We start from the raw sequence: 559,251 nt of genomic DNA on the forward strand, positions 1-559,251 counted from the left end.
AGTTGGTAGTCTTTTGATGGTATCTTCTATTACCTCAATTGATATTGGTCTGTTTAGGATGTCAATATCCTCCTGACTCAATCTGGGCAAATCATATGACTTAAGAAATTTATCGATGCCTTCACTATCTTCTATTTTATTGGAGTATAAGGATTCAAAATAATTTCTGATAATCTTCTGTATTTCTGAAGTGTCTGTTGTGATATTGCCTTTTTCATCCCGTATGCTGGTAATTTGAGTTCTCTCTCTTCTTCTCTTCGTTAGTGTGGCTAAGGGTCTGTTGATTTTATTTATTTCTTCAAAGAACCAACTTTTAGTTTTGTCAATTTTTTCAATTGTTTCTTTCGTTTCGATTTCATTAATTTCAGCTCTGATTTTAATTATTTCTTGTCTTCTACTTCTTTTGCTGTTGTTTTGCTCTTCTTTTTCTAGGATTTTGAGTTGAAGTATTAGATCATTTATTTGTTGGTTTTTTTCTTTTTTTAAGGAATGAACTCCAAGCAATAAATTTTCCTCTTAGAACTGCTTTCAATGTGTCCCATAGATTCCGATATGTTGTGTCTGTGTTTTCATTTATCTCTAAGAATTTTTTAATTTCCTCCTTGATGTCTTCTATAACCCATTGATCATTCAGTAACCTATTGTTCATTCTCCAAGTGATGCATGATTTTTCCTTACTTCTTTTCTCATTAATTTTCAATTTCATTCCATTATGATCAGATAAGATGCATGGGCCCTGTGACATAATATATGATCTATTTTTGAGAAGGATCCATGTGCTGCTGAGAAAAAAGTGTAACTGCTTGATGTTGGGTGGTATATTCTATATATGTCAATTAAGTCTAGGTTATTAATTGTGTTATTGAGCTCTATAGTTTCCTTATTCAACTTTTGTTTGGAAGATCTGTCCAGTGGTGAGAGAGGTGTGTTGAAGTCTCCCATGATTATTGTATGGTGGTCTATTAGACTCTTGAACTTGAGAAGAGTTTGCTTGATGAATATAGCTGCACCATTGTTTGGGGCATATATATTTATGATTGTTATGTCTTGTTGGTGTATGGTTCCCTTGAGAAGTATGTAGTGTCCCTCTTCATCCCTTTTGATTAACTTTGGCTTGAAATCTATTTTATTTGATATGAGTATGGACACTCCTGCTTGTTTCCGAAGTCCATATGAGTGATATGATATTTCCCAACCTTTCACCTTCAGTCTATGTATGTCTTTTCCTATCAAATGTGTCTCCTGAAGGCAGCATATTGTTGGGTCTTGTTTTGTGATCCATTCTACTAGCCTGTGTCTCTTAATTGGTGAGTTTAAGCCATTAACATTTAGGGTTATTATTGAGATATGGGTTGTTCTTCCAGCCATATTTGTTTATTTATGTTACTAAACATGGTTTGTTTTCCTCTTTGATTATTCCCCCCCACCTTTACTGTACTACCTCCCGCTGTTGGTTTTCATTGATATTTTCCATTTCCTCTTCCTGTAATATTTTGCTGAGGATGTTTTGAAGAGATGGTTTTCTAGCTGCAAATTCTTTTAACTTTTGTTTATCGTGGAAGGTTTTAATTTCATCTTCCATCCTAAAGCTTAATTTCGCGGGATACACAATTCTTGGTTGGAACCCATTTTCTTTCAGTGTTTGAAATATGTTATTCCAGGATCTTCTAGCTTTCAGAGTCTGTGTTGAAAGATCAGCTGTTATCCTGATTGGTTTACCCCTAAATGTAATCTGCTTCCTTTCTCTTGTAGCTTTTAAAATTCTCTCCTTATTCTGTATGTTGGGCATCTTCATTATAATGTGTCTAGGTGTGAATCTCTTATGATTTTGCACATTCGGCATCCTGTAGGCTTCTAGGATTTGGGATTCTGTCTCATTCTTCAAGTCTGGGAAGTTTTCTCGTATTATTTCGTTGAATAGATTGCTTATTCCTTTGGTTTGGACCTCAATACCTTCCTGTATCCCAATGACTCTTAAGTTTGGTCTCTTTATGTTATCCCATATTTCTTGAATGTTCTGCTCATGGTTTCTTAACAGCTTTGCTGAGCTGTCTATGTTCTTCTCCAGTTGAAATACTTTGTCTTCATTGTCTGATGTTCTATCTTCTAAGTGTTCTACTCTGCTGGTAGTATTCTCAATTGAGTTTTTAAGTTGGTTTATTGTTTCCTGCATTTCCAGGATTTCTGTTTGTTTGTTTTTTATAACCTCTATCTCCCTGTATAATTGATCTTTTGCTTCTTGGATTTGTTTATGTAATTCATTGTCGAAGTGGTCGAAGTAGTCTTTCATTGTCTGATTTTGCTGTCTAATGTCTTCCTTGAGACTCCAGATCATCTGAAGCATGTATATCCTGAATTCTTTATCTGACATTCCATCTGCTGCAGCTATTACCTCTTCTAAAGTTGAGTTGACCTGCATTGCTTGTGGTCCTTTCTTTCCTTGTCTTTTCATACTGATCGCGTTTCTTTCTGCTTGGTGAAACTGTTGTGTTATTGATTTTCCCCCTATATATTTATATTGCTCTTGTATTGCTGCAAAGTCTCCCTCGCAGGCTTTGGCGGTGGTTCTGCCCCTCCTCCAATTGAGGCAATGTGCCTACCATGCCGGAAGGCCGCTGTGCCTGTACTTTCGATGGGCCTGTTCTTTCGGTGGTCACAGGTCCGCCTACCTTGCAGGTGTGAGCAGCGGCTTTGCCCCTCCGCTGGCCGCTAGGCCTGTTCTATCTGTCGGTTGCAGGTCGGTCTACCTAAAAGGCGCTGGTGGCGGCTCTGCCCCTCCCCCAACCGGGGCAATGTATCTGGCTGGCCACTGGGCCTGTTTTGTTGGTGGTCACGGTTCCGCCTACCTTGCACGCGCGTGGAGCAGCTGTGTCCCTCCGAGAGTTGCTGGGCCTGACCTGTCGGTGGGTGGCAAGTGCACCTACCTTGCAGACCCAGGGGTGGCTCTGCCGCTCCACGGGTTGCTGGGCCTGATATGCTGGTGAGACGTAGGTCTGCCTACCTTGCAGGCGCCCAGCGGCTCTGCCCCTCCCCCAACCGGGGCGGGGTGATGTGTCTGGCCGGCCTCTGAGCCTCTTCTGTTGGTGGTCAGGGTTCTGCCTACCTAGCAGGCTCGTGGGGCAGCTGTGCCCCTCTGCAGTTTGTTGGGCCTTACCTGCCGGTGGGTGGCAAGTGCGCCTACCTTGCAGCCCCGGGGGTGGCTCTGCCGCTCCGCGGTTGCTGGGCCTGATCTGCTGGTGAGTCGCAGGTCTGCCTAACTTGCAGGCGCCCGGCGGCTCTGCCCCTCCCCCAACCGGGGCGGGGCGATGTGTCTGGCCAGCCGCTGGGCCTGTTCTGTCAGTGGTCAGGGTTCTGCCTACCTAGCAGGCTCGTGGGGCAGCTGTGCCCCTCCGCAGTTTGTTGGGCCTGACCTGCCGGTGGGTGGCAAGTGCACCTACCTTGCAGGCCCGTGGGTGGCTCTGCCGCTCTGCGGTTGCTGGGCCTGATCTGCTGGTGAGTCGCAGGTCTGCCTAACTTGCAGGCACCCGGCGGCTCTGCCCCTCCCCCAACCGGGACAGGGCGATGTGTCTGGCCGGCCGCTGGGCCTGTTCTGTTGGTGGTCACGGTTCAGCCTACCTAGCAGGCACGTGGGGCAGCTGTGCCCCTCAGGAGGTTTTTGGGCCTGACCTGCCGGTGGGTCGCAGGTCTGCCTACCTTGTAGGCTCGGGGGGTGGCTCTGCCGCTCTGTGGATTGCTGTGCCTGTTCTGCTGGTGGGTAGTGGGTCCGCCTACCTTGCAGGCACCCGGCGGCTCTGCCCCTCCCCCAACCGGGACAGGGCGATGTGTCTGGCCGGCCGCTGGGCCTGTTCTGTTGGTGGTCACGGTTCAGCCTACCTAGCAGGCACGTGGGGCAGCTGTGCCCCTCAGGAGGTTTTTGGGCCTGACCTGCCGGTGGGTCGCAGGTCTGCCTACCTTGTAGGCTCGGGGGGTGGCTCTGCCGCTCTGTGGATTGCTGTGCCTGTTCTGCTGGTGGGTAGTGGGTCCGCCTACCTTGCAGGCGCCCAGCGGCTCTGCCCCTCCCCCAACCGGAGCGATGTGTCTGGTGGTCCACTGGGCCTGTTTTGTCAGTGGTCACAGTTCTGCTTACCTTGCACACGCGTGGAGCAGCTGTTTCATTAGTGCCTGGGCACACTCTCCTTGTTTGCCTCCCTCAGGCCCTAAGTTTGTAGAGCTTGGGGCTGAGAACCCCCAGCAAATTTGCTTACCTTCTGGTAGCCACGCCCCTGCATCCGGTGCAAGAGACCTCAGTTGTCAGCACTGGTGGGAGCGGTAGCCGTGAGTCCCACGCCGAGGCGAGTTGGTGCAAGAGACCTCAGTTGTCAGCACTGGTGGGAGCGGTAGCTGGGAGTCCCACGCCGCACGGCTCTGGTTGGCTCCCGTGCCGCCGCCGAGGCTGCCGCCGGCTCCCGCGCAGCCGCGGCTCCCGCCGGCTCCCCCGCCGCCCTTGGTCTGGCTATTGCGCTCACAGGAGAGCTGGGAGGGGCCCTTAAGTTTTCCCCGCTGATCTATAGCTGAAAGAGCTGTGATCAGTCAAAAAACAGAGATGATGACGTCAGCTCTCCAAGATGGTGGCCGCTGGCTTCCTCTGTGGTCTGACCGATGTGGAGAACCGAATTGGATGGCTTCCTTTCCCATCTCAAGCCCAGAATTCAGCTCTGAGTACAGTATTTGCACAGCTGGCGGGAGCCTGCAGAATCCTTAGCACTGTATCTTTGCGTTGTTATCTCATCGTCGCTTCCCAGCGAGCGCCGCAGACTCTGGCCGCGGGGCGATTTGCTGCCTACGCAGCGTGACCCTCCGTGCGGACAAATCTCTCGCATTTGAGCTCCAGTAGCTGGTCCTTATGTGATGGAAATCCTTCCTCTAGGTTTCGGAGCACCCCAATTTTGCTGGAAATTCCTAACAAGCTAGCTTTTAGCCATTCTACCTTGTCTTTTTCCTGCTCAGTGACGCAGTACACGGGGGTGCTGCACTCCCTTCGCAGCCATCTTGAAGCTCCAGTATGTTGATTTTAAATCCTTTGAGTATAAACCAAGGAGTGGGAGAGCTGGGTCAAATAATGGTTCTATTCCCAATTATCCAAGGAATCTTCATACTGCTTTCCATAGTGATTGCACCAATTTGCCATCCTTCCAGGAATGTATGAATGTATCTTTCCCCCCACATTCTCACCAATATTTATTGTTGCCTGTATTTTTGATGATTGCCATTCTGACATGAGTAAGATGAAACCTTAGAGTAGTTTTGATTTGCATTTCTCTAATTGCTAGAGATGTTGAATACGTTTTTATGTATTTGTTGATCAATTATATTTCTTCTGTGAAGTGTCTGTTCAGCTCCTTAGCCCATTTATTTATTGGGTTATTTTTTTTTTTGGTGGTAAGTTTTTTGAGTTCTTTTATATCCTAGAGGTTAAAGATTTATTGGAAGTGCATTTGGTAAAGATTTTCTCCTAATCTGTAGGCTCTCTCGTTACATTATTGTTTCTTTGCTGAGAAGAAGTTTTTAATTTGAATTCATCCCATTTATTGATTCTTGATTTTACTTCTTGTACATAAGAGTCTTATTAAGGAAGTCAGATCCTAGGCTGACATGGTGAAGATTTGGGTCTATTTTTTCTTGTATTAGGTACAGGATCTCTGCACTAGTGCCTAAGTCTTTGATCCACTTTGAGTTGATTTTGTACAGGGTGAGAGACAGAGGTTTAATTTCATTTTGCTACATATGAATTTCCTAGGGCAGGGCTAGAGGGAGAAGTCACTTGGGAGGACTTGTGAAGGAGATGTGGAAGGCCAGTGTGGTCAGTGACATGGGCCGGATAGGATGCCTGTGGAGTTAAGAATTTAGGGGGGCCACAGAGTAGGGTAATAAAAGTTGAAAAGGGACATGTGGGTGGACAGTGTGGTGGAGTGAGGTTTCACTTGGGTGTACTGGACTAACTGTCCAGTCCATGGAGGGAGAGTGTGTGGACGGTGCTAGCTGGGGTGGGAGGGAGTGAGGGAGGAGGTGGGTAGAAAAGTGGAGCCAGGGAAGAGCTATTCCATGGCTTCACTTCTTAGCCTGTGCACAGCATCCTAGTGGCTGTACCTGCTGGGGCCCTCCTGCTCTCCCTCATCCTGTAGTTGTTCATCAAGACAGTGGACATGGGCGCCGCCAGGTGAACCTACGAAGACCAGGTGAGTGGTCTGAGTGCGTGTGTCCTTGACTGTGTGGAGGCATCTTACACCTCTGCAATTAGGCACTTTGTGTGCTTTCTCCACTGCCCTTGGTCCTGATGTTGTTTCATGAGTCCTTCCTGACCCACCTCTGAAGATGCAATTCAGATATCTCTATATCCTGGAGCTTGGTGGCCATTCTCCCTCCTGGGTGCATTGCATTGAAAGCCTACTGTGTGCTAGGTGGCAGTTATTTGAGGGATGGGTGTAGAGATGAGTAAGTATATCATGCACTTGTGTTGATCAGCAACCTGCAATCAGAATAACACCGGAAGACACCCAGGAACACTGTGAGAAGAGGGGTCAGTCCTGAGTGGTGTAACAGACTGGAAAAGACTGGAAGTTTGCTGAAGCCCATGTTGTAGAGAAGAATATGCCACTCTCTGTGTCCTGTGTGCTTTTGGAGAGGAGACAGGAGGGCATTGACTGTGAGAGGTACAATTTGCAGAAAGGTCCAGAAACCTGAAAGTAGGATGTTAACAGAATGATGAAGAAATGGGTCTAGTTCAAGCACAAGGTGGCATGACATTGACCCCAAGGGGGTCAAGATTACAAAGATCCAGAACGTCAAGTGTGGAATGTAGTTTTTCAAGTAGTGGAAACCTGGGAGTCATGGTAAAATTTTTGTAAAAATGTGATTTATTGAGGGTTATTACAAACAGTAAAATTCACCCTTTTTAGTCTATAGTTAACATCATGTACTCTCCACCAAGATCAAAGTTAACCAGTTTCATTACCCCAGAAAATCCTTTCATCTCTTGTTGACAAGTTCTCTCCCTGAGTCCTTGTGGTGTTTCTCTATCCAGAATCATGCATAAATGGTGTTGTGGGCTTTCTAGTCTGGCTTCATTCACTGAGCACAACACATTTGAGATTCATCTATGTAGTTGCTCATATCAATAGTTTATTGTCTTTTGTTTCTGTGTAGTATTGTACTTCCCTACAGATTATTTATACATTCACCAATTGAAGGATTTTTACTTTGCATCTAGTTTTTGTTGGTCTATTTTGTTTTGGTTTTGTAACAATGATTGAACCCAGATATGCTTAACCACTGAGCAACATTCCTAGATCCCCTCAGCCCTGCACCCCCCGCACCCTTATGTTTTCTTTTTGAAAAATTTTTAAAATTTTGAGAAAGGGTCTTACTAAGTTGCTTAAGACCTTGTTAAGTTACTAAGTTACTAAGTTTCTGAGGCTTTGAGCTTGCCACCCTCTTGCCTTTGCCTCCCAAGCCACTGAGAGTACAGGCACGGGCCCCTGTGCCCAGCCAGTTTGGGGCAGTTACAAATAAAACTGCTACAATAACCATTGGTGCACAGACATGCGGACATAAGTTTTCATTTCTGTTGAATAAATTGTTAAGGGTGGCATTGCTAAGTCTTAAGGTAAGCATATGTGGGACTTTTAAGGAAACAACTGCACCATTTCTACTTTCTACCAGCAGTGAATGAGAATTCCAGTTGCTCCACAACCTCACTAGCTTTTGACACTGTCATTTGTTACTATTCTTTGTTTTCAAATTGTAGCCTAATAAATAAGTAATGGTACCTCACTAGGGCTCCAGTCTGTATTTTCCTAATAACTAATGATGTTCAGCATATTTTCATGTCTTCTTAGCCATGGGTATATTGCTGGTGAACTCTTTGCTCCAATCTTTTGCCCATTTAAAAACAAAGTGTTGTTTTCTTATTGGGTTTCAGGAGTTCTGTATACTGGATTCAGATCTACATTTTGCAAATCTTTTCTTGCAATTCATGCCTTATATTTTCATTTTCTTCATAGCATCTTCCAAAGAGCAGGATTCCTTAGTGTGGCTGTTTTTCCAGCACTGGGGATTGAGACAGGGTGCTGAACCACTGTGCTTCTTCCCCAGCATTCATTGTTGTTCACTCTTAATGGAACCTCATGTCCTATGTGAGGAACAGTTTCATTGCTTTCTTCCCCATCTGTGTGTCTTTATTGCTTTTTCTTTGAGCTTTGACTAGGAATGATAGGAGTGGGCCATGGGATTCCTTTAGTATGGCAATCACTTGACTAAAGGCTCTTTCAGGACAACTAGTGGACAGCATCAGTGCGGGAGGGGAAGCTGCGGACTCCATGACAGCTCAACAGAGGAGCCTGTCTTCTCATCACCTCCCATCCTGTTAGTCAGCACCTCACCACTGCCATATGTGGTTTCCTCCCACCTGTGACTCCTGTGCTTGGCCCTTATTCCTCAGACCTGTGGTCTTCCTGTCTTCTCCTCTCTCCAGCTTCAGTCCATCATTGAGTTTGCCTGGCAGCATTTTCCCTTCCCCCATCCTGTGGTTTCTTCCTGCCCCAGGTCAGGCCATAGGCCATTGCCCTTCCTCCTCTGCTCAGAGTGAGGCCCTCTAAGACCAGGATCCCATGTCTTAAGGGACCTAAGTGTGGTCTGCACTCTGGGATTCACAAGTCAGGCCTCCTTTCTACTTTTGGCAGCACCCATTTCAGGCACTGATCCCATGCTACAACTTTCATTGCCACCATACTCCATGCCCTGACTGCAACTTCTACCACTGAGCTACATCCCCAGACCCTTCTATTTTTTATTGTGAAACAGTGACTCACTAAGTTGCTGAGGCTGGTTTCAAACCTGCCTCCGTGTTCCGAGTCACTGGGATTACAGGTGTACATCACCATGCACAGATTGACAGAAGCATTTTTGATGCCCTGAAATTTATGACGGGGGGTGCATCTCAGTGGTAAATTGTATGCTTAGCATGTGCAAGGCCCTGAATTCTTCAATCAGCAGCACACAAAAAGACATCTGAATAAATGAGTGAACCTACAAACAAAAGAATCAACATTTGGGGATAGAAGGAAAGAGAGAAGGGGACAGAGAAAATTCTGATGTCCTGATAAGGGGAAGAAAGAGAGGAAACATGAAGTTGGACAGATGATGGGGCAAGAAGATGATGCCTCTGGATTTTGGTCCTGTGCCGTGTGAGGGTGTTTGAGACACAGAATTGGAGCAGGAGCCCCAGGAGTGGAGCCAGTGAGAGAAGCTGGTCTGGGTGCATCAGAAGTGTTGGATTCTATTTGTGTCTAATAGGGTTCCATGTGGGGAGAGAGAAGTATTCAAATTTACTGCTCAATTCTTAAAAATTTAATAATTATCATTCTTTTCAGCATTGCCTCTACATTACATACAATCAATATTTTCTAGATATATATATATAGAGAGAGAATTAAAAATTCTTTAAGTTTGAAAATTCTGTAATTTTTTAATACTCTGCCATTAATTGATTTATTTCTTCTGGTACTAGGGATTGAACCCAGGGATGCTTTACCACTGAAACTGCATCCCCAACCTTGCTATATTTTGTTTTGAGATAGGGTGTCACTAAGTTGTTGAGGGCTTGCTAAGTTGTTGAGGCTGGCCTTGAACTTGTGATCCTCCAGCCTTAGCCTCCCAAGTCCCTGGGATTCTGTGTGCACCAGTGCACCTGTCAGCATAATAATTTCTTAAGTGCTGCGAACACCTTAAAGGAGGCAGAATCTCATAGAAGACTATGATTCATGTTGCTTTTTGGACATATTCCAGAGCTGTTCTAATGTGGAAATTTGTCTTTCCTTCTAGTGGAGAAGAGTGTTGAAGAACAAAGCCTTCATGTGTGGGAGAGTTGGGGGTGGATAGAGGTGCTGCTGGGACACTTGCCATTATAACAGTGTTTGCTATTTAAGCTCATGAAGTTGGGGTGAAACTCAACCTGGTCTAGAAGGAGGAGGGAGCGAGGCTGATGGATAAACTCAGGGGAAAGAGAAAGTAGAATAAGGGAGAGAGGAGAAGATAGTCAGTGTCCAGGGAAGAACTTGATCTTTGAGCTTGACCTTTACTGCTTTGTGTACTTAAGGCCTTCAGCCCAGATTTCCTGGAAAATCTAATTTTTGACTAGGAATATATGTTTTTGCAAGCCCCACTGCCACTGATCTCCCAGATGGTGAAATTCAATGAAGGTAGATTTTTAGAAAAAATCGAGAGGTAAGAGAGTGAAGTGGGAGCATGGTGGTAACACCATCTTTGGATCAGTTGAGCAGAGCAGCACTAGAAAGATCTTAAAAGGTATCTGGAAGAACATGGTGGGAAGACAGGTGTGGTCAGTTGAGATAGAGCAATGATCCTGCATAGGGAAACATAAGCTGATGAGGAGCCCTGAGAAGGCAGGAAAGGTGGGTGCTGGGTCTGCACTGTCTGGGGATAGCTGCTCACAAGTGGGTCGAGGGAGGTCACTCTTCCTTGGAGCCTGGGAAGGCAGGAGGCCCTGGGTTATTTTGGGGCTCCCCTGTCCTTGGAGCCTTGACACAAGCCCAGGTTGAGCCCTGGCTTAACTGACCAACTTAGGGAGGATCACTGGGAGAGGGCCTTGTCCAGTCCTGCTGATTCTAAGCTCCTCTTCCCTTCCTCATCTCCCTCCAGCATAATAACCCATTCGATGAGGGCTGCACAAGAAATTGTTATGTCACATCATGTGCACCCTTGGGACCCAAGTGAATTGGTGGGGTGAAGTGAAGCTGGGTCTATTTCCCTGGTCCCTGTCCCCAGCTCCCAGGCCTTAACACTTTCTATTCCTTTCCTTTGGGGTTTTCTCCAGGGCACTCTGGGAGTTTCTGGGAATTTCACTCTTCCTTGGTATTGTAGGTTCTTGCCCCAAGAAATGTGCTAGAGGGGAATGGCAGCCTGGATAAGGCTCCTGGATGAGAGCCCTGGGCTCTGTGCTTTCCCAGCTGAGGGCTGAGAGTGGTCAGAGAGACCAGGCCAAGGTGGGTAGTGACTCCTTGCATTTGGCCTGTTGCTTCCCAGGTACATGTCAGAGGTTGTATGCCTTCAGGTGGAGCAGGGCACCACCTGGGGGCTAACACAACATCTTAAAGACCTCCTCTGGCCCAGATCTGCAACTCAGGCACCCGCCCCCCCCCCATGGAGAGGCAAGTCTGCACCTTTACAGGAGGTGAGGAGTATTGGGTGTGCTTTGAAACATGGGGGTCTGTGGGTTGCACAAGTGTTGGGGGAAGCTCCTCAGATTGGGATGGTCCTGAAGCTGAGTCGCGTGGAGCCTAAGGAGTGGGATTATGGACTTAGAGTTTGGAAGGTCCAGGTCACAGGGCTTCAGAGCACACCAAGGTGTCCCTGGATAGACAAAGACAAAAGACTATCAATAACTTTCTCATTGTCCTTGGGCCAGTCCCTCACCTTTTTGGGCCCCAGTTTCCTTCATTATTAATGAGGACTGAGACTAATCTTGTACTTTATGATTTTAATGAAAATTCTGTTATATATATTTTTTACTGGACATAATATCTTTATATTATATGTTTATTTTATGTGGTGTCAGGGATCAAACCCAGAGCCTACTGCATGCTAGGCAAGCACTCTACCCATGTGCCACCACCCCAGCCCAGATTCTTTTTTAAATGGAAATTTTAATTTGATGTACCATGTGAAATATTTGGAGTGGAGCATTAGGAGTGCAGTGGGGTGAGTCACCCATGGTGCCCCCATGAGCCCTTGCAGTGAGTGTAGTGCCTGCCCTCTTTTTTGTCCTGCCTTGGGACTTCACTGTGAGCTATGGGATGGAGGGTAGGGAGATCCCCCATGTACTGACTCTGTGTTTAGCTTCCCATCAGCCCAGTGGTGTATTGGGAGGCTTCCAGAGGAGGCTTGGCCTTCCATTCACCCTTCACACACAGCAATGCAAGGACATGCACCAGAAGTTCATCTCCTGAGCTCCATGTGGGGTTCTCTTGTGCCTGAGGCCTCACTCACTCTCCTGTTGAGAGTGCCAAGATCCCCACATCTATTATATATTCATATTTTTTGGTTTTTCCTATGCCTGCTGTGCCTGTCTGTTCTAGGTTCAGAGAAGCTGTTCCCTTGGGGTGGGTACAGGCTCTGAGGGGCTGGAACAAATCCCTCCTGGAAGGTAAGATCCTTGCTCTCTGGAGACCCAAGCTCGGGAACCAACACTGCCTGACTCTTTGACCTTGGGCAAGACATTTAGCATTTCTCTCACCCTTAAAATGTGGCAACAGTAATAATCACAATGACTGACCTGGCTGGCCTCCTGGCAAACACTGGAGATGGGAGAACACCCACCAGCCTGGATAATACCAAATGTACCTGAAACGATTACATTAAAATAGAAAGCAAACTTATTTATTTTTAGTTCTAATTGGCTACTATATTAGTCAGAAATTACAAAGTTTTAGTTCAACATGTTTAAGTTTCAGAGGTATAAAGGTCCATATGGTAGCTGCGGTTAATTTACTGCATATTTGAAAACTGAATATAGTGTTGGGTGCAGGGTGCACATCTACAACCCTAGCTACTCAGGAGGCTGAGGCAGGAGAATCATAAGTTGAGGATCTATAACTGAAAGAGAATTGTTTTGTCTTAAAATAAAAAACAATAATGACATCAAAAGTCCTGGGGATATAGGCCAATGGTAATGCACCCCTTGATTCAATCTAAAGAGGTGGAAAAGCAAAGGAAAATTGACCATCAGTTTTGTGGGTTTTCTTTTTGTTGGAGATGGAGTCCCACTATGTTGGCCAGGCCAGTCTTGAACTCCTATTTCAATATCCTGAGTGCTGGAGGGCAGGTGTTCACCACTGGACTGGCTAGAAAGTAGATTGTAAACTGAGTTTGGTGGCACATGACTAATTCCAGCAACTGAGGAAACTAAGGCAACGGATCAGAAGTTTTAGGCCAGCCTCAGCAATTTAGCAAGACTCTATCTCAGAATAAAAAGGGCCGAGGATCAAGCTCAGTGGTAGGATGTGCTTGGGTTCAGCCCCCCAGAGGACTTGGACATTTTATATATTTATATTCCACTATATAGAAGGAATTGGATATTATATTTCATATTTCTACTTTGGGGCTAATATGAATAAGCATGGAAAATCTCTCCTTGAGCATGCTACGCAAGAACTCCAACATTGAGCCACACCACAAACCTTGCATTTAAATTCGGGTTATTTTCTCACTGTTATTGGAGTGCCCACTTTTATCTTTTTTTCCCATTTTCTTTGGGGATGTGATAGGGTTTCCTGTGATGCTCAAACTGGTCTTAAATTTGTGGGCTCAAGTGATTTTCCTGCTGATGCTTTCTGAGAAGGTGGGACTATAGGTACATGCCATCACACTTGGCTGTATAATCTCATATTGAAAAACCTTTTACATGTGATAAGAAACCCAGAAAATAAAAAAAAAACCAGCAATTTAAGATGACTGGACATAGTGACATATTCCTATCATCCCAGTAGCTTAGGAGGCTGAGGCAGAAGAATCATAAGTTTGAGACCAGCCTGGGCAGTTTAGAAAGACCCTATCTCAAAGTAAAGAGGGCTGGGAATATAGCTCAATGGTACAATTTTCTTGGCTTCAATACCCAGTACTGCCAAAACCAAATAAATGAATAAAAACATTTGGGCTGGGGTTGTGGCTCAGGGGTAGAGTGCTTGCCTAGCACACATGAAGCCCTGGGTTTGATCCTCAGCACCACATAAAAATAAATAAAATAAAGGTATTGTGTCCATCTACAACTAAAAAAGTCTTTTAAAAAAAAAGAATAAACATTAAAGCTGGGCTTGGTGGCACATGCCTGTAGTTCCAGCTACTCTGCAGAATGATACACAAGGATCACTTGAGTCCATGAGTTAGAGATAAGCCCGGGGAAAATGGTGAGACCTTATATCTCAAAAAGAAAACCAAACTAAATATCAATAATAATAATAATAATTTGTGAAGCCAAGCACAAACCTCCAGTGTCACCAAAGGAGAGAAAAGGAGAATCCTCAAGCTCTGCCAGGTGTCTTAAAGTTCTGTGACTCCAACACAGTGAAGCAGAAAAATCTAAGGTTTACTCCTCCTGGTAAGACATAAGACAGTGGTAAAACACTGAATCATAAGGAAAGTTGTGAAGTACTCATAGATAAAAAGATTATTTCTAGAAAAATACAAGGCTAAACTATATCATTTCTACTTTCTCCTACATCACTGCTGCTTTTTGTCAACTGTTCAGATGGCTCTTGAGCGTAACTTGGAGTCTGAGGATTACATTGATCTCATAGTTTTGTTAGAAATGGAATGGGATGTTTTACATTTTTTCCATATTTTTTATACATTATAATTAAACATGAGAGTGGGATTGACCCTTGTTTCATATTGTTACATTTACTTGGGGTTTTTGCTCCTCACTGCTTTAAATGATTTTAAGTTTAGAAAGAAAAAGTGTGGATTTATAGACATGTTTATGCTAGAAATATGTTTATTGTCAGTGGTATAAAAGGAATATTTGCTATATAAATGTCCAGACCTTGAAGTAAAAACAGTTTTTTCCTCAAAAATTGCAAGCAAATTACATAAAAATAAACATTATAACAAAAGGATTTATATCTCCGAATTAGAATATCAGCGGGTAAGAATAGGAATATACTGAATTTTTAAAAATAGTTTGTTTAAAGAAGCATCAGAATGAAGTCCAGGTGTTGCAGTTGGTTGAGCGATCCCTTTGAGATTTAGACTCCTTTTCCCCACGCTGGTTCTCCTGCTTTCTCTTCCTTGTATTGTACTTTAAAAGATGCAGGATCATTTCTCCTGTTAGATTTTTAGATTTTTGTCCTTAGTGTAGATTTTTCCAATTATACCCCCCAGGATATCATTTTTATTTAATGTTTATCTGTCTCTAAAGTCTCATATCTGTTTTTTTAAAATAATGTTAATTATGCAAAAATCATATGTGGTTTGAATTAATTGTATTTAGTATGTTTACATCATCACAGAGATAAAGGCTATGTTCAAAAAAGAAATAGAGGGGCTGAGGATGTGGCTCAAGCAGTAGCGCGCTCGTCTGGCATGTGTGCGGCCCGGGTTCGATCCTCAGCATCACATACAAACAAAGATGTTGTGTCTGCCAAAAAATAAAAAAATAAATATTAAAATTGTAAAAAAAAAATAGACTTCTTTTCAAGTAATACTGATCTTGACCTTTTTTACTTTAATCTGGTATCCTTAGGAAAAGGTCAGACTTTTACCTAGAACTTTTGTGTCAACTAGTAAGTTTCATATAAAAAAGAAACAAAACATGTCAAAAATAATTCTTTTCCCAGTTGCCATGGTAGGTGGCTTTTATCTCCTTTTTCCTTAGTAGGCAATTCTGTGGAGAAAATATCTTAAACAAGGAATGTTTTATTTTAATACAGTTTGATGGGTATAGTTTCCATTAGACTTTGTGCGGGGGGCAGGTACCAGGGATTGAACTCAGGGTTACTCAACCACTGAACCACATCCCCAGCCCTATTTTATATTTTATTTAGAGGCAGGGTCTTACTGAGTTCCTTAGCATCTAGCTAAATTGCTGAGGCTGGCTTTGAACTAAAGATCCTCCTGTCTCTGCCTCTTGAACCCCTTGGACTATAAGCATATAATTACCAGACCAGGACTCCCTTACATTTTAATAATTTTATTGAAGTAAATTATATATCATTTTAATGATCAATCAAAGGGGTCAGAACCATTTTAATAATTAATTCAGGTTTCTTTAAAATGTATTTTTAAGGTTTCATTAAGATTATAGAGTTAATAGCTGAGCCTTATAGGAATTATTGTTTTTATATTACTACTACTGTCATTTTACTTAAAATGAAATCAGTTTTAAGACATTTCACTTGCTCCTCTTTTATATTATTTTTCTTTTTACCATATAAAAGTTTTCTTTGATGAATTGTTAACATTCCTTTCTCTTTCATTTTCAGAGAAGGATTGCTTCCCTTCTGGAACACCAGCAGTAAGTTGATGATTTATTTCTTATAGTTCTTGTTCTAATTAAGGTTACCAAAAACAAATCTGTTTTTATTTTGCCTTCTAATATAAGACCTAAAGAACTATTTCATATGTTTCTAAATAGTACTCAAGAATATTTATCATATACATTTATTTTATATATTTACTTTCTCATATTTTATAAAATCATCTTTACTTTTTATTTGATTATATTGGAAGCAGTGAGGTTTAATCATTTAAAAATTAGCTATTGAAAAAATAACTTCTTAAAGTTTGTTTAAAAAAAAGAGACATGGTCACATATTAACCTTTGAATTTTCCTGGCTTGTCTTCCTTTGCTCCTGTGATGAATGCAGCTGAACACCAAGGGGTCAGAACCATCAGCAGTAGTAACAGAGGAAGATGATGGTGATGATGGAGAGGTGCGGCCTGTCATCACCCCATGACCAGATCATACAAAACCAGTAAGTGACTAATGACCTGGTGTGCACATCTGTGCATGTGTGTTTCTAAAGACAGCTGTTTGTGTTTGACTTTCAGTGATAATTTCAAAAACACTTCAAGTTTAAATTTTTTACTATGAAAAAATTAATTTAAGATTAAATTTTTTACGGAAATGACACTCAACAAAAACTACTTTTTTGCAAAATAAAAATCCATGGCTTCTTTAAAAGTTATAATACTTAACTCATTCAGTTTTTTCTTTCCATGTGTTACCCCACTTTTCCAGAGGTCATCTATTTCTCTGTTGTTTTCTCTGTTTCATAATGTGGGTAACTCTTCTATCTAAAACTCAGATTTTCCTCTTCCCCAGATTATGTACCTTATTTCTCATTTTGACATTTCTCTCAAAGCCTTGATGGCATTCTAAAGACAGTTGAGAGTGAAATTCCTCCCCAGCTGAGGAGAATTTCAACAGTAATGAGCTCAGAGGGAGCCAGGGAGAGAACTACTAAGGGGGCTGGACTGTGATGTGGTGGCTTGGAGGACTGTCATTGGATTCCCATCTCATGACAGATGGCTGTGTTTTCTATATTCCTTACAACTGGCTCTTTGAAGTGAAAGGGAGGGTAGGCATTATATTTGTGTAAATTGTTTTTTGGAAATTAGTCATTTCAACATTAAGATTTCTAGTCTTTTGCATTTTATCTTTTTTTTATGAAAAACATTAGTTTTAAAGTGTGCTGCTTTTTTACTATGTTGTTTTACTATTTTTTTAACTTTAAAAAATATTTTTAGTTGTAGATGAACACAATACCTTTATTTTTTTTTATTTTTTTCTGTGGTGCTGAGGCTGAAGCCCAGTACCTCACACATGCTAAGTAAGCATTCTACCACTGAGCTACACCCCCAGCCCTTGTTATACTATTTTACATCTGGGCACACATAAATTTTATTCATAGACCTGCTATTTTACTTGGTATATTTTTTTGGGGGGGCATTGTGGATTGAACCCAGGGACACTTTTTATTTTTTATATTAGACAGGGTCTCACTAAATTGCTTAGAGCCTCACTAAGTTGCTGAGGCTGGCTTTCAACTTGGAATCCTCCTGCCTCAGTTTCTCAAGTCACTGGGATTACAGGCATGCACCGCTGCATCCAGCTGCTGGTTACATTTTTAAATACATTCATGCTATGGCAAAGAAAAATGTTTCACATTTTTTCATATATGCTTTTTTATAAGTCTGCAAGTATGACATTCTTTAGAACAACAAGAGAAATAACTTAGTTTTGATTAAAATATTAAGGAACTCTGAAAAGTGTACCAGTAAAAATATCTGAAAATATTTTTTTCAAATCTCAGGCATGAACTATCTCTCTGCAGATTTCCACCCAGTCTATAACTGACGCTGTTCCTGCTCCTCTTGGTGACAGGATTGTTGACAGTGGTGCCAAGTCTTCAGACAAACAGAAAAAGAATACAAATTTGACTGATGAGGAGATTATGGTGAAATTAAGTATGTTATGTACTATGTACATTTCATATTATTCATGAATTAACATTTCTTAAAACATTTGATCCAATTCTGGGGATAGAGCTCAGTAGCAGAGCACTTGCCTGGTGTGTGCAAGGCCCTGGGTCCTTCACCAGCACTGCACAAAAGACCCAATTGAATTGAAATCTATACATTTCATTTTAGCTTAAGGCAGAAAGAATAACTGTTTCTCATAGGAGAATTGATTCAATTCAAATGTAGTGAGCAGGGCATAGTGACACATGGCTATAATCCCAGTAATTTAGGAGATATAGGCAGAAGATTTCAAGTTCAAGGTCAGTCTGGGTAACTTAGTGAGATTCTGTCTCAAAATGAAATATAAAGGACCAGGGATATAGCTCAGGAGTAAAGTGTCTCTGGATTCAACCCCCAGTACCACCCAAAAAAGTGAAGGCAAAATATTATTCATTTTGTTTGTTATTGAATTTGAAATATATTATGCATTGATAGTGAAGTCAGTCCCTTTGGGAGCAATACTTATTTCCTGTGAGCCAATGTAAAGGGTTTGAACATGGACATAGTTGGAAACATTAACAAAGGAGGTTTGTATATATTTGCCCAGCCCTATAGCTTTTCAAAATAGAAACATTTAGTCATAAAATATATTCTAAGGAAAAACACATTGTCCCTGTCTCTTGAATCATTTAATATCAATGGCCTGAATCAAGCATTATAAATAATGTAAAAAGTTCCAGGAAGGGGGTAACAGTAATGTCTGATTACAAGCCTCCAGTAACTATAGTTATAAAGAACAATGTGATGTAGAAGGCTCAAGGAAAAATATTTTATAGATGGGTTGTTATAAGCATTTACATACTCAACATTCATTTGTTCTTGATTCCTCAGTATTTTTCAATATAAAGCTGCTTGAAATGTGATATCCTATAGATATTTGTATATAATAATCCTTATATTAGGAGGACTGCTGCTTTTAAAAATAAATTAAAAAGTTTAATGTGACTATTTATTTGTGACCTTTAGTTATGACACCCCCTGTCTTTATGCTCGTAGCTTCTTCTTTTTTTTTTTAAATCAAAATAGAAGTTATTTATTTTTCTCAGTTGGGCACATTGGCACATGCTTGTAATCACAGGGCCTCAGGAGGCTGAGGCAGGAGGATCTCCAGTTGGAGGCCAGCGCCCGTAGCTTCTTGGCTTGAACCTTAGTAGCTAACTTGAGATTGAGTACCTACATAAGATTATTTATATGAGTTTCCTTGACATGGCCCCGTCTTCTTTTATCTTGAGTAAGTGAAATTTTAATGTGATTTTCTTATATTTTGACTTACTGGTCATAAGAATTCACACTAGGATTTCATATCCAATCTCCTAATTTTACCATTTCTTGGTCATTACTTTGAACAATTCTAAAATAGATAAATTGATTATTCCATAGTAGAGTAATATCTGCAATAGTAGGTGGTTTCCTAAATATATTGAAAGAAGATATCCTGAAATAGTCTGAAAAGCCAGTTAGGATTATTCATTTGGCTGTCATTTATTTATTATTACTGATAGCTGTTTCATAATTTATCATTAGTGTATAATACATGCAGTGGAGAAGAAAAGTAGAGTGAGGAATTTCCCATGAATTGCCAAGTTTTTGTTTGTTTTTGGTCCTAGGGATTGAACCCAGGGGTGCTTTACCACTGAACTATACTCCAATCCTTTTCTTTTCTTTTTTTTTTTTTTTTTTTTTGTTGTTGTTTTGAGGCAGAGTCTCACTGAGTTTCCAAGACTGGTCTCCAGCTTGTGATTCTTTTGCCTCAGCTCCTGGATATTTGGGATTACAAGCATGTGCCCCTATACACTACTGGAATTGCCATTTGGAAAGCTGTACATCCTGAGAATCCACTTAATTCTCAGGCAGACTAGAACAATCGATTGTTCTGAAATAGCAGTGTTACTTAGAATAGCAAAAAGTGGAAACAACCCAATTACCTGTCACCTGATAAACAGTGGAATATTATTTGGCCATAAAAGGGAAGGAAGTTCTGATACATGTACAACATTGACCCTTGAATGTGTTCTACTAAGGAAAATAGGTCATACAGCAGAGGGAATTGGATTTGCATAATCTTTCCTTAATGCTTTTTGCCCCATTGCCTAAGATTCCAGTTCAAGTAAGTAGTTAAGTAGTTTTGACAGGAGATTTATTTAGAACACTTTCCAGAGCCATTTTCAAAACCCTTTTGTTTCATGTATTCATTTAGCCAATATTGAATTTAGTCCCTGCCTTGTGCTAGGCACTGTTCAACTTGCTGCCTAGAGAACCCACAAAAATTTCTGCCCTTATAGAACCTACATTCTAGTGGAAGGAGAGACACAAGAAGGGAAATAAGAATGCTACATTAAGTAATGGACTCTTTAGGTAATGGACTGGCAGGAGAGAGAGAGGGGATTGTTTTCAAAAGGGCCCTTATAGAGGGCTTCACTGAGGTGACATTTGGACACAGGATGTGAGAGTGGTGCTTATTTACCTAGGGAAGAACATGACAAGCCAAAGAAACAACAAGCCCAAAAGCCCTGAGGCAGGAATGTTCCTATTGCAGTGAAGGATCTTGAAGGGCTTTAGCAGAGTCACAGTGCACTGAGCAAGCAGTAGGCGGTGAGGGTCAGTGAGTGAGGCCCTGTGTAGTGCTTTGTGGGGATTCTGGCTTCCACTCTAAGATGGAGAAACCCAAGTTTTGAGCAGAGGCATGGTCTTACTTAAATATATAGAGGCTCACTCTGGCCAATTTGTTCAGAAGAGATTCTTAAGGAAGGCCAAGGCAGAAAGACCAATTAGGAAGCCGTTGCTATAATTCAGGCGAGAAATGACAGTAATGTAGACAAGTATGGTATCAGTGGAGGTGATAAAAAACATAGATTCTGGATTTATTTTGAAAGGAGCGTCTATGTAAAGAAGAGCTGAGTAGAGTTCCAAGAGTTGTGGCCTAATAATTGGAATGATGAACTTGAAGTGTCCCTTAGTTGAGATGGGAAGGTCTGCAAGAAGGGTAGAGAGATTGGGGTGGTAATTTGGTGGTAATTTGTAGACATGGCCTTACTTTGCATCTACAAATCACACTGCTTCTGAATTACAGAGCTGAAAGTGTTAGCTAAAAAGTGTAGGTGTTTATTAGTCAGCTGTAGCTGTTTATTAATGAACAACATTTTAACTTGTTTTAGCCATGTTAAAGTTAAGACACCTAGTAAGATGTTCAAGTGGATATGTTGGTGAGGCTGTTGGGTAATGCAAGTCTGGGATCCAGGTTAGAGAGATAAAATTGAGGCTCCATAGCTACAGATGTTTCCTAAGCTACAAGACAAGATGAGGTCACAGAGTCAAGTCAGAATAGATGGACAAAAATATACACACCAAATCAAACCATGATACACTGGATAGAGGATTATAGGCTGGTGGGGTTTTCCTTTCAACCATTCAAAATTTCACTGTAATCTCTTTCTAGCATATTTTAGAAGTCCACTAAATTGATATTTTTGCTCCTCTATGAGTTCGCTTATCCATTTCTTTAAGCACATCTCTTTGCCTTTGATTTTCAGCAATTTGAAAAATGCTAGGCTTTGATTTGAGGTATTTACCTTGTTTGATGTTCCCCGAACTCCCTGTATCTACTACTCCAGTTGCACACATGTTTATCTTTTGCAATTGCCCCATCATTCTTAAATTTTCTTTTCTGTTTTGTTTAAATTTTTCTTTTCTCTTTGCAATTTTGCCTGAGAGGTTTCTTCTAACCTATCTGCAAGTCCACTAATATTCTCTTCAGTCACATCTAGGGTACTGATGAGCCCATCAAAGGCATTAATCATTTATCTTAGTGTTTGTTATTCCTAGTCTTTCCTATTGTTTCTCATTTACAGTTTCCATCTCAGCTGACATTATCTTTTCTTTAATATTCTTTTTCAGCTGTAACCTTGAGCATCTCAATCATAGTTGTTTCAAGTTCCTTTCTGATAATTCCAACATCTAAATCATCTGTGGGTCTCATTCTAATGCTTGCTTTATGCCTTAGACTTTGTTTCTTCTTGCCATTTAGTCTGCCTTATAATTTCTTTGTTGTTGAATGTCAGACACAGTGCATTGAATAATAGGAACTGGGATAAATACGCCATTTATTTGGTGAGATTTTCTGCTAATCTGACTAGAAGTTCGGTGTTTTCTGTAGCCAAAGGGGCCAGAAACTTCTGATTCCTATAATGCCTTTATGTTCATTTCTTGCCCAGAAGGAATTTGAGTCTTCAACTCTTTCAGCTGTAATTCTCTATAGTTGTGCTGGGGGCTTTTTGGTATAGTGGCACAGTAGAGAGGAAAGAAGGATTCTGTGGTCTATAATTAAATCATAGTGTTGAGTGAGCCTGCATTTCTGGGGTGTGACTTTCACTGCTGTTTCTTACTTTTCCACCACCACTAGCACCTTGCATGAGACAAGAGCCTGGAATAGGAGAAATGCCTTCCCCCTCATGGGACAAAGCTCTGGTGAAGTCCTTTTCCTTGGAGAGTCGGTTTCTGTTCTGGAGAATGGTTGCTCTTTTCACAATGGTTACCTTTCTCCAACCTTTGCCTGAGCCTTGAGGGTATCTTCACTGGCTCTTCAGCAAGGGAAGCTAGCAAGGTTCCTGGAGGATGCCTGAGGGGCGGGGGCTCTCTAAGGTTGTGTCCCAGGAGTTTCTCACTCTCACACTACTGTACCAACAATTTATCAGAATTACCATTAGGTGTTCCTACCAGTTGATGGCTCCCATGCCTTCTACTTCAGGGGAACAGAGCTGACCCATGAACTGGATTCAGCCGTTTATCCAGGTTTCATGGTAGCAGTGTGCCCTGGTACCTCTGTTCTCTGGTGGGGATGTAAAAGTTGCTGATTTTCCATTTGTATATTTTCTTTGTATATGGGCTGTGTTGGAGGGGTCTCTGTACTTCTTAAATGTGTAAATTTATTTATTTTGCCAAATTTTGAAGAATACTCATCAATGTTCCATCAAATGTTTCCCTCCTGTGCCATTACGTCTTCAGAGGTTATGATTCCATGTATCTTGGGCTTTTTGGATATCATCCTGCAGCTCACTAAGGCTCTGTTCCTTTTAATCAAAATTTTTTTCTCTGTTATGTTCATATCTGATGGTGTCTATTCTTGTTTTTCAACTTCACAGACCCCTTTTCTCCTTCTCATTATTTTGAAACACCTCTAATTTTGTGTGTTTATTTTAATATTCAATCTTGTGTCATGTCTGTGAGATTAATATGGAAGGTAAGCGGAATCTTTGATACAATCATCTGTGATTCCTGAGAGGGAAACAAATATATGCCTGACTCTTTAAAGAGGCTGGGGAGACAGAGGCTGGAAAGTATGCGCTGGTTGAAGAGCCAGGAGAGTCTCCCTCTGGGCTGGCAAGATGGGCCCAGTTTAATCAAAGAACATCTTCAAGCCAAGGAGGATAATGCAAATGGGCATCTGTGAACCAGCTTTCCCTTCCTTCTGGGTGGACAGGCAATGGAAATACTGACTGTGCCTAGTGCAAGACAGGAAGGTGAGTCTCAAGGAACCTGGAGCTTACTCTAGTAACTTGGCTTCTCCTTCAAAGAACCTTCTAAACTCCCCCCACTCCTTTCCTCCCACTCGGTAAAGAACAGAAGAGTTCAAATTCTGCACAGACATTCTTGCTGTATTAAAAACAAACAAAAGAATAACTGGTCTCTCTTTTTCTTAAACAATCCAAGAGAAGGATGATGCATTTGCATCAGTTGGTTGGGTTTGGTATCAGGTCTCTGAGCCAGGACAAATGTTGTTAGTAAAATCACACATTTAAATTTGTTTGTATAGGCCAGTTCCATCTGGAAAACTCAGTACTGCTACACAAGAATATTTTTTTGTCAACTCCAAAGGAGTGAAGTATTTGGAGCTCAGTACCCAGGGATGTGAGTTGTGCCCTCAATTTCATCATTTTATTATTTCATTTGAGCTTCTTTGTTACAATGTAAATATATGTATCTATTTTGACAAAGAAAATAATCCATCCAACATTCCATCCCAGACAACAGCAAAATTGTAACATTTTACTCTTGACAACATCTCTATGGCACCAACTAGAAAGGTTTTATGTTTACCCAGGGAAGAATATTAAAAGTAAAAAGTTCTCAAAAACTTATATACTTTTGTTGAAGCCAAATAGCACAAGGGCTACCGGAATCCTTCCTGCTGCCAAAATCATAGTTTTGTTTTAAGACCAGGCAGAGTATCTAGAAATAAACCTTAATACCCTGCTTAATGTTTTTCTGTAGCAAGGCTTAGTGGCATAAGACATAAGTGGCAGGAAGACAGCCAAAGGCAGGTCCTTCTCTAACAACACTGCCTGCATTCTAGCTATGGGGCTGCCCTGAGCAGCAGAGTGATAGAAGGGGCATCTTGTCACTGCACAAACCTATTCCCATGCCAGTCTCCTACAAGCAGGACCCTGAGGCAGCATATGTGGCCTGGATGTATCAAAGGCCTTTTAATGCCCTGGTGCCCACATTGCTCCTCCCCCTGCCCACCCAGGACCTTCCACTGTCCCTGTTGTAACATCTGTGTAACTTCTCCTCCCTGTCTACTCACCAACTCATATACAGGTTCCTGGTCAGGACTAGGAACCTCACAGCATAAGTGGGCCAGAGGTGGGTATGAGACCATCCTCCCAGATGGTTGAATGTGGTTCCCAGCCACTCTTGGTCACTTATATCAAGGTGTGTCTGAGAAGCTGGCCTTGCTTGCACAGGTGCTGCTGACATGCAAAGGGCATCCCATCTGTGCTGAGCCTGGTGGAGTCAGGGAGGGTAAAGGCAGTGACCATCCCATCCCCTGGCTTGCTGGTACAAGATACCTGATCTGCAGGCCGGCTGCTCCCATCTTCTGCTCCCGTCTTCTGGAGGTCTTTGCCTGTTGTCTTGTTCTAGGTGTCCAAGTTGGAGGGTTTCCTGGGTTCTGGGTGCTCTCTCATGTGCACACCCTGCACGGTTCTTGCCTGGCTGGGCAAGGGTGTTCTTTACATCCTTAACCAATATCTGAGTAAATAGAGGCCCAGAGTTATTGTATATCCTGCTCCAGGTGACACCAGGCAGGTCTAGTCTCTAAAGACCTCACTCATAACCAATGACCTGATGAGCCATGGAGTCCTAACCATGCTCTAACAATGGAAATGCCAGTTCTCCCTGAGATGGGAGCCTGTGTATAGGGCCAAGAGAAGGAGGCTTTGTGGGAGGCCTTATTATTTGGGGATGATGGAGGCCAGGCTAGATAGAACCTAGAGCCCTGCCTCCTCTCCCCATAGGAGTCTGAGCACCACTGTAGGTGGGTGAACAACTGCGTGGGGCAGGGTAACATCAGGTAGATCCCTCTGCTGCTTGGGCCCCTTTGCCTGTACCTGGGTGTCCTCCTGGTGACATGTGTCAACTTCCTTTTGCGTACCAGAGAGATGCCATTCTCCTTGGACAAGGCCATGCATGTCCATGCAGTCCCCAGGGCCCACATGGAAACAGCAGTGTTGTGTGGACATAGGGGTGGAGAGCCAAGAGGTGGAGTAATGCAGGGCAGGTCTAGGGGCAAAGCCCCTTGGGAGAACCTGTCAAAGACATGTTCAAGATTAGTGGGGTCAGGGAGCTAGGAGGGTAGGCTTCACTGTGGAGCTGAGACACTTGCTGGGCCAGAGAGAGGGGTAATGAAGGTAAAACAGGGAGAGATAGGAGGACAGCACAGCGCGGTGGAGGGAAGTTTCCGTTGGGTGTACTGGACTAACTGTCCAGTGCAGGGAGGAAGAGTAGGTGGGCGGGGCCATATGGGGGAGGGGTCAGGGAGGGTGCGTTGAGAGGCGGGGCCGGTGAGCAACTGTCCCCAAGGTTGGCTTCTTAGCACGCGCACAGCTTCCTAGTGGCTATACCTGCCACAGCCGCCTTACTGCCATTCATCTTGGGGCTGTTGATCCAGGCTCTAGAGGTGAGCACTGCCAGGCGCCCCAGAGGGATAGGTAAGTGGGACTTGGGGCCTGTGTCAGGATACCTGGCTCTGCAGAATCAACTTGTACCTCTGCCACCCGCCACTCTTTGTGCGTTCTCCACTTCCCTTGGCCCTGATGGTGCCTCATTAGTCCTTCCACACCCACCTCTTCATATGCAGCTCGGATATCTCCTTCTCCTGGAGCTCGCTGGTCCTGCTCCCTCTTGGGTGCATTGCTTCCGGAGCCTACTGTGCCCCTTGGTGTGCTACGCTGTGGGTTATTTGAGGCATGGGTACAGAGATGAGTAAGTACATCGTGCACTTGTGTTGATGAGCAACCTGCAATCACAATAACACAGGAGACACCCAGGAACACTGTGAGCAGGATTGGTCCTGAGTGGTGCAGCCAAGTGAAAGGAGCTGAGAGTGTGGTGAGTCCGCATTCCCTGTCTTAGGTGTGATTGTGGAGAGGACAGGAGGGCATGGCCTGGAACGACACACCAGTGCAAAAATGCACAGAATCCCAAAAGTAGGATGTTAAGGGAATGATGAGGATATGGCTCTAATTGAAGCCCAAGGTGGCATGGGCAGTGAAGTTGACCCCCTGGGGGTCAGGATTAAAAAGGTCCAGAAAGTCAAGAGTGGAATTCAGTTTAGATGCAGTAAAAAGCTGGGAGCCACAGTAGAATTTTTTTAAAAAGTTGTTTCTTGAGGAATAATTTACACACAGTAAAATTCACCCTTTTAATCTACCATTAAGGATGTTGACAAGTGGATACTGTCCTGCTCTCTCCATCATGATCAAGGTTAGACCAGAAAATCATTTCATCATCTTCTGTTATCAGCTTCACTCCCTACATCCTTCTGGTTTTTCTTTTTCAAGAATCATGTATAAATGGAGTCTTTGCCTTTTAAGTCTGGCTTCACTCGTTTAGTACAATGCATTTGAGATTCATCCATGTGTTGCTCCTATCAGTATTTTATTTCTTTTTATTGTTGTTTCATATAGTATGGTATCCTGCACATTATTTATACATTCACCCATTGAAGGATTGTTCATTTATCTACTTTTTAAGTGTTTTTGTTTTGTATTATTTTGTTTCATTTTGTTTGTACCAGGGATTGAACCCAGGGGTGCTTAACCACTGAGCTATATCCCTAGCTTCTCTTTCCATTTATTTTTTTCTTTATTTTTTTTTCTTTTTGATCAGCATTTCACTAAGTTGCTTAGGACCTAGCTAAGTTGCTGAGGCTGGCTTTAAAGTTGCAACTCTCTATCCTAGGCCTCTCAAGCTGCTAGTATTCATGCAAGGGCTATTGTGCCCAACTACTTTTTTACAGTTATAAATAAAGCTTCCACACACATTGGTATGCAGGCACATGGACATAAGTTTTTATTTCTGTTGGGTAAATTGTGAGGGGTGGCATTGCTGAGTCATAAGATGATCATGTGTGGAACTTTATAGGAAATTGCCAAATTTGTCTTTCAAAACCACTGTATCCTTCTTAATTTCTATCACTAACATATGAGAATTCCAATTGCTCCATATCTTAAACAACTTTTGTCATTGTCATTTGTTATTTTGTTTTGTCTTTTCCTTGGAGCCTGTTTAACAAATGAGTAGTGGTATCTCCTTAAGGATCCAGGTTGTGTTTTCCTAATGAGTAATGATGCTGTGCATAGTTTCACATCTTCCTGTCCATTGGCATGTCATTGGTAATGTGTTTCTTCTGATCTTTTGCCCATTAAAAAAAAATGGGTTGTTTCCTTACTGAGTTTTAAGAATTCTCTCTACTAGATTCAAATCTATGTTTTGCAAATATTTTCTTGCAATCTATGGCTTATACCTTTCTTTTCTTTGTAGCATCTTCCAACAAAGCAGAATTTTTTTAGTGCTGTTGTTTTTCCAGTTCTGGGCAATGAAGCAGAGTTGCTCCTCCACTGAGTGTTGTTGTTCATTCTACTTGAAAAAACCATATCCTCTGTGAAGAAGAGTTTCATGACTTTCCAACCTGTGTGTCTGATTTTCTTTCTCTTTTTAGTGTTGGATAGGAATGATAGGAGTGGGCATGTTTGCCATGGATTCTTTTACTATGACAATCACTTGACTAAAGGCTCCTTCAGGATGACTGGTGGGCAGCATCAATAGAGGAGGGGGAAGCTACAGACCCAAGACAGCTCACTAGACAGAGGAGCCTGTCTGCTCATCACCTCCCATCCTTTTAGTCACCAGCCTACCACTGCCATATCTGGTCCCCCTCCCACCTGTGACTCCTGTGCTTGGCCCTTATTCCTCAGCCCTGTGGTCTTCCTGTCTTCTCTTCTCTCCAGCTTCTAATATATCATTGAGTTTGCCTGGAAGCCTTTTCCTTTCCTCCATCCTGTGGTTCTTCCAACCCCAGATCAGGCCATAGGCCATTGCCCTTCCTCCTCTGCTCAGAATGAGGCCCTCCAAGTCCAGGATCCCATATCTCAAGGGACCTAAATGTGGTCTGCACTCTGGCGTTCACCAGACAGGGCTCCTTTCTAGTACTTGAAGCACCCATTTCACACTCCAACTTTCATTCCCTCCTTACTCCATTCCCTGACTGCAACTCCTCCTGGAGTCACTTGCTTGGTGTTTGGTGGAAAGATCTCTGGAGCCAGATCACGTGAGTTCAAAGCACAGCTCTGCAACATACTAGCACCTGGTCACTCAGTTTCCCTATCTGTAAAAGAGGAAAGCATGGTTGAATTCACAAAAGACATGTAGAACTGTGGCCGGTACAAGAAAGTGCCCTAGGTGCTGCTGTTACTCTTACTACCATTCCTTCTCGTGGTCATCTACACATGGTTGCTCCTCATCTTAAAAGCCAAGAAAGTGCCACTGTCAACATGCTAGGCCTCCACTCTGCCTGTTGTACTCTCTGTGCCTTATTCCCTGAAAGAGTTGACAATGCACACTAACTCCACCTTTTATTCCCTGGCCCCCATATCCCAACCCCAGCCCTTGGTGTCTTGATGATGCTCTCAACAATGGCCAAGGCCAGGAGACATTCTTTAGACTACTCTTTCTGGACTGGATACAGCTTCTGAAAACACAAGTGGCTGAAAGAGCTCTCTTGTTGGGTGGGCTTGGGTGCCTATGCATTTCCCATGACACCCTCTCTCTGTTCTACCCTGACCACTCTTGCATTACTTTTGGCCCCAGCACCCTGAAAGTAGGCTGGCCATGCTCTGTGCAGTGTGCTTTCAACCCCATGCTCTGTGCAGTGTGCAGTGACCAGACTTTATTTTTTTGCTATGGGGAAGTGAATCCAGGGGCACTTTAGAACTGAGCTACATTTCCAGTCCCTTATATTTTTTGCTTTCAAACAGCGTCTCACTAAGTTGCTAAGAATGGTCTTGAACTTGCCTTCCTCCTGCCTCAAACTCCCAAGTTCCTTGGTTCTCAGGTGTGTACCAACATGAGCAGCTTGACTAAAGCATTTTTGATGCCATGAAATATTTCTGGCTGGGGGAATATCTGAGTGGTATAGTGTGTTCTTAGCATGAACAAGGCCCTGGGTTCTTCAATCCCCAGCACCCAAGGGAAAGAAATCTGAGTAAATGAGTGCACCAAGAAACAAAAGAATCAACATTTGGGGTTAGAAGAAAATAGAGAAAGGAACAGAGAGAAGCCCGATTTCCTTATCCCCTGGAATCAGGGGAAGAAGGAGAGGCAGCAGGAAGTTGGACTGATGATAGGACAAGAATAAGATGTCACTAGATTTTGGATTATGGAGTAGGAGGGCATTTGAGAATCAGAATTAGAGCAGGAGCCCCAGGAGTGGAGCCAGTGAGGGAAGCTGCACTTGGGACCTCAGAGCTCTTGGATTTTATTCATGTCTGATACAGTTCCATATGCGGAGAGGAAGGTATTCAAATTTACTGCTCAGTTCTTAAAACATTATTATCATTCTTTAAGAACTTTTCTAAACCTTATGCACAATCAACATTTTCTATAATTTATAAATACCTAATCAAATCTTTCTCCAAATTTAAAAATTCTGCAATGCTTTTTAATGCTGTGCTGTTAATTAATTTTGTGTGTGTGTGTGTGTGTGTGTGTGTGTGTGTGTGTGTGTTGCTGGGGATTGAACCCAGGCCTTGTGTATGCAATGTGTATCCAATGAACTATATCCCCAGCCCTAATTAATATTTTTTCTGGTAGTACCCATAGGGTACTTAGCCACTGAAGCTGCATCCCTACTCCTTGTTACATTTTGTTTTGAAATAGAATCTTCGTACATTGATGAAGGCCTCGCTCAGTTGCTGAGGCTGGCCTTGAACTTGCAATCCTAGTCTCAGCCTCCTCAGTCACTAGTATTAGAGGCATGTGCACTGCAACTGGCGGGATACTAGTTTCTTAAGCACTGTGAGCACATTAAAGAAGGCAGAACCTTATAGAGCACAATGGTAGAGGTTGCTTTTTGGACCTGGAGGGATTATTCCAGAGCTATGCTGATGTGGAATGCTAGTTCCTTCTAGTGAAGAATAGTGCTGAAGAATAGTGTCTTCATGTGTGGGCCATGGGATGTTAGACCAGGATGCAAAGAAAAGACCACTGATTCCAATTAAATTCAAATTAAAGCAAGCTTATTATTTCGACTGGCCGGGCTGCCTCTCCTAACAAAAACCGCGGGAACAGCCCAGCTTTATAGCCCAGAAAGTTACACAAATAGGGGGTTACAGACACCAAAACTCTGAGGAGCATAACATAAAGGCTAGTTTATATTTTTGCTGGCCCCGACATCAGAATTTATGAAGGTCATTAGAGCCTCAGAGAGGGTCATTATCTGGCCAGGGAAGGCCAAGATTTATGAGGTGTCACTAAAGTTTCAGAGATGGCTGCTGTCTGGTCAGAGAGCCAGGCATGGGTAGGCATTCCAAGCAAGTTCAGAATTTGCAGTAATTTATAGAAAAGCCGAAATTAGCTTTTCATGTCTTTGTGGTGAGATGGCTCCCGATTTTAAGAGGGAATCAGGCAGGGTCTATCAGGGAGAGTTGGGTATAGACACAGGTGCTGCTGGGCCACTTCTCATTGTGACAAAATATTGAGGTGGGTGAGACGAAACCTGGTCTCAGGGGAAGTGGGGGTGAGGTGGATGGATGAAGTTGAGGGGAGGAGAAAGTGAAAGAAGGGAGAGGAGAAGCCAGTCAGTGTCCAAGGGAGGACCTGATCTTTAAGCTTAACCTTTACTGCTTTGTTCACTTTATCCCAGATTTTCCTGGGCCATGTTTTGTTGTTGTTTGTTGTATATTTTTGACTAGGAAAATAATATCAGGGAATTCATGCTGCCCCTTCTCTCCCAGATAGTGAAATTCAATGAAAACACATGTTTAGGAACAAATGAGAGGTGGGAAAGTGAGGTAGGAGGAGGGTGGTGACACCGTCTTGGAGCAGTTGTGCTGCCTAATGAAGAGCTGATAATGTACCTGGAAGGAGGATGGGTGTGGCCAATGGAGACAGAGCAAGGACACTGCACAGGGAGGCACAAAGGGATTAGGAGCCCTGAGAAGGCAGGAGGGGTGGGTGCGGTGTCAGCATTGTCTGGGGAGAGCTACCCACAAGCAGGTCAGGGAGGTCACTCTTCTAGGAGCTCGGGAAGGCAGGATGCCCTGTGTCACTCTTGGGCTTGCCTGGCCTTAGAGTCTTGCTCCAGGCCTAGATTGAGTCCAGGGCTTAGCTGGCCCACTTAGGGATGGTCACTGGAAGATGGCTTTGCCCAGTGCTATTGTTCCTGAGCCCCTCTTCTCTTCCCCATCTCCTTCCAGGGCCAATTTCTTCAGGGAGACAACCTCTTTGACTAGGGCTTTTTTAGGAACTGCTATATCATGCTCTGTGCCCCACTGGAACCCAAGTGAGTTGGTAAACCAGATGCTTAAGTGGTGGACCCTGGGGCTGGTGGGGTGGGATGAAGCTGAGTCTTTTTCCCTGGTCCCTTGCCCCAGCCCCCAAGACCTGCATTCATGATGTCTGCTGTCAACATCTAGGAAGGCCACATCCAAGGGCAGAGTAAGAGAAGGAGACACACAAAGGGTGTTTCCATGGAACATTTTATCCCCAACAGGGCAAAGGGTTAACATCACAAAGAAATAGGTGAGGGTAGTTTGACCCATGGGGCTGCAGGAAGGCACGCCTACACAGGAAGACACATTTGGCTGCATTTTTACTACTCTTAAGGTTGGGACTACCATCTACAGCCACTAAGTGGCCAGATCACTGGAAATAACAAACAGTGCCTCAAACTGGTCACACAACGTGGCAGCCTCCCATACCTGACCCTCACTGTTCCTTTCCTTTAGGGTTTTCTCCAGGGCCTTCCAGGACTCTCTGGAAACTTACTCTTGCCTTTCTCTGTTTTTTCTCCAAGAAATAAGTTAGAGGGGAACTGCATTCTGCATGAGGCTCCTGGCTGGGAGCCCTGGGCTCTGTGCTTTTCAAGCTGAGGGGTGAGGGCGGTCAGGAAGTCCAGGCCAGGGTGGGTAGTGACCTCTTGTAATTGTCACTCCTCAGGTCCTTGTCAGAAGCTGTGTGGCTCCAGAGTGAGGAGGGGACTTAATGAGAGCCAATGGAGGCCCTCAGTCACCCACATACTCCCTAGCACACCATCCCACAGACCTCGCTGGGCCCAACTTTCACAGAATGGATTTTGACTCATTTGGGCAGGGCTCCCCAGGGAGTGGCAAGACTGCACCTGACTAGGAAGTGAGGAGTGGCAGGTGTACATTGGGCGAGGGGTGTCTACGGGTTACACAGGTGGCATGATGGAGGTCCCCTGGGGCTGAGGCCACAACTGTACTGAGGTATTGTTGTCCCTCAGGATCCATGGGGGATTGGTTCTAGTATTCCCAAGGATAACCAAATCTGTAGCTACCCAAGACCTTTAGATAAAATGGTGAAATGTTTGGATATCATCCACATAAAACCTCCTGTACAGTTTCAATAAACTCTTGGTGATTCGTAATTCCTAATACTATGTAAATGTGTTATAAATAGTTGTTGTACCATGTTGGCTGGAAATAAAATTAGGAAAAAATGTCTACATATGTGCAGTACACACAATTTTTTTTCTCAAAGTATGTGATTCATAATTGGTTGCAACTATGGATGCAGAACCTGCAGATATGGACATAGAAGTCTACTTCAATACTTCAACAACAGCCTGGACATCCCAGAGCATCCTGACTGAGAATGAGAATTTGGGGGAAATAAAAGTCTATCTCTTGTCCCAGGGAGCTTGTGGCCCAGGGAAGGAGACAGGTTGAGGGTTACATTGAAAAGGAATCAGTGCTTGGTCTTCATGGGTCAGTCCATTCGTTCATCTGGCCACACATGTGTACCAAAGGCCAGCTGCCTGTCAGGCTCTGGAAGATTGGTTCAGGTGTCTGTACCCTAAGCAACCCAGCCATAGCTCAACCTCAACCTTGAGATGCTAGGTTTGAGATCACTTTAGGGCACTTTTTTGGCAAGAACTATCTTAAAAAATCATGTTTTCAAATTTTTCATCTTTCCATGTTTCAGATGAGGAGACCAAGGTTCACACAAAGGGAAGGGCACACTCCAGGGAGGAAACATATTTTGGATGGTCTTCAGTAGCCTCCATAGTCCTCCATGAAACCCCTATCTCCTGACAGGATATGATAAGGGTTTTTCAGGACCTTTGCAGGGCTCTTCTTACTTAAGAAGTAACATAAGAAACAATGTGGCCTGTTCTATTCTAAAGATCCAGTTAAATGGCTGCTACGTCATGGATTTACCTACCCAAGTTGAAGTGATCTTCTTCCGTTAACACAACCAAGCCATTGAAGGAAAAATGACATTTTACATGTCTCTGTGGTTGTTCTGTGCTTCTGGGGACATAAGACCCTAAGCCTTCTTAAAAGGAGAGGATCAGGAATTTATCAGGTTCTCTGAGCAGCTGTGGGTTCTTCCCACCCTGAGAGGCACTCCACTCTCCAAGTGGTCCTGGGGCACTGACACACCCCTACCCTGGCCTTTTCTGCCACATTTGTGTCTACAGGGAAACTCCAGGCTTCTCTGGAGACCATTTTAACTGCTTGGAGTCCTGCCCTTTGACCTGTCTGGGCTGGCTGCTTCCTGGGAGGAAAGTAAAGTAAGTAAATCTAAATCTGTTTTATCAGAGGCAGAACATTTATCTTTCAACAGGAAGCTTGTGAGGAAGAACAGCAAAGGGGTTTGGAGTGAGAGTGTGGGTAAGCATTGGTCTGGCCCACCAGATGCAAGATGCTGCCTGGCTGTGAGTGGCAGTGTGGTCATGCTTGGCCAGGCCTCTGCTAAGCCTCAGCACTACATGGGCACCCTGGGGCTATGCCCTTCTACCCCAGCATCTCCAATGCTCTATTTCCCTCTGGACCAGCAAGGACAACTGATGGCCTTGACCAGCCTCTCTGGGGCTTGCTAAGTAGAGGAGGAAATTGTCTTCACCATTGAGGCCAGCAAGCTGGCCAGCCTCCAGGGTGTTCTGGTCTTCCTCATGGCTGCAAGGTGGTGTGGGGGTGGCAGTGTTGGGGTCACCAAACTCAGGTGTTCCTTATGGTATGTCACCTTACCTTTCAGAGTCCTGAAAGAGAAAGAATCTGGGCCTTGAACATCCCCTTTCTGGGTCATTAGCTGCACCCTATTTTGTCCTTGTCCTCCTTTGATCTCTGGTTTCTGAAGAGCAGTGAGGTCCCAGGAATCCTTTACTAATGCTCAGAGAAACCAGGGCATTGGGCAACAGCCCACATGCTCATCCACTGCTAAAAAAGCATGGGTTTCTCTCTTCAGTTCCACATAGGATGTCCACCCCGGCAGGCCCAAGGACCTCTGAAGCTCTCCCAGAAACTTAGTGCAAATACCCCCTTTCCTCCTCCTGCTTTACCCTCTTTCTCTGCTGGCTGCCTGAGCACTCTGAGTCATTCCACATCTCACCTATCTTAGTGTGCTCAGTTGTGTGGAAAAGGCCTAGACCAAATTGCCAATAGGCTCCTGTCTGGTGAGTCCACCCTCTGCTTTATAAGTGGCACCTTACAGTGATATCTTCATGTGCTGATAGGGTGACCACTCTCCCTTGGGCCTCTTTTACATTGGCACAATTCTGGCATTGTGGCCAAATTGCCTTCCAAGGACCCCGCTTGTTTGTATCACAAAAATGGGAATTAGATTTCCACAAATTTTAAAGCAACTCAAATATTCAAACCATGGCATCGTCTTGATATTTTAAATCAGAATCTAGGTGTATTTGTCAGCTTTCTGTCCCTGTAGTATAATTACAGGAGCAATTAACCTATAAAGAGAACATAGTCATCAGCTCATGGTTTGGGAAGTTCTAGTCCATGGTCAAGTGGCCCCATTGTTTTGCACCTCCAGTGACGGGACTGAATGGCAATGACAGGCTGCACAAAATCTCATGAGCCCAGAAGCAAAGAATAAGACTGGAAGAGGCAAAGATTGGGGTCCTAATGTCCCCTTCTTGGGCACATCCCCCAAAGACCTAACACCTCCCACTAGGCCCTACGTCCTCTAGTTTTCATCACCTCCCAATGTGCCAAACTGGGGACTATTCTTTACCATACGGGCATTTGGGGGACACTCATTCAATTACAACACCAGACACTAATCTGATGTCCCACAGAAGACTCTCTTTGGGACCAACCTATTTTACTTGATTTACTTACACTGATTTCTCTTCATTCATTTCAGTTACTTTGGAAGTGCCGGACTCTGTGTGTAAGCTAGGTCACAGAGGGAGGGAGGACTCAGGTTGTGGCTCTAGGCTCAGTTTCTGTGTGACTGGCACTCCTGCCAGTGGGAGGAGGGGGGCTGGAGGCAGCTGTCACTAGGCGCTATCTGAATGTCAGGCCCACACCTTGCCTCATGGGTCAAAATGTGGACAGTTGCAACAGGAAACATGGGGCACAAAATGATGGTCTGTAGAAACAGCATGAAGCTGAGATGTGGGAAAATAGGATACAATGAGCCTCTGTGGGCACCAGATGGATTTTAGAAAATGGAGTTCATTCAGGAAGCTTGAAGGGTAAATTGAATTAGGTCAACTAGGGGGAAATAAAACAGCAGCAGCCCTGTGGCCAGATCCTATGCGGAATGCACCACATCCATCACATGTATTTCCCAGAAACCCAATTTGCAGATGAGGAAAGAGCATCTCAGGCTTTATGTGTCTTGCCCACATCACAGAGCTCAAGCCAGGATTGCAACTCATGTGCATCTGGGTTCATCTACATCATGTGTTTCTGCAAATCATGGCATGGGAAGGGGTTCTTGTTTCTGCCAGTTTCCTTTCAATCAAGGAAGATCAGGCCTTGAATCTAGCCTTCAAACACAGTGATGTTTATTTAGCACTTACCAGGTGAGATAAGCCATTACATGTTTGTGGTATTCTGGAAACTATTGGCTATTCCTAGCCAGTCTTCCCTGGTATTGAAATCTCAGTCATCTCTTGTTGAAATCTCAGCCCATATTTGCCTTGCTCATGTAATGGTTCTGGAATTGGAGGGAACTGGAAGTCACACGATTGATGTTGCCATTCTGATCTTATAGAGGATTAGCAGCATGTCCTTGGAAAAGTCATTTTTCTTGACCTAGAAGGAAAGTACCCAGGCATCAATAAGCATGCCCAAGGATGCTCACAGAAACTCTGAATGAGAGCAGGAACAACTGAAGACCACCCAGAATAACAGCAATGAACCATGGTGACCTGTGTGGTAGCCAGCATCCAAGTTGGTGCCCAGCCACCCCCACCTCTGGTATTGCCCCAGGTGGTAAACCAGGGCCAATCTACATAATCAATAGCACATGGCAAAAGAAATGGCAGGTCACATTGTCAAGAAAATGGCTTCCATCTTGGGATTTTTTTTTCTCCTCCTTTCTCTCTAATCACTTGCTCTGGGGAAGCTGCCTTGTCCTGAGCAGTCCTGGAGAGAGCCATTGTGGACAGAGCAGAGTCCACCGGCCACCAACTATGGGAGGGAGCCACACCAGGAGCCAAGTTCTACACAAGCCTCTCAGTGACTGGAGCCTCTTAAGACAACTCCAGCCTCAGCCCACAGCTCAGCTGCAATCTCACCCAAGGTCCTGATCTAGAACCACAGGGAAAAGCTGCTCCAGGATGATGGACTCAGAAATTGTGTGAGGTAATACATTTTTGTTTTCAGCTACTAACTTTTGAGGGGAAATTTGTTACACAGTAATAGATCACGATTACACCTCATGCTATAGAGCATTATGTAAAAGTGAAAACAGTGGGGTAGGTCAGGTGTGCTGATAGGAACAGATTTCTAAGATGTTTTGTTAAGAGAAAGTAATAATTGCAGAAAAGCACATATAGCCATCTCTCTTATGCCAAATACCATCACCATTGACTATGTCTTGTATTATTAATACATGCATGTATTCATCTTATTATTAACTCATTATGATACACTATTAATATTAGGTTATCTCAGTAAGGAATTTGGAGGAGGAAAATGCAAAAGGGGATTTTCATTTTTTATTCAATATATATTGAACTAGGCTTATATGTCATAATGCAGAGAAGTCTTTTAAGATTTTAAAGGGAAAACTGCACTGCAGACAGAATGTTAAATATGGCATGATTCCAACAACATCTCATTTCCTAATGCTTCTTTGAAAACTCAGAGCAAAGAGATTCACCCACACCAGCCTCTATGGGGCCTAGGCACACAGAGGGCCAGGTCCACCCCTTTCCCTGCAGGGCAGACTAGCCTCTGGTGCACTGCTGTCCCCTATTTCCAGCAGAAGATCATGGGAGCCAAGATCCAGTCCTGACCACCCACATCAGCCCATGCCGGATCCAGGATCTCATTAGGCAAGGTTGATCCCTCCCCCAATGGAGCAGTCTCTGGCAGAGCCTAGCTTTTGGCAGGACTGCCCCTTGCTACCAGCCCACTACCATGGGAGGTCAAGCCCCATGGCCCAGATCCACCATATTGGCCTCTGCTCGGCCCAGGTGCATAGCATGCCTTATCCAGGCCTTTCCTGGCAGGGCAGACACTTGCCAGACCCTAGCCTCTGGTGCAGGACTGCCCCTTCTAACCAGCAGACTATTATGGGAAGGTCAACCCCAGTGGCCCAGATATACCCACTCCAACTTATGCAGATCCAAGATCAGGATGCAGTAGCATCCATTGAGGGACACCATCAGGGTCTGGAAGCCCAACATCAAGGTGAGATACAGACAATCTGTATGGGTACTACGAGAATGTAGGGAAGAAACTGTAATATCTCAGATCCACACTGTAAGAAAGGAAGACACATAGACAACATGAAAAAACAAGAGAGGAAAATGCCCCCAAACAAACCAGGACACTATCATAACAGAACCTATGGACAGCGAAGTTGATGAAATGTCAGAGAAGGAGTTCAGAAAGTTCATAATTAAAATGATCTGTGAATTAAAAAATGACCTAAACGAGCAAATACAAGCAAAAATTGATCACTCCAACAATGAGATAAGAGAGCAAATGCAGGTAGCAAAAGATTACTTCGAGAGAGATAAAGGCCCTGAAAAAAAAGTCAGAAATCCTTGAAATGAAGGATACAATAAATCAAATAAAAAACTCAATAAAAAGCATAACCAACAGACTAGATAACTTGGAAGAAAGAACATCAGATAATGAAGACAAAGTATACAATCTGGAAAATAAAGTTTACTACACAGTGAAGAAAGTTAGAAACCATGAACAGAACATCCAAGAATTATGGGACAGCATCAAAAGATCAAATCTAAGAGTTACTGGGATAGAGGAAGGCACAGAGTTTCATACCAAAGGAATGCACAATCTCTTCTAAGAGATAATATCAGAAAATTTCCCAAGCATTAAAAATGAATTGGAAAACCAAATACAAGAGGCTTACAGGACACCAAATATATAAAATTACAACAGATCTATACCAAGACACATTATAATGAAAACACCTAGCATACAGAATAAGGACAGAATCTTAAAAGCCACAAGAGATCAGATCACATATAAGGGGAGACCAATTAGTATCTCAGCAGATTTTTCAACCCAGACCCTCAAAGCCAGGAGATCATGGAATAACATATACCAAGCTCTGAAAGAAAATAGATGCCAACCAGGAATCTCATATTCAACAAAACTAAGTTTTAGATTTGATGATGAAATAAAAGCTTTCCATGATAAAAGAATTTACAACTAGAAAGCCTGCACTACAGAACATCCTCAGCAAAATATTCCAAGAAGAGAAAATGAAAAACAATGATGAAAATCAGCAGAGGGAGGGATTACACTAAAGGAAAATCTAACCAGAAAAGAAACCAAGTCACGTTAAATACCAAAAGTAAACAAAAATGGCTGGGAATACAAATCATGTCTCAATAATAACCCTGAATGTTAATGACCCAAACTCACCAATCAAAAGACATAGACTAGCAGATTGGATTAAAAAAAAAAAAGATCCAACAATACACTGCCTCCAAGAGACTCATCAGACTAAAGGTGAAGGGTTGGGACAAATCATACCACTCACATGGTCTGCAGAAGGAAGCAGGGGTTTCTGTATGCAGTAGACTTAAAACTAAAGTCAATCAAAATGGATAAAGAAGGATACTACATACTGCACAAGGGAACTATAACCAACAAGACTTAACAATTATAAATATACATGCCTCAAACAATGGAGCAGCTTTGTTCATCAAACAAACCCTTCTCAAGTTCAAGAGTCAAATAGACCACAACACAATAATTTTGGGTGACTTTGATTTATCTCTTTCATCACTATATAGATGTTCCAAACAAAAGCTTAACAAACTATAGAACTCAACAACACAATAATTTAGACTTAACTGACATATATAGAATATTCCAACCTTCAACGAGAGAATATACTTTCTTCTCAGCAGCACATGGATCTTTCTCTAAAATAGACCATATATTATGTCACAAAGCAACTCTTAACAAATATAAAAAAGTATAGAGATACTACCCTGCATTCTATCAGACCCTAATGGATTGAAATTAGAAATCAATGATGAAAGAAGAAATAAAATCCACTTCAATACCTGGAGACTAAATAATATGTTACTAAATGAACAGTGCATTACCGAAGACATCAAGGAGGAGATTAAAAAGGTATTAGAGGTGAATGAGAACACAGATACAACATACCAAAATCTCTGGGACACTATGAAAGCAGTTCTAAGAGGAAAGTTCATTGCATGAAGTTCAATCCTTAAAAGAAGAAAAAGCCAACAAATAAATGACTTAACACTACATCTCAAAGTCCTAGAAAAAAGAACAAGTCAACACCCAAAGCAGCAAAAGACAGGAAAGAATTAAAACCAGAGCTGAAATCAATGAAATTGAAACAAAAGAAATAATTTAAAAAATTGACAGAACAAAAAGTTGGTTCATTGAAAAAAACGAATACAATTGACAGATCCTTGGCCATGCTAATGACGAGAAGGAGAGAGAAAATTCAAATCACTAACATACGTGATGAAAAAGGAAATATCACAACAGACACTACAGAAATACAGAAGATAATTAGAAATTATTTTGAAAACCTGTACTCCAATAAAATAGAAAATATTGAAGGCATCGGCAAATTTCTAGAGTCATATAATTTTCCCAAATTGAATCAGGATGATATACACAATTTAAACAGATCAATTTCGAGTGAAAAAACAGCAGATGCCATCAAAAGTCTACCAACCAAGAAAGCCCAGGATCGCATGGATACAAAGCCAAGTTCTACAAGACCTTTACTCTCCAATTTATTTCAGGAAATAGAAAAAGAGATAGCACTCTAAAACTCATTCTATGAGGCCAATATCACTCTGATTCCAAAACCAGGCAAAGACCCATCAAAAAAAGAAAACTTCAGAACAGTATCTCTAATGAACATAGATGCAAAAATTTTCAATAAATTCTGGCAAATCGAATACAAAAACATATCAAAAAGATTGTGCACCACAATCAACTGGGATTCATTCTAGGGATGCAAGGTTGGTTCAACATATGGAAATCAATAAATGTAATTCATCACATCAATAGACTTACAGATAAGAATCATATGATCATCTCAATAGATGCAGAAAAAAGTATTTGGCAAAATACAGCACCACTTTATGTTCAAAACACTAGAAAAACTAGGGATAACAGGAACACATCTCAACATCATAAAGGCTATCTATGCTAAGGTCCAGGCCAATATTATTCTAAAAAGACAAAAATTGAAGGCATTCCCTCTAAAAACATAGTTCTTGAAACACTGGCCAGAGCAATTAGACAGACAAAAGAAATTAAAGGGATACAGATAGGGAAAAAAGATCTCAAATTAGCACTATTTGCTGACAATATGATTCTATCTCTAAAAGACCCTAAAAAATTCCACTAGAAAACTTCTAGAACTAGTAAACGAATTCAGCATAGTAGCAAGATACAAAATCAGCAAGAAAGTGTTGATGAGTATGTGGAGGAAAAGGTGCACTTATACACTGCTGGTGGGACTGCAAATTGGTGCAGCCAATATGGAAACCAGTATGGAGATTTACTGGAAAATTGGGAATGGAAACACCATTTGACCCAGCTATCCCTCTCCTTGGTTTATATCCAAAGGACTTAAAAACAACATGCTCCAGGGACACAGCCACATCAATGTTCATAGCAGCACAACTCACAATAGCTAAACTGTGGAACCAACCTTTAATAGATGAATGCATAAAAAAATGTGGCATATATACACAATGGAATATTATTCAGCAATGAAAGAGAATAAAATCTTGGTGTTTGCAGGTAAATGGATGGAGCTAGAGAAGATAATGCTAAGTGAAGTTAGCCAATTCCAAAAAACCAAATGCCAAATGTTTTCTTTTTTTTTTTCAAAGAGAGAGTAAGAGAGGAGAGAGAGAGAGAGAGAGAGAGAGAGAGAGAGAATTTTTTAATATTTATTTTTTAGTTATCGGCGGACACAACATCTTTGTTTGTACGTGGTGCTGAGAATCCAACCCGGGCCTCACGCATGCCAGGCGAGCGCACTACCACTTGAGCCACATCCCCAGCCCAAATGTTTTCTTTGATATAAGGAGGCTGGTTCATAGTGGGGTAGGGAGCAGAAGCATGGGAGAAATAGACAAACTCTGGATAGAACAGAGTCGGGTGGGAGGGGAAAGGAGGGGGCATGAGGTAATTAATGATGATTGAATGTGATGATCATTATTATCCAAAGATGTGAACATACTATGTATACAATCAGAGATATGAAAAATTGTGCTGTATGTAATAAGAATTATAATTCTCTCCACTATTATATATAAATAAAAAACAAAACAAAAAATTAGAGCAAAAAGGCTGTAAGAGTATAGGCCAAAGACAGAAAGGTGAGTTCCTCCAGAGAAGAGGAGAGAATATAATTGAGGATTAATTAAAAGGGAATCAGCTTTGAGCTGTAATGTTCTAATTTGATTAAATAGAGGTAAAGCACTAGTGAGTACTGTAGGAGGAATGTATTGAAGATTCATGTGTCATTAAAAGTTAATTTAGAAATAGCCACTTGTCCACATCAAGAGCTTGGCAGGATGGACACCTGCTGGCATTCTGAGGGCAGCATTGCTCAATACTAAATGGTTGTGCACCAGAATTTCCAGAGTTTAGGGGGGGGAATGGTGCTAGTCCTGCCTCCAAAAGGAACTCTGATGTGACTGGTGTTGTGTCCCTGAACTTGGTGCCTTTCTAAGACTTCCAAGGTGATTCCAGCAAACAGCTGGGGCTGAGACCCATGCTGGGGCTGAGAAAAACAGTTGTGATGGTCAAAATGAAAGTGGCAGAAGGTTGTGGTAGCCTGGGCTGGACGCTGGAACAGAATGAGTGGCTAACAGCCCATCCCTGCAGCAGCCTCTTGGTTTGAGAAGTTGTGGTCAGGAAAGATGTGGCAAGGTTGTGGCAGCCAGTGAACAACCCACAGACCTCTGACCTTTTGGTACAACTTTGTTGTAGATCTAAAGTTATTTCCAGATGAGATGTTACAGAGCTCTACCCAGTTGGGGTAATTTTCCAGGTTGTATCTGAATTATTTTGAAACAGACTTTAGAAAGAAATTGCCAAATTTTGTATTTTAAAATGTTGGGGTTGGAAGCTGTTCCTTACTGGGCAATGTCCTGGGCCAGCAGGAGCTGGCTCAGCTGGGGGCAGGGGTACTAGGTGGAGATGGACACTCTTCAGGGTCACAGGCAGGGGATAAGGTATAATGAGTGAAGCTCAGATTCTAAGGAAAGAATTCCCTTCAGGTTCAGGGGTGAGAACTGGCTGAAAAGCTTGCTGTTTGTACTGAACCAGAGAACAGGAGAGAAGGGCCTGCCCCTGGGGAAAAGTCACGGGACCTTGGAGCTGGGGAAATCAGTGCTCATAGGTCTGGTGCCCTTATTGCACAGACTGGAGGAAAGGAGGTCAGGGATATGGAGAGGCCAGGTTGGCCTTAACACCCAGCTCTCTTGATCCCCAAATGTAGGACCCTTGCTGCTATTTTGCTTTATCCCTGTACTCACCAAACTGATGTCTGTATTGGGGGAACTTGCCCCTCTGGGCTTCAGAGAGACCAGAACTGGAATCATGGCTTCTTGGATCTCCCTTTGGTTTTGCTGGGGAAAATTTCTCATTTTCCATTAGTTAAAATCTCTGTGAGAGGGCTTGCTCCACTTTGCCAGCTGCTCACACTTCCCAAAGCAAAGGCATTCTGTTGAATGTATGGCTTCTACCCGTGAGGGCTGGTGCCCAGCCCTGCCTCACTCATTGGATGTTTGTGGCCATCTACTGCTTCTTGGGAAGGGAAGGTGGGGCCCACTCTCACCTGACTGGGGTGTCCAGGTGAAATGAATGGGCTGTATTGCCATGAAACTTACCTGGAGTTGGTGTCACACCCCCATTCTGATGACCCTGCCGGGGCCTTAGGATCAGCCTGTCCAACCCTATTCATCTGATCATCTTGGGTTGTTCTTGGAAACAATGGCGTGCAGCAAAATGATCATGTATAAAATTATTCATGATAAAATGCTCTGAGTCATCTTGCTTGGGGAGAGAAATAAATGCTGCTGGTCTAAGGCTCTGAGCAGGAGTGACAGGGGCAGTTTGGATAAGTGAAATCACCTGTGCTCTCTGCATCTGATTGCATTGACTTGGGGCTCAGGCATGGGTGATTTTTGAAATTGCCTCCTATGATGTTATTAAATAGTCCAGCTGAGTATCTAGGGATTGGGGAAGGGGAGAGGTTGAGAATGTTGTGTTCAGTGGATGGAATTAATTATGTTTGCTCAGTTAAGAAAGTCTCTAGAGCTGGCCAGTTAAATTCAAGTTTCAGTTTAATGAATTCCCATGGACCACATGCCCTGTGCTGAGTATGAAAGGAAACTGTGATGCTGGGACTGTCTCTGTAATCATTCACTAGGGCTAACTCCAATCAAAAGCCAAAGAGAGAAGCAAAAGTCCCTCTTACAGCTCCTGTGAGAAAAGTCAGGGGAGACTACCTAGCTCCCACCAAGGCCTCCTCCCCTTGCTTCTCCTGCACAGGGCTACAGACCTGAAGTTTTGGGTGACTGCCTCCTTTGGCCATCCTCTCCTCTAAGAAGCAGGAGAATATGAGAGCAGATTGCATGGGCTCTGGAAGCAGATTGCCTAGGTTTGTTCCAGTGCTTCTTGCTGTGTAACCTGGGCATATTACATAAGCTCTCTGTGCTTCAGCTTCCTCATTTATAAAATGGGGCTAAATGTAGATCACAGGGTTATGAGACTAAGCAAGCATGCAGTGTATGCAAGAGGTGCTTAATGCAGAGTTTGGCACATAATATGCATCAGTGAGATTTCAGCTATTATCCTTGGGCTTGCATGCCTTCAGGTTAAAAAGAAGGGATGTTTCTCTGCAAACACTCTCTGTCCTAGACTAAGTTAAGTAAATTCTGTTATTTGGCATGAACAGTCTGTCAGACCAGTGGGGCACACACTGCCTCTACTCTTGTCCTTGCAGCCACCTGCTCTCAATGCATCTGGGCCCAGTTCTGCATCTGCAATTATCTATACTCGGCTCTCACCTACACCCAGATTCTATCTGTGGCCTTTTGTCTGCTTGAGCCCACAGACTTGGCTGTCACCACCTTGAGTTTGTGTTCCACAGGCATCTTTTTTTTTAAAATTTGTTCTAATCAGAGAGAAGCACCCTAATCAAGGGATAGGCCTGTATAGGGTGAACTGGCTTCAACAGGAAGGAGCTGGAGGTATGATCAGTTCCTTGTGCCTGAGGCAAGAAGGACATTGATGAGCAGGGACAGTGAGGGGTGGAGGCACCCTCTGAACAGCACCAAGGAAAACCACCTCAGAAGGATGCCTGTTCTGGGAGGTCAGAAACCACAGTGAGCCAGAGGAAGAGAGGAGAAGGAGCAGTAACCAGGAGAAAAGGACAAACTCCCCTTCCTGTTATGGGATGGAATGTGTGTTCCTCAAATTCACATGTTGAAGCCCTGACCCCCAGATCCTCAGAGTGTGGCTATACTTGGAGATGGGCCTCTAAAGAGGTTAAAAGAGGCAGATAGGATGGGCCCTAATCTAATGTGATGGGCACTGGTAAGAAGAGGAAACATGGACACATGGGCCTGTGTCCCCACAACCTATGGAGAAGGGAGCCCATCTGAAGCTGAGGAGAGGCCTCAGGTCCCTTGACCTCAGACTTCCACCCTTCAGAACTGTGAGAAAAGAAATCCCCCTCATTTGTTTAACCCTGTCTGTCTGATTATCTGTTACGCTTCTGTGGTTTAATAAACCCCGCTGGTGGCTTTTGTTACGGAAATTGGAGCTGGGACACTTCCCCAGCTAGATGCTTTCTAGGGTCCTGTTACTTGATATCCTGCAATTTCTTTTATGTCCTCTCAGTTAATTATTGAAAATAGTTTCTGGAACTTAGGGAACTCTGAAAGGGTTGGCTGGTGCTGGAGTTGGGAGTCCACCTCCCCGAGGCTCAGGGCCTGGGGAGAATGGGGAAGTAGCTGCTTTTCCAGAAGTGATGTTGGGTTCACCCTTTCATCTTAGAGCTGCCCTGTTCAGCTGACTCTCCAAGCTAAAAAGAAATGCTCCACAGAAAACAGCGGGCAGAGAGGGGATGCTGCCAGGTCACCCAGGCAGGACCTGCTTCCCATCCATGGATAAAGGGTCAGACCAGCCTCTGAGATTCTATATTACCAACCAGCTTCACCGTGTAGGTGGTTCTTTAAGCCCACTTAACAGCACACCGGGGACATGCTGGGCCCTATGCTGGGCATGTGTTGGCCATGAGCTTGTACAGAGGCTAGTCCCAACATCCTTCCCCACACCCCTACCAAGTGCACTTGGTATCAGAACCCTAGCAATTGCAAGTCATAGAAAATCAAAGTAGTGTGACCAATGAGGAAGGGGTGTATCAATTCACATAAGTAATGAGTTGATAACTAGCTGATTCCTATAATTAGAAAGTCTGGAAGGACGCGACTGGTTGAAGACTTGATTGGATTCAAGGGTCCAAAGGACACGATAAACACCACATTTATGTATCTTCATCTCCTCCTCACCTGCTTTCCCCTTCTGTGATTTTATCCTCCAGTAGACTTTCCCCATCTTATGGCAAAGGGGCTATCAGGAGCTCTAGGCTGATATCTGAATAAACTCAATGAGATGATTTGGTGAAAACAGTTTGGCTCTGCTTGGATCATGTGCCAACTTATGAACATTAGCAATATTTGTAATATTTAGAAATAATTGTACTATTATTAAAATGGCAGGAAGGGTATATACTGGCTGGGCCAGAGTCCAGAGTTGCCATGTGCCTTATAGGAGGAAGGAAGAAGCTAAATGTATAGCATGGACTCCCACTTTCAAAGAAGGATTTCTGTTGCAGAAGGACAAAATAAATTAATAAATAAATAAAAAGTGTGGTGATAGGAAGCATTTGGTCCAATGAATCCTCAGGCTGTTTGTTTGTTTGTTTGCTTTTTGGTGTTAAGTTTTTTGAGTTCTTTATATATCCTGGAGATTAGTGCTCTATCTGACATGTGTGTGGCAAATATTGGCTCCCAAGTTGTAGGTTCCCTCTTCACCTCATTAATTGTTTCTTTTGCTGAGAAGAAGCTTTTTAGTCTGAGACCATCCCATTTATTGATTCTTGAATTTATTTCTTGCACTTTAGGACTCTTGTTAAGGAAGTTAAGTCCTAATCACATGATGGAGATTTGGGCCAAGTTTTTTCTCTATTAGGTGCAGGGTCTCTGGTCTAATTCCTAGGTCTTTGATCCACTTTGAATTGAGTACTGTGCAGAGAGGGGGTGTTTATTTTCATTTTGTTGCATATGGATATCCAGTTCTCCCAGCACCATTTGTTGAATAGGCAATCTTTTCTCCAAAGTATGTTTTTGGCACCTTTGTCTACTATGAGATTACTGTATTTATGCAGGTTTGTCTCTATGTCTTCTATTCTGTACCATTGGTCTACCTGTCTATTTTGGTGCCAATAAATGCCATTTTTGTTCCTGTAGCTTTGTAGTATAGTTGAAGGTCTGCTATTGTGATGCCTCCTGCTTCATTCTTGTTGCTAAGGATTTCTTTTGCTATTCTAGGTCTGTTATTTATCCAAATGAATTTCATGATTACTTTTTCTATTACTAAAAGAAATGATGATGGGATTTTAACTGGAATCACTTTGAATCTCTATAGCAATTTGGGTAGTATTGCCATTTTGACATTATTAATTTTGCCTATCCAAGAGCATGGGAGATCTGTCCATCTTCTAAAATCTTAATCAATCCCTTTCTTTAGTGTTACACAGTTTTTATTTTAGAGGTCTTTCATCTCTTTTGTAAAGAGATGAAATATTTTATTTTATTTGAGGCTATTGTGAATGTGGGGTAGTTTTCCTAATTTTTTTTCAGAGGATTCATCACTGAGAAGTAGAAATGCATTTGATTTAGATACATTCAAGCAACAAATACACGAAAAATGTTCAACATCTCTATGATTTAGAGAAATTCAAATCAAACATATTCTAAGATTTCATCACATGCCAGTCAGAATGGCAGTTATCAAGAATACAGACAATGTTGGTGAGGATGTAAGGGGAAAGGCACATTCATTCATTGCTGGTGGGATTACAAATTGGTGCAACCAATCTGAAATGCAGTATGGAGATTTTTTTAGAAAACTTGGAATGGAACTACCGTTTGACCCTGCTATCCCACTGCTTGGTCTATACCCAAAAGACTTAAAAGTAGTATATTACAGGGACACAGCCACACCAATGTTTATGGCAGCTCAATTCACAATAGCTAAACTGTGGAATCAAACTAGATGCCCTTCAGTAAACGATGGTTTTAAAAAGTGGTATATATACACAATGCAATAAAAGAGAATACAATCATGGCATTTGCAGATTAATGAGTGGAGTTGAAGAAGGTAATGCTAAGTGAAGTGAGCCAATCCCCAAAAAACAAATGCTGAATATTTTCTCTGATATAAGGTGACTGACTCATAGTGGGGTAGGGAGGGGGAGCATGGGAGGAAGAGACAATGGGACAGGAAGGGAGGGGGGGCATAGGGTTAGCAATGATGGTGGAATGCGATGGACATCATTATCTAATGTACATGTATGAAGACAAGAATTGGTATGAACATACTATGTATAGAACCAGAGGTATGAAAAATTGTGTTCTAGATGTATAACACGAAGTGTACTGCATTGTGCTGTCATTTATTTCAAAAACATAAAAAAAGAAATAGATAGCGAATAGTCTCTGCCAGGCATCCAGGGGTGGCTTGGCTGTGGTCTGGAGAGATGCTGGTCACAGGAGACCAAATTACACTTAGATGGGAGGGATGAGTTTAAAGGATTTACTGTGCAAAATAATAGCAACATACAACATACAACAGAATGACTATAGTTGATAATGTTTTATACACTTGAAAATGACTGAGACAGTAGATTTTAAGGGTTCTCACCACAAATAAGTATATGAAAGTAATGTATATGTTCAATAGTTTGACTCAGCCATTCTTCAGTGTATACATGGTTCAAAATATGTTGTATGCTATAAACATGTACAAGTTATCATCATCATCATCATCAGGGATTGAACCCAGGGTTGCTTAACCATTGAGTCACATCCCCAACACATTTTATTTTTTATTTTGAGACAGAATTGTGTCATAAAACCCACCCTGGAAATGAGGGAAACTGGGAAGTTATTTAGTTGTATAAATCAATACCTCCTTCCCCAAATTGGAACTCTGTTAAAAGAAAAATAAAGAAAGAAAGATAGGATGAGCAATGAGCACTGTCTACTTCAATTAGCACTGGGCCTGAAAGGGGGATAACTATCACCAAACTTCTCCCCATGCCATCTCCCCAGGAACCATATTACATGGTCTCTGTATTAGCCTGCATTCTCTGAATCTAACAAAATACCCAAGAATGGGTAATTTATAAAGAGATGAGTTTTATTTAGCTCAGAGTCCAACAACTGGCAGCCACTATGACTGACCTTTGGTGAGAGTGATCACAACATGGTGAATGGCATCATGGTAGGAGGACATGCAACTGGTAGAGACTGCAGGGCCAGAAACTGGGGAGGAATGAGTCTTATTCTTTTTATAGCAACCCCCTCTCACAGGAACTAAAGGAGGCCCATGAGAAGTCCATTAGTCCCTTCTAACGGCTTCATCCCCAGTCGCCAAATTACCTCCTACTAGGCCCCATCTCTTGCAGGTGCTGCCACACCAAGGATCAAGCCTCAAGCCCATGAACCTTTGGGGGACAAACCACATCCCATCCTCACAAGCTCCAACAAAGTCACCATTGTAAGAGCAGGATGTCCCAGTCTACAAATGTGTATGTGAGGATGGGGGAGGGTTAAAGCAGCCAGAGCCCCTATTCCAGAACTTCTCTGATGTCACACTTGTAGTCATGGTACTCTGGGTGCCAAGCCAGGAGAAGGAGCGGTTGGCTCTCATTTGTTTGAGAGCAGGCATCTAAGCGTGACTTCTTCAAATGGTTTTTCGTCCCCACCCCCACCCCCAGCCAGATCCTGGCTTTTCTCGAGCCTTTGGGCTTGTTTCACTGTGGCAGCCCTGGTCTCTCTAAGCCTAGTGTTCTTCACGTTTCCGTGAGTCTCCATGCCAGCTGTCGGGTTTCTCACCAAGAGACAGATGGGAAATAGACAGTGAGAGTGCAGAGGCAGGGAAGTGGAGGGAGGTCAGGAGGGGAACGAGAATATTTAGTTAAAACACAGAGATGTGGAGAGCCTGAGGCTTTTAGGGAACTATGGGAGGCTGGTAATGCTGGTGACATTTGGTAGAGGGAATGGGGTCTGTCTCTAGCTGGGATATTCAGATCTCTCCTTAAGGTGTGTGAGTCTGACCTCATGGGGGCTCTGGGACTGGAACTGACTCTGATCCTGGTTTCAGATGCTGAGCACTGGCCTAAAATGGAGAGTGGGCCTTTCCAGTGGCCTCAGGCCTTCTCTGCCTCCTTACTTTGTACAGCCTCATTTCCATGAATATATTGGACCCAGGCATCTTATACAGAGGTAAGGCCTCAGACCCATGGGAGAGGGAGGTGGCACCCCAAGGACTAGTGCCTACAGCGTCATTTCTAAAGGGCCTGAGGATCCCTTCTTACCCTGTCATCATTACTTGGGCCCTGGCACTTCATTTCCCAAGCCACTGAATTTTTAAAAAACAGAATCTTGGAGGTTTTTCAGCTACTTTAGAAGGAAGGATGGGGTAGGCTGGCATGAGAGGCCAACAGGCTCTTCCAAACCACAGTTCACTCCTCCTCCTTCCCATTTCACACACGACTCCAAGCACTGATCACTATTCCAAAGGGGGGAGCTCCATATAGAGCTCTTGAGGCTGGACAGCCCTTCTCTTTGATTGTCACCCATCTGAGTGATCAGCTTGCTCAACAGGGACCAGGATTCCCCTGCCCACCTCCTCTCCACCTTCTTGTTGCCCAGTGATGCTATGGGGCTGCCACAAGCAGCAGAGTGATACAAGGGCCTCCTCCACTGCCCAAAACTCTTCCCCTACCAGGTGCCTTCGAGCAGGACCCTGAGGCTCCCTTCATGACATGAGTGAATGGCAGGTTATACCAAATGCCATGGTGTCCCACCTGTTATTTTCACTGCCTGCCCCGAACCTTCCGCTGCAAAAGCTGTGACATCTGTGTGGAGGTGAGTGCTCGTCCTCCCTGTCCACCCACCAACTGTCCCTGGGCACCTGGCTAGGACCAGGAACCTCATGTCATGAGTGGGCCAGTGGTGGGTATGAGACCATCTTCCTGAACTGCTTAAAGTGGCTCTCAGCCACTGTTGGTCACTTATATATGTCATCACCTCTGTGTTTCCAATTGTCCAGGGAGGCTGGCCTTACTTGCACAGGTGCTGATATGCAAAGGGCATCCCCTCTGTGCTGAGCCTGGTGGAGTCAGGGGGAGGAAAAGCAGTGACTGTCCCCTCCCCTTGGCTTGCTGATACTAGATCCCCAGCCCTTTAAGCTGACTGCTGCCATGTCTTGGGGATCTTTGCTGGTCTTGGTCTGGGTGCCCCAGTTAGAGGGTTTCCTGGGTTCTGAGTGCATTTCTCTGATGTGCACACCCTGCTCGGGTTCACAAGTGCCGACAGCTGGTTGGGCAAGGGTGTTTTTTTACATCCTCATCCAGTATCTGAGAAAACGGAGAATTGTATTATCCTGCTCCAAGTGACAACAGGTAGGTCTTATCTCTAAAGACCTTTCAGGACAGGTGACCTAATGAGACATGGAGTCCTAACTGTGCTCTAACCATGGAAATTCCAGGTTCTCCCTGAGATGAGAACCCATGTGTAGGGCAAGAGCAGGCGGCCTAGAGGGCTGAATTGGTGGAGGCCTCAAGATTAGGAGGTGATGGAGGCCAGTCCTGAGGGACCCTCAGTCCTCATTCCTCTCCCCTAGGAGTTCGACCACCATTGCAGGTGGGTGAATAACTGTGTGGGGCACCAAACATCCAGCTCTACCTGCTACTCCTCCTGTCCCTGTGCCTCTACCTGGGTGCTATGCTGGCCACCTGCATGCTTTTTATCATAGGCAGGAGGCACATGGCTTTCCTGAACTATACCAAGACGTATCCACACAGTACCAAGGGCCCACACTGGGAAGAGCTGGTGTGGTGGGGAGGGAGGGACAAACAGCTAAGGGGAGGGGCAAGGGTGACCAATGGCAGGGCTAGAGGGAGAAGTCACTTGGGGAGGACCTATGAAGGACATGTGGAAGGCCAGTGGGGTCAGGGAGATGGGTGGGGTAGGATGATCTGTGGAGTTCAGAATCTAGGGGCGGCCACAGAGTAGGGTAATAAAAGTTGAAAAGGGACAGGTGGGAGGACGGTGTGGTGGAGTGAGGTTTCACTTGGCTGTACTGGACAGTCCAGGGAGGGAGAGCGGGTGGGCGGTGCTAGCTGGGGTGGGACCAGGGAGGAAGTATTCCATGGCTTCACTTCTTAGCCCATGCCCAGGATCCTGGTGGCTGTACCTGCTGGGGCCCTCCTGCTCCCGCTCATCCTGCAGTTGCTCATCAAGGCAGTGGCCGTGGGCGCAGCCAGGAAACCCTAGGAGGACCAGGTATGCAGGCTGAGTGTGCATGCCCTGGGTTGTAAGGATGCATCTTGCTCCTCTGTAATTAGGAAATGCCCTTTGCCCTGATGGTACCTCCTGAGTCCTTCCAGACCCACATCTGAAGATGCAGCTCAGATATCTCTGTATTTGGTGGCCATTCTCCCTTCTGGGTGCATTGCTTTGAAAGCCTACTGTGTGCTGGGTATGCTAGGTGACGGTTATTTGAGGGATGGGTGAAGTGGTGAGTACACCATGCACATGTGTTAAATAGCAACCTGCAATCAGAATAACACTGGCAGACACCCAGAAACACTCTGAGCGAGGGGTCAGTCCTGAGTGGAGTAGCAGACTGGAAGAAACTGGGAGTTTGACAAGGCCCACGCTGTAGAGTAGAATATGCCACTCTTTGTGTCCTAGGTGTGATTTTGGAGAGGCAGACAGGAGGGGATTGACTGTAAGAGGTCCATCTTTGCAGAAAGGAGAAACCAAAAAGTTCTGTAGGGTGTTAACAGAATTATAAAGAAAGGGATCAAATTCAAGCACAAGATGGCATGAGGTTGACCCCGAGGGGGTCAAGATTAGAAAGGCCCAGAACGTCAAGTGTGGAAACCTAGGAGCCATGGTAAAATTTTTGTAAAAGTGTCATTTATTGAGGAATAATTACAGACAATAAAATTTACCCTTTTTAGTCTATAGTGAGGGATTTTGACAAATGGATACCATCGAGTACAAGATCAATGTTAGATAAGTTTCATTATCACCGAAAATTCTTTCATTTCTTGTCAATTTCTCTCCTTAAGTCCTTGTGGTTTTTATCTTTCTATAATCATATATAAATGGCATTGTGGGCTTTTTAGTCTGGCTTCATTCATTGAGCACAATGCATTTGAGATTTATCTATGTTGTTGCTCACATCAGTAGGTTATTGCCTCTTATTTCTGTGTAGTATTGTAGGGATGCCCTACAGATTATTTACATATTCCCCAATTGAAGGATTTTTATTTTGTATCTAGTTTTTGGCAGTATTCTTATTTGTTTTGTTTTTGTACCAGGGATTGACAAGAGGTGCTTAACCACTAAGCATAATTCCCAGCCTCCCCCCTAACCTCAGCACCCTTGTTTTTTCTTTTTGAACACTTTTTAAAATTTTGAATCAGAACTTCAGTAATTTGCTAATGCTGGTATCAAACCTACATCAGTATCCCGAGTCACTGGGATTACAGGTGTGCGCCTCCATGCCTAGTTTGACAGAAGCATTTTTGATGCCCTGAAATATTTCTGGCTGGGGGTGCATCTCAGTGGTAGATTGTGTGCTTAGCATGTACAAGGCCCTGAATTCTTCAATTCCCAGCACACACAGAAAAGAAATCTGAATAAATGAGTGAACCAACAAACAGAAGAATCAACATTTGGGGATAGAAAGAAAGAGAGAAAGGAACAGAGAGAAGCCTGGTGCCCTGATATCCCCCAGGATAAGGGGAAGAAGGAGAGGCAGCACGAAGTTGGGCAGAAGATGGGGCAAGAAGAAGATGCTGCTGGATTTTGGTCCTGTGGAGTGTGAGGGTGTTTGAGACACACAATTGGAGCAGGAGCCCCAGTAGTGGAGCCAGTGAGAGAGGCTGGTCTGGGTGCCTCAGAGCTGTTGGACTCTATTTGTATGTGATAGGGTTCCATGTGGTGAGAGAAAGGTATTCAAATTTACTGCTCAGATCTTAAAACTTCAGTAATTATCATTCCTTGAAGTCTTTTCTATACCTTATTCACAATCAATGTTTTCTAGACTTGATATATATCTAATCAAAAATTCTTTCTGTAAGTTTAAACATTCTTTAATTTTTTTAATACTCTGCCATTAATTTATTTATTTCTTCTGGAACTAGGAATTTAATCCAAGGGTGCTTTACCACTGAAGCTCCATCCCCAATCCTTGCTATGTTTTGTTTTGAGATAGGGTGTCACTAAGTTGTTGAGGGCCTTGCTAAGTTGTTGAGGCTGGCCTTGAACTTGTGATCCTCCAGCCTCCGCCTCCCAAGTTTCTGGGATTACAGGTGTGCGCCACTGCACCTGGTGGTATACTCATTTCTTAAGTGCTGTGAACACCTTAAAGGAGGCAGAACCTCATAGAGCATAATGATTCGTGTTGCTTTTTGGACATATTCCAGTGCTGTTCTGATTTGGAATCATCTTTCCTTCTAATGGAGAATAGTGTTGAAGATCAAAGCCTTCATGTGTGGGAGAGTTGGGGGTGGATAGAGGTGCTGCTGAGTCACTTGCCATTATAACAGTATTTGCTATCTAAAGCTCATGAAGTTCCGGTGAAACTCAATCTTGTCTGGAAGGAGGGGGTGTCGAGGCTGACGGATGAACTCAGGGGAAGGAGAATGTGGAATAAGGGAGAGGAGAAGCCAGTCAGTGTCCAGAGAAGGAAATGAACTTTGAGCTTGACCTTTCCTACTTTGTGTACTGAAGGTCTTTAGCTCAGATTTTTCTGGAAAATCTGATTTTTGACTAGGGAAATATGTCTGGGCATCCCCTGCTGCCACTAATCTCCCAGATAGTTAAATTCAATGAAGGTAGATTTTTAGGAAAAATCAAGAGGTGAGAGAGTAAAGTGGGAGCAGGGTGGTGACACCATCTTTGGATCAGTTGAGCAGAACAGCACTAGAAAGATCTTAAAAGGTACCTGGAAGGATGAGGTGAGAGGACAGGTGTGGCCAATGGAGACAGAGCAAGGATCCTGCAAATGGAAGCACAAGGGGATGAGGAGCCCTGAGAAGGCAAGAGAAGTGGGTGCTGGGTCAGCACTATCTAGAGAGAGCTGCTCACAAGTGGGTCAAGGGAGGTCACTCTTCCTAGGAGCCTGGGAAGGCAGGAGGCCCTGGGTCACTCTTGGGCACCCCTGTACCTAGAGCCTGGCCACAGGCCCAGGTTGAGCCCTGGCTTAACTGACCAACTTAGAGTCACTGGGAGATGGCCTTGCCCAGTCCTGCTGATTCTGAGCTTCTCTTCCCTTCCCCATCTCCCTCCAGCATGATAACCCATTCGATGAGGGCTGCACAAGAAACTGTTACCTCACATTATGCGCACGCTTGGGACCCAAGTGAGTTGGTAAACCAAGGGCTCAAGCGGTGGACCCTGGGGCTGGTGGGGTGGGGTGAAGCTGGGTCTATTTCCCTGGTACATGTCCCCAGCTCACAGGCCTTAACACTTCCTGTTCCTTTCCTTTGGGGTTTTCTCCAGGGCACTCTGGAAGTTTCTGGGAATTTCACTCTTCCTTGGTGTTGTAGGTTCTTGCCCCAAGAAATGTGGTAGAGGTGAATGGCAGCCTGGATAAGGCTCCTGGATGAGAGCCCTGGGCTCTGTGCTTTCCCAGCTGAGGGCTGAGAGTGGTCAGAGAGACCAGGCCAAGGTGGGCAGTGACTCCTTGCATTTGGCCTGTTGCTTCCCAGGTACATGTCCGAGGCCCTCTGCCTTCAGGTGGAGCAGGGGACCGACTGGGGGCCAACCCAACATCTAAAGACCTCCTTTGGGCCAGATCCGCAACTCAGGCCCTCCCAAGGTGGGGCAAGTCTGCACCCTTACAGAAGGTAAGGAGTATTGGTTGAGCTTTGAAACATGGGAGTCTGTGGTTGCACATGTGTTGGGGGAAGCCCCCAATGTTGGGCTGTCCCTGAAGCTGAAGCCCTTGGAGCCTAAGGAGTGGGATTATGGACCTGGAGGGTACAGGGTTCAGGTCACATGGCTTCAGAGCACACTAAGGTGTCCCTGGATAGAGAAAGAGAAAAGACTGAAACACTAACTTTCTGATTAGCTTTGGGCCAGTCCTTACTTTTTTGGTCCCCAGTTTCCTCAGCTATTAATGAGGACTGAGACTAGTCTACTAGGTTTTGTTTTAAAGAAAATTCTGTTTCTTTTATATATATATATATATATATATATATATATATAAAGATCAGTTGTAGATGAACCCCAGTTTGTGAGCTATTAATGAGGACTGAGACTATTGCACTAGTTTGTTTTAGAGAAAATTCTGGTTTTTATATGTATATATGTGTTGTAGATATATCTTTATTTTATTTGTTCATTTTTATGTGGTGCTGGCTATGAAACCCAGTACCTGATGCATGCTAAAACCCAGTACCTGATGCATGGCTCAGTCTACCCCTGAGCCACCACTCCAGCCCAGATTCAATTGAATGGAAATTTTTATTTGGCATTCCATGTTAAACATTTGGAGTGGAGCATTAGGAGTGCAGAGGGGTGGGTCACCCACAGTGGCTCCCATGGGCCCTTGCAGTGATTTGGTGCCGGTCCTCTCCTTTGTCCTACCTCTACGCACCCTGGGATTGACTGTGAGCTGTAGGGTGCAGGTTAGGGAGAGCCCCCATGTAGTGACTATGTGTTTATCTTCCCATCAGCCCAGTGGTGTATTGGGAGGCTTCCAGGAGAGGCTTAGCCTCCCATTCACCCTTCACACCCAGCAATGCCAGTACACGCACCAGAAGTTCATCTCCTGAGCCCATTTGGGGGTCTCTTGTGCCTGAGCCTTCACTCATCCCCTTGTTGACAGTGCCAAGACCCCCATGCCTGTTATATACTCATATTTTTTGCTGCTTCCTATGGCTGCTGTGCCTGTCTGTCCTAGGTTCAGAGAAGTGTGTTTCTTGGGGTGGGTGGAGGCTCTGAGGGGCTGGAACAAATCCCTCCTGGAAGGGAAGATCCTTGCTCTCTGGAGACCCAAGCTCGGGAACCAACACTGCCTGACTTTTTGACCTTGGGCAAGACATTTAGCATTTCTCTCACCCTTAAAATGTGGCAACAGTAATAATTACAATGACTGACCTGGCTGGCCTCCTGGCAAGCAAGCACTGGAGATGGGAGAATACCTACCAGCCTGGATAATTCCAAGTGTGCCTAAAACATTCCATAAAATAGAAAGTGAACTTATTTATTATTAGTTATAATAGGCTAGTGTATTAGTCAGAGATTACAATGTTTCAGTTAAACATGTGTAAGTTTGGGGACTATAATGGTCAGTATGGTAGCTGTAGTTGATTTATTGCATGCTTTAAAACTGTATTATAATAGAGTTGGGTGAAGAGGTGCCTATCTTCAGCCCTAGCTACTTAGGAGGTGCCTATCTTCAGCCCTAGCTACTCAGGAGGCTGAGGCAGGAGGATCACAAGTCAAAGATATGTAACTGAAAGAGACTTGTTTTTGTCTCAAAATTAAAAAAAAACAATAATAACATCAGAGTCCTGGGAATGTAGGCCAATGGTAATGTACCCCTCGATTCAATTGTTAATGGTGTAAAAGGAAAGAAAACTTGACCATCAGTTTTGAGTTTTCTTTTTATTTGAAATGGAGTTCCACTATGTTGGCCAGGCCAGTCTTGAACTCCTGAGCTCAAGCAATTCTCCTATTTTAATGTCCTGAGCTCTGGAAGGCAGGTGTGTACCATTGAACTGGATTGAAAAGAGATTGTAAACCGGGTTTGGTGGCACATGACTAATTTCAGTAACTGAGGAAAGTGAGGCAACAGGATCAGAAGTTTAAGGCCGGCCTCTGCAATTTGGCAAGACTCTATCTCAGAATAAAAAGGGCTGAGGATCAAGCTCAGTGGTATGATGTGCTTGGATTCAACCCCCAGGGCTGGAAATATATATATATATATATATATATATATATATATATATATATATATATATATATATTCCATCATATAGAAGGACTTGGACATTTTAGATTTCTGCTTTGGGGCTAATATGAATAAGCATGGAAACTCCTGTCCTTGAGAATGCTAGGCAAGAGCTCCAGCAATGAGCCACACCACAAACCTTGCATTTAAATTTGGGTTATTTTCTCACTGTTTAGTTATTGGAGAAACCCACTTTTATCTTTTATTCCATTTTCTTTGGACGTGTGGTGGAGCTTCCTGTAATGCTCAGACTGGTCCCAAATTTGTGGGCTCAAGTGATCCTTACGCTCCTGCTTTCTGAGCAGGTGGGACTACAGGTTACAGGTACTTGTCACCACACTTGGCTGTATAATCTCATATTGATAAAACTTTTTACATGTGATAAGAAACCCAGAATAAAAAACAGCAATTTAAAATGACTGAGCATAGTGATATATGCCTATCATCCCAGTAGCTCAGGAGGCTGAGGCACAAGGATCATAAGTTTGAGACCAGCCTGGGCAGTTTAGCAAGTCCCTATTTCAAAAGGCAAAGGACTGGGAATGTAGCTCAGTGGTACAATGTTCCTAGCTTCAATACCCAGTACTGCCAAAAACAAAACATTAAAGAATAAAAACATTAGGGCTGGAGTTGTGGCTCAGTAGTAGAGCATTTGCTTAGCATGCATGAAGCCCTGAGTTCGATCCTCAGTACCACATTAAAAATAAATAAAGGTATTGTGTCCAACTACAAATAAATAAATGTTTTTTAAAAAGAATAAAAGCATGAAATCTGGGCTTGGTGGCACATGCCTGTATTTCCAACTATTCTGCAGACTGATACACAAGGATCACAGAGTCCATGAGTTTGAGATAAGCCTGGGTAAAATGGTGATACTTTGTCTCCAAAAAACAAAACCAAATAATAATAATAATAATAATAATAATAATGATTTGTGAAGCCAAGCACTGTGGCTCACCCTTGTGATCCCAGAGTCTCCAGAGATTGAGGTAGGAGATTCACAGGTTTGATGAAAGTGTTGGGATTTTAACAAGACTCTTGTCTCCAAATTTGCAAAAGGGTGGGTGGACTGGGAATGAAGCTCAGTGGCAAAGGATCCCTAGATTCAATCCCCAGTATAGGAGATGGGGGAGAAAACAAACCAATTTAAGTTCATAACATTAAAACCTTGGGACTGGAAGTATAACTGTGTTAGTGTTTAGCATGTATTTAGCATGCTTGAGGCCCTGGGTTTAATACCAAAGACTTAAAAAAAATAAAAACAACCAAAAATTTTTTTTTAGAAAACACAAATCATAAATGAAAATTAGTTTAGCATGTATAATTTTTGACCCAGAAATGTAACTTTAAGCATGTGTGTCCTAGGGAAACAATAAAATAGCATAGATTAAGGGTTTTGTCCCTTTATTTAGATATCAAAATGTAGTAAAAAAAAATCAGTTTAAATATCATTAGTGGTAAATTGGTTAAAATATAGCATAACCATTTAATGTACTACTAGATCATTTTGAATGGATTAGGGGGGAAAACTGTACTGTATTGCTGGGCTCAGTGGAGCATGAGTGTGATCCCAGCAGCTTAGGAGGCTGACATTGGAGGATCGAAAGTTCAAAGCCAGACTCAGCAACTAAGTGAGGCCCTAAGCAATTTAGTGAGACCCTGTCTTAAAAAATAAAAGGGGCTTGGGTTGTGGCTCAGTGGCTGAGTGCTCCTGAGTTCAATCCCTGGTAGCTCTCTCGCCTCAAACAAGACATGAAACAGTAAACACTGTATGAGGTGGGTTCTTGGTTTCAAAACCCTAAATTTGCATTTCCTGAAGTGGGAATGGGCCTGCTGCCCTGTGTTCTCTATTTGCCTCATGCCTAGACCAGAACCAGACATAAGCAATCATCCTTCTTCCTGTTTGCTGTCCCTTGTCTTTTGCTCTTGGCTTAAGCCTTTTAAATTAGGGAGCTACTTTGCTGGCTGATTAACAGGAGGAAATACAGGTTTTATACTTCTGTCCCTCTCCCCAAACAAACCCAGCACTCCATTCCAGTAGTACTCTGTTTTGATCTTTCCTGTTCGTTTGCAAAATAGTTACGGAAAAGTAGAAATTTAGAAAACTAGATTTAGTCAAATTTAAAATTGTATGTATAGTTTGTTCTATGTATTTTGAAATTTATCTCTGAAAATTGATTGAATTAGAGCAATTCAAACTACAACTCATTTCTGAATTTCTCTTTGTTAGGGCATGCCAGAGCACCCGGCTCCACTGGCACAAACCTCATTGGCACAGTGTCCCCAAAGGAAAGCAAAAGGAGAATCCTCAAGCTGTGCCGGGTGTCTTAAAGTTCTATGACTTCAACACAGTGAAGCAGAAAAATCTCTGTTTTACTCCTCCTGGTAAGACATCAGACAGTGGTAAAACACTGAATCACATGGAAAGTTGTGAAGCACTGATAGATAAAAAGGTTATTTCTTGAAAAATAAAAGGCTAAGCTATATCGTTCCTACTTTCTCCTACATAGATGCTGCTTTTTGTAAACCGGATGGCTCTTAAGTCTCACCTGGAATCTGAGGATTACATTGATCTCATGGTTTTGTTAGAAATGCAATTGGATGTTTTACATTTTCTTCCTTATTTTTATACTTTATAATTAAACATGATAGTGGGATTGACACTTGCTCCATATTGTTACATTTAGTTGGGGTTTTTTTGCTCCTCAATGCTTTAAATGATTTTCAGTTTAGAAGAAAGAAGTGTGGATTTATAGATATGTTTATACTAGAAATTTATTTATTGTCAGTGGCATAAAAGGATGTTTTGCTATATAAATGCATAGACCTTAAAGTCAAAAAATGATTTTTTACTCAAAAATTATATATAAATACATAAAAATAAACATTATAACCAAAAGGATTCATATCTCAGAATTAGAATATCAGTGGGTAAGAACTAGTATATACTGGATTTTTAAAAATAGTTTATGTGGCTGAGATTGTGGCTCAGTGATGGAACGCTCACTTAGCATGTGTGAGGTTCGATCCTCGGCACCACATAAAAATAAAATAAAGATATTTTGTCCAATTACAAATAAATTTTTTTTAAAAAGTTTAATTTAATTTAATAAATAAAAATAGTTTGTGTAAAGCAGCATCAGAATGAAGTCCTCGTGGTGCAGTTGGTTGAGCAATCCCTGGAATGTCTTTGGAGATTTAGACTCCCCTTCCCCACGCTGGTTCTCCTGCTTTATCTTCCTTGCACTGTACTTTAAAATATACAGGATCATTTGTCCTGTTTCCCTCAGTGTAGATTTTACCAATCACTTTATCTTATTATTTTACAATTCTTAATATATACCTTTATACTAGAATTTATTATATCTCTGTATATAAGATATGTTGACACCAAATTCACATCGTCATACATGTATTTTGTATAATGATGAGGGTCTCCTTTCACCATCCATGCTATTCCCCTTCTCCCTCCCTTTCCCTCCCACCCCTCTTCCCTATCTAGAGGTAATCTTCCTCCCATGCTCTTCCTCCCTATCCCATTTTGAGTTTAAAAAAAGAGACATGGTCACATATTAACCTTTGAATTTTACTAGCTTTTCTTCTTTTGCTCCTGTGATAAATGCAGCTGAAAATCAAGGGGTCAGAATCATTAGCAGTAGTAATAGAGGACAGATGGCTATGTTTTCTATATTCCTTACAACTGGCTCTTTAAAGTGAAAGAGAGGGTAGGCATTATATTTGTGTATATATTTGTGTATATCCCAGCTATAATTCCAGCAATTCAGGAGATTGGGGCAGAAGATTTCAATAATAATATAATATTATTATTACTTAATAAATAAGTAATAGTTATTTCAACATCAAAATTTCTAGTCTTTTGTATTTTATTTTTTTAATTAAAAACATTACTTTTAAAGCGTGCTGCTCTTCTACTAAGTTGTTTTTACTATTTTATTTTTTTAATTTTAAAAAGTATTTTTAAATATTTTAATTGTAGATGGACACAGTACCTTTATTTTATGTATTTATTTTTTCTGTGGTGCTGAGGCTGAAACCCAGTACCTTACGCACGTGCTAAGCAAGCACTCTACCACTGAGCTACACCCCAGCCCCTGTTATACTATTTTAGATCTGGCACACATAAATTTTATTCATAGACCTGCTATTTTACTAGATATACTTTTTTGGGAGGGGCAGGCACTGTGGATTGAACCCAGGGATACTTAACAACTGAGCCACATTCCCAGCCCTCTTTTTTATTTTTTATTTTGAGACAGAATCTCTCTAAGTTGCTTAGGGCCTTACTAAGTTGCTGAGGCTGGCTTTGAACTTGGAATTCTCCTGCCTCAATCTATCAAGTCACTGGGATTCCAGGCATACACCACTACACCTGGCTGCTAGTTACATTTTTAAATACATTCATGCTATGGCAAAGAGAAATGTTTCACATTTTTTTCAATTCAAGTCTGAAAGTATTGTATTCTTTAGAACAATAAGAGAAGTAACTTAGTTTTGGTAAAAAAAAAAATTAAGGAACTGAATAATGTGCCAGTAAGAATGTCTGAAAATATTTTTTTTTTCAAATCTCAGTCATGAACTATATCTCTGCAGATTTCCACCCAGTCTATAACTGACGCTGTTCCTGCACCTCTTGGTGACGACTGTTGACAGTGGTGCCAAGTCTTCAGACAAACAGAAAAAGAACACAAATTTGACCGATGAGGAGATTATGGTGAAATTAAGTATGTTATCTACATTTCATATTATTCATGATTTAACATTTTTTAAAACAGTTGACCCAAGTCTGGGGATAGAGCTCAGTAGCAGAGTACTTGTCTGGTGTGTGCAAGGCCCTGGGTCCTTCCCCAGCACTGCACACACACACACACACACACACACACACACACACACGCATGCACAGTTGAATTGAAATATATACCCCTTTTATTTTAGCTTAAGGCAGAAAGAATAACTTTTCCTATAGGCGTTAAATACTTCAATTCAAATGTAGTGAGCTGGGCATGGTGGCACATAGCTATAATCCCAGCAATTCAGGAGATTGAGGCAGAGGATTTCAAGTTCAAGGTCAGTCTGGGTAATTTAGTGAGACTCTGTATCAAAATAAATATATAAAAAGGGCTGGGTTTATAAGTCAGGGCTCTAGTGCCCCTGGATTGAACCCCCAGTACCACCCAAAAAAGCGGAGGCAAAATAATATTCATTTTGAATGTTACTGCTTTTCAAATATATTATGTATTGATAGTGAAGTCAGTCCCTTTGGTAGCAACACTTATTTCCTATGAGCCAAATCTAAAGGATATGAACAGGGACATAGTTGGAAATCTTAGCAAAGCAGGTTTGTATATATTTGTCCAAACCTATAGCTTTTCAAAATAGAAACATGTAATCATAAAATATATTCCAATGAAAAACACGTTTTCCTTGTCCCTTTTAAATTATTTACTCTCATTGGCCTGAATCAAGCATTATAGAAAATGTAAACAGTACCAGAAAGGGGATAACAAAATAATGTCTGATTACAAGGCTCCAGTATCTATAGTTACAAAAAACAATCTGACCTAGAAGGCTCAAGGAAAAATAGAGATGGGTTGTTATAATCACATGTTCAACATTTATTTGTTCTTGATTCCTCAGTATTTTCCAATAGAAAACTATGTTGACTGTCCTATAGATATTTATATATAATAATCCTTATCTTAGGAGAGCTGCTGCTTTAAAAAATAAACTAACATTGTTAGTTGTGACTCTTCATTTGTGACCCTTAGTTATCACATCTCCCCTATCTTTATATACCCTTAGCTTCTTGGCTTGAACCTTAGTAGCTAACTTGAGATCGAATACCTACATAAGATTATTTATGTGAGTTTCCTTGACATGGCCTCGTCTACTTTTATCTTGAGTAAGTGAAATTTTAATGTGATTTTCTTACATTTTAACTTAGTGTTCATAAGAATTTACACTAGGATTTTATATCCAACCTTCTAATTTTACATTTCTTTGAAATTTCTAAAATAGTTCTATGATTAGTTTATATTAATCTCTATTGTAGTAGGTGGTTTGCTAAATATATTTTAAGAAGATATACTGGAATACTCAGAAAAATCAGGATTATTCATTTAGCTATCATTATTTTATTATTAACTGATAGTTGTTTCATAATTTGTCATAAGTGTATATATAGTACATGCAGTGGAGAAGAAAAGTACAGTGAGGAATTTCTCATGAACTGCCAAATTTTTGTTTTTGGTATTGGGGATTGAACCCAGGGGTGCTTTACCACTGAGCTGCACCCCAATCCTTTTTATTTTTTTGTTTTGAGACAGGGTCTCACTGAGTTTCCAAGACTGGTCTCCAGCTTGTGATTCTTTTGCCTCAGCTCCTGGATATTTGGGATTACAAGCATGTGCCACCATACCCTGATGGAATTGCCATTTGGAAAGCTGTACATCCTGAGAATCCCCTTACTTCTCAGGCAGACAAGAACAATTGGTTGTTCTAAAATGTCATGAAATTTGAGAAAGTGATTAGTTAAGAGTCCCAAGCTTATGGAGAATATGTGTCTTCTTGTTTGGGACAACTTTTTGCTTCTATTAAATTTCTTCAGTGTTTTTTTTTTTTTTTTGAACCAATTATTATTGAAACTTGATGTGTTTGAAAAACCACTGTTTTAAAATCAGTAGAGTTTATTAAAAGGAATGATGATACTAATATTAATTTTGTGTTTAAAATGTGTTTAAAAATATTATTAATTATTTTAGGGTCTTAGGGTCACCTATGCTCACAATAGTTCCTATTTTAAACAAAAACAACATTGAAAATTCAGTCAAGCATTTTAAACACAAATTAAGGGGACGACTGGGGAGTTTGCTCAGTGGTAAGGTACCACTGGGTTCAATCCTCAGTACTAAACAAATACATAAAATATTTTTGAATCATATTATTATTAATCTTTGAGTCAGCCACTCTGATTTTGCTCAGTTATTTTTTTAAACTATACGAAGCTCTTTCCTCTATTGCTTGAGAGCAAATAAACACCTTGAATTTTTATTGTTACTAATCTCTAGAAATGTTCTGTGAATTTATAAAGAATAAGTGGGATTTAGAATGAGAACTTTTGGAAACATCCTTATGGTAATTTCTTTTTTAAGAACTAAACTCAGTTCAGCACTGATTTTAATAATAATAGAAAATTGATAATCACCTTAATATTTTGAACATGATAATAGATGTAATATGTTGAATAATTAATAATGAATGAAAAAGAATCATACCTATGTATATGGATAGGTATCAGAAATCCAGGTGAATTGTTTATTAGTTTGTTTGTGGTCCTGGGGATTGAACCCAGAGGCGCTTCACCACTGAGCTAGTTCCCCAGCCCCTTTACACAGGCCTGTGCCACCATGTGCCAGGTTTCTGTTCTCGTGACTAAAAGGCTCAGGGGTTACTCCAGGAAAACTGAGATGACTGGGCTGCGCAAAATAACCACAGAAGAGACACAAATACCTTTTTCTTTGGGGTCACTGTGACTGCTCCTCTGACCTTAAGGAAGAGAAAGGTCTTCCACAGGAAGAGAAAGAGGGAGAGCATGTGCTGACCCCTTTTATTGAGGAGAAGCTATTCAAATGAGGCAAGGGGTCAGGTTTCAGGGGGCTGAGTCTACCTTCATGATGTCCACTGTCAGCAGGTTGACTGACATCTGGGTAGGCCATACCCAAAGGCACAGTAAGAGAAGGGGATACACACACAAGGCACTTCCATGGAAGATTCTATCCTAAACAGGGCAAGGGGTTATATTACAAAAGAACAGGTGAGCGTAGCAAGACACACCCATGCACGAGACACCAACTCTTGAACCCAAGAAGGGTGGAGAAAGCTCTGCCACATTTCTGTGACTGAGCGCCTCAGCATCCAGCCAGGGAGTGTGAATCAGTTACATGCAAGGTTGGTCTCCCACAACCACGCCCAGTTAGATGAATTTTAAAAGCAAATTGAAGAGAAATACATAAACAGGAACTTCGTAGTTAAAAGTATAGAAAAGCACTTGGAAACTCACACATCAAAGACAGGATGAACACCCAGTGCAGGTCCCCTTGGGTGGAGGGAGAACGCTGCAGGCAAGGGTATACCAGAAACTTCCAGTTGCAGTTGTTTATTCCTTAAGCAGGGAGCTGTCTACAAGAGTGTCTGTTATTCATTCTTTTCTTTATCTTTTTCCCTATATTTTTGTAGGTCTAAAATATTTCAAATCAAAATTTTGGCTACAAGGATTGCATCCTCTTTTTCCTTTCCTTTTTCTATTTTTAAAATGCTAAATCTAAAAATTAACAGTGAGAAGGGTAAAGCCTATTACAAATGGCAGAGATTTAGAAATCTGAATTCTGATTGTGTCTTGTTTCCCCTAGGTTTCTGGTCCAGTTTTTACTGCTATTGATATAACTCTGGGACAAAAGGTAGTAACTTTTCCATACTTCTAGATGTTATATTAGATTTTTGTTTAGGAGAAAAACTAGATAATGCTAAGCATCATCAATAAGAATATTTTTAATTGGATATGTTGTAAGAATTAATCTCTATAATTTTATAGCCATTCTCACATGAGGGGGAACAAAGAAGGAATTATGTCATCAATAAGCAAATATTTAAAAAATGTTTTCCCAGATTGGAGTGAAAAGAGGGTTAATTCTTGGCACTGGACTGGTCTTAGGTTGGTTAATCAACTCCAAGATAAATCTGAATATATTTGGGGTCCAGGTAGTATAAAACACTGTGCATAGTCAGTGTGCAAGTAAATATACCATTTGTCAGTTATAATCTCACTATGTAATATCATGTGTTACTATAAATTAGTGACTGGTTGGTGTTTGTTACATTCTAAGAGAATTAAGAACACCATTTTATTTCCATTGTAGGTTGCAATTAAACACATTTATATACAGAAATATCCATGGAAGGACCTGATCCCCAATGAGCTTTTGGTGATGAAAGAATTAAAGATTCCCAACATAATTTACTTCCTGGACAGGTAAATATGTTTGAGGTTGTTTTAAAGATTGAGATAAAGACATGGAAATTTATATAGGCTTGTGTTTCAAAGGAGGGTTAGGGTTAGCCACTTTGAAGTATCAATAGAGAGAAGTAAACTTAAAAGAGAAAGAGGAGAGGTGAAAATAACTTACTCCAAGTTAGAAGGTTCTTTTGCTTACAAGGATATTACTTGAAAAGTGAGAGAAGTCAGCTAAATGAGGACATTGCTGATGGTATGTATATTCATGCAAATGATCAGAAGCAGAAATATTAAGGAATGGTCAACTGGGATTCATGTCTTACCCCACAGAGTTGACTTAGCAGACAATTCTTAAACATTTAGATCAGTTTTTATTTCAATTCCTATTCTTTGTGGGCAAATTGTATAAGTTTATATAAAGCTTATGTTTATATAAAGCTCATAGGCCAGATGTGGTGGTGCACTCCTATACTCCCACTGACTGGAGACGCTGAGGCAGGAGGATCATGAGTTCCAAGCCAGCGTCCACAATTTAGGAAGGGCCTAATGAGTTGGCTCAGTGGTTGAGTACTTCTGAGTTCAATACCTGGTACCCCCCACCAAACAATAAAAAACTCATATAGATTAGAAATTGATTGAAAAGAAAAAAAGGACAGAATAGAAAATTATGTATTTTATTCAATTTTTTTAAAAGTTATCAAATACATGAATGAAAGACAACTAGTAAAAAAATGATACTAGTGGTTGTATTAGAGAGTTACAGGTGATTTTCTTCCATATATAAATTGTTTAGGATGGGTAAATGATAATATATTTTGAGACTTTAGCCTAATCATGGGGTCTGGGTGTCTGAATTCATAGAAATAAATTTTCAGGTATATTTCTCTCTTTTGAAAGTAATATTTCAAGTCAGCTTGGTTTGTTGGTTAAAATAAGCCATAGGCTTTGGAATCATTACAACTTGACTTCAGATGCCGATTCTGTCACTTACTATGTGATCTTAGATGAGTTACTTCACCTCTCCAAGCCTCTGTCTCTGTATCTGCAAAACAAGACCAAAGTTTGCTTTCTTTGGGATAAAGCAGGGTATGATGTGTGGTCAGCAAGAGATGAATTAAAGGAAAGTTTTTCTGCACAGGGAATTTTGATTGTACACATTCTCTGCAATGTGTACTGTTTCATCTCTGATGAGAGTTTCAGACCTTCATGTGTAGGATACCTTGAGAATGGGATTTAGGTCCTTTTTTGTATGTGTATGTGTTATTGGGGATTGAATCCAGGGGTGCTCCATCACTGAGCTACATCTCCAGTTCTTCTTTTTTTTAAAAAAAAAATTGATATTTATTTTTTTAGTTTTCAGTGGACACAACATCTTTGTTTGTATGTGGTGCTGAGGAATAAAAATGAAAAAGGCTGGGGATATAGTTGAGCACCTCTGGGTTCAATCCCCAGTAGCGGTCGGGGTTGGACAGCTAAAATAAATATAAATAAAATAAATAAAATCAGTATATCCTGTTTGTTGCTACACTCTTAAGAACCAGCATAGTGGCTGGTACATAGGACCTTCTTATATATTAAATAAAATAGGAACATTCTAATACAAAAACAGACACAGAAAAACCATGCACAAATAAAAATATGTTCAACACATAAAAAGATGTCCAAACTTTAAAATGACAAATTAAAACTCTCATATAGTCTATAATACTGGTAAAACTTCTTGGAATGTAATTTAACAATTCTCTTAAAAATTTAAGTGTGAATATTCTTTTCTCAGCAATTCTAATACCAGGAATTTAACTTACAGAAAGAAATGTGTAAGTACCAAGAATTTCATTTATAGAAAAAACATTTATAGAAAGAACAATTATAAATAAATGTTAAATGTCCATAAAGCAATCAAAATTGGTAAAATAATTTGTGGAGCTCTACATAATATAGCAATATAAAACGTCTTAAGAAAATATCCAAGTGGTTGAAGGGAAAGCCACATATGCGAGGGGAAAAGAGAACTCTTATAAGAAAACCTAATGGACAGCTAGTGAGGTCAGAGGTTGGGGGAGAATAAAGGAAGAGTGCTTACCAAAAGGTGGAGTGAAAGCTGTTCAAGTCCACTGGAGATGCTTTTGGATTGTTCTTCCCACCTCCTTGATTTTCTAGTTTATGTTCACTGAACACAAGGGGAGCTTCCAGTGGACTTTTATAGTCCAGCAACTTAGAACTAAGAGTGTTCTGCTTGAAAGATCTATCCTCCATCTGGTAGGAGTTCTCATTGTGAACATTCTCTTCAGACACAGGCCCATCTACACTACTCACAGATTTTTCTGCTCCAGTCACTGATGGCTTTACTCTGTCATCACTGACAGTGCTCATCCAATTTTCCTTGATTCAGAGTCATAATTTCTTTTTTAGTTTCTGAAGTGAATGTTTTACTAGAATGATGTTCTGACAAGGGCATGTCATGAATCAGCTCTGTACACTCCCACTTAGGAGGGAAACCAGGTGATTCCCCTCTTATGAATGCATAAGTGTTGGTCAAAGTAGAACTTCTTAAAGCCTCCAAACCCAGTATTCCATTTCTCAGAAAAATCTAAGCGGGTTCCTTTCCTCCATAGAATTTTCCTCTGTTTTTTTTTTTCATTTTTCTGATGCATAATGAGATCTGGATATAGCTACAAAGAAGGAAATGTAAAGAAATATTATATATCAATCTCAAAATAAGGTCATGATGGCATTCACTGAAATTAAGGCAAAAAAAATTGAAAAAAGAGCATACATACTTCAATTTAAGACAACTGAATATTGAAATCCTACCCAAGCAAGCTTTTAATTACAATGAAAATTGGAGAAGAGAGAAGACATGAGCACTCAATATTAAGATCCCATTTGTCATTCATCTGCCTTTGGTAGAAATAAGTTTCAAAAATAATTTCTCAGGATGGAGTCATTTTCTGAAAGAGTGCACAGGGTAGGGAGTCAGAAGAGAATTTCTAAGTGTCAGCTCTGCTTCTCATTAACTAAGTGACATTAAGAAAGTCATTCAAATTTGTGTTCTCATTTATAAAATGAAGAACAGAAAAGGGAAAGTGAACCAAATACCACTTAAGACCAATTCCATATACTTTTTAATTTGTTTTTCTGACATATCAGGGATTGAACCCAGGGTCTCACATAGGCCAGGTAAGTGATCCATCACTGAGCTACATCCTCAGCCCCCATATCAATTTATTTATAACTTGCCCATAGCAAAACAACTTGTTTCATACAGCAAAATTTTAAAAGGGCAGTACCTTTGCTCTGTAGAGTCATCCACAGGTAGATACTCCATCAATACATAATATCAGGATCTCAAGAGAGAGACCAGGCTCCTCCTTCTTAGTCAGTCCAAGACTCTCTGAGTGGACTCATGCAGGAAAATGATTCCATCAGGTGCTCTCACACTTATTCTGGCTCTCAAATGAATATAGAGAACAAGAACCATTATAAGCATACACAAATGAACTTCAGAAACACAATGATAAGAGATGGGAGATGGGAATGAATGGCAATTAAAAGCAAACATGATTTAACCTCAATTTAGTAAGCTCTAATATTACTGAAGGTTTTAGGCATCAGCCACTACAGGTGGAGTGAAAGAAATACTAGACTAATAGAAATCAATATTCTAATTTTATCTTGCTAACAACTTACTAAAACTTTTCCCAGCCTGGGGCCAGGGGAGGATATTTCCTTACTCTATCAGTTTTCTATAAGAACAAAACTAGAAAGATGAACATATGTACCTCAGTTTGTTTTCAAAATCCCACTGAGATGACAATTTTTTCTTTTCCCCCAGAGCTCAGGATCAAACCCAGAGCCTTATCTAGGACCTCATGCATGCTAGGCAAGAGAAACAGAGCTACAGCCCTAGCATGGAAACTGTATCCAAAGCATGCAGGCTCAAATGTGAATTTACCATAACCATAAGCTCAAAAATATAGAAAAAAACAAAGAAAACAGGAGTCCCCCAAAACATGACATGGCTGTAATTACTCTAGTAAAGGAGCATTTTGAGTAGCCATACTGGATTTGGTCTTGGCCATTATGAGTCAGCATCCTCATATCAAAGAAAACATCTTTATAAGATTAGGGTAGACTTTTTGGCTCAGATTCTTTAGATATCTAAAGAATATGAGAGTGCCTTGGAGAGACAGAGATTTGGCAGAAGCTAAGAATTAAGGGAAACTAAGAGCTGTGGGGCACAATCCCTGATTGATGGAAATCTACGGGCTAGACTACCACCCCAGCATGACTGGAAGGCAAGGTCTCCTTCGTTGTGGGCTGGGCCTGAATGCAGAGCATCTAGCCAAAGAGGACTATACTTGAGGCTTAAGATCTCATCTCATGAAGTTTGCCCTTAATTTTGGATGTACTTGAGATCTGTTACCCCTTTCCCTTTGAAGAATGGAAATGACCATCCTATGCTTGTCCTACCATTGTACTTTGGAAGCACAGAACTTGTTTAGTTTCTGAGGTTCATGACTGGAAAGCCATTTTCCTCGGGATGAGTTGCATCTTGATTCTCACCCATACTGAATTTAGATACTCAGATGAGACTTTTTAAGAAGTGATGTTAGAGTGATTAAAGATTTGGGGGACTATTAGAATGCAATGAATGTACTTTTTTATCCTTTTAATTATTTTTTATTAAATTATTATTCTAATTTATTATATACAATGGCAAAATGCAATTCATTTCATAATACACATATAGAGCACAACTTTTCAAGTCACTGATTATACACAATGTATTTTCACACCATTCATGTCTTCATACGTGTACTTAGGGTAATGATGTCTAACTCATTCCACCATCATTCCTACCCCCTTGCTCCCTCCCTTCCCCTCCCTCCCCTTTGCACTATCTAAAGTTCCTCCATTCCTCCCATGCTCCCCCCTTCCCCCCATTGCCATTATGAGTCAGCAACCTCATATCAAAGAAAACATTTGGCCTTTGGTTTTTTGAGATTGGCTTGCTTCACTTAGCATTATATTCTTCAACTCCATCCATTTACCTGCAAATGCAGGTTTTATTCTCTTTTAATACTGAGTAATGTTCCATTATGTATATATACCAAAGTTTCCCTAGTCCATTCATCTACTGAAGGGCATCTAGGTTGGTTCCACAATTTAGCTATTGTGAATTGTGCTGCTATAAACATTGATATGGCTGTGTCCCTATAGTATGCTTTTTTTAAGTCCTTTGGGTATAAACCAAAGAGTGGGATAGCTGGGTCCAATGTTGGTTCTATTCCAAGTTTTCCAAGGAATTTTTATACTGCCTTCCAAATTGGCTGCGCCAATTTGCAGTCCCACCAGCAATGTATGAGTGTGCCTTTTTCCCCACATCCTCGCCAACACTATTGTTGTTTGTATTCTTGATAGCTGCCAGTCATGGGTAAAATGATACAAGTTAGATATTATGTCACTCTAAATTTGAAAACCTAACCTTCCATGTCAGGTTTTAAGAGATGGGATCTTTGGTAGCTGAACTAAGTTATGAGGGTTTCACAATTATTAGTGGGACTAGTGTCCCAATAAGAGCGACCATGGAAAGCTCCCTTGTTCTTTATCCACGATGTAAGAACATAGCAGGAAAAGGGCTATCTATGAATCAAGAAGTGGGCCCTCACTAGATACCAAATCTGCCAGTCCTTTGATCTTGGATTTCCTAGCCTTCAGAACTGTGATAAATAAGTTTGGGCTCTTTATAAGCCACCCAGTATATATTTTTCTGTTATAGAAGGCAAAATAGGCTAAAACACAGGGCCATTAAGGCCATCTAGCAAATTCTGTAATACAACATATTTAAAATTTATAAGATGTTCTTTGTCCTGTCTGTATGTATTTATCTCCACCAGCATTCCACCTCTGTAGGGAGTGGACATCAGGGGAGATGTCACCCCCTTTGTTTTATTTATTAGGATCTCTTTTGTATCTTGACTTACTGAAGATGGTAATGGCTTTTAAATAATATTTTACTTCCAAGGATTCTAGCATCTGTCTTTTCATAACAATAGTTCCATGATGAAGAAACGTAAATGTCAACACCAAGAAAGGACAGGGGGTTGCTCTCATCATAAATTCATAAACATATCATTTTCTAGGTGATACTGATGGAAACAACTGTTAGAAATTCACTCATATCAGAGCAGTTATTTTGATAAATTTTAAACTCTTTACTATCAAGAGACAGGTTGATAAGTAATTGTGAGTAGGAAAATATAAGGATCATAGAACACTGACAATAATAAATGCTGGAGAAAATGTGGAGTGGTAGGAATTCTCGTGTGATGTTAGTGGGGAATGCAAAATGGTACAGCTACTTTGGAAGACAGTTTGGTAGTTTCTTAAAATACCAAGCATACTCTTTCCATATGATTCAACAATCACTTACTTTCCTTATTACGTACGTACCCAAAGATATTGAAAACCTATATCTAGATAAGCATCTGTACATGTTTATTCATGATTGCCAACCCTTGAAAGCAACCAAAATGTTCTTCAGTAGGTGAATGGATAACCCTGAAAAATCCAGACAATGAAATATTATTTAGTATAAAAAAGAAGTTAGCTATCAGATCATGAAAAGACATCAAAGAAGTTTAAATGCATATTGCTATGTTTCAATGAATATGCTAAGCTTAGCATATTGGAAGTTTAAATGCATATTGCTATGTTTCAATGAATATGCGAAGCTTAGCATATTGCTAAGATAATATATAGTATATGAAAAGACTACATACCATATATTTCCAACTATATAACAATGAAGATAATAAAAGTTCAGAGGCTGCCAGGGACTTAGGGAAACGAGAAGTATGAATAGAGTAAGAGAATTTTTAAGGCAGTGAAAATATTCTGCATGATACCATAATGGAAGATAAATGTCATTATAAATTTATCTAAAGCCCCAGGGTTTCAACATCAAGAATGTTCCCTAATATGAACAATGAGTTTAGGTGATAATGACGTGTCAATGTAGATTCACTGACTGCAACAAATATACCACTCTGGTGCAAGGAAATTGTGAGGGCTGCAATGCATGTGTGAGAACAGGGAGCATCACAACACAAGACTAAATCAGTCAGGGTCACTCCAGGAGAACGGGGCTGGTACAAAATAATGACACACAGACAGAGAAAATACCTTTCTCTTTGGGTTCTGTTATGCCACTCTGACCCAGCTCCCACAAAGGAGGCAAGGCAAGCAAGAAAGAGAAGGGAGCACACCTTGAACCCGGGTTTTATCGGGGGAGGCTGTTCAAAAAAACATTCTATTCATATAAGGCAGAGGGGTAAGGTTACAAGGGCCAGCCTACCCACACTGGGTAACGCCCACTCCCAAAACGGGATTCCTCTGCTAAGCAGAAATGGGGATCCACCTGCTTCCCAATCAGGGAAGCCAGTCTCCACATTTCCATTATTTAAAGGTAGGGGGCGCTCAGCTCCTATGTGGCAGCTCCCAACAAGGGAGTTTAGGGGAAATCTTTGTACCTTCTGCTCAATCTTTTTCTAAGCCTAAAATATTCCAAATATAGTGTATTAAAATTTTTAAAAATCACATTCAATGCCACTGTTTCTGTTATAGGACAACTATAGTACTCCATGTTTTGTTATGGAAAAATAACTTCAACTGATTAACACAGAAAACCTTGCTGTTAGTAGCTACCTTCCATGTACAAGAAATGTTGCTAACAAGATGAGGAAGAAATATATATTTAAATGCTTCCTTTTTCTTTTAAGAAAGAGATAACGATTGGCAGATGCTTATGAACACCTGCACTTATCAGTCTCTATGCTACTGCCAGGCAGCAGGTAACTTAAAACTATTGAACCTTTTAATGAAATGTCCCATCAGTATGAAACTTTGTAACTGGAATAAAATATTTACTATGGAACTCTGTTTCATCTTCATTTGAAAATATGGAGTTATGGGAAAAAGTATAATTCTTTCAGGAATGAGAAAATATATTTTATGTAATTTACTGAATGTTTAACATATAGTATGACAATTTTTCTGGGATTTAAATAGAGTTACTATGATTGTTGCTGGAACATAACAAAAGGCTTTTAGTTCACACTTAATACTTGCTTTTCTACATTAAAGACAAACTACCTTACAAAATAAATTCAATTTTTTTTCCTTAAAAATCATTTTAAAGTTTGTTCTACTCAGCCTAATGACTAACACAGTAAAGGCAAACAAACACACTAGTATTACATAATTGGCTGATTTTACACAGCACATATCTTTTATACTGTAAGTGTATTACTAAGTAATAGAAAACATCCAATAAAACCAAAATTAGTAAATACATTTCTAAGCAAGATTTTTACAGACTCCATTTTTGGATTTTTGTTTTGTTTTGTTTTGTTTTGTTTTGTTGGTGCCAGGAATCAAATCCAGAGACTCATGTGTGCTACGGAAGTGCTCTACCACTGAGCTACCTGCTAAGGCAGACCTCAACTTTTATACCCAACCATGATAGTCTTAATAAATGATAAAACCAGTGAATTTCCTCACATGAAATCATAGTAACAGTTGCTTTGGTATCAAAATCTCTATTTCTGATTCACTATCAGCATTAAAACAAAATTCAAATATTCCCAAAGAAAGAAATACAACTCATGTTGTGATCAACTATTTAGCGACAATGAGCATTTAATTTAAAACTATCTCATCCCCAAAATGAAATAAGATCAGCTATGGTTATTGGCATTTCCTACACTATAATATTGTAGAAAACCTCAATGTCACAAAGAATCCTCTTGTCTTTAATTTTATGGTTACAGCTTTCTTCTCAAATTGATTCCCACTGCCAAATCTGAACAAAAGAAACTATTAATCAGAATTTTATCAAGTACTACATGAACTACAGAACAATATGAGCTACTTGTTAACCATCAATGGCTGCTGATTCGCCAAAATTGTATAAGGAGTAATTTTAATTGGAGCACCAGACACTGATAAAAAATATCTAGAGAAGTCTGGTGCAGTGAGTGGTGCACGCCTTTAATCCCAGTGGCTCAGGAGGCTGAAACAGGAGGATTAAGAGTTCAAAGCCAGTCTTAGCAATTTAGCAAGGCCCTAAACAACTCAGTGAGACCCTATCTCTAAATAAAATACAAATTAGGGCTGGGGATGTGGCTCAGTGGTCAAGTGCCCCCTGAGTTCAAACCCTGGTGCTACAACACCCCCCCCTAAAAAAAAAAACTAGAGAATTTAAGAAAAGATTTTTGTAGTTAGTATGAAAGCATTCAAGACTCATTTGGCTGAAAAATGAGATTTTTATCAAGTATCTTGAGCATTACTATTTTTAAGGCAGATAACAGTATTGGGTTTGCAGTTGTAAAATTAAAGCCCATACTAAAATCAAGTGTGGATGTCACCCTGGGACAGATGTCAAGGTCAAGGACAAAACAAAAGGAACAGTTATATAATCCATTTGGACATACTTTTGCAAGTATGTCCAAGTATTTTGCAAGTATAAACTCTGGAATGTTAATTATTGTTTAGGACTATGTTGTCTAATACATAAGTCAATAACCACTTATGGAGATTCAAATTTAAATTAATTAAAATTAAATAAAATAGAAAATTCTGTTCCTCCATTGCATTATCCACATTTCAATATCCACATGTAATCTGTCACTACTGTATTGGATAGTGCAGATAGAGATCATTCCATCATCATAGAACATTCTGTGGATAGCTTTGGTACAGGACTTGAAACTTTTTCCAGTAAGGAAAACTCTAAAGATATATTAGTCTGACCCATATTTATGACTGCTCTCTGCTCAGATCACCACATACACTGTAACATAAATGATTGAAATATGTTTGCCACCACAGCTCTCTATCAAAACAGCACAATGATTGAAAAATGTCCTTGTTGGAGCAAGTTAAAATATAAAATACCCAAATCAAGAGAAAAACAAATCAAACATTGACCATTCTTTATTCAAACAGCATTCTGTTTCACATGTGAATCTAAATCAGGACAATGACATTGTCTGACTACCACCTTGTCACTTACTATTATCAACTGTATTTTTTTAAAAGTCATTTTTACATTAGTAGCAAGGTACAATTTAATTTATTTGGTGATAAAGCCACTAGAACTAAGACAAAGCTAAGAGAACTGCTATCAGAAAATGCTAAGAAAGATCCAAATATATAGGAATTGTCAAGAAAACACAAAATAGGAGCAATATAACTTAAAAACAAAATAAAAGACATATATAAGCTAAAGACAATCAGATTAACAGCATCTTTAATTTTTTTACCTCTCCAAATCAACACTATAAAGTCCAAAATCTGAGCTACATTTCACATTTGCTTTCCCACTATGTGCTCACCAACCAGAATCCTGCCAAGTATAATTTAAATAAATCTTATCCTGTTATAAGGTGATAAGATTATTTTCCTGATTTATTTGCTTGATTTTCAAGGTTATCTGGCTGACAAAAATCACCTTGAAAACCAAAATGTGAATTTACTTCATCAGAATAAGAGCAAGGAATTCAAAGCAGATGACAGATTTTCAACTGAGAATATAATTTTCACAAGTAGTGATCACAGTTTATAACCATAGATTGAATTTGTACATAAAAATAAAAAACCTGCCATATGACAGTATGTATTCAAAAAGCAACTACTGCATGCTCTTGTATGGCATAAAATAGTACTGAATTACATGAAATGGTACAGTTTAGTTTAATTTAGTTTAGTTTTGTTTTTTGGTACTGGGATTTAACCTAGAGGCAATTGACCACTGAGCTACATCCCCTTTTAACTTTTTGAGACAGGTCCTCGTTAAGTTCCTTAGGGCCTCTCTAAGTTGCTGAGGCCAGTCTTGAACTTGGGATCTTCCAGTTTCAGCCTCCCAGGGGGCTAGGATTACAGGCATGTGCCACTCCAGCCAGTGGTGTATGATCTTTACTCCTCCACAGCTTCAAATGACAGGGTTACTATAAATCTTCCTCTCAAACAAACCTTTGATAGATAAATCATGTAATTAAATAAGAAATTAAAATACTTACCAGCAAGTCAGGAGCAATCAAAATAGTTTTTCCCTTATTTGAATTGTCTCCTGATAGCATCTTTTTCCTTCTGTTACCACCTACAAAATATTAACAAGCCCTGATTCTTCAGAGTCACTTGCCAAGTCAGTGTTCATATTGGTAGGCATGTATGAGACCAAGCATCCCTGCTGCTAGGGCACCAAGGCAGGCAGGGCCTGGAAGGTAACAGTTTTATTTTGAGCAGGGGAAAACACAATGCAGCACTTCATGGCTACATTGTAACTAGATCCTGCTTCAGTTTTCTATGGAAATAACAAGATATCAACAACATCTTAATTAGTAATAATACTAGGGAAGAACAGCTCTTATCAGATCAAAAACTGAAATCCCCAACATGCATTTTCTAGAAGCTAGTATACCCTTTGCCTGTGTTCTACGAAGAATGGTCTGATTGTTAGGCTCTCATTTGTCACAAAGTGAATATAATTACCTTTCTTGTGTTTTTTCAGAGAGGACAAGTTAATTTCTATCATAGTGGGAATGAAGGGCTATCTACCCCTACCCCTGGAAGAGACCACTCATTCTATTAATCATGCCTAAGTATAGATATTATTCTACCAACTCTTAGAAGGTGGGAATTTGGGTCTTAGAAGAGGTCTATTTCAGTTTTTCTTCTGTTACAGCTGCTCAGCTATTTTTTGATTCTTGTGCTTACTCTGCTAGCTTTATTTCAAATACCAAGACATAATACTAGTTTCTGAAATTTTAGTACAGACCTTGGAGAAGGTACATTTATGTGTACGAATGACAAAAATATTACCCTATTCCAAAATTTCTGTAAAACACTGACATGTCTAAGGGTTGCCTCTTCGTTTTTCTTCAGAATTTGAAACTGGCTTTCTCGTGAACTTCTTGATAACTTCCAACATATTGATTAGCATGGCAGCAGAAAGCAACACAACCTTATAAAAGAGATAAGCATTAATTATACTGACAAATCAATTAAGCAAATAAATCAGTTTTCTTAAAATTACTACAGAAAGCATGTTTGAGACCAAGCGTCCCTGTCTTACTACAGAATTGAGCAAGACAGAGATTGTGGGAAGCAATTGCTCTCAGCAGGAGGAAAGGACAATATAGCACTTTGCAGCTATAGTGCCACATACCCAACCTGCCAGCCAGAGAAAAATCTCATGTACACCTGAATACTTGTACATAATTTGTAGTAAATCTCCTGAATTTGATCCTTAATCTCAGCCCAATATTTTAATCTACTTCATTCAAAATAAATTACTTGATCCATTTTGGATAGTTCAAAATTTTTTTTAGTTAAGTGGGAGCTGTGCATAGTGACTTCCTTCCAAATAGTACAGTATGGAGGGAGGGAAGGAGGAGGGTAACTTTCCATTGGAGAAAGATGACAAATACTACCTCAGCCAAGTAACTGACATCAATATCAATACTTATGATTCATGATATAGAATGACAAGAATGACAGTTTATACCTGTGGTCTTCTTTCCTAAAACCCCAAATCCTGTGTAATTCTCTTTTAAAAAATCAGACAAATTCTAATAGAGGGGCATTCTATTTAAATAATTGACCATACTCTCATAACTGTCAAGGTCACCAAAAACAAGGGAAATATTAAGAAACTTTCACAGCCAAGAGGAGTCTAAGGAGACAAGCCAACTAAATGTAATGTGGTATCTTGGATGGCATTTGGAACAGGAAAAGTACATTAGGAAAAAACTAAGGAACTCTGAATAAATTTTGGACTATAGTTCATAACAATGTATGAGTATGGGTTCATTAACTGTACCATAGTAACCACCCTACAATTGTACCATAAAATTACCATAAGAGGGAAACTGGGTATGAGGTATATATGAACACTCTATACTATCTTCTCTGTTAACTGTTAGAACAGTTAACCTAAAACTGTTCTAAAAAAAATAAAATCTATTATAAAGTCTCTGTATCAAAGTGTATAGCAACTGGCTTTATTAGTTTAATTATATTCCCCAAATAAATATGGAACCTAAATATCATTGGTTTAAAAAAAAACACTATAGGAAAACTACAGCAATACTTACAAAGATGTCTTCTATTTAACACATTGAAATTCTCCTATATGCCAAGAGTACTATGTACTGCCTCATCCTGCATTTTTGTAATTCATTTAGAACACCAATTTCATAATGCAGATATAAGTCGCTCCCATATCATCTTCAAGTGCCAGAATTAGCTTTTGGGTCTAAAAGAGAATATTCTAAATTATTATGTTATAGAAATACAGACTCCAACAACTGACTTCAAAGCCCATGGATAAATATTGAACCTGTTATATTTGGTTTGATATATGTATATACTACGAATATATGTGTATGATATATAATATGTACCATGTATATATTAATATAGGTGTAACAATAGTGTATTATTTATATTTATTATGTATTGATATATTACTGTGTGTAATATAATATTATGTTATGTATATAATACATATTATGTATTATATATTTGTGTGTGTGTGTGTGATATATATATATGCGCATACACAGTATAAAAAAGGAATTGAAGCTCTTTGGAGAAATGGCTACTTCGGTGGACAGGAGGAGAAAGAAAAAATTGAGCTTGGAACACCTTATGCCAGAAAATAGGGAATGAAGGGGATATGTGAAAAAAGTTAAAGGAACCAGCTTGAAGAGACTCCATTGGCCAGAAACTGGGCTAGTTGAGCCACAAATAAATATTGACGGATTATAATCCATGGAATATTAATTAACCTATGAGTTCACAGATAACAAATAAATAATGGATGAATTAACGGGGGGGGGGGGATTCCTCTTGCAGTATAAATATAGGAAACAGAAAAGCATTCTGTAGCTCCTGTTATGTGGAGAGGAGAAGACGGGGCTGGGTGTGGTCCCTCCTGGCAGTGGAGCTAAAAACGGACTCTCTGAGAAGCAGATTCTGTCCTCTTGTCCTTCCCCTCTTAAAGCCCGGGTCCCTCGGCATCTGTCACCGCTCCGCCGTGCTCGCGCTCTGATCCACTTCCCCTCCACCTATTCTTACCCATGCAGCGGCAGCAGGCTCGGGAGACTCCGTCACCGGTTCCTCTCCGTTGCCACCTGCAACTGCGACACAGTGAGGCCGCCGCCATGCCGCCGGAGGCCGGACGCTTACAGATGCGAAGCTGCGCCTCCGAAGTTGCCCACTGCATCGCTTCGTTCGCTGATGCTGAACGGGAGCTTCTTGTTCTCCTCTGGCCACCGTCCAGGTCCGAAAAACAGACCAATCCCAGCGAGGCATTCGGAAGGGGGCGTCACCGCTAAAGCCCGGGCGAAGGTAGATCCTCTGGCGCAGGCGGGGAGAGGTCCCTGCTTCTGAGTCTCCTGAAGGCCTGTGCCTTCTCTGCGGGGCGTCTGCCCAGGATCAGGGCCTTCGTTCTTTATAGCACTTGAGGCAAAGAAGCGGGACGGGCTATCGTTGGATAAAGGGCGGGGAGTGAGAACCATAGGAGATGGTAAAGCATTTTCAAATTGTAAAAAACGTGCAATGAAAAAAAATCATCCTCTTAACTGCCTCAAAATCGAAATTACTGAATATTTTAAAAATGAAGAAAAGATAAAATGCTGTATAATAATATCTGTGGAATGTACTTAAGGTAGTGCTCAAAAAGAAAATGCAAAATAGAAGTAAATTAAATGTCCAATTCAAAAATTGAGAAGAAATTATCATAGAAAGCAGAAGGAAAGAATTTGTAAGGATAAACGAAGAAATTAATAAATTAGAAAATAGAAACAGGACACTACTAAGTAAAATATTTTGGGGGAGAAAATAGGCTACAGTAGGATGATTGGTTGACCTAACAAAGAGAAGTGAGTACAATTAAAATGCAAAACAATGGGAAGGTGGAGGGGGATAACCAAAGACAAAGAAAAAGTTAAAAGATTTTATGAGAGATTTGACTCAACTCTGTGTAATAATTTGAAAATCTAAGTGAAATAGATAAAATGTCAAGAAAATACAATTTTCCAAAATATTCCAGAGGTAGAAATTCTAAGTAGACCAATAATCATAGAAGAAATTGATATGTAAGAGAAATGTCTTTTCCCACACCTAAATCCACAAAGGTACCTGTACCAAATTATTTCACAGGAGAAGTTAACTATGCAACTTTTAGAAACAGATAAAGTCTGTTGTTATTAGGGTTAGGGTTAGGGTTAGGGTTAGGGTTAGGGTTAGGGTTAGGGTTTTTCTGTGTCTTGGGCACAGAAAAAGAAGAAAACTTTCCAAATTTTATTTATGAAGTGAAAATAACACTAATATCAAAATCTCACTAAACATATGCATCAAGCACATATATATTGACCATTGAAATTTTTATTCATGAATATCAGTATTAAGTAAAACAAAAATTATTATAACATGAAAAGAATAACATGTCATTTTCAGAAATGAAAGGATATAATTAGTTTAAAAAGAAAAATCTGTCATCTTCATAAATGCTATAAAGGCATTTGATAAAGTTCAACATATTTTTTATTAAATCAATAAAAATTAAGCAAATATTGTTGGCACAACTGGATAGCCATCTGAAAAAAGTAAAGTTGGATCACAATTAACAATTCATACTTTGCATCAAAATAAATTCCAGAGAGGTTAAAGAGTAAATGGGGAAAAAATAAAGCTTTAGGCTTTTAAAGTAATCCTGATAACATTCCATAGCAATACCCAGAAGCCATAAAAGAAAATTGATGGCTCAAGTACATAAAAAATTTAAAAGTGGCAAAAGTATCTCAAGTAAAAATAAAAATAAAGAGCAATCTGGGTGAAAAATTGCAATTCATACCACAGACAATGAATTGATTTTTTTTTTAAAGAGAGAGAGATGTAGAGAGAATTTTAATATTTATTTTTTAGTTATCGGCAGGCACAATATCTTTGTTTGTATGTGGTGCTGAGGATCGGACCCGGGCTGCATGCATTCCAGGCGAGCACGCTACCGCTTCAGCCATATCCCTAGCCCCAAATTGATTTCTTTAATACATAAAAAGTACCTGTAAACTAATGAGGACATCAGCAACCATTAGCAAAATGGACAAAGAGTACCAATGGTTCACAAAAAGGAGAAACAAATACATAATAAAAGTGCTCATTCAAAATAATAAAATTACAATGAAACTATAATAGAATATAATTTTCACCTATCATATTAGAAAATACCACAAGTCATAAAATATACTCTAATTGGTGAGGTAGCAGGAAAATGGGCATTATCATACTTTACTGATGGAAGTTCAAATTGACAATAGCCCATGAAGAACAATCACAATATCTATTAAAATTGCAAATAAACATTTTTTTGCCCAGAAACTCTAATTTTAGGAGTGTATCTTACAGGTACATGTTGAAATGACTGATGTTTAAAGAGTTCATTGCAATATTCTAATAGCAAAGATAATAAAGATTGAAGCCCATTAGTGCAGAACATACAGTGGATTACTATGCAGCTATTAAAAATAATAAAATTCTAGAGTTTCTGCTCTATATGTACTAATGTGGAGTTATATCTAAAATATACTGAAGAATGAAAAACCAATGCAGAAATGCATATACATGTGTTGTTTAATGACAGAGACACTTTCTGAGAAACACATTAGGTGACTTCATCATTGTGCAAATGTCATAGAACATATTTACACAAACCTAGATGGTAGGTAGCCAAACCACCTTTGTTTACACAAAACATGATTATTCAAACATAACATGATTGTGTGTATAGAGAATCCTAAGTAATAACAAAATCCCTAATATGTGATTATAGCAAAGTTGCAGGATTTAAGGTTAATATTAAGAAGTCAGAATTTTTCTGTATACCAGCAATGAATAATTAAGATTTGAAATTTAAAAATACAACACCTTTTACATAAAATACTTAGTATGACTTAGTTTATTCCTGTTTTCTCCAGAGAAATAGGAGAAACATACACACAAACACATGTCTGGCACATGTGATTTATAAAGGTTGGCAAGTCTAAAATTTGCAGAACTGATGTTCCAGTTTCAGTTTGAGTTTGAATGCCAGCAGGCTGCTGTAGAATCAAGAATTGTAAATGTCTTATTTTGAAGGTCATAAGGCAGTAGAGCCAGTCTTTTCTGATATTCTGACCTTCAATGGACTGGATAGTTTTACATTATGTAGGACAATATGCTTTATTCCATCTACCAATTTAAATCTCTCCCTCACTCCCTCTCTCTTTTTCCTTCTTTTGCATGCATGGTACTGGGGGTCAGACCCAGGGCCTCACACATACTAGGCAAGCACTCAATCTTCAAGCTATATTCTCAGCCTGTTAAATCTAAATTTCATCCAAAATACCATTACAGAAACACCCAAAATAATATTTGACTAAATAACTAGACATCCTGTGGCCCAGTTAAATTGACACACAAAATTAACCATCATAACCACCCTTGTCAACCTGGTACCCATAGACAACTCTTTAAACTATATTTAACCTCCAAGTAATTACAGTTACAAGATCATAATTCCAATAAAACACACTATGTCATTTGACATGACACAACTATCCTTTGTATAATTGAAAACACAATAACCTTTCCTAGGAAGATGTAAAGTCCCTAAGTGATGTTTACTTTTCTCCTTAATATCCCATGACTTAAATACTGTGGTGTAAAGATGACAATACTTAAGGGTTGGGATTGTGGCTCAGCGGTAGAGCGGTGGCCTAGCATGTGTGAGGGCCCCGGGTTTGATCCTCAGCACCACATAAAAATAAATAAATAAAATAAAGACATTGTGACCAACTACAACTAAAAAATAAATATTTTTTTAAAAGATGACAATACTTAAATACTATGATACATAGGCAGCATATGTTAATACATGAGAAGGGGATATGAAAAGGAAGAAAACCAAGATATTTGTTACATGCTCACACAAATAGGAGGAAATACATAAGACAGTACTCATTTTTGTAATTGGACACATGATTGTAACTAATCTTTATAACTTCGCTTTTTCTACTGCCCATTGCTTATTCTTTTCGCCTTTAGCAAGCACTTTGGCTGGTCACAGTTTTTTTTTTTTTTTTTAGATAGACAAGTATCATTTTTTTAAAAAACTTTTGATATGATCTATAGAAATTCATTTATTGATGTGGAGGATTATTTTTTTTTTTGAGAGAGAGAGAGAGAGAGAATTTTTTAATGTTTATTTTTTAGTTTTCGACAGATACAACATCTTTGTTTGTATGTGGTGCTGAGGATCGAACCCGGGCCGCATGCACGCCAGGCGAGCGCGCTACCGCTTGAGCCACATCCCCAGCCCAAGTATCATTTTTTGTAGTTGTAATTGGACAGAATGCATTTGTTTATTTTTATTTGGTGCTGAGGATCAAACCCTGTGCCTCGCACATGCCAGGCAAGTGCTCTGCCACTGAGCTACAGCCCCAACCCTGGTCACAATTCTTTACCTGATGAAGTTAACCAAATAGTTTCTGAGTAGCCTTGACTATATTGGGTTGTTGTAGTTTTCTATTTAGCTTAATCTCAGAATATGGCAATACTAAGAGACACACTGTAAGAGATCTCTGGCTTATCTCTATTATGAAGTAATAGTTCAATTTCCCCTTAATAGTCAAGTTCAATCTCTCCAGTTAGCACTAAAATTCTCTTATTTTCCTGTTGTTTCAGAGGCATGTGGAGCTTCAAGTGACAGATGGCAATCTTAAATCTACTGGTAGAAACATTCCTTTTTTTTTTTTTTTTTTTTTTTGAACTCCTAAGCCAGCAGAGTATGCAGTCACAGGTACAGGAAGCAAAAATGTTGCTGATGGGTCACTAAGGACAATACTAATGAGTGCCACTTCTATTTCTATCCCTTGAGTCCTGGACCCATGGATCCTGGCTATGAGAAAAGTAGCACTATATATTGGATGCTGATTCAGAATATATACAACCTCCTAGGGCACCTTGCCCCAACCTTGCAAGATATTACCACCTAGCTGGTGCTATAGCTGAGTTTTCAAATGGCCATTCAACCATTTATGAAGCCAGTTACTTCAGGATGTTGGGGAACATTATAAGACCAGTAGATCCCATGATTATTGGCTATGAAGTAAATTCCTTCATCAGAAGCAATGCTGTGTGGAATACCTTTACAGAGGATAAAACTTTCTTTAAGTTGATGGATAGTATTTTGGCAGAAGCATTGTGTGCAGGGAAGGCAAATCTATGCTGAGAGTGTCTATTCCAATAAAACACACTATGGAAGCAGTATGGTGCAATCAGTCTACCACTGGGTAGCTGGCTAATTGCTCCAGGGAATGGTGGCATATCAATGTTGGTCTCTGATGTTGGCAAATTGGGCACTTTGCCAATTGCAAATTGGGTAAACAGTAATCCATGTTGCTGAGCCCAGGCATAATCCCATCCTTTATACCATGACTACTTTGCTCATGAAGCAATGGGTGATGACAGGGGTGACTAAGAAAAGAGACTGACTGCTATCCACAAAATAAGTTTTCTTATTTACTTGGTTATTAATATATTCCTCTGCTGAGGTCATCCTTTGGTGAGCATCCATGGCAGACACAATATTTTCACATTTCTTGCCCATTTACAAAGATCGATCCATAGACCTTTTCCCCAAATTTCCTTGACATTAAATTTTTAATTATGTATATTCCAAATCCCTGACCATTCAGTTAAACCACTGACCACAGCTCATAGATTGGTATGCAGTCTCACATCAGGCCAGTTCTCCATCCAAAGTCAACAACCAAGTGTACTGCTTAAAGTTCCACCCTTGAAGAGGATGTCCCCTCACCACTGAGTGCATCCTGCAAGCTTCTTGTGCTGAAATTTTATCCCTATTTTGAGGTATTAAGAGGATGGAAATTTAATCTGACAATGGTGTTTAAAAGTGGGACTTTAGCGAGGTGATTAGGATTAGATAAGGTCATCAAGGGTGGAGGTCCTATGATTGAATACTTGTGAATTTAAGAGCGGGGGGGGGGGGGGGCGGGGGGGGGGAGAGAGAGAGAGAGAGAGAGAGAGAGAGAGAGAGAGAGAGACCAGCCAGAGGAGATACACATATATATGCACATTGCTTTTTTTGTCATGTGATATCCTGAACCATCTTGAGACTCTGCCAGCAAAGAAGGTCATAATCACTAGAATATTCTCTTGACCATTGGCCTCCATAACCATGTGCCAACATAAACCTCTTTTGTTTAAGTAGTTTGCCTCAGCTATTTCATTATAGTAATGCAAAACAGACTAAATTGATTGTCCTTTGAGAATGTTGCAGTAGGGGCTGTGGCGTTGCAGCTATCCACTTTTGAGTCATGCCTGCATATAGTACTTTATCTATAAATCAGGCCTGAGTTTGCTCTTCCTGTCAACTGGTTGTTGGCCTCCACAAGGTCATAGGTTTAGGCTGGCAGAGAGAAGGGAGTGTAGCAGGAATTGGTACAATGAGTGTTTGAGACCCTTCTTTATATATCTAACTTATATCTTCAGAGCTCAGGGCTGATCACATATATATCACTCCCATTTGATGATGTGAAAAATGATGTGAAAGCTGTAGAGCTTTCTCCTGGTATAGGCCCCCCTCAGAACTATCAGTTTTTCAAGGCACTTGGTAAATGGCCTGGAGTAACATACCCAAATGAGGAATATTCTGCCACTCAGATCCAAAGAAGCCCTCTAGGTCTTGGACCTTGTTTTTGGTTATAAGCCCTCCTGGTGCAACAGTTTATCCTTTACCTTAGAAGGGATACCTTGTTGTGCTCTATACTAAGCGACTCCTAGAATTTCACTAATGCACTAATGTGGAAGGTCCCTGAATTTTTGTCACATTTATTTCACGCACTCTGACATGTAAATTTCTTATCAATAAGTCTAGGATAATTGCTCTATTTCTTGTTCACTAATGACATAATGTCATTAATGTAATGTAGGATATCCTGTGGAAGAGAAAGGTCTTCAAGGTCCTTGTGAACTAAATTATGACATAGGGCTGTATATTTAATGTACCACTAAGGTAGGAGAGTGAAGGTATATTGCTGGCCTTGCTGAGTGAAAGAAAACTGCTTTGGTAGTCTTTTTTCTCTTAAGTGTGAAGATAAAAAGCACTTAACAGTTCAATAGCTACATACCAGCTACCAGAGGCTGTGTTAATTTTCTCAAGCAACAAAACTAATCTGGCACAGCAGCTACAATTGGAATTGCTACTTGATTAAGGTTATGATAATCCACAGTCATTCTCTGAGATCTATTATCTTCTTCGTGGGCCACATAGGTGAGCTGAATGAGGATGTAGTGGAAATCACCACTCTTGCACTTGTTGAGTCCTTAATGGTGGCACTAATCAATGCTATCCTTCTAGGAATTGCTTTTGGTTTACTATTTTCATAGGAAGAGGCAGTTCAAATGACTTCCACTTAGGGGCTGGGGTTGAGTCTCAGAATTAGAGTGCTCACCTAGCATGTGTAAGGCACTGGGTTCAATTCTCAGCACCACATAAAGTAAAAAGTAAAGACATAGTGTCCACCTATAACTAAAAAATAGGTATTTTTTTAAAAATGGCTTCCACTTAATCTTTCCCACTTTAGTATTCTTCACTCCACAGATCAGGCAACAACATGGAGATTTTGCCAACCAATGAGTTTATCTATTCTGATTGTGTATTCTAGAGTTGGGAAAATAACCATAGGGGTGGTGGGGAGCCACTGTGCCCACTCTAAGATAGACTAGGACTATAATGCTATCTTTGGGCTGATTTTAACTCATTTTAGCCAATATCTCTTACACTGGGTCATTTATAATAAACAGAAATTTATTTGGCTCACAATTTAGAGGATGGGAAGACCAAACTTGAGGGACTACATCTGGTGAGGGCCTTCTTGCTGTGTCGTAACGTAAGAGAAGTTGTCACATGGGTGAAAGGGAGAAAGTAAGGGTACTGAACTTGTGCTTAATGAAGATAGCCCTCATGATCTAATAACTTCTTAAAAATTCCATCTTTCAACACTGTTTCATTGGGGATTAAATTTCCAATACATGAATGTTGGAGTACACATACAAAGTATCTTAGATTGAATAGCTTATAAACAACAGAAAATTATTTTTCACAGTCCTGGAGACTGGGAAGACAGAAATCAGGGTGCCAGCATGGTCAGGTCTGATGAGGACCTGCTTTCCTTATTACAGACTGCTGACTTCTCTCTCTTCTCACATGGCAGAAGGGTCAATTGAGTTCTTTTACAAGGGCACTAATCCCATTAATGAGGATTCTGCCATTATAACCCAATTTCCTCCCCAGAGTTCCATTTCTTACTACTATCTCTTTATGGCTTAGAATTTCAACATATGAAGTTTTAAGAGACACAGACATTCAGTCCATAGCAAACTCCATTGGTCACCTGACCTTCATTAGCTCCTTTCCTGCCTGGTGGACCACAGTGACATTTTGGGTCTCCTGGAATTAGTTTCAGTTCAGAGCCCATGTCCAGTGGTGCCCCAAAGGTCTCTATTTTTTCCCCCTAATGTATAACACTCAGTAGAAAAAGCTCATACCATTCTTTGGGGAAGGCTAAAGAAAAGTTAACACTATAAATTGTTGGCAGTTTATTGGGATCTTAACTAAAAGGGATCCAGCCTTCCTGAGTGCTGAGTCTATAAACTGGCTCAAGTATGGGAATTGATTAAGGATTTTCAGTTTTTATGATTGGAGTTGACTTTTGTCCATGTGACCTGGAATCTTTTGCTGACACAAATCAGTAAGAATCTAGTTGGTCTCTATTATATCACTTTTACTACTCTATATATTTCAACACCATGGTCGACCAGCCATTGCCATATGTCTGTCTGCAAGAGTCAAACTATTCTAATTATTGTTTCAAACTTTCTGTTTATTATGGTAGCCATGTTCACCATGCCTTTGTCAGTTGAGTGCTGCTATTTGGTCCTTGCCCCTCTGAGATCTAATTGCTCCCATTGTCCTTGTAATTTGAAGGGTGTATAAGTCTTATGGGATTGAACCTTTAACCTGTGGGATATATATTAACTCCAGATAGTTCATGTCAGAATTTCCCAATTTGGTGACTGTTGTTCCCACTATAAAGTCTGGCATACAGAAAGGAATAATCAGAGTTATTAAGGATGTCAGGGCTCTCCTCACAAATTCATTTCTTATAGTTATGGTGAAAGGTGTGTCCTTTAGATCATTCGGAGTGGGTGAGTAGGTATTACATGACAAATTTGCTCTAATATTCTGATCTCCTCAAGCCTTTGAAACCCCTTGTCTACATTAAATGGACACAGATATGGCTTTTCTAACTCACCCATTATGGGCAAACTTTTGATCCATGCTTCAGCTAACCAGCCAGTAGAGCTCTTTGTACCTCTGTCAGCTGCAACATTAAATGTAACTTCTCTACTTTGTGGGCCTATATCAATAAATTCAGCCTAATCCAATGTTCCTTCCATCATCATAATCATCATCAACATCATCATCATCATCCATGTCCATTTCCACACAGATTCCCCCAGATGTTTTATCTGTATAAGTTAGAAAACTCAAATAATTTTTTTGCAGCATCCCTCCTCAAGGGCCATACTTTGTAAGTCATGTTTAAGACCTGCTGGGACCCAAACCTGATTGTAGGTCTAAAAGGGAAGGTCAGGGTGAGTTCTGGAGGAGAATAAACACTGTTTTTCGAATAACTAATCATGGGAGGCCATCATAGTTTCTTCAGCCAATGCAGGGCTAATTCTCTCAGGTGGGGGTGGAGAAACCACTTTTACTGGCAAAGGAGAGGCATCAGAAGTTAGGGGCTCATTGTCCCCAGAACTCCAACAGAGTCTTCAGATATATTTCCATTTCAACTTTCAGGATCCTATTCTTCTCAACCAATGTGATGATTTTAAAAGTAGACATCCTATGTATTTGGAAATTATTCTGTTTTAATTCAGTCACTTGCAAGATGAAATTAAATCAAGAAAGGAACTATGTGGGGAGGATAGTGATATTTCAGAGGTAGAGGCAGACAGAATATGTGTACACATACACATATACTGCTCAGGGTGACAAGCTGATTTCAGGAAAGGGAAAGGATGACTTAGGATGGTGTGAGCACAGGTGACCTTTCACTTTTTGGGTTTGTCTATCTAATCAGCTGCAGAGTAGGTTGTATCTTTGCTAATATCATTTTTCTAACTCTCTGACAACAATTGAGTGTTCATCAATTCAATTCAATTCTGACCTGGAGTTAACATATATTCCACAGGTTAAAGGTTCAATCCCATAAGACTTCCTCATCCTTCAAATTATAATTGCCAGTCCTCAGCCTCCATACTTGTGGCCAGCTGTATACTGGGATTCCTACAAAGACATCATTAGCTTCAGTAATATGATAGAGTGACTCACAGAACCCAGTAAAAAGTGTTTTATTTATGGTTGTTGGTTTAGCTTAAAGGATACAACTCAGGAACAGTTACATGGAAGAGAACCTAGGACAAGATATGGGGAGGTAGTGATACAGACAGCTCCATACTCTCTCCAAGTGCACCACCTCCCAGAATCTTGAAGATCCCTGAACTGTGTAATTTAGGAATTTCTATACACGTTTCATTACATAGCCATTCTTGATTAAATCATTGGTTTTTGGTCATTAATTCAATCTCCATCCCCTTTCCCCTCCCTGAATGTTGGTGGGTGATGCTCAAAGTGCCAAGTTTCTAACCAAGGTTTGGTCTTTCTGATGATTAGTCCCTATGCCGAAGCTGTCTCCAGGTCCACCAAGAGTCTTCTCACAAGAAAAAAAAGGGCACTCCTAACACCCTATTGAAGCAAAGCAGGGAGGGCCCTGATTTCCCTATCAGTGTTTCCTGCCTAATGCAAGCTTTTTAAAAATATATATATTTCCACCAATGACCAGCTTCAGCAACTGCTGACTTCACTCCCCGCCACCCCCGCAAGCTTTCCTGTAACATCTGTGTGTTCAATACATTTGAACTTGATCAAATGTAGTCTTCCTGAGGAGGTGGCAGTGATAACCTCCACCATATTTTACCAGCAGAGCACAGAGGAACCCAATGTACTTATGAAGATCCAGCATCAAGTGCAAACCTCATGGCTAGGAGCAAAGAACTGACAAGACATGTGCAGAAGTCCTAAGATCATGTGCAGCTTCTGACTGTGTGCCTGCACTAGCCCACCCTTTTTGTCTACATAAACTTTGCTCTTTGCATTCTCAGAAGGCTGATCCAGGAACTCTACCCTGTACACTGTCAACCTTGTGCTTGAACACAACACCCAACAAAGCTTTATTTGGATGATACTGCTTGCCATTTTGTGATTTCTATCTCAAACTAAGCAAAACAACCTTTGGATGAAGTAACACCAAAATGAGCTAGTAACATCAGAAAGACCTATATTTCACCTTTCTATGAGCAGAGCAGTCACTTGTTATTTGGTGTTGGAAGTTGTACCTGACACTGCTTATCACAAGCATAATAGATGTTAATAGATGCAACTGATTGTAACTGATTCACTGGAGAGGGAAGCAGACCATTCTAGCTTATTCTTTGATTTTCCCAGTCATGTATACAGGAAAGAGATCATAATTAGAAAGCAGAAAAAGAAGCAATGAAAGAGAGAGGGTGAGGAGGAATGTTGTACTCACAAAAGTAATGGAAAAAATGATTTTCTCGGAAGAATAAGGTGGAATAGGCTATCATACTACATGGTCATTTCTTCTTAGAGAATTTCAGAGCTTTCTGGAAAAGAAACTTGGAGATCATAGACTCACTTCCTCATCAACCAGGTAAAACAGTCCAAACCCTGAACAGCAAGTGTTAAGAAATGGGAGTAGAATTAGTTTCTGAGGATAGGCACTGCCTGCTGCATCTTACTATAAATTGAGCCAATTTATCTCCATGGAAACCTTTGAAGATTGTGAAAGTACAGAAGGAGAGCAGCACTCTAAGTGTAATTTATTTCCTTTCAATCTGTTTCTTTTTTTTCTTGTTCCTATTCACAAGCTTCTCCCCTCTCCTTTTTCTTTTCCAATCTTTCCCTCCCATCTTTACAAGATTCTCATGCATGAAGACCTGGCCTAATCCAGAAAGCTGAGGTCACCAGACCGAACTTCAAAGTGGCTTTCAACCTTCCCAGCCTAGCATGCACCCACCTTACCTGTCTTCTTGGCAGTGCACTGATTTCGTATTCCAAAACTCACAACTGGCTTTGGCTAGGCATATGGTACAATATTATCAACAGGAAACACCTCATTTGGTTATTTGAAAATACTTGTGACCCTTGAGTATCCAGGAACCACAATGGACACATTCCAAAGCAGTCTCACTTCCTTTGGTTCTTTAACCCTTTTCTGAAACTCATGCAAGAAGTTGTTGTGAAAATAGTTGTTCTGCTTGTGTGGGCACAGTACAAAATACCCAAACTTCTGGGGAAGCAGGAACCTCTCTTCATGTCTCAGGTGAACTAACATTATCTCTTAATCATAGATCACAAGTGTTACAGAAAGCAATTTGAAATGTCCTCATTCCACTAATTTGAGTGACTGCTCCTCCAAATTGAACCTAGGGTGTTTGGGACTTGGCTTTTTACATGTGGAAGAAAAAACAGCTGAGATTCCCAGCATTGGCTCAGAACACGTGGGAGGGTCCTCCATTGTAGAATGGATTGGGAGAAATCCTGACCAGATTAGCCTTTGCTTAGACTTTTCCTGGAGTTCTGCTGAACCAAGTTAGTCTTGCTGCCTATCATATAGTACTGATCCTTGGAAGAAAATAGGCATTGCATCTACTGAAGATGCTTCTGGGGCAGATGCAAAGAAGGGCCAGCATGGAGGCTGACCCAGAGCCTTTTCAGAAAGGAGCACTGGCTCAGATATCTGACAGCTGACAATACAAGGGAGCAGTTGAACAAAGGAAAAGGCCCACATGGCGAGTACTTGAGTGCACACATGAGTGCCCAGCCTTGTCCAGGTGGTAAGGAACCGAAAGATCTGAGCAGTGGAAACATGAGGTTAAGGGAATAATTCCACATACTGGGTCCACTGTGCTGACCTCCATATACTTTCTTTTTAAAAAAGCAATGTACCTGGGGACTGGGGTTGTGGCTCAGCGGTAAGCGCTCACCTAGCACGTGTGGGGCACTAAGTTCGATCCTCAGCACCATATAAGAATAAAATAAAGGTATTGTGTCCAACTACAAGTGAAACAAAATTTTTTTTAAAGCAATTTACCTGCAGCCCTGCCTGCCTTAAGTTGATAGGCTACGTTACATGTTACATTCCTGTTATCTGCATGAGAAATGCAGGACCAAAATGCTGTTAAAAAAGAACACAAGTTACCTCAAAAGGGGAGACTTTTGTGACTCACACACATACCAGATCCCAGAACTTAGGAAGATAAGGATAATTCCCCCTAACCATAAAATATGTAAGAACAGCTTCCAATTGAAACAGTTCTCGTGGGCCAAAGCCACCTTGAGATGTCATGCACAATTGGGACTTGAAAGGCTCATAACATCCTGCTATCAGTCAAAAGTCAAGAGGTTGACCTGATTGTGACTTTCTAGAAACCTCCAAATAAAATTGGAGGGCAGGAGAGGCCTGCCTTCCTTCTCTTTGGAGAAGACACACTCTCCATTCAGAGTGTTCCCTTTCTCTACCTTTCTAATAAACTCATGCCTGTTATTCTGAGCAACGTGTCTCAAGTCTTTGTGGCATGATTTCAAGAATGGGGTGAAGGAGAACCCCCTTGCTGCCTCAGTTTCATGGTAGGCCTCTGCCCTGTAACATGGGCACAGCCCGCCTGCTGGGCTCCAGTGCAGATGTGCCCAGAGGAGGATGACAACGGTGTGAAGACAACCATTGAACAGAAAACACACTGCACCGTCCCACCCTTCCCTAAGGGCCACAGACTGGAGTAAGGACGTGAGAGCAGGCAGAAGGGCCTCTCAGCTTTCCCCATCCCGTCCTGGCGGGAGAACTGCACCTCTACTAATTGGCCCCTTTCTCTCCTGCACTTCTTCACAGATTCTGGGCGGGGATGAAGGAGGGGCCAAGACCAGGAAGAAGCGCATCCGGCAACCTGAACCCCTGCTTAGGCGGGAGAGCCTCAGTCACTAGATCCAGTGTTCAACGGTTCCTGGGGCTGGAGCGCTAGCTCCCGCCTGGTAGAGGAAGGGGCGCAGCGATCTTGAAAACAGGCATAGCAGGGGCGCGTGCGCGCTTCCCGGAGTGCCAGGCGCCGCCCGCGGGCAGGGAGAGGTGGGCGCCTAGGCGGACGGCGCCGGGCTGGAGTCTGGGCGTGGGGAGGGCGGGGCGGAGAAACTGGGGCCCGCCAGCCACCTCCGTTCCGCAGCCCTGCGAGCACGGAGGCTCCGCGCCATCCCTTGGCGCTAGCCGTGCATCTTCATCCCGATCCTCTGTGGAGGGGTCAGAGTCTCCACCGTCCTGGATCACAAAGCCTTTCTCCTTCTTGGTCAGAGAAGCCCGCGGGGCGCCCTGGGCGACTTGCTTCCTTCACCTCCTGAACGGCCCCTTCCTGCACTATAAATGCCAGCCGTTACGTTGGGAAAGCCGCCAGACTTCATCCCTAAAATCAGTCCCTGCAGGGCGTGGCTGGAGTGCTGTAGCGGAGAGGCCCTTAAGAGTTGGCCTTGGCTGCGAGTGACTCCCGTTTTGTGCCTGAAGACAGCAAGGAAGAAGGGAGGGTAGAACATCCTCGCGAGGATGCCTTTAAAAACTCATCCACGGCAGCGGTAGAAACAGTTTTGTTTGGCTTTTTTTTTTTTTTTTTTTTTTTTTTTTTTTTAATATTGAGTAGTTTTGTTTTGTTTTCAGTGAAATGCTATTTTTGTTAAAAGAAGAAATGGCCCTCCAGGAGCTCACCCGGCGACTGGCCACAGTGATCACTCATGTCGGTAAATGGAGCTATTTTACCTTGCGTTTTACTAATGGAGGGTGGGGGCACACTCTCTGGGCTGTCTGGCCTTGCGCTTACCCGCAGCCCAGCGGCAGCGCCCTCCCTGGGCTGGTGCTGGTGCGTACCTGCATCTGGGCTTCAGGCCCCGGGATCTGGTGGGACGGCCAGTGATAGGCAGCCTGGGAGCGCGTCGCTGGCAGCTCTGGGGCCCTCACATCTGGCAGGGAGGCGGAGGCTGCGAGGCAGGTGGTTGCCAAGTCTGTTGAGCCCTAAACCGAGAGCTACTGGACTATTGCGATCGGTTACCCACATTTGATCCGGCAGGGTCAGGGTTGGGGAGTGGTTGGGTGGTTTATTTGTATCTAAAAAGGGGAGATTATTGGGGTGGGGGGATACACGAAGAACGTGTGCTGGTGCGTTCCAGACGAATATATGCCAAGTCACTGAAGGCTTGTTCATAAATAAGAGCAGGGGGTTGCCGGTTAATCGCAGCCTGCATCAGCTTGTTACTGCACCCTGCTTGTTACTGTACCCTCCTTGTTATTGTACTGTCCAGAGATGTAAGCACCCTGCCAGTGAACCCCGTAAGAAACCTCTTCAAGCCAAAGGAGATCAAGCAAGTCTGATCTCCTTCTATGAGCTAAAATGGGAAGCAAAACACTCATTCCTTGTCCCCGAAATACAGGTTGTGCTGAAAGGACAGGCCCTATGTTGTAATCGAAAGAAGACATTGTGACAGTTGTCAGTTAATTCTTTCTCAGCATTTTCTTCCTTCGTCACTGCCCTGAGCCTCCCCCAATAAAGACACATATACAGGTTCAGAACTTTTGGATGTGGGTAACTTCAATTATCTGGGTAATGTTCTCTGTTGCTGACTGCTTTCACACTCGTTTGTGAATGCAAGTCAGTTTTTATTGATAAAGCTAGAAAGGGTTTGCCTCAACCTTCTATACATTTGTTAAAATGCTTCTTTGGTTCCAGTATGTTAAATATTTCTTCTATTAGTGAGCCATTCTTATTCTTTGATAACCTAGTCCAATGCAATAATGATGCATATCTCAAATGATAGAATTGTGGAGATGTACTTTGTAGATATGTTTTATACTGAAAGGCTTAATTTTAAGAATTGAGCTTTAAAAAATATTTCTGGTGCCAAATGTGACCACTGAATTTTTTTTTTTTTTTAGTACTGGGAATTGAACCCAGGGGCACTTTAATACTGAGCCACATCCCCAGCCCTTATTTTGTATTTTATCTAGAGAGAGGATCTTGCTGAGTTGCTGAAGCTGGCTTTGAACTTGAGATCCTCTTGCCTCAGCCTCCCCCCGCAGCTGGGATTACAGTGTGTGCCACTGTGCATGGCTGACCAATGAATTCTTAAGATAGAAGTTTAGAATAATTCTCCCAGGGACCACTGAATGTGAAATATTGCTGAAAGCAGGATGAAAGAAGAAAAAAATCTAATAAAATAGAATTTGGTATTTCAAATATGCTGTAAAATATATTGAATGCTCTATTAAACACAGTTACCTGTCACATAATGATGGGAATATGTTCTGAGAAATGTTAGGTAATTTTGTTTTTGTGGGAACCATGTAGCATATATGTACAAACACAAAGATGGCAATGAGGTCACTAGGCCATATAATTTTATGGGACAAATGGAGTGTACAGTCTGTTGGTGACCAAAATTTATGTGTTACATGACTATATTGGTAAATGTTTGAGGTTGTGGTATAGGGAAATGGCAGTGTCCTGGGCAGATCTTAGGCCTCTCTCTAAGTGAAATCTGAAGTTAAATGCAGAGAATGATCTGGATGATTACTAAATCTTATTAAGACTGCCCCCATTTCTCCAGATGTAGGATATTCTTGAAGATCTGGTAGGCAGTATTCCTTGACTAACACCAGGTTGTGTGTGGTGTTCAGGCTATGGTATTCTTGCCCTTTTTGCTGCCTCCTTTCTTCCCTAGCCAGCTCAATGCCAGATATAGATACGAATTTGCTGTAGTTTCTGCTCCCAAAGAACTCCCAATGGCCCCTGGCAAATGTGTGCTTTGCAACATTCTGTCTTCTCATGTATAATCCCATAAACCTGTGAAATGGGTGGTATATACATTTTTATCACCATCTTAGAAATGAAAGAATTGCAACTCAGAGGGTGCTATGATTTGAATGTCCCCCCCCCAAAAAAAAAGCAGGTGCAACAGAGTTGGGAGTTGAGGTCTAATGGGAGGAATTTAGATCATGACCTTCACCCTCATGAAGGGATTAATACTGATTACAAAAGTACTTGGGACTGTGGGTTTGATTTTTGCCATTCAGCCTTGGGATGATGGAACACGAAAGTCCTCACCAGATGGGGCCTCTCAACCTTGGACTTAAACCTCTAGAATGCTAAGAAATAAACTTCTTTTCTTTATAAATGTCCCAGTCTGTGGTATTCTGTTATAGCAGCAGAAAATGGACTGAGTTACTGACACAAAAAGAAAAAAATCTGAATAGACCTATAACAAGTAAAGATACTGAATTAGTAATTTTAAAAAAACCCTTCCCACAATGAAAGATCAGAACCAGATGTCTTTGTTAGTGAATTTTATCATATACTTAAAGAAGAATTAATGGCAGTTCTTTGACAACTCCTTCATGAAGAGGTTGGAATTAGGTACCAACTCATTTTATGTATTACCCTAATACCAAACCCAGACAAAGACACACAAGAAAACTGCAGATCAGTATCTCTTAGAAATATAAACACAAGGCCAGGTGCAGTGGTGCACACCTATAATCCCAGTGGCTCAGGAGGCTGAGGCAGGAGGATCACAAGTTCAAACCAGCCTCACAACTCAGTGAGGCCCCAAGCAACTCAGTGAGACCCTGTTTCTAAATAAAAATACAGAAATGGGCTGGGGATGTGGCTCAGTAGTAAATCACCCCTGGGTTCAATCCCTGGTACAAAACACACACACACACACACACACACACACACACACACACACACAAGCCTCAGCATAATGCTATCACCAAGCAACATATAAAATGATTATGTACCATGATCAAGTGGGGCTTACCCTAGGAATGCAAGGTTGATTTAACATCTCAAAATCAAAGGATGTATATCAATAGAATGAAGGATAAAACCCACATAATCCTCTCAGTAGAGGCAGAAAAAGCATTTGACAAAATCCACCAACTTTTTAAATTAAAAGCAACAACAACAAAAGCAAAATTGCTCAACAAACTAGAAATAGAGGGGAGTTTCCACAACCTGATGAACAATTTTTATGAAACGTCCATAGTTAATGTTAATGCATTGACAGGGTTGCAGGCCAATCCTGGCACAAATGTGGTAGCTCTTTGGAGAAGTGTTTGAATTCTCACCACTGGAGCCACACCTCTTCTTTGTCCACTACAGTGATGAAGACAGACATTTGAGAACTGGAACCCAGCTGCTGAGCATGGCCGACTGTGATGTGGCTTTCCCATTGTTGGTGACAGCTTACAAAACATGGAGGAGGGGAGTGTTTGGGGCTAACCATGGTGTTTACTCTCCTGTTCTCCTGGAGGACCTCCCACTGAAGGTTTCACATTTCAGGGATGTCTTCAGGTTGTGAAGGAGCCCTTTAGCCCAGGCTTTGATTTTTTTGCTTTTAACTAAACATTCCTAAAGGTCCAGTGTAGCACGCTGGCTTACACAAACCAGAATTCCACTTACTGTCTGCCTTTAGGAAAGCCTATGGGGTTAACAGCTTGTCTAAGGGGACAGATTCCAAGCAAGAAGCTAGACACTCCTAGTAGGAGCTTAAATATTTAAATTTTAGCCATTTAAAAATACCAATGAGAACAATCCCTGATCACTTGCTCCTTTGGTTCTAGAATAGTCTTTTCTGGGATGACAGATATACATATGACCTAATACGCCGGCAAGTGCTTAGATGTAAACTACAACCAGACATAAGAGGGAGGGAGATGCAACGAAACCAGCTTCTCTGTTCTGTGTTGGTTTTCTACTGAAAGGTTTTTGGGGAGATGAAAGTCTATTTAAAAAAGAAAATGAACATTGATTGAGCATCAGGCCCTTTCACATGTGCCTTTTTATCTTTTTTACTTCAGAGAGTAGGTACTATTACTCGTATATTGATAGATGACAAAACTAAGAATAAAAAAAACCAAGTTAAGGAACTTGCTTAAAGCCACAGTGCTTCCAACAGGGGGAGTTAGGATTTGAACTCAAGTCTTGTTTCACAGTTGATGTGTTCTCCATTGTATCAAAATGAATAATTTTAATTACCTGTCAATAATTAATTTTTACAGAGTATTTATGTTAATTCGGTATTGAGGAAAGATTTCTACTTTCCCACACAATTGTCTCCTCCCTAAGGACAGGGACACAAACTCATATTTAGTCTCTAGATCTAGCTCATACTGGCTCTATAACTGAAAAAGCTCTTTTTCTGTTTGATTTGAAATGGGTTGGAGAGGGCCCCTTTGGAATCTACCCAATCTACTTACTAGCCTCTCTGGGTTTCAATTCCATTTGTGATTCTTCTCACTAGCAGTACTCCATTTGCCTGCTTTCTGAACCTCTAGGGTGTATCCCAAGCTCCCCCCTCACCACTCCTCCCCACCACCACCACCGACACCAGGAACCCTTAGTAGAATGGCCCTTTGCCACCCCCACGCCAGTTTTCCCTCCTTTTCTGAGTAGCTGCAATAGTTGATGTCTATCTCATGTGTGTTTTTCAGTGTTTGATTACAGTCTGGCTTCAAATATTTCTGTGTTCCAAATATTGAAACCTGTTTGGTTCTTGACTGAACTCATACTACAGTCTTTTCTTACAACATGACAATGTCTTACTTAAGTGTCACAACTAATATTGCTTTGTGACCTTGTAGGTTAAATCAGCTATATAAAAGTTAAAGATCAGGAATCAGGTGTTTAACTGAATGCAAAGGAAGTCTCAGAACGTCTCCTGAATTTCCTCGTCTGTAAAGCAGGGTGGTGATTAAGCCAGTCCCTTTGTTTATTTCTCAAGTTGGAATTATGCTATGTAGTTACAAGTGGTTCAGAATAAACTTTGAGACTGTTGCAAAAAGAATTTGGGAATCTGGAATGGCTTCAGTTGTTTGCTTTGTGGACTAGCAGGGGAAGCGTGAAAGGAGTGTTGTATTATTCTGCCAATCTGGTTAAGAGGCCTACTCTCTCTGGTTCCCCCTGGTTCTTACTAAAAATTGCTATCTGAACAGATGTGCTTGTCTTTGCAGGAACACAAATTGGAACAGAATGGCTTGACTGCCTGTAGGAAGATTGAGCAGGGTCAATGTGGGTAGAGTAAGTGAGGTAAGGCTGGTAGAGTATATGAAAAGACCCCAGGTCCCTGGCCTTGATTGACCCTGGCTGCAGCAGTAATTGTGAGAAGCTGCCTAGAGTGAGTGTGGAATAATCTGTCCTGGAAATTCTTACCATTCTCCCTGCTTCTTCCTTTAGAAACTGGGACTGTCCAGGGGCAGTGCAGAGAGGGTAGTTCAAGGCCTTTAAGAACATACCTCTTGGAGCTGGGGTTGTGGCTTAATGGTAGAGTGCTTGCCTAGCATGTGTGAGGCACTGGGTTTGATTCTTAACACCACATATAAATAAATAAAGATCCATCAACAACTAGTAAAATATTTTAAAAAATACATACCTCTTGTTTTCATGGATGTAGTAAAGCCATCGTGGGAGAGGGCTGCTGTCCTATATTTTATTGTTACTGTATAGATAGCTTGAGTCATACGAAGCTCTGGATCTGGACTGTGTGTGCAACTGCTTTAAAGTAATTCGAATCAGAAACTTTGGCAGATTTTCTTGGGAGAGTCTTCCACACCTCCGCCAGAAATAGGATTTGTCCATTTTGTTTTGTTTTACTCTTTCTTCTACCTGTTGTGGGTCTTTTCCTGTGTCCTCTGATTCTCTCTCTTCCCCAGAAACAAAGGATCTGTGGGGGTTGGCAAGGAGGCCTGTGAACTATCAGATAGGAGGAGAGTTTGAGACTCAATCTATGCTATTAAGGGACAGACCCAAAAGTTAAGTTGATCCCCTGTCAATCACCAATACAGGCAATTCCGTTAGAGTTTGGATGCAGAAGCTGTGAGCTTCTGTGGCTAAAGAAAACTCTTTTCGAGTTGTGTGACTTAAGCTGGATCTTAAAGGAAGGTGAGAGTTCAGGCAGGTGGAGCCGGGAGGCTCTCTAATAAAGGAAGGGAGGGGAACAGCCACTTTGGTAATTTGCATTGGTCTTCCTGTACTGGTTGTCCTGGTTGGTTTATTCTCTGCTCAGGCCTCCAAGGTCAATGACCCTTTCCTGCACAACTGAGAAACCCTGAGCTTTATCTTAACAGAAGGAAAGTGAGAAGGAAAGAAGAAAGAAAAGTGAGAGAACAGAGATCTGCCTTCTAGCCAGATCATTTTCTGGAGTAAAGAGGAAGGAGAGGCTGGAGGGACATGAAAAAATACATTTAAAATGATGTGATAGCTATTGTTCATTTCCTGCCTGTTCAGTATCACATATTATGATTTATATACATTTTTTACTTAATTAAACTTAATTAGAAGTGCAGCCCATGTTTATGGAGGAGGAATTGGAAGCTTAAACAGGTTAGGAAATTCTCCCAATGTAATGCAGTGTGGAGGGGGAAAAATTGAAGGAGGTCTGGCTGGCTTTCAGGCCTGTACATCATCACATTTGGCTTAATTTCCCATTACAGAACCACATATGAACCAGTAAATGGAAGAAGTGTTAGTAGTGAATTTAAAAGTGTTTTTTTTTTTTCCTTCAAAAGCCTAACGGAGCTGACAGCACGTTAGTCCTTTAGTGTATTTTATAAGCCACTTGAAATGTTGATTTATTAATGGTTACTTTCTTCCAACAAAATACTATCAGTTAAACTAAAGAGTTTGTTTTGTAGCCTTTAAACATGCAGAGGTAATAAATATGAATGCTCAGGTAGAAGAAAGTCTTTATTAAGGAAGAAATTTTTAGGAGTGTTACTTACTTTCATTTTCTAGACTAAGTACCAGAGTTTAAAAAAAAAAAAAAAGTCATAAGGTTGTAACCTCTTGTTACAGTGGCAAGGTGACAGCTCTATGATGCACTTTTATTTAGTGAAGAAGACTCTGTATTTAAAGGACTTTTACTGTGAGGGAGATTCAAGTGCAAGGCATATACATGTGGACAACTACAGGTCCCAATATCTGAACACGTGGGTTAGAGAATCTAGTTAATTGTGGATTTCTTTGTTCAGTTATCTGATCCCAGACCCTTTTCCAGCCCAAGTTTGGGTTTGAGTGTCTGTTTTTTTTCACCTCCTATCAGATCAATTTAAATTCATTTTAGGCTTTGTTTTCTGTTCCCCAGGAAACTATAATTAATTCACTGAGTGAAAAGAGATACTTGTGCATGTTTTATCTTATTTAACCCCTAATTTATGACTAACCCCATTCATAAGGGCCTCTGGGAGCTTGGCTCTGGCAAGTGTTGTGGATAGGGCATGAAGGAGTGGGCATGACCCCTGCCTGTGGCCACAGTCCTCCATGAAGTTTAGGGCCAGGCCTCTGCCTTCACTGCTGCAACCCCAGTGCCCTGCATGGCTCCTCAGATGTGCTGCAGGCTTGGAGAAACGAATGAATGAATGTCCTTCTGGAGCCTGCAATCTAATGGGGGAGACAAGCATCCAGCAAACATAAGTTAGACCAAGTCAGCCACCATTCATTCCCCAGTTCCTCATCCCAAGCCTGCACCAGGCTCACCCCCAGCATTGGACTTATCTTCTGTGCTCCGCTGGCCTCTCTGCTTCTGGGCTTTCACAGCTGCTGTCTTTCTTTGGCACCTGATTGATTTAGTAGCAAAACCCAACTCTTCTTCAGTAACTCAAAAACCTAAACCCAGAAGATAGGAAGATGCAGGGGAATTTTCTAAAGATGGAAGAGGAAATCTTATGATCTAGCAGCACAGACACTTTGAAATGCAACTGGAGGGATTCCTGTCCTAAAAGTGTCCTCTGGCTACCTTAGCTGCTGAGGGTTTCAAGGATCTGACCTCCCCTTTTCTGTGACTTCCTTCTCCTATCTCATTTTCCTCTTTTTCCTTCTCCACTGGTGAAGAAGGGTTGGTTGTTACTGGAAAGATGGGCCTCAGGAGCTTTTGCATTTTCAGGCTTCTGCTTTTTATTCAGTTTTATATCCAATGTGTTATTTATCCCTCTCGCAAGCAAAAGAAACTTTGCTTGAAAGGGAGAGAAAAGCCCAGAGGCTATGAAATGGAGTTTTAGACCTTGACATATGGTGCAGAAGTAAGAAGGAAAATTCCATTACACCCTGATTTGCCCTTCACGTACAGGGCAAGCATTTTCTCCTTCAGTGTCTTGAGACAACTAACCCAGATTTTAAAGAGAAAGATCATGTTTCCTGGTTATTTTCTGAGGATTTTTGTATAATCTTAGAGAAGCAGAAGAAATAGGGAGGGGAATGAACATTATGTGGTATTTCATAAGGGCTTTAAAAACTGTGTTCACAAAATTAATACATAGTCTGTGTTTGTAAGAGTCAATATAAATATGTTAATTCTTCCTAAATTGATCTATAAAGTAAATACAATTCTTATCAAAAAGTCTATTAAACATTTTTGTAGAAACATGGAACCAGCTAAAAGCTACTATAATAGGCAAAAGGAATTATAATTGCCAAAGGTTTTTTTTTTTTTTAAATACTAATTTAGAGGACTTATACCATCTAATTTCAAGACTTACTATAAGGCAGAGAGTAATCAAGACAGTATGGTTTTGGTAAAAAGATGAACATACATGTCAATGGAACAAGGGAGAGAATCCAGAAATAATACCACACAGATGTGACTTATTGATTCTTGACTAAGGCACAAAAGTAATTCACTAGGGAAGGGTATAAAGCCATTTTCAACAAATGGTGCTGGAACAACTTGATGTCTATGTGCAAGAAAAAAAAAATGAGCCTCATTCTATGTATGCCTCACTTCATATACAGAAATTAACTCAAAGTGATTATGGATCTAAATGTAAAACCTAGTTTATAGTCAGGAAGAAGACATAAAAGAAAATCTTTGTGATCTTGGTTGGACAAAGATTTCTTAGGACAACACTGAAAGTATAGTACCTCAAAGAAAAATTTGATGGATTATTCTTCATCAGAATTTATTTTTCTGATACAAGATCTGTTAGGAGAATGAAAAGACAATGTATCAACTGGAATAACTACTTGTGAATCATCTGTCTAACAAAAGGACTTCCATCCAGAATATTTAAAGAACTCTCAAACTTAACAATAACTGTGCCAAATAACCAAACATTAAAAAAAAAAAAGGGCAAAAAAATTGAGAAGATGTTTTACTAAAGAAGATACACAGATGGCAAATAAATATACAAGGATATGCTCAATATCAGTAGGCATCAGGGAAATTGCATACCTAGTAGAGTGGCTAAAAGTGATAATACCAAGCCATGACAAGGGTAAGGAGGGACTGGATGTCTGACACACTGTTGGTGGGAATGTCAGATGGTACTATCACTCTGGAAAACAGTCAGCAGTTTCTAACAAAGTTAAACATATGCTAGGTGAAATTTCATTTTTTTCATGAACTTTAAAAAAAATTCTTAACTGAAAATCTTTTAAAATTCTTTTAAACAAACTTTATAATCATTTTTTAAATTCCCTTTATCTCTACAAACAGATTAATGACAAACTTCAGTTATAATTTAAAATAAAGGAAAAAAGAAACAAAAATCCAAACTAATGACCAGGCCCCAAAGAGAAAAGGTCCCATTCACGGACTTCCACTGCAAAGCAGAGAGACTTAACACAAAGGCTGTGGATACAACACCTACAAGGGGTCTCAAGCTAGATCGCTCTAAGACACTTTGGCAAGTGAATACTGTGCCCTAAAAAGGCCCACACATTAGAGTGGAAGAGCAATCCCTCCAACACCTGCATAAAACCCAACACAGGAATAAAAGTAATATGAAAAAAACAAGGTAACATGACACCTCCAAAAGTTCATAATTCACCAGCAAATGACCCCAAAGATACTGAAGTGGATGAAATGCCAGATAAAAAATTCAAAAGAATGTAATTTTAAATAGAATTTTATTGATTTTAACTTAATTTGGGAAGAGTTGATATTTTAAGATTAATTTTGTTGGATGAAATATTCTATTGATGTCTGTTAAGTCCATAATTTTCAAATTCAAGAGTTTTTTTTCTGAGTTTATGTCTGGATGACTTATCTAATGGTAAGAGTGGTGTGTTGAAATCACCCAGTATTATTCTGCTGGGGTCTATCTGAGGCTTCAATTTGAGCAGTGTCTCTTTTATGAAATTAGTTGCACCCATGTTTGGGGCATAAATAATTTTTTATTGTTATAATCTTCTTCTTGGATTGCTTCCTTTAGCAGTGTAAAGTGACCTTTTTGTCTCTTCTGATTAATTTTAATTTGATGTCAACTTTGTCAGATATGGGAGTAGCTACTCCTGCTTGTTTTTCAAGGTATATCAATTTCCATCCTTTCACTTTCAGCCAGTGACTGTCTTTGCTTGTAGGGTGCATCTCTTGCAAACAACATATAATTGGGTCTTGGTGTTTAATTCATTCCATGAGCCTGTGTCTTTAAATTTGAAATTTGAGACCATTTACATTCAATGTTATTGTAGAGAGTTGTTTATTAATTTTTGCCATTTTGACTTATTTATAATATCTAATTTGGTCCTGTTTCTCATTTGCTTAGCTTCTCTTCCAATGAGATTTGTTTGTGAGCCCTGGGGTTTATTTTTATTTCTTCTGTGTGGAATATTTCTTTAAGTAATTTCTATAATGCCAGTTTAGAAGTCATGAGTTCTTTCAGTTTCTGCTTATCTAGGAAGGTTTTTATTTCTTCTTTGATTTTTGAAGGATGTCTTTGCTGGATGTAGCAATCTTGTTTGATAGTTCTTTGTTTTTTTATCCAGAACTTGGAACACATCATTCCAACCCCTCCTGGCTTTTAGAGATTGTGCTGAGAAATCCAAAGTGATTCTGATTGGCTTGCCTCAAAATGTGTTCTGACGTTTTTCTCTTGAGGCTTTAAAAATTCTATCCTTGTTCTGCATGTTAGATATTTTAATTATAATGTGTCATGGAGAAGTTCTTTTTTTAAAAATCTTCTTTAATGCTCTAAATGCATCCTATATGTATGTATGTCTATCTCATTCTCAAGGTTTGGAAATTTTTCTATTAATATTTCCTTGAAGAGGTTGTCCATTTCATTAACCTGCATCTCTCAACCCTCCTCAATTTCAAAGATTCTTAAATTTGGTTTCTTAATGTTGTCCTTCTATATTCTGATCATGGTTATTTCTTTTATTTTCTTTAATATTGTCTGAATGTTCAAGGCTTGCCAATTTATCTTCGAGCTCTGAGATTCTGTCTTCAGCATGGTTTGCTCTACTAGAGACTTTAACTGAATATTATCTCAATCTCCTTATTGAATTTCTCATTCATATCCCATACTGACTTCCTTAATTCATTCAGTTGTTTTTCTGTGGTCTTTTGGAAATCATTGATCATTCTTTTGAATTTTTTGTCAGACATTTCATCCACTTCAATATATTTGGGGTCAGTTGCTGGTGAATTATGAACTTTTGGAGGTGTCATGTTACCTTGTTTTTTTCATATTACTTTTATTCCTGTGTTGGGTTTTATGCAGGTGTTGGAGGGATTTCTCTTCCACTCTAATGTGTGGGCCTTTTTAGGGCACAGTCTTTACTTGCCAAAGTGTCCTAGAGTGATCTAGCTTGAGACCCCTTGTAGGTGTTGTATCCATAGCCTTTGTATTAACTCTCTGTTTTTGCAGTGGATGTCTGTGAGTGGGACCTTTTCTCTTTGGGGCCTGGTCATTAGTTTGGATTTTTGTTTCTTTTTTACTTTGTTTTAAAGTATAACTGAAGTTTGTCATTAATTGGTGTGTGGAGCAAGTTATGCTTTTTTTGGCTGAGTTTAGTTCAGTGGCAGAGTCTCTACTCTGAACTTGCAGTGTCCCTGTAGGTTTCCAGAGGGAAACAAATAATAGTAACAACCAATGTGAACAATATACATCATTAAAATAAATACCTAGTTCTACTATGATATCTACAATATTAATTGTCACAAAAACAGAAATGGTGGGGTCAGCAATTGCCAACAGCAAAAGCAATAACTAACCATAAACTAGATCTGGCATTAAAGTAAGCAACAGGTGCCAACTTGTCATCCAGAGCAGTAATAATTGCAACAGCATGAATAGTGGGGGCAGGAGTTACAGGAGCCAATTAGTTCTAAAACATGGTAAAAATACAATAAATTAAGAGAAAAGAAGATGTGCTAGGAAGGTAGAAGAAAGTTTAAATTTTCAAAAAATGAATAGAGGAAAATGTAGAAGAAATGTAGCAGGTGATGATTGTAAGGAAGGAGAAGAATAAAATAGGAGAAAAATAAAGGGAGAAAGAGAGAACAAAATAATTTTGTCTGTTAACAGGAGAAGAAAAGAAAGAGAAAAAAGAAACAAATGAAAACAAAGCAAAACAAATCTCAAATATATAAATCCAAAGACGTAACCCTCAAAAGACTAGGCAAGAAAAAATAACTACATTTCAAAAATGCTAAAAATGAGGGGATGTGTGTGTGTGTGTGTGTGTGTGTGTGTGTGTGTCTAGTTTTTTGGGGGAAAGAGAGCAGATAGTCCTTTCTCATGGCCATTACTATTGAATAATCAACTCTTTCCTTAGCAATTACTTAGTTCCCCATTTGTTTCAGAATCCACTGTTAAACATAAAGAAAATTTAGTCTTTTAATGGCTACTTTATCTGGGTCAAATAATAAAGGTCAATCCATGGAATATAGGATTTATAATTTATTTATTCATATAATAGATTCAAGTATAATCAAACAGGGAAAGTTTCCAAAATTTTATAGTCTATTTCTCCCTGCTGGTCTGTTAGCTGACCTTGTGTGGTCATTGCTGAGTATGTGCAGTTACATGGACACTACCATTGTTAGCTTACACAGTTGGTAAAGCTAGCTCTTATGTTCAGGAGTGCTATGATACCACCAAGCTTTCCAGAATATTCATATCTGCATGTAAGGGTGTTATGGTTTAGATATGAGGAGTCCCCCAAAAGCTCATGCATGAGACAATGCAAGAAAATTTAGAGGTGAAATTATTGGGTAATGAGAGTTTTTACCTAGTCAGTGCATTAATCTCCTGATAGGAATTAGCTGGGTAATAACAGTAGGCAGGTTTAGTGTGGCTGGAGGAGGTGTGTTTCTGGGGACATGCCTTCGGGGTCTGTATTTCATCTTCATCTGCAGAGTCTCTTTCTGCTTCAGGACGTGGTATCCTGAGCTGTTTTCTTCCACTACACTCTTTTACCATGATGTTCTGCTTCACCTCAGTCCTAGAGCAATGGAGCTGGCTCTCTGGATAGAAACCTCCAAAACTATGTACGCCAAATAAGTTTTTCTTGCTTTAAAATTGTTCTTATCAGGTATTTTGGTTACAGCAGTTAAAAAGCTGACTAAAACAAAGGGTAAAGAAGTTAACATATATTAAGAAAGAAAGACTTTCTTAGTTCATTTTCAGCTGCTATAACAATACCTAAGACAGGGTAATTTATAAAGGAAAGAGGTTGATGATTCTGGGAAGTCCAAGAACATGGCAATAAAATCTATTTGACTTCTGATGAGGACCGCAAGCTGCTTTAACTCATGATGAGAAGTGGAAGAACACACAGACATGTGTGAAAGAGGATTGGGATAAAGGGGGCCAGATGCTTTTTAATAACCCACTGTCATGAAAACTAATCTACTGTAGTGGGAATTAATTAATCCTTTCAGGGATGGAGCCCCCATGAATCTCAAATACCTCCTGAAGTCCCCTCCACAGGTCAATACTGGTACATTGACAATTAAGTTTCAACATGAGTTTTGGTGGGAACAAACCACAAAATCACCTGGCTGTGTGAAATCAAGTACTTTTATATATTACTGCTGCAAATGTAAATGGGTATAACTGGAAAATTGGCCACATCTGACAAGCTGCAGTTTGAAAACTGATTTATTTACCCCTCAATAATAGAATACTTTCAGACTTTGCATTTTGCCTAAGTCAACATATTCATAATACCTAATAGTAAAGAAAAGGAGCTTTTCTAAATCTTAAAGTCTCAAGTTATATTGAATTTATTCCTCTTAATTTTTATTATTTTCTTGAAGTACTTATGTTCAGTTAACACCAACCAAGAACAGGCTTTGAGGATTACAAAAAAGAGGATGGAGTTGGAGAATATAATGCTAAGTGAAGCAAGCCAATCCCAAAAAACCAAAGGCCAATTTTTTTCTTTGATATGAGGATGCTGACTCATAATAGCAATGTGGGGGAGCATGGGAGGAATGTAGGAACTTTAGATATGGCAAAGGGGAGGGAGGAGAAGGGAGGGGGCAAGGGGGTAGGAATGATGGTGGAATGAGTTAGACATCATTACCCTAGGTACATGTGTGAAGACACAAATGGTGTGAAAATACTTTGTGTACAATCAGTGACTTGAAAAATCGTGCTCTATTTGTGTAATATGAAACGAATTGCATTCTGCCATCATGTATTTTTTAAAAAAGTCTTTCTGGCACAACCACTTTGGGAAAAGATTTGGCAGTTTCTTATAAGTTGGTTATATACTTACCATCTGACTCAGGAGTACCACTTCTAGGTATTTATCCAAGAGATATGAAACCATGTATTCACATAAATCAGATTCATACCACAAGATAGCGTGTTCATTACATAATGTTCATAGTAACTTGTTCATACTCTAAATTGGAAAAACACCCTAATGTCCATCAGCAGGAGAAGGAACAAACTGTAGCTGTACATACAATAGCTACAATTCAGCCATAAAAATAAAGGAATTACAGATGTACTTCATCCATGTTGTCATGGATAAAGCTCAAAAGCATTATCTGGAGAGAAAGGAGCCCTGGGTTCAGTCCCAAAAGCTACAAAGCAAACAGTCAAACAAATCACAAAGTGGTTGCTTAGGGATTAGGAACCAGGGTTGTCTGGGAGGACATGATACTTCTGGGGCGATGGAAATGGTCTATGTCTTGAACAGGAAATGGACTACATGGGTATGTCCTTTTGTCAGAACTGTCTGAAATGTATACTTTAGGTATAAACATTTCAATATGTGTCTTTTTTAACCCCCTCAGTAAAAATAAAAGGAATAGCATTTTTTTTTTAAACCCCAATCTTCCAGTATCTCTTTGGCCACTTGCAAACTTTACTGTAAAATTTTAGCTTGATTGATACCAATAAAAACTAGACTATCAAAATAAAATAATTTTGCTTCAAAGGAAATAATAGTTTATTCTGAGCCAAATGTGAGTGATCAAAGCTGGGGAACATGAATTCAGGTTACTCCAAATTACATGCTCCATGGAAAAGTTGCATGAACTTTCAGTCACTGAACAAAAGAAAGTCCTGAATCTATTTACCAAACACATTGGTGGGGTCATAAGATAGGTGGGCTGTAGCAGAGCAGGGACATCTTTTCTGTAGGATTCTGATATCATCTCACTTGTAGTTTAGGGTTGATGGAGGGTATGTCAAATTTAGTCTTAGCTAGTAGTCACCAGGATGTTAGGGCAGATACAGAGGTTGATGGTAAGTGGCTATTAAAGGGACTAAATATAGTGCTAGGTAACTTTGACTCTTATTCTGCAGCATGCCATCTCTTCACAATCATGGTGTCCTGCTGAGCCACCATCAGACATTCTGCAGGCTCTTCAGTATAGATGAGGCTTCTTTAGAGAACTTTAGTTCACAAGGCAATTGTATACAAAAGTTATTACTTGCTTAATGGCTATTTCACATTGTGCTCCTTTAAAAAAAAATCTTGGAGCACAATAATAATCACATGAAGAACCTACATAAAATGAATTAAGAAAAAGCAGCCTGTCTCTGAGTACACACCATCTGCTTTGCACAGTACAGTTGTAAAAGGTGAACTCACTTTTCCTCATATGATATCAGGTGAAATGTTGGTCACATCATGGGAGGCAAAGAACATTTGTCATGATACTTAGGAGTAGTGTGAGAGATACTCTAAATCCCATTTCAGAATTTGAACCTTATTTTCTGTGCCAACATAGTTTCCTACTGAGATGGTAAACTCTGTTGCCTGGATTTCTTTTCTTAGCATCATGGAGAGGTAGAAAGGAAATAAGAACAAAATTGTGACCTAGAAAAATTACATATATGTTTATATTTTAAGAGCATCCTTTAAGGGGGACACTGGTGGTACACACCTGTGATCCCAGATACTTGGGAGGCTGAAGTAGGAGGATCACAAGTTTAAGGCCAGTCTCCACAACTTAGCAAGACATGTCTCAAAATTAATTAATTTAAAAAGGATCATGGATGTAGTTCAGTGGGAGAGTGCTTGCCTAGCATGTATAAGCCCCTGGGTTCAATGCCCAGCATTGCAAATGAATGACTAAACAGCAACCTTTAAAAAATTTATTCCTATTATTGTATTTCAAATATCTTAATGTGTTATGCTGTGGAAAAAATAGAAAAATAAAAAACTATGGTCAGCAGCTCTAGCATGTTACTTTCCAACCCAATATCCTTATCCTCTAACTTCCTTTTTTGTCTCCATATGAGGAAGTCCGGTAATCTGTTGAGACTGTAATCCTGTGAACACTCACCAATCTAAAGGATCAGCTTTCAGCAATGAAATGACCTTGAGGGAATTTCAGAGAGATTAGCCAGGAGAGAGGATTAAACACACTATGTGAAAGCAGTGCCTGGAGCAGAATGGAGAGTGAGCAAGGGGGCATTGATTCCTGGCATCCCATGGCTGCCCGGTGCTCAAGATGTGACAAGCCAGACCCCATATGCTTACCTTACACCTTGGTGCGGATAACGGAGGCAGAGATGAGAGCGTATCACTGTCTTCTAGGAAGCTGCGTCAAGCTAGAATGTAGGGCACAAGAAGGTACCTGGAGGGTGGGGAGGCATTTGTTTTATGTATGTTTTTTCATTTATCCTCATCTTAGCAGATGAATGCTTGAGCTAAGAAATTTTATATTGAAAATTATTAACTTTGTAATTTTCTTGCTGAGTCTAAAAATGATTTTTAAAAAGGTTATCAATCAGCTTTTACAATATTTATTGAGATAGAGTCATAGTAAAAAAAGATGATCAAATATTCTGAAAAAAAAGTCAGGCTGTAATGTAGAGTGTATAGGCATGAGCTTATTTTAAAAGCATAGATATATGTGTACATAGAGGTGTACATATTGGATATTACATACAATAACTGATTTGTTTTGAGTGAAACAATGGTGTCTTCTTATTTTTGCTCAGTTGTATTTTGTATTTTAAAAAGGAACTAACATATAGCGCTTTTATAAAACGAAAATAAGAATCCAGGTTATGGAATTCGTGTTCCTTAAAAAAAAATCATTAAGTCTAGAAGGCTTCATGATAGATTCATGAGTTGGTAACAGATTTGGTCTGAGTAGGAATATTTCCATGCATTTACAAGTCAGTAAGACAGTGCTCTAAGAGCTGAAGCTGCTTCTTTTGTGAATGGACTTATTGCTATACTCCCAGGTTTCTTTCTCTCTCTCTTTTTTTCTTTTTCTTTTGCCTTGAAAATATTTTAATATACTTATTCCCTGGGAATATAGGGTAGAAGAGGTATTAAAGCAAATGTTTCTGTCTCTTCCATTATTTTTTTTGAATCTTTTTATAATTTTTATTGGTGCATTTTAATTATATATAATAGTAGGATTCATTGTTTCTCTCATTATTCTTTATTTACATGTGAAACCTGGGTTCCTAAATGGAGAAGTGTGCTTTTAAAATAAATTCATTGCAGTATACTTTCTGATTGACATATGATTCATGCTCATACTGTATTCATATACGTGTATAATATATAATATAAATACTATATTTCCAAGAACAAGCGATACTTTATATTTGCTACTTATGAAAGGAAAATTATAAATCAGATTTTCTATTCCATACTTAAAACATGTGTTCAACTGTACACACAAATATCTTTACAGGGCTTGAATTTAGGTAAAAGTTATTCCTCAAATTTTACTAAAGTTAAATCATAATAATACATCTCTAGTTTTTTTAATAGTGACGAAAAGATGTAATTTGAAAGAATAAAAGAATTTCTGAATCCTAAGCTTGCAACATTACAGACACCACTGTCACTTTCTCCCCCCACCCCCCATTGAAGAAGGCTGTGAAATGTTCATGTATTTGCTTTGGTTCTGAACTATTAATTAATTAATTAATTAATTAATTTGATACCAAGGATTGAACCCAGGAGTGCTCAACCACTGAGCCACATCCCCAACCCTTTTTTATTTTTTGAGTCAGGCCCTCACTAAGTTACTCAGAGTCTCCCTAAGTCACTGAGCTTGCCCTTGAACTTGTGATACTCCTGCTTTAGTCTTCTGAGCCACTGGAATTGCAGGCATGTGCCACCACACCTGGCTCAACTATTTTATTTTATCTGTGAATTAAAACAGCAGTGAATGAACCAATGTATGCTTTGTGGATATCTAAATGGCCTTTCTGATACTCCTTTCATCTTAAATTAATGGGATGCTGTCAGTAGACTTTTTGAAATAATACTAATTCCTCTTTAGGAGAATGAAACTCAGGAAATGATCCACTGATTTATGTGTTTAATAAGACCCATATGTCATTGTTGGAGGTCAGGGAGAGTCAGTAGTTAAAGGTTTGCTTTTCCATTAACTATTCTCTTTTTAGAGGAAAAAAAAATGTTTGTAAAACATAAAATGAATGCATACCTATAGTAGGGATAAAGACCTGGATTTCAGTGGATTAGTATATACTCATACACTGTTCTTGGTCAGAAGACTGTTTTCCCTCAGATTGTTTTGGAGATCCTGGCTACTTCTACTATGAGAGACCCTGGCTGCTCATACTGTATTCGTATAGGTGTAAATTATATAATATAAATACTATATTGTGGTCTGCCATCTCACCTCAGAGTTGATACCTTGTAGCTTAGAAGAGGGAAAAGAAAGCGAAGACACACCTATTTCTTTAACACTCTGACTCAGGAGCAATGCTCAACCTATTGGCATTCACTGGCCACATGACCATGACTGGCAATGGGTGGGAGATTGAGTCCTTGACTGGGCAGACACCTACAGTGATAATGCTACTGTGTGGAAGAGGAGCTAAGACCTTCTGGTGGGCAGCTAGCTATCTCTGCTTCAATTACTCAATGTAAAACTATTCAACTAAGAAGTTATTTCATATAAACATATGAATTAACACAAACGATAATGTTCTATTTTGTATCTAAAATTGAAAAAAAATTAATGTAGTTTGAACTTCCTTTCTTTAGTGCATTCAGGTAGGTCTGATTTCATTTAATGTCTCCACAATGTTCTATTTTATGGCTGTATCATTATATATTTAACCATCACCTATTAATGGACATTTGTTACAGAAAAACAAATTAGTAAATATCTTAGTACATACTAATTTTTGCTCTGTTGTTGATATTATCTTGGATTAAATTCATGAACATGGAATTTCCTAGGTAGAAGACTGCATATTTAATATTATCCCCAAAAGAATCAACAGATTTTTACCAATTTTGCTTTTACCCATAGAGAACCTGCCCACCCTCTTGCCAACCCTATATGTTATTAATCTTTAAAATAATAACAAATCCATTAGGCAGAAATGTCTCATTTTATTAAATTTCAAAAAGTGAAATGTCTCATTTTGTTTTGATCCTTTGGTTTGAACATATGTTCAAATTTCATAAGTCAAAATCTAAGCCCCAGCAGGCGGAGCCTCTAGGAGGTGTTAATCATTTGAAGGCTCCACCCTTGTGAGGTAGGATTACTGCCCATCTAAAAGAAGCCTCATCTTTCTGTCCCTGCTGCCACATAAGGATATAGGGTTTATCCCTTTGCTCTTCCATCACATGAGGCAAGAAGGTACCATCATGGAATCAGAGACCAAGTTCTTACCAGACATCAAATATGCTGGTGCTTTCATTGTGAACTTCTCAGCCTTTAGAACCGTGAGGAAATTTCTATTATTTATTTATTTATATTTTGGGGTACTGGGAATTGAATTCAGAGGCACCCAACCACTGAGCCACATCCTCAGCCCTATTTTGTATTTCATTTAGAGACAGGGTCTCACTGAGTTGCTTAGCACCTCACCATTGCTAAGGCTGGCTTTGAACTTGTGATCCTCCTGCCTCAGCCTCCTAAGCTCCTGGGATGTACCACAGTGTTTGGCTCTATTCATTATAAATTACCCAATCTAACGTATTTTGTTTAGCAGCAGAAATGATGGAGACATGAAGCTAAACGTGCTTTAGATATATATTCATTGGTTGTGTTTCTTCTGTGAATTGTTTTGAATTTGTTGTTATTGTATTAATGACTGTTGTAACAAATGACCACCAACTTGATGGTTTATTTTCTCAGAATCCCAGAGGTCAGAAGTCTAAAATCAGACTATTGGCCAGTCTGCTTCCTAGAGGCTCCAGGGTAGATTCAGTTTCTCATCTCTGGTGGCTCTAGGTGCACCATTGCAGTATCTCCGTCTTTACCTGGTTGCCTCTATATTTCTGTTCCCCTGTTTCTTGGTTCAGTCTCCCTACTCTTCTCACCATTTTGTTACTTGGCCCTTGGCACTGTTTCCAGACAAGGGACTTGATGGAATACAGGGCTGGACGTGGGCGGAGGATGGAGGGCATAGACTGTAAGGGGGCCCATGATAAGCAGTGGAAAGGGCTTGAGGTGTTCTGGAAGGAGAGGTAAGCAGAGTCTCAATCCAGGGTTGCCTTATTGCCTTCAATCAGCAGAGAAGAAAATGTTAAGCCAAAAGTTCACAACTTGTAGTCCTTTGTTTCAAGAACAAAGGATTATTTTGTTTGGGCAGTAAGAGAAGCAGACTAGTGGACAACCCAACAACAGTTTTCCCTGTGAGCTCCATTTTCATAAGCAATAAGTAAGGATCAAAAAGAACAGGCTTGGCATCACACCATTTTACATGAGACCCTTGAGCATCTGCAGATGTTGGTATCTGTGGGGGTCTTGGAGCCAATCCTGCAAGGATGCTGGATTGGATTTAAAACAGTTGAAGTGTTGAGAAAGATATTACTTAGGTTTTAACTTTTCTTTGTTAGATACAAACAATGTTTGAAAGATTCAAGTAAATGAAATTTGTAAATTAATGGCTTTGGCAGATAATGCTGATTATTCATGACTTGTTAAACTTACAAACTAATTGAACATAAATTTTTAAAAAATAGTCTAGGGAGTTGGTATCCAGTGGATATTTGCTTCCAGGTTCTCACAGCAGCATTAGGAGAGCTTATAACAAATGCAGAATCTCTGGCCCCCCTTAAGGTCCACTGAAGCAATCTGCATTTTAAAGATCAGAATGATTTCTGAAGCTCTTGCTTTGGGGGAGTATAAAATACAGATGGAGCACTTGGAAATCTAGTGATAAAACAGAAAATCTTTCTGAAGGAACTAGGCATTTTGACAATCTCTTCCAGGGCCTTGATTGCTTCTTATTACCTAGACAGTGGGACTTGTTTGCCAATTCTGGAATTATAGGGTTGCTATCAAAGTGGCCAGAATGCTACTTCCAGTTATTGCTGCTAAAGGGCCTCTTTGCATAGGGTGTTAGTCAGCTTTACGTTACCATAAGAAAATACCCGATAATCAGCTTATAAGTAGGAAAGGTTTATTTACCCTAACAGTTTAAGAGGTTTCAGTCTGTGATTGATTAGCCTTGCTGCTTTGGGCCTGCTTTGGAGGGGAGCATGTGGTAGCACACAAAAATGTGGAAACAGAGTTCTCCTCTGTTTGACACTGTTTGGCACTGGGACTTGAGGTACCACTATTCCCTTTGAGTGTAAACCCCTAGTGGCTATAAGGCCTTCTACTAGGCCCCACCTCTGAAAGTTCCCACATCTCCCTATAGCGCCAAGCTGGGAACTTAGCTTGTAGCACACAGACCACTGGAGGGTATAGACACTGTAGCACATGGAAACTCCAGCCTCAGCCTCAGCCTCAGGGAAATATTACCTCAGGTCTCATATAAGGTTACAATGTAAAATACCAGCAGAAACTAAGAAGCTCTAAAAAAAATACCAAATTTGACTTTAGTGAGCAAAAAGGAGAAAAGAGATGTGGATACATATTTAAAAACCAGACCTGCATATGCCTAATAATGTACCCATTCTGAAAGCACTATTTTAAATAGACTCCTTGCCAAGATTTGGAAACCCTGGGGCAAGAGTACAAATGAAAAGCCACATACCACTCTCACTGTTAAATGGAATATATTTTTAGTATTTTTTTTATTTCATATAGCTATATATCTTATTTATATAGCTTAATATACTTTATTTTCCTCTCTTGACAAAAATACTACCAGAGCGATACAATGTACATGTGTGTGTGTGTGTGTGTGTGTGTGTGTGTGTGTATATATTTATATGACTGAAAATCAGAAAATATCAAAGATGACTGAACTGAATTATTGCCTGTGAGTGTTGTTGATGGATCAGTGGTCCTTGAATAAATAATGTATATTTACCCATAAGGTTAGCAGTTACTCCCTAAAATATATTGTCTCTTGCTTTCATGTCAGCAAAATTGCTATGCTGTTATAATTTGAGATTTTCACATGATTTAAACTCTGTTGAGAACAGTGATCTAAAATAGCTGTAATCTAAGTAAAAGACAATTGTATTTGATGAGTTCAAAATTTGTGTTTATTTGCATCATGAATTAGAAGAAAAAGAAAAGTGAGAAAGTTGATGCTTGGTAATACTGGACATGATACTTTATTGTACAAGAATCTACAGCATTCATGTCACATGAGAGGAAGTGTTTCACAAGTTGATTACTTTGTCTTTTCTCTTACCTAAGCACTTCCGGTGCTCAGATCCTCCCTGTCCTCTGAAGCAGTGTGTGTCCATGATGTCAGCGGTGGCACAGCCCACAGACCTTCATAGCATTTGGATGCAGTCATCTTTTCTTTTGAGGAGATAGACCAAGAGATGTGGAGTTCCTCCTTGGGCCTGAGCGGTATAAGAGGGTGGATATGCAGGACTACTGTGTCCCCTGCCAGCACTGAGCTCTGGATCATGACAGAAGCACCTGTGTGGTCTTCCATACAAATGTTTACGGAGGGAGATTGTGCTGTGTGGAGCCCTCCATAGGGCAGGGCCTGGGGCAGGGAACATGAGGAAACTTTGTGGGAGGATGAAAATTTTCTGTATCATGATTTGCAATAAGGTTACATCAGTGTATATATTTGTCAAAATTCATCAAGCTGTATACCTAAGATTTGTGCATTTTACTGCATGTAGATTATTCTTCAATAAATATACTAGTGCAAAAAATATAGGTTATCAGAGCACATTTTTTTCTGCTTGTAAACTAAAGAGGAGTAACCACATGTGGTTCCAACACTTGGACACACTGTGTCATATACCTGGGCACACGTGTACAAACATAACACATACTTTTTTTCTTCAACTTGGCTTCAATGATTTTAGTGTTCTTGGCATTGTATCTTAAATAATTTTCTGTAGATGTGGACTTCATAACTGTATAAACAATTGCTTTCATTTTTCACTATTAAAAATAATATTACAAGTCTACATTGTTACATAGAATGTTTTTATTTTATTATGTTCTTATAATACATTTTTAAGATACAGAATGAATGGATAAAAGATGACGAAGGTTTAAATGACTATATACTGAAGAGGTGTATGCAGTGGTTAAAATGTTGGGCTTTGGTGTTCAAAACAAGCTGTGTTCAAGTTTGGGCTCTGCTTGCCTTTGGACAAACCCCTTCAGAACTAGTTCATTATCACCCTTAGAGATGTTCTGAGGGTGAAGGGAGAAATATATATGAAGTGTTTTATATGGAATCTACCATATAAGTGTTCAATAATCACAGGGTAAAATATTATAAAACTATTTTCTGAAAGGACACTATCGGCCTCATTTTTTGAGTTATACAGAAGTACTAGTTTTCCAACATAAATCCAGCAATATATGTTAGAATCTCAACTATTTTATGGATGAAATAAGATACAAAGGGGCTGGGATTGTAGCTCAATGGTAGAGTGCTTGCCTGGTATGTGTAAGGCTTTGGGTTCAATCTCCCAGTACTAAAAATAGAAAAAGAAAAAGGAAACAAAGAAATGAGATGAAGGTTGAGTATCCCTTATCTAAAATTCTTAGAACTAGAAAGTAAATCAGATTTTATATTTTAGAAGATTTGCATACACATAATGAGATGTCTTAGGGATGGGACCCAAGTTGAAACATGAAATTTATTTATTTTCATATACACCTTATACATGTAGCCTGAAGTTAATTTCATACAATTTTTAAAAATTTCATGCACAAGACATGAAACAAAGTTTCATGGTGTGGGTCTTTTCACTTGTGGTGTCATGTCAGTGCTTAAAATGTTTTGGATTTTGTATTTTCAGATTAGGGATGTTCAACCTGTATTCAATTGCTTTTTAAAATTCCATTAATCGACTGCTAGGGAGTTGGATATTGTTTTAGTGTTCTTGATTCTTAAAAACTTTAAAGTTCCTCCAAAAATTCTTCTGTCTACTTTTCAAATGTCTTTTATTCATTCTTAATTAGTGGACAAGACTGTGACACTGAAGTTGTTGGTCTGGGTCAGGTTTAGCATCACTGTAGCACAGGACAAAGTCCGGAAAGGGAATGTATTTCTCCATCAGTAAGATGGAAAAGTGAGAGGCAGTGTGCCCTCAAGTGGCTTTGCACCAGCCCAACAGCTGGTTTCTCTTAGCCTCTTGTCCCCAGATGTTTCCTGGGCAGTCAGGTGTGATGTAGTGGGCGTGGGAGGGCAGGGCTGGTGGGAGAGGCTCACTTGAGTGCTAGGTTTATCCCCTTTCTGCCATTATTTAAGTAAGTAAACCAATTAATCTGTAAAGTGTGTTGTTAGTGCCTGGCTCACAGCTGGTGCTGTATTGGTGTTACAAACAGAGGACTGTGAGTGACACAATACCTAGAAATGGAGATCCTGGTCCACCGTTGATTAGCAGTTGCTACAGATGCAGGTGTTGAGGCCTAAGTGACAGACCCTTCTGTTGCGTCTGTCCATCTGATTCTCTGGGCAAAGCACTGGATGTCACTGGATCTGCCACATCTGGGGCTACTTTTCTTCTCTGGTCCAGATTGTTCTTTTTTTAAGTTAAAAAAAGTTAATCCCCAACACACACCACCACCACCATACTTGTGTCTTTTAGAACACAATGAGACAAGAATTTGAGAACATGAAGAGTGGGAGGCTCAGGGTCTCACTGTCCTTTGTTCCTTACCAGTCACAGCACTCAGCACCTAGATAGTCTCAGCCCAGTTTCTTGCCCTCTGCTGTGAGCAGTGTGGCTTCGTCATTAGTAAATAAAGGTCCTGCTCAGAATTCATATTTCCATCTCAGATGGAGAAGTGAGTGACCCAGGGCTGCTACTCGCTGCCTACATCTGGATTCCCATGGAACATGCTGGACTCTTATTGTCATCTAGGAGGCCAGAGGCTGTGCAGGGCCTTTCACACTTTCTGTACTTCTCAAATCTTAGGTAGGGTAAAAGACAGTCATGCTTCTATACACTTACTGGAGATAGAAAAAGGCATTTTTTTTTCTAGTATATTTGTAACTTTGCCCAGGATAGAAATTGGGTTGAATCTGAGTTAATGCTTCCCTTTTGTCTCCTGTGGCTTATAAAGAGACAGGTTTCTCCCCTAATCCATGTCCATCAAAAGTATCAAAAAACAAGCAAGAAGCCTGCATGCTGGACAGAAGGCCAGGGTAGATGTGAAGCAGGTACCCAACCCTGGAGGATAATCTTTCATTATGTTCAGCTCTTCCTGAGAGAAGGAAATTCATTCCCAGGAGAGGACAACGAGACTCAGAGCGTTCTTGGCTTGGTTGCCCTGCTAGAAGGTGACAGAGAGGGTCTTTGTATTCGGGGCTGTCTGTATCTGAAGCCAGGACTTTTCCACTGCAGCTGGAGGAGTTCTTTTAGGACCAAGGAACTTGGGTACTTCTCCTGACTCCACCTATATGGGAGGGTAAGTCCTGCCAACAGCAGGGCTGGCCTTGTGTCTGTTGGTACAGAGCATCAACAGGCCTTGCTTAAAAGGCCAGTACTGAGCATGCTTCTATTCCAGCAGGCCCACAAATCTCAGGCATCACTAAATTCGAGTGTATTGGCAGTCCTCACCTCTGAGTCAGATGCCAAGTCTAAGAAAGCTCCTGATCTATTGCAGGTGGCCAACTTGGGTCACATGGCTTCTGTATTAGGAAGACTTCAAGAGTAAATAACATCACTGTCAGACTGGGGGCCAGGCATGATCAGCAAAATCTGGGCCAGAGAAGCACCAGCTCATTTCTATTCTTAGAAAGAGAAATCATAATTTTTAATCTTGTAAATTAGATAGCCACATGAGGCTGTTGAGAAGATCTGTGCAAACCTCAGATTCCCAGGCTAAGGGCTACTAGTCAGCCTCTCAGGGGTGGGGAGGAGAGGGGCCTCTGCACCTGAAGGCCAAGGGTCAAGGCACTTCATTATATATGGTCAATTTGGGTCACCCATGACTGACCCAGGCTCTATGCTTCATTTGCTGTGTTACCACAGGCAAGTTGAGAATCTCTTTAGGTCTCCACTTCTTCATTTAGAAAATGAAATGGGGCAAGGGCATGATTTGTTTCCCTCATTTCTGTGATCTTTTCAGATTTTATATCTTTAAGATGCTTAATTTAATAGAAATCTCAAATAAGAGGTATAAGAATAATAAGTTGCACTTTATGATTTTTTTGCTTTCCTCTGGGTTTATCATCTCTTAAATATGCTCCTTCAGGTATGAAAAAAATGACAACCAAGCTCTATTTTTGAGTACATCACTTTCCTAGGACCCTGGAAAATTACATTTGAAGCAACTCTTCAGTCATATAACTTCTGTTTCTGCTGAAATTATGATACTGTCCATTAGTATTTTACATTTTATGATGGAAAATTTGAAACATATGCAAAAGAATTGTATAACGAGCCCCCATGGACTCAACCAGCCTCAATAAATATGTAATCTTTGTCAATCTTGTTTTTTTTTTTTTTTTGCCTTCCCCCACCCCAGGAACACTTTTGGCAGAGGGGAATACTGGAGTATTTAAAGCAAATCTCAGACATCATTTCATTTGTGTTTCTAACAGAGGAAGTCCCCCTTTTTGTAAAATGTAGCTATAATAGCTAGATCTACCCAAATTAACAGTGATATCATTGTTACTACACCCACCCAAATTAATAATGATGCAGAAGTTCTTTGAATTTTGGCATATTGAGGAAGGAATGGGGATTGGGATGAAGGAGCTCTGGTTTGGATTTACTCCTTTCTTCCAAAAAAAAAAAAAAAAGGAATTCACTCATTGAGGAGGATCCTGGGGTTTTAGCTAGTAGTGGGCCTACCCCTACACAATTCTGAAAGAAATGTGGGAAAGACCTGTCTGTTCAGAGTAACAGATGTAATTAGCAATTACTGAGTACCTACTGTGTACATCTCCTCAAAAATCAACTCTTTTAACCTTCACACCAAAGCTGAGAATAGGAACCAAGATACCAGAAGGAGCTTCTCAAATATCACCTTCTGATTGGTTAATATCATAATGCTTCCAAAACTCCCTCCTGGATCAGTAGGAAATCTTTCCAAATAGAATCAGCACACAAGGCTGTGTGGTTTGTACCTTAATCTACCCAGATGTTTAACTGCTACAGAAACATTAACTAGTTCATTCTTCAGGAGTCCATGGAAAGCCAGATGTGGTGGTATATATGTGCCTATAATCCCAGTGGCTCAGGAGGCTGAGGCAGGAGGACTGCAAGTTGGAGGCCAGCCCCAGCAACTTACAGAGGCCCTAAGCAACTTAGGGAGACCCTGTCTCAAAATTTAAAAATAAATAAAAAGGGCTGGGGATGTGGCTCAGTGGTTAAGTGCCACTGGGTTCAATTCCCAGTACAGTAAATAAATAAATAGATAAATAAATAAATAAAGCCAGAGTCCCTGGAAAATATGTAACTCAGGATAATAGAGTTCTCTTTCTAGAGAACATGAAAATGCCTTCCTCTCCCCAGCCCAGGCTAAGGGATTCAGCTTACTTCTTCTCCTTCTCCCTAATTCCCTTTTCCCAAAAGGATATACAGATTGTTCCTGACTTAGAATAGTTTGGTTTAGTATTTTTCAACTTTACAATGATGGTAAAATGATACTCATTCAGTATTTTGAAATTTTTTTTGTATGGCAAAGTCTTTACTTTTAAATGATTATCAGTACTCCAAATGATAACATGTAACAAGTCCTTGAATCCTCTTATCTAGTAATTTTGATTAAAATAAACTAACAGTAGCCCTAACAAGTATGTTAGTATTTGTTGTTCAAATCCTTAGTCAGAATGGATGAATTTAAGGCTGCTGATGCTTCAGATAAATTACAAATAACTATTTACTGCTTGTTCATAGATAAAGCCCCTGACCTTCAAGAAGGTATAAGTGGAAAATATTTAATCCTTTTCTTTCTGTAAAGAATTGTTTTTTTCCCTACTAAATCTAAGAAAGAAAAGCTCAACATCGATACATCCGTTGCTTGAGCTGAAGGCATAGGAAAACAGACAACACATACTTATTAATATTTCTAAGAAGGATGAAGTAAAAAGATAACACCTTTGGATAAGGACTAAGGCTATACAAAGAAGCTAGATTTGCTATTCTCCAAAAGGGACCTTTTATCTCACAGAGAAATAATTTCATGCCTTTTGTAAGAATAGAACTCAAGTTCTGCTGAAGCTTCATATTCTGCAAGGCACTTCATGTTCTGAAGTGCCAATCTAGGAAACGGGCTTTTTTCCCCTCCTATCCATTTAAATGGTAGTTTTCATGGATTTCGGTCGCATGTTGCAGACAAGACCAAGAGATTATTCAAGACTGAATTCCCCTGTTCTTCTGGAAGCAGGTCTGTGGGGTAGTCATTTTTTCCTGGGTGTCATTCTCACTTCAGAGCTGCCACCAGATCTCAGTGCTAGAACTGAGAACTTGGCATTGAACTCTTTCTTCCTCTGCAGGTGATACTGTTCAATTTCAGCCTGAGAGGCTGCTTTGGCCTGCTTCAGCTTCTGGATCTTTCACTTGTGGGCTTTCGACATCTTCTCTGCAGCCTACTTTTTGCTGGATCCTCTGTGACTGACTGGTCATGGCTGTGCAACTCAGAGGCCCAGCCAAGTGGCCTAACTCTATGCGATGCCCCACAGTATTTTGAATGTCCATTTTTTGCTAAGCTAATGATATTGGGTTGTAACAATCTCTTATGATGCTGGGCAGGGGCAGCTACCTGCAGCTCCCCAGTCGGCCACATGAGGAAAGTGAACAAGCCATACTCCATAGGATTCAGTGCTAAGATGATATGAGAGGCAGGTATCATTTACCATATTTTTTATTTAGGCTATTTTGGCTGACTCTCCGCAGTAGGTCTGGGAGCCTCTGTACATGCCAATTATAGACTTAAAAGTCACTTGTTCGGGTTAGAGGATAGGTGTATTCTTGAACTTTGAATTTTTGCAATGGAAACCTGTATACTTTTATTTAGTAAGGAGAGTATTTAAATAGCAACTTGAAGAGTGCCTCCTTTGCCCTGTTTGGCAGTGGGAAGAGGCTCCTTACTCTGGGAAGGGGGAAAAAGAAATGGAGGCAAAGAGAAAGAGAAAAAGGGAGGGAAATAAAAATCAATGAATTCCAGATTGATTTCATGACCCATCTTGAGAGGAGCTCTGGTAATTGATTTTGGTTTTAAAATGTCCTTCCATGAACCCAAAGGAATAGGCAATTGGCTGCCTGGGTAATGAGTCCATCCAGCAGGGTTACTGTGATGTTGTGGGAGCCTTAATTTCAGGGCCCTTTCCTACACTTCCCTCTCCTTGGGAGGAGCTCCAGGCATGTGTCCCATGCCTGTGTGTATAAGCTTCCCACCACACAAAACCCGGATACAGCCCTGTTCTCCTGCAGATCAAGAGAATAATGTGCCCATAGCCATATCTTGATAAGTCTCAGGTTTCCCCAGTCATGAAACCTTCCTGTGTGTGTGTGTGTGTGTGTGTGTGTGTTTTAATTCCTCTTTGTAATATGCAAGGGTTTAACCTGATTTGTGTTTCATTTGTACAGATGAAATTATGCAGCAGGAAGTCAGGCCTTTGGTGGCAGTGGACATAATAGAACAGCTTCACCGGCAATTTGCCATTCTTTCAGGTAAGGGGCAAATTCGTTTGCACGTTTTGTTGGGATTCCTATGGGAAGAGCCCAGTCTCTGGAACCTTGGTGAATGTTAGGCTCGTGTCTCACTCACCCTTAAATCCTCAGCCAGGACTGGAATGGAGTGAGGATATCCTGCTGGCCATAGCCAGGAGCTCGTGGAGGTGGTTGCCTTTACTGTTGGGGACAATCTTGATCTTTCCCAAGGGAGTTTATGCCTTGAGGTTGTAAAGAACAGAGTTGGAAAGATCTTGAAGAAGAACAAAGAAATAACTGCTGGAATCAGCTACCAGGATGAATTCTCCCATTGTCCTATTGATGTTTTCCCAGGAGTCAACCTGGAGAGTCTTGCTGAAAGGACTCATGAGCACTGTTGAGGTTATTTGTTCTCTGAGACATTTGTCTTTTATTCTCAGCTCTTCTAAGGAGATTTCCATCCAGCGTTAGATTGGGATTAAAGAGGATATGGTACTAGTAAGAGACTAGAAATTTCCTGAGCTCATCCACAACCCTAGGAAAGTTGTTATCACTTGAGAACATTCTTTTCCATTCATTTAGCTGAGGTTGACATCACTTCAATTCCTGAAACTAGGGGTAACACCAAATTATTATAAATAAAATTATAGTAAAACCAAACTCGAAAGCCTACAATAGTGAGATGAGGCCCTTGACTCACACACAGGGGAATAGGGTGGCCAGTCACTCTTGAGCTTTTACACCTGTTCTGGAAAAAACAAAAAATAAACCTAAAACCATTTTAGTTACATCATGGAGAGAATGTGCAGTCGGTATCAATCTTACTCTATGACTGGGAATATGAGGAAGTCACATTATTTTCCCTTTCTCAAATCATATTTAATCTGCTTCAAAGTCCTCAGCTCACTGATATGAAGGAAATGTAATTTCACTTATTGGGATACTTCTTCCCATTCCAGCATTACATCCTGGGTGGGAACATTTTATACAATCCCAAACATTTCCTGATCTTTCCTCAAGTGAAAAATTCATTAATGCAGGGTCTTCATTTTTCTTGTTTCTGTATTGCCAGACTTTAGAACAGAGAATGAAACATAAAAGGTGCTCAGTACAAAATTATCTAAGTCCTCTGGTTTACCCTGGGAAGTCAGTGGACTCACTGCTCATCAATGCCTGCTTAGGACCTAGCAATGGCCCTGGGAAGCACCTAACCAGCCCCCTGGAGGTGCTATCTCTCAGCTTCCTGTGGCAAGTCCAGGCTGTGCAAGACAAAAGGCAAGATGGAGACTGTCTTCTGGGTTCCTAGAAACTGGAGCTGTGACCCTGCAACATAGAAGGCCCCAGGGCCCACCTGCATCAGGGTCTGCAGGGATGGTGGGGAGCAGCTGGGGTGGATTCCTATAGCCTTGGAACGAAACTCTGTTGGCACAATATATGATTCTAACATTTATCATTACACCATGGCTCATCGCAGACAGGAGTCCAGTGACTGGTTAATTTATAATTTTTTTTTAGAGAGAGAGAGAGAATTTTTTTAATATTTATTTTTCAGTTTTTGGTGGACACAACATCTTTATTTTATTTTTATGTGGTGCATGAGGATCTAACCCAGCGCCCCACGCATGCCAGGTAAGCATGTTACTGCTTGAGCCACATCCCCAGCCCCATCAATTTATAATTTAATGGTTCATTTTTATCCCTTTTGAATATTATTGAAGCATTTTTAAAAATTCTTCTTTTTTGTTTTTATTTTCTTTTAGTTGTAGAGAGACACAGTAACCTTTATTTTAATCATTTATTTTTATGTGTTGCTGAGGATCAAACCCAGTGCCTCACACATGAGAAGCAAGTGCTCTCCCTCTGAGCTACAGCCCCAGGCCTTCATTCTTATTTCTTAGAGGCAGTGTGAGAAAAACAGACACCATATAGCTCTATATAAGGATTTGGATTCTACTGCTAACTATCAGTGTCACTTTACTTTTTAAAGTTTCAGTTCCTCATTTATACAGTGGGGTCATCATAAATTTTAAGATTAAATGACACAATGCATGACAAATACATAGTGCTGTAACTGCCAGATAAATGTTCATCTTTTTCTCCACTTATTTTATTTGTTCTTTTTAGTTATACATGACAATGAAATGTATTTTGACATATCATTTATATATGGAGTATAAAGTCCCGTTCTTGTGGTTGTACATGATGTGGAGTTACATAGGTCATGTATTCATATATGAACATAGGAAAGTTATGTCCGATTCATGCTACTATCTTTGCTATTCCTTCCCCCGCTTCCCTTCATTCCCCTTTGTCTAATCCAATGAACTTCTCTTCTCCCCTGTCCCTTGTTGTGTGTTAGCATCCACATATCAGAGAGAATATTTGGCCTGTGGTTCTTTGGCTTATTACACTTTGCACGATAGTCTCCAGTTCCATCTGTTTACCAGCAAGTGCCATAATTTCATTTTTCTTTATAGCTGAGTAATATTCCATGGTGATATATGTCACATTTTCTTTATCCATTCATCTGTTGAAGGGCACCTAAGTTGGTTCCATGACTTAGCTATTATGAATTGAGCTGTTATAAACATTGCTGTGGCTGCATCTAGACACGTTTTAAATTCCCATATAATATTTAAATTCCCATAAAATATTTATTGTGGCCAGATGGTTTCACCATCCAGAGGCTCCTTCCTTTCCTTCACCATGGTTTCTTCTAAGGTCAGAACCACCAGGTTGTGTTACCAAAGCTAGTTTTCAGTGTGATAGAGTTTTTACAAGGAATCAAAATCATGGTCACAGTGAATATGTGTAGAATGCCACTGTTAAGTCAGGAATAAAGATAATTGTCACTCCTGAATGTGGAAACAGAACTATGAAAACACACTGGACCAAGAGCCACTTTTCCTTTAGGAAAGGCACTTGACCATGGCAAAGATAACCCTTCATTTCTGAGTCTCTTTTGTCCATCAAGTTTGCCCCTCTGGTGAGAGAGAAGCGTGGATTTGTTGTGAAAGCACTTGCAAGATGGCAGATCCTCAGACTACCAGCCCTGAGTTAGCTCTTCAGAATCAGAGGCCACCTCTTCAGTCTACCCATCCCTCTCGCTCTGGCATCGACAGCAAATGTCAGTAAGGAGGACGCTGTGGGCAGGAAGCAGAGATCTCTGTGATTAGGTCTTTTCCATGGCTGTGGCAGCCCTAAGGCTGCAGCCTCTGCTCAGGCACAGAAGTTTCCTTTTCCTGGTTCAGGTAAGCAGAGTGAATATTTTCCAGCTGCAGAATTTTCCAGGTTTCACGGAGCTCTGGAAAGAGCCAGAGGTCCCATCAACCAGGAAGGCTGTGGAGTGAGGATGTAGCCTTTTTCTCCATGAGACTCCAGTCAGCTCTTGTTTTGGCTGGTAGGGGAGCAGAGACTCACTGCCAGAAGCCTGACTTGTGGCCAGACTTGTGGCCAGATGGTTTCACCATCCAGAGGCTCCTTCCTTTCTTTCACCATGGTTTCTTCTAAGGTCAGAACCACCAGGGACCCCAGCCCCCCGGGCACCATCCAGTTCATGCATGGCAGACACCCTTCCTGTTCACAGGGAACTTGGGATATATCTAAATTTGGGGCTTTACTAGGAAACATAAGCAGGTTAGTATAGGACAAACATTCTAGACTTTGGATTGAGACTGTTCTGGATTCACATTCAACTAGTAGGTTATCATTTGTAAAATGGGTTATATTAAAGGAGAGTGCCCAGCATGATATCTGGCTATGAAAGACCTTAGCCCACAGGACTTTAAACTGCATAATATGATATCTGAAGGTACAAATTCCTGGTGTTGGATCATGGTTTAATGATATTAAGGCCATTATCTTTGTAATTCTCTTAATGTTTCCTTGTTTGTTAAATTTTAATCACAAATGGCTGTTGCTGCTTCAGACATCAATGCTGTGTCCAAAAGAGGAAGAATGAAAAGGAACAATGTTTGCTTTCTTTGTTCCTTTTGTCAAGATAGTAGGAACTCTTCCAGAAGCTTTTGACTAACTTTATGTTATATAGCCATTCCTAGCTGCAAGTGAATCTGAGAAGGCAAAAACTTGGTCTTCTAATTGCCATAATGGCTTGGGAAAGGGGGGCTGTGAAAAATTAGCCATTTATCAGTGTCTGCCATAATGCCTTTCTTTTAATTATGAGGAATTATTCTTTAATATTTCTTTTAATGGCTATTTCTCCCTTAGAATCATTGTACCTGAACCCTTCCTTCATAGTTGTTTCTGTTTTTGTTTTTTTTTGTGGGGGCGGGGGGTACTGGGGACTAAATCTAGCTATGCTTTACCGCTGAGCCATATCCTCAGCCCCTTACCAGCGACCAGCACTGACGAGATGAACTGGGTTTAAAAGAGCTAGCTGCAACATTAAACTAAGAAAACGGCCAAGAAATCATACAACACAGAGAAATAAGTTTTACAGATAGAGGGTGGGACTGCTCTGTGACCTCAAGAGTCCTCTTCCATGCTGGAAGGCAAGAGAGTGGGTGCACCCAGAGTCCCTTTATTTATAGGGAAAAGACAACAAAGGATTTTCTATAGAATATTCTACATCAAATAAGGCAGGGATAAGGTTTCAAGGGGGTTGCCCAATCCCATTGGGTAATGCTCAAGTCCAGAGTTGAAGCAAACTTCTTTACTGAGCAAAGTGAAGCAGGTGAAGGCCACTTGCTTGGCACAGCACATGGTGTGTGATGCCAGACCAACACCCCCTTACTCAAGGCTGAGAGGGGATGTTAAGCTCATGGATAGGCAGCTCCCACATCAGCCCTTTTTATTTTTTTTTTTTTAATTTTGAGGCAGTATCTTGCTAAGTTGCTGAGGGCCTCACCAAGTTGCTGAGGCTGACCTTGAATTGTGAACCTCCTGCTTCAGACTTCCATGTTGCTGGCATTACAGGTGTACCTGGCTTTATAGTAGCTTTAATTCTTTGAAAATAATGAATAATCAAAGCATAAAGCATTCTTAGGCTTGTGGAATCCCCACTGCCATGTAAAGAGGAAATAAAGGAAAGTAATTATAGCAAATTAGCATGTATTTCAACAATATGTATTTCAAAAGAAGTAATGAGGAAATAGTACTCCTGTACTTGGGTAACCAAAAAGATGTGACTGCTACAAATTCTGGTTGTAGAGTGGGTGATCAGACCATGTAGACATGCAGAGTGGTGTGACTCTAGCAGTTTTCTGAAAGATAAACATATGTCAAATTTAAATTCTGAACAAATGCTATCTTCCTTTAATTTATAGGGTAATTGCATCCCTGGAAAAGTCAGTATTAAAACCATTTTAGAATTCTTTATGATTATATGTAAAACAGAGTCTATATTCAGAGCATTATAAGTGGAGTCTTCACTTCCATTAAGTCTCTATCTAGTAAGACATTTAGGAATCAAAAAGTATGTGGACAATTCTTTGGGTTTTCTTTTGGGTACCAGGGATTGAACTCAGGGGTACTCAACCACTGAGCCACATCCCTAGCCCTATTTTGTATTTTATTTAGAGACAGGAGTTACTCACTGAGTTGCTTAGCACTTTGCCATTGCTGAGGCTGGCCTTGAACTCAAGATTTTCCTGTCTCAGCCTCCAGAGCCACTGGGATTACAGGCATGAGCCACTGTGCCAGGCTCAGTTCTTTGTTTTTTAATGGGCCATTTAGTATCCCAGGCTCTGGGATTTCCAAAGTGCACCCACCCCAAGAAGCCAGGTATGGACACTCCAGTAATCCCAGTGACTCAGGAGGCTGAATCAGGAGGATCACAAGCTCAAGGCCAGCCTGGGGAACTTAGCAAGACCCTGTCTCATAAAAAATTAAACAAGAACAACAACAATAAAAAGAGTTGGAGATGTAGCTTGGTGGTAGAGCTCTTCCCTAGCACATTCCAGGCCCTGGGTTCAATCCCCAGTACTGCTAAATAAATAAATAAGTAAATGAAACAAACTACCTCCCTGGGAATGGTTCTGTCATTTTTCCCAGCTGAAACCTGTTCCTTGGGGGAAGAGAAAGGGAAAATAAGTACTGGGGAGGCCAATAACAGTAGCTGCCAAACTCTGTCCTGGTATTTGGTCTTCACCACCCTCCTATAGAATGTCCCAGCATTCCTGACTCTCCACTCAGGCCCTCTCAGGAACCACTAGTGCCCCTAGCACTTACAAGTGTTTGCTGCAGTCAAGCTAGTTTTATTTCATTTAATGAACAGTTAAAAATCATACTAGAAAGCATGACATTTACTTTATTTAGGTTACCATTTTTACCAAAGAATTTGGGGTTCATTGCCTTCCTTGAATGGAACTTTGGAATAATCATTTTCTCCTTTCTTCCTTTCTTCTTTCCTTCCTCCCTCCTTCCCTTCCTTCCTTCCTTTTTTTCTCCTCCTCTTCCTACCCCTTTCACTCCTCTCCTCCCTCTCCTCCTCTTCTTCTAAATGGATTCAGTAATCGATCCTGGGGTATTATCATACAAATGCAGGTGTTAGATATCATTAAGGATAAATTAATCTTGGACTGGGGACATAGCACAGTGGTAGAGCACTTGCCTAGGATGCACAAGGCCGGGTTCAATCCTCAGCACTTCAAAAATAAGACAAAACAACCCTAAGAAAACTTTAAGAAGATAGTATTGATGTAGTTACACATAGAGATCCCAGATATGTGTGTACAAGTGAGAAATAAGAAGTCCTTCCTAGGACTGTGTAGTATTTACTCAGTTCTTACATAATATACATTTCACCTTAATAAAAATTAAGAAGAAATGCTTTAGAAATTTTATCAAAAAGTAACCCTGATACATTTACACAAAGACTGGTACAGGATTGTTCAAAACAGCATTATTTAAAAAAATTAGTTGTAAATGAACATTATTATTATTTTTTTATGGACATTTTATTTTTATTCATTTTTATGAGGAGCTGATGATGGAACCCAGCATCTCACATGTGCTAGGCAAGTGCTTTACCACTGAGTTACAACCCCAGCCCCAAACAGTATTATTCATTAATGCCCCAAAGTGAACGCAGCCCAAATGTCCACAGACTGATGAATGGCTAGAGAGTATGCTATGTCCTTAAGCAGGATATTATCCAGACAGGGGAATGAAGTATTGATATATCCTACAACCCAAATGAGTCTCAAAAATGTCACAAAAGCCAGATTATAGGAAGCCAAGTATCATGACTCCATTTGAATGAAATAGCCAGCAATGGTGAATCCGAAACAATGTTAAATTCAGGGGAATTGGGGTAGCATGACTGCAAATAGTCACCGAGGATCTTTTAGAGTAAGATGGAAATGTTCTAAATTGGATTATGGTCATGGTCGAACAACTCTGTAAATTTATTAAAACACATTGAGTTAATGTACTTAAAGCATCTGAATTTTATAAAGTAAGTCATTTAAAAAAGAAATGGCCTCTAGTAATGCTAGAGACATTGATGTCAAAGATGCACAGAGTTTGAAAAACATTATTTTAGGAAAGATGAGAATGAATAAAAACAACATTCTAGTTAATATGCATTTTAATTAGTATTGGATACATTTAAATTAATAAAATAAGCATTAACTTATAAATTAATTAAAAATAAGTCTTTTGATATTTTAGCTATTTTCAAAATAGATTTAAAATTGTAGGCTTTTAAAAAATATGTAAGCTTTTAATGGGAATCTCTTTATTCAGCAGTATACCCAAAAATTAAAATGAACATCCCTCCGTCAACATTTTCATAGTCTAAAAAATCAGAACTCTAAATTAAAATTTATGTTTTAAATATTATTATTTAAATATTCCAAAGCCCATCCACATCAATTCTGGAATTTTAATCTCGTCTGATCCTATGGTATTTCTCTTAAGGGTGAATTCTGATCTGCAACCAGATCTGAAGTTCCTGTCATTGGATAGGATGTTCTGTGGTAGTTCAGAGTCTATGGTGTGATATATTCATCTTTCTTCTCCTCTCAAAGGTCTCAAAAGGCTTATGGAAGGCTGAACACGATGACTGGTCTTATTTTTTTGCTGTCCAACCATTTCTTTGATCTTGCTCCATATATTCCAGACTGTCCAATGGATTTATAGTAAACTTCCAAGATGAAGGGAAATTTCTTGCTCATTATTAGCCTGAAATCCTGACTTTTTTTCATCTTAATAAACAAAAAACATGCTCCAAAATTGCCCATAAAATTCCTTCCTTTTTTAATTTTATTTTTTGTTTTTTCTCTTTTTTATTGTTTTTTAAAAATAAATTACAGCGGAATGCATTACAATTTTTATTTCACTTATACAGCACAATTTTTCTTATCTCTGGTTGTATATAAAGTATGTTGACACCAATTTGTGTCTTCATACGTGTATTTTGGGTAATAATGTCTATCACATTCCACCATCTTTTCTAATCCCCTGTTCTATCCCTTTCCCTCCCACCCCTCTGCCCTATCTAGACTTCATCTATTCCTCCCATGCTCCCCCTCCATACCCCACTATGAATCAGCCTCCTTATATCAGAGAAAACATTCAGCATTTGTTTTTTGGGGATTGGCTAACTTCACTTAGCATTATCTTCTCCAGTACCATCCATTTATCTGCAAATGCCATGATTTTATTCTCTTTTATTGCTGAGTAAAATTCCATCGTGTATATGTGCCACATTTTTTTTTTTTTTATCCATAAAATTCTTTCCTTTAGAGATCTTCTTTTCCAGTGGTACCCTAATGCCATCCATCCCCAGGCATGTGCTGAAGTCTTTTTCTCCCCTTGCATTACCAGGTTTTCTCGCAAGGTGGCACTAAATGCCTTGTTTGGTGGTCAGGGCTTCTGTGTAGGCTCGATTTTGTTTCCTGAGTGCTGGAGCCTCTTCAAATGAGTGTTCAATAGCAAGTAGTGTTCACAATTAATCAGGGGCTTCTCTGGTGTTCAGAAGAAGAAAACTCCACCTACCTTTCACTATTTAGGTGGAAAAAGCTTTATTTCAGCCAACTATAAAAGATTTAGAAACTATGAAAGAGCTAGGAATGCAGCTCTGTAGACTTGCCTGGTATTTGTGAGGCCCTGGGTTCTACCCCAGCACCTAAAAAAAAAAAAAAAAAAAAAAAAAGAAAGAAAGAAAAATTAAATAGCACAATTGAATCATATCCTAATGAATATTTTAGTTTGTTTGGTTTAGTGCAGTATTAAAGTGCATCTACGTTTAGCCATAGTAGAGATACAAATGCTCTTAAACTCTTATGCCTTTGAAACTTCCTTAGTTGTGAAACTGCCAATAGGAAGAATAGTTAAGTAAAAGCTGATGACATCCTATTCTGTCAGTGTAGTGAGGTAGTTCAGTGTCTTTGTGAAGCCTCTACAAACATGTAATCCCAGGCTTTGCTTTGGGAGGTTTAAATAAACATATGGGAATAATGAAGAGGTACCTCCTGGAAAAGGATGCCAGACAAATCTCACACGATGTCAAGGTGCTTTCCTTGGATGACAAGGATGTCAAAGTGACCTCCATCCCTAGTGACTGGTTTCTGAGAGCCACATCCATAACATCTACAAGAGACTCAGGGAGAAAAATCACACTGCTGACTTCTGCTTTGCCAGGCAGCACACTCCTCTTCACACACATTTACCTGAGAAGTCAGATTATAAGTAGAAGGTGCTGAGCAGGTGAGAGAGACTGCAGGAGAGTGAGCTGGATGATAGTACCTGGGTGTCATCAATGAGGTTGGCCATGTGGCTTGGATCCTCATGGTGGGGTCTCCACCCTGCTCTCCTTAGAATTGTATTGGCAGTACATGGTCTCTGCTTCTCTGACTTTCCCTCTTCTGTAGTCATGGTGTTCCTGTGAGTTCATTATGGTTTCCGAGGAACCTGCCACACAGTTTGGGAACTATGAGACTAGAACCTGGTCATGTGGCCACATGTAGCTGCAAGGAGATCAGGAATACAATCTATTTAGTTTAACCTGGTATTGTCTGCACGTCTGAATTAGATGTCAATTTCTATAATTTTGTTCTCATAGGAATGTCTTATATCCTTATTTATAAGTTCTTCAAGCACGGATGCTTATTGCCTCCTTATAATAATAAGGATGATGATAATAAGAGTTCCAACAAGTCACCATTCATTGAGCACTAATGTGTAATAAGCACTCTACTAAGGCACTTTTCATTTGTGTTTACACTTATATTACTTGGACCTGTATCAAAAGCTTCCTAAACACATATAATAGGAACAATATATTTGGGATGTATATAGGAAGTATACATGGAACAAGTATCCATAGAGAGCAACGTATGTATGTGTCTTGTTCAAAATCATATAGTAATTAAGTGGCAAAGTAGGATTTGAGATAGGCTGTCCGATTTTAGAGTTCTGTTAACCACAAGCAATATTACCTTTGATATTTACTGGCTATAAAAATGAAGAGCAATGTGATGTGTTCATGTTGGCATTATTCCCTGTTCTACATCATCAATATTACCTTTTCTACATATAGTATCTTCAAAGGATTCAAAGTTGAATTTTTATGGTGCTGCTGAGCAAGCACGAAGGGGAAGAGAGACCTACTTGAAATAGTTCAGTGTTGCCAGGCCTGATGGTGCACACCTATAATCCCAGCAGCTTGAGAGGCTGAGGCAAGAGGATTGCAAGTTCAAAGCCAGCCTCAGCAACTTATCGAGGCCCTAAGCAACTCAGCAAGACTCTGTCTCAAAATAAAATACAAAAAAAGGCTGGGGATGTGGCTCAGTGGCTAAGTAACCCTGGGTTCAATTCCTGAACCACCCCCCAAAAAATAGTTCAGTGTTAATTTCTTCCAAATTCCAGTCTGAGATAACATAGGTAGAAAGGTGGAGGCCAACATTATCTCTCCTGATTTGATATGATGTCTCTGATTTGCAGAGGAGTGACATGAACACTTTTTGCTAATGTCTTGACCACTCATTTTTGTTTCAGGAGGCCGAGGGAAGGATGGTGCCCCCATCATCACTTTTCCAGAGTTTGTGGGGTTTAAACACATCCCAGAGGAAGACTTCTTGAATGTCATGACCTACCTGACTAGTATCCCCAGGTGAGCTGAACATGGTGTTCTGCTACTTTCTCAGTCATGGGCCTTGCTCCACATTTGCCATGTGGCAGTCCTGGATTGAGGTGGAGCCTTCCAACAGCACAGTTTGCATTGGCATGTAACTAGGCCAATATCTCTGTTGTTCTTAGGAACAACAGATGTGGAAAGAAATTAGAAAATATTGGCAAGTGGGGCACAGTGGTACATGTGTGTAATCCCAGTGGCTTGGGAGGCTGATGCAGGAGGATCACAGTTCAAAGCCAGCCTCAGCAATTTAGCAAGGCCCTAAGCACCTTAGAAAGACCCTATATCTAAATTAAATTATAAAAAGGGCTGGGGATGTGGATCAGAGGTTAAGTGCTCCTGGGTTCAATCCCTGGCACAAAAAAAGAAAAAGAAAAAAAGAGAAACAGAAAAGAAAAGAAATAAAGAAAAAGAAAGATGAACAGGTATTAGTGTTGACTGTGCTGCCTGTGGGCAGTCCTTAAAAACCACTGTTGAATGAATGAAAAACTGATGAATCTGCCCATGCTCCCTGGGTGGATTCAGGCCCTCTGCTCCAGCCGAGGGTTATTCTAGCTTTCTGGATCACATTGCTGGGACACATGACCATTGCTGAAGGAGCACAAACCATGTCAAGGAGCTATTTAATTTTTCTTTCCTAAATAAGAACATTAGGGCAAAATTGATCACTGTCATTGTCTGATGATGAAACTAAGTCATAAAGCAAGGAAACAAAAAAGACAGTGATAAAAACTGTTCTCAGTTCATGACAGAAATGTTTTCTGGCATCTGCTACTTCTGCCTCCTCCTGCCCGGGTCTCACATTTGGGCCTCCCATGTACCCAAGTCTTTAAGGGAGAGGGTTGGGAGGGAGCTCATATTGATCGCTGCATTTCACAGAGGCGCAGCTGGGAATGAGGTCTAAGACCTGATTCTAGACAACGTTGGGTGCCCTGTCCTGCATGGCCGGCCTGGCCAGGAAAGGCCCTGCCCTCCTGGGATTTATTGCTGTGACATCATCCTTTACTTAATGAGGGTTGTTAAGAATTTACACAACAGACATGTATGTGCTCTTGCGCTGGCTTCCCATCTGCCTTATATGATTTAGGGGTAAACACCAGCTTTGTGACTGGAGGGCCATCTGGAGTCTGATCCCACCATGGAGAGTACAATGTTGATTGATTTAATGAAACCCACTCTCAAAGGGCTTTTTCTTTGTTCTCTTTTATCCATCTTTCTTCTTCAGAGGTGGTGATGGATTTATTTTTAATATACTTCTTCAAAGTTCAATACTTAAATTGCACTTCACCATTTCATCCTTCACCCTGAATTAATGCAGACATAAGAGTGTTTGAGGACATCCTTTATTGCTTGGAGAGAAGGTGTCACATAGCCTCTGGGCTTCACTCACCTTGGTTCACAGTGAGGAACCCCCTCCCTCTCCCTCTCCCTCCCCCAACAGCCTGATTCCTCCACATTCATGGCCCTCAGCTCTGACCTCATCTCTTCAGAACATGTCTCTTCTGATTCATTTCTGCTCTCATAGAACTCTTTTATCTTTATTTCCACAGAATCTGAGCTTCTGCCTGTAGAACACCGTAGTCAGTGGAAATTATTTCTACATCTCCCATGAGACTGTAAACTTTTCAAGAGTGGGATCAGTGCCTTTTTTGCTTTGTTTTCATGTTTGATCTTCAGCCCTCGAACAGTGTCTGACACATGATAGCTTCTGGAGTAGTGTTGGTGGGATTTCCAGCTTTGACAATGACTCATTCCAAACAGAAGGCGTTGGATGTTTCATAGCAGCTCAATTCACAATAGCTAAACTGTGAAAGTAACCTAGAAGCCCTTCAACCTTCAACTGATGAATGGATAAAGCTATATATATATATATATATCACAGCTATATATATATCAGCTTTAAAAGAGAATAAAATTATGGCATTTGCATATCATGCTAAGCAAAGTAAGCCAGTTCTAAAAAACCAAAGGCCAAATGTTCTCCCTTATAAGTGGATGCTGATCCATAATGGGTGTGTGTGAGGGGGAGAATGGAGGAACTTAGATTGGGCAAAGAGGATTGGAGCAGGAAAGATGGTAGAATGAGATATATACCCTAGGTACGTATATGTCTGTACATATGGTGCAACTCCACATCGTGTACAAACAGAGAAATAAAAAATTGCACTCCATTTGTATAATGAATCAAAATACATTTTGCTGTCATGTATAACTAATTAGAACAAATTTTTAAAAGGAGAGGAAAAAAAAGAAGGTGTTGGCTGTATGGTCAAAGGGGCACCCTGACTCCTCACTCCTGCCTTCACCTCCCAGGGATTTAGGGAATTAAACTTGGACTTCCTCTTGGACCCAGTTACATTTCAGGACAATGACTCATCCTTTTAGCAACTTCTCCTATGATGTGAGCAGTAAGAATGAGGGTGGCCAGCGATGTGGGCACTGGGTAAAAGGGCTCCCCACTCTCCTTTTTTGGACTCACCCTCCGATTTTCCTAATTCCCTAGGTATATCCAGTGCTAAACTGAATGGGTAAAATTGGTCTTGTACTTGCCACCTTTTGCAAATCATGCCGAGGACAGCAAGTTAGTGCCATCTGAACCCAGGTAGAGAGAAGCAAGGAGGGTTGTAACTGCCTCCTTGCAGAGGTAGAAGAGGTGACCGAGTAAGGGGCTACTGTTTTTGCCTCACTTCTTTTTTCTGCTTTGTGCTCCGTGTATAATTTCTTGTAAACGAGGACTATTATTTCCTAGAATGTTGTCTCTTGAGAGAGTAGCCATCAGACCAGTTTTGCCTCTGTCTCTTTCCTGGCTCTTGCTCACTCCTGTTTGAGGCCCCACCTCTTGTTCCTTTCAACATAAAGCAGAGACATAGGGAAGAAGGCCTGAAAGGAGAATTTGACTCAAACGTTGATTTCCATTTTATGGTTCAGGCTCCAGAGAATGAAACCGCTCTCCTTGGTTTTATGACTCCTATTTATCATGATTTGCATCTTCCTGGTGGTTGCCTAGTTACCAGGTAGCAGAGCCCTTCCCAGGTTGCAAAATATTTATAGGCAGTTGACAGAGGACTCATGGTATTGAACGGGAAAGTGGATACAGTAGAATAGGAAAGTGGCAATGTACTCAGGGCAGGGACAGGGTCTCTGTGCCTGAAGTTATCAAGGATCTCCCACTGTGGCTGGCATGGAGAATGTGGAAAGGCTACACCGGGTCTCTACTGCATGCCCAGGGTGTAGAGAGCTATGTGTGGTTTTATAAAAAACCAAAAGACCATGAGACAATGCCTTCAGCCTTAGGAAACTCATCACATAACCTTGTAGTCATGATGTTTTGTAAAATTGTAATTAAGGTAGTATAGAAACTCAGAAGACAGAAAAAAAATCTCTTAAGATAGAAATTCAGAAGACAGAAAAAGTCTCTTTAGACTAAACAGTGAAAACTTCAGGAATGAAATGTCCTTGAAGGATGGAATGATCTCCACAGGTAGATACAGAGGGCAAATTCCAAAAAGAGAATGGGTCTAAAAGACTTGGATACAGACCAAACCTGGACTAAAACCCAGATCCTAGCTGGGCATGTGGTGCACTCCTGTAATCTCAGTGAGCAGGAGGCTGAGACAGGAGGATTGTACATTTAAAGCCAGCCTCCACAACTTGGTGAGACACTCTTAAGAGGGCTGGGGATATATAGCTCAGGGTTAAGTCTCCCCTGGGTTCAACCCCAGTGGGTGAGGGGAAGAAATCCAAATCCTACTGCTTACTAACTGTAATCTGGGACAAGTGACTTACCTTGTATTTCTGTCTCCCTTGGATTTTGAAGTTTGAAAAGCATTATGGGGGGAATTACAGCCCACCAAAGTTGACTGGAACAGAGTGATGAGGCTCCTTCTTCCATAGGAGTGAGACATTAGAGCCAAGAAGACAGCCGGGAACAGATTGGGCAAGGCCTTTACCACCAAGTTGAGAAACTGAGGCACAGGAGCAAGAAAAGGCCTTTGGAGGGTCCAGGAAGGGAGCCGTGAGCAGACTGGTTTGGTGGTGCTGTTCAGAATGGGCCAGAGGGAGCAAGGACAAGGAGGCAGGGAGGACAACTAGGGGCGTCTACATGGGGATAGGTGCAGAATGGAAGGTGGTGACCAGAAGACTGGCTTGAAAGGGGTGACAGGAAAGGTGGGTACTGGTGAGAGGGACGTGGTGGATGAGGGAGAGAAGCTCTAGCAGGAGTCCTGCAGTTGCATCTGTTGCCTTTACATGTTTGGGTGAGTGGAATTGAGGCCTCATTTGGGTTTTGATGGTTTCACCGTGTTTTGTTTTACTGATATTTCTGGCTCTCCCTTATCAAAGTCATCCTAGGACAATGGTTCTCAACTTTGGCTGCATGTTAGGATCACCTGGGTTTTGTTTTAAAACTCCAGATTCCCAGACCAGAATTCAGAACAATTAAATCATGCTTTCTGGATTTAGGCCATTCCCCTGCACAGCCAGGGTGAGGATCATTGGGCTTGGTGAGGAGAAGCTGTGGTGATATGGAACAGGCATTCAAAATGTGTGGAGAAGAAAACTTGGAATCAGACTTAGCTTCTGGATAAGGTGGGGTAGTGGAGAATGTGGGGAACCACTACAACTGTGTACCAAAGTGAACCTTTCTTCTTACAAGTTGGTTGTCTCAGGTATTTTGTTACAGTAACTAAAAGCTCACTAACAAGCAAGATAGTGCCACTTAAGAATATGGGGCCTGGGACTACATCTGTAGCCAGGTTGTTTGAAAAAATTGGAAACACATTCTGAACCACAGCAATAGTAACTATTTTAAATCACATTTGTTTGTCCCCAAATCAGCATTAGTATAATTTAAGTAGGGGTTTTTATTGCTCTTTCTCTATTCAGTGTCCTTGTTTTATTCACAGTTCTAAGTTCATTATTAGGAATTAGATCAATTACTTTTGTTAGACAGTACAAGAGTCATATTTCTTTACATTGTTAATTTTATTATTGGCCATTTCAAATTTCTATTGCTGTGACAAAATACCAGAAGTAAACCATTTATAAGGAGGAAGGCTTTATTTTGGCTCATTGTTTCAGAGATTTCAGTCCATAGTTGCTTGACCATGTAACTTTGGGATTGTGGCAAGGCAGTACATCATGGCAGGGAGCACATGGAAGACAGAAGAGATTTCACCTCACTGCTGAGAAAGAAAGAGTAAAGGCCCAGAGGTCCAATATCTCCCTCCAGGGCACAACCCCTGTGACCTAACTTCCTTCCACTAGGTCTCAGCTCCTGTAGATTCTACCATCTCCCAATAAGGCCTCAGGCCAGTGACTGAGCCTCTGACTGACTGGGCCTCTGGGGGACATTTAAGATCCAAACCATAACATTGGCTATTTCACAAGGACTTTTTCTATAATGAATCTGTTCATGGACCTATTTAAGCTAGAACAATTTTCCTTCATGTGTTTTCCTCACATAAAGTATGATGAATAATCTTTGGGATGAATCTCACACTCTTTTATGACAGGTGGCCTAGAATGTGGTCTGATATTTGTTCTTTAGCAAAGGCTAGGAGATAAGTGCTACTATTTGACCTGTGAGTTATACTAAGACTTGCTCCTTTGTATTGAAAGACTGCATGGGATTATAACACCTTCTCAGCTTTAGAAACCATTCTCACTAGAGAAGTAATTCCAGTTTGGGCCTCTTACCATAATGAACGCATGGAAAAGCCCCTGTTTTTAAGTCATTTTGAATAGTGCTAATGGGCAAAAGTGCTGCTTTGATTGAATGGCTAGGGTGAAGTATGTTTTTCCTGGGACAGGCTGTGAAACTGTACTCTGAAAAGTTGGGGAGACTGATTCATTAGAGAACTAAGGATAGAGGTCTAGAGAGGGTCATCTTGTTGGACTGCTGCATAGCCCAAAGTGGGTAGATTTGCTTAGCAGCCTCAGAAAGGATGCCTGGGAGGCCAGACTTAAGTACCTGACTGAGGCTTGAATTAGAGAGCACCCCATGGGTCTATAATGAATAAATGCCATTGGCAACCGAGAATTTGAGTAAATTGCATAAAGGGCAGAAACAAATGTAATATGCTAGGTTTCTGTCCTAGCAGAAAGAGCTTGGGGTCTTCACCTACTGTTCCTAGTAGAATAACCTGTGTGCATACGGTAGTTTTCTTTGTTCATTTTGCAGGCGATTGTGTTTAGAAGACCTTCACCGCATCCTGCCTTTGAGTCACCAGTCCTATTGGGATAGAAATCTACTTTCCCCTTTCTGACATGTTTCATTTAGGCTTCTTTAGAAATTCAAAGCTCAACCTTTTCCTTGAATTTGTGGGTGCTGACGATCGTGAGTATCTGGGATTTGGTCTTAGTATCAGTTATGAACATAATAGCTATGTTCCATAACAATCAGCCTCCTCTCCTGTGAGAAGTTATGATGATGAGGTGGTCTGAGGAATTGAGATGCATCTGAGAAAGATATTAAGTGAGTTATTAGCAATAAAACTGTGCAGTGTTGCTTTTTTAAAAATCAAGTTTTGGATGGAGAGTAGATACCTCTGCACATACCCTATACCAGTTACTGAATGGTCAATAAAATGTCCCAAGACTGTGAGCCAGAGAGACTAGATCTTTTACTGTGTGTTAGCTTACAGTACTTGTTTACTTATTTATTAGTTATTATATGTTTTTACTACTTATTATTTATTATCATTATGGAGTCCCAAGAATAATGGGGAAGGAAGATATTTGTACCATTGTTGCAGATAGTCCACACATTTATTAAAGGGACCAGTACATTACCACAAGCACCTTTCTGATTGAATTATCTTTACACACTTCACTGGAATGATAAACATTACATTGATTTAGTAAAGATGTACATTTGGTGCTATTGATCAGAGTAGTCTAGATCAAAGGTCAACAGACTTTTCCTGTACCAAATGAGAGAGTAAATATCAGGGTTTCTGATTCAGGAAGTCTTGGGTGTGGCCAAATAACTTGCATTTCTAACACATTCCCAGGAGATGTTGCTGGACTGGGGAACCACATTTGTAGAACTACTGATGTAGTTTAATATCACCTACAAAAGTGGATATAGGCAGAAAGAAGGAAAGACCCGTGTAATGCACAAGCTGCTAAAGGACGAAGTTTAGGTTTGAGATGAGGACTTGGATTTTCTGGTTCCAGTCTCAATGCTACTCCACTGCATCACGAAGCTTTCAGATGATCTGATGGTGATTCTCTCTGTGATACTAACTTGCATTATGTCTGTATTTCTTGATTTATCAACTTTACACAATATCTTGAGATCGAAAAATGCGCTTTCTAAAATATGATGCTTTCTTTCTCCTCTTACCCACTTATCCCTGATTTTTGTTAGTTATATTATTAGTTTTACCATTAAAATTTAAACCTCTTCTTCATGATCCATTTACCTTAGACGGTATCTACTGATTTTCAACTGTGTATTTCCATTTTGTTGTATGCACATTTTCCAAGTTCTTACGTAGCATTTTTTTTCACTGCAAAGATTTATAATGTATTTACATTATTCTACAGATGGATTTTTCTTTGACCATAGATTAATTCCTTTTTTTGCCCCAGTACTGAAGATTGAACCCAGAGCCTATGTATGCTAGACAAACACACTACCACTAATCTATACCTTCAGCCCTTTTACAACTTTTAAACTTTCAAAGTTACTCTAAGTTGCCCAATCTGGCCTTGAACTTGTGATTCTGCTGCCTCAGCCTCCTAAATTGCTGAGATTATAGGTGTGCTCCACCCCACCCGGCTAATCAGTTGATTCTGAATAACCCATATCGGTAAAATGCATTTATACACATTATCTGATGTACATGTGTGTACCTCTTGAGAGAGCGGTAATTCAGTGTCATTGAACCTATGTCACTCATGGAGGATGCTACCAATGTTCAGGTAAAATGGATTCTCTTTTCTTAGGCTTTATCAGTTGCTCAAACTCATGCCATAATTTATTTCATTTCAGATTCAGTCTGACTTTCCTAGGTGCCTTTTCCCCTGGCATTTCTAGTAGCCTTTCTTTTTTCCTTATCTATAGAAGTAGCACGTGTGTTCATTACAGTATTACTTACTATAGGATTTGTGTGGTGTATTACTTTCTTCTTGAAGACATTCTTTTTTTAAAAAAGTATATATATATATATAGGTCAATGGACCTTTATTTTATTTGTTTATACATGGTGCTGAGAATTGAACTCAGTGCCTCACACATTCTAAGCAAGTGCTCTGCCACAGAACCACAACCCAGCCCTTGATGTATTTACATTATTATAATGTCCAATCTGTTCTTATAATTCAGGATGGCTGGTTTCTAGACCTGTGGCAAGTTTTTCACCTAGGATTACTTTTTTATTCATTCTGGTAAGGTCCTTTCTTTTGTAATTCCATTTTATTGAAATATTTTTAGTTTATTTCTTTTTTAGAAAGGGCATATGGTTAAGATGCAGTTAACAAGATCTTGAATGTCTGAAAAAGGCTACATTCTGTCCTCACACTTGACAGCAATCTGGTCGGTATGGAAATTTTTATGTAAAATATCACCAATCCATTGACTGGTAGCATCTGATGTTACTGATAACAAGGTGGATCTTTCTCACAAAGATCTGAGTCTCATTCCTACATACATAAGCTGTTTCTTTCTCCCCATGGGAAGCTTTTAGAATTTTGTTTTTATGCTTTATAAGTTTGCAATTCCAAGTCTTTTCCTTCTTTCTCATAAGCCTTCAACCCAGATTCAATTCTCTCTAGGTTTAGATTATATTTTTTCTCTTTGGTTATTTCTTCCCTCCAACAATACACACACACACACACACACACACACACACACACTCACACACCCCTGTGTGTGTGTGTGTGTGTGTGTATCCAGTCTAGTATATATAGATAAAAATATATATATACATATATAGTCATTTGTTTATATTCTTGCTTTTTTTAAAAAAAAATCTTTATTTATTTATGTGGTGCTGAGGATTGAACCCAGTGCCTCACACGTGCGAGGCAGATGCTCTACCACTGAGCCACAGCCACAGCCCAATATTCTTACCTGTATTGATTGCCTTTTTGAGCTTTATTTTCCTCTGAGTTTCTAAAAGCTCTTCATGTGCTACAGACATCAACCTGTTGTTTGTGATGCCTGTCACATGTATTTTTCTCTCACTTTTTACTTTGCTTAGGGATATATTTTGTCCTGTGAAATGTTTGTCATCAAATGTGTCATTTTTTTTCTTTGATTACGTCTGGAATTTGAGTAATTGTCAGAAAGTTCCCACACTGAGGTGGTGCAGTAATTCATCCATGCTTTCATGTGTCTTCGAGTACTTGCTTTTTCTGCAGTTAGCTCTGGTGCACTTGGTTATTTCTGTGTGTGTGGTATGGAGCATAATGCTGAGTGTATGTATTTTTTTCTAAATGGCTATTAAGTTACTAGAGCATCATTAACTTAAAAATCCTTACCTCAGTGATTCAAGAATCAATTGGTCTGTCTATTCATGAGTAATTTCAATTATAAAGGATTTAATTATGTTTAATATCTGATAGGATTAATTGGCCCCTCCCCACCCCCTTAAGCTTTAGTTTTCCAGTGTTTCCCTCATTGTCCTTTCTTGTTTTCTATGTGTACAGTTCCATTTAAAAAAAAAAGAAGAAGAAGAAGAAAAAGAAAAAGAAGAAAGAAGGAAACATCTTGTTGGTCTTGTCATTGTTAAATTTATATATTAACTTGGGGAAAGAGTGACATCTTTCTGGTGTTAGAATTGCCCTATCAAGAAGAAATGTCTTCCCGTTTGTTCAAATCCACTTTTGTATCTTCCAGGAGTATGTAAAATTTTTCCTGGCATAGTTTTGTACATTTATTGTTAAGTTTAATTTTAATTATTATATATTTTGTTACTATTAGAAATAGGATCTCTCTACCATTATGTCCTTGAACTAACAATTCTATTTTTTCTGCCATGTTAGGTTTAGATGTCAATCTCATATATGCTTCATAAATAGTATCTTAAAGTTATTTTTTTTTCATTTTTTTTAAAGATCTGAAATAATGTTTTGTGGTCCCTGGTGAGTCCCTGGTGATCAGGTAGAATTCCCCTGTGAAACCTTCTGGGCCTTGATGACGTTCCTCTAAATTGAAACTGTTTAAGCATTACATTTCTGATGAGGTCCATTTTGGTAAACAGTACTTTTTTTAAAGGAAATTATTTATGTCTAGAGTTTCAAACTTATTTGCATAGAGGTCTGTAAAGGACTTTCTTGGGAATTTTGAATTTCTTGTTTTTCAGTTCCCCTTGTCATTTCTTATTTTGTATACCAGTGCTTTGGTCCCTCTCTTCCCTCTCCTACTCTCTTCTCTCTCTTGTCCTCCTTTCTCAATCTCCATCCTCTTTTTCCTTATTAAGTTATCTAGAAGGTTGTTTTGCAAATTTAAAGATATGGGAATATGATTTGTTAATTAGACTTACTGATTTTTCTATTCTCTATTAATTTCTGTTTTTAGTCTTTTTTTTTTTTTTTTCCAGAGGAGGTGGTACCTGGGATTGAACTCAGGGGCAGTCAACCACTGAGGTATATTCCCCAGACCTGTTTTTATTTAGAATCGGTCTCACTAAGTTGCTTAGAGAGAGAGAGAATTTTTAATATTTATTTTTTAGTTTTCGGCGGACACAACATCTTTCTTTGTATGTAGTGCTGAGGATCGAACCCGGGCCGCACACATGCCAGGCGAGCGCACTACCACTTGAGCCACATCCCCAGCCCCACGTTTTTATTCTTTATTGATGTGTTTAAGGTTTAAATTTTCTCTGCTTGCTGCTTTAAATCTGCTCTTACATAAATTCTGATATTTAGAGCTTTTGTTATCATTCTATTTTAGAGATGCTAAGATTTTGCTTTGTCTTGCTGAAGAGTTGTCTAATAGAAGTCTTTTAAACTTCAAGTGTTTTCAAGTGATTATTTTCTGTGAAGGTTCCATGTGTATTTTAGATAAAGATGAATCTTTTATTATGAGGATGTAAAGCATAATATATTCATTAGATCTTCCTTGTGTTAAGTCTTTTACAACCTTATTGATACCTATTTGCTCTGTTTTTCACTGAAAGTGGTATATTAAAATCTCCTATTTAAACTATGCTTCTATATGTCTCCTTGTACCTCTTATAGTTTTGCCTTAAAAAGTTGGTTATTATGTCATTTGATATATAGGTATTCTAGCTGTTATATTATCATTATAAACTGTGGTTGTTAGCTTTGAAAGTGTTTTTGTTGTGTTTAATACTTTATGGCTTGAAATTTTATTTAATATCAAGACCAAAACCTCTTGCTATTGTTTTTATTTGCTGGGGTTTGAACCCAGGCCCTTGTACATGGTAGGCAGGCACTGTACCTCTAAGGTACATTCCCAGCCCTCTGAATTACTTGTTCTTTGGATCTTTCTATTGTATGTTGTAGTTCTTACTTTGTGAGTTAAATTAAAAATCTCTTTCTTATAACAAGTGAGTTAAACCCTTGCATATTTATTGATATAACAGATACATTTGGCCTCAATTTTGTCATTCTTTTATGACTACTAAATATGTTATTATTACTACATTTCTATATACTTTTTTCCTTTTTTTTTTTTACCTTTAACTTCTTTTGGTGTTTAAGGAGATTCAAAATTTTGTCCTTGTATTTAAACGTTTTTAAATGCCCTTCCTCTCTATTTTTAAATTCAACTTTACCTATCTGGTTTTTCAGGTTCAGTAATATTCTTTGACTTCCACCTGTTGCCTGTGCAATAATCAATGAACTTATTTTTTTCTCTTCTTCTGGCCTTTCCCCTCCAATCTTTTAACTTACATGATTTGTGTTTATTATTCTTCTGTCACATTTGGCATCAGACCTGCCATTATATTAAATTGATAATGTTGCTAATGTTTCTTCAAGCTGTCTCTGTTGGATGAAGTTTGGCTTCTAATAGATTCTTCAAAAAGGGCTCAGAGGCACAAAATTCCTGGATTTTCTGCATATTATAACTTTTTCTATTACCCCAACACTTGAAGGCCAAATTCATCTATTGGGATATAAAATTCTTGATTCAGACTTTGTGTGTTGTTCTGGAATGTTGTCCTATCCTTGCCATAATTTATATGTTGCTTTGAGAAGCACTATGCCTGTTTTTCTTATTCTGGTAAATTATTTCATCGTTTACCTGGAGGTGCCCAGGATAGGCCTAACAATTTTACTTAGACGCATAGCAGAGTTGGTCAATTCAGGTTGACTTTCCCTTAGACTTGCTAGATCAGGTATGAGTAGATTTTGTTTGGGGAAAGTTTTCTTGGATTGGATTTTTAACTATTATTTCTGTATCATTGTTTTATTTTAGTTTTTTAGGGAACCCAAGTATATGTCTATTGGCTCTTTTTTGTCTTGCTTCCATTTGAACCACTTTATTTCTGATCCTTTTTACCTTTTCATTTCATTATCTTGTTCTTTTCTTTTCTTTCTTTCTGATACTAGGGCTTGAACCCAGGAGTCCTTTATCACTGAAACACATTGCCAGCCCTTTATTTTTTTTATTTTGAGACAGTGTCTTGCCAAGTTGCTTAGGGCTTCACTAAGTTGCTGAGGCTGCTTTTGAACTTGCAATCTTCCTGCCTCAGCCTCTGAATCTCTGGGATTCCAGACATGCGCCACCACACCCTGTTATTTTATTTATTTTCTTGGTATTATTCACTGCCTGAATTTTTTTATTGTTCAAATACGTCATCCCTTGGCTATTTTATAATCTAGATTACATTTATCATACAATTTTGTCTTCAATCAACTCTTTTAATTTCTTCCTTTTTTATATGTTAAGAAGTTCATTTCTGTTCTTGTTTTATTAGCTTCCAACTTAAGCTGTCTACTTCACTGCTTCCCCTGACTTCCAAATGTATGTTTGAAGATGTGTAATTCTTAAAACAAATAGGTCAAAGAGCTTTGCTTTAGGGTTTTTCCCCCCTTCGTGACTAATTTTTTGAAGGAATTTTCATTATCTAAACAGTTTTTTAAAAAAGATATGCTTTGTTTTTCAGAATAGTTTCAGGTTCACAGGAAAATGTGTGTAAAGCAGAGATTCTTCATATACCCTCTGCCCCTGCACCTGCACAAAGTCCCCCACCATCAGCGTCCCCCTCTAGAATTGTACATTTTTTGCAATTGATGGGTACAACTGACACACCATCTAAAGCCCATTAGTTTATACAGGGCTTACTCTTGGTGAGGTATATTCTCTAGGTTTTGACAAATGTGTAATGACATGTGTCTGCCATTGTAGAGTCATACAGAACAGCTTCCCTGTTCTAAACTTCCCCTGTGCTCTGCCTATTCATCCTTACTTCCCCCAACTCCTAGCCACCACTGATTCTTTTACTGTCTCCATAATTTTATCTTTTCCAGAATGCCATAAAGTTAGAGTTATGTAGTATGTAGGTTTCGCAGTTAGTTATATGCATTTAAGTTTCTTTCATGTCTTTTTGTGGCTGAACTCATTTCTTCTCAGTGATGAATAATTTCCCAGGGTCTGAGTTGCCACAGTTTATTTGTCCCCTCACTTACTGAAAAACATCATGGTTACTTTTAAGTTTTGGTAATTGTTAGTGAAGCTTCTATAAACATCCACATGCTGGTTTTTGTGTAGACATGTTTGTTTGTTTGTTTCAAATTTGGGTAAATGCCAAGGAGCCTGATTGATGGATCATATGGTATGAGTATGTCTAATTTTGTGAGAAACTTCCGAAGTGACTGTACCTTTGTGCATTCCCAGTAGCACTGAATGAGGGTGTTGCTCCACATCCTTCCCAGTATTTGGTGGTGTCAGTATTTAGGATTTTGACCATTCTAGTAGTGCGTAGTAGTATCCATTATTGTTTTGTTGTTGTTGTTGCTTTTTATTAGATATACCTGACAATAGAGTGTATTTTAACATATTATACATACATGGAGTGTAACTTATTCTAATTAGGGTCCCATTGTTATGGTTGTATATAATGTGTATTCACATATGAACATAGGAGAGTTACATCTGATTCGTTCTACTGTCTTTCCTATTCCCACCCCCTTTCCCTTCATTTCCTGTTTGCCTAACCAATGAACTTTTATTCTTCCTTCCCCCCACCATTGTTTTTTTAAACTGCAGTTCCCAAATGACATGTGATATTGAACATCTTTTCATACATCTGTATAACTTCTTTGGTGAGGGTCATATTGTTTGCCCACTTTTAATTGGGTTGTTTGTTTTCTTATTGCCAAATTTTAAGGGTTCTTTGTATATTTGGGATAATAGTCCTTTATAAGACATGTCATGTATTTTCTCCTAGTCTGTGGATTATCTTCTTGAAGCTGAAAGTTTTTTGGTTCTTATTCCCCAGCCCCACTGCCTGTAGCTTTGTATAGAGCTACTGCTTGCATCTTGCATTTAGTAGTCAAGGTTGGTGATTTTATAGTTCACAAGATTCCTATTTCAAAAATATTCTCTTCTGCTAATGTATCTAAATACAGTTTCTTTGATGGAGCCGCAACCCCAGCTCCCCAAGAGTTTTTGATGTTCCTCAGTGTACTCTTCTTTCTGGCTTGCCTGTACAGCAGGAGCACATCTAAATCTCTTCAATGGTTTAGACAGGGAATGCCATTACTACCAGGGGAACACTGGAGTCACAGCCTTTAGGCCATTCTAAGTCAAGTCCTTTAGTTCTCCTACAGAGAATGTGGGAAGTCACTCTCCACTGAGGATGAGACATTGAAAAATATAGCAAAAGATAAAGTAAGGTAAGGTTTGAAGTTGTGGGAAAAGGCAGGGTAAAATGAAGATTCTGAAATATTCAAGAGATTAAAAATTGTCCTTTGTGTCTTCCACACTTAATTTGGAAATATAATCTCTTCCAAATTCTAAAATGTTCAGCTGAATTTGTAGAAGAACATCCATAATCCCTAGGGACTTGAAGTTACTAGATAGAATTAGCGAGTTTAGAACAACTCTGAAGGAGTATTTGAAACTGGCTTGTGTTGTTACATCATTTTGCAAATGAAGATGCCAAGAGAATCCCACAAGACTAGAAAACATGATGAATACCTTATTTCTGAATTTGAGTAATACTTAAAAAATAATACTTAAAAAAATAATATTTGCATGCACAAGGCCATGGGCTCAATCCCCAGCACCACAAAAAATAACTAAATAAAAAACACCATTTAAAAAAACACAATTGTACACTAATTGTTTTAACTCCTATACATTGAGCTGCACTGCTCAAAAGGTAATTTTTACATCTACTTAACTGTCAATAAATGTAAATAGTAGTTTGGTTTCCTTCAGTAAGAAGCTCCACAGGCAGTATGCCAGTAGGGTCATGATAGTGCTTGGAAGTAGGTGTTTGAATTAGGGTTACCAGTCATCTTGGTTTTCTTGAGACTTTTGGATTTAACATCAACAGGAGTGTGTCATAGGAACTCCTCAGTCCAGGTCACACGAGATGGTTCATCACCACATTTGACTCAATTCTTATGACAATACAGTAAGATTTCAGTTAACCAGAACATTGTCTATACCTAGCTTACAAAAAAAAAAAAAAAAAAAGTCAAAGCATAGGAAAATATGTTAATATCAGAGTTTAATTAAGAAAAGAAATACCTGACCCACCACAAATCTTCTCTGGTATTTTGGAGTCAGAATACATTTAGCTCAATCTTTTACAGGTACATATTTACATTTGGTGAGATTGTCAGATAGCGCAGGACTTGGTGGCACACGCCTATAATCTCAATCTGGAAAGTTGAGGTAGAAAGATTGCAAATTTGAGGCCAGCTTGGGCAACTCTGTGTGATTTTGTCTCAAAATAAAAAAATAAAAAGGTCTGGGGTGGAGCTCAGTAGCAAAGCTCGTGGCTTCAATAACCCATACTGCATAACCTGTTACTACCAAAAAAAAAAAAAAAAGTCACACTGGTTTATCAAAGGTCCTTTGTATTTGTTATAGAGGAACTACCAAGACTGAAAAATGAAACCAGTATTAAAATGTTTTCCATAAAAAGACTGCATGAATTTTGTGACTTTAACATTGGTCTGAGTCTGAAGACTTTAGCTGAGTCTTAATTCTCCATAGTAGAATATAAGTTTGGGCAAGTTATTGTTTTTTTTCTAAACATCTCTCAGGCTCTTATCTATAAAATGAAAATGTCATCACGAACCCTAGAGAGTGACGGTGAGGATCACATTAAACAGTATATGTGCAGTTGTCCAGCACACTGTAGGACCTTAGTGTTAAAAAGAACAAAAGGTATTAAAACAACCGAATGTTACCTAAAGAAATACCTTGGTCAGAAATCCTATTTCCTGTGCCTTTGGCTCAAGTTGAAGTTTGGATGCCTTTGTTGAGCAAGAGAGAGTGAAAAAAAAAAAAAAGTAGTTGATACTTCTGAGTGCTGTTTAGCAGGTACCCCTTATGGGAGGGCTAGCTTCAAAGTCATTATCATGACTCATTCTTTCTTCTTCTGAACTGGGACTGTCTTGATCCATGTGATGTTTACTCAGTTTCCCAGGGCTAGGGCAGTGCCGCAGTCTCTGGCTGGGCACAAATCACGAGTCTCCACACAGCTTGTAGATTCAAACAGCAATTCTTTATTCCCGAACTCACACCGGCCGTCTACAAACACGCTCTGGGGGAATCCACGTTCTCTGCCCAAATCTACTCTCTCCCAAATCCACTCCACATGGGCTTCTGTCTCCCAAAATATACTGTCTGACCCTAAGAACTCAAGAGGAACTCAGCAGCAGGATACGCCCTATTCTAAAGGGGGAACACCCTAATCTCCTATTATGCTAAACCGCCCTATTCTAAAGGGGGAACACCCTAATCTCCTATTATGCTAAACCGCCCTATTCTAAAGGGGGAACACCCTAATCTCCTATTATGCTAAACCGCCCTATTCTAAAGGGGGAACACCCTAAACACGGATCCTGCCCTGGTCCTTGAGCAAGGTCACCTTTCAGAAGTCCTTCCACTAGACAGCATGGGAGTAAGCTGGCAAGGAATTTGTCATACCTACTTGGCTGATGGCTCCCAGCAGGGCAGGTGAGTCAGATTAGAAATATTAAATGTATGAGAAATTTAAGAAAAAGATAAGACATGAAAATAAGTGAAAATCAGGATCCAGTGGGGACCAGCTCTGATAGAATCTGGGTCTAACTCCCCAAAATGTCGCCTGCGGGCTTTATTTAAATGGATGGGAAACCCAATGGGATTCAGTGAGGACCTTCGTCAGAAAAACAGGATGAAAATGGGGAGGAAACAAGTTATTTGCTGCTTAGCAGGTATGCCCACCTCTGGTCAGCTGCACTTGAACCTAGGACTGTGAGTTAAGGCAGGGTGTCAGCATAATCTGGGCATTCTCAAACTGGGGATTTCACCAGGAGTTCCCAGAAAAGCAACCCCCTGGCTTGTGATGGCTCACACAAACCCATAATTCATACATGTCCTCCAACATGTGACCCATACACAATTATGTCAGATGGCACAGCCCTTTATGTACACAGGTATTGTCTCAGTAGGTCCCACAGTCTATTTACCAGGACGCTGTGGTTTTGGTCTGAAGTCTTGGTCTGTATGGAGCTGAGAGGAGCCTAGCTGTGAATGCCATGTACTTGTTTTGGCTGGGGAGGCCACAGATGCTGGAAGCTGCTGATTTTATAGTCAAAGATCAGCCTGTGTTTATGTACTATATTATATTTGCTGAGCCTCTCCAAGCTCTACCTTGTAGAGGAGCACTGGTAGCTTCTTTAGAACTTCATCCAATGATTACTCTCTAAAGAAAAAAATACACAAAATAAAATACACAAAATACACAAAATAAAACTGCTGCAAGGTACAGGGAGATTTGCTGTGGAACAAAAATTGAAGGGGAGCAATGGCATAAGGTTCAGATCATGAGCCTTAATAGCAGGAGGCACTGAGTCTAAAATCCAGGTTTGCTGATGTGATATCAGGCAAGCTACTTTGTTTATTTTTAAAATGGAGGTGATATCTTTTTCTTAAATTAATAAGTGAGATTAAAAAATTAATGTCTGACAAATGACCAGTGTTCAATAAATAGTAGCTATGGTTACCTAAAATAAGCGTCATTGTAAATGTCAGTTTATGTTGGTTAATATTACAGAATTTGTGTTCATCTTTTATCCCCTATGATCAGCGCCCATATTGAGCACTCAAGAAGTATAGGTCTTTGTTTTAAGACTTTTAATACTTTTCCTCTGTCACATCTTGAATTTGTTTAATCCATCATTTTTGTTTTTTGAGATAGGCCCTCACTAAATTGCTGAGGCTGGCTTTGAACTTGAGATTATCCTGCTTTAGCCTCCCAAGTAGCTGGGATTATAGGTGTGTGCTACCACTCCTGGCTTTTTAATTTTTGGTTTTTAAACTGAATTATAATTTACATAAAGCACACAAAGCTTAATTATATAGCTTTATGAATATATATCTGTTTATATAATCATGCTGATAAGTGTAAAGAATATTTCTCTTCTTTTTAATGTCTTTATTAGTGCATTATGGCTATACATAATAATGAGATTCGTTTTAACTTATTCATACTTGCATGGATTATAATTTGTTCCATTTTAATCCCCAACACTTCCGCTTTCCTACCCTTCCTCCCTTCCCCAGTTTCCTTCTTCTATTTATTGTTTTTATTTTTTAATTTTTTTTTAGTTGTAGATGGACATCATATCTTTATTTTATTTATTTTTTTACATGGTGCTGAGGATCGAACCCAGTGCCTCACACATGCAAGACAAGTGCTCAATCACTGTGCTACAACCCCAGCCCTATTGTTTTTTTTTTAAATTAGTGCTTTATAGTTATACACAAAGGTGGAATTCAATGTGGTGTATAATATATGTACATAGCATAATTTGGTCAATTTAATTTCAGTTCCTCCCTTTTTCCTGTCCCTCCTCTGTCCCCCTCAATCTTCTTCCTCTACTCCACTGATCACCCTTTGATTTTCATGGGATCTCTCTTTTTACTTTCTTATTTCTTTCTGTCTTCTGCATGTGAGATAAAATATTTGACCTCTGACTTTCTCCATCTGGCTTACTTAACTTAGCATGACTTTATCCTATTCCATCCATTTAGTAGCAAATACTATAATTTCATTCTCTATGACTGAGTAAAATTCCGTTGTGTCTATGTACCACATTTTCTTTGTCCACCATTTGTCTAGTGATGGGCACCTGGACTGGTTCCATAACTTCACTATTGTTAATTGCACTGCTATAAACATCATTGTGCCTGTAACACTGTAGTATGCTGATTTTAGTTCTTTGGGATAGATACAGGGAGTGGGATAGCAGGTTCCATTCCTAGTTTTTTGAGGAACCTCCATACTGCTTTCCAAAGTGGTTGTGCTAGTTTTCAATTCCACCAATAATGTATAATTGTACCTTTTTATAATATACTTGCCAGCATTAATTAATATTTTTGTTTTTTGTAATTCCCATTCTAACTGGAGTAAGGTAAAATCTCAATGTAGATTTGATTTGTATTTCCCTGATTGCTAGGGATGCTGAACACTTTTTCATAATCTGTTGGCCATTTATACTTCTTTATTTTGAGAAATATTATTTAGCTCTTTTTCACATTTATTTGTTGGGATATTTATTTCTTCCCTCTTAAATTTTTTGAGTTCTTTATATATTCTGGATATTAATTTTCTATTATAGGAGTAGTTGGCAAAGATTTTCTCTCATTTTTAGGCTCTCTTTTCATCCTTCTAATTGTTTTCTTTGCTGTACAGAAGCTTTTTAATTTGATACCATTTAACTTATTGATTTTTAATTTGATACCATTAACTTATCTAGGTTTCATTTCTTGATTTTTAAGGGTCTTGTTAAGGAAGTTAGTGCCAGTATACTGGTATGTTGACCTTGTATTTTCTTCTAGCAGTTGTAAAGTTTCTGGTCTAATTTCTAGGCCTTTATTCTACTTGGAGTTGACTTTTGTGGAGGGTGAGAGATCAGGACCTAGTTTCTTTCTTTTGCATATGAATACCCAGTTTTCCCAGCACCATTTGTTTAAAAGGCTATCTCTTCTCCAATATATTGGGGGGGATGACACTTCTGTCTAATATCAGATGACTGTATGGATATAGATTTGTCTCTCACTTCTATTTTATTCCATTGGCCTTAATGTTTGTTTTGATGCCAATACCATATTATTTTTGTTATTATAGCTCTGTGGTATAATTTGAGATCAGGTATATGATGCCTCCAGCATTTCTGTCCTTGCTCAGGATTATTTTGTCTATTCTGAGTCTTTTATTCTGCCAAATTAATTTTAGGATTGATATTTTTTTTTAGTTCTGTGAAGAATGTTATTGGTATTTTGATTCATTGGATTGCAATGAATCTGTGTATTGCTTTTGGTAATATGGCCATTTTGACAATATTAACTCTGCCTATCCAAGAACAGGAGAATTCTTTCCATCTTCTAAGGTCATCTTCAGTTCCTTTCTTCCATGTTCTATAGTTTTCATTGCAGAGGTCTGTCACCTCCTTGGATAGACTTATTACCAAGTTTTTGTTTTTGTTTTTGTTTTGAGGTTGTCATGAACAGAATCTGCTGAAAATCTGCTGAAAAGCAGATTCATTATTGCAGTATAGGAAAGCTATTGATTTTTGTATGTTGGTATTTGTCCTGCTACTTTGATGAATTTATCAGCTCTAGAAATCTTCTGGTGGATTTTTTGGGTCTTCTTTGTATAAGCATGTCATCAGGAAATAGATAATTTGATGGCTTTTTTTCTATTTGTATCCCTTTAGTTTTTTTCTCTTGCTTGAGTTTTGAGAACTTTGTGGAATAGAAGTGGTAAAAGCAGGCATCCTTATTTTCCTTCTGACTTTAGAGGAAAATGTTTTCAATTTTTCTTCACTCACTATGATGTTGGCTTTGGATTTGTTGAATTTAGGCTTTATGATATAGAGGTAAGTTCTTTCTATTCTTAGTTTCTTCAGCTTTTTAAACTTGAATGAATGCTGGATTTTGTCAAAGACTTTTTCTTCATCTATTGAGATGATCATGCAATTCTTGTCATAATTCTATTATGCGGTGTATTACATTTATTGATTTGTGTATATTGAGCCAACCTTGCATCCCTGGGATGAAACCCACTTGGTCATGGCATAAATCTTCTTAATATTTTTTAATGTGGATTGCTAATGTCTTAAATGTGGATTGCTAATATTTTATTTTATAAAGAATTTTTTGCATCTGTGGTCATCAGGGATATTGGTCTGATATTTTCTTTCCTTGATGTATTTTTGTCTGATTTTGGTATCAGGGTTATAGTGGCTTCCAACAATGTACTTGAGTGTTCTCCCCACCTTTCTATTTCACTTATAACTTGAGGAATATTGGCATTAGATCTTCTTTAAAGGTCTGGTAGAACTCTGCTGAGAATCCTTCTGGACCTGGGCATTTCTTTGTTGGAAGGTTTTTGATTGCTGCTTCCATTTCATTGTTTATATTGGTTAGTCTGTTTAGGTTTTTTCTGTCCTCTTGGCCCAATTTAGGTAGGTCATATACACCTAGAAATGTGTTAATATCTTCTGTTCTTTCTAGTTTGAGTATAAATTTTCAAAATAGTCCCTAATGATTCTCTAGATTTCAGAAATGTCTGTGATGACTCTTCCTTTTTTATCTCTAGTTTTGTAGCCTTGCATCTTCTCTCTTTGAATCTATTCTTTGTTGTTTTTTTAGTAATTTCTAAAAAAAATTCTCAATTTTTAAAATATTGGCTGTGATCTTAATTATTTTCTGATTTTGAAATTCATTTATTCTTGTGTTTCTAAGGCCTTGAAGTGTATCACTAGATTATTTATTTGGGATCTTTCTAGTTTTTGTGTTTTCTTTTTTAATGTAGGCATTCAATGCTAAAAACTTTCCTTTTAGAATTACCTTCATGCTGTCCCAGAGATTTTGATCTATTTTATCTCAGCTCTTATTTGTTTTTAAGACATTTTCGATTTCTCCCCTGATTTTTTTTGTGACCCATTTCTCATTCAAAAGCATATAATTTAATCTCTACATGTTAAAATGGTTTTTTATTGATTTTTTTCCATATGACAGCAGAATGCATTGCAATTGATATTACATATAGAACACAATTTTTCATATCTCTGGTTGTATATAAAATATATTCACACCAATTTGTGTCTTTGTGCATGTACTTTGGATAATGATGTCCATCACATTCCACCATCCTTTCTAACCCCCTGCTCCTTCTCTTCCCCTCCCACCTCTCTGCCCTATCTAGAGTTCATCTATTCCTCCCATGCTCCCCCTTCCTACCCCACCATGAATCAGTCTCCTTATATCAGAGAAAACATTGGGTATTTGTTTTTTGGGGATTGGCTAACTTCACTTAGCATTATCTTCTTCAACCATCCATTTACCTGCAAATGCCATGATTTTATTCTCTTTTATTGCTGGGTAATATTCCATTGTGTATATGCCACATTTTTTTATCCATTCATCTACTGAAGGGCATCTAGGTTGGTTTCACAGTTTAGCTATTGTGAATTGTGCTGCTACAAATATTGATGTGGCTGTGTCCCTATAGTATGCTGTTTTTAAGTCCTTTGGGTATGGACCGAGGAGAGGGATAGATGGGTCAAATGGGGGTTCCATTCCCAGTTTTCCAAGGAATCTCCAAACTGCTTTCCAGATTGGCTACACCAATTTGCAGTCCCACCAGCAATGTATGAGTATGCCTTTCCCTCCCACATCCTTGCCAATACTTATTGTTGTTTGTATTCTTGATAGCTGCCATTCTGACTGGAGTGAGATGAAATCCTAGAGTAGTTTTGATTTGCATTTCTCTAATTGCTAGAGATGTTGAACACTTTTTCATATGTTTGTTGACTGATTGTATATCCTCTTCTGAGAAGTGTTGTTCAGTTCCTTGTCCCACTTATTGATTGGGTTATTTGTTTTTTTGGTGTTAAGGTTTTTGAGTGCTTTATATATCCAAGAGATTAGTGCTGTATTTGATGTGCTTGTGGTAAAGATTTGCTCCCATTTTGTAGGCTCTCTATTCACCTCACTCATTGTTTCTTGCTGAGAAGAAGCTTTTAGTTTGAATCCATCCCATGTATTGATTCTTGATTTTAATTCTTGCGCTGTAGGAGTCTTATTAAGGAAGTTGAGGCCTAATCCCACATGATGAAGATTAGGCCATACTTTTTTTTTCATTAGACACAGTGTCTCTGATTTAACTCCTTGGACCATGATCCACTTTGAGTTGAGCTTTGTGCATGGTGAGAGATAGGAGTTTAATTTCATTTTTTTGAATATGGATTTCCAGTTTTCCCAGCACCAATAGTTGAAGAGTCTCTCTTTTCTCCAATGTTTGTTTTTGGCAACTTTCTCTAGTATAAGATAATTGTAATTTTGTGGGTTATTCTCTGTATCCTCTATTCTATATCATTGGTCTACCAGTCTGTTTTGGTGCCAGTACCATGCTGTTTTTGTTACTATTGCTCTGTAGTATAGCATAAGGTCTGGTATAGTGATACCACCTGCTTCACTCTTCCTGTTAAGGATTGCTTTAGCTATTCTGGGTCTCTTATTTTTTTCATGATTGCTTTTTTTATTTCTATGAGGAATGCCATTTGGATTTTGATTGGAATTGCATTAAATCTCTATAGTTTTCTTGGTAGTATTTGTCATTTTGATGATATTAATTCTGCCTGTCCAAAAGCAAGGTAGATCTTTCCATCTTCTAAGTTATTCTTGATTTCTTTCTTTAGGTTTCTGATGTTTTCATTGTATAGATCTTTCACATCTTTCATTGAGTTCTAAGTCTCTTTTTTTTTTTTTTTGAGGCTATTGTAAATGGGGAAGTTTTCCTCTTTTCCCTTTCAGATGATTTGTCACTGATATACAGAAATGCCTTTGATTTATAGGTGTTGACTTCATTTTTTTAATGTTTATTTTTTAGTTGAAGTTGGACACAATATATTTATTTAATTTATTTATATGTGACACTGTGGATTGAACCCAGGTCCTTGCATACGCTAGGTGAATGTTCTACCACTGAGCTACAACCCCAGCCCCTATGGGTGTTGACTTTATATGCTGCTACTTTGCTGAATTCATTTACTAGTTCTAGATGTTTTCTGGTGGAACTTTTTGGGTCTTCTAGGTATAGAATCATATCGTCAGCAAATAGTGCTAATTTAAGTCCTTCTTTTCCTATGAGTATCCTTGTAATTTCTTTTGTCTGTCTAATTGCTCTGGCCAGTGTTTCAAGAACTTTGCTAAATACAAGTGATGAAAGAGGGCATCCATGTCTTGTTCCAGTTTTTAGAGGGAATGCCTTCAATTTTTCTCCCTTTAGAATGATGTTGGTCTGGGGCTTAGCACAGATAGCCTTTATAATGTTGAGATATGTTCCTTTTATCCCTAATTTTTCTAATGTTTTGAACATGAGGGGATGCTGTATTTTGTCAAATGCTTTTTCTATGTCTATTGAGATTATCAAATGATTCTTATCTTTGAGTCTATTGATGTGATGAATTCATTTATTGATTTTCGTATGTTGAGCCAACCTTGCATCCCTGGGATGAATCCCACTTGATTATGGTGTACTATCTTTTTGATATGTTTTTGTATTTTATTTTCCAGAACTTTATTGAGAATTTTTGCATCCAGGTTCATTAGAGATATTTGTCTGAAGTTTTCTTTCTTTGATGTGTCTTTGCCTGATTTTGGAATCAGAGTGATATTGGCCTCATAGAATGAGCTTGGAAGTGCTCCCTCTTTTTCTATTTCACAAATAAATTGAAGAGTGCTGGTTATTCTTCTTTGGAGGTCTTGCAGAACTTGGCTGTGTATCCATGCGGTCCTGGGCTTTTCTTATTTGGTAGGCTTCTAATGGTATCTTCTATTTCATCACTTGTTATTGGTCTATTTAAATTTGTATGTCATTCTGATTCAATTTGGGCAAATCATATGACTTAAGAAATTTGTTGAAGCCTTCAATATCTTCTATTTTATTTGAGTATAAGTTTTCAAAATAATTTCTAATTATTTTCTACATTTCTGTAGTGTCTATTGTGATATTACCTTTTTCATCACGTTAGTAATCTGATTTTTCTCCTTCTCTTCATTAGCATAGCTAAGGATCTGTCAATTTTATTTATTTTTTCAAAGAACCAACTTTTTGTTTTGCTAATTTTTTCAATTGTTTTTTTTGTTTGTTTCAGTTTCGTTGATTTCAATTCTTATTTCCCCCCACAAAGGAATTTATTTATTTATTTTTTATTATTTTTTAATTTGTTTTAATTAGTTACACATGACAGTACAATGACCTTGATATCATACATTTGAATCATTTTAATTATTTTCTGTCTCCTACTGCTTTGGGGGTTGATTTGTTCTTCTTTTTCTAGGGCTTTGAGATATAATATTAGGTCATTTATTTTTCAACTTTTTGTTCTTTTAAGGAATGAACTACATGCAATGAACTTTCCTCTTTATACTACTTTCATAGTGTTCCAGAGATTTTGATATGTTGTGTCTATGTTGTCATTTACCTTTAAGAATTTTTAAAATCTCCTCCTTGCTGTCTTCTGCAACCCATTGTTCATTCAGTAGCATATTGTTTAGTCTCCAGATGTTGGAGTAATTTTTATTTTTTATTTTGTCATTGATTTCTAATTTCATTTTATTATGATCTGAAAAAAATGCAGGGCCATATCTCTACTTTTTTATATTTGCTAAGAGTTGCTTTGTGGCATATTATAAGGTCTGTTTTGGAGAGGGATCCATGTGCTACTGAGAAGAAAGCGATATGTCAGTTAAGTCAAAATTATTCAACTTTTATTTGAAAGATCTATCCAGTGGTGAAAGAGTTGTGTTAAAGTCACTCAAGATTATTGTGTTGTGGTCAATTTGACTCTTGAACTTGAAAAGAATTTGTTTGATGAACATAGCTGCTTCATTGTTTGGGGGCACATATATTTATAATTGTTATGTCTTCTTTGTGTATGGTTCCCATGAGCAGTATGAAATGTCCTTTTTTATCCCTTTTGATTAACTTTGGCTTGAAATCTACTTTATTTGATACAAGAATGGAAACCCCTGCTTGCTTCTGCAGTCCATGTGAGTGGTATGATTTTTCCCAACCTTTCACCTTCAGTCTGTGTATGTCTTTTCCTATCAGATGAGTCTCTTGGAGGCAGCATCTTTTCTTAATCCAATCTGCTAGCCTATGTCTTTTGATTGGTGAGTTTAGGCCATTAACATTCAGGGTTATTATTGAGACATGGTTTGTATTCCCAGCCAAATTTGTTTATGTTTGTTTTTTAACTTGACTTGTTTTCTTCTTTGATTAGTTTCTCCTTTAGGGTACTGCCTCCCTCTGCTGATTTCATTATTGTTTTTTATTTTCTCTTCATGGAATATTTTGCCAATTATTTTTTGTAGTGCTAGTTTTCTTTTTTTTTTTTTTTTTAATATTTATTTCCTTTAGTTTTCGGTGGACACAACATCTTTGTTTGTATGTGGTGCTGAGGATTGAACCCGGGCCGCAAGCATGCCAGGCAAGCGCACTACCGCTTGAGCCACATCCCCAGCCCTGTAGTGCCAGTTTTCTAGCTGTAAATTCTTTTAACTTTTGTTTATCATGGTAGGCTTTTATTTCATCATCAGATCTAAAGCTTAATTTTGCTGGATACAAGATTCTTGATTGGCATCCATTTTCTTTCAGAGATTGATGTATTTTGTTCTAGGATCTTCTAGCTTTCAGGGTCTGTATTGAAAAATCTGCTGTTATCCTAATTGGTTTCTCCCTGTGTAATCTGATTCCTTTCTCTCATGGCTTTTAATATTCTCTCCTTATTCTGTATGTTGGGCATTTTCATTATAATGTGCCTTGGTGTGAATCTGCTGTGATTTTGTACATTTGATGACCTGTAGGCTTCTTGAATTTGTTTTTCCAATTTATTCTTCACGTTTGGAAAGTTGTCTGATATTATTTCATTGAATAGATTGCTCATTCCTCTGGTTTGGAACCTATGCCTTCCTCTGTACCAATAACTCTTTAATTTGTTCATTTTATGCTATCCCATACTTCTTGAATGTTCTGCTAACAGTTTCTTACCATTTTCACTGTGTGGTATATCAAGATTATATATTTTGTCTTCATTGTCTGGTGTCCTATCTTCCAAGTGGTCTACTCTGTTGGTAATGCTTTCAACTGAACTTTTAATTTGGTTTATTGTTTCTTTCATTTCAAGGATTTCTGGATTTTTTTGGTTTTGTTTTTTAGAACCTCTGTCTCCCTGTTGAGGTGATCTTTTGCTTCGTGTATTTGTTTATGTAGCTCCTTGTCGAAATGTCCTTTTGCTGCCTGTATTTGCTCTCTTATATTCTCCTTCAGTTCACAGAACATTTTAGTCATGTACTTCCTGAACTCCTTCTCTGTAATTTCTTCTGCTGTGGTTGCCATGGTTTCTCATAATGTGATATCATTATTTGGCGGGGGGGGGGACACTTTTTTCCCTTGTCTTTTTATGTTGCTCATGTGTCTTCTATTCTAGCACTGTGGGTCCGAGGTGTTATTGTTTTTACCCTATAGGTTTTTAGTGCTCCCGTAGGGTTCCAATACTTCTCCTTTGTGGGGAAGGACAATGTTAACAGATCTTGATACCAACAATATACCACATATGAACAATTTGTTGCTATTAAGACGTTTACAGTTTGGTCACAATAAACAGAAGTGTTGGATTCTATTATTATCTATAATATAATCAGTAGGTTTATAAAAGGGTTTAAAGTTTCTGATGATTGACAATGAACTGGAGGTGAGGCATAGGATGATTTCCTGAGGAGGTAGGATGTGAGGATATATAGTTAATATATCTTAGGAAGTGTGAAAAAGAAATCTAATGAAGAGAGTTAGTAGCAAGAGCTATACAGGAAGTAATTTTGGATGGAAAAGTACACGGAAAGACAGTAGAGTACATTAAACAAACCCACATATGTATTTAGAAAAATAAAGGATGTTAAAATAGTAAAAATTGGAAGGAAAAAGAAAAAAAAGGAGCATATACAACACATTGATATTATATTATTCAGATGCCCCAGTCCTCACAATCCTAATTCATGCAAAGTTCTTAGTTTCATGATGTTGGGTATGTGAGGGCCAGATGATAGAGATGGGGAAGAAAAAAAGAAAAAAAAAATTCTCAGAGGAAGAAACCAGGATTGTTGCTAGTTTTAGAGATTTATATCTTTCCTGCTTCTCTTTTCATCCAATAGGTGAGGTTGTCTGTTGTTAGCTGATATTTCTGCCTTCAGGATGGTGAAGGTAACCATGGTGGGAAGGCTGGTTCTGGTGCAGAGCCCCTGGAAGCAAGGAGTGGCAACCACCAGTCCCTGCAGGGAGACTGCACCTCAAGGGTCTCTTTTTGGGTTTGCTCGTATGAGTTGAGCGCCCAGTCCTATCTCCCTATCTTGCCTGAAGATTTCCCAGTTCCTGGTCTCTCTGTTAGTATCTAAACTTTTGACCCATTTCCCTCTCCCTTAGCAGTTCCAAACTGAGGGAACTTTTTCACCCGGGCTCTTGTGGGTGGTGTCCTGGTTGTACTCCACACTTGTCCCACAGAGAGCTGTTTTGTGTTGGGCAGCTACTGTGCTGGGTTACTGCTGCTGGGGAGAGGGGGGAGTTGGAAACCAGGTACCTGGCCAGCTGGAGTTCTGATCTGGGAGCTGCCCCCACCAAATGTGGCAAAGAAGTTGAGCCAAGATGAATGCAGTCTGCTTCCAGTGACGGGGTGTCAGGTGGGGTTGGGTGAGCTAGGCAATGGTGTTGTGCGATATGTTCAAAGATGAGCTCAGTGATATTTAGTACAGCAGCTTTGGCTGCTTTCAGAGCTTGTAAGATGCCCTGAGGGGTAGATAGATTTTCACATAGGCAATACCACTATGGCAGTAGCTATTGCAAAATGGAGGCGACAAGGGGAACCCCTTGTTGGTAGATGGGGGACCACAGAGGAGTGGCAGCTGGATTTCCTTGGATAGGTAGCAGATGAGTGTCCTACATAGAGCAGAGTGGCATCTGGGAGTTCTGCAGTGGTGATAGGTGATCCTGCTAAGGTGCCCACAAGCCGTGCATTGGCTAAAACTTCAGGGGTTGAGTGTTGGGAGCCAGGAGTCCTGCTCTAATGCTGAGGCCCAGAGCCCTGTGCGGGGATACAGTGCTGGTGATTTCTGCACAAGAGCAGCTGTATAGGGGTCCTCTATAGCTCTCAGAGAAGCAGTATTCCCACTAGTTGAGGCCTGGGTTACAGAGCAACACAGAATGCTGCCTCCCTCTTGACCACCATCTTGGATTCTCCCACTAAAATGGTTTGTTTTTTCATCTTTGTTATTGACTTCTAAATTTACTTCCATTAAAAATCAAAACAATAGGGTGCCGGTTTCCAATAGCCACCCTCCACACCCAGCAAACTGCAGGCCCAGAAAACAGTTTGAACTGCCGAGAGGCATCACACTGGGGAAGGCCTGGATAGCAGGAGAAGCCAGGGGACGAGAGGCCAGGAATAAACCTAAGCTAACAGGTTTTTGAGAGACACCAGTGGGGGGAGGAGGGAGCAGCCTCACACGGACTGTATCCTACAGCCAGAGGGCAAAATCTTGGCCCGGAAGGCACAGTACCACCTACTGGAAGCGAAGAAAATAGAAGCCTAACAGTGGCCCCCCCCTTTTTTTTCTCTTTTCTCATTTTTTTAATTCTTTAATTTTTTAATTTTAAATTTTTTTGGTATGTTTGTTAATTATTTTTTTTTCTTCAATTGCAATTTTTTTCAATTGTAATTTTTATTTTACTGCATTTTATTATTATTATTTTATCATTTCTTTTCTTTTCTATTCGTTTCTCTATCTTTCTTTTCTCCCTCTCTCTTTCTTGGTTTGCATCCTTACCTGTTTCCCATCTTTCCTCTTAAGCATGAACACCCAGATTACATATAACTTACTAAATGCAAATAAATGAATACTACCTATAGGTCTATAGTCCACCTAACCCCTTAACTACCCCCAAGTACTCCTGTCTATTCTCTTGTTAATATCCGCCTGCATTTGAGCAACCCCCCAAAGAAGCTAACATATACTAACCTCCATACCATCAAATCGACCGACCTTAACATAAAATCCTAAGTCCAAGCCTCAGTTCTCTATGTGCCATCAAAATCTGAAGACCTTTAATGAAACCAATGAATTTACCTTAAATCACAATTAAATCCAACATCTCTAAACATTGTCTCCTAACACAAAGGAGAGAACTATAAAAACCAAAACAAATTTAAAGGAGAAAACAGAAACACAGCCAGTCAAACAGAGTTGGAAAGTAACTTGAGCAGCATGAAAAAACAAGGGGAAAAAGGAATACAAACAATGCAGGACAGCTTAAATACACAGGAGAACATAGAGGCATCAGAAAAATGGACAGAGAAAGAACTCAAGGCATACCTAACTCAGATGGAACGGAATCTTAGAGAAGACTTTAGACAGGAAGTTTAAAAAATGAAAGTATATTTTGAAAACGAATTATATAAGCAAATTCAAATGGCAAAGAACGAGCTCTACCAGGAGATAGAGATTTTTTAAAAAATCAAACAGTAATCCTAGAAATGCAAGAAACCATAAACCAAATTAAAAACTCAAATGAGAATATTACAAATAGACTAGATCAAGTAGAAGCCAGAACATCAGAAAATGAAGACAAAGTTTCTCAACTTCAAAAGAATATAGTCAACACAGAAAGAATGCTTAAAAGACACGAGCAATCTATCCAAGAGATATTGGATGTCTTAAAAAAACCAAACCTGAGAGTCATTGGGATAGAAGAAGGCATAGAGGTTCAAACCAAAGGAATGAACAATCTATTGAATGAAATAATCCTAGAAAACTTCCCAGATATGAAAGATGGAATGGGTTGCCAAATCCTGGAAGCCTACAGGACTCCAAACATTCAAAACCGCAATAGACCAACTCCAAGACACATAATTATGAAGATATCCCACATACAGAACAAGGAGAGAATATTAAAAGCTACGAGAGAAAGGAGGCAGATTACATTCAGGGGTAAACCAATTAGGTTAACAGCGGATTTTTCATCACAGATGTTGAAAGCGAGAAGATCCTGGAACAACATATTTCAAATGCTAAAAAATAATGGATTCCAACCAAGAATGCTGTATCCAGCAAAATTAAGCTTCAGATTTGACAATGAAATTAAAATATTTCATGATAAACAAAAGTTAAAAGAATTCGAAGCCAGAAAACCAGCACTGCAAGGCATCTTGAGCAAAACACTACAAGAAGAGGAATTGAAAAACAGCACCCAAAACTAACAGTGGGAGGTAACTCAGTAAAGGGAAGGAAAAAAATAACCAAAAAGGAAAAACTAGCCATATTAAAATAAATAAATATACAAGCATGACAGGTAGTACTAACCATATTTCAATAGTAACCTTAAACGTTAATGGCTTAAATTAACCAATTAAGAGACATAGGCTAATAACCTGGATTAAAAAAACAAATCCAACAATATGCTGCCTTCAGGAGACTCATATGATGGGAAAAGACATACACAGACTGAAGGTGAAAGGTTGGGAAAAATCATACCACTCACATGGTCCTCGGAAGCAAGCAGGAGTGGCCATTCTCATATTGAATAAAATCAACTTCAAACCTAAGTTAATCAAAAGGGATAAAGAAGGACACTATATCCTGTTAAAAGGAACCATCCACCAACAAGACATAACAATTATCAATATATAGGCACCAAACAATGGTGCTGCAATGTTCATAAAACAAACTCTCCTCAAGTTCAAGAGTCAAATAGACCACAACACAATAATTATGGGTGACTTCAACACACCGCTCTCTCCATTGGACAGATCCTTCAGACAAAAGCTGAATAAAGAAACTATAGAACTCAATAACACAATCAATAACCTAGACTTAACCGACATATATAGAATATATCAACCATCATCAAGTGGATACACGTTCTTCTCAGCAGCACATGGATCCTTCTCAAAGATAGACCGTATATTATGCCATAGGACAACTATTAGTAAATATAAAGGTGTGGAGATAATACCATGCAACTTATCTGATCATAATGGAATGAAACTGGAAATCAATGATAAAAGAAGGAAGGAAAAATCCTGCATCACCTGGAAAATGAACAATATGTTACTGAATAATCAATGGGTTACAGAAGACATAAAGGAGGAAATCAAAAAATTTTTGGAGATGAATGAAAATACAAACACAACATATCGGAATCAATGGGACACAATGAAAGCAGTTTTAAGAGGGAAATTCATTTCTTGGAGTTTGTTCCTCAAAAAAAGGAAAAACCAACAAATAAATGAACTCACACTTCATCTCAAAACCCTAGAAAAGGAAGAGCAAAACAATAGCAAATGTAGTAGAAGGCAAGAAATAATTAAAATCAGAGCGGAAATCAACGAAATTGAAACAAAAAAAAACATTGAAAAAATTGATAAAACAAAAAGTTGGTTCTTTGAAAAGATAAATAAGATCAACAGACCCTTAGCCATGCTAACGAAGAGAAGAAGAGAGAAAGCTCAAATTACTAACATACAGGATGAAAAAGGCAATATCACAACAGACACTACAGAAATACAGAAGATAATTAGAAATTATTTTGAAACCCTATATTCCAATAAAATAGAAGATAGCAACGATATAGATAAATTTCTTAAGACATATGATTTGCCCAGATTGAGTCAGGAAGATACACACAATTTAAACCGACCAATAACAAAGGAGGAAATTGAAGAAGCCATCAAAAGACTACCAACCAAGAAAAGCCCTGGACCGGATGGATATACAGCAGAGTTTTACAAAACCTTCAAAGAAGAATTAATACCAATACTTTTCAAGTTATTTCAAGAAATAGAAAAAGAAGGAGCTCTTCCAAATTCATTCTATGAGGCCAACATCACCCTAATCCCGAAACCAGATAAAGACACTTCAAAGAAAGAAAACTATAGACCAATATCTCTAATGAACTTAGATGCAAAAATCCTCAATAAAATCCTGGCGAATTGAATACAAAAGCATATCAAAAAAATTGTGCACCATGATCAAGTAGGATTCATGCCTGGAATGCAAGGCTGGTTCATTATAAGGAAATCAATAAATGTTATTCATCACACCAATAGACTTAGCCATAAGAACTACATGATCATCTCGATAGATGCAGAAAAAGCATTCGACAAAGTTCAGCATCCCTTTATGTTCAAAACACTAGAAAAACTAGGGATAACAGGAACTTACCTCAACATTGTAAAAGCTATATATGCTAAGCCTTAGGCTACCATCATTCTGAATGGAGAAAAACTGAAGGCATTCCCTCTAAAATCTGAAACAAGACAGGGATGCCCTCTCTCACCACTTGTATTCAATTTAGTCCTCGAAATACTAGCCAGAGCAATTAGACAGACAAAAGAAATTAAAGGCATAAAAATAGGAAAAGAAGAACTTAATTATCACTATATGCAGATAATATGATAATATATCTAACAGACCCAAAAGGGTCTACAAAGAAACTACTAAAGCTAATAAGTGAATTTAGCAAAGTGGTAGGATATAAAATCAACATGCATAATTCAAAGGCATTCCTGTATATCAGTGACAAATCTTCTGAAATGGAAATGAGGACAACCACCCCATTCACAATATCCTCAAAAAAATAAAATAAAATACTTGGGAATCAACCTAACAAAAGAGGTGAAATATTTATACAATGAAAACTACAGAACCCTAAAGAGAGAAAAAGACCTTAGAAGATGAAAAAATATACCCTGTTCATGGATAGGAAGAACTAACATCATCAAAATGGCGATATTACCCAAAGTTCTCTATAGGTTTAATGCAATGCCAATCAAAATCCCAACAGCATTTCTTGTAGAAATAGATAAAGCAATCATGAAATTCATATGGAAAAACAAAAGACCCAGAATAGCAAAAGCAATTCTAAGCAGGAAGGGTGAATCAGGAGGTATAGTGATACCAGATTTCAAACTGTACTACAGAGCAATAGTAACAAAAACAGCATGGTACTGGTACCAAAACAGGCGGGTGGACCAATGGTACAGAATAGAGGACACAGAAACCAATCCACAAAATTACAACTTTCTTATATTTGATAAAGGGGCTAAAAGCATGCAATGAAGGAAGGATAGCATCTTCAACAAATGGTGCTGGGAAAACTGGAAATCCATATGCAACAAAATGAAACTGAATCCCTTTCTCTTGCCATGCACAAAAGTTAACTCAAAATGGATCAAAGAGCTTGATATCAAATCAGAGACTCTGCACCTGATAGAAGAAAAAGTTGGTCCCGATCTACATATTGTGGGATCGGGCTCCAAATTCCTTAATAGGACACCCATAGCACAAGAGTTAATAACTAGAATAAACAAATGGGACTTACTCAAACTAAAAAGTTTTTTCTCAGCAAGAGAAACAATAAGAGAGGTAAATAGGGAGCCTACATCATGGGAACAAATCTTTACTCCTCACACTTCAGATAGACCCCTAATATCCAGAGTATACAAAGAACTCAAAAAATTAAACAATAAGATAACAAATAACCCAATCAACAAATGGGCCAAAGACCTGAACAGACACTTCTCAGAGGACGACATACAATCAATCAACAAGTACATGAAAAAATGCTCACCATCTCTAGCAGTCAGAGAAATGCAAATCAAAACCACCCTAAGATACCATCTCACTCCGGTAAGATTAGCAGCCATTATGAAGGCAAACAACAACAAGTGCTGGCGAGGATGTGGGGAAAAGGGTACTCTTGTACATTGCTGGTGGGACTGCAAATTGGTGCGGCCAATTTGGAAAGCACTATGGAGATTCCTGGGAAAACTGGGAATGGAACCACCATTTGACCCAGCTATTGCCCTTCTTGGACTATTCCCTGAAGACCTTAAAAGAGCGTACAACAGGGATACTGCCACAATAATGTTCATAGCAGCACAATTCACAATAGCTAGACTGTGGAACCAACCCAGATGCCCTTCAATAGATGAATGGATAAAAAAAATGTGTCATTTATACACAATGGAGTATTACTCTGCACTAAAAAATGACAAAATCATGGAATTTGCAGGGAAATGGATGGCATTAGAGCAGATTATGCTAAGTGAAGCTAGCCAATCCCTAAAAAACAAATGCCAAATGTCTTCTTTGATACAATGAGAACAACTAAGAACAGAGCAGAGAGGAAGAGCAGGAGGAAAAGATCAACTTTAAACAGAGACATGAGGTGGGAGGGAAAGGGAGAGAAAAGGGAAATTGCATGGAAATGGGAGGAGACCCTCATTGATATACAAAATTACATATAAGAGAATTTGAGGGGGAAGGGGGAAAAAACAAGAGAAAGAATTAAATTACAACAGATGGGGTAGAGAAAGAAGATGGGAGGGGAGGGGAGGGGGGATAGTAGAGGATAGGAAAGGTAGCAGAATACAACAGTTACTAATATGGCATTATATAAAAATGTGGATGTGTAATTGATGTGATTCTGCAATCTGTATTTGGGGTAAAAATGGGAGTTCATAACCCACTTGAATCGAATGTATGAAAAATGATATGTTTTGTAATGTTTTGAACAACCAATAAAAAAAATAAAAATAAAAATAAATAAATAAATTTACTTCCATTACGATCTGATAGGATGAATGAAATTATCTGTATTGTCTTTGTATTTGCTAAGACTTTATTTTTGACTTAAAATATAGTCTATTTTAGATAAGGTTCTGTGTGCATCTGAGAAGAAAGTGAGTTTGATTGTTGATGGATAAAATATTCTATAGGTGTCTGTTAGGTTCATTTGATCAGATATTTTCTAGTTCTTAGAGTCTTTACTTAGTTTATGTCTGAGTGACTTTTCTATTGGTGAGAAAGAAATGTTTAAACCATTCAGAATTATTGTATTGGGGTCTATTTGAGTCTTTATGTTGAGCAGGGTTTATTTAATGTACATAATTGCACCCACACTTAGGGCATAAATATTTATAATCATTATATGTTTTCATTGGATGATTCCTTTAACCTGTATGAAGTGACCTTCTTTGTCCATTCTGATTAATGTTAGCTTTAAGTACACTGCAAAGTGTGGGCAGCAGTGGGAGTTCTGCGTTGGCCGTGAGTTCCTGCTGAGTTTCACTCGCTGAGATTCACTCGTCTGGGACAAAGTGACCCCTCTAATAGACTTACTAATTCCCGGCAGGTCTCCTTTCAGTGGAATTTTGCTAGAAGTCCCTCAGCAGGCCGCATGCAGGTGAATTAATGGTCCTCTCTGCTCCCGTTACTGCGGAGGCATTGAAAGTGCTGCCTCCTTGCCGGCAGCCAGGCAGAACTAACATCATCAAAATGGCGATATTACCAAAAGTTCTATATAGGTTTAATGCAATGCCAATCAAAATCCCAAAGCATTGCTTGTAGAAATAGATAAAGCAATCATGAAATTCATATGGAAAAATAAAAGACCCAGAATAGCAAAAGCAATTCTAAGCAGGAAGTGCGAATCAGGCAGTATAGCGATACCAGATTTCAAACTATATTACAGAGCAATAGTAACAAAGACAGCATGGTACTGGTACCAAAACAGGCGGGTGGACCAATGGTACAGAATAGAGGACACAGAGACCAATCCACAAAGTTACAACTATCTTATATTTGATAAAGGGGCTAAAAACATGCAATGGAGGAAGGATAGCATCTTCAACAAATGGTGTTGGGAAAACTGGAAATCCATATGCAACAAAATGAAACTGAACGCCCTCCTCTCACCATGCACAAAAGTTAACTCAAAATGGATCAAAGACCTTGATATCAAATCAGAGACTCTGCGTCTGATGGAAGAAAGAGTTGGCTACGATCTACATATAGTGGGGTCGGGCTCCAAATTCCTTAATAGGACACCCATAGCACAAGAGTTAATAGCAAGAATCAACAAATGGGACTTACTTAAACTAAAAAGTTTTTTCACAGCAAGAGAAACAATAAGAGAAGTAAATAGGGAGCCTACATCATGGGAACAAATATTTACTCCTCACACATCAGATAGAGCCCTAATATCCAGAATATACAAAGAACTCAAAAAATTAGACAATAAGATAACAAATAACCCAATCAACAAATGGGCCAAGGACCTGAACAGAAACTTCTCAGAGGAGGACATACAATCAATCAACAAGTACATGAAAAAATGCTCATCATCTCTAGCAGTCAGAGAAATGCAAATCAAAACCACCCTAAGATACCATCTCACTCCAGTAAGATTGGCAGCCATTATGAAATCAAACAACAACAAGTGCTGGCGAGGTTGTGGGGAAAAGGGTTCTCTTGTACATTGCTGGTGGGGCTGCAAATTGGTGCGGCCAATTTGGAAAGCAGTATGGAGATTCCTGGGAAAACTGGGAATGGAACCACCATTTGACCCAGCTATTGCCCTTCTCGGACTATTCCCTGAAGACCTTAAAAGAGCGTATTACAGGGATACTGCCACATCGATGTTCATAGCAGCACAATTTACAATAGCTAGATTGTGGAACCAACCCAGATGCCCTTCAATGGATGAATGGATTAAAAAAATGTGGCATCTATACACCATGGAGTATTACACAGCACTAAAAAATGACAAAATCTTGGAATTTGCAGGGAAATGGATGGCACTAGAGCAGATTATGCTTAGTGAAGCTAGCCAATCCCTAAAAAACAAATACCAAATGTCATCTTTGATATAATGAGAGCAACTAAGAATAAAGCAGGGAGGAAGAGCAGGAAGAAATGATTAACATTAAACAGAGACATGAGGTGGGAGGGAAAGGGAGAGAAAAGGGGAATTGCATGGAAACGGAGGGAGACCCTCATTGTTATACTAAATTATATATAAGAGGTTGTAAGTGGAATGGGAAAATAAACAAGGTGAGAAATGAATTACAGTAGAAGGGGTAGAGAGAGAAGATGGGAGGGGAGGGGAGGGGGGATAGTAGAGGATAGGAAAGGTAGCAGAATACAACAGTTACTATTATGGTATTATGTAAAAATGTGGATGTGTAACCCATGTGATTCTGCAATCTGTACTTGGGGTAAAAAAGGGAGTTCATAACTCACTTGAAGCTAATGTATGCTAATGTATGAAATATGATATGTCAAGAGCTTTGTAGGGTTTTGAACAACCAATAAAAAAAAATGTTAGCTTTAATTCTACTTTGTCATATATAAGAGTAGCTACTCCTGCTTGCTTTTGGTCTTCATTTATATGTTTTTTTCCCCAACCTTTCACCTTCAGCAGGTAGATGTCTTTGCCTGTAAGGTGAATCTCTTGTAAACAATGTGTGATTGGGTCTTCTTTTTAAATCTGTTTCATCAATTGATGTCTTTTGATTGAAGAGTTTGAGACCATTTATATTCATAATTATCATAGAGAGATGGTTTTTATTTCCTGCCACCTTGATTTATTCCTGATGTTTAATTTACATGATTCTCCTTTGACTATTTATTTAGTGAGATTTATGTGTTCCCTGACTCTGATGTTTCTTCTTCCTTTTTTCTATTTGTAATATTTTATGAAGTATATTTGTAGTGCTGGCTTAGTGGTTATGAATTCTTTTAACCTCTGCTTATTATGAAAGGTTTTTATTTAATCTTCAATTCTAAAGGATGATTTTGCTGGATATAGCTGTCTTTGCACCATTAGCTTTCAGGAGTTAGTGTATATTTTTCCAGTCCCTTCTGGCTTTTAGAGTCTTGGTTGAGAGATCAGCAGAAAATCTAATTGGCTTGCCTCTAAATATGACCTACTGCTGGGAGCCATTAGCCAAGTAGGTATGACAGTTTCCTTGCCAGCGTACCCCCATGTTGCTTAGTGGATGGAAGGACTCCTGGAAGGTGACCTTGCTCAAGGACCAGGGCGGATCCGTGTTTAGGGTGTTCCTGGTTTAGGATAATCAGAGTTTAGGGCGTTGCCGGTTTAGGAAGATTATTCCTGCCGGGAATAGGGTGTATCCTACTGCCTGAGTTCCTCTTCAGTTCTTAGGGATTCAGACAGTATTTTGGGGAGACATAAGCCCAGTGGAAATGTGGATTTGGGCAGAGAACATGGATTTCCCCAGAATGTGTTTGTGGACGGCCGGTGTGAGATCGGGAATAAAGAATTGCTGTTTGAATCTACAATGCTGTGAGTGGCTCGTGATTTGTGCCCAGCCAGACTGCGGCAACCTACTGTTTTTTTCTTGCAACTTTTAAAATCCTTGCTCTCTGTGTTAGACATTTTAATTATAACATGTCTTAGTGAAGATTTTTTTGATCTTGTCTATTTGGGGTCCTAAACACATCTTGTATTTGGATTTCTCTCTCATTCTTAAGTTTTGGAAATTTTTCTGATACAATTTTAGTGAAAAGGTGTGCATTCCTTTAGCTTGTATCTCAGTGCCTTTTTCTCTTTCAATGATCCTAGATTTGGTCTCTTAATGTTTTCCCAGATTTTTTGTATATTCCGATCATGATCTTTTATCATCTTTGTTGTTGTTGTTGAGTTTGTTTTCAAGATTATATACTTCAACATTATTTTATATATTTGTTTGAGGCCTGAATTTCTATCCTCTGTGTGGCCTATCTATTGATGATGCTTTCAATTGACCTTTTAACTTGCTTTACTTAAACTTTCATTTTCAGGATTTCTGTTTGATTCTAGAATCTCTCTTTATTGAAATGTTCTTTCCTTTCCCGTATTTTCTCCCTTAGTTCATTCCTTAGAGCTTCTTTCAGTTTCTTGAACATTAATTATCAACTTTCTACTTTCTTTTTCTAGCATTTTGTCCACTGTGGTGTCAATGGGATCAGTTTTTGTCATGTTGTGAGCTATTTGGAGTGACTTGCTCCCTTGCTTTTTCATGTTATTAGTATTTCCACCCTTTTTCTGGAATGATTATCTCTTTTACTTTAATATAAGGGACTTTTTAGTAAGCTGCTTTTTCTTTACTATATGCCCTGGGTTGGGCAAATGTTTTAGAGTTCAATATTTCACAATCTGAACTTGCTACAATGTCCAGTTTCTAAATGCCACATTGAGAGGAGACATTAATCCCCAATAACTACAGCTGCTTCAGAACAAAGCCATATACTAATAAATCTTTTTGAAAAACTTACCAAAAATGTTCTATGTCAGTTCACTAATCTGAGTAGTAAATGGGAGTGGTTTTCTTGAATTGGTTGAGAGATTAGATAACAAGTAAGTAAAATTGCTTTTAAACTATATTTGGCTTTAAGGTCAACTGTTCGCTCACTGCTTCAGTTCTGTGCTGTGGAGGGATCAAGAGGTACTGCCTATTTTCTCTCCATCATCTTCTGGAGCCTATTTTGTTTGTTTGTTTGTTTGTTTGTTTTACTTGCTGAGGTTTTTGAAATATAGTCCTTTCTTTCTGGGATTTTAGCTATTGTGCCACTTGTTTATTCTCAGTTCTGGCCTAAAGTAGTAAAACTTGCTAGGGGAGTCTCTATGCAGAGCTTCACTCCATTCTTAGCTTGTCAACTTTGACACACCCTTCTTTTGGGGAGTCTCAGGCCATGTGCTGGGGTGAGGAGAACAGATGCATCAGACTATCCTGTAGCACCTTCTAGGCTGAGAAAAGATTACTCAGGGCTCACCAGATTTGGTCTATATTTAATTGATTTCAGCATTTCCCCTACTCTTAGTGTCAGCCAGGTTCCTTATTCCAGAGCTCAGATCACCTGTGAAAGGGTTCTTTACTCTTCTCAACTTGGTAGACTCAACTTGTCATGCTGAATTTCTGTTTCAAATTACTCTTGGGGAGCCACTATAATGTGACTTCCTCTGATCCACTTATTCCTTTTCCTCAAATGATTAACTGAGTAAATTTAAAGGATATTAAAAATATAGGTCATTCAGAGTAAAGAAATTGGGGTATGAGGGTAAAAGGAAGGTTAGAAAATTCAAAAGTAGAGAGGAGAGAAAGTAGAAGAGAAGTAGTACATGAAGGCCATAAAAGAGGGAGAAAGTGAAGAAGGGGGAGAAGGGGAAGGGGAGGAGGAGGGGGAAAGATACAGATAGAACCAAATATGTTGCTATTGTTAGAGGAAGAGGCAAGGAAAGTAAGAGTAACAAAACAAGGAAACAAGTAGAGCAAAACAGCAACCCCTCCCAAAGCAAGCAAACAAACAAAACTTATTATAAAGCAATATTCCTGTCATTTCTATTCCAAACAGCAGAGCTAGTGGAAAGTGTATCCTTTCTCTACTCTGTCTCTTGAAGCCAGGGTCTAGAATTATTTCTATGAGGATTTCTTCCTGCTTCTCTTCCATCAATAAATCTACCCAACCCTTCACTTCTTTGCCTCTCTCCCATGTGAAGACCACGATTTTGACTTTTATTGTTGTCAATTAGAAAAATCACAAAACACTGGGAAGCTAAACAATCACCTCTAAATTATCCATGTATCAAAGAAGAAATCACAAAGGAAGTAAGAAAACATTTTTAGCTAAACGATAATAAAAAAATATATTTGTGTCCATGAAAGAACTAAAGTAATGCTTAGGAAAAAAATTGTAAGTTTAAGTACTTACATTAGAAAATAGAAAAAGTTTAAATCAGTATCTTGTCTTCCATCTTAAGAAGTTAGAATGGCAATTGTTTAAGTCAATTTTTCCATCACTCTGACCTGATAGAATAACGTGGAGGAGGAAAGTTTTATTTTGGTTCACAATTTCAGAGGTCTCCGTCTGTAGATAATGACTCCATAGCTCTGGACCCAAGATGAGGTAGAGCATCATGGCAAAAGCGCATGCCAGAGGAAAGCATATCAGCACATGACTACATAAAAGTAGAGGGAGACTGCTCCACTCACCAGGAACAAAATATATACCCCAAAGGGCACACCTCTGACCTGCCCCCTCCAGCCACATCATATCTGCCTTCAGTTATCACCCAGTTAGTTAATCCATATCAGTGGATTAAGCCATTGATTAGGTTACATCTCTCACAACATGATCATTTCACCTTTGCATGTTCTTGCATTGTCTCACACATGAACTTTTAGGGGACACCACATATCCAAACCATAATAGCAATTAAACCCAAAGAAACAGGAATAAATGAAATTACAGAGAAAAACAATAGAGATCAAAATAAATGAAAGAAAATATAAGGAATATAAAGTTCCACTCTATGACTTGTAATTCCATACAATTTATTAAGACTGCTTTATGGCCTGATAATGGTCTGTTTTGATAAATGTTCCATGAGCATTTGAAGAGAAGTTGTGTTTCTGTAGTTGTTAAATGTTGAGTGTGGGAGGCCGACATAGCATGTGACCAGAGTTTGCTTCCCCTCCTGATCTGCGTGGCACTGTCAGTCACCCCATGATCTGGTTGCTTAAGTAACCGAAGACGGTAGCCCCGATCTTGGGAGTAGAGAAAACGCAAATGTGTCTTCGTGTAGGGGCATGCCTTCCTACATCCCCAGGGATAGAGCTAGCTCACCTGTTCCTTTGTGATGTTACCCCTTGCCCTGTTTGGGATAGAATGTTCCAAGAAAGCACCCTTTGTGTGTCTTCTTCTCTTACTCTGCCCTTGTCAGTCAACCTGCTGACAGCAGACATCATGAAGCTAGACTCAGCACCTTGAAACCTGACCTCTTGCCTCATTTGAATGGCTTCTCCTCCATAAAAGGGGTCAGCACACGTGCTCTCTCTTTCTGTGGACCCGTAACGTTAGAGGAGCCTTCACAGCACCCCCAAAGAAAAAGGTATTTCTGTCTCTTGTGTGGTTATTTTGCGCAGCCCAATTCCTCTGGAGTGACTCCTGAGTGTTTTTGTTGTGTGGAATATGACAGTTGAGTTCTTCAAAATCAGTTCTACATTCTTACTGACTTTTTTTTTTTTTTACTTCTTGTTCTATCAGTTTCTAAGAAAGAAGTAATAAAATCCCAATATTTAGTAATTTATTTATTTATTTTTTAGGTGTATTATAAGATTTTTTACTACATTGCTCAACATTTTTCATACTTTATAACATTTGATGGAGGAAGACTGGTACTGTTTTAAAAAATCTAGTTTTATAAATAAAACTCATAATGAGTGTTTTAAAACATACATAAACTAGAAGAAGTATATTCATAGGAATGTATGAAGAATGAAAATTGCAAAGGAAGCATGAAAGTACAGTACTTTGGATTGCCCCAAATGCCAATGAACAAGATCTAAGTCCTGAAGTTCAACTTTTGAGATGATCATATGATTTTTACCTTTGAGTCTATTGATGTGATAAATTACATTTATTGATTTCTGAATGTTCATCCAAACTTGCATTCCTGGGGATGAACCCTACTTGATCATGGTGCACTATCTTTTTGATATGATTTTGTATTCGATTTGCCAGAATTTTATTGAGAACTTTTGCATCTCTATTCACTAGCAATATTGGTCCGAAGTTTTCTTTCTTTGATGTGTCTTTGCCTGGTTTTGGAATCAGGGTGATATTGGCCTCATAGAATGTGTTTGGAAGTGTTTCCTCTTTTTCTATTTTCTATTTCATAAAATAGTTTGAGATGTATTGGTGTTAGTTCTTCTTTAAAGGTCTTTTAGATTATCTCAATAGATGCTGAGAAAGCATTTGATAAAATACAGCATCCCCTCATGTTCAAAACATTAGAAAAACTATGGATAACAGGAACATACCTCAACATTGTAAAGGCTATCTATGCTAAGCCCCAGGCCAACATCATTCTAAATGGAGAAAAATTGAAAGCATTTCCTCTAAAAACTGGAACAAGACAGGGATGCCCTCTTTCACTACTTCTATTTAACATAGTTCTTGAAACTCTAGGCAGAGAAATAAGACAGATGAAAGAAATTAAAGAGATATGAGTAGGAAAAGAACAACTCAAATTATCACTATTTGCTGATGATATGTTCTATAACTAGAAGACCCAAAAGATTCCACCAGAAATCTCCTAGAACTAATAAATGAATTCAACAAAGTAGCTGGATATAAAATCAACACCCATAAATCAAAGACATTTCTGTTCATCAATGACAAATCTGCTGAACATGAAAATAGGAAACAAGAAGAAGTATATTCAATAGCCTCAAAAAATAAAATAAAAAACTTGGGAATAAATTTAATGAAAGAGGTGAAAGATCTCTACAATGAAAACTACAACACTCTAAAGAAAGAATTTAAAGAAGACCTTAGAAGATGGAAAGATCTACCTTGTTCTTGGATAGGCAGAATTAATACTGTCAAAATGACCATACTGCCAAAAGCACTATACAGATTCAGTGCAATCCCAGTCAAAATCCTAATGCCATTCCTTATAGAAGTAGAAAAAGCAATCATGAAATTCATCTGAAAAAAAAAAGACACCCAGAATAGCCAAAGCAATTCTTAGCAGGAAGAGTGAAGCTGGTGGCATTACTATTCCAGACCTTAGACTATACTACAGAGCAATAGTAATAAAAACAACATGGTATTGGCACCAAAATAGACCTGTAGATCAATGGTACAGAATAGAGGACACAGAGTCTAACTCACATAACTTCAGTTATCTTATATTAGACAAAGGCACCAAAAACTTACATTGATGAAGAGATAGCCTCTTCAACAAATGGTGCTGGGAAAACTGGAAATCCACATGTGAAAAAATGAAATGAAACCTCTATCTCTCACTAAGCACAAAATGCAACTCAAGGACCTAGGAATTAAACCAGAGACCTTGCACCTAATGAAAGAAAAAGTAGGCCCAAATCTCCATCATGACAGATTAGGCCCCAACTTTCTTAATAAGACTTCTGTAATGCAAGAATTAAAACAAAGAATCAATAAATGGGATGGATTCAAACTAAAAAGCTTCTTCTCAGCAAAAGAAACAATGAGTGAGATGAATAGAGAGCCTACAGAATGGGAGCAAATCTTAACCACAAGCACATTAAATAGAGCATTAATCTCTAGGATATATAAAGCACTCAGAAACCTTAACACCAAAAAAAACAAATAACCCAATCAATAAATGGGACAAGGAACTGAACAGACACTTCTCAGAAGAGGATATACAATCAGTCAACAAACATATGAAAAAGTGTTCAACATCTCTAGAAATTAGAGAAATGCAAATCAAAACTACTCTAGGATTTCATCTCACTCCAGTCAGAATGGCAGCTATCAAGAATACAAACAACAATAAGTGTTGGCAAGGATGTGGGGGGAAAGGCATACTCATACATTGCTGGTGGGACTGCAAATTGGTGTAGCCAATCTGGAAAGCAGTATAGAGATTCATTGGAAAACTGGGAATGGAACCCCCATTTGACCCATCTATCCCTCTCCTCGGTCCATACCCAAAGGACTTAAAAACAGCATACTATAGGGACACAGCCACATCAATGTTTGTAGCAGCACAATTCACAATAGCTAAACTGTGGAACCAACCTAGATGCCCTTCAGAGGATGAATGGATAGGGAAACTTTGATATATATACACTATGGAACATTACTCAGCATGAAAAGAGAGTAAAATCATGGCATCTTAAGGTATGCTGGGAGCCATCAGCCAAAGGTAAATGGATGAAGCTGGAGAATATAATGCTAAGTGAAGCAAGCCAATCCCCCAAATCCAAAAGCCGAATGTTTTCTTTGATATGAGGTTGCTGACTCATAATGGCGATTGAGGGGGAGCGTGGGAGAAATGGAGGAACTTTAGACAGGGCAAAGGGGAAGGAGGGGAAAGGAGAGGGTAAATGGGTAGTAATGATAGTGGAATGAGTTAGACCTCATTACCCTAAGTACATGTATAAAGACATGAATGGTGTGAAAATACTTTGTGTATAATCAGTTACTTGAAAATTGTGCTTTATATGTGTAATATGAAATGAATTGCATTCGCCATCATGTATAACAAATGAGAATGAATTAAAAAGTCAACTTTTGGCTAAATTATAAACATGTTTATTATGTAATTATTTGCAAAACTCTAGTAATACTATCAGTGACTATAGATCAGATGTTTTTTTTTAAATACATAGCCCCGTTATTTACCTGTAGAACATGTTTGTTTATGCCTATATTTCAGCATTTATTGTATCATCATTGTTCTAATTTTTAAAGTTACTATCCAAAGGATAAGCAAAACCACCTAAAAATTGGCACAAATGTTTATTTCTCAGTTTGTGGAAATGTTCTTAATTTGTTGATGTAGGAAACAATTTTCAACTTTGATTGCTATGTCGAAAAACAGAAGAAAATCTGCTTTGCAATTCAATTTGTAGTTCAATTGCATACAGGCAACATGCTATATATGAAAAAATTACTAACTGAACTACAGGTCTTAAATACTGTGAAAAAATTTAACAGTTAATTATAATTTGTTTTTATTTAACAATCTAAGAAGTTCACAGACATCAGCAATTCCAGTGTAATTTCAGGTGCAATTGGGAATTCGGGAATCTCGGTGAAGCTGTTAGTGTAGTGCACCTTGTAGGTAAAATACATGCTTACTTTTGATAGCACGTGTGAAGGGGATCACTCTAAAATTGACCTCATTAGTTTCATTTTCAGTAAAGTGATCTGGGCCACTCAACATGGCTTTTATTGTTCCTGATGTTCGTGCATGTTCTTTGTTTTTACAATAAATTCATGACCATTAGAAGATATCAATTTGACATACATGGCATCAGGGCTTTCACAGCTACCATAGGTTTTCTCTTCTCCATCCATTATGTTCCACAGGAACGTTAGTAGTTTCTCATCAGCTACTGCAGCCAGGTCCCCTCATACCGCCATGGCCCCTACTCCAGGGCCACCCCCCACACACCACTAAATTTTATTTTTGATTAGTGTGTTTTGAAGCAATTTTACTGCATTTATGCACATTTCGAATTTCTACATCTTCTTGATAAGTTGACTCTTTATGAATTAATTGTTTATCCCTGCCAATACTCCTTGTTTTGAACACAACTTTTTCTTCTGTTTATATAGACAAACTGGCCATCTTATGATTGTTGTTTGCATGGTATAACTTTTGCTATCATTTTCTTTCAATCTATCTCTGTCCTTAGGTTTAAGGTGTATCTCTTGTAACCAATATATTTACTCTGTCAGTATTTGCCTTTTAAATGAAGTGATATCAACTATTTCCCCTTACTGTGATTATTAAAATGGTTAGGTTTAAATCTACTATCTTGCTATTTATGTCATCTGTGGCTGGTCCTTTTATTTCTCCTTTTGTAATGACTTTTGAATTGTTCAATTTTTTTTTATTTCATCCTCTCTTCCCCTCTGTCTGTCTGTCTCTCTCTCTCTCTTTTTTTTTTTTTTTCAGTGCTAGGGATCAAATCCAGGGCCTCAGACATACTAAGCAAGTGCTATACTGCTGAGCTAAACTCCCACCCCTCAAATATTTTCAGTATTCCATTTATCTCCTCTATTGAGTCTTTAGCAATGATTTCTCTAATCTGACAGTGTGTGCCCTTAAATTAATACAATCTACCTTGATTCAATTTTACATTACTTTATATACAACATAAATAGTATAATTCCATCTCAATCAACTTTAATTTCTATAGTAAAATTCTATTTACTCCATCTCATACTGAATGCTGTTTTGAGAAATTTTATTTCACATAGGCAATATATTTACTAATACCTTGTTATTTTTTCTTTGAGTGGTCAATAGTCTTTAGTGAAATAAGACACATAGTTGATAATATTTATCCACATGTTTAGTGTCTGCAGTGTCTTCTTTGTTTTTTTCAGAGTCAGACTAACAGGTGGGATTATCTGTTTTCAGGTTCATCCATTTGCTTGTCTGTTCAGAATAGGTAACCCACCACTTGATGGGAAAGTCTGCTCTAGAAGTTGCTTACTATGGGAAGTCTAACCCTTCTCTAGAAATTCTTCATTTATTAAATTCTTTTGTCTTCAGAGTTCTCTCATATATAAGGAAAAATATGGGTTTTTAATACAACCAGTGCTGCTTTTCACAGGAATGAAAGTCTTCCTGACCCATAGCCAAACCTCCTTACCCAGAAATTTATCCTTTTCAAACTGTTTCTTTTTCTTTCATCTCTATGCTTCCAACTTCACTCAGCCTGGAGAATACCCTTTAGTATTTCCTGAAGTATGAGACTAATAATGATAAATTCTGTCAGCTCTAGTTGCTTGGAAATATCTTTATTTCACCTCAATATTTTGAATGAATTTTCAGTGGGTGTAGAATTCTCAGAAATTCCAGGTAAGTTCTCTTAGATCTTATTCCACTGGATTGCAGCTTCCATGGTTTCTGTTGCAAAGTCAGTGATTATTTTTTTTTAATTTTGTTCTTTTGAATGTAATGAGTCTTTTTTCACTTTTTAAAGATTTTCTCCTGATCTTTCATTTTCATTAAAGCAGGGTTTTCCTTGCTTTATTCAATGTGGAAAAGGGAGAACCACTTAAATCTGTGAGTTGATGTTTTATCAGGTTGGAAAATTCTTAACCATTTTTGAAAAATTTGTTTCTGCAACACATTCTTTCTCTTCTCCTTCTGGGACTTTTGTTCACATCCCACATATCTCTTACATCCTGTTCTATTTCCCCTTCTCTCTATTCTTTACTTTGATTATTTTCAACTGGTGGGTTTCCAGTTCCACCTATCCTGTCCTCTGCTGTATTCAGTCTGCTATTAAACAAATCCAACAAGTTCTTAATTTCAGATATTGGTGTTTTGTAATCTTAGAATGTTCATTTATTTTTTATTGTAAATTCTAATTCTCTATTGGAACAATACATCATTTATCTACCTTTTCCTCTGTTTTTCTTTTTAACATATGGATCATAGTTACTCCAAAGTTTCTGTCTGCCAACAATGGGAACATCTCTTAGCCTAAATCTACAGAGTATTTTATCAGTTGATTTTTTTTTTAGTCACTTTTCCTTGCATTTGTCAATATGGGGCTACAATAATGGGTCAATCCAGTGGTGCTTAATTCAGATGAGCTACTTATATTTTCTTTCAGATTTTGCTTAGCTCTCTACCTAATTCACCTACAGGTACTTTTTAGGATAAAGCCTACCTTTTTTCCAATTTAGAAAGCTATTGAAGGGTTACTGTGGGTCAACTATTTTTCATGTCCTACATTTCTTTTAATCTCCATAATAATCACATAAAAATAATAGTCATCACTTATATAGAAGTATGTTTATACATTTACATGCTCATTTAACTCTCACATGAATATTATAAATACACACTGTTTTATTAATCCTGCTTTAAAAATAAAATGTCTGAGAAACCAGAGGGTTTAAGTAACTCCTTCCCTCCCAAGGGAGAATATATGGAGATATATATACATACATACATACACTAGAATTCAGAAATTTTCATCTAGTCAGGTTGGCTTCAGAATTTGTGCTTTTAACAACTTCTTTATTGGTGATATTATTCTAATTTTACAGAGAAGGATACCACATGTTAGAAAGATTAGATGTCCCCAAGGTTTCAGTGCTAGGAAGTAACAGCAATAGGGTTTGATCCGGGCTTTAAAGTCCTTGCTCTTTCCTCTACACTACACTCTATCCCAAAGGAGACAAAGTAAATGTTTTTTATTTTGTGGACCTTGTGAGAATTTTGTGCAGGCTTAAGGATGGGCAGAGAGGGCTTCTGGTCTTAATGAAGATGATATCTTCTCATGTATATGGTCCATTAGCCTCTATATGGCCACACACTGGAAGGGGGTTGTGTTCTCGCTGGCATGTGTTATTTCTGAATACCTATAGGACTGACTCCTGGAGAAGGATTTTGATATCTCCCTTAATATCTACTTGAGGAAAGAAAGGGGACGGAGCTCAACCTTGATGTCCTCTGCTATGCTAGGGACACACGATTCTCAACTGACACATGCCTCTTCCTTCAGACATGAGCACATGTCCTCTGTTGGTGTTGCATGGATTTGCCAGCTAGAATCTGAGTCCTATAAAGGGTCTGAGAAACAAAGTACTTGCACTGTTGGGGCTTAGGCTTGGACTGGGAGAGGGAGTTGGCTTCTTTGATGGGAAGATCAGACCTAGTTACTTGCCTGAGCTGGGCAAGATGTGTTCTGCTGTGGGAGCCATACCAAATCCTTAAGTCTCTCCTAACACTGACCTTGCTTTTTTTCAGTGTGGAGGCTGCCAGCATTGGATTCGTCATTGTGATTGACAGAAGAAGGGACAAGTGGAGCTCCATAAAGGCATCCTTGACACGAATAGCAGTAAATACTTATTTTTGTGCTATGATAGTTAAAGTCATTTAAATAGTCTTTTCAAATATTTCATATCAAAGTTATGGGGAAAAAGCAATTATTTTATGTCAAATTTTGAGAAGGTCTTTGTAACAGGTGCTATTGCACCATGGAAGGTCTCCCACAGACAATTCCTGAGCATCACAAAGACTCTTCTGAGTCTTTCTGCCTTATTGACTTCTCTACTTACTGAAGAAGGGAAGGCAGGGAGGGCTGGGAAGTTAACAGGATAACCATTGAGTTACAGGAGTTGATAGGTAAACACCAGCTTCCATATCTCTCTTTGGAACAATTCTGAGCTGTGTTGCAAACAAAATATCAGAGGCTCTCAGCCTCCCTTACCTATAAAAGTAACCCCATCATTTATGCATTGTCTATGCATTGCTGTCTACCTCCCTACTCCCTCATCTGTGCTTCCAGATGTACCCAAATCCTTTGTTTGATTGTTTGCTTTGGGGGATGCCTGATTTAAGACAGTCTTCATTTTACTATTCAAATTACTTTTTCACAAAGTGGAAAAACAGTGGCAAAACCAGACAAAATGGTATTTAGATACATTTGTTGAAGGGATGTTTACATTTGGCATTAAATTGAACAATTTTCGATGGGCTTCCTTTTCCTTATTAGTCAGTTTTAACCACTGTTGCCTTTGAGCAAGTAGATGCATCTTTTCTCTGTTGGGACCTCAGACCTGTGAACCCAGCCATGTTGTCTCAGGGCCACTTACACCAGTTCTTTCACCCTAGCCCAGGCTCATAAGGACAGTGAAGCCTGACTAAAGAGGGTGCAAAATGTCAGGGTGTTAATGTGAGTGCTGGAATTAGGATGGGAGAAGGACAGTTGAAGCCTTGCATACACCCTCATACAGAAGCAGTCATACACAGAGACGTGTACCCATATAGAGTCTTCTCAGATTGCTTTAGAACCTCATCCAGATACACACATTTTGCCTCAGCTGATTTATCATAACATGATACAACAAAATGCAAGGCTGTCCTGTTTAGGAGTTTGTGTTTCAAAGATGGAGAAGGGAGCACTGCTTCCCTTGGTACATTAATTGTTTTGTCCCTTTAGTTTTTCTACAGGCCTTATCTGTAAGATAACTACCACCATTGTTGATGCCCATGACTATTCCAGAGATCTGGCTTCTGAGGAGTTCTGCTTTCCCAGGGGCCACAGACAATACTTGAACAATATGATAATGAGCCTTATTTGTCCCAAAATTATATTCATCACTTTATGTATAAAAGATGCTGTGGTGCAGGAGTCCCTAAATCTACCTACGTATCAGAATTTCTTCAAGTGATTGTTAAACATGCAGATGCCTGGAATTTATATCAGTCCTAATGAATCAGAATAGGAGTGAAGACCAGATTTTCTTGTAACTCTCACTTTAAGAGGTTGGGAAACCACTGGAAGAACAGGAATCCGTGGGTAGTGGGAGACTTGGGTTCTGACTTTGTCACTAAGTAGTTCTGTGAATCCGGGTTAACTCCTTGCTCAGGACCCACCTCAAGATGAGGCCAGTACTTTCCAAAAGCAATTTGGCAATAAAAACAAAGGGTCCTACCAAGAACCCTTAAAATGCTAGTTATTTGGCTCATTCTTACAGGAATCTATCCTAAGAAAATTTTCCAAAGTATGTATAAAGATGTTCATTTGGGTTTTATTTATAATAGTAAAAATATAAAGAATCTTAAACAATTAGCAAAAAGTTATTGATTAGATAAATCATGCACCCATAAAAATAGTTCCAAAGACTTCTTTAAATAACAGGAATAAAAGCTCATAGTATATTAAATAACAGGAATAAAAGTTCATAGTATATTAAAGTGGAAAGGCAAGTTACAAAGTAACTGTGGTGTAAGTCTAACTATGATATAGACAATTTAACAAAAAAAAATAGACTATAATTATATAAATTAAAATATTAAATATGGCTGTGACACCATGGGTGGTTTTGTTTTTCTAATGTAATTCTGTTTCCCAATTTTTATGTAAAGAGTAGGAATTATTTTTATAATAAGAATATTTTTTTGCTCATTGGCTTGATTTGCTTTATTTTTTAAAGAGTAGTTTGGGTTACCTTACCTTAGGGTTCTTTTGATTCTGAAATTCTCTGAGATTTATTCTAATTCTTTGACATCCATGGCCTCCAATTTAACTTTTTCTTCTGTGATCTTGGGCAGGAGAAGAGTAAAGTAGATCTTGGTAATGGATGTGACATTTTCTGTCTACCCTGACACTTGTCATGATGCTTACAGGTGGCATTTCCCGGAAACTTACAGCTCATATTCATCCTTCGTCCATCTCGCCTTATCCAGAGAACATTCACTGACATTGGCATTAAATACTATCGAGATGAATTTAAGATGAAAGTGCCGGTAAGCTTGACTTCTCACCTTGTCTCCATCTCTGTCATTTGAACTGGGCTGCTAAGAAAGGTGGGACTCAAGAGGTACAGAGAGAGAGGAGGGCATCCTAGGCTGGGAACAGCCTGTGCAAAGGCACAGGGCAAGAAGCACACACTTCTTTTGAAGTCTGTGGGAATCCCCAGTTTTGTTGGATCACACAGAAAATAGTATTTTGGAAGAAAAGGAAGAAAACATGAAATAGTATCTTCAGCAGGAGGATAAAGGGTCTGGTTTTTATTCAGTAGACAATGAGGGTCCAGCAAAGATTTTCTAGTTGGGGAGTGAGATTGGGAAATGGTGTACTAGAGTTATGTTGATCTGGGAGTGGTATATAACTGAGGAAAGATAATAGAGGAGGAAGATAAAGGGTAACATTGAAAGAAAATGTGACTCTAAAGCATGGGGGTGACATAAGAATCTGTACCAACAAAATTTAAAAATAAAAAGATTCAAAATTGTATGCATAAGTTTGGTAAACAGAGGTGTGGAAACAATCACTCTCATGCTTAGCTGGTAGGAATATAGTTGGTAACAACTAATATGAAGGACTAATTATCAGCATTTATAAAAAATTTAAATGTAAATGTTATTTGAACTCTCTATAAGAATTATTCTACAGATATATTCTGGTTTGGATAATGGGGTGTTCCACAAAAGCTCATGTGTGAGACAATCAAGAAAGTTTATGGTTGGAATGATTGGGTTATGAGATATTAATCCCCTGGTAGGGATTAACTGAGTGGTAACTGTGGGAAGGTAGGGTATGCCTGGAGGAAGTCCTATCTGTGGGCAGGTAAGTGACTGGATAGGTAGAGTATGCCTGGAGAAGGTCCTATATGTGGGCAGGTAGGTGACTGTGGGCAGGCAGAGTATACCTGGAGGAGCTATCTACAGTCATCACCTAGTTAATCTCTATCAGAGTATTAATACATTGATTAAATTAAGGCTATCATAACCCAATAATTTCACCTGTAAACTTTCTTGCATTGTCTTACACATAAACTTTTAGGGGACACCTTATATCTAAACCGTAACATGGGGATTTAACCCAGAGGTACTCTACTGCTGGGCTCTGTCCCCAGTCCTTTTTATATTTTATTTTGAGACAGGGTCTAAGTTGCAGAGGCTGGCCTTGAACTTGAGATCCTCTTGCCTCAACCTCCCAGGTCTCTGGGATTATAAATGTGCACTACCATTCCCAGGCGAAGTTGTTTTTAATAGCTAAAGACTGGGAAGAACTTAATTATTGACAACTAGTTAAGTTAATTATATTCTACTTAATCAGTGAAATACTTTTCAGCCAACAAAAGTGGTAAGATATGGTACAACCATGTTGGAAATAGTTAGTAGTTTCTTATAAAGTAAACATAGACTTAAACTGTGACCCAGCAGAGAAATGAAAATGTATGTCTACCAAAAAAATGTACAAGAATGTCTATTGACAGGTGAATGGATGAAGAAACTGTGCCAGGCTTCTATAAAGGAATAACATTAAGCAATAAAAAGCAGTGAAGTGAGCTGCTATGAATATTGACATGGCCGCATCACTGTAGTATGCTGATTTTAAGTCCTTTGGGTATAAACTGAGAAGTGGGATAGCTGGATCAAATGGTGGTTTTATTCCAAGTTTTCTGAGAAATATCCATACTGCTTTCCATAGTGGTTGCACCAATTTCAGTCCCACCAGTATTGTATGAGTGTGCCGTTTTCCACACATCTTAACCAAAATTTATTGTTGCCTGTATTCTTGATGATTGACATTCTTACTGGAGTGAGATGAAATTTTAGAGTATTTTTGATTTACATTTCTCTACTTGTTAGAGATGTTGAATATTTTGTCATATATTTGTTGATCAATTGCATTTCTTCTTCTGTGAAGTATCTGTTAAGTTCCTTAGCCCATTTATTGATTGAGTTATTTGCTTTTTGGGTGTTAAGTTTTTGAGTTCTTTATATATCCTAGAGATTAATGATTTATCTGAGGTTCATGTGATAAAGATTTTCTCACAATCTGTAGGCTCTCACCAAAGGCCAAATATGATATGCAGATGCTAATTCACAATGATGGGGGCTCTAGAGAAGAATATAGTTACTTCAGATTAGATAGAGGGGAGTGAAAGGAGAGGAGGGGATATGAGGATAGGAAGGATAATAGAGTGAAACAGATGGTATTACCTTATATACATATATGACTGCATGACCAATGTGATTCTGCAACATGAAAGATCAAAAAAATAAGAATTTATACTCCATTTATTTATGATATATCAAAGTGCATAAATGCATTCTATTTTCATGTATAACTAATTAAAGTAGATTTAAAAATTTATAAAAAATAATAAACCTAAAAAAAATCAGTGAAGTACAAATACATACAATAATATGGAAGCAACTTAATAATATTCTCTTGAGAACCCAAAGTGATTGCTTCTATTCTGAATTCCTGTGTTAACCATTCCATCAAAATGAAAAGCCTAAATGACATGGCAGCAAAAGAGGATTCCTTCATCACATCCAACATGATTAACCTGCTTGCTGAGAATACTCAGTATCCATGGTATCATCGCTGCCTTTTCTACCATTGTGAGTGTGCACCATGGAGAAGTACTTTGCCCATGACCACTGTGTAGATAAAGCTGTGCTCTCTGAATTAAAGATAGTCCTGAAGAGCTTCCTAAGTTAAGGCCAAGAATTGAAATTGGAGGTTAAATCTGATCCAGTAATCATGGGTGGAATGATTGTATTGGAGAGAAATATATTGATATGTGTGCATAAACCAAGATTCAGAAGCTGAACCGGGCTGTGTGGGAGAGTATCTTAAGTGTTGACTTTCTATCATCGGTGAAAATTCTTAAACATGAATCAACAATAAAATGCTTCCTAAAGAGGCTATAAAAATTTCTCTTGAAATAAAGAAACTATATGCTAAAGAGCATATTCTTCATGATTCCTTTTATGTAAAGTTCAAGGATAGGACAAACTAAGCTGTGGTGATACAAAATCAAAACAGCAGTTTTGAGTTGGGTGTGGTGGCACATGCATGCAATCCCTGTGGATGAGAAGGCTACGGCAGAAGGATCACAAGTTTGAAACCAGCCTCAGTGACTTCACAAGGCCCTAATAAATTAAGTGAGACCTATTTCAAAAATAAAAAAATAAAAAGGGCTGGAGATGTAGCTCAGTGGTAAAGCTACCCTAGATTCAATCCCCAGTACCAACCCCGCCCCCCCCCCGAAAAAAAAAGCTTGAGTGTTTAAGGGAAATCAAACAAGCTGTGAGTTTCTTACTCAATTTTCCTGAATTGAGTAATGATTGATATTTAGGAAGAGATGACAACTAACAAGAAGCAAATGACCTGTCACAGTCCTCATGAGCTTTTTTACCCTTCATTATTGAAGACTAATCAATTGTTTCTTGCCACTCTGTTTTAACTGATCAGTTGCTCAATGTCCTATGTATTTCCCTGGTTGTACATAAAACATGCCTCTGAGTGACCATATATACAGATCCCTATGTGATTTATGACCTGCTTTTCATGTGATGCATCTACACTGAGGAGGGACAGGACATCTACATTATCTCAATATTTTGTCTTTAGCTATTTCCGGTAGTTATGTTGATTCCCTACCTAGTCTACTTTTGATTTGAAACTTAAAATCAACTTTTTAGAGAGCTGTTGGCCACCTGAACCCTGGGCACATTTGGTAGATCATTCTCCAGTACAAGTTTGCCTTGTAGGCTGCATTTGACCCACACAAACCTTGCTCTCCCCAGGTAAGTCTGATGCTCCGTGGAATCCAGAGTCTTAGGTTACCAAGTTTGAAACAAACTTCAAAACACATTTTGCCTTTTAAATGACAGATCCAGCTGTTAGGTCTTCCTTACTTTGTTTTTAAAATATGGTTGTGATGTTAGTACTTTTGTAGCCCTCAGCCTCTCTTATTATCATATCTCCCTTTTCATTTCTAGTTAGATAATAATTATATTTCTATAAATTGAAGGGGAAATAAGTTCATTATGCATAGTTGGCATACGGATCTCCTGGCATAGGGATAAAATTGTGGTCAAGGGAGACAGAGTACTTGAATGTAGTGAAGGTTTCTGAGCACCTATTGCTGGCCATTCTGAAACAGCTAGACACACAGCTGCCTTGCCAAACTGTTATGTGAAGTTATTAAGGCAGTCTCACAAAAAGGCAGGTTATCATGGACATGAAAATTGGTTTCTTTAAAAAAAAAAAAAAAAGAAGTCTGTGGCAGAAAACAGGAAATGTTTACATTTGTAATGGAAAGAGCCAACATCTTCTGCAGGAACAGCTTTAAGCAAGTAATGGGTAAGAACATAAATATATACAGAAAAGGAAACAAAAAAAGACATGCTTAATGTATAACAACTGTTCCAAGAATGTGCAAGTGGTACGTGTTATCCTAAAGTTCTTGGATACAGAGAAGGGAATGCAGAGGCTTGGAAAGAAGTTTGTTACAGGGAAGAGTTCCAGGGAAGGGATCATCACAATGCTGCATAGGTCACAGGGGAGGCACTGTCAGGAGGCAGAAGCGGAAGCAAGGGGGAAACCCAGGCCAAAGCCTTTCTGCAGGCCAGAGGAAACAGCTTATGATTGGCTAGTTTGAATAATTCCTCTGGGCTACACAAGTAGTCTCTGGTTATCTGGTACCTGGCTCTGGGCTGGTTTCAGGGTGGGGGAAATAACGTCTGTGCATATAAGTTTGATAAATGTACATGAGGATTTGGATGGGGATTGGCTGGTTTGCATATGAAAAGCATGCTCCCTGCTGAACCCTTGGCCATCTCTGGGTTGTGGGTTAGCCATGGCAGGGACAGTCTCTGGCCAATCACTGAGGCCACAAATGCAGGGTATCAAGAACACAGAAAATAAGAAAATAGTGTTTGTTTAATTGATCCTGTGATGAAGGATGCCAAATATGCAAATACAGAAACAAAGAAATAACAAAGAACAACAACTACTTTAAGGTCAGATTTACATGCTCAGTGTGTCCTGTGAGTTTGACCAGCAGATTTGTTTTGCTATTTCCCTTTCCTATATAAAATTTTTGAACTTGTTTTTTAAACTCTTGATCCTGAGTAGATTAGGAGGAAAACATTTTTGTGTTGAAACTGCTTTGCCTTCTTCATTTTTTAATTTAACGTGCAGTAAAATTCACTCTTTCTGGTACATAGTTCTGTTTGGACAAACACACGGAGTTATTTAATTCCCACCACAGTCAAGCTACAGAATGGTTTTTTCACCCACCAGATTTCCTTATGCTCTTCTTTCTAGTCATTTCCTTTCGCATCCCAAACAGCTGGCAAACTGATCTGTTCTCTGTCCTCACAGTTTTGTCTTTTCCTGAAAATCATGTTAATGAAATTATATACTAAGCAGACATTGAGTATGACTTTGTTACTTAGCACGAACCATTCGGGTTTCATCCATGTTGTTGGATGTGTCAACAGTTCTTTATATTGCTGAATATTGTCACTTGTTATAGAGATACGGGTTTATCCATTCACTGGGGAAGAACATTTTAGTTGTTTCTAGCTTTTTAGTGATTAAGAACAAAGCTGCTATAAATATTCACATCATGCAGGATTTTGCTCTGACATATTGTAGGTATATGTTTAACTTTACGAGAAACTGCTGAACTGTTTTGCAAAGAGGCTCTACTATTTTTCATTCCCACTAACAGTATATGAGAATTCCAGCTGCTTCATATTCTTGCCACCCTGCCAAAAACTGGTAATTAATAAAAGTTTTAGTCATTCTGGTTGCTTGTATTGTGGTATCTCACTGTGGTTTTAATTTGCAGTTCCATCATGACTAATGACATTAAATCTCGTTTCATGTGCTTATTTTCGATTTGTATATCTTTTTTGGTGAAGCTGTAACAAGGCCTTAGAGGCTGCTTTTGCTAAAAGTACTGAATCTTCACTTGGGCCTGCAGCTGTTCAAAGGGTAACTAAAACAGGATAAAAGATCGACATCTCTGCCTTCATTTTGCATTTGTCTCTTTTGCTACCTTAACCCTTGGGAAAAGCTGGTAATCCTCTCCCTTAAAGTCAGAAGGCAGCAAGATTAGAAAAATAACTAAGCTATTTTCAAGGTTTGCAGGGACATCATAATTAACAGATTGTCATATGCCACATATCCTTTTCATATCCTTTTCCACATCACCCAGTGGCACCTAACCTGAAGGAACTGACACCATCTTGCTTTCCCACCTGCCCTTTTCTCTGAATCATTCCTTCCTGCAGTTACCTTGGATTCCAGGAACAACAGGTCTGATGGCTAAACAGCTTGGGATGAGTTGCAACTACTCCCCAGGCAACAGCAAATTTCTCATAGCTGCCAACAAGGCTCTGCCTGGCTGGCCCTGAGATAATGATCAACCAGACCACAGTTTCACCAAGACTGCTTGGCTATGTGTACTTCTAATCCCACTTTGCTACCTAATTTGAGAGTTCATGTCAGTACCCCTGAAAACAGGGTTAAGGACACTTGATCCCCTTTGTCTTCCCAATATAGCTATATTGAATAAATTCCTTTCCTGATTTTCACTGTTATTTTTTCCATTTTGTTTCTGGGATGAGTGGCTGGACCTGATTTGTTGGGACTTCTTGAAGTCAAGCCCCTCTGATCTAGGATTCCAGTAACAAAGCTTCTGTTCAAATCTTTTGCCATTATTGATTGTGTTATTTTCTTATTATTGAGTTTTGAGAGTTTTGTATATATTCTGGATATAAGTCATTGTCAGGTGACTTGCAAATATTTTCTCCCAATTGTGGGCTATATTTTCATTCTCTCAACTGTGACTTTATGGAGTAAATATTTTAAATTTGGATGACATCTAGCTTATCAACTTTTCTTTTATGAGTCATGCTTTTGGTGTCATAATGCAGAACTCTTTGCCTAATCCAAAGATTTTACCTTAAGATTTTTTTTGACTTGCACAACACTTCTGCTGATATGCTCCTTTTATTCTTAATTTTCAATTTAAAATTCTTCTTGGTCCTTTCTAAAGCTTAAGATGAGAAAATAGAGTCCTGGCAAGTGTGAAAAATCACACCTCCCTTCCTGTTTAGATAAGGAGAATTGGAAATACATAGTCTGGCAGGATAGGTTTTGACACTTCGGGCTACAGGACAGTTATTTCTGTCTAACACAATATTGTACATAGGTTTTTGGTTTTTTTTTTTTTTTTTCAGTACTAAATGTTACCATAGGAACGAACAGATATTCCCAGAAGCAAAATACATTCTTAACTAGATAATATCTTGTTACCTGTCTTATAATTTTAATTTAGAAAGCCTGTAAATCTTTTTTCAAACTCCCATAAGTGGTTTAACATTTTTAGGAGGAAAAAGCTTAGATGGATTTAGGGTGTTTTTTTTTTTCTTTTCCTCTCTAATGTTACTAAAATTTGTATTTGTAAAATTCCCAAACAGTTTTCAAAGGTGAAAGAGAAAGTCTTGGGGCCCTTGGGGTTAACATAAGGAGAGATAGTCATCAAATGCCACTAAACCCAAGTTTCTCAGGCAGGGTCTATTGTACTTATGATTTTATTCCTTAGTTTTTGCCATTTATTAGCAGTTTAATACACAGTAAATAAATAAATCATTTTTTGTCTAATTTTGTTTCTCCTATAGACTTTTTAGACCCTAATTTATTTATATATTTTTTTCATTCCAAAATGAATTTATCACTTGACTCATATAATAATACAAGAAAGCCCATATTCTTATATCTGACCAAGAATAAATTTTCAAAATAATCAACATGGAGTAAAAAAATAAGGTCGTTAATTAAAGGTTTCAAGTGGAAGGCATTTCAAAGACAGGGTTGAGGAGCCCTTGTCCCTGGCTAGGGGAGAGCCAGGGTTCTCTCCAGCCCCTGGGTCAGAAAGCTCAGACTGTCACCACAAGGGGATCTGAGGAGTCTGCAGGAGCTCAGGGGACCTCCACTCGGACCTCCAATTCTTGACCACATCACAGAAGAGAACTTAAGAATGCATCAGGTTTTAGCAAAGAGAGGAAGAGCTTTCTAGAAAGTGAAAGGCGAAGGTAAATGTTCTCAGAACAGAGCCCAGGCTATCTTAAGAATGGGACGAATGTTCTCTGTGATAAGTGGATGCTGATTCATAATGGGGGGGAAAAATGGAGGAACTTTGATGGGGCAAAGGGAGGGAGAGGTGGGGAGGGAATATGGGGGCAGGAGAGATGATGGAATGAGATGGACCCCATTACCCTAGGTACATGTATGACTGCACATATTATGCAGCACTACCTCGTGTACAACCATAGAAATGTAAAGTTGTGCTGCAATTGTGGACAGTGAGTGAAAATGCATTCTGCTGTCATATATACCTAATTAAAATTTTTAAAAAATAATGGGACACATTGTCTTGGTTTGGGGTTTTAATGCTGATAAAGAGACTGTAGCTAGGGGGCTGAAGGAGGTGGGGCCAGGGTGGAGTTGTGCAATTTTGTGCTAGTTTTCCTCGTGCTGGTGCACTGTCCTTGCATGTTCCAATCATGCCACGCCTCATTCGAATCTTAAATCTCCAGGGGTGTGTGTCCTACTGTCATAATAAAGCCAGGGTCATTTCTTGGTCACCAAAGTCTTCAATGCACATAGTCTCTGAATGAATGGTTCCTGTAGTTGCCTTGTGGTTGCTGGAGGTTTTGTTGCTTTTTCATCAGCCAATCATCAAGCTGCAGGCAAGGATTCAGATGCAAGGGATACGGGCTGGTCGCTCCTACGTTGTTTGTTCCGCATTCCAATGGTTTCCAAGTGTTTGTCTTTTGAGACTCAGTATTCTTTTTGTATCCCCAAATTTCTATTTCAGGATCATGATGAGGTCAGAACTGCCATCGAGGAGTAGAGAGGGGCCATCTGGTTTATGTCAGTGTCCTCTAAATGTGTGGGTATTCATTCATGAGCAGAATTGTTAGGATATAACCCCCTTCCCAACTGCCTCCATATGTCTTCTCCTAAAAGATAAATTGGGGGCATACAAACATTCTTCATGAAGGTTACATTGGTGTGGCTCTTTTCAATACAAACTTTATAGGTCTCTGTCTTGTATTTTGATATTCCTGGACCACACTTTATTGGGCTTCTCATCACAGATATCCTAGGCCTCAGCACAGTCCTTTATTTTTATGGCTATGGTGTATACTTTATTAGCTTGGGAATTTTGGACAAAATTTTACCTAAAGTGAGACCCAGTTGTGAGTAGCCTGGAACTGATTTCCCTGACCCAAGTCACTAGGTTGTCACAGGCTGTCTTGACTCTGGTATTCCTTGTTCTAAAGGGAAATGTGGAAAGAGACTTTAAAATAGTTCTCTGCTATATATAGTAACCATCTTTGGATATAAATGCCTAATAACTCAAGTTCAAAGTCTTATTTAAAAGTAGAATCTACATGAGCTATGTGAGGACCCATGAAAAATATAATTTTTCCCCCTACAGATTATCATGTTAAACTCAGTTTCTGACCTTCATGGCTACATTGACAAAAGTCAGCTGACACAGGAGTTGGGGGGAACTCTGGAATACCGCCACAGTCAGTGGATAAATCATCGCACTGTGAGTATTGATTTGTTTGGGCTTTTCTTCCTCTCTTTGTTTTCCAGAAGACAGGGCAATTAAAGATCGGCTGTTGTGAGATCACTGCAAGCGACTGCCTGGCCTTGGGAATATTGGGATTTCTCAGCTACCGACTAGTGAAAAACTAGGGTGTAAGGGTAAAGGCTGAGTTTTTTCCTGCTGACCACAGAACCTCCTTGTATCTTTTGGTGCAGGGGCTTTGGCAGTCTTAACTTGGGGTGCACCTGGGAGTTTTAAAAAACCAACACCCTGCTATGTATATCTCATGAATTATTTTGTTTTTACTTGTTCTAGAATAGATCTCACACATTAGAATTTCATAAATCTTCCTGGATGATTTCAATGTACGTACAGATTGAAACCCAGGGAGTTAGAAGAAACTGTACTTAAATATTGCCAAAATTACTTATTGCCCAAACTTGGCGAGTTCCTAAGCCTCTCTAAGCTTGTTTCCTCCTCTGTTAAAGTGGGACTAACACCAGGCATGGTGGCACACATGTGTAATCCCAGAGACACAGAAAACTGAGGCAGTAGTAGTGTAGGTTCAAGGTCAGCCTGGGCAACTTAGAGAGGCTGTGTCTCAAAATTTTAAAATAAACAAGGCTGAGGAGGTAGCTCCATATGGAGCACTTGCCTAGTAAATGTGAAGTCCTGGATTCAATCCCCAGCACTGCAAAAGAGAAAAAGGAAAAGAAAAAAAAAAGGATTAACACAGCTGTTCTCTGTTAGAAGTAATTTTGTCCCATGGAGGATATTTGTCAATGTCTTTAGACATTTTTTGTAGTCAGAACTTGGTGGCGAGTAGTTAAGACATCTGGGGACTAGGGACCTGGGACCCTGCTAAACATCTTACAATGTGCAAAATTGCCTCTACCACAAAAAATTATCCAGCCCCAAATGTGAATACTGCCAATGTTGAAAAATCTTGGACTGCCAAAAGCTACCTGGAAGTTTGATGTGGGGGAGGAGGGGAAATACGGTCTGTAATTGTATTGGTGGTTGTTGGGCTAAAATAGAAGTTTCAGTGATATTGAGGAAAAAGTGAGAATGAAACTCATTACTATGATCTGAATGTTGGTATCTTGTCCCCTGCCCCAAATTCATATGTTGGAACCAATGTGACAGTATTAAGAAGTGGGGCTTTTTGGAAAGTGATTCTGTCAGACCTCACAAGAGGTGAAGGGATCTGCCTTGCCCCATGCCTTGTACAGACCAGAGAAGGTGCCGTCTATGAGAACAGGCCCTCACCAGACATCAAACCTCCTTGCACTTTGATCTTGGACTTCAAGCCTCCGGAACAGTGAGAAATAAATTTCTATTGTTCATAAATTACCCAGTCTAGGGTATTTTTGTTATAACAGCCTAAACAGGCTAAGACAGTCACCAGAAAATATGATCCTATAGTTTCTTTCCCATTGCCCCACTCTTCTAACCCCTAACCTTGAAAAGATTAGCTTTCCTCAGCAAAACCCACTCTCCCTTCACCTCCCTTCACAGCTTGTGATGTCAGCACTTTTCTTTGTATCTGGTCACTTTGGAAGCATGTTGCTCAATATTTACCAGTGAACACCTGACCTGCACTAAATTAGATATGTGCATTCACCTTGTTTCAGATATAATGTTTTGTGATTTAAAAAAAAAAGAAAAGGAAATTTAGAAATTCAACAAAAATAGATATCCAGCAACACTGCATTTCTTTCAAAGCTACAAATTCCAATTCCTTCCTCCCTTCTTTGTGAATTCCAAGGAAGTTTCCCAAAACCTGAAGAAAGGTCCCCCAACCTGGACCAGAACCTTTTACACTTCTCATCAATTTGTTCACAAGAATGGTGACTCCTAGAAAATCTCATGATGTGCATATAATTCTAAATAAGTCTAACTAAGAAAGTTGTCAGGAAGTTAATGTAGAGTGTTATAAATGAGGGGATGTGAGGTGGTCTTCCTAGGCTGCAGACCTCTTTATATGCTAGACCATATAAATGGTGGAACCTTGAGTGCTTCTAGGCTTTATTTCACAACTTCCTAGATAATCAAAAAAAATTCACTCAGCCTTCTTGGACTAACTAGCTCTCCTCTTTGCTCTGATTTCTCTACCAGATACTTATTTTATTATGCTATTCATGTTTTTCAAGTTACCTCAAGTCAGACAAATTTGTGATAAATACATTTTAAAGAGATAAACCTTGACCTTTTTGTTTCAGAGACAAAACTAGGTCTTTGAAAATTTAGTTAAAGAAGGCCAAGGTAATGAAGAGTGGTTAGAGATGGCATTAGCAGACATTTACACACTTCCTTCCCCACTAGACCTAGTTTATAGCCACCTTGTTTGTGGTTATGCATATCTTAAACACATGATAGTGAACTTTAAAAAATGCAACTAGTATTAGAAGACCAGTGATATTCTGTTCATGCCTTTTCCACAGATAGATAATTTTATATATACACACATCTAGTTAAAAACTTAGAGTAGAATAGTATAGAAGCACATACACATTGTTGTATATCTTATGACTGAAACATATAGATTCTTTTTTATTTTGTGCTTTTTGGATATCAGGTTATTGAGAAACGCATAGAAAGGTTAGGACTCAAAGAACCTTAACATCATTTACTTCAATCACTTTATTATACAGGAAAGTGACCTTCAGAGTAAAAAAGAAGCTTATCTAAGGTCAAATGGTCAAGTAGTGGCAGAACTATGACTAAAAAGAACTAAACCAACCTCTTTTTAATTCCCATATTAGAATCAGGTCCTCTGCCCATTTCCAAGGTGATTATTCAGGGAACAACATGGAATCAATTTAATTTGTTAATAGGTGACCTCTCCTGTTTCAAGGATGACATTTGCAAGCCTAGCACCTGACATTCAGGGTGGTCACTGTTATTCTTATCATAGTTGTAAGGTATTTATTGTCACCAAAATCCTTTCACAGTTGCTATCCTTTTTTATCCAAAAAAAAATCCCCACAGAACAGAAAGCATTTCTCCTATTTTTTAAGTGAGGACTCTGGAACTCAACCGCACCACATGGCTTATCCAAATAACATGATTAGGGAAGATTAGGATCTGAACTCTGATTCGAATCTTCAACTCTCAAGGCCGAGATCTTCTGAGGATCTAGTTTTAAATCTAATTTTGCTAAATATAGCTTTGAATGCCAAGTTGTAAGATAATATGGCACTTAAGAGTACAGCTCAGGAGCCAGATCTCATCTGACTCCAATCCCACCTCTGCCATGTATTTTTTGATATGTCTTATGGGAAATTATTCTCAACATGCTTTAGTTTCCTCATCTATATAATGTGGGATGATAATAATGATAACTAAGATGCATTAGAAGAAATCGTGCATATAAAACAAAATATATCATAATCTTAATATTTTTTATTATTCCTCCCAGTGTTTTTTTCTCTGTTATTCATCATAGGCTATTAGTGAATACAATTGAGAGAGTAAGATATATATATATTATCTCATATATATATATATTATCTCATATATATATATATTATCTCATATATATATTCATATATATATATATATATGTTATCTCAATATAATGAAACTAATGTAGTTGAAAGAAAGATTTTTACAAAAGAGTTTGGATTTCTAAGCCAGAAGCGCTAAGGTGCTCAAAGTTGTGGCTGTTCAAATGCTTGTGCTAACAGGGAGATGTCCTCCCACAGCAATGCTTCAAGTATGAAAACAGCTGAAGTAGAGAACCTTTTGGGTCCAGACAGTAGAGGGAGTGGGCAATGCTCTGGAAGCTTTATCATGCCAGCTCCAGCCCCAGGCCCTGGCATAGAGACAGGCCCTGTCAGATCTGGTACATTCTTTATGATGTGGGTTTGGGTTTTCAGAAACAGTTCTCTGATAATGTAGGAACAGATGTCATTTCTTCCCAAATGAAAATTCTGTAGAACCTTTTTGTTTTTTCCATTAACTCAATAGCAGTTTATGGGCACCCTCTGGTACCACACCCTGGGAGTACAGAGAAGAGTGTGACACGGTGCTTGCAAATTTTATAAAAGAGATGGGACAGGAAGAGATCCCCAATCCATCCCATAGATGGAAATAACTCTCATAAAGGTCACTAGTGACCTAATCACTATCTTCACTCCCCTCCCAATTTTCATATCCTCTCAGCAGGATTTGACAGGCCTCTCAGAGGCAGCAGGAAGCTGGAGGAGGGATGGGGAAAAGAGAAGGTATTGCAGGGACTTAGAAGAGAAGGTGAGGTTTTTTTTAGAAAGAAAGTGGGGTGGTTCTGCCCTTTGTGGCATTGCACCTGCGTAAATCTGGAGTCAGACTTAATGTTCATTACCCTGGAGTAATGAACAGAGCCCTGAACCTGCTGATCTTGGTTGTATCTTCCCTTCCTCCCTTCCTGCCCAAGTAATATGATTTTGGGCAATTCAATTAACTTGTTGGAGTTTCATAGAGCCTCCAACTCTATATTATTTAGGTGATAGATAAATATAGTATCAGGGACAATATGTGGCACTGAGAAAAGCATAGCTAATTCAGTGTTGTTCCATTGAGAAAGCATATTGGTGAATGTTAACTGCTCCATGTTATTATAATTGTCTGACTTTCCAGGCCATTGAAAACTTTGCTTTGACATTGAAGAATACTGCTCAGATGCTGCAGACATTTGGGTCCTGCCTGGCCATGACAGAGCTGCCCAAAGGCATGCTCTCCACTGAAGACCTTCTCATGTCCCACACAAGGCAGCAGGACAAACTGCAGGTGAGTAGTCAGTTAGTGGCCTCTCAAAGGCCAGCTCCTGGCACAAACCATAGCAGAATTAGAATGAAGACTCTTTTTGCTTCTTCTCCAGTCACTTGGCAGCCATTGTCCATCTGAGACCTTCCATATAGGCAGTATGTGAAGAGAAAAATCTCTGGAGGCTGGTGAATGTGAGACCTAGGGAAAGCAGCCTAGGGAAGACAAACCCCTTCCAGCACGGTGCTGGCAAGATGAGGTGTATAAGCACCTGTCCAAGGGCAGATCTCTTATGATGACTCTGCTTAGAACACAGCAAGATGACATGGCATTGCCAGGGTGGAGGAAAGAGAGTTGATTCCAAATCTGAGCTTTCCAGCAGTTGTTGTGAAGTTTGGGGTCAGACTAATAAACTGACTAAGTGCTTCAGTTTCTCAGGGATGTATTGTTTTATTTGAAGACTAATTTGAGAAAAGGGACTGTGGGAGGTGCTCTGAAATGGGTTTTAGGAGGAGGAGCGACGCCTATTAAGTGATTCAAAAAGCATGTCAGAACCTGCTGAGAAGGGAGTTTGGCAGATTTTTCAGACTATGCAGTAAGAGAAGTCCTCCTGGAGTTTCTTGCTGCATGTCTGTCAGGCCCTTTCTGCCTTAGGAAACACAAACAGACTGAATGGATTATTAATCAGAAGACCCATTTTCAGTAGACAGCAAATTAAGGACTGGGCATTGGTACACCTTAGCATTGTGTGAGTCTTTGTTACATCAAATTTGAATTGCTGCACTCTTATTTGTAACTCAATAATTGCAAAACTTTTTGCTAGATGGCTGGTTTGTTCACTTATTCAGTGTTAATTATTGAGGACCCACCACTATGGGCCAAGAAAAAACCCAAAAATGCAACTTTAAGAAACACGAAGTCTGGTTAGGGGAGTCTCAGAGTCTAGTGGTTTAGGGAAATTAATTCTTCTGCCAGAGAACATTGCTGAACTCCACCTTTCAGGGAGTTGTCATCCAGAAAGAGCTCAAAGTGTATTCCCAAGCCTACTCCAAGTGATCCAAAGATCTGGAATGAAACTGAAATCCTGACAGCATCTTGGAGATTTTCCCAGGAAATGCCTCTGAGAAGCTTGACCTTTTTCTATTCCAAGTAGTTGGCCAAGCTCACCTCTCCTGATTCCTGTGAGGTCCAGGTTGCAGAAAGCAGGGTTGGGAGTGCCTGGTGAAGTCTGCTAAGGAAAGAGTTTGCAGATGCACAGACTAAGACCTTTAGGAGTCTGCAGAGCAGCAGTTAGTAGGACAGAGTGTAATGGGAAGGATGCTGAGCATGGCAGGCTGCCAGACAGGAACTGTAAAACAGAGCTCTGCACAGGCGGTCATGAGCACAGAGCACAGAGCCTTCTTCCAAGGAGCAGCTGTGGAGCGGAAGTACCCGAGATGACAACCTGTCACTCAGATAGTTCTCAGGCAACCATTAAACAAAGCATTTTTGCAACTTTTGGGTATAGATTAGAATTCAGCTTGGTTTAGGGATGTAGCTTAGTGGTAGAGTGTTTGCTTAGTATGCAGGAGGCCCTGGGTTCAATTCCTAGCACTTAAAAAAAAAAAAAAAGTTCAGCCCTTTCCAAATTAGGTGTAGTAAGGGCACATACAGTGCTCTGGGGAAAAAGTTTAAAAGTTTGGATTTTATACAAGGACACATACCTAGGGAGTGAAAACCAATCCGATAAATCCTGTTGTCTGTGCAGCGGGGATACCCTGGGAAAGTCATATGAGCAGGCACTGTATAGTTTTGACACAGGCAGAGTTCTACAGAGGTAACAGAATGGGAAGGAACCAGTCTACAAGATGGGGGAAGAGCATTTTCCTGTGCATGGTGACCAGCTATTTTTGGACTTGTAACACACAACTCTGATTATGCTGTGGAGTAACTTTTTAGATCCACAGAATGTGAAATGCTATTTGACAATTATAAAGAAATAATTTTACACTCCAATTATCATATTTCAATCGGTTAAATATCTCTATATAACCTGTAAGACAATTAAAAAGAATTTAGGGGATTCCATTGAATTCTCCTTTTAGTAAGAAAATAAATGCAGCCTTGCATAAACTGAAGATCATGCTTGTGTTTCTATTTCATGCTGCCCCAAGGTCATGGACAAGACCTGTAACTATTTGAGGATAAAATTCTCAATTTAATTTATATTAAGTGAATTTGGATTAAAAATATTCTGTCTTTCCAAGTAATATTAATATTCTTTTAAAAATAATACAGAAGGTTTTCCTTTTTTTGATGATTAATTATTGGCCAAATATAAATTTATTTCTTTCCTCCTTATAACTTAGAAGCAAGAATGTCAAAATTATTAAACTGGAGTTATATTTTTCCACTTTCTCAACCAAAAATGCATTAAGAAGAAAATGATTTATATTAGAAAAAGGAAATACTTTTTGAATTTTTATTTATAACTTAATAGCTTTTATGATTATTTACATATATCTTATTTTACATCTTAGTGTTCTCTCTACCTTTTTTTCTTTTTCCCTCGGTGCTGGGGATTGAACCCAGGGCCTCATCTATGCTAGGCAAGCGCTCTACCCTGAGCTACATCCCTAGCCCTTACCTACCTTTAAACTAAACATTCTCTAAGAAATTAAATGAGTTCTTTTTCATTTAGAAAACATCTTCCTAAGTGAAAAGCCAGTATAGTGTAAGATTAATTCCTCAGAACAGTGAACTTTTAAATCTGTTTTAATATGTATAAAAGTTATGGTATATGATTTATTTTTTTTTCTCTCACCCTAAAGAGAAAATTTCTAAAATAGTTTCTAAACAGCTAGCATGGCATTGGAATACTTGGCTTGACTGTTTGATTTACCTTCTTCTGGGATCTTTGAGATCACTTGACAAGCAGTCAAAATACTAGAGCTATTGAATTCAAGAGTTTTTATAGCCTCATTTGCTAATTCTCTGTGGAGTTGTTACTACTTTGTTCAACACTATCATCTAATGCAGTCTCTTTCTTTTGGCTATCCTGGGATATCAAACTAATCTATTCACACAGGAAAACATTCACAGCAGAACAATCTTATCAAACTTTTAAACAAACCAATGACTTTAAAGAAGGCTCTTATTTAGTAACATAAATTCCTTCCCCTCAGTGTGAACCACAATTTGGCTCTTAATTCATCCTTACAGTCCAAGAGTGCTTCCAATTTTGGTACAGGATGTGTAATTTTCTATCCAATGAGATCATGGCCACTGGGCTGCTAAGATTTGAAACTCTGTTTTCTGTGATTTCACTCTCCCATCTGAGAGTCAGGAAGGAAGAGCATGTGTGCACATAACCAGCTTTAGCTTTCCCCAGGAGGTGTTCTGTTCCTGATGAATGAGACTAGTACACACAGCTTGGCTCACTGCCCATGCGCTGCCTCTGTCTCCGCTGGATGATGAGCTAGAGGCTGGACTCAGCCCATGGCACAGCGCCCAGCTCTGTGCTTGCCCCTTCTCCACAGGGAGGCTCCCGTTTCCTGAATACAGGCGACTTGGATAGGCAGTGGGCTCTCACTCTGCAAGCAGTACTCACTCTGCCGCCACTGGTCGATACAAAGGAAGGAAACTCGCTGGAAGGGAGCATGAATTTATACACAGGGTCCAGAGACAGTGCCCTGAGCTCCTCCATCCACACTGAGTGCAGGCAGTAAAAAAATTAAATACTCAAAAGGATGAAGTACATATCTTTCCATGAAAACTGAAACTCTATTTTGGGATTGGGCTCCTTACCTTTACCCTTTCTGAGAACCATAGTTGCTAAATCTTACCCTTTTGTTATGGCAGATTTTTTGTAACCTTACTGAAGCTGACCATGTGGTTTAGTCCCAAAGCAGTAACCAGGTCATGATTTTTGCCTGTGGCTTTTGTTTTGTTTTGTTTTACACAGTGTGAAGGTGATACACAGGGTATGAAATCGCTTATTAAGATCCACCTTCCCTGTCTCAGATACTTCCCTCATGTCTGCAGCTCTCTGAATGTGTCTCTCCTTTCAGTCCCTCTCCCAGTGTCTCCATATCTCCTTCTGTACTAAGCTATATGCCTCTTTTCCTTTAGCCTCACCACCTTCCTTCTCATCTGCATTTCAAAGTGTGTGTGTGTGTGTGTGTGTGTGTGTGTGCGCCTGTGTGCACCTGTAAAATAATACCAGAATCCTTTCCGAGGTTCAGTTAAGAAACTGAGTGGGAAAATCCAGGACCCTCTTCGATGGGTGGAGGAAAAAAAGGGTAAGGACAAGTATACATGAATACTGTTTTCCCGTCATATCTGATGTACCTTTATTCATCTATAACCTGTCTTCTTTTAGACTATTACTAATTTAGCTACTCTGCAAATATTTAATGAGCATTGATGAGATAAGAAGAAAAGAGGGCCCATACTTGAGAGTGGAAAAGAAGGGATGCATCCAATTCACAGGCAGGAGAGACTGCCATTTGCTGACTTGGGGCCTTGTCTGAATTGGACAGAGTCGCGGAATCCAAGGGGCTGTCTAGACATCACACAGATCTAGGGACAAGTTGGAAGTTGGGTATGAACAAAGTAACCCTTTAAGGGAAATACTGGAGTGAGATGGGAGGCAAGGAAGAAAGGCATGAAGTTGAGAGGACCTAGGAATTCTATATGAACATAGTTGGGGTGTGGGTGTAGATTCCTCCGTTAGCTGGAGGCTGTGTGAAGGCTGAAGAGGTCGCTTAGCCTAGAAGAACAGTTTCAGTGCTCACAGGCAGAAGAGTATTTCAGTATTTCAGTTAGAATCATGGGCCTCCTCTAATCCTCAAGAGCATATCAAACCAGCCCTGGTGACCCAGGAACCAAACCCAGAATTCTGAAGAGTAAAATTCTGAGGCTGAATATGCTCCTTTTGGCTTTCAGCCTGGCCCTTATGATTAAAGTTTGTGGTAATGAGAGGTGACCTCCAAGGTGAGGTCTCTGAGCTACTGGATTTGAAAGAAAATAGCTTCAAAAATAGCTTGCAAAGCACCATGTTAAAAGAGTATTATAGAATTAGTAGTTGCCTTGGAAGTCCAAATCTTTCCATGTCAAACTGAAATTGCTGCCCATTTCTGATAAACTTCTTGAATTGGACCAGGCCACAATTAGGGGACAGTTAGTAGAGGGGAGTGTTTACTAATGAGACCAGATAAAATACTTTCATGGTCCACTAGCAGTTATTGTTTTATTATTGTTTGGCAAATATCTAGCACTCAACATTAAATTCCTGTCATTATTTTTTGTTGTTGTTGTTTCTGGTCACTATCTTGGATTAGAAACAGATTTTTATTAACTAGGTTTGCTTTTAATGTACAACAACAGCTTGAGATCTACACAAAAATCTTAATAGATATTTGCTTTTGGAGAGGGAAAATAGACAGGCTGGGGACAAAATAATTGCTTTTCATGTCACACCCTTTTGTATATTTTGAATCTTGTATCATGAGTATGCACTACTTATTAAGGATAAATTAATTTTTAAATTAATTGACTGCATCTTGACTTCTTTGACATTTAACATCCTAAATGAAAAACATATGGATCTACCTTTTTCCTCACCTCCCAAATACCGTGAATTTGTTTTTGTGGATTCCTTCTAAGAAAGTCTATATTTTTGCTTTTCTAGGATGAGCTGAAATTACTTGGAGAACAAGGGACCACCCTACTGTCATGCATCCAAGAACCAACAACCAAAACTCCCACCAGAAAACTCAATATCAGTGAACTTGAGAATGTAGCTACCATGGAAAGGTGAGTGAGTAGGTGGACTTTGATTTCTCAGGAGAGAATGTAGACCTAGATGTTCTAAAACAACTAAGAACAGGCTGGAATAGATACTACTGGGTCTTAGTGAGGCCAAGAAAGAATAATATTTGGGACTAAAGGGGGAAATAAATAATATTTAGGAGAATTCCATTCCCTCCTCTTATGATATGCTCTAATCCCAGGATTTCCAGAGAGATGATGGTATTTGTTGAGTTTCATTTCCAATAAAATTTTGGTTTGATGCTGTTATTTACACATGTGTAGTCTCAGGTGGAAAAAAAAGAAGGCACAAAGGTTGGGTCACCTGAAGCACATTTTTAAAGCACAATAGCTGCATCTGGAGTTAAGTTTCTTCCTGTACTACAGGTGTCTGAATGTGTGGAACCCATTAAACCCTAAGAAAGACACAGGTGACACAGTCTTTAATAATACACAGAATGTCACAATTAATAACATTGATGGAAGACATAGGTGGTACATAACATAGGCCTATGCAGACACCTGTAGAAATGAATGCTAACATAAAGTTGCTTTTTCATTATTTCTTAAAAGGCTATTAGTTCAATTGGATGAAACAGAAAAAGCCTTTAGTCAGTTTTGGTCTGAGCATCACCTGAAACTTAACCAATGCCTACAACTACAGCGCTTTGAGCACAATTTTTATAAGGTATTGTTTTCTTTCTTAATATAACTTCCTTTTTCTTAATATAACTTCCATTTTTCATACAGACCTTTGATTTTTCTCTTTCCCCTTAGATGCTCTGGGATTGGGATTTCCTCTTTTGCCTAATCCAGCTCCCTCTTTACATCCTTACTGTTTCATAGACCCCACATTTGCAGTGGAGTAACAGCAATCTAGAATCCCATTATCCCATTTTCCTGTTGACATATGTAGCATTTCAGTGTTGGTTTAAGTTGCTTTTAGACTGATGAGCTGTTGAATGTAGTTCTAACATTCTAACTACAAGTGCCTCTAGATCCCCAGCTTAACCTGACAGGTACTAAGCTGAAAAAAGAAGAAAGGCATATATTGATTCACCCAAGTCCTGATCCTTTTAGATTTTTTTAGGTTTTCTTGAATATAACAAACCTATACTTTACAGATGGGTGCTTGTTGTTTTACTTCTGCACAGTTCTAATGTGTCCTGCAGGTTAAACTTGCCCTGGAAAATTTGCTGGAAGAGCTAGCAGAGTTTACAGGCATTGGAGACAGCGTGATGCATGTGGAACAACTTCTTAAGGAACACAAAAAACTGGAGGAAAAGGGCCAGGTTTGTTTTTTGAGGTTTTTTTTTTTTTGGACTTGGAAGGAAGTTACTATGAATAATGACAGATGGTGTCAAATCATTGCTGTTGGAGGGTTGCTAAAGGACCCAGGAATGCCCAAATCCTGCCCTTCAGTCACTCCACCCCTACCACCAGGTCCCCGAGGAGATAGGCATGTTAACAACTATAACAAATAATATGAAATAAGACCCATAGCAGAGTCTTACTAAAGCTGCTAGAGCACATGGAGGAAGGTAGAAGTTCAAGTGTACCTCTCATGGGATCAGCAGCCAAGTGGGAGAAGGTCACAGCGGGTGAATCACTGGCCCAAGTCAATTAGCATAGACAGTTTAGAGCCCTCATGTAGGGGTAAGGGTTGGAGGCAAGGAGGGGAAATTTTTTAAAAGTGGAAACAGAAAAAAACAATAATTGACAGGGGAAATGGATTCATACTAGTTCTTCTGCTACACAGAATTGACAAAACTTTTCTCCTGTCCCATGCCCCAAGAGTTGTAAATTTCAGACTTGTAAAGGAGTGTGTGTTTACAATTCCCATATCAGAATTAAACAAGTTCCCAAATCTGCACACAAGTCAGCACTCAGAAGGAATTCTATTCTAAGTTCTTATAGATTCAGTTTATTATAGATTTAGAAAAAATGAGTCATCTCTTTCCAGGAAAGTGCCTTTCTGCTTTTTCTTAATTAAGTTCTCTATATTTTTCTCTCCAGGGGACTGAGTCCCCTGTGATTAGCACTTCCTTTCTGAGATAATCTAGAGGGATGTTTCCCAGATGATAATTTTACAGAACTGAAGATTGCTTCTTGAAGTGTGAGCCCCTAGCCAGTCTCATAGGTGCCACCTAAGTGAAAACTTATAAAACATGCAGAATCTCAGGCCCTATCTGGGACTCAGAATTGGCATTTTAATAAAATCTCCAGGTAATTGACAAGTACATTACAGTTTAAAGACATATGCCCTTAAAGAATACAAAATGAAGGTCATGCTAAGCTAAGGGTGTTCCTGGGCATGTGTGAACTCACAAACCCACCTGTGCACCCAGCTCCTCTCTCAGGAATCCCATCCTGCCCTAGTGAGCACCTTCTCTTATCAGTGATCATTGATAACTAAATATTTTAATGCTAAAAACACACAAGTCATTAGAAATTGAATTTCACATATAGGATAATGACGTGTCACAAATTCTCTAGAATAGACAGCCCCAATGTTGTATAATTCTGGTTTTTTAATAGAACTCTTTATTAAATATAGATACCATGTATTTTTGCTTATATAAATTTATATATTAGGAAAAAATGTCTCACCAATAAAAAAAATACCTTCATATATAAATGAAGGTGGTTACTGACCAACCAGGAGAATGTTAATTAATCAACAGGTATTCCTTGTCCTAGGTGTTGTGGGTGTGGAGAAACACTCAAGACCCTGTCTTCATGGAACTTACATTCTACTAAGGAGAGAGAGTTGATTAAAATCAGTCAAATAAAATAATACCAGATAGTGACCAGTGACATAAAGAGAAAACAGAATATAAGAGAAAGTGACTGGGGTGCTACATTTGCTAGAATGGTCAAGAAAGGCCTTTGAAGGTGGCCTCTGATCTGAGATCTCTGTAGTCACACAAAGCTTGGGGGACTAACATCAAGACAGAGGAAGCTACAAGTGCAAAGATCCTACATGAGAATGGGGTTGGTGAGTCAAGGAATGTTGCTGGAGCACAGTGAGGACGTGAGTTGGGAGAGATGGACAGGGCCCCATGGTCATATTGGGCCTGAGATCTTTGCTGATGATTTGAATTTTATTCTCAGTGAAACAGAAAGCTACCGGAAGGTGTTCTTGATTACGTTTTAAATAGTGATAATGGATCTTCACAATAACATCACATTCTTTCTTCTGTCTACCTTAATACATACTCTTAAAAAATGGCTGATCAAACCTAGAGATGAAGCATATGATCAGGGAACATAGGAATGCTCTGTGAACCCATGACCCATTTTTATTTTTATTTATTTATTTTTTCCATGATCCATTTTTAATGGGCAAAATTCTTGAACCAACTAAACTAACCCACTGGATATGACCTGGGACCAGGGATGGATTTCATCCATCCTGTGCCTCACTTTCCAGTTTATAAAATCTACTTTCCCTAAGATGCACTATACCTAATCTGCTACCTTTTGGTATACCGGAACAAAGCTATCTTAACAAAATTGAGATCTTCCTCAACATGTCTTCTGTCAGGTTTCTAAGAGGAATTGTTTTTTCAGATAATTAGGGCTTGGCTAGTCTTCCCATTTGTCCTGTAAAGTGTTAAAGGAACAAGGTGATGGTGTTCCCAGAGTCCTAAGCCAGAGGGGGCTTGACGTTAAGAGTCCCAAGAAATCAGTTTCAGGAGATTCCAGATGGTGGATTAGAGGAAGGCTGCATTTCCAGTTTTATCATGGCTTGGGATTCAAGCAATAGGAGTACTGCTTCTCAGTGAATAGGGTTATTGAAGAAATTGACTGAAATTCAATATTGGACAGTCGGTGATTCTGAAAAACCCGGAAACCTGGAAGTATTGAACAAAGGACAAGAAAAAGTATATGGGAGCCAAGCCAGGTGCAAAAGTGACAGTGTCACAGATTTCACCGCAGCGTGGGGGATAACACAAATGGAAAGAGAAACACAATGGACAAATTTGGCAGAACAGAAAAGAAGTCCAACCTTACCTGAACCATACGCTGCACAGTGAGCTGGTATTTACAAAGTGCTCTACATTTCTCAACCGGCAAGTGGAGAGCTCAGACTCAGGTGGAGAGCCATTTTGAGAAGACTACATTTCAGCTCACTGCTGCAGGAGCCTGGGAGATCACAGCAAATATTGTCAAACTGTCCCAGAAAGCACCCACCATGTGTCCTAGGGTGTGCCTAGTAGATCAAGATTAAAACAGGCGCAGAGAAGATTGTACCTGGTGGAATGAGTTTGGAGGGAAGTGCGACTTGATTTCCTTTTGAGTCTGGCAGCTCCCATTAGCAGCTGAAGAGGGTTGGGAAATTCAAGAGCTGGACATGATTACACTTGGGGATTGACCCCGGGAAGGCCATATTTGTAGGCAATAGAGTGTACAAGACCTGTGGAAGGTTGGCTCCCCTTCCCTACAATAGAATTCTTGGGAGGTCCGTGAGATCCAGATCCCCAGAAGAGAGATTGGCATCTCCCTGGCTGTAGGGATATTTTGATTTAATCTCCCCAGAGAAAATACCACCCAACAAAGTCCCCAAAGGCCTGATTTGAGCTAAGCCCTAGCTACCAGAACTCCCCATTTAGAACTCTGCTGTAGCCCCACCCAAGAACTCATTGATCTGGTCTGTCCAGCAAAACTCCAATGCACAGTACTTCCCATTTTGTCTTATCTTACACTGGTGAGAAGGGAAGTTGAAGGCAATTTTAACTAGCTTCAGTTTCAGGCCACTCCAGCTGGCAGCTAGGTGAGCAGCACAAAAAAAGGAAGGATTTAACAACCCAGCACTTGCTCTAAGCAGTACATAGTCCAAGAAGAAACAGAAAGAAGGACAGTTGGGCATGGAACATCTATCTTTGTCGACAGTTTTGACCACTTCAGTGGAGACAATTTTTTCATTTTTTTCCAATTTCTTTCCCCTCTTTTTTCTTTGCATGTGTGTTCTCACTGTGCTGATTGGTTTGTGGATATATATATATATATATTTGTTTGTTTCTTTTTTCTCATTTCTCATTAGCAATTTTTTTTAGTTGTTGATGGACACTTATTTTATTCACTTATTTATATGTGGTGCTGAGAATCAAACCCAGTGCCTCACACATGCTAGGCAAGCACTCTACTACTGAGCCACAATCCCAGCCCCCTCATTAGCAATTTTTGTTTCCTTTTTTTTTTCTTTTGTCTTTTAAGCATTAGGGTTTGTGGTTCTTTTCTTTTTAAAATCTGATTTTTCCCTCTTTCTCTGATTTATTCTCCCTCTCATAGCCATATTCTCTTATTCTATCTCTTTCTCTGTACTTATTTTATTTTCTCCTTCTTTATAGCCATCACTTGCTACATCTCTTCTGCTTTCTCTCTGTTCTCGTTTTGAACATTCTAAAGTTTCTTTTACCTTTCTATCACATTTCCTTTTCTCTTAATGAACTGTTTTTTTATTATTTGATTTCTATAACTCCTGCCCTCACCCTTCATGTTGTTGTGGTTATTAGTACTGTGGATTATGTAGTTGACACCTGCTGTTTAACTTAATGCCAAATCTAGTTCACAGCTATTTATTTTTTTTGCTCTTGAATATTCCTGTTTTTGTGGTTATTAGTCCTGCAAATGTCATATTAGGCACTGTGTATTTATTTTAATACTATATATTGTTCATTACTATTGTTGTTGTTTGTCTCTTTTCTGTGAGGTGCTGAGAATCTACTGTGACACTATGAGTTCACAGGATAGAGACTTGGCTGTTAAGAAACAGCACACTTTGCTCTACGTGCAAACCAACCATGCTCAAACATCAGTGATACTTTAATACAAAAAATAAAGGAGGCAAAAACACAAACTAATAACCAGTCCCCAAGAAGGAATGGTGAGAGGGGACTCCTCAGGACCCACTCATGGACATTCACTCCTACAGCAAAAACAAAGACAATTAACACAATGACTTTGTATACCACACCGATGATGGGGTCTCAATCTAGATCTCTCCCATGCCTCTTTACAATATACAGAATTGTTAAGAAGAGCTATCACAGAGGTTGATATACACATACCCTGTTATACACAACACAATAACCAAATCTACAAAAAAAGACCCCATTCTTTTGAGACCTACCAGGAAAATGAGATCCTCAAGCTTTTGACACAATATACACTATGTCCAAATACACTAATTTTGCTCCACATGCAAAGTTTGAGCAGGGAAACTATACTAAAACTCACTAAGAAATAAAATTGAAAATTTCACTACAATTTGATATCCCAGAACACTTTGTCAAGAAAATGTTGTGACCTAAAAAAGCCAACACATAAGAGTGGAAGAGAAATCCCTCCCAATAGCTGAATACAATCCAACACAGGAATACAAGAAATATGAAAAAAATAAGGTAACATATCACCTTCTAAAGTTTACAACTCACAAGCAAGGGACTCCAGAGATATTGAAGTGGATGAAATACCAGATAAAGAATTCAAAAGAATGATTTTTAAAATTATCAATGAATTCCAAGAGAAAACAAAATAATAATTGAATGAATTAAGGAAGTCAGTACAGGATATGAATGAGAAATTCAATGAGGAAATAAAGATATTGAAAAAGAACTACAAAAACATCTTGGAAATGAAAGACACAATAAATAAAATGTTGAGTTGAAAGTCTCTCTAATAGAGTAGCCTATGCTGAAGACAGAATTTTATAACTGGAAGACAAAGTGTTGGCCTTGAACATTTAGACATTATTAAAGAAAAAAAATAACCATGGCCAGAATTTATAAGAACTCTGGGACAATATTAAGAGACCAAATTTAAAGAATCATTGAAACCAAGGAGGATTGAGAGATGCATATTAATGGCATGGATAAACTCTTCAGGAAAATTATAATAGAAAGTCTCCTAAATCTTGAGAATGAGATGAACATTAAGATCCAGGAATCATTTAGAAACACAATTGGATCAAAAAGATCAAAAAAAGAATCTCCCCATGACAAATTATAATTAGAAAAGCTAACATACAGAACAAGAGTGAATTTTAAAAGCCCCATGAGATGAATATTAGGTCACATTTAGAGGTAAGGCAATCAGAATTACTTCTGATTTCTCAGCAAAAATTCTAAAATCCAGGAAGGGTTAGAATTGTGTGTTCCAAGCCCTAAAAAATAATAACTGTCAAACATGATTATAGTCCAACAAAGCTATCCTTCAGACTGGAAGAAGAAATAAGAACCTTCTGAGATAAACAAAAACTAAAGGAATTCATGACTACTAAGCTGATACTGCTTTGCTGGCTACTACACAGAAGAAATGAAAAACAAAATCCAGCGCTTACAAGTGAGCAACTCTCTGAAGAGAAACAGGACCCAATTAAACATTAGAAATAAATCAAAATGGCAAGAATTACATCTCTTTATAATAATATTAAACGTAAATGGTCTCAACACTCCAATTAAAAGACATAGGCTTACAGATGAATTTAAAACAACTATATACTGTTTGCAAAAGATGCACCTTACAAGCAAAGACATTTACAGGATGAAAGTGAAAGGATGAAAATCAAGTAGGATTGAGAGATGCAGACTAATGACATGTATAAACTCTTCAGGGAAATTATAATAAGTTTTCCAAATCTTGAGAATGAGATGGACATTAAGATATAGGAATCATTTAGAAACCCAAGTAGATCAAAAAGATTAAAAAAGAACCTCCCATGACACATTATAATTAGAACAGCTAACATACAGAACAAAGGTGGAATTTTAAAAGCATATGGAGCCCACAAACAAGCAGGATTATTTTATAGCTATTTTTTATCCAAATAAAATATTATATAGATATCTATTAAACCTATTTGACTTATAATTTCTTTTGGTCTAAAATGTCTTGACTGAGTTTATGTCTGGATAACCTATCTAATGGTAAGAGAGGGGTGTTGAAATCATCCAGTATTATTGTACTGGGGTCTAACTGGGTTTTTAAATTTAGTAGTATCTGTTTTATGTAATTAGGTGCACCAATGTTTGGGGTATAAATATTTACTATCTTTATATCTTCTTCTTGGATTATTCCCTTTGCCAGTATGAAGTGAACTTCTTTGTCTTTTCTGATTATTTTTGGCTTAAATTCTGCTTTGTTGGCTATATGCATAGCTACTCCTGCTCATTTGTGGGCTCCATATGCTTTTAAAATTCTACCTTTTAAAATTCTACCTTATATGTTAGCTGTCCTAATTATAATGTGTCTTTATAAGAAAATCAGAAAGATCCCAAATAAAAACCTAGTGTTGCACCTCAAGGCCCTTGAAAAAGAACAAACCAATTACAAAACCAGCAAAAGGAAGGAAATAACTAAGATCAGAGCTGAAATCAATGAAACAGAGAATAAAAAAATACAAAGGAAACAGAGTTGGTTGTTTGATAAGGTAAAGAGATTGATAAACCTTTAGCCAAACTAACCAAAAGAAAATGAGAGAAGACCCTAATTAGTAAAATTAGAGTTGAAAAAGGTAAAATTACCACAGACATCACAGAAATCTAGAGAATTATTAGGGACTATTTTGAAAAGATATACTCCAATTAATTAATAAACTGAAAAATTGATATATTTCTAGACACATATGACCTGCCAAAATTAAATCAAGAGGGCACAGAAAACTTAAACAGATCAGTAAGTAACAATGGACAGAACCAGTCATAAAAAAGCCTTCCAAGAAAGAAAAGCCCAGGACCAGATAGTTTCTCAGGTGAGTTCTACCAGACCTTGAAGCAGAACTAATGCCAAATGCTTCTCAAATTATTCAATGAAATAAATTGAAACACTTTCAATTTTGTTCTCTGAAGCCAGTATCACACTGACACCAAAACCAGAAAGGACATATCAAGGGGAAAAAGGAAAGTTTATTTGGGGCTTATGAGGTCTCAGTTCATATATGTCTGACTCCATTGCTCTGGGTTCAAGATAAAGCAGCACATCATGGGGTAAAGGTCCAGAGGAGGAAAGCCACTCAGCTCAAAGCAGGTTCAGGAAGCAGAAATAGAGTGGGGAAGGGGCCATAGAGAATATGTATACTTCCAGGGCATGCCCCCAGTGCTCCCCTCCACTTGCCTACAGTTACCTCCCAGTTAGTCCATTCAAACTAGGATGGATTGATAGGTTACAGTTCTCACAATCTGATCAGTTCACTTCTAAATAAACCTGTACTAAGAAGTGCTTTTGGAGGACACCTCATTTCCAAACCATAACACAGACTCACACAGATCCCAGTCATCTAATCCTTGACAAAGGTGCCAAAAACATAAAAAGACAGCCTTTTAAAAAAATGGTGTGGGGAGTGGGGAGACTAGTTATCCATATGCAAAAGAGTAAGACTGAATCCTTATCTCTTACCCTTCACAAAAGTCAACTCAAAATGGATCAAAGATCTAGGAGTCAAACCAGAAATTATGCAATTCCTAGAAGAAAATATAGGATCAACACTCCAAAAAATAGGCACAGGTAACAACTTTCTCAATAGGACTTCTAACACTTAGAAACAACACCAAAGCTTAGAAAACAACACCAAAATTAATAAGTGAGATGGCATCAAATTAAAAAGCTCCTGCACAGCAAAGGAATGTACAGAGAGAATCTACAGAATGGGAGAAAATCTTTGCTAATTACTCTCCTACACAGGATTAATATTCAGAATATATAAAGAACTCAAAATACTTAATGCAAAAAAAAAAAAAAACCACCAACAACAAAACAAAGAGCCCAGTCAATTAATGGGCAAATGAATTGATCAGACACTTCTCAAAAGAAGAAATACAAATTAGCAACAAACATATGAAAAAAATGTTCGACATTTTTAGCAATTAGGAAAATGCAAATTAAAACTACATTAAGATTTCATCTCACTTCATTTACAATGGCAGTCATCAAAAATACAAACAATAATAAATGCCGGTGAGGATGTAGGGGAAAGGAACTATTTTACACTATCGATGGGATTGTAAATTAGTACAATCACTATGAAAGTCAGTATAGAGGAATACTAGGAATGGAATCACCGCATAGCCCAGCTATGCCACTCCTCAGTATCTACCCTAAAGAATTAAAGTCATCATACTATAGCTATACATGCATACCCACATTTGTAGCAGCACAATTTACATTGGAACCAGCAACCAGTGAATGACTGGATAAAAGAAAATGTGATATACATACACAAAAGAGTTTTATTCAGCTGTAAAAAAGAATGAAATTATGTTTCTTGCAAGAAAATGAATGGAACTTGAGAACATTATGTTAAGTGAAATAAGCCAAACTCAGAAAGTCAAACGTAAGGGTTTTACGTTTTTCTCTCATATGTGGAACTAGAGAGGAATAAGAAAAAGAAAGGTGGTGAGATCTCATGAAATTCAAAGGAAGACCACTAGAGTAAAGGAATGAAGGGGAAGGAAAGGGGAAATGCTGTGGCATTATGGTATATAGCAATTGTTATATTGTGTTATTGTGTGCATGTATAAATATTTAACAATAAATTCCACCATTATGTATAATTCCAGTGCACTCACAAAAAGATTAACAGATTCAGACACTCACCCCAGAAGCAAAATGGAAAAAGTAATGGTGAAAGGCAGGAAAGGAATTTACTCAATACAGTTACATTGGGAAGACACGAGGGATCAAGCATCCTCAGCTCTGTTTTCACGGGTACTGACATGAGCTCCAGATAATATAGCAAAATGGGGCTAGAAGTATGTATAGCCAAGCAGCCTTGGTCAAACTGTGGTCTGGTTGGTCGTTTTCTCAGGGAAAGCCAGGCAGAGCCTTGTTAACATTTATGGGAAAGTGTTGTGATGGGGCAGGGGGTGAGGAGCAGGAGCTGCAACTCACCCCAAGGTGTTTATCCATCAGACTTATTTCTGGAGTCCAAGGTGACTGTGGGAGGGAATGACTCAGATCAAAAGAGACATGCAAAATTGAGGTAGAGATGCCAAACTTGTAAGCTGCTTTTAGTTACCTGCTGGGCATTTGCAGGCATCTGCAGGCTTCAATGCATAGTCAATGCTTTTAGCAAAAATAGCCTTTAAGTCTCCATTACAGTTTTTGGCCAGAATTCATCAAACATCTGGTTGGGATTCATCCTCTTCTCAGCACCAAGGGGTGAACTTCCCTGTCAGCACAGCCAAAAACTGGTTCTAGGTTGTTACCAATATGCTCATGGGGTGACCTCTGAACCAACTCACTAACCAGACTCACATCTCATGCAAATTAAGACTATTCTTTATCCTCTTCCAGTTTGAGGGTTTAGCAATCATTGAATACTTCTTCCTGATTCTGAAAAATAATGATCACAAGGACTACATTCTATAAAAGCAGAATTTACTAAAGTGCTTTGACTTTGGGGATGGGCCAGTAGGGCTAGTAGTGGAACTAGCATGATTTCAGCCTTGACCTCGCCCCGAAGGCTGTCCTCTCCCTACACAGCTACTATGTTAATGGCCTGGATCCCATACCAATAAGGTATGGGATCCAGGCCATTAACTTCCTAAAGATGTCATCTAGCTTGATGGTTATGGCTTTTTTGTCTAAGTGTGAAATTTTTAAACATATGGGGAAGCAGATAGAATCATAAAATGGACTCCCATGTGGTCATCATTACATTTTGTACCATTAATCTTCTGCCTTTCTTGTTTCATCTGTCCCACCTCCCCATCCCTGAGTCATTATCTGTGGGATTCCCTGACAGGTTGGCATCATCTCTTTCTGACCATTTCCTTCCATGGTAGACACTGTCATTTTTCCTCTGTCTTAGTAGTCGAGTCCTGAGGGGAAAAGCAGCTGTTATTACCATAAAGATTTCTGATTTACATGTTACAATTTAGCTATCTGGTCTTAGGGAATTTTCAGCATCTGAAAAAATGCTAGATAGGCTTGTGGTCAGAAAAACAGATTTTAGCCCTTTATCATCATTTCTTTTTCACCTTGGAGGTTTTGTTTATTATTTATCTTGAGCGGGAGCTGTATAAACTGAACAATAAGTGGCGATTTGGAGGTTTTATTGTAAAGTTCCTGGTGGGCACCACAAAGATGTGATAATCATAGTTGTGCAGTCCTCATTCTCAGCATGCCTGGCAAGCACAGGTGAACTAGAAGGTGACAGGAACATGGGTGGGAGAGTCCATCAAAGCTGGATTCAAATCTAGGCTCTAACATCTACCAGCTGTGACCCTAGCCAAATTACTTAGCCTTTCTGAACACAGTATCCTTGTTTATAAAACAAGTAATAATTTGTACCTTGCAGAATCTGTGAAGACTAAATGAGTTAGATATATGGTTAAGAACCTACTGAGTGCCTGGAATGTAATAGGTGGTCATTTTTATCATCCATTCATTTCTATAATAGTGATCTTCTAGCCATCCAGAGGCTGAATCAGGGTAGATCCTGAGTTATCTCTATGGACCTTCCCTGCAGATCCAATTGGACCTGTTATTCACATCTCTTGTCTACCACCTCATGTTTTTTTTGTTTTGTTTTGTTTTGTTTTGTGGTGGTGGTGGTGATTGTGGTTCTGGGGATTGAACCCAGGAGTTTGTGCATGCGATGCAAGCACTCCACCAACTGAGCCATATCCCCATCCCTCACCTCGGGTATCTTAAGAATAGGACTGAAGGGTAAGACACTGCATGCCAAGTGAAGGTCAGGCTGTGATTGCTCTAAGGTCCTTAGGAAGTATCTTGTTTGAATTTCCCTGAACCCGGAAAACTCTGTGTTATGCTTAATAAATTAGGCAGCTGGACTTAAAAAAAAAAGTCAACAGACTTCTCTGCCAAGTTTTCATATTTCTATATTTAACCAAAGTCCGACAAGTTTGAGCAACCAGATGAGGTCTCTAAGCGTAGGCAGAACAAGTGTGGCCATTTTTCTCTGTTGGTCAGAGCCAGATTCTGGAGCCAGGCTGACTGAGTTGGAAGCCTGGCCTTCTCTTTCCTACCTGGGTCAACTTCAGTTTTTCCACTTCTCTTTTGTAAAACTGTACCTATACTGAAAGTTTTGTTGGGAAGAGTCAAATAATCATTGTAAAACATTCATATGTGCTCAGTAAACAATAGCTGTTGTTATTATCACAGAGTAGTAGGGAAGATTCTGTGCTACAGAGCATTCCCTAGGTTCAGTCTGTAGGGACTAAGCAGTGAGTACTGCAGGGACTAAACAGTCCTAATAAAGGTCTCTCATTCACTCTTGATTCATCCTGCAAATATTTATTGATCTACTAGGCCAAGCACTATTCTAAATTCTGAGCTATGAACAAAAAGGTCAAAACTCACTGCCTAGGGAATTAGCATTCTAATCTCCTCCCAGGGCTGGAGACCATTGCATCTGGCTGGGTCTTTGCTCAAAACAAGAAAACTGAAAAATTGACTCTGAGTTCTTTAAACTAGTCACAGCTTGATTCGTGTCACTTTATTCACATATCATCACTCCTTTTTGTTTTGCACAACAGTCATTTAAGCACCTTTTATGTCCCACTTATATTTAAGTGGCATAAGAGCTGGCACAGTGCAGACAATGGTTAAGTGATCTCAATACAGTGAAAGGTAAGTTCTGGTCAAGAGAAGCATAGGATTTGGGGGGAACGCAGAGAAAGAACATAAGATAGCAAAATCAGAGAAATTTCCTGGAAAGGTGACATAGAGTTAGCTTCAAAGAGGTATAGGAGCAGTAGGGAGTCAGGAAGAGGGTGAGGAGGAAAGTATGGGGTTTTCGAGGCCCAGAGAACAGATGGAGAAACCACAGAAGCCTGGAGCTACCTGAATACTGGGAGAAGGGCAAATGGGTCATAATTACAGCTACAGCAGAGAATAGAGCTGAGGGACATAGAGCAGAGTTGGTAAGAGGCACACCAAGCTATGAGCCAGATCATGAAAGGCATGTGCATTGCTCTAGAGTTTGAACTTGCTCCTGAAGATCATGAGGGACCTGTAAAGACTTGAAGCTTGGGAATGACATAGACATGCTAAGGCATTGTGTTGGTATTGCTGCTCTGCCAGTCTTCATGATTTAAAGAAAAATGTATTAGCCAGTGTTCTCCAGAGCAACGTAACCAATAGAATATGTGTAATTATAAGAGATTTTATTAGATTGGTGTGTTAGTCCGCTTTTTGTCATTGTGATCAAATTGGCTGCCAATACAACTTAGAGGAGAGAAAGTTTACTTTGGGCTCAGGGTTTCAGAGGTTGAAACCAGGCTTCTCTGGCCTGAGAAGCATAACATGGTAGAAAGGGGTGGCAGAAGAAGAATGCCCAGCTCATGGCGATGGAGAAGCAGAGACAGACAGAGAGAGGAGCCAGGGACAGATATAGTTCAAGGCCATGCCCCCAGTGATCTACTTCCTCCATCCATGCCCTACCTGACTACAGTTACCCTCTCAGACCATTCAAATAATTAATCCATCAAGTGGATTAATCTGCTGATGAGGTTACAGCCCTCATGATTTAATCATTGCCTGAAAGTCCCACCTCTGAATCTTGCTGTTTGGAGCACCGTGCTCTCAGAACATGAGCTTTTCAGGGACATTAAAGATTCAAATCATAACAATTGGCTTACATGATCAGAGACTGAACAGACAGTAGTAACTGTCTGCATGCTAGAGATTAATATAGCTGCTCAGTTCAAGAAAAGTTGGAAGCTCAGAATAAGAGAGAGAAGCCAGTGATGCAGTCCTGGTCCAAGGTTCAAGAACTCGGAGTCCCCTAACAGGCCTCTGGCATCTGAGTCTGATGTCAATGGGAGATAGCAGCAACAAAAAACACACCTGCTCAAGAAGGATCGATTGTGCCTGCGTGTGCAAGTTTCTTCCTTCTTCTACTTCTTCATGCCATCCACTTTTTCCTAGCCTATTGGATGATGCCACCCACATACAGAGCAGGTTTTCCCCACTTAGTTCACTGAACCACACACCAGTCTTCTCTGGAAACACCCACAAAGACACACACAAAAGCCTGTTTTGCCGGTTTTCTGGGCATCCCTCAATCCAATCAACCAAAATGAAGGAAATCTAGGTGACCAGCTGTCCCTGTGAGAAAGCATAAAGACCTGAACAGACAGTAGTAACAAGGAGATAGTGGAGGCAGGATCAGAAAAGGTATTCAGAAGTATGTGGGTACTGCAAGGCTTGGAGAATATGTAAGGGTGGGAGGACAGAGGCTTTGAAACTGTCAAAATCATAAACTAGTGCAAGTTAAGAGGTGTAAGTGACCTCACCTGGAATTAAAATGATTCTTTGTATTACCATAAAAAAACAAAATGAGGGCCAATGTGGTTAGCCCTGAGGCTCAACGTGGTCAGCAAGGGTGCTTTGGGGCTCTGCTCCTGAAGACCTTTGTAAATGTGGCAGTCATCTGTGGACTCAAAGGTCAATGCCGATTCACACAATCCCTCCAAGTAGACCCCTGCATCGGCTGGCTCATGCATTCATTTTGTTGATCAGATATTTATTGGATGCCTACTAAGTGTTCTCGCACTACTTACATTTTGGTGGTAGTGAGCAGGGAAGGGAATAATCATTACAGAAAACAAAGAAGATAGCTTTCAGATAAATGAAGATAGAGAGAGGGCCAAGTGATGGGTTGGGTGATATGAGGAGGTAACCCAGAGCTTAGACCTAAATGACCCAGGGAAGAACATTCCATAAGAAGGCCATGGAGCAGGAGCTAGATTGGTGCCTTACCTTGTTAAGCCCCATTTCTTGCCTGAATTTCTTCAGTAGCCCCCTAACTGGTCTCCCTTCTATCCCTTTTGATCTACCATCTTGAGAGTACAGTTAGAGTAATCATTTATAAAATATGAGTGACATCTCCCTCTTCAGAGGCTCCCCATGTCACAATGAGTAAAAGCCAAAGTGTTTAGAATGGCAGCAAGGCTCTCCCCAGTCCTACCCTCTCTTCCCTCTCTGATCACCTCTTCCACTCCTTTTCTACCTGTTCCCTCTGCTCCAACCACACCCATCTCCTTCCTGCTTCTCTAACCTACCAAATACATCCCTGTCTCAAGACCAAAGACTGCGTGGCTTGTCCCTTACTCAGGTCCTAGCTTGTATGTCAAGGGTTCCAAAAATTGCATGATACAAAGATTGTAAGGAAGACTAATAGGACTCACCATATAGTTATATTCAGAATTACAACCTATTAGAGTAAAAAGATACTCAGCCAAATCAGAAAGAGGAAAAAGTACATGGGGTGAAGTCCAGAGAAGACCAGGGGCAAGCTTCTGAGGCTTTTCCCCACTGTTATACAGGACACACTTCATTCCCCCATCAATGAGTTGTGACAACACATGAAATGTCTATCTAGAGATGCTCAGTGGAGGCTCATTGGCTCATTGCCCAGAGTTTTTTTTACTGGGAACTGGTCACATACATAGCCTGGCAGGTACTGAAGTTCCAGACTCCCAGAAAGGAAACAAGTATTCAGCATAAACCATATAGTTTGCACAAACCATTTAGGAATAATGATATAGATTTTTCTTTTTCTTTTTTTTTTTTTTTTTTTTTGTAGTGCTGGGCATAAAACCCCGACCACATGCATGCTAGGCACATACTCTACCACTGAGCTACAGCCCCCAGTGAGTCATTCTTGTCAGGGATAAGACTGACTGATAGGAACACACACACACACACATAAGGAGGAAATGCAATTGCTGAGCAGACGGGTAAGGGCAGACAGAAACCTCAGGAAGGGGTTTAGATAGGCATGTTTGTAAGTGCCATGACTTCCGTAAAGGTGCCCACACTAGTTTCAGTTTCATATCACTACCACTCTCCTCAGGGCCAAGCATCTATCTTCCTTTCCCTTTTAGTTAAAAGTCTCTTAGTATATGTGCAATAATATGCAATGCTTTTCTGCCCTAGAGTTTGTCATAGTAATGTTCATTTAATTATAAGCATTTAGGTACTATCTCAATTCTCCATTAAGCTGAAAATTCCTGACTTGTTAACACTGTAGCCTCAGTGTGCCACTCAGAACTCTACAAATTTTTGAATGAGTGACAACTTTCTCCTGAGAAAGCCCTGAATCAGCTGCACCTGCATAGCCTCCTCCAAGTTCAGAGCACACAGTGTCAGGCACTTACCAGCGTCAGGATGCTCTGGCTCTGGCACCAAGCCTCTCATGCTCAGCTGTGGGTATTTGTTTTGCAGGAGTCCCTGGAGAAGGCCCAGCTGCTTGCACAGGCTGGAGACCAGCTCATCCAAGACCACCATTACTCAGTGGACTCCATTAGGCCCCAGTGTGTGGAGCTCAGGCACCTCTGTGATGACTTCATCAATGAAAACAAGAAAAAACATGATACTTTGGGGAAGTCCTTGGAGTTGCATAGACAGCTGGACAAGGTGAGCAAAACAAAGCTGTGAAAGTGTCTGCAGGATTTTCTGTCAAGCAGTTACCAGGGATTGAACTCAAGGACACTTAACCACTGAGCCACATCCCTAGCCCTAGTTTGTATTTAATTTAGAGACAGGGTCTCACTGAGTTGCTTAGTGCCTCACTTTTGCTGAGGCTGGCTTTGAACTCGAAATCCTCCTGTCTCAGCCTCCCAAGCAGCTGGGTTTGCAGGCATGCACCACGATGCCCAACTATAAAGTGGTTTTAATCATACTTGTCCTCCCCGCCTCACATGATCACGGAGAGTATCCAGAATTTTATGTGAAAAAGTGCTCAAGAGCCATTAAAAACTGCAGACTCTAGGTCATAGAGATATAGGATATATAAAATGTCCTAGCCATCTTTCCACACCATTAAAATTAACTAAAGTCCATGGAAGCAGATTTTGAAGAGTATGTTTTGTCATGGCCTTCTGGGGACATTTCCTGATTTCCTTGCAGTTGTACAAAGAATCAAGCACCATATTTTCAAAGTGTCCTCCTCATGCAGAGGCCAAGGATTGTGAATGATTTTGGAGAAGCTTCATATACCCCCTTACCATTTACTGAGCACCTGTTTTGTTCCTACAGAGCATAATTATGTCATATATTTAATCCCTAAGACAACCAGTGAGAAACATATTAATGGCTTCTTTGTCCAAAGGCAAAAAGTAACAGCACAATGAATCAATGGATCTCAAAACTTGGTCCCCAAGAATCACCTAATGAGTTGATTATAATTGCAGAGTCCCTGATGGGTTACCTCAAAGGCTCAGATTCAGCAGGTGAGGAATAAAGCCCAGGGATTAGTCATTTAGTCAAGTGCCAAGTGATTTTGGTGCTAATGATTCACATGGTACCAGGGACAACTCTGAAGAGCCCTGGGATGAATGACTGCTAAGATCACCAATGTCATAAATAAGGGGAAGCCAAATTTGAAGCCAGGACTGCCAGATTCCAAACCCTGGCTTCTTAAGCGAGCCAGCAAGGCTGTGTGTGCAGGTCCTTATAGGCAAGGATGTGCGGACACTGGTGTCCTTCAGAGACGACCTCTAGGGTAAGTTCCTAGTCAGCACTAACACTGACTTCTGGAGCCTTCCCTGTCAGCTGTTCCCTGGCCACCTGTAGCCAGTGGCCATGAGTCAGCACACTGCATTCCAGCAGCTGCTTCTGTCCCATGGCTCAGGGCATCCACTCAGCCTGTTTACATCATCCCATTGCCAAAGGGATTTTAATATCAATGAAATACAGTTGTTCCAGAAACAAGTGGCTCAGAAGGGGCTGGTGCGCAGCCTGTCCTGTGTGCTGAGCCCGCTGCAGGATCAGCTGCTCTTTTCCAACCTCCATTGTGACTTTGCAGATTCCAGTTTAACATTTTCTGCAGATCTAGGCATGATGTATAAAGAGAAAGTTTTCACAGTTTCACAACGTCATGTTATTTTGAAAATCCAAAAATGGGGGATGGAGGAAGGGAAATGTTCATCACGATGCACAATCCCCCCCCTCCCATCCTCACACATTGGGAATTATTCATTTTAAAATGTCTTTTATTTGTCTTTTTTTTTTTTTTTTTTGTCATTGTCAGGCTCCAGAAGTCAGTGTAAATAATTTAGAAAAATAATAAAGATACACATTTAAGTTGCCTATGATTTTCCCACTTAGAAATAACCATTTGGAGTGTTTTTTTTGTTTGCTTGCTTCTTTTGAACCTAGGGGCCCTTAGCCACTGAACCACATCACTAATCCTTTTTTATTATTTTATTTAGAGACAGGATCTCACTAAGTTGCATAGGGCCTTGCTAAATTGCTGAGGCTGGCTTTGAATTTGTGATCCTCTTACCTCAGCCTCCTGAGCCACTGGGATTATAGGTGTGCACCATTATGCTTGGAGTATTCCTTTTTGATCATTTTTCTTGTTGTAGCAATTTACCTTGCTCTTCAGTTCATATGATAAATGTAAAAACAGATGTTTTTGCCCTAGAAGCTTTTTTTTTTTTTTTTCACATATTCAGGCCCCCTGTCTTTCTATCCAGGTATCTCAGTGGAGTTCGAAAGAACAAATAAAAAATGGAATTGTTAGCTAGGTGTGACGGTGCAGGCCTGTAATCCCAGCAATTTGGAGGCTGAGGCTGGAGGATTGTGAGTGTAAGACCAGCCTGGACAATTTAGGGAGACCCTGTCTCAAAAAAAATTTTTTTTAATTATAGAAAGGACTGGGGATGTAGCTCAGTGGTAGAGTAACATCCCAGTACCCTCTGTTCTCTCCCAAAGTTGAAATATTAGAATTCATCCCTCATCTGATTTCATCCTGCATCCAGAAAATTTGAGTATTACTGTTAATGGGTTACAAAGATTTGCATTTTGGGATGCTTCTGTAGTAAAGACAAATACCAATAAATGGAAATGTGGATCATTTGGGAATACAAAGAGGAAAGTGGTGCTTTTGTTAAAGGACATTCCCTCCCCAGGAAGCTATCTATGGGCCAAGTCTAATGCTTTATTAATCACCCCAGGTTCTTATAACTTATTTGGATGCAAGACGGTGACTTACTGGCAGATGAATCTGAAAAGCCATTGACTGCTTTTCTCTTGTGGCTGACTTGTGACTTACAAATACTGACCTTTCATCTCCAAGAAATATAGCAACAGTTGTCAGTGGAAACAGGAAGAATGTTTATACAATTCATTTTATTGATTGAATGACTTCTCTGAGAAGTGGACCCTGTGGAATCAGCTTGGGCTTGTCCACCTCATAGTTTTATAAACAGAGGTTTGACGCCTAAGTTTTATGTCAGCCCATGAAAATTTCCTATTGTCCCAGAATATTTGTGGACCCTTTAGGAGCTCAGAACTTCTGCCCCTGGGGTGGTGGTGGCTCTGAGTTGAGGTCAGGTTAACTGCACAGAGCATTGTTTTTCTTTCCAAAAGGTCAGTCAGTGGTGTGAAGCAGGAATCTACCTCTTGGCTTCCCAAGCTGTAGACAAGTGCCAGTCTCGAGAGGGGGTCGACATTGCCTTGAATGACATTGAAGCCTTCCTGGGCACTGCCAAGGAGTACCGGTTGCTCAACCCCAAGGAGTTTTACAACAAGTTTGAGTTGATACTCACTGTTGACATAAAGGTAATGTTTCTGAGTTATTTTGATCCTTTGGTTTAGAAAGGAATGAGGAAGGAGGAATTTTTGTCTGTTGCCTATAAAGTTCTTGCAAGACTCGGGCTTGCTGGCACATGCCTGTAATCCCATCAGCTTGGGAAGCTGAGGCAGGAGGATCATGAGTTCAAAGTCAGCCTCGGCAACTTAGTGAGGCCCTAAACCCTTAGGTGACCTCTCAGACTCCTGACCTAAATGTCTTGGCAAACACCTTCATGGTCTGACTCAAGTTTCACCTTTAGTTATTCATTTCTTTTCACATACTTATGAGCATCTCTGTTGTATCCTGCTCCATGCTGAGTGCTAGGGACATAGTGATGAGCAGAAATAGACAGGTTTCCACTCTTCATATGGACACTGAACTTACAGTTTAGTGAGACATTAATAAAATATTGACACAAAAATGTTACAAAGTAAGTGCTCTGACAGAGGGATTCAGGGTCCCTATTGGGCATGTGACAGAGGAACTCGACATGGATTGGTGTTGGAGAAGTCTTTTGGGGAGAGTCACTTGAGCCAAGGTCTGGAAAATGAGAAGATGGGGAGTCTTTCCAGTTGAAAGGAACAAGGCTGTTGGGAACCTGCACAAGTGCAGAACCCAAGGTCAAGGTGAGTATAGAGAGCAAGGGAAGGTCATTTGGCCTGAGGTTAAAGACAGACAGATGGGGTAAGACACTGTGAGCCTTGTTAAAGAGTTTCATCTTTTTTCTGAGAATAGTGGGAAGCCTTGGAAGAATTAAAGCAGAGGAATAACATCACTGGGTTGCCATTTTGAGAAGAGTCCTCTTCTATGAAGCCAGCAGGGTTATATATGACACCTTCCTCAGATCCATAGTACCTTGTGTGTATCTCTGCTTGAGGGGCTCCTCTACCTCTTTTTGAGTAATGGGCCCTCTCCAGAATCTGATTCACATATTTTCAGGTCCTGCTCACTCAAAAGTGACTAAAAGTAGTTTGATGTTGGCTTCATTTGTAAAGATATGGACAGGTTTTAGGGGTACTACAAGGGTTGGTGAAGGGCTCTGGAGCTAGCAAGACACAGGAAGCAGTAACCACTCCTAAGTCTAAAGTGCCAGGATATCATAAAGAAGGTTCTGAGGAGTTCCCAGAGAGAAGGACCAGTGGGGTCCGTGGTTTGTGTGATGGAATGAATTTCAGTATGCACCAATCAGAGTCATAGACAGTGATTAATTTAGGAAAGTAGATAGATACACATTTAAAGGAGAATTGGCAGTCTCAAGAGAGAGACAGATACCTTTGGGGATAAAGCAAGGAATACACATTTGAGAGAGAATGTGGGCTATCCCATGAGTGAGAGATATGGTTTGGGAGTTCCTGGCCCTTCTTTTAAAGGAAACCTGTTGAGCTGTAGGTATGGAAGGGTATGTAGGGATGATATCAGCCTGGTGATCTCAAGTTGGGTCATGGTGGTCTGGTCAACCTCTAGATCCTTAGGCTGATATGTTCTTCATTGTCTGACCAATAGATAGTACTAGAAAGTCCCCTAAGTTATAGGTGTCTTAAAATGTCATATCTCTATTTATTTAGGTGGGGTTAGTTAATAGTGTTTTGGTACATTTACAGATTTCCCAGGAATTTAGGAGTAACCGGCCTGAAAAAGACTGTTTATAGAGAGTGAAAGTACTAGAAAAGTGTGTAGAACTTTAAAATTTTATTTTATTTTCCTTCCTTTATGTCTCCTTTTTACCTATTTTTTTTCCCATCCTACCTCAAAGGGAACTCAGGAAGAGCTACAGCTGTGACTGTGAGAAAGGGCAGCCAGTAGGAATGTGACCTTCCATGGAGGGACACAGTCCGTGCCAGAGAAATAGTGCTCTAATTTGGATCTGGAGTGTTGTCCAAAGGCCCCTATGTTAAAGGCTCACTGCTCAGCTTTGCATTTTTGGAAGATTATGGGACCATTTACCAGGTGGCTCCAAGTAGAAAGTCCTCAATCATTGGGGTTGTGTTGTCTTCTTCTCTCTTTGCTTTCCAGCCACCATGAGGTGAGAAACTTGCTGTGCCATGTGCTCCCCACCTTGCCACAAGCCAAAAAGAAATGGGGCCAACAAAAAAATGGAAGGAAACCTCTGAAGTTGTGAGCCAAAATAATCTTTCCTCTTCTTAAATTAATCATCTCAGGCATTTTGTTACAGTAACAGAGAAAATGACTAACACAAATATTTATCTCTGTTCTTCTCTTTGATTTTCTGTTAGTGCTCTCCATTGGCCAAAGCCAATTGAAAAATCCATAAGCTCATCTGAAAGACATTGTTATAGACCAACAGAGAATATACAACATATATGACTTTTATAAGTAATTTTAGGGAATACCCTAAAATCTATCCTTGTACTCAGGCCCATATGTTAAGAACCTTTGTTCTTTTATGACGCACATTGCACTGTAATCTGGCTGTTTATTTTGAATGTCTGTCTCATTTATTACAGTGGGAACTCTTTAAGGGCAAGGCCTTTGCCTCATCCATCCTGCCCATCCTGCAGAGGGGCAGCATGGGCAGAGAGTAGTGGGGGCAGCTTGGTGTTCACTTTACCTTCATGATGTCCTCTCCCTGACCTCACTGAGTTTGTGTCCTCAGATATGATCTCCAGGTGGGATGGGACTTTCCCCCAGCACAGGGATCCTCCTACTTCCCTGAACAGGGACAAGGAGAGGCCCATCTGGTGACTGACCTGCTATGCTGCTATTAGCCCCAGGTCAAATTCCTAAGGCAGAACAGTTTCAAACAAGCTCCACCTCTAGTAGCCAAAAACACAGGTGCAGCAAATCAACCATGGAGATTTACAGTTACAGCTGAGTTCTGACCACCTTCAGCAAATCCTTCCACCACCACATCACCTGCCAGAAAATGAATAAAACCTAATAAACTACTACTGACTAATAGGTAGAAACATGAGTGAATGGAAGGATTGAAAAAGAATTACTACTAATAAATCCTGTATGTACAATGGACCAAAATACCCCAAAGCCTGTTGCTATGGTTTGATGGCCCCTCCAAAATTCATGTTGAAGTTTAATAGTAATACATTAAGAGGTGGAGTTATAAAGAGGTCATTGGGGCATGGAGTACTGTCCCCATGAATGGATTAGTGCTGTTGTGGAGGAAGTGGGTTAGTTACTGCAGTAGTGAGTCCCTGAGAAAGGCATATGTCCAGCCTCCACCCTTCCTCTCTCGCTCTCACATGCATGCTTTCTCTTCTTACAGTGTCCTCTACCATGTTGTGACACAGCAAGAAAGCCCTCACCAGATTCTAGCACAATGCTCTAGGACTCCTTTGCCTCCAGAACTGTAAAAATAATGTTACCAGACCCTAGTCCATCTGCTCACCATTTGAAAGCCCAGTACTCAAGAAACGACAAATGCTAGAAAGGAAATAGTATTTATTCATGCACTGGCATCCTGAGAAGATGGGGGCTAGTGTCCCCCCCCCAAAAAAAGATTATTTGGGGAACTCAAGTATGTGAAAGAGCTTTTATCTTAGGCATTTTGTTACAGTAACAGAGAAAACGACTAACACAAGTATTCATCTCTGTCCTTCTCTTTGATTTTCTGTTAGTACTTTCCATTGACCAAAGAGATTTTTAAAAAGGTACAGGGGTCAGTGGACAGAAAGACAATATGGTGTGCAGGATCTTTGTCATCCATGGTGTATGTCTTTTTCTTTTTCTTTCTTTCCTTTCTGGCCAGAATATTGCAATCGACCTCAACCTCCTGGGACTAGTTCATATAATTCTGTAGATGAACACTACTTTTCTGATAGATAGGCCTCACAGCAATGTATATGCCTTGTGTTACTAGATGCACAGAAATAAAGAATAAGGAGGGGTTGCTGGGACTGGGGTTGTAGCTCAGTGGTAGAGCGCTCGCCTAGCATATGTGAGGCACCGGGCTCCATCCTCAGCACCACATAAAAATAAATAAATAAAAATAAAGTCATTGTGTCTGGTGGAGTTTGCCAGGCATGGTGGAGCACACCTATAATCCCAACAGCTCAGGAGGCTGAGGCAGGAGGATCACATGTTCAAAGCTAGCCTCAGCAACTTAGCGAGATACTTAGCAATTCAGTGAAACCCTGTCACTAATAAAATATTTAAAAAGGGGCTGGGTTCAATCTCCAATACCAAAAAAGAAAAAAAAAGAAAGGAATAAAGAGGGGTGCTGATGTTATCTGATGTTCTGGGTTCTGTACATCTGAAGAAAGATTGCTAGCAATTGACATCTTAATCATTTAGGTGTGACTTTTCTTGAGAATGTAGAATGCCAGAAGGACAACTACACAAAGGGGTGGCCACCATTATAACAAATCTCTTTTTTTTTAAATATAAAATTACCCAGTCTTGTATATTCTGTTACAGCAGATGAAAACAGTCTAAGACATTGCTCTTTTCTTACTTTGGCTTGGATTTAAATATGTTCTGTCATAGAATGAGTTTTGTCCATTGAGGAGCCATGAATTTGTTTTTATTGCTGGTACTCTATACATACAAAACTATCCATAGATATATGTATACACGTGGGTTAGTATAAGAACATGCATTTCCTACTTTGATAGTTGAGAGGGCCTGTAAGGGCCTATAAGCAATGAGACCACAGTATGATGAGCACGCCTAGAACCAAACACTTCTTTATTTTCCTTCCTTTTCTTTCTTTCTTTTCTCCCCCTGCCTCCAACCCCCAGAAATTGAATTGAGGGCCTCAAATAGGATGGGAAAACACTCCATCACTAAGCTACATCCCCAACCCTTTTTAAAATTGTATTTTGAGGCAAGGTCTCAATAAGTTGATAAGGTTGGCCTCAAACTTGCATTCCCTTCTTTCTCAGCTTCCTGAGTCATTGGGATTTACAGATGCACACTACCATGGCCAGCTAAGATCTTATTTTCTAATATCATTCTCCAGTAAAAAAAAAACAAAACAGGGTACTTTGGAGAAATGGCTGCTTCTAGGACTGGGGTAGGAAGTATTTAAGGAGATCCTGGAGCATCTTATAGTGCTAGAAAGTAAGGAGTACTCCAAAACAAAACAACACACCACAACGAGGGACATGGAGCCAACTGGAAGAGCACTCAGTGGCCAGTGCTGGAACATTTGAGCAACAGGATTACAAAGTAGTACAACATTACAATCCAAAGTATGAGATAGGTATCCACTAATCTATACTGATATAAATACATGATGGAATAAATAAACAGGAAAGAGGAAATTTGTCTCCCAAGCAGAAGAAATTCAGATTGCTTATGTAGATACTTTCCTTAAGGAATGTCCCCCAAACCCTCGTGCTCTTTCTCCTGGTGTTTCTTCCGTGTATTGTTTTCCTACTTAGAGAGAAGGGGCATGCAGAACAAAAGCTAAATGTGTATCCTTTTTATTACAGGTGCTTCGTGGTTTCCTTGATCCTGCCTCAGAATGTAGCCACTGTTTCCCCTAGGAGCACTATCTTCTTTCTCCATCAGGATCTTTATTCAGGATATCTTTCCAATTTCAATATCCTCCTGTTTTGTGCATTGACCTAATGTCCTTTATCTGTGGCCTTGTGACATCCTTTTCTATCATTAATGGACATGACTTATCCACTCAACATATGTTTACTGAGCACTCTCCTATGGCCGGCAGAGTTCTGAGCCCTGGAGAGACCGTAGTGAAGAGGACCCAAAAGTTTCAAAGATCTCAAGTGGGAGACACTGACTCTTTAGAAGCACAATTCTAGAGCTCAGCAGGACACACAATGACTTACATAAGGATACCCAAAGGAGAGGCACCTGAGGGAGGGAGGAAGGAAGGGGAAAGGGAAGGAAAGGAAGAAAGAAAATGCTTCATGTTCTCAGACCAGGTACAGAGAGACCTACTTATGGTTTGCTTTTGTTCCTCTAGGCCAAAGCCCAGAAAGTCCTGCAGAAGCTGAGTGATGTGCAGGAAATATTTCACAAGAGGCAAGTGAGTCTGATGAAATTGGCAGCCAAACAGACTCGCCCAGTGCAACCTGTGGCCCCCCATCCTGAGTCCTCCCCAAAGTGGGTGTCACCAAAAACCAACCAGCCCTCCGCCTTGGGTAGGTTATTTGGGAGAAGGAAGTTTTGTGGCTTTTGTGTTTCATCAGTGAACTTGAGGATTGAGATTGCAGTTGCCTAAGATGTATCGAGGTCATTGTTTCATCATATGACAGTCATGACATGGTGCAGACCCTGAAGACTTTTGTAAGCACTTAGATGACACTAAGTGCTGACATACAAGGAGAAGCTCACAGTCTAGAAAAGGAATAATACAGATGCACAAATGACACTAGCATGTAGCAGACTCTGTTAAAAGCCTTTTAAAAGTCCACAGTTAATTATTAATGGAGTGGTAAGATTGGCTCTTGGAAAAGATAAAAAACAAAAATAGGTAAGTCCTTACACCAATCCCACAGAATTTTATTACGATAACTTATTAGAAAGACTTAAGATCAGGTAATGTAAATATTTTTCAATATTCTTTTGGTTATTTTAGGTTCTGCTCATTTCCATATAAATTTCAGAATGCTGTTTCAAATTCTGCTGGGCTTGTGAATAGGATCATACAGATACATGGACCAATTTGAGGAGAACGATCATCTTAAAACTATTGAGTCTTTCCATTTCTGAGTGTTATAAGTCCTCATTTGTTTTAGTCATCTTTAATTTCTCTTAACAGTGTAGTAGTTAAGAGAGTAAAAGTCTTGGACATTTCATGTTTATTTTTAGCCTGTAGACAATGAAGTTTATCATATATAACTAAGAATAAGAATATATTTCGTTTCTATCTTTATCCCTTTTTCCCCTTGTCTCAGTGGAATGGCTGGGACCCCCCCAATGTTTTATAGAAGTGACAGCAGGCATTCTTGTCCTTTCTCAATATTAGGGGAAAGAGTTCATGGTTCACCTTTAACAATCATGTGAGCAAACTTTTCCATAGATGCCTTTTATCAAATGGAGGAATATCCCTTTGATTTCTAGTTTTCTGTGAGTTTTTTCTCACAAATAAGTACTGAATTTTTCAGATACTCCTCGTGGTGAGTACAAATACATTGAGATTATCATGTGGCTTCTCTCCATGTGATTCCCTTTTATGACAGTGGATTACAAGGATTTATTTTCAAATGTTAAAGCAACTGTACATTGCTGGGATAAACTGCTTGTGGACATGATGTATGTCATTTCTCACTTCATGCATTGTAAAACTTTGATATTAAGCACATACATATTCATAATTTTCATATCTTCCGGACCTACTAGCCCTTTTGTAATTGTGAAATATCTGTTCTCCCCTCCTTCTCTTTAGTAATATTCTTCAAGTCTATTTTGTCTAATACTAATGTAGTAATCATTTCATCTTTCCTATACTTAATGTTTGCATGTTGCATCTTTTTCTATTCTTTCTTTATAGTTATAGTATAGTTTTTATAGGAACATACAGTTATGCCATTCTTTAAATACATTTTTTTCACATCTGCCTTTTAATGCATTTTGTGTGTGTGTGTGTGTGTGTGTGTGTGTGTGTGTGTGGTGCTGGGGATTGAACTCGGGGCTTTGTGTATTCGAGGTAAGCATACTACCAACTGAGCTATGTTCCTAGCCCCTACATCTACCTTTTAAGTGTCATGTTTAGTCCAACTACATACAAAGTAAGTACTGAAATAGTTGGATTCAGAATAGCTATTTGGTTTTCTGTTGCCTAGTGGTCTTATGCATTCTTGTTCCTGTTTTCCTCCTTTTCTGCCTTCTTCTCTCTTACCAAATATTTTTTAATATTCGGTTTTAATTCCTCTATTAATTTTTTAGCCTACTTTTTTGCATAGTTTTACCCTAGATATTTCTGTAGGAATTATCATATGCATCTTTAATTTAGCATAGTTCCACATGTCCCCACTGATCATCCTCTGTTCTATTCTTATTATAAACAATATTACATCTATATATGTTAATCTTCCATTGTGGTATATTTATATATATATGAATGTGTGTGTGTGTGTGTGTGTGTGTGTGTGTGTGTGTGGTGCTGGGATTTAGCCCAGAGCTATGCACATGCTAAGTATGTGCTCTATCATAGCACCTAAATAAATAAATGTTTACTTATTTAGGTGCTAAGGATTGAACCCAGGGCCCAACACATGCTAAGTACATGTACTGACATTGAGCCACACACCTCCCAGCCCTGGTGTTATAAAGTTTAGATAATTATATAAGAAAAAGAGAAAAAGTTACAGGTTAAACAAATCTTCATGTCTGCACAGGTTGCCCTTGACCTCCAGCAGGCAACCAGCTCATTTTGCAGAATAATCCTACACTTTTGTTTTTGGCAAGTAACCACTAATGTGGACTTCAGTGGTTTACTAATGGGATTTTCAAACACATTTGTCTCATTCCTTAGTAACTGAGTTTGTGCCAAGATAAACAGTGGTATTCTATAACATAAAGGAGGTGAGTGGAGGAGCTTAGAGGTGAGAGCTACCATCTCAGCCGAGTGCCTTTGGTGCAACACTAAACCTCTGAAGTTCATAAGGAATGTGAAAAAAAAATTTAATGCTGTGGCTATAATAATAGCTAAAATGTATTGAGTCCTACTGTATACTTTACATCTACTAACTCATTAAAGCCTCATAACAACCCTATGTTGTAGGCTTTCTCATGACCTCCCCCCTTTTACAGATGAAGAAGTTAAGGTTCAGAGATTTCTCTGATCATAATATAATATTAGTGGCATTAGATGGATGGCATGTTGGTATAGGACCTAGAAATGTTCAAGTTCTGCCTCTGGTTAATCCATGTATTCTGTAACTCCAAGATAGTGACAGTGATGAGAATTCTAAGTACAATTCACTTATTAGCCTTGTGGCCATCATTCCCAACACTGGATAAAGCTGATAAAGCAGACTAGAAAGCCTGTCAGGGTTTTCTTCCCCAAGTGCTAGTCTTACTACCAGTGAACATGGAGCATGAAGAAAGTATACCTCCAGGTGCTTGAGAGCCTTGTGGGAAGGAGAGAAGGCAGATAAAGTGACTGAAAGAGGAAAGAAAGAGCAAGACAGCCCCGTTCCTTCCTGACTCAATTAATTGATTCTATCACACAAGCATGGATCCATTGGTTCTGAAATTCAACCATTACATCATCAGATCAGCAGCAACTTCCTCTAGTTAAGCCAGGCATGGACATCCCATTACAGTCATAGTATGAGTGACATCATGTGTGTGTGTGTGTGTGTATGTGTGTGTGTGTGTGGAGAGACAAAGAGCATTTTAAAGAAAACTCTAAGGAAATATGCTAAGTGATTTATTTAAATAGTAAAATTTTAGTATTTTCCAAATTTTCTCTAAGTACAAGTTAATTATTTTTTAAAATGAAAATATATTCAATCAAACGTGGTTCCTAGAACTTAGTCTTCTAATTTAAGAACACTATCAAATGCAGTATTATACAGCATAAGTAAAGCATTCTGTAATTCGAAGCATGTTAATAATTCTTTTATGGTTAGCATAAAAGAGTTAATACAATTGTGCTAATCTGGAAAGTCTTCATGAAGCAGGTGGCCTATGAGGTGACAGTTAAGAATGGGAATGATAAATTGGAAAAGAATGGATAAAATTCTATTGTTCTTACCACATTGTATTTACCAATACCTTATAGTTTGCTGTTTCAAGTGATGTGGGTGTGACTTTTGTTTCTTTAGCTTATGTGTCAAATCCCTGGGATCAAGAACTCTATATTCTGCATTTTCCCCTCACCTTTAATTGCATCCACCCAGAAGAACGTTCTGTGCAGCAGCTCACGAAGCTTGTCAGTCATCCGCATGGACAGGGCCCATCCAAGTCAGTGAAGTCCTCTGAGATATAGTTTATAAGTGGAGTAACCAAATCAATGATATGTTTTCTCTGTTGCTTTAGCTCCTCTTCCAAGAACATCTGAGGAACCTCACACGGAGACAGATTTGAACTCCCTGGAAAAGGAAGATGATGGAACTAAATTCAAAGTCAAGGTAAAATTACTTTTCTTTCACTGGTAGAATGGTACAAATTTCTAACAGCATAGGAGATTGCCAGTGTAATTCCCCCCGCCCCCAAAAAATCAACAAATTGTGCTCCCCTATGATATACCTATCATCACCTCCAGAAGATGTGCCCATGAAGGCACACAGCACAAAGCAGTGCTCCAAGAGCTGGCATTTATAGGATTTTTTTTCTTTTCTTCCTTTCCTTTCATCTCAATTGCAGCTAGAAATGAATTCTGTTTGATCCTGTATGTACTTGCTTCTAGACAATGTTTTAAGGGAAAAGTCATGTTAGTTACTCTTGTAATCTGACTTCATATTTAAGATGGGTGGAATGGTGTGTGGTTTGTGTAGAAAAAGAGCATGAATGTTGCACAGAGCCACACACACATGCACACACATACCCACACCTGAATAACTGGAAAACCCTAAATAAGCTCTGTGTCGCACGTCAAGTCCATTCTATATTACACTATAGCATGTAAGATGTTAACATTGGAGGAGGTAGGGAAAAAGGTATGTGGGACTGCCCTATATATTTCTTTACAACCTCATGTGACTATATAATTATTTCAAAGGGAAAAGAAAAGCATATGCTTTGGAATCAGACAGTCCTGGGTTTAAGCATTATAACTTATATAAGCCTCAGTTTCTTGTCTGTAAAAATGGGGATAACAAGAGCTACTTCCTGGGAATGTTTTGAGCAACACATGAAAATTGGAAAATGGCCAAGCAATGTATGTACAATTGTAAAGGAGCGTTATATTTAAAAACACAAATAAAATGAATTTTAAATATATGTTGCTACAAAGCAAACACAGAAGAGTTTATAAATTAAATAATCAGCTGGCTAAATGGTTCTGAAACCTAAGATCAGCAGACCATGGACTCAGATGAACTTCAGTAACAGTTTGGATCCATCATCAGTCCCTGAAGGATCTGAATAGAGGACCTATAGCAACCCCACTGACCCGTAAGGAGTCAAGCAGAGAGCAAGTCTTAGGCTTTTTTTCCTGGAAGCAGAAACAGTGTGGAAACTAAAGTTCCCAGCAGACTTCTTAGAGAGAGCAAACTACATTCTTCTGCCAATTAGTCATCCTTTGTATTCTAGGCAGATCAGGATTTTGCTATCTGTTTCCAAATCTCTCTTGGTTGGAGGAATTTCATCCTCCTTGTCTTTTGAGTAAGGAAACAGTTTGCATTTCATACTACTATATTGATCAGTCATTTAAAAAAGTAAATGGTAATTTTTTGAAATGTGTAAACATAGTGAAACTTCACCTGACTTGACACCCTTAAAGTCTGTGGGATTATTAAAAAAGGGATACCATCAGCCTATCCTTCTCTGCACCCTAGACTTCTGGGGCAACATCATCCCTAGCCCAGAATTGTCCCCCTAAACTCTTATGATGTTGCCATTGACTCATGAGATGATTAGAACTTACATCTCTTGTGACTTTCTTTGCTTGTCATCAGACAACACATTTATAACCTACACACTTTAAAAAAAAAATTGTAGTTGTAGATGGACATAATGCTTTTGTTTATTTTTATGTAGTGCTGAAAATCAAACCTAGAACCTCACCCATGCTAGGCAAGCACTCTGCCACTGAGCTACAACCCCAACCCCTGATCTACACACTTTTTAAAGATACCATGAAAGTTTTAAGTACATGGAGGTTCTCTATAAAAGAATTCAAATTAGAAGTAAATTATTTTAATAATTGTGAGTGTTAAATAGAAGACCTATTTTTGTTGTAAATGAAAAATGAGGAGCAGGGGTGGTAGGTACAGAATCAGAGGCCTCTGGGCCTGGAAAGCATTGGGTAGGACCCAAGAGACTCTGTCCTCTAGACTGTTGGTTTCTTCCTTCTGCTATGCTGCTGTTTCATTCAGATTCCAAGTCCATTCTGCTAAGGGGCTAGCTCCCTCCATGTGTGTGGGAAGATCACCATCAACCTGGGTACTGTTAAGCAAGCACATGTGCATGTTTAAATCCTGCTTCTACACTTAGTTGCCTTTTTCCTTACTGTTGACTTGTGTGTATAATAAGGGTTTTTCCCAAAAATGTGTGTATGTTAACAGTCAAGGTGGTGGACGAAGTAAAGACAAGCTAGTTAAACTTTTGCTTGTGAAGACCAATGCTATGAGAGGACTGTAAGCAGAGTCAAACAAAGTCATGAACAACATGAATAGGAAGAAAGTGGATTATGCACAAAATTCCCAAATCCTAAACTGAGAAGTCTAGAACCAATAAGTGCAATTATAAGCTGGGTAGTAGAACCAGGGAAATAGTTATTCCAGAATATGCAAGAAATGTAGTAAGAAACAGGATAGGAAAGAACATGTAATGAATATCTGCATGGACCTCCGCTTATTAAAAGGGAAAGAAGGAGAGAACAGTCATTATTGTTATTTACATTTAGTGCCACTGTCCAAGACAGATGACCTGGCTGAATAGAGCAGGCATGACTCTGAACCTGAGTGGCGGTTCTGACATCATTTTGGCCTTAGTTCTAGAACTGAAAGATTTTTGAAATGAAGTCACACCCAGTGTGACAGAGTGAGTCATAACATTATGATAAATGCCACCCCTTTCCCTGAACAGTAAATACTCAGAGAAAAAAAAAAAAAAACAGCTGTCAATCAAAGCTGTTTATACTTGCTACTAGAGTCACTGATGATTACCTTTAACTAAAACCATGATATGGTTTGAAATTGTTAGAAGAATCATTGCCCCCAAAGGCTCTGCCTCTTCGCTGCTGGGGTGAACCTTGCTGTGCCAGTTCTCTGCAACATGATAACCCAAACCTGACAAGGCAGCTCAGGCTGTCCCCAAGGCAGCTGAGACTGTCCCTTAGCCATTTGGCAACAGTTTTGCCATGAGCTCAGCTCACTGGGAAAGCCCAGAGGTGGAAGAGATTCACTGTGATTGTGGCAATAGTAATGTGGCCATTTCCTGTTCTGCGCGTCTTAACTGGAAGTTGAAAGCATGACTCATGGAAGCCGCCTCCCCCACTGCTCACACCATAGCCTCTACGGAAGACAAAAGCCAGAGGCTGACCAAGGGCTTTTTCCTGAATTGCACCCACAAAGTTGCAAAGTGAAGAGTGAACAGTGTATCTGGTCACCTAATAAGTTGTTTAAAGAAGCAGGCTTTGCAGGCTTCTAAGTAAATAGGCTCCCTAATTTAAAAAAATATAAATATTTTAAAAGCAAAGGCTAGGAGGGGAATTGGAGAGGCAAGAGGAGCATGGGCCAGGCACTGTGCTAGGAGCTGTAAGAACTTGATTTCAATTCCATTCCTCAGTACCTCAAGAGGAGATTGTTAGCCCTGATTTCATCAGCAGTGATGGAGAGACTCAGAGATGCTGAATTCCCCAATGGCCGTACTACTCATAAATAGTGGAGCTGACACTTGAATCAGCAGTTTATTAATCTGACATTGTCCTTGGCTACCTAACTTATCTGATTATTTACCTAATTTACCTAGCAAGCAGTTAATTTCTCATATCCTAAAATCCCTCTTTCGCAAAATGGGGACAAAGAACAAATAATTAGCAATTTCATGGGTAGATGAGTTGGAGTTGAGTAAATGAGGAACTTGTAGAGCCACCTGGCATGATGCCCAACACATAGCAGACTCAGGGAGTTTTAGTTTCTCACTTAATCCTATGTTTGTAGATAGAGTATCCTGTGTAAAAGATGAAAAGAAGCTGAAGGAAAGTTAGATTTGGACCTTAAATGGAATTCTAATATGCAGGCCTTTTTGCCAAATGAGAACAGATTAGGGGCCATATTTAGTTCCTTGTCTTGTTGTTACCTTTAGTCTCAAAAGTTTCATTTAAGCTTTCTGATTCTCAACAAGAGAACTATGTGAACTATGAACACATTTGGGTGCTCTCCTTCTGATACTTGACAGGAAATTGAGGGACCCCACCAAATTCTTAAGGCACCCCCAACTAAGCTCTCCAGAGAGCTTCCAGAAGGAAGAATCTAAAGGTTTCCTGCACCCACAACCACCCCCAATGCTGAGAGCCTTAAAACAGATCCCCAGACTCTACCACAAAGATTCTGGTTAGGGAGGTCTTGGGTAGGATCCAGGAATCTGAATTTTCCATCTGCACATTTAGGACAAGAGTTACCAGAATACAATGACCACACTTTTGAAACACTGTGCTAGATCCACAATCATAGGCCATGGGGACTTGAACAAAGGAGGACTCAAAAAAATGGATCTAGATCTCTCTAGCTAATATCAAATTCAAAGTTTAGAGGAGAAAAGTGGCAATTATACTTTGCTCACCAAAGAAACTGAATCAGAAAAAAAGAATGACATTAATACTATACAAAAATCAACATGACTAAAACATTTGATGGATCCAATTTTGGCAGTTTATTCAGCTCAATTTAATATTGTTTGAAGCAATTTGATGCATTATATGAAAATCATTCTGTCATTGGGCTTAACCTTGAAAACATGGAAATTTCATGGGAGAAACACATATTCAGTACTTTGTAATATAAAATAGAATGACTTACTCACAGTCAATAAAATACAATGTGTTTGAGGGCAGAAAAGGAGCAGTTCATAATAAGGATATTGGGAATGGTTTTCCAAGAAGTGGCACCAACTTTAAAGAATAAATACTACTTTTAAAGGTAAGTTAGACAGAGAAGGGCATTCCATGATGGGAAGGATATAAAGTCTCCAAAGTCCGAGGGGTATGGTCTATTCTGGGAATGGTTCAAGAATGCAGAGAAGGTCAACCAGAGAAAAGATTTTGAAGACTTTGGTAGAGGATTGTTGATGGAAGGAGAAAGGTGCTAACAGGCAGACAGGCTGACACCTGGCAGCAGTTGTCATAGCTCAGGTGAAACTTCAGTGGTGGCAGCAGCAAAAAGGGAAATGGACAGAAATCAAACCCATTGACCCAGTGTTCTTCCCATGCCTGGAACACACTAGACTCATAGAGAAAGTTTGGTGCACAAAGGAGTAGATCAAGGCAGAGAAGACAAGGGGAGAATTTAATAGGGAGGGAAAGAAAGATATTGATGATACCTCTGAGGTTTCCATCTTGAATTCCTCATAGGATAAAATTTTGGGCCCAGATGAAATACTCAGGAGAGGCAGTAGGAATTAGGACTGATAAAGTTTGAGTCCATCATTTCAGAGATCTGTGATAGCAACCTACACTCTCGATTTTTCTCAGTGAGTCTAATGCTGCCTGGTGGTTGCAGCCCTTCCCGCACGATTAATTCTAGGCCAGTCAATCCATTGACCTTGCAGCTATATGTAGAAACTATTTGTGAACCAGCGTAGGGACCACGTTTACTCAGCTATAGCTTGACCTAATAAAGCCCTTTACTGATAGGTAATTTTATTAATCAGTTAAAACAATTTACAGGTATAAAATTAAGTTGCATTAAAATTTGTGTATTGAGGTTACAATCACATGAAATCAGCCCCCCTGAAAGAATTCAGAACATATGGACAATGTTTTTTTCAGTGTTCTTGGCATGCTTATTTCCTTTCCTTTTATTTTCTTGGTTTGGGAATGGGAAAAAGGCATTCTATGACATATTTCTCAATTTTTGATACTTTAAACATAATTAGACCTTCAAAATAATGTTAAAAAGCATTTGCAGTTTCCCCTGTAAACAAAATACTACCAATAGTGTAAAGTATTAGTCCCGCTAATTTATCCATAAAAAAACTGAACTTATTAAATGATATTAGCTGGAAAATTTGAGGTCTTAAGTATAAGAGAGAATCATAACAGGCAAAGTGTACACTTAAGTTCCATTCCTTATCTTTCTGTAATCATTTCCCATGTCCACAGAACCTCAGGACCACTTGCGCTTGTTCCTCAAACCTGCCCTTTTCCTCCAAAGGGCTTTAGTCTATGCAATGTCCCACAGCCCTCCCTACTCAATCAAAGCTCCTCCCACTGCTGCTATCAGGGCTGTTTCTACAAAATTCTTTCAGGCTCAAAATTAACCTATTTTCTGGTATGTTTGTTTTTAACTTTAAAAGCATGTACTTTTTCAAAATATAGGGGAGATGGAACAATTAGATTATCTACATTTGTTGAGAATATGAGAATCAACGTTTAGGGTGCTGCTGCAGAACCCGTAGGTTGGTTGGTGGCACTTGGACACTGGAGAGAGGCTGAGATGGAGCTGGGGTTGAAGGCCTAGAGCAGTTCCCAGCCTGCCTCCTCCATTGCCATCCTTTTTTCTTGAGGACAAAATGACTATAAAGGGAGAGGGACTGTGTCACCTGTCTGTCTTCTGGAGAGGTAGTTTGAGTTGATTCCTCTTAAGGACTAGTTAGCTAAGGAACCTGGCCCCCTTTATGTAACTCCGTGACAGTTGAAGGGAACCAGGACTCGATTTCACAAGAAATTATTAGGCTCTATTTTAAAAGAGTATCATTTTGTACTTCCAAGAGGCTCATAGGAATTGCTAGCAAAGAAATAAAGTAGCCACTGGTGGTTGGCCTGTGGTCAATTTCTTTGGTGTATTTGATAAGCAAGCTTTTACTTGAATATAGCCTCTTCCCCCTATTACAATTTAAATTTTCCCCAAAAGCAGGTCAGCTACAATTCAAATTTCATCTCAAAATCAGAAACAACAGCGCCTATCTTGTTTTTTTATATTATAAGCAGAGGTATGCTTCATAGCCAAATCGCACATCTCCTTCATTTTATATATAAGAAAATGCCAGAGAGATTGAGTAACTTGGCTAGCTCTTCATGGTTAAAAATTTGTGTCCAGGATTTACACAGGAAGGTAGTTATTGCCTAGTACTTACTGAAAGTCAAGCAAAACCTCATTTAATCCTTCAAAGGTAGGTATTAGTCAACCACCACTACCATTTATTGAGCCATTAGTGCTAAGCATTTTAGAATGTAATCTGTAACTGCCTTATCAACCCTCTGATGTGAACATAATTATCCTTATTTTACAGATGAAAGAACTAAGGTACCAAGGTATTTTTATTTTTAAATAGAGAGTAGCCAGAAATTTCCATCTAGGGCTACTTCTCATATCCAAACTTGTGTTCTTTTTACTTATGAGATATTTTTGAATTATAAGTCATAATGGTGAATGTAAATACAGTTTGGTAGATTTTAATTAATTAATTAATTAATAAGCAGAATGAAAATGAATAGCATAATTTTAAAATATATGTATTACATCAGTTACAATATAACTGAAAAAGTTTTCCATATCTGTGGCATGTGTGCTGCCTGTGGGCTGGGGTTAGATTTTGGAAGCCACTACACTACAACACAACTAATCTGAGACTTAAAAAAAAATGGATGTACAGGGCAGCTACCTCACAGCAGTCTCTTATTAAAGTGGCTCCAGATTACTGAGGACCTTTCCACGGTGCCCATGTTATAGTCCATCAGACTTGATTGGCAGAGGAGTCTCCCTTTGCTCCACCCGGACTGTCTGACATGTGGTAACAACACGGAGTGATACTGTTGAGTCTAGGCCAAGGCATTTCTGTAAACCCAAGAGGATGTCTCAAGTGTACAAATCCCATAAATTGGAGATGTGTCATCATTCAGTGTACAAGGTGAGGAAGTCAAGATCTATGCCTTGAGTCACTGTTACAAAGTGTTCATCACTAGGTTATTATGAAACAAAAGACTCTACGATCCACCCCACAAACAATAGATCATTGGAGTGGGAAAGAGCACAGTTCACTGTATAATTAGAAGCAAGTTTTACAGTGAGAGAAAGGTTTGTCAATAGCATTGGTTACTCCTCTGAAAGCCCTGTATTACATGGTCGGCATGCAAAGATGAATAAGACTGGAGTTCAAAGTCCAGTGGGTAATTCAGACACAGGAACGTCATAGATATGGATCTAGAAAGGAATATAGTATAACTTTAACTGCCATATTAACTGGTTAAATTTTTATAAAAAGTATGAAGAAAGAGCTTGGATAGTATGGTGAAAACTTTGGGTTTTTTTTAATCCTGGGACTAGTGTTTACTTCCCTACATTGACTTATAAAAAAATATTTTCTAGTCCCTGGTCAGATGTATATAACAACGAACTAAAATTTAGACTCTTAAAAGAATGGCATCTTATTGGAATATAAGGTTAACATTTAATTTTAGAGATAAATTGACTAAATCAATATATCTGATATCTGTTTGCTTTCTGGATTTGATACCAGATTGGAAAAGATTATCTACAAAAAATATTAATGACCCACAACTTTCTTTAGTCCAATGGACTTTTTTTTATTTGTTCTTTTCCAATATACATGACAGTAGAGTGTATTTTGACATGTTATACATACATGGAGTATAATTTATTCTAATTAGGATCCCATTCTTGTGGTTATCCATGATGGAGAGTTTCATTGGTGGTGTATTCATATATGAACATGGGAAAGTTCTACCGGATTCACTGTACTGTCTTTCCTATTCCCATCCCCCTACTGAACATTTTAAAACCCCTGCTCTGGGTGGCATGACAGATAATAAAACTGCCTCACCTTAACTTCCTTCTATTAGCTCAGGTGCACTGTCAACAACTGGCTGAATAGCCTGTCACTCTCCCCTATTTTACAAGGACACATCCAACATATTCCACCTATTCTTGGGGGAAAGCTCATCTTTTAACTTTCAGTTAACATTTACAAGGAATCATTTTTATTTCCATTACATTGGCCTCCATGATACTTTTGTAAGAGGGCCTTTTCTACATCTATATTCCCTTTTACCGAATATAAATAACTCACTGGAACAGAACTGTAACCTGATCTATATAGCTGAAACAATATTTACATAGTATCAGATTAAAATATTTACTGAAGGGAATAAAGAAAGTATAGTATGTCCATACAGTGAAGACTACTTAGCAATAAAACATGGCTATTGATATTGGCAGCACCAGAGATGCATCACCAAAACACTTGCCAGTGAGAGAAGCTGGACTCAAAGGCTAGGTGCTCCAGGATGCCATTCACACAGTGATCTGGAAACGGCAAATCCAGAGGATAGAAGTCTGAGCAGTGGTTGTGAGGGACTGGAAGCAGAGGGAAGAGAGTGGCTACAGAGGAACACAAGGAGACGTGGGATTGTGGAGGGTTCACAGCTGGATACACAATTAATTGTCAAAACAATAAATTATACATATTAAAAAGTTAATTTTATGGTATATAACTTAAACCCCAATAACCTAATATTAAAGTTAAAAAATTTTTTTTAATTGAAATAAAAGTTTTTCCAGATCTGAGGACATGTATCATCTAATTTTTGTTCACTCACTAGTAAAAATTTTGGCCTTGAGTAAATTTTCTATTCTGACTCTTAGGGACTTAATTTGGCCATAAACCAATAGGAAAATAAAGAATTACTTCACATAAATCTTAAAATCTAAAATATCTAAATCTTGGATATTTTGTTATAGAATAACAACATTCTTTTATCTAATTTTTTTTCTTTTGTGGTGTTGGAGATCAAATCTGGTTCCTGGTACATGAAAGGCAAACAGTCTACCAGTGAGCCACATTCCCAACCCCAAAAATATTTCTTAGCAATAAAAATCATTAAGAAGTTCCATAGCATTGTTACTTGGTTTTTAATTTTTAGAGGTAGGTCTTAGGTCTACCTGCCCACCCATACATACATACACACAAAATGTTAGGTTTTCATCAATATTCATTTTCATTAGTCTCTTAGACTATCTTAGTTTGTGTAATATACTTGTCTGAATGGTCCCAATGACAAATGTTGAGAAAATTTTGAAATTAAAAAAGTAATTCAATGAGAAACCTAAGTATGATGAATACAACTTCAAAGACTTAGATCTTCACTTATTAAAAAAATGTCTTATGAAGATGGGCTTTAAAAATTCACCTCCTTATTGATTTTTAAACACCCAGGAAATATATCAATATATTCTAAGTAAGTACTTAGTACTTTTCAAGCAAATATGAATCTATACTAATAGTGTCTTCTCAGGAATTACATAAGCCTGGCTCTTTTTCATAATAACACTGGCATTTCTCAAAAAAGAGGCAGGACTCAGTTTACTCTAAAGAAAATATAGTTTTAGCCAGGTACAGTGGCACCTGCCTTTAGTCCCAACTATTAGGAAGACTGAGATGAAGGATCGCTGGCACTCAGGAGTCTAAGACTATCCTGGGTAACACAGTGAGACTCTTGTCAGAGAGAGAGAGAGAAAGGAAGAAGAAAGAGAAAACAGTTTTAACAATGAAGTGAATTTGTATATTATTGATAGTAAACAGAGTATCATAACATTATTAATTAATAAGGAACAAGTAAATAATTAGCCAGTATCATGCACTATAAAAAGCATTTACACATGCTCTCACTTAATTCTTCCCATGGTTCCCTAGGGTAGATGGTATATGGGGTCCACGTTCTAGGTGAGGAAATAGAGGCCCCAAGGCCAAGTGAGCTTGCCCAGGATCTCACATCTGGCAAGTGGGGTACTGGGGCCTCCAACCACCGGCTGGCTTAGGAGCGTACACTGGTGATCATTCCTCCATGCCACCTAAAGATCCCACTTCCCAGGAGGATGGTGGGACAAAGTGACTTCCAACCACCAGTCCATGGAGGCCCACATGGCTTACCTCATCTTTGCCTCTAGCTCATTCTGGCCTTGAGCCCTTCATACCTCCATACCTGGATTTCTTATCAAAAGCAAAGACAAAAACAAGGAGATATTAAGTGAAGTGATCCTTTTCCTGTTCCTTCTAGCTCAAACTCTGAATTGTTTTTAGGGCACGGAAGAGTGCAATGTGACTAGCCCTTTGCGAGTAAGGAAAAAGGACACCTGCTTTTGAGTATGAGTTTCTGACCTTCCTAAAAGCAGCCTGAAGTGTGAACTGTAACAGATCTGAGTGGCTGGGGAAAACCCAAAAAAGTTAAAGAATTGAAGGAGAACCTGTTCATGCTGCTCATCTAGAAAAGCCAAAGCCAAATCAAGCACAGAAATTGGGGGGAAGAAAAATATAGAGTAAAAGTCTCCTGAAACAAGATCTCACCAAAATTTCTTTCACTTCAGAATGAAGAAATATTTACAAGAAGTCATGATGACAGGAACCCTGAGTTGGAGCAGCTTGACAGAGAAGACCTTTCCCCTCGCAAGTAAGTCAGCAGATCTGGGGGCCGGCTTCTCTTATAGATCTATGGGGGTGGGAATCCTCTGTTTTCAATCTCATCCCTTATCTTTCCCAGAGAAAGTTACAGCATTTACTATGTACTTGAGAACAAAACTCATGCATCTCATAAAAGCAACAAGAAAATTGAAAGCGTCTTACAAATGAAACTTCCAAGGGTACACTGTTTCAAAAATGGAGTATTAAGTGAATATGACATGTAAACTAATGTTGATATTGACTGAATTATTGACTTTAACCCTTTTAAAAGCTCTTCATTCTCAAGGGACACAATTTATACAAATCCAATGCTATTTTTTGGTCTTCAAGAAGGTGTTTACACACATGTGAAAGCAGCTTAGCCTAAATTAGGGAGGTAAAAACCAGAAGAATAAGGGGAATTTATTAAAAAAATTAAAAATAAAAACTTTCCTACTCAGAATCCCCATCATAACCCCTGTTCTGGCAGTAGTCACATCTTTCTACCCATGTCATTTGACTCATGAGCTGCTTCTGTCCCTGGGGTCTATCGTAGTGATTGGCTTGACAGGCCTATAAAAAATGCCTATGAAATGAATGAGCAAACATCTTTAAGAACTTGCCCCTTGGCTAAAGCCACTTATTATTTTCATTCATTCACTTTAAGATATACTCAAAGAAACATATGTGGGTTTATTTATTAAATATATCCTTGAGTTACAGTGAATGGCCCAATTCAGCATTTCAAGTGTTTAGTAGGGTGGTCTCTGAAAAGCACAATTTGACAGTGATGTGTTCTGTTGTTTTCCATTTGTGAGTTTATCTTTTGGGGCTTTTCTATTACCAAAACCCATACCTTCTTTATAATTCTAAAAGTCTAAATGTGTTCTATAAGTTAGTTGATTATTGTATTATTTTACAGTAGATCACAAAATCATACTACTATTGACAAAGGAAAAATTTACAGCATGTAACTAATGAAACAAAAATGTTCTTGCGAAAAACTTTGAAAAAAATGAAAACTTAATCCATCAATAAATCAGGAGACAGGAGAATCTATGAGATTAGCTTTTGTTCTACCATCCTAAATACCTTAAGATCACCAGTCTTTGTTATAACAGTTTAATGTGTATTTCTTATTTATCCCTTATTTTGGACTTGAGTTTTGATATATAACTAATATGAATTTGTTGGCACTACAGTTGATATTACAGTATACTTGACGTAGAGAAGCATTTAGACATTTTTGGATAAAGTATAAACTTTTAATTAGTATTAGTAAAATTTTATACCAGATAGTGCCATTAAAAGTTCTGAATAATTAATCTCTTCACAGTTTGATGGCTTGTAGAATAACATTGCCTTATTTTATTTGGAGAAAGGTGATTTTTGAACACTATGTGATAGGATATGCTGAGTTCCCACCTTCAGAACTTATATTATAGCTAGGAGAAAACACATGGAACAATTAGTAGATAATATAATAATATATGTGATGAAGTATAAATTTGAGGAGAGTAGGAGATGTTTGAAGAAGTGAAGGTGGGGTTGGATTTCCAAGATCTCAACCGTTGCAGAAGAAATGGTGTTCCTGGCAAAAAAAAAAAAAAAAAAAAAAAGCCAACATAGACAGGGCACAATGAGATTTATGATGCATAAAGGTGGCAGTGGGAAAAATCAAGCCCCAGAGGATGAACGAAAGGAAGGTCACAGAGGGCCTCAAAAATCAGATAGAAGAGTTTGCATCAGATCTGGAGGCAGTATGGAGGCTTACAAAGGAATACTATAAGGCTAGCTGTGATGAAGCCTTGTCCTGCCGCAGAATGAAGAACCTACTGGGTCAGGCAAACATGGACCATTCCTCTGTTAGAACAGAATGGATAACCCTGCATCCAGAGTTCTCTAGTCCCATTCTCATTGTAGCTATGGTGTCCAAGTAGTCTCCAAATATAGGGCAAGTTAATTAACTGTTCTAAGTAATCAATATTCACTTTAGTCCTGGCCACAAACATCCTAACCATTCCTTGCATGTTCTACTACAACTGAGTAATTCAGATGCTTCCAAGTTTTAGAAAATACATAGACTGGATTACCTTTTATACTACACCAAGAATTGAACAGCAACCAGGTGAAAGACAGATGAGTGCATCCTATATGCAAATACACCAAAGCACAAAACACTCCAGCTTAGGCACAAGCATTCCTGATGGTAAGAGATGAGGGCAGACTTCAGATCTACTTTCTGGCAGCTAATGAACAGTATCACATAAAAGGAAAATATAACCTTTTCAAGTGGTTTTTAAGGCACTATGGCTGCAGGTTATTATGTCATCCCTTCCTGAAAAAATTATTAGAAAAGCACATTCCCCTACGTAGACATTGCAGCCTGTCCTTTATCGAAGCCATGCTAGGTGGTTCCATAAACCAGAGGACTCCTGGGTACAACAGCAAGCCTGAATGGGAAGAGGACTAAGATGGCACAGTCATGCCTCTCTGCCATGAAACAGAAGCTGATCATATAAACAAATGGTGTCCACACCAGAGTCTAAACACACACCTGCTGACAATTTTTAACTTGTTTATTGGAAATCTTAGGTTTTTTTTTTTAACCCACTAATTATTTTGCTGTACAAGAGCAAAACTCATAATATAAATATTAACATTTTGGTATAAAATTAATAATATGGAAAAAAGATGCAAACCAGTAAGAGGTAAAAAGTTTTTAACAGTAACACTGTGTACAAACATCTTTTACTCAAGTGACCATCCACACTAATAGTTTATTTTCCCTTTGTTGACATTTAAAAAAAAAAAAAAAAAAAAAAAAACCTGCATTGGAGCACCATGAAGTTTTTGTTTTTGTTTTCCCTTCCTTTTTAAAAGGTTAAAACACTTCTATTTACAAATATTCTCCTCAGTACTTGAAGTCTGATGAAGGAATCATCAGGCAGCTTCCTTCTTCTAAAACAAAGAAAGTACCTTCACATTTCCTTAAAATTTAAACCTGTTCCATTCTATTCTAAGCAAAAAAAAAAAAAAAAAAGATAAACACAGTTCCAGAGAGCTCTTCAACAAATAAATAACCATTTCACAAAAGTGTTGCTGTAAACAAGATCACTTCGATGGCCAGAGAGATGCTGAGGTTTTCAACCAATGGCAAATTTTAATAGCTCCTAGAATAGAAAGACACACAGGGTATATATGGCCCAAAGGCAAACAGTCATTAAGGAATCAACTAATAAAAATTACTCATAAACTTGCTTTGTCAAAATGTGCTTTTAAAATTGGTCAGAAATTTGAAACTGTAATGATCTAAGATTCTGAGTCTATTCTAAATACAGTAACTACAAGCTACAATGTTTGACACTAGTGTAATTACCTAAGCAATGTAAACAAGCCTCAAATTTTCAAAATATGAGAAAAAAATTAACAAAAAATTCCTGTAAACATTAAAAATCTACCTGCTACAAATTATAAATATCATCATCCAGTTGTGTATACTGAGAAATCTTTTAGTTGTGTTTTGCATGTTTCAGAAATCATCTTATCCCATGAGACATCTGAGTTTTCCCCATCAGGTTTCTCTGCAGCTAAAGGTTTTATAATCAGTTCAACTATTTTTGCTGAAATTACTATTTTGGCCTTCATATAATCTCCCTGGTAATGCACATAACCTAATTCTGTAGTGAGGGGAGGTTGTTTGCATCATGGCCACAATTTTAACCTGCTTTGTAAAATATATGTAACTTACTTTACCACATCTCTGATCACAAAGGAACCTGGAGCTTTACAAACACTTTCAATCTCATCTGGCAACTCTCTATTATCACTTTTACTCTGCTTTCAAGTTTAAAATATTTTAAAAATAAAGCTCATGTCTAATGGTTATTTGATCAAATAGATTGTTGTACATACAAAAGCTTTGTTTGACGTTTAATACTCTCAATTTAAAATTGACTCTAAACTTGGAACAAAATAGTGTGGTTTCTGAGACCTTGCTGGGAAGAGGTGGGTTATATTTAATAATCAGTACAAGGATTTACAAACTAAGATTTATTTTATAAATCAGAGAGAAAGGAGGCTTTTTGTTTTGCAGTGCTGGGGATCAAACCCAGGGCTACACGCAAGCTACAAGAGCTCTTCTACTGAGCTCCACCCCAGCCCTATTTTTCTTTTTGAAGTCTCCTCCAGTAATATATTCACCTATGCAAAAAACATTTAAATAACTACCTTAAAAATATTGAATATTTAAAAACCAGTTGAAAAATTCATTAAATCAGCTTATTGGAACTGATGATCATTTCTCCCTAAATTAGCACCCTATGATCAAACATGAGAATGCCCATGTTTTGTGCCATTCTCTAATATTAGGGGGAAAGGAAAAAGAAATGAAGTACCAGTTAGGGCAGAGCCAATGATTTTGATTCTCAAAGTTCACATTAAACTTTGAGAAAAAGATATTTAAAATGATGCCAACAGTATCTAGGCAAATAGCTACATGGATATTACCATTAGGTGATTCAGCTGTTTTTAATGAAACAGTAAACATCATCCTACATCTTTTAAGAACAAGAGACTCTTTTGCCAGATTCATGTACTTTCTCCATTCCAACCATTCCCTGCCCCACTGCCTCTGCCAAGTGGTGGAGCAGGGAACAGAAATAAACTAGAATACCGGGTCTAACAATATATTAATGTCTCTAAAAAGTTGTTATTCCAATACCAAGGTTCACAACTCACACCTCCAATATACATGTGGCATTAAATGAGAAGGTGAATTTTTCATTCGTTTTGTTTCTATTCATGATATAACCCTTTTGTAAAATGAACTCCTTGAAATGAATTTAGGCCATGAAGCAGATAAGTGATATTGATTGGCTTCTATAATCAAAGAAATATTCTGATAGACTGGGCTTTCAAAATATTTCTTTGACTTTCATATTCATTTACTCCTCATTCAGACAAACATTTAATGGTTTCCATCCAGGTTTGGCTCAGTGACAGTAAAAACATTCAAGTGCTATTAGAGAAAAGCAGCCCTACAAGGATACGTGTCTGTATAGGTCAATTTGCAAAGGAGAAGAATCTTAATTAGCCTGCAGTATAATTGACCAAAAAACCCTTTTGAAGCAGTTTTTACTCTAGGATCTGTAGCATCCTTCCAAAGGTCCTGAAGATCTTGTACGTGTCCATGAGATGTCATCATTTTCTCATAGATGCAGGGATGATAAGGAGCTTTCCCTTCCCCAGAAAAAAACACATGGTATTGCGGTACTATCCCCATTTTATTGGCACAGAGGCCCATGAACACATCGTCTATGTAGAGACTGGAGTTCAGTGTCTGAGATGCCTCATAGACCTTGGCGGCCACATCACCGGAGATGATGTAGGCAGCACCAGCGGTATAGTCAGGGTAAGCCGGCCACTGGTACATGTCATAGGAGACATAGTATTTGCTGCTTTTATCTCTAACGGGAGGGGCTCCACGATGAACACGGCCAATCCAAAAGTCTTGGACACCAATTTGTTCTAAACTTTGAAGGTATTCAATAAGATTTGGCATGTGAATAAATATGTCATCATCAGCAGTCATCAGGAATTTCGCATGGGGACAAAAGGTATTTGCCCAACTGAACTGCAAAAGCAATTTAAGAGTAAGGTTGTAGAAAGAATCAACAAAGTCTTGCTGAATGATATCATTGTATATTTGATCTTCCCAAACCAGTTTTTTTTGTAGTTCTTCTCCCTTCAGGGGATCAGGAGTTCCTAAGGCAAACAGAGTTTTGATGTTGGCATTGAGTTGAGACCGAACATACTCCTCACTGCCCCACGTTCTTCTAATCGCAGATCGGCGATAGTAGTTCTCAGGAGCGGTCTTTATAAACAGCAAGAGGAGGACCTCTTGAGCTTGACATTTCTCCTTGTGGTTAATCAAGTATGGGTAGCGAGCCCCCTCTGAGCTGTGCTTAAGAGACAGGGTATCATTCACAAAGTCATAGCTATTTATGAGGTATCTGTAAGAGTAGGACTTCATATGGCTCACGATGTGATTATCAATGTGTCCCCAAAAAAACATGAGGCTTAGTATAAAACAAGTGGCAAATAACTGAATAAACTGACATTTTTTTACTCTTCTGCCACTAACAAACATTCTCATGTCCACTCAGGTCTGTTTTTATTTGGGATCAGTTTCAAATGGGTGCTTGCTGCTTTGACACCATAGAACTTGGTATTTTGTTGAATTAATGTCCATCTTAATACATGTTAGTCATTAAAAATAGAAAAGGATCTTCTATTTCACACAATAGTGTGAAATAATACCATTTTTTCTAGGATTGTAAAAGAATGAAATACACTATCGAGTGAGGACACTGTAACATCAAAATTCTTCCACGTTGACATCCTTCATTAAGTCTGGTGGGTGGCCTCATGAACAGCTAGCTCATATACTTCTTTCAGTGAACATGAACTTTGACCTATCAGAATCAAAAAGACAAAAGAATAACAAGTGAATGGGTTACTGAGTACAAAAATAGACATGCTACTGTAATTCCTTAAAACCAAATGTAACCTGACTCACAAAGCAGTTAGTATTTATCAGAGGCACACAGCTGTTTATTTTTTAGAGGAATATAAAGGGAAAAAAAGCAGAAAAACTGCTTGATCCTATCTTCCCATTCAAAATATAGACATTCCTTTCCTCTTCTCACTGTTTTTGCTTTGTATTTTGGGCAGTGGCAGGGATGAAATGCAGGGCTTTGTGCCTGCTAGGCAAGCACTCTACATTGAGCCACATACCCATAACCCTCGGGGGAAAAAAAAAAAAGCACTTCCAAAATGGTGACCAACATATATACTAAAGTTCAACGAGTATATCTGTGAAAATACTAACTTGAATATAATCAAAATGAAAGTAGTTACACAGATGAAAATAAAGTACATAGCAACAAAGATCTATTAACACTTGATCAAAAAAAGGCAGGAGTAAGAGTTTGTTTTTTTTTTTATTTGTTTGTTTTTTAAAAATCAAGATTCAAAAACAAAGAGTCAAGATTTGCCTTATAAAATCATAGTTTAAATGTTCTCCTTTCCAAAACTCAGACTTAACCATGAGATCAGCTGAGCTCTTCAAACCCCTTCAGAGTCTGCCCATGACGTGTAAGATTCAGTTTAAGTCATGGCTTTGCAGGGCACCCAGGACCCTTCAGGTTCTGCCTTCCCAGCTATTCTGTCACACAGCAAACCACTGGCTGAAACCTCAGCCACCTGGCATTTGCATATGCTCTGCCCTTTGCACTGGCAGTGCTGGGACCTGGCACGCCCCACCTCCCTGCAAGTATGAAGTATGCTCACCCCAAGTCCTATAGGTATTTGTCTCCAGAAGCCTGAATTGGGCCCCCCCCCACTTATTCAAAGATGTTCCAGTGAGCACCTTCTGACCTACTGTGTCAAGCACCACGGTGTAGACCTTCTACCCTCAGCATCCAGTAGGCATTTATCAAATATGGGTGCCAAGAATCATGCTGGAGTGTCAAAGTGCTGATTTCAGGAAAACTCAGAGTCAAGACCAGCTAGGTGCCACCTCAGATGAGGTCCATGCCATACTGCCCTTTTCTTCCACTACTAGGAAACAGCACCCTCCTTCCTCAAGAATTCTGTCCCCACTGCTTGCCACAAATAAATACTTCCTTGCCTAGAAAAGTCAACTTTCTCAATCATGGTGACACATCTGTCTCCTGGGCTTTGGCCAGGATTGGAAGGGAAAAGGCAATGCAGGTGGGGTCATTGTGAATCCACATCACAAGTCCCAGGATGAAGGCTGTGCTTTGTGCCCAGAGACCTTTCCACACATCCCCCTACCCCCACCCCTGGCCTTGAATGTAAAAGTAATTGCACATACTGAACACTCTGCCAAATGCGACCAGTTCTGGCTATGGTATCTCCATCCAGACCGCTGGGCTTTTAGATTCTGATATATTTCCCATCCCCCATGATCACTCCTCTTCAGGCTGATAACTGCAAAGGCTGGGCATGCAGAAGTTTCAAAATCGACAGGAGATTAGAGCAAGCCCAACTGAGACTTTGTCCAGAGCTAATCAGCATAGGTAGCACTTTATCTTCTATGGCATGGATTTTACACCTGCAAGCACTACCTAGGGAGCCACAATCAGCATTTTAAAAAAAAGAAAAACCAGAATAACAGTGTGGACTCATGTGGTAAAACTGAGGTCTTTGTGTGCATAATTCAGGGATGTGATGTCAAGTGCGTTAGTATGAGCTTGACTATCAGAAAGGCAGAAACCCTGTTCTAAGGAACAACTTGATAAAAGCAGCATCCCCCTTGGATAGGCTCACTGTCTGGATCCGATATTCTAGAGGAGGGTGAAAGAGACAGCAGGAAGCATCAGTTCCTGATGGTGGCATCTACCAAAATTGCAAAATCACTTTGATTCAGCTGCCAGTTCATCTCAATCTTTCCACTGCTCTCACTCAAAGACCACTCTCTGGAGGTCAAAAAGAAGGTCCTTCCACCTCTACAATACATCTTGAAGGATCTGAAGGTTTAAAGCAAGGTAACAGAGAATTCTTGATGGCAGGGTCTAAGACAGCATCGGTGTTTAAGAATTCAAAGAAAACTGACAATTGAAATCAATCTGCAGTCCCTACTCCAAAGGCTCGTGGCAAAGGCTTAATGAGGTGGACATACCTTTGAAATCCAACAGAATGCATGCAAAACCAGCTTCCCATCTCTGAGCTTGTTCTGTACATGTTCACCACTATTTACAAGCCTGCACTTCTTACTTGACTTAACAGCCTGTGACCCCACTTCCCAGCATACAGACCCACCTGACTCTCAAGGGCGCTAGAACCCCTCAGGAGCCAGGGCTGTGACTCAGCAGGCTGGTACGCTGCTGCTGCTGCTGCTACTATAAGCTGTCAGCTCACCCATAATGTTCATCCTATCCCCCCTATTTTTCCAATGATTCTAAATAGGCCTCAGTGTGTCCAAATATTTCTGAAAAATGACCGAGAACTTGTCACAAAGCCAACAACCCACATTCCTTATTTAGTTCAGTACAGCAAGTGAAATTCCAAAATGAGATTTCTCCCACTCAGCCACTTCAACAGCTTAGCCACTATTTACACACATTACAACTGAATAATATGGGTACAGTAGGGGGAAGATTTAGGGAAGGTAAACTACTCATTTATATTACACAGCGTCGCTCTGAGAACAAAAAATAGCTTGCACTCACTCTTCTGGTTTCTCAGAGCATCCTAACACTGCTTGAAATCACATGCTGTACCCTCACATTCAGGGTGCGGGGAGGGGACTGGGGAAGCCCAATCGAGCTGGCTGATGTGGTGGAAGAAAACACTGGGCCTTACGGGACATAAAGCAATAACAAATGCGAAGCTCAGCAACCACCCAGAATATTCTGCTGTGGATGCAGCTTCCTTTGTATGCTTGTAGCACAGCTCAGTGGCCAATCAACAGACTGGAAACTCAAGGGTCACCTCTGTTTGGGACCAGATTTATTATATAACCTCTGGCTTCACCTTATTGCATTTGGTAATTTCATCTGCACATCAGAGGTGAATATCAATGTAATGTTAATTATAGATGACTCCAGGATCTACTAAAAAATTTGACACAGAGCACTATAGAGAAGAGGACAAAAATTGCTGAGAGGAAATATGCAGATATTCAGAATATAACTTGGTTTTCTTCTATTTGGACTGGGAGAATGGAACTGCTAACCTTAGTATTCTCTTTTGTAATACAAGTAGTCAGAAAAGTAAAGAATAGAAGAGGGATATCAGAAAAGGTGACAAACCCAACTCAAATACTTCACAACCTGGGAGACATGCCCCTCAGTTACTCAACAATGTATTTCTTCACAAGAGTTCTTTAAACTTCTCTGGAAAAAACTAGGGTTAGTGTGCTAGAGGCTATTCACTTCCCTAAAATATCCCTTGAGGTTTCTCTACTTCATACCAGCTGTCAACTCATTTCCTTGTGGTGTCTGCTTTTGTGATCCTGGAAAATTATGCAAAACTTGCTAGAAATTTCAAAGTTTTAATCAAGATGGTGAGATCTGTATTTTAAATTCAAGTTTAACCTCAACTTTTGATGTTTGAATTAATCGTACAAGGATGTGAGTATTTGCTACGTGAGTCAAGCATGGTAAAAGATCATAAAGTAGTATTTTATGGTTTCCAATCTCAAAGCATTTATAATCAATGTGAGATAAGACTCACTATCTCCACATAAAAACTTGGTTCCCATGGCCAACATTGGTAAGGTGCAAACAGCATGGCAGAGATCATTCAGGTGATACCAACTCCAGACACACAACAGAGGAGTCGCTAAGCAGTGAGATCCATGAGGATTAGTCAAAGGATTTCAGGAGGGCCTGAGGAGAACCAACATGGAGGTGGCTGAAGGACAAGGAACAGTCTTTGTTTCAGGTGAGAAAGGAAAGAATTGCCTGGGGCAAATATTTGTGAAATGGGAATATATTTGAAAGCAAGGAGGTAGGTACCTGCTTATGGAGAACCTTGAAAATCAAGTCTTAGATTGTAGAGAGAGCAGAAAGAAGTCACAGAAGTTTCTGTTTGTGTTTGTGATGATCATTCCCTTTTTTGATACTTATTAAGTTTGAGCAAAAGGGGTTAAAGGCAGAGAGGTATTGCAGGATAGAGAGCAGTACCTGAAGATCAGGACAAACAGGGCCTCCAGTTGATGGAGTTCAGGGTGGTGAAAGTGAGGAGGAAAGGAAGGTGTATTCAACCATTTTCTGTTGCTATAACAAAATACTTGGATCTGGTGTCTTACGAAGAAAAGAAGTTTATTTAGCTCACAGTTTTGGAAGCTGAAAATCCAAGATCAAGCATCCCCATCTGTTTAGCTTCTGATGAGGGCTCCTTTAATTGTATCACAAGGTGTAGAGAAAAGGGAAGGGAAATGGCTATACACAAAAGGGTCCTAGAACATGAATGACTTTACCTTACAACAATCAGCTCTCATAACAACCAACTCACGATCTCTCAGAGGGCAGCACACCCAATGACCTACTCACCTTGAACTAGATCCTACCTCTTTAGTGCTCCGCCACCTCTTAATACTGCCACATTGAGGTCCAAGCCTACAGCACATGAACCTCTGGGGGACAAACCACAACCAAACCAAATGAGGGATAAAGACATTTTTGAAGAAAACAAAAGCCTAGCAGAATCTGATGAATGACCTGGGATGGGGAAGAAAGGAAGATGAGGAGGAGTGAAATGTAATTTCAAGTATTGCTAACAAGGATGGGAAAACTGGTTTCCTGAGTTAGCAGTGGTAAAGGTTAGTTACATTTGGCCTTAGACTTGTGTTGAGGTTGAGGTGATGGAGCAATAACAAGGTACAAACAACACTGAAATCCAGGTTGGCACTTAGCACGCAGATGGCTGATCATGCATATGTGTGAGCTGCCTCGGGGAGAGATGAGCAGAGAAATCTAGAAGAAAAATAAACTCAGAGGAAGGAGAAAAAGAGGGAGGCGTTAAGGAAAATAGGAGCTACTTTAAAAGGCTAGCTCAGAAAATTAAGATGGAGTTAACAAATGGCTGGAATGGGAAGCAGCACTAGGAAGGTCCTCGATGTGGAGCTCCAAGTGGAGAAGGAAATGTCCTTCTAGAGCACCAACTAGAGCTGTGCTGGGAACAAGAGGGGCTAAATTAGACCCAGATGCCAAGTGGGACTGAGTTAAGGTCAAGAAAGACACCTTCCATAAAGAGAAGCCATCCTGAATCTCAGACCTGAGGGCTGAGTGATGCTAACTGGAAACAATGGTGCTTCTTGAGCATTTCTGGCCATTGTTATGAACACAGTAACAACATCTAACCTTTAGGGAAGCTAGTGTCTTCATTTTATTTCGTGGACATATAATACTCCCAAGTCTGTGGAAACCTTATTTATGATATGGGTATCATTTGGTCACATTAACCTCCCACATACCCAAGAAAACTCTTTGGCAAGAAAGTCATTTACATGGCTTCACTTAGAACTGCATTTCCTCAGAGCTCTTACATCCCAGGAAATTTACTCTCAAGGACATTCAGTTCCTATCCATCACCTCTCAACAAGCAGTGGGACTCCTCTGCCCTCCAGCAACCTCCTAACCTTCCTTCCTCACCCTACCCCCTGCCTCAAATGCAGAATCCTAAGATATGTTTGCCCTCAGTTCCTGGTTCCTGTCCTTCTGCCTGTCTCAGTAGCCATCGCTCCCATCTCTACTCCCACAACACCTACAGGCTGCTGGAGAAACCTAACGCCAGCAGGCAGGGTCACACAAATGGCACTCTCTGCCTGTGGGTAGCCTTCACTGCTATGTCACCACTCTCTTACCTTCTTCCTCTCCCATCCCCTTCACCAACCCAGGCCTGGCCCCTCACTCTGACTGTTCCACTGCTTGCTTCCTAGAGAAGGGAGAAGACACCAATCATCACCTCCTCCTCCCCATATGCCACCATGTCACAAGTTGCTCAGGTTCGCCCACAGTCTCCATGCCCTAAATGAAACATACTGATCAGAACATGGACTGCAGGGAGGCAGGGCAGACACTTGGGATGTAAAAACTTAAGGGAGCACTAAAAATAAGGTAGTCAATGTAATATTTTAAATATTTTTTAAAAGTTGAAATTAATGAAAAAAATTCATGATGAACAAAATATCAAAATTATAAACAGAGACAGGATCCCTTTCTGTGCTTAAACATCCCTGTCTCACAAGATACCCTAATCCCTGTCCTACTCACTGAAACTCCCTGGGTACTAAGTGTGGCTGACTTCCATGGACATGTTTTCATTCATGTGTATGGATGTGTGTGTGTCAGAATATATTTCTGATATTTATATCATAAAATGATACTAATGCTTATTATATGCAATGCACACTTCTATTCATTTTTCTTTTATTTTTAATGCTACACTTATGCTTCCTAAAGTAGCTACATGAACCATTCATAGACTGTGACCTGCAAGTTTTGAAAACACCAATCAAGATGGAATCAAAGCCGCACTATAAAATGGCCTTCTGTTAGTTCAAATAGTCCCCCAAACAAAAATAAACCCTGAAATTCTATTTAAGCAGACAATATTATTTGAAGGAAAAGTTACTGGGTTAAAAGAAGAAAAGTAATTTAACCATTGTCTCCTAGCTCTAGTTTTTTTCTTTGTTAGAGAAATAAAATATCATAGTAAAAACCTGTCCCTAAATGGTCTCATAGAAAGTAGGACCAAGTTAATGATTGCCTTCATTTTAAAAATCAACTTAGTATTCAGACTATCCCCATGAGCCATTCAAATATTAATGATGCTTTTAAAAGTGACACTCATAAACTATACACTAATAAGCCTCCTTCAGTAAGTCAAAGGTTTTTGTTCTTTCAAGTCTTAATACTTTATACCATCATTTAAGTTTTGAAGACTTAAAGTCCCAACTAAGAGACAATTTTGGGTTCCTGCTCAGGCCTAACTCAAAGAAAAAATAAAATTTTCTGTGACCGCACAACCAGATACCAGTCAGTGGTAACTGCCTGTTCTGTTTGCTCAAGAAGAAAGGAAACAACGTGAAATTTGAATTTACAATTCCTATTCTGAGTAAAAAATTAAACATTCTTTCAAAAGTTATATTATTCTTTAATTCAAGTGAAGTTTGAGTGTTTCCAACATAAGTCCTATAAAAAAGGAAAAACTTTACCCCATAGCTAGTGTCTTCAGGTATTTTTATGGTGTGACTTTAACCTTAAAACTATCTCAAGCCACAGGCAAAATGTAGAAGCCATTTGGAGCTATTATCCTTCCACTAAGAATATATTTACAGAGTTAGTTCTTGATTCAGTGTTAGTCCAAAAACTTTAAGTTCCAATTTAGCAAGCATGGATAGAAGGATAGAGGGGAAGGTGGATTATAAACTACCATGTGAATCCAATTACAAGATTCTCACCTATATAAACTAAGTTCTATGTTTCTTTATAAGTTAAATATGGGTACAGATTTGTTTCCTGGTTATAGGGAAAATAATGACAGAGAAATATCAAAAGAATAGGCAAATCAAGCCCTAAGTCTTTACTCTGGCAACTGGTGGCATGGGATTTTAGAGTAGTATTACATTTTAATGCAGTTCTATTAAGTCACTAAAATCTCCCAGTAGACAGTTTGATTATGTGAAATTTGAAAGACAAAAGATAAAAATACAAAGGAGGTCAAACATTTGCTTTAGTAAGCCTACTCCCTGGACTCATTCTTGCAACATGGTTGTTTGCTTTGACAAGAATGCTTGCTCTTTTAAATACAATTCTTTCAGTTTTCTGTTTTGTTTTGTTTTGTTTTTTCTTTCCTACTTAAGAAACAAACTTCTTTACCCACTATAGCAACAGTTTCCAACACCGGCATGTTTACTGCATACCAGGCACTGTTCTGATTGTTTCACATCCTTTGTTACTCCATAAGCCTCACAACAAACCATAAGGGAGAAATGATCTCCCCCATTTTGCAGAAGAAAGTGAGGCACTGAGATTTGGGGTTAACTGAGGCACTGAGATTTGGGGTTAACTATCTCACTTCCATCAATTCCAGACGCTGTGGCAACTCAGAGCAGATGATTGTTCTGTTCAGTCCCTGAGCTGCTCACGCCTTTCCCGGCACAGCTCTTCCTGAAGTTCCCATTAGGATGGGAGGGCAAGGAAGTGAGTGGAGCAGGAACTAGAGCCATGATCCACCAAGCCAAAGAATTTCCGTCTCTGTCTTAAGCTTGGAGTCATTTATGTTTTGATCCCACCTGCATTTCACCAACACTTGTATCATTTTCTTTTTTAACATAACCTTCTCCTAACCTTCCTTGGGCTCAATTTTCAATTTTCCCCTCTTCCTTTTTCTTTTCCTTTGTCCCAATTGCACTAGACAATAAGTAAAAATGACCCCATCTGTCTGTGTACTCTGGGTACATAAAATCTTTTTTCTAAAGATAACTAGGGATCTAAGGAGAAGGATCCAAAGTGGCAGAAGTAAGGAAGAGAGGTGGGGAGACGAAAGGAGAGGAGAGAAAAAAATAAAGGAGAAAAAATTCAGAATGTTTGATGCGAGAATTTGATTAACAGTACTGGGTAAACTGAGGAGTCATACACACAGGGAATCATACACTAGCCCTGGAAAAGCTATCATTCTTTTGTTAAAAAGCTGTATCAAAATTTTTTCATGAATAACAGAAAAAAGTTGAAGATGTACTCAAAGTTGGCTTACAAAATGACAGGCAAAAAGTGAACATGACATAATAGATGTAATACCAGGCATCCGGCTTAAGGTTTATAGCCAGTGCATGAATCAAAAATAAATATCACTGGGCACTGTAGCACATGCCTATAATCCTAGCAGCTCAGGAGGCTGAGGTAGGAAAATCAAAAGTTCAAAGCCAGCCTCACCAACTAAGCAAGGGTGTGAGCAACTCAGCAAGACCCTGTCTCTAGATAAATTCTATTTATTTATTTATTTATTTTAGTTGTAAATGGTCACAATAGCTTTATTTTATTTATTTATTTATGTGATGCTGAGAATCCAACCCAGTGCCTCACACATGCCAGGCAAGTACTCTACCACTGAGCCACAATCCCAGCCCCAAAAAAAATTAAAAAGGGCTATGGATGTGGCTTAGTGGTTAAGCCCCCCTGGGTTCGATCCCCAGTACCAAACAAAATAAAGTGAAACAACAACATATAAGTGTGTGTGTGTGTGTGTGTGTGTGTGTGTGTTCACCTATCAATAAGAACAAGTGACTGCCTATCCCCTTTGAGGTGATATAAAATATGCCAAAAATTGCCACCATTCCAAATCCTACCTGTGCCACCCCTCTAGGACTCTTCACACACAAAGATCAGCATTCACTCCAGCACTGATTGTTGAGATTGTTTTAGGATGGCTTTGCCCCAGAAAAATTACCAAGGTAAATTTGAAATGCTGCATTAAGTCAGGAGGAGGTGAGGCTCTGGAAAATTCATCCAGGAATTTGATATTGGAAACCCAGTTACTATACAAAGAATGCTGAGATGAGTAGGGGAAGAGGATGGAAATGGGGAACCCCTGTGTGGGAGAGATGGCAAATAAGCAGGACCTATAATAATGGCTGCAATTCAAGCATGGGTTCAGGGAGGAAAGGAGGAGAAGTGACAGTTCAGAAGGAAAGGGAATAACAGACAGAAGTTAATGGTAGGGTGGAGGAAGCAGGAGTAGACATCTCAAGAGAAACTAATGTAGGCATTTTTGAAAGAGAAAAAGCTGTGGCTACAGTGGGAAATGTCAAATAACTTGGTTTGGTCAGAAGCTAGGGTAAAGGGAAAAGGTGGGGGGGGAAGAAGAGCTGAGGTCAAACTAGTAGGTAAAATAGTGATCAGAAATTGGGTGACAGTAACCGTTTATGCCTGTTATTCAGTGGCAGTTCATTTGTCTCATTTGGGCATTGTAGCTAGAAACAGCTTTGGATTAAGGATTTAACACACAGAGGACAAGAAGCAGAAGATGGTGTGACCTGGGATATAGCAGGTATATAAGTTTTCCTATCTTAGCTGATGGACAAAGATTATAATGAGTTAGCTACCATGTATTAAGCACCAGCCTGATTCCAGGCCTTGCACTGGATAGCCCTAAATGAAAATAAAAGCTACAGTTAATTAAGTCAACAAAGATAAACTTATCACATACTGTGTAGGAGGCCAGGGGAAGGATGCTGGGAAGACTTCAGAGATGTTACAGGTGTAGATCCTCAACCAAAAATCAATAAATGTTCCACTGCAAACTGGAATCTGGACCTGTTAGAGGTGAGATAGAGAAGAGCCAGGAGTTTTAGAATAAGAAAAAAAAAAAAAAACTGTAGATTTATGTTCTGCCTCTTCTATTTACCATCCACATGCACTTGACTTCACTGTAAACCATGTAGCACTGCTTTCTGAGGATTCTTTTTGAGATAACCTATTAACAAAGTATGGTCCACATCGGATATTCCATTACTATCCAGGTATCTACCATAGTTGGTTAATTGGTAGATAGCTGACATTTTTTAGGGGTTACTTATCTTTCAAAAATCTGAGATATACCATTTATATGCTTCTTATAAAGATATTAATTAGATAGGAGTTTTTTTTAAAAAAACAAAACTAATTTGATTGCTAAGAGCCACTTAACACATGACTACTGTTACCATGAGGCCAGAAATACCAATCCTAACTGACTAAACATGTTCTTTCATTATCCTTGACAGGAAAGAATACTGTGGTTCCCACAAGCACTGTAAAGATATATCAATGAAGATGACAGATAATAAGACTATAAGACCCTGTAAATTGTGGAGAAGGAAATCTGACTTGAGTCAACCTTTTAGCTTATTTTCGCTTAGGCCATTCTCAGAAAGTTACAGAAAAAGTTGTGGAACAAGAAGAGGTAAAATATGAAATCATAAGTGGACCTTAGGTTGTTTTACAAAAATTTTGCACCTGGCTCTTGGGGGTTTTCTTGCCTGCAGACTTGGTAGAACATTCTCTTCTATAAACTGGATTGTAGTATTAAAGCCTTCATTATAAAAGATAAATCTTATTAAGTTTCAGATTAAAGCCATTCTCTGAATTCATGGCATCAAAATGTAAAACAATCACTTTTATTTATTTGAAGTTCACATTTCACCTGATCAAGTTTTTTATCTTTGAATATGAAAATTCTTATATCCTCTCTCACTATAAATTAATACATAATAGATACTACATACTGCAAGGAAAGTAATTCTAGATTCACACTGTTCTGGCTACATCTGTGTTGGCAGAAATTTGATGTCGAAAGGCAAAGCTCTTTTAATAATTTGCTTAAATCTGTTCCATTGAGCATACGTAAAACTCCCCCCCTCAAAAGGGTACATTTTGTTACTTCTGAATTTATTCGGCAATCTGTTATGAAATGCAAATTCTAATGCAATTAGGCCTCAAAAAGAACTCAATCCTTTAAAATTTGAAAGTCACCAAGTGCAATGATTCTGGCCAAAGTGACCCATTTAAAAAAGATGACCCATTTTGAAACCCATGCGTTATTCAAGCTGTTCTATATTTGAGAATTGCAAAGTTACTTTCTTTTACCACAGTCTCATTATTTGTATGTCTTTTTTTTTTAAAAAAAAGGAAATATGGTTCTATTTTAATGAAATACAATGTGACATTATTTACTCAATAGGACCTGGAATTCATTTGAAAATTCAACCCTATCTTCTGAGTTTTCTTTTTGGGCAAAGCAATTATAAACATCTATACTACCTATTCATCCTTCATCTCACTTCCTTATGAAGAGCTTCTCTAGGTTTATGAACTTCCCCATACAACACTCATCCCATCTTAAGGCTCAGGTGGGCCCTTGGAAAAGGGTGGTTTCATCCTCAAAGGGGGCTCAGTGAACTTCTGGAGAGTGGGGTCACGAGTAGGGAGTAAGAACAAGTGGACCAACAGTTTAAGTATATAATGGAAACCTTAAGGTACTGGCTTTATCTTGCTTTTTTTTTTTTTTTTTTTTTTTTTTTAAAGCAAAGAGTGGGCTCCCAAGTGCAGGTTTCCCCTCTTCTTTGTGACAAGATATAAAATCTACCACAGGTTTTTTTTAAGAAAGTCAAAAACATCTGCTGCTAATCACTAAACATCCTAGGAGTGCTCCGGGTGGGATCATTTCTGCGCCACTACTTTAAGACATCTAACTTCAATCGTCCTTTTCTGGGTCAATTTCAGCTTCTCACATCCATCTCCCTTCCCCCCACAGGGACCAGGTAAGGTTTCCCACAGAGGACAAATCCAATTCTAATGGATGTACTTTCATTAGAAAATTACTCTAAATATAAGCTTACATGCCCCCACCAGATGCTTTGCGGACACAACACTGGTGTCCCTTTAACGTGATCCAAAATCTATGAAAACCAACACTATAAACGAATATAGTGTAGGGAAATGCAAATTTAAAGTTGTTAACTTTTCACCTACACGGTACCTGGGCAAATCTACTCAATTTGTCAAGTCAGGACGCAAAATAAAACTTGTCAATAGGAAGAGGAGCAAAGATTTCCCAGTTTCCCTTGCCTGCCCACTTCCCTGTTTCCATTTCCCCAGCCTGTAGCCGGCCAAAAGTCTGCCAATTTCCCCTTTTCCAACCCGACGCTGTCTGTACAAATTCCGCCCTGGGGGTGGCGGCAAGTTTGGGACCCCGCGCCGGAAACCAAAGCTGTGGGCGCGGCATTCTTCGCCTCGCGCCTCCCGCGCTCCAGAGGGTCTCAGCAGCGCAACACCGTGGCCGCCTTGCCGGAGACCCCTCCTGGAGGGAAAGCCCGCTGGGTCCTGGGAAACTGCCCCACCGGACCTCCGGGGACACCAGCCTACCTGCCTCACCGAGGAGGCGGCTGGGCCCCGGGTCCCGGCCGCCGGGCGCCCGCGCAGACTGGCCAGACAGAACAAAGGCGCTTCGGGGAGGGATCGCGCCCTCCTTCCTCGCCGCGCCTTCGGACGCCTGGCAGCCCGAGCCCACTCCGGGAAGGGCCTCCCCAGCTTCCCGACGCTGGGCCGTGCTTCCCGGCCCGGATTCGGCTCCAGCCGCGCGTCCCAGGCCCGAGGGCACATTCCAACCCGACGTCCCGGAGCCACCCATGTGAACGAACGCGTCTTCACCTCCACGCCGCTCTTCCCTTTCCGCCCTGTGGAAACCTCGTCCGGTCCAGAGCCGGCAGAGGAGAGCCTGCTGTGCTGTATAGGGAGCTGCACCGGCGAGGAGGTGCGGCTCCACGGCGCGGCCGGCCGGGCAGGGGCGGGGCGGAGGCTGGGCGGCTCGCAGCCCCCCGCGCCTGCCGCCCTGCCCCGGACCCAGGGAGCAAGCGTCTCTGCTCCGCCGCACAAAGAAAACCCATCCGGGGACGGGAGGCTTATCCCGCCAACAGTGCGAGAACGTCTCCATTTAGTGATCAGAAAGGAAAGGCAACATTTCCAAACCCACCAAGAGGCCTCGAATCACGTTAAGATGCAATCTGCTGCTGGGCACGGTTTTTATCGTGCAGCTGATCTCATGTATATTTATTCCATATCAAAGAAACAACTGGCCTCGGTACACTATTCACCAGGATCGTGACCCATTCCTTTAACGTAACAGATACTCATATACGGGTAAGTTTTGACTTGCGGTTGTCGGATCAACTTATTCTAGTTTTCCAGCAAGAATTCTAAAGGCAGGCGAGACTTGTTAAGAGGTTTCTAGTCACATCACTTATGCTTGGACCTTCTGCGGGCCTGAATAACAAAGGAAGAAAACTAATTTACATCAAATAACACTGCACTACAGCGGTCTATTTTTTTTTTTTTTAAATAAATCCCTCCCCCCCACACACCGGCCGTTTTCCCCCATGGTTTACTTTCAAACTCAAGTTTAATCTTAAAAGCAATTTAAAAGAAAAAAAAAAAACTCACCAAGTGCAAACCCAGCTCCCTAAACGTCCAAATCCGAGGTCTGCTTTCCACCTCACCGCGGAGCAAAGTCATTGGTCTCAAGAACAAAACTTGCGGGCTTTAAATCTCTGGCCAGGGCCAGCAGCCAGCGCCGGCTCAGCTAGCGTCCCTGCCGGGAGCGGCGCTGGAGCGGGCGGAGTGGGGCGGGCCCAATCAGGGGCTCGGGGCCCGGGCGGGGGAGCCACCGCGGGGAGCCTCCCTCACAGCGCGTTGCCTGCACCTACAGGCGTCACTGCCAAAGCCCGACCCCGCCTGACCCAGTGCCACCACCCAGGCCTGTTGGTGAAGGTGAGGGGCCCCGCCCGAAAGTGTTCTTTCTGCAAAGGAAGGCTCCAGGAAGTGATTCCTCCGCGCCTCTTCAGGTAATTGGGCTCATTTACTCAGACGACCGAATGTAAGACAGGATCCACATCAATGTTCTCTTTCAGTGTTTTCCCCATGCACGAAACTAGACATTATCAGAAGAATGTAGACGTCTACTTGGGAAAAGCGCTAGTAAATTAATTCTTTGTGCGTTGGGTTTCTTTTTCCCCAAATGTTGCCCTATCCTTCTCCATATAGAACAAAACATTACCATTCAATGGAGATCGTGTTTTGAGCTCTTTTTTGTTACACATATTTCAGAACATAGCTGAAAAATAAGAGTATCCCCAATTCAGTAAAATAAAAGTTTCAGGTTTATTATTGTAAAAGGAATAAAGGTGATGAGTTTAAAACAGTTTACTGAACCAGAGTTTAAAACTGTAAATAGTAAATATAACATTATATTTGTTATTGCAAACTAGATTTGGGGAACATTTTGTAACTGCTTTAAAAAAAAGCCTTTCAACATATTTTAATGAAATTCTTTTTGTGTATCATTCTCAGAGGGCGTGGCTCGGCACCCACTGTCACCTCAGAGATGATAGTGCTACATGCACATCAGACCACAGGCATAAATATTCACATAATGTGATTCACAAGGGAGTCACTGATAGTAACTCATAAAATAAGCCAATTAATTCATTGTTACTACAGGGCCAATCACATTCCTTCCCTACTAAAATCCTGAATGTAACCCCACATAGCCCCCCCACCACCACACATCAGCATATGTGTATGCTGTATTCATATGAAATATTCAATTTTGACTATTCCTTTTGGGTCATTTGGAACAGTAGGCCTACCCATCAGCATATGTGCAAGCTCCACATACAGGAATACATAAGACTTTACCCACTAGAAATAGGAATGTATCCAAAATAGATAAACACATATAAAAATCACATATTCACATCATCCTTTGTAAAAGTAGACACAACAGATGAATGATTTCAAGAGTAAACCTGGAAATAATTCCAGAAGATGCCAATCTTTTGGTGGTAGAGAGCATGAGGAAGAGTGAGGGAAGGGGTACAGTGGTCCAGAGTGCCCACTCTTGTGTGCCCACCCCCAACCCCCCCACACACACACACACACATACACACACTTCGCTTCTATGTAGAAGGGAACAGGAAAGGGAGGTCCCCTGCCCATCTGGGAAAATTTCCTGAAACAGACTGGCTCCCAATCCCACTCCAGAGAGAGGGGACAAGAATGTTGGATTTCATGGTGTAGAATTCAGTTACTTTCATTGTGAGAGAGTACGTGAAACTTTTGAGATGAGTGGGAAATAAAATTCTATAACAACAATGATGCTGACAATAAAGACACTGACTTGGCCAGCTTGGAGAATAAGGACAGTGTCAGGGTGCTCTCCTTGTCCACAGTAGCTGGTTGTGAGTAGAGAACCCTGGGATTCGGTTTATAAATGACTTTGAATGCCATCCTTAGGAATGGCATTCAAATCATTTATAAACTATGGAAGGGAGTAGAAAAAAGAAACTATCATCAAGATGGTAAATAGAAAAGTGAGTCTTTTGGTGGTAGAGAAATTTGCATGTTAGAAGGGACAGATAGAGCAGATTTAGGAGAGAGGACTAGAAGGTGGGGCAGTAAGGCATGCAGCATCAGTTGTGGAGCGAATACTAAGCCCTGAGAACAAGAGAACCCAGGAAACTGTGGAAGCAGGCAAGAGGCCAGTGTTTAAGAAATCCTGAAAAGGGAGCAGGTTTGATAGCTGACTTCACACCTAACACAAGTGAATTATGTCAAACTAGTGTCAGGCTCAACTAGTTCAGTTTAATTGGCTCTGTCTAGATTCTATCAGGTCAGACCCTATATGGACCCTGTCATGTGAATTCAGACACCACAGACTTTGTATTTTGAAACCAGCCACTGTTCCTGCAAGGCCAGGCCTGTTAGAGACATGTTGGTGGGATCATGGCTTAGTTTCCTACCTGGGATCTCAGGCAATTGACCAATTCATGTGTACCTTACAGTGAGAAACACCTAACAGCAGGGTGAGTAAGGAGTGTGTACCAATTATAACCTGTGGAGTGCTGTGCACAGTGACTGGGGCTGTCCTAAGGGCAGGATGCACAGTCAGCATCCTCATGCCCACCACAGGCTACAGAAAGCTCCTCTCATCTGGAGAGAAGGAAGAGGAGGCTTCACTGTGCCAATACTACCACCCAGAAAGGATGGGCTGCATTTCCTGTCTCTGGGAATTCCATTTCTATTAACACAGCATCACCCTTTAAAATAACCTCAACTCTTTGGCTGCCTCCTTTACTACCCACCAGCCCCCTCCAACTCATGCACATCCTTCCTGTCTGTTCTTTTCTCCCCACACTTGTAACTTGGTGATCTTCTCTTTGCCTTTAATCCTGATTTGTATTTTGAAGCCAGATTCCAAGCTCCACATTTGCACGTCTTCACTTAGGTATGTCACATCAGTCTTTAGCTTAGCATGTCTAAACTGGAATATCTAAATACATGCTTGGGAAACAGTGAATGGATGGGACTTGAATGCCCGTAAGGCCAGCAGACTCAGTATTTTTACTTGTCAATAACAATTGATAGCATTTTGTCACTCCTAAATGACGCCTGGATCTATTTTCCTATTTTGAGAGTCCTCAGACCCCTTGAGGGTGGAGACCACATCCTGCTCATCTCAGTTTCCTCCAACCCCCGCCCCCCAACGCCTTGCACAGAGCAAATGCACACCGTATTAACTGCTGGTTGAACTAAATTTTTGCTGACTGCTTCCACCTTCATCGAATGTTCAACTTGCATTCCAAGAAGCTCCATCTGTTGTACAATGGGCCCAGTGTCCTTCTCCCTTGATGCCACCAAGGCCCCAAGGCTGACACTGGAGGCATGCTAGCCCCTTTCCTGCGGCTCTCCTGCTGCGTCTGTGGTTTGGCACCATCACCATCCTCCCTCAATTCCAGGACCTCAGCAGCTGGATGAGACTGTACTGGGTACACTCAGAACTGACAATGATGAGAACTGACAGCACAAAGAGGCCCTCACCACAGGCCATTCTAAGAATCTATTTTGTTCCAGGCTCTTCTCTTGCCCTAGGAGGGGAGCCTCCTATAACTGATCCTCTCCTTCCGGCCAACACATGAGGGTCCCTCTCCTGTGCCAGCTGGCAGTCAGTGGAGCCCTACAGGGTCAGGAACCATCTTGGAGGATCAGGCCCTGCTTCCTGGGATCCTCCTTTGGTCCAATAATGTTCTGTGGATAGGATATAACTCATCCAGGGGAGGGGTGAGACTGGCTCCGTTTCCCCTCCATGTTGCAAATGCTCAAGCAGCCCCTGTGACAATGACCTGGTACCATTTCCTGACAGTGGGCCTTTCAGCATTTCTTCTATTCCCACTAGTAGATCATACACTTCATACTCTCAGGGCACGTAGGGTCATAGGTTCCCAGGAGCCTCCCTCTACCTCATCTCCATCCTACGCAGGATGGCACATCCAACTTGAGTGAATAGGTGACTTTTTTGTAGGGACACTCTTGAATTCTGCCTGATTAACACTTAAACTTTAAGAGGCAATTGGCGGGCCCGCCCCCGCGGCGCTGTGGACAGCCCTGGGCTGGTGCTGGGCGCCGGCGGGCAGAGCCTACCCCGCGCCTGCAGGGGGCAGCGGCCTTGGCTGTCCTTGCGTCGACAACCTGGCATCCCTGCCCTCGCCGTTCTTCAGGTCGCCGGGGTGGCGAGCCGACCAGTGGGCGGTCAAGAAAGACAGCCGCCATTCCCGTGTCTGCGCCCGCGGGGGCCGCACGAGCCGGCCACCGTGCCGCTGGGCCTGAAGCCCACCAGCAGCGGCTGCAAGACCACGTTGTCCGCCAAGTGGAAGAAGGGCCCGCAGGGGGAGATCCTCTGTCACCACTGCACGGGCCGGGGGCGCCGGCTTGGGGGCGGCCGGCAGGACTGGGCGGGGTGGGGCGATGGTGGTGGCAGGGGCTTTGGGGCGGCGAACTTCGCCAGCACCTCGGCTGCACCCCGCAGAGACACCGGGGCGAGGCGGCAGGCGGAGTAAGCAAGAAATTCACAGGAGGTCTGCGTGGCTCAGAAACACGAAATACAAATCTGCTCCTGCTGCTGAAAAGGAAGTTTCTACTAAAGGAAAAAGGAATCGACATTTTAAAATTTAGAAATCCCATCAAAGCTCCTGAGTCTATTTCCACCATAATCACTGCAGATTCAATCTTCCACAAGGGAGTATATTACCAAATTGGTGATGTTGTTTCTGTGATTGATGAACAAGATGGAAAGCCCTGCTAATCTCAGATCAGGGGTCTTATTAAACCAGGGCCTCACATACACATTCTACCACTGAGTTACATCCTCTTCCCTCTCTTTTCTGAATAGATATTCATTACTAAGTGCTCATTGCCTGCTATATGATCACTCAAACCAACCAATTCCAAAAGGCAATTACAACTCTGCCTTAGATTTATATTGAGTATTATTTAACATAAGTAGACCATTAGTTGAGATTTAGAAATGGTTTGCTTTGCTAAGATTTGTCTTCTTCTGAAAAGTCAATTCTGAAGTCCTTAGTGTAATCTGAAACCATATACATTCCAGGAATCCATCTTGGTTGGTCTGATATAGTGGTAAAACCCAGTATTAACACCTAATTGGCTCTGCAGATTTAAGGTGAAGAATCCTAGAAAGAGAGGGAACTCTGTGAGAAACGAGGAAAGGAACCAATAGAGTAGTAGAGTACCTAGATAAAGAGTTTTATGCAGAAAGGAGAACAAGGCAGAGAAAACAGTGCTACCTCTCCTCAGCCTTTGTTGCTCTTTGACTATTTCATAGACAAGTTCCCCTTTGGGAATTTTCTTTTTTGTAATAGATATCCTTCTGTTTTCATGAGGTGGAAGCCTAGTAATTGTTTCATTATTTCTTTTGTTTACTGAAGATTATTGAGTTTCTTGAATACTCCTTAAAGAATTATTACTGTAAATACTACCCTTTTCTACCAGTTGAAATAACAACGGTTTTCGTATCAGCAGTATTCCAGGAATCTCCTTGTTGGACCAGAAATCCCTCACAGGATACCTTGGTATATTTTAGATCACAGAAATACCTATGCACTGCGCTGTAGATTTGAGTCATACTCTTCCAATACTAAGGACAGATAGACAATGTCTGAGCCTCTCTTCTTCTCCAGCCTGCTCACCTGTTTTCTTGCTATACATAACCAATGTCTTATGAAGCTATGTGGCAGGGTTAGAAAAGGGGGTATTATTCCAGTGTACTCAATTCCCCATGGCACATCAATGTTCTGTCACTAGTTTAGAAGGACTGAACTTGACCTTATTGGCAGCCCCTAACCAGCAATTTGACCCCAGTCAACTCATTAAATGCTTTGAGTCCCAATTTCCTCTTCTGTGAAATGAAACTAACAATTGGTTCCTCTTCTTGTTCACAGAATTGGTGTCTCTTCCATAAATCTATTAATCAGCCATTCAATTAACCTTTATTGAAATTTTATCTGTTTGTAAGGCAATGGGGACAAAGATGAAACAGTATATCTGCCCCAGAGGAGCTCCTGATTAGGGATTCAATAACTCCAGTGCATAATAACACAATTTTTTAAAAAACATTACTTCATGCCTGTCAAGTTAGCTTTTCTTTTTTAAGAAAAATAAGTGTTGGCAAAGATGTTAATTAACATATATTGCCATTTTATCTGCTTATAAAGCTATGGGGATAAAGATGAGACAGTACATATGCCCCAGAGGAGCTCCTGGTCAGGGATTTAATAACTCAAGTGCATAGTAACATGATTTTTAAAACTCCTTACTTCTTACCAATCGGTTAGCTTTAAAAAAAAAAAAGAAAGAAAGTTTTGACAAACATGTGGAGCCATTAGAACAGTTGTGCACTGTTAGTGGCAATATAAAATGGTGCAGTTGCTGTGGACTACAGTATGGCCTTTCCTTGAATAGTTAAAAATTGAATTATAGGGGCTGGGGTTGTGGCTTAGTGGTAGAGTGCTCCCCTAGCATTCGTGAGGCACTGGGTTCGATCCTCAGCACCGCATAAAAATAAAATAAAGATATTGAGTCCATCTATAACTAGAAAATAAATGTTTAAAAAAATAGACTTATCCTGTGATTCAATAATCCCACTTCTAGGTATATACCCAAAGTAGAAATCAGGGACTCTAACAGATACTTACACATCTATGTCCATTGTAACAATGGTCACAGTAGCCAAAAAAGTGGAAACAATGTGAATATCTGTCAATGGATGAATGGATAAATAAAATGTGGTATATGCATACAACAGAAGATATTCATCCACAAAGGAGAAATGAAGTTGATACAGTGACAGCACAGATGAACCTCAAAAATTAAATGCTGTGTGAAATAAGCCAGACACGAAAGAACAAATATGGTATTATTCTGCTTTTGTGAGGAACTCAGGGTAGAAAACTATGTGGAGACAGAAGGCAGAACACTGGTTGCCAAGGGTGGGGGAGAGGTGGAGCATGGGGAGGCTGTGTTTCATGGGGACGGGATTTCAGTTTGGGATGATGAAAATGTTCTGAAAGTGGGTTGCACAATACTGTTGATAAACTTAACACTCTGAAAGACACTTATAATAGTTTAAATGGTAAATTCATGTTTATTATACCACAATTTTTTTTAAACTTTACAATTACTAAAATGCTATACAAATGCAAAGATTGCATTTGTATAGCATTTTAGTAATTATAAATTTTATCTGTATGGATACTTTTCAATATCATCAATAATGACGAAATAATTTTATGCATACAGCACTTTTTAAAACTTGAATTGATTATAAACACAATCCCTCTACTTCTAATTGAAATTAACAATCCTTGTCTTTGTATAACATTTTAGTAATTATAAATTTTTTTTTCCTCGAACCCTCTCCCAAGTTCCTGGCCAAGCCCAGCTCTGCTCACATGAAGCAGTCAGATTTCACCCTCTCCAAGACCTCTGCAGCCCACCCCCTTCCCTTCTCCCTGCGTCCCTATTTAACACCTCAGTTACACATTAACTATTTATTAGTTAATCAAGATTGTAAATGAATTGAAAGCCTCATGACCTTTGCTTCATTTCTTGGGAGAAATGAGAAACAAGGGCCATTAAACCAAAGATCACATTGAAGATTTTTATTAGAAATAATAATATACTTATAGAATGATCTGTGAGAGCCAGGAGGGGTCGTCAAGATTATTTAATCCAGTCCTTTGGCCCATAAAGAAACTAACACCCTGAGAAAGGAAGCCATTTATCTTGTATGTTGGAAGAATAAATAGAATTGAAAGTTCAGTTTCCCGATGGCCCATATTTTTATAACACCATGCAGGTTTCATTCTAATTATGTTTTATTTAATAATTGGTAAATAGTGTTTAGATGCACCTAAATGTAGGCCAAGAATGACCACATAATGGAGTGGAAAGAGCACTTGCTTTGCCAAAGACGTAGATCTTCGGCAAGTCACCTTAATGGCTCTGGCCTCCATTCTTTTTGACTATTTATGAAGTTGGATTGGATTGTTTTTCCATCTGTAAAAGAAAGAGATAAATTGGATTACCTTTAAAGTTATATCTGATTTTAGCATTTTATCAACCTACTAGGAGTGGGCCTAGTCCCTCCAAAGAATTTGCCAGTACTTGATACAGCAAACACTCTTGACTCTTCTCCCTGCTGTAGCCAGTATGATGTTCTTCTCAGCCTGGGACATATTCCCTCTCCTTTACCCCCTCACTTAAAAAGCAAACAAATAAAGAACAACAACAAAACTCTGCATAGAGCCAGGGATGTTTTTCAGTGGTAGAATATTTGTCTAGTATATACAAGGCCCTGGGTTCAATGGCAAAAAAGAAAATCCACAAAAAGAAAAATAAAACAAAAAATCTGTTTAAAAACTTCTCTCAGCTCAAAATTGTGTCTTCCCAACTCAATTAGATGCCCTCCACTGTACACCTGTTACCTTATTGAAATCATTTATTTTCTTGTCTCTTCCATTAGACCTGGAGGTTATTCAAGCTACGATTGTGGTGCATTTCTCTATCCCATGAGCCTGTTTTTGTGCCTGAGTCATAGCAGGGAGTCAATAGGTGTTGGATAAAATACCCCCAAGAACAAGATTGTATTACACATTTCATCTGCAGCTGTTAGGGATTTCAAGGATGATTAGAATTTGTGGGGCGGGGGGAATGGCAAATAGTGATAACATCTGCCTAACTAAAGAGATGGGGGTAACCAAGGAGTTAGTGAGATCAGTGTTACTCATTTGAATAGGAAGTCCGGTTAGATTCACCTAGCAAGGGTCCTTGAAAAAATTACAGATTCCACCTGTAGCCCCCAGACACTGCTCTCATTCTGAATGTGCGAGTGTGGATTTATCTTTACAGTCAGCTCTTTAATAAATATTTTTATCACATAGATGGAGAGTCATAAAATTTGGAAGGAACTACTTAGGCAGTAATGGGCAACTGAAAGCTATGTAAATTCTTGAAGAGGAAGAACAATGACACAATGAAAATGAAGTTTTAGGAAGAGTATAGCTCAGTGATGTGCAAAATAAGTAGTTGGCTGTGTCTCAGAGGCAATGGCGAGCCCCTAACAGTGCACTGAAGTGTTCAAGGTGAGGAACTTAGAGCCTTCTCCATGGTGATGGCACCAAAGATGGAAAACAAACTGACACCAGGAGTCATGATGAAGGGTGAAATGACAGGTTGAATAGAAGGTATGATGGCAGAGGGGAGCTTGAAACAACACCTGTGTTTTAGGGACCCTAGAAAAATAGCATTTCCCCCCATATGCACAGCGTTTCCATCCAGTGACTTCTAGCTCAGCTTAATGGGACTGAGTTGTCTGGGAGGCATCCAGTTTATGATGTTGAATCCATTGGCAATGTGGGCTTGAGCAGGACCAAAGGCCTGGAAGGAAGAGAAAGATGTGGGCGAGTCAGCAGCAGGAGGGAGAGAGGGGAAAGGAGCCTGGGAACCTGAGTTCAGATTCGTAAAATTGATCTTACTTTCTTACTTGTGTTCATGTCATAGAATAGCAGGAATAAAGAAAAGTCTTGGTGGGGCTGGGGGTTGTAGCTCAGCGGTAGAGCACTTGCCTAGCACGTGGGTGGCCCTGGGTTCGATCCTCAGCACCACATATAAATAAATAAATGAATTAAAAAAAGGTATAGTGTCAGTTATAACTAAATATATATATATATATATATATATATATATATATAAAAGTCTTGGTGGCAAATTGCTTGACAATAATGAGCAATAATAGACTTCTGGCAGATTGGTTCCAAAAACGATATTCTTGTATTGAACAGCTGAGACGTGGGGGTGGTGGGAGTCAGGGGCAAGTGTTCAAAGGGAGCAGGTGAGGGTGTGTGGATAAAGAAACTTAGGAGGAAATCTAGCATGTGTTGCATGTACCTCAGTGGTCCTGATCATCAAGCAGAGTTGCATTATTATTTTCAAGGGCAGGTTCTTCCATTCTTGCCCCTTGGTTATGGTGTCATCTGAAAGAAGCAGGAGTTGTCACAGAATGGACAGGACATCCAAAGCTCTGCTTTTTTGCTTACCATGAAATATGGTTTCAGAGAAGAAATGTTCCTTTAAAACACATCATGTCACCATTTCCCCCTTAATAGTCAAAGAGGCAGTGGATACATTCTGAAATGTAAAACGAAGTGCTCAAGGCCCCCGTGGCTTAAGCCTGTCATCCCAGTGACTAGGGAGCCTGAAGCAGGAGAATCCCAAATTTAAGGCCAGCCTCAGCAACTTAGTGTCTAAAAAAAAAAAAAATTAAAAGGGGAGCAGGGTTAAGGTTGTAGCTCAATGGTAGAGTGCCGCAGTCTGGCTGGACACAATTCAGGAGCCACTTGTCAAAAGAAACTAACTTTATTTTTAGAACCACACAAGCCAAACAAAGCAGCTCCTCAGGAAAAAACCCTCAGAGCCCAACTGCCACCACCGGCTTCCCCCAAGCCACACTCCCCCACCACCAGCCTCCACACCTCCCACAATCCTCTTCCTCTTGAGGCCGATTGGCTGGGTCGCATGGGTGGAGCCAAAAAGTCCCCCAATGAGCAGCTCCGTGGCCTGAAAGGGCAGGGAAACAGCCCAATGAGCTTCACCGCAGAGGAGCCAATCAGCTAGATGTTGCTGGGGCCGTTGTGAGCCAATCATCAGCTGGCAGTCTGAAGTTTGCTGGGGCCCCTTCGGCTGTGGCTCTCAACATCCCCCCCTCTCTGTTTAAACAACAAGCATGTGGCTTAGGGACCGTGCCTGCCTTAGGTTGTCCAATAGTACATATGGTCCTTACCCGTTATCAGATGAGCTGACCTCAAGGCGTCAGCCTCCTGTCTTAGTTTGGTACCATAGTAATTGGATCTTACCCGTCACTGACTACCAGTCCAGTATACAGCCACACCTGTGTAGAGGTCTTTGTACCAGCGGGGGGGGGGTGAGGTTCTTTGCCTCACCTCTGTTGGCCCCCAAATTTTAGCTGAACGATCATGACAAGCAGAAGGGAGGAAGATACACCAAGCCAGCTGACGGCTCCTTTTGGAAAAATTGTACCACCGATGACACCATCAGCATAAATACCCCAACACTACCAGAAGTCGCTGCACCAACAGATAGTTCACAATGCATACAAGTGAGTTCACAATGCATATAAGTGATACATAGTCCAGGTAAGTTCTGCAAGCAGTTCAGTGATGGCTATTGCAGAAGCTGTAGATTGGTTTTATCTTTGTCTTCATGCACTGGGATGAAGATAGGAATTCTGGCAATAATGGTAAAGAAAAATTATATAACATTATATAACATTCCAGAAGGCACTAAGAGAAAACAATTTTCTTAACAATTTACATTGTCTTCACTGAAGATAGGAATTCTGGCAATAATGGCTAAAGAAAAAATTATGTAACATTCCAGAAGGCATTAAAAGAAAACAATTTTCTTAATAATTTACATTATCTTTAAGAGAATTATTAAATATAATGAAAAGGAAAGGTGAAAGTAAACAAACAGATCTGTTAACCTCCTTTTTTGTTCACATTTTAAAACAATCCTCAACAGCTGTTTACCCAATTTAAATTAAACCATTTAAATCACGTGAATAAAAAAAAAATTCTTTGGATCCATTTTTCCATGAGTGCTCATCATATATGACATATGGACATATGTACATTCAAACACAAAACACAAGTGTGCACACATAATACATACGACACATAACATAATAGTAAAGGCCTTATAACTTTTTACAGGTGAAATCTCCATTCCAATGTTTAAAAACTCTATAGTCAAAAAATAGAACTGATTAGCAAAACATTAACCTAGGTCTGTATGAGCTCAAAAAAACAAAATATGGGAAAGGACAATAATAAAATAGATATTGAAAAAAGCATTCTGGTTCTGTCGCAGATGTAAGAATAACCAAACTGGAGTTCTGGATATCACATCTTCTTTTTGGTCTCTAGAAATCGCTTTAGTTAATCTGTCTGGAATCCAAATCAGCTGCTGTTCTCCCTGTGGAAACACATAAACAGACCCCCGACTCCAGGCAATCACTGGGTCAGGACCTTAGTTAATCTCTCTGGAATCCAAATCGGCTGCTGTTCTCCCTGTGGAAACACACAAACAGATCCCCGACTCCAGACAATTACTGGGTCAGGACCTTTCCATTGTCCTGTTAGAATATCCTTCCAAAGTACCTTGGGTTTATGTACATTTTTTGGACACCTATGCCTTTCCGCAGCACCAAGCCCTGATGAATCCAAATTTAAAAAGTTTAGAGTAAAAAGGGTTATTTTAAGTTTATCTTTGGGGAATATATACCCCTTCCCAATTCCTTCTTTTTGCTTTAATAAGTACATTTTAATAGTTTGATGAGCTCTTTCAACTATGCCTTGTCCCTGTGGATTGTATGGGATTCCTGTTATATGAGTAATGCCAAATGATGAGCAAAATTGTTTAAAAGAGGTAGAAGTATAACCAGGGGCATTATCTGTTTTTAACTGTTTTGGAACGCCCACAGTGGCAAAATTTTGTAAGCAATGAGCTATAACATCTTTAGTTTTTTCTCCAGCATGAAGGGAGCCCATCAAAAATCCAGAAGAAGTATCAACTGTAACATGCAAATATTTTAATTTTCCAAATTCTGGCAAGTGTGTGATGTCCATCTGCCAAATATGGTTAGGTATCAATCCTTTAGGATTGACTCCAAGATTAACTTGTGGTAAAAAGGTCACACAATTTTGACATTGTTTTATTATTTGTCTAGCTTGTTCCTTAGTTATTTTAAAACGCTTTTGTAAAGTATTAGCATTGACATGGAACTTTTTATGAAAATTTGTAGCTTCTTCTAGTGTAGAGAAAATATGTATGTCATGTGTAGTTTTATCTGCTAAATCATTGCCCAAACTAAGGGCTCCAGGCAATCCTGTATGTGCCCTGATATGTCCTATAAAGAATGGATCTTTTCTGTCCCAGATTAGACTTTGTATAGTGGAAAGCAAAGAGAAAACAGTAGAGGAAGGGGAAATCCTACCAGCATCTTCAAGGGATACTATAGCATTAACTATATACTGACTATCGGAAAATAAATTAAATACAGAATCTTTAAACATCACAAAAGCCTGTAATACTGCATTAAGCTCTACCTTTTGAGCTGACTGTTTGGGTACTAAAAATGTAAAAGTTTGATCAGGTGTAACTATTGCTGCTGTACCATTATTTGATCCATCAGTGAATATATTTGGAGCATTCCCGATAGGTGTTTTTCTTGCCATTTTTGGAAAAATTATAGGATGCGATGACCAAAAAGACAATAAAGGATTAGATGGTAAGTGGTTATCAAATGAAACATTAGATTTGCACATGATTATTGCCCAAGTATTTAACTCATTAGCTAACTCATCAATTTGATTCATAGTATATGGAGTAATAATTTTATTGGGAGAAATTCCAAACACTCCCTTTGCTGCTTTTATTCCTTTGAGTATTAATTGTCCTACAGCCTCAGGATACCTAGTAAGAATAGTGTTAGGAGAATCAGATAAATGTATCCATAATAATGGACCTTCTTGCCAAAATACTCCTGTAGGAATATTTTTTGTTGGTAGTACAATAAATAATAAAGGCAAACTTATATCAATTCTATCCAAATGCATATTTTCCATATATGTTTCAATGATTTTTAATGCCTTTCTTGCTTCAGGCGTTAACATTCGGGGTGAATTTGGATCTGATGGACCTTTTAAGATATCAAATAAAGGTCCCAACTCTCCTGTTGGTATACCTAGATAAGGCCTTATGCAATTTATGTCTCCTAATAACTTTTGAAAGTCATTGATTTGAGTTGATCTACTCGTATTTGAATTTTTGGTGGACGGACTATGGTTGAGGATAATAGAACTCCTAAATAATTAATTGGAAAATTTAATTGTACTTTATCTATTGCTATCTCTAGATTATAATTTTTTAATAAGTTTGTAAGTGTGACATAACATTCTAGCAATGTGTTTTTAGCTTTGTGTGCTAATAGTGCATCATCCATATAGTGAAATATTTGTAGTTCAGGATTTTGATTTCTAAGTGGCTGGTTTGCTTTGTTAACATAAATTTGACACATAGTTGGGTTGTTAGCCATCCCTTGAGGGAGTACTTTCCATTCATATCTCTGATCAGGACCTTCATGATTCAGTGCAGGGATAGTAAATGCAAAACGTGGACTATCCTCAGGATGAATTGGAATTGAAAAAAAACAATCTTTAATATCTATAAAACATACCAAGTTTTTGGCAAAGCAGACAATTGAGGAATCCCTGATTGAGCAGGTCCCATAATAACCATCTCATTATTAATGGCTCTTAAATCTTGCAATAATCTCCATTTACCAGATTTCTTTTTGATGACAAAAATGGGAATATTATGGGGAGATACAGAAGGTTGTATATGTCCTTCCGCTAATTGTTGTTTGACCAGATCATGGGCTGCTTGTATCTTTTCTTTAGTCAGGGGCCACTGAGGAACCCATACTGGTCTTTCTGATTTCCAAGTAATTTTTATTGTCTCAGTGGCCCTTTCTGAAAATCCAACCCATGTCTGTCTGTTCCTTGATCTATTTGTATTGGTGCTGCTATACCTTGTTCTTGTTTTCCTAATCTTTTTCCTTTCCTAAAACCTTGTCTAGTCATAATAGTGGGTGCATTTTGGTTGATGTTATTTGTTAATGTCAAACCTAATTGATCTAGGACATCTCGTCCCCATAAATTTATAGGAAGATGATCCAATACATATGGCTGTATAGTTCCTTCACATCCTTCAGGATCCTTCCAATCTAATACCATTGCACTTCTATGGGGATTAGTTGCCACTCCTAGGCCTCGAAGCGTTTGAGTGGCTTGTTGTAATGGCCAATGTTTTGGCCATTCTTGACGAGAGATGATGCTAAGGTCTGCACCTGTATCCAGTAGCCCATTGAATTCATGTCCTTGAATGTTTAGTTTTAGCATGGGGCGAGAATCTAAATTTAAAGACAGCATAGCCCAATCTACACCTGTGGAGCCTAATCCCTTGGAACCTCTTTCTACAGCACGACTGGAAAATTTATCATGTAGGCTTGGTATTATTAGTAACTGTGCTATTGTATCTCCTGGTGAAATTACAGATATACCATTTGGAGAACTGGCTATAATTTTTATTTCACCTTCATAATCGGGATCAATTACCCCAGGATTTATCATAAGTCCTTTTAAAGTAGAAGAGCTGTGTCCCAATAATAAGCCTACTGTTCCTTTGGGAAGAGGTCCTTTTACCCCTGTGGGAATGATTTGAACTCCCATCTCTGGAGTTAGTACTGCTCTGGCGGAGGCACATATGTCCAACCCTGCGCTCCCTCTGGTTTGTCTGATGAGGGATCTGATGGACAATGTGTCCTGGGCACTACCCTGATGGGGTTGCTGAGTTCCTCCAGTGCTCCGTATATTTGTGGTTTTGGGCCCCGGAGCATTGGGCCCCCTTGTCCATTTTTTGGCAATGGACCCCGATGCCTTTCTCCACGATATCGTGGATAAACACTCGGTCCTTGTTCGTTTTTTGATAATGGAGTACCCTCTATGGTGGTTTGAGAACGGCATTCATTAGCCCAATGTCTCCCTCTGTGGCATCGTGGGCAAATACCCGGTATTCTACTCCTTTGATACCTAGTTTTGTTAAACCCTCCTCCTATGGGGCAATTCCTTTTAAAATGTCCTGTTTGTTCACAATTGTAGCATGTTCTTTGCTTGGCATCTAAAGCCTGTTTTACTGCAGCTGCCACAATTTGCCCTAGTTCATTAATGTCTCTAGCATCTAAAGCCTGTTTTACTGCAGTTGCCATGACTTGCTCTTGTTCATTAATGTCTTTACATAATTTAATATATGTGTTTAAATCTTCATGTTTCCATGGTCTAATGATATCTCTGCACCAATGATTCGCTTGGTCATAAGCCAGTTGTTTTATTAATGGCATTGCTTGTTCTATATTCCCAAAAACTCTGGTAGCTGTTTGAATAAGCCTATCTACAAATTCAGCGTAAGATTCATTAGCTCCTTGTATTATCTTAGATAATTGACCTTGTAAACCTCCATGTCCTTGTAAAGTCTTCCATGCGTTAACTGCATCTACAGCAATTTGTGAATATGTACCAGGATCATATGCAATTTGTTGCTGCTGATCCTCATAAGGTCCCTTTCCTAACAACATATCTAGATTTCTCTGAGGATAACCAGCTGCTGCATTTCGCCTAGCCGTCTCCTTGCAAAATTCCTCATTGGCAACCTTCCATAACAGGTATTGTCCTCCATTTAGCACAGCTTTACACATATTAGCCCAATCTGCTGGCGTCATGTTCAAGTTGGTAATGGATTCGACCAAGCTTACAGTGAAGGGTGCTTGAGGACCATAGGTTGTTACAGCCTCTTTTAGCTGCTTCACTGTTTTGAAATTTAAAGTATGGTAAATTCACTGCCCTCCTACCTCAAATACAGGGCATGTTAATACTTGAGATCCTGTCTCAGGATCTGAACTATCAACTGCGGGGGTTGGGGGCCTCCCAGCATATGGAGGTGGCCTTGTCAGTTGGACACTTACGTCCTTTGGTGATAGCTCCTGTAGAGGTGATGCTGTTGGTTGGACACTTAAGCCCTCTGGTGATAGAAAGGTGTTAGTAGCAGTCTCCTGTTGTAACTTTTCCCCTAATGGCTTTTTCTGCTCTAAATTTCCTTCCTCTGTCTGACTAGCTCGAAAGACCTTCTCTTTTACTTGAATCTTTTCCTCTTTCTGACTAACTTGAGAGACCTTCTCTTTTACTTGAATCTTTATGTCTTCTCCTTCCTCTACCTTTGTCTGAATTGAAGGCTTTGGACTAAGCAAACCAGATACGAACGTCCACAATGGCAATGTGCCAACTGGCAGAGTCCCTGGGCTTTTCTTTTCTATTCTTTTAAAATCTTCACCATGATGGTTCCATTGTGATATACTTAACAACTCCTCCTTAAAAAGCCATGGGCTACATTTTTGTATTGTATCAACGTATGCCCTGACTGCTCTTGATTTTACTGGAATGCCTCCTTCCTCTAACAATTTACTTAACACTCTTTCGGTTTGTTTTTTACTAATTTCTGATCCCATATTTCTACTATAATACAACCCAACAAGATAACGCCTAACAAAACTGAAACAGAGTGAAACAAAATTGGAACAACGCAAAATCATTATAATAGCCTCCTGAAATGTCCATCTGTCCTTTCTCCCTATCTGTTCCTCAGATGTGAGCGGTTTTTCTTCCATCTTACACATCTCCAGGAACAGGCAACTTAAAACAAAAGTGAAGCAAAACAAAAGAAGAATCTTAAAATGGCTACCCATCCTCTCGCCCTGCCCTCAGGGGCGAGCAGTTTACTTACCCTCAGTCACTCCCCGTGCGAGCCATCAAATGCCGCAGTCTGGCTGGGCACAATTCAGGAGCCACTTGTCAGAACTTACCTGGACTATGTATCACTTATATGCATTGTGAACTCACTTGTATGCATTGTGAACTATCTGTTGGTGCAGCGACTTCTGGTAGTGTTGGGGTATTTATGCTGATGGTGTCATCGGTGGTACAATTTTTCCAAAAGGAGCCGTCAGCTGGCTTGGTGTATCTTCCTCCCTTCTGCTTGTCATGATCGTTCAGCTAAAATTTGGGGGCCAACAGAGGTAAGGCAAAGAACCTCACCCCCCCCCGCTGGTACAAAGACCTCTACACAGGTGTGGCTGTATACTGGACTGGTAGTCAGTGACGGGTAAGATCCAATTACTATGGTACCAAACTAAGACAGGAGGCTGACGCCTTGAGGTCAGCTCATCTGATAACGGGTAAGGACCATATGTACTATTGGACAACCTAAGGCAGGCACGGTCCCTAAGCCACATGCTTGTTGTTTAAACAGAGAGGGGGGGATGTTGAGAGCCACAGCCGAAGGGGCCCCAGCAAACTTCAGACTGCCAGCTGATGATTGGCTCACAACGGCCCCAGCAACATCTAGCTGATTGGCTCCTCTGCGGTGAAGCTCATTGGGCTGTTTCCCTGCCCTTTCAGGCCACGGAGCTGCTCATTGGGGGACTTTTTGGCTCCACCCATGCGACCCAGCCAATCGGCCTCAAGAGGAAGAGGATTGTGGGAGGTGTGGAGGCTGGTGGTGGGGGAGTGTGGCTTGGGGGAAGCCGGTGGTGGCAGTTGGGCTCTGAGGGTTTTTTCCTGAGGAGCTGCTTTGTTTGGCTTGTGTGGTTCTAAAAATAAAGTTAGTTTCTTTTGACAAGTGGCTCCTGAATTGTGCCCAGCCAGACTGCGGCAGTAGAGTACCCCTGAGTTCAATCCCCAGTACAGGAAAAAAAAATATCTGGAAATTGAAACAAATGTTAGGAACCCAGGAGGACACTAGTGTGGGACACATTAATGCAAGCTGCCAGAGGTGTCATAAACTCAGGTTGGTTTCCTAATTACAGTCTTCTGCTTCTGGATAGATATCCATCAGACATAAATTGCTGTAGGTGCTTCAGTGTTTTTAAATGACTTGAGTACTACCAATACTTTCTGGTCATTTGCACTATATATGCTTTGTGATTTTTCATGTAAATCCTTGAAAGTCTTTTTTTGTGTGTGAGCAAAGTAACACACTTTGGAATAGCATCAGGCAATCCTCAGCAAGAGACATACATTTTCTCCTGTTTTAAAGGAAACAGAAGAGAAAAGAAAGAATAATAGCTTCAGGAGGTGTGAGGATTATTATTATTTTTAAAATTTGAACTGAAATATAGGTCGCCAGTTTTCAGAGGAGTTCCTGTCATTGGAGTTATATCTGTCATACCCCAAAAGGTAAAATGAAGCAGTAGAATATAATCTAATTTCTATAGACTAATTTCCAAACTACAAACTGGGACATGACCTAATAAGGAATTTCTTCTTCTTCTTCTTCTTCTCCTTCTCCTTCTCCTTCTCCTTCTCCTTCTCCTTCTTCTTCGTTGTAACTATTTTCCTATATCAGATTCCTAAAAATTCCTAAGATCTCTAAGTTCCTATATGATTGTTGGATACTAGGATTTATTTCCACTTACCACTGAGTTATTTCTACCATCTGTCTCATTTAATCATCAATCCATCCTTAAGCTGACCTGCTGGTTCTCAGGTCCAGTGCTTGGTGAGAGCAAAGGAGGCTGGATGTGTTCTGGTTGCTATGAACACTGAATTGGTGCTGTGGCTCTAGTGATGTCGTGGCTCATGGAAACAGATTGGTACTGACATAGCAACTGTCATTGTTTCAGGATGGTTTATAAAAAGCCAAGAATCTCTTAGCTAAGTATGGTCTTAAGGTAATTTTTGGTAGTCTCATATACTTCTTGTCAAGAAGTATTTTATCCTCTGTCAGTGCATATACTTTATCAGTCTTGTCTTATAACAAGCATAGATAAATAGATACAAAAACCCATTTTAAGAATGACTTATTGAGCTATAACACGTGTAAACTATATGACTTATTTATAGTTCTCAAATGGGGCTTGCATGCCATTACCTCCAGTAATATTCATCTTAAAATGCCATGTAAGACATTTTTTAAAAATTATAAAAGCAGTAGATGTTTCATCCATTTAAGAAAGTCAGACATTGTCAAGGGTGTAAAGTAAAATGTAGAAATTCCGCTCTTTATATTCTGGTCTTCAGTTCTACTCTCCAGATGCAATCCCTGTAATAATATCGTCAGTGTCTTTGCATTCGTTTTTGAAGCACTTATAATTTTACTTGTAGTTTTACACACACACACTCACACACACACACACACACACACACACATTTATTTTTTTTATTAATTTGGACTATCAAGAGTTTATTCATGCCTTAAAACAATAAAAATAATTTGCTCTCATATTTTTCCAATACACATTGATTTTTATGCAAGTAGTAATTTGATACATACTGTCTGCATTTTGCTTTTTGAGTTTTTCTTAAAATACCTGGGCTTTGTCACGTTGGCATATACCAATTGATCTCATTCTTTTTAACAACTACATGGCATTTCACTATATATATGTGCCATCATTTTTTTTACAGGTACTTAAGTAATTTCCAATTAATATCTGGTTATCTTTGAAGTTATACTGTTTGAGTGACCGTGAACATTCCTAGAAATGAAATTAGTGAGTCAGGATCATGCGATGTTTGGTTTGGTTTGGTTTGGTTTGGTTTGGTTTTGGTGGTGCTGGGGACGGAACCCAGGGCCTTACATTTGCAAGCACATAATCTACCACTGAGCTATAGTTTCAAGCAGCTGTGATATTTCTAAGTTTTCTTCTAAAATGCTTGCACAAATTTACACTTCCACTCATATTGTCTGAGAGTGTTTCCATAGCCTCATTTTCCTTTAGGATTTGAAATTTCTACCATCCTCAAAGATGAAAATGATTGCTCCTGTTTAAACATGCCTTTGTTGGATTAGTGTATATTGAGTATTTCTTTCCCATAAGACTAACAATCATTTGTTTGTTTGAGTGAATTTCTCATTTCATGTCTTTTTCCCATTTTTTTCCTGTCGAATTATTTATCCATTTTTAAGAGAGGAAAAAAAAATCCTTCTCTGAGATAGGCTTCCGTTTAATATATAACCCACTAACAGTTCATAGGAAACCATAAATGTATATATTGTATGCATGAACACTTGTATAAACACTTTGTTACCCTCTTGAAGCCCTAAAAAAAAAAGAAGCATCAGTGTGGTCTCATAGCCCAAGGTGAGAGAAAACAGCCTGTTTGGGATAGATGTGGGGACTGGCCTCCCTCTTTCAGTCGGTTTTCTATTGCTGTATAAAAAGTGACCACAAACTTGGCAGATTAGCTCAGAGTTTTCCTGGGACAGGAGTCCAGGCACAGCAGGACTGGGTTTTCTGTTCCAAGTCCCATAAAGGTAAAGTCAAGGAGTTGACTTGCTGCATTCTCAGAGAGAGCTCTGGATCCTCTTCTAACTTTATGTAGTTGTGGTGGGATCCCGTTGCCTGAAACTATAGGGCCGACTTCTTCCTTACTGGCTGCCACCCAGGGGGCCACTCTCAGGTCCCAGAGGCTGCCTTTGTACCTTGTCACATGGCTCCTGACCTCTCCAAAGTCAAGAGAGAGAAATTTCCCATGCTGAATCCTTCTTGTGCTTTCAATCTCTGTGATGTCAAGGCCCAGATCTAAGGAACTTGTATGATTAGGACAGGCCCCACTGGATCACCTATCTTAAGGTCAACTAAGGAGTAAAATCTCTTTACAGCAACACTTAAATCAGTGTTTGACTGACTCACTTTGAGGAGGTGTTTGTATACCAGGGACCAGGAATTTAGGGGCCATCTCAGAATTCTGCTCACCAAATCCTCTACTACCTCTTTCCAGGGAAAGGGTTTGTTCAGTGATGGAGGAAAGGCTATGACTAGCATCTGTCTAACCCAGGGATGGAAAAAGACATTCATGTGGGTCAAAGACTTAATGTGAGCAATGGAACAGCAGAAAGCTTTAGAGAAAATCTAGGAAACCACACGTACAATGTGAAGGTGAGGCAGACCTTCTTGACCAAAGATCCAAACGTGATATTCCTCACCTCAGCATCCACTCTCTTGACACCCTCAGGCCATATAGCCCACCCAGAGAACAGGCTTCATTCATGGATTTTTGAGCCCTCTAATCTTGCTGTTTCTTCTTGATATCAGTGTGAGCAAAGTGTGCTTTTGTAAGATGCCAGAGTTCAATACAACAGAATGAACTGACCAGGATCTAAGGGAACCTGTGTTGATGAGCATAATTCTAAAAGAACTCTCTCAAAGAACACTCCTCCCTCCCTTTGTTTCTTTTTCTTTCAATCTCCCACCTGCTGCTGTGATTCAGACGCATTGTACGTGACTTGCTTGAGACTGAAGAAGTGTACATAAAAGAAATGGAGAGCATAATTGATGTAAGTAGATTGGGAGGGTATTAAGCGTAGATGCAACCAAGAAGTTTTGTTGCACAAAGAGACTGAAAATAGTTGCCTTGTCTCTAGAATCTCGCCAAGTTTTCAGTCTTATAATAAACAGCACAATATCTCCTCAGTTTGAAAAGGAACATCCTTATGGCTCTGGATCCTTGCAACCAAATAGCTCCAAAGGATTGAGCCAGTTCATACTGATCCCAGCAATAGCCAACTAGGCTCACCACATGCTTGCCAACAAAGGGTATTATAATATAAGTGCTTTTGATGCTTAAAAAGGGAAGATTCTTTCTTGTGTTTTAAGGTATTTTTTTCTTAAGACTAAAAATGTGTACTTTCCTTCTTCTTCCAAAGGAGTAATCTTAAGGAAAAAATTATATGTACAATGTTATTTATTATACATTTTTCACAATAAGAAAATCAGAAGCAACCAAAATATCTAATTAAAAAATGGAATGGTTAATAAAATATTATATATATGCTGAATAAATTGGATTCAACTGTTTTAAAAAATGTGATTCTTTTGGAAAATAAGTAGCAACATTAAGAAAATCTCTTGAGAGAGCTTTATAAACTGAGTCTGTAATGAACCTGAAAAAAGTACAAATTAAATATGTATCATGATTATAACCATATAAAATAAGCTTTTTAAAAGTTATGAAGGAAATATAATAAAACTTAACAGTAATTGCAGCAGGTCATAAAATGATGGGTAAGTTTTTTCCTTTCTTTCACATTCTACTCATATAACTTATACACATTTAAAAATATGTATTAGTTCTTCCAATTAAAATGCCACTTTGTTGTCATTGCCATTAAGCCATCTCCTTCTGAAGATGGACACATAAGGAAACTGTTATCTAAAGAACATATTTAATAGAATAGCTTTCAAGAAGCATGTGTACTGTATTACCCAATTATTTCATTAAAGTTTTGGTTCTTGAAATAGCTGATTCAGATCATTTCATATAATATCTGTAAAACCTACCTTGTTTCCACCTCTGCAGGGATACATCACTCCAATGGATTTTATCTGGCTGAAACATCTGATTCCAGATGCTCTTCAGAATAACAAGGACTTTCTCTTTGGGAATATTAAAGAACTTTATGAATTTCATAGCAGGTACATAATAATTCACATTATGGGGAAGAAATGAAAATTAAAGAAGAGCAAAAATCGGACTGATGGAATTTGGAGCTGAAAGTGTTTTCATAGGTTAAGCCTGAGCAAGTGATTTGGAGTCTGTGGATTAGATTGGAGTGGGATGGGCATGCAAAGGGGAGAGAAGCTCCATGGGATCCCTGAGGAATAAGGAAGGGGAAAGACACCATTGGCCTATGTCCTGGGTGTCAGGCATCAGTGCTGTACTAGCTGTGTTCCTTTGCTTGTTTATTTATTCATGCATCAGCATTTATTGAGCACTTATTCTATACCAGGCCCTGTGTTCAGCATTGGGAATACAAAGATGACCAAGATACACACCCACATGCCCATTAACATAGGATGGCACGGGGTGCTAGAAAATGTTAACTGACCAAATAAATTGTCCCTCTAGCCCAGCGTTGCTTGGATGTTGAGTTTTAGAGAAAGAAAAGAGAAGACACTGCCAACCTTCCCATTTCACACATGAGTGAACTGCAGCTCCTTGACTACTTCACCCTCTGAAGTCCTTTTACCTGATTAATGGAGGAGGAAAGATTGCTGGGCAAATTGAACCATAGTTATCTCCTAACCTCATTCTTTGTCCATTGGTCAGACACTAAACTAAAATGAAATCCCATGGCTGCTACTTTCCCAAAAGAAGTAATTCAGCCTCTTTGAGCCTCAGGTTTCACACTGATGAAACCTTGTCTTGCAGAGTTTGGTCAAGAATTAAATGAAATGTTTGTTTGTGAAGCACTTGACTGTGCCTGGGTGATAGTGAGCTCTCAAAGATGTTGATAGAAGCAGTGGCCGCGGGAGCAGTGGCAGATGCTATGAACATTACCATCATGTAGCATCAGCATATCCCATCTATCCGCGGCTGATGCTCGGAATGACCAGAACAGCTGTGGTGGTTTCATGGTCATCATAAGTAATGCCCCGGAGTACATTTTTTTTTCCCCTCACGAATGTGTAGAAGATGGTCAGCAGCAATAAAGCCTAGAGAATAGCATTTTCTAGACACTTCTTAAAATTTATGTGGTTTTACCTTAAACAATTTGAATCCCACACATGTAGCAATCAAGACATCCTTATGTTTTTTATTTCCTTAGGACTTTTCTAAAAGAATTGGAAAAGTGCACGGAAAACCCTGAACTTCTGGCCTATTGTTTTCTCAAGAGAGTAAGTCTGTGGTCTCAGTGAACAAAAATAACCATGTGATTAAAATCAGTCTTTGTTTTTCTGTGTAAGTGACAAGGACAAATTGAAACACCAAAGGTCTAAAAACATCTCTGCTTTCCCTGATCCCCAGACTTATTGACATATAATTGACAAATAAAAATTTCATATATTGGAGATATACAACCTGATGATATGGTATACGTATACACTGTAAAATGATTAACACAGTTAAGTTTATTAACATCTGTCACCTCAAATGGTTATCATGATGTGTGTGTCAAAGTGTGATCTAAAAAGAGTTAAAACTCATAGAAGCAGAGAGTACAAGTGGTGGGAAGAAATGGGAAGATGTTGGTCAGAGGGCAAACTTTCAGTTACAAGATGAGTAAGTTATGGAGATGTAATACATAGCACAGTTAATATTACATGTTATGTACTTGAAATATGCTAAGAGAGTAGATCTTCTATCTGACTTTCAAATGCACTGCAGGGATCCTTTGTAGCCCTATTAGTCTCCCAAGTTACACTGGGCTCACACTGATAGGGAGGAGCAACTGCAGACCTGGCTTCCTGCAAAGCCCGTGAAATGGAAGGCTGGCACCCAAGGTCCTCATAGTGGGTGATCCTCTTCTGAATGACTAAGCTGCGTTTTAGGGCATGAATCATACAGCAGGCTTAAAGCCCCATGCTGAAGTTGTATTAATGCTCTCAAAATACTGAACTTAAATTGAAAATTTCAGAAATTATATTTTCTTCCATTTTATTTAATATCATAGAAGATGATTAGAAATCTTTCTTATGCTTAGCACCCAATTTGTGAATTTCCTGTCCTACAACAACATACCTCTATTTACCTCCCTTTCCCACCCGCTAGCCCTGGTCCCTCTTTCCTTACCTGTTTCTCTATCCCTGCTTTCGGCTAGTGGGACTGTTTAATCCAACATCTTCCCCTCCACCAAGTTTCTCGCCCCCGTAGGATGCCCCCTGGTGTCCTCCACTTTCTCAACCTTTCCCATTTCTTTTCTCTTTCCTAAGAAGTCCTGCCTTACTTTTTGTGAACCCAAGTCAATGACTTAACATATTTTAAATACCCAAGTTATGATTGATACATCTGAAAGCAATATTTGAGATATCTAAAAGCAAGCCAGCAAAAGTCCCTGGGTTTCAAGGCACTTGATGAATGGAGAAACCAAGTCCCCGGTGACCCTGCATGGGATCCCCACAGTTTCATCAAGTGCCAGAATTTAAAACACACTAAAACTATTTTTGTATTCAATCTGATTCATTCCCTTTAAAAATTACTACTGTAACATGATTAGTGTTTTATTTTGCACTTTTACACTCATAAAACCATTAATGGGGAATCTAGTTTCAGAATTAAGAACTACTTTATGGTTGCTTATATCATTCTTCCAAAGGTTAAATTGTTGAATGAAAAAAGGGACAAATTCCTCAAGGAAAAATAGATATGATTTAAAAAAAAAAAGATTCAAGTATGAGGAGACAGTTAGGAAATTGCTGACTAAACATGTGTTCTTAAAAGAATTCCTCTCCTGTACTTTCACAAAGCTTTTATAGCCCTTCATGTTGAGGGAAACCTTGGAAATTATTAATCTAGACCACAAACCATGCTATCAATCCTGTATGATTTATAATGCTGGAGATAAAATACAGGGAATAAAAATGATAGCAGTCTACCCTGTCTCAGTATCACTTTCAGAATTCCACCAATCTTGGAATTGAATTTTGAACTGTTTCTGACCAATCTTAATCAGATTCCATGGCCTGTCTCATCCAAAAGGTTCTCCCCCAGAGACCCTGCTCTCTGTAGAATGGTATTTGTCAGGAGTTTACTTGGAGTTCAAATTGCCCTAAGATCTCACATGATCGAATGTGGGACTCCGAAAAGGTAACTTCTCATTGAAGTTGAGCCACTGGCAATATGTATGACTCAAGCAAACTCTCAAAATCTCACTTGCCTCTTCTATACAACACGTTTAATGGCACCAATATGCAAAGTCATTGTGGGAAACAAAAGTAAGATTGGCCGCACAAGGGTTCTACAAAATAAGAAGTGTCTTGACAAGAGTTACCATTTTCTGAGTACTGTGCATATAGAGGGCAAATGTTGAGGCTTTCTGTACATCATCTCATTGGATCTTACAATAATCTCAGAAGTGTTATGAGCCTATTTAACAGATGAGGAAACTGAAGTCAAGGACGGTTAAGTAACTGACTTCAGGCCATGTAGATTATCATTGACAAAGGAGAGAACTGAACCTGGACCATCTACCACCAAAGCTCATAGTCTGAATCTATAGCAATCATGTCTCCTTGTATGAATATGAGTTTTTGATAGCAGTTTTATAGCCTTCTGATTTATTCTATAAGGAGATGAGGGGAATTAGCATTTTCATATGTTGCTAATTAGTATATATCCTTTCTCAAAGGAATTTTTGACTATTCACTAATACAAAAACAATTTAGGCCAATACCTGTATTTCAATACTTAGAGGCTTATGTTCTGTTTTGCTCAGAGAGCAGAATTAGGACCAAGGAGTGAAGGCTTCAGAAGGGTAGCTTTCAACTCAGCAACTATCAGTAGAACCAGGTCCCTCTATCAGTAAGAGAGTTCAGGAAAAGATGATTGGTTGTTGAAGTTCTTGTCCTGGATGAGAGGCTTAGTCTCCAAAATCACCCCCAGACTCTGAGAATCTTTTGATGACTGAATGTCGAAAGCAATGAAACCGTTGATTATTTTATAGGATCTAATATCTTTATGACCTGACAGACTAAATGTAGATAAGATGTCTTAATTGATTTTCAGTGTTTTACAAGTCTGGCCTTCAGTATGGCAGGAATGTTTCCTATGGCCAAACCACTAAGCTATTTGAAACATTGAATTTAACAAACATATTTAACACAATGTCCGATATCAAAGGCACTCAATATAGCCTTGAGTGAATGAATAATGACCATTTTATAGTTAAGCTCTGAATTATTATTCTGGTCAATCTGAACAAATTTTTCAAGGGCCATTTTTCTTCTTAAATGTGTGTGTGTGTGTGTGTGTGTGTGTGTGTGTGTGTATGTGTGTATGTGTGTGTGTGTAAAGATAGCCTAGGTCAGAATTGAAATAGTTGTCAAGCTGAAATGGTCACGTACGATCTATCAGGTGAGGGGAAGAGCTAGAGAAACAAATCATTTGCTACAAACCTACATTTTTGGTTTTGCTTTTGGTGCTGGGGTGGAACCCAGGGCCACATGCATATTAGGTAGGTGCACTACCACTGAGCTACACTCCTAGCTCCAGCAGTGTGTTTACAAGTAGAGTAGACATGGTTTAAGCTGTGAGGAGGAAAAAATAAAATAACCTATGTTGACTCAAGGAAATCAAGAGTTGGCCTGAGCAGAAGTAAAGGCACATAGAAATCTGCAAGGAGGTGGCCACATGGGCTTCTCCACTGGGGCAGCATGGGCTCTGTGAGGGGCACAGCTGCATGGGCTCTGTGACAGGCACCCTTAATGAAGCCAGCAAAGCTGCCAAGCTGCCCCTTAGGCCAAGGCTGTCCCTTCTCCCTGGGATATTGGCAGATGTGTGCCTGCCTCTCAAGGGCTTTGACACAATGAGAACAGGGGCCACACAGCACTTTGTTGTTATTTTTCTTTTTAGTTTTTTATTGGTGCTTTATAATTATATATAATATTGGGATTTGTTGTTACGTATTCATACATGAGCAATATAATTTAGACACAATGTAATTTGGCCAATTTTGTTCCCCAGTACCTCCCTTTTACCTCCTCTGCTCCCTCCCTCACAGCACTTTGAATCCTTCTTGATCTCTAGTTCTGAAACAATCCATAATCTCTCCTGTCTCAGAGTCTTGGACTGTGCGTGAAAGGTGATGTCTGGGGCAGAGCTGCCACTTCCAGTGTTGCCCAAATGACTTAGATTTGTGTTTTATTGTTCAAAGTGCCACATTTTGCTTTTGTGCTATTTCCAGTTATGAGTTGTTTCTTAGGTTTCTGTGTAGGGTTGGCATCATGATGAGCAAGACAAAGAGAAGGTGGTGACAGAGAAGAGAGGGGCTATTGACCACTAGCATTCTTTCTTTCAGATTTATCACTCACTACAGAATTGTTTGTGGGAGAAATTGGTGTCCTAGACATAGAGAAAGGGAGGAAAGATAAAGATAAAAATTCCTGTTCCTCATGAAAATCGAAGGTAGCATAAAGGAAAGGGACCAAGAAAGACAGAAGGGAGGAAGAGGGGAAATAATAAGGAATGATTTGGGCCAAATTATATTGTTATATGGTGTGCATGTGCGAAATGTAACAATAAATCCAAAAATATGCACCAACAAAAATATGGGAAAAAAATAAAAATTAATTACTTGCCCACATATATACACACAAATTCTGTTCGTGAATTTACTTATTTATTTACCCACAGCCCCTGCACACGCTCCATAGCACTCTGCTTGTATCTGTGTGGAGCACTTATTGAGCTCCCTGTTCACCTCTCCATCACATACTTACCCCAACGTAAAGTTGTTTTCTATGTGCTCCCAGTTCCTCACACACTGAAATACAATGAATACATATTGAATGAATGAATAAATGAAGCTGTACCTTCCTGTCCACTGACTGAAAAATGCTACCTGATTAATTTGTTCTATTTTTTCCCCATTCAGAAAGAAGACCTCCAAATATATTTTAAATACCATAGGAATCTGCCCCGAGCAATGGCCATCTGGCAAGAGTGTCAAGACTGCGCCTACTTTGGGGTAATGTTGAACTTAACAAAGTCTCCCACAGGTTGTTCTCTCTGGAAAATGTTTATGTGCATTGAAATCAAAAGTGTGAACTAGGCAGAGAGATTTGGTAGTGGGATTTATATTTATTCCAAGCCTCCCAAACTTTGAAATGACACATTAGAAGTTTCAATGCTCTCCTTGTTGTCTATGGACCCCACCTGTGAGAAGCAGATAATGGTCTGGTGAGAAACCAGCATCCTCTTCTTGGGTGGGATTTAAAAATGGAACTAAGTCAAGAATGCCACACTTTTTGGCTCCCTGGAATGATGTTAACAAGCCATCTCTACCCTTCAAACTCCAGATGACCCAAATAGATGCCATCCTGCCTCTGGACGGGCTGCTTCCTTTTCAGAAAGACTTGAAATACCCACTATCTAGTGAATTTACTTCTGAAAAGGAAAAATGGCCCTGCTTCCTTAGTTCCTATAAAAATACAAGTCAAGCCACCCCTTCTCTCTTGTTCTCTCATTTCACATACTCTTTCTGGGGGATGGGACGACTCGTGTGTGTGTGTGTGTGTGTGTGTGTGTGTGTGTGTGTGGTTTATATGTTTTGTTTTATGTAATTTCTGTTTGACTTTTAAAGGTATGCCAGCGCCAACTGGATCATAGTCTCCCTCTTTTTAAGTATCTTAGAGGACCAAGCCAGAGACTGATAAAATACCAGATGCTGTTGAAGGTAAAGTCATTGAGGTGGTACTTTTCTGAGCCTGGAAAGCAAATTGCTTGCATTCTGCTGCTCTGCTCCTTACACATGTGGATTTGTGTCTGGTCTTCTGAGGCTCCAGATATGGCTCTCCTTCAGGCCTTTTTCCAAGCCTCAATCAGCCCTCCTTAATGAGGAAGAAGACCAGAGAATCAGAGTTGGAAGGAATCTTGGAGCTTGCTAGTCTGACATCTAGCTTGGGCATGAATCTCTAGGGGCCTGACTCAGGGGAGGAGAGGTCTTTGGGAGCATTGTGGGGAGAGGGCTGCAGCCACACTGAGGGCAACTAAGAGGATGTGGAAGGATCTGGGATCTGGGATATATGAGATATCAATAGCTCTAATTTACAGATGAGGACTGGTACTTCAGAGAAGAGGTTGATTTTCCTTAAAGTTACTATTTTGCATGCATTCAAACAGAGGCAGAAAGAAGGCAAAATTGGAATTGTCTTTTACAACATCAACCTGCACACTTAGATTTAGGATCTTATCCAGAGAGCAGCCCAACAGCATGAATTTTGTTGTATCTGCATCCCTAAGTGGCACAGGCATGCATGCTCTGCCCTAACCCAACTTGCGTTCTCCTGTCCTTAGTGGTGAGTCATTGATCCCAGGATATCTGCAGGCCAGCACTCCTGGATACCCCAGACAGGACTTATGAGGCCCTATCAAGGCTAGTTTCACATGTGTAAACCTAAAGGAAAGGTTTGGGCTATCCCTACAAAATGTCTTTTGAATTAACAAGAGTCCAGTGGCTACAGTCACTTAAAGAAAAGCAAAATCAATCAAACAAAAATGAGCACCTACTGTTTGTTGAGTACTTTACCACATGTATCTCATGTTTCAGTTTGCACAATCAGACATACCAGCAAGGCGCTAGAGTGTGAAGAAACTGAGGCTCAGGGAAGTTAAGGTCATGGCCCAGCATTCTGCCTTCAGAAAGAGTTATCTTTCAGCTTCCATCTACAATCTGAGCCCCACTGTACTGCTCGGCTGCTTAGTAGTCTGGGACCTTGATCTTTGGGGTTTTAGCTTTCTCCTACATAAAATGAGGGGAATATATCTCCTCCATTGGATTGTGGTAATTCATAGAAAATGTGGCACAGTGCTAACCCCCCAGGAAGCTTTGCACGATGTGTAGTTGTTACTTTAGACACTGAGACAATCACACCAGTGTGCATAGGAAACGGCTTCCATCTACGAATAGCTATGAGTGAATTTGGATACAGTGTTCGTCAAGGGCCTTTTATTCTTCTCCCTCCCCTTTTACTGTCATTTTTACTTTGTATGTCCTAAAACTGGGCCCTTGGAATAGGACATAATGGTGGTCTTTCCTCCCTTGGTTGGGCAGGAGTTTTCCCACAAGTGTTATTTATGTTAAAGCTGAGTTCTCTTCCATAGGAGAGCTATAGACACAGTAATATAGCAACACAGCTTCAGTAGTTAGTCATGCATTTTCTTCCTTCTACATAAATAAATTTTAATGGAAATTTAAAATTAAGTGAATATGTTAAATGCAAACAGTTGGAATCTCTGCTCTGATGCTTCCCGACTGCATGAACTCATTCAAGTCATTTAAACTGTCTCAAATTCCTCACTGTAGAATTAAGGTAACAGTGCTTTCCTGGTATGCTTTTGGGCAACACTAAATGAGATAATACAGATTTAAAGTGCTTAGAAAGTTCTCTTAGCTGCTATCACTGAGGAAATGAGATAGAATCACAATAAAATATTTCTTATGGGTCGGTGGGAGGCTACCCAAGGCAGACTAGTTATTCCCATTGCTAAGCTTGCTGTGTGCCTTGAATTAGAAGTACAAATTGTTGGCACACTATGGCTACAGAAAGAACTGTGTAGCATTCTGTCACCTGAGGGATGAAGCTCATTCATCAGCTGCTTGGGAAGGGCATGGATGTTGGACCAATTGCCGTGTGGCTTAGAAAGCATTATGAGAGCCTGATATAGGGAGTCCTTTCTAAATATAAAAGAAAGGATAAGAAAGGATAGGCTGCCCAATGAAATCAAAGAAACATGAAAATTATGAAAATATTAGCAAAATAAGTGACAATTGGTCAGTATGCTTAATTAATAATGAACTCTTAGAAATTAATAATAGAAAGAAAAACATAGAATAAAAACAATTCATTTTAAAAAATTAATAAAAGTCAAGTGTGGTAGCACACACCTGTAATTCCAGCTGCTGGGGAGCCTGAGGCAGGAGGATAGCAAGTTCAAGGCCAGCCAAGGCAATTTAGGGACACACTATCTCAAAATAAAAGAAAGAGGGCTAGGGATGTGGCTCAGTGGTAGAACATTTGCCTAGCATATGTGAGGCCCTAGTTTCCATCCCCAGCACCAAAAGAAAAAACAGAAGAAGAAATACTAGGCAAACTTTTTTTTTAAAAGTTATACCTGACATATTATTTGAGGAGTTCAAATTAAAACAACAGTCAGGATTTATCTGTCAATTCAACTGGTGAAGATTTGTGATTAAATAGAAATGCCCTATGTCAGGTAAGGGCTGGAGGACCAAAGTGTCATTTATAGCTGGCAGGAACACAGTTCTTCTCTGAAAAATTTGAAAATATGCCCCAGAACTCTATTTCTGCAGTACCAGAAATTAAACTGAGAGTTTTATGCATGCTAGGCAGGCGTTCTACCAAAATGATGCACCCCAATCCTTTTTTTCCAGTTTTAATTTCATGATGGATCACTGAGTTGCCCCTGCTGTCCTCAAACTTTTGATCCTCCTGCCTCAACTTCCCAAGTAGCTGGGATTACAAGAGTGTACCACCATAGTTTGCACCTCAAAACCCTTAACATTTACAATTTTATGTCTAGGAGTTTATTCCCAGGAAAAATCCACAAAAATTATTATAGTAAAAAAAAATGTTGAACTTGAACCTTTAACAGCAGAGAAAACTGTGACTCATAACCATAATCCAATCATGGTTTATCTGTAGGATGCCACACTTTGCCACAATCAAAAACTATGTTTGAAAGAAAACTATGGTCATAAGGAAATGTTCCTGATGATATCCATAGAGTGAGAAAGGCTCACAGGTGGTGTGTACCATGGGGTTGCATTTGTAGAAAGAAATCTGTGCCAAAGATGTCATTCATTCTTTCCCTCTTAAAAATTTACACACAGACAGTTTAACTTTGCAGATTGTGCAGTAGATTTTGTCGGCAATCGACTCCTCGATTTTCAACAGGGCTTTTGGGTTAATGCAGGGTCTGCTGGATCTTGAATCTCCTGAAGATGTGGAAATAGACCCAGGAGGTCTAGAAGGAGGCTCCACCAAGGTAATGTATAAATATCATATTTTTTACAAGAAACTGTTAATGGTGTTTGCCAATGCGTAGGAGGACTTAACCTCTGTTGTCTAAATTTTCTAAAATAGTATGTATCTCATAAATCATAGTTTAAAAAAGGCAATTTTGAAGTAAGGATTTGCAGCATAATGAGGAGTACTAATGGGTTTTTTTTCCTTCCACATAAATAAATTTTAACGGGAATTCAAAATTAAGTGAAGATGTTAAGTATGCATAGAAAAACTAGAAGTAAATGTGATAGAACTCTGGTTTTTTTGGCATGACAGGATTATGTATGATTTATAGTTTCTTCTTTTTACTTCTTAGCATATCAAATTTGTATAAATGCTGTGTTCTCCTGTGTGTCTGTGTGTGTGTGTGTGTGTGTGTGTGTGTGTGTTTGTACGTGAGTGTGAATTCTAAAAGACACTTGGAGGCAATGGTAGCCATGCCAGGTTAAAGAAATTTTGTGGCTTAGCAACAGGATTTCTTTTCAATTTTCTATAGAATATTCTCGTTTTAATAAGAAATTCTTGAGTTGTGTCTGGGAGCAGTCATTTACATGTCCTCTCCACTTAGAGCATAGGATGAGGACCCTTTGCAAACAGAAGATGCTTGAAGTATAAGGAATCATTTTGCATCCTGGGGCAAGAGGAGCTAGCCATAGGTAGAGGGGTATAGTAAATTGTGTAATTATTTTTCTGGGCCCTACATTTTACAGTGGAAAACTAGTTGTCTCATGTGTTTGAGATAAGGGTTAATAGAAAGGACAGGGGAGAGGTGCAGAAAGGTATCTAAAACAAAAACAGAAGTTTTGGGTAAGGAGAAAGATGCCTGGCATACAAAGTTTAGATTCCTTATTTCTGATGTTAAAAAAAAAAAAAAAAAAAACCCTCAGGTGAGGTCGGGCACAGTGGTGCACACCTATAATCCCAGCAGCTTGGGAGGCTGAGTCAGGAGGATCACAAGTTTAAGCCAGCCTCAATAACAGTAAGGCACTAAGCAACTCAGTGAAACTCTGTCTCTAAATAAAATACAAAATAGTGCTGGGGCTGGGGATGTAGCTCAGTGGTTGGGTGCCCCTGAGTTTAATCTCCGAAACAAACAAACAAACAAAAAACCCTCAGGTGAGAGTCTGTCTTTCACCAGGAAATGAAACTTGCTATGCATGAGAAGGTGAGAGGCCACACTACATGGTTCCATGATCTGTTCAATTCATCAGCCTTGCCATTTATCTCTGATCCAAAGATGCCAATACCCAGTGTTTCAGCAATCATTAAGAAAATACACTTCCCTTTCCCTACATCATGCTGTTGAAGACAAAAAGAGGTGGGGCCAACTGGGAACAGTGAAGAGCTATCCATTCTTTGTTGTAGAAATTGAAATGTTTAAACAAAAAAATTACATAGAACAAACCAGAATCTTTTTGTTCTGTTTCTGTTACCAGGTGACAGATAAATATGCCATGTAGGTAGCAGGGGAATAAAATACTGAAATCCCTAACAAAAGCCTTTCAAGCTGAAACAATCTTCCCTGTCACAGCTGTCCTTAGTGTTGCCCTGGTAATAACTGGAACATTGGTCCCTATGGCTTTTCCACTTAATGCTGTCTTTCTATTTGGGAGGTGTAGACTGCATTGGCTTATTTCTTTGGTATCTCTAATTGTGGTGGAATGTGGGCAGAAGTGGGGGAGAAGTAGAGGGAGGAAATGCAGAGCTGGAAAAGATTCAATATGCCACATGCTACTGTTTTGACTTTGAGTATAACTCATTAGTGAACTTTCACAAGGAAGCCAATTCTTTGCCTTTTATCAGAGTTCACTAATTTCCTCCTCTGGGATGGTTCTAAGTTTAATTTTACCCATAGGAATAAGACTTCGCCATTAAATATGGGAATATGATACTTAGATTATCTTTTGCAGTAAGCCCTAAGAAGTAAGGGTATTGCCTGTTAAAGAGGCTAAGTTTTTTTCTGTTTTAAAAAGCCCACCTTTTTTTTTTTTTTGTACCAGGGATTGAAACCAGGGGCACTTAACCACTGAGCCACATTCCCAGCTCCCCCCACACACACACTTTTTAATTTTTTATTTAGAGGCAGGATCTCACTAAACCGCTTAGGGCCTTGCTAAATTGCTGAGGCTGGCTTTAAACTCACCATCCTCCTGCCTCAGCCTGCCAAACCACTGGGATTACAGGCATGTGCCACAGTGCCTAGCAAAAAAGCCCTCTTCTGTCTGTATCTTATACAGCAGGAAAATAATGTCTACAATTTCATTAATACAAATACAGAAGTTTCCAGGGATGATTTTGCTTGCCTCTACTGCAAATGTCTTAAACCAGCAAATGACTTCAGCTACCAACTCTTGGGAGCAGGAGACTGTTTATGCATCCATCCTCCCAGTCAGTGCTGGCTGGGTGTTGGTTCCTTGACTCTGTCCTGTTTTCCGTTTTTGCCTGGTAGATGGTACACTTTTGATTTCCAACAAGGCATTTGTTTCCACAGGATGGGCCAAAGAGAACCGAAAATTCCTCATTCTCAGCTGAGCTTGGACAAGCTTTGGCAGTGATAGAGGATTTGATCAAGTCCTGTGAGTTGGCGGTGGACCTAGCAGCAGTCTCTGGATGTCCGGTACGTTCCATAGCAAATGTTGGAAGGTGGGCACAGTATTCCCAAGGTGGGAGGTGCTGTGGCACACTCAGAGAAATCATCTACAATAAAGAAATTGAATTCTGAGGAAAGTCACCTAAGTTGGTCAGCAATCCATGCCATGAGATTGTGAAAAGCCCTTTAGCATTCTTAGGGATCTTGGTTTATTCTCCTCAGGGTCCTGAATGTCATGCCATTCCACCTTCTAAACAAATCAGAAACTCAGGGGCCAGGATTCATACAAAGGGCAAAAGCACTGAAGGAGTAGTATTTTTCTAACTCACTATTAAAATATTAAAAGATTGTCCTTCTTGCTTCAGAGTTTCTCTGTGAAAAGTATTTGTGTGTGTGTGTGTGTGTGTGTGTGTGTGTGTTGCTGAGGCCTTGTGCATACTTATCTGCACATACTCTGCTACTGAGCCACACCCCCAATCCAGTGTGAAAAGTATTTTGAAAATGAGTCCTACATGAGAATCTAGCCCCATTTCACATCACAGAGTCCAAAAGAGGCCCAACAAGTATTGTACAACCCTTAATCCAAAGGACTCAAAGAAAATGCATTGAGAGGCCAATGCTGGGGAACTGAGCCATGTCAGCTTGAGCACGGCACTAATCCTGAGCAGTTGGGCCCCAGTCCAGGCAAATCATCTCCTATAACTATATAACGTCTCAAGTCTGGGACATGGTTAATATTTAACTGTTTTCACTTTGAAGTTCTCTAGATTTCGATTCAAATATATTTGCTTCCTGACACTGTCATAACAACTTACCACAAATTTGGTAGCTTAGAACAACACAAATTATCTTACAGTTCCAGGATCAGAAGTTCAACATAGTTTCATGGGCTAATAAAATCAAGGTGTCTGCTTTCCCCTTTAGAGTTCTTTCAGTTTCCTTGAGTTTTCCAGCTTGAGAAGGCCACCCCGGTTGGGCTCTGTGGCGCACACCTGTAATCCCAGTAGCTCAGGAGGCTGAGCCAGGAGGATCACAAGTTCAAAGCCAGCCTCAACAAAAGTGAGGTACTGAGCAACTCAGTGAGACCCTGTCTCTAAATAAAATATAAAATAGGGCTGGGGATGTGACTCAGTGGTTAAGTGTCCCTGAGTTCAATTGCTGGTACCACTCACTACCCCAAAAGGCTACCCCTATTCCTTGGCTTGTAGCTGTTCCTCCAGCTTCAAAACCAGAAGTTGGGAGGAGGAGAGTTCTCCAGTCACATCACTCTGGCCTGTGCTTCTCTGCCACATATAAGAACCCTTGTGATTACTTGTGCCCTGCCAGATAATCCAAAATAATCTATTTGTAACCTTAACTTCCATTTGTCATGAGAGTGTCAGATTCTGGGGATTAGGATGTGGACATCTCTAGGAAACCATTATTCTGCTCACCAAACAGTATTCAGCATTCTGAGAATTACATTTCAGACAAATACTTTCTCTCTCTCTCTCTCTCTCTCTCTCTCTCTCTCTCTCTCTCACCTGGTTCTTACTACACTGTTTATTGAAATCTCAGAAGAGTCAATGATCTTTTTTTCCTGTCCTTGTCACACATCAAACCTTGCAAACTAATTAGGGGGAAAAAATGATCCTTTAACTTCCCTTCCTCATGGTATTTCTTTGGACAGCGTCTAAGAAACTTTGCCCTACTGGGTTTGCTGTGATCCTGGACATGATGCTATTCTGTCCTCTGGAACACCAATGTGCTCTCTGCTTACAACTGATGCATGATTCAGGAGGGTATTCATGAACTACAGGGTGACATTAAGGTGTGTGTGAGAGGGGATCATTTTCTTGGTATTAATTTTTCTTTCTTCAACTAAGGAGCATCAAGGGAACAATTTGCATAATCATTTTGGCACATCTTTCTGTTCTTTTTTTTTTTATCTTGAATCATGTGTTAGCTACTTCTATTAGGTATCTATTTCCCTGAATCCAATAAATAAGTTTCCTAGAAACAATACACATCAAGAAGTATAAATAACATCTGAGTGTAAATAACATGGGGCGGGGAGTTCTGGGGAAAAAATGATTAAAATATAAGGAAATAGCAATCTGCCCTAATTTCATCCCAAGCCAGCTTGTATGCAAATAAAATGAATCAGTTTATAAAATTTTAGAGATTTCACACTAAATTCAAAGGGCTGTTTTTGTACCTTTGCCATATGCTCTGTAATTTCTTTCCTAAGACCTTCATCTGCTATTATATCTAATACATTAGTAAATTTATCCTGACAGTTTTTGTAGTCTCCTATTGAATTTTGGAGGAATTTTTAACTTTTTCTGATTCAAGAGCAAATCCATGGAATGAATAGTTAACTAACCCAACAGTACGTGGGCATCAGCTGGGACTATTTCTTTTTCACATCCTATCCAGGGTACCATCTACCCTCTATCTGGTTCTCCTTGGCATTGACATAACTTCTTAACTACCACTAATTCAGATCACCAGATCAAAGATCCTTTGGCTCAGTTTTATAGAGCTTTTTGTCATGGTATTTATAAACTTTACCTGTGGAATACATAGATAAATCCAGAGCTTAACCTTTTTGTTTTTCTACTTTAAACCCAATATTAACCTGGTTTTGAAAAGGAAGGAAATTGAATATTGGTGGATCAATTTGTAATTAAAACAACTAGGAAAAGAAATCCTTTCTAATATTTACATTTTTCCCTGTTGTATATACTCATTTAGTCTTTGGTTTAATTAAGTCACAAAAGTTTTAACAAGTTTTTAAAACAGATTTGTTTCGTAGATGCTGAATTGTAATCTACTTCCCTCCAATTGCAAAAAAAAAAAAAAAAAAAGTTTATTATCCAATGGGTAATAAAGATCATGTAAATCTTGACTTGCCAGGAACAAGTTCCAAGGAACAAATAAAGGTTGGTGAAAAAATTTCATTCCCAGAACAAATGTGCATAATTCAATAAAAGGCATATTTTTAATTACAAGGTCATTGTGAGCTAGGGCCAGATGTTTTATTTCTGTTCCAGTTTCTACTTTCCTTACTCTAATGTTGGAACAGAGATGAGGCCAAGTAGACAACCTCAGCACTCAGTGGATTGCTTGGGCATCTTCCCACCCTCAGGAAACCTGTGTCAAAGCGTGGCTGTTAGGAGTCAGTTGAGGCCTACATCCCAGGTGAGGCACATGGAACCTGCCTGGCACCCCACAGATGCTGATTCAGTGGCCCTCCTGCTGAGTTCCTTGGGGCCTAATCATCAGGCTAGGACTGAAAGAGCTCTTTGCCTCTGCCTGTTGTGGTCACTCCTCCCACAGTTTCTGCTTTTCATTTCTCAACCAGGCAGTGTGATGATTCACTTATCCAGATGGTTCCTGCTTCTCTGTGTGAGAAGTATAGAACCTGGTCACATTAGCTCACACTGCCAAGGATGAAGAGCACCCAAAAGAAGTCTCTTTCTAGTGTCACTTGGTTCATTCTCTTGGGTTGATTCTTCAGTTGGCCCATGTAGTCACATTTGAAATTCTTATATCACAGCTCTTGCTTGCAAAATGCCCATAAGTGAAAATGATAGCGTTTACTGGTTTATTTTGCCTTGGTGTTTCATATGGAGGAGACTATCTGACTTGTTTTTTTTTGTTTGAGGTAGCCCCTGGGTCACATCTCTGAATGCATAAGCATCAAATTCTTCAACAACATACCATTTAACACAGCCACACTTCTCTGTCACTGTTAGAATATGGTTAGGACTATATTGGTTTGCTAGGGCTGCTATAGCAAAGTACCACAAATAGAGTAACTTAAAACAGCAGAAATTTATTCTCTCGCAGTTGTGAAGTCTAGATATCCAAAATCAAGGTGTCAACAGAGGTATGTTCCCTCTGAAGGCTCCAGGGAAGAATCTTCCTGGCTTCTGGTTGTCACTGGCAATGCATAGAGTTCCTGAGTTGACAGCAGCATCACTGGAGTGTCTGCCTCCAGATTCACATGCCTGTCTTCCCTCTGCTGTGGATCTCTGTATTTGTGCTCTTTTTATAAGGACATTAGTCATTGGAGTAGGCCCCACCCTAATACAGTATAACTCATCTTAGCTAATACATCTGCAAAGATCCTCTTTCTGGATAAGATCACTTTCTGAGGTTCCAGTGAACAGGGGGAAGCTATTCAACCCAAGTACAGAGGCGTTACTGAATTAACTTCTTGAATAAATCAATATTTTCTTACAGTATTGAGCATTTAGAACTAGTCCCTTGCCCCCAAATGCCATTAAATGCCAATAAATGAACAAATATTAGGGGACAAGTATCCAAAAATGGTTGTGCATGTGATCTCAAGCCTTGAAACCAAATACAGTCTGGTTGGAAAGAAGAGAAGCTATTGGTTAAAGAATTGTCCAAGGGCCATGCTTGTTCCTGCTCGGGGGAATCTCCCCACCACTTTCCTTTGGAGGTTGGGTGGCTTCGACACAGACATGTGTTCTGCCAACAACGAAGTATTTGTGCCTGCTCTTCACCAACACTGTACCTACAGGGTATGTGGCTTTGCCTGCTGAAGATTGGTCCTCTAACACTGAGGTTTCACTCCTCTCATGGGCCCATGAGAACATCTATGCAAGATGACCCAAAAAATGCACAACCTCTTTCAGGCAGTCTAGATAGACCTGGTGATTCCCTTCAGAGAATTTAGGTGGTGGGCTTATCAGAAAAGCTGACTCACAGAGCTGCAGGTAGAGTCAGGACAGTAGCACAGCTGGGCTCACAGAGAGGGGATCTGAACCCAGGATCTATAGCAGCTCTGGGATCTTGGCCTAGGGAGGGATTCGAGGTTCTCACATGTGTACCTGCTTCTGTGTACCCGGTACAGCCCATACCTGCTGTCCTCTCCTCTTACCCACTGATTACTGGTTCTTTTCCTCCATGAGTGCCTTTTTCTCTTCCTCATAGTTTCTTCTGACTCATTTTCTTCATAGTTCTCCTCCCTTCTTATTAATCACACAGCTTGTCCACAACTACAACTCCTACTGGTCACTGCCTCCTCCTCAGTTTTCTTTAGTTACAGAGGGATTATTATGGTCAACCGAGGGCCCTGTGTCAGCTGTTGGCCCTTTTCTGGATTCACAAACCTGAAAGTAGCTGTGACTACAGGGAGGCTAAGAAAGAAATTTCAGAGGTGATGAAACAAAAACACTGCTGCCTAGCCGGGCATGTGGGCACATGTCTATAATTCCAGCATTTTGGGAGATTGAGACAAGAGGATCGAAAGTTCAAGGCCAGCCTCAGCAATTTAGCGAGGCCCTAGACAATTTAGCAAAACCTGTCTCAAAATATAAAAAAGGCTGGGGATGTGACTCAGTGGTTAAGCACCCTGGGTTCAATCCCTGGAACCAAAAACACATTGCTTCCTAAGGTTACCCTTCAGCAGGGCTGAGGTCAAGGCTTCCTCTACAACAGCCAATGCATGAGCCTGGCGGACACCTACCTGCCTTTGCCCAGGCTTCTACAGGTCATTCATTAGAGAGTGTACAACTGGACTTATTCTTCATCCCCAACCTCTGGTCTCTTTTAGAATCGCTTTTACAGCTACGCTGTGAAGTGATACCTCCACATTGACCAAATGTGTTCTAAATATTGATGTGCATTTTAAGTAGCAGCATTGACTAAAATACATTCATCTATTTATTGTGGGATGTAGTTGAGGATGTAGCCTGGTCCAGTGACCCAGTAACCCTTTATCCTGTGGGAGGAATTTTTTACATGTATTACTAACAGGAATTGCTGTGCTTTTTCTGAATAGGTAGTGTGTGTACATCTTTGGACATAATGAATCATATAACTCACCCCTTTTCCCTCTCTACTGCCTACTAGAAAGTCAGAACCGAAACTACTATGAGTTTACATGGCCTTACCATATGGATTTTATGCACCATATGGTCAGGTTGTATGTATTTTTGAAATGTATATCAAATTTTTGAAATAAGATCATTTAAAAATAGAAACTATCAATAATAGTTGTTCATGTGGCAAATATTAAATACCCTCTTCTAACATGTGCTTTCTGCACTACTTATACTTTTATCGAATACAGAATGAGTGCTTGTAAAGGAGAAAGCAATCACTGAGGAGTGGGGTGATTACACATGAGTGAGTCCCTGAAGGATGAAGTCAGAGTGAAAGACTCTTCAAAGTGTCCCGGAATGTGGTCAAGTGGAGCCCATGCTATACAGAACAGGAGGCTCGTGCTTGTGGAAAAGAAGGTTCCAAAGCTGAGGCTCATCATTCCTTAGTGAGGATTTCATTTGCCCCAGTTTGTACTCATCAACTTTACAAAGCAAAAGGAGAAAATTAACCCAGAAAATATGCCACAAGCACTATAGAAATGACTAGAATGTATTGCTCTTAAAATACAGCCAATGCTTTTTAAAAAGATATTCACAATTTGTTCGCTATATAAACAGTAAATCACAAACATGCCCAGTGGGTTCTAAATACAGTACATATTTCTACTATTAACTCTCAAAAATTGTGGAGGTTCCCAGTGTCTCTGAAGGTTAAGACAGGAGGATCACGAATTCAAAGTTCAACAACAGCAAGGGGCTGAGCAACTCAGTGAGACCCTGTCTCTAAATAATATACAAAATAAGGGATCTGGGGATATAGCTCAGTTGGTAGTTTGCCTTGCCTGCACAAGACCCTGGGTTCAATCCCCAGCATCACAAAAATACATAAATAAATAACAAAATAGGACTGGGGATGTGGCTCAGTGGTCAAATGCCCCTGAGTTCAATCCTTGGTACCAAAACAAAAACAAAAACTGTGGAGCTTTATCTCAGCTAGATATAAGGGAAATTTCTTTTTCATGGCCCCATTCAAATAATTTCTTTTCCTTCTGAAAAGAATCCTTTTGATTCATAGAAATAAATTCTTTATTATCTGGTTTAAGTGACTTAATTTTTTAAAAATACTAGAAAACCGGTCTTTAGTTCTTCCCACTCCACTGCCCCTGGAAGTGAGCTGAGAGAGGACAGGCTATCTCATGTGGACTTCCAGCAGACACATGGGAAAGGCAGGCTCCCTGGGGAAGGAAAGGCAGCCCGAGGTGTGTGCCCTGGAGTCACACAGGCTTTGTAAAAAAAAAAAAAAAAAAAAAAGTGTCATTTGGGATTATTTTGTCATTGTTCCTCACTCTGAAAAGCACAGAGTAAAATGTAATTACTATTCCTATTGCAATGCTATGAAGGAGAGGCTGTGCTATGCTCTCTCCTTTCAGAACAAACCTCCTGTTCCCTGAAGCAGATGTTAGGATGCAGGTAGAACACCCACCATATCAGGTCTATATGCAACAAGAATTCTCTCTCTTGACCACAACTTAAAAGTTAAATTCTTGTCCCTTTTAAGTAGACTGTCATGTATCAAACATGAAGAAGAGGAAACAGAATTCTGCTAACTAAAGTGAATTATAAGATAGGAGTATCAGAGCAGCAATATCTTTAGTTCCAGGATTCCTAACATCCTTTATGTATGTGCCTTGCATAGCTGAACTTACTTCCTTACATGACAAAATGACACCATGATCAGCAAAGCCCTCAAAATTATAGTTTTGACTTAGTGATGGGTTTTCCCAAGTGGCATTTCTAGAATTGTAAACTTCAAATGAGTGTGCTTTATAATTTGAAAACAAATCCCTAAGCATTGTGTACCTGCCAAGTACTTTAATGGCTTCTTTTCTTTCTTTCTTGGTGTGTTCGTTTTCAAAAGGATGATATCGGGAAACTGGGCAAGCTGTTGATGCATGGCCCTTTCAATGTCTGGACAATTCACAAGGATCGTTATAAAATGAAGGATTTTATTAGATTTAAACCCAGCCAGAGGCAAATCTATCTATTCGAAAGAGGAATCGTGTTCTGTAAGATTCGAATGGAGTCTGGTGACCAGGGGCCATCTCCTCATTACAGCTTTAAGAAGTGGATGAAGGTAAAGGGGATCCTAATATACCTGGAGTCACCACCATCTGGGGACTGAGAAGAGAGAGATGGTTTCCCCTTATTTTACAGAAGAGGAAACTGAAGCTTTGAGAGGGGAAGTTCAACTTGCCAAATGCTTCACAGCTGAGCTGGAATCCATACCCAGGCCTGCCAGACTCTAGACTCAGCGCTTGTCGTCAGTCCCTAAACAGGGCTGGGGAAGGCATAGGGGTGGCTGCATGCTAGATAAGACAAAAGGGACCTTTCTGAGGCTTGTCTGGAAAAACTAATCAGTGAAAGTAAAGAGGAATCTTTCCTCTGGGCAGATTTGGTGATTAAAGCACAAGCTGGGTCTCATCTTAATCTTCACAATGTTATATTTTTGTGTATAAATGCAGACAGCATCCTCACTCTGACCGTGGGGGTCTATAAACCCCCTATCCACATCAAGTCTTGTCTTTCACCTGAATAGGAAATGTTTTATAGCCTGCTAGCTATGAGACAGACACACACACACTCACTTATATCTTGTGATTAATTAAAGCTATCAATTCATGTAGTTTTCTTTATTTATATTTCTTAATGGATACTCATTCAATTACCATTAAACAGAGATTTGTGAAGTAGGTGTTACAGAAGAGGTGATTTCTTCACTCAAAGGTCGAGTGCTACAGCCCTTCTCAGGGAAAGCATAGTCTCTGCAACGAACAGAACAGGGGATACTGTACCAGACTGTGTTTTATGCTGCCTCGGGGACATGCACAGAGGAAAGCAAAAAACACTTGGAAGGAAGATAAAAGAGACCTGTTAAGGGTAGAAAAAAAATTAGAGGGGCAAAACTGACAATTTAAATGTCCAAAAAAAATGCTGATACAGAACACTTCTTTCTTTACAATAGTTGGTGACACTTTCAATTCGCCCACTTGGAAGGGGGAGCAATAAAAAGTTTGAAATTGCCAACCGAAATGGACTTGAGAAATACATCCTGCAGGTAAACCTCACACCTCGTTCTTGGTTTTCCTTTGCTCTTTCCCTCTTTTTTTTTTTCTTTTATATTTTATTTTATTTTATTTTTATTTTTTTATCTTTCATACATTTGATTCATGTGAGTTATGCTTTTCCATTTTTACCCCAAATACAAATTGCAGAATCACATCAGTTATACATTCACAATGTTTACATAATGCCATATTAGTGACTGTTGTATTCTGCTATGCTCTTTCCCTCTTGTGTTTCCGTAATTCGACGAGGGATCTTCTGTCTCTTTACTCTAAAGATCACGCAGAGAACAAAAGCCCTGTGCTTAATACTCAGGGTGATCTGATACTCATAGCATTTTCTTACCTGTAATTGCAGGCAACCTCAAAAGAAATCAGAGATTGTTGGTTTTCAGAAATAAGTAAATTATTGATGGAACAACAAAACAATATTAAAGGTAGGTTATCTCTGCTGACTTCAGTCTGGAGCATTATTCTGATTGCAATGGTGCAGGCTGGGGATGTTGTCAAAGAATGTTTTGTCAGAAAATTAACTGTGGTCACATGTTCATGCCTGTGCTTGCTTTAAATTGACTGGGTTTGGGGGAGGGGCACAGTTGTGTGTGGTTGTACTGAAGTGTCCCTTTTAGTTATGTTCCTACACACACCTAATTGCTAAGGTCGACTCTCCTAAAAGCCACCTGAGAAAATATGAACAGGGATTCAAATAGCCAACATTGCCTTTCAGAAACTGTACTGCCTTTTTTTCCAAAGTTGAGATAAAATTCACATATCATAAAATTTGCTCTCCTATTAAAGCGTACAATTCCAGTGCTTTAGCCTATTCACAATTGTACAAGGTTGTCTAATCATCCCCACTCTAATTTTAATTCTAAACTGGAACATTTTTATAACTCCTCACTAAAAAAATCCTGTATCTATTACCAGTCATTCCCCATCTTCCCCCCTCCCCAGCTACTGGCAACCACTAATCTACTTTCTATTTGATTTTCTTACTCTAAATACTATAAAAAAGTAACTCTTCCTGTCAAGATGCTTTCACTTAGCATATTTTTTTCAGGTTTTATCCACATTGTAGCATATATCAGTACTTACTTCCTTCTTGTGGCTAAATTATACTCCAGTGCATGGATGTACCATTGTCTTAGTTCATGTTTTGCTGCTATAACAGAATAGAATAGACTGGGTCATTCATAATTAGCAGAAATTTATTGGCTCACAGCTCTGGAGATTAGGAAGTCCAGGATCAAGGGGCTGGAATCTGCTCAGGGTCTTCTCTGCATTATCCCACGTGGCAGAAGGTAGAAAGAGAGAGGAGGGAAAGAAGGGAGAGAGCGCTCATGTGTACACACACACATGCACATGTGTGTACATGGAAGGAAGGAAAACTTGTCCTTTTATAAGGGTCCACTCTTGTGATAACAAAACCACCCCACAATAATTGTATAAACCCACTCATGAGATTAGTGCCCCTATGACCCAAATATCTCCTATTAGGACCCACCTTCCACTGGTGATCAAGTTTCTAACACGGGACACATTCAAATTATAGCAATTATATTTGTTTATCCATTCATCAGGTGATGAACATTTGGGTTATTTACACTTTGTGGTTTTTGTAAATAGTGGTGCTACATATTTTCATGTAAGTTTTTTTTAAAAAAATGTGAGTCCTTATTTCTAAGTTTCTTGGATATTGAAGTAGAATTGCTAGATCCTATGTTCATTCTAGTTAACTTTCTGAGGAGCTTCCAAATTGTTTTCCAAGGCAGTAGCACCATTTCAGATTCACACCAGAAATAAATAAAGGTTCCAATGCTCGTTATTATTCATAAGTATTATTATTAATAATTATTGCCGAAGGAGGTTATAGCTCAGCAGTAGAGTGCTTGCCTCTCACATGTGAGGCACTGGGTTCGATCCTCAGTACCACATAAAAATAAATAAATGAAGTAAAAAGATATTATGTCTATTTTTTAAAAATTTTTTAAAAAATTATTATTATTATTGCCATCCCAGGGGGTATGAAATGATAGCTCATTGTGATTTGATTTGCATTTCCCTATAACTAGTGATGCCAAGCATCTTTTAATGTGCTTATTGGCCTTAGGTATATTTTCTTTGAAGAAAAATCTATGTCCTTTGCCCTTCTTTTTTTTTTTTTTTTTTTTTGGTACCTGGGATTGAACTAAGGAGCACTTAACCACTGAGCCAGCCCTATTTTATATTTTATTTAGAGACAGAGTCTCACTGAGTTGCTTAGCACCTCGATTTTGCTGAGGCTGGCTTTGAACTCATGATCTTCCTACCTCAGCCTCCCAAGCCTCTGGGATTACAGGTGTGTGCCACAGTGCCCGGCTCCTTTGCCCATTTTTTAAAATTTTTTTATTAGTTGCTCAAAACATTACAATGATCTTGACATATCATACATTTGATTCAAATGGGGTATGTAATTTTATTTTTCCACGTGTACAGATTGCAGGATCACATTGGTTTGGCTTCTTTTTATGGTTGAGTTGTAGTGCTAGTTGGATACCAGAATTCCTATCAAATAACATTTTGCATTTGAGCATTTGTTTTCACTTTCTTGGGAGTGTCCTTTGAAGCACAAATTTTTTTTTTACTTTGATGAAATTCAATTTGTCTGTTTTTTTTTCCTTTGGTTGCTTATATTTTGGATATTTAAAAACCATTGCCTAATCCAAGGTAATGAAGGTTTATACCTAAGATGTCTTCTAAAAATTTATAGCTTTAACTCTTGCATTTAGGTCTTTGATCCATTTTGAGCTAATTTTTTAAAATTCTTTAGTTGTAGATGGACACAATACCTTTATTTATCTATCTTTATGTGGTGCTGAGGATCAAACCCAGTGCCTCACCTGTGCTAGGCGAGTGCTCTACTACTGATCTAATTTTTGTGTGCTATTCTTCACCATCATTGCAGACCGTTGTTTTCCAAGGAAGGGGAAGTTAGGTTCAGGGTGAGTTAAGACACCACAAATCTCACTGCTCAGACTGAGGTTCATTTTGAACAAATGATCTCCAGATTTCACTGCAAACCTTTAATTTCCAGTTTTCTGGAAAAAAAATTGTTACTGACAATTTTTGCCAGCTTTACCCCACACTTTCATGGTAAAGAGAATTTTTGAGAGTTTTTGTTCTCCACCATTTTCACTAATGTCACTCATAATAATTGAAAGCCATCTTTACGCTTTCACATTTGTATCATTTAAAGGATCCTCAATCCTCTTCATAACAGCAGGGGGTGGGGAAATTCACACCAGCCTTCATCAATGAAGTTCCAGTTGGTCAGGTAACATTGCTAGGGTTGAGAAATGTCAGTCTTATGTGAAAAATTTACCCCTGTCATTTATTCTGGCAATGATTTACGAGAAACACACACGCTCACACACACACACATAAAGTTGTATAAAGTAAGGAAAATTGCATAAAAATGAAAAGATAAATTTTATCTTTAGAGACTTGGCAAGAATGCAACCATTTCTCACTCTTTCTGTGTCTCCTCTGATCATCATCTAGTGGGAGGACTGGAGGGCAGGTGTGGAGAATATGCTCAGAGGGGTTTTCCATATGGTTAGATGTGGAAAAAGATACATTGAGAAGTAGGACTGGAAAACTACTACTCCTGTTTCTTGTCACAAGAAATTAAGAAAAGTTCTTGATTTAAACTCTAGGCCTTTACCAGGATAGATAAGATTGTATAGTTGATTTTAATTTGCATAGAAACTATGATTACTTTTGCTTTTCAGCTATTAATACTACATTGAATGTGGAAATTAAGTCTGAGTGCCCTTAAGGCTTAAAACAGAAAGGAGAAAAAAGTAACTTGGTTTCTCACAGGAACAGCATTCTCATTACAAGATTGTTCTAGAAATACTTACTTCTTAGATCAGCATTTCTCAAAGTGGAGTTTAGGGACCACCTGCCTAAGAATGACTTAAAGGACTTGAATACAGGTTTTAAGGTCCCACCCCAGAACTATGGAGTTTGAATAGCTAGGGTTAGTGCCTTGGGATGCACATTTTAGCTTATTAAAGTTTCTAGACGGGAACCCTATACCACAATTTTTAAACATCTTTATTCAGATATATTGACATAATAAAAAAAATTGATAGTCCTCAGATCAAAGACCTAAATGCAAAATTTAAACTACAAAATATAAAACATTTAGAAGTAGATACAGGACAAAATGTACATGGTCTTTAGATGACTAGATAAGATACTAAAACCATGTCATCTAAAGAGGCTCAGAAGATCTGTTAGGCAAAAAGGCATTTATTTGGGACCTTAGAATTATGATTGAGGGAACACAGACTTCACCAGAAACCAGAATGTGTCCATGTATCCCATTAGGAAAAGGTTTAGAGAGGTTTTTGTTTGTTTGGTTGGTTGGTTGGTTTAGTTTGGTTTTTGTACTGGGGATTGAACCCAGATAGTATTTTTAAGGGTTAAAAAAAAGTGGGGGGAGGTTTACATGAGTTATGTAGGGTTTTTACCAAGAATTACAATTGGAGGGCTGGGATTGTAGTTCAGTGGCAGAGTGTCTGACTTGCTCATGTGAGGCACTGGGTTCGATCCTCAGCACCACATAAAAATAAATAAATAAAATAAAGATATTGTGTCCATCTACAACTAAAAAAAACAATTAAAAATAAAAAGAATTACAATTGGAGGATAAATTTACTTCTATAGCTCATTGGTCTAGTAAAGATCATTGCAGACCATACATTCTAGGAAAGAGTATAGGATGCACAGTCCTTGAGATGTTTCTTCTCATCAAATAACTTCTTTTTGGCATGTCAGCAATTTCATAAAGGGTTCCCCCACAAAAAAAAAAAAAAAAAATGGAGCTGTCACAAAATTAGGTCACTACTACTGATTTTCTTTCACAATCCATAAAATTTTTTAAAATTGGATTTCATCAAAATTAAAATCATCTGCTTTCAAATTTAATTTTAAAAACATGAAAAGATAAACCACACACTGAAAGAAAAAAGTTTTTTTTTTGGGGGGGGCGGGGGGTACTGGGGATTGAATTCAGGGGGCACTCAACCACTGAGCCACATCCCCAGACCTATTTTGTATTTTATTTAGAGACAGGGTCTCATTGAGTTGCTTAGCACCTCACTTTTGCTGAGACTGGCTCTGAACTTGTGATCCTCCTGCCACAGCCTCCCGAGTTGCTGGGATTACAGGCATGCACCATCCTGTGCCTGGATGAAAGAAAATATTTGCAGAACATGTAATTAAAGACTTGTATCTAAGAGGTATACAAAGCTCTCAAAACCCAATGAGAGAACAATAAACAAAATATTTGAACTGACACATCACTAAAAAAGATATACAGATGGCAAAGATCCACTTTAAGTGATTTTTATTGTTGTTGTTTTTGTTTTTGTTTTGTGTATGATGTGAGATATGGATCAAAGTTCAGGTATTGATATATTGATATCTGTTGATATATTTGCATATTGATATCTAGTTGGTCTGTGAAATTTGTTTAAAAGACTCTTCTTTCTCCAACTGACTATTTATAGAAGTGAGATTATTTATATAAGTGCATCTGTTTCTGGATGTTCTATTCTTTTCCTTTGATCTATTTGTCCATCTTGACATTAACTTCCTCACTATCTCAATTACTATGGCTTCATAATAAGTCTTAAAATCAGATAATTTGAGTCTTCCAACTTTGTTCTTCCTTTTGAAGTTGTTTTGGTTATTCTATGTTCTTTACATTTTCATATACAGTTGTCCCTTGGGATCCATGGGGTATTGGTTCTGTATATATGCTCAAATTCCTTATGTAAAATGGAATAGTATCTGTACATAATCTATACACATCTGTTTTTCTCCCTTTTTTCCAATGCTGGGGATCAGATCTAGGGCTTTCCAGATGCTACACCCCTAGCCCTGTGCACATTTTCTTCTATACACATTTTCTTCTATGCACATTTTCATCTCTATACACATCTCTATACACATTTCATCTTCTATACACATTTTCTTCTATGCACATTTTCATCTCTAGATTACTTATAATACCTGATACAATGTAAATGCTACATAAATAGTTGTTCCACTCTATTGTTTAAGAAATAAGATTTTTTAAAATTCTGTGCATGTTCATTACAGATGCAATTTTTTTCCAAATATCTTCTGTTTACAGTTGGTTGAGTCCATGGAGGGAAGAGATACAGATACAGAGAGTCAACTGTATATTTTAGAATGAGCTTGTCAATTTCTGGGGGGAAAAAAACTTGCTGAGATTTGGTTGGGATCACTTTAGTGATCTATAGATCAATTGACTTTTTCCACAATATTGAGCAAAATCTACAATTTGAATCTTAACTGAATCTCCCCTGATTAGCCCTGGCCTGTAGTAAAAAAGACACATTTGTTTGGAAGGTAAAAATGTATTTATTCAGCTAAAATTCAGACACACATTTCCCAAACCCTCCTCAAGGCCTGGCACCATGCTCTCTAGGTTATGGCAGGAAGGTAAAATCTAGATAATAAGCTAACCAGAACCAGCATGTAGTTTTCATTAAAAGAAAAGAAAGAAAGAAAGAAAGAAAGAAAGAAAGAAAGAAAGAAAGAAAAAAAAAAAAAAAAAACCCTGAAAGCCCCACAGTTGTCCCAGTCCCTTTTTTCACAGATATGCAAACTGAGGGTCAATTTTACCAGTGACATTTCACAAGGGCTCTAAGAACTCGGAAAGGCCCACGGTGAGTGGGAGGCAGAGTCTTGAGCTGGACCCTGTGAGGAGATGAGACTCTCAGGGGCAGAATAGAGACTCAGGGGCACCCAGGCAGTGGGGGAGGGTGGTATGCAAGTTCCAAGTTCAGGAATGTCAAAACATCGGCCCCTTGTATATGTCTAGCACTTCACAAAGATCTGACATGGAACCATTATCACCCTATAGCACCTTTCATCCTTAGGGATTCTTGGGCCTAATAATTCCATGCAATGAGCAAGGCATAAGATACCTGGGGTTATGGATGAGAAGGACACTGGGAGCCAGGGAGGGATTGGAGACAGCCTAGCAGCAGAGGGCATTGTATCCAAAGGATGTTATGGAGTCAGAGTTTGGTCAAGGAAGAGGAATGTTTAACAAATGCATGGGGAGAGGACAAGGAGGGAGATGGGCCCTGTGGTTTGGGACGTCTTTGTATGTGGCATGATGGGATGGTCTAGGGGGCTGTGGGGAAAGCCCACGGGACAGGCAGCTTTGTGATAGCAGCACTTAGGTGGGATACAAGGCAAGGTAGAAACCAAGTCCACAGTTCCATCCTAGTCACTGGGCAACATGTTTTGGTCATTTGGATAATAAAAGATGCCCCTGGAGTCCTTCAAAGACCACAGAGCTGCCTCCAAGGGAGAACATATGCAGTGGTGATTTGAATCCTGACTTGAGAGGTCATGGGTAGAGTGGGAAGAAATGCCATTGAGATGAGAGAGTAAGCCTCATATATCAGGCTGAAGAGTTCAGATTTTAGGCTGTTGTAGGCAATAAAGGGGCAGACTGGTGGGGAAGCCACTCGAGTTGAGATGTGTTATTTTTTTTACACCTAGGATGACATCCAAATAAAGAATGTGATTCTTATTACTGTCTAGAGGTTTGTGATCTACCCCTCACCTGGTCATATACTTTGGGTTCAAGTGGAAAAAATAAGTACTTCACAGGCACACTGTTTAATTCTTAATTCAGTACTAAGGGAGCTAATTGTTGAAATATGGATGGACCCAGAGTCCAGGCACAAAGGGAACCCAGCAGGATAGGTGGGAGAAACAATGGCTACCAGGGACAGGCAAGCCAGAAACTGTTTCTGAATAAGTATGAAAATAAGATTAAGATCTATACACAGGCTGGGGTTGTAGCTCAGTGGCAGAGCGCTTGACTCTCACCCGTGAGACCCTGGGTTCGATCCCCAGCACCACATAAAAATAAGTAAATAAAAATAAAGATATTGTGTCTATCTACAACTAAAAAAAATTTTTAAAAGATCTATACACTTTGATACATTTTATAGTATTCTATGTATATGTGTATGAAAAATCAATATATACAATCCATTCAAAATAGCTTAAATTTGATAGTGTTGTTTTGCTTTGTTTCAGGCCAAGGGAATCTACAGTTTGAAGCAACCACTGGGTGAGTAGTGGTTTTGTTTGTTTGTTTGTTTGTTGTTGTTATTCGCTTGTTTTATTTTGTTTTGTTTTGTTAAGAAATGTCAAGGGGCTGGGATTGTGGCTCAGTGGTAGAGCACATGCCTAGCATGTGTGAGGCACTGGGTTTGATTCTCAGCACTGCATATAAATAAATGAAAAAAATAAAGGTCTATCAACATCTAAAAAAAATTTTTTAAGAAATTGTTAAATGCTATGGATAATTCATATTGATTTTGCATGATTCTTCTTATAGAATTTTTTTAACATTGAACATGCTATGAATAATTTCCAATCTTAAAAAAAAAAAAATTCAGTTCTCTGACCCCATTACCAGACAAGGGCAGCTTTTCCAGTGCTGACTCACTGGGCCATCAATTGAAACCTCCTTTAATTGCTGTTGCATCTATTTGTTTGTTTTTAATATTCAAATGAGAACTTCCAATTCTACTCCTATTTTCACGTGCTTACCTGTCCCTCTTTGCTGAGTGGATACCAGTATCCTCTCATGTTAATTCCTACAGCTTCCCTCTCTCCACTAAGAGCTCTTCTGGTCACCACTGTCATCTCATTCCCTCTAGTCTGCAGGAGGATGCACTTAAACTCCCTTCAGGAGGTAAACTTTCTCTGTAATTCCTCAGCCTGGCCAAGGCATGAAGGAGGAACCCACTATGTGTTTCCTGAATAAACCTTAGTCTGTGATCCAGTTTTGACACAGGAGCCCACTTAAAATTTTTAGGCTCATTTATCCTGTTCCTAATGGAGCTGCCCAAAGAGATGACAGAGGTGGGAGTCAGTGAAGGCTCTAGAAACCAGCAGAGTTTCTCTCCCTGCTCTTTGCACCCAAGATCTTATGAAGTACTCTCTAATTACACCATTTAGTGGACCGTATTATAATTTTATGATGTGTTTTTCTCTCTACTAGACCATAAATTTCTCTAGGGCATGGAGGTTGTCTTGTTAGTTTTAGCTTCCCTTGGGCCTCATATACAAGGGCCTGCCACTTGTATAGGTGCTCAGTAGATGTTTAGTGAATGAAAGAACTCATTGAAGCATCAAGTGAAGCTTGCAAATTACTCTGTAAGCAAAGTTGTGGGGAGGGGCAGTGCCAAGGTTTAGCTCAGGCATATCTCATCTACTTGGACCTCCTATGTCTAGTAGGTATTAAATCTAATCTAATCCAAAAGAGTTGGTACAACAGTTGGCATTTCAGGCCAATAATCAGGAGAGGGGAGAACTGCAGTGAGCCAGTGAAACAGTTTTTGGGAATCCAGAAGGGGATTTCTCCTCCTTACCTCCCCACCTTTAAGATTTGCAGCCATGCAGGGCGCAAAGGCACACACCTATAATCTCAGTGGCTTAGGAGGCTGAGGCAGGAGGATCATGAGCCAGCCTCAGCAAAAGTGAGGCACTAAGCAACTCAGTGAGACCCTGTCTCTAAATACAATACAAAATGGAGTGGGGATATGGCTCAGTGGTCAAGTGCCCCTGAGTTCAATCCCCAATACCTCTCCCAGCCCCCACAAAAAGAGTATTGTGAGTTCAAATCTAACCTCAGCAACTTTGCAAGGTTCTAAGCAACTCAGTGAGATCCCGTCTCTAAAAAAATAAATAAATAAATACAAAAAAGTGCTGGGACTGAGCTCCTGGGTTCAATCCTTGGTACCGACCCACCCACCCACCCAAATAAAAGATTTGCAGCCAGTTAGAGGTTAACTTTATTATCCAATAAGAGGTGTCCTTTGAACGTTCCCTTATTGAATGTTACCATAGAGTTGGGGCAGATCTTAGATCACAGATAAAGGAGGAGAGAGAAGTTGCACCTGGAGATTTAAGACCAGGGATAACCTAGTGCAATCCAGTGCTACTCTGGCTGGTAGAAGGAGGAATGCAAGTGCTGTTCTCTCCCATGATTCAGTGCTCCTCTGTATTTCTCTAAAGCAAAGGCAATGGAGTGGAATGTGTTCCTGGGACTGAAAACACAGATAGAGCTACAACTAGCAAGGAAGAGCCAGTCTCCAGCACTCATGGAATGAAAGGTAGGACCCAATGGAGAGCAGAGCACAGAAGCAGGGTGACACTGCTGCTGAGCCGCTGAGAAAGACACCTGAGTCCCGGCCCTCCCTTAGAAGTAAGAGGGAGGAGAAAGAACAGCATCTACACCCTTTATGTGGTATAAAATCAATTTCCTGCGGTTCATTTGTAGTGTTCTAATTAGGTCAGAAGTTTCACATTGAGAGATAACTCCTCTCTAGAAGAGCTGCTCTGTGAAGTAGTTGTTGCAGGTAAGAGCAGCGCCAGAAGGTCTGTGCTTTAGAAGCAACATGGAGGCACTTTACTTCTTGCTCTCTCCAGGAATTTTGAATTTTGAATTTTGCTGCTTCCCAAAACTCTATGTGGAAAGATTCAGAGCTCTTGATCCAGGTACTTCCCCATAGGATATTACCTCTAACCACTTTGTACATCAATTTCCTACAGGCAGAATTGGGTGCAGGATGAAAATTAAATAAATAAGCAGGTGTGTAGGCATTTTTATATATTTCCTATTTTAAGGACATCACCATAGATTATGGGTTCATGGGGCTTTGAATATGTTATTTTATCATCTTATTTTCCTAACTATTTAAACTAAAGATAATCATTTTTTTTTTAAATCTTCTGCTTTATGCTTCCTGTCACTGCCCATAGTGAAAACCTTGGGAATTTACTATTTAAAGTTTGGGCTTTTGGACTATGTCTCCATCAGCTCAGGTTGCCAGAAACAAAATGCCACAGACCAAGTGGCTTAAAGAACAGAAACTTCCTTTCACAGTTCCAGAGGCTGGAAGTCTGAGATTAGGTAACAGAATGCTTGGTGCTAGTTGAGGGTCCCCTTCCTGGATGGCAGAGGGCTCTCTCCTCACTGTGTGCTCATGTGACCTCCACGTTCAGTGGGTCAGGGCAAAGAAGCAGCTCTCTGGTGTCTCTTCTAAGGGCACTGATCCCATATGACCAAGGCCCTGCCCTCCTGACCTCATTAACCCTCTCACCTCCAAAGGTCCCATCTCCAAATACCACCACATGAGGCATTAGGGCTTCAACATGTGAATGGGGTGGAGCATGAACATTCAGCCCAAAGCAGACCATTTGTGATTAACTTGATGCAATATGAAGTATGTCTTCAGGCACATACTTTATTTTACAATGGCTGCTAGAAGAAGTATTAGTTCAAAATTCACTTATTGAGCACTTAGAAAGTACAAAAGTCATTAAACAAGCCCAGACCCAGAACCCCGTTTCCATTCCCATCTACCCCAGGCCAAGACTGAATAAGTTTCTTCTTTAAGCTTCTGGACTCTTGGATGTTATTGAGCATGAGTAGCAAATTAAACAGGAAGAAGTCCACGTCATGGAGAAATCAGATGTTCAGACTTGGTCAACAAATATTAATAGTAATGCCATTTAATAAGGCAGTAATTGTCAACTAGGGTGTGTTGGTGCTATAAAATTTTATATTTAGAAAATGAAAAGCGACCTGTTTTCTTCTAAGTACAAACCGGGAAAATAAGGATTGAGAAAAATCTTGGTTCTAGAATATGGTGTATAAATCTTTCGTTAGGCCTAGTCTTCCATGGGAGGTGGCAGGAGCTCTGGGAGGTTGGAGGTTTTTGTTTTATTTTCCTGTGGAAATTTCAGGTTGGCTTATGAAATGCTTTTTTTTTTTTTTTTTGAAGGAAAATAAAACTGAATTTATATCTCCTAAGTAAGTGGTTGTATCTTCTAACACTGTCTCATATTTACTATGGTGGTTAGAGGGTGTCACATTCCAGTTTCCTCTTACTTTGAAAAACTCAAAGTGAGGTAAGGGGCCTGGTGTTGGGCTCCTGTTTCAGCTGGGGCCCAACAGACCAACAAAATATGTTGGCACTTCAGTTCTCAACCTATTAGGTTGTTGATTTAATAGGTGACTTTTCAGATTACTGGGACTTTAAAACACTGAACTTATGAAAGCTAGCCAGGTCATAATGTATGTCATGCTCATGAGGTGTTTTCACAAAAAGATCTTTATGAGCTGATCTGTTTGAGGACAGAAGGGTCAACAATGACAAAGATGTCCAAATATGATCACCAGGAGATATGAACTAACATATAGATTTATAATTCCTCTTTTACCCAGATCATAAGGATGAGGATTTTTCCAAGTGCCTTCCTTCCTTTCCTCTCTCTCTCTCCACTAACTTAAGGTCATTATGCCCAAAAGGCATGGTGTGAGCAAAAGAAAGAAAGGATGACTTTTAGTGTGCACTTGATTTGAACTGTGTCTGTACATGTTCATGTATATCTATGCACACTCAGGCATACACAACTTTCAATATTGGGAAGGCTGCCTGGTTTCAGGGGACAAAAGATGGCAGTAGAATGACCAATGTGTTGATATGAGCTGAGATGATCTTTCACTAATTAGGCTCATGAAAACCAGTCAGCTCTTGAAAAGATTGGTTGACACCATAAAATCAATAAATACACAAATAATTCAGTTGGGTTGTGAAAAGTACCCTAAAACACAGAAACACTACATGCGGATGAGGCTGTGGAGCAACAGGAACTCTCATTCATTGCTGGTGGGAATGCAAAATGGCTTAGTTGCTTTGGAAGGCAGTTTAGTAATTTCTCACAAAACAGAATATATTCTTTCCGTACAATTCAGCATGCATGCTCAGTATTTTCCCTGAGGAGTTGAAAACTTATGTCTCTACAAAAACCTGCACACAAATATTTCTGCATGCTTTTATTCACATTTGCCAACCCTGGAAACAACCAAGATATCCTTCAATGGGTAAACAGATAAACCGTCACATCCAGTCAATGGAATATTATTCAGCACTAAAGAAATGAGCCATCAAGTCAAGAAGATACATTAAAAAAAAACCCTAAATGCATACTATTCAGTGCAAAAGGCCAATCTGAGAAATCTATAATTCATATGATCCCAGCTTTATGACATTTTAGAAAATTCAATTTTTTTATTATCTGGAGATAGTAAAGGGATCATTTGTTGTCAGGAGTTAGTGTGGAAAAGAAGGATGAGTATACAGAGTGGGGATTTTTAGGACACTGAAATTTTTCTGGTGTGATACTGTAATGGTGCATACATATCATTTGTACAAACCCATAGAGTGTGCATCACCAAGAGCAAACCCTGACGTAAGCAATGGACTTTGGATGAGTACGAGTGTCCATGTAGGTCCATCAGCTTCACCCCTCTGGTAATGATGGTGATGATGAGGAGGCTAGGTATGTGTAGGGGCAGGGGCCTTATGGAAAATCTCTGAACCTTCCTCCACATTTTCTTATGAAACTTTTTCTGCTTAAAAAAAATATAGGAGCCTTCATAAAGACTTTCTTCAAATAGGCCACATGCACATTATTGTATTAGACAGTGTTGAAACCTGCCCAGTTCCTCTTTATCAGGCTGGTACATCCATTTACTTCCCAATTGCTTTGAGGTTAGCTGATGATATCTCACAGTTGTGCCCTTCTAAGAACTGCTCTCAGCTGACGAGAGCTGTCTAGCCAGGAAATGCCTGTGAGGCTACATCCTCCCCAAAAGGTAGCTTGTGACCCACAAATGGGTTACTAGTTCAGGGTACAGAAGCCAACCCCCTGTACCAAGATGACACCCTTGTGGTCCCATGTGTGCTCTAGCATTTCCTAGGAGATCAGGCTGATGCTAGACTTCAGCCAAACCCACGTCTACGCCTACTTCTTCCCCACCCTGTTTTCTGCCCTCACTGTCTTACAGGTTTCATCTGAAAGCCCTTTCTCAATAACACACTTGCACAATCTGCTTCCTGACCTAAGACAGTACAGGAGAAATCCAAGAAACAATGGGACTCTGGTATTGGGTCACCTGCTGGCAATTAATAATAGGGACCCCATCAGTGGTGTTACAGAGTATTGAGAGTCCTGATCCCTGAACTGCTGTGGTTCAATTGCCTGGACCTTCACCTGTGGTGAGCTGAGATCAGATATATAGGTGGGCAGTGACATGCCAGCTGGTGCTAGGTCTTTGGAGAGGATGGTGGAATTAGGAGTCTGCTGCTAAGTACCACTGAGGCACTGAAGATAAAGGGACAGACCACATTAGTCACCAATTTAAAGCCCATTGTGAGAATCAGAGGGCCTCCTTGCCAATGTTCAGCTCCTCATCTCCAGGCAGACTGAGCTGAAGAGCCAGTGGCAGAATTTAAGAAAAGGATACATTTTCAGGCAAGGCAAATCTGTCAGTTGGTCATTTTGGGATCCTAGCCAGTAGATGAGGAGACAAAGTCCGGTCATGATACGTAAAAAGGACCCTAAGCATTGAAATGAGAATTCTGGGTCCATACCCTTTATCCCCTGGACTGGCAGTGGTGACCTACTCCCCCTTATTAAGAGAGAGACCCTCTCCCATCCCCCCCAGGACTGTGCAGAACCTGCAGATGAAGCATGTAAGACAATGTTTGCTCTTCCTCATGTTCTCCATATCTCCCTTCCAAACCCTTTCCAGAATAGAGACTAGGATGGGCATTACAACATGACCTGACCTGGGGTAGAAGCACATGGACCTATGGTCATGAGCTCCAAAGGCAAAGATCTTTGAATTATGCTTTAGTGCCCATCTAAGAAGATCCATTATAGAAAAGGTACCAAAAGACCAATCCAACTGGACAACTTGGACAGTAGATGTCAGCAAGCTTCCTTCATGGCACCCTAGAGCCTACCATGGGCTCCTAATACAGAAATCTTGGTAGCAGAACTGGAGGTTGTGCATGGGCCCTGCAGTGTGGGCTCCCTGTCATCAGGACTGCTCTGGGATGTGAGGACCATCTGGCTACAATGTGGGTCCCTGGTTCCCATGGGTACATGGTTCACCAGGATTGACCAGGCTGATCTTGCTTGCCAGGTGGGTGTCTCCTTACTCATTCGCCACTCCACATGTGTCCCTTATATATTCAGTTGACAAAGATGACCTGCTCTCATAGAGGAGGTCAGAGTTACAGGGGGTAACGGTGCTTCCCTGCTAGAACATCCAATTTGTAGGATAATAAAATAGTCAAACTTCCAAGACTCCTACTCCAGATTCATCCAAATGAGGGTCTGTATAAGCAAGCCTGCTTTTCTTTATTAAAAAAAAAAAAGTCCTATCTAGCTGCCAGCCTGTTGAATGTCCAACATGCTAGAGAGATCCATGCTGAGCCCTCAGTATGGTACTGTTAAGAGAAGTCGATTTCTTCAGCCCCCACCAGGCTCAGGGGCACAGTGTGTAATATTGCTTTCATCAAGGGACTCAACATGGACATATGACCACTGAACTATGGTCCCACCACCCCATTCAGAAGTTATTGGCCTGATAGAGGAGTGGAACAGCCTTTTGAAGGCAAGGCAGAGCTGCAGTTTGGACATGGCACTGTGGATAGGGAGTGCCATCCTTCCGGATGCAGTATGTGCCTTGAACTGGTGGCTACATTATAGGGCTTAGCCCCAGTAGGCAGAATATATGAATCCAAGAGCAAAGATATCATGCTTGCTCATGACCCACATGAGAGATTTGTTCCCACTTATTCCTGCAATTTTAGCCTCAATGAGTCTAGAGGTCTTGGATCCTAAGGGAACACTTCCACTAGAGAACATGGTAAAAGTCCTACTTAGCTTAAAGCTACATCTGCCACCTGCTGCTGCAGTTGGTCATTAGTTTGGATTTTGCCTTCAATTCATCACCTTCCTCATACTCATGCTAGACACCCTGACCCCTGCTGCCCATCAGGCACTTCTACTGATGGCATCCAGTCCGAGACTCATCCCTAGCTATAGTTCTTTTGCTCACCAATGCAGTGACAGTGGGCATGGGAACACTGAGAGATGTCCCAATGATCACCTCTCTGCCTCTCCCAGACAGCAGTCTTACTCCTCCCCATGGTCAGGATCAATCCTCCCTCTAGTGTGACAGCTACTTTCTTTGCCTGCCAGCCTACTGGCATGAGGACAAAGTGATAGGGCTCTCATGCTACTAGTGGAAGAGTCTGGGTGGGGCAAGGAAGAAAGGTGGAATTCACCTAAGGACTGAGGCAGTTCAGTAGTGGGACAGTCACAGAACAAGCGGGTGTGCTATTTCTGATGCCATTAGTTGAACAGCCTCTTTTTGGCCCCTGACTATACAAATTAAGGAGTTAAATGAAAATTTGAACTCTGAATTCACTGTTGTCCTGGATTTGCAGAGCCCTGGCCATATGAAAAACCACAAACTGAGAATAAGCTTTTTGCCTCATAGGCAACCAAGGAAGAGCCTCTGGACAGACCCCAGAGAGCTACAGGCCCCTCCTCAGGCCTCTCTTTAGGCACCCCCCGACACCCCCGTCAGATCCCCAGGGTTTTGAAGGTGGCAAATGGGTTATCTAATATAGTACATAGGGGTTGTTTCTTTGATAACTTTTGTGACATTTCCTTTTTTGGCCTAAATAAATTATTTGCTTTCATCATTATTATTATGATTCAAAATTATTTCATGCCCTCTTGTAAACTGATGAATAAAATAAGTTCTAGCAAACAGTTCTTTCTAGTGAGATTGTGGGTTATTTTGGATATATAACCAGCTAGCTTGATTTTTTTTTTTTTTTCTGGTTACAAAAAGGAATACACATTCAGGCTATCAAAAACAGGAAATACAGAAAAGTACAAATGAAGATTCAAACTGGATAGAACCACTATATAAATCTTTCCAACTTTGTGTACATAGAAATGCATGCTTTTTAAAAAATGGAACCATACTAATGTTTGCATGGCTTTATATTTTAGTCTTATTGAAAAATTCCCATTGAATCTGATGAAATGGGCAAGGCTTAGACTAGACCTTGTCCTTCAGCTTGTCCTTCACCCTTACCCCCACCATTGGGCTTCTTCCAACACTGAATATCCAGGGAAGCTGGTTTCTGAGCTAGGAAGTGATTTCCTAGCTGGGACGTTTCTTTGATCTCAGCTTAAAACAGCTCTAAAAGTCTAAGACTGCCAACTCAGACTGCCCTACAAACTGAAAAGAACTTTGACAACAGAAAATACACTTGGGAGGAAAAATGTGCCATGAGACTATGAGGAATCTGAAAGCAATTAACTGAATTCTTAGGAATGATTTGCTTCCTCTTAGCCAAAGACCATTAGCAAATAAAATAGATGCTTCAGCTGTAGACTAGTCTGGATTGATTGATTGACCTACATTTACACTCTGGGCTGCCAAACAAAAGATCCTAATCCAGCCTAGTACCCTGGGAACATTCTGGCACTCTCTCCTCTGTGAGCTGGGAAAGTGAGTAGTATGATCAGGCAGAAGGTGACTCATGAGTTCAACCCTAGAAGACAGAAACCTTAGTTAGCAGCACAGCATAATCCTGAGGTTTTACAGACCCAGGCTCAAGACCATCTCCATCTTTTTGAATAAATTGTTTAGCCTCTTTGGGCTTAAGTTCTTTTTATTGTTTATTTTACAAAATGCAGACACACATTAAATGAGATTAAGTGATTAAATGAGATGAAATTTTTAGGCTGTGCCCAGTTTTCTGTTAGTATATGATCATTAGCACCTACTTACTGTACATCCAGGAAAGGGAATGGAAGGTCAGCGGCTCAGGCACTGCCTTAGGGCAGCTCCCCACCGCTCCCAGACCCCCAGGTGAAAATAATGTGCTTTCGTTCATGTGATAGAGATGATGCTTTAAAAGTTGTGCCTAATTGTAAGGAATAGAGAAAAATCTAGTTTGGAAGAGAATAGAATAGAATTTACTCATTTAATATCTTCACGGTATTAATTGCCGCTGAACTAGCAGGATCTATATTGGTTCATTAGTGCCATCCAGTGGACAGCAAGGGAAAGGCCATGATTTTGCCTTGGAAGTCTATAATTTACCAAAAATGTGTTTTCTAATGAGGATAACTTAATCTCACTAATAGGTTCTCTTGTTCATAAATTTCATTCAGTTTTCTTAAGCAAAATCAAAACCTTGGAATTCTAAACACTAAATGCTAAAACTAGATTCATTCAGGGTTTATGTGATGTGAGCTATGAAGATCATCCACGAGTGGAAAAGACACTACTCCCCAGATCTTATCAGCATGAATTTTCATGGGCCACCTTTTCCACTCTTGTTGTCCTTCCCCACCCACACTCTTTAGATGTATTCTGCTACATGAACTGGGAGGGCCTTGGAGGCTTGGGGAACACTGACCCAACACACTGCAGGACCTCAGCTGGGACTAGTCACTCTATGCATTTTCCAAGAAGGAACATATCACTTAAATTTTTGCTGTAATCAAATTGAATATTTGTCAAGAGCCAGTGTGTTGGTTTGGTTCTTCAGAATGTGTGTGTGGAATAAAATCATGGCATTTGCAAGTAAATGGATGGAGTTGGAGAATATAATGCTAAGTGAAGTTAGCCAATCCCCAAAAACCAAATGTCGAATGTTTTCTCTGATATAAGGAGGCTGATTCATAGTGGGGTTGGGAGGAGGAACATGGGAGGAATAGATGAACTCTAGATAGGGCAAAGGGATGGAAGGATAAGAGAGGGAGCATGGGGGTAAAAAAGATAGTGGAATGAGATGGGTATCATTACCTAAGTACATGTATGAAGACACAAATGGTGTGAATATACTTTATATACAACCAGAGATATGAAAATTTTTGCTATATATGTGTAATATGAATCATAATGTATTCTGCTATCATATATAACAAATAGTAATTTAAAAAATTTAAAACAAAACTATGTGTATGTGCTGTTTCTTTTTAAAGCTGTTTATTACCCTATAATCTGTTTCCTCTCCTGAGTGTTTCTGAGAATGAGACAATGTCAAACAAATTGTCCCCAAATTTGAGTAACAATAGAATACTTGGAATGCCCAGAGCTGCTCCAGAGAAGCTTTATTCTGTATTATTGTAATTATTATTAGCACTAATTATAACAAGTTTTACTTTTTTAATTCATGTGATTACCAGGTATTTTACTTCATTAACCTGTTAGCTAATCCTCGTACCAAGACTGCATAATAGACATTATTATTCCTTTTTTAAAGATTAAAAAAAAAAACAGATTTAACTTGCCCAAGGTCACACAGTTTGTGAGTGGAAAAATCAGAATTGCATTCAGGTCTGGCTGGTTCCAAAGTCCGGGCAGTGGGCCTCTCATCTGTTCACCCACACACATGCCTATGACTGGCCAGACCCCCGAATCTGAGATTCTGGACCCTCAGTGCTACCAGCTCCTTACTGCTGACCCCATGACCCAACTCCAGGAGAGGATTAAATATGCAGGTGATTTAAGCTAGAACAAAAGGCAGCTCAGGAACTGGAAAGACCTGGATGAAGGAGGAACATCATCTAGGAGCCAGGACCCACAGCTCCTGACCCCACTTTGGGCCTTGAGAAGTCCCCATGGGTCAATTACCACAATTGGTTGCCTGTGAGCCACACCTTCCTCCTCAGGACTTTGCCCCCAGGACTTTCTCCAAGGTTTGCAGGTTCTAAGAATTCCAGGTTTCTTCCAGGAGCCATCAAGATAGAGCGTGAATAGGGCATTGTCTCTGCTGCCCAGAGCCCAGGGCCACAGGTGAGGACACCCAGAGCAGCTGCAGTTTGGGACTCACCCTGGAAAGGCTCTGGTGACTCTCACCCACTCCCACAGCACTTCTCCTGCTTTGCCTCTAGAGCAGAACTGAGCACACAGAAATGGAGTAGGACGCAATAGATGAGGCCATCACACCAAGGGTGAATATTGTCCAGGAAGCTGTTGTTTTACTTTTGTAAATTATTTGATACATGATTGCTACATGGCCCTGCAGGAGAATGAGGGCAGTTGATCACCTCACCTCAGGTGCCAGCTGCCTGCAGAGTGGCTGGAACTCATCAGGCCTCTCAGTTCCCATCATGCCCACCTGGGCTGTGGGGGTTCCAGGCTGAGCCAGGCCTCTGAGCCAGGCCAGGGCCACTATCCAAACCTTCCAGCAGAGGGCTCTGTGGTCCCTGGCAGCCCTTGCATCCTCTGAGGCACTGGACCCTGGAGGCTCAGCCCTTCGGGTTCCGCAGGGGGTGATGGAGGACACAGCTCCCTCCACCCCTCTCCAAGATTCCCTTGCAGACCTCTCAGGAAGACAGTCACTCCCCTGACCTCGCTCTTTGCTCCTGGCATAAGGAGACTCAGGGATAGACAACCACCCTAAAGAGGAGTCTTGAGAGTCCCTACAGAGTTGCCTCTGGATATTGGAGGTGGGGCCCATCCCTGAGCCAGTCCCTGCCTCACTCCCCATATGTGTGCTGGTTGTGTACAGCTATGTAATAAATTTCCTGAACCTTAGTAGCTTAAAACAAACACTTATTATCCCGGTTTCTGAACAACAACTCAGCTAGGAAGTTTTAACCCAGGTCTCTCATGAGAGCCATGGAAGCTGTAGTCCTAGGGCTACAGTTCCTGATGCTCCCCATAATTATTTCACCCCAAGGTGCCATTTACCCTGGAGTGTGTCTGGAATCTGTCTTTAGGTTCTTGAGTTTGCCTCCCAGCACTTTTGAGGTGCGGCTTTACAAAATCCCCTGAGACTCTTCTTTAGGGTAGTCATTCAACCCTGGAGTCCCCTTATGCCAGAAGTGCAGTGAGGATGAGGAAATAAAGATGGTACAATGCCTTATGATAGAAATTAGAAATGGGGTGGAAGTGTCCCTGAGACAGGCACTGCCTGCTACATCCTGCTATTGGCAGAGGTATCATCCTCCTCCCTCAAAGGGGCTCAAATCCTACCCTTTCCCTCCCCAAGGCGGCTCCAGCAGGGAGTTTGTCTCCACGGAAACCTTTGAAGGTGGTGAAGGTGGCGGAGATATGGACAAGGAGAGCAGTGTGCTGAGTGTAATTATTTCCTTCTTGCATCTTTTCTAATCTCCCTCATTTCTATTCATGGGCTGCTTCTGCCCCTTCTCCCTCTCCTCTATTCCCTCTCTTCCTCATTTTTCATAATTGTCCCATCAAGACCAGGTCTAATCAGGAAGCCTAGATCACTGGACCTTCAAAGTGTCTCTGCACCCTCCCAGCCCTGCATGTCCCCACATCACTGTCTCTGGCAATGTGCTGGTTTGGGATCAGGGGGGGCTGCAGCTGGGCACCCCAAAGGCACAGGTGGGAGATCTGGGGTGGGAGAGGTTCAGTGGGCCTTGCCGGGGCGGGGCACTGCCCCCACTGCTGACTCTGAGGTGTGTCCCTGTTCCCACCCTTACAGCTCTCAGGACTTTTCCAGTCTGAGGACAGTTATGAAACCTGTTCCCCCAAAACGGTTTCCCTGGAGAAAGGAGAAAGCACCGAGGGAGGAACAGAAGACCGTGATGAGAAGAAAGCGTGAGTGTGAAAGTGGGAAGAAAGTAAGCCGATCTGTTGCCAGGGCTTCTCTGACTTTCTTCTTGGCATTTCAGGGCACCGAGCAGCACCGAGGAGCACGCTGGGGTATCCCCTGGCCTGCCGTCTCCTGCGAGGGAGACGACGGGTGTCCAGGCGCAGGCAGTGCTGGCGATCGCAGCAAGCCCGAGACCCTCCTCCATGGAGAACTGACCCTCGTCGCAGGCTCCCTTAGCTCCGCGGCCGCCAGTGCCGTCTGCATCCCGGGGAGGGGCTGCTGTGATGCGGACGAACGCTGCGCGCTCCTTCAGCAGAAAGCAGCCCGCGGGCCTCGGCGCTCCGGGTCTGCAGCCGGGGGAGGGGAGCCCAAGGCGGAGCGCCCCAAGGGTCCCAGCTCAGGGGCCCGGGAACTGTGTGTGGCTGCACGCGCCTCCACGGGCGCGGGGAGCCCACAGCTTACTCCGCCAGGACTCACCAAGGGCTGCTCAATTGGGGGCGATTTTGACCTTTGGGGCAGTAAGTCTTTGCTGTGGGGGCTGTTCTGTGGGCTGTGGGATGTTTAGCAGCATCCCGGGCCTCTAGAAGCTACAGGTCAGTAACACGACCCTACACCCTCCCATCCCCAAATTGGGACAATCAAAGATTCCTTCAGATATTGCAAGATTTCTGGGGAATGGGAGTGGAATTAGAGCCTTGGAGCCTGAGCGCGAGCGCAGGCCGGGGATGAGCACCTGGAAGCTGCTGCGCCTCCCCATCCCCCAAGAGAACGTCCGTGTGTGTGTGTGTGTGTGTGTGTGTGTGTGTGTGTGTGTGTATTCATTCCAAGGTTGTTCAGTTTCAAAGAGGGTTGGTTCCAAGTTTACTTCTGAAGTATTTACCTCAGATGTATTAGTTTTTTAATACATGTTATTTATTTTCAATTATTTTTTAGTCTCATTGGTAACATTTCATTTGTTTTTAGCTTTTTAGTTACTTAATTTTATACTTGTAATTACCTGTGAATAATCATTTATTTTACTTTCAAGATTTTTTTAATTATTCATTTTCAGTTATGTTTTATTTTTATTAATAGTTATTTTGTTTTGAATTGTAGGTTTTAAATTAATTAGCTTATTATTATCTATTTTCCATTGCCTGTATTTACAATGTTTAGTATCTGAGTTGCTTTCTACTTTTAGTTATTGGAATTTTGAATTATTTATTTTCACAGTCAATTGATTAACTGAAACTCATTGAGACCTTTTGAATTACTGTAGTCATTTATTTTCAGAGTGAAATGCTCTTAGTCACTGTAGGACTTTTTCTGAGTTATTTAGTTCTCCAGGATTTCTTCAGTTATTTTGTGTGTGTGTGTGTGTGTGTGAGCTGTTTGTTTTTACATTCACCTATTTTTTATTTATTTGTGAGTTATTTCATTTTTAAAATTTTATTTCCAAAATTATTTAAATTTTAAACATATTAAATTTTTTCAAAGCTTTTAATATATTTAGTTTTTAAAATATTTCCAGAGCAACTTATTCTCAGTCATTTTTTTCAGTTATGCCTTCACCACTTAATTTTTTGTCTTTATTCTTTCTTAATTCATTCAGATTTATTTTCCAAATTATTTATGTTTAGAATTTAGTGTAATAGTTCAATTAAGAAATGTTATATTAGTTATTTTAACAGAGAAAATATAATATAAAGAATTGTTAACCAGCCGTTGGAGATTTAAAACATAAGAAGAAGTGATACTGAGATATCATGGAAACTGAGAGCTGAGAGAACAAAGGTCAGAGGTTGGAATTATCAAAATCCAGGAGTGTAGAGGTAACCCCATGGCTAGGGCTTGTCCCCTGAGGAGCAATTTTTGCTGAAGATACAGATGGCCCAGGAACTTGGGAGCTAGATGCAGAACTCTGAGAAGCAGGTGCTGGTGTCTCTAAAATGGCACAATAGGCTAGTTATGGGATTTTTAAGGAAAATGTCCAACTGGATCACTGGTGCTGCTGAAGCACGCTGTGGCTCTCTGGGTAGAGATGCTGCTAGGGGGAGACAGGCAGGATGCCGAAGAGGCACGTCCCCTTCCCCTCCTCCAGTCTCCAAAGCAAAGAGTAGAAGGGTGGGCTGGAAGCTGGGAAGTCCAGTGTACAACCAGCAATCTTAGCTTTGCAGTTACTTAGTTTTAGAGTACTTTTGAATTTAGTTTGTTTTGGAATCATTAGTGATGGTTTGGTTTTAAGTTTTCCCTAGACGTGGGATCTAGCTGAGTCTCCAGTCCCCTGGCTGTTTCTGGAATGGAGTCAGCCAATGAGAGCAGCCTCTCTTGTGAGTCTCAAGGAAACCACTTTAGATATCAAAAAAACAAAAATCATGTGTCTCACTTTATTCATAAGGAAGCTCATCCCTCTTTGAAACTTTTCAGAAAGTGAAACTATGTTGTGGGTCCACCTTCTCCCACCCCCCTTTCCTAACAATAAAGTATCTTTCTTGATAATGTGTGTTTCATTTTTGTAGACTATTTACACAATAAAAGTTCTTCCCAAACCCAAAATCTTATAATCTTAGATTCTTTTATCGGCATCATTTTCAAACCACATTGTTTCATCTTGACCATAAAAATATATAGTATTTTATTCAATTCATTCAACACCTGCTCCCAGAGTACTTCTATCCTAAGGGAAATTCAAGAACCAAGTGAGCCCAGGGAAATGTAAAGATGAGTGAGAAGTCATCCATCAAGTGGGGAAGACAAATGTAGAAACAGATAATCACAATCACAGTGTGACAGATACTCTGGGGACACCAACACTATCACAGACTCTTCTGATGTGGTTAGGGAAGGGGTGATATCTGAGCTGGGTCTAAAGGAGCCAAAGCTTTCTTTAGGTGGAGAAGGGGGAGAAGAACTTGGGCTGAGGGAATAGCACATGCTCAGGCACAGAGACATACAGGAGCCCTGCATGGCAGGGATGACAAATTGCTAAGGGCCTCTGGGCCACAAGAGTCAGAAAGGCTCTTAACATTAGGGCTGGCCCTGGCACTCAGCAGGTCCTGCCTCCTATCATCCTCACTGCTCACCAACAGAGAGTGGGAAGCAACTTCAGGAGTCCAGTGCTCTTCCTGCTCTTCCTAATCCCATCTCAGTTACATTCCTGGGAATCTTCCCTCCTTACTGGCTTTAGTGTTTTCCCACCTCCGTTTTCACTTGTCCATTAGTGGTGAGTCCCTTCCTCCTTCACCTCCTCATCCCAGTTTCTTACACATCTGTAGGGAAAGAGGAAGGTTGAGACCAGCCACCTGTGAGGTGGTGATGATGTCAGTTGCAGAGGAGGTGAGGGAAAAGGGGACAAAGGAAACCTGCTGTGGGAATCTGTAAAGGTAGGGCAGGCTCTGGGCATGACCACTCATGACTTCCTCCAGCTGCTTTAGACAACTGCAACCATAGAAAGGGTAGAAAGGCTGCAGGGATGTGGTTCTTAATTAACAAGATTCACAAGCTAGGTTGGATTTAAATAGGTTCCCCCTATTTAAATCCAACCTAGCTTGTGAATCTTGTTAATTCAACAGTGTTGTAGCTCCGTGGTAGGGCACTTGCCTAGTATTTGTGAGGCTCTGGGTTCAATTCTCAGCACTGCACATAAATAAATAAATAAATAAATTAATTAATATAAATAAAGGTCCATCAACAACTAAAAAACATATTTTTTAAAAAAAAAAAACAATTATTGAAAGCACACAGAGTCCTTTACTATGTGAACAACAGTAAACATGACTACCAAGTCAGAAGAAAGTATAGTCCCGCCTAATGGATGATGGTGTATTTTCAAACTTCTTATAAAACATATCTATACATTCAGTCTCAAATGCATGTGTATGTATATCTCAGCAGAATTATCTGCTTATCTTCTCAATCATGATATACCCAATTCTCTATGAGAATATGGCAGAACTTCAACTACTTTTGTATCTTAGCTGAACACAAGAATCTTCAGGATGCTGACCATTTGCCTCAGGAAACACCACTTAGATGGTCTCAGACATGTTTGATCATTGAATAGCCAGCCGCTCACCTCAGAAACTCAGCCCAAGGCATGTTCAGTACTTTGGGCCTGAGTCCATGCCTGACATACGAAAATGTCCACACTTGATGGTGCTGGCAGGGGACAAGTGCCCTATCTTCCCAGAAGGAGTCTCTCTGCAGATATTATGCCACAGAGAGGTGACCAGAGGAGCCTTTCTAGTACCAGGAATTGCTGGATGTCCTCAAGTGCTGCCCCCAGTGCCCCAGAACTGTCCACTCTGATCTTCTACTCCAGCCTCCTTGTCAAAGCCCAGGCTATTGCTCTGTTGGGCTCCAGGAATCACAGAGCTCATGGTGGGCTGCCAGGGACACAGAAATAGGGGAATAATCCTTGTGAAGCCATCTCAGGTATCAATAGATCTCCAATGGACACTACAATCTCTACTGGGGGCCTGGCCACACTGTTCACGCAAGAAGTAGTTGTGAACTTTTAGGCTTATTAAAAACAGGGTGGTAATGCAAAGTAATAATAATAATAAAGCTCATGTAAAAAAAATTAAAAAAAAAAACAGGGTGGAGAAACAAAGGGTATGTTTTCCGTGAATTAAATGTGTGTTCTCTTCCCATTGAGTAAATGGAAAGGAATCCAAAACCACCAGATGAAACCCCTCAGGTCTCTTTTAGAGTTGTTCAAATCTCCCATGCCTTTAAAATGTGGCCCACTAGAGGGACTTGGATTTCAGTGTGTTGCCGAGGGTTGAGAATGCTGCGGCCACAGATTATAATGGCCTGGCTGAAGCAGCTAAATCCATAAAATCTAAAGGGGTTCTGAGTCTGTACTAAATACCAGCCATGCATTATGCAATGTTAGAGTTAGAAAGTCAAAGATCCTCTATCCCAGCATTGCTACAGTATATTTTACAGAATATGCAGAAGTATTCGATGAGTTAATCCATTTTCTGCTAGGCAGGAAAAAAAAAAGTATTTAATAATCTAATAGTAAAAAACTTTTTAAAGCACATTTTATTCCTCTCTTGGTAGATGTCAATTAATATATTCAAGAATCTGAGAGCTCTTAAGGAAGGAAGTCTGTACACTTTTCCCAAACTTATTTGATCATGGAACCCCTTTTTCTTTTGTGAAATATTGCCACAGTCCGGCTGCAGCAAAATAACCGGGGGTGACGAGCAACTTGTGTACATTGATACAGAAGGAGTGGGAGCCGTTTATTGTAGGACAGGAGGGGTATATATACATTCCACACAGCTTATCTTAATTAACATAAACTAGATACAGCAGTCAACCAATAAGGAATCTTCACACTTAATGGCTCGATGGTGTTACTTCACAAACCACTCCCTCTGGCAAAATGCCAGGCACCATCTTGACTTGTTTACAGACCCTAACAAAATATTATATCCCATGTATATTAGTAAGGGGAAAGGCTAAACTTATAACAAAGAAATACAATAAGATATGATGACTTAAAAGAATATTTTCTGAGAAAGACTTGGGGGGATTCCACCAGTATGTGGAGAGAGAGAGGACAATCAACAGGAAGACCTAAAGCTAGAGTGGAGCAGACACTGAGAAAACATTTGAGCAAACAAATGCACACACACACCAAACATATCACTTGAAGTGCACCCGGTGTACTTGGGGTAACCATAGCAACAACAAGCCCAAGGATCTGTACAAAAGAAGACTAAAAGAAATAATAATTGTAAGAGTTAAGACTAAAAGCTCCCCCCCTCCTTATTTATTTTATCTTTAAATAAAGACAATGACTACTTAGCTTAAAAATTATGACAATATGTTATAGTTTCTGATTTATGACCAATTAAAATGGATGAGAACAACAGAACAAAGACCAGGAGGGAAGAAATTGAAATACTCTATTGTAAGTTCCTTATGTGTACAGCAGCACAATAACACTTGAAAGTTCACTGTGATATTATAAATTCTGTAAACTTTAAAGCAAACATGATGGAGTCACACAAATAAGCCAACAAGTGAGATAAAATAGAATTTAATAAACATATCCAAGAGCTGATAATGAAAGAGGAAAAGTGAAACTAAGAATAGAAAAGTAGAAACTACTTACCAAGATATTAAACATTCTCGTATCAATAATGAAGTAGTCTAAACGTCTCGATTAAAAAAGAATGATTTGGCCAGGTGTGGTGGTGAAATTCCTGGCTGGGGAGACTGAGGCAGGAGGATCACAAATTCAAAGCCAGCCTCAGCAAAAGCGAGGTGCTAAGCAACTCAGTGAGACTCTGCCTTCAAATAAAATACAAAATAGGGCTGAGGATGTGGCTCAGTGGTACAGCACCCCTGAGTTCAATCCCCAGTACCAAAAAAACAAAAGAGAATGATTGTCGAACTGGATATTAAAAACAAGATTAAAAAAGCCATTCTAAGTATAAAGTTATAAATAGATTAAAAGCAAAAGAATAGAAAAAGTTATACCATGCTAATGCTAACCAGAAGAAAGCCAAAACGACTATGTTAACATAAAACAGTCTCAGAACAAAGATATGTTTAAAAAAAAAAAAAGTCATTTCAAAATGACACAATGACCATCCCACCAAGAAGACCTAATAATGTTGGCTGTTTGTGTGTCAATAATAGAGCCTCAGGACAAATAAATCAAAAACAGAATTGCAAGGAGAAATAGAAAAACACAATTATATTCAACTATTTCGGTTCCTGTCTTGCAAAAAATTGATAAAACAAGTAGAAAATCAGTGAGAATACAAATTATACTATTGACCAATTTAACCCAATGAACATCAACAGAACACTGGATTCAATAATAGATTGGACATGTCCTTCCCAAGTGTACTCGAAACATTTTACAAGACATCCCATTGTGATAGGATGAGCTGTGTCCTTCCCCTTCACCACCAAATGCATTTGCGGAAACCTTAACCTCAGTACCTCAGAATGTGATTGTATTTGGAGATAGGATCTTTAAGAGGTTATCAGGGTGGACTTTAATTAATTCAATATGACTAATATTATTATAAGCAGAGGAGATTAGGCCATAGGCATGCACCGAGAAATGACCACAGAAGACACAGAGGAGAGAGTCCTTAAAGGAATGAACCCTACTAATGCCTTAATTTCAGTTATCTCTGTTATCTAAGCCCCCTAGCCTATGGTACTTTTGTTCTGGAACTTCTCACAAAAAACATGGTCAGAAAAATGTGTCTCCATAAATTTGTAAAACTTAAATCCTGTATTTCCAACCATGAAATTAAATTAGAAATCAGTAAAGATCTTGAAAATTCCCAGAATTGTTTGGAAATGAACCTACTCTATTTTAAATAACTGTGAGCTGAAAATATCAGAAAGAAAATAAGGAAGTATTTCTAACTAAGTAAAAATGGAAAGATATCAGAATTTGTGGGATCCAGATATAGAAGTAATTTGAGGGGAATTTATAGCAGTACATGTTTATTAGAGAAGAAGAAAAATCTCAAACCAGTGACCTCAACTTCCATCTTCAAAAACAATTAAAAGAAAAACAAACAAAATGCAAATTAAGTAGAAGAAAGAAAATAATAAAGACCAAATGGAAATCAATTAAATAGAAAACAGAAGAACAATAACAAAACTATATTTTTATTCTTGGAAAATATGAATAAGATTGATAGACATCTAGTTAGACTGATCAGAGAAAAAAAGAGAAAATGCAAATGATCAATATTAGTAATAAAAGAGGTGACCTCACTACATATGCTACAAATATAAGACTAATCAAGGAATATGATAGTTTTTTTGCTAATAAAACAACACTTAGTTAAAAGAAAAAATTCTTTTTTAAATTTTTTTATTATTAGTTGTTCAAAACATTACAAAGAAGAAAAAAATTCTTTAAAATAATAAATCACTTGATATTGTGATAAGAAACACATATTTTACTTCTGTCCTCGGTTCCTCACAGATCTCCTAAATCCCTGTCAATAGGGTTGCTAGGAGAAATTTTACTCTAGTACTTGGTCTTTGATCCCAGTTCCTGACATACAGCTCCTAAAACTTTTTTATTCATTTCTTACAAAAGGAGAACAATTTTCAGAATTTGAAATATTCCTTCACAGGTCCCTGCAATCCAGCAAATATTTTGCCTGTTAATGGACAGTGGGGATGGTCTACAACCTGGCTTCAACCACTTCTGAAACTCCAGCTGTGACATCTCATCTATAATCAAAGGCAGGAGCCCTGAAGAAACAGGCCAAGTCTCTGATCCTCTAAATGCCTGCTCGGGAGCCTGGTTCTAGACATCCTCCAAGAAATATCAGCTGAACTAATGTCTCAAAGCCACACAGCCCTTACCAAGTGTCAGGCCAACACTTGCTCCCAAATGCAACTGCCTAATTCAAAGCCTCCAGGGAAGAAAGACTAAACTCCTGTCTGGTTTCTTCAGTCTCTCCAATGTGGCACCATCTTGACCTCTTGATCCTATTCTCCACTGCTCCCCAGTACCCTCCAGTACCTTCCAGTCAAACCTGTCACCACTCCTGAGATTTTCCCCCTGTTGATCAGCAGGAGACAAAGACTTCAGGCCATCTAGGCCATTAGTAAATTCTTAATCTGTTGTGTGATGTTGGGTGGTTTAGTTACCATATTAGTAAAACAGAGATTTTAAAAATTTACCATGTAGAGTTGCCTTATGCATTGCAGAGTGTCAGACACATAAAAAGAATTCCTTATATAGAATTTTTTATTTTCATTATTATTACTGCTATTCACCAATTATTCAGATCCCCTATGACCTCAAAGCTCCTCAAAGGTCCAAACATCATAAAGTCATCTCTGGCTATTTCATTCTTTATCTAGTATGGCTCTAGAAAACAATCGGTCAGTCACACTGTGGCCATTGTATATTAGTAAATGTTGTTTCTCGACTAGGCAGTATGCAATTGGAAAGCTGATAGCGTATCCTAGTCTAGAACACCTCTTAAAATCCTAGCTTAAAGAGCTAGCTTCTCAATCCTGGATACGTAGCCCAGCTTCTTCGTTTATTACCTGACCTCTCTGTGCTCAGCTTCCCCATCTGAAAAATGGGAAGGCAATTATAAAAACTGCCCACACCCAGTAACCATGAGGCTTAAATGGAATAAGGAGAGTACTTGGCACACAACATCTACTAAATTATTGTCTGTGGGATGAATTGACTAGAAGATCAGAAAGCAGGTAGTTGCTAAAATTAGGCACGTTTTACCATAAAAATTCCATTTTGGAACACACTGTAAACTTTGGTAAGTGCTTGATTAGGATGTTTAGGACAAAATAATAAGATAATTGTAGCTAAAATTGTTTTTCAGAAAATGATCTGAGACTGTGCTAAAAGCTACAGACCCACTCATGGGGTGGGAGGGGGGTACCCTAATACACGGCCTACACTTATTCCTCACTCAGACTCACAGCCTTGAGACAGACCATCACTGTTTTATCTAATTACCAGAGGGAGGAGAAAAACTGGAAAAAAGTTGCCTTTCAAAGATATTGCGTATTTTCTGTGTTCCAGGAATTCAGGGTTTGTAAAAACCACTTGGGTGTAGGCATTACTATTCCAATCATAGCCGAGGTCAAAGAGGTTGCCCAAGGTCATTCAGCTGAAGAATTGGCAGGGTCAAGTTCCTATACCCCAAGATCCCAAAGTGAGGCCTCCCTGGGCATCAAAATGAGCTGCTCAGACGCACAGGAGCAGAGCACTCCGCCCTGGTGTTGTAAGTGTCCCTCTCAGCCTTGATTCGGTGACTGGTTTTCTCTCAACTGGCAAGGATCTCAGGATTTACAGAAATGTATCCAAGCCATCAGAGAAAGAGGACACCCAAGTTGTCAGAGACCCTCCACCTCCTACGGAGAAAAGATCCCAATGCCCTTCACCTTGGCCGGCCCCCTCCCACATCCCCACCCAGGTCCCCACCCCTCACCAAAGCTCCAGGCAGAGAGGAAGGCGCCTGCTCTCCCACAAAGGGCACTTGTGGTTTCCCTCCTTGCGCAGCATACGGCTTGGGCGGGTCTTTCAGATCCTTCTCATAACGTAAGTGACTTTAGTTTCTCTGCCACAAGTGAATGTGGGGCAAGGAGCTGAAACTTCCTAGACGTTCCAGGGACTTGCCCTGGAATTAGCCCTGTGCCAGCGGTTCAGACATCCCAGCCGTGCCCAGCGGAGCCCAGAGCAGCAGAGCCTTCGCACCCCGGATTCGCCCTCACTGGCCAGCCATGCCCCAGCAACTCTCTGCAGTGGTGGTGCTCTCCGTGACCCTGGCTGGTGAGTACACACACCACTTTCCGTGGTGGCCTTTGCCATATCTGATTTTTTAAACCTAAATTCATTCTGATGCCCCTAACCAAGTAGAGACAGGTCAGGCTGTAGATATGGCTTCTGCCTGTGGGTGTTTAGATCAAGGACATCTCCAATCTTCAGTTCTTCCAAGGGTTTTCACAATTTGGACGTGTTTCCTGGGCATTAGGCACAGTAGGCATCAACTCCAGAGCATAGCCTCTCTGTCGCTTGAAGATGGGTTGTGGGCTTGAACATGGGTTGTGGGCACCTTATCAAGGGCATCCATAGAAATCACTTAGATTCAGGAGAGGGAGAATTGAGCCAGAGCTCAGAAATGGGGCTCTCATTTTGTTATCTGTTTAAAGAAGTCATCTCTTCCTTTTCCTGTTTTTCTTAAATAACAGTGCTATGTTTATATTATATAAACAGTGAACTGTCAAGATGCATCTCATGTGGTCTGACAATCGCTCTGCTTAAGAAAGGTGTAAACCCAGTGTCAAAGATTTTTTTTAAAAAATATAGTACCATTAGGGCTGGGACTGTAGCTCAGTAGTAGAGTGCTTGCCTAGCATGTGTGAGGCACTGGGTTCAATCCTCAGCACCACATAAAAATAAATAAAGGCATTATGTCCATGTACACCTAAAAAAACAAATTAAGTATATATAAATATATATACTAAATATATAAATATACTAAATATATATATATATATATATATATATATATATATACTGCCATTGCACTTTGGCTCAGAGAGGCCAAATGGGATGATAAACGTGTAATTATTATTTGATGTCCTCAGTCCCTGCTTTCACCAAAGCACCTTCTTCCCAGAACATGGAGTCCTCTTAGGTGCTGTGGTTCTGTTCCTGTTTTCAAATTTGCCTGTCAATTCCCAGTTTCCCACCTAGAACCACTGAACGTAGCATATGAGAGAACTAACTGTCCACACTGCCCTGTTTTATGCTCAAGTGCAAGACACAGTGGTCCCTGGTGCCCCATGAATATTACGAATATCTTGAAACTGTGCCAGGGTCATGCCAGCTCCTGTGATGCAGGCTGTTTTCCTTTGTGCCATGCTTTGAGAATTATACTTTTGTGTTCTTTGGGATATAGAAAAAAAATAACATGGGCTGGGGTGTAGGTGAGTGGTACAGCTCTCACCTAGCACCGGTGAGGCCTTAGGTTCCATCCCCAGTACCATGGACAGAAAGGAAGGAAGGAAGAGAAAAAGAAAAAAATGATCACTACAGGCTAATACAAAAGCAAACACACTCCACCTGGCCCCTGTAGTGACGTGTATGAGCGCCAACTGAATGACTGACAGACGCAGGCACACAGTGAGTGTGGCCAAGTGCCAGCTAGGCAAGTGAGGGCAAATGCCCTTTCCTTTCTGAGCTGTAATTCTCAGTGTGAAGGGATGAAAGAAGTGTGAGGATCTTCCTCAGGGGTGAGCCATGAGCCACATCTGGTCATGGGGCAGGTCAGTGCCCCAGGATTCAACCCTTATCAGCAGGGAGGCCTTGTTTCTATAAACAGACCTTTCAGCTGTTTAGTTTCCTCACTGAAAAGTGGGGAAAATAGTGTCTTCTCCCAGGAGTGCTGGAAGGACAACATGAGAGCAAGTCGGTAAAACAATTGTGAAAGTGCTTTGCTTGACTGGGTCAGTCCCCTTCCTGTATTTTTCTCCCCATGTCCCTCTCTCCAGTCATCTTTGCAACCCCCTTCCCCCAGCACAGGGCTTATGGGCACAGAGTGACCACTACTTCATGGTACTTTCTGTAGGCCAGCATTGTTGTGAGCTCTTTAAACCTTATAACAGGGTCTCACTAGGTTGTAAGTACTGGTAACATCTCCATTTTGCTAATCAGAAAGCAGAAGTACAAAATGATTTAAAATTTTGCTAATGGTCACAAAGTACAGATTTGAACTTTGAACCACAGCCATGCTCATGGCAGATAAGCTAAGGGCTCCATATGTGCATCTACTTGCCTATATTAATTCATCTAGTTTCATTAAGAACTCTGAAAAGTAGGTGTTGTTCTCTTCCCCAGTTTACAGATAAGGATCCTAAGATAGGGCAGGCTAAGTAATTGCTCATGGACTCCCTGTTAGTAAGTGGCAGCCCTGAGATTGACGTCCATGAAGTCTGGCTTTGGGATTCATGCCCTGAACTACTGCACTACCCAACCATATGTGCAGAGGCTCAAGAGATACTTGTTGCTGGGCATGGTGGCACACCCTGTAATCCCAGAGGCTTAGGAGATGAGACAGGAGGATCACAAGTTCAAAATCAGCCTCAGCAACCTAGGGAGACCCTGTTCAAAATAAAAAATAAAAAGATCTGGGGATGTGGCTAAGTGATTAAGCCCCTCTGGGTTTAATCCCTGGTACCGAAAAAATACTTGTTGAATTGGAGATAAGCTAAACTATTAGACATCTTGCTAGGTAAACCAGATGAGTAATCTTTATCTAAGACTTTTGTTTCCCTGGCCTCAAATTCCTGCTTCAGAAAATGAGAAGATTTAAATTAGTATCTGTTAAGTTTAGGTTCACCTGTATAAAACCAACAAGCCCAAAATGACAATGGATGAAACAGATTATTGTTTGTAACTCTCTCCTGTGAAAACAAAGCAGAGGAATTCAGACCTGTTCTAGCACAGGGGCTCATCTTCAGGTACCCACCATCTTGTGTGACTTTCACCTTCAAGGTCTCCTGGTGGTTCTGGATGTCTGCTAGAGCTCCAGCCAACAAGTTACAGGGTTGTTGAAAGGAAAAAAGATGGGCAACAGAGAGGCAGGCCACCCAGGTGACTGAGCTCCCTTCAACCAGCCTTCCAGGAAGGCCCACGTAACCCTGTTGCTTCTATTGCCTTGGCTAACACTTGATCATGTCCCCACTCAAGAAGGGAGAGTTGGATGAAGGGCTCTTTACTCCAGGAAACAAGTGTTGAGATTAGAATCAGCATTCTGTTCCTAAGGAACAGAGGAAGACAAGATTTTGAATTAGTCAGCCAGCAGTCTCCACCCTTCTGTTCTAGGGCATGACCGTCTCTGCTATAGCTGCCCCAGGAAGTACCAAGCAAGGTGCTGGGGTCAGGTGCTAAAATCTGGTTCCCTGCTCCTGTACTTGGGGTCAGGACTTCAATTACCCACCGACTCTGCTCCTCAGAGGCCTGCAGACAAAATGTGTCCTCCATGGCCTGTTCCTGCTGACTATCCCTGCTTCCCCAGTCTCTCTTCCTATCCTCCCAATATCCCAGGCCTCCCAGCCTCACGGCACAGCACATCTCCTCTTCCTGTCTGGAGTACCTTCTATCTCGTCTGCCCAAAGAATTTCTCCTTGATGAGATGCTCCACCCTATACTCCCCTGGCCCCCTGGGACTGTTTCAATAATAACACTTGTCACACTGAGGAGTATAAACGAAATCGTGCATCTGCCTCTCAAGGCGTTGAGCCTCCAAGAACAAAGACCCAGCCCCAGTGCTGGGCATGGAGCCTACCTTCAGAGGAGGGCTCTACATACCTGTTTAGTTGAGTGTGGCAGGAAACCAACCAAAGTCTGTCTGGAAAGGACCTGTCGGGGGGGAAAAAAACTAAAGAAGTGGTCATCCTGAGCCCCTGTGTGGCCACTGACTTTCCCAGGGACTGGGCAATGACTCAGCTCTCAGCTCTTCCTGCTGGTTGTAGGGGAACTAAAACCTTCTCACACCTCTTCCTGTTAGAAGAGTCAGAGCAATGGATCTAGGCCCTGGGGTATGTTCGCTGAGCCTCCTGAATCCTGGACAGCAAATTCTGGGGTGGGAGTGGAGGTGGGGGTTGGCAGATTAGCATGTGAACTCCAATGCTATGTTCTTTTGAGTAGAGGGAGGGTCAAAACAGATTCTGAGCTATGCCCTGCCCTTCATCCTGTCCCCTGCCCTCTTTTTGGGCAGACAGAGCAGTGACCTTGACCTTTACTAAATCTCTAGAGGATGAGGTTCCCATTTGAAAAGTATGCCCACTTTCAAAGACCTGAGGACTTCCTAGAGGCCCTACCTCCTGAAGTTTTCGCCACCATTTCAACATGTGAACTTTTAAAGGTTTCACTAAGAACCACCACTGGTAAATTAGGGTCACTGCAAAGGACCTCTCTCCTATGATTTTTGTCTCTGCATTCCCCAGTCTTCCCAACCACACATTATACCTTCACACTTCCCCAAATCCAAATACAGGCTTTGATTCAGATGTACAAGAACTTGAGTCTCACCTCCAACATTGACAAGTTGTACAATTACAATCAAGTTGATGAAATTTTGTAACCCAAGTTTCTGCTTTTGAAAAATGGATAAAGATAGTTTCTACCAGAGAATTTTTAAGAAGAGTTTATTAAAAAAAAAAAAAAAAAAACTTTGAGGCCTCCAAGTAGTAAATGTCCTGTAATTTGGTAATTTATTGTTATTTATTAATAGGAGGAAAGTAACCACTTAGAACTGTATTGAATGGAAAGAGATAAAAATGTGTTTATGGATCATTTTTATTAGATATGATTATTAGGACCTTATAAATACCAATGTGGAACCTTCTCCTTTCCCTTTCCACATGCTTTCCTAAGTCTCAGCCCAACATCTGGAAACAATGGCTCTAATGAGTGTCTGAATAAATACAATGAAACCACAGAATTGGAGGACAGAACTCTCTCCCAGTGTACCTGATCAGACTCCCAAGGGCATTTTTTTTTTAAACCTGAGATTAAACCCAGGAGCACTTAACCACATGAGCCACATCCCCATTCCCACCCCTCCCCACTCTTTTTTTTAGAGAAAGGAACTCACTAAGTTGCTCAGAGTCTCCCCAAGTTGCTGAGGCTGGCTTTGAACCTGCAATCCTCCTGCCTCAGCCTCACAAGTTTCTGGGACTACAGGTGTGCACCACCACACCCGGTTCCCAAGGTTCCCAAGGTCATTTTGCAGCTCCCAAAGTCATTTTGAGCCTGTGCTTTGCATACTTTTCTGGATTGTTATATGCCTAGAGAAAGCAAAGATAGAACCGCTCTAGTTGAAAGAATGCCAGAGCTCTTTCATGCTGAAGGACACCCCCAGAAAGAACTGTGACTACAGTAGACACCATATATGTTCTCGGTAGTCTTGAAGGCTTTCACTAAAACCAACTCACTTGAGCCTTATGATAGCCCTGGACCTATAAGGCTATCATCCTCATTTATCCATTGGGTCATTTATTCATTCAGCTCAGATTTACTGAACACTTTCTACACATAGGCACTGGTGGTGAAATTATACACATAAGTTCCCACCTTTGGTGACTTTTAGCCTAGTAAGACATGTGCAAAAATTAATAAACCAATAAATACATGTTTTTTCAGGGCTGAAATTCTGCTGGTACCCACTGGCCAGGCAGATCACTAGTCTTAATTCCAATACCATCTGTGGAAATAATTACAAATTGTAATTTGTACAGTGAAAACAATGAATATAATGTTGAGATGGAGAATCGCGGGGGTTGGGACCTGTTTTACATAGGACAGGGAATACTGTCTGAGGAGCTGTCATGAAGGACAGGCCTTCTAAAGAATCAGAGCAATCACACCTTAATTTTCCTTTTCGGCTGAGAAAGACTGGGCCATACAAAAGTTTAAGAAAAACGACAGGAATTGGTTTGTATTTAGAAAACTTATGATTGGCAAGATAAAAGATGAAGGGGATTATATTGTGAAGAAATGAGTCTCCCATCATTAGGGGAAATTAAGCATAGATCAGATGAACATAGAGCAAAGATTCATAGGTTTAATTCATGCATCAGATTAGAGTTTGGACTCCATGACATTTAAATTCCTTTTCAAACCTGGGATTATATGATTCTATGAGAACTATAAAACTCTGGGCCGGGGTTGTGGCTCAGTGGTAGAACACTTGCCTAGCATGTGTGAGGCACTGGGTTCAACCCTCAGCAGTGCATATAAATAAAATAAAGGTTCATCAATGTCTAAAAAATTTTTTAAAAACCCTCTGTATATTTTATTACCAATAGACATGCTGCTGGGTTCCATCAGAACATCACAGCAGCAAGAGCACTATTTGATGTCAACTGTCTGGTTTTACATTTAAAGGTGGGAAATGAAGAGGCGTACACACCTAGAGCCCTAGCTGAGTGTGATCACTTTAGGGTGCATGAGTGCCACATCCTGTGTACACAAAGAGGCTGCCTGCAGAGGAATGTCAGAGCTTGTAAATTTCCCTAAAATGTAAAAACATGTATATTGTCTTTTTTCTTAAAAACCAACCTTCAGATGGGAATGGAAGAGGAAACTTGTAAGCAATTGATGTTTTGACACTCTTGTTTCCTAATTTGCAGTTATTTTACATGATGGCCCTCCAATAAGAGCAACAGCACTTCCAGAAGGCAGACACCATCTTCAGCCCACGGCAGTAGCAACAGGACAGATCACAGCAAAGCTAACTCACCAAGGGCCTCACAAAGCAGTGGCAGCCAGATCAATGGAGGGTCACATCACCTCTCCAACAGCTGTCAAAACCTCCAACTCTGAGAACCCCAGAAACACAACGATGAAAACTCCACCTGCTACCCCAGTAAAAATAAAAAGTAACCCTTCCGCCAGTCCAGTGACCTTCACCCTGGCCACACCCAACAAGTCACACCCAGTTACCCAAGCCACCATTGGCCCCACCTTGACTTGTTCAGAGTCACCCATCACACCACCAGCCCCTACAGCTGGAACCAGTACATCTGCTGTCAGCCACACAACTAGGAAGACCATCCAACCCAGTGAACAGACCACTCTCCCCAAAACTTTGTCTACAATACCTCACAAAAGCACAACCAGTCCTAAGCCTAGTCCACTCACCCATGCCCCGGGAACATCCCCAGGGTCACACAATGTCACCCAAACAATCCCACCTGCCACCATAGTTCCTGGGCCCACCCTTGTACCTCAGCCATCGCCAGCCAAGACCGGAGTTTACCAAGTTCTAAATGGAAGCAGGCTCTGTATCAAAGCAGAGATGGGGATACAGCTGATTGTTCAAGAAAAGGAGTCGGTAAGTTGGGGCCATAGGACTATAATGCCACCTTTAAAATCTGTGAGTGGAATTTGCCTTGCTAGGAATGCACAATCCCCTGCATCTGGTCCTTAAATGAAATACATAGCCATGAGCTCATATTTCTCCAGGGTGCTCCTTTAAAAGGCAAATTTGTTTTAGAGAACATTCAAAAATAGAGAGAAGAGCTGGGGTTGTGGCTCAGTGTTAGAGCACTCACCTAACATGTGTAAGGCCCTGGGTTTAATCCTCAGCACCACATAAAAATAAATTAAATTAAATAAAGGTATCATGTCCATCTATAACTAAAAAATAAATATTTTTAAAAGATAGAGAGGAAGGCACACAATGAGAACTTCAATACGCATACTCTGACTTCTAGCTAACTTGGCATTGTAGGGAGTGGTGAGTGGGGTGCTGGCCACACCCCTCTGCCTGACTTTCCCTCATCCTCTTACCAGAAAAATGAGACATTTGAATCAGACACTCTCCACAGTTCTGGCCACCATGATATTAATATGAAAATCCAGCTTAACAAAAAGATTGGGTCTAGCACAGTGGCATACGCCTATAATCCCAGTGGCTATGGAGGCTTAGGCAGGAGGATCACGAGTTCAAAGCCAGCCTCAACAAAAACAAGGCGCTAAGCAACTCAGTGAGACCCTGTCTCTAAATAAAATACCAAAAGGACTGGGGATGTGGCTCAGTGGTAAAGTGCCCCAGAGTCCAATCCCTGGTACCACCTCCCCCCAAAAAAGAATGGAGGGGCTGGGACTCAGTGATAAAATGCTTACGCATGTGTGAGGCACTAGGTTTGATCCTCAGCATCACACAAAAATAAATAAAGATACTGTGTGTTCGTCTACAAATAAATAGATTTTTTTTAAAAAAGAATGAAGAGAAGGGTTAAAATTAATTGATTTATAAAGAAATCAGAGAATGATTCTTTTGTACAGTTAAGTAAATTCACAGTATTCTTAATTTATGGACTTAACTGTTTTATAACTATGTGTAGATTTTTCAAAATATCTGATCATTCAGCAAAATTATTTAGCATCTACTCTCTATATAGAAATCTTTATAAGATGGATTATAACAATTTGTTTTTTGTTAAATACATTATGGTCATTTAAACCAACCCTGCATGTACAGAATTCAGATTTTTTTCAAAGAAAGAAGTTGTTAATTTTTGGTTTAGTATATTAAAATAAACTATCATTGCTACAAAAATAAAGTAAGAAATTGACATAAAATAAAACCTTCCTTTTTTCATAGTTTTTATGATTTCAAAGAAAACTTCCACACCCAGATTTTCATTTGAAAACAGGAGTACCCCAGAACACAGATCCTTCATCTTTCAACTTGCTTAATTGAACAAAATTTAAATTCCACAAGTTTTTCAAGAATATTTCCACCACAAGCCACATGTCAAGGAGCTCCTGTCACAGGCAAATGCCTTCTTGAAGAAAGCTTTGGAGCATGAGTTTGGAAGGGAGAGGATGTCATCCATCTGAGGTCTTCCCAGTTCTCAATGCCCACTTAGTTCACTTACTAGTCTGTGCTTCGACTTCCTTGCTCGAATTTTCTTCTATCTCTCATTAAGCTGATCTTCCTTATTCGGTTTAGGCTTTTTCACCTCAGAGATACTTCAACATCGACCCCAACACAACCCAAGCCTCTGGGAACTGTGGGTCCCGAAATTCCAGCCTTTTCTTGAATTTCAAGGGCGGATCTGTGAATTTCACATTTACCAAGGTAAGGAGTGGGGTCCTTCTCACCAGCTGGCCCCAGTGTGGCTTTGCTTGTCACCCTACCCCTAGCCCTGCCCCGGGGTCCTGGTGATGCAATGCTTCACCTCTGTCCAAGACTCAGCAGAAACAGACCTCAGAGCCTTTTGAGATCTTTGCTGATAAGAATGAGGAGTGTGGGGATGGAGAGGAGGGAAGTGTCGACATTGTATGTTTGCTTTCATCCCCCTTCAGCCTCCTCTGTGCAGGCCAAGACAGACTTTAATGCCTCTCAGGGGAGGCTTGGCTTTTGGGGAACCTAGCCTCCAGTGCCCCTTGCAAACCACCAAAGGAGGAAGTTGTACACACGAGGAGATCTAGAAAAATTCCCAGTGAACCCCAGATTCAACAGGATTATCCTACGTCCAAAACCAAATGTCACAATGGGTTCTTTCCAACCACAGAAGGTAAAATTACAGGATTAATCAGGTTCTGGGTTTTCCAGAACATATTCAGGAAGGGGTAGACTATAGCATAGAGTGGACAGGGCATGGGTGCTGAAGTCAAGAGAGGCAGCTACCAATTTGACTCTGTCACATGCTCTTCTGACACTGGGCAGGTACTTTAACCTGACTAAGCTTTTATTTTATTATTTGAAAAAAAAATGGGGGGAAGGAATTAGTGATCTATCAAATGCATGCCCAGCTCACAGTAAGTGGCAGATGATTGATAGCCATCAGCTATCATAGCTGTGACTTAATTAGGCAAATGTCCTGGGAACCAGAAAATCTTATCATCCTATTCTCCAGGGAGAGATTTTCCCCAAGGTCTCTTTCAAATAGGCCAAGTAAGAGCTCAGCTCAGGCCAGTTGGGGCCTGCTTCCTCATCTGTAAAATGGCAATAATTAGACCCACCTGATAAAACCCTGTTAAAGATTGTAAGTGATATATGTAAATTGTCTAGCACAGAGCTTGGCACATAAGAATTGTCAAATGACAAAATGATAAGAAATCTAGTTTAAACATCTGAATGACCTCTCATTTATGACTCTAGATTGGCCAACACCTCATTCTATCAGAGAGAATGAGGGTTCTGGTGAGCTGAGCAGATTATGGACAGAAGAAGAGGGAGGAAAGCAGAAAGAGAACAACATGCAAATCAGTTATTTCAAAGTTACTTTTCTTATAAAGTTAAAGTAGAGGGGACTTCCTCATTGTGCCACCCAAAACTAGCTTGTGTGAGGATTTGGCTACTATCTCTTTCTCTCTATCTGGATTTCTGGGAAGATCAGATAAACAACTTGGTTTTGGCTTGGTGGCCTGAAACTTCAGCATGAGTAATTCCATTTTGGTTGGGTCTGTTGAACCTGAAGCAGGAGCTCAGTCCAAACCAGTAGCCTCCTAAAAATTTTATTTAATACCCTTATTTTGTTCAATAAAGGGTGATTTGTTGATTTATTATTGCTCTTGTTATTAACTTAATCTCCAGGGCTTTATTCTCCTGTTGAATACTTTTCTGAGCAAGGCAGACCTGCTTTGGAGAAGTCAGGGATTTCTTTTTGGTACCAAATGCTAAAGATATAGTTCTTCATCCCAGAAGACCACTTAAAGCAGAATTAATGCTCCATCTCTGGGCAACTGAAATTAAACTTTAGAGGTGTCAGGAATTTCTTTAAGACTCACCTTGAAAAAATGGTAGGGGCTGCAGACATAAGCATTTATGCTCCAGTACAGGGTTCACTTCCACCTGAACCACTGCTCAGAACAATGTGTGAAGGAATAATTGCTGAGGGGAAGGTACCCAAAACCTCCAACATTTGTTGTTGTCTCATTATGGCTGCTGCCACCAGGCCTGAGGGAGAATTGCCAATCAAAGTTTCCTTGGCTGCCTTTCAACCTCTCTTTTTGTTAAGTCCCTCTGTCTCCTGATGCTCTGACCCTGCCTTTCCAAGGCCTTCAGGCTGGACTCTGGTTAACCAAGCTCCACCAGAGTGTAGAATCCCTGCCTTTCTGAAAATCCTCTGTGCTCCAAATTTTCTCTCCCTTGCAGAGGTATGGGCAGGAAATGAGGGCCCAGATGAAGCTAAAAGCACCAACAGGCCTCCTTCCTCCCTGCCTCACCCACCTTTTGGAAGCCACTCTCCATCTGTGGCCCCAACGTGTTGCACTAATTGCTTTGCCGGAATCTCACTAGCCAGCCCACCTTAGTTACTCTATCCCCAGCACAGATTCCCAGGCAGTTGATTTGGTTTCAGCACAGGAGGAAACAAAGAAGATTCAAGAAGGTAAAATTTGGGCTGGGGTTGTGGCTTAGTGGTAGAGCACCTGCCTAGCATGTGTGGGGCACTGGGTTCAATTCTCAGTACTGCATATAAGTAAATAAAATAAAGGCCTATTGACAACTAAAAAAAAAAAAATGAAGAAAAAGAAGAAGATAAAACTTCCTGCCAGCCTGGGAAGTTTCTGCATTTGTTTAAGAATTTGTTTAAGCCAAACAGGAACTCCAAGTTCAAGATTGTAGTAGCTAAGCATAAAATTCAATGAATGAAGCAAGCTAATAAAAACATTTTTCCCCTTGAAACAGGTAGTCTCATGTTTTTAACTTTTCAAATGTTTTAATTAGAGACAAGAAAGATATAATTTTCCCCTTCAATCTAATAAGAAAAATGTGAAGGTAAGCATGGAATGACAAGTGACAATAGACCATGCCTCAGTAATGAGGAGACACATGGGAAAAAGAAGAAAATGTCCACGTCCCCAGAGGGAGCCACCACTCCTCAGCTCCAATCACAGTGCCAATCGCAGGGTCCAGCCATTGGGGAACCTTGATCCGGGAAGGCCAGGTGTCCATTCTGAGTGGCTTCCTACTGTGCCAGTTGTTAAATATTTGACACACACTTCTTTCAAGTGGTAACAAGAGGCCAGTGTTTCCAGCTCTTCTGATTGTTCAAGAAAAGGCAGAAATTCAGATCTTTAGGTAAAAAGTATTTGTTTAAGTGTTGGTAACACGTTTAAAATATTTGAACACATGCTGGCCAAACAAAACAAGCTAGATTTATGTTATGGACCCTGATGCTGTAACTTATGCCCTAATAGATGTATTATATGAAATACAAGGCAAGAAAGCCTTCCAGATTTTTCCAAAAGAAAAATGGGCTCTACAGTTCAATCTGTCTCTTTTCAAATATTGCTGCTTTCTGAATTTACATTTCTCAACAGCAGCAGTGTTAACTTTTGAGGCCAGATAAATTGTCGTCTTGGGGACTGTCCTTGCTTTGTCAGAGGTTTAGTAGCATCACCGGTCTCTACTCAGGAGGTATCAGGAATAAACTTTACACTTAAAATGTGTCCAAGTATTTCCAAATGTCTCCTACAAGGCAAAATCACCCTTGATTGAGAACCACTGCTCTAGAGAAAAGGAGGACCTTAGAGAATGACTTTATGTTTCATTATATTATAGTAGATGTTACAAGAACCGAGTTATAGGATACTTATGAGCAGGCCTAATGCACTGACCAATTCATCAGTAAGAATTTACTGAATATCCACTTTGTCCTATTGGAGAGAAAATGTAATTTTTTTCTCAAACCTCATAAATCTGTTCTCATAAGTTGGAGACAAAAGATAGACTAATGAGAGGAAAACAAGGCCGTTTATTAATGTGTGCTATGTACATTGCTCAGGAGAAACCTCCAGGAAAGATAACTCAAAGCCATGACTTAGAACTCTGGCTTATATAACATCTTCAACAAAGAACAATAAATTTTGGAGATGTGACAAGACAAAAGAAAGTCATTTTAGGCTTCCACAGTTAGGAAACTGTGGGAAGGTAAATATATGGGGAAACCACTGGGAGATAAAGGCTAGTTAGTAAGATTAATTTTGTAGATTGTTCTGATGTGGTGCCCAGCTGATGGGGGTCTCCAGTAGTTTTCAGTGACTCACTTTTGTCCTTCCTGGTAAATAGAGAAGAGAGTGATACCTTTAAAAGTTTATGTCTTGCCTTTAGGGACCTGGGGGAAGGCAGAGAATTCTTCTGCACCTGCTTCTTCTTAACTGTCTTTAGCTCAAGGGACCCTACACAGTGGGGACCCATGGTCCAGTGAACAATGAACCAGGTATAAGGGAGAATATAAAAGAAATACAGGCTCTAGTTCTGGGTTTCAAATTATGTCTAATAATTTGCAAATTTTTAATTGAAATACTACTAGTGACAACAACATTTAAAAAATCTGCTTTCTGAGGTGCCACCTAACCTTATTATTCTTCAATTAGACTTCTCATTTGCTCTGTGACCATGAACAGATTGTTAGCTATTCCGCACCTCTTTTCCTCTTCTCTAAGAGTGGGTGGATAAGAAAAAACAAATTTTGAAATGTTCTAAATTTAACTACAAAGGCTATAGTTGCTCAAGCCAAACCCCGCCTCCCCCCCCAAAAAAAAGCTCATTTCACAATCCTGAATGTCTATTAAAACCTTCACTCAAATCCCATCCCCACCCTCTAAGAGCCACCTCATTCTGCTTTCAGCTGCAGCCAATCCAGACCCAACCATCACTGTACCTTATGGACTGTGCTATCCCCAAGCTTTCCCTGTTTCACATTGTCCTGCCCTCTTTATCTATAGCCAAGATAGGTTTGAGGTCAACAGCTTATGCTTTTCTTCTCCAATTTTTTTTAAGTTGTAGATGGACACAATACCTTTATTTTATTTATGTATATGTGGTATATGTGGTACTGAGGATCAAACCCAGTGCCTCATATGAGTGAGGCAAGTGCTTTAGCACTGAGCCACAACCCCAGCCCTCCAATTTTTTGTTATGAACATGTTTGTAGCTCTAGGTTCAGTGGGCACTGCTTCTATCTTAAGCCCTACTGCTGGAATTTGTGAGAGCTTATCCCTGGATCTGGACCTGGACCTTTTCTGGCTACATCTGTAGCCAGAGACCCCCTTGGTCTCAAGAGTTTTATGATAATCTCTGGGAACTGTGGGGAGGGTGAATCAGGATTTAGTTTGAGGACCATATGTGAACCACTGGTCTGCAATGGGTCAAGAAAGATGGATTTCCCTCTGTTTCACTTTTTAGAGAACTGAAAACCTTTCCCTGTCAATGTCCCATTTGATTAGGGTAATATAACAAAAGTTGTTCAAATCTTTTAGAGTCAAGATAAACATACCTCCTCTCCCTGTTTCCCCACAACTTCCTTCCTGCCCAGATAAGTTTGTTTTAAAACACCATCCTGTGCCTTGTAGAGATATACAATCAGCACCATGTATCTGCAGGTTCCATTTCTATGAATTTAATCAACAGCTCATGAAAATATTCTGAAGAAAAGATTTTCCTCTGTGCTAAACAAGTACAGACTTCTTTTTTTCTCATTATTCCCTTAAAACAATGTAGTTTAACAACTATTTGCATAGCTTTTAAATTGCAGTAGATATTGTAAGCAATTTCGAGATGATTTCAAGTATAAGGGAGGTTGTGAAAATATTCTGTGAATATTGCACCATTTTATATAAAGGACTTGAGCATCCTTTGAGATTTTGGTGTCTAAGAGGGATTCTGGAACCAACCCTTCATGGATATAGAAGGGAGAGTGTATTTTTCTACATTCAACATTATGCATTTCTCACCTTCTACTTTGGGGAGCTTCAGGCCTCTAGCCCTGGATCCAGGACATGGGGAAATCAATCACCATGTGGAAAGGGGGAATGGGCCAATCAGTACACTGGCCAGCCCAGGTCTTGAAATCAATGCTAATGATCTATCTGGTGTTTTCTTCAGAGCCTTTGAGGTGTGTTTGGGGTCCTCCTGACTCATGAGCTGGGCTCCTGATAATTTAACAGTGTTCAAATATTAATACCCTCAGAACTTTCCAAGTATGCCAGGCCATTTCATGCCCTGTTTTCCTGTATGTTCTGCCTAGAACGACCCTTGTACCCTCAGCACCTTTTAATTTTTAATTAATTTTTTATTTTTTATTTTATTTTAATTAATTATAATTAAATAAGTAATTAATTTTAAATTTTGTTAATTTTGAATTCACCCTGTAAGATGGCCTTGTGATCATCAGCCTGTGAAGATGAGAGTTTCTCCTCTTTGTTCCAAGTCTCCACGTCTTATTCCCCAACCTTCATTAATGCATTTGTCCATGTTGCTGTCTTGAAGACAAAGCCTATGGCTGGTTCACATTTCTCTCTAGGGTCCAACACTGACTTTATACATAGTATCTCTTTAGCAAATGTTTGATGAACAAATGAATGAATAAAGGAGTGAATCTAAATTGTGCAGAGCACTCTAGGCCAAGTTGCCGCAAAAGTACATCAGGAGAAACAGCCTCTTGGGCTTCCTTTTCCTCTGTCTAGAACAAAGGTTTGTTTTTTTTTCTTGTTTTTTGTTTTCTTTTTCTTTTTTTTTTTGTCACTATGATGCTGAGCATAAAAAGTCTTAATTAACGTTGAAGATAAACATTAATTTATCTGTGACTATGTGCCTCCCACAGCACCTTTTATAAAAGGTTCTCAATAGAAGAAACTCAAGGCATGTTGGTCATTGGCATGCTGGCTTCCTAGAAAGACCTGAAGGGCTGACTTGTATTGGAATCCTGGGTCTTGCTATAGAGACCAGTTTGCTAAGGAAGATATTAAGGTTCCTTGAGGAATTAGGATCTCTTTGATGAGATATTCAGAGAGCTCTTTCAGACACCAGTAGTGAGAAGCATGGTGTCAGCATCCCATTGGCTGAGCATGGAGGTGAAACTTTTATAGGTGGTCCATTCAAATAACACCAGTTAAAATGTAAGTGAAGACTCTAAGTTTCTTACATGGAGCTAAAATGCTGAATGCATGTATAAGTTAACGCCCATTCAGCCAATACCCATGGTTAAAAAAGAGGGTTTTCACTTCATCTTCAAGAGTCTGGCAAGTAGATATATTTGTCACTTTCTAACCCAAACCCCAAAAGAGAAAAACATCTGGTGGGAAATAATGCCACATATCCTCTCTCCTCAGAGAAATGAAGTGCTACATGTCAATTCCCCAGGGTTTGGGTTAAATCTGACACCCGGGGGGATGTTACTCAGTGACAGAATGCTTGCCTAGCATTTGCAAGGCCCTGAGTTCAATCCACAACTCCAGCAAAAAAAAAAAATAGCTCCCAAACCCCAGACTTCCTCCCCATTCACCTACCCCCATCCCGCAGAGCGGAAGTTAACTTTTTTTCTTCAATTAACTTGCTGGTCCCCCCACCGTGTGTGTGTGTGTGTGTGTGTGTGTGTGTGTGTGTGTGTGTGTGTGTTTGCCATTAGAGCTGAGCTCTGGGAAATAGATAAAAATTATCATTTGATTTCAATGGAAAAAGTTTACTTGGGAAGGGGCAGTCTAATTTATTATCAGCATTATAAGCATCAATTAAAATGTACGTGAAGGTTCTGCATTAAGTTTCTTACATGGTTTTCTTCCTTTAATCCTCATATCAACCTAAAAAAGAATTCCTGTTACTATCCCCATTCATTTACTGAACTAGTAAAAAACGAAAGTTGAGAACAAAGATTTGACAACTTAAAGGATGCCAACATGGGGACAAGAAAATGTTTCAAAATTAGTATTAAAAAGTTCTTAGCAACACTTTGTTCTCCCATTTAGAAAGTTAATCACTCTGTTTATAACATGGATTCCTTCAGCAATAACCAACTGGCTGACTCATTAACTTTCTTTCCACTGATGGTATAGACCAGGGTTCAACAAACAGTGATCCCCAGACCAAATCCAGCCCTCCACCTGAGAATGTATAGCCAGCCATCTAAAAATGATTTTTACATTTTCAAATGGTGTGTGAGGTGGGGTATCTTTGACATGGAAGTATATGAAATTCAAGTTTCCAGGTGCATAAATGAAGTATTTTGGAGCATGCACAGTTGTCTGTGTGTTCTCTGTGGCTGCTCAATGGCAGGCTTGAGGAATTGTATCAGGAAACAACAAAGCCTAAAGTATTTACTCTCTAGCTCTTTACACAAAAAGCTTGCAAACCCTCCTATAGAATTTACTTCAGGCCTGTTCCTATTCGAATTATGCCAGATTTTGAATTCCAAATCTAAAAATGTGGTTTGCTGTAGTTTAAGAAATTTTATTTCTTTACATCCTGTAACATAACTCTTCAGAATAAGGTGGACACCATTATCTGAGTAAGATCCATTGGGGATCAGCAGTATAAATTATGTAAAACTTAGAATTCTAAGAAAACTAAACATCCCCCTGTTTACATGAGTTCACCCTACATACTTTTCCTTTAGCCTAAAGACAGACATCAGCTCAGTCCCAGTCAATGTTTCGCTAATTTTGAGGCAGCAAAATAGAAGTTTCTAGACTTTGACCTATAATGTCATAAAAAAGAACTCGCAGTGAATGTGAATCATCTCTTGAGCAAAGCCTCATTGTTTGCATTAGCTTGATTGTGTTAGTATGATTCTTGTGGACCAAGAACAGACAGCCCTTCCTGTTGGGGCTGGTTTCCTCAGTGTGAAACTTGTGCATTTGAAAGGGTTCATGCTTGCTTTAATGATTTGCTGTTGACTCTTAAAATTCTTAATGAATTTTAAATGAGACCCTGCATTTTCACTTTGTGTAAGACCCCACACATCCCGTATGTAGTCAGTTCTGCTTCCTATACACAGTAATAAGCTTCTGCATTCCAGGGAAAAGAAAAGAAAGTTCTCACATAACAAAGTTTTCATCTATCCCCATAGTATGAAAGGATCCTGTAATCACTGTCTTGCTTGGTTTCACCTATAAGCTATGTGAATCTGAGGGAGATACTTAACTCCTCTGAACCTCTTTGCTCTCAGCTATAAACTCGGCTGATAACATGCATTCTATCTTGGGAGGTTGTTGTTGGGGGATGTTGCAAATGGGGTAACACAGGCAAAAGAGTTCACTTAGCAAACTGGACCCTTATAGAAATGCAAAGCATTCTTTCCTTAGGTGAGGATGGGTCAGAGAGATGCTAAAGGGAAGAGAAGGGTCCAGAAGGTTTTCCAGAGGGCTCAGAGTAGTCTGGGAACTTGCCTCCACCTGCATAATGGTTAGTTCAGATATCAGCAAGGGGCGATGCATGGTGATGTGCACCTGTAATCCCAGCGGCTTGGGAGGCTGAGGCAGGAGAATTTTGAGTTCAAAGCCAGCCTCAGCAAAAGCAAGGTGCTACACAACTCAGTAAGATGGCAAACACACACACACACACTCACACACACACGGTGGGGGGACAAGCAAGTTAATTGAAGAAAAAAAGTTAACTTCCGCTCTGCGGGATGGGGGTAGGTGAATGGGGAGGAAGTCTGGGGTTTGGGAGCTATCTTTTTTTTTTTTTTTACTGGAGTTGTGGATTGAACTCAGGGCCTTGCATCGCCCCTTGTTTTTGAAGAGACAAACAGGCACACATAGAGAGAAAATGGAGACCAGGTGAGATATTACATCTGGATGGTGATGCAATGACCCAGAGCTAGCTCAGCACGTTTATTTTATATATATATATATATATATATATATATATATATATATATATATATATTTTTTTTTTTTTTTTTTTTTTTTTTTACCAAAATGTTATTTGTAGAGCTGGGCATGGTGATGTGCACCTGTAATCCCAGCGGCTTGGGAGGCTGAGGCAAGAGAATTTTGAGTTCAAAGCCAGCCTCAGCAAAAGCAAGGTGCTACACAACTCAGTAAGATCCTCTCTCTAAATATAATACAAAATAGGGCTGGGGATGTGCTCAGTGACCAAATGTCCCTGAGTTCAATCCCTGGTACGCACTCCCTAGAAAAAAAATGTTATTTGTGGGAAAGTTTCTGCAAAGCAGGCAGGCTTGAAATTCACTCTGATGAGACATTATGGTTCTCTTGCTATGCTCAGACTCCTCTCTCTCTGGGAGTCAGTCTCTGAGTTTCAAGGTTAAAACTGATAATTCTGAGTTTTTGCACAGAATGACCACGGGTGGATGTCACCATAGCAACTGGGCAATGTTAACCTGTACTTTTGCACAGAGGGATCCCAATGCAAGTGCACCTTAACCACGAGGCAATCAAACATCTTGATCCACATCATCGCTCCCCACAGTAACTGTTATGCTGTGCCTTAAACTAATCTCACACCACAGCCTGAGCAATTTCCAAAATCACAAAGTCCTGCTTACCTCACCGTCCTGCTTAAAACCCTTCAGGGGGTCCCCTTTGCCTTTAGGATGGACCAGAGTCTTGTAACCCAAACTATGGGCCCTAAAGTAATTCCCTTTATAAAAGAATCTCAAATAAAGAATAAATGGTATAAAAGCCACCCAAAAAGGTCCAGGTCATAGCTAGTCTAGCACATTGTTCCACTTGCCTTCAAGCCCCTTGAGAATGAGCACTTCAAGAGAGGCAGTCTGGTCTTGGAACAATGGTCTAGAACAATGCCCAGCATAGAGTAAATATAAAGGAGAAAATAAAGCTAGATTTGGACATAGGCAGCTGGAGGTTTTATCTTCCTCTGCTACCTCTTAGGGCTGTAACCTTGGATAAGACCTTGGGCACTGAACCTTCATTTCCTTTCCTAGCTGTGAGGATTAACTAAAGCAATACATGGAGGTGCCTTGCATGAGATAAGAGGCGCATGAGTAGTAGGTGAATGTGTTAGTCAGCTTTCCGTCACTGGGACAAAATCAATTAAGAGGAAGAAATATTTAATGGGCTTCTGGTTTCAGAATTTGCAGTCCATGATGACTTGACTTGAATGATTCCAGGCCTATTAGCAGAACATTAGGGCAGGGAGGGTATTGGAGCAAAGATGCTAACCTCATAGTGACCTACTTCTCCAACTAGGCCCCACCTAAAGTTTCCATCACCTCCCAATAGCACCACCAGCCAGGATCAAGCCTTTATCACGTGAGCCTTTGGGGGATATTCCTGATCCAAACTATAACAGTGAATCAAAAAGTTGTAGGATCTAGAGGTCAGTGTGTCAGTATTGGTGACCTTGCTAAAACAACATGCAATGAATCATTTCATCCATGAATAATAGACAAATGGATTATAATGCAGTTAAGATTATTATTGTTGCAGGCACAGTAGTGCATTCCTGTAATCCTAGCGGTTCAGGAGGCTGAGGCAGGAGAATCACAGTTCAAAGTCAGCCTCAGCAATTTAGCAAGGCCCTAAGCAACTTAGTAATATCTGTCTCTAAATAAAATATAAAAAGGGCTGGGGATGTGGCTCAGTGGCTAAGCACCCCTGGGTTTATTCCCCAGTATGAAAGGAAGGAAGGAAGGAAGGAAGGAAGGAAGGAAGGAAGGAAGGAAGGAAGGAAGGAAGGAAGGAAAGATTACTATTAAATTTATTTAACAACTAGACTGGAAACTTTTTAAAAAGTAATTTGACTTCAGATTCCAAATTTGATTACTCTGCCACTTTTTGCACTTCTTTCATATGAGAATACTCTAAATCACCAACTTTAAAAAACAGAAAACAGGTTGACGGGCTGGGGATGTGGCTCAAGCGGTAGCGCACTCGCCTGGCTTGTGTGCTGCCTGGGTTCGATCCTCAGCACCACATACAAATAAAGATGTTGTGTCCGCTGAAAACTAAAAAATAAATATCAAAAAATTAAAAAAATAACAGAAAACAGGCTGACATTGTAGCTCGATGATAGAATGCATCATACCTAAGGATTAAATCCCCAGCACCAAAGAAATAAATTCCCTTTTCATTTTACCCTTTCATACCCCAATTCAATTCCTTTGATTGTTTTACGCTCTGAGGAGGTTATAGTTACTTTGTAGTTCATTTGTTTTGTCCAAAAGGACTACCCCTAAATAAAGTTTGGGATATTATATTGTGTTTCTAAATTGGGGTCCTCTTCTAAGGTAAAAGGTTTCTTCCCAGAATCTCTCCTGTGGGTCCCATTTTACCATTTTGAGAACATGGGCCTATTAATTTCTTTCAAGAAATTGACATCTCATGGAAGAAAATGCATGTATAATTTTGCATACTTTATTTTTCCAGAGGGTTCTTGTATCCCATGAAGTTTACCCTTGGGGATGAGTGCTGTCAAGTTAAGAACTCCTTCCCTTGGACATAAATTATTAGAAAAGCTCATATGTGTCCCTCCAACCCTTTCACCTTCCCAATGTAGTTGCACTTCAAAGGGGAAACTTGGCACTACTGAAAGGACTCAAATTATACTAGTGGAATTGAGTTTCAGGGTCTAGTGACAAGTAAGCCATAGAAAGTACATTGCCAGAAAGAAGCCATTACTTATTTTTTATATTTAAGATATGGTGTGTTTATTTTATTGAAATTCTCTAACACCATTGTGGTTCAGTATCCATGTGCCCCCAGCCCCCACATCAATGATATAATAGCTGGAATTCTGACAACACAAGTTTGTAAGCCAGAATCATAAACATAAAAATGGAGATGACCCAGAGGTTAACACGCTGCTGTTTTACAGGAAGAAAATTCATATTATATCAGTGAAGTGGAAGCCTATTTGACCGTCTCAAATCCAGGTTGGTACTTAGAGAATGGCTGTTCAAGCAGCCATGATACTCTGCTTCTGGTTAGCTTATTTTTCATATCCTTGAATCTGCTAATTTTGATGCTGCTTTTTAAGAAACAAAATGAGGAAGTAGGGGACTGAGGCTGGAGTTCAGTGGCAGAGTGCTTGCCTAACACATGTGAGGTCCTGCTTTCAATCCTCAGCACCACATAAAAATAACTAAATAAAATTAAGTCATGCTGTCCATCTACAACTACAAAATAATAATAATGATAATAATAATAAAAGTAGCCTACAAGAGAACTCTGGGGGAATTTGCTGCCTGCATGCACTTCCTACTGACTGAGGCAGGAGGATCACAAGTTCAAAGCCAGCCTCAGCAACTTAGCGGGGCCCTAACCAACTCAGTGAGACATTCTCTAAATAAAATATAGAAAGGACTGGAGATGTGGCTCAGTGGTTAAGTGCCTCTGGGTTCAATCCCCAGTACCAAAAAAAAAAAAAAAAAAAAAGTAAGAGGCAGGTTGGTGAGAGAGAAAAAGAGGTTTTTATTCAAAACCAGCTCTGAGAAAGAAAGATAGAGATCTTTCTCTCTCAAAGCTCATCTTCCAGGACTCAGGAGAATAGAAAACTTTTTTTTTTTTTGGCGGGATGTGGGGGTGGAGGATGGGGGGCAGGCAGTGTCTGGGGATTAAACCCAAGACCACTTCACCACTGAGCTACATTCCCAGACCCCACCACCAACTTTTGAGACAGGGTCTCACTAAGTTGCCTAGGGCCTTGCCAAATTGAAGAGACTGGCCTCAAACTTGCCATCCTCCTTCTTCAGGCTTCAAAATTGCTGGGATTAAAGGGGTGCCACTTCACTCAGTCACAGAAAACTATTAAAAGAGAAGGGACACAGAAACAAAAAGCAGGAGACAAACATGTAGATTTAGCTGTATAAATCAGAAATATGTCACAGTCTCAGATTACCTAGAGCAGTTAGGGCCAAGGGACAGCCCCTCAGCCTCCATTCTCAGTATGAAAAAGTTTAGAAGTGAAAAAAAAAAAAAAAATGGGAGTTTTTACTTTCAAAGGGGCTGTTTCAGTAGAGCAAATTATTCTCTACACTTGGGATCACACACTCATTCTATGAAAATAAAGAGAAGGCCAAGCTCCATTTGTTATTAGCCATTAGGGATCCCTAATTATTCCAACTGATAATTCCTGCACTCATGGAAAGTACATTCTGGAAAGGGAGGGGACCCTACTCAAACACATTAAATTATAGGACACTATTAAGGGCTGGTACCTTCTATGAGTAGTAGAGAGAAATGGAAAGCTGATTCTGATCAGCCTTAGGGAATCCTCAAGGGAGGAAGGCAGCTCTGAAGAGGTGAGGTTTGAGCAGATATCACCATTTAGGACTATCTAGGCCTGAGCAAGCTCTTTTCTGATGGCAGGACAATAGATGCACAGGCTGTACCAAGCCGGCTTACTATAGCACATAAGGACCAGCAGGGCACCTCGGCACCCAAGACAGGGAACTCACAACCCACGAGGTCTGGGAGATGACCAGGCTGGAATATGCAGCGCCTGTGTGGAAAGCAAACTGAGGACTTTGGATTTATTCTAAAGTGTGAAAGGATGCCGTGGGAGGATTTGGTGTAGGAAAATGATATATACAATTTATGTTTATAAATTCACTTTGGTTGCTGTATGGAGAATTACCCATGGGGGGTTCCTACAGTGTTCACTACTGGACCAGTCATGCTTCCAAAAAAGTCTAGTGAGTCTCCCAAAGGCCCCGGACGTTTCCCCAGAAAGCCTACTCTTAGATAACACACCTGTATTGACCCCCTTTCTCTGTGCAGACACTGGATTTTATGTCTGTTTTCTCCTTTTCAAAGTTCTAACTTTGGACTAGCTTAAACATTATTCTATTAATTAAGAAACTTACATTAAAGAAACTTGCCAAAAAAATGAAAATGTGGGGTAATATTTATTTAAAATATTTACTATATTATGTTGATATTGTTCAGGAGGATTTTGTTAATGATTATGGGTTAAATGTAAGTAAATTATCATATTGAGAACATATTTTCATGTGCATTACTCAAACCTGTCTCATATAGGCTAGGGAAAAAATATGTGAGTGCTAACATAAATTAACTGATATTATCACTAGGCATGGATCAAATTTTTGCCAGTGATAAGGTAGTCATCTTAAGAGTCAGGGGAAGGGAAAGTCAGACCACAAATTAATTTAGATGCTGATGAAGGGGAAATATGATCCCAGGTCCCAATGATCAAGACTTAGCATTGGCAACAGGAGCTATAGTGACAGTGGCTGTGATGGTGCTATTAGTAGCAGCAATCAGTTGTAGTTGTAGTATTAATGCAGTCGCACTTTTAGTGGAGATGGTGATAATAGACCATGGGTGAGGGGAGAGAGGGATCAGGATCACATGATACAGTAATATGCACAAGTTTCACAGTAGATCATTTCCCACCTCTAGAAGGAAAAGAGCAAGATGCAGTCATTTGAGAAAGAAAGACTCTGTTGATCCTCTCTTCTCTGTTAGGAGTTACTCCTGGTCACATGTAGGAAACATCTAGGGCATTTGCACATAAAATGCAGACCTTAATGCCAACTTGTTAATTGATCACATGGCTATTTCTCGCTATAATGGCCAAGAAAATAAGGCAGTTGGGTCCTCTGGCCAACGAGTTTTTTCCCATTCAAGAAGCCTAACTATGGACAGGAAGAAGGGTGCTTGACAAGTGTGGAATTAGAGCCAATAAAATTCATTAGGTGATTAAAATCCTTAACCCCATCTACCTTGAAGTATCACCTCCCTGAAGAGGGTGCACCTGTCATAAGACAGGGCCCATCCTTGAGCACTCTACCAAGTAGCTTGCTGGGGTGCCAAGGGCCAGCAGGGTACCAGTGTGTCCAAGAGAAGAAACCTACAGCCAGTGAGGTCTGAGGGACATTCAGGCCAAGCACATAGGGCTTATAGGCAAGGCAGGCTGAGGGTAGCATTCAGAAGGGAAGAAGAGACAGGCCCTGCCCTTCAGTTTCCATGGGTGGATGTAACATCCTCTCCTGCTGAATTCTTCCTCCTACTCTATTATGCACTCAGCCAGTGATATGCGAATGCTCCACTTGCTGATTTTGCCTATCTCTGCTCTGGGTCACTAAGGGCTCATGTGACTATGTCAGAGAGCAGTCCTCTCTTATTATTAAAATTTCTGTGGGTACCTCTTAAGCACTGACAACCATCTCCAGTGATTTAAAAGAACTGGAGGAAGCATTCCTCAAAGTTCTCACTTCAGAATCCTCAACATTTCTGTGAGACATCTCCCCTATACTCCAGAGCCTCCCCCAAAATAAGGGTATATTTTTCATGAGGAGAAGGTAGCAGGACTCTCAGAGAGCCACATCTAAAGAAAGTCCTTTAGTGTGGCACGTGGGTCACATTTTTCTCCCCGCCCAGCAACAACTGGGACTCAGTGGAGAAAGGCCAGAATTTTTTTTATAGGTAAATTTCACTTTTTCTCTTCAGAGAAAGCTTACAAAGGCATGAAAAGTGCTGTGATGATGTTTGAGACGGTGGTTGGGCATTCCTTCAAGTGTGTGAGTGAACAAAGCATCCAGCTGTCCCCACAGCTTCAGCTGAAAACAATGAACGTCCAACTTCAAGCCTTCGACTTCGAAGGAGATCACTTTGGAAATGGTAAGTTAAAGGTTCATCAAGCCACAAACATAGGCTTCACTTCCAAGTCATGTTCTGTCTGATGCTGTCTAAGGGGCAGGAATCACATGAGCTTCCTAGAATAGAAACATCCACAAAGCTCTAAGGACAGAGTTCCCCCTGGCCACTCTCTCCTCAGAATCAGATGCCTTAACTCATGCACACTCACAGCTCTCTCCCAGCAGGATGCATTCACATTGTCCAACCAAAACACATTCTCACTCATTTCAGCACACACACAGTCCATCAGGAAGCGCATGTCTCCCTTATACATGCTACTGAACCCTGGGGAACTCTGGAGTGTTTGGAGAACACTTTAAAGATCCTGAGAATTAGTGATTGATGCTTTCAGAATAGATTCTTTCCCACCTGCGGAAGGAACGGAGCAAAATTTGAAAAAGAAAGAAACTCTGTTGGATCCCCTCTTCTCGGTAAGGGTTGTTCTACCTAACAGTGTTTCCCCATAGTTAGTTTTAGTTTCCATCTAACTTCTGCTTTGGGTTTGAACCACCACAGGCAGAGCTTGCCTGATGCTGCCCAGGAAGGAAACCAGCCCTTGGGCGAGGGCCAGGAGCAAAGTAGGGTGACTTTCCAGAAAAGCCTTTTTCTCCCCACCCAGAAAGCAGGGTCACAAGTTTTCCTACTTGTGATCAGAGGCTCATGAGCTTCAGTTTCTAAAACATCCCTCACAGGAGACATCAAAAATCTTATAAGTTCTTCTCAATTATCCAAAATAGGTTAAGCTAGAAGTTTAGCCATATATTAAATTTCCATAGTAAGAATCTGATTTCACATTGGGTTTCATTATAAAATCAAAGATGTGTCTAGCAGAAAACACCTACCGATGTAGTGAGAAACACTTAGCAAACTAAGGCGGCAGGCCTTGCTTGCCTTGGAGCCCTGATTTCTGCAGGTTTTACAGTCTCTGCTTTTGGTTTAGATCTCTGCCATAGAACTCAGGTTAAATAGTAAAAATAGCAACACTTTGTCAGCTGGTCTCAAAACTTCAAATGTAGGGAAAGTATTTTTTCTAAAGCACATGATGAAGGTTTGAAACCCTCCATGACTGATCATGTGAAATTAAAATGAGGCCCACACTTGCTCATCTTCCCCATCAGAACCTCTGTGAGGCAGGAAGCAAGCAGGGCTGGGGAATCAAACCTTTCAGGAACACACACCTGGCTCCTATTATCAGTGCTAAAAAGCAGATGGAGAGAAACTCTTTTTTTTACTTTGTTTTCCTAAAACTCACTGTTCATTGGTGAGTCCTCAAGCATGAGGCTCCGTTATCCTTTGCTCCCCTCTTCCACCCTCTCACCAAACGCTCACAAAGCCCTACTGATTCTACTGCCAGAATATTCTCGTTTACCCTACCATCACTGCTGGAGCTCAACTCCATTTTCCTGGCCTTTGCTATTCAGATCTCCCTACACATGCTCAAATGGGAAGATTTATGTCATTCCTTTAACAGTTTTTGTGGGGTTATTTTTTCATTTGTTTTGTTTTTTTGGTACCAGGGATTGAACCCAGGGGCGCTTCACACTGAGCCACATGCCCAGCCATTTGTTTTTTATTTTGAGACAGGGTCTTGATAAGTTGCTTAGCACCTCACTAAATTGCTGAGGCTGGCTTTGAACTTGTGATCCTCCTACCTCAGCCTCCCAAGAGGCTGGGATTACAGCCGTGCGCCACCACCTGAGTAGTATTTTTTATCAGAGAATGAGAGATGGTGATCAAAAGGAGCAGGCTATTGTAAAATATGGTGCTAAAAAGACATGTGCAGGGGCTGGGGTTGTGGCTCAGTGGTAGAGTGCTTGTCTAGCATGTATGAGGCACTGGGTTTGATTCTCTCAGCACCACATATAAATAAATGAATAAAATAAAGGTCCATCAACATCTAAAAAGATAATTTTTTAAAAAAAAAAAAGACATATGAAAGGGCTACTGAGGTATAGAGGAAGATTCGATTGACACAGCATTGGTGGTAGACGGAGGGTGGAGTTAGGGAAATCTTGGCCAATGGTTGACATTTAAATGGAGAGGAATCCAACAAGTACAAAAGTTCAGCCTTGTCAAAGAAAAGATCACCCCAAACCTCAGATGCTGACCTCTGCATCATACCTCTTCTCCCTAGGACACAGGAGCCCACAAGAAGTTTACTTTTGCTCTCTTTTTACTGTTTTTACATATTTTTTGTGTTGTTTTTAAATTTTCTGTCATCCAAGGAACACCAGGTTGTTCCAGCAGCCCCTTTAAGAAGAAAAGAGTTTGAATAGAAAACTTGGGTGCAGGAACCCGTTTCTGGAGTTGGAGGACCCAGCTCCAGGGCTCATCTGGGTTGAGAGCTAGAACAGGACTCCAGTCATAACCCTCTAGACCAAACCAGTGTTGCCCGAGTTTGGATCTGCTTCCAGCTGCATCGGAGTCCCCAGGCCCCACCTCAGCCCCACTAAATTCCATATTCCTGGGCATGGGGCCTGTCGATCTACCATTGAATAAACTCCTTAAGCAACTACCAGCCCTACCCATTTCAGATCCACTGTATTGATCCTTTTCCTTCCTGCTTTCACCCATCTGTTGTCTGAGGCAGCAGGTGGAGGCCCAGAGCTCCATCTCTCTTTCAGTTTCCTTTTCTACCACACTGAGACAGACAGGGGCAATATCACTTCCCAGCTTTTGTGGCCAGCCTGTAACACCTGTTACTCTGACTTCAATTACAGCGGACGAATGCTTCAGTGACAGAAACAGGAGAGAGATCCCTGTGGCCGTGGGCCTGAGTATCGCAGGACTACTTGTCATTTGGCTAACCACATGCCTGGTGGCCAGAAAGAGGCCCAATAGAGGATATGAACGCATGTAAAGCCCCACCTTCTTCAAAATGTGCAGGGCGACGGCCTTGGGAATTCTGGCTTAATATTCAGCCCAAAGTGAAAGGGTCGACCTCTTTTTTTGGGGGGGGGGCTGGGGAGAGGGGGGAGAGGGGGTTCTGGGGATTGAACTCAAGGGCACTTGACCACTGAGCCACATCTCCCCAGCCCTATTTCGTATTATATTTAGAGACAGGGTCTCACTGACTTGCTCAACACCTCACTTTTGCTGAGGCTGGCTTTGAACTCACGATGCTCCTACCTTAGCCTCCAGACCCTTTGGATTACAGGTGTGCACCACCGCACCCAGCCATGATTGACGGCTTTCTTTGCCTGTCCCACTTTCCCAAACTGGTTAGGAAACCCAATTTTCCACCAGAGGGCCAGCAAAGGGCTGTCCAAAGGGCAACCCTCACCCCACTTCCCCCAGTCTGCTGAGGGAGGCTGTGCCAGCTTGGCCCGAGGGCTGCCTTCCATATCTGAATAAGACAAGTCTGGTTTCAAGAATCAGGGGGCAAAAGACAGGCATGAACACGGTGCTTGGGAGAAGAAGAAAGCCAAAATCCGGAGGGAGGATGATAGGAAAGACATTTTAAAACTGCACTGATTTTTCTTATATATTTTTAAGAATATTCTCAATATCCAGTTTCTTTTAAAAAATATCCAGCAAGTATAAAAGTCCATTTCAAAATAGATTATAAAGTGACTTTAAACTCCTGGATTTTATCCAAACTCTGACTTACTCAAATTATAAATGGTCTTAATATACTATCATTTAAAAAAGATATTCTATACTATTCCAATGTATTATCATTTTAAAAATAGAACTGTCTAATATTTCACTTTTTAATGTAAAACACATATCAAAGATCTTGGCAAACAAAAGAGATGTAATAAATATTTGTTCTTCAGTTTCTTTAACTTCATTTGTTGTCAACTTTCTTAACACTTTTTTTTTTCTGATTTGTCTATCTTCGATGCTATTCTGTCCTTCTATATTTATTGATTTGGGCTATTTCTGGAGGAGAGCTAGGTCAGGAAGAAGAGGTTGACCTACCTAGATCATGACCTTTGCCTCTTTGCAAACATTCACCAAAAAACAACTTATAAGCCAGTAAATTCCTGATTAGGAGTGATTGTTAACTGGAGGAAAACATTCTATTAATGGTTTTTTATTACACTGAGTGTTTAAATATGAGAGTTGGGATTTCAGTTCAGAAAAAAAGAGAACATAATGGACTTCCAGATGTTCTTAACTGATTTTACTAACAGGAAGTTTCTTTCTTATTTTTTCCATCTTCCAAGGGTGCCTGCCACTCCTCATTTCTAACAGGAAATTTATGAAATTCAGCAACAGCTCTGTAACTGCTGCTTATCTAGGAAATGCACTGGCTCTCTTTAGAGGTATTTTTGCTCTCTCCTCTTTCTTAGAAGTGAAGTGGTAGAGAGGGCACTCAGCTTCAAGAGAGCCTGAAGAGCCTCTGAAGGCTGAAATCGTAGTGTCAGGAAATACCTGTTTCCTCCTTAAAACGGGAGATGTCAATAGAAATCTGGGGCGTGAGGGCCTGGTGTTCCCCAAAGTGACTCAGGGTTAAGAGCAAGGGCTTGGCTTTGCAGAAACACACCCTCTTCTCTCTTCCTCCCTCAAATAGGCGCCTGCTACAGGCTCCCTTGTGCGCAAGGTGAAGAGCACTTGAAAGATCCTAGAGAGCAGAGGGCGAGGTGTTTATTCACTGTGCCACTAACCACCCAGCAGAATAACTAAAGTAAATTTAATCTTCTAGGATGTGGCAGTTTCTCCCACAGCAGATGAAAACAAAAAGCAGAATTTCACCTCAAGAGTAGCAGGAGAAGTCAGTTCATGCAAATTTAAATCTTCCCTTCTAGCATCTTCAGTGAGTTCTTTTGGGTGATGTTTGCCTAAACTCCTGTTATCTATCCCCCGCTACCCATACAAATCATCCTTAAAATTAATTTGAATTGACATTGCAGTAACTGCAAAGAACAAAGGCTTCATATGAATCACCAATAAATAAGTGCTTGGATATGTTATGCACTCACAGCTCTGCCCGCCTTCTGTGGGCAGAGTGGAGAGTGGAGGGGCAACGGAGTGGGGCTCCTGACCCTGCCTTCCTCTCCCCCACCATAATTATATCTCTCCTAAGAAGCCTACAATGTGAGAAGAAAAATTCTGTGAACGCTTGCTTCCATTCCATTCTTGGAGGAAACAAGAGTGGTTGCTTCATCTTCTTCCTTCTCTGACCTGAGAGAGTCTTTCCAAGTAGCTCTTGGAAAGACTAGGAAGAGTGAACATGGGACGTATGGGAGTGAATTGGGGAGCCAGCCCCAAACCTGAGGCTATCTCTAAACTCTAGCTAATTCTCAGGCTACAAAAAAAGAAGAAGAAGAAGAAGATAGAATCCAAATATGTAGCTCAAAGGGAACCACTGACTGATCTCATAGGCAATGGGGGAAAAAAAAAAAAAACATAATTTGCCTAAATGGCATCATAGGAAACTGAATTTCTGGACTACCCTGCTCAAGTATGTGCAAGAACTGCATGACCACTATGCAAAAGTACTGTAACAAAACAGTCATAAGAATGCTAGAAAATTACACTGACGAAAGGGGGGAGGGTATGTTAATTTGCTAGGAATGCTATAACAAAGTACCATAGACAGGATGCCTGAAACAACAAAAATTTCTATTCTCACAGTGTTGGGGGCTGGAAAGCCAAGAGCAAGGTGTCAATAGTGTTGGATCTTCTGAGGCCTCTCCCCTTGGCTGCAAGTAGTCCAGGTCTTCACAAAGAAGACCAATATATCCTTGCTTCCTTTCATACCTATATGCCCAAATGTCATCTCCTTCTAAGGACACTATTCATATTGGATTGGATTTTACCCCAATGACCTCATTTTAACATCATTTTTTAGAGACAGTATATCCTTATATAGTCATGCTCTGTGATTCCAGGGTTAGGATTTCAGCCTACGCATGGGAGGAGAATAGAAATGGACACGTTTGATAAAAGACAAAGAAAACTCTAGGAACAGAAAGAAATCCCTGACAATTGCTTTTTACTGAGACTTACTTGAGAAGGTGATTCTATGTAAGCAGAGTTCAAAGATGAGGTGTTAAATGAAGAAGTAAGATAAAAGGACATTTCACTTCTAAGAAAACAAATTGAATATCAAAGCAGCATCACTCTATATTATATAGAAACAGCAAGAACAGAATAGGTAGGACTGAAATATCATTTTCATGGCAAGAAAGACTGAGGTAATCACAGTTAATGTAGATAAAACCTCATAAATAAAGCATCCTATGGAAGATACTAAATAGAGATGCTATTCAGACCATCCAATGTAATGATACTTGGTACCTCTGAGAGAGCCCAAAAATAGAATGAAGATATATTTGAAGATACAGAAGAATTTTTCTTGAGATAAGTAATTGAAGCTGGGATTGAAAGAGCACAGTGTATCACAGAAAATAATTGATATAGAAAGTCTAGGACATATCTGAAGTAAGCTATAGAACTTGTAGGGGGATAGAGAATCACTTATAAATGGGGGAGTTAAAGTTGGCTTCAGATTTCTTCACAGTATCATTTAAAACCAATAAACAATGAACTGGTGCCTACCAAGTTCTTAGGGAAAGAAAGTGTAATCCAAAATTAATATTTAGGTATAAATGCAATCAACAGATGTCGTCAGTCTTGAATAAATCCAAGGATGCTGATAGCACCAATAAGCCATTCTAAAGATAATGTTTGACAGTGAAATTTAGCCATATAGGAGATGAGCCATAAGACAAACAAGGAAACAAGCAAATAGGCTTCAGGAATAGGAAAATCACTAACAGACACACACACACACACACACACACACACACACACACACACAAATGCTGTTGAACATTTTATTCATACAAATATAAAAAGTACTAACCAATTATGGATTGGGAATATAAATATACTTTGTTGTATATGATACCATATTTGTACATGTTACTCATTACAGTATTATTTGCAATAGAAAAAGCCAAAAAAAATTAAAAAAAGGAAAGGCTGGGGATATAGCTCAGTTGGTAGAATGCTTGCCTCCCATGCAAACACTGGATTCAATCCCTAGCACCACAAAAAGAAAAAAGAAAACAACAACAAAAAACAAAACAAAACAAAACAAAAAAACAAACAAGGATCTATCAACTGGGAACAGATTTAAAAACTAGGATATCCCCAACAAAATACAAAATACCTATAAAAACTGAGGCTGCTAGATATGGATAGGAAAAACTATCCAAAATATACTGTTTCTTAACATATATTTTTTTAGTTGCTGATGGGCCTTTATTTATTTATTTATATGTAGTGCTGAGGATCAAACTCAATGCCTCACACGTGCTAGGCAAGTGCTCTATCCTTGAGCCACAATTCCAGCCCCCAAAATATATTACTAAATCAAAAAGTATGGTTCATAATACTGAGAAAAAAGAGAAATAAAAGGATTTTTTAAATTTTTGTTTCTATGTGCAAAAATAAACATTGGAACTACATATAAGAAAATTTTTAAAAAGTAGTTGTTTAATGGGGATGGGGGAAGAGGTTAAAGAGGAACTTCTCAATGCACAACATCTTGTTTTGTTTTAACATTTTAAATAATCTGAATATATTCTATCTTCACAACACATTTTGTGTGTGTGTGTGTGTGTGTGTGTGTGTGTGTGGTGCTGGCCTTGTGCACGTGAGGCAAGCACTCTACCATATATATCTGAGCTGTACCCCCAGCCTCAACACAACATATTTTTTAAAAAATATTTTTTAGTTGTAAATGGATCTTTTGTTTTATTTATTTATTTATATGTAGTGCTGAGGATTGAACCCAGGGCCTCACACATGCCAGGCAAGTGCTCTACCATTCAGCCACAACTCCAGCCCCCACAACACATTTTTTGAAGACTATAGGAATCATAGTTACTGAATAGAACTGAAATGTTATGAGCCTGAACAGTGATTTTAAAAAATACAATAATATAATTATTCAAAATTTGGAGTTGGACAAAAGAGATGGAAGAGAATCTATTAATATTGATCTTTAAAGATGGTATCAACAGATAATGTTTAAATTTGGAAACAGGGTTTAGAAAACCCATGACTCTGATTTATTTCATAACATCAATGCATTTCATAATCATTTAATGTGTATTTCATAATCTCATTTTTGAACTTTAAAGTATCCTTTATAAAACAGTACTTCCTGGGACAAATAAACATTGTCATTCAATAATTCCTCCCATTTCATCTTAGTGTTTTTTCTTCTATTAAATTCAAGTAAAATCAAAATCAAAAGCTTTGGCAAAATAGCACTTGCATGATCCTATTTTGGTAAAAGTACTTTACTCATTTTTCTGCCCATCAATTCTTAAAGTTTTAAAGAAAGATGCCTGAAACAGTGCTTGTTCAAGTTAACAATTATTTCTGGGTGGGTAGTTTTGAGGTAATAGGTTTTTACTTTTTTACTTGTACTTTTCATAATTGTTTTAATCACTTATAGTGAGTATAGATTATTTAAAATAGAATGATTTTTATTTAAGCACATGCATGAGCACACACACACACATGCACATAGGAAGCAAATGTCTACCAAGATTTACAGTGATTCATTCAAACCAAATGTAGTGATTAGATAGCTATTTTTCTTTGTAAATTTTTCTACATTTTAAATATATTTAAAAGTGTTAAACTAAATAAAACAATATAGAAAGTAAAATTTGCCCTCCACTTTCACCATAGTCCTTTTTTCAGGTTTTTGTATACAAAAACATCGGATACACTGTACATTTGTTTGGGTTCTTGATATCCTTTGAAGGTCTTTAGGGAACTTCTAGTTGCCACATTGAGAATTTTCACATTATATTTTGGGGTGAAGGTGCAAGGTCTTGTGCATGCTAGGCACACATACTACCACATTCTTTTTAGGGGCTACATTATATTCCATTGTATGAATATAAGTTTAAATTTCTGATAGATTCTCTTAGAGTTGTTGTATGAACATATCTCTTGTTTGTCCAGTACTGGGTATCAAACCCAGGACTTTTCACAGGCTGGACTCATTTACCACCGCAGCCCCTGAACATATCTTTACTATGAAGTCCTAGAGATAGATTTATTAGATCAACAAGTATGTTTTTTATTTTTTCCACTCATTTTAATTTCTTATCAAAAATCTTTTTCTCATTTATCTATAAGTAACTAAAGTCTCATTTACTACAAAAGGGGTTACGAAAAGCAGCATTTCTCTGCTGAACCCTCGAGAGATAAAGTGCTTTTAACTACTTTTAACAGCTTCCTCTGATATTTATCTCCATAATTCTAAAAAAGTTAAAAAAAATTGTATCATATTTCTTTTTTTTAATATTGCTTTAGTTGTAGATGGACATAATGCCTTTTATTTTTATGTGATGCTATGGATCAAACCAGTGCCTCACAAGTGCTAGGCAAGCATCTACCACTGAGCTGCAACCCCAGTCCTCACGATATTTCTTAATTGGTCAGTTTCCTGCTATAGCAGATAAAGGATTTATGGTTATACCACTATTTCTGGTTAATTACTAAAGCACATGTTATTAAAATTACATAAATACTGCCCATTGCAAATCAAACAGTGTACCACAAATTCAGTTTCTTTCTTATGTTAATTTTCTTTATTCTGAAATCTCCCTGACCTCTCTTGATCTTTTTTTTTCTTGGACTTCAGATACATAGGAGTTTCAGTGAATGGTGATCATTGGTTCAGGACACAACTTGTATATGTGTGTGTGCACACACACATATATCATATTTTAGATATGTGTATGTAAGATAAATAAGATATATCTATATATAAATGTATCTTATCTATGAGTAAGATATATAGTTCTCCTCTTATTTGCTTTTTTCTCCCAAACTCTTTATTACACTGAGTATTCTATCAAGTTCTCCTTAATCCCCAGGTCCTTCCATTCTTCTTCAGCCAAGATTGATTAATCTCTGACCTAACTGATGATATTTTAAATGAATTGAATAGGTACTCTCTGATAGAATAAAGAAAAAACAGTATTGACAAGTTTATAAACTTTTGTTTTCAAACTTTTTTGGTTTTGCTTTTAACTTGTCCTTTAAAAAAAATTAGTTGAAGTGATACAAGAAAACCTTGGGAGTGACAAAAATGTTTTAAAAGTGGATAAACATCCCATGTTTTCAAGAGATCATCTAGAATCCTGTGACACAAATTTTCTTTTCCATTGGCACATCCCATTTTACAGGGAGCACAGGTGGGATTACTTCTTGGCCAGTTCAGGAAATAGAGCTAACAATGATTGACTATTAATAGCTGAGGGGGGGAAAAAAGGTTATTTTACTTGATCAACCAATAACCTCATATATTATCTGCTCAATTTATAAATGAGAGAATTATAAGGGTAAATTACCTAGGATCACACAGTTAATTAATGATGTAATTAAAAGCCAAGACCTGAGTCTAGGGTTATAGCTCAGTGGTAGAGCATGTGCTTGTCATGCTTAAGGCGCTGGGTGCAAACTGCGCGTGCGCATACTCACACACGAAAATCATATTTGACTCCAATGCTCATGTCCTTTCCACTCTCCTCTCTGGTCTGTCGTCACCAACCTTACCTACTATATTGTATTTGTTTTCTCTCTTAGTGGATGAGTGTTCGTCTGACTACACAATTGTGCTTCCAGTGATTGGGGCCATCGTGATTGGCCTCTGCCTTGTGGGTATAGGTGTCTATACAATCCGCCTAAGGCGTCAGTCATCTGGATACCAGAGAATCTAATTGGTGCGCAAGGGAAATGGAATTTAGAGAATTCGTTCATCGTTTTCAGTATGTTGGGGGCTTAACTTAGGGTGTGGGTTCTTCCAATGATGTAAACCACCATCTTCCTCTAAAACCAAATTGTGATTTAAGTTCAAGCAGCACAATTTCTAAATATTTCCAAATATTTCACAATTTCTAAATATTGTTCATCTTATGACTTAGTGTTTAAGAGTATTTTCTAGCTTTCTTCAGACTATTGTAGCCAAGAACAATTGAGATACGTTGAATCAACATAATGCATGTAAAGTGGCGTGTGCCTCCATATTATAAAGTGTCCATTGTAATTAATGCTACCTGTGTTTGCATTTTGAATTTTATTTTCCCCTTGATCTTTTCCAGATTAAAAAAAAAAATGCCTTTGCTTTGTCTATCAAATGGACTTTCAGTGCTTTTACCATATGTGTTTATTTGATGTACATATGCCTTATGAGACTTATCTCCTTTTTCAGATTAAATTTTCAAAAAGATCATCAGAAAGAACAATGTATCTCAGGTTGTCTAGGTTTTTGATGTGAGACCAACATTAAAATCTCGATGATTGCTGTTCCAGATTTACTAAATACTACAGACAGCAGAATTAAATAAACAAGCGGCAATAACCATGGCCCTATCAAACACATGTGTCAGACACTAGGCTAAGGAATTTACACACATCTAATTTAATCCTCACAATTTACAGATTAGGAAACTCAGATTTAAGGGCTACAGATCACTTAATACCGTGCACTTAACGAGTGGCAGAGCCAGAACTGGAGTTCATGTTGGTCCGGTATGAAGGTCTTTGATATTTTCATGGTACCAAGTGGCCTACAAGAATAATGAGACTTAAGTGCTTCTCACACCTCCCACCCACATCTGCTCCATTTCTTCTGAGGAAATGGATGAACCCAGAATCATGAGACATTAGGGTAACATGAAAGGAAGATTGCAGATAATGAGATAGTCCACTTTTAATAAAACTTCTCAGCCTCCTGAAAGAGACTGAGGAGCTCTGTAAAACATGCGCCAATTTCCCACTTTTATTGTTTAGCTGTGTCTGTAAAGATGAAGGAAAGCAAAACACTTCTCCAAGTTCCTTTTATTCAAAAACCAAGACTGCAGACCACGGAACGATTTTTCTTTCTTGAAAGTAAATATCGCCCTCTTGTGGTAACATTCTGCTTCTGCATGTTGTAGTAATTTTATTCTGCAGTTCACTTTATTCTGCAGAGCAGCTTGCCAAAAGTAGTATTCCTGCTGGGTTTTGCTGCTAAGGAAAGGAACAAAGTCAGAATATTAGCAACAAAGACCACATGACCCTACCCTCTTGAGCAGAGTGGCATTCAATTCAATCTAGAGAACAAACTGACATTCCTGACTTGTTCCCTTGTGAATCCATAGGATCAATAAGATCCTAACTTTTGTCTTAATGGAATATTAAGTGTATTTAAAGATTTTGTAATAAAATTTTATTTTGAAGAATAATTCATGTCATTTATTTCTTGTAATTAGTTTCTGTGCTTTTTAAATTTTTCTTTCTTCTTCTTTTTTTCTAATGGGGATAAAATGCAGGGGCACTTTACCACTGAAGTACATCCTCAGTCCTTTTAATATTTTATGTTGAGACCGGGTCTCACTAAGTTGCTGAGAATCTCACTGTTACTAAGACTGGTACTGAATGTGTGATTTTCCTGCCTCAGCCTCCTGAGTCGCTAGAATTATAGGCATGTGCCACTGTATCTGGCTAAAATTTTTCTTACCATCTTTCTTTATATGGATGTTATTGCTTGAATCAATAAAGCAAATTATCTTTCTATAAATAAATTATTTTTTAATATTTTATTTATTTAGTTAGTTATAGTTGGACACAACACCTTTATTTTATTTATTTATTTTTATGTGGTGCTGAGGATCCAACTCAGGGCCTCACACGTTCTAGGCGAGCGCTCTACCGCGGAGCCACAATCCCAGCCCAAAATAAATTATTTTAACCTATTCTCCATTGCCACATTATTACGCAGTGGGAATATCCTATTGGGAGAAGCTGAATGGCTACACCATTCAAGTTACAGACTAAATCTCTCAACTTTTAGTTAGAACAACCAACTGCATACTGTCTTAAGAGCCCATACACCAACACTGATGAAGAACTTACTCTGGTAGGAGCTCAGATAACTAAGAGGTTCTATATTAATCATCTATATTGAGCCAATGGAGAGAGACAAAAAGTGTCTTCTATAATGATAAAAAGGAATGGAAGAATAACTTCTGCCAAGGAAGAAGAATTACATCTCATAGAGGAATTGGTCCCTCTTCAATCATTAAGTTCTTTCACTCCCACCTGGGTGCTTTTAAGAGAAAACCAATTTTGCATTGGAAAAGAGATTTCAGGTAGTTTTGCCCATTTTATTGTTTGTATTTTACCTGGTTTTAAGAACAAGAATTGTTATGGACAAAAATTATGAAATAAACTGTTTGAAAATTCCCTCTCTTGCTTTCTGGATATGACTTCCTGACTATCCTAGCAAAGTTTTTTATTAAGTACCTCTATCAGTTTTCTATTGTTATAATGAAATACCTGAGGGGTGGACTATTTTATAAAGAAAAGAGGTTCAGCAAGACATGATAGCACATCCTACTCAGTGCCCCCACAATCCCAGTGGGGGCACTGAGTAGGAGAATCACAAATGAAAAGCCAGTCTCAGCAATTTATCAAGATGCTTTCTCAAAATAAAAAATAAAAAGGGCTGGGGATATAACTCAGTGGTAAAGTTCTCCTGGGTTCAATTCCCAGTACCAAAAAGAAAAAAGAAAAAGAGAAGAGCCTCATTTAATTCAAAGACTAGAGGGAGATATTCAAGGATGGATAGCTCCTTTGGCTTGGCCTCTGGTGAGGACTCAATGGCAGATGGTATCAAGATGTGAGCACACATGGGAGTTGCAAATTGCATCCCAACAAAAGCCAAAGAGTGATTTGGGAGTCAGACTCACTATTCCAAGAACTAACGTATGGTCCCATGAGAACCACCCTAATCCCTGCTGAGGGAAGCACCACCAATGACCTAAGATTTCCACCACTTCCCAACATCGCCTCACTAAGGACCAAACTTATGAATCCTCAGGGAACGCACTCAAACCACACCTAAGCCATGCCACTGCCCACATAGTGTTTTAATTTCCTCACATCCCCACCAGCCTCAAAATCCTACCCCAACTTGCTTCAGCCATTCCTCCCAAATTTTATTCACTAGTTGATTATTTCATGTTGGTAGATAATTATGGACTTACATTTTATTCCTCTAAAGGCCATTTGCATTTTGTCAAAAGACACTACCTTAATCAAAGGCAGAACACTTTGATGATGAGGTCTGAGGCCTGAGCAAACATTCGCAAGAGAAATTTTTCAAGGCAGCAGGATCCTCTGGTCTCTGGTCTCCACCAGATGAAAAAGACTGTAATAGTTAAAAAAAGACATTACCTCCAATTTTCTTTCAGATATAGGTAAACTGGAAATGATAGAGACTCAGATGATAGGCAGATATTTGAAAATAGAATTCTTCATGACCAAACTTTCCATTTTCCATCTTCCTTAAGTTCTCTTTATGATTTCTTTTCATGCTGTAGATTGAACCCAGGGATTCATACAAGCTTGGCCAGCATTTAACAACTGAGCTATATTCTCAGTCTTCTCCTTATTATTTGAAATTTTTTTACCAAGCTTTCGTTGAAACTGCCCTCTGTGGCCTCTGATCAATCACATTTCAGAGTCTCTGCTTCCCACTATTCATCCATCCCCCCTCTTCGCTAGTCTTTCTGCCTTCCTCCAATTCATCAGTCAGCATCTCTAGAAAAAAAGAAAAAAAAAAAAAAAAAACAACCAGTAGGATATCAGTCTCTCTGTGTGTATGTATGTGAATGTGTGTCTGTACACACATGCATGAGTATATGTGTCTGAAATCTCAGACAAAAGTTGGTGCTGCAGTCTTAAGTCTGAATTACTTTTTCTCTGGAAAATAGCAAGTTTTGCTCTAAAACCTCCCCTTGATTGATAAGGCCCACTCACCTCATTGAGGAGAATCTGCTTTATTTAAACTCAACTGATTGTAGATATTAACCACATCTAGAAAATATCTTTATAGCTACACAGAGCACTGTTTGATTTAAAGCTAGTTAAGTTGACACATCAAACTAACGACATGAGCTTTGGAGAAAACTAAAATAAGGGTTTTCCCCAAAGTTTTCTCCTCAGCCATCTTTTTTTTTAGGAGAGGTGGCAGAGTACCAGGGATTGAACTCAGGGACACTCAACCACTGAGCCACATCCCCAACCCTATTTTATATTTTATTTATTTAGAGACAGGGTCTCACTGAGTTGCTTAGCACCTTGCTTTTGCTGAGGCTGGCTTTGAACTCATGATCCTCCTTCCTCAGCCTCCTAAGCAGCTGGTATCACAGGCATGTGCCACCGTACCCATCTCTCCTCAGCCATCTTTTTTCAACATCCTCTGCCTTGGTATTCCACATGAAAGTGTAACACACAGACCTCAGACCTAACCAGTTGAAAACAAAGTCTCAATTTTTATCCTTCCCCCTCCAAACTTGCTTCTTCAAATCTGCTTCTTCCTCCCACCTCAGCACCACTTAGATTCCAACAGCATTGGAGGCATCTTCGTCCTTCTCTGTCTCTCAGCATCTAAACTCAATCCATCAGCACATCCTGTCCGTACTGCCTTTAAAATACATCAGGGGCTGGGGTTGTGGCCTCATATGAGGCCCTGGGTTTGATGCTCAGCACCACATAAAAATAAATAAATAAAGTAAAGGTATTGTTTCCACCTACAACTAAAATAAATATATATTTTATATTATATATATATTTATATGTCAGGATCTAATCACTTCTTACATGGCCACTACCTCAATCGAAGTCCCCATCATCATTCTCCCAGGCCACTGTAACACTCTTCTCTTGTGGCCCCCTGGAGCCCATTCTTTAAAACATAAAAGATCACATCAAGCCTTTCCATGAAAGGCTTCCACTCTGGGAACCTGCCAATTCTGGGCCACCTTCCCCCTGATCACAGGCCCTGTCTCCCTCCCCAGCTCACACACCGAGCCCTGCTGACTTGCTTCTGGTCCTCCGTGTAGGCCTCCTCAGGGCCCATGCCCTGGTCTTCTCCAGCCCTTCCGTTCACTCTTCATTCAGGGCGCAACAGTATCCACAACAGACCCACCACATACCCCGTCACTCTTGATCTCAGAACCCTGTTCACTTTCTTCACACACTCAATCGCCAAGTGAAATGGTCTAATTTATTTGTTGTTGCTTTTTTTGTTTTCCTCTTGTCATGTAAGTTTTATGAAGAGGCAGGGGACATGGTGTAGGCAAGTGGCCATTTACTCGGTGTTGCAGCTTATGGTGACCATGAGCACCACTTTGCAGACCTCTAACAACAGAACATCAGCCAAGGGATCCAGTGGCTGAGTTCAGAAAGCTTTTGCCATGTGTTATGGTTTGGATGTGAGACGTCCCCAAAAATCTCACGTGTGAGACGATGCAAGAAGGTTCACAGGGGGAAATGATTGGTTCAAAAAAGTCTAAACACAATCAGTGATGGAATCCCCTGGTAGGGATTAACTGAGTGGTGACTGAAATGGTAGAGTGTGGCTGGAGGAGGTGGGAGGTGGGGCGTGGCTTTGGGTAGATATTTGTATCTGCTTCTTGATCACCATGAAGTGAGCTGCTTCCCTCTGCCACATGCTCCGCCATGATGTTCAGCCCTATCTCAAGCCCCGAGAAATGGAGTCAGCCTTCTAGGGACTAAAACCTCTGAAACTGTGAGCCCTCAAATAAAACTTTTCTCCCCTACAATTATACTGGTTGGGTCTTTAAGTCACAGCTGCAAGAAAGCTGATTAAACTACCATGTTTACACCAAAGCCATAGCATCTTCCACAGGAAGCTCCCAGTCAATGACTGAAAATGGTGGGAAACTAGACCATTCCTGGGGTGCGCAGCTCATCTGACAGCTGACTGTGGCTGGTGGGCTTCCCAACTGCAGCCAAGGGTTTTCCAAACTTTCCTCAAACTGCAGAGCCTCCATCTACCCCTTCTTCCCTTTCCCTTCATTCATGTTCAGTGCCATCATGGTGGGAAAGCTCCCCAAACTCCTGTGGCTCTCCTACCATCTTCTCCCACAGGCTTTTCTCCTAATAAAATTCTTACATGTTGGCATTTTTCTCTTGGAACACCTGGTCTAACAAGTGGCCCAAGAAAAGAAGCAGTAAGAAGTGGATTTGGAACTGGCTCATCCATTGCCCAACAGGTGGAGGAATACTGTCTTGTTGATAAGTGAGCACAGAGTTCCTGGCTCTGGGAGGCAGCTCAGTTGCTAAAAATTTCAGTGGTTGTGACTTAAAGAGTAGATTGGGTTTTTTTGGTTTTTTTTTGTTGTTGTTGTTGTTGTTGTTGTTTTTTTTTTTTTTTTTTTTTTTTTTTTTTTTTTTTTTTGTAGTGGGGGATTGAGCCCAGAGTCGCTCAACCACTGAGCCACATCCCCAACCCTTTTTATTTTTTATTTTGAGACAGGGTTTTACTAATTGCTCAAGGCCTCACCGAGTTACTGAGGTTGGCTTTGAATTTTTGATCCTCCTGCCTCAGCCTCCTGAGTAGCTAGGATTATAGGTATGCACCATGGTGTTGGTGAGGGTAGAGTCGTGAAACATTATATTTAATACCTCACAGGACCCCAGAAAATGGGCACATTTGCTAAGGAAGCCTGGAAGAAATGACAGCCAACACTCAGCAAGGTGGAAATTCCTGAATTACCCTAGTAGATGATGAAAGGAAATAAAAGGAAGTCGGGGGAAGTAGGCATGTTGGAATGGATATATTTTGGAAAGTCAAAATACACATTGGAGGATTCTTTTCCCAGGGAGGTTCAGAGAATATATCATTTATTGAGTCTATCACAAATATATTGGTGACAGTGTCACCAGAATCACTGACAACTTCAGTGTGGCTCTCTTCTGTAATGCAAATGGTAGGAAAGTGGTCACAGAGCTGGAACCATAGGAATGATCCCCTCCCCAAACGGTAAAGGCTAGGTGGCAGCATTTAACTGCCAAAAGACAGGAGAATGCCCAGTACAACAGGTGGCAAGGTCAGAGGAGCAACGAGGGGACTTGATTTGTGAAGATAGGGGATATGATTAATAGAGCCTGGCGTCCTCTGGAGCAAAAGAGATGAACAGCCAACATGGTGTTACTGAACTTTTATAACAAGAAGAACAAAGCAAGAATAGAGGAGCAAGAGGCTAAGGGTGGCTACTCCCATAAAACTCCATAGCCCCTAGCTCAGTTTCCAGAACTGAGGCAATTTTTCAGATCTGGAACCCATTGGTTAGAGGTGGCAAGGTCACTATGAATATTTTAATGGTTCCCCCCACCAAAGGAAGTGGGAATGGCCAATTACTCAGTGACTGTATACAAGAAAAAGAAAATAACCAGATAGTCCAATCTCTATTTGATACAGGGTTCGAGTTGATATTGTTACTCAGAGACCCACACTATTATCACAATATCCCTACTAGATACGGGGCCTACAAGAATCAAGTAATAAACAGAGTCCTCTAAAATTTGGCTCACTGGGTGTGCGAATCCATTCAGTGGTCACTTTTAAAGACCAAGAGCATCTAAGAGTTGATATATTTAGCAGTTGGAGTAACCCTTACATTGGACCCCAGTCTGGAGAGTAAGAGATTTGGTCTTAAGAAAAAAAAAGAAGAAAAAGGAAACAAAAGAGCTATCATTGTAGCAAAAGCCACGTGGAAATCTCAGAAATGCCTTCCTCCTTGTCCCCACTGAAATAATAAATAAAAAATAATTTGGTGTCTGGGAGCAGGATGGCAAAAATCAGTACCACCATTAAAGACCTACAGAATTACCAGTCATTTCTCTGTTGAACTCATTAGTCTGGTCCCTGCAGAATGAACTCCAGAGAATAATTCTAAATTCTTGCAAACTTAATCAAAAAGTAACCCTGACTGCAGCAGCCATCTGATGGGGGTCACTGCTAGAGCAGATTAATAAGGCCATTAGTACATGGTAGGCATCCATTGATTTGGCAAATATGTTTTTTCCCCATTCCAACTAAAAAGAAAATCAAAACCAATTCACATTCACATGGAACAAACAACAATATTCATCTACAGTTTAGCCTCATAGCTTTGTTAACTATCCTGCTCTCTGTAACAGTGTAATCCAAAGAGACCTGGACAAACAGAGACATCCTGAAAAACATCACACTCATCCATTACACAGGCAACATCATGCTAGCTGGAAAGAATAAGCAAAAAAGTAGTTATCATGCTGGAGACCTTGGTAAGACACATGTATTCCAGAAGGGAGAAGATGAACTTGATAAAGTTTCAGTGATTGTTTTCAGTATCTTTAGGGAACCGGGGGTCAGGAGTATGCCAGAATACCTCCCCCAAAATAAAATACAGGTGATTTTTGCATTCTGCCTCCCTTTCACTAAGAAGGAAATACAGAACTTGGTGGGCCTCTTCAAGTGCAGGAAGCAACATTCTCAAACCGAGGAAAATTCCACTGTACCATTTAATAGGTTACAAACCAGAAACAATCCAAATGTGTCTCATCAGGAGAATGGACAAGTGTAATATTTTTCATGTAATAAAATACACACAACAGGGCTGGGGTTGTGCCTCGGTGGTAGAGCTCTTGCTTAGCATGTGTGAGGCACTGGGTTCAATTCTCAGCACCACATATAAATAAGTAAATAAATATCCATCAACATAATAAAATAATTTAAAAAATACACACAATGTAAATGAAATTCAAAGACATTGACTAAAAGAAGTCTACTAGAAAAGAGTACACTCAGTGTATCAGTTATCTTTTGCTGTGTAACAAATCACCCCCAAAATTTAGTGGCTTAAAACCACAGCTATTTATTTAGCATGAATCTGTAGGTCAGCAGTATGATGGGCTCCATGGGGCTGTTCTGATCTTGGCCAGATCCACTACTGAGACAGCTGGTACTGGCCAGTACAATTAGCAATTTACATGAAACGCCAGGGTCAAATGACCATGTTCAAACAGATCAAGAGAATGGAATCAGCAAAACCCAAACCCAGAAGCTATAGGATAAACTGTCACAATCTAACTTTTTATGGCTGGGCATAAAAAAAACTGGTGCACACCTGTAATCCCAGCTGCCCAAGAGGCTGAGACAGGAGGATCTCGGGTTCAAAGCCAGCCTCAGCAAAAGCAAGGCACTAAGCAACTCAGTGAGACGCTGTCTCTTAATAAAATACAAAATAGGGCTGGGGATGTGGCTCAGTGGTTGAGTGCCCTTGAGTTTAATCCCTAGTGCCCAAATAAATAAATAATCAAGGGAATTAAATGAGAAATTGAAGAACTTGAACCTATAGGTTAGTAGAATCATAAGAAATGTATCAGCCAAATGTAAAGTTTGACCTTTTTAAAAGAATCTGGTTCAAACAAATGCAAAAATTAAATTTTAAAAAATTTTAATGAAGAAAGAAAAATATTTATAAAACAAAGAAACTTGAAATTCAACTATATCTGATAATATTAAGAAATTATTGTCAATATTTTTGGTGTGATTATTATATTTTAACTACTTTTTAAAATATTCTTGATTTTGTATTTATACATTCTGAGATCCTTGTGGGTAAAATTCAATGATGGTTGGGATTTGACTCAAAATAATTTTCTAGGGGGTGGAATTGGGTGGGATAGAAATGAAAAAAAAATAATGAATTGGTAATGTTGATAGTGTATAATGGGAGCAGAGATTTCTTATATAATTCTATCTACTTTTGTAAATGTTAAAGCCTTTTTATAATAAAATGTTTTTAAAAACCAAAGGAGAAAAACTGAAGTGCATGGGGGGAAAATGTCTTTTTTTTTTTTTTTTTTTTTTTTTTTTTTGCTGGGTGTTGTCTGCTGTGCTGGTGGGAACTTGAGCAGCTTTCTTCTGACATTGAATGGCAGAGCAGAACAGAGAAGCATATGCCTGCATCCTTGGTTACAGTATTGAGCTATGGAGTTCATCAGTCCTGGAAACAGTCTATCTTCTATTCTTGTTATATGAAATGATAAGTCTTTCTCATTTTTGGCTGGGTGTTCTGTGACTTACAGGCAAACACATCCAAACTGATATGGAATGACATGAAATTTGTGAGATTGACAAGATCACAGAGTTTAATTAAAAATGTGAGACTGGTGATGAAGAAAATGTCTGAGCCTCTTTCAGATACTGGAAAGCCAAGCTGGTATACATTTGTTTTCAGTGCCACTGAGCGTTGCTCTACTTTACTAAATGGATTTTCAGAGTTCTAGAGACAATCAGAGCACTTTCGTTTTTTGAGGAATATATTTTTTTAAATTTTAGGAAAGCCAAAACAATGCTTCCAAATTGTATATTTTGAATATTTATGTGCAATGAAATAATATTTTAGCACAAAAAGTGCAAAATTGTGGCTATTCACAGGATAATTATAAGATAAAAGCAAAATATTGGGCCGGGTTGTAGCTCAGTGGTAGAGCGCTGCTTAGCATGTGTGAGGCACTGGGTTCAATCCCCGGCACCACATGAAAAAAATATAAATAAATAAATAAAGGCATTGTGTCCATCTACAACTGAAAAAAAAATTTAAAAAAGCAAAATATTAATTTAAGGTCTAATGTAGGGAGTATAGCTCAGCACAGAATCACAAGTTCAAATTTCTGTCCATCTAATCATTCTACTAGGGAAACTATATAGATTTAAATTTAAGACTTTTTATGAGTAGAAATTCTGGTTTGCTAGCCCTCAAGGACATCCTGATCTTTCTTGCAATAAACCTCTATCTCTTGCCTTGCACAAAACTCAACTCAAAGTGGATCAAGGACCTAGGAATTAGGCAAGAGACTCTGTACCTAATAGAAAAAGAAGCAGGCCCAAATCTACATCATGTTGGCTTAAGAACCTGTCTTCCTTAACAACACTCCTAAAGCACAAAAAGTAAATCAAGAATCAATAAGGGGGGACTGAGGTTGTGGTTCTGTGGCATAGCACTAGCCTTGAGCATGTGAGGTACTGGGTTTGATCCTCAGCACCACATAAAATTAAAATAAATAAACAAAATAAAGATTGTACCCATGTATAACTAAAAAAAAAAAAAATTGAAGAGTGGAAAATTTAAAGATGGAATTGGAGAATAGCATGCTAAGTGAAGTAAGCCAATCCCAAAAAACCAAAGGCCAAATGATTTCTCTGACAAATGGATTTTGATCCATAATGGGCAAGGGAAGAAGGGAGGAACTTTGGATTGAGCAGAGGGGAGAGAGTGAGGGAGGGGAGTGGGGAAGGTTGTGGAGGGGGAGATGGTAGAATGATATGTACATTATTACCCCCATGTATGGGTATGATTGTACAAATGGTATAATTTTACATCATGTACAACCAGAGAAATGAAAAGTGCTCCATTTGTGTAAAAAAATAGAATTAAAAAAAAACTTTTTACAGTTTCAGAGGTCATTTAACATAAATTCTTTAATTTTCAAAATGATCCAATGAGGTAATGTGGGCTTACTAGATGAAGACCCCAAACTCTGATCGTGACCAGTCATTCTTGTCTCTTCAGTTGGATGAACAAAACCTCGGCATATTCTCCTAATGGATCAACTAGAACAAAACAATTAATTTAAATGTCACCAGATTGAAAGACATGCAAAGTGCCCACAAATGATTTACAACTAAACTGACCAAAGAGAAACATGTGAACCCCAAATGGGATTGAGATTTCAAAAACTGCCAAAACAGTGGGATCTTAGAATTCTTCCACTTCATATTTGCTAATATGGTAATGAAGGTAGTACGTTTATTGGTATTTGGTAAAAGGTTATGTGCTTTTCATATTTATTTACCTTTTTAATTCATTTTTCTGTATCTATGATTTTCCCCTGTGCGTGTGGGGGGGGGGGGGCATTCGCGCACTTTTCTCAATTTATTCTGGTACCAGGGATTAAACCCAGAGGATCTTAACCACTGAGTCCCATCCCCAGGCCTTTTTATTTTTTATTTTGAGATACGGCTGGCCTGGAACTTGCGATCCTCCTGCCTCACTCTCCCAAACTGCTGGATTTACATGCCTGTGCCACTGCTCCCAGCGATTTATTATCCCTTTTGTTTTCATAAATCATTAATTTATTTCTTTATGTTTACTAATTTCTTCCTCCTACTTTCCTCGTGTTTGTTTTTATATTTTTCCCCTAAACTTTTGCTTGTTTAATTTACTATAATTTTTCGTATGGGCCCTGCTTTTTTATTACTCTCCATTTGACTTTTTTTTCCCCTGGTTTTTCATGGAAAAGATCACCAGGGAACATTCCTCCCTCGGAAGCGGAGGAACCCCTGCGGCTGTAGGAGAAACCCGGAGGCGGGGAGAAGGGACCTTTCCCCGGGTAGGCTCGCCCCGGAGACCGGGGCTCTGCCGGCCAATCGTCACCACCGAAGCCTTTTTCTTCTCTTTGATTGGCTTTCATGGAGACGCCCCCAGCTGTACTTGGAAGGGACGGTGGCCGTCGGTGGACACAAGGGTTAAGGAGCGGAAAGGGCTTGCTCGCGTGGGTCGCAGCCTCCCTTCTGTAAGCAGTCAGGCTCCCTGGATATGGCGGCGGCCGCGGCAGCGTCAGTACTGCTGGTGGCGGCGGAGAGGAACCGGTGGCGGCGTCTCTCGGTCCTGCTGCTGCCGCCGAGGTGACCGCGGCTGGAGGGGCGGTGGATCAGTGGTCGGGGGCTAGGACACAGGGTGCATGGACCCGCATGAGCTGCGGGAAGTGCGGAGGGACCCAGGGTCGCGGGCTGGGAGAGGACAGAAGGAAAACCCCAGCCGCTTTGGGGTGGGGGGCGGGGTTCTGCTGTCAGTCTCTGCAGCAGAAATGAGACATCTCCACTCATCCTTTTCTTTACTTACCTCTTCCCCCATCCACCCTTCAATCTGCCGTTGGCTTGTTTTTCCACTTACGAGGACTGGGAGAGAGATGGAGCTGGGCCTGCCATCCTCCGTGCTTCTGTCGACACTGTGCACCTCCTAGGCATTTACTTTCTGCTTTCGCAGCACCGTTTGTGTGCCAGCATTATTACAATCCCGGTTCTGATGAAGCTCAAGGAAACCAAAGACCTGCCCAAGATCTCGCAACTAGCAAGAGGGACCTGGACGTCCTCAAAGTTCATTACAGTTCAGCTCTTGGGTCCAAATCAAAGAAAGACTCCTGGGGCTCTTTCCCATTGTTAGCATGCATTTAGTTAATAAGAGTAAATTTACTTTCCATAGGGCTGGGACATTTGTCAAAAGCTCTTATACCCAAGTTGGAACAGAACTATCTACCAAGTGACTCACTCTAGAAACCTGGCTCCAGATCCATTTCAAATGTTAGTTCCAGGCATGAGTAATGATTATTCTGGCAGTGAAAACACCCTCAGATTTGCAGGTAGCTAGCTTCTTTATCTTTCTTTGCTTCAGTGTTATCATTTTCCACCATTCTGGAAAGACAATGTAGCTTAGTGTTCAGAGGCACAGACTGCAGTTAGAAGGTTGGTTCTCAGCTTAGTTACTCACTAGGTGTGTGATCTTGGCTGAGTTACTTAATATCTCTGCTTCAATTTTCTTACCTAGAAGGAGGTGATGCCAATATCCTCAGTTGTGAAAATTAACACATGGAAAGAAGTTTAAACAGAATCTGACCTGTTTCAATCATTTCATAAACAAACTTTGCAAACTCAGCCCTTTAGATAAACTTGTTTGCTTTTATTTTCCACAAATGATTGTAGCCGCCTTGGACTTTCAATTACTAAACTATAGGACTCACCTAAGCAAAATAAGAAAGTTGGTGAAAGTAATAGTAGTGCCACTCTTTTTCTCCTGACTTTTCTTCAGTTCCCAGGGATCTTCAAAACATTACTACAGACTCCTTTCTTTCTCTTCCCTCTCAAAGCTTATATAGAATGATTCTTACTATTGCTGTCACTCTAGAAAGCCTTAGAGTTGTTGATGGATTATAGAATTTTAAAAAAATGAGTTGGTATAAGGATTTTACATTTCTCTTCATGCCATGATTCTCTGATAGCTTAGAGAAAAGAATTTTTAGTCGTGGAATTCTAGGCATGAGAATAGAAGCTTTCTTGAATCAGAGTGTATTTATTTCATGAAAGCAACCTCTTAATTTTGTTTAAGTCACTGTTTTAAGTTGTAGCTTAGATAATTGTGGAAAATGGAATATACCAATCAAAACATTGTTGAGATAGAGGATTATAATGATATATCTATCTCCATCTCTTTTTACTAGAAGATGGCACAAGAAAACTTTAGGTCAACAGTGGCCTTGGAACATTATTAGGTCTTAAGCTAAATTTAATGAGAATTCACCACTTTATAGAAATATCTGATTAGGACAGGCCTTAAGTCTTACCACAAACCTACCTGAAGAATACAAAGGAAAGAAGTTGGTAAATTAGAAAATACCTTATTAAAAAAATCAGAAAAGATACTCTTCCTTGAAGATCAAGAAAGTGAAGTCAACTGAATTGGGAAGATGTGGAAGAATGGCATCCTTCTAGGGAAACTCTCGTACACAACTCATGTGCCAAAGCTGTGGGTCTTCCCACCAGCCTTTCATGGATGGCAGCATCCAATTCAATGTGTATTAAGTGGCAATGAGTATATAGAGTCACTATAGTGATGCAGCCTTCTGAATCTATGCCCCAGTGCAATATTAGTCCTACTCAGTTACATAGTATATAAAAAATATATATATACTGCTACATAATTATACAATATCTTATGTACACTGTGTGGAAAGTTTTCACTTTATGAAACCTTTATAACAATGGTTTTGCTACATCTTCCAGATGTAGATGGAAAAGATTAAGGTGGAATTGCTTCTGCAGTTTGATTTCCTAGCATTTTCTTTTTTTAACTGAAATCTAGTAAATATTGTACTTTTTTGTTCTCAAAGTGAATCTTGCCTGCTTTCCATCAGCTCTTGACTAATGTTTCAGGGTTAAATTACTGTCTAAACAGGTATTGGGGAACTAAACTGTCATAAACAATCATGAACTTCTACCTAGGTAAAACAGATCAAACAAGTTATTCCTCCTTTCCTTTAATACAGAAACTTGGAATTGAATTACATATTTTTAAAACTGTGATATGTCTTCAGAATCACCTCTTATAGTCCTCTCTTGTACAATAACATTGAATATAAGATGTAAGGCTTGTATCCCCAATTCAAGGGGCAAATATCAGTTCCTGGGAGAGCAAAAAAAAAAAAAAAATCTTACATAGCATCATGGTTTGTGGCCCTTTAAAGCTCAGTCTTACGTATAAAATCTTATTTCATAGTTCTTAAGTTTTCTCATGAGGAGAGTAGTAATGAAAAAAACAGTTGAAAAGCACTGGTGACTTGAGCTTGGGCAAGTTGATCATTGGGTCACAGATGAACACTCAGCTCTCCTGACCCCATAGCCAGCATTCTTTCCCTTTGCTGCCCCTGCTCAGCTTCCTTCCCTTTACTTGTCTGTTCTTAATGTCAAATCTGACCTATTAGGATTGAATTCTATTGGTATTTTTTGAACTATAGTTTAGCCAGCACATTTTTAAAAGACAAAAAAGGAAAGTATCAAAATGTAGGGTTATTTATCTTTGATGAAACTTCTAATTGTGTGTGTGTGTGTGTGTGTGTGTGTGTGTGTGTGAGGTAGTATTTACTGAGAGTTATTATGTTAAAAAAAAAAAAGTTGGAAAAAAAGCTGAAGTAGAAGATCTTGAAGCACCTTGGTTTTTTAATCTTCTGTGATTCTGTCGTCAGATGTCAGCCTCTATTGTAAACCAGTTAGGTGACTCATTCAAGGACTTATAGTTCAAGAGGAAAACAGCCAGAACTCTTAGCTCCTTATTTCTAGATTAGTTTTCTTTCCCAAAGAAAGTCTTACTAAATCACTCTGTTAGTGTTAGGTTTAGTAAGGTTTAACTTAGATTGTATCTGGGTTTGGTTTCAAGTTTTCTTTAAAAAATTAGATTTTGAAAGAACAATAACTGATATTGTGTTTTCTCGTTAATTTTTATTTCATTTGGGTTTGTTTTATAGGAAATGGACTTGGAAGCAAAGAACCATGAAGTATGGAACAACCACAGGTACTGACAGACTTTGTTGGCTTTGCTTCAAACTGAACTAAGAAAGAGACATATTTAGGCTGGGTGTGTGGTGCACATCTATAATCCCAGCAACTTGGGAGGCTGAAGTAAGAGGACTAAGAGTTCAAAGCCAGCCTCAGCAACTTAGAGAGTATCTAAACAACTTCATGATAACCTGTCCCAAAATAAAAAGGGCTAAGAATATAGCTCAGTGGTAAGCATCCCTAGGTTCAATACCAAAAAAAAAAAAAAAAAAGAAGAAGAAGAAGAAGACATGTTTAACCTTTAGTTTATGTGTAATAGAATTAGTTCTCACAAACCTTTGAAGTTTGGTAATTTTATGATAATTTTCTTAGCAATTTTTAAGTCAGGTTTTCACTTCTTTTATATCAAAAATGCCTCTTGCTGTTGAGTCTAAAATACAGCAGGTAATAATGGAGAACATTTTATATTTATGTTGTTATTTCTGTCTGTCTTACCCTTGTATTATGTTGAATTGGAAAAGCATAACTATGGTGGTTAGTGCTTTTAAAGCTGTTCTTTTTAAGTAGCAGAATCTTTTTCTTCAAATAGAATTTTATGTGGAATTTCCATGAATATATACTAAAATTATAAATAGAATAAATATTATAATAAAATAGAATATGGTTATAACTTTCATCCATACCACCTCCAAATGCACACATAAATCTTTGGTGACTTCTGATAACTCTTGAGTTCTATGGGTCCCCATAACAAAACACTATTTTAAGTTATATGAACCTTTATTTTTTTTAGAATGACTTTATTACAAACTATCAATATTAACTTCCATTGATGACAGAAGTGCATTTATCATGTTAATTCAATGGCATGTCATTATATGGCTGATGGCAGGCAACTGATGCAATATATAGCCTGTGTACCTAGGATTAGAGACAAGGAAACAGAGTAACTCAGAACTCATGTTCTGGAGTCAGGCAAACCTAGGTTCAAATTCTGGATTCACCTCTTATTTTAGCTTTATAATTTGAAAAGAGTAGTATCTGTTTAAGCCTTAATTTCACCTTTAAAATGGAGATAATGACAACAGTATCATTAGTTGATCCTCCTCATTCAGAAATTTAACTGCCTCCATGGAATCAAGAAACAATTTATAGAAAGTATTCAGAAAAAACAATTACATTTGTACTAAATATATACAGACTTTTTCCATATCATTATTTCCTAAATAATACAGTAAAGCAACCACTTACATAGCAATTTATGTTGTATTAGATTAATTAATCTAGAGATGGTTTAAAGTTACACTGGAAGATGTGTGTTGTATGCAAATACTGTACCATTTTATAGTAGAGACAAGAGCATTTAGGGAGTTTTGTGTCCACATGGGTTCCTAGAACCAATCCCCTGAGGATACCCAGAGACACTCAGGTTTGAATCTTTCGCATAAGACCTGAGGCATAAAAAGTGCTTATTAGAGATTAGTTATTATTAGCTACGATGATTTTTAAGGTATTTTGATTTTATCTTTGACATAACAAAGCATGTTTTAATTTTAAGTTTAAAAAGCTAAGTAATTGTAGAATTTATGTTAATAGGGATATCTTGAATTTCAGTGAAGAGAAAATGCATTAATATTTGTTAAAATGATAATTTTAGGAGCTGGGGTTGTGGCTCAGTGGTAGAGCACTTGACTGGCATGTATGAGGCACTGGGTTCGATTCTCAGCACCACATATAAATAAATAAATAAATAAAAGGTCCATCAACAATTAAAATATATGTATATACACAAAATTTTTTAAAAAATGATAATTTCAGGCTGATTTTACCAAGACAAATCTTTATCAACTGGTTATGAATATTCTAATTCTTGTTTCTTATGCCTCAGTAATATTTGCATATGATCTTTATGGTATTTTAAACAGGAAGAAACATTACTAAGGTCCTCATTGCAAACAGAGGAGAAATCGCCTGCAGGGTGATGCGAACAACCAAAAAAATGGGTGTGCAGTCCGTGGCTGTTTACAGCGAGGCAGACAGGAATTCCATGCATGTAAATATGGTATGTTATTAAAATCTGGAAGCTAAATCTTGTAAGGATCACATTTATTTGCTTTATTATGTAAGTTTAGTTTTTTATGATGACAGTTGATGTTTGCTAGGGTTAACAGAGTTTAAGTAGCTAAGGTCAAACTATTCACTAATAATTCTAAGTAAAAAGACCTAACTTCCCTGTAGATTGGGTTATCAGTTATTATGAGCTATCATGCACCAGGCAGAACCCCAGTCATGGATGAATTCAGCTTTTGGTCTGTTTCACCTGCAGCAAGACTCTAAGCACGCCACAAAATTTATGGGTACCAACTTCTCCTGGTCTTTCACCACTGTATCACCCACCTGTTCACAGCAGATGATCTTGATTTCACAGAGAAAATAGAATTGAACTTCCTGCCACAGAATCTGCTGATTTACACACATCTGCATCCATCCTGTTCCCATCCATTGCCAGCATCTGCCCACACACTAGAGTCCTTCTCGTCTTTTTCAGACTTTTCTCAAGCTGGGGGTATAGCTCAGTGGTACAATATGTGCTTAGCATGCAAAAGGCCCTGGGCACCATCCCCAGCACCACAAAAAAAAAAAAAAAAAAAAGAAAGAAAGAATTTTCCCAAAATAACTAAAAGCATAAATTTCAAATGTCTCATTATAAAAAATGATAAGTAAACCAAATGATGGATATGTTAATTATTTTGTTTAATTATTTCATACTATATACATATTATCAAAAATCACATTGCATTCCATATATACATAATTATTATCTGACAATTTAAAATAATAATAAAAAACAAATTGATATATTTGTACCTCAAAAAACATCTTCCATTTTCAATGATGTGTTTTTCATCACTCTCCACTAGATCCTTCCTAAAAGCATTTAAATACTGTACAATTTCTCCATCTTCATAACTATTGGCAGTCCCACATTAACCTCTCCCCACTTACATTCTCTTTCTTCTCCAGTTTATTGCCAATTTAATAGTCATTTACCCTGCTCCTTTCTCTTCTTTGCCTACCATTCTCTTCTGAACCCATTTCTATGCAGCCTATGTCCCCACTCCTCCATTGACACTCTCCCTGCCAAGGTCACTGTAACATCCATGTCCCAGAATCTGATGGAGTCTTTTCGAGACTAAAATGGCTTGACCTCTCAATATTATTTAACGTCATAGTAAGCTACTCCTTCCTTTTCAAAGTAAATTCTTCTCATGGCTTTCATTATTTCTAACCCTTCTGTCCCTTCTTGGTGTCCTTTTTCTGGGATTTGGTTCTTTTTTTATTATTATTATTTCCTTTTTTATAAACTTTTTTTTAAGTTATAGATGGGCATAATATCTTTTATTATTTATATATTTTAATGTGGTGCTGAGGATGGAATCCAGTGCCTCACATGTGCTAAGCAGGTGCTCTACCCCAGCCCTGGGATTTGGTTCTTGAATCCCTTCTTTTCTGGAGATGTATATTGGTAAAACCGAAAGCTATTGAGCTAGGACTAAATGCGTATTCTTCAACACAAACATTCCTGTAGATTTGTGTCCCAGAGACACATTCACATACACATGCAGATAGAGGTTTGTACAAGAATGTTTCCTTCAGCTTTGCCCATATCCAACTTTTTTTTTTTTTTTTGCCTCTACATTCTAAATGCATGTGGAGAAGTTCATGATTAAAGGAACTGTAATACCTCCATACTGTGAAAGAGCATGCAACTGTTATACAAAGCAGAGTAGACATATATGTACTAAAGTGGAAGCAGCTTCAAAATATACTGTTGGTAAGAAATGCACCTGCAGAAGATAACTATATAGTATGATTACATCTGTGTAAAAAACAAAAACTAAAACTGTATGTTTAAATAAATATGAATGAATAAATAGGAATATGGATATGGAAAAATATGTCCCAAACTGGGTATAGTTGAAGTTATATCTGGAAGGAGATTGCAGTTTGGAGAAGAAACAGTACCAAAGACTACATTGCCTTTGTATTATTGTTAACATTCTTTAGAAAGGGAGTGAATTTGCATTTTGTGAAACCAAAAGCTTAATTTTTTTTATCCCATATCTTGTTTTGTTTTCCTGTAGAAGAAAATCCAAAACTTTTATGCCCTACAATGTTGACCAGAGGGTCCTTTGACCCTTCACTCACTATTCCAGCCACATAAACTTATATTGATTGCTCAAGTGGGCCAGACTTCTTCCCACCTTAGGTCCTTTATATATGATGTTTTCTCTGCATGTTTTCTCTGCATCTCCATTCTTATTCCTGATCCATGTTCTCCATCCATATGCCAGGCCAAGTCCTCATTGTCCTTGAGGAACTTTCCCTGACCTTCCCTTCTCCCATGTCCTGACCACCTTCAGACCAGATCTGGTCCTCTTCCTACCTCTGTTATGTACTTGATTTTTCTTTCAGGGCCTATTTTCCCCCTACATTTTTATTGGTGCATTACATTTGTTCATAATGATGGGTTTTCTTATTACATATTTGCACATGAACACAATATAACAATATAATTTGCCCTCGAGGCCTTTATCACAGTTGTCATTAGGCATGTGAATGATTAATGTTGTCCCTCTAGACAGAGCCATTGGTCTTGTTTACTGCTGTTCAGACTGCTTCCCCATCAAAGCATGGCACATAGTAGGCACTAAGTCTTTTGAATGAATGAATATTGTCTCTCTCGTCTACTGCGAAAGATGCTATTATTATATGAAAGTTCTAAGGAACAGTACAAAATAGTTGACAAATGTATAGAATGAGTATTATTATCATATTCTAGCCATTATATAAACCTCAGTAAACTTTCACTCTTTTTCTGCTGTATATATCAATTGTATGTTTTGTTTCTTGTCAAATTATAACTTAAGATTATTATTGTTATTGTTAATACCATGATGTATGACTGTTGTTTTCTATCCTAAGACTTTAGTTTCATTCTAGTATGTGGTTTATGGGTAAAAATCAAGTTTTAGCACCTTCTTCATGCAAAAGATTATAAAGCTGGCTTGCTTTTATAATATAAACATAAGCTGATACTTCAGTTTTGCAGTCCTTATGCTGTCCTTGAGAAGACAGCATTTTTTTATAATCATAAAAATAACTCTGAAGCAGTTCTAAGAAGTGTTTGAGGGTGTACCAGCCATGTCATCTTTTAAGCAGGTCCTATTTCTTGAACAGGCAGATGAAGCATATTTTATTGGACCAGCTCCCTGCCAGGAGAGCTACCTCTCTATGGAGAAAATTATTCAAGTGGCCAAGATGTCTGCTGCACAGGTAAGACTTCTGAAAAGATTTACAAGAGGAATAAGTTTTCGTAATTTATGCAAAATTATTTGTCTAAATTATTTTCTATTTTTAGCCAAGACTTTTTCATTTGGTTTTTGGATTGTAAACTAATCACATCTCTTTTCGTTCCTCTTCTTGACTGAATCCTGTGTATTTTAGATCTTTTCAGAAGTAAGTAAAGGGAAAATCTAAACTGTATATAAAAATGGAGAGATATTTCAGCTCTTCTACCTTCAAAATCAGGTGCTAAGAGCATCAGATCCTTCGGGAGAATAGATGATACTCTAAATTACAAAGTAAAATATAATCAAAAGAGAAGTCTTTTTCTCCTTGACTTCTAGGTGTCATTGTAGTAACTCACCATCTGTTTTTCCAGTATCCCAGGCTCAGAATTTGGATATTATTACATCTCTTCTTCTTCCTTCAAAATGAAATAGGAACCAACTTGTGTTGAATCTTTCTTTGAAATGGCTCCAGACATAGTTCTTTTTGATCACATAGCCAGATCTTTTGATCTCTTATCTGGATTTATGAGTCTCAGCTGATTTTCCTACTTTTAAATCTGTTATCAATTCAATCAGTTCTCCATAATTCCATGTGAACATTTCTTAAATATGGTTCCTTATTATTTTCTGCCTCTCCCCCTGCCCCATTTTAAAAACAACCCCATCCCTTCCCTATCTTATCTATTAGTAAATTTTCCTTGGTTTCAAGATAAAGTCCAAACCCTTTAGCATAGCACACAGAAGAGTTTCTGATATTATCCCTTTCTATTTATCAAGACTTTGGGGCTAGGGTATAGCTTAGTGGTAAAGAGTACTTGCTTAGCATATGTGAAGCCCTGGGTTCAATCCCTAGCACTGCAAACAACAACAAAAATTCTAAAAAAAAAAAAAAAAAAAAAAAAAAATTGTGTTTAGTCTCCAGTTCTTTATAATAACTAATAACCTTCTCCCTCTTCTTTACACATGCTATTTACATGCTATTTCATCTATGCATTTTCTGATGTGGTTCTACCTGGCAAGTGTCTCTTCCCCCATTTCCTTTCATCCATGCATTTACTCTCTCAGCCAGTACTGATTGGTTTCCTGTTTTGTGCCAGTTTCTAACCATGGATGCAGCACTAAATAAGATGGAGACAGTTCTATCCCTACAAAGCTATGCTGTAGTGAGTGAAACAGACAATAAACATTTAAACAAATAGAGAATAGAACAAGCAGAGTAATACTTGGTGGGAAGAAAGTAAAGCAGAATAAGGAGGCAAAGACTGGATGGGAGGTACTTTTAAATAGGATAGTCAGGAGCTGACAATGGAACAAAGACCTAAACAAACCAGGAATGGGGGCCTGAGTCACTGTAATCCCAGGGACTCAGAGGCTAAGGCAGGAGGATGCCAAGTTCGAGTCAGCCTCAGCAATTTAGCAAGGCCCTCAGAAACTTAGTGAGACCCTGTCTCAAAATAAAAAGGGCTGTGGATATGGATAGTGCTTAAGCCCCTGAGTTCAATCCCCAGTACCGAAAAAAAAAATTCATTTAGGCTGATCAACCTCTTTATTTATCCTTTAAAAAAACTTCATGGGCTGGGGTTATGGCTCAGTGGTAGAGTGCTTGCCTGGCACATATGAGTCACTGGGTTTGATCCTCACACCACATAAAAATAAATAAAATAAAGGTATTGTGTCTATCTACAACTAAAAAATTAAAAATTTTTAAAAAGACAGAAAGAAGACTTGTTAGAGTTGAAAATCCACTCCATTTTTAATGACCATTCTCTGCAACCATTTTAGTTTAAGTTGTAACCCTCTAGAAAATATATGACATGCAGAATTTCTAGAGAATTTATCAATTCTATATCTCTTTTGGTTAGTATTATGTTAGATGCTATAACACAAATATTGAGAAGATAATAGATACTATTTTGAAAAGAATAAAGTATTTTTTAAAATATCAATTTCACCTGAATATTCAAGATTTGAGATAGATTGCAAAAAGTTACAGATAATGATGAAAATAATTGATAAAAGGACAAATTACCAGTAATATGGGAGAAGGGAAATTGAAATTAAATCAGAAAGCTTAGATCTAGTAAGGATACTTTACATCTTCCTGGCAACCCCAATAAGAAAAGAAACTTAGTGAGTTAACAAATTATAAAGCTTCCCCCTAAAAATGATATTTGCCAATTAGGAGAGGAAATCTTGCCCTAACTCTGATTCTGAAAAAGAAACTTAAGGGTCATTGTAATAACACTGAATAATGCATGTATAGTAATTTGAACAGAATTTTTCAAAATTAAAGAGTTGTTCTTAATGTGACCATTTTGATATAGGCACTTTTATAGGAACTAGAGTAAAATTTACATGTGAACTAAATTTCTGCTGATGTCCAATGACATATCCCTATAAAGAGATGCTAGCAGAAGGCAAAGATTTTAGGGCAGGTATGTTAGTCAGCTTTCCATTACTACATAACAAATACCCAAGATAATCAACTTATAAAGAAAAAAGTTTTGTTATGGCTCACAGTTTAGTCCATGATTGGTTGGCCTTGTTGCCCTGGGCAAAATAACATATCATGCTGGGAGTATATGGTAAAGCAAAACTGCTCACCTCATGACTGGGGAACAAAAGAGAAAAAGGAAAAGACTAGGTACCACAATCCCCTTTGAGGGCACTCCCTCCCAGTGACCTAAAGACCTCTCATTGTGCCCCGCCTCTTACAGTTCCACTACCTTCCAGAGGTTGGGGACCACACCTTTAACAGGAGATCCCAGTGTTCTGCCCCTATTAATAAAGTCATAAACTTCTTGAGGCTGTTTTGGGATTGCAAGTGAACTCTATTTTCACAAGGAGATAGCTGCTTCTCTCTGAAATCTATCTAGTTGATCAAAGAGTGCCATCAAATTAAATATCTGCTAACAGTAAAGAGAACAGGTAATGAATATTTCAGAAATGAAATTAAGGAACAATTAACTTTCATAATAGCATCAGTAAGGATCAAATATGAATCAATAGCACAAACGGTTTAAGACCTACATACTAAAAACTTGTAAGTCTCTAGTAAAACGTCGCTGAAAGAAGAAGCTCTAAATGAATAGATATATCACTGGAAGACTCACTATTGGTAAGATGGCAATTCTTTCCAAATTAATCTGCATATTTAATTCATTCTTTTTTATTTTTGCTTTTGGTACCCTTTTGACACTAAGCAAGCACACCACCACTGAGCTACATCCCCAGCCTTCTTTAAAAATTTATTTTGAGGGCTAGGGATATAGCTCAGTTGGTAGAATGCTTGCCGCGCATGCGCAAAACCATGGGTTCAATCCCCAACACCATACACACACACAAAAAAAATTATTTTGAAACAGGGTCTTTTTGCTAAGTTGCCCAGGCTGGCAACTTAGGATTCAACTGCCTCAGCTCCCCAACAGCTGGGATTATAGGCATACATCACTGCACCTGGCTTAATTCATTCCTTATTAAAATCCCAACAAGGTTTTTGGAGAAATTGGTAAGTCAATCCTAAGATAGCCTAGTTGTACTGGCTAAAACAATTTTACCTATACTAGCTAAAACAATTTTGAAAAGACTAACAACTTTATGCCAATCAAAAGCAAAACTGCAATCAAGACAGAGTGTTATTAGTATTAGGATAAATATATAGGTCAGTGGTGCAGAATAGACAGTCCAAAATTAAACACACACATACACATATACATACACTAAATATTAAAATGAATGAATGAAATGTACAGATTACTATGGAAAGAATTGTCATCTTACCAATAGTGAGTCTTACAATGATATATCTGTTTATTTAGAAACTTCATATGTGTGTGTGTATATATATATGTGTGTGTGTGTGTGTGTGTGTGTGTGTGTGTGTGTATAAAGTCATAAACTTCTTGAGGCTATTTTGGGATTGGCAATTGAATGAAATATATATAGATATAGATAGATAGATACAGATATATAGATATGCACAGAAATATATATATGAATATCTGTTTGCAAAAAAAAAGGTGAACCTAAAGTCTAGATCTTAGAGCCTTGTCTCACACCTTACACAAAAAAAAATTAACTTGAAATGTTTTATGGACCTAAATGTTAGAGCTAAAACTAAAAAACACTTCTAGGAGAAAACCTTTGAGGCCTTCGGTTAAGCAAAAATTTCTTAGGCTACTATGAACAAGATCCATAAAAGAAAAAAGTGATAAAATGGTTATCTTCAGAATTTAAAATTTGGGTGCTGGGGCTTAGCTCAGTGGTAGAACACTTGTCTGGTACACATGAGGCTCTAGGGTGGATCCCAAGCACCTCCGAAATATATGTCCTTTAAAATATAAAACTTTTGGTCTTCGGGGAAACCATTTAAGAACATAAAAACAATGTTCTGACTGGGAGAACTATGTTCAAAACATGTATTCAATAAAAGGCTTGTATCCAGAATATATAAAGAACAGTTATATATATAATGAAGCAACCCAGATTTTTTTTAATGGGAAAAGTATTTGAATAAATACTTAAGTAAAGAAGATACACAAATGTCCCACAAACCCATTAAAAGATGCTTAAAATATTAGCTATTAGTGTATGTATGTGTGCATATGTGTATATATATATATATGTGTGTGTGTTTAATTTTGGACTGTCTATTCTGCCCCACTGACCTATATATTTATCCTAATACTAATACCACTCTATCTTGATTGCAGTTTTGCTTTTGATTGCTATAAATTTGTTAGTCTTTTCAAAATTGTTTTAGCTAGTATAGCTAAATCCACTGACAATAAGATATCACTTCATATTCATTAGGATGCTATGATACAAAGGATAGATAATAACAAGTGTTGGTAAGGATGTAGAGAAATTGGAACCCTCGTATATTACCTGTGGAAGTGTAAACTGGCACAGGCACTTTGGAAAAAATTTTGCTCTTCCTCAGAAACTTAAAGAGTTAACATATGGAACAGTAACTCCACTTCTTAGGTATATATTCAAAAGAAATGAAAACATACATGCATACAAAAACTTCAACATGAATATTCATAGCAACATTACTCACAAAAGCCAAAAAGTGAAAACAACCCAAATATCCACCAATTTCAGGATGGATAAATATAATGTGATATACTCATACTATAGAATATTATCTGGTAATAAAAAATGAAGTACTGATACATACTAAGAAATGAATGAACCACTGGGCACAGTAGTATATGTCTGTAATCCCAGTGGCTCTGGAGGCAGAGGCAGGAGAATAGCCAGTTCAAAGCCAGCCTTAGCAACTTAGTGAGGTGCTAAGAAACTCAGTGAGACCCTATCTCTAAATAAAATACAAAAAAAGAGCTGGGGATGTACCTCAGTGGTTAAGTGCCCCAGAGTTTAATTCTTGGTACCAAAAAAAAAAACCAGAATGAACTTTGGAAACATTATGTTAAATAAATGAAAGCAGTCACAAAAGACTGTGAATTTTGTGATTCCATTTATATGAAATGTCCATGATTAATCAAATTCATAGAGATAGGGAGATTAGTGGTAGCCTACAACTGGGAGGGAAGGCTGCTGAAAGGCATGGGGTTTTTTTTGAGTTGGTGAAAATTTGCATAATTTGATTTTACTCGATATCTTAGATTACAGTGATGATTGCACAACTCTGTGAAGATACTAAAATTATTGGATTGGTTGAGTTTTATGGCATATGAGTTATATATTAATAATAATGGTTTAAAAAGTACAGTACAGCATTTTCTTTATCCATTATCTGTTGAAGGACATCTGGCTTGGTTCATAGTTTAGCTATTGTGAATTGAGTTGCTATAAACGTTGATTGGCTGTGTCACTGTAGTATGCTGATTTTAAGTCCTTTGGGTATAAATAAGGAGCGGGATAGCTGGGTCAAATGGTGGTTCCATTTCAAGTTTTCTGAGGAATCTCCATACTGCTTTCCTGATCAAAGAGCTTCATATCAAATCAGAGACTCTGTGTCTGATAGAAGAAAAAGTTGGCTCCAATCTACATATTGTGGGGTCGGGCTCCAAATTCCTTAATGGGACACCTATAGCACAAGAGTTAATAACAAGAATCAACACATGGGACTTACTCAAACTAAAAAGTTTTTTCTCAGCAAGAGAAACAATAAGAGAGGTAAATAGGGAGCCTACATCATGGGAACAAATTTTTACTCCTCACACTTCAGATAGAGCCCTAATATCCAGAGTATACAAAGAACTCAAAAAATTAAACAATAAGAAAACAAATAACCCAATCAACAAATGGGCCAAGGACCTAAACAGACACTTCTCAGAGGAGGACATACAATCAATCATTTTTTCAGTACATGAAAAAATGCTCACCATCTCTAACAGTCAGAGAAATGCAAATCAAAACCACCCTAAGATACCATCTCACTCCAGTAAGATTGGCAGCCATTCTGAAGTCAAACAACAACAAGTGCTGACGAGGATGTGGGGAAAAGGGTATTCTTGTACATTGCTGGTGGGACTGCAAATTGGTGCGGCCAATTTGGAAAGCAGTATGGAGATTCCTTGGAAAGCTGGGAATGGAACCACCATATGACCCAGCTATTCCCCTTCTCCGACTATTCCCTAAAGACCTTAGAAGAGCGTACTATAGGGATACTGCTACATCGATGTTCATAGCAGCACAGTTCATAATAGCTAGACTGTGGAACCAACCTAGATGCCCTTCAATAGATGAATGGATTAAAAAAATGTGGCATTTATACACAATGGAGTATTACTGTGCACTAAAAAATGACAAATCATGGAATTTGCAGGGAAATGGATGGCATTAGAGCAGATTATGCTAAGTGAAGCTAGCCAATCCCTAAAAAACAAATGCCAAATGTCTTCTTTGATATAAGGAGAACAACTAAGAACAGAGCAGGGAGGAAGAGCATGAGAAGAAGATTAACATTAAACAGGGACAAGAGGTGGGAGGGAAAGGGAGAGAGAAGGGAAATTGCATGGAAATGGAAGGAGACCCTCATTGTTATACAAAATTACATATAAGAGGAAGTGAGGGGAAAGGGGAAAAAAAACAAGGGGGAGAAATGAATTACAGTAGATGGGGTAGAGAGAGAAGATGGGAGGGGAGGGGAGGGGAGGTGGGATAGTAGAGGATAGGAAAGGCAACAGAATACAAGAGACACTAGTATGGCAATATGTAAAACAGTGGATGTGTAACCGATGTGATTCTGCAATCTGTATACGGGGTAAAAATGGGAGTTCATAACCCACTTGAATCAAATGTATGAAATATGATATGTCAAGAGCTTTGTAATGTTTTGAACAACCAATAATAAAAATTTTTTAAAAAATAAAACAAATTAAAATGAATTTTTTAAACTATTGTTCCACTACATATCCACTAGAATGAATGGCTAACACCAAAAAAGACTGACAATATAATGTATTGGTAAGGATGTGGAGAAACTTGGAATCATCCAACATTGCTAGTGAATACAAAAATAGTACAAAAATAGTACAACTGCTTTGGCTGTTTCTTTAAAGTTAAATATAGGGCTGGGGCTGTAGCTCAACAATAGAGCACTTGGCTAGCATGTATGAGGCATTGTGTTCGATCCTCAGCACCACATAAAAATAAATAAATAAAATAAAGGTACTGTGTCTATATACAACTAAAAAATATTTTTTTTTTAAAAAGTTAACTAGGGGCTGGGATTATGGCTCAGGTCCAGAGTGCCCGCCTAACAAGTCCAAGGTCCTGGGTTCAATCCTCAGCACCACATAAAAATAAAATAAAATAAAATAAAGGTATTGTGTTCAACTACAACTAAAAATAAATATTTTTTAAAAAGAAGTTAACTATATAATTACTGTAGATGACCCAACAATTGCACTCATGAATATTTACCCAAAAGAAATGAAAAAAAAATGCCTGCAAAAACTTATATAGGTATATTTATAGCAACATTATTCATAATAACCCCAGACTGGAAAAATATCCAAATAAATAATGTGATATATTCATGCTATAAAAAGGAATGAGCTACTGACACATACGACAATATGAAATAATGCTATATGAAATAATGACACAGTCTGGTGGTGGTGCACACCTGTAATCCCAACACTCTGCTCAAGAGGCTGAGGCAGGATAGTGAATTCAAAGCCAGCCTCCACAATTGTGTGAGGCACTAAGCAACTTAATGAGACCCTATCTTTAAATAAAATATAAAAAAGAGCTGGGGATGTGGCTCAGTGGTTAAATGCCCCTGGGTTCAATCCCTGGTACCAAAAAAAAAAAAAAAAAAAAAAAAATCAGACACACATAAAACTGTGTCTTTATATAAAATCTTTTTACATATAAAAAATTTGCATATAAAATTACAGAAACAGAAGGCAAAAGAGTGGTTGCTTGGGTCCTGAGAACAGGGATTGACTATATTTGGGCATGTGGGAGTGTTTTCAAATGATGAAAGAATTCTAAAACGAGATTATAGTGACAGTTGCACAGTTGTATAAATTTACCAAATTCATTAACGTATAAGTAGGTGAATGTTATGTATTATAAATCAAAAACCAAAACAACCGGACTGGGGTTGTAGCTCAGTGGTAGAGCACTTGAACACTAAAATTGAACTTTTTGAGACTCTAAACTATCTGTAAAATGTGACCATCCAGCATTATCAGTAACTATATTTTGTTGTTTGCTGCTAGAGGATGTGGGTTATTCTGTTTGTATGAATTTCCCAGACAACTGGACTTACCCCTTTAATTTGAAATGCTTTTTGTACATAACTATTTTGAAATCAGGTTGGCTAAGCTGTTTTTCTTTTTGCATTCTCTTGACTATAATTACAATACATCCTTATTACTTTTGAAAAACAAATATGCTCTGGCTACTGATGTTGGAGAGAGTTGCTTCATCCTTTATTAAATCACCCACGCCTCTTCCTTTTGGCTGACTTTTGTTTCCTCTGTTTGCTGTCAGCGTGTTTACTCTTAGAAATCTTGCTACTCTCAGTTACTGATTTTCCTTTCTATCTGCTAGAAAGCCAGACAAGTAAACCTAATAAAATTCTTAGTAAATTAGAAGTGAGTAGACTAAAGTCTGAGGGATTTCTCTTTACTAACATACATAAACATTCTACTACCTGACTTTTTGCTTGCTTTTTAGCGTATTTCAGAAAGATAACATTGACAGATAGTAACCTGAGGTATGAGGTATTAATGTCTAGTGCACTCTTTCTAGCTTTTGGATATTGTGGTTTCAATTCTAGGGCAATTGTACACAGAGACAGAGTAAAGAAAAGCCTCTCACCCTGTGCTTCTTGACATTCTTCTCAATTAGTATTATTCTTTTTTCTGCAATATGGGAGATTGAACGTAGGGACACTTTACCACTGAGCTACATCCCTAGTTCTTTTTATGTTTTATTTTGAGACCTTCCAAATTGCTGGGGTTACAGGCTTGTGCCATCAGATCGGCCCTAATAGCATTATTTTTTTTTATTAAAATATAGATTCTTCTGTGCCATCTGATCTAGAAATCCCACTTCTAGGTATAAACCTAAAAGAATTAAAAGCAGAGACTCAAACAGATACTTATATACCAACGCTTATAGCAGCATTATTCACAATAGCTAAAAGGCAGAAGTAACCCACATATCCATCAACAGATGAATGGGTAAGCAAAATGTGGAATATACATACAGTGCAACATTATTAAAAAGAATAAAATTATTATTAAAAAGAATAAAAGTCTGATACATGCTACAATATGGATGAACTTTGAAAACATTATGGTAAATGAAGTAAGTCAGACCGAGAGGGACAAATATCATACAATTCCATTTAAGCAAGGAACATAGACTAGACAAACTCATAGACAGAAAGTAAAATAGAACTTACCAGGGACTAGGGGGATGAAGGGAATGGAAATTTTGTTTGTAATCATGAAGACATTCTGGAGATGGATGTTGATGGTTGTTAAGACATTGTGAATATATGCCACTGAATACTGCACTTTAAAAAGTCATTAAAAGTTGAAAATTTTAAGTTATGTATATATTTTAAGTTATATATATACACTTTTTTAAAATGACAAGAACTGAGAATGTAGCTTAGAGGTAATTTCATTTGCTTGGTATGCAGACCCTGTTTTCAATCCTCCCCCGCCCCCCCACACACACACACACAAAGTAGATTCTTCTGGCTTAGATGAGGCTTCTGAACTATGTTTGCATGTTCCAGACATCTCTTGGGAATAGATTTTGATAGAGACCCTAGTGTGCCCGTGGCAGTGTATGGAGAAGCCTCCCTAGAGATGCATAGCTTCACCTGCATCAAAGCTTTGCCAATTGAGAACTAGCTAAGAGGTTTGTCATTTTATTTCTCACTTCTAGGCTATCCATCCAGGATATGGTTTTCTTTCTGAAAATGTGGAATTTGCTGAACTTTGTAAGCAAGAAGGAATTATTTTTATCGGTCCTCCTTCATCTGCAATTAGAGACATGGGTATAAAAAGGTACAAATTGATATCTTTTTAAATATAACCATAGAAAGTTCAATTGAAAGTTTCCTTTACCTATAATTGGTGTTTTAATTATATGCTTTTTTGTCATAGTCATAAATAATTTATCCACAATGTAAGAAAATTACATTGAGTTACAGAAATATTCAAGTAATCACTGTTTCTAATCAATATATTAATTAGTTTTTTGAACAAAAATAAGGTGTGATAAGCTACTACACAAAATGAGGAAAGGTAACTAATAGGCATTTTAGTTTATGTATCAATGTTTGTTTTCTCACACTGTAGTCCTTCCTTTACCTATAGCATGCTTTTTAAAAAGAATTCCATTATAATATTTGTGGTTCTTATGAAAGATTTATAGAATTGGGGCATCTTGGTGTTCTTACTCTAAAGCACATCCAAATCCATAATGGCTGCTGCCGGAGTGCCTACTGTGGAAGGTTATCATGGTGAGGACCAGTCTGACCAGTGCCTGAAAGAACACGCTGGGAGAATTGGTTATCCCGTCATGGTTAAAGCTGTCCGCGGTGGAGGAGGAAAAGTAAGGCTGTGGATGCGTGTCTTTGCCATTTCAGGATAGTTTTCTTTGTTTAATTTATGTCAGAGTCATAGCCATCTTTTCCTTTTTTAGGGCATGAGGATCATTAGGTCAGAAAAAGAATTTCAGGAGCAGTTAGAATCAGCGCGAAGAGAAGCTAACAAGTCTTTTAATGATGACGCTATGCTGATTGAGAAGTTTGTGGACACGCCAAGGTGGGCTGAGCCTTTTTTTCTGACTCAGATTTTTTAATTAAATTATAAAATTAAGGGGCTGGGGTTATAGTCCAGTGGCAGAGCGCTTGCCTGACACATGTGACACACTGGGTTTGTTTAATCCTGAGCATCACATAAAAATAAATAAAATAACTAAAGATATTGTGCCCATCTTAAAAAAAACTAAAAAAAAAATTATAAAGTTAATACATTCTGTAATATATAAAATTATAATAGTAAATGAGTCCAGGAAGTTCTCCAGTCCCAACTCTGATGTAACCACTGAGTAGAACTTATGCATATATGTGCATAAAAAAATACATACAAAGAATAATGAACAAAATCTTGTGTAATATTACATAAAGTAATATTATATCATATCATATACTAATACATTATAGGCCTCTTTCCATGTCATTAAATGTAGATCACCTCATTCTTTTTAATGGTGGCTTAATGGTTCCATGATATTGATGTATCAGTAATTCATTCAGTATATTTCTTAGTGGTAGAATTTAGAGTTTTTTAATATTAAAAAATTATTGTAATAGATTAAGCTATATTTATAGAACTTTTGGAGCATCAGTTGAGGTAGAGACAGTTATCCAGATTGAACTGTGTTAAGTTAATAATAATGCTAGCAGCTAACATTTATATGGTATTTACCATGTGCCAGATTTTAAGTATTTTATATATACTAAGTATTTGCTGTTTTTCTAATTCTAATGACAGCCTCAATAAGATGCTGAGGCTGGCCTCAAACTTGCAATCCTCCTGACTCAGCTTCCCAAGTTGCTTGGGTTATAGGCATGCGCCACTACACCTGGCTGAAATTCTGTTTTTATGTCTGTTATTTAAAATCAGATAAAATAAGTTTTCTGTTTAATAGATTTTTATGGCAATTTTTAAAAATAAATATGACGTGCAACTGGAATGAAAAGAATAATCCATTTGGAAGCCATGAACAGAAAGAGAATTACCTTGAAGTTAATGAACTTGAAGCTTTAGATTCTTCTTTTGGATGAGCCTCTTCCAGGACTCCCTACCTAATTATGGATTTGTCATTTTACCTTCTTTTCCTGAAAGAGGGCCCCAAATTATTTTTTGTTTCAGGCTATGTAAAACATGGAACTATACCTGAGCACAACACAGTAAATGAAATTTAATGATCATTTGATAGTTAAAAAAAATATAGGAGATCAAAGCATATGCCACTTCTTGGTAGGAAATAAGGCAAAAAAGAAGGAGGTCCTAAGGTAAATTAAAAGTTTCCTTCTGCAAGGAACAGGCTAGCCATCCAAATTAGCATGCTCTTGAGTTAAGAGTTATAGAAGCATGAACTATCTATCTCAATAACTATAACTCAATGCCTACATTATTTTTTTTCTTGAAGATATAAATTCTTTACTTGTGGAATCTTAGCCATACAATGCTTCACATTTTAATTTATTCTCCCAGTAGCTTGAAAATTTCTGGGAATGAACAACCTGGTGATATATAGCATTTTATTTTCTTGTATATGTTGCTTGGCATACTATGTTCCACATAATAGTTATTATTTTATGTTTTTTAAATATAGAAGTAATATGAATACATTTTTAAATCTTCTGGAAAATACAGGAGATAAACAATAAAATATCTTGTAATCTTATTCTCCTAATATAAATATTAGCATTTCTGTTCTATAATTGTAGCAGTAACAATGGAATATTATAATCATACTATATATATACATATACTGCTAAATAATTACCTAATGAACTAACAGAGTGCCTGAAGCTGATCAGAGTGATGCTGACACCTGAGAAAAGTGTCATCAGAACTGTGAAGCTTATTGAGAGACTGGGATAGGAAACCATCTTCAAAGTATATTTTGAAGGTAATAAAGTATATATTTTAAGGGGGAAAAAAAAATCACATTTCTACCCAGACACAATGGCTCACTCCTGTAATTCCAGTGGCTCGGGAGGCTGAGGCAGGAGGATTGTAAGTTCAAAGCTAGCCTCAGCAAAAGTGAGGCACTAAGCAACTCAGTGAGACTGTCTAAATAAAATACAAAATAGAGCTGGGGATGTGACTCTGTGGTCTAGTGTCCCTGAGTTCAATTCCCAATTCAAAAAAAAGAAAGAAATCACATTTATTCCTCAATTTGCATTCAACTCAAATTTAAAATGGTGGATTAAAAATATAAATAAGAGGGGCTGGGGTTATAGCTCAGTGGTAGAGTCCTTACCTAGCATGGGTGAGGAACTGGGTTTGATCCTCAGCACCACATAAAAACAAATAAATAAGTTAAATTCTTTAAAAAATAAAATTTTATATATATATATGAAAATTAAAATTTCAAGGCACTCCTGATAGAATCAGCCAGACTCAACAGTGGCTGAATTGGAGCCACTGGAATTTAATGCACCTTCTGGTTCTCAACTACTTCTAAACACTATGTTCCAGAACCACCAAGTATATAAAGCAACACAAAAAAGGGTCCATCAGAAAAAGGAAAACCAAATGATTGGGTGACTACAGAAATCACAACAGAGAACCCAATCTTTCTTTCTTTTTTTTTTTTTTAATATTTCTTTTTTAGTTTTAGGTGGACACAATATCTTTATTTCACATTTATGTGGTTCTGAGGATCGTACCCAGTGCCTCATACATGGTAGGCGAGCACTCTACCGCTAAGCCACAATCCCAGCCCAAGAACCCAATCTTTCTTGAGCTTCCTTTATATATTAAGTAGCCAAAGATAAGATGTTTTCATCTTCTGACAAAGCAGAAAAGAACTGCTGTGTGTCCCTTTTGTGGCCCCTGTGTGTTCCCTCAAGGCCTGGTGTTCCTGCTATAGTGTTTCCTTCCCTGTAACAGCTAAAAGATGAGGGAGAATCAGTGGAAGTGTAGAATTTACAATTGGAAATTGACAAATGGTTCAGCTCCAAAATGTAAAGAGCTTAGAAGGCATCGCTTCCATCCAGAAAGCAAGGGAAATAGATGCCATGGAGTACCCCAACACTCTGAAATCTGGACAGGCTGTGAATTCAGTGCAGCACAGCTGAGATCAACCTTGAAACAAAAGCTTCTGGAGCTCAACACATAATGGGAATCTTGCCAAATGGCTGGAGGCTGAGTGTGGACTACCTGAAAGAGAGAGACCCCGTGGGGCACAGATTCAGGTTCTATTCCACTTTCATGGAATATTCCACTTTAACTCCTAGAACTCCATTAAATTCTCACAGTGAAAATCCAAGGAAAATTTCCTTATGATTTGGGACAGTGGGAAGAGGGAAAGTAACTATTTTGAAATAGACTCAGGGCGTTCCGTTCTTCCTAACAAAAGGACTCCTAACTCCCAGGAAAATGTTGCCAGAGCCTCTTGTGTCCTGGGGGAATGACAGCTAGTCAGCTCTAACTCCTCTAGCCCTTCTGTTTCACATAAGGGAAGAAAATTTTTAAAAGGCTAAGAAACAGTTCTGAAAGTCTCAACACAAACACAGGCCCACTAAAAGACCATCTCTATAAATTAAGATTTATAGATTGTTTTTCCTCCCCCACACCCTACTACCACATTGCTATGGTCTGAATGTTTATGTCCCTCTGAAATTTTTATGTTGAAACCTGACTCCCAAAGTGATGGTGTTCAGACCTGTGGACTCTAGAAGGTGATTATCCCATGAAGGAATTATTGCCCTTCTAGAAGGCTTGAGAGAAACCATTTGCCTCTTCTCTCTTCTGCCATATGAGGACACTGTAACAAGTCACCATTTATGAGGAAGAGGCCCTCACCAGACACTGAATCTGCTAGCACATCAATCTTGGACTTTCTCTCCTCTAGAACTGTAAGAAATACATTTCTGCTATTTATAAATTGCCTAGTCTAAGATATTTTGTTAGAGCAGCCAGAATAGACTAAGACACATGTCACCAGGGCTCCAGGACAGTAACAGTGAATTATAATTGAAGGAGCTATAATTGCAGGTTCTAATTAAGAAGGTTTGGGGTTTGCCAAAAACAGTAAAGGAAAAAAATGAAACAAGAACACTAGAAGAAACTGAAACTTCTGGTATAATCTACAGCCACTACAAACATTAAACACAGCCTACTTTCTAACCATTTTAGTGAAAGACGTCACTAAAGTTCCCTTTACCTCAAGTATTATTACCTGATATATCATGTCCTACTTTATTTATTTATTTTGTGTGTGTGATGCTGGGGATTGAACCCAGGACCTTGTGCATATGAGGCAAGCACTCTACCAACTGAGCTACATTAGCCCTCATGTTCTACTTTTTTTTTTAATTCTAATTTGTTATATATGATAGCAGAATGCATTACAATTTATATTACATATATAGAGCACACTTTTTCATACCTCTGGTTGTATATAAAGCATATCCACCACTTTTGTGTCTTCATACATGTACTTAGGGTAATAATGTCCATCTCATTCTGCCATCTTTTCTACCCCCATACCTCCTCCCTCCCTTTGCCCTATATAGAGTTCATCTAATCCTCCCATGCTCTCCCTCCCAACCCTACTATGAATTAGCCTCCTTATATCAGAGAAAACATTCGGCACTTGGTTTTTTGGGATTGGCTAACTTCGTTTAGAATTTTATTCTCCAACTCCATCTATTTACCTGCAAATGCCATGATCTTATTCTCTTTTATTGCTGAGTAATATTCCATTGTGTATATATACAACATTTTCTTTATCCAATCTTTTACTGAAGGGCATCTAAGTTGGTTCCACAGTTTAGCTATTGTAAATTGTGCTGCTGTGGCTTTGTCCCTATAGTATGCTGTTTTTAAGTCCTTTGGGTATAGACCAAGGAGAGGGATAGCTGGGTCAAATGGTTGTTCCAGCCCCAGTTTTCCAAGAAATCTCCATACTGCTTTCCATATTGGCTGCACCATTTTGCAGCCCCACCAGCAGTGTATGACTGTACCTTTTTCCCCACATCCTTGCCAACACTTATTGTTGTTTATATTCTTAATAGCTGCCATTCTGACTGGAGTAAGATGAAATCTTAGAGTAGTTTTGATTTGCATTCTGAAATTGCTAGAGATGATGAACATTTTTTCATATAGTTGTTGATTGATTGTATATCATCTTCTAAGAAGTGTCTGCTCAGGTCCTTGGTCCATTTATTGATTGGGCTATTTGTTTTGGGGGGTTTAGCTTTTTGAGTTCTTTATATATTCTAGAGATTAGTGCTCTATCTGATGTGCGAGTAGTAAAAATTTGCTCCTAAGATGTAGGCTCTCTACTCACCTCACTGATTGTTTGTTTTTGTTTTCTGAGAAGAAGCTTTTTAGTTTGAGTCCATCCCATTTATTGATTCTTGATTTTAATTCTTGCGCTATAGGAGTCTTATTAAGGAAGTCAGAGCTTAATCTGACATAATGGAGATTTGGGCCTACTTTTTCTTCTGTTAGACACAGTATCTCTGGTTTAATTCCTAGGTCCTTGATCCAGTTTGAGTTGAATTTTGTGCAAGGTGAGAGATAGGGGTTTAATTTCATTTTGTTACATATGGATTTTCAGTTTTCCAGCACTATTTGTTGAATAGGCTATCTTTTCTCCAATGTATGTTTTTGGCGCCTTTGTCTAATATAATTATAATTATGTAGGTTAGTCTCTGTACCCTCTATTCTGTACCATTGATCTACCAGTCTATTTTGGTGCCAATACCTACTCTTTTTTGTTACTATTGCTCTGTAGTATAGGTCTGTTTTAGTGATGCCACCTGTTTCACTCTTCTTGCTAAGGATTGCATTAGGTATTATAGGTCTCTTATTTTTACAGATGAATTTCATAACTGTTTTTCTATTGCTATGAGAAATGCCATTGGGATTTTGATTGGAATTGCACTAAATCTGTATAGTGCTTTTGGTAGTATGGTCATTTTGTCATGTCCTACTTTTAACAAATAAAATTACAAGACATGCTAAGGGACAGAAAAAGTTCAGTCTGAAAAAACAAAGGAAGCATCAGAACAAGACTAAGAATGACATAAATTTAGAAATGAACAGATAGGGAATTTTAAATAACTGATTAATATATAAAAGCTTTAATGGACCAAGCAGACAACATTCAAGAATAGATGGGTAGGGCTGGGGTTGTAGCTCAGTGGTAGAGTGCTTTCCTAGTATATATGAGGCCCTGGATTTTATCCCCAGTACTACATACTCACAAACACACACACACACACACACACATAAGTGTGCACACACAAAGACAGATGGATTAGGTAAGCAGAGAGATGAAAGTACTAAAATTTTTTTTTTAATGGTAGAAATCAAAAACAGTATCCTAGTCAAATGATGGGTTTATCAGTAGCCTTGACTGGGAATACTCAAGGAAAGTATCAGTGATCATGAACATATATCAATGGAAACTTCCCAAACTGAAATGGAAAGAGAAATAAGAATGAAAAAAAATGAAATATCCAAGAACTGTGAGAGTTTTTTAAAGCATAACATAGTGTTTGAATATCACGAGGAGAAGAGAAAGAGGAGCAGGAGAAATATCTTCAGATATTACTTCAGTAATAAAGCCAAGAATTTTCCAAAATTAATGATAGACACCAAACTATAGAACCAGCAAGCTCAGAAGAGGACACCAAAGTTCATATTCAAACTTCAGGAAATGAAAAACAAATAGAAGAAGGCTATGGGTATGTGGGCACATTACCCATGAAAGATCAAGGATAAGCAATCTCATCAAAAACCTTGTAAGCAAGAAGAAAGTGGAATGAAATATGAAGTGTTAAAAGAAAAAATATAAAACCCACCTAGCTTCTGTATCCAGCAAAATCATCCTTTAAATGTGAAGGCTGAATAAAGTCTTTAAGAGAAACTGAAGTTGATGGAATTTCTGGTGAGAAGAACTGCCTTGCAAGAGTTGTTAATAGAGGCTTTTCAAAGAGAAGGAAAATAATAAAGGTCAGAAACTCAGGTCTACATAAGAAAGGAAGAGAATTAGAAAAGGAATGAGTGATGATAAAATCTCTTCTTTTTCTTATTCTAAATTGATCTAACTGATTACTGCAAGGGGACTTGGGATGTGGCTCAGTTGTAGAACACCTGCTTAGCACACATAAGACCCTAAGTTCCATCCCCAGCATCACACAAAAATATTAATAATAATAATAGCAAGAACAACAATGTGTTTGATGATTTTAGCTTCTGGATGAATGAAATGAAGAGAAAATGGTCAACAAAGCAAGATTATTTTTAAAAATTAGCTCCAAATATTTTGCCAAGAGAATATGTTAGATGAGTTGGAAATTTTTAAAATGGAATATTCAAGAAAGATAATATATGAAGACAATGAATTGTTTCAAGTGGTAAAATGAAGTGCTGCACAAAGTAGCTACATTTGCAAGAACTTCCTGGCTTAATTTTTCCTGTTTATGAACTCTTATTTCAAAAAGTTGAGGGAAAAAAAATTGCCAACCACTCATTTCCATATTATGGTGATGAAGATGTGAGCTGAACTCTTGTGTGAGCATGTCAAAACAAACCTGCTGATCACCAAATGGCCTGCCTTAACCTTATTTTCAAAAGTATTGCATACATTCATTCTTAATATAATTTATCTTAATTTTACTATTCTCAACATTCAAGTGCTTTTGTATGTGTTGCAGGGGAAGGCTATGGAGATTAAACCCAGGCCCTTTCTCATTCTAAGCACATGCTCTTCTCCTGAACAATATTTCCAGTTCATAATATGTTCTTAAAATACTAATGACCCATACTTATTTATTTATCATTTCACTTAGTTCTTAAAGCTTTTGTGGTTGAGCCATTTTTATTTCGGTTTTCCATACTTTATAAATTCTGACCATAAGAGCTAGTCATTAAAAGGTTCCATGGTCTTCTGAAGACATGTGAAATATGAATAGTTTGTGATTTTTAACATATCCAAATTTGTCAGTCTCTTCCTTGACAATTTATATTTTTTGTGATTCACCCTTATTTTTAGTCTCCTCTATTTTTAGTCTTTTTCTTATTTGCCAGTCATTTCATATATGTAAATATTTTCTCTTTAGTGTTTATCATGCAATTGGTAACTTTTTCATTGATTTTCTTGAGATTGTAGTTCTGTTTATAAATCCATAACCTCTATTCTAAGGTCAAAAATTAACTTTTTCTTAAAGAAAATAAAAATCAAGGAATCCTGGTCACTGTGGCCAACAGTGTTAATTAATGTAATATTTGTCACCCTTAAAGTACGTGTATGTTTGCTTTTAAATAGGCATGTAGAAGTCCAGGTATTTGGAGATCACCATGGCAATGCAGTGTACTTGTTTGAAAGAGACTGTAGTGTTCAGAGGCGACATCAGAAGATCATTGAGGAGGCCCCAGCGGTAAGGATGTTGAAAGGAAGTTAGTAAGCTTCTCTATAATGTAAATCTTACTTTACATCAGAAATCTGTGAAGCTAGTGACTCCTACCCCTCCGAGTCCTGCTGGATGACAGCTTCCCAGCAGTGATGTAATGATAAGGTCTCACTGCTGATGAAGAGGGCATTGGTTACCTGGGCTACATACAAAGGGCCATGTTCCTTCTAGGTGGAATCTGGGAAAATCTACTCTGATCCAACTATCTGACTTAGAGTGAGCTAAATAGTGAGGTTTCGGAGCACATTTTAAATTGTAATTAACTAGATTTATTACAGCAATAGAATGGAAAGGTCTGGTTAATTGAATGTGTTTTTTATAGAGAACATTTTTAGCAACTATTTTGGATGTTCCTAAGATATATTAGCCATCTTCCTACCATAAAGAGGAGGAAAGAGGGCCAACTCCTTTGCTCCCTAACATTAATTTTTTTTAACATCTCTCCAAGTCTTGTTCTTAATGAGTTTAGATTGTTGTTTGGGTTAAGACCAACTATGAGGACTATGTACTTTTGGATTTATATTTGTTTTTGTCCTGCTGCTGCCTTGGGTTAGATACATTTTGTTGTTGTTGTTGTTTATTTGTTTGTTTGTTTTTGTTTTGTTTTTCAATATGTATTTCCAAAAAGTCAGGAATGTGAGATTTCTAGTTAATCAATGTAATTTCTGTTGCAGAGTATATTATACCATTTGAAGATTATGTCAACAATAATTTCAGTAAAGCAATGATTGCTTAAATGTATACCTATAGAGCACTGTTTTAAAATGTTAAAAAACTTTGGTTGTATTACTGATAATATATTTTATTTTGTGAACCTTGTTTATTAGTTTGGAATCTTAAGGTTTCCTTTTATTTCAAGAAATCATTAGGCACATGATTCAGATTACTCTGTCAATCTGAAGTAAAATGAGGGTCATTAAAAGTTTTCATATTAATACTTAAAATTTTTCATGTAGTTATAAAAGTTATTCTGTACATGTAAGGCATAAAGGTAAGCAAATATGCTGAGTAATACCTGTGATTCATAGAAATCACAAGCAGAACTATTAACTTTTGGTATAATGACAGTTAAACTAGTACAGTGTTTCTTGAGGAAGTATATAACATTAGCTTTTTATCTTTATCTTTTTAATAAAGTTATTTGACACCTAAAATATAATACTACATTTTAATGGAACTTCCAGTAAGTAAAGGTACTAAAGAAAATATTTTTTAAATATTTTTTTCATAGCCTGGTATTAAACCTGAAGTAAGACAAAAACTTGGAGAAGCTGCAGTCAGAGCTGCTAAAGCTGTAAATTATGTTGGAGCAGGTATGTTAACCAAAGAGTCAAAAGTAATTTATCTTTGTATCAAAAGGAAAGAGAAACATAATATTTAAATCAGTGATTTCAAGCTTCTTTGACAATATCCACAGTAAGAAATACACTTTAGGGCTGGGGACGTAGCTCAGTTGGTAGGGTGTTTGCCTTATATGCAAAAAGCCCTGGGTTCAATCCCCAGCACCACAAAAAAAAAAAAAAAAAAAAAAATTTTATATTGAGACCCAGTGTGCACACATAGGTGATTGTGATTGAATACATATATTTGAAACAAACATTTCACTAATCATTTTTTGTCCTGATTACATATGGTAAGTTTTGATATTTTCTGTTCTATTTTTTAATTGTTTTTATATATCTTTATTTATTTTTTATTTTTATGTGGTGCTGAGGATAAAACCCAGTGCATCACATGTGCTAGGCAAGTGCTCTACCACTGAACCACAACCACCCCAGCCCTTCTATTCTATTGTTTTTTTAATATTTTTTTTTAGTTGTTGATAGATCTTTATTTATTTATTTATTTATATGTGTTGCTAAGAACCAAACGCAGTGCCTCACACATGTCAGGAAGTGCGCTACCGCTGAGCCACAGCCCCAGACCTCTAGTCTATTTTTAAATGAAATTACTGACTTTGTTTTTTGCTCTTTTCGGGGGGGAGGAGGGGGGTACTGGGGATTGAACTCAGGGCCACTTGACCACTGAACCATATCACCAGCCCTATTTTGTATTTTATTTAGAGACAGGGTCTCACTGAGTTGCTTATTGCCTTGCCATTGCTGAAGCTGGCTTTGAACCCAAGATCCTCCTGTCTCAGCCTCCCGAGGCGCTGAGATTACAGGCACATGCCACCATACCTGGTGTCATTTTTTTGCTCTTTTAAAAATAAACTTAGAGTAATTTTTTGGTTTGGGTTTGTTGTTGTTTTGTTTCATTATTGCATTGCTATGGATTTAACCCAAGACCTCATGCATGCTAGGCTGAGCTACATTCCCCAACCCTTTAGAGCAGTTTAAGTTCACAGCAAAATTGAATAGAAAGTCACAGAGTCCTCATATATTCCTACACTTAAATTAAAGTTTGTTGTTTAAAATATCACCTTAATAAATATAAGGGAAGCTTGCCTAGCATTTTGAGGCCCTGGATTTGATCCCCACACTGCAGGAAAAAAAGGGGGGGAGGAGTGCTGATAGATAAAACATTAATATATGGCTTAGTTGCTAGACCACCTTTCAGTGTGTCATCTTCAAAAGGAAACTTCCAAGTAACTTCCACAATCAGGGGAAAAAAATGTGTTTTTCTCCAGAGAGTTGGAATGAGGTGGGATGTCCTGGCATGAGGCTCTGAGGATCTTGGTGCTCTAGTGCAGTAACACATAGTCCAATCATGCTCTCACTACAACAGCTGAAACTGATTTATAATTTAGGCACAGCCCCAAATATACTTTTCCACTGCTAAATCTTATGCAGCTCCCTATTTTAACTGACATTCATTTGCTGCTGCAAAATGTGAGATGTTTTCTTCATTAAATGCAAAATGTTTACCTTTAAATGGAGACATCGTAGGACTTGATTTGCTACATCATGGAAGATCTTGATATGCTACTGATTTTTTATCTTCTAGGCACTGTGGAGTTTATTATGGACTCAAAACACAATTTCTACTTCATGGAGATGAATACAAGGCTTCAAGTGGAACATCCTGTTACAGAGATGATCACAGGAACTGACTTGGTGGAGTGGCAGCTTAGGGTGAGAATATTTTTTCTATTGAAGATTAGTCTTAGAGGAGCGAGCATGCCATTCAGTGGTAGAACACCCGTCTAGCATGCATGAGGCCCAGGACTTGACCCCTGGCAACACATATATTATAATAATAAATAATAATAATAATAAAATAGTAGTTATAGTAAATAAAGATAAGTCTCTGGCCTCCAAAAAGAGGTATCACTTTGGACAGGGTTCACTTTCTGGTGGTTGTGATAAAGACAGGAAAATAAGAGGTAAAAAGTGAAGTTATAGTTGATGCTATGACACTGTTGGCACTATAGGGACTCAGGTTTCTAATTCCACTTAGGCACCAGGCAAGCCAGCAGTTTAGGTTCATTACTTAGACTTGTGATGAACACATGGTCTCAAGGTCAAAGCTTTGGGGTCTATCTAAGGCCACAGCATTCTGGGCCATACCATCATTCGATTTTAGAGGCAGGACAGATGCTAACCAAGATGAAATGAATTTAAGGCACAGTTGGGAATGAAGAGCCCAGGGAATGATCTAGACCAATAGAATGATCCACATAAAGTCTTGATTTATAAACTGTTCCAAGCCCTTGCGTAAATGTTCATTCATATTTGCTATTCAGAGTTAATGTTCGGAAACTTTTAAAGCATTTGACATTGGTAGGATGTGTCTTCTACATTATACAAAAAGAAATACAAGCCTGAGGTTGTAGCTCAGTGGTAGAGAATTGCCTCATTATGCGTGAGGTACTGGGTTAGATCCTTAGTACCACAAAAAAATAAATAAATAAAGTTATTGGGTCCAGTTACAACTAAAAAATATTTAAAAGAAAAGAAAGAGGCTGGGGTTGAAGCTCAGTGGTTGAGCGCTTGCCTCTCATGCGTGAGGCACTGGGTTCGATCCTTAGCACCATTTATAAATAAATAAAATAAAGATATTGGGAAAAAAAAGAAAAAGAAAAATACACCCATAACTATTCTTTTACTATGTATTGTTTGAGAAGCATTAGTATAAACCCGAGTTCCCTAAAGCATATCCTTCAAATGTTAATAATAATAGCTTAGTCTGTTTTGTTCTCTTCAGTTTATTTTACCTCATTCCTCCTTTTTTAATATGAAGGAATATATGTGTTTATTTTTTTGCAATGCTGGGGATTGAACTCAGGGACTCACACATGCTAGACAAACACTGTACAACTAAATTACATCCCCAGCCCTAGCCTCCCAAAAAATTTTTTTAGACATTGATGGACCTTTATTTTGTTCATTTATTTATATATGGTGCTTAGAATCAAACCCAGTGCCTCACACTTGCTAGGCAAGTGTTCTACCACTGAGCTACAACCCCAGCCCCTAGCCTCCCAAACTTTAAGTAGTATCAATATTCTCAACTCTTTGTTCTTTGTATGTACTGAATCTAAATTATGTTTTCACGTGCTGTGATGTTGAAGTCTTGATTATTTTGATAATTTTCTTTTTAGGGTTCCTGTGGACAATAATATGATGTTCCTTTTGCTGGTTCCTTGGGGATGATTGGTGGTTTTAAGGAACCAAAAGATTCTTCTAGGCCTGTTTAGCCTTGAGAATTAATGAAAAAAACAGGTACATCAGGCTAGTAAGTGTTAGTGAACATCAGGAAAAACTAGTAAATTAGAAAATTTCTGGTAAGAGTACTTATGTTTCCCAAATTCAAGGAAATGGAGGATATTTTTCTTTAAAGCAATAACCAAGAAAGTCTAGATCTTTGAAATCATAGAGGATAAAGTTTTCTAAGGATTAGGGAAGCAGAAAGCTTTTGGATATCAGGGAAATCAGCATTATTTCTGAAACTTAAGAAATTACAATAGCCATAGGGCTGGGATTATGGCTCAGTGGTAGAGCACTTGCCTAGCACTGGGTTCGATCCTCAGCACCACAAAAAATAAATAAAATAAAGACATTGTGTCCAATTACAACTAAAAAAATGTTTTAAAAAAATTTTAAAAACAAACAAACAAAGAAAAAACCACATAGAACTTTTTATTAAAATGTTAAAGAGAATTTCATTAAAAGGTAGAAATGAAATAATACCAGCTAACACATAGTACTTGCTGTATACCAGACATTTTTCTCTGAAGCATGGAGAGCTTAACCCATTAAGTCCCAAGTTTTCAAGTCTGCAAATATTTTAACAACATTGACAAAGGTTCATTAAAATGGCTTGGAAATCATAATCTAGGGCTTATATAGCCTTTATTATCATGAAGAACAAAAATATACATTTTCCTACATGTAGGATACTGAGACAATATAGTATCTTTTACATATATAAGCCATCTTATGAATAGGACATTTGGCAAATAATACATTACAAAATTATACATTACAAATAATACATTACAAAGAAGCAATTTTTAGGACGTCTTAAACAATTTTGGTGGAAAGGAACAAATACTTCAAACAAAGGGTTACATTACATTTTGGTATCATCACTGTTCTTGCCATTTGAGAGTAATATAACTGCTCTTGTCAACTGATAAGATATCATCTTGGACACTAATAGGTCTAGGACTATTACAGTCTCTTCCTCATGATGGTTTCTCATTGAATCCTTTCGGTATGCTAAGCAGATGTCTCTTTTGAAATCCAACAAGTTTATGAGTTCTTTCTTCATCTTTGTTCACAATTCTGTGAATAATCCATGCATTTATGATTCACATATCAATTACTCGAGTGAACAAAGGCCAAAACCATTTTTTACCTCTAATAGAAGTGAAATATTTGGAAACCAACCAATCATGTTTGTCCATAGCACCACTGAGATTGTTACAGGTGCCTACTGCCTTTGTTTGAGGCACACTGGCTCTACTCTTTCTTTTTTATTTCCACTATTGAACTTTGCCAAGTAGTTTCATCAGGTCGTAGTTTATTCCAACAATGACATATTTATTATCTAACCATTTTGCAATGAGAACTTCGTTATTAGTATCAAATCTGTAATCATATGACCCACTGACTTGTTTTTCCTCATGGTGCTTCTAACTTAGAATCCAATTCTTTTTTTTTTTTTTTTTTTTTTTTTTTTGAGGCGAGGGGGTGGGGAGCAGGGATTGAACCTAGGGCACTCAATCACTGAGCCACATCCCAAGCCCGTTTTTGAATTTTTATTTAGAGACAGGATGTCACTGAGTTGCTTAGGGCCTCACTAAATTGCCGAGGTTGGTTTTGAACTCATGACCTTCCTGCCTCAGCCTCCTGAGCTGCTGGGATTACAGGCATATGCCATCTCCCCTGGTGGAAACCAGTATTTCAAAGGTATACAAACAAGTCATACTGACTGAATAAATTGTCAAGGAAAAAAAAAGCATGATTGAGTTCTTTATCACTTCTAACATTTATAGAACTACCTTACTCCCAAGCAGAAGACCATCATTGGGTCATTCTTGAGAACTTTTTCCAAGTTAAAGTTAAACACAAAGTTATAGCAGTATCTTCATATTCCTCACTGTGCCCAGAATGTGTAACCAAATCTTATGGACTTACCTCTTGTAAATTGTTTCAGTGAATTGTGTCCATAAGATCTGATAATCATTTAAACCACTGTCAAACATTCTTCAAAGAAACTGAATGTCATGCATGACTTTTGAGTCATCTTTATTAGAAGATGAATTTGAAAACATTTATCTTCAATATTGTCATTTGTTATTGTTGCAAAAATATATGATACTTTTCAGCTCCAGGAAATAATTTCTTGACTTTGCATTTTGATACTAGACATACCCAAATCTTCATCATTTGACCAGTAGTTTCTTATGGAGGGCAGCTTATGATACTTTTATTATGAAAACATAATAATTCCTAAAAGTATTTAACTCATCTAGCTAAGTACTTCAAATTCATGCTTACTTTCTGCAGAATAATATGCATCGTCTATTTCAAGTATTAATATTTCTTCAAAAATCTCCTCCAGGCTAGAATACTCTAAAAGAATTCCTCATTTTCCTCAAGCTTTCAGAATCGGTGTTTTCCCTAATACAACCTTTTTTTTTCTTTTGTATAGGGATTGAACCTAGGATTGTTACCCATTGAGCCACATCTTCAGCCTCTGTTTCTTATTTTGAGACAGGACCTGTTGCTTAGGGCCTCCGTAAGTGGCTGAGGCTGGCTTTGAATTTGAGATCCTCCTCCCTCAGCCTCTTAAACTGCTGGGATTACAGGAGTATGCCACTGCACCTGGCTCTAATATATTCTGTAGAGTAGGGAAACACAGGTCACAATTTGTCAACAAAATTACCACAAGTAGCAACATATTAGAGTTTGTCATGCAGCAATATATTGCACAATATATGGCTAAGAGTATACATTGTTCCTGTGTCCTGTTTATAGGAAAGCTGCTTTTGAACATTTATAGTTTGGAATACAATGCATTTCTTGAAATAAAATCACAACCTAGTTCCGTAAAATACTTTCATGTGTGAATTTCTTATATTACATTATCAATTATATATGTACTATTTTGTCCAGTTGAACATTTAGTAAAAGTAGCTTCTGCAGTAAAATTTATGCCATTTTCACAATGAATTTTAAAATATTTCAAACCCTCTCTTCATTACCTATTACTTTCCTCAAAAGAATAGAACTCTACAAACATAATAATTATTTCAAAGTTACTATTGGTAAGTGGTATATTTGTTGCTCAATTTAAGGTCTTAAAAGGTATTCCACATCTGGAATAATGGGACAAAAAACATGCCCAGGTCGCAATGAATATAGAGGCAAAGTTTGAACCCAAGTGATAAGAATTGAAATACTGTACCATAAAGGCACTCAGTTCCTTTTTTGTTGTTGTTGTTCTAAACAACTGTGGTTCCTGATTTATAGGTTCAAAGAGATGAAACATTTGCTTCTATTTTAAGCTTACCTGTTTAGTTCAGGATTATGCTAAGTTACTTAGAGTCTTTTCTCCTGTATCTATATTGCTTCCTCAGGTTGTCATTTTCTCATCTTGAGGAAACATTCAAAGAAGAAAGTAAAGAGAGAAAGTGACCAAATATCCTTCATTAGCCTTTTCCAAGTTGTACTAGTTGAAGAGAGAAATTCATTGTTTTTGTACGTAAGAGCCAAAATAGTAATAATTATAGTAGTAATAAATAATAATGATGATCCTGATTATAATCTGGTATCACACATAAACTTAATAAGCTTAAATCCCATGGTGTTGGGGCTTGGGTTGTAGCTCAGTGATAGAGCACTTACCTAGCATGTGTGAGTCACTGGGTTCCATCCTCAGCACCACATAAAAATAAATAAGGTCTTGTATCCATCCACAACTTAAACACACACACACACACACACACACACACACACACACACACAGAGTTTCAGGAGGTGAAATGCTGTTTCCTTTTCCCTTTATCACTCACTTGCTGACAAAGATTACAACGTAGGATGACTAAGGCCAACATATTTCTTTCATGTCTGTGAATGTAGTTCTAAACATCAACTAATAATTTATTATAAAAAAAAGATTGATTTATTGATTTTTAGACTGGAGTGCTAATGTTTTAAAATGAAAACCAAGAATATCTTGCCAGTAAGAAATTTGGTTTTGATTATATTAAACAAATGTTAATTTTTTTTTTTTTTTTTTTTTTTGAACCGGAGATTGAACTCAAGGGCACTCAACCACTGAGCCACATCCCTAACCCTATTTTGTATTTTATTTGAGACAGGGTCTCATGGAGTTGCTTAGCACCTCGTCATTGCTGAGGCTGGCTTTGAACTCACTATCCTCCTGGCTCAGCCTCCCGAGCTGCTGGTATTACAGACGTGTGCCATCGCACCCAGCTACAAATGTTGATTTTTATATTTGCAAATTAGCCATCAGTTTGCCTTTTTTCCACTTAAAATCTCTAGAAACCCATTGCAATTAATACATGATTCTCAAGCTGCATCTGTGTTTTAATCTATTTTGCTGAATACTCAAGTGAGTGGATAAAATCATAGTTTTCATTTGGCTGTATTGCAAAGTCCATTGTACACTTTACATAGGGGAAAAAACAAACAGGACCATTGACAGTATTACTAAGTCTTGTAACTGCTATAATTGGTATTTTCCTAAGAGGCATTATTCATCTATTATCAGATTGCAGCAGGAGAGAAGATTCCTTTGAGACAGGAAGAAATACCTCTGCAAGGCCATGCCTTTGAGGCTAGAATATATGCAGAAGATCCAAACAATAACTTCATGCCAGGGGCTGGACCACTGGTGCACCTCTCTACCCCTCAAGCAGACCCTTTCACTCGGATTGAAACTGGAGTACAGCAAGGTAATGTGAAATGAAAAGTCTCACTCTTTTTTTTTAATATTTTATTTTTTAGTTGTGGTTGGACACAATACTTTTTATTTTTTTTTATTTTTATGTGGTGCTGAGGATTGAACCCAGGGCCCTGCACATGTTAGGCAAACACTCTACCACTGAGCAACAACCCCAGCCCAAAAGTCTCACTCTTTTTTTTTTTTTTTAAGAGAGAGTGAGAGAGGAGAGAGAGAGAGAGAGAGAGAGAATTTTTTAATATTTATTTTTTAGTTCTTGGCGGACATAACATCTTTGTTTGTACGTGGTGCTGAGAATCGAACCCGGGCTGCACGCATGCCAGGCGAGTGCGCTACTACTTGAGCCACATCCCCAGCCCCAAGTCTCACTCTTATTAAACTTCTAGTGCATTTTTTTTTCCTTTGAGATAGGATCTTACTGTATTATTCAGGCTGACCTTGAACTTTGGGGCTCAAGTGATTCTCCTGCCTCAACTGGGACTAGAGTTACCACCATTGTGCCTGGCTTTGGAGCATTATTTATTTTGGAATGGAGTCTTATGGAAATATCTGGCATGTTTTAAAGTAAGGGATTTAATTGATTTCCATCAAGTTTTACTTTTTTCTTCTATAAGAGTTAATTTTTTAAAAATATTTATTTATTTTTTTTTAGTTTTCGGTGGACACACATCTTTATTTTTATGTGGTGCTGAGGATCGAACCCAGTGCCCTGCGCATGCCAGGCGAGTGCCCTACTGCTTGAGCCACATCCCCAGCCCCAAGAGTTAATTTTTTTTTTTTTTTTTTTTTTTTAAGAGAGAGTGAGAGAGTGAGAGAGGGGGAGAGGGAGAGGGAGAGAGAGAGAGAGAGAGAGAGAGAGAATTTTAATATTTATTTTTTAGTTATCGGCGGACACAACATCTTTGTTTTGTATGTGGTGCCGAGGATCGAACCCGGGCCGCACGCATGCCAGGCGAGCGCGCTACCGCTTGAGCCACATCCCCAGCCCAAGAGTTAATTTTTTAAAAAACAACTTTTTGTAGTTGTAGATGGACAGAATGTCTTTATTTTATTTGTTTTATTTTTATGTGGTGCTAAGGATCAAACACAGTGCCTCACCCCTGCTAGGCAAGTGCTCTGCCACTGAGCTACAGCCCCCTATAATAATTATTTTTAAAGCATTAACTATGGGGCTGGGACTGTGGCTCAGTGGTAGAGTGCTTGCCTAACGTGGGCGAGGCCCTGGGTTTGATCCTCAGCACTACATAAAAATAAATAAATAAGTAAAGGTATTATTTATTATTTATTATACATTAAACAATGTACTGTTGTTTTAAAATGCAAAATACTTATTAGAACTTTACTAAGAAAAATTATGTATCTAAATTGAAATGCATAGTGCTGTCATATATAACAAATTAGAATAAAAAATATATCTATTGTTTTATTATTTTACTCTGCCTAGTTCTAAAAGTGATTAAAATTGACTGTGATATCTATTATAATATAGACACTCTGCCTTCAAGGAAGTTAAAGTCAAGTGTAAGTAGTACAGGCTAAACAATAATAATAAAAAACAAATTACATTGGAAAGGAATAGTGCAAGAACTTTCATAGTTTGGCATACGATTAAATAACATTGGTTATAACTAAGAATTCCTTAGTGCCTCCTATCTATTCTTGGTGATTTTTCTGTGTGGGCCTCTTTTAACATGAGACCCACCTCCCTCATGAGCAGGTATTATTACTGGGCCCATTTTTGAGATGAAGAAACTAAGTCACTAGAGGAGTTAAGTGACTTAACTTCAATGTTATCTTTGGAGTTAAGATTCAGACCCAGGCATCTAGCTTCAGAGTCTGAGCCATTAAGATGGCTATTTACTGCCATTTTCATTTCAGTTGCCAGAGTAAGTTACACAATGATGAGCTATAGCATTTCTCAGGACTGAGAGGTTATATTAGGTTGATATCATCAGGACCTGCTTTAAGAGGAAGTCCTAAGTGAACTAAGTAGGCAAGATTTAATAAGCATAATGAAAAGTGAAGAAAAGAGAAGGTGAAAGTTGTATTTAAAGAACTATGGCTGAAAAAAAGGTCAGGAAGGTGGGTATTTGGAGATGCAGCTGGAGACACCATTTGAGGGCAAATCATATAGCGTCTTGCAAGCCAAAATGAGGAATTCATACTTCTTCATAGTAAATTGGCTAAGCCACAGCAAGATTTGGTAGTTAGTGACATTTTTAACATATTGCAGAGCACATTGGAAACAAAAGAACACTGCAGTAGGAAGAAGGGACCTTTGGGACAAGCAGAGCTTGCTACATAGTTAAGTTGCTCAAAGGAGAGCACAGATGTAATTCTGAGAAGGGCTTCCATATTCTCCTCTTGGTCCTGAGAGGGTTCATCTAGTCTAGGAAACTGCTCCCAGCCCTCTATTCTGTGTACCTGAAATCGTTCATGCATTCCATGGGCATTGCCCGTGTTGTACTCCTATGATATTTTACTCTTTGTCTCATGTCGCTCTTTCTGTAAGACTCTGAAGGGAAGGACTATGCTTTCCACATTATATTTGCAGCACCTTGCTCAAGCTGAGGCCTAGTGGGTGTTCAATGTGTATTGATACGTGGGTAGGTGGGTATATGGATAAGAGAGTAAATTGCATCTTCTTGATGTTATAGGTGAGGACCCTGGAGTTCAGAGAGGTCAAACAACCTGCCAAAATGGGGAAAATGTCCTACAACAATCTGTATGATGCACCACATCCTTGTAATTCGAACCATTTCTGTCGAGTGGGATGTGCCATGGTTCTTGTTCTCTAGGACTGTAATCTTAGTAAGCTTGCTGCTTGCTACTTGCTTATCAGCTCTGCCAGGCACAGCACTTGGCACTTTATATTCACTCCTCCCAACACCCTCCAGGAGAGAAGAATTATTATCTTTATTTTACTGATGAGGAAACTGAAAGCGAAGAGCAGGGGAAATGCAAAAAAACAGAAGTGAGCGAGAGGTGGGAGTTTCCATTGATTTCCAAAAGAAGAAAGGGAAAAAAAAAGGTTCAAAAACAGATAAGAAAGGGGAAGGCAGCCTGCATGTCACTAAATTAACATGTTAGGGCCTGGTGCTCTGGGGTGGCCTCATCCTCGTTAGAGTTTGGATAAGTTTTTAAACCCCTCTGAGACTCCATTTCCTCAGAAATGAAGTAGTAGTAATGAGTCCACCCTGCAAGAGTTTGTGAGGACTAAGTGTGAAATGTACATAAGCAGAATGTCTTGCTTCTCATATTTTATTTCTTCAAATTTGGACTTTGAAAGGTTCTGTGGTTTTTCAATTTCAGGAGATGAAGTTTCAGTACACTATGACCCCATGATCGCCAAGCTGGTCATATGGGCTGCAGATCGTCAGGCGGCCTTGACAAAACTGAGATACAGCCTCCGTCAGTACAATGTGAGTCACCTGGGGCCGTAAGGACCCTGATCCTTTTGGTCAACATCAAAAGTCATTCTTTGTTCTTGTCAGAGCCTTAGTCTTGTCACCTTATTTTCACCAGCTGCCTGTATGTCACAAACAAAATGAATTCCCATGAGGAAATTTCCTATTGATCAGAGTAGTCTTTGAGGACTTCTTGATTTCAGAAAAGAAAGATTGTAGAAGTGAAACTGTTAGGATCAGTGTCAGTGTTACATTTTAGTGAAATCCTAGTCATTCTATAAATAAGGCAACTATAAGAGTGTGTATACAGTCCAGTAACTCCTATCCAAAGGAAAATAATTATGTTCAGTTTCATCCTTTTGACAGTTGGTTATAATATTAATTAGGGCAGAAAGTATATTAATTAGGGCATATTAATTAGGGCAGAAAGTATCATAACACATTGATTTAGCTTCATGGAAGGATTTATTAACTCACGATCTTAAAATTATTACATTGTTAATTTGATCAAACCTCTGATTTATGGGCTGGGGATGTGGCTCAAGCGGTAGCGCGCTCGCCTGGCATGCGTGCGGCCCGGGTTCGATCCTCGGCACCACATACAAAACAAAGATGTTGTGCTTGCCGATAACTAAAAAATAAATATTAAAATTCTCTCTCTCTACCTCTCTCTCTCTCTTTAAAAAAAAAAAAAAAAAGAACCTCTGATTTCTGTGGCTCCAACTGTAGTGGCCTCCTTGACTCCTTAGGCACACCCACATGGAGTAATGTCCTCTCTTCCAGAATGTTCATCGCCCATGTGATCTCAGGGATCCCTCTGCCATCAGCCCTCCATACTTCACAGGGACCTTTCCTAGCCTCTCCCTTTAAAAATAAGACCCTTTGCTGTTTTCTATTCCCTTTTAGTTTAAATGTCACATGCTATCAAAAAAAAATAGTTTATATTAGATGTTTGCTTAGATTTGTGGTTTGTTATATATAATCTCTCTAGAAAATAAGTGCTTGTGAGGGTAGGGACTTCATCTACTTATTCCTCCCTGTCCCCAGGGCCTGGATGCCTAAAAGGTGCTTAGTAAATGGCTATTAAGTGAATAAAGAAATGGATGAATGAATGAATGAATGAATGAATGCACTCAAGTCTCATACAGCTAATTTAATCTCTGATCCTGTTTATTTGGTAGATTTGGGTTAATTTTATATCTTTTTAAAATCAATGTGTAAAATTTGTATTCTCAGGTTGGAAAGAAGTTCCCTTGAGGCCATTGAATTCTATTCCCTCCCCAGTATAGCAATCCTGCCTGCTATTTGCAGTCATCTTATTTGTGGAAGTGTTAATGTGCAACCATTCTTCAGTATCTTGCAAATAAATTTCATTTATGTTTCTTAACTTTTTTTTTTTTTTTGGTACTGAGGATTTAACTCAGGGGTGCTTAACCACTGGGCAATATCCTTAACCCCTTTTTATATTTTATTTAGAGACAGGGTTTTGCTAAATTGCTCCTAAGTTGCTGAGGCTGGCTTCGAACTCATGATCCTCCTGCCTCAGCCTCCTGAGCTGCTGGTATTATAGGTATGCACCACTGCCCTGGGCTGTTTCTTAACTTTTACCTGTTTCCTAATCTGAGTCAATTAAATGTCTCTACACTACATCCTGTAACACCGTTGCCATCTCCTTTATCTTATTAAAATGTAGCTCTAAGTGTGGAATTCAGATATATAGTGGTAAATGTGATGATAGGATATTTTACCACATGATACCATCATAGGTTTTTCCTTTTTTCTAAGGGTTGTCTATAGTAGAAAATATTTAGGGGGAACAAAAAAAGATGCTTTTCCGACTGGATCGTTTCCCCCACTCAGTAGGACCTGGGCTTTATTCTCTTCCTAGATCGTGGGATTATGCACCAATATCGACTTCCTATTGCGCCTGTCTGGCCATCCAGAGTTTGAAGCCGGGAATGTGCACACTGACTTCATCCCTCAACACCACAAAGAACTGCTGCCCAGTCAGAGGGCTGTAGCCAAAGAATATTTATGCCAGGCAGCTCTGGGTCTCATCCTCAAAGAGAAAGCTATGACCGATGATTTCAAACTCCAGACACAAGGTACAGAATGCGTTTTTCTTTCCTCTGCTTGAAACACTTTATGAATCATCACTGGGTACACTTCCTTTTTTGTATGTCACTCTTGCCTCCCTTTTCTCCTTTCAGTGACTGGTACCATTCCCTGCAGATATCTTCTTTAGAGTGAAGGAGAGCTCTGCACAGATCATGGATGAACCCATAAGCACAATTTCATCTGCTAAGTGTAGCCTAACTAATCCCCTAACCTTGTAGAAATGGGTCTCTTTTGAAACACTACTTCTTTCTTTCTTTTAAATTTTTGATTTATGTGTTCTAATCAGTTATATGTTATAGCAGAATGCTCTTCAATTCTACTTCTTTCTTTACCTCTTGCTGATGCCTGTGACTTCTGTTGTTCACTGCTTCTTGAGGTCCACTCTGTCATTCCTCTGTCCCTATTAAAAAATTTTTTTTTAAATCTAACCCATTTATCTTTTCTTATTGGGAGTATTATATTTGCCTATCTTTTTATAAGATCCTTTTTTGAAGATCTTTAATTTCTAGATTCATTCAAAATAGTTTTATTTTATTTATTTATTTTTAATTTTTTTTCCCCCTAGTAACTAGAGATTGTACCCAGGGGTGCTTAACCACTGAGCCATATCCCTAGCTTTTTTAACTTTTTAATTTGAGACAGGGTCTCACTAAGTTGCTGAGGCTAGCTTTAAACTTGCAATCCTCCTGCCTCAGCTTCTCAAGTTGCTGGGATTGCAGGCATGTGCCACTGTGCCCAGCATTCAAGACAGTTATTTTGAAGGCTTAAAATTACAGCTCTGGGGCTGGGATTGTGGCTCAGCAGTAGAGCACTTGCCTAGCAAGTGCAAGGCTTTGGGTTTGATCCTCAGCACCATATAAAAATAAATAAATAAAATAAAGGTATTGTATCCAACTACAACTAAAAAATAAATATTAAAAAAAATGTACAGCTCTGCTCTACATTTATTACTCTGTTCATTTATTATTAAATGCAAATGCATCTAAATGTACCTCATGTGAAATTACTAAGCCTGAACTTAACATTGTTAGAATGGAGTATCCTTTTGCTTTCTTTTTTAAATTTATAACTGGTACAGATATGTGCTTCTAAATATAATGACTTCAATTTAATTAAGCTACTTTGTCCAACAGAGAATGTACCCCCAAATACCTGTAAGTGCTATATCAGTAAAGTAGAACTGTGAAAGAGACCAGGTGAAAGAAAAATAGTGAGTGATAAAGATTTTGGTGACCTGGCATGCATTTGCCCTGTCAAAAGGGAGTGCCACTGCAGTTTATGCCACCAGAGAATGAGAGTTTAGGTTGCAAATATTCTGATTCTCCCAGAGAAGCTTGGATTTCTTGTATCAAATTTTCTAAGATATAAATGGGTATATAAATACAAATAAATGAATATATGACAGAAATGGAAGTACCTAATTTAAATTTAAAACAATAAAAAGAACAAAGAAAATAACTGATTCAACAGTTCAGGACCTGTGGTTTATGTTCTTTTGTAAGGTAAATTAAGTAGGCTTGATATTTTTAAATTTGTTTGGAATTTTAATTTTTTTCTAGATCAATTCTCTCCATTTTCATTCAGCAATGGAAGAAGGCTTAACATCTCATACACCAGAAACATGACTCTTAGAGATGGTAAAAAAGGTAAGAAATACCTTATTGAAAGAGAAATATGAGTCATAGCAATATATCACATTTAACAAAAAAAGACAGTTCAGCCTGGTCATGACCAATCAATTACATTTTTTAAAATACCTGCCCTAAATAATGGAAGGGAATATGCCAAAATTAGAATTGATTGATTGTTGGTGATGCAATTGATGATTCTTATTTTTCTTTACACTTTTCTATGTTTGTAAATATTCTAAAATATGTCATAAAACATACACAGCAAAACAACTGAGATAAAATATACCAAAATGTTGGCAAGTTTATCATAGGATGATAGGATTTTCCCCCAATTCCTTGTACTTTTTTTGCTTTTCATTAAAAGTGTATTACTTTTAAAAATAAGAAAAACAATATCTAAAACTGTGTCAGAGAGGGAGGATTACCCATTGCTCAGGTAATGTTTTGGATGTTTGAGGTAGAAGTGGATTGCTAAAGAGCTATAATTATAATGTGCCTTATCACGTGTGAGATTTTGTCTTCACAACAACTTAATGAGGGGGAGTCAGTATTACTCCCACCTACAGATGATGAAACTCAGGCACAGAGGTGAAGTCACTTACTCAAGGATAATAGATGGCACAGCATTATTGACTGCCACTCTTTCTGATACTGACTCCCATGATTTTTCCAATGGAGAATAATTTTATTACAAAGTAATTTGAGTAGGTTCAAAGTAAGGACTGGTTTATTTTAACTGAAGTCAGAAGAGGCTGATATCTAAGCCAGAAGATAGGTAATAAATTTATACCCAGGGTCACATACCAGAGGGATCAGTATCCTGTGATGGCTAGTGACCATATCCCTTCTTCTGTAAGACAGTTTGCATGGGAAGCCAGATGGGTGCAGTCATCTGGTGTCCTTGTGAGGTATCCCTGAACTATGAGAGCTCTCTTTAAAAAAAAATCTATGTACAAGGTGGAGCCAAATCCTCTTGCCTACTGATTGTTACTCCCTCTTTTTCTAAACAGAGTAGGATCTTTTCTACTTCAACTCTAGACATTCACTCACTTAGTAACAAATTCTTCATTCACAGAAACTACTTGGGTTACAGATCTTTAGCTATTTTCTTATCATGTGCATTACCTTAAATGCATCAGTATTTTTTAAGCTATCATAAGGAAAGTTTGGAAATATCTTTTACATAGTAGCATTGTGCATATGATTTCCCTGTCCATTTTATGCTGATGTGTTTACTCATTTCATTCTAAAAAAGCAGCCCCAAAACTTGGGGAATGTCTTTCTCTAGAATCCTATATGCTGAATGGAAGTATCAGAAGCAGTAAAATTTCAATTAAACCTCAATTAAACAGAAGAATTGTGTGTGGGATTGTAATTCACTAGATCAACCAATTGTTATTTGGCTAGAATCTTTATTTAAGCAATAAGTAGTGTTTTAAATTATGCTGAATATTTTAGAATTAAAAGAAGTTTCATGTTAAAATAATGCATATATAATTGAAAAGCTAATATGACTCCTGTTCACTACACCCTTTGGCAGTATTCTACAAAAAGAATCCAGGTCTGAGTGTAGTAGCTTTTAGAAATGTTATAGTGAGCCAGGCACAGTAGCACATGCCTGTAATCCCAGAGACTTGGGAGGCAGGAGGATCAAAAGTTTGAGGCAAGCCTCAGCAACTTAGCAAGGTCCTCAGCAACTTAGTAAGACACTGTCTCAAAATAAAAAATTAAATGGGCAGACAACATAGTTCAGTGTTTATTCCCCTAGGTTTAATCCCCAGTACTAAAAAAAGAAAAGAAAGTTATGGTGAATCTCTGAAAAAATGCTAATCAGCAATGACCATAGGAAAATACACCAAAAGAGCCCTAAGAGCCCCAAAGCATTTAAAAATCAAAAGTAGAATCAACTCTTCATGATCTCAGTGAGAATAACCAAGTATTTCAAATACTTTATTCAAGGCTTGAAATTTTTTCTTACTTTGTTACTTTTAGCCATGTTTTACAGAACCATGCCCAACCCTCAATGATAATAACAGCTAAGATATATTGATTATTTGGTGTGTGTTAGATACTTTGTTAAACACTTTCCAAAGATTATTTCATTTACATTTTCAGAACAGGCCAGTGGGATCAGTGTTATTAATGTCAACTTTGTAAATTACTGATCTCTTTGAGCCAAGGCCAGAGCATAGAGAGATAAGTAATCTTTCAAAAATGACACTGAAAGTAACTGGTGGAGCCAGCACTTGAAACCCTCACTCCAGGAGCATATGCATACTTGCCTCATGCCATGCTAGATTTCCATATCTTATTAAATGCATGAGGGTGTTAAGTTTCTCTGGTGAGTGACAAGAAATATGTAAGGGAGAGAGAAACAAGTTTAATCACTTTATAATGCTTTAAAAGAATTTAGAGTCAATGGCAGTGTCTTTTCAATGATTCCACTGGCATTTGTTTCAGTTAACTACTTTTCATATTTTATAAATTGAAAGAACATTGATCGGGTGTAATTCAAGGCATTTTCTTCTAAGAAAGTTAAAGCATGTTGACAAAATGGGGGTGGAGAATTTTCATACACCCAGTACAAAAATCTTTGAAGAAATAGATATGCTGAGTGAAGTGGAGAAGAGGGAAAAAATATCTTTGTGCACTTTTTTCTATCAAAAAATTCACCATGGGGCTGGGGTTGTGGCTCAGTGGTAGGGCGCTTGTCTAGCACTCAGCGTGAGGCACTGGGTTTAATTCTCAGCACCACATGAAATAAATAAATAAAAAGGTATTGTGTCTATCTACAACTAAAAAAAAAATTAAAAAATAAAAAGAATTCACCATTTGGAAATGTATTGGGAAGATGGATGGGGTATGGTTAACATTGCAGACTCTAGAGTTTTTGTGTATTAGTATTTGACTTTTGTGAATGCTTTTATTACTAAGGTTTTTTTTTTTTTTTTTTTGAAACAACTCATGAAGAGAAAACTCACTTTTATCATATATCAGGATGAGGGGAGAATCATTATATGCAGAAATATAAATGTTTAGAGGAGAGAGTTTATCCTGCCAGGCAGACTTCCCAAAGACAGTGAGCATGGTGTGAAGAAAACAGGCATGGGGTTTTATTGTGGCTGGGGACAGCAACATGGTGAAGGAGGAGCCATGAGCAGAGGCACAAATGAGGAGTATTGGCCCATTTCCCCATTTATTTTTTGAGCAGAAGTCTGTGTGTGCAGGGGAGAGGTAGCAAATAAGGTTGAGAGGTTGGAGCCGTCAAACCAGGCCAAGTGTTTTGAGTGCACTGGGGACAAGCTAGGAAGCATAAGCTGGAAGGATTGAGATAGGAAGCAGGAAAATCCTGGAGGATCTCCTCAGAGCCATTCAGACCTGAGACAGCCTGGCCTGGGTCAAGGTAGAGCAATGGGAATGGAAAGGCAAGCATGCACAGGACAGGTACGCAGAGGAAAGAATTTAGTAGCCATATGGGGACTGCTGGAGGTAGAAAGCCCAAAGAAAGATGAGGCAAGGATGACAGGTTGTAAGTACAGATGACAAGAAGAAAAGTGGTGCTAGTCATGGAGCTCACAGGCCAAGAGGGGACAATGATTTGTTGGACCCAGCATGATCGTTTTTTAAGTTGCCAGTGTAGCATCCAGCTGGCAGTTGACTAATCAGAGTTCTAGAGAAGGAAGGAAAGTCAGGGATAGAAACAGATTTGAGCTGGCAGCATGAAAGTGATGGTTAAAGTGTCAGGAGGTAATGAAATTACTTTGACCTATATGCTCTGCCCCATGATACTTTTTTTTTTCCTGGTGCTAAGGCTCAAACCCTGGGCTTTGTGTATGTTAAGCATGCATGCTCCCCCTGAGCCGCACCCCCAGGCTTCTACAAAACTTGATTTCCAACTTCTAGAGTAGTCTTCAATCAATTCCATATTCATGTAATAACATGAATGATCTCCTATATTTGTATAGTCTATTACTGTTTATAAAGCACTCTCTCACTTATGTAATCATTGTTACATTCTCATACCCACTAAGTAGCTAAAAAAAAAAAAAAAAAAAAGGCTCAGGAATTTAGTGACTCAAGTCAGGACCACAGAGGAAATCAGAAATTTGGGTCTTAAACCAGAACTTCTATTTATCAATTCATTGTATTCTCTGCTATGACACTGCAGACTTTTAATTGTAGGGCAAATATAGAAAATATTCTACAACTTTAAAAATATCTAAAACTGAATTTTTAAAAAAGAAAAGTTTGAAGTTGAACTTCATTGAAACCTGCCTGCCAGATGCTTTTCTAAGAAAAAGCCTTTATTTCCAGGGAGTTAAAAGATGATAATCCTTTTGTGAACAGCTGGTTATCTTAAGATTGAAAGTGAGATTTTGGCATCTCAGTTATTAAATAAGTGAATGTCTTCTAATTTTTCTTTAATTTTCCCCCTTTTCCATAAAGATGTAGCAGTAGCTGTAACATATAACCATGATGGGTCATATGGCATGCAGGTAAGCTTTAATCAGGTTTTATTCTACAGTTCAGAGCTAACTCTGGCTTCTCTCCTACTGAACAAGTGCTTTTTTTTTTTTTTTTTTTTTTTTTTTTTTTTAATCTCCAATTTCTCTTAAGCCTTTGACTATTGTAACTGTAGTTAGAAGAATGTTATGTGCTTTTATTTCAGACCAGTTTGGAGAAATTACCCCATATATAGTTTCTAACTCTTTGTTTGCTCAGTTTGGCCATGGTTTCCTTAAGAATAAAAACTTGGCAAGAAGTAATAGCCTTGAATCAGACATCTAGCAAGCCCTAAAGTTATGTATGTGTTTGCCTCAAAATCAGCAGTTCTCAAGTTTTTGGTGTCAGAAACCCTATACACTCTGAAAAATTATTGAGACACCTCCCCCAAAAGATCTTTTGTTTATGGTAGTCACATCTATACCAAAATTTACCATCTAGAAATTTTAACTGGGAATTTTTTATTTTTTAATTATGGTAAAATGCTCATAACAAAATTTAACATTTAGTCATTTCTAAACATACAGTTCAATGGCATTAAAATATATTCACATAGTTGTACAACCATTTAACTCCAAAACTTATTTTTTTAAACCTTTTTTTAATTGTATAAGAGGACATAATACCTTTATTTATTTTTATGTGGTGCCGAGGATCGAATCCAGTACCTCACATGTGCCAGGCAAGCGCTCTACCACTGAGCCACAACCCCAGCCCAAAACTTACTTTATCTTGCAGAACTGAAATTCTGTAGCCATTAAACAATATTAACTCCATTGCCTTTTCCCCTCAGCTCCTGAGAACAAGTTCTACCTTTTTTTTTTTCTTTTAAGTGCTGGGGACTCAAATATTCTAGATTCTATATCCCAACTGTTTTCATTTTTATTTTTGTTACGACAGGGTCTTGCTTAGTTGCTCAGGCTAACCTCAAACTTGTGATCCTCCTGCCTCAGCCTTCTGAGTAGCTGGAATTAGAGACCTGTGTCACTGAAGCCAGCTAGTAATTCTATTTTTTCTGTTTTGAGAGATAGCCATATTGTTTTCTTTAACAACTCTACCATTTTGCATTCTGACCAGCAGTGCACAAGGATTCCTTCTCCACATCCTGACTACTACTTGTTAAATTTTTTTTTGTTTCTTTTTTGTTATCATGCATTTTTTTTTAATGATAGCCATCCTAATGGGTATGAAGTGGTATCTCATTTTGACTTTTAATTTGCATTTCCATAATGACTAAGAATATTGAAACTTTGTGTTGGGGGGTGGGTACTGGAATCAAATTCATACATGTTGGGCAAGTGCTTTATCACCAAGCTACACCCGAACCTGAGCAGCTTTTTTATATGCTTATTGGCCATTTATAAATCTTCTTGAGAGAAATGTCTATTCAGGTTCTTTGCCTATTTTTTAATCCAGTTTTTGTTTTGTTACTATTGCATTATAGACCAAACAGAACTTTAAAACCTATGATTATCCAAGAACACATTCCATTAGCCATCAGAAAGATAGTATCGCATAATTTGATTTATATTTTTATTGCTCCTGGAAAATTCCACTGCATACTCATGAAAGGATGAGGGTAAAACAGGGAAATGATATCTTAGTCTTATTATGAAAATAGTTTGACTTCATGCCCCCTCCAGATGAATGTTGGGAACCCCAAAGGATCTACTTTAGTACCTCCAATGTAAAGTTTATGACAGCCCTCAATTAAAATAAGTCCACCGGGCACAGTGACACACACCTGTAATCCTGTAATCCCAGTGGCTTGGGAGGCTGAGGCAGGATAATTGTGAGTTCAAAGCCAGCCTCAGCAACTTAGTAAGGCTCTACATAACTCAGTAAGACCCTGTCTCAAATAAAATATTTTTAAAAGGGCTGGGGATGTGGCTAAGTGGTTAAGCACCCCTGGGTTCAATCCCTGGTACCAAAATAATAACAAGTCCATTACACTGACAAAATTAAATGCTAGAAAGGTTTAAAATGTAGGAATTCAAACAAATTCCTATAATAAGGTACAAATTCAATGACAGAGTAGATCATTTGTAATATTAGCTAAGAGATTTCAAATCCTGCAAAATGGATTTATCAATATATGTCAGACTTCCCAACATTTTGAGATATACTGGTTTTCTTTCTCTGAGATCCAGACCACCATGAGAAGTCGACCTACTTTAGTATATGAGAGTTGTAACTCATATTGGTGCTTCTGGTTTGGGGACCTCTCTTATCCCTTGGTAACTAGTAATTGCCAATTTGCTCTATCTCAGTTCATGAAACTAAATCCACAAATTTAGAATGTGCTTTTGTGAATCTTTAAACAAAACTGTTTCCAATCTAACCTTTACATCGTGAGAATTTGTCAAACATTCAAATTGCTGTTTTAGAAGGTTACAAAGCAGACTAAAATGTCATATTTAACTTAGGATAGATGAGAACCAGTGTATAAATATGGCAATGTGACCTATTTCACCTTAGCCTACACAATATGTTTGAAAACAATAGCCATAGGATTTCTACACTAACATCATGGGAACTGAAATGAAAAGTACAGAGGTTTAAGTGAATTTTCAATGCATAAATTTTTTTTCTCTTGAGTGTCTATGTGAGAAGATATTCTTTTAAACAAATTTTCATGTTCTTTTTGTCAGCTTCCTTGAAACATTACATTTGAAATCTGTTCTTTGGCACATAGTCTCTTAAAGTGAGAAAATTGTGGTCAATCTTCTGCTAATTTTTCATCTTAAATCATAATAACTAAGGCTCATGAATTGGATCTACATGTTGATGAAATGAAAGAAATATCATCTAATTATGTAGTTCTAGCTTTTCATATTACTGACACTGGCATAGGAAAACTAAATTTGACTTTAAACTCAGGTACTCAGAAATGAATACTAACAAGTAATATACCCAAATGAATTTCAATAATTTTGCTTAATTTGATTTATATTTTTATTGCTATTCTTTCTGTTCTTAAATGAAACTTTATCAATAGTGTTATGCTTTGTATAACCTTTTTTTTCTTTTAATTATCTCACTGCTGTTTCTAAGTATTTTGATTCTATTAACTCTGTAGAGTTGTTCACTTACTTCAAAGATTATATTATTCTGTTTTTTTCCAGATTGAAGATAAAACTTTCCAAGTCACTGGTGATCTTTATACTGAGGGAGACTGCACTTACCTGAAATGTTTTGTTAATGGAGTTGCTACTAAAACTAAGCTAATTCTCCTGGAAAACACTATTTACCTATTTTCCATGGTAATGTCTCTTTTTATAATATCACCCTTAGGGTCTGGAACAGAATTGCTTGACCAGAGGCATCTCACTGAAATATCAAAAAAATTCCACTTCCTTTAGCCACCATGGTGATCATTTTTCCCTCAGTTTCCCTCTCCAAATGTGTCTCTTTGCCATATTCTAACCTTCTCTAAGTTCTCTGTTCACTCTTTTATTCACATAGGTTCTCAATATTCGATGCATAATCATTTTCTTCCTTGAATTCTAAAATAAGACTTGCACACTCCTTGTGAGTCTCCCCTGGCCAGTGGGCAGTGTTCTTATAGGGCTTCCCCAGCCATTATCCTTCTGATAGTGGGAATTCTGGGGATCTCGGAGGATGTGACCACTGGGAGAAGAGTCCACTGGGCTGAGGGCAGTAGGAAGGCAACTGAGGTTAGTAGGGGTCTCTTGCAGGCTGTGCATGGTCTTGATTGGGAGGCTGCTGCCTGGTGCATCCCTATCCCCATGTCTGGGCAGAAGGGGAATGCATGATCAGATGTACTCTGGCCTTTTGGGGGTCTCCTCACATTTCGGAACCCTCTTATAGATCATAGTCCTTGGTAATGAGATGACTTCAGTAGTCTATAGTTATTAAACTTACATACATGGAGTCAAGGTTGATCTCACTTTCCCAGGCACTCCTTTCCATAGTTGACTATTAAAATACAATGGTAAAGGCAGAACATGGAGTAATGGAGAATAAGAGTTCTGGAATGTGAGGCTGCTTTGGTTCAAAATCTGGCCCTGTCTCTTAGCAGCTATATGACCTTGCACAGTTAAACTGGACTTCAGTTCCCCACTTATGAATCTATGAATAGGACCATCATTATTTCCCTTATAGAGTTGTTGTGATAATTAATAACATAATTTACATATATATGTATAGATTATACAAACACACACTCACACACACACATGGGATAGATTAAGCACTTGATTGTGATGGTGCTCCTAAAAGTCGCTTCCAGACAGTGGCTGCTACCCACAGTTACATGCTTTAATTCCTAGTGAGAAGTGTATGCCATTACTCCTTCATAATGGGAAACCAACACCAAGAAAAGTTTAGTGATTTGCTCAAGGTCACAAAGCTAGATTAGAACCCAGTGTTCTGATTAGAACCCACTGAAAGAAATGAGTGATGAATAACAGTTAACAAACAACTTGAAAACCATCTTAACCTCAGGTTTATTAGTAAAACACAGTGATAGGATATTGATTTCATTTTCAAATCATTTTCTTTTTATAGGAAGGAAGTATTGAGATCGGCATTCCAATACCCAAATATTTGTCTTCAGCAAGCTCAGAAGGAATTCAGGGAGGTACCATAGCTCCTATGACTGGAACCATTGAAAAGGTAATCACATGGCATCTGTAGGCCTTGTAACTGCCTTTTTGAACTTCTTCTTATATTCTTTTCCCTCTCTAAATCATGATTATTGGAAAGCATTTGTTCAAGAAACTAAGATTCAAATTCTGTATTTCAATCTTAGTTGAAAATATCTATTTACCTAATTTATGATAAAGACTACTGTTTGTTTTTAATGTTTTTTTAGTTACAGATAGACAAAATACCTTTATTTTATTTATTTATTTTTATATAGTGTTTAGGATTGAGCCCAGTGCCTCACACATGCTAAGTGAATGCCCTACTGAGCATTGTATATGCCAAACACCTCCTCTAACTTTGAGCTACATTCCAGCCCAAGACTGCTGCTGTGTTTTGTTTTGGTTTTGGTATCAGGTACTCAGGGACACTCCGCCACTCCGCCACATCCCCAGACTATTTTGTATTTTATTTAGAGACAGGGTCTCACTGAGTTGCTTATCACCTCGCTTTTGCTGAGGCTAGCTTTGAACTCATGATCCTCCTGCCTTTGCCTCCTCAGCCACTGGAATTACACGTGTGCCCCACCATGCATGGCTTTTTTTTTTTTTTTTTTTTGTGTGTGTGTGTGTGTGTGTGTGTGTGGTGCTGGGGATTGAACCCAGGGCCTTGTGCATGTGAGACAGGCACTCTACCAACTGAGCTATATACCCAGCCCTACTGCTGCTGTTTTTGAAGGTGGGAATTTATATCAAAGTACAAATAATTTGGGTATGTAGCTCAGGGCCCTGGGTTCAATAAGTAAAAGTGTATAAATAATTCAAATTGTGATTAAAATGGAACATTCACCAAGCATTATCCGAAAAGGCTGGGCTTTAATGTTAAATTTAATGGCAAATAATTTTGTCATGAATTGACACATGGGCACAAGGCGGCTGAGACAGAAGGATCACAAGTTCAAAGCCAGCCTCAGCAACTTAATGAGGCCCTCAGCAACTTAGTGAGACCTTATCTAAAATAAAAAAAGACTGACAATGAAGCTCAGTGGAAGAGAACCCTTAGGTTCAATCCCCAGTATAAAAAAAAGAAAGAAAGAAAGAAAGAGAGAGAGAGAGGGAGGGAGGGAGGGAGGGAGAGAGAGAGAGAGAGAGGGGGGGGGGGGAAGGAAGGAAGGAAGGAAGGAAGGAAGGAAGGAAGGAAGGAAGGAAGGAAGGAAGGAAGGAAGGAAGGGGGCAATAATTCTTTATAATCACCTCCCAGAGGCCCAACTCCAAATAATGTCGGGGTAGGATTTCATCATATGAATTTTCAGGGACACAAATATTCAGACCAAAGCAGAGACTGATATAACTTCAAACAGTGGTAGATCAGTAGTCTCCTTTTATACACTGGAATACAAAAGAGTTTTCCCAAATGCATTTAAGTCATAAAAATTCAACTGTATTTTCTTGGTACCCAAAAAAGAAAAGAACTATTTAAACAATGTGGGTGATTCTTACCCACTGTTGTCCTCTGGGAATATTTGCTCCCAATGGGCTTTAATCTAAGAGACCTAGATCTGCCTTTAGTCAGTTCAGTCTTGGTTCCCACAGTGTAGCATCCCTGCAGAGAGTTAGGGTTTTTTGTTTGTTTGTTTGTTTGATTGGTTGTTTTTGTTTGTTTGTTTGTTTGTTTTGGTGATGGTGTTTCGGTGTTGTTTTTGTCGTTGTTATTTATTTTTGCAGTGTTGAGGATTGAACCTAGGGCCTTGTGCATGCTTGGCAAGTGCTCTACTATTAAGCTACATCCCCCACCCTAGTCTTACTTTACAAATGGACATTTCAGTTAGGTGCTATGGCCAGCATCTGTAGTCCTAGTGACTCAGGAGGCTGAGTAATAAGGATTGCTGGAGCCCAGGAGTTCAAGACCAGCCTTGGCAACACTGTGAGACCCTATCTCAAGAAAAGAATTAATAATTAGAAATAGAGCCAGGCATGGTGGCCCATGCCCGTAATCCCAGCAACTCCAGAGACTGAGGCAGAAAGATCACAAGTTTGAAGCCATCCTCAGCAACTTAGTGAGGCCCTGTCTCAAAAAATAAGGGCTGGGGAGGTGGCTCAGAAATTGAGCTCCCCTGGGCTCAAGCCCTGGTACCAAAAAATAATAATAATTTAAAGATGGACATTTTTCCCATAACTGACCCTAACCCAGACAGTGATTCATTGGGCAGTACTAAAGCATCACCCAGGGTTGGATGATTTGTGGAGCTTTTGATTGCGCTTCCTCCTTTTCATAATTTAGCTCTGCCTTGTGACTTTAGAACCTAACTTCACTGTTTCCAAGAACTTTTTGGTAACCTTGTTAAGCAAAAAGTCAGTGAGACATGTAGGATACTTGAGTTCATTTAAACATGTAAAAGAGAAAGTGGAAATACTTTTCTGGAGTTGATAATAAATTTAATTCTCTCAAATAAGGGTTATCTACATACCCACTACACACTCCCTGAGGACTTGAAACAGCTATCCTAGACAACCCCAAAATTAAAAAAATAGTCCTCATTTATCCCTCTATCCCTGTCTGTGATAGAGACATTTACACGTATTAGTCCTTCCTTGTATTGATGTGTCTCAATTGTACATTCATTTAAAAAACTAAAGAATACCAAGATATATGAAGGATCTGACTTAAGCAAGACTAGATGATTTGGGAGGTAGGGATTGTGGCTGGTAGGGCTGTCCCCTGGCAGCGGCACCTCAACGCCGTATTGACCTGGAAATCTCCAGTTTATGCCAGGACATTTGACTTAGGAAGACAATACTACCACATGGACACATACTTCTGTTTTGTATGTTTAAATGCCAACTCTAAAGACAAGGAAGGAGCCAGGTATGGTGGCTCATTCCTATAATCCCAGTGGCTCGGGAGGCTGGGGCAGAAGGATCACACACAAGTTCAAAGCCAGCCTCAGCAATTTAGTGAAGCCCTAAGCAACTCAGTGAGACCCTGTCTCTAAATAAACTATAAAAAAGGGTGGGGGATGTGGCTCAGTGCTTAAGCACCCCTGAGTTTAATCCCTGGTATGCAAAAATAAAAAAAAAATTAATTAAAAATAGAGACTATGAAGAACCTTTCTGTTTTTAAATATTAAATGTGTAACTCTGAATTCCTAGGTTTTCGTAAAAGCTGGTGACAAAGTAAAAGCTGGAGATTCTCTGATGGTTATGATTGCCATGAAGATGGAGGTATGTGAAATCATGAGTTCAGTTGCCAAGTAAACATTGGAAACTCTCAGACCTAATTGTTCTTTTGCCTTATTTTATGAGTAAATATCATTTTAAATATCAAAAGCCATGGATTGGCTAAGCATTCATTTCAGGAAACAGAACTAAACCATCCTTCTTGTAAATATATTTTCATTTTAATTTTGTGAAATTGCAGCTGTCCTTTTCTGATTATGGAGTTATCATTAGCTTGGAATCAGGCAATAACCCAGCTGAATGTTAACCATTAGTATTTTCTAAGGCTAAACTTTTAGTAAGCCAAGCATTAGTATCAAAGTGAAAACCTCCACCAAGTTAAATCAGCTGTCTAGGTTTTGAGACAGTTGGAAATTGTAGGTGAATGATTCTCATCCCTGAACAAATATTACATTCACCTGAGAAGGTTTTCGTGCTAAGTGGAAAAAGTGAGGCTCAGAAAGTCAAGGGACAAAGATTTTCTCTCTTATGAGGAAGCTAGAGAAAAGGGGGATCTCACAAAAACAGAAGGAAGATCAATAGGGTAAAAACCCAGCAAAGAAAGGGAAGGGAGGAGGGAAGGTAAATGAGAAGAACTGGGGAATGAAGTTGCTATGTGCATGTATGAATATAATCACAGTGCATTCCAATTTTTTATATAACTATAATGCACAAATTAAAAATAGCACAAGTAGCTCAGTGGTAGAGCACTTGCCTCACATGTGTGAGGCACTGGGTTCAATCCTTAGTACAATATAAAAATAAATAAATAATATAAAAGTATTGTGTCCATATACAACTAAAAATATTTTAAATAGAAGGAAGATCAATAAAGTAAAGGAAGGGGATTAAAGGAAGAGAGGATAGGACGGAGATCAAAATAGAGAAAACTATGTTTTCTCTGTATTACACAATTTCTCTTTTTTAATTTTTTTTAATTTTTTATTTTTTTATTTATTTCTTACATGACAATAGTGGAGTGCATTACATTCATAATTATCCGTTCACAGCATAATTTTTCATAACTGTGTATGTATTACACAATTTCAAAACAACTATTCACATTTTTCATTTTTGTCAGACTTTTTTTGTTGAGAGCCACAGCTGAAGGGGCCCCAGCAAACTTCCAGCTGCCAGCAAACTTCCAGCTGCCAGCTGATGATTGGCTCACAGCACCCCAGCAAACTTCTAGCTGCCAACTGATTGGCTCCTCTGCAGTGATGCTCATTGGGCTGTTTCCCCACCCTTTCAGACCACGGACCTGCTCATTGGGGGACTTTTTTGGCTCCGCCCACGCAACCCAGCCAATCGGCCTCAAGAGCAAGAGGAGTGGGGGAGGTTGAGAGGCTTGTGGGAAGCTGGTGGTGGCAGTTGGGCTCTGAAGGTTTTCCTGAGGAGCTGTGTGGTTTGGAGGGTGTGGTTTTTAAAATAAAGTTCGTTTCTTTTGACAAGTGGCTCCTGAATTGTGCCCAGCCAGACTTCGGCATTTTTTGACTTGTTATATATTCAGTCCTTGTTAGTACTGCAACCATTGTTTGTCATGTCTTGTCTTTGCAGCATACCATAAAAGCTCCAAAGGATGGCACGATAAAGAAAGTATTCTACAATGAAGGTTCTCAGGCCAACAGACATGCTCCTTTAGTAGAGTTTGAGGAAGAAGAATCTGATCAAAGGGAATCAGTATAAATTCCATCAAAGAAATGGTCAACTGAGCAGTATCTTTTCTGTACTAAAAACAGAAAGCACCTCCTGTTCCTCCCTGGAGCTCATAAACAGTTTTACTAAATAAATGATTGTGCGATTGTGCTAAAATGTTTCATATTTGAGAATCATGCTCTTGGGTCACAAATGCAACAAATTATCTCAGAAAATTTCATACTAATAAAATTGAATTCTAAGTTTTTACTGGAAGCCAGTGTTGTTTGTTTCTGCCTCAAATTTTATACAATGTAGTATCTTTAAGGAAGGAGGACTGGCACCTTGATCAAAAGAGAATGATTGAAACAGAAAAGGTCATTTAATTAAATGAATTGCTTCCCAGTTATAATTGTGATAAAAATTGAGAGGAACATATTTTAGAGACAGATGCCATAGAATTAAACTCAACCAAGGTTTTGTATTGAAAATAGTAACTTATTAGGCAGTTGAAAGACATGAATGTTATTTATTTCTAGTCCTTGTGATTAGAAAGTTTCTCTCTAGACCGCTTCTGCCTTTATTGTACTGTCCTTTCCTCAGCTTGTAAAAAAAATGTGTACTATGCTAGAATATATTATTTATTAATATTTAATTTGAGTAGATTTTAAAAACATAATTTTATAGAATGGATAAGAGCAGAAAACCAAGATACTGCATGCTTTCTTCTTCTTTTTTATTTTTGATTTATTTATTTATTTTGGGTTTTGTTCTGTTTTGTTTTGTTGTTGTTGTAGTTATAGGAGGACAGAATGCCTTTATTTTATTTGTTTATTTTTATATGGTGCTGAGGATTGAACCCAGTGCCTCACTCATGCTAGGCAAATGCTCTGCCACTGAGCTACAGCCCCAACCCCTGCATACTTTTTTCTTGAGAAACATTTTCTTAATGAAAATAAAAGAAAGTTTCCATTTCATTTTTATCCTTTTGACTAGATTTTATGTTACTAATAACATGCAGCCTTCTGCATTTTGTTATATTCATTGAAGTGTTAAATATCTATTGAATTGTGTTTGCTGAACACATAAGACCATGTTAAATGTTGTGGAGAATCCAAAGAAATACAAAGATCGTTTCTTCCCTTTAAGATGCCTATAATTTAATTGGGAAAACATAATAAAACATAATCATGTCAAAAGTTATATTATGTGGGAAAACATCAACTCCAAAATTAATCTATCTTCTCTGTACCATGGAAGCAAATCTGTCAGCAAGACTGTGGGGAGAAAGGTACCAAATACTAAAATTAGAAATGCTGAGTACTCAAATAAATGTTACACAACTTAGTTAGAATGTCCATCTCCCCGGCAAGGCAACCTGAAACTCGATATCCCCAAAATGTGGGTGGAGGCGAAAGCTGCTTGCCCTGTCTGGTGTAGGAAGTAGGTATTTTAGGAGCTGGTGTGAGTGAGAGAGCTGTGTGGAGAGATGTGATCATGGTAGGGTTCATGGAGGACCCAGGGGGCAGGAGTAGGGTGTGGAAGTTGTAGATAAGCAATGATAAGGAGCTGTGTGTCATAGTTGAAAATTAGCAAGATGTGTTCCTTGTCAGAGTAGATCTGCACCAGAGTGAGAGGTGCCTCTGGGGGGGGGGGGGGGGGGGAGGGGGAAGGGGGAGGGGTGCCAAAGAAAGTAAAATTTCAGTTGGGGCCAGATTAACTGGCATGGAACATCAGGTTTGGGTTTTTTGTTTTGGTATGTTTTGGTTTTTGATAGGGAATACACAATTATTTTTTTTAGCAGGGAAAGTAGTGACATTTGGGGGAAAAAAGTGTATGGCTACTGGAGCCCTTCAAAGAAAACTAACATTATTTTACTAACATTATTTTACACGATTATACATTTTCATATCCTATAGTTAACATCCCACTTTTAGAAATGCCCAAATACACTTGTGCACCAAGAATGTTTGTAGGCAGAATATAGCTCAGTGGTAGAGCACTTGCCTAGCATGTGCAAGGTACTGGGTTCTAACCCCAGCACTGGAAAGAAAGAAAAAAAAGTTCATATTCACATCTATAAAAATAAAGCTTTAGAAACTGACTTGGTTGGCAGAAAACAGGATAGTCGCACATTGGATGCTGTTCAGCTAAAATAAGCAGATTAATAGTGAACATGGATGAATGTTGGAATCATAATGCTTTGTGATAAGCATGTTCCAAGAAACACAATAGAGTACTGTCTGTTCAAACCTCCAGAGTCAGCAACCTGACAATCTACTGTTTAGCTCATGTATACATGTGATAAAACTAAATTTTCTAAAAATCGAATTAAAAATTTTAAATGGAAAATAATTATTAGTTTTAGGTTGTTGATTTTAGTGATTAATGCTGGGTATGGGCAAGTCGTTGGGATAGATGAGCTTAGTAGTATTTACAACCACTGTTGATGTTCTAGTTGGGCTGTGACTGGTTGTTACATATTTATGCTTTGTAACATGTTACATAAACATTTATAATTCAAATGATATATTTTTTAGTTATTGATAGACATTTATTTTTTATTTTTTTATATGTGGTGCTGAGAATTGAACCCAGTGCCTCACACCTGCCAGGCAAGTGCACTACTGCTGAGCCACAGCCACAGCCCCTCAAATGGTATTTTTAAAATAAAATATTCTTTTAAATTTCATCTCACATCAGTATGCAAGCTGGATGGAGAAAGAGAAGACTAGAGGCTGGAAAACTAGTTAGGAAACAGTTCTTACAGATACCTAAGCATGAGGTACTAAAGGACTAGCACATCTAAACCAGGGCTTTACAAACTATTTTTAGCAACAGACTTTTCTGCTTTCCAACATTTATTTGTTTGTTTGTTTGTTTGTTTTGCTGCTGGAGATCAAACCATGGGCCTTTTGCATGCAAAGCAGGCACTCTTCTACTGAGCTACCCTTCCAGCCACCAAGTTTTCTCTATAAGAAGGATAAGCAAAGGTGCTCTGATGGAAATTTTGGTTGCTGCTTGCTCCTTTCAAAGAATGCTATTTGGATCCTTCAGTGGAACCAGGTGGAACTCTCCATTCATTAAGTGACTAACTGTGATGGGATATGTGGATAAGAAGGAATTGAAGCCAATTAGCCTGATTACCCCACCTTGGTGAAATTCATTCTTTAGGATCACCCTAGTTGTGGTGCTGTGTGAGCATAATTCCCTTCAAATGAATGCCTGTTTATTTTCCAGACACTTCCAGAAGACTTGCTGTCTACCAGGACCTCTGGAAACAAAAACAGTCCTTGCTCTAATGGGAAATCGGATCCCAAAATATAGAAACATATAATTGATAGCAAGTGAAAACTCTGCCTTTGTCCTGTGGGGGGGCCAGTGAGTACAGTAATTCTACTTTGTGTCTGGAAGCTGGGAGAGGCGGTGACATTTGAACCAGGATTTGGAGGTTAGCCATTTGCCAGATGGAGAAAGAAGGTGGCAAGCCCAGGCCGTGGCAGGCAGAGGGACTAGCAAGAGCTAATAATAACAACAAGGCATGAAAGCCACAATGGTTCGGGGGTACAGAGTGATCTGACATGGACCAGACCACAATGGGTTTGGCAGAGAGGGACTGAGAAAGCAGCTGCCCAGCAGGAAAAGGGTTTTTTTCCTGTCCCAGACTTTATTCTGGAGGCAGTTAGAGCCACTAGAGATTTTCAAACAACTATTTTCCAAGTTGTTTAATGTGCACAGTCTGGAGTTCAGATTGGAGCCTGAAGAAAGAGTGAAAGCCATTCAAAGGAGGCACTCAATGTGGAGACCTGGGATGAGAAAGACAGACCTTGGTGCCCATCTCCTTGATTTAAAAGTAGTTCTTCTGGGCTGGGTGTAAATAGATGGAAGAGTACATGTTTACCATGGGCTAGGCCCTGGGTTCCATCCCTAGCTACAAAAACAAAAATAAAATATTTAAGGACCCCAAATAGAGTCATACACTTGGAAAAAAGCAGTTTGCTCATTTCTTTGACAATAACATTTTGGGGGCATCTGTTCAAGACTACCATAACTAAGAGAACAATACAGTTACAGAGCCTTGTTGCTTTTATTATTGTTGGTGGTGGTGTTCTAGGGATGGAACCCAGGCCCTCATACATGCTAAGCACATGCTCTACCACTGAGCTTCACCCCAGCCCCATGGTAGGTCGTGGTGGTTGGTTTTTCTGTTTTTTTGTTTTTGTTTTTTGGTACCAGGGATTGAACCCAGCAGTGCTTAACCATTGAACCACATCCCCAGCCTTTTAATTTTTTTTTTTTTTTTATTTTGTGACTGAATCTAAGTTGCTTAGGGCCTCACTAAATTGTTGAGGCTGGCTTTGAACTTGTGATCTTCCTGCCTCAGCCTCCTAAATCGCTGGGATTACAGGTCTGCAGCACTGGGCCCAGTTTCTGGTGGTTGTTTGAGACAGGGTCTCCTTAAGTTGCTGAGGCTGGCCTCAAACTTGCAATCCTCCTGCTTAAGCCTTCCAAACTGCTGAGATTATAGGTATGTGTCACTACAACCAGCTGATCCATGACTACAATGCCTTGGAATTAAAATTTTTGCAGTCAGAGCCTAGCTTTGTCTCTTACTACTCATATTGCCTACAGCAAGTCATTTAACCTCTCTGAGCTTTGTCTGTGTAATTGAGGTGGCCGATGTACCTCACAAGATTGTTCTGGGAAATTAATGAGAAAATATAGCTATTGCCTTTAGCATTGTCCCTAGAATGTCATTTATGCTCAACTAGTAGTTACTAGTAGTTATTCATTTCTAAAGCCAGTTATTGCTAGCGAGCACTGAAGAGAATGGACTAAATTCAGTTTAACTGGTTACTCTTGCCAGCAAAAATGCCAGGTCCTCAGAGTGGTAAAAATGCCTGCTTGGACGTGCATCACCCTGTGCCCTCTCTACCCTCCCTCCCCCCAGCCCTAGCTTGTTTCAGTGTCACCCAGGCACCTGTCAACCACAAGCAGATTTTGTTGCCTCCAGTCGACTGCCAGGCTGGCCTGTCACTAGAGCCTGTGTGCTGATGGGACAGCCACATGCCCAAGGGCAGCTTGCCTCTTATATGAAGGCTGAGTCTGGACTTACTCCATCTGCCCCAATCAGTTGTCATATGCATGTGTAGCTGGCACTGTAGGGAAGCCTTCCTGGCTGGCGTCTGCCCCAGTGTGTGTGGGTATCATCACTTCTGCTGGGCAGCAGAGCAGGGTGGTCTCAGCCCAACTGATTCTTTTTTCCTCTGTGATCATCTTCTCTCCTCACTCCCATACACTTACTCTTCTTAACCCTTAACTAGTTCTCTTAGGAATACTACAAGTTGAAATGTGCATCTGTGCTCTACCTTATCAAGGCACTTCGGTTGTTGTTAAAATATTTACAGTGTTGATAGTAATACTCTGCACTTCTATCACACCTTTCCCCCAGAAGAGCTCAAAAAGCATTCCCAAGGGCTAAGGTTGTAGCCCAGGGGTACTGCGCTTGCATAGAATGTGTGAGGCACTGGATTCGAGCCTCAGCACCACATAAAAATAAGTAAAATAAACATCCATCAACAACTAAAAAAAAAAAAAATTTAAATTTAAAAAAAAATAAGCACTCCCAAGCCAGGTGCAGTGGTGCATACCTGTAATTCCACCAGCTAGAGAGACTGAGACAGGAGGATCTCGAGTTCAAAACCAATGTTAGCAATTTAGCAAGGCCCTAAGCAACTCAATGAGACCCTGTCTCTAATAAAATATTTTTTTAAAAAAATAGAAATAGGGGCTGAGGGTGTGGCTCAAGCGGTAGTGCGCTTGCCTGGCATGCGTGCAGCCCGGGTTCGATCCTCAGCACCACATACAAATAAAGATATTGTGTACGCCGAAAAATAAATATTAAAAAATTCTCTCTCTCTCTCTCTCTCTCTCTCTCTCTCTCTCTCTCAAAAAAAAAAAAAAAAAAAATAGAAATAGGGCTGGGGATGTGGCTCAGTGGTTAAGCACCTTTGAATTCAATTCCTGGTTCAAGAAAAAAAAAAAAAGCACTCCCAGGTATTCACACTAAGCTTCAAAATTCTCAAGAAGAAAGGAAACCAGTGATTGAAACTGTGTGTGACAGGTGAGGAGAAAGGGGTCCCCAAAAGTTTTGATCCACGCTCCCTCTGCAGGCAGCCTTGGGCCATTGGTTCTTTCCAGATAATGCAAACTGTTCCCTGAGGGCATCCCCAGGGTGCTGCATTCTTGGGGTTAGTAGTTCTTCCCCACCGTATCCTGAGTAGAACAGGACATTCCAGGAAGCCCTGCCCAGGGTGCTCAAACCCTAGGCTGGGAGAAAGCAGTCTTGACCAACCTCCCCCAACCCCTGAGAATAACCTTGGAGACCCCATTCCTTCTGGTGTTATGCTCAAATTCGGGACCCCCAAAAGATCACCAGAGACCAAGATTGATGTAAGCAGCAAAGAGGTGTTTATTGCGAGCTAGCTCGGTCCTCTGCATGCATACAGCAACTGGTGACACTGAGAGGCCCCGAGCCCAGGGTTTGCAGCAGTTTTATACATTCTTTGGAGAGGGCAGGGACTTCATATACATCATAGCAAATCATCACACACCGCAGGAAAATCAAATAACAACTCTAAAACATGATTAGCACATTCACTGGCGGGAACAAGTTGGGTAGGGGTGATTGGCTAGAACAAGAGGAGGATTTGTTTGAACTGATAGGTTTAGGCCACGAGGGGAGTACGTACTGAACTACATGGTTTCCCAACATGTTATCAACCACCATAAAACTACTGGGAGGGTCATCTGGCATCCCAGGTATTTTCCTGGTCTCATGCTGATTGGTGGCTGTTGGGAAAACATATAACGGCAGCAGCACCCCAGAGAAAAACCCCAGCATGGCGTCTAACGACCCTCTTTCTCTTCTTTGTTTCTTTCACTGGCGCGAACATTGGTTCCTGCCGGCGCCAATGTTCAAACCCTGCTGGTGGAAAGCCTTAGCCCCAACTAGAATTAACTTCTTGGGCTCCAGAACTGACATGGAAGAGCTTGCCAATAAACGGGCGACCTGTTATCTACCTCAGCCCTGCGACCTCTCCTTAGACCTATATAAACACACAGCCTTTTGTAATAATGCAGAAACCTCTTTGGTGATCTGTGTCGTGTGGTGCGGCGTCTTCCAGTCTTCCAGTGGCTGCTAGGGGGTTGCTATGGGTCCCCACCTAGCCTGACTGAGTCAGGGACACCTGGCTCAGCAGATCTCTCCTGTTATTTGTAGATAAACAACTCAGCAGGGTGGGTATGTGCCTAGGAGTGCTCTGTGGGTCTTTCCAAGGACAAAGATCACGCCCCCTTCCTTGGACAGGCTTTGCTCTGAGGTAGAGGCTGGTTTTTCATTGGCCCCACTGGGTACCTGAGCCTTCAGTAGATGACAGCCCTGATATGCAAGATTACCCTGCCACCCTGACATTTGTTTCCCATCTGCTGGATCCCCAGGGAATTGAAATACCTCAGTGCCTCAAACAGTCTCCTGTGGTGAGTTCCAAGTACAGTGTGGGTTTCCTCACTCCACTCTGGAACCTCCAAATCACAGGGTAGATGTGAATTCCCTCCCCATTACGAGTGGCTAATTCCATTCTCTGAACATATCACCCCTCAGTGTCATTTTGCTAACCCTTTCAATTAGGTTAGAAATAATTCTCAAAGGACTGAGGTGTAGTTCTTTGGGAGAGAACAAGTTTAGCAGGCGGGAGGCCCTGGGATCAGCCATTAGCACTGCCCCCCCTCTCCAAAAAAGAAAAGAATTTTCATTCTCAAACCAACCCTCCTCCACAACAAAAATCCACCTATGGAACATAACTTGGGACTTGACCTTCTTGAACCCAATTATCCTTTTATCATTACCAACTATATCATAAAAGTATTTTTTTCATTATTGAAGGCAGGCTTTATGTTAATTATAATTTAAACTGGCATCCCTCCTAAATTTGTTTCCCTGTCGCCCATCTGGCTCCACCTCAATGTAGGGGGGGCGGGGGCGGGTACCAGGGATTGAACTCAGGAGCACTCCACTGAGCCACATCCCAGCCCTTTTTGGTATTTTATTTAGAGACAGTGTCTCACTGAGTTGCTTAGTACCTCATTTTTTCTGAGGCTGGCTTTGATCCTCCTGTCTCAGCCTCCCTAGCCGCTGGGATTACAGATGTGTGCCAGCGACCTGGGGCTCATCTGCATTTTATGAACATATTTTTTCTTTAGGTTTATAAATTCTATCATTAGCCTGTTTTTGCTAAAATTCCCTGATGACAAGATCTCCTGGAGGGCTTGCCAAAAGCAAATTTCTGAATTAGAATTGCTAAGGGAGAGGTCTGGCATCTGTGTGTTTAACAAATGCTCCAAGTCATTTTTACCAGGAAGGTTTGGGAATAATGAGTTAGTCCAGTGCATCTCAAACGCAATGTCCCCACAAACCACTTGCCCATCCTGATTCCACTGGGCAAGAGAAGGGCTGAGAGATTCTCTATTTCTAACAAGCTGCCAGCCCGCCAGCCCGTGGACCCCATTTGAGTGCAGCATTGGCAGCCTGGGAACTTGTTAGAAATGTAAAACTTCGGCCCCACCTTACACCTACAAAAAAAGCATCTCTGGAGCTGAAGCTCAGCAACTTGTTTTTGCAAGGCCTCCTGGTGAGCTGTACTACTATTCAACAACTGCAGCTCTGTGGTTAGCTTAATTCCTTCTTCCTGCTTCTGGCAGTAAGTTATTTCAGTTGACAAGCACATTACTAATTTTATTTGTTTTAGGTACATTTGCGTAATTTAATTTCTTTTGGGGAGAGGACTTGCTAGTACCATTGTAAATGGTTCTGGAAATATTGGCAAGAAAGTCATCTTGGAGTGTTTGGTACTGGGGGGACTTGTACCTTGTCAGCTTAAAGTATTAGCATAAGATAAAAGGTCAGAACAAGATTGCAGGTGAGAAACCCTAAAGGGACCAAGCACGCTGACAACACCAGTAGGTGAAGTAACTTAGGGGGGTGGGGAGTTTGGCCAGGGCCCCTGGGACCTGCAGGCCTGGGAAATCAGCTGCTCCTCCATTCCTGGCAGCTCAGGCTGGGTCAGGCCAAGCTGGAAAGTGGGCCCAGGGTGGTCGTGGCTTCCAACTTCTTGCCAGAAATCTCTTGATTTTTCAATTTTGGCAAATGGCTCAGATTCAATGTAGATATTCTATGTTCCTAACCAAGCTGGTTTTCAGTTAGCAGCTCTACCTTGGAGGACAGGCGGTGGAGATGAATGGGCTGCCTTGCTTTCCCTCCCTGGGTCATTGTCTCACAAAGAAGCTAACCAAGCTGAGGTGTACATTCCCAGTTCTAAGGGTCTGCTGCAGTGAAATCTGAACAGTGAAAGGCCAAACAGTTCTTCTCCCAAAGTAGCTCCCTGAGCAGCCAAGGGTTAGCGCTCATTGAAATAACGGGAACATTTTATGTTGGGAAATGGACATTTTCATACTGTGCCATCTGTGTGGAAACAAAGAATACCTAATAGTCAGAAGAGTGATTCTAAGGACAGATCCAGGTTTTGTGGGTCCTGAGGCAAATACAATTTTGGGGGAACTGTATATAAGAAAATATCATCAGGGTGGCAGGGCATTGGTGGCCCTCGCCCCTAATCCCAGCTACAAAAAGGCCAAGGCAGGAGGATGGCAAGTTTGAGGCCAGCCTGGTCAATTCAGCGAGACCCTGTCTCAAAATAAAAAATCAAAAGGATTGGAGGTGTGGTTCAGCAGTAGAACACCCATGTGCTGGGGAAAATGCAATGTCAGGACAAGGAATATAGTCCAGTGGTAGGGGGCATGTTTAGAATGGGCAAGTCCATAGGTTCACTCCCCAGTACACGCGCATACACACACACATGCACATACACAAACAAAGAAAATGTGAAATTATGAGTATAAAATTAGTTACAAAGTGAAAAGAGATCTTAATTTTACAAAAATCAAGCCAGGTGCAATGGTGCGTGTCTGAAATCCCAGCACTCAAGAGGCTGAGGCAGGAAAAGGATGGGTGGGCGGGGGGTTTCACAGCCAGTCTCAGCAATTTACTCATTTTTTTATATTTATTTTTTTAGCTATAGGTGGACACAATATCTTTATTTTATTTTTAAATTTTTATTTTACTTTTATGTAGTGCAGAGGATCAAACTCAGTGCATGCTAGGCGAGTGCTCTACCTCTTGAGCCACAACCCCAGCCCCAGTCTGAGCAATTTAGCAAGGCACTTAGCAACTCAATGAGACCCTGTCTCTAATAAAATATAAAAAAAGGACTGCGGTAGTGGCTCAGTGTTTAAGCACCCCTGGGTTCAACCCCGAGTACCAAAATCCAAAACAACAGAAAAAAAAAAAAAAAAATCAAATGACTGGGTTATGGAGCTTTCGGAGTACAGGGCTGTATTCTGGTGGCCACGGGGGCATAGCAGGGGTCAAGATCAGGACCAGAAGTGTCAGTGCTCTTGGGCTGGTGACATTCTATTTCTTGACCTGGCTGAGTAGGTGGTTACCCTAGGGGGTCATTTGACAGCAACTTGTTAAGCTGTACACGAATATTTCTTGTATATTCAGGGATACTCATTATCTTTCGTGATTTAAAAAAATCATTTGGCATTATATGTATCATACATTATATGTATCTTGGCAATGAGTGGGATATAGAAAAGACTGGCCTTTGAGTTGATAGTTCGTGAAGTTGGGTGATGGGTGGTAAGAGTTAATTATGTCATTAGGTCTACCTTTGTATCTATTTGAAAACTTTTAACATAAAACAGTATTATATTTCATTTAGACTATTTTCTTTTTTTGTGTGTGTCGGGGGGGGTACCAGGAATTGAACTCAGGGGCACTTGATCACTGGGCCACATCTCCAAACCTATTTTGTATTTTATTTAAAGACTGAGTTAAGCACTGAGTTGCTTAGCACCTTGCTATTGGCTGAGGCTAGATTTGAACTCTAGATCCTCCTGTCTCAGCCTCCCGAGCAGCTGGGATTATTACAGGTGCACTACTGCACCCGGCTTAGTCTATTTTCAATTGTGAAATCAAAACACTAAATATTACTGGAGCCTCAGGATTCACCACACACCCCTTGAAACAACCTTCAGTTCCCCAGCCAGCCTGCCTCTAAGAGGGTCCTGCTGTCAGGTCTCAGTATCTGGCCTGTGTGTGTCCCTGGAAGGGAAATGTCGACAATAAGTTTTGTTTAGTGAGATACTGTCTCACTTGACTTCACTCCTGCCTGAACTTTAAAATCTGTACTTTTGGGGGGAATAAAACAGAAATAGCTCATTTTATGAATTTCTTTAGGGCCAGTGAAATGCTGAATTCTCTTGGATGAGTTTATTCTTTCTAAGTGCTAATTGAAAGCACTACGTGGAAACCAGTTGACTTCTTAGCTTATATATTCCAACAGCTAGAAGCAGCAACATCTGCCAGTGCCCCAATTCCTGCCTTCTTGGCAATGGGTTGAATTATCAATAGACTATATAACTAGAACAACAAAAACATTCAAATCAAAAACTTTCATACCGGGCTGGGGTTGTAGATCAGTGGTGGAGCGCTTGCCTAGCATGTGTGAGGCAGTGGGTTCGATCCTTTGCACCGCATTAAAAATAAATAAATACAATAAAGGTATTGTGTCCATTTACAATTAAAAAATTAGCTTTTAGAAAAATTTCCAACAAAACAAATGGAAAAATGACAAAATAAAAGAATATGAAAGATCATTTTTTTGTAGTTTTTCAAGTAAGGTGAAAGTGACTCCTTTTTGTTTTAAGTTGGTTTGAATTTTGAAAAGAATTTAAGCACTGAAATTGATCATATAAACCTGAAATACTCTCCCAAACCATTTCCCTGGTTGTAGTCCTTTGTTGAAACTGTTTTTGGTTTACCTCACATTATGGTTTGTATCTGGAATGTGCCCAGATCATCCCCAATACAGCAATATCCATGTGGAGTTTTTAGAAAGTGATTGGATCATGAAGGTTCTAACCTCTTCAGTGGATTCATCCATTTGATGGATTAATGATTTGAATGGACTCCTGGGAGGTGGTGGAGACTACAGGCAAGTGGGGGCATTGTTGGAAGAAGTAGGTCACTGGGAACCTACCCTTGGTGACTACTTCTTGTCCCTGGTCCCTTACCCTCTCCCTACCCTGTGCTTCTTGCTTCCCAGCTGCCATGAGCTGTGCAGCTTTGTTCTGCCATCCTCTTCCACCTGATGTTTTTGTGTTGGAGTCAGCTGACCATGGACTAAAACCTTGAAACCATGAGCCAAAAGAAATCTTTCCCCCTCCACACTTGCAGTTTTGATCACAGCAACAAAAAGCTGATCTACACACCTCATTACATTACTAATCATTCAAGTCATTGTTGTTAATAGATAATCTGGTGCTACCATTATTTGATTCTGGTTTTACATTATACACCATGTGAAAGAAGTAAAATTTTAATACTTTGAAGATTCAGTTTCTTTCTTCTCAGTATCTTTCTTTCTTTCTCTCTATTTCCTCTATCTCTCTCTCCCTCTCTCATTTTTTTTTTTAGAACTGGGAATTTAACTAAGGAAAGTTTTATCACTGACTATATCCCTAGCCCTTTTTAGTTTTATTTTGAGACAGGGTCTCACCAAGTTGCTGAGGCTGGCCTCAAACTTGAAATCCTCCTGAGTCACTGAAATTACCAGCATGTGCCACTGTGCCTGCCTAAAGGTTCAGTTTCTAATATCTATTAATATTTAGAAGTTCTCAACCTCTTCACTCCTCTAGATTCTTTTCAATTATTTCTATCAAAAGGGACTTTGGTGTTAGAATAAACTTTGTGGGTTTAACAAGCCACATATCCTTTTTAAGATGTTCTCTCTTCCTGTCTCCCTCTCTCATAATCAAAAACCACATATAGTTGAAAATGAGCTTGGGTAATATGTATTACCACCCCAAACTGAGATAATCCCACTTAAAAGGAAAGAATTTCAACTTGTTGGCAGTAAAAAGCTTTATCCTTCATCTAAACCATTTCTGGAAAACTTTTATATTGCTATGTTTGTATACAGTTGGGGTATAGCTCTACCAATTAAATTATAGGTTCAAGGTGTCCATAAAAGGACCTGGATATATAAAACAATGTAGATATTGACCCTTCTCATTATCAGGGATACGCATAAAAGTGCATAAACTAGTAATTAAATTTTGGGGTGAATACTTACTGCCATTTTTAATTTTCTGTCAAGTAGGTAGCTTTTTTTGAAGCTCCTCAGCTCCCTGCCAACCTCTGGTTTCCCCCTTGGATATTCAGTTCTGTTCAACTAATACTCTGGAAGACCTAAAAATGTACAACACATGGTCCTAGCCCTTGGGATGGGGGGCTGAAGGGAAGTGAGGACAGTGCTCACCTCTGGCTCTAGGAGCTGGGGCTCACCTATATCTCTAGGAATTGGGTCTGCACAACTATGGACAGGGGCTTACCTCTAGCACTAGGAGTTGGGGCTGCACAACTGAAGGAGTCACACCTCTGACTCTAGGAGCTGGGACAGCTTCATGGAGGAGCTGAATGTTGAAAGAGGAGGAGGCTTGTGGAAAGTAGAGATGGGAGATGGGAATACTGACGTTCCTGAGAGAGAAGCAGAACCACGAAGAAATTATATATATTGAGAATTGACCTTAAGCAATCAATTGCGGGAGCCGATTAAGCTTTGTAAGACTGTTATCTCCATGTCTAAAGTCAGAGCTTGAAGTCCACAATGCAAACTGTAACAATGAATGGGAAATGGGGAAGATCCAGAGCAGGCTAGAACCCAAGCATCAACTGGAACTTTGAAAGTATGGACTAAATGCCATCATGTCAGTTCTTGTCACCTCTGACGCTGTTGTGTAGACTATTCTGTAGAAGTTAGGGCCCCTTGCCACAAGGTTGGACACAAAACCAGTCCTGGGAGCTGGAGAAGCTGAAGGAGGATATAGGGCAAAGGACAGAAGCCAGGCTTGCCCACTGCTTTATCCATTGAGATGAGTCAGCAGGTCAGCCAAAATGCTTATGATCTCCAGTGGCTGTTGCTTCCCTTTTGCCTCCAAATTGCCCCAGATCTTCCTTATGGCTCACCCTAGTAGAAAACATACAAGAAAGGGAGTCAGGGAAATGTAGCTCAGATGCATTCCAAGTCATCACAGGTTGTGTTCAGAGAATGGAATTCCTAAAGCTCAAGCTAAAGAGTTTGGATGATATAGACCAGAAGTGACCACTGGAATTATTTTTGAGCCAGACGTGGTGAGTGAAGCTGACTGAGATCTCAATGGTAAAGAGAGAGTTGAGGCTTGACTTTAGAGCCCAGAACATCAGTTGAGTGGTGTGACAAAGTGATCAGGGAGGTTGGAGTAGAAATTTTGTGGCTAGGATTCAGTGCACAAATCTTGCTTTTGTGTTTTTTGGGAAAAGGACAGGTCTGCACACAATGCATACCTTGCCCTTAACATTGATACTTTTCTCTCAGTCATCTTTTAAGCCTAGAAAATTTTAATTACATCAAAATCCCAAATTTGTAACCCATTTCGGTGTCTTAAAAAGGAAGATATCAGTGAATATTTCTTATGTTTTGCAATACCCAATAAAAGCAATTGAAAATCCTTTCTGTGTCTGAAGAATTTTTTATATTAAGGTGCTTCCACCCCACCTAGAAGCCAGTAGCTCACTTTCCTAGCTTGTTTTCTACCCAGGGAGATTCTAATTTTTAAGCAAAAGGGGAAAAGGAACCATATTATATCACCTTTTAATTGCTGACTAATATTCCATTGTGTAAGTATACCATCTTTTTTTAGTCCATTCACCAGTTGATAAACATAGGAATATTTTCCAGTTTTTGTCTATTATGCACAATGCTGCTATGAACATTCTTGCACACATCTTTAATTTTTCGGGTAAATATCTGGTACCTAGTATTTTTTTTCTATTTCATTTTTTTTTAAGAGAGAAATTTTTTTTTAATATTTATTTTCTAGTTTTCGGCGGACACAACATCTTTGTATGTGGTACTGAGGATTGAACCTGGGCCGCACGCATGCCAGGCGAGCATGCTACCGCTTGAGCCACATCCCCAGCCCCTCTATTTCATTTTTTAATACCAGGGATTGAACCCAGGGGTGCTTAACCACTGAGCCACATTCCCAGACCCTTTTTATATTTTATTTGGAGACAGGGTCTTGCTGAGTTGCTTAGGACCTCACTAAATTGCTGAGGCTGGCTTTGAACTCATTATCACTCTGCTTCAGGCTTTGGAGTCATTGGGATTACAGGTGTAAACCACCATGACCCACCCAAATACCTAATCTTGGTATTGTTAGGTGGTATGGTAAGTTTAAGTTTTTAAGAAACTGCGAAAGTTTTTCAAAACAATTTCTATTTTAAATTCTACCAACAATGAATGAGGGTTCTGATTTCACTGTTTGCTTGTCAAAACTTGGAAAGGCCCAAAATTTAAATATAGCTTTCTGGTGGATATGTAGTATTATCTCACTATGGCTTTATTTTACATTTCCCTAATGACTAATTATGAACATATTTTCATAGATTTATTAGACACTAATAGATCTTTCTTGGGGCTGGGGTACCTCAGTAGTAGAGTGCTTGCCTCGCATGTGTGAGGCACTGGGTTCCATTCTCAGCACCACATAAACATAAATACACAAAATAAAAGTATTAAAAAAATTCAGATATTTCTTGGTGAAATGGCATTCAAATCTTTCATCCATTTAAAAATTGTTTTCTGGGTGCAGTGGTACATACCCATAATCCCAGAGGCAGGAGGATCTCAAGTTCAAGACCAGCCTCAGCAACTTAGGCAAATAAAAAATAAAAGGACCATAGGTGTGGCTCAGCAGTGAAGCACCTTTGGGTTCAATCCCTAGTACAAAAAAAAAAAAAAAAAAAATTAAGTTTCTTGTCTTATTGATTCGTAAATTTCTTTTTATATTTTGAATATAAGACCTTTATTAGGAAAACAACTCAATCAATAAATTGGCCAAGGACCTGAACAGACACTTCTCAGAAGAGGATATACAATCAATCAACAAATATATGAAAAAATGTTTATCATCCTTAGCAATTAGAGAAATGCAAATCAAAACTACTGTAAGATACCATCTCACTCCAGTCAGAATGGCAGCTATTATGAAGACAAACAACAATAAGTGTTGGTGAGGATGTGGGGAAAAGGGCACACTCATACATTGCTGGTGGGACTGCAAGTTGGTGCAGCCAATATGGAAAGCATTATGGAGATTCCTTGGAGAACTGGGAATGGAACCACCATTTGACCCAGCTGGCCCTCTCCTTGGCCTATACCCAAAGGACTTAAAAACAGCATACTACAGGGACACAGCCACATCAATGTTTATAGCAGCACGATTCACAATAGCTAAACTGTGGAACCAACCTAGATGACCTTCAGTAGATGAATGGATAAAAAAAAATGTGGTACATATACCCAATGGAATTTTACTCAGCATAAAAGAGAATAAAATCATGGCATTTTGCAGGTAAATGGATGGTTGGAGAAGATAATGCTAAGTGCTATCCAATCCCCCCAAATCAAATGCCAAATGTTTTCTCTGATATAAGGAGGCTGACTCATAGTGGGGTATGGAGGGGGAGCATGGGAGGAATAGACAAACTCTAGATAGGGCAGAGGGGGTTAGCAAGGATGTTGGAATGTGATGGACATCATTATCCAAAGTACATGTATGAAGACATGAATTGGTGTGAACATAGTTTATACATGAAAAATTGTGCTCTATATGTATAATAAGAAATGTATGCATTCTGTCATTTATTTTTAAAAAATAAGACCTTTATTAGGTTTGTGATTTGCACATATTTTTCTGCAGTCTGTGACTTGTCTTTTCATTTTCTTAATGTCTTTGTAAGTATAAAATTTAAATTTTGATAAAGTCCAGTCTATCATTTTTTTCTGTTTTGGGTTGTGTTTGGGGTCATTTTCAAGGATTCCTGGACTAACTCAAGGTGATGAGTATTTTTTCCAATGCTTTCTACAATTTTAGCTCTTACATTTTGGTTTGTGATCCAAATTTTAGTTTTTGGCTTTTGGGTTTTTTTTTTTTTAATGGTACAAAGTGAATTATAATTCATTTTTTTAAAAACTATTTATTTATTTTTTTAGTTTTCAGCGGACACAACATCTTTGTTTGTATGTGGTGCTGAGGATCGAACCCTGGGCCGCACACATGCCAGGCGAGCGCGATACCGCTTGAGCCACATTCCAGCCCCATAAATTCATTTTTTAAATAAGATATCCATGTGTTTCAACACTATTTATTGAATACACTATTCCTCCCATTGAGTTGCTTTGTTACCTTGATTAAAAATCAGTTAGGTCTTGGGACATAGCTCAGTGGTAGAGCATTTGTTTAGCAAATGTAAAGCTCTGGTTCAATTCCCGAACTGCAAAAAAGGAAAAAAAAAAAAATCAACTAACCATACATACAAGGATTTATTTCTGGTTTTCTCTGTGTGCAATTAATGTTTGTCTGTACTATGCAAGGACTACAGTATCTGGATTTCCACAGCTTCCTACAGTTTGAAAGGAAATACCAGTCCTCTGACTTTGTTATTCTTTTTAAATCCTTTGAATTTCCATATAAATTTTAGGATAAACTCCTTAATTTCTTTTTTTTTTTTTTAAGAGAGTGAGGTGGGGAGAGAGAGAGAGAGAGAGAGAGGAGAGAGAGAGAGAGAGAGAGAGAGAGAGAATTTTATATTCATTTTTAGTTATCGGCGGACCAAAATCTTTGTTTTGTATGTGGTGCTGAGGATCGAACCTGGGGCCACACGCCTGCCAGGCGAGCGCGCTACCACTTGAGCCACATCCCCAGCCCACAAACTCCTTAATTTCTGCAAAACCTGATGATATTTTGATAGTGATTACTTTGAACCTATACATTAATTTGGGGTAAATTAGGTTGTTTTTTTTTTTTTTTGGTACCAGGCATTGAACACACTGATGCTTAACCACACCACATCCCATTTTTTATTTTACTTTTTTTAGAAAGAGGGTCTTTGTGTGTGTGTATGTGTCCGTGTGTGTGTGTGTCCGTGTGTGTGGTGTGGGGGGTCGCTAGGGATTGAACCAAGGGTCTTATGCATGAGAGGCAAGCACTCTACCAATGGAGCTGTATCCCCAGCCCTAGAAACAGGGTCTTGCAGAGTTGCTTAGAGCCTTGCTAAATTGCTTAAACTGGCTTTGAACTTACAATCCTCCTGCCTCAGCCTCCTGAGCTGCTACGATTATAGGTGTGTGTCACCATACCTGATGAGAATTGCCATTTTAACAATATCAGCTCTCTTTAATCCATGAACATGGACTAGCCTTAACTTAGACCTTCCTTATCTCTCTTAGAAAGGTTTTATGATTTTCAATGTACAAATCTTGCATTTTCTTTTACTTAATTTATCCCTAAGAACTTTATTATGTTTCATGCTATTGTGAAATAAGTTGCTCTCTTAATTTCATATTATTTGTTGCTTGCGTATAGAACTACAATTGATTTTTAAAATATTTATCTTGTATTCAGTGGCCTTGCTGAACTATTTTTTTTTTCAATTCTAGCAGTTTTAGCCAGTGGTGGGGCATCTTAAGTTTTTCTACATATAGGACAAAGTAATCTGAGAATAAAGATAGTTTTATTTCTTTTTTCTTCTGCATGCCTTAACATTTCCCCACTTAGTGAGCTGGCTGGAACCTCAATACAATGTTGAATAGTGGGAGTTGGTTAGATCATTAGTAGCACTACCTTTGGAAAGAACTGATGTAAATCTTGTGGGATCCCTGTTGGTTCTTAAGAAAGGATTGTTATAAAAAGCAAGCCTGGCCCCTCCCCTATCTCTCTGGCTTCCTGTCTCACCATGTGATCTTTCGGTCTGACACATCCTCCTACCATGATGCCATCTGTCATGATAAGATGCAGCCAAAAGGACCCTTACCAAATCTTATACATACTACTTGGATTTCAGCTTCCAAACCTGTAAGTTTAATAACTCTCTTTTCTTTATGTGTTACCTAAGCTTGAGTATTTTGTTACAGCAATGGAAAATGAACAGTACAAGTGGTGATACGGTGATACCAGACATTTTTGCCTTGTTTCTGTTTTAGGGAGGAGCATTCAGTCTTTTACCAATAAGTAGGACATTGGTGCAAGTTTATTTTTATTTTTATTTTTAATTTTTTGGGAGGTTCCAGGGATTGAACTCAGGGGCACTTGACTACTGAGCCACATCCTCAGTCCTATTTTGTATTTTATTTAGGACAAGGTCTCACTGAGTTGCTTAGCACCTCACTATTGCTGAGGTTTGTTTTGAACTCCCAATTCTCCTATCTTAGCCTCCTGAGCTGCTGGGATTAGGAGTGAAGTTTTTTTTTTTTTTTTTTTTTTTTTTTTTTTTTTTTTGTAGATGCCCTTCAGATGTAAGGAATTCCCTTTATTTCTAGCTAGTTGAGAATTGCTACCATGAATGAATATTGGAATTTGTTAAAGGTTTTTTTTTTTTCTTCACCTATTAAGTGGTAAGCTTTTTGTCTTTTATTCTATTAATGTGATGCATTATGCTAATTGTTTTTAACTATAAAATCAATTTTGCATTCCTGGGTATTTGATCATGGTGTATAATTCTCTTTGTACATTATTCAACTCAGTGTGCTCATTCTAAAATGTTCTACTTATTTATTTATTTATTTTGAATTTTTTAATTTTTGCTGGGCATTGAATCCAGGGCCTCACACATGTGCTTTACTGCTAGCTACACCCCCAGTTGTCTGTCAATATCTTTTCAAGTATTTTTGCATCTATGTTTAAGATGGATATTACTCTGTAGTTCTATTTTTTTTTTTTTTAGTGTCTTTTTTGAGGGAGTGTGATGTTTGGAATCAGGAAAATAGTGTCTTCATGGAATGGCAACATCTGCCTTACTTCTACAGACATATGTAGGGATAATTTGCATTATTGTAATTTCTGCAATTATTCAAATGCTTCTCTTTCCTTTTGTGAAACAAGCTCCATAAGTTATCATTAAAGGCTAAAGCAGATTTTATCTACTGATTTGACAATCATTTGATCAGTGCCTCATCCGAGGATCTGTCCAGAGTCCTCTATTGACACTGAATGAACAGAGACAGATGACATGTCAGGACCTAAGTGCCTCAGAGTCAAATTGTTCCACTGACTACAGATAGGAGAGAAAGAAATTGCCTCCTGCTCTATTTTGCATCCCGGAAAGGTTAAAAAAAATGTTTCCTAAGTAGTCATTGGCCATCATCATCATCATCATAACTTCTTATCATGGCCCCTTAAGATTTAGAGAAGAAATGTGATAGTGGTATGAAGTGTAACCAATCAAGTTGGCTGTTGTGGTCAAAATGTTTCCAGATGCTAGAACCAAGTCAACTGTCAGAATAATCTGTGTTGGCATAGTGTTTAAAGGGAACTGATTATCTATCCAATGTTGTCCCATTGTGTAACCTTAATAATTCCTATGATTGTGGCAGATTTGGATTATTTTTTAGTCTATTAAGTACCAGTTCTTGAGTTGAGGGTGCTTTGGGGCAAAAAAGACATCTAGGGGATTTTGTTTTGTTTTGTTTTTTGGGGGGTTCTGGGAATCAAACTACGGACCTCATGCATGCTAAGCAAGCACTCTTCCACTGAACTATACCCCACCATCTTGGCTAAAGAGACATCTAATTTGCAACTGAAATTTTTGCTTATTTCTAAATTGTTCAACTGTTCATGGTGTATAATATTTAAAATGACTTTCCTTTTCTGAAAGCCAAACTGATTCACCTCCATTAGGGACTCACTATTGTTCATTGTTTGGAGCTCCATTTATATGTCACTTCTTCTAAAATGAGCAGCCTTTAGTTGTCAAAGTTGTCTAGGGTCTGCCACTATCATACAAGTTGTCTTATTTACTCTTCACACAATGCTACAAGGTAGGCATTTACACTAGGACTCAGAGACGTGAGAAATGTGCCATCATCACCTTTGGAATAAATAGCACAGACTGGTTCAAGCACAGATCCAGGTCACTCAAAGCCCAAATTCTGTAACAAAACACAGCCACTACTATGCTCACAGTCTCCTGGGCTCCCCAGAGGCAGTTCTTGCACAACCTTCCCAGACACACTTTTTCACCTCCCCTACATTCCCATTGCTTGATCCTGAGTTCCTGGGTTGAGAAGGATGGACGGGGGTGTCAGGACTGTTTTGTTCTTTCTCCATAGTCCTAACATTTCATACTGTGGCTAACTGGTATATGTTCAACAAATATCGAAATAGATGACTTAATGAAAACAATTATGCTTCCTGGAATTTTGAGGAAAGTTCAAATTTCAAGTTAGAAGGGAACCAAAGTTTATTTTAATCCAAAGTTCTCCTTTTATTGCCAGGTCAGGGGAATTGAGTGTTAGAGGAGGTAGGTGTGATTTACCCAGTCGTATGGCCAAACTAGAATGTACTTTGAGTCCATGATTCTTTTACATAATCCAGAGGCCTATTTCAGAAGTTCCAAGCTGATGTCACACCTCACTTTCCAAGTTATATAAAAGTAATATATAAAAATAATAAAAAAAGTGAAAAGAAGGATCTGAACTTCAAGTAATATAGGAGATAACATTGAAAATTATAACTACAATGACTTAATAAATGATTATCAATAGTTTATTAGTTCTTTTGAAAAAATCCCCCATCTGAAGGATTGAAATTAACTCTTAGACCCTTCTCAAGCACAAAATCAACCAACCAAACAGAACACCTGACTCAAGGGAGGTAGACTAAGAACCTGGGCTCTGTGCCACAGACTTCACCCAAGGTATGCAGTCCTGTCGCATTTGCACAGACTGAACCAGGTATTCTCTTACACATTCCACAGCTATGCTGTTACTCTGTAGGGCTGTATCCTATCGATCAAGACTGAAAATAATCTCTTCCTCTCTCTCAACCCCTCCCATGCCTGCTGTTCTATCCAGCCAGACCTGATCTGCCCATTGCACTCAACGCCTCCCCAAGTGCTCATCCAGCAGGCCTAACCATGAGGCTTGGTACTTCCTTCCTCTCTACTCAACACCCATTTCTTACATGTCCCATTTATGGTCTGGAAGTCAACCAAATCAAGGGACCTCTTCAAATTTTCTAAAATTACTTATCTTGTTTCATCGTGCTGATTTGTGGCCCTAGCCTTTTCGTTTCCTTTTGGTCAATTAAGTGCTACTGTGTCACATTTTATCTTTAAAAACCTTCACCTAGGGGTCTCCTTGACCAATGTCCTGAAGGATTCTCCCTGGTCTCCTGTTAAACCATTCAGCCTTCACCTTTTGATTTCTTCATTGAATTTCTCTCTTTCTCTCTCCTCAAAATGATCATGTCATAATACAAGCATTCTGTAATTTTCATATTTTTTTCTCTTTCCTGGTGTAATAGGCTAATCTGACCCTGATACATTTTTTAAATCTTATATTTGCAAAGAAAACTTTTCCCCAAAACTCTTCTTTCCTTACCTGTCCTAAGTAACTTCTTTGAAAAGAGAAATTTCTTTAAATTTTCTCCATTTTCCTTTAGGAAAAAAGTAAAGAACAAAATGGAGAAAATGGCATTTTTTTCTGAAGGAAATGGAGAAGATAATATTTATTTATTTACTGTATAGCCCTGAAGTACTTTTGAAATGTATTTTATTGTTTCATGTATTGTTTTTTGATTGAAAAATCCTTGTGCAGAAATCACATTAAAAAGAATGACTTTTTCAGAGCCAGGCAAATTATGGGTGCTTAGAAGACATTTATAAATTTGTATGGATGTTTTTCCTAGTTTGTTTTGTACACTGAAGATGATTATCCCAGAGATATTTATTTTTTATTTTTATTTTTGGGGTACCAGATTGAACTCAGGGATGCTCCACCACTGAGCCACATCCCCAGACCTATTTTGTATTTTTATTTAGAGACAGGGACTAATTGAGTTGTTTAGAGCTTAACTTTTGCTGAGGCTGGCTTTGAACTCTCGCCCCTTCTGCCTCAGCCTCCTGAGTCATTGGGATTACAGGCCTGTGCTACAAGCCTAGCTCTGAGATATTTATTTATTTATTGTACTGGGAATTGAACTCAGCAGTGCTTAACCACATGAGCCACATTCCCAACTCTTTTTAGTTTTTATTTCAAGACAGGGTCTCTCTAAATTGCTGAGGCTGGCTTTGAACTTGCAATTCTCCTGCCTCAGCTTTCTGAGCTGCTGGGATTATAGGCATGTGCCATGGTGAGATATTTATTTTTAAAAAATAATTCTTATTGGGCACAGTGGCACATGCCTGTAATCCCAGGAACTCAGGAGGCTAAGGTAGGAAGATTGCAAGTTCAGGGCCAGCCTGGGTAATGTGGTGAGCTCTTGTCTCAAAATACAAAAATAGAAAGGGCTGGTGATGTTGCTCGGTAGTAAAGCACCTCTTAGTTGAAGAAGAAGAGGAAGAAGACATTGCTCTCTTGCCAAATTTTCTTTCCAACGAAGGAGATTAATTTCCCCAGTGCTAAGTATTTTTGTGCCTAATATTGATTACATATAAATATCTCAGGTTTACTTTGGTTTTCATTGATATCGAAGGTAAGAGTACTATAACTTCCATCTGTTGAGCATTTACTTCAGGCCAACCACTGCCTAGGCGTACTGACCAAAATAGGAGCCACCACCATATATGGCAACCAAGAACTTAAAATGTGGCTTGTCCAAATTAAGATGTACTTTAGGTATAAAATATTTGTGTCAGCTTATATTGGAGATAAGCTTCTAAAGAGATATTTATATTGGATCACAGTTTCATAGGTTTCAGTCCATAATCATTTGGTGAGAGAGTCTATAGTGGCAGAAACATATGGCAGGAAAGCTGCTCACCTTCTGGTGGTCAGGAAGAGGGGGGGGCGGTGACCTGGAGTCCCAATTTGCCCTTCATGTTAGGACCCCATGACCTAACTTCCTTCCACAAGGCCCCTCCTCTTAAAGGTTCCACTACCTCCCCATAATGCCATCAGTTGGGGATCAAGTCTTCAATGCATGAACTCTTGGGAGACATTTAAGACCCGAACCATTAAAAAAAAAAAAAAAAAAAAATCCAAACCATAACGATACTCAACAAATTTCAGACTTAAAAAAAGGATAAAATATTGCAATAATTATTTACATTGAATGCCTGTTAAAGTGCTGATATTTTGGATATCTTGGATTAAATGAAATATCAAAAACAAACACATTTTTTACTTATTTATGTCACTATCAGAGAATTAAAAATTTAATATTTGCTCTACATTTGTGGCTTGTCTTATATTTGTCAGACAAGGCTGTCATAGACACTTTATATACTTGGAATGAATGGATGAAAGTAATTGGCCATATTTTCCTGATATGTGAGGGAAGCTCATAGCAGTCTACTAGAAAGGGATCAATTAAAAATCAGTGTTTGATGGAAAATTATTGTAATTCTAATCTTTTCATTTTATGCTTGGAAATACCAAATCCCAGAAAAATTTTTATGCCTTAAGTACCACCCATTGAATAAAGAGAGGAAAGCAGGGAGTGATTCAATACCAGCATCCCTCTGTCATCAGTGGAAAATGCCTTGGTCATGTACCAAAAGTATCCAAATACCCAGGATTCTGGAAGGATCATCTACCCTGCTCTCTGGGTGTTTCAGTCAGTATGGTTTCAGTGAACTCATTCTTTACAACCAAAACAAGCTGTCCTAGGCTGAGTGTGGTTTCATCTGGAACTGACAAGCTGGGCTGGGCAGGAAGCTCTAGGATGGATAGTGTGGGACAGTGGAACATTGTGACATCATCAGTGATTGTCTCAGATAGCTTCCCATTGCTGATCCTGAAGTCCCAGCTGTTAGGGCAAGTCCATTCCTCTACCATGAGTGAGGAGCAGCTAAAATCAACAGATCCACATGTACCTTGAGGTGACAGACTGGCTCTGGTGAATATTTCCTTTTTTTTTTTTTTTTTTCTTAGAAGGTGACCCATTGGAATCTTGTTTTTTACGCAGACCTTGAGGTTTTTCCTTTTGTACTGATTAAGGATTCTTCTTCAAATGATTCAGAACATGAAGGAAGAGTCCTAAGCAGTCATTCCATCAGTTTACTGATAATGTTCTTTTGGGGAGGGGGAAAGTCGAAAACTTTTGATTTTAACCCCCCACTCTGATTATTTGGGCATGAATTTGGGTCTATGACTTCCACATGAGACTTCCTGTGACCCTGAGATCTACTTTGTCTGATTTACCCTTTGAAAAATCGTTGTGGGGGGGCTGGGGCTGGGGTTCAGTGGTAGAGCGCTTGCCTTGCACATGTGAGGCACTGGATTCCATCCTCAGCACCACATTAAAACAACAACAACAAAACCAAAGATATTGTGTCCATCTACAACTAAAAAAAAATCTTTAAAAAATTGGTGTAGGGCTGAGCATGTGGCTCAGTGTAGAGCACCTGTCTAGCATGCACGAGGTCCTGGTTTGATCCCTAGCACTGAAAAAGGAGAAGAAGGAGAAATTGTTATAATTCTGGAGATTGAGGGGATAGCTCAGTGGTAGAGTTTATGCTTAGAATGTATAAGTTCCAGCATGAAAAAAATAAAAGTTATAATGCTGGATTGATAAGATGTAAATGCCATCTTTTACTCCATCCAAAATAAGTTCCATTGATCAATCTCATTTACATACTTATAAGTAGGAAAGCCTGACTCTATTAATGTAAATGTAAATATTGGGCAAAATTAAGTCTACCCAAGTGAAGTGTGAGAGGTTGGCCGCTATGCATCCCTAGTGCCTTTGAACTACACCTAACCCTGTAGCTTAATTTTAGTTAGATGAACTACCAGAAATGTTAGCAATCTGTCTTTTCAGATTTCTTCTGCTCTTCCTTTCTGCTAAAGACAGATTCTGAAAGTATAGAATCCTCAGTTTTATTTGTTGCTTGAAACAGAACTAAAACTATTTTATCGGTGAATATTCCTAATGTTAATTTTTAAGCTTTTGCAACAATAATTATTTTCAACTTAGAAGTTTTACTTTGAAATATCACATATCTACAAATACTCTTTATTAGTTTGTCACTGTAAGTGTACAGTGAATATGTATGTGTATGTGTGTTTGTGTGGGGGGAGAAAAAAATAAAGGAGAAGAAAGAATAGATTTCAGTGAGATGTTTTCATCTTATTTCTTATTGTTGTATTGAGATTGTTACTATAAAAATAATCTTTAGAAATTCTGTACTTGAAAAAATGCAAAACCTTAACCCAAATATTTGAAACCTCATAAAAAGTAATAGACCATGTTAATGAATATCCTTTTGTTAATCAAACATTGTAATGTATGCTTTATCTTCAGGACTATTTTCCATTTTAAAAATAACTAGGACAATTTTAACAAGTATGTTTCTCTCACACAATGATGATTGAGTAATAATTCTGCATTTCACATTCAGTACTGTAGCTAGGAAGTGCAGTGATGGGTACAGTCGCTACTACATTCGCCATCTGACCATATGGTACAACATACTTCTGCCAAGGACAGAAATTCCATTATAATAACCATATAGGCACAGTCTTTTTGTTTATTTATTTGCAGTGTTGGGGTTTGAACCCAGGGTCTGGCTCGGGCTAGGTAAGCACTTTCCCACTGGGCCATATTCTCAGCCCTAGATAGTTTTAAGACCTTTCTTTCTTTTATTTATCCAACTACTACTCTGTAGCACATATATATGTTACATAAGTCAGGACCTCACTTTACACTAAAAACTCAAAATAGGTATACACTCAGGTCTCTGCCCTGGAGCAGTGCAGAGTCTGGCAGGGGAGGTGGTCATGGAAGCAAATGATTATCATATGATGTCATAAGTGTAATGGAAGTATATACAAGGTGTCATAGAAGTACTGAAGGAGAAACATGCCCAACTGCTGGAGCCCAGAAATGAGTCAGGAGAAAATCACAGAGAAGACCGTCTTTAAGTTGATTACTAAGGTCTTGGTAGGAAATACATTGTGGTGCTTAAGAGAATAGACTGTAGTCAGATTGTTTGAATTTAAATTCCAGCTCTACTACTTACTTGCTGTGGAAATTTAGGCATGTTATTGAATCTCTCTGTTTCAGTTTCTTCCTCTGTAAAATGGGCATAAAAACGAGGCATAGCTCAAAGGGTGGTATTGAGAATTACAAGTGTGTGATGGGCTTAGAACAGTGTATGACTTATAGAAAACTCTGTCAGGGTTAGCCAGTATGCCAAGGAAAGCAGAATGAGTGAAAGCAAGGAAATATCAAGAAGTATGTAGGTTTGGCTATTTAAAACTGAAACATGAGCTGCAGTTGTGTAGAGGGTAGTGGGGAATGGCAAGAATAGACAGATAAGAAGAGAGAATCTATGCCTTGCCAAAGAGGCTTATGCTAAGATATTCCTAGGAGAATTTAAGAAACAAATTAGGATTTGCATTACTGAAAAACAATTCTGATACAGTAGGAAGAGTAGGGACCACATTAGGTAAGAGGCTAGCTGGTAAGATGAGAATAGAGGGGAAGAGATAAGGGATAGAAGGTAGGGTGCAGATTTAGAAGTTATTTAGGGGATTAAATTGATGAGACTTGGTTAACAGCTTAGATCAAGACAGATGAGACAAAGAGTTGTGGATGATTCTCAGATTTCTAAATTGGATGATCTGGTAAAAATACCAGAGGAAAGAGGGTTCAGGGATAAGATTTTGAATTTGTTGAGCTTGAGGGAGCCTGTGGAATGACTAGTATTAGGTCTGTTGCTTAGGAGCTGGAAGTAGGGGAAATGAGGCTACTTGAGTTATAGGCAGTACTAGCCATTGTAGGAATGTGAGAACATGACACAGTGTGTATACAGGAAGATATTTGGGGATGATTCTGGAAAGCTGAACACTGAAAAGGCAAAGAGTACATCCAGTAAAGGACAGTGGTCACAGAGGAAGGAGGAAAGTAGAAAATTGAGTTCTGAAAAATGATGGAAATTCAAACAGGAAGCCTTAAAATGTAGGAGTGAGGTCAAGTAGAATGAAAGCTAAGAACTGTCCCTCAACATGGGCAATTTGGAAAAAAAAAAAACAGCTTGACAAAACCCACAAGCTATTATACTTCAATGAAGTAGAGCACAGCTGGCTAAGAGATACAGTGAATCCTCTTTGTTAAGATCCTAGATGTTAATGTTTTAGGTCAACCTAATATTTTATGTTGCTAGATGAATTCCTGGGGAACACCCATGGATGGGGTCCTTTTTCAGGCTTGCTGTATGAGGCAGATCTGGCTTGTCTTTGTAGAACTGCCTTCCTAGAGATTAGCAAGAAGTTTACCACCTTAGTATGCACATACTAAATGTTGGTGGAATGAATGAAGGAATGGTCTGGGGGGGGGGGGCAAAGGTCTGCCTTGGTGGAGCCTAGGGGGCTCTCAATATACGGTTAGTTCCAGGAGGCCCTCACAAATTAGTAAAAAAAAAATTGTTGATTTGATAAGAAATTCAGAGTTGTTAAGATATGGGGATCTGAAAGGACATGCCTGTGTTAGGGTGGGGGGAGGACAATTTTGGTGTTGACAACAGGTCTACACCAGTTGGTCTTGTTATGAAACATAAACTCTTGCCTCAAGTCTTAGATATGATTTTATGAGTAGGTTTGCTTTATTACCTTTCTTATTTCCTTCTTTTGTATGGGAAGGTGACTTGTCTCCAACAGAGACATTTTTTTTAAGGATAGGGACTACTCCAAATGAGTCTTTCGTACTCCTTGCACCACTTATTTGTTCACTAGATCCCCAGCTCACAATCCTGGTGCTCTTCTGCCCCAGCTGACTTACAACCCATGGTAGGTCACGTTTGGACTGTCCACCTAGTGACATCTACCCTCAGGGGAAAAAAAAAAAAAAAGTCCTGTAAATAATTCTTCCAAAACTTATCCTGGAAGGTTGAACTGAGGGGCAATTTTGAGCAAGCAGTCAGCAGGCCTTCATGCACAGGGCCTCAATTGCCCAATCCTCCCCCAGAACTCTAGGGCTATCCTAAAGGTCTTCCTGGCCCTTAGGCCTGGGAAGAAACTTAGGATTCACACAGGGCCAGATTAAGATCTTCCCTGGCATATTCACGCGGGTGAACTGATGCAGTCCAGATACTGGAACAGGGAGTTGGGGCACTAACATAGTGTTTTCATTATTTCTTTCTCCCCACTCTTTTTTTTTTTTGGTACTGATGGGGAGGGGTGGTTTGGGTTGGATCAAGCGCTTCATTCACCCCTTTCAGTCGCCCCCACCTTCTTAAGTTAATGGCCATCGCACCTTTCGAGCCGGTGTAGAACCGACCGCCGCGATCCGACGGCGGAAGGAGCCGCGTAGGAAGCGGAGGTGGGATGTCCCTCGGCGCCCCCACCCCGCCGCGCTGGAGACCGGCAAGCGTGGCGGGAGGATGCCGGCGCGCGGAGGGCGTGCACCGCCCGCCACTCCTTCTCTCCCGCCTGCGCCCCCAGCCCCGGGGACCCCCGCGCCCGGGGAAGCCCCGCGCTCGGCGCCGCCGCCCGCCCCCGTCCCTCCGCCTCCTGAGGCCCGGGGCTGCCTCCTCGGGCCGCGCCGGGGCCGCTCCGCACTGCGCATGAGCGGGAGCCCGGCGAGCCCGTGAGAGGAGCCGCCGCCGCCGCCGCCGTCCATTCGCTGCGGAGCCGGAGGAGGAGGGGAGAGGCCTGGAGGACACCAACATGGTGAGGCACTGCGGCCGCCCGCCGCCCGCCCGCCCCGCCGGCTGGGGCCAGGCGCTGCCGCGCACCCCGCCCCGGCTGCCCTCTGCCCCCCGCCCCGCGGCGACCCCGTAGCCCCGAGCCTCGGCCCGCGGCCTCCGTCCGGCTCCCGGGCGGGGGCTCTCCTCCCCGCCTCTCCCTTCCTCCTTCGCCCCTTCCCGCCCGGACGCCGCCGCTACGCGAGAGCCGAGGAGGCGGAGCGGAGTCGGGCCTAGTCGGGAGCCCCAGGGAGTTTGGGGCGCGGGGAGCGGCCCCGGTGCCTCTCGCCCGGGCCCGGCGCGGGTGGGGGAGGCGTTGGGGCGGGGGGAGGGGAGGGGGCAACGGCCCTGCCCCTGCCCGGCCCCCTCGCCGGCTCCATTGTGTCTGGCTGGGGACTGGGGTCCCGGGTCCCGGGTCCCGGGTTCCGGGTGAGGAGCCTCCCTCCCGCTCCGGAGCCGGGGCTTCCCTCTCTGCCCGGCCCGGGAGAAGGCAAGACTTTGGCGGCGCTTCTTTCCCTCCTCCACTCCGGGCTCTGGCACCCCTCAAGTCTCAGGCAGTTTTGCTTGGGGCGGGGTATCAGACCTTTTCCCCTCTCCATCATTTCCCTATGCGTCCCATGCTTTGGGGAAAGAAGAGTTTAACTGGCCAGTTGGTGGAGGTTATATTTACCTCTCTACTGAAAACAAGGGAGACTACTTAACTTGGGGGAGGGGGGGTACGGAAGTGCAACCTGTTCTCATTTCATAGAATTAGGGAAAACAGACTTGCTGCCTTTGGAGTACCTATTTTATTTGCTTGGGGTGGGAGGAGTAATGGTTTTATTATAGCAGTTAAGGACCATTTGTGATTTTTAAAAAACAGTTTATCAAGTTACTCCCCTTTTTCGTTTGGGGGGGTAAAAGTCTTCCAAGCTTAAAGACCCTTATAATCACATTGTTTACTTTGGTAATTACGTATCTGACTCTGTTGCACACTCTTTGTTTTTCAGAAGCGATGTTTGGCATTTTACAGTCTGAGCTTGAGTGGAATTCCTTGCAGGTTATTGTATGAATAGTAAAAATGATATTGTCCTTTTGCTTATGGGGAACATAAAGGCCTCTTTGAGGAGTGTGTATATGTGCGCCGGTGTTAAAGGAATGCCTCAGTGTCTTTGGTTTTAGTGCGTTATTTTTGCTGACCGACTTGTATCTAGCCCTAACATTCCAACTTGACAGTATTTTGGTGTCCTGTATGGATAAGTGGTCTAGTTTGCCACATATTCAGGGTTCTGTTCTTTGATAAGTTTCATAAAACTTTACGATTTGTAAGAAAACTTTCCTGTGAAGTACAGGTTAATGTTTGGATGGATAGTACGATGTAAGTTCAGAGTTCCACCAGGAATTTCAATAAATAAAACTCCAAGAGCTTCCAAACTCTTCGCATTCAGTTGCGTGTAAAAAGCTGGAAATAATGAAATGCAATTCCCTGGTAAATACTAAGAGCATTGAAATGTTTAGTAGTATAGTTTAGTATCGTCTTCAGATCATCCATGTTGATGTTCATCACTTTTTCAGGTTTTCAGGATTAATGTGATTCAGATAAAGAGTTCAGCTTGGGTTGGAGCTTCTTGTAAGCTTTTGTCTTTTTGGTTAAAATTCAATTAGGTGGTTTTGGAACTTATCCATAAGTCATGTAATTATACTGGCGGTGACAAGATACCATTAATTTAGAACACTGTGGCAGAACTCCCTTCATATCACTAGGATTGTCTTGGTATGCCATTGTTAATTTAGAAACTCAACATGGGTCCATAAAAATTTATTTTATTATAAAATTATAACTGTCTAGATAGTTTTTGGGCTAATCTTAAATTTTTGATGTGAGTAGTGCAGCCCATTTCTACAGTACATATTAGTGTCAATTCTAGAATAAACTTAAATGATGGGACATCTGAAATATGTTCTATAAGAAAAAAAATTATTCAGTCAGCTTACTCATCCTATCACATGTGTTAAAAATAACCCCCAAACAAGACCATATGATATTATTTTTAAAAGATTTTTTTTTTTGGTAGACGGTCAGAATACTTTTATTTATTTTAGAGTGGTGCTGCTGAGTATTGATCCCAGTGCCTCACACATGGTAGGCAGAGTGAGCTACAACCCCAGCCCCAGTCTAAAAAGTGTTCAAAACTTCTCAATTGCTTTTTTTACTCATTTGTAATAGGGCAGGGTCAGATATAATGATTTCTTAAGTTCTACCCAGTTTACAATTTTATGATTGTAATAATTTTTATTAAATGTGTGTGTAGGTTGTGTAAGCTGTTAGGTTTTTATACACCCAGCATCAGAATTTCAAGACCTGAAATGGCCTCAAAAATCATTTCATTTGCTCCTCCCTGCTTTTATAGAAGAAGAAATTCAGGCTGAAGGAGGTTTTCAGGTTCAAATTTGTAAGATTGTTACAGAACTGAAAACTATTTTCTCTTGGCCTCCATTTCCCCCATTTGTGGTACATCTAAATAAATCTTTTAAATTACATGAAATCTAGCGATACGGCTGAAAATTGCGTTTGAAATTACATTAAACAGAGGAAAACCTTAGTATTATAGTGAATGTATTAAGTAACAAAATTCAAATTAACAGGTGGTTAATGTTATTACTGTATTTTTAATGGCTTCTTATAAATGTGTGAACTTTGAAATTTAAGTTTATATTTTCTACAGAAATCAGAACTTATAAATACAAATGTGTAAGTCTGTTCCAGGTTCTCTTTTCAGAACTTGTTTTACTTTTCTTGCACATCCACAAGTAAAGTAAAGGAGGGCCTTGATTGATTTCATCGGTTGTTTATTAAATGTTCATTATGTGCCAAACACTCTTCAAGGCACTTAGGAGATTGTGTGTGTTAAACACACACACACACACACACACACACACGCACATACACATATCACTGAACAGTAATCCCTGCTCTGGTGAGGGTTACATTTTTAATAGGAAAAGACAATAACAAGTATATAATCTTTTTTAATGTCTTTAGAAGGTATTAAGTTCTATGTGAAAACAAAGTGTTCAGGAAAGGGTTTGGGAATGTTGGTGTGTGGTGGAAGTAGTATTGCAAAATCGTGTGTGTAACACTGGAGATGTGAATTTTGAGCATACTAAGGAGATGAGGGGATTAAACTATGCAAAAATATGATGGAGAGAATTTGAGGAATAGTGAGATCAGTGTGACTGTAGCTCAGTGTGTAAATTGTAATATAGGGTTATGGAGCAAATGAGCTATGAGTGCTAGGGAGTGGGTACAAGGTGAGCATTGAGAAGATATTGCCTTATTCCAATAGAGATGGGAATTCACTGAGGGATTCTGGGTCTTTGTTTCTACCAACACTTAGTGACCTATTACAATATCATAATTATTTTTAAAACAGCTTTTAAAAGACAAGACCCTTCTTAAAGTTTTATTTGCCATTTAGCTTATGTGTAGTGTTTTGAATTCTATTTATGATGACTATCTATGTTCAATTGAAAACTAGTTGTTCATCACGTTTACCTTCCTACACTATGGTTAATAAAAACAACACACCAAAACCTCTTTCATAGATTTGTTGAATATATTCCAGTGGTTGTTCTGAGTTTAATGACTATATGCAGAAAACTGGGCCTGTAGGGAAAAAAGAAAATTGACATTTGAGAAGATACTGTGTGCTTCTTAGGTTAAAATTATTCTCTACTCCCACGTATGAAATAGTATTACTACCATTATTTAGAGTATCTGGAGATGTAAATGAAGTGGTTCTAGATAATTTGACCAAGGTAGGTTAAGAGCTAGTATGTGGCAGAGCAAGGGTTAGAAGCATGGTCTCTGGTTCCACACTTTTATCTCCCCCACCAACCCCCATCCCTCTCTCTCTTCTAAACTCAGCAAGCACCATTTCAGTGCAGGTGTGGAGTCTGATTTCTCTCTTATATTGAAAAGCAGCAGTTGTTTCATATAAAATGATCTGAAATAAGCATTTAGTGTATGGTTGAAAATTACAACACTTTTGTGCATATGGTAAAAAAGTTGGAAAGTAAAATTAACACTGAATTTTGTTTTTTTAAGTTTTAAATTTAAAAATTCATTTGAGTCAAATGGCTGTTTTGATTATGGTCTCATATTAAGCATAAGGAAAATCTGGGGGGAAGCCCCCTTTTAAATTTCAGTATGTGTGGTTTTTAAAGTTGCAATAGTATTAGCCTTGACATTTGATGAAGAGACATAGTTCCAAATATGATTCAGTTGCTTTGTGGATAGAAATAGGCTGACTATCTGGTTTACCTAGTCACTTTAGGTGTATACCATAGTAGCAAAAATGCAAGGTGAAAAATGCCTCTAAAATAATCTTTCATGACTTTTTTGAATTGGTTTTATATAATTAGTATCTAGTCACTGAGAATTATTAGACCATTTTTATGTATTGTAAAAAAATTTAAAAGACCTTACTTTTAAATGATTCTTTTCTAACTGAGCACAGAGGTAGGTTGCTAAAGTACACAGCCCATTTTCTTGTTATATTTTAATAAATATTTAGAGTGCTTATTATTAATAGGATCTTAATATTTCTACTTAAGATTTGAGTAAATACCAATTCTTAGAATTAGATTTTATTTTTCAGGGATCATTTATTATCTTTATGAAAAAATATTGTATAATTGTTAAATGCTAGTCATTATAAATGAGGTACCTATGGAACTTTAAAAATCACATTTAACTCTGAGTTTTTTTGTTTGTTTGTATCTCAGTAATAGTGTTAATTGGAAATTTCTTTAGAAAAATGAAAGGAAAGCAAATTTATTTATTTCAGGTGGGATTTCACTATGTTGGTAGTGAAGAGAAAATTGTTTAAATTTCCATTAATGGGATACTTTATTTAAAAATCTGTGAGAGAAATTCTACAGAACCACTTGAATATCTACATGTATAAAAAATATTTCTGACTTTTTTTAGGTCGATTGACACTATATTTCATTGTTTAAAATACTTATGTAGCACATTATTTCACATTTGACCCAGTAGTTGAACACTGCCTCTTAAAGAAAAGTTAATTTTAACTGTTACAATGCAAGAATGATAAGCAGCAAAGTCCTAATAAGTATTGTAAAGATTATAATTTAAAAGAATACTGTGTGAGGGTTTTGTTGTGGATTAACATTTGAAATTGCAAACATTTCCTTATATTTTCTGGCCATAACCTGCATATGTATATGCATTTTCTGTTTCAAGCTTTTTTATTGGAAAAGGAAACCTTGACTTTTATTTAGTACTTTTGATTTTTCTACCTGTTCCTCCAACCTGTAATTGTAGCCATATTTTTAAAATAAGTAACAGGACCATAAACACATTTTTTCTTCCTGTTATATATTCTTTAAAATAATCTTATCATCTTCTTCCCTGCCATTCCCAACAAAACACTTAATAGTCTTTCTACCCCCAAATTATCCTTTTAGATAGGTTGTGGGAGAATGCTTAATGGGGAATTTTTAGTGAGAATACAAATTGTTTACATTTGAAAAGGGAAAGGTCAGTTACTTAACTTTTCCATAAAAGGAGGTAAAGAAATATTGCTCACAATTCCTGTCCTCCCCCCAGTGCACACAATAAGTTAGTGGTTACACTTTTGCCTTTTGTTTTCTGTTTCACATGAAGACTGTAGAATAAATGGAAAAGCAGTTTTCTTTGAAATTGGCCGCAGAATTTCAATCCTGGCTCTGCTACTTTTTGGATGACTTTAAATTGTGTGTTCTGAACCTTGTTCCTCATTGTTTAAAATGGGATCAGTGAGACCACCTTGCAAGATTGTTCCTAATTAAATGCCAACACAATGCCTAGCACACAGTAGAAGCTCAGATAAATATTAGCTGCTAGTTTTTGGTTCTGGTTATTTTTTTCCCTTTACCTTAAAAAAAAAAAAAAAAGAAAGAAAAGAAAATTTATTTTTATTCTGCTGGGCTCGGTGGTGCACGCCTGTGATCCCAGCAGCTCCGAAGGCTGAGGCAGGAGGATCGAGAGTTTGAAGCCAGCCTCAGCAATGGCAAGACAGGCACTGAGCAACTCATGAGACCTTGTCTTTCAATAAAATACAAAAAATAGAGCTGTGGTTGTGGCTCAGTGGTTTAGTGCCCCTGAGTTCAATCCCCAGTACCAAAAACAAAAAAAACAAACAAACTTTTTTTCCTCTGGACTTTTCTTCCTTATGGATTTGTAAGGAGTTCTTACTGTATGCTAGTTACAGTTCTAAGCATTTAACTTGAATTAACTCATGTAATCTTAACACCTTGTTTACAGAGGAAGAAATTGAGGCACAGAGATTAAGTGATTTTCCCCAAATCACACAGCAATTAAGAGGCACAGGTGAGATTAAAATCCTGCCAATTTGAGAGTTTGTATTCTTAACTAATGATGTTATATTGTCTCTCTGTGCAGGTAGAGGGCAAAAATAGAAGGAAGACCTATTCCTACTTAGATTCTTAGCCTGACTTTTCCTGCAGTAGAACTTTGCCCCTAGGCGAAAGTCTTCCTAGGAGCAGGTAGTTTCATTAACTGTATTGATTTTTCCTACACTTTTGGTGTGAGATCTATAAATCTGTGGGAAGGCCTTTTTTTGTAGATGAGTGTTTTTGAATATTGGTAACATTTGGCTGTATCTGCAGAATACTATGTATCATATATGAAAAATATGATTTTTCTAGACTAAAACTAGTTCTTAAAAATTTCATGTGAAGTTAAATTGTTAACTATATGATAACCACAAGGAGTCGACATACAGTGTTTATCCCGGGAATTGCGGATGATCATAAAAATGTTTCACTGTTAAAAACATTGACTTTTATGAACTAGATTCATCAAATAATTACAATTGCATTTGAAGGGGCTGAGGTTGTAGCTCAGTGGTTGAGCGCTTGCCTGGCATGTGTGAGGTACTGGGTTCAATCTTCAGCACCACATAAAAAAGTAAAATAAAGATTTTGTGTGAGTCTACAACTAAAAAAAAAAAAAAAGAATTGCATTTGAAAAGTACTTCTTATAAAACTATAAATGAGTATCTGTTTCTGAGTTCAGCCTGAAGTTGAAATTTAAGGGTGAGAAGATGAAAATTCAGAGTAATATAAATAATCAAACGAATCTTGTTTTTTTGTTTTAAAAAATAATTGCTTACTCATTAAAATGATTTCTGTTTTGAAATTGTTAGGAATTTTCCTTGTTAATTGTTTTTGGTGCTGGGACATACTTAACAGTAGGAAGACTTTGTTAAAACTTTTATATATATATATATATATATATATATATGTATATATAAAATATAATATAATATGTAATTTATTTTTTTTACTATAGGGCCATTCTTCTGTTCACAATACTATGTAGATTTGGTGTTAAATTATATTTGACTGTATACTTGGCTACATCCAAAGTGCTATATTTTAATTTTTTTCCCCCAGATAAACTATTATTATTGGTACTAGGGATTGAACTCAAGACTTTATGCATGTTGAACATGTGCTCCACCACTGAGCTACATCCCCAGTCCCTAAACTGTTACTTTAAATGTCAAGTTAAATTTTTTGAGTACAATGAATAAAAATGAAGAAGTATTAGTGTACAATAATAATGTGATGATAATCCAACCATTTTTATTTTGGAAGGATGAACAAATAAGTGTACTTTATTGTTATGGTACTATTTTTTTTTTTTTTTTTTTTTAGAGAGAGAATTTTTTAATATTTATTTTTTAGTTTTCGGCGGACACAACATCTTTGTATGTGGTGCTGAGGATCGAACCCGGGCCCACGCATGCCAGGCGAGCGGGCTACCGCTTGAGCCACATCCTCAGCCCTATGGTACTATTTTTAAGTTTGGTAATATTGATAAAATTAGAGTTAACATTATGTACAAGGTGTAGCATTTTTCTTTCTTTTTTTTTTTTTTGCTAGAATTTAATTGAAATATATCCTGTGTTTTACAGTTTTCATATTTAACACTATTGAATTTCCTTGAAAACTGGATAATATGTAGGTAATTTTAACACTTGAGTACTGACTGTGTAATGCTTAGTTATTTTATTTAATGATCACTCAAGTTTGTTTTTCAAAAGTATTAAAGTAAAAGGCGTATACTACATTTGAGTGCTGAATCATTGTAGTCATCACATGTTTTTGTATTTGGGAAGATCCCCACTGGGTTTATAGTAGAAATAGAGAAAATCTATCTGCTTTTTCTTCCATCTCAGTTTTTTTGTCTACCCTATCATTGCCTATAAAATAATTCTCTGGTTAGTCATCCCTTTCCTGTCTTTAAGTTGATAAAAATTTAAACTTTTGATGGCTCTGCTCTCAAAATCACCTTGCCCGGTACATCTTTGTGGCCTGGTAAAAGGTGTGAGAGTGTTATGGTCCACCTAAATAGGCTTGAGAAGGCAAGTATATATAATCTACTTCTGAGACTACAGAATTTGAGTATATGAAAATTAGTGTTAATGTTTATTCTAGTCAGGGAAAGCTGACAGGAATGAGCAGAAGTAGAGCATACTTATCAGACTTTGCAGGAATAGGATTGCCCATTACCCTTGGTCTGTCTGGAACTACCAGTTCTTTGTTGGGTATCATCCATTAGCCTTTATGGTATTGGAAATGGGTCACTGTGGCCTCTTTTCTTAAAATACATTGATATTTCCACAGATACCAGGAAATTACACATAAACCAGTCAAAATAGTTTTCATTACATAAACTTAAAAATAAGATATGACTTGAAATTAAATAATTAATTTGTTTAGGTTTGTTATTTGTGTGGGTTATACAATCTTTTATCCTTGTTCCACCCCCACCCCTCATATTTTCTATAGAGCCTTAGGGCCTGTTTTTCCGCTTCCCTTTAACAAATATGGTTAAAACTTCAGGGAACAGAGTATTGGGTTTAATACCATGTGATAAATCCTCAGATAAACCTGATTGTTTTAGGAGAATGGGGGAAAGTTATGCAAGAAGTTATATCAGATTTAATTAAAAAGTAATTTCCAGGATATGGATTGTGGTTGGTATACTTCCAGGTTAATCTCCATTTCCTACAACATTGTACAGCAGTCACGGATCACAGTGACCCTCAGGTATTTCCCTATTCTTCAAAGGAGGATTAAAACGTGTGTACCATATGACTCAAGGGAGAAAGGTTTTTTTTTTTTTTTTTTTTTTTTTTGGTGGTGCTGGGGATTGAACCCAGGGCCTTGTGCATGAGAGGCAAGCACTCAACCTAGTGAGGTATATCTCCAGCTCCCAAGGTTTATGTTTTAAAAAATTTTCAATAATAAAAATTGAAATCTGAATGACTGTCTTGTTTACTTTCAGCTAACTAGCTTTCAGAAATAAATTATCTTCCTTGGCATTTGATTTCCTTATGAGTTTATTGTCAATTTGAATAATAAATCTCAAAGATGAGAGAGTTTTCAAAAGGAACCTAGATCTTTGAAAGATGTGTTGTATAATGGGATATGACTGGCGTCCAGAGGTTGTAGTTATTATTAGTAGTAAAGTAGCAAATTAATAAATTTATAGTCTTTAATATTAATGGAGAACAGAGGTTGAGATTTTAATCTAATTCTAAACAGTAACATATTTACAAAGAGGAGTGTGACTGCCAGATCAGACTACTGATCATAAACATATTTCATGTTGCATGAGATACGATTGGTTTTCATTGGATTTTGCGTAGTCTTATTTTCACTCTGATGGGTAGAAATATATCTTTGGTTGTCATTCTTGAGTTTGTCAAAAGCTTTATAAATATGTACAGCAAGCAGTGTACTTTATGGAAAAGTTACTGGGGCTAGATGTTAGCTCAGTGGTAGAGCACTTGCCTAATATGCATGAGTCCTAATTTCAGTCCCCAGACCTGGATTTGTAGGTTTAGGTCATAACTCAGTGGTAGAGCGCTCACCTAGCACATTTGAGACCCTGGGTTCCATCAGCACCACATAAAAATAAATAAAATGAAAGATATTGTGTCCATCTACAACTAAAAAATAAAAATAAAGAGACTTGGATTTGTGAGAATTCTTTGTTTTTGAATCATTCCTACTAAAAACCTGGGTAGGTTTTTTATTTGTTTGTTTTTTTGTGGCACTGGGGATTGAACTCAGGCACTTTACCACTGAATCACACATTCCCAGTTCGATCTGGGTGTTTTTGTGAACAAATACTTCAACCTGGGTTCTTTTTCACGTGTCCAGACAGGGGATTAAGATTTGTGGTCTCGATGGGGCTGGGGATGTGGCTCAAGTGGTTAGTGCGCTTGCCTAGGATGCGTGAGGCACTGGGTTTGATTCTCAGCACCACATAAAAAAAAATAAAATAAAAAAATAAAGATATTGTGTTCACCTAAAACTAAAAAATAAATATTTAAAAAAAAAGATTTATGGTCTCAGGTTAGGGTTGTAACTCAGTGGTAGCGTGTGTGAAGCACTGGGTTTGATTCTCAGCTACACATACAAGTAAATAATTAAAGGTCAATCAACAACTTAAAAAAGAAAGATTTGTAATCTCTAGGTTTGGACCATACTAGAGATTTTGGGGTTCTTAGATGTGTTGCTTAAACTATACGATACATCTTGGGGGTAGGGTTAGGGTTCAGTGGCAGAGTGATTGCCTCTCACATGTGAGGTACTGGGATCGATCTTGAGCATCACATAAAATAATAACAAAATATAGATTAAAAAAATAAGATACCGCTTAATGTTTGCCTTACTCAAGTACTTTTTTCCCTTTGTTTATCATGAGTAGAAGAAGTGGCACTTGGTGTTGGGTAGGAGGGGCAAGAGTGATAGTGGGGAAGCTGAAGTTGTACAAGGTGCACAGGGGAACCAGTCTGGGTGGAAGAGGAGGGAGAATGTATTTTTTTGGATTTTTTTTTGCGGAGGCGGGGGGGACTGGGGATTGAACTCAGGGGCACTCGACCACCGAGCCACATCCCCGCCCTATTTTGTATTTTATTTAGGGATAATGTGTCACTGAGTTGCTCAGCTCCTTCCTTTTGCTGATACTGGCTTTGAACTCATGATCCTCCTGTCTCTGCCTCACTAGCTGCTGAGATTACAGGCATGACCCACCAGGCCAGCTACAGAGAATATTTTTGAGCTGGGTCTTGAGGGAGAAGACATGGTTCTTGTTACTTGGGAAGAATGGGGGGCCTAATTGCCCTGCCTCACTTTGTTTTAGGTTCAGGTCAGATGAGAAAAGAAACTTTGTCAGTGTGGGCAAGTGGAAGGTTTGCATTTATAAGGGCCGTTTGGAGAGAGCAAGAGCCTTTGTTGGGCTCTTGCTAAGGCAAAGTGATGATTCCTTAAGGGGAAACAGAAGAAAAATCCTATTAAAAAAGTAGCTCAGTGGGAAGGATGCTTCCCATTTGGATGAAGATATGAGGATATTCTAGCCATCAATTTTATGGTTCCTGGTAGAAATGTAGGAATGTCTATTACTTTTATTAGCCAAAAATGACAAGAAAACAAGGTACACAGTGCTGGGGGAGCATGGTATCATAGCAAACACCTGATTAACAAATACCTGTTAATCATTGTTCCCCAGTCATTTGACTGATTAGCTAGATAGTGTCACCTTCTCTCCCACCACTCTTTCTTTATTCCTGTGGAACTTTGTTTTTGGTCAGTGTTTTAGGATTTGCTGTACTTCCCTTCTAGAGCTTTTATGCATGCTCTCAGGATGCACTATAGGAGAGATGCTGTGGTTGAGCTTCCTTTGCCTGTGTGCTAATGTCTTTTCCCAAAACTATACTAATTTTCAGGTTTTAGAATTTTAAAATTTTATCTTTTTCAGAATTTAAAAAAAGTCTTTCTGATTAGTAATTATCAAAAATAAGTTTTAAGTTAAAATGGTTTAATGTTTTATGAGGAAAAATATTACTAAGAATAATTAGTCATAAAGAAATACTTAGTCTTATGTGATTTTACATAGAGTTTCAGTTTATTTTCTGGTTTTAATAGAACAAGTTGAAATCATCGCAGAAGGATAAAGTTCGTCAGTTTATGATCTTCACACAGTCTAGTGAAAAAACAGCAGTAAGTTGTCTTTCTCAAAATGACTGGAAGTTAGATGTTGCAACAGATAATTTTTTCCAAAATCCTGAACTTTATATACGAGAGAGTGTAAAAGGATCATTGGACAGGAAGAAGTTAGAACAACTATACAATAGATATAAAGGTGAGTGTCTGCTTGTGACTTTAAATATTTTGATACAAGTTTTCCAAAGTTCTGGGTTTATTGTGAGAAATCAGATACTACACAGAATATAAATTGAGTGGGTATGTTTAGAACTCTGCAGGTCTTGAAATTATTTGAGAGATCTGAGAGGAGGAATTATTTTCCTCTTTTCACTAAAATTTCATCTTGGCCTTTTGGTTTTTTTTTTTTTAACATTTTTTTTTGGGGGGGGGTACTGGGGATTGAACTCAGGGGCACTCGACCACCGAGCCACATCTTTCCTTTCCTGTTTTCCAGTCTGAGAAAGGAAAACGAGGGGCCATTTTTTCTTCCCCTCTTTTTGTGAAGCTTAGCTGAGCCATATTTTAAGAAAACTTACAGAACAACTTTTTAAAGAATTATAAGTAATATGTACTTTTAAAAAAGTTAAACGGGGTGGGGTGGGTGGGTTTGGGTTGAATCTCAGTGGCAGAGCACTTGCCTAGCATGTGTGAAGCACTGGGTTTGATTCTCAGCACCACGAATCAATAAATAAAAAAAAGGTCCATTGACAACTAAAAAATATTTTTTAAAAAGTATAACAGGGCTAGGAATGTAACTCAATGATAGAGTGCTTGCCTAGCTAGCATGTACCAGTCCCTGGGTTTGATCTTCAGCATTGCAAGGGGAAAAACGTTTAATAGCATATAATAGGTGAATAAAAAAAAGAATAAATAACTAGTTTATCTTTTCCTTATTCTGCTGACGTAACCAATGTTTAATAGCCTTGTATGGATCCCTTCTGAATCTTCTGTGTTTATGCATAAATATGTGTACAGTTTCAAAATTTCTCTAAAAAAAGTGAGATATGATATGTAAAATTCATGTTTCATAGTCAAAGGATGTGCATGGTTTTTATTGTTGAGTTATTGCCAAGTTCATTTTAGGAAGATGTTAACAAATTGTTTTTTTTTTTTTTTTTTTTTGGTACTGGGGATTGAACCCAGAAGCACTGAGCCACTAAGCCACATCAGAGACAGGGCCTCACTTGAGTTGCTGAATGCCTCACTAATCTGCTGCGGATTGCTTTGAACTTGCAATCCTCCTGCCTCAGACTCCCTAGTTTCTGGGATTACACATGTGCACCACTGTGCCTGGCAGCAAGTCATATTTGATGGCTGTGAAAGAGTGCCTCTTTCTCCTTCTATTATTTAGAAATTTTCCTTGTATTGTTGAGATTAAGATTGAGGGCTGGTATCGTGGCTCACTGGTAGAGCACTTGCCTTAGCACATGTGAGGAACTTGGTTCAGTCCTCAGCACCACATTAAAATAAATAAAAGTATAAAAAAAAGATTGTATAGTTTATAGTTTTTCTGGTACTCAGAAGTGATTGTTGTGATAAAATGAACATTAAGAAAAAAAGAATTTCTATATGTAGTGCTGTTAATTTTTAGAATGTTTGTTTAAGCAAAATATGGATAATTCTGAATAGAATCCTTTGCCCATAAGTAGGAATATCTGATTTTCTGAAAGTGTATAGGTATTGGCTATTTTTCACACGGATGAGTGAGACTTGATAATTAAGTGCACATCTGCATATATACTCATACTCTTGTACACTTTAATAATGCTATGGGGGGGACCTTAAAGGCTTTAAATTTTGAGAAGATAGTAATGTTGCTTCATGTCTTTTGGTTTTTAGAATGGAACATAAAAGTATTACCTTTTTCAGTTTTAGGAATACAGCACAAGAAATTATGGCACTAACTTGATATTGCATTGTTATTTTTAAAGATCCTCAAGATGAAAATAAAATTGGAATAGATGGTATACAGCAGTTCTGTGATGACCTCGCACTTGATCCAGCCAGCATTAGTGTGTTGATCATTGCATGGAAGTTCAGAGCAGCAACACAGTGCGAGTTCTCCAAACAGGAGTTCATGGATGGCATGACAGAATTAGGGTGAGTATAGAACCACCATAGAAAATTAGATATAGCACGGGAGGATTCAGGAACTGAATTATGTCATCAATTTTTAAATGTAAATTTAAAAGTTTTACTGGCTCACAAAGATTAGTTTAAGTAGAAATGGGCTAACAGGCTATTTATGTTATGAAGTGTTCTGGGCTTGCTGAGTTACCTGTTTAATTACTATCACCTATTTGATTTGCATTATATTTTCATCATTTGTTTCTGAGAGAGGTTCACTAGTATTAAAAGTATTATGCATCAATATTTAACATGGAAAAGTGAAATGAGCAAGTTTGTAAGTTATTTACTAGTGTGAGGCTGTAAACTCTGAATTGACAATTTTAGAATTTAAAAACTGGAAGGTAGAAGTTACTGAGTGCCTTTTGTTCCACTTATGCCTTCACAGATGATTAGCTGAATGTCTTTGAATAGATTGAAAAGTTATAGATGAAGCTTTTAATTATGACCTCCAGTTGCTTAATGAGATTATAAAAGTATCCAGTCATAGGTAGATAACAGGCTGCCCTTTGTGTTTTCAGTGGGCCACTGTTTAAATAGCTAGGGTTAATTGAGCATTATTTTGTTTTAGTAACTGTGTTAAGTACTTTACCTGCCTCTTCACAACAACTTTGAGAGAGAAGTAGTGTTTTTAAACCTCATTTTGGAGATGAAGAAAGTGGGGTTCAAAGAAATTACAGAATTAGGAAATAATAGAATCAGGATTGAACCCAGACACTAGGGCCATCATAATTAGCAAGGTGCAGTCAAGACACAAAAAACACATCAGTAATTTGACCAGGAAAATTTAATGAACTATTTTACTATGTAAAAGAAAATTCTGGTTACGACAGAAGTAGCAATATCTTATCACCCCTGTGGCTGAGTGAAATGAATAAACCACAAAGGAATTTAGGAACTGAAGAGATAACCAGCAAGACAGTGAGGTAGAGGGCGTGGCTGCTGTAGGAACAGGATGCCTGTGATGAAGCTTCCACTCTGGTGGATAAAAAACTGGTTAGAGGCCACTTACTGAGGAGCTGTGAGAGTTGCCACTGCTGGTGGGCCCTGCTGGGTCCTCTTCACACACTAAAATCATTGCCCTCTGCAGAAAACAAGTTCCTTCTTCCTCTTCTGACCTTTATTGCCCTCTCTTGGTAGAGCCTAACATGAGCAAGCTGGTGAGAGAAATGAAGTCACAGTGTGTAACCCACTCTTACAAAGTTGAACAGAGAAGGATGGGTTTAAATCTGAGAGATAATAAATTTAATTACTTGACCAAACACTTTCTAAAGCCAAAGTTACCCATTCTTTCTTTCTTTTTAAAGCTGTAGATGGATACAACATCTTTCTTTCTTTAGTGGTGCTGAGGATTGAACCCAGCACCCCACATGTGCTAGGCAAGCTCTCTACCACTGAGCCACAACCCCAGCCCAGCCAGCTCTTTCTTGAATTTGCTGGAATTATTGATGCCAAGGACAGATTTCGTTAGAAGTTAAAGAAACCATGTTTTTATTTTTCATTTGAAACTGAATTCATATAAAATGTGATGAACTTCCAAATGTGGATTGATTTGTGGAGTTTTTAAGAAATGAAATATTTCTATCATAAAACTATTATGAGGAAGATAAGGCTTGGTACTTGAACCTTTTTAGCTCTTTGAAATTTGAATATTTTTCAAATGTAGAAAAAAGTAATTGATTTGAGATAATTCAGTTGGAGGTTGTAGGGTTTTCAGCTGATGTTTTTTATTTGTACTTTGTATATAATAGGAAACAAGTTTTCAAAAGGAATGCTTCCTTACCTAGGCAAGAGACCATGTTTCCAGTTAGTTTGGAAGCTAGACATGTGTTTGATTACCATGTAAGCAGTGTCTAATATGGTTTAAGATATGTTTTGTAATGCTGTACATTTTTTACCTAGTCACCAAAACTGACTTCTAAAAGTCAGTGTATTAATAGTTCAGTGAATTATGTGATTAAAAGTAATGACCCATTTCCTTCAAAAATAGTAATTGTTTCTAACATTTCATCACTCTCAACCTCCTCTTCCCTCAGCTAACCTCATATAAGAGTTCCCTGCACCATGTGTGGTTTTGGTTTTTGAGGTTTCTGTGACTCATGATCAACCCTGGTCCCAAATCATTAATTGGGAAATTTTAGAAATAAACAATTCAGAAATTTTAAGTTGTGCATTATTCTTAGTAGTGTGATGGAAATCTCGTGCCGTCCTGTCCTGTTTGGGATGTGAGTCTTCCCTTTGTCCAGTGTATCCACATTGTATTTACTACTTATCTGTTAGTCACTTAGTAGCTGTCTCAGTTATCATATCAATTATTAGTATCCCAGTGCTTATATTCAAGCAATCCTTATTTTACTTAATAATATTCCCAAAGTACAAGAGTAGTGATGTTGGCAATTTGTTTATGCCAAAGGAAAGCTGCTTCCTTTAAGTGAAAAAGTGTAAGATATTTTGAGAGTGGGAGAGTCCATATTTACATAAATTTTATTGTAGTATGATTATTTTATTATTAATATCTTACTATGCATAATGTATAAGTTAAACTTTATCATGATTACGTATGTATATGGAAAAGCTTAGTGTTTGTAGGATTTGGTATTGTCCAAGCTTTCAGGCATCCACTGGAAGTCTTGGAATGTATCCCCACGGATAAGGGAGGACTATGGTACTTACTTATGTCATGTAAAGAAGATGAAATTCCATCTCTCTGATGTTTTAAAAAAGAAGTCTTAGGAAATATAAGCCCTCATAGGAATAAATAAGTGAAATTTTAAATTTATAGTGAAAAAGTTAACCTTTATAAACTTAATTTTATAATGTAGATGTGACAGCATAGAAAAACTAAAGGCCCAAATACCCAAGATGGAACAAGAATTGAAAGAACCAGGACGATTTAAGGATTTTTACCAGTTTACTTTTAATTTTGCAAAGAATCCAGGACAAAAAGGATTAGGTAAGAATATTTTAAAGTTATATTTGATGTTTCAAATATATTTAAATACATTGATAGTATCACTTTGTAATAGGAAGTTATGTGTTTTGATCATAAAGTCATGAAAATACCAGCTTTAGGGAAAAAAAATGAGAAACTGAATTTATAGTCAGAAAATACTGTGCACAATGGATAATAGGATATCATATGAACCACTGATTTAAAAAAATAAAATACAGAAAATAAATAATTGTTAAAATTCCACTGACAATTATTTATTATTTCATTTATTCAAGACATCTTAGGATCTTAGGACCTATAGAAAAAGGTTTTTGAGTAATTGAATACCCAATAACTTTTGTGTGTGTGTAGTGCTTGGGATTGAATTTAGGGCATGCACATACTTACGCTAGTGTTCTACCACCGAGCTGTATTCCCAGCCTAACTTTATTCTTTTTATTTGAAAACTGTAAGAAAGGATGAAAAATAAAATGATTAACATGTATAATTGTATTATAAGGGAAACACTTTGTTAGTTAACAGTGAAGATCAACTTAATCACTGAACCACATAATCTCATTAATAGATCAACTGATTTATACTAAATGTAATATCCATACATTTGCTTTTGTGACAGACAGCTAGGAGATATGAAAGTAAAATTTGTAAATTTACAAATTACCTAAAAGATTAGATAGTAGCAGGTAATACAAAATAAATGGGTATATGGGTTTTAGAGAAAGGAATGAATAAAAGCAGGAGTGCTTGGGAAATGCTTTCTGAACAGGGAGATATGAACTCCTCAAAGATTTGATATTTGACTTGACATGGGAAGATAAAAGGTATGCCATTGAGAGGATAGTTTTTAATGAGGATCTACAACCTTAGAAATAAGGTTGGCTTCTCTGTAGTTTGATTTCAGTGGGAATTCTTTGTTGGAGATTTAATTGGAGAGACACAATAAGACTAAATAACCACAGGCTTCTTTTGAAAATGGGACAAAAGGTTTAAATTGGAGAATGTGGGAAATGTGAACCTACTGAAGATTTTGATGATAGCAGTAAGTTCTATTTAATGTGAGCCTTCAGTGTGCCTGGCAGTGTGCTAAACACTTTACACATAGCTGATGTTTGTCATGTTAAATGTAATGTTTAATAATTTTATGAGTTATTTATCCTTTGATTTAATAGTTTGTCACCTTCTGAGTGACCTAATATGCAGAAATAGAGTACTATGAGTCTTCTTTTTTTTTTTTTTTAATATTTTTTAGTTGTTAATGGACCTTTATTTTATTTGTTTATATGTGGTGCTGAGAATCGAACCCAGTGCCTCACACCTGCTAGGTAAGCGCTCTACCACTGAGCCACCACCCAGACCCTATAAGTCATTTTTTAATCCTTAATTAGCAGATGAGGAAATTGAGGCACAGGAAAGTTAAATAACTTGACCATTGATGGAAATGAGTTTTTGTTTTGTTTTATTGGGAATTGAACCCAGGACCTCATCCATAGTAGGCAAGCACTCTACTGAGCCCTAATGTGGTCTTTCATACTAATCCTTTGTTATATTTTAGAGTGGGGGCAGGGAAATGTTCAGAAATGTATTATATAAGTAGGGATTAGACTGAGGAAATGATTGAAAGAGAGGAGGGGCTGGGGTGGTGGTTTAGTGGTAGAGTGCTCGTCTAGCATGCACAAGGTACTGGGTTTGATCCTCAGCACCACATAAATGTAAAATAAAGATATTCTGTCCACCTAAAACTAAAAAAGTAAATTTTTTTTTTTAAAAAGAGAGGAAAGGATAAATATATAACATTTATTTATATTGGAGAATATAAACATGACTGAATTTATTAAAGGTTTATAAAATATCTTTAATCAAACTTTTAATGAAGCCTCCTTTCTGATTATTCAGTATATCACTTTTCAAAACAGATTTTTACTTTTAATTCACAAGTGGTAATTGTGCATTTTTATAAGATGCAGTGTGACATTTTAATACATTTCACTATATAATGTATAGTGATCAAACCAAGATAGATTTTATTCTTATAGGAAAAAATCCTCATTTTTCAGGCAAAATAAGCTGGGATATCTAGGGTTAGTTTCTCTTTATCTGTAGGCACCAGTTAACAGGCTATTTTTTCTAGCTTCTTCTTTTCCTTCTTGCAAATAAAAATCTGTTAAAGCCTCAGAATTTGTGTTAAAAGAATTATTTTGTGGTCTCTAGAAATGTAGCACAGTATTATATCTCTACCTCTTATAGGAGCACAAAAAAGTGGTTCTGGCTGAATATGTAGTTTTGATGTTGAAGCTAAGTTTTTTTTTTTTTTTAATTATATGGTAAAAATAAAGCAAAATTAAATTTTTATAGATGTTGAATATTTTAGTTGGAATTTTAGATTACAGGAAAAGTTGAAAAAGATTATGTGAAGATGCTAGATTTAAAAATTTGTACTTAAGAAAAAAGTATAATAAGAGTTAAAGAATTTCTCTTTTGCAAGGTGAAGAGAATTCTGGAGATTGCACAGAAGTATGAGTGTTCTTAACATTGATGAACTGAATGCTTAAAAAGATTAAAATTGTTGGGCTGGGGGTGTGGCTCAAGTGGTATCGAGCTGCTCGCCTGGCATGCGTGCAGCCCGGGTTCAATCCTCAGCACCAATACAAACAAAGATGTTGTGTCCGCCGAAAATTAAAAAATAAATATTAAAATTCTCTCTCTTAAAAAAAAAAAGTTGTAAATTTCATGTTTTGTGTATTTAATCACATAGAAGAGGTGAGGCCCAAAGCAAATTGGCAAAGAGTGATAGTAAAATTAAGAAAACCCTAAAACACTGAATGTATAATGGCAGAGTAAATACTAATGTACAGTGTATTCTTAATAATAATAGATTTATATTAATTTATCAACTGCATAAAATATACCACACTAAAACAAGATGTTAAAAATAGTGAGGCTGGGTGCGTTGGCTCACGCCTGTAATCCCAACTGCTCTGCAGGCTGAGACAGGAGGATCACAGGTTTCAAAGCCAGCCTCAGTAACAGCAAGGCCATTAAGCAACTCCGTGAGACCATGTCTCTAAGTAAAATGCAAAATAGGCCTGGAGATGTGGCTCTCAGTTCAATCCCATTTACCACCCCCACCCTAAAAAATAGAATAGGGCTGGGGGGTGTGGCTTAGTGGTAGAGCACTTGCGTAGCTTTCACAAGACCTTGGGTTTGAACTCTAAGCATATCTCACATACACACACACACACACAAAGGTGGGAATTGAGGGGTGAGGAAGGAAAGGAGAGTATATGGGAACCTCTATAAAAGAATCTCTGTACTTTTTGCTAAGTTTCTCTTAAAACTAAAATATACAATGTATTATTTTAAAAAGCACAATAAAATAGTTTCTCTTGTTTTGCATTGGTGTTAGGTGTCACTAAGTATAATGATTTGCTTAGTTGAAAAGCTTAATTAAGAAGGAAACAGTTTTCTTGACAACTTTGCAAGAGTTCACATAGTTCTTAGATTACAAAATTTTGCATAGAGGAATTTTAAAAATCATAGAAGAGGTGAGGCCCAAAGCAAATTGGCAGAGTGATAGTAACAGCATTGTGGTTTGTTTATAAATAGCCATGTTGGTGCTGGGTGGGGTGAGTTCAAAACCAGTCTCAAACAATGGCGAGGTGCTAAGTGAGATACCCTGTCTCTAAATAAAATACAAAATAGGGTTGGGATGTGGCTCAGTAGTTGAGTATCCCTGAGTTCAATCCCCGGTACCCCCCCCCCCCCCCCCCCCCCCCGCCGCAAAAAAAAATTGCTGGTTACAATGAGAGTTTTGGTGTTTTTCTTTTTTTTGCCTTAACTTTCTTTCCATTTCTTTTTTCTCTCAGAGCTAAAGATGGAACCCAGGCCTCACAGATTAGCTAGAGAAGAGCTCTTCCACTGAACTACACCCTGAGCCATATATAACTATTTCTTGGGACATCAGGCTAGGGTGCTTTGTCTAGCACCATCTGATTCAATCATCTGCCATTTTTGATACTTGTTAGCATTTTAAATTTGAAGGGGATTCTTAAGTCCTCTATAAAAGCTAACCTACCCTGATGCTCATTTAGTTTCTCCTTTTGAATATACAGGATGAACATTGTTTTAGGAAGTTGTCTGTTCTGTCACAAAATAACTTGTGATTACTCAGTTCTTCCTTATTAAGCTAACATCTTTGTCCTTATAACTTCTACCATTGCTCTTATTTGTTCTTTAGTGCGATAAAGAGGAAGTCTCACCATTTAAAGATTACTATCATTTACCCCTTGTATTTTTTTTTCCCTCAGTTCAGCATTCCAATTTATTTTGTTTTTATTTGAGGATGTGTTTGTTATTCCTGTTACTGCCAAACACATTTCCAGTTCATTGGTTTCTCTCAAAAGAGAGTTCTTAAAGCTAAACATGAATCTGGGCATGGTGGTACACCATCCAGTAACTCTGGAGGCCAAGGCAGGAGGATTATTACAAGTTTGAGGAAAGCATCAGCAAATTAACGAGACCTTGTCTCAAAATAAAAAATAAACTGGACACAGTGGCGCATGCCTGTGGTCCCAGCAGGTTGGGAGGCTGAGGCAGGAGGATTGAGAGTTCAACTCAGTGAGATCCTGTTTCTAAATAAAGTACAAAATAGTGCTGGGGATGTGGCTCAGTGGTTGAGTGCCCCTGAGTTCAGTCCCCCCAGCCAGCCAACTAACCAACCAACCAACCAACCAACCAATAAATAAATAAATGGACTGGGGAAGAGGCTCAAAGGTAAAGGTAAAGCACTGCTGGGTTAAATTCCCAGTAAACTACCCCCACAAACAAATAAATTAACAAAAACTGAACACAATATTCCAGATGAGGGCTGTTTAATATAGAGCACTGTTGATATATTATTATTTGTGAGACTGGTCATTCTATTAATTTTGTTTAAAGATGATATATTTTCTTTAGCAGCCATGGCATTTTAAGGACCATGCTGAAATTTTGTTAGACTAAATAAAGTCTATAGGTCATTTTACTGAGAATTGCGGTTCAGTTAAAATCTTATAACTGTGTAGTTGATTGAAAAGATTATTAAACATTGTGATTATAATTGATTATAAAACATTATTAAACCTAGGTGCAGTGGTGCATGTCTGTAGACTCATCATTCAGGAGGCTGACGTAGAAGGATCTGGAACCAAGGAATTCCAGGCCTACCTGGATGATGTAGTGAGACCCCTGAGTCAAAAAAGAAAAAAAAAATCTTTTTTACTTTCATTTTAGAAATGATTTATAGTGTTTATAAGAGCATTTTCAGGGCTTTGGGTTGTGGCTCAGTGGTAAAGAGCTTGTCTAGCATGTGTGAGGCCCTGGGTTCAATCCTTAGCACCACATAAAAATAAATAAAATAAAGATATTGTGTCCAACTACAACTAAAAAATAAAAAAAGAGAAAAAAAAATAAATTAAAAAAATAAAAGAGCATTTTCATCTATAAAATTTCATTTTGTTCTCATAACAAGCCTTTGAGCCAAGTAAAAAATGTTATTTCATTATATTAAAATACTCATGGACTGACTTATTAAAAACAAGGAGTAGACTCCAGTTACTTATGAGTACGTTCTGTATGCTTTTTGTTATATTATCCCTAACTATAGGGATTTCTTTTTTTTTAATTTTTAAATTTTATTTTTTAAATTTTATTTTTTTTAAATACACGACAATGGAATGCATTACAATTCTTATTATACATATAGAGCACAATTTTTCATATCTTTGTATATACAGTATGTTCATGCCAATTTATGTCTTTAGACATATACTTTTTTGCATTACAATTCTTATTATACATAATACCACAAATTTTCATATCTCTTTATATAAAGTATGTTGGCACCCAGTTCGTGTTTTTATACATATAAAGTTTGGATAATGATGTCCATCACATTCCATCATCCTTGCTAATCCCCTGCCCCCTCCTTTTCCTTCCCACCCACCCCTCTTCCCTATCTAGAATTCATCTATTCCTCCCATGCTCCCGCTCCTTACCCCACTATGAGTCAGCCTCCTTATATCAGAGAAAACATTCAGCATTTGTTTTTTGGGGATTGGATAACTTCACTTAGCATTATCTTCTCCAACGCCATCCATTTACCTGCAATGATTTTATTCTCTTTTAATGCTGAGTAAAATTCCATTGTGTCTATATGACACATTTTTTTTTATCCATTCATCCACTGAAGGTCATCTAGGTTGACTCCACAGTTTAGCTATTGTGAATTGTGCTGATATAAACATTGATGTGGCTGTGTCCTTGTAGTATGCTGTTTTAAGTCCTTTGGGGCTAGAATGAGGAGAGGGATTGCTGGGTCAAATGGTGGTTCCATTCCCAGATTTCCAAGGAATCTCCCTACTGCTTTCCATATTGGCTGCACCAATTTGCAGTCCCACCAGCAATGTTTGAGTGTGGCTTTTCCCCCACATCCTCACCAACACTTATTGTTGTTTGTCTTCATAATAGCTGCCATTCTGACTGGAGTGAGATGCTATCTTAGAGTAGTTTTGATTTGCGTTTCTGTAATTGTTAGAGATGATGAACATTTGTTGATTGATTGTATATCTTCTTCTCACCGAGAAGTGTCTGTTCAGGTCCTTGGCCCATTTGTTGATTGGGTTATTTGGGTTTTTTTGGTGATTAGCTTTTTTGAGTTCTTTATTACTCTAGAGATTAGTGGTCTATCTGATGTGTGAGGAGTAAAAATTTGTTCCCAGGATGTAGGTTCTCTGTTCACCTCACAGATTGTTTCTTTTGCTGAGAAGAAACTTTTAGTTTGATTCTATCCCATTTATTGATTCTTGTTTTTAATTCTTGTGCTAGGAACTGAGATTGGGGCTCAGCAGTAGAGCGCTCAACTAGTATGTGTGAGGCCCTGGGTTTGATCCTCAGCACCACATAAAAATAAAGATATTTTGTCCAATTATAACTAAGAAATTAAAAAAAAAAATTATTGTGGTATAGGAGTCTTATTAAGGAAGTTGGGGCCTAATTGCACCTGATGAAAATTAGGGCCTACTTTTTCTTCTATTAGACTACAGAGTCTCTGGTTTAATTCCTAGGTACTTGATCCATTGTGAGTTAAGTTTTTGTGCATGGTGAGAGTTAGGGGTTTAATTTCATTTTGTTGCATATGGATTTCCAATTTTCCAGAACCATTTGTTGAAGATGCTATCTTTTATCCAGTGCATGTTTTTGGCACCTTTGTCTAATATAAGATAATTGTAATTTTGTGGGTTAGTCTCTGTATTCTCTATTCTGTACCATTGGTTTACCAGTCTGTTTTGGTGCCAATACCACGCTGTTTTTGTTACTATTTCTCTGTAGTGTAGTTTAATATAAAGATAATATAGTACCTACCCTCCCTGGTTGCCAGCGATGCCACCTGCTCCACTCTTCCTGCTAAGGATTGTTTAGCTATTCTGGGTCTCTTAATTTATAGATGAATTTCGTGATTGCTTTTTCTATTTCTATGAGGAATGCCATTGGGATTTTTTATCAGAATTGAATTAAATCTGTATAGTGCTTTTGGTAATATGGTCATTTTGATAATATTAATTCTACCTATCCAAAAGCAAGCTAGATCTTTCCATCTTCTAAGGTCTTCTTTGATTTCTCTCTTTAGGGTTCTGTAGTTTTCATTGTATAGCTCTTTCACCTCTTTCGTTAACTTGATTCCCAAGTATTTTTTTTTTTTTTTTTTTTTTGAGGCTATTATAAATGGGGTAGTTTTCCTCATTTTCTTCTCAGAGGATTTGTCACTAATATACAGAAATGCCTTTGATTTATGGGTGTTGATTTTGTATCCTGCTACTTCGCTAACTTCATTTACTAGTTACAGAAGTTTCTGGTGGAGTTTTTTGGGTCTTCTAAGTATAGAATCATATTGTCAGCAAAATAGTACTAATTTAGGTATTTCTTAAAAAAAATTAAGGCATTATGAATATTTTTTTAATCATCATTCCATTCACCCTAGTCAGTTGGTGACATTTTGTTCCCCTTAGGACTGTTGATTCATTTCCATGTTCATTCTGCACTCAACTGATCATTTTTTATGAAATTCCACATTGCCATTGTTGTTTTCGTTTGAAATAATGACATTGGAAAAAAAATAAAATAATAAACTAACAAAAAAATAGAATGACATTGAGAGTATCTTTTTGCATTTTAAATTAAACTTAAGGATTCATTCTGCAAGCTATTCAGTTTTAGAAAACACTGTTTTTAGGATTTATCCTGAATTGTTCTTTTTTAGTTCTTCAGAATCTATGATAACTTTAAAAATGATTAAAATAGAGGTAATAGTAAGGACTCATCAGGTACTGTTATAAATGCTTTATATATTAAGTCAGTCTCACAACAACCAGTGAGGGTAGGTACTATTACCTTTATATTAAAACGAATCACAAAGAGGTCAACTTGGTTGCCTGCGTCACAATAACTAGGGGAAGAGTTGATGTTTACAAGACCAAAAGTCATGCTCTAAACTACTGTGTTCAGCCACCTCTTGTCTGGTGAGCCTGTTGTCTTTGTCATTCTATCTAAATAGCATTTTTTCCCTATAACTGGGGTAATTAACATCCTTGTACAATTTAATCCTATGTATGTCAGCTCTTAATTCTAATTTATTACTCTTTTTACGACTTTTAAATTAAAAAACATTTATTGACTGCTTACTCTGAGAACCTGGAGTTAGCAGCATTTGAAATCTTGGTCCAGGGGAGTTTGTGATGTTTTCAAAAGATAATAGTTTCTGAGCCTTGATGGATGCATATTTTCGAGGCCAAAAGAAAAAACCCATTTCAAGTGCAGGGATTACCATGTTCACTGGTCAGAGGTAAGTTCATTTGACTACACATACAGATATTTTCTGTATACTACAGGGAATCATTGGAGAATTTTAACATAGAAGTAACAATAGATTCATTCAAAAAAGCCCATCTTGAAGAACTGGTCCTTTTAAAAGGAATAGAAGGACTTGATGAAGAGATAGTGGTTATGGAGCTGTTGCATGGAGTAAGCTAGAACTGGAGAGTATCCTAACATAGGCCCTCCACTGGGGATAAGAAATAGATGTAAAATGTACTTAAGAGACAAAACGAGAGTGCTTCTATTGGATGTGTGAGATGAGGAAGGAAATGGGTCTTCCCCAGGGAATTTCAGTACCTTTGGAAATCTGTAGGGTTGTTGTTTGGTAGTCACAGTGACCAAGGGTTTGTACTGGCATCATAGGGGTGCTAAATGGCCTACAATGCATGGAACATTTCCTCACTATCAGAAATTGTCTTTCTTTTTTTTTTTTTTTTTTTTGTAATTTTTAAAAAATATTTATTTATTTTTTAGTTGTGCACAATACCTTTATTTTGTTTATTTTTTATGTGGTGCTGAGGATGGAACCCAGGGCCTTGCACTTGCTAGGCGAGAGTTCTACCACTGAGCCACAACCCCAGCCCCAGAAATTGTTTTTCATTGAGAAACATTGTGGGGTGTTATGACATTCACTGAGAGTGAAAGGAATAGCAGTTCTAAGGAGGTAAGAAATGAGTTAATTTTTAGCCCTGCTGAATTTGAGTTGTTTTAAGTACCCAGTTGAAGATGACTTGAGATAGGTAGCTATGAGTTTTTCAGAACTTGGAAGATTTTTCTAATTTAGTGATCATTAGAGGTGGTTGAGTATACAACATGAAAAAAGGTATAGGTTTGAAGATCTGCTGAAGGAAGCAGAAGTCGTTATTATTAACACACACCTTACAGAATGCCAGCATTAGTTAATAAGTGAATGAAGGAAGATAAACCAGTAAAAGAGAATGAGAAGGCCTAAGATTACAGAGAAAAATTGATAGAGTACTGTCATCAAAGCTGAAGGAAGTGACAATTCTATTCAGCCAATGTGCTCAGTTCTATCAAATATGGCTGACAAATAAATTAAGAACATAAAAAATACTTAATTTGAGGACTGGGGCTATAGCTCAGTGGTAGAGTGCTTGCCCCTCAGATGTGAGGCACTGGATTTGATCCTCAGCACCACATATAAATAAAGATATTGTGTTCATCTACAAAAAAAAAAAAATTAAAAAAATAAAATACTTAATTTGGCAACCAGAATTATCTGATGACTGAATTTTGTAAGGTGAGCAACAAAGATAGATACTAGTTACTAGTATTAAAGAGTGTGTGGGAGGTGAAGCAGTGGGACACTAAATGTAGACCACAATAATTTCTTCTCTTTTGCAACCTGAGCTTTCATATACCATACATATGTACTCTTTAACTTGTCAGATTCTTTCTTTAGTGTGATCAGCTGACAAATAGGCATTTATACATGTCTTATGGTTGTAGGTATTTGAGTATTTTACTGTCATCCTTGTTTTATAAAAATTATTTGAAAATGGAGAAAACTACCAACACTAGTCTTAGTTTTCATAAATTTAATGCATTTGAAGCGAAGTGAAATCAAGTACATTAATAACAGCAAATCTTGGTTTCATTTGAATATTTACTGTGCTTAAGCCAGACCACTCTGTCGAGTTAGTGAAGGACAGAATTAAACAACCTGGAAGGAATATTGAGTATAGAACTTTTAAAGACTACAAAGACTAAAAGGAGGTACAATTAGGAATTGATAATATTTTTTAGTACTCTTAAAACTGGAGGATCTGAGTGAAGGTGTAGTGGCGTACACCTGTAATTCCAGTGGCTCAGGAGACTGAGGCAGGAGGATCAAGAGTTCAAAGCCAGACTCAGCAAAAGTAAGGCTCTAATCAATTCAGTGAGACCCTGTCTCTAAATAAAATTCAAAATAGTGCTAGGGATGTGGCTCAGTGATTGAGTGACCCTGAGTTCAGTCTCTGTTACCAAAAAACCCCCCAAAGAAACCAAAATTGGAGGATCTGATTTTGACTTTCATACATGGTTTTAGAAACAAATTATGTATAAAAGTAGAATACCACATCTACTATTTCAGGATATCTGTGAAGGGAAGAAGTAATATGGTAGGTAGTAAAGGGGATAAGAGGTCCAAGGAATATTTTTAAAAGATAGGTGATCTCTAAGCCTGTTTTTCTGTGGAGTGAGAAAAGCCAGAGGAACAGCAAGTTCCAAGTATAGAGAGGCCAGCTAGCTAATCAATATATAAGATTCCTTAAAAAGTGAAGATGCTGGTCTGGGCTTGTGGTGCAGTGGTAGAGCGCTCACCTAGCACATGTGAGGCCCTGGGTTCGATCCTCAGCACCACATATAAATAAATAAATAAGTTAAATAAAGGTATTGTGTCCAACTACAACTAAAAAATAAATATTAAAAAAAAAGTGAAGATGCTAACAGAGCAGGAATAAACAGATGAAAGGCGTCTTGAATAGAAAAGAAGAGGAGGTACGAGGTACCTTTACTATTGAGTTTGAGGGGAAATGATAGATTTAAGGTTTAAAAAAGTATTCATTTGTTTGTAAAACCATGAAATGTTTGTTCATTTAGCAGTTTCTTTCTTTTTTTTTTTGTACCAGGGATTGAACCCAGGGGCACTCAAATACTGAGAGCCACATCCCCAGCCCTTTCAGTTTTTTATTTAGAGAGAGGGCCTTACTAAGTTGCTGAGGCTGGCTTTGAACTCTCAATCTTCCCGCCTCAGCCTCCTGAGCCACTGGATAACAGGCGTGTTCTACCGCACCCAGCTCATTCAGCAGTTTCTGAATGCCTGCTCTTTGTTGCAGTCTGTCAATTTGGGGATGTGTTTCACCTGTCCTTGCAGAAGTCAAGACCTGGTTAGATGGGAGATTAAAAGGAATAAAAAGATGGGAGGGGTGTGTGTGTGTGGGTGCTGGTGTTTGAATCCAGAGCCTTATTCATGCTAATCTTGTCTTTTGCCATTGAGCAATACCCCCATTTCAAGGTGACTTGCTTGCTTTTGTTTTCTCTTTCTCTCTTTGGCAGTACTGAGGATAGAACTCAGTGCCTCATGTACGCTAGACAAGCACTGTGCCACAGAGCTACATCCCCAGTCCTATAGATGGCCATTTTTAGTAGGTAGAACAGTGGACACCTTGCTAAAGTTATATGATATTAATTTGGTGGCATCAGTGTTGAAATGGTGTTTTTGTCAAGGAGAAATGAAGATTGTACTCATTCAGGATTATAATTTTGGAGAGCAGTTGTGTCCTGAAAGACAAAGGAAAGGTTAAGAGGATTATATAGAAAGAGTATGGTTGAAATAAAGTACCATGGAAAGTGAATAAAGGAAGGGATCTTGAGACTGAAGAAAAACTATAATGTTAAAAGGGAAAAAGAGCAAGAGATCAGCAGTGACTTAGAATATATGTGAAATATTGGTTTGTTTGTTTTTTTAAAAGAGAGAGAGTTTTATTATTTATTTTTTAGTTTTCCGCAGACACAACATCTTTGTTTGTGGAGCTGAGGATCGAACCCGGGTCGCACGCATGCCAGGCAAGCCACGCTACCGCTTGAGCCACATTCCTAGCCCCTGAAATATTGGTGTTTAAAGCTTAGGAGTCAGAATAATTTGAGTAGTATGTTAGCTTGTCATTGCTGTGAACAAAATATCTAACAAAACAATTTAGAGTAGGCTTAGAGTTTCAGAGGTTTTAGTTCATGATTGACTGGTTCCAAGGTAGAAACATCATGGCAGAAGGGTATGGGTGTCCAGTGGTGGGATGGGAAAAGGGCCTGAGATAAAATGAAGTCTCCAAGGGCACATCCCTAGTGACCTACGTCCTCCAACTGTGCCCTACCTGCCTACAGTTAACACTACACCCCAGTTATCCAGCTGTTAGTAGATCCACTTATGAGGTCAGAACCCTCATAATCTAATCACCACCCAAAATTCCTATCTCTGGACATTGCTGTGTTGGGGATCAAGTGTTCATTCAACCCACGAGACACTGGGTAATATTCCAGATCCAACCATACATTCTTCCCCTTGTCTCCAGAGGCCCACATTTGTCTGACAAGGCAAAATGCATTCTGTCCCATGAATCTCTGCAGTCAATTCTACCTTTTCTTAAAAAATCCAGGTTTTGTGTCTATTCTTTCAAGTTACATACTTCCAGCATACAATGGCATAGAGTAAATATTCCCATTCCAAAAGGGAAGACTAGGGGTACAGAAAGGATAGGTCCAAAAGCAAGATGGAAACCAAGCAAGACAAGCATAAGTCTTTTTTTTTAGATCCATGTCTGATATCCAGGGTTATATGTATGTGGCCAGATATGGGCCCTGGTGGTCTTGCTGGTTGCAGCCCACATGGCACCTCTCTTGGGCTGGCTCCACTCATTCACTGCAGTGTTCCTTGGTAGATATTCCATGTTTCTGGTGTCTCTAACTTAGGGTATCTAATGCAGCTTTGGCTTCACTTGGACAGAATCAGACATCACCCTCTCAGGGACTGCTTGCAGATATTTCCAGCCCCAACACACACTGCTTGGTCTCCCAAGCCTTCCTTCTTTCATGAAACTAAAACTCCAGGATTTTGCATTCCTGCAAAACCAGCACCATGTGGACAATGCCAAAGTCTGCCAACAGCTATAGAATAGCTGGACACTGTAGCAGCCTCTACCAGGGTAGCTGAGCACAGTTAAATGAACCCTGGGGAAACAACTTTCTAGTTAGCCCTCTGTGAGCAGGATGTTCCAGCTCTCCTCTGAAAGCAACATCTTTCAAATGAGCCTCTCATGGGTGAGGTCTTACCAATTCTGGAGATGCCTCAAAAAGCATCTTTCCTGTTGTCTCTGTAAATACTTGTTTGTTTTTAATTGTGCTAATATCTCAAGCAAACACAGATTGCTTGGCCCTAATTTTTCACACTTACAAAAGTTTTTAAAAAGTTGTGTAAATTTAGTTTGGCCAAAATTTGGCAATACTGCCAATTTTCCAAATGTTTCTGCTCTTTTTGTTTATGGTTTCTCAACAGTGAACCTAACTAAAAGCCACATGTACTACCACTTGACTGCTATGCTGTTTCGAAATTTATTCTGCTAGATTAGTTTGCTACTTTTAATTTTGCCTCACCCCAGGTCTCAGGGAATAAAATGTAAACAAGTTCTTTGCTTGAATGTAACACATGTAGCCTCTAGTTATTTTCCATATGAAATCTTTTAAACATAGTCTTTACTGTCCATGTTCTTGTTGGCATTTTTGTCTTCTGAGCTCACACCTGAATGATCCATTAAACTCTCTTTACAGCATTCTAAGGGTTTTCTAGCCTGCATTTTTAAACTTTTCCAAAATCCTGCAAACCAGTTTCAGAGGTTTCTGAACAATGTGGTCAGGTATAATCACAGGAATGACTCCATTCCTGGTACCAATTTTCAGTTTTAGGTTTTCATGTAACAAAATACCTAACAATAAGGACTTGAAAAGGGGAAAGATTTATTTTGGATCACAGGTTTCAGAGTTTTGGGTCCTTGACCAACCAGCCCCAAGGCAGAAACATCATGGCAAAAGGGTGTTGCAGAAAAAATGCTGCTTAGTTCATGGCATCCAGGGAAGAGGTGGGACACACCAGGACATGATAAAAGTCTCCAAAGTATATGCCTTGATGACCTGTCTTTTCCAACCATGCTTTACCTGCCCACCACCTTCCAGTAGTCTGTTCACCAGTTAGTGCATTTATTTGCTGATAAGGCCAGAACCCTCATGATCCAATCATTTCTCCAAAACTTTACTTTCTGAACTTTGCTGCTTTGGGGACCAAGCTTCTGACACACAGACCTTGAGGGACATTCCAGACCCAAATCATAACAAGTGGCATAATGGTTAAAGTTCCAGGATATTTTACTTAAAATTTTTATTAACATGAAATATTGTTTATTGTTATGGGATTCAATGTGTTATTTCAATATATGCATAATGGTGTAAAACTGATCAAATTGGGGTAATTCGTATTTCTATCTCTTTTTTTAATATTTGGAGGTTTGAATTACTTCTAGATCTTCACAAAGTATATAATAAGTCAGTGTGAACAGTAGTTGTCTTATTGAACTGTGGAATACCAGAACTCCTTCTGTGTTTTGGTACATTTATTCAATCTCTGTCTATCCCCCAGCCTTTAGTAATTATTATTCTGAATTCAAGTTTAACTTCCACATGTGAGAGAGAACATGCACTTCTGTATCTTATTTTACATAATGTAATATCCTCCAATTCCATCCATTTTGCTGCAAATGGCAGGACTTCATTCTTTATGTCTGAGTAATATTTCATTGTGTGTATATAGCATACTTTGTTTATTCATCCATTGATGTGTGCCTCTGCTAATTCTGTATCTTGGCTATTGTGAATAGTGCTGCAGTAAACATGGGGAGTAGATAATCTCTTTAATATGCTAATTTCACTTCCTTTGGATATATACCCAGAAGTGGTATAGCTGGATGTATAGTAGACCTGATTTTAGTTTTTTGAGAAACTTCTATACTCTTCAAATTGATGCACTAATTTATATTACATTCCACCAATAGTTTAAGAGAACAGTTCCCTTTTCTCTGCATTCTTGCCAGCAATTGTGACTTTTTGCGGGGGGGGGGGGGTGTAGATGGATATAAATATCTTAATTATTTAGTTTTATGTGGCTAGGGATTTAATCCAGTGTCTCACATGAGTTAGGCAAGCATTCTACCAGTGAGCTACAACCCCAGCCCCATGACTTTTTTTAATAGTAGCTATTTTAACTAGAGTAACATGATAATTCATTATGATTTTGATTTGCATTTCCCTAATTGCTAAGGATAAGGAGCATTTTTTCCACATATTTCTTGGTTGTTTGTATTTGTCCTTTTGAGAGATACTTGGTCGGGTCATTTATTCATTTTTTTCTTTATTATTGAGGGTTTTTTTTTTTTTTTTTGTTACCAGGGGCACTTAACCTCTGAGCCATATTCCCAGCCCTTTTTATATTTTATTTAGAGATAGGGTCCCACTGTGTTGCTTAAGGGCCTTGCTTAGTTGCTGAGGCTGGTTTTGAACTTGTGATCCTCCTGCCTCAGCCTCCTGAGTTGCTGGGATTACAGGCATGCGCCATTGTGCCCAGCGTTTGAGTTCTTTTTTGCATTCTGGGAGTAGTCATTTGTCACATGAATAGTTTGCAGATATTTTCTCCCATTCTTTTGGTTATCTCCTCACTCTTTCCTTTTCTATGCAGAAGCTTTTTGGTTTGACAAAATTCATTTATCTGTTTTTGCTTTTATTTTCTGTGCTTTTGGGGTCTTAATCTAGAAAAAGTCATTTCCTGTGTGGATGTTTTGAAGTGTTTCTTCTTTTTCTTAGTAGTTTCATCATTATGCAGGTCATCTGTTTAGGTTTTTGATCCATTTTTGAGTTCACTTTTGCATATGGCAACAAATAGGAGATATATTTTAGTCTTCTGCATATGGATATCTAGTTGTCCCAGCACTATGCATTGAAGAGGCTGCCGTTTCTCCATTGTCGTCTTTGGCAAGAACCAGTTGACTGTAGATGCAGGGGGTTATTTCTGGGATTTCTGTTCTGTCCAATAATCTGTGTGTCTGTTTTAAGCCAATACCATGATGTTTTTGATTACTATACTTTATCAGATATTATGAAACCTACAGCTTCTCTTTCTCTCTTTCTTCCTTTCCTTCCCTCTCTTCCCTTCCCTCCCCTCCCTCCCCCTCTCTCTTTCTTTCTTTCTTTTTTTTTTTTGTTTTACTGAGTCCAAGAGGCTTCTCTGATTTATATCTCCAGCACCCACCCACCTTTTCTTGTAGACAGTGTCTTGCTCAAGTTACCCCAGCTGGCCTCAAGCTTGCAATCCTCCTGCCTCATCCTTCCAAGTAGCTGGGATTATAAACATGTGCCATCATTCCTGGCTTCAGCTTTATTCTTTTTGTTAAGGATTGCTCTGGCTACTTATTCTTTTTTTTTTTTTTTTTTTTCCTTTTCCCGGTACTTGGGATTGAATTCCGAGCCTTATGCATACTAGGCAAGAGCTCTGTCATGTATCGTTGGCCGTTATTTGAGACCTTTTGTGTTTCCATATGAATAATAGTTTTTTTTTCCCTGTGAAGAATGGCGTTGTTATTTTGATAGGAATTGCATTGAATCCTTAAATTGTTTTAGGTAGCTATGGACATTTTATCAATTCTGTCCACGAACATGGGGTGTTTTACCATTTTTTGACATTTTGGGATTCAGATCTTTGGTTGAATTTAATCCTGTGTATTTTCTTTTATAGCCATTGTGAGAGATTACTTGCTTTCTTAGCATGTTCTTTATTGGCATATTAAAAATGCTGCTGATGTTTGCATGTTGATTAAAGCTCTTACAGTTTAACTGAATTTGTTTGGTTAATTCCAGTCATCTTTTGGCAGCGTATCTTTTAGAGGAACGTTTGCTTTAGGACTAGAGTAGAGGTAGGAACTGTCCTAATAGAGTTAGTGGTCATATGACATTTCACGTGGACATTGAAGACCTTCAGAATGGTGACAGAACATGGGATCAAGAAGGACTGAACCAGTTACCAAAGATGTCAGCAAATGTGGCAGATTTGATTAGGAGCTTGGTAGAAGGATAAAGCTGAGAAGGGATTAAGTGATAGATTTAGTTTTTAGGTATTTCATAAAGCATGAAGGTGAAAGAGTAGTGATTTAGAGGTGGTAGTGGTGATCTAAGAAAAGTGTCCACGTTCTTTTGAGAGGGAAATGCAGCTGTCACTTGAAAGCAATGCTGTAAATTAGGATTTAGATAACACAAGAGGATTGAAGGTGCATTCTCTAAAAAAGTTCAGGATGTAGAGTTTAGTTGTATTGTAATGGGCATTGGAGGGGCACTGGAGGATCAGAAAGGAGGACCTACAGGGACAACAAAAATGTGGGAGGAAAAGGCCAGTTACGGGAATTGGGATAATAGAAAAGATATATTACCAGATAGGTTTGCAGTTTGGATTAATGGCTAGGAATTATAAAGGGGATTAACCAGTCTGAAAATTTAAATGGAATTCTGATAAAAGTTGTTTAGTGTCTTCTTGAGTTCCTACAAGGATAGAAGGGGGATTAGCAGAGATGATGACGTAGCTATATAGATATGATAATCAAGCTTTAGCATATCTTGGTCAAATCACTAAGGAGTATTTGAGTGGAGTGGAATTATTAACATAGACTATTACTGTTTCTGGAGAGATTTTCCTTCAGGTTGGCTTTATTCTCTTAACTCTTGGGGAAATGGTTGTTTAATCAGTTAACTGTTAATTATCCTAGTTTCAGTTTCTCTTCATATGATAGAGAAAATTCTGTATCATTAGAGAGATGTTGAATACCTCCCCCTTCTAGCATTCTAAGAAATCTCATAAGAGACAGTGAGATTAGATTAATTCTATACAATTTTTTTTTTAAAGATATTGGGAATCAAACCTAGGACCTCACTCATGCTAAATTCACAGCTTCTTTTTTTCGTATTTTGTGACAGAGTTTTTCACTAAGCTGCCTAGATGGTCTCCAACTTGCAGTCTTTCTGCCTCAGCTTCCCTAGTAGCTCAGATTGTGGGTGTGCATTTTCCTAATCTCTTTTGTGTCCCCAGATTGTGTTCTGGACATATAAATTTGCTCATAAAAGCTAGATTACTTTCTGTCTTAATTCCTTGAAAGAGATTAGCTCATGCTGTCATATAACAGATGTAGTTATCATGTTGGTAGTATTGCTTCAGTTGTCTCTGCTCTGAGACCAAGTGTCCCTTCATATAGTATATGTATGTGTGTGTATATACGTATGTATTAATTATTGGTTTTTATTTTACTTACCTGCAGTTTTAGGAATGAAACTGAGAGCTTCATATAAGCACTCTGTCACTGAGCTACATTCCCAGCCTATATCAGTATTCTTAATGGTCTCTTTGTGGTCAGGACCAATTTGGAGTGGGAGATTTTTAGGATTGTGAGTAGTAGTCCTTTGCATTCCATCCTATAGTTGTATATCATTGATTCCCAGTTGTGGACAAATTTGCCTTTCAAGGAATCTTTGTCAATATCTGGAAACATTTTTTGTTGTCTCCACTGGGTATAGAGTGAGACTGCTACTGGCATTGAGTGGGTAGAGACCAGGGATTCTACTGAAAATCCTACATTGCATAAGACAACCCCCAACAAAGAATTATCTTGCTCAAAATGTTTAAATTGCCTTGGTGTACATTAACTAACATCTGAATACTTAGTGACTAGTTATGGGCTGAACTACATGATCTAATTTAAACTGTAGGACAGTTCTGTGAGGTAAGTGGTAAAGTGTTATCACTTTATTTTGAAGGAAGGCCTTGAAGGACTATTCATCATGAGAAAACAGGGTACAAACTTTAGGAAATTTTTAGTACATAAGTATTTAGGATACAAGTGTGGCTTTTTTTTTTTTTTTTTGGTTTGTTTTTTTAAAAGGCTTTCTTTAGTTCTTATTCTTTTGCAGGGACAAATATTTATAGAATATTTATGGAAGTACATAATTTATTTTTAATCTTACAGATCTAGAAATGGCCATTGCCTACTGGAACTTAGTGCTTAATGGAAGATTTAAATTCTTAGACTTATGGAATAAATTTTTGTTGGTAAGTTCACATTTTCTGTAGTTCCATGTATTTTCTCCATGATTATGCTGTATGTAAAGAGGAATTAACATTTTAAAGCATGATTACTCATTTCAGAGCATGTAAATGGACATAGAATAAGAAATTTTATTATCAGAATTGCATTCTTATATTTAGTGTCATCTGGACTATTTTTTTCTAACTCTTTGTAGTGATATGAATGTTTTTATTTTTCAATAGGAACATCATAAACGATCAATACCAAAAGATACTTGGAATCTTCTTTTAGACTTCAGTACAATGATTGCAGATGACATGTCTAATTACGATGAAGAAGGTAATAAAACTTTTTGCCCCCCCCCCTTTTTTTTTAATTTGCCATCTTTTATGTGGTGGGGGTGTTACTGGGGATTAGACCCAGGGGCACTTTACCACTGATGTAAATTACCTGCCCTTTTGTATTTTTTGTAACAGGGTCTCACTAAATTGCCCCTTTTTTCCTTGACTTTGGAATTTTTCTCTCTCAACCTCCCTGAATCATTGGGATTGTAGGTGTGCCCTGTTTCTAATTTTTTGTTGTTGTTACCGGAGATTAAAACTAGGGGTGCTTAACCACTGAGCCACATCCCCAGTCCTTTTTATTTTTTACAGACAGGGTTTCACAGAGTTGCTTAGGGCCTTGCTTAGTTGCTGAGGCTAGCCTTAAACTTGTGAGCCTCTTGAGCTGCTAGCATTGTAGCATGAGCCACTGTACCCAGCCTCTAATCTCTTTTTATCACATATCCCTGAACTTCCTATCCAGAAGCTGTTTTTCTTAGAGTTGAATTTTCCTCCTGAGCTTTTATTTATTCTCTTTTATTTTTTGGTTTTGGGGCTTCAGAGTGTTCAATTTATCCTATCATATGAAGATATAGTTTTTTGGTTTTTTTTTTAATCTTTTTTAGATGTTGGTGGGCCTTTATTTTGTTCACTTATTGATATGCGGTGCTGAGATTCGAACCCATTGCCTTGCACATGCTAGGCAAGCACTCTATCACTGAGCCACAACCCCAGCTCCCAAGATATAGTTCTCTATCTTTAGTAGTATTCTTTCTTCACTTATCTCTGCTTCAGGACCAGTTTAAAGGCCAAAAGGTCCTGGGCATTAGCCAAGACTGCCACTTCTGAGCTATGCCTCCAACCCCTATGTATGCTATTTTAAATGTATGCAATGCCTTTATTTTCTTTACCATCTATATCATTTGGTTTCTTTAAAATCCAGTGAGTGGGTTAGAGGTGAAGCTCAGTGGTAGAACACTTGCCTAGCATGTGTGAGGCGCCCTGAGTTTGGTCCTCAGCAAAAGAAAAGAAAAAAAGCCAACCAGTATTCGTGTCTGCCAGAAAAACATAAGAAAAGCATGAGTGATTTTCACTTAGATTTTCAATTTGAAGAATATATTCTCTTCTTAATGTGTTTTTATATTTACTCCTATGTATTTTTATTGTTTTCTGCTAGTTTGCAAGCTCTTTAAGTTCATTGATTTTGTCTAATTTGAAATGCAGTTTAGCTATAGGTATTCAGTAAACATTCATTGATTGAGTACTTTTCTGCTATTTCTTCATAAAAATGATGCTGCCATCTACTACCACTATATACACTTTTTTGTTGTTGTTTTAAATTGATTTATTCACACATACTTACCTAATCCCCCTCGAAAATTAACAGGATGGCTTTTTTTTTTTTTTTTTTTTTTTTTTTTTTTGGTGCTGGGGATTGAACCCAGGGCCTTTTGCATGCAAGGCAAACACTTTACCAACTGAGCCATATCCCCAGCCCTAGCAGGATGACTTTTTGAGATTGCTAAATATGGTAGTATTAGAAAAATCTTCTATGGCTGGTCTTGACCTCTTTATAAGTGTCCTGGAACCATTTAAACTAACCAGGGATGATGTCTTCTCTCCATTTTTGTTGTCATGTATTGTCTTCACTGTGTTTAATCTTACATATGCCTGATAATTAGGCTTTCTGTTAGGTTTTATGCAAAACTAGAGACCTTCCTGATTTGGAGATTGGCATGAGGATATGTAGAGATGTGCATATGTGCAATTTAAAATCTTAGTCATTTATTTTCATGAAATAGAATAGATTTTGATACTTGCTGTTAGTTTTCTTTTTAAGAGTGCCACAAAATGCCTGGAAACTTGTTTCTTCCTGCTATGCTCACAGCGCTGGCAGCATGTCATCACTTAATGGCCATCCATTAGGCTGCCAGTTTTGATCAAATTACTTCCGTTGCCAGACTTCAGTGGCCTTCAGGAAACCAGAATGCTGTAGTATTGATTGATTGCCAGAAGAATTATTTTTATCACTTAGGGAGCAACCATATGTTGGAATAACAGATTAAAGAGAATACAAGGAATATTTGGGGTAAAAACTACAAAGCTTGAATTTTGAAAGACTTATTAGTGGTAAAAGATAAGAATGATATAATTTAACTCTTAGGAAGATATTTTTTAAAAAACAAAGGAAGGCTGAGTACAATGTTACATGACTATAATCCAGTAGCTCAGAAGGCTGAGGCAGGAGGATCATTCAAAGCCAGCCTCACAACTCACTGAGTCCCTAAGTAACTCAGCAAGACCTTGTCTATAAACAAAATGTAAGAAAGGGCAGGAGATGTGACCCAATGGTTAAGTGCCCCTGGGTTCAATCTCTAGTACCAAAAAAAAAAAAAAAAAACCCACCAAAGGAATCTATTAAAATATTAGCCTTACTTTGATTTTTCTTTTTTCCCAGGAGCATGGCCTGTTCTCATTGATGACTTTGTGGAATTTGCACGCCCTCAAATTGCTGGGACAAAAAGTACAACAGTGTAGCACTAAAGGAACCTTCTAGAATGTACATAGTCTGTACAATAAATACAACGGAAAATTGCACAGTCAATTTCTGCTGGCTGGACTGAACTGAAGATCAATCCTCACAATTCAAACTGAGGGTTGAGACAAAACTTTAAGGATACATCTTGGACCATATCGTATTTCATTCTTCTAATGGTGGTTTGGGCTTGTCTTCTAGTCTGGGCCGCTCTAAACATTTATAATTCCAACGTTGTGGATTTCATCTTATATCTGTGGACCATCCTAGTTTATTCTCCCATAAGTCTTAGAAGCTTTATGGTGATTATTTTGAGGTTTCCATTCTCGCATAAAGCACAATGCTGTCTTCATCAGAAAACAGTTTGACATAAGAATTAAACATAATGAACATCACAAACAATTAATAAGAACTTCTTAAATATATGCTTTGGGCTAGTTGCAAAGACTATGCTGATAGCACTTCCAATGAGAGTGATATATTTAAGTGTACTGGATCTGAAATGGTGTTTTGGTTTGGGGGGATATTTTTTTTTTCCTGACAAATCACATGTGTTGTTGATGTGAGTAGAGAATCTGATGAAAGAAACGTCAAAATAACCAACGTGAGAAATTTTTAGGATAACTTGGTGCCTACCTGAAAAATGTGTTTCAGACTCATAATTTCAAAAAGGTTTCACAGATCTAGTCTGCATTTAACTTTACCCATGTTTATATATAATGGTCCTACAGGGAGCTTTTATTTAGAAAATGTCTGCATAATGTTAGATTCCACTCTTATCTACATTATGCGCTACATAATTGGATTTCATTATGCTTTTGAAATGCTTATATGCCTATCAATAAGTTAAACTATTTAATTTGTTTTGAATGTTTTGGATTGCCACACAATACAATATTCTAAATTTAGGCATAAGGGTTTTTTGTTTTTGTTTTTTTCTTTCTGGTCATCGCACTATGGAACACAAATGAAATTCTTTTAATTTATAAAAAGATAGTAGGAATTAAATTTTGGAAATGGTTGTGATGAGCCATGAAGTTCAATCTATATAATATAGGTACTGCTCTTTCAGAAAAGTAGTCCATTTTTGATGACTTCTTATTTTGTTGAAATTGCTTTAACTGCTAATCACTGTGGTTGCCAAATATTTACTTCAGGAGCAAAGATTTTCAAACAAGCATATACTTGATGCAAAATACCAATCTGGCTTCTATTTTTGTAAACTTAGTCTTTTTACTGTTTTTGTTTCACTCAAATTAGTTCAGTTTTCACATCAAAGCAGAATACTCTCTTGTATGCATTTTTTTTTTTTATTACAAGACCCATGAACTGCTTTCCTGCTGAAAGTGCTCATTTCTCTGCTTATTTACTGACATGTGAAGAAGGGTTTATTGGTTTCTTAAACATTTCCGTAAGGCATGTTAAAAATGCTGAACTTCAAACGTTAGATGACTGTGGTCTCTTAATAGGAACAGATATTGCTTGGTATTTCCAGGTACTCTCTAAGGTCTAGTATTAAAAAAGGAATGTATGTATGTACTTCAGAATAGCAGTACGTTTTATGCAGATGTGGAAATGATTTTAAGAAACAATGACATTAAAACTACTTTTTATTTACATGATTTGGAAATTGACTAAAAAGCTTATCCCATAGATATTATATTAATATTCCAATCATAACTTTAATTGAAGAATGTAAGTCTGCAGAAAGAAAAATTATAAAATTTCTGTTCAGGTTACAGGAATTGGTTATTATAAAAGAAAAACAAAAGAAGGAAAAGAATCCTGCTGTTTTCAGTATTTCCTGATTTAATTTTTGTAAATATGAAGAGGAACTTCAATTATGGAAAAATTTTAAATGATACATATATGTGTTTTCTGTCTTAAAGATTCAAGTTTTATTTTCTGTTTTAAAGATTTCAAGTTATGTTATTGTTTTCAGATTGACTAATTCAAGTATGCTGTGTTTTGAAATGAGATCACATTAGCCTTTTTTCCCCCAATATAAATTGTTTTTCATAAAAATCTGATATTGGTTGTGGCCTAGTGCCTTGGATTTAACAGAATTTTCCTTTTAAATGCAAGCCCTCTTCAACAAAATAGTGTTTGTCATCAGTTTGGTACTAAACATTTATAATTACTGTGTAATTATAAACAAAAATACATAAAACTTTGAATATAATTATGTAGCATTAAAGTTAAGGTTGTTCACTATGATGGCATCTTAGAATTAAACAAAACTATTACTAGGGCTGAAAAGAGAAAATTGATTTAATGTGGTGTGATTATTCTGAGGATAAATGGTTACAGGGATATTTTGTACTAAATAATGCTTACACGTATGGTTGTATGTATGTGTGAGTGTGTGCAAGTTTGTGAGAGAGGAAGACACATACACACACAACTTGAATTGCTTTAATTCATAAGTGTTTCAGTCTTCATTCTGGTCAACTCCCCATGCTGATTCTTTGTTTCAAACTGACCCACAGGTACAGTTTCGTTTTTGCCAAATGTCAAAACAGGTACACATTTTAGAATGTAATGCTTTTTTAAAGAGTAAAATGTATAACATTAGAAGTACCCACATATAAAAATACTTGAGAATCAAGATTATCTTTAGTAAATATCATCTGCATATCTCTGTAAATTCAATTGTGTTTCTTACAATCCCTGTCATATTACCAACAGAGGCAATAAAAGCTTCAGTGAAATTGCCATGACTAAATCTTTTCACATATTATTTCAGCGTATTATTTTTGAAAATACTAAAATATACCTGAAAACTTAGGAAGAATAATTACTCATAAAGAGCATTGTAATGGCAAGTTTTGGGGAGAAAAGATATGCCAAGTCTTGTTTACTGCATTTAAAATGTTTACAACTATACTGGGCTGCTTTATTTAATTAACAATACTATAGTTGTGTAATATGGCATTGTAAGTATGTTTTCTTCATTAGACTTTTAAAAAACAGTTTTAATGAGAGAAAGTACATTTATTTAACAAAAATCTGGAAAATCTTTTACATAATATCCTTACTGGGAGAATTCTTATTCCCCTCAGGTTTTAAGTGAAGTGTTATTTATTTTTTATTTGATGATAAGAAGTATGAGTAGTTGTAGCTAGTTTAATGTGCACTTTGCTTAGAGTTTAAAACATGTTACTTTCAAGACTACTTACTGTAGACGTGTAATTTTTGCATATTAATAACAGAAGAAAATTAAAACTAATGAAAAGATTTTTAGAATAAAAAAGAAAAGTAGTACTGGGGATATATTTATTATAGTCAACAAAATATGCCTTTGTAAAACTGAATCAACTTTTAGGAAGAATTAATTTATGTAGTTCTAAATATTAAATTGTATATATTAAATAGGAAATACTTATGACATCTCAGAAATTTCCTTTAATGTTATACTTTTAACAATGATTTATATTGAATAGTTAAATGTTTTAATTCGATTTATCAAATTTGAAAATGTAATGATAAAACACTTTAAAATGTGAATTACAGAATATATATTTTGAATAACTGAGGACACAAAACCTGGATTGTGATTTCTACATAATATGGAAAATAGGGTTCAAATTATGGTTCATTTAATTGGTTGTAAACTTTTAAGTGTACTTATGAACTCCTTATTGCTTCCATTTTTACAATTCCATAGCAATAATTTTTATTTCATAGATTACTTGAAGTTATTTTAATGGCACCTTTACCTTTGATTTCTGAGGGGAAGGGATTCATATTTTGTAATCAAATTTAAAAATTCTTAATTGTACTAATTTTCCTTTCCAGGTTTATCCTTATATTTTATTGCCATTTTGAGTGAACATTTTCTTTATACCTGATTCTGGAGGCAGATAGAATTTTTTTTTTTTAACTCAGTTACATAAAACTGTTTTATAAGGCATTCTGTCATCATCTTTACTATCTGTTAGGAAAGTGGCATTTCCTGTTTATCAGTTCATTTGACTACTTTCCTCTAAGTTCAGTGTTTGTGTTATGTGACTTGTCTTTGGTTGATTTAAAAAAAAAACTGTCATAATCAGGAAATGATAAAAGGTGTATGGCCTTTGTAGCAAATGGAATTCCTAAAGAATAATGTATTTATGGAGTTTCAAAGGGAAATTAAAGTAAAATCATTTTATGGTTATTTTTTTAAATTGAGATTTAAAAAATTATTTTGAGTGTTAGTATTTTCAATTTAAAAATTTTTGGAGTTGTGTTTTGCCAAAATCATAAGAGTATCTTGTAATTTATAACATTGGTTTTTAACGGCTATAACTTGGGGTTGCTTTGGGCCATAGCAGACAGGGTGTCTTCTACTTCATCTTTAGCTTTGTACTTTTATCTGTTGTAGGCACTTAGTGTTTCATATGAGACTTGACTTGAGTTGGATTTTAATAGTTAAATGTTCTCAATGGCTGCTGAGAGGGAACATTAACTGACACATCTGTACTTGGCTGAAATTCAAGCCATTCTGAGCATGGAAGTCAACAGTGCTTGGCCGAAATTCAAGCCATCCTGAGCATGGAAGTCAACAGTGCTTTGAAAATAAGAACCCATCAAATTCAAAGCAAAGAAGAATTTTGAAACAATTGAGATGTTTGAAATGTTTGAAACTTATCCGGGACAGCAATTGAAGTGACTTTTAATGAGCAAAGGAGGAGGGAGAAAAATAGGAAATTATCTGTTTTCATATTTAGAAAGAATGTGTGTATTTAAAAATGTTCAATATAAATACTAAGATTTTTATTTCAGGTTATGAAATATTCTGAGAAAACTAATAGAAAATTGGGTCAATATCAAGTAACAGATTTTTATAAAATGGAATATTATAGGGTATAAGATTAGGGTAAAAACAAATTAGTAAAATGGAAAAGAGATGATCCTAATGTAAACAATAGGAAGATTTTTTGTCACAATTACAAGACTATAGCTTGAAGGAGCAATATTTGATCAGTAACATTCAGAGAGAGATTTACCTGGAAAGTCTTTCAAAGATGACTTGTTTAGTTTTCAAGCAATTGCTGATGTTAATCCTAGTAGTATATCAGAAGTCATTGTATTGGAATTATTTGAAATGAATGGGCTGTCAGTCTTAAAAGTTATTCCTAAGATTTTGTTATAATGGTGTTTAAAAGTTTTGGGTCTGGGATGTAGTTCAGTGTTGAGAAGCACTGCCTACCGTGAATCCAGTCTGAGTTCAATCCCTGGCATCAAAACCATTACAAAAATAGCTTTATTAACATAATTTATGTACCATAAAATTAATCCATTTAGATATACAAGAATTTAGCAAATTTATAGTTATACAATCATCACAATCCAATTTTAGACCATTTTCATTGGTCCAAAAAGTCTATTGTGCTCCTTTGAAGTTAATTCTCTTTCCTATTCTCAACTCTAGGTAAACTCACTGATTGCTTTCAAGTGTAAGTTTCCCCATCTAGAAATTTCACCTAAGTAGAATCATACAATTTGTACTTTTTTGCATCTTTCATTCAGCATGTTGTAGAGGTTTATCAGTGTTTTACTTTATATGTACTTAGTTCTTTTGCTTACCGAATTATTCCAGTGTTTGGATATACTATGCTTTGATTTTCTAAACTGGTGATAAGATATTGGCTTACTCTTTTAATAATAATGCTATGAACAGTAACGTGTATGTCTTTGTGTGAACAAATTTTCATCTCTGCAATGAAATTGCTAGATTGTGTTGTAAATTTAATTTTTAAAAAAATACTGTGAAACCTTTTTCTAAAGTATCTGTACCATTTAGAATTCTGCCTGCCATAACATGCGAGGTTTGCAGTTCACATTCTTGTCAATGCTCGTTTTTGTTTTTTACTTTTGCCATTCTGGTGGATGTGTATTTTTTTAATATTTATTTTTTTAGTTGATCACAATAGTTTTATTTTTATGTGGTGCTGAGGATCAAATCCAGGGCCTCGAATGTGCTAGGCAAGAGTTCTACTGCTGAGCCACAACCCCAGCCCCTGGTGGATATGTATTGTAAGTGTACAACTTAACACCTGGCTATCCTAATTCATGTATGGAATGTGCAATTTGGGTGAGTATTCAAATGACCCAAGGGATTGCTGTAGAATTAGTTAAGTTACTAAAATCATGGATCTGTACTTAATTTGGAGGTAGTATTTTCTGTAAACTAAGCAGGTAACTCTTAACACCTGTAGTGCCCTCAGTGATCTCTCTCCAATTGCCGTGAGGTGGAGTGGTGCAGACTATTGGTGTGTGGCTGGTGTCTTGTGTACCTTGCTTGATAGAGCTACCCAGTTAGCTTCTGACTGGTAAGGGTAATTAAAACTTAACATAAATTACTGTGTACATCTCGTTGTTTTCCTGTCTTTTGGGAATTAAAAGATTGAGTTTATAGACATTTAGTTGATATCATTTATTGCTGAGCACTTTTCAGAGTACTCTTGTAGTTGAAGTGAGTACATTTTATTTTTAAATGCTCTTATTAGCACATTATAGTTACACATAATAGTTGGGTTCATCTTGACATAATTATACATGCATGGAGTTTAATTGGGTTCATCTCAGTCCCCAGTGCCTTCTTTTTCCATTCCCTCCTCCTTCCCACTATTCCTCTTCCTCTATTATGCTGGTCTTCTGTCCAATTTGTTTTTTAAGTTGGTGCTTTATAGATATACGTAAAGATGGAATTTTTAGACATAATGTAACCATTGAATTAATTCTACCTTTCCTCCCCTTTCCTGCCCATCTCCCCACCGCCCCCATTCTTCTACTTCACTAATCTTCCCTCTGTACCCTTAGAAAATATGACCCTGTCCTGCTTTTTTCCCTTACCTTACTCTAGCTTCCACGTGTGAGAGTGTTTGAGCCTTGACTTTCTGTGTCTGGTTTATTTCACTTAGTAAGATGTTCTCTAGTTCCATCCATTTGCTGACATGCCATAATCTCATCTTTTTTTTTTTTTTTTTTTTTAAGATGCTATTAGGGATTGAACCTACAGGCGCTTAACTATTGAGAGACATCCCCAGCCCTTCTGTTTAATTATTTTGAGACATGATCTTGCTAAATTGCTTAGGGTCTCATTAATTTGCTGAGGCTGGCTTTGAACTAGTGATTCTCCTGCCTCAGCCTCCCATGCTGCTTGGATTATAGACATGCATTATTGTGTCTGGGCATAATTTATTTCTTCGTGGCTGAGTAAAACATTGTGTATATTTATATATTATATTTTCTTAATTCATTTTTCTGTCAATGGGCATCTGGACTGGTTCTATAATTGGCTATTGTGAATTATTCTGCTGTAAATATTGATGTGCCTGTATCATTAGAATATGCTGATTTTAGTTATTTTGGGGTCAACACCAGAAGTGGCATAACTGGGTCATATGGTGATCCTATTCCTGTTTTTTTTGGGGGGGGGGTGGGGGGGGTGGGGAGGACTCTATATACTGCTTTTCAAAGTGATTGTACTCATTTGCAGTTCCACCAACAATGTGTGAGTATAAATTTTCCCCTACATCCTCACCAGCATTATAGATAGACTAATTTTTTTTTTTTTTTCTCAGTGCTGGGTTTTGAACCCAGGGCCTTGTGCATGCAAGGTAAGCACTCTACCAACTGAGGTAAATCCCCAGCTCCTATATTCTTGATTGTTATTCTAACTGGAGCCAGATGGATTCTCAATGATTTGCATTGCCTGATTGCCAGGCATGTTGAGCACTTTTCAATGTGTTTATTTGGCCAGTATTTCTGTTTTTAATGGAAGATTTTGGACACGCAAAAGGAGACTAACATAATGAACCTGTTTCAACATGATTGATTCATGGCCAGTTTTAATATCTTATTTTTTAGGTGTAGATGGACACAACATAATGCCTTTTTTTTTTTAAATGTGGTGCTGAGGATCGAACCCTGGTCCCGCCTGTGCTAGGTGAGCGCTTTACCACTGAGCCACAATCCCAGCCCTGATTCATGGCCGGATTTTGATTTATCTATGACACTCACTTTTTGACCATTAATTTATTTTGAAGCAAGGCCTAGAGAGCAAATTATTTAATTTGTAAATAACTTCAGTTATGTATGTATACAAGATAGAGCTTGTAAATATAACCATAATTCTGTTTTTACAGATAAATGTTAACAATTTTTTAAACAATTTCCTAATGTTAATACTTTAAAAATAGAACTCCCAGAACTTAAAAAAAAAAAAAATTACAAATGAGCAAAGGTTTTGAACTGACATTTCTAAGAAGGAGGATGACAACATTGGAGGAAAATGGATGGAGAAAATGGATGGAATTTCAGAGCATTATGTTAAGTGAAATAAGCCAGACTCTGAAAGTCAAAGAGTTAACGTTATCTCTCGTGGAAGCTAGAGAAAGGGGGGAGAGGGGTGTGTGGGGGCAGAGTTCATGAAAGTAGAAGGAAGATTAGTAGAGAAGGGGACCAGAAAGAGGAAAAGGGGAGATACTGGGTGTGGAATTGACCAAATTATGTCATGCATGTGTAAATATGTCTCAGTGAATCCCACAATTATGTATAATTTCCTTTTAAAGGAAAGTTTATAAGTAAAAAGCTTTTAAAAGTTCCTTTTAAAATGAGGATGTGGAAACATTGTTGGTGAGAATTAAACTGGTACAGCTGCTTTGAAAAAGAGTTTGGCTGTTCTTGAGAGTTAAACAGCATGTGATCTACCAGTTCTATTCCTAGGTATGTACTCAAAGAGAATTGAAAACGTTCACACAAAAACTTGTACATAAACACTGGTAGCATTTTATATTTGATAGTAGCTAAAAAGTTAAAACAATGCAAATGTTCATTAACTTGACAATATGCAATCCATACAATGAAGTAGTTAGTACTTGGCGTCGAAAAGGTATAAGGTATTGATCTGATGCTACAAGGTGGATGAACCTTGAAAACATGCTATGTGAAAAAAATAGTCACAAAAGGGCCTATATTTTATGATTCTGTTTATAGGACATGTCCAGAATAAGCAAATCTATAGAGAGAATTAGTGGTTTGGGGGAGAGGTGGAGAACAGTGAGCGACTGCTAATGGGTATGTATTTCTTTTGGGATGATGAAAATATTCTGGAATTAGATAATGGTGATGGTTATACAACTAGTGAATACACTAAAAACAGATTTTATGCTTTAAGACAGTCTTATGGCTTGTGGATTATATAGCCATATTTATTTTAAAAAATACATGGCCTAGGGGGATATAAAGCCCTGGCTTCAATCCCTGTCACCACAAAATAAATAAATACAGGCATGCATATGTGGATTATATAGCCATATTTATTTTAAAAAGTAAATACATGGCCTGGGGGTATAAGGCTCTGGGTTCAATCCCTATCACCACAAATAAATACAGGCAATCATAGCTAAAGACAATGGAGCTTCGTAATACTGGCATTCTTTTGGAGATATTGGAAAATTTGCTAATTTCACCTGATTTTGTTAAGACAGCTGCTGGTGATTCATAGGATTGTTACATATTTTGTGCACATGTAGCTCTAAATTTCCCCTCTTCAAAGTATTTCCTTTTAAAAACACGAAGAATTGTGCCCTTCATTTTTTTTTTTTTTTTTTTTTAAGATGCTAGAGATTGAATCCAGGGCCTTGCAATAGGCTAGCACTTTACCATCGAGCTGAGCTACATCCCTATCCCAGTTCCCTTTAAAAGTTGGTATTTTGTGTCAGGGTCATCTTACATTGCTGAGGCTCAGGATCCTCCTTCCTCAACCTCCCTAGTAGCTGGGATTGTAGGTCTGTGCCACTGCTCCCAGCCTGTTTTGTAATCTTTGATGAAAGAAAGTTGGTAAATAGCAGAGGAAATCCATCTGATAGAATTGAAGGTAAATTGTACTTTTGTCATATCTAGAAGGTAAGTAGGAGGAATATGTTTCCAATTATTTTTCAAAGTTTAGGGCCTTAGAAGCTTTCTTATGAGTAGTGGTCTTAAAGGGCCACTCTGCATAGCACTCAGGTTTGAATTACTGCCCAGCCCACATGTAGCTGATTACAGGTAGCTTGGGATCTGACTGTTGTATCTCTACTAAGCAACAAAGAATGGTGGTGGGTGGTTTCTGTGTTCTAACCTTAACCAGGGGAAAATAATGGCATAAAACATTAATGTCCTATAAAATTACCAAAAGAATTTAGGAAGTCTGTTAAGATGGAGTTACTTCCTTTGATTTTTCTCTTCAAGCCCTCTCTGCTGTCTCCCCTTAACTTTTTATGGTGCTGTGGATTGAACTCAAGATTGAACTCACATGCTAGGCAAGTACTGAACTATGTTCCCAGCACTTCCCTTACTTTTTTTTTTTTTTTTTAACAAGGGTTTAGTTTTATTTTCCCACAGGATTTTTAAAAATATAAACTAAAGATAAATTACATTTCACATCTCAGCCCTGTAATCTGCCAGCATGTCTTGTTCCTACAAGGTGCTACGTAAGACTATGTAGCAAAGTCTTTTATAGCATTTGAGATAAATAGAAAAAGCAGATCCTAGGGAAGCCTGGGCAGGCCCAAAGGCTGAGCTACATGCTGTTCTCCAGAGTAGTCCTTGTCTTCAGATCTTCATATCTTCTTATTCATAATAACATTGCCACTAGAGTCTTCATACTCTTCCTCAGTGTCAGGCTGTCATGTTTCTGAAACCTTTTGCAATTTCAGCTTGGCCCCCAAGAAGACAGCATCCTCAATCTGTGTCACATTAGCAAAGTGGACAGCATTTGGGATGTCCAATCACCTCATGCCATGGGCATGACACCATTCAGGCCCACAAATGTCACAGTTGTGGTTGATATTTAGGCCATGAAGCTTATACAGCCAGTAAGGTTGGCCATCACAGCCCAGGGGCAGGTTTTTGGGGGTTGTAAATTATCTCATTCTTTTCATCTTCAGTTTCACTCTCACCAACTGCTCTTCCTCCTCCTCTTCTCGCTCTTCTCTTGTCCTGGCTTACTTGTGTTGTACATTTTCATGAATGAGCTGTTGCTATTCCCCAAGATCTCCACATATTCATAAATCTGAGCTTCTAGGAAAGCAATGTCTTTGTTCCTCTCAGTGTCTCACTTTGATTTTGGATTTTTGGCAAACAGGTGTTAAGGGATTTCGGGGACTTTCCTTTTGTGCTGAATAATCTCTGGGCTTGCTCTTCTAGGGTCCCACCACATTTCAGCACTAAATCTTAAGAGTGCAAATTTCAATCTGTCCAGACCCATGGAGGCCAACTCCTCCCAGGAGGAGAATGCAGAGAGGTCAAGATGAGGCTCCACATGGGTCAGGCACTGCTTGTCTCTGACATCCAGGAAAGGTACCATTATTCCACTTTTAAACTTAGTCTGAATCTTCCCCAAAAGTTCATTCTCATCTTGAATGGGCTTTACTCTATCCATGTAATCCTGAAGGTACTCAAGCAGCATCTCTACTGCATTCTTCCTTCTTTAGGAATGTCAGAGGTGGACAGGAATGTACTATAATCCAGCTTCTCAGATGCCTTCAGATTAATGTACTTGAGGTTACAGTCATGGAGATCATATCCCTCTTCATCTGTAAACTCCACCAGGTTTTGTGCCTCTTCTCTTGGATTCTCACCGGCTTTCAGGAGCTCCTCAAATTCCATTTACATAGGCACACAGATCTCATTTGGGTGCTTCCAATGGAATTCCTTTATTTGCTTGAGTCTGTAATAGAATTCAGCAAACTCATTGGGTCCTGAAATAGCATTAAGCTCCTCCTTTTATAATCCATCTTTATCGTTATATAAATCCCTCAGATTCCCACTGACTTCCATATACCTATCTTGCATGGCCTGGGTGCAGTAGTCAATATTGATCTGGTCCTGGCCAGTGGACTTCTTAGTGAGGATCTCTTTGGCCATGACGTCCATGAGCCATTCTTTCTCCTCATGCTGCTGCTGCTCCAGAGTTGTCTCCGTCTTCCCTTCGACATGATACCTCCCTTCCCTTAATAGTGCTGTGACTTTGTTCACAGGAGCTTGTGTACTTCTGTAGGCCAATCCTATTACAGCTGGGATAAATCTGTGTAGCCCCTTTTCCCCGAGTCTAGGTTTCCTAGCTGTAGCCAGTTCCTTGTCAACCTCCTCACCTTAGCTGATGAACTATGGGTTCATCTAGAGGGAAGGAAACCTTCATATTTGTAACCATCAAAAAAGACAAATTTGAACAAATAAGTTAAATGATCTAATTGGACTTATTTGCAATTTATGAATGTGGTAGAAACTCACCTCAAAATAGAAACTACATTGGGCCTTGGCAAAATAGTTGTTTTTTATAAGAAAACTTGAACTAATGGGCTGGGGTTGTGGCACAGCAGCAGAGCACTCGGCCTAGCATGTGCGAGGCCCTGGGTTCGATTCTCAACACCACATAAAAATAAAATATTGTGTCCAACTACACCTAAAAAATATTAAAAAAAAAACCCTTGAACTAACAGGAATGAAGAAACAACATTACACTGAAGGCAGATTGGTTCAGGTTATTTTCCTTGTAAGGGTTAAAGCAGAGGCAGAGGAATCATACTGGCTGAAACAGGACTTTTCTGGGGGATTTCTCTGTCTCTCCTGATCCCTCAGAGGCTCAGATAAACAGCTTAGTTTTGGATGAATGTATCTTCATTTTATATATCAGGAAGACAAATAGCAGTTCAGTCCAAACCCATTGCCCACTATGAGTTACTACAACATGAAGTGTTTTACGTCTACAAGGGAAGGATAACTTCTCTTCATAGAAAAGATCTTTCATTTCCTATAGAGAAAGAGGGGTCTAGAAAGTAGTTACTTTAAAATGTTTTCTAAAGTTAGTTTACTGTCAGATCCTTTCAGAGAGCCTGTTTGATTTGTTGGTTTCTTTTAGAGTGAGAGACCCCACTGTTTTGGAATATGCCTTTCCCTTTGACCAGGCTGGAGAGGAGCCATCCCTTGGTCTAGAGATGCTAGTGCCAGGATATGGCTGTGAGGGCTTATCCAGTCATGCAGGGTACCAGCTCTCAACCTAGCTGATTTAACCGCTTAAGCTCCGGCATGCAGACTCTTCTCAAAGACTGTTTTTGTCCTTTCGATAGAACCTTATCACTACTGAGATCACAACTGGCTCAGCATGAGATACCCATTTTGGTGAGCATTTTGATCCTACTCAGTTTGAAGAAATAATCCATAAAATGACAATTCAGCCGAAATGGAACCCTTTCGAAAATATGACTAAAACAGGCTAGGTTTTATATCTGTTGTGGGTAGTTAGCAGAATCCCTTTTGTCTCTATTATCCCAGCCTTTCTCCTGACTTCTAAGAAGCAGGACATACCACTGCTTTACAGAGAATATTATTAAAAGTACTTTGAGACAGCAGTGGGCCTGATCTCATTGTTACAATTCTGTGAAAAAATATAATATACTATAGTGTGTATGTGTATATATATATATATATATATATATATATAAGAGAGAGAGAGAGAGAGAGAGAATATTAATATACTAAATATACTGAAGACCTATACTTTTAGGTCTTCAATTTAGGTTCATGACTTGATTTGAGTTAATGTATACATATAGTATGTGAAGTAAGGGTCTAATTTTCTACTTTTTTTTTTTTTTAGAGGGGGGGGAGAGAGAATTTTTAAAAAATATTTATTTGTAGTTTTCGGTGGTCACAACATCGTTATTTTATTTGTATGTGGTGCTGAGGATTGAACCCAGCGTGCATGCCAGGCGAGCGCGCTACTGCTTGAGCCATATCCCCAGCCCCTCTTTTTTTTTTTTTTTAAGGATGTCCAATTTTTCCAGCACCACTTGTTAAAAAAGCGATTCTTTCCCAATTTAATTATCTTAGTACTTAAAAAAAAAAAATCAATAGCCCATATATGTGTGGGTTTATTTCTGGACTTTCTTCTGTTCTGTGATTTTGTCAACTTCAATAAAAAATAGAGATTCTCCAAGGAATAATGATATTTATTTGAGAATAGCAGAACATTGCAGTGAAAATACATGTGCTATAAGTAAACCATGGGTATATTTTAAGACCGTGGGGCAAAGGGCAAGGGTTTTTATTTTGTCTTGTTTTTTCAGTGCTGTAGATTGAACCAGGGCTGCTTTTAGCTCCATCCCCAGCCCCTCTTTATTTTTTATTTTGAGATGGATCTCGATAAGTTGCCAAGGCTGATCCCAAACTTGCCATCCTCCTGCTTCAGCCTCCAGGACAAAAATGAGCAGAATTGCATCCGATTTCTGATTTTTTTTTTCTCTTTTTTTTGGTACCAGGAATTGAACCCGGGGTGCTTAACCACTTAGCCACATTCCCAGCTCTTTTTATATATTTTTTTTGAGACAGAGTCTCACTAAGTTGCTGAGGTCTTTGAATTTGCGATCCTCTTGCCTCAGCCTCTGGAGCTGCTGGGATTATAGGTGAGCCTGCATCAGATATTTTGAAACGAATCTCCTTGGCTTCAATAAACAATAGCAGTGGCATCAGTCTGAGGTTAAACAGACAGTTGCTGGGCAGATGTCTTTGTAGAAGCACTTTTTCCACAAAGGTTGTGGTGGCTCTGTGGAAGTGTGTGGTTCTGGCGCTCTTTGGTTACTGTGGTTACTATCAGTTACTATAGTTGTTCTGGGTAAGAACCCTTCTTTTGTCACTTCCCTGCTTTATTTATCTCTCTTTTGTCTTAGGTGCCTCCATTTTGCTCTAACAACTGTCACATTTCTTTCACAATATGTGTCATCTTCCACATACACGTACCACTCTGCCTTGGCTACTGCAGTTTTATGCTTTGACATCGGTGCTTTAAGTTTTTCAACTTTGGTCCTTGGCATTTCCATATGAATTTTAGAATCAAAGTTTCCTATTAAAAAAAAAAAAAGCTTTGCCTAAAATCCTGCTGGGATTTTGATGGATAGTGTTGTAGATCAAGGAGAGGCCAGTTTGCCCCAGAGGATATTTGCAACAATGTCTTTAAATATTTCTTAATTACAATTGGAATGGGGTGGTGCTACTGGCATCTAGTGGTGCCAGCGATGTTGCTAAACATCCTGCAATGCGCAGAACAACCCTATACAATAAAGAATTAGCTGAGTGCCCAAAAGTAGTGCAGAAAATTGCTGAATAATGGGGGTGTGAACATCCATCCACAAGTATTTGTTTGAGTACCTGTTTTCACTTTGTGTGTGTATGGTGGGGGGACAGGGTCTTGCTAAGTTTCCCTTGAATTTGCAATCCTATTGCCTTGGCCCCAAGCAGCTAAGGTTACTGGTGTGCACCATCATTATGCCGTTCCTGTTTTCACTGATTTTACATATATGCTTAGGATTGGAACTGCTGATACAGTAATTCTATGTTTAACTTTTAAATGAGGAACAAACTGTTTTCCAAAGCAGCTGTGCCAGTTTACATTTCTACCAGTGCTACATTATAAAGGTTCCACTTTCTCCACATCCCTGCTAACACTTGTTATCATTTATCTTTTGATTAAAGCAATCTTAGTGGGTATGAAGAATTTCATTGTGATTTTGATTTGCATTTCCCTAGTGATTAATGCTAATACAAGTATTGGCCATTAGCATATTTGCCTTTAGCAAATATCTGTTTAAATCTTTGTCCATGAATTTTTTTTCTATTATACTAATAAACAATGTAAAATGTACCATGTTAACCATTTTGGAGTGTGCAGTTCAGTAGTATTAAGTACATTCAAACTTGTGCAACAGAGTTCTAAAACTTTCCATCTTACAAAACTGAAACTCCCTACTACCCTGCCCCCAGCCCTCGGTTACTACCAACCTTTGTTTTTTTGTTGCTTTCCTTTTTTTTTGTTTTTTGCAGGGTACTGGGGATTCAACCCAGTGACACTTTACCACTGAGCTACATCTTTAGTCCTTTTTATCTTTTTAAATTAGTTTTTTGATTGTCAATAGAATTTATTTGTATGTGGTGCTGAGAGTTGAACCCAGTTCCTCACACATGCGAGGCAAGCGCTCTACCACTGAGCTGCAACCCCATCCCCCTTTTTTTATCTTTTATTTTGAGATAGTCTCTTGTTGAGTTGTTGAGGCTGGCCTTCAACCTGAAATTTTCATTCAGCTTCCTGAGTCACTGGGTTTACAGGTGTGCAGTGCTGTGCCTGGCACACCAATCTTATCTTTTCTATAGAATTTACTACTTTAGAGATCCTATATGAGTGGAATCATAGAGTATTTGTCTTTTTTGAGATTGGCTTATTTTCAAAATGTCTTCCAGCTTTGTTCATGTTGAAGCATTTGATAAGATTTTCTTCCTTTTTTATGGCTGAATAATATTCCATTGGATGTACATACTCCACCTATTATTTATCCACTCATCTGTTGATGGACACTTGGGTTGCTTCCATCTCTTGACTCTTGTAAAAAGTGCTTTTGTGAACGTGGATATGGCAAGTATCTTTTTGAGAACTTGCTTTCAGTTCTTTGAGATACGTTCCCAGAAGTGAGACTGCTGAATCATATAGTAGTTTTGCTTTGAAGTTTTGGAGGCATGGCCATACTGTTTCCATAGCAGCTTTACCATTTTATAATCCTACTAAGAGTATGCAAAGATTTCCATTTCTCCTTACCTCTTGAACTATTGTTATCTTTTTCTTTCTTTTCTTTAACAGTAGACATTCTACTTATTCTGAAGTAATATGTCACTATGGTTCGGGTTTGCATTTCTTTCCTGATTAGTGATATGGAACTTTTATTTTCATGCTTGTTGGTCTTCTGTTTGTCATTTTTGGAGAAATGTCTAAGTCCTTTGCTTATTTGAAAACTCAGGTTGATTTTCTTCTTGTTATTGAGTTGTAGGAGTTTTTTCCTAGCCCCTTGAAAGATAAATGTTTTACAGATATTTTTTCCCATTCACTATTTTTTTGTGTCCATCAATGCTCAAAGAGTTTTTCAGTTTGATGTGTAGCCCTGTTTGTCCTTTTTTGCTTCTGTTGCAGGTGCTTTTGGTGTGATATCCAAGAGTTCACACAAATGTCATGACGATTTCCCCGTTTTCTTTTTCTTTTCTTTTTTTGTTGGTACTGGGGATTGCAGCCAGGGGCACTTTACCACTTTGATACATTCTCAACCCTTTACATTTATTTTTGATTTTGGGACAGGCTATGTTGCTGAGGCTGGCCTGAAACTTGCCAAGCTCCTGCCTCAGCTTCTTGAGTCACTGGGTTCCTTTACATTTTCTTTTGGGAGCATTATAGTTTGGGATTTTATGTTTAGGTCTTTGATCCATTTTGAGTTAATTTTTGTGTATGGTATAAGGAGGAACCTAACTTTATTATCTTGTGTTTGGATGTCAGTTTTTCTATCGCCATTTTTTGAAAAAACTGTCCTTTCTCCATTGAGTAGTCTTGGCACCCTAGTTGAAGACCATTTGACCGTATGTGTGAGAGCTTATTACCGGGATTTTTCTGATCCGTTGGTCTATATGTTTGTTTTCATGCCAGTGACATCCTGTTTCCTTGTTGTCATTTTGTACTATATTTTGAAATTAGGAGTTGTGAGTCCTCCGACTTATTCTTTTCAAAAATTGTCTTGGAGAGCAAGTTCTTTCCTTTTGCCTTTGTAGCCACAGCTTTGAAGGTGTCCAAGCATCAGAAGAGTACCCTGAGCTGTGACCAAAGATCATCTGGTGTCCCCAGGGAGGCCGATATGTCCCCAGGGTGTCCCCAGGGAGGCCGATGCTCAAATGCCAGACAAGGTAGCCTGGGTGAGGAGATGCAGATTCTGCAGGTGGTCCAGAAGATACTGTGAATATAAGATGACTAATTCCCCACATGTCACAGCCTGTACCTGCAGGGTGCAGGGGAGCGTGTTCAAAAGCAGGTGGATTCTCCATTCATGTGTAATGTCCACGTGAGCCAGATCTGTAGTTGGAGACTATATCAATCATTGTTAAGGACTGAGGGGAAGAGAATGCAAGAAGCTCCTGGCTGCCCGGGTTGAGGTGGCAGGGCAAGACTAGGGAGCTGGTGAGCACCTCCAGGCCAAGGAGAAGATGGGGTTAACATGGTCCAAGCAGCAAGAGACCAAGAACTACAGCTCTGGTGTCTACATAGTGGCCTCAGTAATTTATAAAGAGTATGATTGAAATAAAAATCTTTATCTGCAAAAAGAAAATTGTTTGGATTATTTGGAATTCTTTGAAATTGCATTTGAATTTTAGGATGGATTCTATTCCTGCAATAAATGCCTTTGGGATTTTCATAAGGATTGCATTAAATCTACGGATTGCTTTGGATCATATGGACATCTTAACATTTAAGTCATCTAATCCATACACAGGAGATGTCGTTTCCTTTATTTATGTTTTCTTTAAATTCTTTCAGCAATTTCATTCCTTTGTTTAGGTTTATTCTTAGGTATTTTATTTTCTGATGCTATTGTAAATGGAATTATTTTCTTAAGTTTCTATTTGGATTGTTCATTGTTAGTGTATAGAAATGCAATAGATTTTTGTGCATTGATTTGTGTCCTGCTATTTTGCTGAATTCATTTATTCTAATAATTGTTTTTTAAAAATATATATTTAGGGGCTGGGGTTGTGGTTTAGCGGTAGAGTGCTTGCCTCGCAGGTGCAAGGCCCTGGGTTCGTTCCTCAGCACCACATACAAATAATAAATAAATAATAAAGTTTAAAAAAATTTGTTTAAAAAATATATATTTAATTTAGTTGTACATAGATCTTTATTTTATTTATTTAAATGTGGTGCTGAGACTCAAACCCAGGGCCTCACACATGCTAGGCAAGCATTCTGCCACTGAGCTACAACCCTACCCTCCTAATCATTGTTTCATGTGTGGGTATATATACAAGATATTTAGGGTTTTCCACTTATAAGAGCATGTCATCTGTGATCAGAGAATTTTACTTCTTTTTTTTTCTTGCCTAGTTGCTCTGGCTAGGACTTCAGTACTATATTGAAAAGTGGTAAAAATAGGCATTCTTGTCTTGTCCTTGATCTTGATGACAAAGCTATCTTTCACAGTGTATGATGTTAGTTATGGGTTTTTTTTTTTTTTTTTTTTTTTGTACTAGGGATTGAACTCAGGGTCACTCAACCACTGAGCCACACCTCCAGCCCTATTTTGTATTTTATTTAGAGACAGGGTCTCACTGAGTTGCTCGGTGACTCACTGTTGTTGAGGCTGGCTTTGAACTCATGATCCATCTGCCTCAGCCTCCCGACCCCCTGGGATTACAGATATGTGCCATGGCACCCAGACAGCTAAGGGTTTTTCATAGATGGCCTTTATGAAATTGAGGTCATTTACTTTCATTTCTTGTTTGCTGAGATTTTTTAACATGAGAAGTTGTTGAGTCCTGTCAAATGTTTTATTCTGCAACTCTTGAGGCGATTGTGTGTTTTTTGTCCTTCATTCTGCTGACATGATATTTCATAATTGAGTTTTGTATATTGAACCATCCTTTCGTTCCAAGAATGATTTCCACTTAGCTGTGGTATAATCCTTTTAATGTGCTGTTGAATTCAGTTTTCTTGTATTTTGTGGGGGATATTTGCATCAATATTCATCAGGAATGCTGACCTGTAGTTTTTTTGTAAACTCTTTGGCTTTGGCTTCATAGAATGAGTTTGGGAATTTCCTTCTTCAGTTCTTGTATAATTGGTGTTCATTCTTCTTTAAATGTTTGGTAGTTTTCTTTTTTAATAATAATAATAGTTATTATTATTATTAGTAGTAGTAGTAGTAAAATCATCTATCTGGTTCTGGGCTTTTCTTTGTTGGGGAGTTTTTGCTTATTTGTTTTTTGGTACCAGGGATTGAACCCAGAGGTAATTAACTTCTGAGCCATATCCCCAGCCCTGTTTGTTATTTATTTTGAGACAGGCTATTGCTAAGTTGCTCAGGGCCCTGCTAAGTTGTGGCCTCCAACTGTGATTCTCCTGCCCCTGCCTCCCAAGTTGCTGGGATTACAGTTGTGCACCATTGAGTCTGACTTTATGGCAAGTTTTGGATTACTGATTAAATCTCCTCACTAGTTATTGGTCTATTCAAGTTTTATATATATATATATATTTTTATGATTCAGTCTTGGTGGATTATGTGTCCATTTTTTAATTGGATTCTTTCTAATGTTGAACTGTAAGTTCTTTATATCTTTTGGATATTAGATTATTATCAGGTACATGATTTAAAACTATTTTGTATTTTGTGGATTGTTTTTTCACTTTATTGGTAGTGTTTTTTATGGCATAAAAGTTTAGTTTTTTTTTTCCCCACAGTGGTAGGAACTGAGCCAGCATCTCATGCAAGCTAGGCAAGCAAGTACCCAACAACTACCCCCAGCCTTGTAGCAATGGTTCAAAAATCAGAAAATGAGACCGACTCTATTCCTTTGTTGTAATTGGAATTCCTTACATATTGTGTTTACTTTGTAGCTCAGTTTTGGGAGCAATCATAAATTTTAAAAATTTTATGTGTCTATATGATGTTCTTGATTCCTAATGTTACCACCTTCATTTAAATTCTTCACGTAGGGCTTGTATGCCTGAAGTGTCTTCCTAAATGTTCTTTAGTCTGCTGCTCTTCCAATCACTTGTTTGCACTGTTGTCAGTAAATTTATCTAAAAAGATCCTTTGGTGACTCCCCATAGCTTTCAGAATTTATTTACTAACTTATTCAAGTAAATGTCCCTAATTTCTTAATAAATTGGAAATTAATCGGCGAACAAAGTAGACAAAATCATTCCTTTCTTGTGCTTAACACTATAGTGTGGGGGATGCAATACCCAAAATCAATAAAATATATGGTATGAGATACAGTATTATGGTTTGGATATGGAGTGTCCCCCCAAAACTCCTGTGTTAATGCAGAAATGTTCAGAAGTGAAGTGGTTGGATTGTGGCAGCTATAATCTAATCAGTCCATTCAATTCTAGATTGAATGGACTAACTGGGTGGCAACTGTAGGCAGTGGGCTGTGGATAGAGGAGGTGGATTGCTGGGGGTGAACCCTGGAAGGTGCATCTCCTCTGTGGATCCTTTTCTCCCTTTGCTTCCTGGATGCCGTAATGGAGTAGTGCTCTTCCACCACATCCTTCCGCCATGATGTTCTGCCTCATCTTGGGCCCAACCAATGAACTAGTCAGACCATGGACTAAACCTCAAGAAATGTGAGCCAAAATAAAACCTGTCCGCCTAAGTTGTTGTTATAGGTATTTTGGTCAGAGTGACAAACGGTTGACTAAAACATATAGTAAGAAATTCTGTGACAGGGAAAAACAGGGAAGGGGTATATATTTAGTGCCACATTGTTTGCATTTTTGTACCTTTTGTTGACAATTTCACTGCTTTAAATGTCCTGTCCACAAGTGTAGTGCTGTGTAGTTACCAAGCCCAAGAAGACTGTGATGTGCCTTACAGAGGAAATACGTGTATAAGATAAGTTTTGTTTAGACCCAAGTTATAGTAATGCTGACCATGAGTTCGGTGCTAACAAATCTACAGCATATATTAATGTGTTTTTAATCAGAAACACATAAAACAAGGTTATATATATCAATTGATTGATGAAAATGTTGTGATCAGTGGCTTGTGTTAATCTAATTCTGTATCTCTAGAAGAAATGGGGCAACTTTATAGAATGTGACTATGGCAAGTCATAAGGTCCAATGTAGTTTAGCTTCACAGGAATCTTGCAGGTTGGCTTCTTCTCACTTGTCCCTATAGTTGGGAAACAGGTCAATTGAGACCATCACTTGTAAAGTAGCCTAATCAAAACTTTCTCATTGCACAAATTCTAGTCTGAAAAATCTAGAGCTCCCCCACTTAATTTGAGGGGGAGACCAGCACAGCAATTCTGAGGAGAGCTAACTGAGGCAATCTGGTGCCTTGGAGATGGGCAAGGTGGCCACAAAGTTCTACAGCAGGTCAGACATCACTACCTGGAGGTTTCCAAGACTGTATTTTCTATAGACCGTGTTTATCGCTGACTAAATGCTTGATAAATGAATAAGTTTGTTAATTATTTTCTCCCCAAAAAGAGAATTGGCATCAGTGTTGAGGTTTTGAAAAGCAATTCAAGCATCACAGATGTGGCTGTTTTGTAAAGTGTCCCTGTTCTTTTGTTTTGCTCCCACTTGTTGAGCACTTGCCATGTTCCAGACTGTGCCAAGCATTTTGTGGACCCAATAGCACTCAATCTTGAAAGCACTATGAAGACAAAGCATCACTTTCCCCATTTTAGAATAGAAAAGTGAGGCTCAGAGAAGTGAAGTGCCTAATAACTACCTAATAAGTGACAGAGCTATTTTCACATTGCATTTTGACATCATTTTCGATTTTTTTATTATTAAATCTTTGCCAGTGTTTGTTCTTCTAAAACAAGATTACTGGAAGGAAATGAATGCATTTTACTTTTCATTAAGATTTTTATGAATTCAATACAATAAGGACACGCTGCTGCTTTCAATATGGAAGAAAAACAACGTGGCATGATTCAACTCTGTCCCATAGGCAGTTTCTTAGTGGGCACATTTCCTTGATATTGAGCTTAGTACATTGGAAACTGTTGGCATTGAGAATGTGATTGTCTTTCACTGGTTACATTTTGGCAGGTATCAGAAAAGTAGGCACAGCCTTGATTCTACCACTGATGACCGTGACCTTGAGGAGGAGTCTATTTCAATTTTCACATCTGTAAAATTAGGGTTTCTTCTACATCAGTGCAGGATGCCTTTACCTGAGATACGTGCAACCAGTTCACATATTCTGTTTGGTTTTGATGGAACAGACGTTATGGAGTGACTTGAAGTGTTTCACAAGCCGTCTTGCATCTGCTGGGGCAGAGGCCATTATAATCCATTCTTCCTTTCTGTAGTTAAGTTGTGGCTGGCATGCTGGTATCTGTCTGGGGATGTTGCTTGGTTCGTGCCTGTGGTTAGGAGTGACCAGGTGACTAATTTCTTGCTAACAGGATGTGGGTAGACTTGATGTGTCTCACTTCTGAACTGGAGGTTTAGGTAGCACTCCTTTTCTGCATTTTCTCTCTCCTCGTCCTGTCAACCACAATTCATGGTAACACAATTTCAACCATGTAGGTGAGGATAATGTCCTAGGAGGGCACAGCATCAGATGAGAAAGCATGAGTCCCTGAATGACTGCATGGAACGGGGCTGGCTGTCACTGAGCTCTGAATCACAGTGTGTCAACCTCTTCAAGCCCGTTTTTATTGGGTGTCTATTATAGTAGGTGGCCTCATCCTAACCGATATATGTATAAAATGTGAAAGAACTTTTTCTAAGGGAAACAAACAAGCAAAATAGGTGAATCTCATACCCAGATGTTTTTATTTTCCATATTAATTAACAATGTTATTTAAGAAAGTGTATTTGAGTTACTTAGTATATATATTGAGTTACTTAGTTGCTTATTTTTAATGTAACTGTCTAGTCCTACTCTTAAGATTCTGAATCTCTTCAGCAGGGTCACAGCTCCAAAAAAAAAAAAAAAAAAAAAAAAAAAAGCTCATGAAGATCTAGTAGAGAGACAAAAATGAGGACCTTGAGGCTGAATGAACTAGGGGAGTTTGAGGAATAAAAGGAAAGCTAGTGAGGTGGCAGCCCACTGGGGAGTGTGTGTGAGACAAGATCAGAGGGACATGCAAGGAACCAGTCATATCTGCTTTTATAAGCAGCAAAAGGGGTCTGAATTTCATTCTAAGGGCAATGAGACATTTTTGGAGATTTTAAAAATGTTTTGTTTGTAGTACTAGGAATCCTGGGTCTTGCACATGCTAGGCAAATACTGAGCCACATTCCCAGCCCATCGTTGGAAATTTTTAAAGAAAGGAAGTAAAATTTTACTTGTTTTCTATTTTATTTACCTTTTCCATATTTTTATTGGTATATTATATTTATACATATTATATTGTTACATAATCTTACACATATACACTATAACAATATAATTTGGCTAATATCATTTCTTAGTATTTTCTCTTTTCCTTCCCTTTCCCCTCCCTCTGCTTCCTTTCATTTCCTTTATAGGTCTCCCTTTGATTTTCTTGGAATCCACCTACCCACCTCTCTTTTCCTTTTCCTTTTCAAGCTTCCACACATGAGAAAAAAAGATACCCTCGACTGAATTTGGTTTATTTGCTTAACATAATGTCCTCAAATTCCATCCATTTTCCTGCAAATGATATCATTTCATCCTCCTTTATGGCTGAATAAAACTCCGTTGTGTACATATGCGACATTTCTTTATCCATTCATCTGTTGATGGACACCTAGGCCAATTCCATTGTTTGGCTATTGTGAATTGGGCTGCTATAGAAATGGGTGTGCATGAATTGCTATAGTATGATGACTTTCTAGAGGATAAAACCTGAGGAGTGGTATACTGGGTCACTTGGTGGTTTCATTCCTTATCAAGTTTTACTTTTAAAAGATACTCTGGAGATAGGTTTCCTGCCAATTAGCAGTTGCTGTATAAGCTAGCAGGGATGCTGGTTTGAACTGTTGCATGGAGAATAGAAGAGACATGGGAAGATCCAGGGTGCACACATTAAAAAAAAAAAAAAAAAAAAAAAAAAAATTAAAAGGGGCCAGGGTTCTGGCTCGGTGGTAGTGCTCTTCTTGCCTAGCATGTGTGAGGCATTAGATTCGATCCCTGGCACCACATGAAAATAAAAACAAAGGTATTGTGTACCAGGAGTATACTTTTAAAGGCTAGGCCACAGAACTTAAAGAGGGCTTGGATGTCAGAGGGGAAGAATGAAAGAAAACTTCAACAATTTTTGGATGATAGTGACATTTACTGTGATGGGGAACAAATGGATTAGAAATAGGCTTGAGCCTGGTGTGTTGGTGCAAACATACAATCTTAGTGATTCAGGAGGCTGAGGTGGAAGGATTGCAAGTTTGAGCCCAGCCTGGGAAACTTAGTAAGAATTGTCTCAAAATAAAAATTACAAAGGGTTGGTAATGTAGCTCAGTGGTAAAGTGCCCCTGGGTTCAATCCCCAGTACTAAGGGAGGGTGGGAAATGTTGGGCCAGGGTAGAACTGAAGAATTCTAAGGTTGAGATTAGACATGTGGGTTTCTTATTCTTCTCTCAAAACAAAAAAATGTAATGTTCCAAATTACAGAACCAGACTCTTTAGTGTCTTTTACCTGGGCACCTTGAGCAGTTTGGCAAGATAGTTCAGCATTGGGCTGGTAGATTCTTGCCTCCCCAGGGAGATAATCCAAAAGGCACAAATATTTTTAAATACCTTGCAGGGTGATTCTACCTCAGGTGTAGTGCAAGGAGTATTCACACCCTAAAAGTCTTTTCTCAAACAATGAACATTTAGATTACCACGTGTACCATAAATTCTATAAGACTTTGATATTAACGGAAGTTCTTTTTTTTAAATATTTATTTTTTAGTTATAGGTGGACACAATACCTTTATTTTTTTTACATGGTGCTGAGGATCAAACCCAGTGCCTCATGCATGCTAGGCGAGCGTGCTACCACTGAGCCACAACCGCAGTCAACAGAAGTTCCTATAAAGGGTTTGTATTATGTGTTGACACTTTTCCAGGCCAATTAATTTTGGTATTCTTATTCTTAATTATCCCTCTTATACCACCATTGTGAGTCCATACTGTTTTTCTTAACAATAATAAAGAATAAAGCCCGGTGGAAATGACAAATATAGGTAAACAAAAAGACTTTAAAATATTAATTTATTTAAAATAATTGGTTGTGCCTGGTGCGGTGGTGCATGTATGTAATCCCAGCGGCTTTGGAGGCTGAGACAGGAAGATCATGAGTCCAGCGGCTTTGGAGGCTGAGACAGGAAGATCATGAGTCCAAAGCCAGTCTTGGTAATTTAGCAAGACACTAAGCAACTCAATCTCTACATCAACCCTGTCTCTAAATAAAACACAAAATAGGCTGGGTTAGCAGACAAGTGCCCCTGAATTCAATCCCTGGTACACCTCTCCCCCCATAAAAAGGTTGCTTAAGGCCAAAATAAATAAATAAATAAATAAATAATGGGTTTTATAACATGTAAAATATATGACAATAGTAGAAAGGACTGGAAGAGGGATAAATAGAATTATACTCTTGGAAGATTCTTATTATAGATAAAATGGTATAAGAAAACAGGGGCTGGGATTGTGGCTCAGCAGTAGAGTGCTCACTTAGCACGTGGGAGGCCCTGGGTTCGATCCTTAGCACCACATAAAGATAAATAAAATCAAAAAAGCATTGTGTCCAACTACACCTAAAAATAATAAATAAATATTAAAAAAAGAAACCAGACTAATTCTAAGTAAGGATGATATATTGAAAACCCTAGAACTAACCCCTGAAAATAGAGGTATAACTAAAAAGTTGAAGAGACTGAATGTTAAAAAAATACTCAAAAATAAATTAAAATGAAGGCAGGAAAAGAACAAGAAAGGAACAATGGAGAGATGGAAAAAAAACAGAAGATAAAGGGTAAGAGTTTAAATCCACATATATAAATAATTACACAATAGGCTACATTCCAACAAATGCACACTGTCAGAGTAGATAAAAAGATCCAACAGGATGCTATTTATAGAGCTATGCTTTCAATATAAAGACACAAATTAAAAAATAAAAGGATAGGAAAAGATAGTAGGTACAACTTACTAGTAATATAATCATAGTAGTTGTGATTATATTACTACTACAGTAGTTCTACTGTTGAACTACTATGGCTATATTAACATCAGATTAGGAAAAAAAGGGACATTTCATATTGATAAAATAAATAATAAAAATACAATCCTAAGTGTAGATGCACCTAATAACATAGCTTCAAAATATATCAAACAAAAATGAGAAAAATGGGCAAATCCACAATTGAAATTTGGAGATTTTACCAATTATTCATTAGAAATTGATTGAACTGACTCCAACCAACCACCAAAAACAAAAAACAAAACAAAAAACAAAAACCTAGTAAGGACATAGATTTTAATAACACCATCAACTGAATTAATGTAACTGATGTTTATAGAACATCACATTCCCAACTACAGAACACACATTTTACACCAGGTGTATTCTAGATTCTGCAGTGCGTTTGGGCGATTCAAGATAGATTAATTGCTGGGATTTAATATATTCCCAAGAATATATTAATATTGAAGTAATGTAGAGTATGTTCTCTGTCTATAACGGAAATCAGTTCAAAGATATATAACTCCAAGTGTTTAGGAATCAAATGAAGGACCTCTAAATCATCCAGGGGTCAAAGAGGAAATCACAAAAGAATATTTACCAAAAATGCATCAACAGTTGTGGGATACATCTAAAAAAACTACAAAAAGGGAAAGATATAAAATAACTTTTATGAAAAAGAAGGGTTTACCTAAGTGTTTCTTATTGCCTAAGTGTTTAGATATGAGATGTTCCCCAAAGGCTCATGTGAGACAATACAAGAAAGTTGAGAGGTGAAATGATTGAGTTATGAGAACCTTAATCCAATCAGTACATTAATCCACTAATAGGATTTAACTAGGTAGGGAGAGTGTGGTTGTTGAAGTAGGTCACTGGGGGCATAACTTTGGGGTTTGTATTTTGTCCCTGGTGAGCAGAGCTCTCTCTGCTGATTGCTGTCTTGAGTTGCTTCTCTGCCACACCCTTCCACCATAATGTTTTGAGCCTCACCTTGAGCCAGCGAAATGGAGTCAACCATCTATGGATGGAGACCTCTGAAACTGACCCCCCCCCCCCAAATAACCTTTTTCTCCTCTACATTTGTTCTTATCAGGTCTTTCAGTCACAATGATAAAAAAGCTAACTAAAACACTGAGCTTCAAAAAAGACACAAAAAAAGCAAACCAAAACTAAAATAAATAGAAGAAATAATAAAGATGAGAGCTGAAGGCAATCCAATAGAAAACAATAGAGAAAATTAACAAAGCCAGAGTTGGTTATTTGAAAAGATTTAAGAAAATGATTGAACATCCATCGGATGGGTCAGGGTGAAAAAAGATAAGAAAAAAGCTACCAAAATTATAAAAGAAATCAGGAACGTTATTACAGATCTCACAGTCACTAAAAGGATAATCAGAGAACATTCTGAACAATGTCAAAAATACAATTGCACGAGATGAACAAACTGTTTAAAAGACACAGCTTGCCAAATGTGTCACAAGAAATAGAAAATTGAATAGTCCTATATTGCTTTAGAAATTGAATTTGTAACAAACATTCCTCAACAAAACTCTTCTAGGCCTAAATGTTTTCTGTGGTGAATTCTTCAAAACTTTAAATGAAGAAATAATACCAATTTTATTGAAAGTCTTGAGAAAACAGGTAAAGAGCGAACCTTCCCAAATCATTTTATGAGGCCACCATGATTCTAATGCCCAAACCTGACAAGGACATTATACAAAAATGAAATTACAGACTGATATTCTCCATAATAGTGTCTAACACCATATTAGAAAATGCAGAACTGAGGAATTTATTTTGTTGTTGTTGTGCTGGGGACCGAATCTAGGGTCTGGCATATGCTAGGCAAGAGTTCTACCACTGAGTTACACTCCCAGCCTTTACCTCCCACAGTAACAATATTAAAAGGTGGGAATTTTAAGAGATAATCAGGTCATAAGGACATCAACCTCCTGAATGGATGAAGATTATTATAGCAGAAGTGAGTTAGATATCAAGAGTGAGCTTCTGATAAAAGGATAAATTCAGACGGGATGACCCTTGCCAGATGCTGGCACCATGCTCTTGGCCTTTCTAGTCTCCAGAACAATGAGTTAAACTTCTGTTATTTATAAATTAACCAGTGTGTAATAGCAGCAAAACCAAACTAAGCGAAATATAAAAGAAAAATGCACCATAACCAAGTGGGATTTTACTTCAGGTGAACTGTTGGCTTAACATTTGAAAATCAACCAAGGCAATTCACATATTGTCAAATAATAATAAAAAAAATCAATAAATGGAGAAAAAATATTTTCCACAATTATATTGATAGGGCTAGGCATCTAGTTAGTGGTAAAGTGCTTACCTAGCAACCGTGAAGCTCTGGGTTCAACCCAACACAAAAGAAAAAAATATGTAAATATGCATACATGTATATATGTCATATATACACATATGTATATTTATACATATATGCACATATATACATATATGTAAAACAACTATAATAAAAAATATGTGTGTGTGTATGTGTGTGTGTGTGTATGTGTGTGTATGTATATATTCCTCCCTCCATTATTCTCACCATGTCTATTTACCATTGTACCAGAAGTTCTGGCCCAGTGTGATAGGTAATCATAGATGAAAGGTATAAATATTGGAAAGAAAAAGTTAAAACCTTTTATTCTCACATATGATGACGCGTATGAATTCTCTACAAAAGGAGACAAGAACAAATGAGTGCTTTCAGCAAGGTTGTGGATTCTGATTATAGTTGCATAATAAAAACCATAATAACAATAACAGGAATTTTTTAAATATTTATTTTTTAGTTTTCAGTGGATACATCTTTTTTTATGTGGTGCTGAGGATCGAACCCAGCGCCCCACGAATGCCAGGCGAGCGTGCCACCGCTTGAGCCACATCCCCAGCCCAATAACAGGAATTTAACAAAGGATCTGTCCAATGTCTGTATGGAATACTGTAAAATATTGTTAAGAGAAACAAAAGATCTAAATAAATGCAGAGAGATCGTGTTCATGGATAGGAGGAATGTCCGTTCTTCCCAAATTGGTCTATAGATTCAAAGCAATATAAAACAAAACATATCAATTTTTTCTGTTCCTTTTTTTTAAAAAAGCTAATTACTAGCTCCAAAATTTATATGGAAATATAAAGGACCCAGGAAAACCAAAACAATCCTGATGATAAAGTTGGAGGATCATGTTAACTTGATTTCAAAGCTAAACATAAAGCTATAGTAATCAGGGACGTTTGCTTCTGGTGCAAGGATAAATGAATACAACAGAAGAGAGTCCCCAGATTCACATTTATATGATAATCAGTTTTAAACAAGGATGCCAACCCAATGGAATGGAGAAAGAATATTTTCAACAAATGAAACTAATTAAAACAGATAAAACTTATAATGGGGCTGAGAAGAATGAAGAGCCTCCATCCTTCTATTACGTACACATAAGACAACTGGAGATGATCACAGACCTAAATGTATACGGTAAGATTATAATGCCATCAGAAGAAAACATTCCTTTTTTTTTTTTTTTTTGAGAGGGGAGAGAGAGAGAGAGAGGAGTTTTTAAATATTTATTTTTTTTTAGTTTTCGGTGGACACAACATCTTTGTTTGCATGTGGTGCTGAGGATCGAATCCAGGCTGCACGCAGGCCAGGCAAGCGCGCTACCGCTTGAGCCACATCCCCATCCCCATGCTTTTTGTATTTCTATGAGGAATGTAATTGGGATTTTGATCGGAATTGCATTAAATCTGTTATAGTGCTTTTGGTAGTATGGTCACTTTGATAATATTAATTCTGCCTATCCTTTCCATCTTCTAAGGTCTTCTTTGACTTCTTTCTTTAGAGTTCTGCAATTTTCATTATATAGATCTTTCACCTCTTTTGTTGATTCCCAATTATTTGAGGCTACTGTAAACAGAATAGTTTTCCTCGTTTACCTTTCAGAGGATTTGTCACTGATATACAGAAATGCATTTGATTTATGGGTGTTGATTTTATATCCTGCTACTTTGATGAATTCATTTACTAGTTCTAGAAGTTTTCTGGTGAAACTTAGGGTCTTCTAGGTATAGAATCATGTCATCAGCAAATAGTGCTAATTCGAGTTCTTCTTTTCCTATGTGTATCCCTTTAATTTCTTTTGTCTAATTGCTCTGGCAAGTTTCAAGAACTGTTAAATAGAAGTGGTGAAAGAGGGCATCCCTGTCTTGTTCCAGTTTTTAGAGGGAGAGGAAAACCAACCTAGATGCCCTTCAGTATATGAGTGGATAAAAAATGTGGCATATATACACAATAGAATATTACTCAGCAATAAAAGAGAATAAAATCATGGCATTTGCAGGTAAATGGATGGAGTTAGAGAAGATAAAGCTAAGTGAAGTTAGCCAATCCCAAAAAACCAAATGCCGAATGTTTTCTCTGATTTAAGGAGGCTGATTCATAGTGGGGTAGGGAAGGGGAGCATGGGAGAAATAGACGAACTCTAGATAGGGCAAAGGGGTGGGAGAAAAAGGGAAGGGGCATGGGGTTAGAAATGATGGTGGAATGTGATGGACATTATTATCCAAAGTACATGTATGAAGACACGAATTGGTGTGAATATACAACCAGAGTTATAAAATTGTGCTCTATACGTGTATTAAGAATTGTAATACATTCCCGCTGTCATATATAAAGTTAATTAAAAAATGGGAAAATATTTTCATGACATTGGGGTTGACAAGGAGTTTTTTAAAGGACCTAAAAATCACTTTACCATAAAAGAAAAAAAAAAAATTAAACTTCATCAAAACACTTCTGCTTCCAAAGTCACCACAGGCTGGGAGAAAAATGCTAACAATAAACATATCTGATGAAGGATTTACACATAAAGGATTCCCTACCATTAAGAAAGTAGTCAAATGACCAGAGATTTGAACAGTTACTTTGGAAAAAATGACAAATTACTAATGAGCACATAGAAAGGAGTTAAATGTTATTATTTATCATGCAAATTAAAATCATAAGTATTCATATCCATTAGAATGGCTAACATTAAAGAGACTGACACTACCAAATCTTGGCAATGATATGGAAGTGGAACTCATAACTGCTAGTGTATAAAACGGTATGCACAACCACTGAGGAAAACATTTTAACGGTTTCTTAGGAACATGAACCTGCCCTATGAGTTAGCAATTCTACTCCTAGTTATTTCACAAGAGAAATGAAAACACAGTTCCACAAAGAATGTTCATAATTTTATTTATAATAGCAATAATCAATAACCCAGATGGTCACAAAGAGGAGAAAGGGAAGGAAATTTTATGTTCATGCAATGGAACACTCCTGAGTACCAAAAGGAAACAAGCCATGGATACAGGCAACAGCATGAATCAATCAAATAGACATGCTGAACAACAAAGCCAGATACAAAAATGAACATACTACAATATTTATGTGAAATTCAAGAACACGCAAAACTAATCTTCAACCACGGAAATCAGAAAAAATGATTGAGGCTACTGTAAATGGCTGTAAATGGAGTAGTTTTCCTTTTATTCTCTTTTATTGCTATGGTAGGGAAGGGGAATGGATTCACTGGAAAGAGGCACTAAGAATCTTTTCAGGGTCAGGTACGGTGGTGCATGCCTGTAATCCCAGCAGCTGAGGCGGGAGGATCTTGAATTCAAAGCCAGCCTCAGCAATTTAGTGAGGCCTTAAGCAACTCAGTGAGACCCTGTCTCTAAATAAAATGCAAAAAAGGGCTGGGGATGTGAAT

General features: G+C 39.0%; 5 protein-coding genes, 6 non-coding genes and 2 pseudogenes across 20 annotated transcripts; 6 read left to right on the forward strand and 7 right to left on the reverse strand.

The window, feature by feature from the left end:
* Window positions 1–78,659: 78,659 nt before the first annotated feature.
* On the reverse strand, window positions 78,660–78,789 carry LOC143409033 (small nucleolar RNA SNORA63). Its single transcript, XR_013092549.1, has one exon. It is a non-coding gene; the product is annotated as a small nucleolar RNA SNORA63 (small nucleolar RNA).
* A 312-nt stretch (window positions 78,790–79,101) lies between these two features.
* On the reverse strand, window positions 79,102–79,282 carry LOC143409068 (small nucleolar RNA SNORA81). Its single transcript, XR_013092580.1, has one exon. It is a non-coding gene; the product is annotated as a small nucleolar RNA SNORA81 (small nucleolar RNA).
* Window positions 79,283–96,410: 17,128 nt separating this feature from the next.
* On the forward strand, window positions 96,411–340,085 carry Mcf2l2 (MCF.2 cell line derived transforming sequence-like 2). Its single transcript, XM_076867044.2, has 30 exons — window positions 96,411–96,487; window positions 126,865–126,948; window positions 137,890–138,004; window positions 188,353–188,443; window positions 190,738–190,857; window positions 200,379–200,495; window positions 205,116–205,265; window positions 210,913–211,037; window positions 211,605–211,719; window positions 212,204–212,323; window positions 228,228–228,419; window positions 231,378–231,569; window positions 237,491–237,668; window positions 241,516–241,607; window positions 252,684–252,766; window positions 295,142–295,208; window positions 296,231–296,346; window positions 297,480–297,549; window positions 302,244–302,336; window positions 302,952–303,044; window positions 306,305–306,376; window positions 308,888–309,013; window positions 316,745–316,960; window positions 317,849–317,941; window positions 318,307–318,385; window positions 326,088–326,121; window positions 328,077–328,174; window positions 338,954–339,042; window positions 339,410–339,523; window positions 339,600–340,085. The coding sequence occupies exons 1-30, from the start codon at window positions 96,412–96,414 to the stop codon at window positions 340,083–340,085; spliced, it is 3,696 nt and encodes a 1,231-aa protein (XP_076723159.2). The 5' UTR covers window position 96,411.
* LOC143408719 (elongin-C pseudogene) lies at window positions 184,590–184,931 on the reverse strand (annotated as a pseudogene).
* On the forward strand, window positions 206,767–206,840 carry Trnat-agu (transfer RNA threonine (anticodon AGU)). Its single transcript has one exon. It is a non-coding gene; the product is annotated as a tRNA-Thr (tRNA).
* On the reverse strand, window positions 257,142–272,519 carry B3gnt5 (UDP-GlcNAc:betaGal beta-1,3-N-acetylglucosaminyltransferase 5). 2 transcript variants are annotated; one of them, XM_076867344.2, is made up of 3 exons: window positions 272,481–272,519; window positions 269,500–269,606; window positions 257,142–259,232 (listed from the first exon to the last, which is right to left on the reverse strand). In XM_076867344.2, exon 3 carries the CDS (start codon window positions 258,911–258,913, stop codon window positions 257,780–257,782), a length of 1,134 nt encoding a protein of 377 aa, XP_076723459.1. In that variant the 5' UTR covers window positions 258,914–259,232; window positions 269,500–269,606; window positions 272,481–272,519; the 3' UTR covers window positions 257,142–257,779. The 2 variants fall into 2 exon arrangements, with proteins under 2 accessions (XP_076723459.1, XP_076723460.1); XM_076867345.2 differs by lacking the exon at window positions 269,500–269,606 and having other exon boundaries at window positions 272,481–272,515.
* A 9,509-nt stretch (window positions 340,086–349,594) lies between the features above and the next one.
* Lamp3 (lysosomal associated membrane protein 3) lies at window positions 349,595–385,985 on the forward strand. 2 transcript variants are annotated; one of them, XM_076868097.2, is made up of 6 exons: window positions 349,595–349,811; window positions 356,180–356,883; window positions 358,510–358,638; window positions 371,089–371,146; window positions 374,688–374,858; window positions 385,449–385,985. In XM_076868097.2, exons 1-6 carry the CDS (start codon window positions 349,763–349,765, stop codon window positions 385,580–385,582), a joined length of 1,245 nt encoding a protein of 414 aa, XP_076724212.1. In that variant the 5' UTR covers window positions 349,595–349,762; the 3' UTR covers window positions 385,583–385,985. The 2 variants fall into 2 exon arrangements, with proteins under 2 accessions (XP_076724212.1, XP_076724211.1); XM_076868096.1 differs by lacking the exon at window positions 385,449–385,985 and adding an exon at window positions 377,597–377,790.
* Window positions 385,986–398,220: 12,235 nt separating this feature from the next.
* Mccc1 (methylcrotonyl-CoA carboxylase subunit 1) lies at window positions 398,221–457,603 on the forward strand. Its single transcript, XM_076868333.2, has 19 exons — window positions 398,221–398,391; window positions 401,781–401,827; window positions 403,737–403,873; window positions 407,053–407,148; window positions 417,555–417,676; window positions 418,079–418,226; window positions 418,317–418,438; window positions 426,696–426,807; window positions 428,072–428,153; window positions 429,787–429,914; window positions 436,027–436,210; window positions 439,531–439,640; window positions 441,514–441,730; window positions 443,303–443,389; window positions 447,821–447,870; window positions 451,003–451,140; window positions 452,408–452,515; window positions 455,635–455,706; window positions 457,258–457,603. The coding sequence occupies exons 1-19, from the start codon at window positions 398,303–398,305 to the stop codon at window positions 457,384–457,386; spliced, it is 2,178 nt and encodes a 725-aa protein (XP_076724448.2). The 5' UTR covers window positions 398,221–398,302; the 3' UTR covers window positions 457,387–457,603.
* On the reverse strand, window positions 422,633–422,706 carry Trnam-cau (transfer RNA methionine (anticodon CAU)). Its single transcript has one exon. It is a non-coding gene; the product is annotated as a tRNA-Met (tRNA).
* Window positions 428,280–428,348, forward strand: Trnai-uau (transfer RNA isoleucine (anticodon UAU)). Its single transcript has one exon. It is a non-coding gene; the product is annotated as a tRNA-Ile (tRNA).
* A 29,482-nt stretch (window positions 457,604–487,085) lies between the features above and the next one.
* Window positions 487,086–529,490, forward strand: Dcun1d1 (defective in cullin neddylation 1 domain containing 1). Of its 8 annotated transcripts, none has more exons than XM_076867460.2 (9): window positions 487,089–487,172; window positions 493,497–493,562; window positions 494,945–495,049; window positions 499,199–499,415; window positions 501,190–501,358; window positions 504,208–504,338; window positions 523,850–523,932; window positions 524,152–524,248; window positions 526,688–529,490. In XM_076867460.2, the coding sequence occupies exons 3-9, from the start codon at window positions 495,047–495,049 to the stop codon at window positions 526,765–526,767; spliced, it is 780 nt and encodes a 259-aa protein (XP_076723575.1). In that variant the 5' UTR covers window positions 487,089–487,172; window positions 493,497–493,562; window positions 494,945–495,046; the 3' UTR covers window positions 526,768–529,490. The 8 variants fall into 8 exon arrangements, with proteins under 8 accessions (XP_076723573.1, XP_076723575.1, XP_076723578.1 ...); XM_076867459.2 differs by lacking the exon at window positions 487,089–487,172 and adding an exon at window positions 488,174–488,225; XM_076867463.2 differs by lacking the exon at window positions 494,945–495,049.
* On the reverse strand, window positions 525,650–525,717 carry Trnaa-ugc (transfer RNA alanine (anticodon UGC)). The gene has a single exon. It is a non-coding gene; the product is annotated as a tRNA-Ala (tRNA).
* Window positions 529,491–537,314: 7,824 nt separating the features above from the next.
* LOC143407887 (splicing factor 3A subunit 3 pseudogene) lies at window positions 537,315–547,863 on the reverse strand (annotated as a pseudogene).
* Between the last annotated feature and the right edge of the window lie 11,388 nt (window positions 547,864–559,251).

Source organism: Callospermophilus lateralis, chromosome 10 (genome assembly GCF_048772815.1).
Source record: "Callospermophilus lateralis isolate mCalLat2 chromosome 10, mCalLat2.hap1, whole genome shotgun sequence".
Taxonomy (NCBI): Eukaryota; Metazoa; Chordata; class Mammalia; order Rodentia; family Sciuridae; genus Callospermophilus; species Callospermophilus lateralis.

Bases quoted from the DNA above. Each gene is read 5' to 3' on its own strand.
- Mcf2l2 (XM_076867044.2), top strand. From the start codon at position 96,412: ATGCTATTTTTGTTAAAAGAAGAAATGGCCCTCCAGGAGCTCACCCGG. The intron at 316,961-317,848 runs GTAAAGGGGATC...TCTTTACAATAG, and splicing joins GCTTTAAGAAGTGGATGAAG to TTGGTGACACTTTCAATTCG. The intron at 326,122-328,076 runs GTGAGTAGTGGT...ATTTCTCTAAAG, and splicing joins CAGTTTGAAGCAACCACTGG to CAAAGGCAATGGAGTGGAAT.
- B3gnt5 (XM_076867344.2), bottom strand. From the start codon at position 258,913: ATGAGAATGTTTGTTAGTGGCAGAAGAGTAAAAAAATGTCAGTTTATT.
- Lamp3 (XM_076868096.1), top strand. From the start codon at position 349,763: ATGCCCCAGCAACTCTCTGCAGTGGTGGTGCTCTCCGTGACCCTGGCT. The intron at 358,639-371,088 runs GTAAGGAGTGGG...GCTGTTTTACAG, and splicing joins TGAATTTCACATTTACCAAG to GAAGAAAATTCATATTATAT. The intron at 371,147-374,687 runs GTTGGTACTTAG...TTTTCTCTTCAG, and splicing joins TTTGACCGTCTCAAATCCAG to AGAAAGCTTACAAAGGCATG.
- Mccc1 (XM_076868333.2), top strand. From the start codon at position 398,303: ATGGCGGCGGCCGCGGCAGCGTCAGTACTGCTGGTGGCGGCGGAGAGG. The intron at 417,677-418,078 runs GTACAAATTGAT...CTTACTCTAAAG, and splicing joins AGAGACATGGGTATAAAAAG to CACATCCAAATCCATAATGG. The intron at 451,141-452,407 runs GTAATGTCTCTT...TTCTTTTTATAG, and splicing joins CTATTTACCTATTTTCCATG to GAAGGAAGTATTGAGATCGG.
- Dcun1d1 (XM_076867458.2), top strand. The intron at 499,416-501,189 runs GTGAGTGTCTGC...TTATTTTTAAAG, and splicing joins ACTATACAATAGATATAAAG to ATCCTCAAGATGAAAATAAA. The intron at 524,249-526,687 runs GTAATAAAACTT...CTTTTTTCCCAG, and splicing joins GTCTAATTACGATGAAGAAG to GAGCATGGCCTGTTCTCATT.